Raw genomic sequence first — 491,456 nt, 5'->3', positions numbered from 1 at the left:
ATTACTACCTGTCACCATAACATGGGGTTCCGGAAGTCAGAACACCCACGCCCTTGTCGATTCCGGGGCGGAGGGAAATTTCATAGACTCCAGTTTTTGCTTTCAGTTTTAAACTTCCGGTTATAGCTCTGTCACAACCCATCGCAGTACGCGCACTCAGCGGACTTTCCCTTCCCACTATCACTCACTCCACTAAACCCATAAAACTGATCACGTCTGGAAATCATGTTGAAAACATTTCATTTTTTTTAACAGACTGTTCCAACACACCGGTGGTTTTAGGTCATCCTTGGTTGATTCTCCATAAGCCTCATATTAACTGGGGTCTTAATACCATATTTTCGTGGAGTGAGAACTGTCATCAGTCTTGTCTTTCGTCTGCTCGTTCTGCTGTTTCTTGTTCTGTGTTTCAGGAGGAGCGCATGGACCTGTCAAACGTGCCCAGTGAGTACCTCGACCTGAAGAGAGTGTTCGGTAAGTCTCGAGCTGCTTCTCTGCCTCCTCACCGTCCCTATGACTGTGCAATAGACTTATTGCCAGGTACGTCTCCGCCCAAAGGCAAGTTATACTCTCTTTCTATTCCTGAGAGGGAGGCCATGGAGAAATATATTTCTGATTCTCTAGCGGGAAAAATCATACGGCCCTCTTCTTCACCGGCGGGGGCGGGGTTCTTTTTCGTGAAAAAGAAGGATGGGTCTCTTAGACCCTGCATTGACAATCGAGGGCTGAACAGCATCACGTTAAAGAATACATATCCTTTGCCGCTGATGTCTTCAGCGTTCAAGCGTCTGCAGGGGGCTTCGTTTTTCACGAAATTAGATCTCCGTAACGCATATCATTTGGTTCGCATGAAGCAGGGTCACAGCGTTTTTGACCCCCAGGGGGCATTTTGAATATTGTGTTCTTCTGTTCAGGCTTTATAATGCTCCTGCAGTTTTCCAAGCACTCGTAAATGACGCGTTGCGAGACATGATAGATCAGTTTATTTATGTCTACCTGGATGACATTCTGATTTTTTCTTGTTCTCTCCAGGAACATGTGCAGCACGTCAGGCGAGTGCTTCAGCGGCTGCTAGAGAATGGGCTTTTTGTCAAGGCGGAGAAATGAGTGTTCCATGCACAGTCTGTTCCCTTTCTAGGACACATTGTGTCAGTCGAGGGGGTGCACATGGATCCAGAGAAGGTTCAGACTGTGGTAAATTAGCCAATTCCGGAGTCTCGTAAGGCCCTGCAGAGATTTCTGGGCTTCGCCAATTTTTACCGGCGTTTTATTTGCAATTTCAGCCAGCTCGCCGCCCCTCTGACGTCCTTAACCTCCTCCAAAACTCCCTTCAGGTGGTCGAGCGCAGCGCAGGCTGCATTCTCCAATCTAAAGAGCCGCTTTGTTTCAGCTCCCATTTTAGTGACACCTGATCCCTCCCGGCAGTTTGTGGTGGAGGTTGACGCGTCAGAGGTGGGGGTGGGCGCTATCCTGTCCCAGCGCGCCGCCTCGGATAACAGAATTCATCCGTGCGCGTTTTTCTCTCACCGATTATCTCCCGCAGAACGAAACTACGACATTGGTAATAGGGAGTTGTTGGGTGTCAAACTCGCTTTGGAGGAGTGGCGTCAATGGTTGGAGGGTTCAGGGGTTCCCTTTATCGTTTGGACCGATCATAAGAACCTCGAATACATCAGGTCCGCCAAACGACTCAGCTCCAGGCAGGCTCGGTGGGCATTATTTTTCGGACGTTTCGACTTTACCATCTCTTATCGGCCGGGTTCCAAAAACATCAAACCCGACACGTTATCCCGTCTTTTTGATTCTTCCGAGCGCAATACGTCTCTTGAGCCCATCATTCCCCAGAGGATTTGTATTTCTGCAGTGACATGGGAGATCGAGAGCAGGGTTCGCACAGCCCTGGACGGGGTAACGCCCCCGGTCGGATGCCCACCTAGTCGATTGTTTGTGCCGGAGGGGATTCGGTCTGACGTCATTCGATGGGGACATTCCTCCAAAGTGGCTTGTCATCCAGGGGTGAGTCGTACATTATTCTTAGTTAAACAGCGATTCTGGTGGCCAGCTATGGCACGGGACATACGCGAGTTTGTTTTGGCCTGTTCTGTTTGTGCTGTTTCTAAGACTTCTAATCGCCCTCCTGCTGGACTCCTTCAGCCGCTGTCAGTGCCTTCGAGACCCTGGTCGCACATTTCGCTAGATTTCGTCACCGGTCTCCCGCCATCTGGTGGCAATACGGCTGTTTTGACCGTTGTGGACCGGTTCTCGAAGGCTACTCATTTTATTCCTCTGCCCAAATTACCCTCAACCAGAGAGACAGCGGATGCTGTCATTAATCATGTATTTCGCATTCATGGCCTCCCGACGGATGTGGTTTCTGACAGGGGGCCTCAGTTTGTCTCTAAATTTTGGAGAGAATTCTGTCATTTATTGGGAGCGACTGTAAGTCTTTCTTCTGGTTTTCATCCTCAGAGTAACGGACAAACCGAAAGGGCCAATCAAGATCTCGAGCGCATGTTACGTTGTTTGGTTTCCCAGAATCCCTCCTCTTGGAGTCAGCAGCTCCCATGGGTGGAGTACGCACACAATTCATTACCAGTGTCGGCTACGGGCCTTTCTCCGTTTCAGTGTAGCTTAGGTTACCAGCCACCAGCTTTTCCCAGTCTGGAATCCGAAGTCGCGGTTCCCTCCGCCCACGCCTTTGTCCAGAGGTGTCGACGCACTTAGAACAGGGCCAGACAGACCCTCCTCCAAGTGGGTGCGCGCACCAAGGCTAATGCCGATCGCCACCGGTCGAAGCCTCCCGTTTACGTCGTCGGTCAAAAAGTGTGGCTTTCAACTAAGAATATTCCCTTGCGTTCCGTATGTAATAAACTTGCACCTAAATTTATTGGCCCATTCACTGTCATCAAGATCATTAGTCCGGTGGCAGTCCGCCTTAAACTTCCTCCAGCGTACAGGAGAATACATCCCGTGTTTCACGTTTCTAAATTAAAGCCCGTTTTTCATACGGTGATTAACCCGCCCACTCCGGCCCCCCCAACACCCCCCCCCACCCCACCCCCGCCGCGTCTCGTAGATGGGGAGACCGTTTATTCGGTTAAGCGCATTCTGGACTCGAGACGGAGGGGGCGAGGATTTCAGTACTTGGTGGACTGGGAAGGTTACGGTGCGGAGGAGAGAACTTGGGTGCCTGCAAAGGACATATTGGATCACTCTCTTATCGATGATTACAATCGCCAGGTAAGCGCTTCTGGGAGCACCAGGAGGTGCTCTTGAGAGAGGGGTAATGTCACGGTTGCAGGTTTGTGCGCTTTTCCGGAGGGTCTGTTTGATTATGTTGGTTTGTTTTTGTTCTCCTCGTGTATTTGTTTTGATCACGTGTGATGACGGCACTCAGCTGGCTTGATGAGCCCGCCAGCTGAGGCTCATATTCGGGCCTATATATGGGTCACGTTTTTTTGTGTGTCTTTGTCAGTTCGTTATGTGTGCTTATGGTGTGCTGTTCTGTCTGTGTGCTTAGGATCTGAGGACTAATTTCTGGACCCTGTTTCCCGTCTGATTCCTGCCCGATCTCTCTTAGCACTAGCACCACATTCACTACTTGATTTTTGTTTTGACTTTGTCAATAAATATTATTTTGTTTAACTCGCACTTGGATCCCCCAGAACATTCTTTTATTCGTGACAGAGAGAGAGTGAGCGTCTCACTCTCACTCTCTCTCTCTCTCTCTCACTCACTCACTCACTCACTCACTCACGCGGGCATGCACTGTGGTCTCATGAGGAAATGCTGCTTTTTGATACAATGTTTTTCTTGCTCCCGAATACAAATAATTTTTCAAGTATTTGTTCAAAATAAGTATTCGTTAAAAACACGCTATTCATGCCTTTCCGAATACCGTACCGTTCGGCTCCACCCATTATACATATATATATATATATATATATATATATATATATATACAGGGCTTTACATTAACACCCGCCAAATGCGGGTAGAATTCAACCGTAACCACTTTGGCTGGTTCGTGTGAGCAAAGCAGGTGAATACCGAATACTGATCACTTGCGCTAATAGCTGAGGTGATGCGCATGTCTGTTTACAACGCTTGCAAGCTCCAGTTTCTTTTCGTGAAGCAACTGTGTCTAGAAACACAAATGATGCGATATAGACTAGAAAAAAAAGTTATGAACATGCACCCACAGTCTTGCTGCTTTCAAGATTTCCAGAGTTGACTTATTGTTAGCAGCACCAGTAGCTTTCGCTTTAACCATTCTTTGAACAAAAAATGTATGTGTCTAACATTACCTGTGTGTGTGATCATCCTTTCATTATCACTCATGGTATGTTTTTTACCTGCTTTCTTTTGCGTTTATATGGTTTAATTATCATTTTCTACAATAACATTGCTTTAATGGGAGATTAACTCCCGATTTATGCGTAGTTAACTGGTGATCTGGGACCTTTAGCCAGGACAGATTACTGTGCATATGTTTGGTTAAATAAAAAGTATAGTATACAGCTATATTTAACTTGTTTTGACACAATTTGTGACTAAGAAATAATTTGTTGTTTATGTTTGGTCAGAGAAACATTTAGTAAATCTTTCATTTTGAGCTCAGAAAATTAAGTGAAATAAAAACTAATTGTAATACTATGAAACCATGACCCATTTGCTCATGATTATTGAGCAAGCTTATACACAACACACACACAAAAAGTTAAATGAACACAGACATAACACAAAATCTAAATCAAGTAATTTTAGCTTGTCAAAGTCATATTTATTTCTGTAAAATATATTTTCCCAACAACAAAATTGTGGCTAGTGATGTTGGAAAACTACTAGCCACAGTGGCTGGTGATCAAAAAAGTTAATGTCAAGTTTAATACAGTTGAAGTCTATATATATATATATATATATATATATATATATATATATATATATGTGTATGTATATGTATGTAAGAAGTTTGTCAGGTAGTGTACATGTAATAATATAACATAATATAATATAATATAATATAATATAATATAATATAATATAATATAATATAATAATTAAAGGAATAGGTCATCCATATACTACAGTACATCCCTTTTTCCTGTTAAACACCAATAGTACAATATCAAGTCCACATTAAACCCTAGCATCACACAAAAGTAAATCCATTTACAGAACCTGTAGCTTTAATAATAATTAAATAAAGCCTAGTGCTTTTAAAAGACATTTTTAGCCATGATTCCCAAAGGCTCAACCTAAATGTACAGTTTATCCACAAATGCCCACCACATAGCACCCCTGCGATTCATCTTATCTTGCAACCAATTATCGAGTAACCTTTTTGTCCAGAACATGCTAATCTGCCTGCATGGCTAACATAAACAGCCAGTGCAATTACGTGCTCCTTTTGCTCCAGGCTCCTGTTTTATTTCCCTCCTATTTACTCGCAAATGCCCTCGTATTGATCTCGGGCCACGTCATGTGATCATAATAATTCCCCTCTTTGTCGCTAGCATGTGGCGGCTAGTCTCTGAGGTTTTGATGGCAGCCCAGGAGAGCCCGAAAGGTGTGTGAGTGATGACGGCCCGCACAAGTGTGGGATGAGGGTCATTGTGTTTGTCGCTTCAGCTAAAGTCTCAAGGTCTCGGGTGTTTTAAAAGCATGCTATCCCTGTAGTAAGTGTGGGAGCACTAAATTGCTATTGTCAGCAGGGGAGCTGACAGCGTTATTAGGTATGTTTCGCTGGAGGTCGTCCAAGGTGAAATGAAATAGTAGTTAACCTGTGACATCCCCGAGCCGAGGCATATTAATAATGGCCAATGCATGTAAGGAGCACCATTATTTCTTTCTAATGAGCTCTGTCATTGGTGTTCAGAGGGCACTGCAAGTGCTTCTATCTGCTCCCTGAGCGGCTCTGTTTACTGTTATACGTCTTTTCTGGAGATCATAAAGGATTGCTAATGTGGTAAAGCACTTATGCACTGTAGAAATAGTTCTCTTGTAAGTGGGGATTTCGGTATCCTTTACTCATGGTAAAAAATAGCAATTAGGAAAAAGGTTAGAAGAGCATACACATAAGAATTATAATATATATGTACAATGTATAAATAAAAGTTACAGGGGTTGGACAATAAAACTGAACCATTGACAATTAATTGTTGGAGGTTTTATGGCTATATTTGCAATCTTCATTGATTGCACATTCCCTCACTAAAAGCAGTGTCTGAAGATTTAATTAGCACATTAATAGCAGTTTTAAATAACTTGTACTAGATGGGCACATCAATACTAAGGACTACTAAACCATTCTGGAGGACCATGTGCACATACTAGTTGGAACATTGTGTTATGAAGGTGGTGCCATGTATCAAGATTATAATGCACTTATGCACACAGCAAAACTAGTGAGTGGTTTGATGAAGATGAATGTGAACTTGAACAACTCCCATGGCCTGTACGGCACCAGAACTAAATATTATTGAGCCACATTGTGGTGGTTTGGAGGATCAAGTCAGAAAATGTCTTTCAATTGTGACCTGGTCAATATTCTGCAAGAAAAAAAATATCTCAAAATCCCCTCTGGCCACTGTGCAAGAATTGTATCTGTTATTCCCAGGATGATTCAATGCCTTACTGGCAACAAAAGGAGGCCCTACACCACACTGATGATTTATTGTGTTCTAAAACCAGGTGTTTCATTGTTCAGGCCCTGCATGTTCTAATGTTCTTGCTTGGATTTAGTTAAGATAACTTTAAATTAAATCAGCAAAATATGTATACTTTAACAACATAGTATTAAACGTAATGAATATTCATTTTAAAATGCATTCAACATTTAAAATGGTTAACGTTAACTGGATTATTAAACACAAATTCATCTATTTATAAATATCATAAACTATTTTTTTATAGACTATGCAAAACAACAGTCAACCCAGGCTTATTGAAAATATGTGCCCAGGGCTACGGTTTACGAGTTAAATACATAAATACAGCAATGTTTGCTTGCAGCTAGTGTTGACAAATTCTCTAGATGCCACTGCCTATTTTTTGAAAATCTCAAATATGTTACTGGGATACATTTTCTCATTATTTTCTCATTAGAGCCATTTACAAGTCCGTCTCATAAATCCATGAGAGGCTCCAATATAATTTTTTTATGAATCTCAAATTGGTTACAGGGCTTGTTGTGCAAATTCATTCATTCATTCATTTTCTTGTCAGCTTAGTCCCTTTATTAATCCGGGGTCGCCACAGCGGAATGAACCGCCAACTTATCCAGCAAATTTTTATGCAGCGGAAGCCCTTCCAGCCACAACCCTTCTCTGGGAAACATCCACACACAAACTCATCCACTACGGACAATTTAGCCTACCCAATTCACCTGTACCACATGTCTTTGGATTGTGGGGGAAACCAAAGCACCTGGAGGAAACCCACACTAAGGCAGGGAAAACATGCAAACTCCACACAGAAACGCCAGACCCAGCGACCTTTTGCTGTGAGGCGACAGCACTACCTACTGCGCCACTGCCTCGCTGTGCAAATATCATCTTAATTTTAACTGACCCACCACCATCCCTAAACCCAACCGATAGTGTTTTCAAAAGCAATCGAGTAGAGAAAATTGGACCATAAGCACGTACTTTTAACAAAATTTCACATTGATATTTTTATTTTTTACTTGGTTTCCAGAACCTTCCTTTGCAGCATTCGAACAAGGGCAAACAAATGTAATTATAGATCACTTATTTAAGCACCCGATTCAAATATTATCACTCAATTCAATAGACATTATCAGTGGTTATCAGCTGATAGATACAGTATGGTTCAGTAGGGGCAATTTGTGCCTACTAGGAGGCTCAGTGTCACGTTCGGTGAGGGGAAAAAGGAGCGAGGACTCAGGTGCAGCAAATACTGGGTGTTTATTAAGAATAAAATAAAAACAAAAAGGCAAAACAAACAACCCTGAGGGGGAAAACTCTAATAAAACAAATAAACGAACAAACAAACTTGACTAGACTGGCAGGACTGGCAGGACAAGACAGGGCTGGACACAACAAGACAGGAAACAATCGACGACAAACTGGCAAAGGACTGAAAACATGAGGGGGATTATAAAGCAAAAAGTAAATTGACACACAGGTGAACACAATTAACTAATGATGGGTTAACAAGGAGGGTGGGACTAGACAATAGACGGGAGAGCGCATGACACAGAGAGACAATACAAGCCATGCGCTCACATAACACAACACTGAAGCACACGACAAAAGCACGTGACCACAATGTAAACACCGAGCCACGTGCTTTGACAAAAGACGCAAGACACGAGCACACGATGAATTAAAGCACTCACCGTGCGCTCACACACGCAGCGTGCATGCTTCATCCCAGCGCCGACCAAAACCGAAACCAACAAGACTGAGACGCTGGGAATGAAACACCACGCTGCTGACAAACGAAAACACAAACACGAGTACAAGAGCGCACGAGTCTGAGGGACGCAGAGCGCGTGCGCGGCCACGTCAAGCAGAAGCGCGCACACTCTGCGTACACCTACGACGGCGCGCGCACACAGAGACAGAAACAGGACCAGACATGAGTAGTGTCAGAGCTCTGCCACCAAAACAAGAATTTACAAGACCAAAGTGGCAGAACCCTGACACTCAGAAGGCTGTTATCATCCCTCCACATGGTTAATCAGCTACTAATAGAGAAGACTCCAGATCCAGATTTGTTTTTACATTGCCATGACTACTAGTAGGCGCAGAAGGCCCCAACTGGCCCATATCTATCAGCTGATAATCACTAATAATGTCCATTTAATGGAGTGATAACATCCAAATTGGCTGATTTAAGTTGTTTTTGTGGTATTTTTTTTAGTTCTGTGTGAACAACTGTGCTAAAAACAATCCTTTATCAGAATTTCATGCGTCCTTGTAAATCATATAAACTCTACAGTAAAATTTAACAAAAGCTGTCAGCATCAAATCACCCCATTACTTTTGCTTTACCTAGAAATTGCATGCAAACATATGCCAAAACACATATTTGTGATTTCCCTAAATTGTAGCCTTGGGCATGTATTCCCAATGAGACTATGTTAATAACAAATCATTATTTAAGTATCATTATAAGTAGAGATTTTGGGTAAATATTAGAACTGTTCTGTAGTTACTAAATACTAATTAATTTAAGTCTTCTAATAATCAGTTCATAATCTTCTGACGTCTTACTAATTATTTGCATAAGGGAAAATGCTATTAAGATGTTATTAATGACACAGACAAAGGAGTGAGTCTTTTATTTATGTAGTGGCATGAATATACAGGACAGCTTTTGTCATTGTACAGATGTACACTCCGAACCATCTGTGTTTTCAATTATTTATTCTTTGAAATTGTATTGTGTCTTGCATAATGTGCACAATTTCATAACATTCCGCAATTTTATGAGCTTTCCACATTATAAAAACTATTGGGCTTTACCACACAATTTGGAAACTCAACTATGAAAGTAATCTTTGATTTTTCCAGTCAGAAATATGATTTGAGAAGTTTTCCATGTCTAGTTTCCAACTGGAAAACTTGTTTTGATGATAAATCTAATATCATCAGTAAAGCTACTGAAACATATATAGTTACATCATCAAAATGCATCATTTTACAAACCATTCACCATGGCAGATGTGTTTTCAGGTTATAACAGCACTCTAAAAATGCTGGGTTGTTGTAACCCAATGTTAGGACATATGGACAAAAATACTTTGGTTAAAGTATTATTTAAATTAAATTGTGTTAGAACAAGCATTTTTAGAGTTTGTACATTCAATATATGCAGAATACACTGCATATTCTTTAAAGTTCTGCCATAAATATAAGAAACAGCATATTTTTAACCCTTATGATAAAGATAAGGTCGCATATATCAGATGACATGACTTGTACAAAGAGGGTCTTTATCTTAAAATCTAAGTGTCTTAAAATTTGTCTTTATCAAGAAAAAGAAAAAAAAAAAAAAACGTTTTATGAACCACCATTCTGGCAGGACTGGAGACGCTCTGATGAAGGTCATTCATAATGATTAAAATCCAAATGATTCGTAAATGACCCAGGGGATTGTGAGTCTGGTGGCACCTTCATACATGAAAATTGCATTACCAGTCATAGACACTGTCCAGGGACTCGCACCTCCAACATTGGCTCTGACAGTCCATGCCGCGAGCAATGAGCCATCAAAAGAACAATCAAGAATGACGTGAGGCCTTACGAATGCTACTGAGGGGTTTCTTGTATCGCTGATATGGAATATTTGACCATTTCGATGTTTGATATATGACACTGCCCTTGAGGTTGAGAAAGATGGATTGATAATTAACACCCCTGGCGATGTTTAGCAATATGATTTCCCAAAGGACAGCAGTGACTAGATGAGATTTCGCGCCATAACAAACAGCTGGATTGGTGTGAAATACGAAAAAAAAGGTGATATTAACATATATAAGACATTTACTGGTAGTTTAGAAGCTCCACTTGATGGAATGTAGATATAAATTTTAAACAGTATAATTCAGATATGATTTTTTTACAGTATATTCATTATTCATTAATTCATTTATTTATTCATTCATTCATTTTCTTTTCAGCTTAGTCTCTATATTAATCAGGGGTCACAACAGCTGAATGAACTGCCAGCTTATCCAGCATATGTTTTACGCAGCAGATGCCCTTCCAGCTGCAATCCATCACTGGAAAACACCCATACAAACTCATTTGCACACAGACATTACAGACAATCTAGCTTACCCAATTCACCTATAGTGCATGTCTTTGGACTGTGGAGGGACACCAGAGCACCCAGACCAAACCCACTTGAAAACGAGGAGAACATTCACACAGAAATGCCAACTGACCCAGCCAAGGCTCAAACCAAGGAACTTCTTACTGTAAGGCAACAGTGCTACCCACTGCGCCACCGCACCGGCATATACAGTATTAGTAATGTATAATAAGTAGTATTAGTCTAGGTAAATAAAACAGGAAAATCCCTCTCATATGAAATTTTAAAAGTATTAAATTTCTCCAAAGAGTCAAACATAATAATTTGTGGCCATTTAGATAACCACTCTAAAATGTGGATATTTTGATCGTGGCGATAGATGACTAAAAATAACATATTTTGAGAAATTTTGTACAAATTATTTATGATAAGAATGCTGGTACCACTAAAATGTGACATCTATCTTGACAAATATCTCATTCTCGTTAATGAATTAATAAATGTTGATAAAAATGTATATATGTATTAATATATATATAAAGTCAAAATAATTAGCCCCCCTTTGATTTTCTTTCTTTTTTAAATATTTCCCTTATGATGTTTAACAGAGGAATGACATTTTTATAGTATGTCTAATAACATTTTTTTTCTTTTGGAAAAAGCCTTATTTGCTTTATTTTAGATAGAATAAAAGCAATTTTTAATTTTTTAAATCCCATTTTAAAGACAAAATTATTTGCTCCTTTAAGGTCTATAGAACAAACTATTGTTATACAATAACTTGCCTAATTACCCTTAACTGCATAGTTAACCTAATTATTCTAGTTAAGCCTTTAAATGTCACTTTAAGCTGTAGAAGTGTCTTAAAAAAATATGTAGTAAAATATTATTTACTGACATCATGGCAAAGATAAAAATAATCAGTTATTAGAAATTAGTTAATAAAATTATTGAGTTTAGAAATGTGTTGAAAAAAAATCTTCTCTCTGTTAAACAGAAATCGGGGGAAAAAATAAACAGAGGGCTAATAATGCAGGGTGGTTAATAATTTTGACTTCAAATAAATATAACAAAAATGAATTTTCCATGCAGAGAAGCTATTCATCAGAGATGCATGGGATTATTAAAATTTGATTAAATTCTCATCATAAATCATATTCATCATAAAACCTAACGTAGGATATGGCCATACAACAAGCAGTTTTTATCAGCACAGGCTCATTCTAAATACGTAGCCTTATATACATTTCTGGAGATCGCAAATTATGTAGCAATTATGGAGCTAGGTATGACTGCATTTCATCTTAAAAAGGACCGCTACGAGTGGTGTGGTGCCGTTCCTTTTCTCGATTACCAGCTGACCGCTTACCTTTGTATGGACAGCTTTTCCGCTGTTACCCGTTTGTCCGATTGCTCGACATGTACGTCGGTGGACTTGAGACACAAGTTGGAGTTGAGTCAGACAATGGGGTTTGATTCCCATAAAGAACAGTTTCAGAAATCAAATAAGACAAAAGCAAAAGCTAAAAAAATAAATAAATAAGCAAATAAATAACAGGGTGAGAATGTAGTAAAATCTTAAACCGTGGAAAAATCAGGGTTTTTTTTTTTTTTTTGGATTGCTTTTTAAACTGTTGGTTGGGTTTAGGGAAGTGGGTGGGTCAATCGGTGCTTTTAAAAACACTATTGGTTCGGTTAAGGGAAGGGGAGAGTGAGTCAATGGGTTGGTTGGTCAGTCAGTTGAAAGTGGTCTTTGGTGGATTTACATGAGAACAGCAGATGTGAATAGCACTCGCAAGAGAAAGTTGAGATCTAAAAAAGCATGCACAGCGGCCTCTGGTGGAAAAAAAAAAAAAAAAACGTAGCTCCTGAGACATATTTTGCTTTTTCCAGAAACGTATTTAGGGGTACAGAATCAGAATGAGACTGGTTTGGTTTTTATAGTATTTCAGGTATAATTTTGTCCCATTCTTCCTGCAAACAAGTCTTAAGGTACAATGTTAAAAATTGTCCCGTTAAAAAACAGTAAAATACTGGCAGCTGCAGTTGCCAGCAATGTACTGTTATTTTACAGTATGTTGCTGTAAAAATACATGGACTACATTGATTTACACAATACTCAAGTTTACTCATTTTGCTCACTGAAAGCAACTGCCTCAACTTGGTCAACTGCTGAATGAGTTTATGAAGTAATGTGCTATATATGCTTGGAAGCTTACTTACAATGATAACTTATTTTAGTTAATTAGAAAAGTTCGGTTTAACTCTAATGTCTTATTTTTCACAACAGCACACATACATGTAAATCTGGAATCACCAGAGAGATTCTGACTGCATCAGCAACTAAACAGCTGATATTTTTAAATAAAGAAACAGAATAACATCAGCAGCTCATTGTTCATCTTTAACTCATACACTGGCTCTACTCTCCTCCACAACTGTGACATACAGAAGAAATTAGCTTCAGGTTTTACAGTAAAATAATGTTTTTTCCTTGATTTAACGGTAATCTACTGGCAGCTGTGGTTGCCAGCAATCTACTGTTTTTTTTTACAGTCTATTTCCGTAGTGTAAATTAACAGTATATTACTGTTAAAATACATTTTTACACTGTGTTTTTACCTCTCACGCCTTTAACCCTTTAAACCCCAGAGCATATACTTCAGTTTTTATTGAAGTCTCCACACTACTGAGTGTTCAAGAAACATGTAGCAAAGCTGAAGTAAATTCATTAATTAACTGACTAGATAAATGATAATAGAGGATTAACAATGAACAAACGAAGAAATACTGAAGGAAAAAACAAGAACAGAACATACAAAACTACAACTTAAGTCACAGCTTTATAATGAAATAACCTGAAGAACAACAAATGATTAAATCATTTAAATGATCAGCGGATGATTAAACAACTCTACAAACATCATCACCAGCTACACTTATTACTGAAACGTTTATTTTTGTATAACATCTACTAAAGTTCTTCTTGAGAAAAAAGTGAAAGTTTTACGTCACCATCATGGAGAACAGAGTTTGCTTTAGTTGGGCTCTTAGCCCTGTCATTTTTAACATTTACATATCTTGGCTGCTGCAATTGTTAAGAACTTTATTTAAAAAGCTCTTTTGATGTGGCAAGCCAGCCAAAAATCTAAATAAGATTTGGTGATGTTCATGTTGCTATTAAATGGCAGAGTCTGTTCTCATTTAGTATAATAAAATTTACTGCTCCTATTCAATGTTAAATCTATTGTTTCACATTATATGTCTATACAGGGAGTGCAGAATTATTAGGCAAATTAGTATTTTGACCACATCATCCTCTTTATGCATGTTGTCTTACTCCAAGCTGTATAGGCTCGAAAGCCTACTACCATTTAAGAATATTAGGTGATGTGCATCTCTGTAATGAGAAGGGGTGTGGTCTAATGACATCAACACCCTATATCAGGTGTGCATAATTATTAGGCAACTTCCTTTCCTTTGGCAAAATGGTTCAAAAGAAGGACTTGACAGGCTCAGAAAAGTAAAAAATAGTGAGATATCTTGCAGAGGGATGCAGTACTCTTAAAATTGCAAAGCTTCTGAATCGTGATCATCGAACAATCAAGCGTTTCATTCAAAATAGTCAACAGTGTCGCAAAAAGCATGTGGAAAAACCAAGGCGCAAAATAACTGCCCATGAACTAAGAAAAGTCAAGCGTGCAGCGGCCAGATGCCACTTGCCACCAATTTGGCCATATTTTAGAGCTGCAACATCACTGGAGTGCCCAAAAGCACAAGGTGTGCAATACTCAGAGACATGGCCAAAGTAAGAAAGGCTGAAAGACGACCACTACTGAACAAGACACAAGCTGAAACGTCAAGACTGGGCTGAGAAATATCTCAAGACTGATTTTTCTAAGGTTTTATGGACTGATGATATGAGAGTGAGTCTTGATGGGCCAGATGGATGGGCCCGTGGCTGGATTGGTAAAGGGCAGAGAGCTCCAGTCTGACTCAAACACCAGCAAGATGGAGGTGGAGTACTGGTTTGGGCTGGTATCATCAAAGATGGGCTTGTGGGGCCTTTTCGGGTTGAGGATGGAGTCAAGCTCAACTCCCAGTCCTACTGCCAGTTTCTGGAAGACACCTTCTTCAAGCAGTGGTACAGGAAGAAGTCTGCATCCTTCAAGAAAAACATGATTTTCATGCAGGACAATGCTCCATTACACGCGTCCAAGTACTCCACAGCGTGGGTGCCGAGAAAGGGTATAAAAGAAGAAAAAATAATGACATGGCCTCCTTGTTCACCTGATCTGATGCCCATTGAGAACCTGTGGTCCATCATCAAATGTGAGATTTACAAAGAGGGAAAACAGTACACCTCTCTGAACAGTGTCTGGGAGGCTGTGGTTGCTGCTCCATGCAATGTTGATGGTGAACAGATCAGAACACTGACAGAATCCATGGATGGAAGGCTTTTGAGTGTCCTTGCAAAAAAAGGTGCTATATTGGTCACTGATTAGTTTTTGTTTTGTTTTTGAATGTCAGAAATGTATATTTGTGAATGTGGAGATGTTATATTGGTTTCACTGGTAAAAATAAATAATTGAAATGGGTATATAATTGTTTTTTTGTTAAGTTGCCTAATAATTATGCACAGTAATAGTCACCTGCACACACAGATATCCCCCCTAAAATTGCTTAAACTAAAAACAAACTAAAAACTACTTCCAAAAATATTCAGCTTTGATATTAATGAGTTTTTTGGGTTCATTGAGAACATGGTTGTTGTTCAATAATAAGACGATTCCTCAAAAATACAACTTGCCTAATAATTCTGCACTCCCTGTATATGGCAATGATTTCTGGAGGTTTTTAAGAATATCTTGGACAATAACACTGCTCTATGGTGTATATCGCACTCAAACAGACATCAATAATCAGCATTTGAACCTCAATAATGGTGACAACTAACAAAATTAAAAGTTTAACTCACAAACAGGCAACTGAAAGTCTAAACATAAACAAAAGCAGAATAAAACGCAAATAAAGAAAACTGTAAGACCATTATACTACAATTATTCATGCCGCAATGCATGCTGGGATATTTGTACAGTGCCACTCCCAGCATGCATTGCAGCATGAAACATTTGAGATGTTACCATTGTTGAGATACAAGGTCAGATTCATGAGGTCTGAGTGTGTACGTGTTATAATTGAAATGTTTTTGTATGTCATTTCTTAAATGTTAAGTAATTACAGAGGTATCTTTCTGTTTCCACTTTTCATTATTTAAATTAATACCTGCAACTAAGCATAAATTCTATTGCATGAGGCCCTTCTTCCAGATTTATACCAAAACATTTATCAGAACTAATTTCAGACAAAAAGATTTCTCTATTTATTGACTTTCCAACTTTATTGCTATAATATAAGCACTTTGTTAACTCTTTATTATAGTAATTGGAGAGTCTGAATTAATAAGTTCAAGAGTAAAGAGCCCAACTAAACCAGCCCCTCACTCCATTACGGTGACACAAAAAACACCTTAATTTCTGTTGGATCTCAATGAGAATAGTATGGGAGTTAAATCAGTCAGTAATAAGTGTGTGTCTGCTGTTGTTTGTGGAGTTGTTTAATGATCCTCTGCTGAGACAGAAGCTGTTTTATTTGATTTTATTTAATGTTGTAACTGACGTCACTGTTTGTGTTTCTTGTTTATTTTCTTAAGTAATTGTGATTATTAACAGCAGGTGTTCATCAGTGTCTGAATTCACTCATTAGTGTCCATTAACTCTGTCAGGTGAACTATTAGTTAACTAGTGTATGAAATAGTGAACAAGGACACAAAGCGTGATTTCAAACACAGACTTCAGAACATCGAATCTGAACTCTGTTAGCTCACAGTTTTCTGCAGTTGGTTACTTTCTCGAAAACAAAAATGTTACCCAGAAAGCACTGTTTTTAACAGAATATTACTGTTTTAGTGAAAAAACTTTATTTTACCGTAGAATCTGACCGTTTTTTAACAGCAATTTTTTACAGTGTAGGCAACAGTACAGGGTCTTTGTTTTCACATTTTGCACTTTAAAATCCAGAACACATTCTCTATTAGCAGACAAGTCGGGACTCCAGGCTGGCCAGTCAAGTACCTTTACAATCAAAAAAAGAATTAAAGAACCTGGGTGTTATTTTCGATTGTGATCTTAATTTTAAATCTCATATTAATCAAGTTACAAAAACATGTTTTTATCATTTACGAAATGTTGCCAAAATTCGTTCTTTCCTATCTTTTGATGCCAAAAGATCTTTTGATGCCAAGAAATTAATTCATGCTTTTATTTTCTCTCGGCTTGATTATTGCAATGCTATTTATACTGGTCTACCTAAGGGTTCTATAATGAAGTTGCAATTGATGAAAAAAATGCAGCAGCCAGAGTTTTAATGAAATTGAAGAAACGAGAACACATTACACCAGTATTAATAGAATTACACTGGTTGCCTGTGCACCAAAGGATAGATTTTAAGATTCTTTTATTAGTTTTTAAAGCACTACACAATATGACACCTTCCTACATTTCCGACTGTTTAACAAAATATAATCCAAACCGTTTACTACGCTCTTCTAGTGCTGGACTTTTAGAATTTTATCCTGTAAATCTGATGCGATCTGGCGGCACTTCTTTTAGCCATTATGCTCCAAAAATTTGGAACTGTCTCCCCCTTGAAGTGAAAGAATCACCAAGTATTCATGTTTTTAAAAAGCGTGTTAAGACACATCTTTTTAAAATTGCAAATGATTAAACAAGTTTGTTAGGTGTATGCATTTTATCTATTTTGTTGTAGGTTTATGTATGTAATGTATGGTGTGTGCCTGCATATGTAAGGACTATTGTGTGTGTGATCATGTGAATATATACTTACATTTTGTGTAAATGAATGCTTTTATTTCAGTATATGTGATAAGTTTTCGTGGTCTATTTTAATGCTTTTGTTGTTGTCTGTGAGGCACTTTGAGTTGCATGTATGTTGGAAAAGTGCTATACAAATAAAGTTTATTATTATTATTATTATTATTATTATTATTATTTATCCTCTTCTCCCACAGCCAGGACTTTGTAATGCGTGCAGAATGTGGTTTTGTGTTGTCTTGTTGAAATATGCATGGGTGTCCTTAGAAAAGAAGGCAGCCCCAAAATCTCTATGCACTTTTCTGCATTAATGGTGTCATGACAGAAATGCAAGTTACCTTTGCCAGTGGCACTGACTCAACCCTGTTACTTGACAGACCCTGGCTTTTCAACTTGTTGCTGCTAACAGTCTGGATAATCCTTTCTTTTTTAGTCCAGAGCACATGGTGTCAATTTCACCCAAAAAATACCTGAAATACTGATTCATCTAACCTCAGTATGATTCCACTGTGTGATGATCCATCCCAGATGCCTCCAAGCCTGGATAAGTCGATGATGCTTCTGGACACTGTTAACATAGGGCTTCCTTTTGGCATGGTACCGTTTTAACGCATTTGTGGATGTAACTCCATATTGTGACACTTGACAAAGGTTTGCCAAAGTAGTCCTGAACCCATGTGGTGATACCGCTTATAGATGAATGATGATTCTTAATGCGGTGCCACCTGAGGACTAGATCTTTCTTTGATGCTACTTTTGTACCAAATCATAATTACAATCACCTGTTTACATCAGTTGTTTTAAATTGCATCATTACTTAACCAATTTACCTGATAAAAAACTTTCTTTGGAAAGTGTTGCAGGTCTGAATGATAGTAAAGGGTGTATATTTACAAATGAAATTAAGTTGACCAGATAAAACATGAAATATGTTGTGTTCATAGTGTTTTTAATGAAATACTAGTCAAGTAAATATGAAAACCTCTTCTTGCTTTTAATTTGCATTTTCCATGCTGTGCCAACTTTTTCTGATTTGGGATTGTAATTAATATGTTATTATCAGCCATGTGTATCAGCCAAATCTCTTTTTAACCTTTGCAGTAGACTACTTGTTTTGGGTTTTGTATTTAGCAGTTAATTTTAAATTTACATGTAGAACAGATTTACTCTACATGACATAATTTAGTTGTATTTGTCCTATAAGACATTTAACTTTCACATAACATACAGCATATAACATATAACTATAACATATAGCATTTTAAAATTTGAAAATTCTACACTGCATCAAACAACCAGCATAAAATATACCATGTCAATTTAAATGGCATCTTATATTATAAATTTTTTCTTCTCAATTTAGAACAATACTATACGTCAGTGATGATAGAAAGGAACAACACGGAGGATAAAAAAAGTGTTAATTAATGTAGGCGTATTTATAAACTAATTATCAAAAACTAAATGTAGTGTGTCTGTAAAACAAACACTGTGGACATCACCAGGCATTTGTGAAAATCAAGAAATCATCAGCAATATTGGGTTTCTCTCAAGTTTATTACAAAAAAATATAAAATTTCATATATTACACTACAAAAGACATGTACACAACAAAACACACAGCAGAAGGTAAGAGACAAACAAATATCGCACATAAACTATTTTGTTTCTTTTTTCTGTGCTTTTCTTTCTTTCCCCTTCATTATAGGACCAATAGGTGAAAGACTCAAACAATATTTTCATTATGCTGATCAAATGCATTAGTAATGCACAGCCCACCAACACCACACGTATCATATTGCATTATAATTGTTGGAGAATTATTTGAAGCACCCAGCACCAATACTTTAAAAGTATTGGTTTCATTTATGAAAGATCAGTCAGTGTGAGGTTATATGGGTAAATATTGTAATCTTGTGCTTGCCGTAAAATCCTCCAAAGTTTACAGAACATGTTTAAGATTCAGAAACACTGTGAAAAGCAGAAAGCTTTGTAATGGTTACTACATTTGACATTTCCATGGATTTGATGTAACCACAATCGTAAAAGCCAAACAAAAGTCATGTTCATTTTTTTATGACTACAACTAAAAGGTATTCACATTTACATATACTGCAGTAAATAACCTGATAATAGGGCAAACATGCTTGTAAAACATGATCAGGCTTTTCAGTCTGGCGGATATGATTATGGTTATAATGAAATATTAATACAATAAACAACAGCCAAACATTTTAAAACATTCAAGCAGTTTGTAATATTAAAGCATGGCGTGTGGATTAATTGCGCAAAATAAAGTTAAATCTACAATTTGATGGATTTTGTGAGCCATTCTTGCCCTTATATTGGAAAAAATGGGGAATAAACATGTATTAATTTAAATAAGATGTATATTTATCCTAATTAGTGCTGAGCAAAACTTAATCGCCATTAATCGCATCCAATATAAAAGTTTGTTTTGACATAATATATGTGCGTGTACTGTGTATATTTATTATGTATGTATAAATATGCAAGTAAATGCATATATTTGAGAATATGCTTGTTTATATTTAGATATACAATGTATATGCATATGATACAAATTATAGATACATTTAAATATCTAAACTATATATACAACAGTTCTGTCTGGTTCTTAAATCTGATTTGCTGACAGCCTTGAGATATTAAAGTAATATCAGCACTCGCACAGCCTCTTCACCCTTGTTTATTACTCCGCCCTCACAAGTGGGAGGCAGAGAACTTTAGTTTGACAAAAATTGCAGCTGTTGGACAACATAATGTACTTTTGAGGCTTTTTAGGTCGGAAGGTAAATGTATAGATTGAAACAATGCTGTTTATTTATAGGATTAGAGCCTATTTTAAATATTCATAATTTCAGAGATTCAGCACGTTGGTGGACAGCCTGCCATACTGAGCAGAGCAAAGATGGTTGATGTTTCGCCACAAGATGGCCGCTTAAGGTATGTTTCAAACTACATCTGAACAAATCATTACATAACAGGCAAGTCGCATTCTAAGTCGATCTCTCTCTCTTTGTAATTTGTAGCGCTGTATTTATACCATAGTAATTTGATAGTGTTTGCTTTGCCCTGGCTTTTCAGAGATAATTATTGTGATCTCCCGATTGCAACAGATAAATACAGTACAGGAAAATCTCTGTACACCGATGGCATTTGATGCTGTTCAGCCTTATAATCTTAAAATGTGAGCAAGATCACCTGTTTTGTCATCATTTTAGTCATTATGCTAGAAAATCATCCAAATACTAGCTCTAAAGTGACATTTGTGAAGTAGCATCGGTGTCTGCTATTCTGATGTCAGCTGCAGATGTGTATGAATGACGTACAAAAAAGTTTTGAGAGTCTCCGTGTTTGATTTTCTTATTTAATATACACGATTATGCCGTCAAACTGTATAAAGGCAACACACTCGTAACAGTACCATGTGGCTGTAAATTGCCAATAAACAGTTATATCAAAGTCCTACTTGCTACACACACATATTATGTCAAAACAAACTTTTATTCTGGATGTGATTAATCATGATTAATCTCTTCCCAGCTCTTAGCCTAATATTTTATAGTTACATCAATTTTTATGTAGTGAATTTCTGCGCAAAATACCAAATGAAGGGTAACTGCATTGCGTAAAAAAAGATCAATTTCCTTGTATATTGCAGTTACATTCAATGCAACAAAGTACTCACTACTCATAATAAAGTACTCATTAATCATTAAAAAGAGCAAATATAAGTGCAAATCAGTGTCGATTCAGATTCGTTGAAAATGTGTCACTAACTTATAACCTTGATTACTGCTAATTAATAATTGTACCACTCTGTATTTTTGTAATGTACTCACATAATCGCAGGCACTTGAGTACTTGCACTTGACTAATCATGGATCCTTACATTGCTATTTATTTTCTAAGATCAAAAAAAAAAAAAAATGAAGGGTATACATAAATCTTTTAGAATAAATCTTACTGAAGTATTGTCAATAATCATCATAATTAAAAGATGTTTTGAAGAAGTATGCAACATATGTAAGCACTTATCAATACAATCTTGTGGCCTTCCTTTTTAAATTATTGACCTAATATATGAAATGGTTTAATTTCTGAAATTTGGTTTGTTGTTCATTTCTGAATATGAGCCCTAACATTCAATACTTAGCTACTTTTATTTTGAAACCCATGAAATAATCCCTATAATGCAAGAGTAGCTTGGCGTCGATTAACGCAGGCAGCAATTTTAACATCTACCTCAGTGTACATAAAAAAAAACTGAAAGTGGAAGAAAAAAAATGTGTTTGCTTTTGAAAACATTAGCATGCTAGCTTAGCTACATGGTTTAGAAACGACAACCAAAGCTCAAAGCCAAGTAAAAATGCAAATGTGATTTTAGCACACATTTGTTTTGGTTTTGTTTAGGCTAAGGGTTAGCATAGTTGCTAATGTTGTTTGGGTCGTGCTTAGGATAGGTGCTAATTTTTCTTTCTTTTCTCCAATATAATACCTTTAGCTGCCAACGTTAGCACACTGAGCATAATTTCTGGAAAATACGTTTTTACCACCACCTTCAGGACATTTGACTTTTTCTCTCAAAAACAGATTAAAATAAAAATAATAACATAAATTAAGATGCAACATTAACTGATCAATTCAAATGATTATAAAATGCTCAATTAACCACTTGTTTGTACACTGAGGGACTGTTAAAAGTATTGTCAGTTTATCACATTTTAACAGATTTTGCTAATTACTCAAGTTCTAAACCAAAAAAGATCAACATGAAATAGGATTTGCAACACATTTTTCTTCTGCAATTTGATATATTTCACAAAATCGTGAACATGTTGTGAAAATTTGTTCTCTTATTGTAGTTAAAACAAAGGACACAATTAGTTGAAGAAAATTTAAGAATAAAGTAATATGCTGTTATATTATTTACCTTTTTTAATAAATCACAAAAACTCTGTTAAAATGACTGAAATAATTGGTCATTTCTGTCTCAAATAAATAAAAGAGATGTGAAAATTGTTAATTTGTGTTCATAAAATGTGGCTACAATTTGCTAAGACAATATAATAAATTAGTTCTTGCTTTGAGATGGCAGTTTAATTAAATCAAGTAAACAAATTTATAAATATTAGACACGAGTTACTAAGACAAGAGAACAAATTATTAAAATGTGGCCACACTTTAACTTAAAATAGCAAACAAAAAACAATTGTGGCAAGAATTTACAGAATTATTATTAATCTAAAAAAAGGGGAGGTATTATTCTTGTGAACAAATTCCTTTTTTTTCGCATAATGTAAAACATAGTTATTATTATTCATAATATAATCCAAAAATCTGAATTACAAAAGTAAAATGGTTCCATTTTGATTTCATGTTGATTGTAATATCCATCTAGTAGTGAGAAAACTGAGCAAGGTGAACATATAGGTAGCAGAATATAGTGAAGCTCACACATCAATGATAAAAAAACAAGTTTTCATTACCTTTCTAAAGTAGCACTGAGAATCAATAGAAACATTTATTGACTGGACTGAGTATACACAGCATGTAAGCCCACCCGCACATGAACATGGATGGATGCGTCTGAGCTCCACTGGATCTACACTGTAACTGTACACTATTTACATGAAGAAGAAGAAGATGAAGAAGAAAAACATCAGTGGAATTAAAACAAATGTGCGGTTTGGAAACATTTCACATTTTCAAATACAAATACATTTCCTTCGCCCTTTACAGCACTTATTGTGCAAAAGGAAAACAATCTAATTCGTCCTCTTAGGCTAAGCAAACACTGTGTGATTTTTGCGCAATTTTAAACAAATCACACTTTTCTAGAAAAAAAAAAACGTGTGATGTAAAGTCAATGCTTATATTTAATGTGCTTTATGCGCTCTTCTGATTATCGAATTGAAATTTAACTACACCCCTGAACCTAAAATCTGTTTTTACTTTGCTTTTGGTGTTTAATAAAGAGTTTTTCATCTAAAAATACCCAAAAAATATTTTGCATGAATGTTGTAAAGTTTAGTGCACTCTAGCTGGTGAAAATGATAATGACATCTTTAGCTATGTTCCATCCATATATGCCATCCATCTATTTTTATGTGCATTTTGGATGCACCTAAAGACTTCAGACAAGACGAAAGATTTTAAGACATTCAGTGATTCATTTTTTTATTTATTTTTTGCTGCTGTGTGTGGGAAGTTTGTTTCTGTGATGAGTTACTTACACATCTCATTCACAGCCTTATGTTTAGATTACATTTTTTGCCTGTGTGATAACCGCAATAATTTAGTATAGTGAAATGGAACGGTAATACGCCCAACATCTGAAGAAACTACTTTGTGCGTTGATCTGAAAATAATTGTACGTTTTCAAATGTTTATTAGCCAATCAGAGTCAAGTGAGCAAAAACCTCATAGTATAAAACTGGCTAAAGCTATCAAAATACACTGGGTTTAACCCTGGGTGTGGGTTTTATAAACATCCCTTGCCCACTTCATCAGTCCATCGGTCAGTGTTGGTACTGCTAGTTTGCTTGGTGTATTCCAGGTGCCCATTTGTTGGAGCTCGTTGGCCCAATTCATGTTTATTACGCATTGGTCATTACGTCATTTTGTTGGAAGTTCCGTTTTTTGTTTTTTTTTTCTGATCAAGAAAACAGATACTGCCCTCTGCGGTGGGGAAAGACATGCCCTGTTGCACAGACACAGAACATTCGCTCTTGAATCAGTCGACTGCCTTCCGTTTGGTGTGTTTACATGCACTTTTTTTCTCCAGACATGAGCCGATGAAAGTCATCGGTGGTAGGTTTCATTGGTATTGGTAGCATAGATAAAATGCTTTGAGTACTAACAACCTAATTTCGGTTGGCATTGTAAATGGTATTTTTGTACATTTTTTATTGTACATAAGGTTTTGCATTAAACACGAAGTTGGCATGGAAATATAAAATGCAGCCAAAATGACTCATTTATATAACTGTAGTAAAAGCAAAAATTATCATGAGGGTTCTCCAAATTTGTCCACAAGCTTTTTGTTTTACAGGAAGTTATAATTAGATTGATGTACTAAGCAACTCCATGCGCTGACTTCTTCACCACTGTTTCATCATGTTATTTCAAATATTAGTACAAAAATGGCACACGCTCAAGTATAAATGGGCATTTCACGTAAATCCAGCTTTATGGGTCATATTTCAGGAAAGTGACAAATAACCTGCAGTATATGGTAGTTTAATAGCATTTAATAAAGGGTGCATTACTGTTAAGCTGCAGACCATTAACATCCTTAAAAAAAAATAAATAATAAAAAAAAAAAATAAATAAAATATATATATATATATATATATATATATATATATATATATATATATATATATATATATATATATATAATATATATATATAAAAAAAAATATATATAAAATATATATAATATATATATATATATATATATATATATATATATATATATATATACATACATATATATATATACATATATACATATATATATATATACATATATATATATATATATATATATATATATATATATATATATATATATATATATATATATATATATATATATACATATATATGTTCCAATTTATCAAATCAAATGAGTGTAGTTTATTCAAACTTACTGGAAGTTAATTCTAGTCATTTCGAGGGAGCTCTGAACTAAGTGTTAAAGTTAAACGTGAAGTAGGTGATTGTCTTCAGAAACGTCTTAAAAAAAATATATATATATATATACATATATATATATATATATATATATATATATATATATATATATATATATATATATATATATATATATATATATATATATATATATATTGCAATTTATCAAATCAAATGAGTGTAGTTAGTTCAAATTTACTGGAAGTTAATTCTACTCATTTCGAAGGAGCTCTGAACTCAGTGTTAAAGTATAGTATAGTAGTGTAGTCTATGAATATTGTTATCTTTTTTCAGATGGAGTGAGATCAGAAACACTGAATTAATGCTAGTCAGTTTGTAGCTTTGTTTGAAAAGGGAACAACATTTCAGACATATCAGAATTTCTTTCAACTAACTGAAAAAATTGACAAATTCAATTCTAAATAGGACAAAAATCGCACAGTGTTTAACTGGCCTTTTAAAAACAAGGAAGTAAAAATTGAGAACGAAGCAACATCAACGATCATTGAGCTGGAAATCTACTATTGCTTTGTTTAATACTGCCATATTTTCAATTGATATGACTTTAGTCTTTTAATGCTGAAAATTCACCTTAGCAAAAAAAAATAAAAGTCCAACGCAGTCTCTCATTCCGGAGGTATTAACATTGTTGAATGAGGTCGTGGAAAAATGCTATACATTCAGCCCAGAGACGCCTGATCCCGAGTCAGTGGTCCTACCTGGAGATGTGCCACACTTTTCCAAAATAAACAGCACTCAACGTTTCGGTCCAGCTCCTCAGTGAGAGTTCTAGAAAAAAAAAAAAAAAAAAAACGAAGACCGTCGCCGATTTGTCCGTTGTCAGGTTTCTTCGTTAAATAGTTCCGTTCAATAAATAAGTGTTTGTAGAAAGTGCTAGGCTACTGCTGGAGGCTGGTGTGAGCCTCAGATGGGCATAGTGGCGTTCATCATCTGGACCCGCATCTCCTGAATGCTGTTGAGGATCTTCTTCTGATGGCCTGCCAAAGTGACTCCGACCCGCCGAAGATCTCTGTAAAAGAACAAGGAAATCAGTCATTTTACAGCTGGAAGAAAACAAACATGTACAAATACATACATGCACTCTCAAAAATAAAGGTACAGGAGCTATAAAGGTAAAGGTCACTGGGGCAGTACCTTTTCAAAAGATGCATATTTATATCCTAATAGTCCACAGTGGTAACTCAATGGTGCATATTAGTGCCCAAAAGTGCCTTTGAGGTACCCTTTAGGTTCAAATACCTACCGTTGAAAAAGGTACTGCCCCATTGACAGCTCCTGTACATACATTTGTGGATACACATTTATATATTTTATAAATGTACATTTTGAACCATTATGTATTAAATGAGAAAAACATCAAATACACACAGCTCTGGGAAAAATATAAATATAAATATAATATAATATAATATAATATAATATAATATAATATAATATAATATATAATTTAATACAATAAATATATTTTATAAAAAAATAAATAAAACTAAATAAAAAAATTTAAAAGTATATAAAAAAAAATATATATATATATATATATATATATATATATAAAGACCACATCAAATTTTTTTTTCAGTTTTCCAGATTTGCTATGAAAAGGTATTTACTTTAAAAGGTATAGATTTATGTTCTAAAGTGTCTCCAAGAAAAAAAAAAAAAAAAAAAAAAAATATATATATATATATATATATATATATATATATATATATATATATATATATGGTATATATATATATATATATTTTATATATGTTATATATGGTATATATATATATATATATATATATGTGTATATATATATATATATATATATATATATATATATATATATATATATATATATATATATATATACCATATATATATATATATATATATATATATATATATATATATATATATATATATATATATATATATATATACCATATATATATATATATATATATATATATATATATATATATATATATATATATATATATATATATATATATATGTATATATATATATATATATATATATATATACCATAACTACTACCTGCTGCTAAAAAACTATGAATAATGTGGTCTTTCAGCTATTTATTTACTTTCTAATTACAGTCCAGTCAGCATCACGTAAAAATTACAACAATCATGTAAAAATTACAACAGCCAGATGTACCTTGAATTCCCTGAATAAAAGAGAAAATACAGGTCATGCTTTCACAAAGTCATTTTTCCCTGACGGATGACTTACTCCAAGGTCATTTGAGTGACTACTTGTAGAGAAGTGTATCCACTTTCCATGAAAAGCTCAGTGTATCGACCCATTTTGATGGCCTCCAGCCACTCCTCCACTGATCTGAACACACAGCCCTCTGGACTGCCTTGCTCCACTAACAGATTAGACACTCTGTGGAGAGACAAAAACATTTTCTGATTTGAGATTACTTGAAGGATAATTTTTGTACCATTTGATAGGTTTATATAAATATGTAACTTAAAAAAGCCACAATTGCATGCAATTTCTGCAAACAGACTCACAGAATTGTTAAATATAATACATTAATTCATTTTCTTTTCAGTTTAGTCCCTTAACTAATATGGGGTCACCACAGTAGAATGAACCGCCAACTTATACTTCTGCGTCAAGTGACCGGTGTAACCCACGGCGCATGCAATGCGCATGGCTGTGCATTTATACTTTTGCCCGCTGTCTCTGTTGGTCTGCATTAACACTTCCGAAACGCTAGTTAGCAGTGAGGTGTAAATGTTCCTATGTGTCGAGTTTCTTTGCTGCTTTTTTGCTTTTCCTGAACACTTCCGGGATGTACAAGTGGCTCAAACTCGCTCATTTTGAGGCAGGAACCGGCAGACGTGCAACAACTATAACTATGAGGTAAACACAAAACAAAACTTTCTATCCGGAGCTCCTTCACGGGACTCCACACTTGTAAACAATCGCTACATTGGGTTCGCGCCATTCGCGCGGCTCTCGGTCCTGCCCCGACTCGTCAGCGCTACCAAGCCAACCAATCACAGAGCTTGCGCTACGCGTTGTTGCGACGTGTAGTTACATTTTTTGAGAGGTGTACGTCAGTGATGGCTACGGCCACAGCGAAGGGCTATGCGTCAGCACCGTAGCATACGCCGGTGTGTGACGCAGAAGTATAAATCAGCCTTCAGTCACACACCTACACTAAAGACAACTTAGCTTACTCAATTCACCTATAGCACATGTCTTTGGACTGTCGGGGAAACTGGAACACCCAGTGGAAACCCACGCAAACACAGGCAGAACATTCAAACTCCATACAGAAATGCCAACTGACCCAGCGGAGGCTTAAACCAGCAACCTTTATGCTATAATGCGATTGTGCTACCCACTGAGCCAACATGATGCAAATTTAATTTAATTGAAAATAAATTCAATGAAAACAATTACATTTAAATTAATTACATTTTCATGGTAAGAATAAGTTCCAGGGTTATATATAAACATAATAATTTATTGGAGAAATGACAAAAACAACTAAATTAAAAAAAAAAAAAGCAACAGCAACAAAATATTTTTACTACAAAATTATTACGTATTAATACTACACTGTAAAACATGTAATATTTTAATATGTTTTTTATATTTCTAATTTGAATTAGGCTTTTATAGATAACTAAAATAAAAGCATAATTACTACACTCATTTTGATAGTTAAAATAAACATATTATATATAGTTTATTAACGCATGCAAAATTAGTTTGAAATATTTAACGCGTAAAAAAAATAAATGCAATTAAAGCAGTCACAGTTTTTTTCCTGTTGTGGTCAACGTGTGTTCAACGTGCAAAGAAATCGAAGACAAGTTTCAGTATAAAACAATTAATGTCGCATTACCAGGCTCTCCAGCGTTTCCTCCAGAGTTTCATCTAATTTCGTAAGTTTCATTTAGTAACTTTTGACCTTTGTTTTATTGGAATTTGATACAGCATGGTGATTTGAAAGGAAAACCTCTCCATTTCGTGACTCGGTGGTACCTTTAAGGTAATCAAAAATCGCTGTTTACATGGTAGACTCTTAACAGGAGTATAATCTGCCAAAGTGCCATATGATGTTGCAAGCTGTCAAAGACAGCACATTTCTTTGCCTTTCAGCATGCGCCCTCAAATGTTTCATTAGGTTTGACGTGTTTCCCCCTTAAACACAATTTTTGTAAAGCGTCTACTTCGCATTGATGTGTCAGAATCCTTATGAAATACAGCCGTACTTTAGAACGCTTAGTTTAAGCAAATTTGATGAATGCATGTTGAATCTGAAGGGAGTCGCTCCGGCTGCACTGTCCTGTGCACGCTGTGTGTGTGTGTCTGTGTACGCGCGTGCATTTCCTAGCAACAAGAACAAATGCCTAAACATCGTTATCAATATCCCTCAAAGTTGTTTAAATGTTTAGAGATGGTATGACCAAAGTCCCTGTAAGAATTAGACTTTGGTGTGACACAACGCGTATCTGTGGGGGCCTTTTTAAAAACTAAACACAACAAATTACTCTAAGTAAAATTTACTAAGTTCAGAAAGTATTTGGTTCCTCTTTAAATAAAAGCAAACAGGGGTACGTTACAAAAGCTAACACATATTCTAATATCATATATAAATAAATAAATAATGAGGCTATTTATTAAAAAATGACATTAAATATTTATTATTTATTAGAAAATAAATTGTGTGTGTGTGGTGGGGTGGGGGTCTAACTGGGAATAGAACACAGCCAGGAACTATTTTTCTAACTACAGTGGCAGAGGTTGCAATCATACAATTTTGTGACGAAGTTTGCAAATGTTTGTTGGAACGACGGATTTGGAAATGCCAAATCAACAAACTATGTTTGAAATTAATGATGATTTTCGGAATTGCATTGGAGTAACATTAGCAGCAGACCGTTCACATATTGCGTCTTTTCTGCAAGCAAGTTAAATTATTTCGAATGGAGATGTGCAATGTAATCAAAAGGATTTGTTAGGATTTACGTTAGATGAATATTTACAAATTATTAAAATGAGTATGTGTGTATGAACGCAGATGATAACAACTGTGTGTGTCTTAAGAAGCAAAAATACAGCAAACGGGCTCTTATATTGCTGTTGTTTCATCACTTATATTGCAAGTCATATCTCTCTGGCCCCTCATTTGGGATGCTTTTCATGAACTGGCTGCCATAACAAACTTATTGAATAGCCCTGATATATACATTTAACACTATTTTTATTTCATTCCATAGCATGCTAAAATAACTGTGCTATAACACATAGTGAAGTCTAAAAGTCTGAAACAGACTTTTTCTAGAAATATGTTATGCTTATATAATAAAATTTTGACCATGGTGGCCCAGACTTTTCAACTCAATTTAATTTCAAACAAAACACTTGAAACATCAACAATACATATTTCCATGTAACTCATCTTTTAATTCTGCTTTCATACCATGCTAAATTAAATCTTATCATGACTATAAACATTGCTGTGGCCCTAATGAGTGGCCACACTTGCTAATATTATCATCCAAGGCAAATAAAGAAAATTACAACGCAATAACACTCTCGGCTCCAGAAACATTCCCAGACTGCAAATCAATTCCATATTAAACCTGAACATAATCGCATAACACAATTACTGATAATGGATGAATCCCACATGTAAGAACGCCGAACGCTTCAGATGCAGGAAATGTATCGGATATGTATAATCACAGTAATTGGAAGTCATTTGCACACTGTCGCTTCTGTTTAACTCGTCAGTAAATCACGGAATGTGACTGCGCATTTGTCACAAGTGTCATTAAAGCCTTGATTTTCTGTGACAGCCATGTACCAGGATGGTTAACCCACGGTTATCAATATTTCACAGACCTGACATCATGATCTCACCGTCTACATTAATCATCTGCTGTAAACAACAACATCATTAGCATATACTCAGAACAATAAAGGAGCATGCAATCCAGCCCAGGCTTTGGAATAAATGTGTCTATGGCAATATGACCATGTTTTGCAAAGTGAAATGCCCTGTAAATGCTTAGTACAATTATATTCAATTGCAATCGCCTTTGAGAATTATTACTGTAATAGCCTTGATGAAGATAAGGCATTTAAAGTCTTGATACATGTTTTTGATTTTGTCTTTGCTATTCTCAAAAATGTCAGCTCATATATTAAACCAACAAATTTCCAGTTTATAAGATGTGTGGATCACTTTCCTAGAATAAAATCCAAAAGAGCAATTACACATATTGTGTCCCTACCACAAGTAAGGCCATGTTTACACTGCCAGGGCTTGATGCCCAATTTTGATTTGGTGCCTATATCTGATTTTGTTGCCTGTCCGTTTACACGTTCTTTTAATTGTGTCCAATATCTGATTCATGTGTTTAAACTTGCAATACAATTTACGTCATTGTTCATGTGTAATGGCGAGTTCTAGCATTTGTGCCACACTAGCCATGATGGAAGACATTGTCTAGCTTTAAGCTCCGCAGAATATGCAAAATTCTCCCAAATTTCAAACTTTGAGGCGGAGGCAGAGGCAAAGGACCGTCATCGCAGCTTGCACCCATTGTTTATATATGGTGTCCTCCACCATTCAGAGGAATTTGTGAATATGAGAGAGATCTCCGCTCTGGTGGGAGCAAATTGTGGCGGGCTTTATTGAGGAGCAGTGGGTCTGAAATTTTAGGATTAGCACACACACGCTCTTCCTTCTACATCATTAAACCATGGAGAAGTATCACATTGTCACAAGTTTAATGACGTACAAAACGGAATGCCTCAATAAATCCAATCTGCCTGTTTACATGATAGTTGCATTGTCACATACACAATTTACATCTGATTTATTTCCACATATGAAAGAGGCCTGAAGCCGATCTCTGAACTTACGAATGCATGCGTTTTTTTTCATGTTTATATATATTATTTGTAATACAATTTTACCCTTTAATACAAGCAGTCAGATATAATGTGCCATTAATTTTACCTGCTCAAAGAAAACACTCTTTTTGAATGTATTGAACAAAACTAAAGTGCATGCACAGAGCAACATGAGCATTTTTAGCAAATAAATAAATGTAAATATTATCCCGCTTGCTTTTTGAGCGTTGTTGATGCTGTTTGATTTTGTTTTGAGCATTCTTAAATGCCTATGATTAAACACACGCTCAACAGAAAATGCTGCAACTGGCTCTAATGGTCAACATGACTCTGGCGTAGTTCAGCAGACACAGTAACACAGACACTGATGTTAAACGGTTGCAGCAATCAGCTAATCCATTATAGACAGCGATGGATGGTGGAGAAAACTCACTCTGCAGACACGCTCATGTCTAGATCCACAAGTAACGGTATTGTTGTAACAGTCAAGAGAGAGAAAGAGAGAGTTTACGGCTTTTTTTTTCTAGCTGGGTTCTGATGAACTTCCCTGTCAGTGAAAGACTGTCCAGCAAACTCACAAGCAGCGAATTGTTAGCTACTTTTTAATTACACATGGTTTCCTCCCTCGGCATAGTAAGCTACCGCCATTTAACTAATATGTGATAAATGATGTCAGTACATAATAACCGATTATGACCTAACCAATACCGAATTGTTGACGTCTGCATCGCGATGCATTGAAGAAACAATTAATTTGACACCCCTACTGCGGGTTATTAGGACATGGTGTAATCTAGCAGGAGTAGAAACTTTATGCATGGCCATCATTGATGTTGGAAAATTTACATTTTTAGTTTGCTGCAGACAAGCTACTTTTTGTTTACTATACAAGCATTTCTAATTAATTTACAGTGGTCACTTGAATAAAAGTTTTATGAAACAAATATTTTGTGTGTTAAATTTGTAGCTACTATTCTCTCAAAATCATTCTGCAAAAAAAAAAAAAAGTGAGAAAAAAACAATAATAATATTATTAATTAATTATTAATCTGCAGATTCTGTCTGGATTGGGGAAAATGATAAGGCATTGTGCACTTTCATAAATGCTATTCATATCGCAATAGAGTCTACACACAAACTTTATCCAGCATTTGTAATATTCAAATTATAATTAAAATTTCAACGTAAATAGAGAAGCGTAAAGCCAGTTGGACAAGTCTTTACATTGTTTATATACTTTGTTTAGCAACATGGACACCTCTAAATGGCATTAAAGGCGTCTCATTTTGTTTTTATAAGGTATAATTCATTTAAACTAGTAATTTTTGTCTTAAAGGGCACCTGTGGTGAACACTCAACTTTTCAAGCTGTTTGGACAGACATATGTGTAGATATAGTGTATAGACCATCATATTGGGGTAATATAAACAGTCTCAGGTCTTTTTTTTTTTTTTTTTTTAATTTAACAACATAAAAACAGTAGACCAATTGGAGCGATTTTCATTACCACTACTTGATGTAGGAGTGCGGTCCCCCGCCTAACGAATTGATTGACAGCTGCGCGTATTAACATGTGTCGGTAGTCACGTTTATAATCTTATTAGTGTGTGTGTGTGTGTGTCTGCATGTGTGTGTGTGTCTGCGCTGTGTATCTGTGTGTGTGCGCGTGTAAACTTTGTAATGACATTGTGTGTGACTAATCGATGCAACGGCACATAAGCGCACTCAACAGTAAAAATGGAACTGAACGCACACATCATTTAAAACGATCAAATCGCATTGTATAGTTATGATTACGACAAGCGCTTGCTATGTTTTTTTTTTTTATAGCAAACACAAAGTATGAAAATAACTGTTTACTGCGTCAATATAACCACTCCAGCCTGTATAATGTTTAATATAATGCAAGAGGGAATCTGATAATTCATTCATTCATTTTCTTTTTGGCTTAGTCCCTTTATTAATCAGGGGTTACTACAGCGGAATGAACCATCAACTTATCCAGCATATGTTTTATACAGCGGATACCCTACCATCTAAAACCCAACACCGAAAAACACTCATAAACTCTTACATTTACAATAATACACTACAGCCAATTTAGTTTATTCAATTCACTTATAGTGCATGTCTTTGGACTGTGGGAGAACGGGGAGAACATGCTAACTCCACACAGATATGCCAACTGACCCAACCAGGACCGAACCAGCAACCTTATTGCTGAGCAATGGTGCTACACACTGTGCCATCGTGCTGCCCAAATCTGATAATTGCCCTTTTCACACATACAGTCCTTTCCAGAAAATTACCGGCAATTTCCCAGAATGTGTATGTGTGAACAGGCCCTTTTTGAAAATACTGGTAAATTCGTTCTGGCTATTTTCCGAAAAGAGAAGTTGTAACATAACCGGTAATTTGCCGGAATGCTGCGCTGTGTGAAAGCAGAAGGAAGATTGCCGGAAAGAGCGCGTGCATGTCTAGAACGTGCTGACGTGAGACTTTAGCCAATCAGAACAGACAGACGCATTCACGTCCGCGCGGTTTATGAGAATAAAAGCCTTTGAATATTTTTCCAGACACATTTAGCTGCTAGATGTTGGTCAGACAACGTTTCTATGTTCATCTTAATGCTGTGTAAATAATTATCACTAAAATGTTAATGATAATGCGTTGTTTGTTTACCTTCAAGCTTTGCGTGTGCTCGTGAAACAGCCCGTGAGCGCCCAAAGTGCCAGCACACACACATATCATGTACATCTCGACATGCGAAAGTGTTTCTATATATGTTTTCATTGAAGTTGTTCACAATACTGATCCATCCTAAGAGTTTGTAATGTAGTTAAATGTTTACAAATACAAGCCCAGCCGTTTAGAGGTAATTTCTGGTTAATGATGTCAGAATTTACGGGCATTTTGGAATGGATGTGTGAATGCTCTTTTCTGGAAAAATTCCATAACGTCCTCGTCTGTGTGAACAGCACTTTTTTGAATTTACCGGTAAAGTCGTTGCAGAAATTTTCCAGATATTTACCGGTATCAGTGTGTGAAAGGGGCTAGCTTCTTTTACCAGTGGAAAAAGGGTCTAATAATGTTGTCAATGACAAATGACAAGCATATGTCTTAAAACAAAATAATAAAATTTTAGAATTCGGAATGGCTGTGATGTCATCACTTTACAGTGAATTAACAAACAAGTCATATTTAAAGTATGTTCCACTAAAGTCAAAGTCTACTATTCAAAGTCTCTACAAAATTTAGCGTTTTAACCAACAGTACACTTAGGTCTAATATTATTATTGTTGTTTTACCATATGTTTGAGAAATAACAACAATAAAAGCCTACTCATATTAATCTTTATTTAACATCTACAGAATCATGAGAAAATCTTGGTGATCTTGGTTTTAAGCAAAAATGAATAAATGAATGAATAAATAAATAAATAAATAAATAAAGATGATTCTCATTTTAACCAGAATCGTGCAGCCCTACAAAGGTCTTGGGGGTTTGAAAAGACATGGATGTCAGTAACTAATAACATTATTTTAATTTTTGGCTGAACTAACCCTTTTACCTTTTTACTCCCTTGACTGATCTTTTCAGCTATTTTAGCAAGTATAAGTAAAGTTTTGGAACATAAATGCCAGGATAGGCATGTTTCTTCGAGTCTGGGTAAGAATATCAAAAGAAGATAGTTACACAAATAAATAAATAAAAATCCTGACAATAACAGCTGGTCTATTACCTGTTAGATGGGTTAACGAGACCCTTCAGGCTGCTTGGATTGCGGATGAGCTTGTCCAATAAGCTGACAATCTCCTCAAATTTGGGCCGGCTGTTCCTGTCTTTCTGCCAGCAGTCCATCATGAGGTGATAGAGGGCGGTCGGACAGTCCATGGGCCCCGGCAGTCTGTAGTTCTCCTCCACTGCCTTTATCACCTGAGACAACAGAAAAGATTGCAAGCACTTTACATCATGTTCCACAATAAATATATGATGTGCGGTACGTGTCCAAACACTGACTCCTCTGCTTCAGGAGTAGCTGCTGGATACCAAAGTCCTCACATTGACCTTTCTACTGCTCTCACTCTCAATTAACCAGCAACCCAAAATTGACATATTTGGATGTTATCAACAAAAACTACAGAATACAAATGCTACACGCATAAAGTACACATGGGACTTGGCACTGTTGCATGTTAATTTCTCGTAGAGTATGTTGGTCATAATTTAGAACAAGCTAGCAGCATCCTAACTAATGCTAACTTTATGCTAGCAACTTACCAATGTATGTCTGGGACATGCTAGTTATTTAACTGGTAGCAACATGGCGAAAAATGTCAGCAGTGTTTAAATACTAGTTACCAGTAGCAACGGTTTACCAGTGCTGGATTGGGGTTGGAAGGGCAACTGCTGTGTAAAACAGATGCTGGATAAGTTGGCGTCAGTCTACTTAAAAATACTCTGATTAATAATGGGACTTAGCCAAAAAGAAAATGAAAGAATGAATAACAGCAACAATGCAATTTACATTAGCAATAATGTATACCTTTACCTAAGTGTATACCTTTTTAGCTACAAGTTAATTATTACTAATTATTGCAATTACTGATATTGTTAATTTATCCTAGTGACACGTAAAACATTAGAAAAGTTGTAGTTGTAAAGCAAAATGACAATATATGTTAGCTTGCATGCTAAAATATGTTTGTCATGATAATTCCTAAGCAAAATGCAAGCCATTATCATACTAAGTCATGGTATGTGGTAAACATGCCAGTAACATATAACAAAATAATAAAAGCATTTTCATAGTAGGCTAATGGTAAATTTTGCTTGGCACATAACAGCAACATGCTAATTCGAGATAACAAAATAAAAAACCAAGTGATAAACATGCTAGCAACTAATCCTTTTAGTCATGCTGCAACATGGTAATGTGCTAAATAATGTTAGAACCAGCCCAATATTATGCAAATTTGTCATAAAAAGGCTAAAGAGATGTGCAAATTCATGTCATAACATGCTAAACATATTAGCCATCTATTTAAACAGGCCTGAAACATAGCATCTTGATATGTTTCCAGTGTGCTAAACATAATAGAAACATTCTAACATTATGCTAGTTCATTTAACTGATATTTAATATGTTAGCAACATGCTAAAGCATGCGAGCCATAGATGGATACAATAGATGCCACATACCCTTAGCTTGTGTCAAAAGTGCCACCATATTTGTACAGTGCTCCCAGGACAAATGTCATTTAACTGCACTAGTCAAGACTAAAACTAATGTGAAAATGCTGGACTTTAGTGCTGTGTACGGGTGTAGCACTGTGTACGGGTGTAACAAGCAAACTTATATAATTATTTATTCACAAATTAATCGCTTTCTTTATTAAAATGAGAAGTGAACAGGGGAAAGTGGGTGTGTTTCAGGACACAAATTAGATACAGAGTAGAAAAGTGGTGTAAAATTATAATCGTAATTTAAAAAAAAAAATAATTGTATACTGACCACCAGGAACACAACCGATCAATATATGTATACATCTCTGGCTCTGGATGGCCAGTTCTCCAATGCATCTTGGTTCTACATGCTTTTCATGAAGTGCTACCCTGTACTAACATGATGGCTCCATTGACGCATTCTTTCCAATAGACACCAATAGCGTAGGTGACATTCAATGTAAATATCTATGCATGAAAACCATAAAACATGTTAGGCACATGATACTGACTTCATTCTAACTTATAATTGCATCTTGATTTTAAACTTTCAGATTAATTTGCCATTGAGCAATTTTACTTCAGTAGATAATGAGATTTGATATGTTTGTAATGTCATTATATAGTGAAGTTTATGCATATTATAAAACTAAGTTGAATTAATTAGTTCACATACAACATACTAAACATAAATAAAGAAATAAAAAACAAACAAAAAAAAAATAAATACAAAACTAATTGCAAAAATATTTTTGCTTTTTCTGGGCTATATTTCTTAGGCATAAATTCTGAAATATGTAAATTATATTACACATTTTACTATTTACATTTAAATATTACTATAAAATCCAGTGTTTATTATACTTATGCATAACATTTTAGCAGAGTATCAGCTGACAAATTATATAATTAATATAAATGTATAATTAATGCAAATTAAACTATATTATTAATGTAAATTAACCATAGGATGTTCAGTTCATAGGGCAATTTTTGACAAGTCTATTGTATCACTTTAACATCTTTTATCATTCAAAAGTTACCAAAACAAACCAGAAGCCTGAATCATTAAAGAGTATCTCTACTCTCCCCAAACTAAAACCCTCAACAAGAGCAACACTACAACAAGCAGAGCAATCCCTCATGGAGAGAAGAAAACACAAGCAAAACAGAGACTGACAGACAGACAGAGGAAGCCGAGATCTGAGAGAAACCCTCCAGAAACTTTTCAATAAAACATCAAAAACGCACTCCATTCCCAAGCGTGAGTGAAACAGATTAATGATGGAGCGCAGATGAAGCCGTCACTGCAACTGTAAAGCTGGAAAAAAGGTCAGCGGTGCTTGATAAAACCATGACTGCTGTGTGCACCTCCTTCTGGGAGACGCTGGAGAAACTAAAGCCTGTTTCATCTCTGCTGCAAATATACTTGTCATTTCATACGCATCTGACATATGATGACATGAGCATCTACATTACAAAAGACAGAGAGGCGGCGGATCGACATGTACTGTGTGCTTTTCAATAGAGGAAACAAACATGACTGAATCGCTGTGAGTTATTATGCACTAATGATGCACAAGATTAGAGAGATAGACATGGTTTGTTGTGATTTTATAATCTTAACAACTGAGGATAAGTGTCTTTAATGGTTATATTTCTCATGACTGTAGTTGATTTGTTGAGATAGACAAATTTAGTACTTTTTTTTCTTTTTTTATGTTGTTAGATAACATAATTATTTGTAATGAATACAAATTTTTGTGTCTATGTATACAGTTAAAGCCAGAATTGTTAGCTCCCATTTGAATTTAGTTTTTCTTTTCAAAATATTTCCCAATTAATGTTTTACAGAGTAAGGCAATTTCCACAGTATAATATATATATATATATATTTTTTTTTCTGGAAAATGTCTTATTTGTTTTATTTTGACTAGAATATAAGAAGTAAATTTTTTTTTAAATGAATTATTTTAAGGCCGAAATTATTAGCCCTTTTAAGCTATATATATATATATATATATATATATATATATATATATATATATATATATAATAAAATATTAATAAATTAATTAATATTAATAAATAAATTAATAAATAGGGTAATTAGGCAAGTTATTGTATAACGATAGTTTGTTATGTGGATTATCAATTTATATATATATATATATATATATATATATATATATATATATATATATATATATATATATATATATATATATATATATATATATATATATATATATAGAGCCTAAAGGGGCTAATAATTTTGACCTTAAATTTTATTTTATTTTATTTTATTATTTATTTATTTATTTAACTAAGAACTTTTCTTATTCTAGACTTTTCCCAGAAGAAAAAATATATATAATCAGACATAATGTGAATAATTCCTTGCTCTGTTAAACATTGAGAAGTTGGGAAATATATATAAAAAAATTAAAAATATATATAATAAAAACATCTACATAAATAAAAGGGGGGTTAAAAGGTTCTGTATAAATATATAAGACATGGATTATTTTTTTAAAAATCTAGATTACTAAAGATTAATTTCGGATTTATTCTAGATTAATTTAAATTAAATTGGCTTTTTAGAATTCTGCCAAAGGCAATCAGAATATGTGTGCTACCCAATTATTATGTCTTAGAGAATGGGTTTCTAAAGCCAGGTAGCTTATTAGACCAGGGGCTCATCTTCAAAATGCATTGCAAACTGATTGAGAAACTGTTCTACTATGATAATTAGTGATGAAAATAAATGATGTTCAATAAGATGTACTTGTGTTTACTAACTGTTTATTCAGTTAAACATAAGTTTTGAATTGTATGCCTACATAAGCTCGAAACAGCGATTTTTGATTACCTTAACTCAACTAAAGTCATAACTGAACTAAACAGAAATGGAATTAAGACATGTGGAGTATATATATATATATATATTAGTGGCATTATTAAAGTAAACACCGCAATCAAACTATTACCGTTATGTAGGACTTTTCGACATATTTTCTGACAAGATCCACACAGGTGGCTGTCAGTAAAGGACCACACACACACACACACACACACGGCGAAATGTGGGATTTTTTTCCTTTCCATTTGGGGTGCGTTACTAAATTCCATAATTCTTTCATGAGTCCTTACTCCTTATTTGCGTGTAATACCCCAGTTTGTCAAGAGTTTGAATGAAATGTTCATGAGTTAAAGTGAAACTGCCTTTCAGCAGTTAAAGTCAAGCATCCCTGGAGATTTGACTCAGAGGGACACTTTTTTGTCAGACGGCTTACCTGTCAGGTATACATCCGCGTTAAAATATCAACGTGAAAGTCATCATAATTTGCATAGAATAGACCCAGCTTCCAACCCAACTTTGAATATAGATTAATGGTGATATATATATATATATATATTTATATATATATGTTTTTTTTTTAGATTAACGCTAAGAGTCTCGTGTTAACGCAGCACGTTAACGCCGGTAACGGCCCTCCACTTATCTATCTATCTATCTATCTATCTATCTATCTATCTATCTATCTATCTATCTATCTATCTATCTATCTATCTATCTATCTATCTATCTATCTATATATAGTTTTTTTTTTGTTTTTTGTTTTTAATTGGCTATAATGCTACAATGCACAACACTGTAATCCATTATTATCTTACCTAGTTAATATAATTAGCCAATTTAAACCTATAAATTGCACTTTAAGCTTGATACAAGTATAAAAAAAAATTATGTACTGTCATAAAAAAATGCAAGTACCAGTAACTACTATCGAAAATAACAACGTTTATGTGCTGGCAGAGACAAAATAATTTTGTAATTAGAAATAGAAAATTGGTTATCCAAATTATAGAAATATAATTTGGATTACATTTAATTATTTATATATGAATGTTTTCTTAAATAAATACACTGTTTGACATCAAACTATTAATAAATCATCACACCAGACACTTATAAATTGTTCAGATTTCATTTTTTTTTTTTTTTTTTTGGAAGTATCAATGTCTTTTCAAAAAGCAGTGAGATCATATTTACATTTGGACAATGACAATGAAACTACAGATGATGTAAGCTTTTGGTAAAAGCTACATTTAAAGAAACTCAATGCTGGAAGTCCATTACTGCAATGGATTTCTGTCTGCACATCAAATGCATTTCACACAGAAAAGACAAGAATAAAATCACTGCAGCTGAAACCTAAAGCTAAGATTTTAAGCCCAAACCCAGTGTACCCACGTGTAAATAAGAAGGAGACCTGTGACCCTGATTGTCCTCCAATACCAGCCCAAAATCTGCCAGTTTAGCCCCGCATCCAACTCTATTTATAGACATCAGCTTTCTATCGCTCTCATATCCCCCTCCAGAAAACAGCAGAACTCATGTGAGAAAACTGTTACTGTGGTGAAGTGTTAAAGACCGCAGGCTAAAATCACACCAGAAAGCACAAACAATCTCTTCATAAATGTAGACTATTTCATCAGTGTATCACAGACTGAAGTAAAAAGCAATAAAACAAATAAATAAAAGGTGCATAAAATCTATTTAATTTAAACATTTTAGATAATTTGAGCATAGTTGAAGTCAGAATATTAGCCCCCTATTTATTTTCCCCGATTCCTGTTTAACTGAAAGCAGATTTTTTTTTCAACACAGTTCTAAACATAATAGTTTTAATAACTCCTTTCTAATAAATGATTTGTTTTATCTTTGTTATGATGACAGTAAATACTATTTTACAAGATTTTTTTCAAGACACTTCTATACAGCTGTCACCGACTCGGTCACAGTCATTCCCCTCGCTGGCCAGCAGAGATCACCATCCCCGGACTATTAACCATTACGTCATCCACTTACACTGACAGCCTGCACACCTGAAGCCAGGCCCGGATTGGGTAATCGGGAGGATTGGGAGAATTCCTGGTGCGCCGGTCCATTTTTTGGCCGCGAGGGCCGGTGTCCCTAGCTCCAGAATCTGTTGCTCTCAGCAGTCACACTTTTTAAATTAATTTATTTATTTACTTGACCACAGTCTCCTTATTCATCATTTTACCGCAGCTCTGCTCGTTTTATATATAACCAGCCTGCAGGTTAATGATTATACTACTCAGATGTTATTCAACTGTGGTGGACCAGTGGTTAGCACGTTAGATTACGACGCCTCCGACCCGGGTTTGATCCTCGTCTGAGTATATATATATATATATATATTTTTTTTTTTTTTTTCATTTTTATTGTTAAGACATATAAAACTGTTAGGGTTGTTGAACATTTAAAGTTCTAAAGCAGCTGTTTTCTCAAAAAAATAAAAAATAAAAAAAGACGTGGTACTGTAATTAGAAACTGAATTGGAAATGACCTTTTTTTAATATAGTCTGTCGTGAACTGAGGTGGGCCGGTCTGAGGCTTGAAACTCCAGGGCTGAAAAAGAGTCCCACTCCGGCCCTGCCTGAAGCGCATCCACTTGATCACCCACGCTCACGCTTATGAGCAGCACACGAACACTCACTCATTGCGAAGTTTCTCTACACTGCCTGCTTTCCCGATGCTTACCTTGCCTTGTTCCTCGTCCTGCCAGCCGCCTGCCTTGTACCTCTGCCTGATTACCAACTTTGATCCAAGCCGCCTGCCTTGAACTCTAGCCTAAACACCGACCTTGATATTCGCCGCCCGCCTCAGACCCATGCCTGAACATTCATACTTTGGTTACCTGCCGCCAACCATTTAACGTAACACTATTGTGTTTGATGTGAGTTCGCACACGCATTACATCTGTGTGGTTGTCTTTATTAAACTGTGTTTAATAAATATACTGCAAATGGATCCCTCTGTGTCAGCCCCTTCGTTACAACAGCCTAACGTGACATTTTAAGGCTTAACTAGGATAATTAGGATAACTAGGGTAATTAACCATTTAAAATAGCCATATAGACTTTTAGGGTACAAATGTTTACCTTATGAAATAGCACAGACCCAGTAACAACTTTTGTACATCTATTTCTGAAAATGTATTGATTGAGAATTGAAATGCATTATTTGGCAGAAAGCATGTATAATTGGCAGATTTATTTATATTATTTAATAAAAAAAGGAAAAAAAAGTAAACCTGTTATTCATGAACAGCTAAAACATTTCTCAAGCAATTAAAAAAATAATATCATTAATTCATTCATACATTCATTTATTCATTCATGTATACATTCATTAATTTTCCTTCAGCTTAGTCCCTTTATTCATCAGGAGCTGCCACAGCAAAATAAACCACCACCTTATCCAGCATATGTTTTGTGCAGCGGATGCCCTTCCAGCTGCAACCCAGTGCTAGGAAACATCCATACACACATTCACACACACTCATAAGCTACACTCATATTTAGTTTATTCAATTAATGTTTGGTGCATGTGTTTAGACTGTGGGGGAAACCGGAACCCCCGGAGGAGACCAACATGGGGAGAACATGCAAACTCCACACAGAAATGCCTTGACACGAATCAGTGACCTTCACTCTGTGAGGCGACAGTGCTAACCACTGAGCCACCTTGCCAACCTCATTCATTCATATCATATATTCATTTATTTATACTACAAAGTCTTCATGTAGCACCAGTAAGAGCCCGTTTTGACAGACAGTGACAGCAGACTCACATCTTGATTGCTCATCTCCCAGTAGGGCCTTTCTCCATACGACATCACTTCCCACATGACGATGCCGTAGCTCCACACGTCACTGGCGGAGGTGAACTTCCTGTAGGCGATGGCCTCTGGAGCCGTCCATCTGATGGGAATCTTCCCTCCCTGCAGGACAAACCAAGACAAGATCACAAACTCAGCCTGTCAGAGCGTCTTAACACGTGATTATCACTAAGGAGAAACGCTGTCAGCCAGGGAGAAAGTGACAGGAAGCATTAGCTCTGTGGACGACGGCTGCATGCTAATCGCTAATTGACTGTCGTGGTGTTAGCTCTTGCACTCAGAGAGAGAGAGAGAGAGAGAGAGAGAGAGAGAGAGAGTAAAAGAGAGAGAGAGTAAGAGAGAGAGAGAGAGAGAGAATTTGAATTTAAAAGTGCCTTTTATTACAATAAGTCAACAATCATCATTTCAACATGTCAACAACTCACAAGGGATGCAGTAAAAAAATGTAAATACATTAATTATAAAAAGTAAAAACTAATTCTTCATCAACAATTGAACACAATGCCCCATTTCCACACCACCTCATCTCAAAAGCTAATATATCTTTTGTAGATTTATAAAAACAATAATCAATCAGAACCCGTGATTTCACCAAGTTTACAAACATTACCACCACATCTTCACCGGACAATCTTTCAACCTTATTTTTTCTGCTCATATAGATAGCTAATTTAGCTTGCCCCAAAACAAAATTTAGGAGTTGACATTTAAACCTCTTTCTTTTAACATATCTAAAACCAAAAATAAAAACTCTTTTAGAGAACATTTCATTGCAGGAATTAAAAACATTTTCCAAAAGTAAAAATAATGGTTTCAGTCTATCACATTCCATGAAAGCGTGAAAAATTGATTCTCTTTTTGAGCAAAAAGGACAATTAGCAATGGCATCATGATTAAGAATTGAAATAAAAGCATTGAATGCAATAGCACAATGTAGAAGTCTCCATTGTATATCTCCTGACCTTTTAGACAACGGTGGCTTATACAGTGACCTCCATTCAGGTTTAACATGCTCTTCTACACCCAACACTTCACGCCAAGGTGTGTCAATTTTATTGTTTAGTTCTTTTTTATTAAAAACTTTGACACAAACTTTATAAAAATCTTTGCCAGTAACCATAGATAAACCCAAGCACAATGTTTTTTTAGAGTCCAGAAAGTGTCCATTAAAATCCTCTAACTTGGGGAGCAATGTGAAAACCGGAAAAAAATCCTTCGATTCGGAATCATTCACTTTTCCACAACTGTCTATTAGCAGAGTTTTTTCTTCATCATTGATCAGTCCTCTCCAGTTCTGTAACATATGTTCAACAGTCCGTAAGGATCTAATTTTTAAAACATCAGCCACTTCTTGCGTTTTTCTGAAATCCACTCCAGCGATATGCAACAAACGTCCAAGCGTATAAATCTTTGAATTCTGCAACACTTCATTAAGTCCATGAAATGAAGAACTGTCCTTTGTAAGATCAAAACGAGCACCATTTATTAGAGGCTCCTCCAACAACCAGTGGAGAGTACATGTACTACTTCTTTGCAAATTAAACAAACTCCACACCTTAAAAAGATTCCTGTAAAATATTGGCAGTCTATTCACATTCAACTTGAGGGGGTCCATTAAAAACAAGGCTTTATCTAAATCCAGCCCTGCAACACTGTGTAAAATTGAGGAAGTTACTGCTCGCCATCCATACACTGAAGACCCATACAGAAATTTTTGTAAAAATTGTAATCGAAAAGCTGCTATTCTGCTTCTCAGCTGTATCAGACCCTGACCACCCTCTTCTTTGGTTAAATACAACACACTCTGTGGGACCCAATGCAAGTTATCCCAAAAAAAATTGACCAAAAGACTTTGGAGTTCTGTTAATAATTGTAAAGGAGGATCTAAACAAGCCATCCTATGCCAAAGACTGGAAGCTGCTAAATTATTCACTATTAAAACCCTTCCTTTGTACGACATTTTTGGTATTAACCATTTCCATTTATTAAGTCTACCCTTTATATTATCCACAACTCCTTCCCAGTTTTTCTGAGTAAAACTTTCATCCCCCAAAAACACTCCTAAATATTTAAAACCACTTGTTCCCCAACTCAAGCCATCAGGAAGGTTTGGCCTATCTTTTAACCAATTTCCAATTAAAATTGCTTCACTTTTATTCCAGTTTATTTTTGCTGATGATAAACTTTTAAAATCATCTAAGACTTCCATTAAAACTCGCACATCATTTTGTTTATCAATAAAAACCACTACATCATCAGCGTAGGCAGACAGTGTGACATTATTTTTACATCCAGGCAAGTTCAACCCAAAAACTTTTTCTCTTAGTTGTTGTAACAAGGGTTCAATGGCAAGTGAATACAACATTCCAGATAATGAGCAACCTTGTCTTATTCCCCTACATACCTTAAAAGGAGTGCATAAGCCACCGTTTATTTTCAGCACACTTTCAACATCACCATAAAGTACTTTCACTTTATCAATAAAATCCTGGCAAATACCAAAAGCTTCTAATGTTCTCCACAAAAAAGGGTGCTCAACCCGATCAAAAGCTTTTTCTTGATCTAACGATATAAGACCAATTTTTATATTAAACAACTTGGAGACATCAAAAATATCCCGCATAAGGGTAATGTTATCAAAAATTGACCTCCCGGGGACACAATAAGTTTGGTCTGGATGCACCACTAAATCTATTACTTTCGTTAACCTGTTAGCCAACACTTTTGATAACAATTTATAGTCAGCACATAAAAGTGAGACAGGGCGCCAATTTTTAATTTCTAAAAGGTCTCCTTTTTTGGGAATGAGTGTGATGACCGCTCTACGACTACTCAATGGAAGCCTTCCTGATGCTAGACCGTCATTAAGTACCTGCAAAAGATCATCACCCACCTCAGTCCAAAAAAATTTATAAAAATCAACTGGAAGACCGTCAATTCCTGGTACTTTGCCAGATTCCATATTTTGTAATGCTTTATACAACTCTTCCATTCTTAAAACACCAGATATCTCAGCATTTGCCTCCTCAGTCATCTGATTTAAACCTCTAAAAAAGGCACTCTCTGAGTCCCACTCTGCACCCAATTCATTCTTATACAAATTTTCATAAAAACTGTTTGCTCTTTTACGTATTTCTTCAGGTCTAATTAAAATTTCCCCCATCTCAGATCGTAATGCATGAATAGAACGTTTTTGTCCATTTTTCTTTTCAAGATTGAAAAAATATTTAGATGGTGCATCCATCTGTTCAATACTTAAAAAACGTGAACGAATTAAAGCCCCTTGTGTTTTCAACCCCAGTAGGTCTGCCAACTGAGTTTTTCTATTTGAAATTGTTTCTATACAATTAGGATTGTTTGTTGAATCAGCTAAAATCTGCAAATTGATTATCTCTGTCTCCAAGGCTTTCATGGAACTATTTAACTCTTTGGTGACATTACGAGTGTACTGTTGACACAGTTGTTTGATTTGGATCTTCCCAAAATCCCACCACTGATTTAAATCTTGAAAGGAATCTTTTGTTTTTCTAAAATCTTCCCAAAAAAACTTAAAAACTTCTTTAAAATCCTTATTACATAGTAGATTGGTGTTGAAGTGCCAATATGCACTGCGGGGCTTAACTTCATTTAAAAAAAAGGAACATAAAACCATATGGTGATCAGAGAAACTGACTGGAGAAATGATGCAGCTTTTAAAAATGCTCAAGTGATGTTTAAAACTATAAAATCGATCTAGTCTCGCAAGAGAGAGAAAATTATCACGAGCATGAGCCCATGTATACTGTCTCTGTCCTTCATGAAAATGCCTCCAAATATCACTTAGTTCATTCATATTAATACATTTAGTGAGACGTTCACGTGAAGGCATATGTGGTTCAATATGGTTCCTGTCTATATGACTTTCTGTACAGTTGAAGTCTCCTCCTAAAAACAAATATTCTTCAGTATTGCACTTTTGTAGCACAGTATTAAGTGTATCTAAAAACACTAATCTTTCTATTGCCGATGTTGGAGCATAAACGCATATAAAAATGAGAATGTATTTTTCAAAGATTGCTCTTATTTTCAAAAGTCTTCCTTTCACAATCTCCTCTGCTTGAAAAGATACTGGACAAAAATTTTTTGTAAATAAAATGCCCACTCCACCACTGATTGTGGTGTTATGACTAAAAACAGCATTTCCATCCCATTCTTGCATCCAATCAACTTCATTCTTAAAGTCACTGTGTGTTTCCTGAATAAAAATAACATCTATGTTTTTCTGTTTAATAACCCCAAACAATTCAGCTCTTTTTTTGTAATTTCGTGCACCATTCAGATTTAATGATGCTATACACACTTCAGCCATAGTCAAACATAAATAGAAAAGGAAACACAAACTATTGTGATTCATCTTCATAAAGTTATGCTTTTTCACTTCCATCATTCAGGTCTGCATTGAGTTTCCGCACTATTTTTTTCAATCGATACACTTCTTTGTTGGAGAAACAACCTTCAGCCATAAAACCTTTAACTTTATCCACAAACTGCTCAACATCTGGAAAGTATTCATTTACTAAGACTCCCCTCTTGTTCTTTGTTGACCTTAGAAATAGTTTAATATCATCTACTCCATAATTGCGACTAGAAAACTCACTCTGAGACAGTGTAAGACTTGAATCAGATAGCTCGCTGTCACTCTCTGACTCAAGTTCATCTTCCATATCTACTTTTTTCACTTGCCGAAAACCATGCACACTGTCTGACTTTTTCCTTTTTAATGGCACCTTAAATACTGTTTTCTCCACGTCTGTTTCATTTTGCATATCATCAACCTCCCGAACATCCCTCAAAACAACTTGCAGATTTTGTTTATCGCTTGACTCACCTTTGTCTTCCTCGTCATCAACTTCTTTTGCATTTTGTGCTTCCACCTCCACTGAAACCGATTCATTCTCCATAGGATCCACACTGTGATCGCCATCATGCCCGGTCGCTGCCACTACCGCGGGTTCCACCTCGGCGGCCTCATCGGCCAGTTGTTCGTCACCATTAGCTGCGTCGCTCACATTAGCGGGGCGATTGCTTTCTTCTTGTTTGTTGGGGCAAATACGGACCAAATGACCGAAATTTCCGCAGCCAAAACACTTAATCTTGTCGGTGGTAATAAACACCACATAGTCAAAGTCATCCACTCGGAAATTAAGCGCGAGGTCTAGATCAGCGTCATTGTTTACGATCATGTAAACAGAGCGCCTGAATGAAACAACGTGTTTCAGTAAAGGGGAAGCACCACCAATTGGAATTTTTTTAATCGAGGAGACCAGTTTACCGTAGCGAGACAATGCTTGTGTTAAAACTTCATCACTAATAAATGGTGGGACGTTCGAGAGAGTGACTCGTTTTGACGGTAATGAAAGAGGCATAACCGGAGTAAGGACTCCTTCCAGTATGATTCCTCTTTGAACCACTTCGTTTGCATTCTCTACTGTGCTTAAAAAGATTACTATTGCACTATTCATTTTAGATGCAGACAAAATATTCTCATGTCCCACAATTTCACCCACAGCTAAACAACAGCTCTCCACGCTCACTGCAGACGCCACTTTCACACCGTGACGACGCGTGAGCGAGCTCAATCCCCGCGCACCTGTACCTGCCCCAGCCATCTCCCCAAAAACGCACAAAAACCCCTACAACCCAAAATCCCCTCCCCCCGAAAAAAACAAGAAAACAAAAAAAACAAAGCCAATAAGAAAAGGAAAAAAACTACACCATATAACAAAGAATATAGAAAAGGAATGGAAAAAAGTTTGAAAAGCAAGGCACTCAAGCACCCAAGTCACACACGCTCACTCACAACGCACTCACTCCCAGCATGCTCTACGAGAGAGAGAGAGAGAGAGAGAGAGAGAGAGAGAGAGAGAGAGAGAGAGAGAGAGAGAGAGAGAGAGAGAGAGAGAGAGAGAGAGAGAGAGAGAGGTTTAAAACAGCTTTATTATATACAGTTTTTCTTTTTCTTTTTAACAAAACATTCTCAATCCATTAAATGTTCATTCACATCATATTCCATTCATCTTTGAGTCGATTAAAAAACCAAAATTAAAGAAAAAAACGAAACCCAACTACCTTATTATTGTTTTTATAAATTAAGTACAAGCTGTTCTTCATAAACACTACATAAAATGCTTCCTAGACACCACTTTTCTTCAAATGTTATTAGATCTCTTACCAATTCATAGAAAGTAAATTCAATTTTCAATCTATTTGAAATTAAACCTTTTAACATAATCACTGGATCTATTCCACCAGCACCTGATATTTTGTTTTTTCTAGTTTTCCAAATAGACAATTTTGCTGTGCCAATAACATAATTTAAAAGAGTGAAAAGGATCTTTTTAGACATTCTATATTTTACTCCCCCTATAAAAATACATTCAGAAAAGGTCTCACCAAAACCTCTAAACCACTCTTTTAAAACATTAAAAAGGTCTTCCAATCGTGTACAACTTAAAAACAAATGTTCTACATTCTCTTCCTTACCACAAAAAGCACACTCCCTCCTAACTATTGGATTAAGATGAGACACATGACTGTTGGTAGCTATCGCCCCATGAACAAGTCTCCACTGCAAGTCCCCGATTCTTTTCTCAAGAGGAGATTTATATAGGGACCTCCACTGATCTCTTAAGGGGAAATTAGGTCCAAACTTTTTAGTCCATTTCAATAATTGTCCTTTTAGTATATCATTGTGAACATTCTTAACGCATAAGATGTATAAAACCTCTTTAGACATTCCGTCAACCGTCCATGTTTTAGAAATTCTAGTCTCTTCCTCGAACCCACCAAATTCACAACTTGAAGATACCACCAGAGGGAGAATTTTAACTTCTTCACTCGAGTCTTCTTCTTGTAAAATCGCTCTATACTGTCCAGGCAAAAAGGAGTGTATTTCTTCCAAGAATCGTGCAGCTAAACGATGGGATCTCAGTCCTGTAAAAACCATTATGTCCTCTATCGACTTCCATCCATCCTCCGTGACCAGATGTTTTAACTTTGTACAGTTCCTTTTAATCATATTGTTCTGTACACTCCTCGAAGATATCAATGTACCATGAACCACTGGATTATGAAAAAGGGGTTCCTCCAACACCCAATATTTAGGGATGTCAAATATTCTTTGAATCTTGAAGGTTTTATTCCATGCTTGTAGCACTGATTTATAAAACGATGTAATCCCTGTTAAATCCATCTCATCAGTTTGTATCCAAAAAAGATGTAGATCATAATTCAGCCCCTTTACTGTTCTCAAGATTGCACAGGCAGTATGAGTCCATGACAACTTGCTTTTACACAAAAGTTTTTGGGCTGAAATCAGTCTGAAAGCTTGAATTTTACTTTTGATGTCTATTAATCCTTGCCCTCCTTCACAATTTGGCAAATACAGTTGTGCAGCACGAATCCAATGTTGACCAGTCCAGAAAAAATCTACTAGTTTCTTTTGTATAGACACCACCAACTCCTGTGGTGGTTCAAGCACCATCATCCTATGCCATAGTGTAGATGCTACCAGATTATTTATTACCAAAACTCTCCCTTTATAAGACATTTGTGGTAATAGCCATTTCCATCTAGACAATCGGGCCACCACTTTCTCCAGCAGTCCCTCCCAATTTTTTTCCATGAAATTTGAAGAACCTAAAAACACACCTAAAATTTTAAGACCTTCCTTTCCCCATTTTAATCCTCCTGGTAGATCTGGAAGTCTTTTATTCATCCATCGACCTACTGCATATGCTTCACTTTTATTCCAATTTACTTTTGCAGTAGAAGCCTTTTCATACAACTCTATATTTTTTTTAAGATTATTAACATCATCTTCTCCATGTATAAAAACTGTTATATCATCAGCATAAGCAGATAACACTATCTTATCACAATTTATATAATTAGGTATTGAAAAACCATTAAGATTTTTCCTTATTCTTCTTAAAAGTGGTTCAATAACAATACTGTATAACTGGCCAGAGAGTGGACATCCTTGCCTGATTCCCCTTCTCACAGGAATTGAGGCACTCAACCCTCCTCCCACTTTCACTAACGTAGAAACATCATGATATAACAGTTTTATCCAAGAAATGAACTTTTCACCAAAACCAAAACAACTTAAAACACTAAAAAGGTAACTATGGTCAACCCGATCAAAAGCTTTTTCTTGATCTAATGCTAAAATCCCCATATTAATATTTTTTTTAATACTCAAATCAATCACATCTCTCAAAAGAAAAAGATTGTCCATAATAGATCTTTCAGGTACACAATATGTCTGATCACCATGAATAATTGTCTCCAAATAACATTTTAACCTATTTGCTAAACACTTTGCCAAAATTTTATAATCAGTGCACAACAGTGAAACAGGTCTCCAGTTCTTTAAGAAAGCCAAATCTCCTTTTTTTGGTAAAAGAGACAAAACTGCTCTTCGGCAGCTACTTGGAAGAAGTCCATTTTCAAAACACTCTTTTGCCACTTCATAAAAATCTTGTCCCAAAATGTTCCAAAAGTGATGATAAAATTCTGTAGTTATTCCATCAATTCCGGGCGAACGTCCTAATGAAAGTTGCTGTAACGCATCTGTAAGCTCTTGCAAACTGATATCACTATCCAAGTTCTCTCTTTGTTTAGTTTGCAACTTAGGAAGATCTTTAAAAAGATCCATCATACATTCTTCATCACACTGCTCAGCACTAAATAGTTCAGAATAAAAATCAACTGCAATTTTTTTCATTTCATTTGGATTGTCCGTAATTTTTCCATTTGGATAACTTAAATGAAGCATAGGATTATGTTGAACTACCTTTCTTTCTAGTTTAAAAAAATAGGAACTAGGCGCATCCATATCCTTAACCGTGCAAAAACGTGATCTTATTAAAGCATTTTTGACTTGTTCTTGTAAAAATTGTTTCAACTCTAGCTTCTTCTTATGGATTTTTTCACTTTTATCAGTTCCTTCTTCATTGTCTAACATCATTTTTTCTATTTCACCAATTTCACATTGCAATTTTTTTACCGCATCTCTAACTTTAAAAGAAATTTGAGATTCATAACTCTGACAAAATACTTTTATATGCGCCTTTCCAACTTCCCACCACTGGCATTTAGTTTCATAATTATTTTTCTCTAATCTCCATTTTTCCCAAAGATGTTCAAAACTCTCACAGAATAACTTATTATATAATAATTTTTTATTAAAATGCCAATAATATTGTGTTCTAGCTGTTATTTTCTTATTTATATCTATAGTTACCATATGGTGGTCTGAGAAACTACTAGGGACAATAGCAGCATTTACCACTCTACTATTAAAAGACTTACATATATAAAATCTATCTAATCTGGCCCCCTTAATTTGAGTATTATTTACTTTAACCCATGTATATTGCTTTATACCTTTATTTCTGATTCTCCAAACGTCAATTAAATTGTGCTCTTTTATCACTTTAGAAAGTACATAACCTGACTGAAAATGAGGTTCTTCACCGTTTCTATCAACTTTAAAATCTTCAGTACAGTTCCAATCGCCAGCCATAATTATACAAACATTATTATCATATTTTGAAATTTGACTCTTTATATTTAAGAATAATTCAATTCTTTCAGAACCAACATTTGGTGAATAAACATTAATGAATAAAAATTCCATTCCTTCAACTTGTGCGTGAACAAATAATACCCTTCCAGCTACCACTTCTTCAGTTTTAAAAATGTCAACATTCAAAAATTTTGAAAAAAGAACCCCAACACCAGCACTTAAATTTGAACCATGACTGAGTACGTACTTCCCTTCCCACCACAAACCCCAATCTATCTCATTTGCCTTATCAGAATGGATTTCTTGTAACATAATAATATCAATTTTATTTATTTTTAAAAATTCTGATAATATAGCCCTTTTAGTCTGATCTCTCGCTCCATTTATATTAAAAGAACCTATTTTCATAAGCCCCATAATAATAGAAGAGAAAGAGACAAGGATCAGAAAAAAATAGGAAAGAAAGAACACCCAGTGTTTCAGACTCATTTACCTATTTTCTTGAAAACGAGCTTTTACGCTTCCTTATTCTTGTCAAATATTTCCCCAGTCTAAATCTCTTTTTATCACTTAATTCATCCAATCCAACAGTACGCCGTAGTCTAAGAACCGTTTTCACAAATTTATCAGTATCTGGGAAAAAATCTTCAACTTCAACTGTTCTTCCGAAAGTATCATCCAAAAATTCATTTATCTCTTGTAGAGAATAAAAATTACTGTCTTCCATTTGAGAACCCATTTCGGAAAAATCTGAAGTCTGAGAGAAAGTGTCGTCATCATCCATCATATCCTGTTTATGTTCATCTTCTAATAGGCCTTCTACAGGTCCTTCCATTTTCTCATTAAGCTTCACTAAACCACTAGCACTCGCAGTCACAGTTTCAGAACTCAAATCATTTTCATCTACAACCTCTTGTACCACTGTTGCCTGATTTTCATTATTCATTACATTTCTCTGAATCACATTCCCTTCATTCTGCTGTTTCCCAACAACGTCATTCTCAATTGTCGTTTCCGTTTCTGTTTCCCAGATAGCAGGCAGTAATCGGCCCGAGCTCGGCTGCCCTCCGGCGCCTCCGACTCCGACTCGGCATCGGCGAGTGTTATCCGGGCCGAGTGCGGCCCGCAGCTCGCTCGCGCACATGCGGTTGTGATGCGGCTGTAAAGCACTGGCCCGATTCCGGTCAACCATATGGCAACCGATTAAGGCTGATGGCAACCGATTAAGTTCTTATTTTATCTAGTAATCTGTTAGCTCCACGTTTAATGATAATTTGAGAAAATATTCATGGTACGATAGCAAAAAAAAAAAAAAAAAAAAGAATATTTAGTGTGGATGGTCGCAATGTTTAGACGCAAACAAAACAATATTATTTATAAATAGATTATACATGTCATCTAGAGAAAAACTATGTAAAATTCGCTTAATTTTGAGATAGCACGCTCCTGTGCTGACTGTTTTTGTTTTAAAGCAGAAGTTGGTTTCATAATAAACACATGCGTGACTAAACTCATGATCCACACTCCAATCCAGACGGTGGCGGTAATGCTCCAAAAAGCTGTTTGTCAACCACCATGGCACGAAGATCACAAGAAGAAAAAGTTTGGTTTTTTTAAAGACTTCACGTGGATCCCGGTCAGAAAGGTAAGCTTTTTACTGCTTGTGTACTGTATAATTAGCGAATTTAGAGCTTAAAACATTTCCACGGTGTTTGGTTGTAACAGCGTTTAGTAATTTAAAACAGTTTGATACGAAATGTAACTTGCTTTAAGAAACACGACTGGAGCTAATGTATGCTAACGCTAACAGTTACAAACAGCCTGAAAGTTCATTTTCCTTTAACACAATGTTAGATTGTAACGTGTGTAGTAACTGAAAACTATTTTAATTATTTTAAAGAAACATGAAACGAATTTGTGTGTATGCTAACTTTGTGTTAAAGAAAGTTTCTGTAGACGAATCCATTAACTAACTTGGCAAAACGTGTTTTTTTCCTGATTTAACATTATAAAGTACCGTGGATGTTGAAAAAAATCATTGTACAGGCGTTTACTTATCCAACAGTATTAATTCTGTGATTGTGTAAATAAAAACTAATCGTTTTGGATTAATAAAATATTATTGTTTATCTTGTTTATGCAGTTAGTCACGAAAAGTGATCGAAACTCGACGATTTACTATTCTCTTTAAATTATCCAAGAGAAATATATTACTATGCACTTTAATTCATATGTGTTAGCCTATGTGAATCAATTATATCTTTTGTTCAAGCTGTAATGGTCAGTTAATGTAAAACTGAACGTCTTAAAGCAGATTTTGATGTTTTTTTTGTTTGTTTTTTATGTTATTGACAGTGATAAATTCTGATTTAAATGAATGGGTAACAATATTTGTTGGTTAAGTCTCATTGTTCTTGTTTAACAAAGGTTAGTGAGATCATTTTGCAGTACATCACGACCAAAGAAGTCAATGGCACACTCTTTTGAACGTGAATAGGCATGTTATAGTAGTGTGCTAAAAGTCCATTATAAGCTGTAAACTGCTGATACATTTTCAACATAGATTGAGCTTTTCAGACATTACATTACTAATTGCTTCACAAACAGCTGAAATGGTTTATTGTTATTGGCTATCATCATCAAAATTTTTCACAATGGTAGGTTAATCTTCATGGGTACAGAATTATGCATGTGCTTGACCATCTTACAAATCTATGTCTCAGATTCATAAGGCTGTCACTCTGCATAAATCTCCGAATAAATCTTGTGCAACCTTCTGTGTACTGATTATTTACACTATAGGTATTATATGCATTAATTAACTTTGATAGTATTTCAGGATTTTAACTTTTCTTTACTGGAGGTTAACAATGTGATGTTTTATTATAGATGCATATGAGGAAGCTCGACTAAAACATCCACATGCAACTGTGATTTCTGACTGGTAGACAGATGAGGACGATGATTGCCTGTCATACATCTCAAGACAGAACAGGTTTGTTTGCAATTATTTTAAACACATACTGTCAACATTGTCATTGATCTATTACAACCTGTAAGTTTTAACCTGGCACTATACTAAAGTGATGTTTTGTTTTGTACATGTATCTGATCAAGGGACAGTATAGACGCATCTATACCGTGATGAAGAAAAATTACTTGGAACAAAGAGGCTGGATAAAAGGCAGGTATGAAGATTTCAGAAATCAATGCAGCACCACAAGTACCATCACCATCAATGACTATGGCAGAAATCTTAAGACCACCATGAAGATGCACAGATACTGTACATTCCAGTACACCAGGCGTGTCCAAACTACGGCCCGCGGGCCATCTGCAGCCCGCGAGGCTTTTTATAAATATCAATAGAATCTGGCCCGCTATACAAAAATGAACGTAATTCAATAAATAACCACCGGGTGTCGCTATTACATGCATTCAATTAAGCAGCAGTTCTTGTTATGATCTATCTATCTATCTATATCTATCTATCTGTCTATCTGTCTGTCTGTCTGTCTGTCTGTCTGTCTACACACAGTTGAAGTCTGAATTATTAGCCCCTCATTGATGTATTTCTTCTTTTTTAAATATTTCCCAAATGATGTTGGAGAAAGACTTATGTTTTATTTCGGCTAGAATAAAAAGCGGTTTAAATTTTTTTATGAACCATTTTAAGGTAAAAATTATTAGCCCCTTAAGTCTTCAGAACAAACCATTGTTATAAAATAACTTGCCTAATTACCTTAACTTGACTAGTTAACTTGATTAACCTAGTTAAGCCTTTAAATGTCACTTTAAGCTGTATAGAAGTGTCTTAAAAATATCTAGTCAAATATTATTTACTGTCATCATGGCAAAGATAAAATAAATCAGTTATTAGAAATGAGTTACTAAAACTAATATGTTTAGAAATGTGTGGAAAAAAATGTTTAACTCTCCGTTAAACAGAAATTGGGGAAAAAATAAACGGTGGCTAATAATTTAGGGGGGCTAACAATTCTGACTTCAACTGCATTTATGTATATATATATATATATATATATATATATATATATATATATATATATATATATGTGTGTATATATATATATATATATATATATATATATATATATATATATATATATATATATGTGTGTATATATATATATATATATATATATATATATATATATATATATATATGTGTGTATATATATATATATATGTGTGTATATATATATATATATATATATATGTATATATATATATATATATATGTATATGTATATGTATATGTGTGTGTGTGTGTGTGTGTGTGTGTGTGTGTGTGTGTGTGTGTGTGTCTGTGTGATGTATGTAAAATTTGGCCCGCGACGTTTGTTTTTTTGCATCTGGCCCTCGGCCCAAAATGTTTGGACACTCCTGCAGTACACCTATGAACATTTACAGTCTTTGTTCTAGTGCAGTTTGAGATAAAGACATAACTTATTGCATCTCGTGATGTCTTTGTAAGAATTGAAGACATCACTAAATTTGTTAAGGTTTAATGCAGCTAGAAAGTAAAGATCAACTAGAGAATATCAGCAGTGTCTAACCCACTGTTGTATTTACAGAAGTTGTATGAGAATAAGCTACAGGTTGATTTATACTAATCTGTTATTTTTCTTTTTTAGCACGACTGACTGAAGTTTTAAAATCATGCAACGTCATAAAGCAGCAGCTGGGCCTGATTCTCACAAAACCAAAACAGACGTGATGAAATTCCAGATGTAAACACATTTGACCTTCCTTTGGTCAATTTGATTTGGAAAAGCTTGAAAATCAACTAAAGGAGCAGCCCGAACAAATGAAGAAACTGGTAAGTTCAAGCTCTTGCTAATTTCAAAGTGTTTTAAGTTTATTTGTTTTTTTTTTATTGTTTTTTTTGCTTCGTAGGTAGCCTACTTTTTTCCTAATTTTTTCATTTTTTTTTACATTAGTACTTGTTCACTACTAATTATCTGTTTATCTTTTAATCACAGATGGAGTGAGGACAAATGTCCATACCACGCCACTGATAAAGAAGTGAAAAAATGCATTACAAGGTAGCTACAACTTGCCCGTGACAGGGATGGAGGAAGAAAAAAGAGAAAGCTAATGTGTCAAATGTCTACATCACTATTTTGTTTTATTTTTTAAACAACATTTTAAGTGTATTAGGATGTTCCCTGATACTTGAACAATTTGTTTCTTTCATTTGCATTTATATATATATATATATATATATATATATATATATGTATATGTGTATATATATATATATATATATATATATATATATATATATATATATATATATATATATATATATATATATATATATATGTGTATATATATATATATATATATATATATATATATGTATATGTATATATATGTGTGTGTGTGTGTGTGTGTGTGTATATATGTATGGTATGTAGGTATGTATGTGTGTGTGTGCGCCAAATTCTGAAGAAACATCTTGATACATTTTTAATAAACGTAATACAAATAAAATTATAAATATAAAATTGCACAAGACGTGTATATATATATGAAATGTATAATTATCTCACTCATGTCTTGCTGTTTGTGCAATTGATTTTGTTCAAGTTTATTTAAAAATAAGTTTGACTTTATACTTCTGCAATTATTTTTATATATATATATTTGTTTGTTTGTTTATTATTATTTTAATGTTTTATTAAAAATGTTTCAAGATGTTTCTTCAGAATTCTGCAGTACTTTTTACAAGTTTGACTTGGATATTTTACGGATTGTCATTGGTATTTTTAAGATGTTTCTTGCTATATCTTAAATTGGTTTCTATATTTAGGTTTATATAAAATTTAGCTGTTTGTACAAATTTTTAATTCAAGTCTATTGGGAAAACAGGGTTGTTTTAAAAACATCTGTGTTTGTGTGTAATTTTTAGATTTTTTGTTTAAATCTTTCTGTGTCTTTAATGTGTTGTTTTATTGTTGTTTTTATATTGATATTCTTGTGCACTACAAAATTATTTATAAAATTTTAGTACTATTTTTTTCTTGCAATTAATAAACGTTTAACATTTATTTATTTTGTCATTTGTCTGATTATTTTCGTTCAGAATATGTATGCAGTTTGCACTTTATTCAAAGGTTAAACACAGTGCTTACACTTTGTGTTTACATTATAGCCTGTGTTTGCTGTTGTATAAATTCAAATGGTTGTAATACCATATATTAAGTACCAATGTAATACCAAAAGGTTTTATAAGGTGTATAAATACGGAGTCGCGCCAGCTCCGGGCCGCAGCGCACATTACCCTCGCGCCGATTCCGGCGCGGATGCGCAGCGTCGGCTCGCTTACGGCCGCCGCATCTGGCCCGCTTGATTCGGGCCGGAATCGGGCAGTGAGTCCACAGGCATCCGGCCCGAGTCCGGCAGCCGGAGTTGGGCCGAGGGGTAAGTCTTCGGCAGGCGACAATCTAGCCGGAACTGGCCCGAGTGTATTTTGCTATCTGAATTGTTTCACTTGATTCTTCTCTCCCTCCAACTCATTTACATCACCATTGTCATCATTTGTATTTCCTTGCACTTTATGGGGACAAAAATACTGTCTATGACCAAAATCTCCGCATTCATAACACTTCAATCCAGCAGTAGAAGCATAAATCATAAACGACTTACCTTCATTCATTACCCGAAAAGATATGTCCAACGTTGGTTCATTTAGAAACATGAAGACTTGTCGTCGAAACGACATCACATGCTTCAGCTCTGGACTTTTACATCCTAGCGATATAACTTTAATCGGACTCGCTATTTTTCCGAACCTAACGAGCTCTCGCTCAATGGCTTCATCGGGGATGAACGGAGGCACATTCGAGATAATTACCTTAGACGTTAACGCAACTAGTGGTAGTACGGGACAAAAACTCCCACTAATTGTTACACCACTCTCAATAAGCTGCGAGACAAAAAGTTCTTCCTTAAGAAAAACAACAACTGCTTTGTTCATCCTAGACGCCGAAACTATATTTTCACAGCCGATTTGTTCTCCCACAGCTATTAGCACGTCTTCCACCTTAACTCCTTGCTCTGTCATACACTTGACACCATGGCGAAGTGAAAGAGATGGCGTTCGCTCATCCACGAGCGACGCCATTCTCTCACTCACCAAATAACTTGAATCAATAAATCCAAAAAATAAGACGCTTACATCAAAGAAAGAAAAAAAGATACAGATAAGAAAATAAAGAAAAAAAGATAGTTTTTTTAGTAGATAGTAGAAATCACTCTTCCCCACCAAACCTTCACCACTCTCCTACATCTCGCGAGAGAGAGAGAGAGAGAGAGAGAGAAAGGTGACGTCTTTATTTAGGTTGTTGACAGTTCACACACATCCACACAAACATGAAAAGCTGAATTCTGTGTTACTTCAACACACCAAAACAAGAAAGAGAGATGACAGGGGAGAGAGAGAAAAAATGGTATGCTAATTATGTCAGCCATCAGCAAACCTTTAATTATCCTCCTCTAGGAAAATGGCTTATATGGCATATTTAGGCTAAATAAGGATTAATTTTTACTAAAGAATTAACTTTTTTTCTAGCTCAGACAACATTGTATTGGTTATGGTAAATAAGAGAACTCTGAGAAATCAAGTTAAGCAGAGGAAAGAGACAGAGAAACAAAACTGAGGAACATAAGATGTTTGCTAAACTGAACCAGCATTTTCAGGGCAAAAATCTTGACAACATTAGCTATTTTTCCATCCACCTATTTTTTTGCATATGCGCATAAAAAAAATGCTTGTTGGAAATGCTATGATGAGCACAAAATTTGAGTAGGATAAACTTTTTATATGAAAAGAAAAGATGAGCTTAAACTGCGATGGAAACACTTTTACTGCACAAACTCCAGCATGCACAATAAAAAAGGTCATGTGATTTTGTTAAAAGAGATCATGTGATGATAAAAATGTGTGTGAATGAACAAACCATCAGGCTAAGCACATTATAAAACATCTGAAATGTTTTGGTCATTTTAAAAGGCCTCACCATTTAAGTATTAGTGTTGTTATATTCTTAATGGCCTCCAGAATCATCGCCACTGATACCTTCAAACGCCACTGCGCGTTCACTGCATGTCAGGATTGCTTTCTGACGCCTGTTTCACACCGCAAGCGTCAGCGGCGCGTGAGCAGAGCCTGCGCAGCGCGTATGTCGAGCAGTAGCAGCACGCAGGCGTTTGCCTTTCACACCAGCTGCGTCTGCAGCGCGCAGCTCTTCGGCAGCTGCTGCAGAGATCAACCTATCTCTGTCTATTCTATCTAGTTACCCATGTCTCTCTTTATAGGCTACAAATACACTTTTTAACCTTTAATTTGCACCAAGGCCCCTCCTATGCTGTTTCTTTAACCTGCAAATGTTTATTTTACAAATTTTATAGATCAAATAGTACTGTATGCTTATATGAGAAGTGTCTACAGTCAGAAGACAATCGCCTGTGATATCATGTCATTTGTTTTTTGATTATCAGGTTGCTGTAGACCTAGTTATAATAATATTTATACAATATAGTTATAATGATATTTATACATGATCAAACTAGTGTTACTTTCTCCGCTTCAGTGATGTCCAGCAGCAGAATAACAGCTCGTTAATTCTTGCTCGTGCAGAAGATGAGACAGACAAAAGTAACCAATGCATGCCATTCTTTTACTTATTTTCTTGTTGTCAGATTCACAGTGCAAACAGCTCCCGGTAGAAATAACTCGAGTGAACATAAAACAAAGCCCATTAAAACTTTCTTCCTCTGCTCAGCTGCACAGAACACAGCAAGCTCACATAATCCAGCATGCGTGTCGAACTACACTGCCCACAATACACTTCGCTATGGACTACAAATCCTGTAAATATTCTATTTCCCTTCTCCTACAACACTAGTGTGCAACTTAAGCAAAACTGATACTAAAATTGTTTTACATTTGGTTTTGTAGTTCGGGCCTAAATAAATGTTTGTTGCCGTTTTTAATCGTTTTAAGTTAATTTGAATGACTATATATAAACTATTTCACATTATTAATGCATTTATTGGGTAAAATTGCTACGTTTTACTGTCATTCAATGTGTTTTAGTCATTATCAATGCACTGTCACTTTAATTGAGCGTGGGCAGCGCGGCAAAAATAGACCCAGCGCCGAAACTATTGCTGCACTGCTGCTTCGGCGACCCTCACGCCTCGCTCTGACGCGCTGCTGCTGCGTGCTTTATTAAAGCTCTAATCTGTTAACATGGACATGGAAAAAACATGCGCTGCTCACGTGCCGCTGACGCTTGCGGTGTGAAACAGGCGTGAGGCGCAAGTTATTTATCAGATGAAGAAAAGACTGATGCAGCTTTTACTACTGCAGCAAATTCAGTTTTTACTGTTGATATTTGGCACCAGTTAATCAGGAATTGACAATGTAGTTCGCTTTTACTCATTGGATGGAAACGCAGCTTTATTCAGGGATGCTCTTCCAGCCGCAGCCCATCACTGGGAAACATCCATTGACACTCATTCACACACATACACTACAGACAATTTAGTTTACCCAATTCACCTGTACTACATGTCTTTGGACCAGTGGGGGAAACCGGAGCACCTGGAGGAAACCCAGGTGAACGCGGGGAAAACATGCAAACTCCACACATAAATGCCAACTGACCCAGCCGAGGCTCGAACATAGAGGCCAAACACAGGTGTTTGGTGGCTATTTCCATGTACTACTAAAATCTTAGTATTCAACTTTGCTAGCATATATCCAGATTTTATGGCACATTTAATCACTTAAAACATCAGATATCTATGATATGTCATCTTTAACACAAAGCATGCAGTGAGGTGCATTGTGTCTGTGTTGTGAAGCACGTACGCGAGTGGTGTAAGCTGCCTCTGGGTCATCCTCCAGCACTCTGGACAGGCCGAAGTCAGACACCTTACACACCAGGTTGCTGTTGACCAGGATGTTGCGGGCAGCGAGGTCACGGTGCACATATCCCATCTCGGAGAGGTAGCGCATGCCTGATGCTATGCCACGCAGCATGCCAACCAACTGGATCACAGTGAACTGACCGTCATTCTTCTGTTGGGGGAGATATGATGAATAATACACATAAGAATGAGTGTGATACATTAAAATTTACGCTTGAAAGATTACACATTTCTTTAAATAAATATATGATTTTTTTTTACAAAAAATTGTAATTGATTTTTTTTTTTGAGGGAGCAGGTTTAACTGCATAAGTGCAGGGGACAGTATCATGTCTCAAAAGTAATGCATAAAAAAACAGGATTTTTGTACTAAACTTGTATTGGCAGTTTCTGTTTCTACTAAGTTAAGCTTAAGCTGCAGTGGTTTTTAATGATTGCCACAGCGATGGCGAGTTCATATTAAAGAAATCTGCTTTAAAGATTACCGAAAATCCTTCTGATTTTGTCTCCTCTTTAAATTTACAACACACAACAGGCAGTTGCAATACTAATTTAATTGTATTAAATTTGATAAAATTACTTACTTTACTTAATTAGTAGTGTAACAAAGAAATATCTAACCAAAGTGAAACTACAAATAATTCTTAATTGCTAATTTAAATCTATTTTTTGTGGCTTTCATATGACAGAACATAGTAATATTTTTTGAAGTGATAATTTGTTTTGAATGTATTGACTTGAATTTACCTTCAGAAAGGTGTCCAGAGATCCATTCTCCATATATTCTGTTATTATCATCACCGGTTTACCTATGGGATATAAATTATAATCATGTTGCTATGTGACAGGTAAACAACAAACAAAACATTAAAGCAGCTTCAGCTCAAAGCTAATAGATAAATAAATACATAAATAAATAAATAAATAAATAAATAAATAAAAACATTAATAAATAGTTTGGCTTGACTTTATTATTATTATTATTATTATTATTATTATTATTATTATTATTATTATTATTATTATTATTATAACTATTTATTGGCAATTAGCAACAATACCAAATTATCAACACTAATTTATCAATATAAATTATTAGTATTGTGAAAACAAGTCATCTCTGTAAATGCTTCCAACTTCACAACACCAAACCAAAACAAATATGAAATAACAGAATGCCATTAAAACAGCAACTCACTTTTGGTGATGACCCCCTTCAGATGGATGATGTTGGGATGCTCAAACTGTCCCATAATGCTGGCTTCACCCAAGAAGTCCCTCCTCTGCTTCTCCGTGTATCCGGCTTTCAGAGTTTTAATGGCCACTGGGATCTCTCTCTTCCCTGGCAGCCGCAGAAGACCACTGCACACCTCCCCGAATTCACCTGCAACCGCGAGGCAGAGCGGCAGTGAAGCGCAGCAGGACACAGCCAGACAATGAAACGGCTCATTGTGTTCGGGCAGATTTCCCTTGCGAAGCGATAAAGTGCAGAGCTGCTGAGGTTTGAACTAGCTTCTGAATGAACGAATAAAGTCTGACTGTGCGAGCTGGTATTTAAAGGGTAACACTTCCTGAGCAAGAGTTTAAATGAGAAGTTTAGTCCTTTAAGAGCTACATATGAGAAAGCTTTTACATTTGACAATCTCTTGTTGGGCTCAAATTGAAAATAGCTTGTCAAACAATGCAAATCATATTACATTCTTCAACTTCATATAGCTTTGAAAATGTAAAAGTAAAATAAACTTGAAAATTCTAAAATTGAAAGTTTTACATTTATAAACGTTAGTTTAAAAAAGATACCAATAGTCAGAAATGCATATGCTTTCATTTATAGTTATTGACAATAAGGTATGATTGAAAATCAAGGTTAATTTACCAATAATAATAATCTTTATCTCTTCTATTGTTAAGATATTAGAATTAGATTAGAAAAATAAAAAGAAGTTTAACTCAACCAAAAGAAACAAAGAAACAAACAAACAAAGAAATAAATGAATGAATGAATGAATGATTGAATGAATAAACAAAAAAAAAAATAAATAAATAAATAAATAAATAAATACATAATAAATCCTACCATCTGAGAAAATTAGAGTTCTCAAGTGTTCTCTTATTTATTTATTTTTTTCATTGTGTATTTATTTATTTTCCTTCTAGATGAAGGTAGTCTATTAAAGCCCGACTCGCAAACAGCCTTTGCAGTTTTCTTACCACTGTATTTTTTCTGCACTGCTTATTGAAAGTAAGAGTGCAGCTCATTTTTACATATATTTCAAGACGTTTTTTTAGCACAAATTACCATCGCTCTCAAGCATGGACTTCATATGCATGATCATTAATTATAAGGTCAGTGTGTGCATAATTAAAATCCATCAAATCAAAAGTATTATCCAAGTCAATAATCTGATTCTATTTATTTACCCAAGTTCATTGGGGAAATAATATAAATCATTTAAATATTATTATTATAATTACTATAACTTCTGTATATAATTATTAACAAGTGTTGCAGATTAACAAGAAAAAATGCAAGTGAAACAAAATGCTTTATATTCAGATGTGCATAATTATTAAGCTGCTTTACCTTTAAAGACCAAATTTATTTTTTTTAGATTCAACCATATGACAAGACACAAACTTTTAAATGCCCATAAGAAGGATGCAATATTAAATATGTAAACTGAAATATTAGGGCATAGCAAGTTGTCAAGAAATTTTAACTGTGGCAGCAGGCATAAATAATCACCTCATGAATATGTACATATTCGTTATTGCTAATAAGAATGATTTGTAATTGGTAAACTGTATTTGGGGAAAATAGGATTGCAATATGCATTTGCATCTTAATTATGCACATCCTGTACATTAGAAAAAACATATAAATAAAAATAGACATGTGACACAGATATTAAAGTAGCAATAACCAATACTTTAGAAAAAAAAGCTTTTTTGGACCCAGTCCCAAAACACTCATGCAGCCAATCAATTGTAAGAAGCGTGTCTAGTATGCTTCCTTGGTGACATATTAACATTGTTTTGCAAAACTTGCATAGTGCACCTTTAAAATGTTTCTGTTTAGTAATCAAGTCTTTATTATCTGATTTAGACAACTATAATTTGCATGAAAATAATACATTTACTTGCTGTTTCACTGCCTCTAAGATAGTGGCCAAGTTGCTCATAACAACATTTTAAAAAGCAAACATTAAGCTCATAACATAACAACATTTCAAAAAGTAAACGTTAAGCTAACAACACAACAACAACAAGCTCATAACACAATAGCTGCGTCCCAAATGGCACACTATACACTATGCACTCATGCACTATGTACTTATGCACTTACACACTCAACAGGATAGTATATGTATGTAGTGCTGTCCCAAATGGCACACTAATGTTTTTTTTACTAAGCGGAAATTCAAACCGTTTCCCTGATGACGTTTGACTGTTGCCAAATCAGTGAAATAAACGACTGAATTATCAAGTAATACCTGCCGTGAGTATTGCCGCATTTACCATCCGGAGGCGCTATAATCACTCTCGTAGGAGAATTTTGCTTTCACTATCCAAAATAAATAAAGTTATTCAACATGTGCGTCCGATCGCTCCGCCCCTTCCGCTACGTAAGCAAACCTGCGGTCGTTGAGTGCGTGAAGTGTCCATCATTACACACTTCATTTTAGCGGCTGAATGAGTGCATCATCCGGGTAATTAAAGTGCACTTATTATTTTGAGAGTTTTCAATGTGAACACACTACTTACACTATTTATACTACAAAATGGCGTAAAATAGTGCATAAGTATGCGATTTGGGACGCAGCTCTTGACATTTTAGAAAGCAGATTCAAAACAAAATGAAAATGCTCCTGACCACTGGGTGGCAGTGGGACACTGATTACTTATTCTTCTTCTGGTTAAATGACGAGTTAAAGACCGAAATAGTTATTTGTGCTGAACTGTTCCATTCCGTGCCAAACCGGGCCAGACAGCACAGATACAGTTTCATTTTCCACTGTCCTGCTGCAACAAAGCTCTGTTAACCGTTACACAAAATGCATCAGTAGTTGCCTTGGTAACAAACATGTAAACAGCTCCCTTTGTTCAATTAAACTTAAATAATATCCAAAACTAATCTTATCATGTTCATGTGTAAAAACGAATACAACTGTGTGACTAAGTACTGTGTGACTAAGCACTATTCATAAATACAACCATTGCTGTGTTACAGTATTAATGTTTTAAGACAGTGGCTACATTGGAAACAGCGTACTTCTCTACTATTAGGTATGAAAAAAGCAGTAGGCAAGCGATTGAGTATGTTTGAATCCACAATGTTCAAAAAAAGAGTAGGCGAGAACAGGCCCGGATTAAGAACTCAGGGGCCCCTGGGCACATTGTATTGTAGGGCCCCCTACCTGGCCGCACCCCAATAGTTGAATTTAAAAAATAAGAATAATATAATAATTTTTAAATAAAATTAATCTATAATTTGTTGCCCACATATTTAAATAAATGATATATAGTACATATGTATTTATAGTCTGCAAAGATTTTAATTATTTTTCAAAGCATTAAATAGAAATACTAATAAAACTACATATATATATATATATATATATATATATATATATATATATATATATATATATATATATTTTTTTTTTTTTTTTTTTTTTTTTTAAGGGTATTTTAGTGTATTGCTTTTAAAAACTTATAAAGCATATTATTGCCATGGCATATAACGCACAATGCTTCTCCAATCCAGTTCTATGAATCTGAGTTCTATGAATCTGAGTCTTTCATAATACAAACACTGATTTACTCTCTCTCTCTCCTCTCCCTGTATTTTCTCTACTCTTCTCGTGATGAAAACTTGATTATAAACCTAAAAGTATCCGAAATCACAGACACTATACCTCTTCTCTCCCCTCTCTCTCCTCTTCTTGGCCTTTCTCTCTCTCTCCCTCTCTCTCTCCCTTTCTGTCTGTCCAGTGGCGCCCCCAGAAAATTTTCTTAGGGGTGGCCAGAAGAGGCCGCACCAAATCTTGGGGTGGCACACAAAAAAAAAAAAATGAATTCAGTGTAATGTTATATTTTTGTTTCTGGTAAACGAAATAATGTAGTTTTATTCATTTAATTAATTCTACTTGAAATATTGCAATTTATTCTTTGAAATAATTCAGCAAGTACATGTGCAAACCAAATAAAAATCTATGTTTAGTTTAAAAACACTTTTCATATACTGTATAAATGATTTCTTTTTTTACGTGCCTTTATTGTACATCATACGAGATATGCCATGTCTAAAATTAATGAAGATTAATGAGTTTATTATTCCCAGTGATGGGTTGCAGCTGGAAGGGCATCCGCTGTGTAAAAATGTGCTAGATAAGTTGGCGGTTCATTCTGCTGTGGTGACCCTGGATTAATAAAGGGACTGAGCCGACAAGAAAATGAATGAAAGAATAATGAGTTTATTAATTACCCAAACAAATGAACAAACTGAACAAAAGGCATTACTATACACACTCACTATACCTAATAATATTATTTATCCATATTGCTTTTTGAACCATTTTATTAATGCAGCTTCTTCTATTGATATACTGTAGCTTAAGGTAAATATTAAATATCCATTGCTGTCTATTGAAGGTGTGTGCGTGCTGTCAAGGACGATCGGGGAGGGTAGTGGTGGTTCTAGTTTAAATGACACCCTGGGCGAACCACCCTATACACCCCCACCTCTCTTGAATTGTTAGATTTGTTATTCAATAAATATAACAATTTATTTATATTTATTCTAAATAAATACAATTAATATTAATATACAATTATTATTCTAAATAAATAACAGAAATCAGTCCTAAATATTACTGGAAAACAACAACTGGAGTGATATGCCAACATCACTTCAGAAACCTTTTGCATGAAAATTAATTATGACAATTCTAAAGAATACAAAAATGTATTATAGAATTATCTGTGGTCTTAGACCAGATCATGGCTGAGAAATCATGTTATGAAGTCTTACCTCCCTGACTCATTATCCCTCCTTTCTGCTTTAAAGGCATGCTTAGTGAAAGTAACATCATCATCATCATCATCATTATATTATATAAACTTTAAACGACTTTCAAAACTCGCTGCGTGCCGACACTTCTGCACAAAAGGCTGTTACTCCGGTTTCACGGCGCATGAGCGGTGCCTATTATGTCGGCGTGCATGCAAACAACCAACCGGCATTCACACAGGAGTGCGTGAGGCGCGCGGGAATGGTTTTCCGCGCGCATGCGTCAGTTTGCTTTCACCAGCATTGAACCAGAGGGGGAGAGCTACGTCAGTAACACCAACAATAATTTAGTGACTGCATTTTATTTATTTATTTATGTATTTATTTATTTATCTAAATATTGGGAATTTATAAGTTCATTTAAATCAATAATGTCAACCGCAAAATTATATTGGGGTGGCCAAAGGGGTGGCCACAGGGGTGGCCAGAGTTTACCGAGGGGTGGCCGTGGCCACCCCTGGCCACCCCTTGGAGGCGCCCCTGTGTCTGTCTCTCACACGATGAATCCAGTCCGCGCTGCGCTGCCGTTAGCCTCCTCCGCCTGGTTAATGCTAGCTTCTCATCTTTTAAAGTTAACGTCTTCTTCTGTACCCTCATTCTCCTGATCACGGGTCTGTTTAAAGAAGGTGTGTATGGAAAATGCCTCAATAAAGATGCCTCCTCTCCTCTTTCTCTCGCGTTTGCTAAATCCACTTGTCCACTCATTTTTGATCTATGACAGATAAAGTCCGCTCAGTTTAGTGCGGGTTATTACAAAACTGACGTTTCCGCGCTTGACCAATTACAGCATTCTGTTTAGTTAAAGAAAGAAAGGCAATTTAAATATAATAATAATATTAATATGTGATCGCGATTGTTTTGCTCAGAGGAAATACAGTTGTCTGAGCAATAGAGTTTTTGAAGAGAGGGAGGCGCGGCAGGCGCGTATAATAAGGCTAAACATTATTAAATACCCACGAGACACTTGTGACTTTATATCACATTTGCATTATTTTTAAAAAATGTTTCTTTCCTGTTAAAAATAAATATATTTCCAATCTGATATGTAATGGGGAGAAAAAAAAGTAGCACGAGTTCAACTGATGGTGGATTCGAACCGATGTTATGTGTAATCGCGTCAAAAGTTGGTGCGTGTGCCTTACAAGGTGCGCCACTGCGGCTGTATTATAACAGTGCTCTTTACTCATCTTGTCTCTATCAATCAGGCATCGATGGGCGTAAACCCTGAATAGCTTAGTCCAACTGGATGCGCTATTTGCAATTAGCCTAAAAAGACACTCCGAAATTGTCTTTTTTTCTCCCCCCTCGCAGGGGCCCCTAGTGCGCACGGGCCCCTGGGCCTGTGCCCATAAGGCCCATTGGTTAATCCGGCCCTGGGCGAGAATTACCTCAATCCTTGCGAGATTCGGCCGTACGTATACTCATTTTACCTAGATATGTGCATACTTACCTACAACATAATAGGAGAAAACAGTACGTAAAGAAAGAAATACGTTTGAACTTTCAGTTCTCAAAAAAGAATTGGCGAGAAATCCCCGGATGCCCTACTGCTTCTGCCCAGACTCCGGAGTATTCTCAGATGGTTACTTATCAATCTCAGGAGGCCACGGGACAGCATTCGGCACAGAGAAGAAGCAGGAAAAGAGGATACGTCATAATATTGAGGAAAAACGTGACGCAGACACTTTGAAACGTCAGTTATTGGAAAGCAAAGAGACGCTCCCCTAAGTTAAATAGCAATAGTAATAGTAAACTGTAGATTTAATGATTATTAAATGTCTAGCATAAATATATGAGAAGTGTTGCAGATCAGCGAATGACAACATCAAACAGACACCCGAATGAGTGATGTGTTTGTTCTGATGTAGAATTCACTGTACATATATATATATATATATATATATATATATATATATATATATATATATATATATATATATATATATATTAGTGCTGTCAAAATTAACGCGTTAACGCATGCAATTAATTTGAAATAATTAACGAGTTAAAAAAAAATTACGCAATTACCAAAGTTTTTTTTTTTTCTTTTTTTTCCTGTTGTGGCCAGGGGCAGACGCCGGGCAGTTTCCTGCTGTTTCGACGTACTTTTTGGGCCGGGCTGATCATCTTCTTATGATCTGATCGGCCCATAAAACACTTTGATTGTCATGTTTTTCTGCCTCAGTCATTGACGGTGCTGCGAGCTGTCCCGCTCTCAAAGTAAGATGTTTCTTTTCCGGACAGAGCGGTCGTGTGAAATAATCTGCAGCTCATTGGTTCTTTTCTTTATTGACATTTGGCTGACCCAATCACAAACTTCCATGTTGGGCTCTGTGTAATGTAGGTGTGTATTTGCCAAAATAGCAGAGAGTCCTGCCTGTCTCTTACGCGCCGCGGGAGAGCAGGCTTTTGCATCTGCACTCTGCAGCGGTGCACAGATCAATATATCCCTGTCTATTCTATCTAGATACCTATCTGTCCATATAAATATACTTTTTTTTTACTTTTAATCTGCACCGCGGCAACTTTCTCCTGTGCTGTTTCCTTAACCTGCAAGTCTTTATTTTACAAATGATAAAGAATGTCTGCTTCTCAAGCTCTATGAGTGTCAGTCATGTATTTTAAGATGCACTCGGTCAGAAGACAAGCGCATGAGATATCATGACATTGTGTTTTTGATCGTCAGCATGATGTAGGCTTATAGTTCAATTAAATTTATGTTTATTTATATAGCACTTTTTACAATGTAGATTGTGTCAAAGCAGCTCAACATAGTGACAATAATATTTATACAATATGGTTATAATGATATGTATGATCAAACTAGTGTGCAACTTAAGCCACTTTTTTTACATTTAGTTTTGTAGTTCGGGCAGAAACAAATATTTGTTGCATTTTTTAATGGTTTAAGTTCATTTGATTGACAATGTAAAAGCTGTTAGCTATGTTTGATGTTTCATTGTTTCGTTAAACATTTTTTAAGGGTCTCTGATACATTATTTTTATCTTTATTTTATTAATCAACATTAACTGTGTGCGTCAGCAGGCAGTTTTTGTTATGTTCATTATTTATTAGGCTCCCTCAAAACACACAGGCACCCACATTTCCAGTGTGGATTATAATTTTATTTTAATAATAAATAAATAAAAAATGTAGTTTTTTTTTTTTTTTAATTTGTCAACTCTCGTTATTTCCTATATATGGCTTTTGTGCTTTTATAGAATGGGAGTTGGTAAACCTATTCAAGGGCATGCACAGATTTTCAATACTTCATTATTATTATTATTATTATTTTCATATCTACAGTACTTGTATTTTACCTTTTTTTTTGCAGTCTACTTAGAATCCAATATAGAAATCAATGTTTTCTTTATTGGCATTGATTGTTTTGAAATTCAAATGGCATAACCATGCCTGTGTTTTTATTTCTGTAAGAAATATGGCTGTCAAGCCAGGATCTTGATGGTTTATTGTGGGTATGTTGTTTACATGAAGAAATCTGTGTTACAAGTTAAACAAAAATTCTAATAATGAATTATATTTTGAATTTAAATAGTATTTGTCTTGCGTTTACATTAATTTTACACTCGAATAGCCAAAATGACAAGTTTCAGTCTTTTAAATGCGATTAATCGCGAATAAATTTTTTTAAAGTGCGATTAATTAGTTAGTTATTTTTTTATCGATTGACATTACAATATATATATATATATATATATACAGTTGAAGTCAGAATTATTAGCCCCTGCTTGAATTTTTTTTTTCTTATTTAAATATTTCTCAGGTGATGTTTAAAAGAGGAAGGAATTTTTCACAGCATGTCTGATAATATTTTTCTACTGAAGAAAGTCTTGTTTGATTTATTTTGGCAAGAATAAAAGCAGTTTTTCATTTTTAAAAGCCATTTTAGGTAACACTTTATAATAACTACACACTATAAATCATTTATTAAGCATTAAAATAAATAAAATGCGTTGAAAACTATTAGGTAGATTTGTCACGTTGCTGATGCGAGGTGCTTCTGTCCCTGTTCTCTTATTTATATTATTATCTTAGGATTGTTATAATTATTAATAATTAAAGAACTTATAATTTAAACAGGATCTGAAAAAAATGGTTGTATCGTTTACAAGTAACAAAAATGACATAAATGTAATGGGCTTCTTGTATGAGCTTATATGCACACAAATGCACAATAAAAAGGTTAAATATATCTGCGTTGAATAATCAAACAAGTCAGGAAAACAAACGAGATTTAAGCAGGTTACTTGTGGATGAAAAATGTTATACAAACAAAAAAGACAAAAACAAATTCATGTGAACGTAAAAAAAAACATTATTTTAAATTAAGATTCATTAAACCTGCAATTTCTTTAAAGTTGTTGCGCTTTTATTGTCAGTCACATGATAACGTAAACATGGCGGATGAGGTACGATCCTATTCATACTTAACGAGATTTGGCTGTTGAGTGCCTACTCTTTTAGTCCTCGTTAAGTAAGTACTTTTTGAATTTGAGAACCTACTCATTGAGTATGCGGTTTCGAACCACCTTACCACCACCTACAGGCGATTTTAGTTAATACATGGATAACTTAATTTTTGCTATAGTTGCATATTTTTCTTTTTCTTTTTTTATTTGAAACATTATTAATAAAAAAAATAATGAAAATAAAGCATTCAATGGAAAAAAAAAATATTTAAATTGCAAATATTGTGCCTAATGGGAAAAGCAGAAGTGGAAAAGCGAATGCAAAAGGATGTTAAGGAGTATGCCATGCTAAAAAAGTTTAGGAACCGCTGATATACAGTCTAGATAACTAGGTCATACCTTTGATATAAAAAATGAACCCAAAATAACGCAAAAATAGTGTAACATATTACAATACAGAGACAAAAATATTGTAACACTGTAAACAATTACTTTCAAATTATAGAAACTAATTATATATCATGTATTACATTTGCAAATGCAACTAAAGCACAGAATAGCAATAAGTAAATAGTAAGTAACTGCCAATCATTCCAAATAAATACACTACAGGTTTTGATGTTTTTTGTAAATGTTAAAAATGTAAATGTTCTTGTAAAAACAGCAATACTGATCACGACTTCTCACTTTTTGCATACAATACAAATCAGAGGATAGTAACTTCAAAATAGGGGTCAAAGGTAGATAAATGTCATTACCTAAACATATAATTGCCAATTTTCCAATGTCCTATTAATAACTAATTTGTCCGGGCAACAAAAAAATCTTTGAAATCATTTTTCTTATTTCAGCGAGTTAAGGTCTTTTGCCCTTTGTTGAGCAGAAATGCTCTCTAGTATCTGGCATGTCCTGCCCCCTTCAAGACACTTCACATTGGATGTGATTGAGCTCAACCACTCTCACTGGTCAAGAAGTGCTGAAACAAAACGCTATTGTTTTTTTTTAAAGGGGAGGGGCTACACTATGCCCCACCCTCTCAATGTTTGAATTAAAATCACGTCAAACAGCAAATAAAAATATTTGCTTTCTGAAATGTTGTGTGGTGAGTTAATGTTTGCTTTTTGAAATGTCATTGTGTTGTGAGCTTAATATTGTTTTCTGAAATGTTGTGGTGTTGTGCACTACTGGGCCACCTTACTCCAATGTTCATTTCACCTTAAAACTGCACTTAGCTGTATGTATTGCTAAATTTTTAGAGGAGCGATTTTCCAGTAAGTCCTAAATATGATATCTGATTGGTCTTAGCCAAACCAGACAGCATGTTTCCCACAAGTATTGTTAATAGAAATCTCTTCCTGTGGCCTGTTTTGTTTTTTTACTTGCGCATAACTCACTCACCAGCTCCAATAACCCGCTCAATGGTGATACAACAGACATCAATCTCCTTGGCAAACTCGTGTACAGCCTGGTTGGGATCTTCATAGGTGTGGGGATCGATATACGTGCGGACTGAAGGGAATTTAACTGTGATAAAGAGAAAGTGAGAGAGAGAATAAAAGACAGAAGGAGAGACAAAGAGGAAGAAGTGTTGATTGTTGGCTCTTCACAGCTCTCTGGTTTGGTGAAGAAACGTCAGGAACGAGTGAAGAGGTTGTATCTCTAGAGACCATGTTTGTTCTTCCCTGTTGTGTTAAGCACAACATATTGGTGGATTGCCTTGGGACTAATCAGAATATGGCAACATGCTTTTGTGTGTAGCTGTATTATTGGCTATGTGGTTTGTGTGGTTGTAGACTAATGGGCTGGTGAGGTTTTCAGGTTTCAGATGGATGTGCCAGTAATGGGAAAGTTACAAAAAGTATAAGGTATATTTGATTTCTCTACACACATATCTTTATGTGAGTACCTTTTACCCTTTATGTTAACCTTTACAAGGTTTACTTTTAAAGTTATAGGAAGGAATATCAAGGTCTCATAATGCAATCCAAAATTGTATTTATGGATAATTTACAGATATTTTTACAGTGTGGATATAATATATAAAATGTACAAATAGCTGAACAATTATGAATATATGTGGGTAAAATGGTTTGGTTTACGGGGTCAGAAATGTGTATAATAGTATTGGTATGACAACATTGAGGTGGTTCATGAGGACATAACTTATGTCCTTGTAATTCAAAACACATAAAAAACATACATTAAGTGTAATTGTATTGTTTACACATTTTTGTTTTTTACTTATATTTTTAGAATATATGTGTAATTGTATTTATTGTAATCTCTTTTTAAAATTCTACTTTTTGTATTAATATTATATGTAAGGCATCTAGGATCTGAGTGTAATGCAAATCCGATTCTCTGTATGTCATACATGTGATTGAGTTGACAATTAAGCTGACTTTGACATTGACATGGTGTCTCATGACATTCAAACTTTGCTACAGGTGTTGTGTAAGGGTAAAGTTTAGGAGCTTTTTTACAGTTTAAATAAATAATGCCTATGGAGAGTCCACCAATAAATGTGTGTGTGCAAGCTTATTTCTATTTTACACCTCACGGAGGACTTTTAGATAATGCATCATCAACATCCAGGGTGTTGTGAAACAAAGCTCATTGATGCTGAAGTGGCCTGACGTCGGGTTGGCCCTCTGAACTGGAGCTGATGATAGGATGAGGCTGATCCACTGAACTCTGGCTGAACTCAAACACACATCTGTCTCTCTGTCTGTGTGTTTATGTGTGTGTCTGTGTATTCATGTTATTATATTTTGGTGGGGACTTAATAATGAATGCACACAAACTCGTGGGGAATTGGGTCACTGTGGGGACCTAATTTAAGATTGTATGTGTCCGTCCGTCCGTCCGTTTCTTCCTTCCATCCATCAATCCATCAATCCATCAATCAATCAATCAATCAATCAATCAATCAATCAATCAATCTATCTATCTATCTATCTATCTATCTATCTATCTATCTATCTATCTATCTATCTATCTCTGTCTGTCCGCCCGTCCCTCCGTCCGTCTGTCCGTCCGTCTAGTCATCTTCATTTTTAAAGCACTTTTACAATGTAGATTGTGTCAAAGCAGCTTTACATATATAAATAGCTGTCTGTGTGTCTGTCTATCTCTATGTCTATCTGTCTTTCTGTCTTTTTTTTTTTTTTTTGTCTGACTTACTGTGCCCATTGTGGAAGTGCATCTTCTCCTCATCTGGATCTTGCTTGGCTTTGCTGTATCCACAACGTCTGTAAACAAACCAAAAGAATAAGACTTGCGTTATTCTTCAGATCCCTCGAAAAGCTGACATTTCCTCTCACTTTATGTGCAATTTTACTAATTCAATTGGCCTGACAGACAGAGGGAATTGTAAACAGAGTGTATGCGTGTCTGGTAATGGTTTTATCTGCTTTCAGCACAGGAATCCTCTGGAGAGCACTGTCCAAACACACACATTCTGCATGACAGCAGTGTTAACGCAGTCTTCAGTGTTTAATCTGCCAGCAAAGTGTGTTTGCGAGCAACTGAACATCCAACAGTGAACTGCAGAAACAAGACCAAATCCACTTCACATCTGACACTATAACGAAGCTACAAAACAAGGCTTTTTCATGGTACTAGTACTTATTTTTACACTAATATACACATATATATATATATATATATATATATATATATATATATATATATATATATATATATATATATATATATATATATATATATATATATATATACATTTATACATATATATATATATATATATATATATATATATATATATATATATACATTTATACATATATACAGTATATATATAGTACTAGAACATACACTCAATGGTCACTTTATTAGGTACACCTGTCCAACTGCTTTTTAAAGCAAATTTCTAATCAGCCAATCACATGGCAGCAACTCAATGCATTTAGGCATGTAGACATGGTCAAGACAATCTGCTGCAGTTCAAACCAAGCATCAGAATGGTGAACAAAGGTAATTTAAGTGATTTAATAACAGGTAATAATAGGAAATTTAAGTGAACAGGAGATTTGCATCATTGATGTGGAGCTGACAAATCTGCAGCAACTGCATGATGCTATCATGTCAATATGTAGGCCAGTGTACCAGTGTATTAATAAGTGTATTTCTTAGTTGCTTACATCTTATTTACTAGTGCTTATTCTTCAGTGACTACTGTTAATTCTGTAGATACTAGTGTGTTTTGTAAAGTTACAAGGACTTATTCATTAGATTCTAATTTTGATTGATTATATATTAAGTATACAGCATTAGATATAATTGGCTCAAATTTAATTATACTTTGTTATACTTCATTAAAAAACTAAGAACAAGTACCAATTTTCAGATTAATAGTCTGTTTTCAAATATTGTTAGTAAGCATTCATTACACATAAGTGCTTATTAATTAGCGACTGCAGTTACTAATTAGATAAATGAATATGCATACAATGGTCATCTTTTTGTAATATTACTTGTAACAAATCTTATCTTACGTCAGATTTTTAAACAGCTTTTTAAATACTTTTTATGGTATGGAATTTACTAGTAAATAAACTCTCATACATTCATTTATTTTCTTTTTGGCTACGTCCCTTTGTAAAACTGGGGTTGCCACAGCGGAATAAACCACTAACTTATCTAGCACATGTTTTATGCAGCTGATGCCCTTCCAAGCGCAACCCATCACTGGGAAACATCCATACACACTCATTCACACACATACATTACAAATAATTCAGCCTACCTAATTCACCTGTACCACATGTCTTTGGACTGTGGGGGAAACCGGAGTACCCAGAGGAAACCCAAGCGAACACGGGGAGAACATGCAAACTACACAAAGAAATGCCAACTGACCCAGCCGAGGCTCAAACCAGTGACCTTCTTGCTGTGAAGCAAACATGCTACCCACTGCGCCACTGCACCGCCCAGTAAATAAACTCTGTTCATGTAAAAAAAATAAATAAATAAAATAATATTTCAAACAACTACTAGTAGCAAATATGTGCTAATATTGTGCTAATATATATATAAATACAAACTAGTGTCTAGTTAATACTACTAGGTAATAAATTAGTATTATGTTTAATAGTTACGAGTACCTAATGCTTCAATTTACGTCTGCTGAATTTGACTGAATTGATGGCCTTTTATTCATTGTAACATAACAACAACAATAACAACAATAATAATAATACAACTAACTAACCTAATGTAACACAAAAGGGTGTTTTGACAGATGACTCTTCAGGTTGATTGGCATCTGACTTGAATCACTGCATGGCAATTGTTTTTGCATGTCAACTCTAAGCAATTGGGACATATAAAACATCAATCCATAGATCAATCGATCAGTCAGTCAGTCATTCAATCAGTCAATCAATCAACAACTAACCAACCAACAACCATCCAATGATCCAATCATCCAACCAACCATTCATCCATTCATCTATCCACCTAATGACCAACCAACCAACCAACCAACCAACCAACGATCCAATAACCTAACCAACCAACCAACCAACCAACCAACCACCGTCCAACAATCCAATAATTTAACCAACCAACCAACCAACCAACCAACCAACAACCCACCCATCCATTAATCCATCCATCCATCCATCCATCCATCCATCCATCCATCAATCCAACCAACCAATAAACCATCCATCCGAAAAAAAACATCCAATCACCAATAAACCAATCAACAAAGCAACTAACCAACCAACCATCCAGCCAGCCAACCATCCAACCACCAATTAACCAACCAATCACAGTAAAACATGGATATGTTTCTTTTGCATTAACATTGTATATGCATTTGAGTTTCACCTGACTCGCTAAGTTTTGTGGCAGTGAGTTAACTTTTATGGGTTTGAGCTTCTGTCCTAATTTGACTTGTTTAATGAACACATTGTGTTTTTAATTATTTGATAATAATAATTTGTATGAAAAAGAATAACAGTTTCTAACCTCCAGTGTTTATTTCAGTTAAACTTGCAACAAATTTTACATACAGCTATGTTTTTGCTAAACTAGCAGCGCGTTTTTCAATGAGCCTGTGTTGAATATTCTTAGCCAGTGTCCTCGACTCACCCCAGAATCTTCACCCCATCACCTTCAAATCCCTGCAGCTCTCTGACAGCCATACTAACAGGCCTGTTCAGTAGGAGCTTGTTCTCCGACAGCTCGCTGTAATAGCCTTCTGATGGTGTCCTTGTAGCTCATTCATGAATAAGTCTTGACCTAGTAAGGCCAAGAAGGCTATTAACAACCCTGATTGCTTCCTGGTTCAAAACCATCTGTGACATGAAAGGTGACAGAAGTGTCAAGGCTGCGGCCCACATGATCCACTGATACACCCTTTAAGAGTAATTGCTTGAAACCGTCGCACCCTTGAGAACATCCTAACCCTTGCTTAAACAATCCCGGCTGCCTTTCAAGTGGCCATCTTGAGGCTCAAACAAAATCATGCTCACTGATGTTTCTTTAAGGTCTTTGCCTCGTGCCAGTCATCAATCTCAACAAGGTCTTGACAGCAGTGAATTAAAGGCTGCGGTTCAGTTCAAGTGTGAAGGTTGAGGAGAGACTTAAGGCGCTGATATGCTCAGTCAAGTTCTTGTCCTGTTTAACTAATTATATTACAACTTAACACTTATAGTGTTAGTAAGCATCTTGATGTTGCACTAGATTAATATGTAAATATATGCTGTGCTGTTCCCCCATTCAAAACCATTCATTTTCCTTCGACTCTATATTTTCGAAGTCGCCACAGCTGAATGAACCGCCTATTCCAGCAAATGAAGAGTTCATATAAAAAATAAAAAAAATCTTTAAAAGCGATCTGCAATTTATTTTTAAAATGAGCAATTTTTGCAAATGAGGCAAAAAATAGGTGCCTTACATTGCCTTTAAAGTGAAATAACTAAACAAAAATATTGGAGGCTGAGAAAAATGCAAATTTTAGAAGAAAATTTCAGATGGCACTTAAAGGTTTTTGTATCTGAACTCTTCATATGTTTTACGCAGCGGATGCCCTTCCAGCCACAACCCAATTCTGGGAAACACTGATACATACATTCACACCCTTATACACTACATATTTACAATTTAGTTTATCTAATTCACTTATACCGCATGCCTCTGGACTGTGATGGAAATTGGAGCACCCAGAGGAAACCCATGCAAACACAGGGAGAATATGCAAACTCCACACAGAAAGGCCAGTCAGGACTCAAACCAGTGACCTACTTGCTATGGAATGGTTGTCAAATCAGTTAAAATAAATGACCAATCTATCAAATAATACCTGTCATGAGTATAACCGCAAAATGGCATAGAATAGTGCCTAAGTATGCAATTTTGGATGCAGCTTTGGATTAGACTTTAGCATCTCACTCAAAAAAAAAAATAAAAAAAAAATATATATATATATATTAATTTCCAATTTATTGAAGCTTACTCTTTTGAGAGAAACATTGTTATGTTCTGGACAAGGGCTGTTCTGGAGGATCACCAATACTGCATGTTTTGGATGACTTATTTGCCTGTCACACCCATTGCAGGTCTTTTAGTCTCTGCTAATGAGTCTGAATCAGGTGTGTTTGGTTAAGGAGACATGTAACACGTGCAGAGCTGGTGGTCCTCTAGGAACGTGGTTGAGAAACACTTCTAGACCAATATGGCTAGGTTCTATTCTTAGTACACAATAAGGCTGTGTGATTAATCGAAATAGAATCACAATTGCAATCTGAAACATTGCACTTAACTAATTGCAAGATTAGCAAGAGGTTGCAAAATGAAATATATTTGTATTATATAATTTCCCATGTGTGACAGTCTTACTAGCCAATTGAGTGAGCATACTTTCGCTCTGCCCAATCAGGTAGTTTGTAAGGGCTGTCTTAATGACACTCAATCTAGTAACAAGCCACAACAAAGTTTAATTTCCGACTTGTTTGCAGCTATGACACTGTATGAAAAAACATCACAAAGGCACCAGGAGATAACTAATGCCATAACACACTACTGTTTGCTTTAGAAAATGATGAGTGTTTAATTTCTGAATATTTAGAATCAAATTTTGAAAAAAAGTTGGAGTAAGTTCATATCTTTTCAGTTCAGTTTTCAAAAACAGGAGCACCCGGCGGAAACCCACGCGAACACAGGGAAAACATGCAAACTCCACACAGAAATGCCAACTGACCCAACCGAGGCTTAAGCCAGCAACCTTTTGCTGTGAGGTGAACGTGCTACCCACTGTGTGACCACGTCGCCCTCTATTATTTATTTGTTTTTTATTTTATTTTAATATATGCAATTGCAATATGCATTTGTAATATGCATTTGGGCGATGCAGTGGTGCAGTAGGTAGTGCTGCCGCCTCACAGCAAGAAGGTTGCTAGTTCGAGCCTCGGCTGGATCAGGTGGCATTTCTGTGTGGAGTTTGCATGTTCTTCTTGCGTTTGCGTGGGTTTCCTCTGGGTGCTCCAGTTTCCCCCACAGTCCAAATACATGTGGTACAGGTCGCTAAATTGGGTAGGCTAAATTGTCCGTAGTGTATATGTATGAATCAGTGTGTATGAATGTTTCCCAAAGATGGGTTGCAGCTGGAAGGGCATCCGCGGCATAAAACCTGTGCTGGATAAATTGGTGGTTCATTCCATTGTGGCGACCCTGGATTAATAAAGGGACTAAGCCGAAAAGAAAATGAATGAATAAATATGCTTTTGGAGAAAAAAAACAAAAACAAAAAAAAACACGTGTTTGCTCATAAGTTTAAATGGTGACAATAATGATATTGTTTTAGCTTGCCCATGGCAAAGAGCATAGAATCACCAAGAGGCGACACTCTAGTGCGATTTGGGAAACTACTAGATCAGGGCTATTCAATTAGTTTGTTGTGGGGGCCGGTTCATGAAAAGCATCCCAAACGAAGGGTCGGAGAGATATAACTTGCTATATGAGTGATGAAAAAACAGCATATAAGGCCCCATATGCTGTATATTTTTGCTCCTTAAGACAGCCACATTGGCTTTTTCTACATTAAAATGTTAATATATTGTATTTTGAAACTACATAGTATCAGTGCATTGTACAATAGACTTTTTTTGCATTTCTGAAGTAAGCTTCTTCTACATTCAGACACATTCATATGTTATGTTTTGAACTGCATAACAATTAGGGATGCAACAATTATAGATTTTGGTCGTAATATTATATAGTCTGAAGAATAATCATGCTTTCACGGTTATCACATCTAATGTAAATTCAAGCTTTATATTAGGTAAGTAGCTATTTAGATTAACGGTTGTCATCTGCATTCATGGATACATAATCATTTTATAATATTTCGTCTAACATATCTTTTGTTTACATCGCACTGAAAGTCATGCACAACTCTCACAGTGAGATGTTTTCGCTCCGCTTGTGCCCGCATATTGTCATATATTCTTACATTAGAAATAAGAAACTTGCAAGCGGAAAAGACGTGATATGGGAACGCTCGCTGCTATAGTTAATCCTGTGTGCGTGCGTATTAGCCTCGGTGTACTTCAAACTTAAAACTGGCGCAAAGGCAACTTGGCATTTTGCAGCGGTTTCGTTTCGTTCTGCGCAACAGAAATGCGGCTAAGAGAGGACTTTACGATTAATAAACTGTAACTAATTAAAGCGCAGTTAATAGTGAAATATATCAGTGCATTGTACAAATAGCCTTTTCTACAAACATGTTTTCGGCTGCCCGCACCACTCGCTTATGACTCACGCACTGTGCTGCCTTTAACTGCAGCTCGTGCAACAGACGCACGTAACTTTATAACTATAGTGGCCGTTTGTTGACTGAACTAAATTTATTTTTGATGTCTTTGTCACACTGTTTGGAGGACTGGAACAAAGTGCCTCGGGGGCCGGATTTGGCCCGCGGGCCGCCAATTGAATAGCCCTGCACTAGATGGTGCGGTGGCCATTTTGGAATGGAAATTCAAATAGAACAGCAGCATATCAAAAGTCTGTAAAATAAACTATTAAAAGTTCTGATGATTGTCAAAGTAAGTGTTGTATTGTCGTCTTTCGGGTTGTATCTCAGCTTTAATGCACTTTCTAAATAAATAAATAAAAAAACAAAGCAGCTGCTTTTCATAGCGACAGCAATAAGATCCAATGGACAGCCGACCGCTTTCACTCCAAAATGGGCTGCTGCTGGGTGCTGCTGTTGCAATGGAACATTCTATTGAGTGTTGCCTTTTGGTCATTCTAAGCTCTTTGCCCGTGGTTAGGACTTTCTATGTTTACAGAAAACAATACAACTGCAAGATGGAAGTTACATGTTGAAGAAATGAAGTCTCCAAAAATGCATTTAACCTTTTATCTGTTAGAGCACCTGGGATAAGCTGCACTGAATGCTTATCGGTTTGTCTGAAGCCCTTGATATAAAGCATGTTTTACATCTACATAAATTTGGGTTAAGTTGTGCAAGATGGAGTTAGAACAGAAAAGCTAATAGGTGCTAATGCTAACGCTAACACAACAAATAAAGAATGGAGACATTTTGCTGTAACAGAATTGATTACAAAAACTATGATTTACTGAACAGAAAAATATATAATTATATCCCCATGATCACAATTTAATTTCAACACAATGTTACTGTACATCTAATCTGAATGAACACACCATTTCATAAGGATAAACAAAAGATGAACACATTTTTATCGTCACCAGCCGCACTTCCAGTGTAACTCCAGCAAATTGCACGCTGTTTATTATAGATCTGAATTCGCCTTAGTTTGTTTCCTCTAGCACAATAGCATGCATTACTGTCTCATTTTAAAATGTTGTGCCTGAATTGCAAAGTAGGACAGTGTGTATGAAACAGGATATTGTTGTTGGCTCCTTGTCATGCTCTGCCATTGTGTTTTGCGATCGTGAAAATAAATCTCCCATTGCTGTTTACATTAAATAGCAGGCAGGCACATATTCTTCCCACTGTAGAACCATTGCCAATGATCAGAGATGTAGATATGCCTGTAATTTCCTATGTGGGGCATTAACTAGCTCAGTGCATGATGGCTAAAACTGACAGCTAAATGTATATGTTCAAATGTGTTAAAGGGATAGTTCATACCTAATACAAATATCCCCATCAGTTATTCACACTCATGTGGTTCTAATTTGTTTCTTGATTTTTTTTTTTCTTTTAAACAAAAAGGAAGATATTCTGAAGAATGTTTTGGAAAAAACAATGGCATCCATAATGAGAAAAAATGGCTGACTTTCCTTTTCCATTATTCTATGTACATTTGTCTTTTTGTGTTAAACAAAAAATAAATAATTAAATAAAAACTCAAAGAGGTTTAAAACAAGCAAAGGTAAATGATGACAGGATGCTAATTTTTTTGGTGAACGATGCCTTTATTGTGGCTTTAAATGAGATTATGAGACTGTAAACACTATTATACAGCATTTTTTAACAGAGATTATGTCATTGCCATGCTATTTTTACCATATTTTTACATATTTTTAAATACTTTTTATTTGATTAGTTTTAGACAAATACCACAGTTCTTAAAATCACAAAATATATCAATACACTTATAGTATTTATTGAATTAATACAAAATAAATTTGTGATTATTTCTACACATTATAATTATTTTTATGATCAGTTAATTATGTAATTAATGAAGACAAATTTTATTATTGATATTTTTGCATTTGTAAAACCTTATTCGTTGCATTTAATATGCTTTTGCCCATACATCTGTAATGTACTACTGCAGTGGTTCTCAATTTTTTTTCATCAAGTACCACCTCAGAAAAAATTAGTCTCTCCAAGTACCACCAAAATGAGCAGTATTGAAATACAGTAGCGTAGTAGGCCCAGTAAAGCAGCTACAACTCTGCAAAGTTTAAAAAAAAAACATGGCAAATTACCTCAGAAATATAGGCTATATGTCATATATGGCATACTACATACATAATTTTTGATAAATTTTGAAATATATGTAGCATGTACATGACATATTTCATTCCTCCGCGTACCACTAGAAGGAAGCCTGCGTACCACTAGTGGTACACGTACCACAGTTTGAGAACCACTGTACTACTGTATTCACATAAGTGCTGGATGTATCTTGTGCATGTATACGGATGCTATCCATTGTTTATAGTTGTCGCTTATTTTTATTGTCAATAAGTTGCTGCAGCTTTACATTTTATCATTTAAATATTTAACGTGACTTAAAAAGAAAAATGCATGTCCAGACTGTTTTGTTCTGCTTTCATAGTAAAATTTAAAATAGAAGACATCACCTTTTTGAAAAAGTAAATTATATTATATAACTGCATATTATATGGTTGACAGCTGTACTGTCCACCCTACTCACACCTTAACTTAATGACAGATTGTAATGTCATAACGTGTAACTTTTGTAAAGCTGCTATAAAGCAATAATTATTCACTTTAAAACCCAAAAAGTTAAGGTAACTCAAACTATTTCAGAAAACTTTGCAACAAACTATTTAAGATCAAAAAGTAATCCTAATGAGTACTGTGAACTTAATACATTTGATTAAATGAAGGAATTTGAGCACATTAAAGCTCAATAAATTAAGAGAACTCAAATTAACTGAGTACTGTAAAACCCATTAAGTTAGGGTAACTCAAACTGTTTAAGGAAACCGATTGCTACAAACCATTTCAGTTAATAAAACTAATCTTTAACTGTGAACTTACTCCATTTAAGTTGAATAATGAGGTATTTAATTAACTTATTACCTTCAAACTCTTTTCAAATGAGTAGAATTAACTTTGAATAAATATTGAGTTAACTACACTCATTACATTGGATAAAGTTGTCTGTTGGGTTTTAAAGTGTTGTGAAAACGCTATACAAATAAACTTGAATCAAATTACAGTTAATAAAAGTCACCATTACATAGGTATGCACAACGTTAGGGTTAATGTTAGTTTAATTACTCAAATATACTGTAACTCTTCCTTGAGTACATTTTTGGTGCAGCAATTGGTACTTTAACTCCACTACTTTCCTTCAACCTGCAGTCACTACTTTATTTTTCTTGTCTATTGGGACGTTACTAGTATGACGTCTATCAGACATTGGATTTTGGTTACCCTAACTGATGAATAAATATCAGTATTTGACATCAATATGATGTTGGTTTAAGATTTTGGCTCGACGTTGGATTTTGGTTACTTTCCAACACAACCTAAAGTCAACTAAATATCAATGTCATTTGATGTCGTAATTGGACATCAAAATAACGCTATCCTTAGATGCTGGCTAGACATTGAATTGTGGTTACCTGATATCACAACCTAAATCGAACCTAATATTAATGTCTTATGATGTTGTGCGCCTGCTGGACAATAATGTTACGTTTACACACATCCACAAATTACATGTAAATGCATCAGCTTTTAACAGTGTAATACCCACTACTTACTACTCTTGAGTACTTTAGAAAGGGCTCATACTTTGAGTAATATTTACAACAGATACTTTTACTCTACTTACACTAAATTTTTAGGCAAGTAATGTACTTTTACTTCAGTATGATTTTTCAGTACTCTTTCCACCACTAAGCGTTAATGCACATTTGATGGGATAATTTCACAGCAAATACGCATATTTTCATTGGTTTATGAGTACCCATGATTAATTATTAATTATGTGATTAAAAGATAATTCATGTTTTTAATATTATTAATTGAAAATGAAGGTAAAATCAAAATTCAAAAAGCCTATTAATGGAAAAAGAAAAAAAATATTTGAAAGTACAGTTAGCAAAATCTAAAAGATGGACCGTTCTAGAGCATTTTTTAGCAATATTTTTTTCCTTCAGTTACACTGACACCAACAATACACATAGGCAAAAAAATAAACAAAAAGTAATCCTGAGGTTTCTGAAATGTTCATTATGAAACTTTACTTTATGTATATCCATGATTATTTTCTATTTTAATGTGATTAGTTGGTACTCACTATTAATTATAATGTGAGTTCCCCTTCGGTCGGGGAACTTCAGCGCTATTAAGTGGATTTGATCTTTGTGAAAATCCACGAAATGGGAGGATTCGGATCAGAAGCCGCTTGTCTGGAGAGTATTGAACGGGCCAATGAATGAAATGAATTGGCAGCGTAAGCTTGCGCAGGTGTGCTGCATTGCCAATTATCCCAGCATATAAGCTCACCTGGAGCGAGCAAACGCCATCCTTTTCGCTTCAGATCCTTTCTGAGTGAGTTGATGAGGGTTCCTCTTGCTATTCAGCACTTCAGAGTGAACGAGTGTCTCCCGTTCCAGAGTGGGAAAGAGCAGTCGGATGCGATGGGCAATGTCATCTATCAGCGCGGCCGTAAGCCCGCTCCGCCCGCCGAGCCATCCACCTTCGCTGCTCCTCGCCGAGGGCCGCGCGCCGTACACCTCGAAAGCAGGCAGCCCCCCCTGCCCAGGGCGCCGTTTAGTACGGTAAACGGACCGCGAAGCGTCCCTGAGACAGGCCATCCGGAGAAGAGGAAACTTGCTCTTTCCCTGCTGGAGGGCAGGGCCCCAATTACAACGGTACTTTTCAGTGCCACCAAAACATCAATGAAAGAGCACTTTTCCCCTTCCCAGGATGTGACAGCACGAACTCTGCCAGTCCGGGACGCGCTGCCTTCCGACTTGCAGATTCTACGTGCTTCGCCAGTGGCTCACGAGCGCTGGGGGGACGGTCTCCCTTCCCTCAGCCCTCCAGCCCCCTCTCCGGAGTTAGGGTGCGGAGCCAGAGCGAATCGCTCTCCTCCAGCTGTTCTGTGGGACCCTCGTGCTTCCCGGATCAGCACACCCACTCCGCGCTGCCCCACCGCTGGTACGTCAGCGATTGTAGCGATGACTCCAATAGCGAGGGCTCTGTCTGCCTGGTTAGCGTGGGCCAGCCCCTTGCGGTGCCTTCCTGGCGAAGGGTGCAATCGAGCCAGTTCCTCCAGCCGAGATGGAGAGTGGGTTTTACAGCCCATACTTCATCGTACCCAAAAAGAGCGGTGGGTCACGACCAATCCTAGATCTGCTCGTTTTGAACCGCTGTCTGCACAAGCTGCCGTTCAGAATGCTCACGCAGAGGCGCATTCTCCAATGCGTTCGTCCTCAGGATTGGTTTGCAGCCATAGACCTGAAGGACGCGTATTTCCATGTCTCCATTCTTCACGCCACCGCCAATTTCTGCGGTTTGTGTTCGAGTGTCAAGCGTGGCAGTACAAGGTCCTCCCTTTCGGGCTCTTTCTGTCTCCGCGGGTCTTAACCAAACTCGCGGAGGGTGCCTTAGCGCCCCTTCGGCTCGCGGGCATCCGCATATTCAATTATCTCGACGACTGGCTGATTTTAGCCCACTCACGGGAGCAATTGATTATGCACAGGGACAAGGTGCTTGGGCATCTCCGCCTACTGGGGCTTCAGGTCAACCGAGAAAAGAGCAAACTCGTCCCCGTGCAGAGGATCTCTTTTCTCTGGATGGAGCTGGACTCGATCACCATGGTAGCGCACCTCTCCAAGGAACGCGCTCGCCTGTTGCTGAACTGTCTGAGGGAGCTCGACAGCAAACTAGTGGTCCCACTGAAGTTCTTTCAGAGGCTCCTGGGGCATATGGCATTCGCAGCCGCCGTCACCCTGCTCGGATTGCTCCATATCAGACCACTGCAGCACTGGCTTCACGATCGGGTCCCAAGACGCGCACGGCACGCGGGCACACACCGGGTCTCTGTTACTGCGCTGTGTCGCCGCACCCTCAGCCCTTGGAATGATCCCTCGTTCCTACAGGCCGCTGTGCCTATAGGACAGGCGTCCAGCCATGTTGTTGTTTCAATGAGTGCTTCCAACACGGGTTGGGGGGCCGTGTGTTGCGGGCATGCAGCTGCGGGCCTGTGGAAGGGTGCCCAGTTGCATTGGCATATCAATCGCCTAGAGCTGTTGGCAGTGTTCCTCGCTCTCCACCGCTTTTTACCGGTGCTGGAGCGGCAACACGTGCTGGTTAGGACGGACAGTAAGGCGGCGGAGGCGTAAATCAACCGCATGGGGGGTATGCGCTCTTGCCGCATGTCTCAGCTCACCCGCCGTCTGCTCCTCTCGAGTCACCCGCGGCTGAAATCGCTACGCGCCATTCACGTTCCAGGCACACTCAATCGTGCAGCCAATGCGCTCTCACGACAGCTGTTACGCTGTGGAGAATGGAGACTCCACCCCGAGTCTGTTCAGCTGATATGGGCGCGATTCGGGGAGGCCCAGATTGATCTGTTTGCTTCCCCCAAGAACGCTCATTGCCAGTTGTTTTTTTCCTTAACCGAGGGCTCTCTCGGCACGGATGCACTGGCCCACAGCTGGCCTCGGGGCATACGCAAGTATGCGTTTCCCCCAGTGAACCTGCTCGCGCAGTTACTGTGCAAGGTCAGGGAGGACGAGGAACAGGTTCTGCTAGTTGCGCACCTTTGGCCCAACCGGACCTGGATATCAGAGCTCTCACTCCTCGCGACGGCCCTCCCCTGGTGGATCCCTTTGAGAGAGGACCTACTCTCTCAGGGACAGGGCACCATCTGGCACCCTCGCCCCGATATTTGGAACCTCCACGTCTGGTCCTTAGACGCGAGGAAGACTTAGGTAACCTACCGACTGCGGTGGTTAATACCATCACTCAGGCTAGAGCCCCCTCAATGAGGCGCGCCTACGCCCTGAAGTGGAGTCTATTCACTGAATGGTGCGTCTCTCGCAGAGAAGACCCCCAAAACTGCCAGATTAGTGTTGTGCTCTCTTTCCTTCAAGAGAAGCTGGACAGCAGGATGTCGCCCTCCACTCTTGAGGTTTACGTGGCTGCCATCTCCGCTTATCATAACGTGGTAGCTGGCAGCACCGTGGGAAAGCATAACCTCATCATCCGGTTCCTTAGGGGTGCTAGGCGAATTAATCCATCTCGCCCCCCTCTCATGCCCTATTGGGATCTCGCCCTCGTTCTCACGAGTTTGCGAGCAGATCCCGTTGAGCCACTCGAATCAGTATCCCGCTCGTGTTATTTGCCCAAGGTTCCTACCCCCCCCTTTAAAGATCAGGTAGTGAACCTGCAAGTGCTGCCCCCGGAGGAGGCAGACCCAGCCCTTTCTTTACTTTGTCCAGTTTGCGCCCTGCGCATTTTTGTGGACCGTACTCAGAATTTTAGATCATCTGAGCAGCTCTTTGTCTGTTATGGCGGTCGGCAGCAGGGAAGTGCCGTATCAAAACAAAGATTATCCCACTGGATTGTGGATGCCATTTCACTCGCTTATTCGAGTCGAGGTCAGCCGTGTCCCCCGGGAGTGTGTGCACACTCCACTCGGAGCGTTGCATCCTCTTGGGCGCGTGCACGCGGCGCCTCTCTAACAGACATCTGTAGAGCTGCGGGCTGGGCGACACCCAACACATTTGCAAGGTTTTACAATCTGCGAGTGGAGCCGGTTTCCTCAAGGGTATTAGGTAACCCTTTGGTGATTGAGGAAACAACTCGGTAGGGTGTTGAGACACGCTTGCTGTGCCATTCTCCTTAACACGGAGATACGTGCGCCTTTTTATCTGTCAGTGAAGTTCCCCGTCAGGTGAGCCCTGCAGATTCCCCCGTGGCCCCCAGCACTGACTCAGCGGAGGAGTCACTTGCTGGCTCACTACATTGTAGGTCTGCCTGCTGGTCAGCCCGCTTTTGGGTATAGGTGCCTGCTATGCGTGATCCCCACTAGGCGATCCCATATGCTTATTCTGCCACGGTTAAGTCCCCCCCCTGGGCGGACCCGTGTCTTCCCTCTCCGCTAACCACTCTTTTGGTATGCGTACTCCCCCTTTTTAGGGCTAGTCCATATGTAAATTCTGCCATCTATCCCCCTTTGGGTAACGGATGGCCTCCGCAGCGTCCTCCCTATCGGGATTGCACGCTTCCCAACGTACTGTCGTATTTTCCTAGAATTATCTAGATGCTCACGACTTCCCAAAAAATAAATCTAATTCCGTAAGACTCCTGTTGAAGTAGGATAAATTAGGGCCAGGGACACATTGGAGGACCGCGCCTCCCATGATGTGGGTGCGTCACGCTTGCTTAACTATCCCCTCATCGGGGGCATTGGTAAGGTGCAGTCATTATGGAGCTTTCCATAGTTCTCCCATTTTGTGGATTTTCACAAAGATCAAATCCACTTAATACCACTGAAGTTTCCCAAACGAATGGGAACGTTCGAGGTTACAGAAGTAACCCTTCGTTCCCTGAGGAGGGGAACGGAAGTGCTATACTACGTCGCCATAATGACTGTCCCTTAGCTGTTTGAAAGTCTTTTCAGCTTAAAAGGATGGCGTTTGCTCGCTCCAGGTGTGCTTATATGCTGGGATAATTGGCAATGCAGCACACCTGCGCAAGCTTACGCTGCCAATTCATTTCATTTATTGGCCCGTTCAATACTCTCCAGACAAGCGGCTTCTCATCCGAATACTTCCATTTCGTGGATTTTCACAAAGATCAAATCCACTTAATAGCACTTCCGTCCCCCTCCTCGGGGAACGAAGGGTTACTTCTGTAACCTCGAACGTTAGTTGGTACTCACTGTCAATTATTTTAATTTACTGAGAACTTACTGAGTACTATTTACTGAGCAGTTGTTGTGCCACACATATTTTTATTATAAATTGCTTGAGACTTACCTGCCACTCATGAGGAAACCCGTGACCAAGGCAATGAGGATGATGCCCACAGTCACGGCGACAGCAATGATGGGCACCTGACCCTGCTCACTTGAGGCTGCTACTGCAACACACACACCACAACAAAAAGGGGTGGGATTAGAGCCTGTTAAAAATTTACCTAATTGCATGATACAAACTTGTAATTCTGGGAGGAAATTCAAAGATGTGAGATAAAAAGCTCAACATGGTGAGCAAAATGCCTAAACAGGGACAGACCTATAAGCATGCAATTGTGAGAAGCACAGTTGCAATATCGAGGAAATAATATGTGAAAGAATATTGACAAAGACAGAACTACAAAAAGTTTAAACTTCTTAATTCTTCTGTTCTCATAATTCTGACTGAGAAAAGGGTTTTAAAATAGACAGATAATTTTGGTGGTAACTTGCCCAAACAAACCCTAACAACCCTACCACAATTAGGATATTAATTTAAAAGAACCATCTGACCATTTTCTTCATTTATTCTTGTCAAACTGTGACAACTTTACATTAAATATTTATTTACCGATTGAGTGATTGATTAATATGTTATATAAATCGTCATATTCCTAATTATTAATAGCCATAGTATATTTACTACTCCTGGATATGTTTTACACAGTGAATGCTCTTCCAAATTCCAAATTCACCTATAGTGCATGTCTTTGGGCTGTGGGGGAAACCAGAGCATCCAGAGGAAATCCATGCAAACACGAGAAGAACATGCACCACACAGAAATGCCAACTGGCCCAGCCAGGACTTAAACCAACGACTTTCTTGCTGTGAGGCAGGAGTACTAACCACTGAGCCACCGTGCCACCCTGGGAATTTTATTGGTTGATTAATTGATCGACGGATTGACTGACTGGTTAGTTGGTTGGATGGATGGTTGGTTGATTGGTTGATTGATTGATTGATTGATTGACTGACTGTCTGTCTGACTGACTGACTGGTTGGTTGACTGACTGGTTGATTGATTGACTGATTGATTAATTGACTGACTTACTGATTGATTGATTGATTGATTGATTGATTGACTGACTGGTTAGTTGGGTGGTTGGTTAGATAATTGATTGATTGATTGATTGATTGATTGATTGATTGATTGATTGATTGATTTATTGATTGATTGATTGATTGATTGATTGATTGATTGATTTATTGATTGATTGATTGATTGATGTGCTACATTTTAGGACTTTTTACTGCATTTAGCAATCGTTGGTAGATGTAATGCAAACATTATTTTTTATTGACTGGTTCATTGATTGATTGAGTAGTTGGTTGGTTGCTTGGTTGGTCAGTTGGTTGATTAATTGATTGACTGACTAGTGGGTTGGTTGGTTGGTTGGTAGTAATAATAATAATAATAATAATAACAATAATAATAATAATAATAATACCTTTTATTTATAGGCGTCTTTTAAAGCACTCAAGGACACCTTACAGTATGTCACAGGCACATTATAAAAACAAGAGAGAAGAGTAAAAAAACATAGTATTAATCCAGAAAATCATTAAAATCAATCCTGAACAGAAAGGTTTTAAGCTGGGATTTAAAATTGTCCACATGACAAATATCTAACGGCAGGGAAGTCCATAACTGTGGTGCTATGCAGCTAAAAGCCCTGCCACTAAATGTTTTCATCTTAAAATTTGGAACTGACAACAGTTCAGCCGAAGAAGACTTCAGTGAGCGCCGAGGAGTGTACCAGTGAAAATATCAGAGAGATAATCGGTTGCCAGGTAGTGAAGAGCTTTGCAAGTTAATAAAATAATTTTATATTGTGCATTATAAAGAACAGGAAGCCAATGCAAGTGAAAGAGAATTGGAGTTAAGTGTTCTGAAGCTCGCGAGCGGGTGACTACCCTAACTGCTGAGTTCTGGATTAATTGTAATCTGTGAAGATGGTTAAGAGGCATACCAGATAGGAGGGGATTTCAAAAATCTATCCTTGATGTAACCAGAGCATGTACAAGGAATATGATTATAAATGATTATCATAAGAGGATAAAACAGATGTAAGCAATCCTTGATGAATTTGATCAATCTTGGCACAGAGAAAGTTGGAGTAAAGAACAAACTTAGTTGGGGCAAGTGAAAGAGAGTCATGTGACCTCAAGAGTTTACCAACTGTACAGAACAGGGTCCTAGAGTTCGAGAGTCCAGTGTTAATAAGACTCGAGTAGTAAGCTGATTTTGCTCTTTGTACTGCAGTCTTGTAAGCGGCAAGATGGTCAAAATACATCTGCTTATGGATTTCAAGACCAGATTTTCCAGAGTCATTCCAGGCGATGCCCTACAGCTTTTTGATGTCGCAGTTCAGGAGTAAATCAGGGAGAGGGGTTGGTATAAGATATGGTGAGAGTTCTCATAGGGGCCACAGTATCCAATATTTGAGACAGGCTATTATTATAAAAGTGCATCAAGTCAGAAGTAGAAGTGGAGATACAATGATTGTAAGAATGGTTTATCATTTCGTCAAGGATATTATAATCAATGTTCTTTATATTGCGAAAAGAGAAAGAATGTGAGGGTTTTACTCTTCCCAGAGAGAGACAGAGACATTAAAAAGTACAGACTTATGATGTGGCAACACCAGAACAACATACAAGGTCAAGAATATGCCCCTTGGAATGTGTAAGAAAATTAACATATTGGATAAGGTCAGCACTGTCCAGGATACATTTAAAATCATTATACAGGGCGTTGGTGGTGTTATCAAAGATCAATGGCCCAGGAGTTCAGATCAATGACTGTAAAAAATATGGATGACGCGACAGCCCCTTTTCCCATTAAACACCTTGAGGGCAAAACGCCTGCTTGACGGGCACAAACTGTCTCAAAAGACTGCTGAAATTAGTGCCTGGACATGCGCAGAAGGACTGTCTGATGGAGCCAGAGGAGCAGCGAAAATGAGCGGAATCGAGCTTCCAACCAAACACTTTATGTAAAATCAACCACGCCCCTCGCACTTCTCACTTGACTGCCGGTATGTGCACTACTACAAAGGCTCGCTGATGTAAATAGAAGCACTTACATTTAAAAACGCTGAATAATGTACGTTTAAAAACGGTGTGATGTAAGCTGTTATGCTTTAATAAAAGCAATACATGCAGGACTGCAGAAATAAACAATCTTTTATACACTCTAGCCTGAGTTAGACTAATATGAGCACAAATAATATATTCTCTTATAACAGGGTTGTTGGTATTTATTATCTTCATAGGGGGTAGAAATAACACTTGTAAAATGTGAACAATAACATATAAACAACACGTACATTTTTAGAAAGGTTTTTATTTTTAATTAGCAACCAACAGAACCCAAAATATAGCCTACACACCATAACAATTTACCAGGCGGGAACAATCGTGCGTTTAGAAGATAAATACAGCAAGATTACTAAATATCAACAGGATATTTACACATATCAACCCTACAATTTGTCAATTTGGGCAAAAAAAACTTTTGCACTGCACTATTAATACAATGTCCATCTGCTGCAACATCGCTAGTATATTGTTTATTGATTTTCGCTTAAATTGTTTATTTATTTAATTTTATTGCCTCCCCTTTCATTTGGTTTATTCGATAACTTCATTATATCTGGTAATGAGGAATTTACATTCATTTTAATGTTTAGTTAAGGTTTTCAAATAAAACGCCAACAGTAAATGATGTAAAAAAAAAAAATCTAACATTTACAGCTCGATTAGGCTATATAAGATTCGGTTTCAAGAACCTTATAATGTTTTATAACAGCAAATTCAGTAGATTACTTAATAACATGACAAAACTTAAAATGCAGAGACGTCCTGTAAAGCAAGTTCAAATAACCTTACAGGAGATCAACGTGAAGATTATTTTAGACACATAAAAATAATTACTGCTAACGACCACCTGTATTTTCCCCGTACTTTAAATAGTTTATTTTATTGTGCAGTTTTATTGTCATTTTTATATTGAAATTCCTAATTCTAGTGCACTACAAAATTTATTCCATTTTATTTTTATTTAATACTTGTGCAATCAATACAGGTTTATTGTTATTTATTTTGTCCTTTATTTAAATATTTGCGATGTATGCTGTTTGCATTTTTATTCAAAGGTTAAACTCAGTACACTTTGCGTTTAGCCTGCGTTTGCTGTTATATCAACACAAATGGTTGTAATAAGTTAACAAAGGTGAGGGTTTTATATAATGAAGATTCAATCACGCCTTCTCCGGGCCGCAGCACACATAACCTACTCGCGGCGTCGCGGGCCGATTCCGGCTCGCATGCGGCAGCGTCGGCTCGCTCGGCTGCCGCATCTGCCTCGACACAGTAACACAGAAATCGAATAATAACACTTCAGTCTCCTGCCCAAGCTCAGACAGTCTGCTTTGAGAAACTGTCAATCACAGCTGTCAATCACAAAGACACGCCCAGCAATAAATTACTGCTAAAAACAAACTGTTTACAAAAAGGAAGATCTGCACCTATTTCAGCACAATAATCAGTGCCTTAAACGACCACAACCATCTTTCGGGACATTTTATTGCAAGTGTATTTAATTGTTTTATTTGTGCTCAAGTCTCATTCATTAACACGGAGGAGGCAGGCTTTATGACTTGTACTGCAGCCAGCCCCCAGGGGGCGATCTGACAGCCAAGACCTTCACTCAAACGCAAGCTTGCGGCACACTTGGTTCAGAAAAAATAAAAAATTCCAATAAAATATTTGGGTAAAAGTTGAAAGATGGTTGGTTGATTGATAACATTATTGGTAGATGGAATGCAAACATGATTTATTTACTGATTGCTTGACTTATTGATTGCTTGATTGCTTGATTGATTGATTGATTAGTTGGTTGATAGCATTATTAGTAGATGGAATGCAAACATTATTTATTGATTGATTGATTGATTGATTGATTAATTGTTTGATTAATGTGTTACATTTTGGGACTTTTTATTGCATTTTTAAAAATATATAATTCTTGTTTGATTAAATGGAATAATTTGTATCTTACATTCACTCAGTATGCAGACAGAACAAAATTTTTACAACATTTTAAGTTTCTCAACAGATATATGGTGTCAGTGCATATGTTATTTTATAATGCTTTTGATCTTCAACTCAGGTTAAACATTAACATGGGATACTTACAGTAAGGACTGGTTTCAAACTCAAATCGGCGACTAAAGCCTCCGTACCCGGCGGAGGTGCGTGCTCTGATTTGAAAGATGTATGCAGAGGAAGGTTTAAGGCCATCCACTAAAACCTCCGTCTCCTTTGACTTGATGATTGTGTAGCTTGTTTCCTGATCCTATAGAGCAATCAGAAAACACAAAAACAGTCAGAGAAAGAATGGGAAAAGGATTATGGCCCTCCATCCCAAGAGAAAACCGCAAAGTGTGTGAGTCGAGGCCAGCAGAGAAGGATCGGTTTCATGGTCTTCACAGGCTTTGTTTTAAAGACCCGGTGTTAAGTGCTCTGTCCATTAGCTTTCATATGACCGGGTGTGGGGAGTCATGGCTGTTTCTCTTTTTGTAAATGCTTGGTATCAGGGTTTCACAGAACACTCCTAAACACTGAGGTCATGAAGAGCTGAGGCTCATTTTCAGTGAGATTCTGATTTTAAATGGCTCAACAAAGCAACCGGCAAATGCTGCAAGGTGAGGAGCAATCAGAGATGGCGATCGCTGAGGAGATTCAGTTTCAGCCTTTGTGAGGGTTGTCGCCAGTGGGGTGGTCTGATGAGACGCCCACTGAAATACATGCTGCAGGTAACAATACTTCAGTAGAGGAATAACTGACATCATTTATTCAAAATCGTACAGTTGGGCAGATGTTTGACTTTTTTCGTGGTATACAGTACATTGATAAAGGAACACTTTACTTTGTATTGAAAATAGGCTCACTTTACAATTACTTTAGGCTGTGTTCACACCAGATAGGAAGGAAGCATCAAGAGTAAATGATTTACATGTTAAGTTAATGCAAAGACGCAAATAGACAGCCTGCACATAACTGGTATTACTTCCGGTTTTCCTTCGTGTCTTTTCTATTCCAGACCCATCTCCTGCCGCACTCCCATTTTGTTATGGGTCCAGAAAACTCCCACAATTTCACCCCTGCCCCCCTCTGTACTTTTGTACAGTCTGTAACATCCCCGGCTTGCCGACTTTGGTATAGTATTCAACCGCAGTGCCCACACAACACCCGGTGCATAGTACAGTTTCTAATCTAGTTCTCAGCTGTGTTATACAGACACTTCACTCCAACACAAGCCACCACGTCCCCCAACCCACCCTCCGATTTCCTGGATTTTCAGAGACAAATGTTGGCAGGTAAGATCATGCACTGAGTTTCACGTGAATTACACGATTCAAGCGAATGAAGCGGTGCGAGTTCAGCTTTTTCGAGTTTCGTGCAATAACTCGAGTTTGGAAAATCTGAACTTCAGAGGACATTCACACCAGGTTAACCAATCATGAGCTTGCACTTGTAAGGGCATGATAATTATGTAGTGCCTGTTGTTGGTGTCCTGAGGGAAAATTATCTTGCAGACACCGACATCAGTTCATCAAACTGGGCTCGTCTCAGTCTGAAGCACAGCTGAAAGCCTCATCAATTTCTGAAGGAGTTGATAAACTCATAGAACTAGCATAGAACTCATAGAACTGGGTGCACTTCTGAAAGGATCTTTAGCACTCAGACACAGCGCCAGACAAATATACGCTGTTTTTCAGTCTTCCTAAAGCACATAAACACAGCTATTCTCTCAATAAAATCCATATTAGCCATTTAGCAACAAAGCTAGAGTCACCAGGTAGACAGAAGCCCTGCCCATGAAGCAAATCGAGGTCTATTGAGAGGTGAATGTTACGCATGTTTGAAGCGAATAAACTCAAAATGTTTGAGTCTATTTACCTGCAAATAGTGTGATTTATTCACATGTTCTGCATTTGGTGTAAACACAGCATTAGAGTTAAACAGTTGATTGTTTTTTTACAACTGATTCTTCCTGATATTTTCTAGGCCCATAACTGTCTAGGAATTTTACTCTCATTCTGGCGTAATAATCAAGGAACTTTCCTACCAACAAGGCAACAGACACAATGATATTAAGCAGATTCTAACTGGTAGTGCTGAGAACTATTTTCAGGCGCTGCCTAATATCATTTTGCCTGCTGAACCATGGCATGGCAGCAAACTTTCTTGTTTCCAGGATTTGTTTTTACTACTATGTAAGACAATGCTTATAGTGACCCAACATTTTTCAGTATATCTTTCTATGTGTTCAAACAGGTCTGGAAGGATAAGTAAAAGATAATAGGATTTTTAAAAATATTTATGGGTAAACTATCCCTTTAAAAACAGTAAAAAGCTGACTTTTATAAAATCTATGGCATTTTAAACTGAAAACTATTCAATTTAAGGCATGCAGACTTTAATAAAGCTAAAACATATGAACACAAAGTAAAATGAACAAGAAACAAAGTGCAACTTTCTAGGTCACTAATCAAATCTAAGCAAATGAGAGGTTACTGACCACAAAAAGTCGATGTCAAGGTCAGATCTGACACTCTTAGATTTTTTTTTCTGAGTTTGTGTGTGCGTGCGCACGTGCATGTGATGTAATTTGTAAGGTTTCAAAGTCTTTCACACCATTGTCTTAGATGTACACTGCTAATGATTTTTGTAAATTACACAGTATTTTAGTGTAATATGAACTGTATTTTACTGTAAAGGACAGTTATGTGATATGTTACATTATTTTAAAGTTGCATTGTAAAAATTACTGTATATTTTATAGTAAAGATATACAACACTGTAAATACACACAGCAAGATAAATGGTGCTGTAAATGTAAATACAGTATTTTAGCTGTAATTGATTTACAGTATGTTACTGTAGATCCTACAGGGAATTGTTAAACCTGTAACCATTTACCTAAAACCTGTAACCATTTACTTCAATAGTATTTTTCCATATATGGAAGTCAATGTTGACAGATTTTGAGATTTCTTCAAAATAGCTTCTTTATGCGTATAACAGAAAAAAAGAAAGTTGTAAAGGTTTAAAACCACTGAGGGAGAGTAAACACGTTTATATTTTAGTAAACTACCCCTTTTAATTTTAAATTTTTTTCCTCAATCTTTACCTTCTCAAAGTATTTGATCTCATACTCGAGGATGATGCCGTTCGGTCGATCGGGCTCTTGCCAGGACACCGTGATGCTATTCTTCGTCGTCTTGCCTTTCTTCACCACGGTTATAGGAGACGGAGCTGTGAACAAAACAGTTACATCTCACCTTACTTTTCAGTACAAATCAAGCAGAAAATGTATTTTCTTGCATGGTGAACTGAAGTCCTGATGCAATCCGCTGTAACCGTCAAATGAATGTTTCTAAGTCTATTTGCTAGGGACTTATTTTTTTGATAAGTCTGTCCCCTCAGCAACCCTTAATTAAATGAAGATATCATAATGCGCTAATTACTTTAACGCATTTCATGCTGTTCAGAAAAAAAGAAATTGAGAGGAGAGAAACACTGCAGACAGTTAGAGAGAAGCTCTTTCATCTTAACTGGCTGTGATGGCTTTGAGAAATGGCTTTGAACGTGGATTCAGGCAATGATGTACTTTAATGTTTTGGGGGAATCCTAATGATTGTAGATGTATGGTGAAATTCCTCCTGATTTAATTTTTAATCGCATAATGTTGTAGACATGACATCATGCTTTACAAGAGTAATGTTACTTTTTTACAAGGTTTACAAGAATTAATTATATAGTATAAAATGTATAGTCTATTAGTGTTCTGTAAAACAGTTGGACAGATATTGATGCTTTTCTTACTTGGATTTTTTTTCTTGTTTCTAGTCCAAATATCTACAAATTCTTGTAAAAAAAAAAAAATATATATATATATATATATATATATATATATATATATATATATATATATGGAAACAAAACAATATTTTTGTTAACACTATTTTGATGGTCTTTTTGAATATCAGTAGACGGTCTGCTTAATATCTGTTGATACTGCTGCTAAACAGACATTTAACTGACTGCAAGAAAATTAGCAATTACATGTCCACTTACACTAACCCTAACCCCAACCCTAATCCCAACCTAACAGTCTACTTATTATCTAATGAGAATTAGTTGGCATGTAGATACAATGTAACTTAAAGGTGCAGTAGGTGATCTTAAACAATGCTAACAGCTTAGCATAAATCACTGAATCACAGTCCCTTCCCCTGCCTTCCAGAGCCACACCACCTGAAACACGAGCACGCGCACCTTAAAGATGACAGCAGAAGATCCCTATCTCATGTGTTAAAAGCGACTAGTGCTTGTCTGACGGTGTGCAGGAATTACACTCACTGTAAAAGGACCTTATGAAACTGAAAAGAGTCACATCAATCTTTCATCAAATGAACTCGTCTTTCTCCAACCAGGAGTAAGCAAACTTACGTATTTTTTTTCTTTTTGGCATCTGTTTTGCTTTATGGTTTCGCTACATGTGGGGGAGCATCACATCACCTTCACACAAATTACGTGGCATCACCCCAGGAGGAGCTTGGCTGGACATGCCCCGGCCTGTACCAATTGTGTGGATCTAACCAGTCGTTGTTAACATTAGGAGGTAAATAAATATATCTATGCTTTTTTGTCAAACACTTTGGACAATACTTTAACAACATTTAAGATCTTGTAAAAACACGATTAAGACTTCTTATTAACTTTTAAGGGCCTTAAATTTCTCATAATTCATTTATAAACTTTTAATACTTTTTCAAACCCTGTGTACCCTGTGTGCATAAATAAATAAATAAATAAATAATTAAATGAATGAATGAATAAATGAATGAATGAATGAATGAATGAATGAATGAATAAATAAATAAATAAATTAATAAATAAATAAAATCCCTGATCTATTATAAATAAAGAAGTAAATAAAATAATTATAATAATGAAAAAAATACAAATGCCAATTAATATTTAATTTGTGTGTGTGTGTGTGTGTGTGTGTGTGTGTGTGTGTGTGTGTGTGTGTGTGTGTGTGTGTGTGTGTGTGTGTGTTTTAGGGGGGAGAGTTGGGGTTCAACATTTAATCTCGAGTGACGTCACTGGCGTCACTGTCTCCGTTCGGTCACACACTGTGTGCGCTTGAAGTTTGGACTTGCTATTTACTCGCAATTTAAATCTTAATCATAAAATTCTTCCTCATTCGCTAAGTATTTGTCTCTCCTACTCAGGGTGACCAAACCCTTAATACATTTATACAAACAAAACTGCTTTAAAAACTGTCTGTCCCTTGAGCATCCGCCTGTTGTTTGTAGCTTTAGCCTGCTAGCGCCGCTGGTCAGCTAAAGCTACCGACCTCTTTTCTCATACACTTTTGACTTACTGGCTTTGCTCTTTACCCCGTAAAATGTCGCTTCCGTCTCTGTCCTTGTGTGCAGGAGAGGCATCGATGGAGGCGTTGGAGCTGGAGCTGGAAGAAGTGGAGTCCCAGATTCGCGCGCTGGTGGTGAGAAGGTCGCGGCTACGGGAACAACTTCGTGTTGTACCTAATGCTAAGGCCGTCTCATCACCTAAGGTACGTGGAAATTACAACCACATCATTCCCTCTACCTCAACCCCGCGTCCTTCTCTGTCCATGCCCAGCGCAACCGGGGCGCGGCTCAGCCAGGCGTCGTTCACGCCGACACCCAGCTACCACGGCGCCTGGGTGCAGCCGCGCAAGGTGCTTCCCAGATCCCGGGGCAGAACGTCTCCTCCTGTGTTCGAGATCTCCACGGAGAACCGCTTCTCCCCTCTCCGCGAGTCGGGTCCCGATGTGGCCATCATCGGTGACTCGATCGTTCGTCACGTCCGTGCCGCCTCCTCAAAAGGTAATAAAGTACGTACTTTCTGCTTTCCTGGTGCCCGTGTGAGAAATATTTCTACACAGATTCCAACCATCCTGGGCGCTGCCGAGAGCCCTGGTGCCGTTGTCCTCCACGTGGGGACAAACGACACCGGGCTCCGGCAGTCGGAGATCCTGAAGAAGGACTTCAGGAGCCTGATCGAGACGGTTCGACGCACCTCGCCCGCCACGCAGATCATCGTTTCTGGGCCGCTTCCTACCTACCGCCGAGGAAATGAAAGGTTCAGTAGACTTTTAGCTCTGAATGAATGGCTAATAACATGGTGTAAAGAACAGAAATTGCTCTTTGCTAATAACTGGAATCTTTTCTGGGAGCGTCCTAGGCTCTTCCGTCCTGACGGCCTGCACCCCAGTCGAGCCGGAGCTGAACTCCTGTCGGACAACATCTCCAGACTACTTCGCACCATCTGACTAGCAGTTAAAAATTCACACTATAGCCACCTAGACTCTTGTTCACCCAACTTAAACATCAGTAACGCATATCTGGCGAATCCTATAGAGACTGTGTCTGTTCTTAAAGGGCACCTATTGTAAAAAATCTTCTTTTCAAGCTGTTTGGACAGATCTGTGTGTTGGTATAGTGTATAGACCATCATACTGGGGTGATATGAACACACCCAGTCTTTTTTTTTCAATTTCACTACAAAAAAAAGGGTCGGCCAATTGGAGCTGTTTTGAAATCGATCGCACCATTACGTAGGTGTGCGATTCCCCCCGCCCACCGAATTGATTGACAGCTGCGCGTATTAACATATCCTGAGTTTGCCGTTTCCGCCATTATCAGCGTGAACGTCGAAGCGATGCCACCGAGAGAACACCCTTGTGCTATTTTAGGATGTAAGGCTCAGCACAAGAGCCTTCACCGTCTTCCTGCAAATGAGCAACAGAGGCTTAAGTGGCTGAGTTTTATCTTTGAAGACAAGGTGCCTGAAAATGTACCAAAACTGTTGTATGTTTGCGCTAACCACTTTAGCGTAGACTGCCTCGAGAACGCGGGACAATATAACTCCGGATTCGCGAGTAAATTGTTTTTGAAAACTGGATCAGTTCCTACAATACGTGATCCTGTCTCACTTCAAGTAAGTATTACAATTTATGTACTTCTAGCCTTACTATTCTAATTATGTTAAGCCGATGAATAGCATCTGCGGCTAAAGTAGCTTCGGCTGTTTGTTTGCACGTGTTTACCTCTTATTGTGCTTTTCAAAAACAGTCTAAATACTCGAAGCTGCATATGGTAGTGTGTACATGAAGGGGGTTTAGCCATTAGGAACAGAAACCGTAGAAAAATAGCAACATTGTAAAAAGCAGTACCACTGGCTACAGCTAAAGTTTGTTGTTGTTAAATGTTTGTTGTACTGTAATCGTAAGCCGAAATGAATAGCATCTAAAAGTTAAAAGCCGCTAAAGTTGCTTCGGATGTTTGTTTGCACGTGTTCACTGCTATTATGCTTTTCTAAAACAATCTAAATAATCAAAGCTATAAGTGGTAGTGTGTACAAGAAGGGCTTTTAGCCATTAGAAACAGAAACCATAGAAAATATAAACATTGTAATAAAGCAGTAACCAGTACTGGCTACAGCTAAAGTTTGTTGTTTATGTGGGATGTTTGTTGTAATGTGTATACTGTAATGTTAAGCAGAAATAAATAGCATCTGCGGCTAAAGCTACTTCGGATGTTTGCACGTTTACAGCTATTGTGCTTTTCTAAAACAGTCTAAATACTCAAAGCTTTAAGTGGTAATGTGTACATAAAGGGGTTTTAGCCATCAGAAACAGAAACCGTAGAAAAAATTAAACATTGTAATAAAACATTATCACTGACTAAGTTACAGCTAAAGTTTGTTTTGTATGTGGGATGTTTATTGTAATTTTTTTCACTGTACTTGCACGTGGTCTGCAGTTGTTTACAATAAGATCGGTATGTTTTAATCAAATAAAGGTCATTTTAAAACATGTATGTTTTCTTACAAAGGCCACGATGTCGACAAAGAGCAACAAGGTGGATGTTGCTTGCCAGACAGAAACTTTTCACACATCTTTACACAGTGTTGGTACCCAGTTGTCTTTTAGGACGCTTCAGGCTAAACGCAGGAGTACAAGTAAGTTAAAATTTCTCAGTTTATTTTAAGTTGCTGCATTAGAAACGTGTTTTATTATCTTTATAAACGTGCAATGAGATTAATCATAAAATTACACTATAGGTGTCCAGACAACAATATCCAGTTTTGAACTGACTGTACCATCAGCGTCCTCTACTGCGTTTATGACTTCGACACCCCTCAAACCTTCACTAAAAAGACCTCGTCTGGAGCTGGAGGAGGAGGAGGAGGAGGAGGAGGAAGAAGAAGCAGCAGCCGAAGAGACTTTGACAGAGTCAAAAATTATAGCCCAAGACTCGGATGTGACATTTGACCCTGCAGAGGAATGCACATCTGCAACTGAACCAACAGACTTGTCGTGAGTTTATGCATTATGTAAATTATTTGAAAGATTGTGTATTGTCATCATAACATTCATCATCATTTTTTTTATTATGTTAATGTGTATATTTATTTTTACAGAATCCAAGAATGCCCAGTTCATAACATTGCCAAGTTCATTGTCTATGAAACATGCCTCATGGAGCTCTTCAGTGACTGCCCAGTGTGTCAGAGGAGATGTGATGTAAAGTCACAAAGGCTTGGGACATTTCTGAGCGTACAGCAAGTCTGCCCACACTGCGAGTTTGTAAGAAAATGGAACAGTCAGCCAATTATTGGTAGTACTCCAGCTGGCAACCTGCATCTTTCTGCTGCTGTCTACTTGAGCGGTGCATCATTTTTTGTAGTTGAAAAGGTAATTATCTATCAAAATTTATTACATTTCTTTTAGAAACATAATATAAATTTTGTCACAGGGTGCATGCACATTGTACTAAAAATTCTCCTCTCTGTTGTCAGGTATTTGCTGCAATGAAACTACACATTTTTAAATATAATTCATTTCGCCGTCATGCAAGACTTTGCATTGAACCTGCTATTGTCCACAAGTGGAGAAATTGGCAGAGTGAAATGCTAGAACAGCTCAGTCGAAGAGAGAATGTGATTGTTGGAGGAGATATGAGGGCTGACTCCCCAGGTATTTAGTCAAAAGATTTAATTTCTAATTCAATACAGTCTAATAAAAAAAATAAATATGAAATACATTACAATTATTCCAAAAATGTGTTTAGAATAATTATGTACGGTTTGTTCTTGAAGGTCACTCGGCCAAGTATGGGATTTATACAATGATGGACCTTGCAACTAACACAGTGGTCGACCTACAGTTAGTCCAGGTAATACAGAAAAGTATTATGTGAACTAGCATAATATTTTGGATTGAAAATGTGTGATTTATTTATATATATATATATATATATATATATATATATATATATATATATATATATATATATATATATATATATATATATATTTTTTTTTTTTTTTTTTTTTTTTTTTTTAACCTTATTTAAATTTTTATAGAGTAATGAGGTGGGTGGCAGTTACCATATGGAAAAAGAAGGCCTAAAGAGAAGCCTTGACCTGTTGGATGCCCGCGGTGTTCGTCTGGAATGCATCATCACAGACAGACATCCTCAAATACAGAAATATCTCAGGGATCGAAATGTCACTCAGTTTTACGATGTGTGGCATATCGAGAAAGGTATGTAATTTAGCAGTTATTAATTTACTTAAGATTAAATTGCTATTTACAGTTCTTACATGTTTATTATTATTTTTGTGTTGATGTCTTTTTTTCTTTAATTTCCAGGAATTTCCAAAAAACTGGACAAGATATGCCAGATAAAGGGGTGTGAGAAGTTGCGTAAATGGTTACGTAGCATCAAAAACCACATCTACTGGACTGCTGCATCATCCACAACAGGTCCTGAAAGAGTGGCAAAGTGGACCTCTATCTTAAACCATGTACAAGACAAACATGTACATGAAGACCCCAATTTTCCGGCTTGTCTGCATCCGCAACGGATAAGCAGAGACAAGAACAAATGGCTGTCGGCTGGTAAGTTGTATACAGACAAATAAAATATTCTTTGCGATTAAAACTAATGCAAAACAGAGCTCGTTTCTTTGTTCAGATTTGTTTTTGATTTCGACTCTAATACCTTAAATTTTTGCTTGTTTAGCAACGATGCCATTCTACAAGCTGGAGAAAGTTCTCGCTAACAAGAGAATATTGAAGGATGTGGCCAAGCTAAGTCCTCACCACCAGACGTCAACTGTTGAAGCTTTCCACAGCGTCATACTGCGGTTTGCACCCAAAAATGTGGTATTCCCATTTCTGGGGATGCTATGCAGGTAAAGCCAATGATCAGAAATTAATATTTACAATACTATACAGTCTTGTCATGGTACGTCATTTACATTTTTCTTTTTGTTAGGTTGTACTTGGCTGCACTTCATTACAATGAAAATGCCGGGCGTCCCCAGGCCACATCAGCAACTGGTAAACCTATTTACAAGCTTGCCTTTCCAAAGGCAAAGAAAGGAGAGTATAGGGTCCGAGAAGTGAAGACACAGCAAACTTTCGGTATGTATATAAATGTTTATAGTATTATTAATAATTCAATAAATAAAAAAAATAATTGCACTTTACATTCACAATGAAAACTCACTACTCAAAATACAAAATTAAGTTACTAAAGAGATAACTGTTATATTGCACAGGTTATGTAGAAGAGCTGCTGGACCTCATCTTCAACCAAGTGTTTGTGGACCCATCACCCTATGTTGATGAAGTGTTGGGAATTCACATACCACCTGCTCTATCATCAGCCTACGATCGACCTGAGATGGAGGAGGCTATCTCCAGCAGGGTGACCCGCTTCAATCAATAGCTATCCTAAAACCCACATAGCTGCCCTGCTCTTCAGGAAACTGTCTTCGAATCTTCAGCACCACACAGGCAGGAATCACAACACGGACTCTCCGCCCGAGGAAACCCCAACACCAGCTCACAAAGCTCCGATAAGCCAAAAAGCGGCACTGTCTAACAGAGACATAATAATGAAACATTGTTTTAGAAATTGCACTACAATTTGAACTTGGGAGTTATCACATATACATTTTTATTTTTTATAAAATAACTAGCTTTACCAAAATTTCAGAAGTCATATTTTGTTTATTCAACTGCCAATGTATATTTGATATGTTTGTATGTGTTTGTAGATATACTGTACTTTCTAATGTTCATGGACAATTGTATTTCATTCAACAAAGTGACAACTTGGAGTTTATATTTTCAAAAGGATACATTTTATATTTGCCAATCACATTTTAATTTATACTTCAATATAAAGTTTTTATATGACTCAGGAATTGAAGCATCTTTTCTGAAGGGTTGATGTTTCTATGCCATACTGATTTTTATATATTTTAAGAGTTTATATATTAATGTTTAGTGAATTTAAAATTATTTTTCAATAAAAAGTACATGCATTACTCAGCTTTTTATGAAGTCATTCAAATTGTTATCTCAGAAATAGCAGCAATAAAAAACGGTACGTATTTCATTTTTATTGACATTGAGGTAAAGTTGGTTTTATATTCAGATATTCGGACATTCTCCTTAATAGTATCATTTCAGTAAAATATTCTTTGCAAATTCAAAATAGGGAAATCGAATTAGCAGCAAATGACAAAGTACAACATTGTTTACAGTCAAGTAGATAATTTTAATGTTGTTTACAAGTCATACTTGCATGCTAAATACGATCGATTGTTTAAACTATCATGATAAACAATACAGGGACTTCTGAATGTGCGGATATAAAACCAACTTTATCGCTATTGTATTGACTACACAGCGTTAATGTGCTTAAAAAGAAAGCGAGCATGCAGATCATGAACAAGGTAACCTGCTATTATTTCTATTTATTTAAACTCACTTTTGCACTCCACGAAGTCGCAGGGGACCATAGTCTGCTTTGTATATATTCGATGCATTTTGCAAGGAATAAATATTGAAGCAAACGGGATCCATTCCTGGATGCTCCGTCATGCACGATGGTTGCATTTCCAGTTGATCCATTCGTCTTCTAACCTTATTACACGACACAGTTATGCTGTTTATTATCTCATTCGATGTCTTTAGAGCAGCAACGTTAACATAAACTGGAAATTTACCTGCGGTATCTCCCTGCAGCATACATTTTCAGCCTCAGTTGGCATTTTTTCACAATTGCCACACAAGCACCTGCCAATATTTGTCAACGTCAATATTCATGAATTACGAATAAATCATACCAATGCAAAATTGATCTCTGTGGATATCTTTATGTCTTGTCTGTGTTTGACGTAACGCATGACGTTCGCGAACTTTATCAAACAAATTACGGATTGCGCATGCATAGTTACATAGCGGCTGTAAAAGTATACAAAAACATTTGTTATTTTGTATGTACCACTCTGACACATTCTGGCACATTCGGATTATAGATTCCTCAACAGTCGACTCTGCTTGATCTGTGTCCGAGTCTGGGTCATATATGTAGGGTTGAATTGTGTTCCTCTCACTCATAATGACTCTTACTGTCTGCCTCTGTGATACGGTGCACAAAGCAGACGCGCTCTTGGCTCCGCCCCCTTGTTACGTTGGGCGGGCAGTCGAAACTCATTATCATGTTAAACAACACACCCCAAAACAGCAACCCGTGTACACGCCTCTAAATTTACACATTTTAACACAGCATAATAACCATATCTGAATTGCGTTTTGATCTGAACCTATATTGGCACACTCAGAAGAACCATAATATTAGTATTAAATCTCAAAAAAGGGCTAAAATATGTGCCCTTTAATTAGATTAAGAAATAAACGTACTGTGTGCTCCAGAAAAAATCTATTAAGAATCAAACCAGAAAAACCAGTAGAAAGTGAAAATACAAATTTCGTAAAACTTGGTCTCCTAAACATCAGGTCACTTGCACCTAAAGTACTTATCATTAATGAAATAATAACAGAAAACAATCTTAATGCACTCTGTCTCACTGAAACCTGGCTGAAACAAAATGACTATATTAGCTTAAATGAAGCAACTCCTCCAGGATTCTTATATAAACATGAGGCTCGTCAAACTGGTCGTGGTGGTGGAGTTGCATCAATCTTTAGTGATTTCCTTAATATTAAACAGAGAAACGGACTTAGGTTTAGCTCCTTTGAAGTATTATCGCTTAATGTTCAGCTTCCAGATACTATACAAAAACCTGTTATCTCTCGCTTTAATCACCATATATAGACCCCCAGGACCCAGGAAGAATTTTCTGATTTTATTTCTGACTTACTAGTCAAAACTGATAAAATGCTAATTGTAGGTGACTTTAACATCCACATAGATGACGCTAATGATACATTAGGGCTCGCGTTTATGGATTTAATACACTCACTTGGGATAAAGCAAAACGTTGTGGGTCCAACCCATCGCTTAAAGCATACATTAGATCTAATTCTGTCTTATGGAATCGAGATTATTGACGTAGACATTATACCACAAAGTGACGATATTACAGATCACTACCTCTTACTATATAAGCTGTGTTTACCTGAAATCAGCAAACCCGCTCCAATACTCCGCCCTAGTAGAACTATTGTTCCGTCAACTAAAGATGAATTTATAAATAACTTACCGGATCTTTCTCTATTTCGTAATGCACCCGCAAACTCAAATGATCTTGATGTAGTAACCAGCAGTATGGATGCCATCTTTACTAGCACACTAAATACTGTGGCACCCATCAAATTAAAAAAGGCTAGAGAGAATAAAACTATACCATGGTATAATAGTCATACTCGTACGCTCAAAACAGCAACCCGCGCCCTGGAACGTAAATGGAAAAAAACTAATTTAGAGGTCTTTAGAATTGCGTACAAAGACAGTATGTCCAGCTATAGGAGGGCTCTAAAATCTGCCAGGACCGAGCACCTGCGCAAACTGATAGAAAATAATTATAACAATCCTAGATTTTTATTTAACACCTTCTTTAAATTAGCAAATAATCGGTCATCCTTGGAACAAACTACTCCACCGCAAATTAGTAGTGATGACTTTATGAATTTTTTCAGTAATAAAATAGAAGGCTTTAGACAAAAAATAGAAGATGCCAAACTTTCTGCACCGGCTTATACTCCAAATCCTGTAAATATTTCATTAAATCATAATAATAACCTACACTGCTTCAAAATCATAGAACATGAAGAGTTAGTAAAAATTATAAATAGCTCTAAACCAGCTACGTGTATGCTGGACTCAATTCCAACAAAATTACTGAAAGAGCTGCTACCTGCTATAGGAGAACCTCTTCTTAACATTATCAACTTTTCTTTATCTATAGGCCATGTTCCAAACTCTTACAAGCTAGCTGTTATTAAGCCTATTATTAAGAAACCGCAACTAGACACCAACAACTTAGCTAACTATAGGCCTATCTCAAATCTTCCATTTATGTCTAAAATACTAGAAAAAGTTGTTTCCACTCAATTATGCTCTTTTCTGCAGACGAACAATATTTTTGAAGTGTTTCAGTCAGGTTTCAGGGATCACCACAGTACAGAAACCGCCTTAGTGAAAATAACCAATGATTTACTCTTAGCTGCTGACCGAGGGTGCATCTCGCTATTAGTTTTACTCGATCTTAGTGCGGCATTTGATACCATTGACCACAATATCCTCATAAATCGTTTAAAGTCTACAGGTGTCCAGGGACAGGCTCTACAATGGTTTAAGTCATACTTAACTGACCGCTACCAGTTTGTGAATCTTAATGGACAGCCTTCACAAATCTGCCCAGTAAAGTATGGGGTGCCTCAAGGATCAGTTTTAGGCCCTTTACTGTTTACAATTTACATGCTACCTCTGGGAGACATTATTAGAAGACATGGGATCAGCTTTCACTGCTATGCAGATGATACTCAATTATATATTTCAACTAAACCTGACGAGACGTCTGAACTTTCTAAACTAACTGAGTGTATCAAAGACATCAAAGACTGGATGACCAACAATTTTCTTCTCTTAAACTCCGACAAAACATAATTATTACTTATTGGGCCTAAATCTTGCACACAGCAGATCTCGCAACTCAATTTACAATTAGAAGGATACAAAGTTAGCTTTAGCTCTACTATAAAAGATTTGGGTGTCATATTTGACAGCAATCTAACTTTTAAAAACCATATATCCCATGTCACAAAAACTGCCTTCTTTCATCTGAGAAATATCGCTAAATTACGAAATATGCTATCCATCTCAGATGCAGAAAAGCTAGTCCATGCTTTTATGACTTCGAGACTGGATTACTGTAATGCTCTATTTGCTGGCTGCCCAGCATCCTCTATTAACAAACTTCAATTAGTACAAAATGCAGCAGGCAGAGTTCTGACCAGGTCTAGAAAATATGATCATATAACCCCAATTTTATCCTCCCTACACTGGCTGCCTGTTAAGTTTCGTATTGAATTTAAAATATTACTTCTCACCTATAAAGCTCTAAATAATAGGGTTGGGCATCTAAGCTATAATGCCGATCCGATACGCATCTCGATACAAAGAATACGATCCGATATATTAGCGATACATTTATGACATATTGCGATGCGACACGATACGATTCACACCCATATCACGATACAATGCGATAATTCAGCACTAACTAATTAAATCAAGTTTATGAGATTATGTGAAAGAGGATGCTGTGCCATTGAATGAGTTTGATTATTTATTAACCAAGCAAAACCAAGACTTTTTTTACAAACTGGCTTTTCTCTCAAAGCCAGAGTGTCAGTTTACAGTAGAGGGCCATTTTAGAACCTATAGCACATATTATTTAAGTATTTTCAAGATAAACAGAATGTATAAGTGCAATATATATTAAAAAATATATATTTGCACTCTTTCAACATAAAGGTTGAGCATTGCACAACAAGAATTGTGTTTTAACTTTTCAACTATGAAAACAAGTTTTACAAAGATATATTTTGCCACTGATTATGCAAAACTTAAGGTGGTGAACTAGCAGTGTTATGCTGCTTTGAAACATCACTGTCACTGTAAACAACAGGCTAATAAAAATATAACAAACCAGCAATCTTCTTGCTGTGAGGTGGTCAAACTACCCACTGTGCCACCGTGACACCCATTATTTTTATCATTATTATTATTAATATTATTATTATTATTATAATTAAATAAAAATTAACAGGAGGAGGTGTTTAAAACCGCCTAGTGCGGCAGTATAGAGAGGGCGGTGTCCGCAACACCCAGTTATATCCGCGCATAGGGTGGCAGAATAGAGGTCCGCGACACCCGCGCGTCCTCAGTTATATCCGCGCATAGGGCGGAAGAATATAGGTCCGCGACACCCGCGCGTCCTCAGTTATATCCGCGCATAGGGCGGAAGAATAGAGGTCCGCGACACCCACGCGTCCTCAGTTATATCCGCGCATAGGGCGGCAGAATAGAGGTCCGCGACACCCGCGCGTCCTCAGTTATATCCGCGCATAAGGCGGCAGAATAGAGGTCCGCGACACGTCACTTCATTTTCATTACCGGTCACTTTCGTTTTCACATTGGGGTTGAGGGCGGCGTGATCGTCCTCTGCCTAGAGCAGCAGTTCAGCTTGCTCCGGCCCTGCAGATGAACAATGCAATAACATCCGTTATTGGCGTAGAGCGCACAAAACTTTTGCGCATGGAAAAAAAAAACTTGCAATGCTTTTCTCACCACTTTTGGAGCTGGTAGCTACAGTTCAAGCAGTGCGAAAGCCGGGAATGTAGAAACACTGGAAAATGCTTTCACAACAACACTGTGGCGCCGCTTCAAGTGAGATTTCAGATTACTCGTACTGCCCGCGTATTTTATAGATGCGCGGCACATTTTGCAAATTGCATCTGTCCTGTCAAGTCGTCCATCCTTAAATCCATAATGTTGCCATACTTTAGATTTAAAACTCAGTGGGGAATAAAATGTTTGTTTTGCTTCTCGCGCTTTCTGAGGGCGCACCACTAGCTTCATCCGCACACCTGATACACTGAGTTGTAGTGTAAGTGTACACATCCGCAAATCCGTTGCTACGGCTTACTTTATGTAGGTCGATTAAATTATGCGCCAAAAACAGGTTGACAACACTTGTTAAATAAATAAAAAATACATTCTATATTAAAAAAATAAGCTGTATCTCGGAAAAACCGATGCATCTCGCAAAAACCGATGCATCTCGATTTGCCTCCAAAATTTCATTCATCCTCTGCTGCTCAACCGATGCACTCGCATCGTGCACGCGCATGACCGCGTATCGATACATATCGATTAATCTTCCCATCCCTACTAAATAATCTAGCTCCTGTTTATCTAACCAACCTTCTGTCTCGCTACAAACCAACTCGCTCTTTAAGATCTCAAAATTCAGGGCTTCTGGTAGTACCTAGAATAGCAAAATCAAGTAAAGGAGGTCGAGCTCCTACACTCTGGAATAGCCTTCCTGATAACGTTCGAGGCTCAGACACACTCTCCCAGTTCAAAACTAGATTAAAGACCTATCTGTTTAGTAAAGCATACACTCAATGCATCACCTAGCGGGTTCCACACTGGCTTCTACATCTTGCTTATATACACTATGAACAGCAGCTACGCTAATTATTCTCTTTATTCTCTATTTTCACCTGGGGATACTCATCCCGAGGTCCTCAGATTATGCGGAGTCACTGATTGGATCCAAGACCAGCGACGTGATGATCCCAAGGATTCCATATCCGGGACCAGGCCATATCCTGAGCTGCTGCTGCGCTGATGGTCGTGGGGAGTGGAGAACATGAGTCTGATTACAGCGACGCTCCAGGGACAGACGAGTCTTCGCTGAGGCCATCTTCCAGCCTAAACCACGACGAATGAAGTTCTGCACAAGACTTTTGGCCAGTGGAGAAATTAAAATGGTCGTGCCCAACTGAGTCTGGTTCTCTCAAGGTTTTTTTTCTTCACTCCCATCAGGTGAAGTTTTTTTTCCCTCTCCGCTGTTGCCACTGCCTCGCATGGTTCAGGATTGGTAGAGCTACGCATCGATGAATTGGCTCTTCAGTGTTTGAACTCTCAGTAATGATTAAATCACACTGAACTGAGCTAAACTGAACTGAACTGAACTTAAACACTAAAACCTGAACCACACTGTTCCAGTTACTGAACCACACTGTTCCAGTTACTATGACCATTTATGTGAAGCTGCTTTGACACAATCTACATTGTAAAAGCGCTATACAAATAAAGCTGAATTGAATTGAATTGAATTAATCTGTGGAGTTTCTTTGGTAAAATACAGCACACAGAAAAGTCTATGAGTGAAACAAGGTTAAGGTACAAATATTTTATATATCACATCAAAATTTTGTAGCTTGAACTTTTTCCATCTATTTGCTATTCTACAAAGTTTCACTGGTATTAGTAGATGGTTAACAAACTATGAACAACTGATCTGTAAAGTGTGAGTTAATATATTAGGCATTTGTTAGTTATTAGCTTATGTATGTTATGGAGATATTATTCTAAAGCTGCAACTATTCCTCTTTTACTAACAGTTGATAAATGAAGAATAGTTACTTTAGAATAAACTCCTAATAACATCTTTAAACTATTAACTGATACTTACAAAGTCTTTAGTAAGTAATTCACTAACCGCTTGTTGATCTATTACTAATTTATTAGGTATAGTTATAAATCATTAAAAACAGTTAACAGGTCATTTACAACTTGTTTTCTAACAGCTTGTAAGTTGTCTACTGGTTTATCTATAAGGCACAGTTATAAATAATTAACAAACTAATAGCTATTATTCAACTATTATTCAGTCACTTATGACCCATTTACTAACAGCTTATTAATGATCTATTAACTAGTTACTACGGATAGTTATTCTAAAGTGTTACCAATAAAAACATCAAACTTGATACTGTCACTAAACTTCAGATCGGCTATATAACACACCCATACTTCATCTGTTGATTTTCCACAATTCCTCTTTTTTTACACCTCACCTTTTCTCCAACACAGCAGTGTTTGGTGTCGCGTAAATAAAAAAAAAAGACTCTTTTGGTCTATACGGGGAGCCCTGAAATCAAACCTGGGTTTATGCTCCTCAACAGAAGTGTCGAACTGTGTCCGTCAGATAAATAAAATGTGTTTAAATTCTCTGAACGATCCCTCAGGCGCAGATCCAAAAACCCAACATAGCAAAGCTTTTTTTTTTTTTCCCAGATCCTCTCATTCCCAAACAAAGAGTAACTGTATCCTTTCTGCCCAAACAAAACTGTAATCATTCCTATCTTAAAAGCCTGTAACTGTAGACGCAGCAACCCGATCTGAAGGCCTGCAGGAAGACAGAGGTATTGTGGCCACTTAAACGCTCTGGCAGCCTGTTAAATCTTTGACTTTCAGTCAACGCGGGTCTTTGAGTTATCGATTCTCAATAATCCTTAAGGTCAGCAGTGGGGAATTGTGATCTATATTGAGCATGGCAAGAAACAAAAACATCAGTGGGGGAGACATCACAACAAAATGCACATGGATTGTGACGGAAAGTGGAAATTGAAGAGAGAAAGTATAAAAGTCAATACAGTGACAAAGCAATCAGAACACCTGTAGTTTATATGAGCAATTTTTCATGTAGACTATGTAAAAAATACTCTGATTTTAATGGTAAAACTGTGTAAAAAATACAGTGAAGTTCACAGTAGATAACAGTATGTGTCTATTATATGCTGTAAAAAAACAATCTTGCTGCCTTAGTTTTTTTTTAGATAAATCAAATTAACTTCTAGTTGTCTCAACTTACATCAGTCAAACTGACTAAAAATATTGGGCCCTATCATACACCCAGCTCAATGAGGCACAAGACGTGTTTCCCTAATGTGTTGCTAGTTTCAGACCAATGCAACACTAATTTCCCCGTTTTCCGCCATGTTAAAAAAGCAAATCCATTTGCACCACTTTGTAGACTTATGGGTGTTCTGGTCTGGAAAAGAGGTGTGTTAAGGCATATTGTTGGCACATTGCTATTTTGAGGAACAAAAATAGACTGCTTAATAGACCATCTGAGAATAAGTCCAGCACAGAGAGCATCAGTTGTGTGCCTGGCTTAAACATTGCTTAAAACATGCAGCATGTAGAGCAATACACAAATATCTTTATAAATAAAAAAGAACTAAAGGATTAAAATGTTACAAGAATTATTATTTTCTACATAAATATAAAAACCATACCTCCCATGCCTTCTTCACCTCCACCTTTGTTTAATGTTATTATTATTAGTAGTAGTAGTATTTACCATATGCAACAAATTTATATTTGTTTTTTTTAAACAAGCTTAGATTTGTCCAACTGTCAGGTTTTGGACCATATAGAACGTGTCTTTGGATATAACTCAGTTTTTTGACCACACTTCTTTATTATTGTTCATTTAATAGTTTGCTGGAAATTAGAACTGAATTTGGAAATAGTTTTGAAATAAATTGTTGCGCTTAACAAACTAAATTAATTATGTAGGCTAATGCATGTCTTCAGTGGAGTGAGTTTCCACTGTTTCCTTATTCACGAAAGAGAGAAAGTGAAAGTAAAGGCCAAATAGAGGAGGCTCATTATCCTCAAACAGCAGATTTTCTCATCTCCACCTGTTTTTTTTTTTTTTTTTTTTTTTTCGTCTTACAAAGTTACAATGTGTATAAGTTACTATGTCAAAACGTTGGTGGTTGTATAAACTAATGAAATGTGGTATGTTACCATTAATTCTTTTTCTGCCATAAAAGTTTGTACCATATGCTAAATGTAAGATTCTGCCAGCTACAGCCACTTTTTTACCTTTGAAAAAAAGCCATGATTTTAATGGTAAAACAGTAAATAATATACGGTAAAATTTTGTTAACTATCTAACGGTAAAGTTTAATAATATTTACTCTACATTAAATAACTGAAATTGACTTTCCCAGGATTCCCTGAAATATCGTAGTTTACAAAAAAAATAAAAATTTAGGTTTCTACCTCATTTTTCTGCCAATGACAGTTGCCGTATTATTTTGCATTGAAGATGGCCATGATTTTAAATGGTAAATTTATAAATATGCTACAATAAAACTGTCACCTATTTAAAAATAAGGTTTTATAATATATACTCTACAGTAAATAACTGAAATTGACTTTCCCGAAATTTCTTGAAACATCGAAGTTTACAATAAATTCTTGAAACAGAAAAAAAGTTTTAAACAAAAATTCAATAAAGTTTCCACCATAATTTTAAATATAAGTTTCTGCCGATGACAGTTGAGGTTTTTTTTTAATGGTCATGATTTTGGTAAAACTGTGCATATTTTACGATAAAATTATCTTACCTAGTCAACAGTAAGGTTCACAAATTTAAAATATACAGTAAATAACCGTATTTGACATTTCCAGAATTCTCTGCTGGACACTTTTTTTATTTTTTAATTAAAATTAATATGGGTCTTTTTTTCCCATTGTGTATTTTAAATTAGGTAATTTCCTCAATGTATATTAAAGTTTTATGATTTGATTATGATCTATTGTTGATGATACTGTGTTTAGTAGTTTAGCTGTTTCCATCCACCAATTTTTAAGTGCGAGTCTGGACCCATGCCTCCAAAAGCCACTGCCTTTAAACTGCTTTTTGCCATCTTCTGAGTCAAAATTTGTTTATTTTATAAGAAAAAAAAGCTTAAAGTGGCTTCTCCTACTGCAGCTTTTTTTTTTTCTTTTTGAAATCTGGCACCACTTTATCAGGAAGAGACCATTTATTCTCCTATCAGCACTCAACACAAGACACATGAAAATATCTAATTTTGATATAAAGTATGGTTATATTCATAGCCAAAAATATTTGAGGGCCATTAAATTTAGATAAATATCTTAAACAATGCTTGCAATGTTTTAGTAAAATTCTAGTACTAAAAGTATCGTCCAGACAAGTTCATGGTTTTGCTTATATAGTTTTATGCTTTAGTATTTTGGGTTACGACTTAATTATTATTTTTTCCCAATCATATTAATAATATGTATATACATCATCATTCTAGCTACTTCGCAAAATAAATTACAATGTATCAGCTTCCTAAAATCTTGTTTTGTTTTGTTGACCTGATAATATACTAACAAACACCTAAAGGTAAAGATAGCTTTTTTCCCAAGCTGACTCGTGAATATTAATAATACATATGACACAATATAAATAATAAAATTATTTAAATTAACTACAAATGTGTCACTTGTTTTATTTAATTTAATATTGGACTAAATTGATTACTCTTTCAGTTGCTCATATTTTATAAACCTATTTGACATCTATTTAGCACCTAATTTCAAAGATACTCCTCCATAATCAGCACGGAGAATAAAAAAAAGTGTACAGACCTACTTTACACAATGGCAACACAAACGCAGCAAAGCTTTCCTCAGCGGGAAATTTCACAGTGCTATTTCTGGATAGTGTCAGATAGTGTCTATTTTACAACTTGAAATGGCTGTTTACACCATTCCCAAAGGCCAAACGGCAACACTTTGAGCTGTGAGATATTGAATGCTGCTATAAAATGCAGAGGCAATAAAGTCCTCAACAGTCCCGTCACCATTGACATCTCAAAGTGCAAAGGTCCCACCGAAGCGCCGCCTCTCATTAACAGATGGAGCGACAGCTTCCTCAAGGAAACGTGTCAGAGGAAGTGTGATGATGGCACTCCGATTAATACCTCCAAATGGGAAGTGTTGCCATCATCTGGTGTGAGAATCCTCAAACTCGGAAACACTTGATGTCTGTGCCAGCACGTAACAAACTATTTTTGTCTTTTTTTCACATAGACTGAACCACTTTAACTTGGCTATTCGCGGTTGTCAACAGGAATTCAGCTTAGGATGAAAAGATAAAAAGAAAAGTAATTAATTCCTGGCAGAAGAAGATGCGAAATCTACTTGTGCGCAAATCTGGAATATTGCATAAACTTTTGCAAATAAGGAACCATTTCAATCAAATGAGTCAAAAGCCCCTCCTACACAGTGATACCGGTAAATATCTGAAAAATTCCCTAAACGAATTTACAAGTAAATTCAAAAAAGTGCTGTTCACACAGGCAAGGATGCTTCAAAATGTTTTCTGGAAATGAACGTTCACACATCCATTCGAAAATACTCAACCCAGGCTCATTCTGAAAACCTACCTCTACCTCTACATTTCTGGAGAGCACCAAATACTTCTCAGGAGCTACATGTTTTTTTTTTTTTTTTTGCAGTTTTTGTTTAAGCAAATCCACCAGAGGCCGCTGTGTATGCTTTATGAGATGTCAAATTTCTCTTGTGAGTGTCATTTGCGCCTGCTGTTATCACAAAAATCCAACAGAGGCTACTTTCGACTGTTTGATTGTCGACTGACTGACTGACTGACTGACTAATCAACCTACTCCTTCCCTAAACCCAACCAATAGTGTTTTAAAAAGCAGATTGACCCATCCATCCACTTCACTAAAAACTCTAAACTAAAGCCCTCACCTGATTTTTACCACATTTTCAGATTTTACCACATTCTTACCCTGTTATTTTATTTTTTTGGATTCTGTTTTTTTCTTACCTACTTTCTGGAACTGTTCTTCACCAGACTTGAACCCCGTAATTGTGGTGCACCGACATACATGGCGAGCTACAGGACAAATTGGTAACAGAAGGAAAGCAGTCCATACAGAGGTAAGCCATCAGCCGCTAAGCGCAAAAATGGAATGGCGTCATACAGCCCTGTATCATTTGTTTTAAAAATGAAATGCAGCCATACGTACTTCTGTCTACATAATTCACAATCTCCGAAAACATACATAGGGCTATGTTTAAAATACCAGTAATCTAAATGGTCCGCTTGTATTTGTAAGCATAAAGTGAGTTACGCAGTTGATGATTTTACTTTTATTTAAAACTTTAGCATTCATGTTGCTGACTTTGTCTAAGAAACGGACCAAATAGCCTAACTATCAAAGAAAAAAATTGCTAGGCAGTAGAGGTGTGAACCTATACTGGTCTCACGGTTCGGTTCGGTTACGATTATCATGCCATCGATTCGGTTCAATTCGATATCTCGGTGCATCACGGTGCATTGACGATGCTTTCCATATATAGTGTTATATTTTAGGGGGGAGGCTATAACATGCTGTTTGTATAAACACAGACACACAGCAACACACTGTCTCTCATTCAAACACATTCACAAACATAGACAGCATCAAACAAACAAACACACACACACACGCACACACACAAACAAACACACTTTAGCCCTTGCAACAGGGAGAGCTCGTGCTGAGCAGAGCAGAAAAACTAAAAAAACAAAAAAAATAAGCACTTTTCCGACGGTCCCTTACAGAGAGCTCCTCTCAGCGCGAGCTCCTCTCAGCGCGAGCTCTGCCGGCTAAAGTAAACGCACACTGCGAGGGCTTAAACGGAGCAGTGCTCGTAATGACGAGCAAAAAAAAGAAAGACAGCTGTGAAACATAACCAACTTTGTCTTTCTGTAGGAAACACACTTTAGATCTTTTTAGGGTAAGCGTTTTTTTGAGTTATTGCCGTCTATAACTGAAAGTGTGTCAAGAAAATCGAAAACAAAACCTACTGAAGCACGCTCATTTCTGGCGCCCCACTGGATATACAGCGCCCTAAGCATTTGCCTATGGTGCCTATGCCACGGGCCGGCCCTGAGTTGGCTGAGTGTTGGAAATAACGGCGCTCACCTCCCTCGTGACAGAGCGCATTGGAGATAAATGACGTCACTACATAATAACCGGTTATGGTTATTACTGAATCGATACCGAATTGTCCGCGCCTGCATCGCAGTGCACCGAAGAAACAATTAATTTTGACACCCCTACTAGGCAGAAGCATTACCCGCAGCTAAAAACAGCTTTGTTTACACATTTGACTACATTACAATTGCTGATCCTGATAATATAAAGGAACACTTTCGCATGTCGAGATGTACATTTGAGTGTGTGCTGCAGCTTTCGTGTTTTTAAAATGTAATTCTACTGGTGTTGTAGGCTATTGAAATCTGACTCCTAGGAGCACTCCTTTATGTGATCGCGCAAGTAAACTCACAGCAGTTTATCATGAGCATTTTATTGATCATTTTCTTCCATAGTTGACACTAATAAGGAACATAAAAAATGTTATCTAACTAACACACGTCTCATGTCAGCTTGATCCAAAACGTGAATACGCTCTTCCTGGCAAATTAGGTTCAGCATTCCGGTAATGTTACAACTTCTCTTACCAGAAAATTGGCGGGATAAATTTACCGGAAGACAATTTTTTAACACATGATCCCTTTCCAGAAAATTGTAATTAAATATTAATTAATCCATTCCGAAAAAACACAAAACATTTCAAGTCACTTTAAGCAGTGATACATTCTCCTCTCTTCTCCAAAGTAGAAAAAGAAACAGGAATAGGCTACATATTGTGTTCATCCAATACTGTATAGAAAGGAAGGAAAGTTCAGCTCACTATTAAAGAATTGCAGTGGATTACACGTTTTTTTTAAGAAATAATTTGAATTTTCATACATTCTTGTGATACTTTACATTCACATATGTAAACAAATCCTGAACAGAGACAATACCAATAGACAGTAAAATAGATGCCGAAGGTGTTGCATGTCGAACAATGAACCGATAGTGGACCACAAAGTGTTAAACTTTCTATTATAAAATCTGTGAGCAGTATGTCAAATGTATGGACACACATGCACACACACACACGCACGCACGCACACACGCACGCACGCACACACACACTACCTTGCAGAAGGGCAGGGTCACTGAATCTAACATAGGTTGTCAACCGTCCACCACATTCTGTCTTTATTTTATGCACTGTTTGTTAAAGTTATTTGTAGCTCAAATGACAACATTCTGTATTTCGCTTTTCACTTGTATGGTGGCTCTGAACATTCAAAACAGCTCTCAAAGCACTTTTTCAGATGCGAAAAGCAAAAAAAATAAATAAATAATAATAATAAAATCCTACCTGGTTTGAATTATTTTTGATGACAAACGTTCGAGGTTACAGAAGTAACCCTTCGTTCCCCGAGGAGGGGAACGGAAGTGCCATGAATGGGAGGATTCGGATCAGAAGCCGCTTATCTGGAGAGTATTGAACGGGCCAATGAATGAAATTAATTGGCAGCGTAAGCTTGCGCAGGTGTGCGACATCTGCAATCATCTCAGCATATAAGCACACCTGAAGCCAGCAGACGCCATCCTTTTAAGCTGAAGAGACTTTCAAACAGCTAAGGGACAGTCATTATGGCGACGGAATATGGCACTTCCGTTCCCCTCCTCGGGGAACGAAGGGTTACTTCTGTAACCTCGAACGTTCCCCTTCGGTTGGGGAACTTCAGTGCCATGAATGGGAGAATATGGAAAGCGCCATAATGACTGCACCTTACCAACACCCCCGATGAGGAGATAGTCAAGCAAGCGTGACGCACCCACATCATGGGGGGCGCGGTCCTCCAACGTGTCCCTGGCCCTAATTTATCCTACTTCAACAGAAGTTTTACGGATTTAGATATATTTTTTGGGAAGTCGTGAGCATCTAGATAATTCTAGGAAATACGACAGTACGTTGGGAAGCGTGCAATCCCGATAGGGAGGACGCTGCGGAGGCCATCCGTTACCCAAGGGGGGGATAGATGGCAGAATTTACCTATGGACTAGCCCTAAAAAGGGGGAGTACGCATAGCAAAGAGTGGTTAGCGGAGAGGGAAGACACGGGTCCGCCCAGGGGGGGACTTAACCGTGGCGGAATAAGCATATGGGATCGCCTAGTGGGGATCACGCATAGCAGGCACCTATACCCAAAACGCGGGCTGACCAGCGGGCAGACCTACAACGTAGTGGGCCAGCAAGTGACTCCTCCGCTGAGTCAGTGCTGGGGGCCACGGAGGAATCTGCAGGGCTCACCTGACGGGGAACTTTACTGACAGATAAAAAAGGCGCACGTACCTCCGTGTTAGGGAGAATGGCGCAGCAAGCGTGTTTCAACACCCTACCGAGTTGTCTCCTCAATCACCAAAGGGTTACCTAATACCCTTGAGGAAACCGGCTCCACTCGCAGATTGTAAAACCTTGCAAATGTGTTGGGTGTCGCCCAGCCCGCAGCTCTACAGATGTCTGTTAGAGAGGCGCCGCGTGCATGCGCCCAAGAGGATGCAACGCTCCGAGTGGAGTGTGCACGTACTCCCGGGGGACACGGCTGACCTCGACTCGAATAAGCGAGTGAAATGGCATCCACAATCCAGTGGGATAATCTTTGTTTCGATACGGCACTTCCCTGCTGCCGACCGCCATAACAGACAAAGAGCTGCTCAGATGATCTAAAATTCTGAGTACGGTCCACATAAATGCGCAGAGCGCGAACTGGACAAAGTAAAGAAAGGGCTGGGTCTGCCTCCTCCGGGGGCAGCGCTTGCAGGTTCACTACCTGATCTCTAAAGGGGGTGGTAGGAACCTTGGGCACATAACCGGGGCGGGGTCTCAGGATAACGTGAGAGTAATCCGGCCCGAATTCCAGGCACGAGTCACTGACCGAAAATGCCTCCAGGTCCCCGACCCTCTTGATGGAGGCCAACGCAACCAGCAGAGCTGTCTTCAGGGACAGAAATCTTAGAGATACTGATTCGAGTGGCTCAAAGGGATCGGATCGCAGACTCGCGAGGGCGAGATCCCAAGAGGGCATGAGAGGGGGGCGAGATGGATTAATTCGCCTAGCACCCCTAAGGAACTGGATGACCAGGTTATGCTTTCCCACGGTGCCGCCAGCTACCGCGCTATGATAAGCGGAGATGGCGGCCACATAAACCTTGAGAGTGGAGGGCGACAGCCTGCTGTCCAACTTCTCTTGAAGGAAAGAGAGCACAACACTAATCTGGCAATTTCGGGGGTCTTCTCTGCGAGAGACGCACCATTCAGTGAATAGACTCCACTTCAGGGCGTAGGCGCGCCTCGTGGAGGGGGCTCTAGCCTGAGTGATGGTATTAACCACCGCAGTCGGTAGGTTACCTAAGTCTTCCTCGCGTCTAGGGACCACACGTGGAGGTTCCAAAGATCGGGGCGAGGGTGCCAGATGGTGCCCTGTCCCTGAGAGAGTAGGTCCTCTCTCAAAGGGATCCGCCAGGGGAGGGCCGTCGCGAGGAGTGAGAGCTCTGATATCCAGGTCCGGTTGGGCCAAAGGGGCGCAACTAGCAGAACCTGTTCCTCGTCCTCCCTGACCTTGCACAGAAACTGCGCGAGCAGGCTCACTGGGGGAAACGCATACTTGCGCATGCCCCGAGGCCAGCTGTGGGCCAGTGCATCCGTGCCGAGAGAGCCCTCGGTCAGGGAAAAAAACAACTGGCAGTGAGCGTTCTCGGGGGAAGCAAACAGATCGATCTGGGCCTCCCCGAATCGCGCCCATATCAGCTGAACAGACTCGGGGTGGAGTCTCCATTCTCCAGGGCGTAACAGCTGTCGTGAGAGCGCATCGGCTGCACGATTGAGCGTGCCTGGGACGTGAATGGCGCGCAGCGATTTCAGCCGCGGGTGACTCCAGAGGAGCAGACGGCGGGCGAGCTGAGACATGCGGCGAGAGCGCATACCCCCCATGCGGTTGATATACGCCGCCGCCGCCGTACTGTCCGTCCTGACCAGCACGTGTTGCCGCTCCAGCACCGGTAAAAAGCGGTGGAGAGCGAGGAACACTGCCAACAGCTCTAGGCGATTGATGTGCCAATGCAGCTGGGCACCCTTCCAGAGGCCCGCAGCCGCATGCCCGCGACACACGGCCCCCCAACCCGTGTTGGAAGCGTCTGTTGAAACAACAACATGGCTGGACGCCTGTCCTAGAGGCACACCGGCCTGTAGGAACGAGGGGTCGTTCCAAGGGCTGAGGGCGCGGCGACACAGCGCAGTAACCGAGACCCGGTGTGTGCCCGCGTGCCATGCGCGTCTGGGGACCCGATCGTGAAGCCAGTGCTGAAGTGGTCTCATATGGAGCAACCCGAGCGGCGTGACGGCGGCTGCGGATGCCATATGCCCCAGGAGCCTCTGAAAGAACTTCAGTGGGACCACTAGTTTGCTGTCGAGCTCCCTCAGACAGTTCAGCAACAGGCGAGCGCGTTCCTCGGGGAGGTGCGCTACCATGGTGATCGAGTCCAGCTCCATCCCGAGAAAAGAAATCCTCTGCACGGGGGCGAGTTTGCTCTTTTCTCGGTTGACCTGAAGCCCCAGTAGGCGGAGATGCCGAAGCACCTCGTCCCTGTGCATAATCAATTGCTCCCGCGAGTGGGCTAAAATCAGCCAGTCGTCGAGATAATTGAGTATGCGAATGCCCGCGAGCCGAAGGGGCGCTAGGGCACCCTCCGCGAGTTTGGTGAAGACCCGCGGAGACAGAGAGAGCCCGAAGGGGAGGACCTTGTACTGCCACGCTCGACCCTCGAACGCAAACCGCAGAAATTGGCGGTGGCGTGGAAGAATGGAGACATGGAAATACGCGTCCTTCAGGTCTATGGCTGCAAACCAATCCCGAGGACGAACGCATTGGAGAATGCGCCTCTGCGTGAGCATTCTGAACGGCAGCTTGTGCAGACAGCGGTTCAAAACGCGCAGATCTAGGATTGGCCGTGACCCACCGCTCTTTTTGGGTACGATGAAGTATGGGCTGTAAAACCCACTCTCCATCTCGGCTGGAGGAACCGGCTCGATTGCACCCTTCGCCAGGAGGGCAGCAATCTCCTCTCGCAAGACAGGGGCGGACAGGGGGTTGACCCTGGAGAAATACACGCCCGTAAACTTGGGGGGCCGTTTCGCGAACTGAATCGCGTAACCGAGTCTGATTGTGCGTATGAGCCACCGCGAGGGGCTGGCCCGCGCTAACCAGGCAGGCAGAGCCCTCGCTAATGGAGTCATCGCTACAATCGCTGACGTACCAGCGGTGGGGCAGCGCGGAGTGGGTGTGCTGATCCGGGAAGAACGAGGGTCCCGCGGAAAAGCTGGAGGAGAGCGATTCGCTCTGGCTCCGCACCCTGACTCCGGAGAGGGGGCTGGAGGGCTGAGGGAAGGGAGACCGTCCCCCCAGCGCTCGTGAGCCACTGGCGAAGCACGTAGAGTCTGCGAGCCGGAAGGCAGCGCGTCCCGGACTGGCAGAACTCGTGCAGTCACATCCGGGGAAGGGAAAAAGTGCTCTTTTACTGATGTTTTGGTGGCACTGAAAAGTACCGTTGTTATCGGGGCCCCGCCCTCCAGCGGGGAAAGAGCAAGTTTCCTCTTCTCCGGATGGCCTGTCTCAGGGACGCTTCGCGGTCCGTTTACCGGACTTAACGGCGCCCTGGGCAGGAGGGGCTGCCTGCTTTCGAGGTGAACGCCGCGCCCGCTTGGCCGGAGGCGCAGGCGGGGGCGGGGCAGCACTCGTTGGCGGGCGCCCTCGGCGAGGAACAGCGGAGGTGGATGGCTCGGCGGGCGGAGCGGGCTTACGGCCACGCCGATAGATGACATTGCCCATCGCATCCGACTGCTCTTTCACCGCCTTGAATTCCTGGGTGAATTCACCGACGGTGTCGCCGAACAGGCCAGCCTGGGATATGGGCGAGTCAAGAAAGCGAACTTTGTCAACGTCGCGCATATCGGCCAGGTTTAGCCAGAGGTGGCGTTCCTGAACCACAAGTGTGGACATCGTCCTCCCCAGCGCACACGCGGCGGACTTAGTAGTCCGAAGAGCATAGTCGGTCGCGGTGCGCAGCTCATGTAATAAGCTTGGGTTGGACCCGCCCTCGTGCAGCTCGGCCAGCGCCTGCGCTTGGTAGCGCTGGTAGGTGGCCATCGCGTGCAAAGCAGAAGCAGCCTGGCCCGCAGCCTTATAAGCTCTGGCTCCGAGGGAGGCAGACAACCTACAGGCTTTGGACGGGAGGCGGGGCAAACCCCGCCACGTAGAGGCGCCGCGCGGACAAAGATTGACCGCGATAGCGCGCTCCACTGACGGGATCGCCTCATACCCCCTGGCAGCTCCGCCGTCAAGGGCGGTGAGGGCGGAGGCACTCGCAGCACGGGCAGAGAAAGGTGCCCTCCAGGACTGCGTGAGCCTACTGTGCACTTCCGGGAAGAAGGGGACGAGAGGCTTCGAAGGCTTCGCCTTCTGGTCCTCTACGTAGCACCCATCTAGTCGGTCCGGCCGCGGAGCTGGGGGATAAACCATCTCCAACCCCACGGCCGAAGCAGCCCGGGAAAGCACGGCTAACATGTCCGCTTCAGGATCCGATTTGACAGCGCTCACCTGCCCGGAGGGGGCGAGCGGGTCCGGATCTTCGTCGGACAGTGAAAGCCCACCCTCCGATGCCGCGGAGGACATCTGATCTCCGGTGTCAGCGAGTGTGAGAGCTACCATCTGGTTAGACGGATCACTCTCACCACCCGAAGCTTGGATGGAGCGCCGTGAGGAGCGAGAGGTCCGCGAGCCCGTGGGCGGCGGATTAGCTCCCGCTGAAACCCTCAGATCTGCCCGAGCGCCCGCTGCTTTTTTAGAACAGGAGGCAACTGGGGTGGCTCGCTCTCTTGCGAAAGTTAGCCGCGATCTTAGCTGTGCAACGGTCATGGCATCGCAATGACGACATGAACCGCCCGCGAGCACCGCATTAACATGCTGGACCCCCAAACATGCAATGCAGTGATCGTGTCCATCATCCGGAGACAGGAAACCCCCGCATCCAGAAACGCACAGTCGGAGCGCCATCCTGAAAAGGACGTGCTGCACGACTGTGTTGCTCTTTTAGGAAAGTTGCAACTATACGCACCGCTCTGGAGGACCGGACCCAAAGAACCGCAGGCAAGGGAGTAACCCAGCTCGACCGTCTGCCACCGCGAAGACCCACTCTGGACCGGGAGACACACTCGTTCGCTCTGAAGTGCTGATCAGCAAGAGGAACCCTCATCGACTCACTCAGAAAGGATCTGAAGCGAAAAGGATGGCGTCTGCTGGCTTCAGGTGTGCTTATATGCTGAGATGATTGCAGATGTCGCACACCTGCGCAAGCTTACGCTGCCAATTAATTTCATTCATTGGCCCGTTCAATACTCTCCAGATAAGCGGCTTCTGATCCGAATCCTCCCATTCATGGCACTGAAGTTCCCCAACCGAAGGGGAACGGAAGTTTCAGAGGCAGTGTGTTAATATGATTGACACAACGTGAGGTTGATTTTTTTACTTGCAAAAATTACAGACGAAAATTTTAGAGTTAGTGTGCAATAACCTTAATAGCGTCACATCATGACGCATGATGTCACATCAAATTTTTAACAAAATCACATAGAGGAATTTAGGCAGTAATTGGGATTTTATCACAGTTTATGCACGTTTTTTTCTTATCAGATGCAAATTTTGTTCTACTCTTGTTCTACACTTGTTCTACTATTTTCATTAAAAAATGCCTCTTTTCTTAGTGACATACTTTCAGAAACCAGCATGTTTGATGGAAACACTTCTACTGCACAAACTCCAGCGGTTTAATATGTATTAATAAGATTATAAACCTTTTCATTTCATTAGAGTGCAGTAAGTGCACTATTCTGTGCTTCTGAATGGCTGTATTTAAATTTCTGTCTTGTTTCGCTTGGTGCAAACAATTTAAATATTTATCACTGCAAATCTCACATAGCGTGTTATGACACAATATTACAATGTAACCTGCTCACAATGTTTACGTTTATAATATTTATATTATTTGCTAATTAATAACCACCTCATGGAACTCTGAATCTCCGTCTCGTTTAGGAGTCATTTACTGTCCTCCGGAGGGTGCATTTCAGTCACAGACGCACGCTTTAAAAGCCTTCCTGACTGAATGAATGAAATACACAAGAATGTTCACTTAGAATGTTTCTTAAATATCTGCAAACATTCGTTCATTCGCTTTTTTTCGGCTCAGTACTTTTATTAATCTGAGGTTACCACAGCAGAATGAACCACCAACTTATCCAGCATATATTTTATGTAGCGGATGCCCTTCAAGCCACAACCCATCACTAAAAAACATCTATACGCACACACACACTCATACATTAAGCTCAGTTTTAGCATACCCAATTCACCTGTACCACATGTCTTTGGACTTGTGGGGGAAACCGGAGCACCCAGCAAAAACCCACACGAACATGGGAAGAACATGCAAACTCCACACAGAAATGGCAACTGACCCAGTCGAAGCTCGTACCAGTGACCTTTTTGCTTTGAGGCGAATGTGCTACCCACTGCGCCACCATGTTACCCATTATCTGCAAACATATTTTGCTTTAAATCAGTCAAAAACTTAAATGCAGCACATTTAACAGAATGAAGTGTTTTACCTGTTTTTATCTTTTTGTCTTTTTTTACACTTATTAAAGCACTTTAGCTCAGTTAATGCTGGTACCACAGTGGCTCCAGCCAATGTTTTTTTTTTTTTTTTTTTTTTTTTTTTGTGTAGGACATTCTTCCAAGAAGATATTTGCATGCAGTGTAATTGAAGTTAGCATGCCGTGCCATGGTTTTTATCCGGGTAAGAAAGGTCATCTCATCTGCTCCGGCCCCGAAAGACTGCCAACACCACCCTCTCAACAGGCCGTGTGTTTGTAAACAAGTGTTGTTTGGGGAGCCCTGCAGAGAAGCAAGATGAAAAACCCCTGGCAGACACCAGTCGTCCATCGGCCAAATCTAGGCCTGAGAAATGACTCCTGCCAACACACTACTGTGCCAGCCAAAGGCCTGGCCTGAGAACTATTAGCTAAAAAGAACACTGTCTTAACAATTTGCCAAACATATCTGCCCTTATGCATATATTACAGTATCTGCCTAGAAAGATGCTCATGGATTCCAGGACAATGCAAAACATACCGTTTTGTTGACTAATGCTGCATGTCTTTGGTTGAAAATACAATAAAAACAATACTATGATGAAATATTAGTGCAGTCTAAAGCAACTGATTTCAGTGTATAATATAATTTTAATCTGATTTGTTGATCAAAAAACATCTCCTATTTTTGTTCTCATCGTTATTATTTATCATATATAATATATTTAATGTTTAAAACCATCAGGCTGCATATTTTAAAAAAATTACATAAAAAAATTATTTTTATATAAATCTCCTTATGTCACCTTGTTAGACACTTTTTACTTTTAGTTTTTGCAGAATAATGGTAAGGACTTCAGCCTGTTGTTCTTGCAGGAGCTTTTTAGCTTAGCTTAGTTTAGTTTAGCATAAATCACTGAATCGAATCAGACTATACCAGTGTTTTCCAACCCTGTTCCTGGAGGCACATCAACAGCAGTGGAGAAAAAGCAGGATTAAAAATTTAGTCCCACGCAGATCTCTATTTTACGCAATAAAAAGCTGATGCATTTACATGTAATTTGTGGATGTGTGTAAACGTAACATTCTGTAGTGTATTTAGTCATTGTCCAGCAGGCACACAGCGTCATGAGACATTAATATTAGGTTAGATTTAGGTTGTGATGTCAGGTGACCAACATCTGATAGATGTCATAGTGATAACTTCAAGCTGTAACATCATTAGACTTTGATATTTGCTTGATTTTAGGTTGGCCGTTGGACATTGACTTCGGCCTGACGTTGGGTTCTGACGTCAACCCAATTTTAATTTTCAAACAAAATGCAACGTCCCCAGGACGTTGAGGAATAACGTCAATCGGATGTCATGTTGACAGTCATCATACGATAGAGATTCCTCATCTTCACATAAGTGAGAAGTCAATGTCTGGGTCAATGTGTGAAAAGATTTTGGACATTTTCTTGGACACTTTTAACGCTTCCAAACAGTTTGCTGTAATTATAAAGCACCCATGTTTTAAGGTAGTTCATTATGATACAGTTTACCTTCTATGTGTGATTTGATTGGACAGGAATCACAGGACTAATTTTTCTAATCCTCAAAGACAAGAAAATATAAAGTAGTGACTGCAGGTTAAAGGAAAGTAGTGGAGTACAAGTAACAATACAGCACTAAAAATGTACTCAAGGGTAAGTAAAAGTACACATTTTAAAACTACTCAATTACAGTCATTTGAGTATGTGTAATTTGTTACTGTACACCACTTACGAACAGTACATATTTTGGACGTCTTTCTTATCTGAACCATTCATTCCAGGTTTTCGAGACTCTTCTAACATTCTGATGATTTGATTCATAAGTGTTTGAATAGAAAGAGGTTGAAAATGTGTACTGTTGGTCTGCCTTCGGAAACAGGGTTGGGAAACACTGGACTAGACCAACGGGGGAAAAAAAAAGATATAGACAGGGTGCAAATAACTGAGGGTTTTGGGAGTGTCAGATTAACCCCTAATAAATGCTTTATCCCCCTGAAGAACATCAAAACAAGATTTATGGGGGGTCTTAATAGTTAAGAAATAGTTTTCTCTGATCTGTATCTAACATAATATTACTAATTAGAATAATAGATCATCTAAATATACATTGACCCCCCATAATAATTATTACCAATATGTATGCATTTTTAAACCAAAAATATTAATTTAGCAGTTTGAAACTGGCAAATACAGACCACCAACAGACAGCGTAAGTGTTCACAAAACATGCTTTCGTTAAAATAGGCATTTGTACTGTAGATATCCATAAAACTAGATGCATAGTTTGTATTTTATCACACACTTGCTTACACATGGAAGTTAAATAGTAAAACAAAACAAAAAAAAGTATTTGCAGTATGGCCATCCATTAATAGGTGCAGGAATGCAAACCTGTTTATTTAATCACAAATGTCATTGAGAACCACTCAATATCCCTCAAAAGACTGAAAACAAAAGTTTGGTTAATAAATGATATGTAATTGAATTACATGTATGGTTTACTGAGGTATATTAGCGAACATAACCATAAAACTTGACACCCCGATCGTTAATTTTTTTCACAAGTGAAAAGTTGCTATTCTCGAAGTCAATATGGTTGGAACTATTATTCCAATCTTAATGGTGTAAAAATCAAGAAATTTTGCTACCATCCAAATTACTTAGCTACATCGTTACCAAGCTGTGATCTATTTTAACGCCCCGTGTGCGTCAACGCTTCCCATTCACTTTGAATGGGTGACGTCAGGTGTTGCCGAAGTTGCCGAAGTGTGAAGTGGATCCGTCGGCGCTTATTCAGAGTCATTGCTCGCTGCAGAAGTTGGGACCAGCTCAACTTTAAGCGCAGATGGAAGCGTCAGCCAATCAGATCGCTGTATGCAAATACACCAGCTAGACAGTAGTCTATTGCTGACTGAATTTCATTGGCTGACGCTTCTATGACGATCACTTCAGCCCCAACTTCAGACACGCCTTCAGTTGACGCTGAAGCCGTGTGTGAATGGGGCGTAAGGTGCAGCATTATACCTCTGCATCTGTTGCATCCATGGTAAAACTATAAACATCTATGGGACTTGTAAAACAACTCTTTTTTCTAAAAAAAGTGGAATGCTCCTTTAATTAGTGTATTTGTGGCAATAAAGTGGATATACAAATAGTAATCAAGTAAAAAAACCCTACTCCCTTTCCTCAAACCAAACCCACTATTTTCAAAATCGCAGTAGATGTTGCTACTTTTGGTTAGTTGCTCCCAAACAGCGATAGGGTCACCATCTGCAGAGCCTTAAAAAGTGCATCAACGATGTGCTGAGTTTAGTGAAGCAAAAGTGCTCACAGCCGCTTGCCAGAAGAGCTTCGCTGAGAGGCTTTGAGGATGCTTAGTGTCACAACTCTTTTCACGAGTACGTCATGCACTCAGCTGTCAATGAGAAAATAGTCAAGCCTCACAAAATTCAGCTCCACTCATGCGTCTGTCGACATTTATCAGCGAAAGCACTTGAGAGTCGTGCCAATGCTAAGCGCTAATCGCTTGCACCTGCAAACTATTCAGTTTGTTGTGAAATCCCGCTCGCTCTGAAAAGCTAAAAATCAGCGAGCATTTGATCAACCTTCTTATAGTTTAACAAATCTCCCCACTCATGAAATAAAAACAGAATTTATTTCATCTCGCTTTTGCAAAGATTAGTATTAGTGAACACATGACTACCACGTATGACAGCTCGCCTTGCCTTGTGTTGCAAAAATGATAATTTTGCTTGTCATAATTAATAGTGTTTTAAAGAGCATAATTCCACTGTTGATTTGAGAGTAGCTTAATGAGCTGCAGCAGATGTTAAAGTCGTCTCTTTAGAGTGGAAATACTGTACCCTTACCACCCCGGTGAAATAAATTAACACCCTAGGACTGTTTCTGCACATCTGCTGTGCTTTTGTGACAGAGCGGCATCGGAACGGAAATAGGCACAAATATTATGTTCAATATTTCTCCCTAAATTAGAGCATGGAGATTGTGCATACAAGTTGCAAAAAGGACTTAGGGTTTAGAATAAAGGATTAGGAAAAGGAAAAATAAACATTTTAAGTCTGAAGGCAACTGCAGCACCTGTGCCTGTTATTGTGTTAGAGTCTACAAAGCTGAACTATTTTGTATATTTAAACTAATTTATAGGTCAATAAAGTTCAACGTTTTCAGTTTTGATGTTTAATATCAATTTGATTGTTGTAACACTTGGGAAATAGACAAACTCAGCAAAATTACTAAAATTACTACGTTATTTTCACAAAGTTTAGAAATTGTGTATAAATTGTGCCTTATGTTTATTTATTTGTGTGCATACAAAATACAAAAATATATTAACATATATTTTAACAAAACTGCCGGACAAATGCCTATAAAAAAAAAAAAGTAGTGATTTCTAAAGTCAACGGCGCTCTGGACACTGTTAACATAGGGATTACTTTAAGCACAATACAGTTTTAACAAGCATTTGTAGATGTAACGTATTGTGGTACTTGACAAAGGTTTGCCAAAGTAGTCCTGAGCCCAGGTGGTGATTCATAAACATGAATAAGGATTCTTGATGCACAAAGTGCTGCCTGAGGGATCGGATATCACAGTAGTTCAGCTTGCGCCTATGTCCTCTATGCACTGAACTTCCTCCAGATTTCTTGTATCTTTTAAGTATGTTATGCACTATTGAAAGTGAAATATCGAAATGTCTTTTTATCATTCTTTGAGTACCATTGTTTTTAAAGGGCCATGAAACCCCCTCGTTTCAGCAGGGTGTTTTCACACCTCTACTTTGGAAAGTCAGAAAAGTGGGCGTGTCCAGCTTTGTTTAGGGGGGAGTGTCGGCGGAAGAAAAGAGGCATGGTGTGGGAGTGTCTATTTGGGCACGCTGACTTTCAGAGTCAAAACACACACACACACACACACACACACACACACACACACACACACAGAGGGGACAAAGTGACTGTGTTTACATGGACATCTGTAGTCGAATTATTTGCCAAATTATTAAATGGTGGACTTTAACTGCAGTTTGGCTCTTTCATTCAGGGAATTCATTCATGTCCCTCGAGACAAACTAAATATTTGATTCGAGGAACTGCTCTAAGCGTGTATTTTTCATGCAATGTTTGATACCGTACGGTGAATGAGAGAAAAAAAAAACAGCATTTCCCGGAAACTTAGATGCACTTGGCAGGTAGCGTCAGAAAGTGTGTGTTATTCCGATCACAAAATGCGGAGAAAATCCTACACGAGGTTAAAGTTTGGTTGTAGTGCTAACATGTTTACACTCGGTGCAATAGTTAACTTAGTTCGATACGAACAAACTGAATAAACAAAGAGCACTGATCGCTCACTTACCAAATCTGTAGAGACAGGACAATCACCAGCAACTAGAGCCGTGTCTTTATTAAGAGGAGACTAAGCGAATCCGGATCTCAGCGTTTGCAGATGAGAACAGTTTTTAGGTAAACAATGATCCTCCTTAGACACGTAAGTTGTATTGCGAGCGTCGCGTACACTGTTTATCCACACATGACTCCAGCTGAGCTCTCACAGAGAGAAAATGAAAACAAAACTTAACTGCAGCAAACTAGAAAAGCAACACTTCACGCTTGTTTTGCCAACACAACGTGGCGTCTCTGTCGTCTAAACACTATGACAGTAATGAATATTAATGAAGTTGCACAATAGAGTGCGCTGATTGGTTTGAACCAAGCCTTACTCATGCATTAATGCATCACACTGTAAGATGTAATAAGACATACTCTGGCACAGACGTCCAGTCTGCACGCTGGAATACAACGCTATTATGTCATGACCGTGACGCAGCTTCAAAAATTTGTTTCAAACCGGAAGTACAAATTTGCTTGAAATAACGCAAAAACAACCAATTTACACTTTTTAGTGAAATATAGGTGTCCTAATAGTGTTTTTAGCAGTGTGGGACACATATACGACTGTCAACAGCTCAAAAAATGTGTTTTGGTGTTTCATGACCCTTTAAACATTTTAGTAGTTTTTAAGTATTTGTTGGAAAACTGGCAATGCACTTCCCATCATTTGTCCTAAAGGACTAGTTGTAGTTTCTCCACAGTATCTATTTTTAAATATCATTATTTGAACTTTTTTATCTTTATTTTATCATTTTACCATTATTATAACACACTCATTATAGTGATATTGTTGTGATGTTATTATTACATTATTATCCGGTTGTCAACGTGTATCATCATCATCAGCATCATCATCATCATCATCATTATATTTATATAGATTATTTTTTAAGCTTTCATTTTTTAATCTAACATTAATTTCAATTTATGTAATAATAATAATAATAAAATAATAATAATAACAATAATAATAATAATAATAATAATAATAATTATTATTATTATTATTATTATTATTATTATTAGTAGTAGTAGTAGTAGTAGTAGTAGTAGTAGTAGTAGTAGTAGTAGAGGTAGTAGTAGTATTAATTATAATTTATTTAAAAAATTAATATAATTTAAATATTAAAATAATACAGTAGTATTAATTATAAATATATAAATACTACTACTACTACTACTAATAATAATAATAATAATAATAATAATAATAATACATATTATTATTATTATTATTATTATTATTATTATTATTGTTGTTGTTGTTGTTGTTGTTGTTGTTGTTGTTGTTGTTGTGATTATTATTATTATTATTACTATTATTATTATTATTTCATATTATTAGTAGTAGTAGTAGTATTAGTATTACTATTAGTAGTATTATTATTAAACATTTAATTCGTTAGATTACTATTTCCTCTAACACATTATGGCATAACAGGCATACCAGGAAAGTCCCTGGACATATTTTGCTTTGAATTCTAGCCTATAAAAGGACTTCAAATTGAGTTGTGCTTCAAACGAGGGAAGACAAAAGCGAGATAATGGAAAAGTGATTTTCAGTCGACTGACACAAAGACAGCCTGCAGTCCTCCTCAATATTTCAATACTGATTCGCGTTCAGACAGTCAAGCACCTTTGTGAGCATGTCTGGTCTCAGAACTGCAGCCAAACCTCTCGATTAGCCTCCAGCCATCCAGTTCGCATAAAACATGACCGCTACTCCACACATCCACCAAATGGATAATCCAAACCACAGAGGCTGAGCGCTCCGTATTCTGCAAAACCTCCACTCCACTGAGGCAAAATCCTTCAATTCAGAGGTGCTTTATTAAACTGAACACTTACATGACATATGCGACAGACTGAACACACATACACACCCTCTTACAGATAAAGCAGATTACGCCTCAGTGTGCATTAGGGTCATCATTAGCTTAATGAAAAGTCAATGGCAGTCAGCAGAGGTGCTGCTGTATTGAAAAGGGTTTAAGGGCAGTTACCCTTGTTACATCCCCCCACCCCCCTCTAATCTATGTGTCTAAGTGGTCATGTGACAAAAAAATCTAAGTTCTATGGAAATATATCACTGACTAGTGCAAAATGTGAAATAAGCTGGTACGTTTCACTGCAGCTTTTAGATGATTTATTCACAAGAAGTGCTATATGGTGCATTAACTTCAATCTGTTCATTATAAAAAAAAAAAAAAAAGAAAGAAACATTAAAGAGTGTCTGTTTTTGAACCCAAGGTATGTTTTAGGTGCATGTTGCCTGTGTTACAACAATTAGTTGCAGTAAGTACATGCAGTTCACCACTATTTATCAAAGTGAAAACTGATACACAATGATGATGACAATACCATACAATAACAGATTATGTTTAACAGAGCAAGAACATTTTAATTACTTCAGCTAAAATAAAAGCAGTTTTAAATTTATTAAACACCATTTTAAGGTCAAAATTATTAGCTATTTTTCCCCAATAGTCTTCAGAACAAGCCATCGTTATACATTAATTTGCCTGATTACCCTAACCTGCCTAGTTAACCTAATTAACCTAGTTAAGACTTTAAATGTCACTTAAGGTTTTTAGAAGTGTCTTGAAAAATATAAATATCTAGTAAAATATTATTTACTGTCATCATGGCAAAGATTTTAAAAAAAAATCTGTTATTAGAAATAAGTTTTTGAAACCATTGTGTTTAAAATGGTGTTGAAAAAATCATCTCTCCGTTAAACAGAAATTGGGGAAAAAAATAAACAGGGGGGCTAATATATAATATATATATATATATATATATATATATATATATATATATATATATAGTTCTGTCTGGTTCTTGAATCTGATTGGCTGACAGTAGTGATACATTTAGGTAATATCAGCACCCGTACAACCTCTTTACCCTTTGTGTATTACTCCGCCCACATACAACCAGCAAAAAGCGGACACTACAGATCTAAAGTTTAAAAGATGCTTGCTCAGCTGTTTAACTGTGAGCTTATGATTTAAATCCAAGGCGGAAGACAGTCATACAAAAGGGTTTTTGAGACTCTCTATGTTTGATTTTGTTTTTATATACACAATTATGCCGTCAAACTGTTGTATAAACGCAATATCACACTTGTAGCAGTGCGATATGGCTGTATCCCATATACAGCCATATCGCACTGCTACTCGTGTGATATTGCTCATTTATATATATATATATGCGTATTCGTACTGAACAGTTCAGTATGAGACTTTCAGTTCGGTACGCATTACAAACCGAACGATTCGATTCAGACTAACATCTAAAAAGAAAAAAGAGAATAAATACAAAATATACTGTATTTGAGTTTCTGCAGATTGTTTTGTGATTTTGTTTAGAAATAAAACTGAAGACACACTTATGGTTTCATTTGATTGGTGATTCCCAATTTGCAATTCAATCATAAGCTTGACAAGCAGTATTGGAGAATTTGATGTTTTCCTATTCAAACTGAATCCTTAAGCATACTGCCCAAGAGGCATTTCAAAGATGGCCGCTGATTAAGATGACTTGCCTTAAGGGGATTTCGCAGTTGCACTTTTACCCATTCAAAAGTACAATCATGACATGTCTTGCGTATTCTATAGTCTTTGTTAATAACTAATAACTAAGGCCATGTGTGTAAGGAAAAAAAAATATATATATAACAAAAACAAGGAAATAATACTGCGGGAAGATAACAAAATATCAAAACATATTTGAAAATGTTTAATTTCTTAGCCATTTCTTAAAAAAATATTAAATTAAGATTATTACCAATCTAAGAAGTATTCAAATGTCATTTAATTTATAAATACATATAGATATACCTATAAAAAATAAAAACATTTAGGAAAATACAGTATTTGTATTGTCACTGCTGAGAAACATTACCCTTTTGAGACTTTTAAAAGACATCAAGGATATTAAGGATATTAGATGCATTCTACACAATCAAAGATGTATTTCACAACTATCTCCTCAACTGCTTAAATTCAATTTCAACATCAGCACATGCATTTTTCTTCACATTCTCCTGACACCTTTATAGTTTTTTTTTTTTTTTTTATGCCACATAACTCTTACACTCCAAAGCCTGTTCAAGCTTGTCTGTAAGACTCAAACTTTGACATGTTAAGCTTAGCATGTAATGGAAACAATTCCAGGGGGACAAATCTGCTCACCTGCTTGGTTGGTGGTGACATTGAGCGAGACATACTGACGCGGAGGGCCAGTTAGATCTGACACACCGTTCATAGCCTCCACTTCAAACGTGTAGTTGGTGTGAGCTAGGAGATCCACGACCATAACCGAGGTGTTTCTCAAGCCCGTACGCTGAGGCAGAAACCGCACATGGCTTCCACATGGCTCGTAGTGACCCGAGTCGGTGCTGATTTTACTGCAGAGGATGTTGTATCTCACGTCTTTCCGGCCACCGGTGTCTTCAGGCGCAGTCCACTCCAAAAACACACTGGTTTCATTTACGTTGGAGATAGCATTACGTGGAGCAGAAGGAGGCCCTGAAATATGATAAGAGTATTATAACCTAACTACAAAATGTATAAAGTTATAGGTTATATAGAGTTGTACGAATGTAAATTATCATATGCATTTGCTTTTATAACAAAACAAGTCATTTCCATCAAAAAAACAAAAAAACAAAACCATACAGATTCTGATAAAATCAGGGCCTGGGTAAGATGTGTGTGTTCCTTAGGTGTTTTGCATGTTGATTGGTCAGTTTGTATGTCTCAGTATTTATGCTTTGTTTACATGGTCAAGAAAGATACAAAATAGGCAGTAAACTTTGCTCTTTCTCTTTTCCCGCTCTGCTCTTTGCTGCTATCTCATTCTCGCTTTAGTTCTTACTCTCTGCTTACCCTCTCTCCCTCTTTCTCTAAGATAACTTTAATTATGTCAAAGCTGGGCACAAATAATTTATGTTTTTTTATATTATTATTATTATTATTATTTCATGTTTTATCCTTTTATACAGTTATACAGCCTCTGAGCTCGAGGTCTGAGGCTTTTGGCTCAGCCCGGTTCACAGTAATGTTAAGCCCTAGCGCACAGTGGAAAAGCGGCAAATAAATGAAAATTGCAGAAGACAGTACATTCGTGACATCATTTCACTGACAAATGTCGTAAGTGCAGTATTACAAGTCGAGAGCACATTCATGTAATATGAGCGAGCGAACACGCCGGTTCCCCTGTTTGTGGACAAAACTCCTCGTGTGCACTCAAAACATGGTTGCTCATGTGCGATTTATCTGCTCTCGCTCTCTCAGATGATGCAGACTCACAATTTGTGCCGTGTTTCCTCCTCTTTTCGTGCTTTTGCTCTCCAGAGATCCTCCTGTTAAATTGTTACCCGAAGAATGTTGATATGGTTTATATATTGCTACACTATTTATCTAAAGGTTAAGGTAAATTCTATAATAAATACTAGTGTTTTTGAGTGTTTGGTATACTGCCTATGTTTTAGGCTAGTATCATTTACAATTGGTATTAAAAATATTGAACTGATAAAATGAAATACAAAGTGTAGTTTTACTACAGTAAAGTGTGGCGAATTATAGAATAATATACCCTATATTGAAAAAATAAAAACTACAGCATTGGGTAATTTGTTTATTTTACACTTGTTGTGTTACCATAGCGACTATAGTATTACCACAACAGATTAATTGAAGTACTTTACTATAGTACTATTCAAAACAGTGTACATGCCAATGTAATATACGTGTTCAGGGGCCCTGTGGAATAGCTTTTCCTCAAAATGAAGAGAATGACTGGGAAAATGTCTTCCAAAATCTCATCAACAATGCGGAAGACCACAGAGACTAGTTCACTTTTAGTTGCCATGATAAAATGGGACATTTTGTGACATTTATTTGAAGAGTGAATACTACAGTAGGCTAGAATACCTTATCGAGTTTTTCCCTATTTTCTATTGCTTACATTTCTGCTTGCAATAGTTATATTTTTGTTTAAATGTTTTTATTTTTTTTATTTTATTAGTATGGTGCACCTCTTGGATGTATAATAAATGTTTTTAAAATAAAATGTATTCTTTACATTCAACATCTATTCTCTGTGGTTGAAACTTGAAATATCTCATCATATAACAAACAGACAAAAATGTTATGGTTTATTAGATAAAATAATTTAATATGTAAGTCTATTTTAATATTTTGGTTATTGTTGATAAATAGTTAATATAAATACTAATATAAATAATATCAAAAAGCACAATAATATCAAAAAGCACAAAAGGAAGAAGGAACACAAGAAACAAATTGTGAGTCTGCATATAATCTCACTCAGCAAGCAGTGTACTGAGAGTGCGCAAGAAAATTTGTGTATGAGCAGTGCATATTTAAGAGAGTGTGAGAAAATTTGCATCCGAGCAGTGTATATTTGAGAGCTCACAAGCAGTTTTGTCCACAAACAGATATCGGTCCACAAGCATCATACTGAGAAAGCTATGTTCATCATGCTCACTTTGTGCATGACAGTTTTGCTTTGTGAGCCACTTAAATTTAACAAGAATAAAATAATTGTAACAATAAGAAAAGAAAAAAAAATCTGCATCTTGTCATGGCATTGGAGTTTACATATAGGCCTGTTATGTCTAATATGAATATAGTCAAGCTATACTGCTATACAGATATACTATACACAGATATTGCCAGATAATCACTTTACCACTACCATACTTTTAACGGACTTAAATCATTTGTGATTCTGACTGTCATCCTTTCTTGCATTGTTTTGAGCCTTCACATTGCCAACTATATACTATATTGTTAGTAGCCTGGATAGGTCACAGTCATTCTGCTACATCATATCCCTTTCCACTGGATGTAAAATGCTCTGCAGTACATTTTTTTCATTTTAGAATGTTAAGTTCTAATTCTGTAGTTATTTTGGTGAAAGTAACTAAAAAGTAATATAAGAGTCAAGCAACATATTACAATTGTAAGACAGTAATATTGTAAGGTATAAGGGATTACTTTTGAATAACAGTAACAGTATCTGTAATGTATAACAGTTTGGAAGTAACTTGCACAACACTGCTCATGTTGCACTGCCTGCTTCAACCTTAAATAACTTTTGCACTATATTAAACCTTAAATACTATTTGCACAATAGTTACCTTTAATACCTCTCTTGCAAAATATCCTGCATAATAATGTTTAGTCTCATGCAAAGTACTGTCTTACGTGTATAGTTAAGTATCTTATGTCTATAGTTAAGTCTTATGTGTAAAGTATCTTATAGTATATGTTATTCATATATATATATATATATATATATATATATATATATATATATATATATATATATATTTTTTTTTTTTTTTTTTTTTTTTTTTTTAATAGCTCTTATGTCCAGTGTTGTGTTGGTAGTTATATTTAATTTATGTAGCACCGTTGTCCTGTGAGACATGACATTCCGTTCCTCTGTATGTCCACACATGTAGCGGAATGACAATAAAGGTCAACTTGACTTGACTTGGTTTAAACTCTATACTCACTTTAAATTATGATACAAACCATAATCATTAATAAATAAATACATCTATATAGACCCCTTATCTGCCAATAAAGATTCAGGTTTGTACCCCTAAAGTATTGATAGTTGGTTTGATCTGCTGAGCCAAGGCACTAAAATCAACCAACAGGGTCCCATTGGTGATACCAAAGATCATCCTTTTTTTTTTTTTGTAAGTTTTCATTAAAAAAAAAAAATAATAATAATAATAATAATAATAATTTAAAAAAAGACATCCAAACCTTTATGGGCTCTATTTTGACAGTCCATGCGCAAAACGTAAAGCGCAGGGTGCAAGCGTATTCAGGGTTTGTCAGAATCCATATGTGCTAACATGAGGATGGGAAAATCCGTTTTGCGCCATGGCGCATGGTCTAAAAGGGTTGAGTGTATTTTCTTAATGAGTTATAGGTGTGTTTTGAAAATAAACCAATCAGAGTCTCATCTCCCATTCCCTTTAAGAGCCAGCTGCGTCACGCCATAAGCGCACTTGCTATTTACATGACGTAAAGTAAGTTCACTTTCGCTTTTGCTCTCGTGGATAAGGAAACCTTTACGCACAGACATCAATTAGCCTATAAATAATTAATTTAGTTTGTTAGGCGCAAAGATTTGTTTCAAAACTATTTCTAAATTCAGTTCTAATTTCTAGCAAACGAATAAATGAACAATAATAACGAAGTGAGGTCAAAATACTTAGTTATTTCCAAATACACCTGCTATGCCCCATATGGTCTAAATATTTTAATTTATATATCCTTAATATTTTTATTATTTTTAATATGTAAAGATGTTTGCGTATTGCTCTACATCTTGTGTGTAAGCAGTGTGTAAGCGAGGCGCACAACTAACACTCTCTGCTCCGGACTTTAGACCGGGTTTGTTCTGGTCTAAAGAACAGACTATTACAGTTTCTCAAAAAAGCAACGCGCCAAAACGCCTGCTTTTTCAGACCAGAACGCCTATGGTCGCACATATGAGCGCAAATGCATTTGGTATTTAAAAAGCGTGGCGCAACACCTCAAAATGACCCTTGCACCAAGCTGAAAGTAGCAAATAACAATTGCATCACGCCTTGCGCCACATTGCGCCGGGTGTATGATAGGGGCCTACATCATCAAGACAGTAAAGTAGCGGCCTCGCATAAATCTGGCTATTGTCTGCAATAAAATGAAATGACAAGTTTCCTAATTTTTTGGAAAACATTAATCCTATGAACTAATGCAATATAACATTTAAAATGATAACTTATTGCAACTTATTGCAACAAAAACATAACCAATCACATTTATAACACTTCAATGCTGGATACACTAGTCAAAGCAGCATCTGCCTTTGCCTTGATTTGTCTGTGTTATGTTGATCTGTTGGTTGTGTTATGTATTTGTGTTATTTGTGCACTGTTTCTCTGTGTTCCCCCCCCCCCCCCCCCCCTCTCTCTCTCTCTCTCTCTCTGTTCTCCCATATCTGCTTTCATGTATTGTCAGGTTTCGTTCATTGGTTCATTCAGCTGTCAGTCATTCCTCTCCATTTACGTCACTCTTACGTCACATCCAATAAGCAAAGACCACCTGTCATAAAAATGCGCACCAGACCACTCGCTAGTCCCTTGCATTTTTCTCTTTCTCTGCTTTTCCTGCTTGTTTTTTATTCATCATGTGCGTTTAGAAATAACCCGTCTAACTTTTTTTGTTGTTGTCCGTTTCTGTGTGCACATTATCCGTCCGTTATTCGTACATCATTCTTAGTTTATCGTTGTTTACGAGGCTTGGACAAAGTGGACAGGTAAGAAGGTCACGTGACATACATTGCAACACTTAGGACTACTCTGCTGTTTAGTACACTAGGTTAGGGGATAGTGCCACTCCTTGTACTTTTTGGATAGCTAGATAGAGTAGACTCGGAAGATCTCCGCGTGTTAATTAAACTGTTTTTCACATAGTTAATTAGCTAGATGATTCTGGGGAGTTAAGATTTAGTTTGGGTTTTGTTCTTTTCATTTTAGCGCTGCCCGCGTCCCTTCTGCCAGCTCTCTTTTTTATATATACAGTATGTATATTTAGACTAATGTGGATCTAGCCCACCGGTACACATTTTATGCTATCCGAACTGTGTTTAGGCCCGTTTCCTGGATCGTTTGAGAAGTGTGAGTGCTCTGAATCATGCTCAGAAACGGTTCACTTGGCCAGCCCTAGCCCGGTTGGAAGAGGTGGGCCAGAGCGCGATTCGCTTGGACTTTGGCACAGTACACTTGTGTGTGAGTGCAAAAAGCGCCTAAGCCCGAAACTGAAAGCGAGACGAGAATTTTATGGGACTGTTTCATATGGATTAATTAATCTTCCGTACTGTTCAATGAAAGCAAACTGTCGTAGTTTATTAAAGACTTTATTAAAGACGCAAACCCCTCACCGCACTACAGCTGCACCTTCTGCAAGCCTCCTAATTCCTGCAGTATGAGGACTTTATGGTTGTTTATGAGCATCAAAAGTGGCTGATCTGTTCTGCAGAATATTTGACTGCGTGTCACCGCATCCCAAATGTTTTAAACAATATAACTGAAGAAATCTCCACTGTGCTTAGCGAGAGCGCTTACTGAACAGTGCATCATTAATGACGTAAGCGTGCCCAGGCCCAAATGTAATGTGATTGCAGGCCGTCGGGGGAGAGGGGACAAGCATGCTTTGGCTCGGTTCAAGGCAACTGTACATAGTGTGAGTACGCCCTAAGTGTTGAAAAGACACTTTTTCTTGTAAATTAGGAATATCCACAAACAACCTAGGTAATAAACTACACATTTTTTAAAACCTGCAATGAGAAATTTTCCAAAATGCCTATCCATGTCATTATTCATGTCAAAGGCTTAACTAGGTTAATTAGGTTAACTATGCAAGTTAGGGAAATTAGGCAAGTTATTGTATAACGATGGTTTGTTCTGTAGACTATCGGGAAAAAAAGCCTAAAGGGGCTAATAATTTTGTCCTTAAAATGGTGTTAAGAAATTAAAAACTGCTTTTATTCTAGTCGAAATTAAAAAAAAAAAAAGACTTTCTCCGGAAGGCAAAATATTATCAGATATGCTGTGAAAAGTTCCTTGCTCTGTATGTATGTATGTATGTATATATGTATATATATATATTTTTTATTTTTATTTTTTTATATAGATAAAAATTATAATTTAAGATAATTATAATTTAAGCATCTATAACCTTTTATTTTTTGTTTTAGGCATTGTGAAATCTATATGATAGATAGGAAAGCCAAAAGTATATTCTTTCTAAAAATATTCATACTAATAATGTAGACCAAATTATTCAGTTACTTACTTTTTTAGTTTGGAAAGGTTATTTTTGAGAAAGTGCCTCTGACCGTGAGGTAGAGAAGGATGCCGATATGGACAGAAATTTAGTTTTGCATGCTATCTTCATCAAATTTGAAATATACACTCATGAGACACTTGGCTTACAAGGCATTTTTTTCATTATTAAATGATTTCATGTATTGTTATATGGAAAAACAAATATTGAACACAATACAAATTTGCTACTGAAGGGGTGAGGATAAAGATGGTAAAGGCCTCAATTAATTGGTATTATTTAGATAAACAAGCTATGTATGTAGCACACAACATCATTGTCAAATAAAAAATAAAAAATTCTCCACAATATCGATATTGCATAATGCTAGCGATATATTGTGCAACTCCACCCCATATAGTCAATGTACTGTACAATTCACACATCGCAACCAATACTTAGAAATGCAGTAGGAGCAGGAACACATAGCAAAAAATTAGAATAACCATAAATGGAAAAACAGCTTTGTCTTGAGTTTGTCAAGGCAGTGGCACTTACGTGTGCAGGCCATGTTAGCAGGGTCCGCCTGGGTCCTGAAGTAGCCTTGCTCACACTGACAGGAGATGGATGCCTCAACCTTGCTGAAGCTTCTGGGAGGACATTTACTGCAGCTCCTGCTCTCCAGAACTGACCGGTAAAACCCGGGTTTACACACTGTGGAAACATCAAGCACAACACAGAGACATTTTCATTACTAATGCCTTCCATCAGGGCCTTTCATGAGGAAATTCAGTCAAACATTCAACCACTTTATTAAAAGGAGCATGTGCTTATTTCAATGGATAGCTAAACAAAGCGTTTAATTACTGCTTTATGTTTTGGTTTCATTTTTGGCTTTGGACCAAAAATTAGTCTTTAACTGGTTTTGGAAATGATGAGCCATCTTCTGTTTGTTTTGTGTCTGAATATTTAGTAATTATTAGTATTATTTGTCAATGTTAATGTGGATATTTAATGAAAACAAGCAGTAGATATGAATTGCAGATGTCTAAATAAACTGTGTGTGTGTGTGTGTGTGTGTGTGTGTGTGTGTGTGTGTGTGTGTGTGTGTGTGTGTGTGTGTGTGTGTGTGTGTGTGTGTGTGTGTGTGTGTGTAAACCTGTAAATAGTAGTTTAGGAAAAAAAGAAAAAGAAAGAAATGTTCAATTAGGCTGCATTTATTGAATTAAAAATACAGTCAAAAATACTTTAGTCTTCAGTGTCAAATCTGTGCTTCCCACAAATAGACTTTACCTGGGAGGGCCGTACATTAACAGCCACCCAAACATTTTTTGACACACTTTTACTATTGTTATCAACCTCTTACATTTTTTTTTTTTTATCGACCCATGATAACCAAACATTTGTGATTGATAAACAATAAAACTGAAAATCTGCATTTTTTTATCAGGACACTTCGATAAAATCAAAGGAACAGAAATGTTTTTATAACAGTATGTTTATGTAATATCATTAAATAATTTGTTTTTAAACACTTTTTTAGAATTTCCAAATGTCCTCTGAAAAAAAAAGTTCTGTGAAACTGAAAATAACTATGTAACTATGAACATAAATGCAAACAAATAAAGAGATAAGATTACAAATTAAACTGATACTTTATAAAATGTAATTTATTTTGTGAACAAAAATGAATAAAAAATTAAATATAATAAAAGTAATAACATTTTATTTATAGTATTCATTCATTTATTTTTGGCTTAGTCCCTTTGTTAATCTGGGGTCGCCACAGCAGAATGAACCGCCAACTTATCTAGCACGTTTTATGCAGCGGATGCCCTTCCAGCTGCAACCCATTACTGGGAAACTCCCATTCACACACATACACTACAGACAATTTTAGCCTACCCGATTCGCCTGTACCGAATGTCTTTGGACTTGTGGGGGGAACCGGAGCACCAGGAGGAAACCCAAGTGAACGCAGGATTATTATGCAAACTCCACACAGAAACTGACCCAGTCGAGGCTTGAACCAGCGACGTTTTTGTTGTGAGGTTACAGCACTACCTACTGCGCCACCGCGTCACCCTTATAGTATTCAATTAAATGTTAGAAGTATTATAATTTATGCATAATTTATAATATAATGTATTTGTCATAATCACCAGCAATCTAATCCTTGCAGATATTTCACCGGGCTGACCCTGGTGAAATATACACCCGTGAACTTGGGGGGCCGTTTTGCGAACAGAATTGCGTAGCCGAGCCTGATTGTGCATATGAGCCACTGCGAAGGGCTGGGCCGCACCCAAAGTTCGGAGGAGGGGCTCGAGGGGTGGGAGAAAGGAGACCGTCCTCCCAGCACCTGTGAGCCACTGGCGAAATGCACAGAACCTGCGAGTTGGAAGACATAGCATCCTAGACTGGCAGAGTTCGGGCTGTCAAATTCGGGGGAGTGGAAAAGTGCTCTTTTATTGATGTTTGTGTTACACTAAAAAGTGCCGTTAGAAATGGGGCCCGGCCCTCCAGCGGGGTATAAGCAAATTTCCTCTTCTCCATATGACCTGTCTCAGGGGCGATTCACGGTACGTTTGCAGAGGTCCCACCGATAGATGCGTTACCCATAGCATCAGACTGCTCTCTCACTGCCTTGAATTCCTGGGGGAATTCACCCACAGTGTCGCCGAACAGGCCAGCCTGGGATATGGGAGAGTCAAGAAAGCGGACTTTGTCGACTTTGTGCATATCACCCAGGTTTAGCCAAAGGTGGCGCTCCTGGACCACTAATGTGGACATGGTCCTCCCCAATGCACACGCAGAGGACTCAGTTGTCCGAAGAGCGTAGTCGGTTACGCTGCGGAGCTCGTTAACCAAGCTTGGGTCGGACTCACCCTCGTGCAGCTGGGCCAGCACCTGTGCTTGGTAGCGCTGGTAGGTGGTCAGAGCGTGCAAGGCAGAAGCAGCCTGGCCCGCAGCCTTACAATCTCTGGCTCCGAGGGAGGCAGATAACCTACAGGCTTTGGACGGCACCCCGCAGACAAAGATTGACCGCAATTGCGCGCTCGACCTGAGGAATTGTCTCATACCCTCTGGCTGCTCCACCATCAAGAGTGGTGAGAGAAAAGACAGGCAGCACAGGCAGAAAAAGGTGGCCTCCAGGACTGAGTGAGCCTACTGTGCACTTCCAGAAAGAAGGGGACGAGAGGCTTCGAAGGCTTGGCCCTCTTGTCATCTACATAGCACCCATCTAGTCGGTCCGGCCGTGGAGCTGGGGGATAAACCATCTCGCCATAGCTAGCCGCGATCTTAACTGTGCAACAGACGTGGCATCGCAATGACGACATGAACTGCCAGCGAGCAACATATTAACATGCTGGACCTCCAGACATGCAACGCAGTGCTCATGCCCATCATCCAGGGACAGGAAACCACCACATCCAGAAACGCACAGTCAGAGCAGAATCCTGAAAGGGACGTGCTGCACAGCTGTGTCACTCTTTTAGGAAAATCTGCTACTTTATATGCACCGTTCTGGAGCACCGGACCCAAAGAACGTCAGGCAAGGGAGAAGCCCAGCTCGACCATCTGCCGCCACGTGTACACACTCTGGACCAGGAGACCGCTTTTGTTTGCTCATCGACTCTCTTAGAAGTCTCTAAAGCGAAAAGAATGTGTCATCTTGCTTTTGCTGTGCTTTTGTGCTAAATTGATTGCAACAAGCATCAGGTATGTAAGCTGACACTGCCAATTCATTTTGCATTTCATTGGCCCGTTTACATACTCTTTCAGACGATTGGCTTTCTGAACAAAATCCACATTTGTGGATTAAATCCACTTAAAGCATTTCAGTTCCCCATCCAAAGCGGAACTACACATCTGTCACTGAACTGGACTCCAAATTACACCATGCACGTCACACGCACACACACACGCACACGCACGCGCAAGCGCACACACACACACACACACACACACACACACACACACACACATACACATACACACACTCAACAGTTACTGATTCCCCCTGATTACACACACAGCTGATAAATCATTATGGACTGAATACCTGTACTTTCTGTTAACCTCTCTCTCACACACATACACACACACACACACACACACACACACACACACACACATACACTACCCTACCCTAGTCTAGACTTGTCGTATTTCCTGACCCTTGTTTCTTTCTTTGTTTAACCTGTTTGTTTATCCTGTTTGTCACCTGCATCGACCAGCCTGTGACCGACCATGACTACGCTTTTGGAGTATATTATACTGTTTGGTCCTGTTGATCATTGCCTGTCTGGTTAAGCTGCGTTTGGATCCTTGGACCCTTGTTACTATGTTAATATGATCATACAAATTAGCAACTAAATCCAAAAAGTTATGATTTATGAGTTATGATTTATTTATAATATGAATATAAAACAGCTTGAACATTTAGACCACAATTGTATTTTTAATTTGTATTTCATTTCAAACTACTCCCTTAAATAAAAACAAAAGCAAAGAAATAAACTCTATACAAATCTCCAAACATTCCCTTAAAAAACTCACAACATAACAAACGAACAAACAAACAAACAAACAAACATAAATAAATAAATAAATAAATAAATAAATAAATACACAATACACTGTTTTCAACAACTAGGACAAATCTGTAGCTTCGGTTTTAGCAAGTGTTTAAACGCTTCTGGATTCAGGACAGGTGCTTATGCACAGCAGACACCCTGTCGACGCGAAATGCCATAGAGAGACACACAGAGAGAAAGATAGATTATCAATGGCCTCTGCAGTCCAAAGTGCACACAAAGACATTAATTAAAGGCTCCCCGGTGTGCATTAAGAGGCAGACAGCAGAGGTGCACTGTGAATTCAGCACTTCTCACGCTGAAAGAGGCTGTAATGTAGAATAATATCATTTATAATATCATTCTGCATTTAACTGTTATTAATAGACCACATTCAGCTCTTCTGTAGTATTTTATGATTTCCCTAAAGTCCAATTGCACTGTTAGTTGAAGCTGTGCACTATAAACAGTTTCAGTTTTAGACATGTTGCTTTAAATGTCAATGTGGAATGGAAAATGAAAATATTTTTAAGTTTAATGGTTGTTCCAGCTTTTTACCAGCTATTTACCTCTATTCCAAACAACACAACTATTTAACTGAAACTATTATTATTAATTAATTAATTAATTAGTTCATTCATTCATTCATTCATTCATTCATTCATTCATTTTCTTTTCTGCTTAGTCCCTTAATTAATCCAAGGTCGCCACAGTGGAATGAACCAGCAATTTATCTAGCACGTTTTAATTAATTAATGTATGTATATATGTATGTATGTATGTATGTATTTATTTATGTATTTATTTATTTATTTATTTATTTTGGAACCTGAAAATGGAACCTGCTCTTATTTCCCTTTTTGGTTTAAAACAAAACAAAACAATATACCAATATTGTATAATTGGTATATTGGGTTGTGGGACTGCACAGAAGGACTTCAAATATTGACGATAATAATAACAATAAAGAAACAAGAGCTTAAAGTGCTTAAAAAACTACCTCAAATCGATCGCTCCACAGAAAATATGCACTTTATTAATGCTCCGTTATCATTATTTCACTAAATCTGTCAACATTTTTAATAAAAGTATTAGATTGTCTTATGATTATGACTTATTTCCTACATCTCACTCGCAGTTCATGTGTGTGTGCACTGTGTGTGATGAAAGAAAATGACAATGAACCTCAAGGGCTCTATTTTGACGATCCAGGCCCAAAGCGCAAGACGCAAAAGCATTAAGGGCGTGTCAGAATGTACTTTTGCTATTTTAAGGATAGAAAAATCCGCTTTGTGCGGATTTTTGAGAATAAACCAATCAGAATCTCATCTCCCATACCCTTTAGGAGTCAGTTGCGCCATAGCGCATTTGCTATTTACATGGCAGACTTTTTAAGTGGAAAAACTAAACGATTCACAAGCGAGAAAACAGTTAAACAGAGCATCTACAGCATGAGAATGAGAGATGAGTCTCCTCATTATTTACTTTTACGTTCACTTTCATAAATAATTTTGTTTGTTAAGCGCAAAGATTTGTTTCGCAAATATTTGTAAGTTCAGTTCTAATTTCCAGCAAACAAATAAATGAACAATAATAACAAAGTGTGTTAAAAAACTGAGTTATTTCCAAATACACATGCTATGCGTCATATGGTCTAAAACCTGACAGGTGGACAAATTTGAGCTTGTTTTTAATAAAACAAATAAACATATGCATATAATACATAATACTACTACTAATAATGACATTATACAAAAGCAAATTTTCATGAATAAACAAAAAAAAAATTGCTTTTATTTTGACATCGCTAAAGCTCACTTTTACAGTTGTGTAAAGAAACATCCCATTCTACTGCAGCAGTCTTAAGTTAGGACACTTAAGAAAAACCTTTTGAGTTTAAAGATGATCGACCTGCAAAGTCAAGTTTACAGTTTTATAAATTAAAAATGTATATAGTGCGTATATAGATTTACCATGGATCAACCTCTCTATATGCGCTGCAGTCTGAATGATAATCTAGGTAGTTACAGGCTCTCTGTTTTGCTACACTAATGCCCTAAAATGTAACTAGTAACACAAAATTTTTAGAAACTACTTTTTTTTTATGTTATTTAACGTTTAAATTTAATTTAAATTTAACATTTATTTTTCCTAACACTTATATGTGGGCATATTTTGACATCTTTACCTAAAATTTTAAACATTTATATTATTTAAAAATAAATAATATAAACACAAAAACACAAGTAAATACCACTATTCCGCCTAGTCTCTCCCTATATTGTTAAGTAACAAAAAAACTGAAATCTGAAACTGACATTTACAATACTATACAGTTTTTTTCAAGCTGAACAAAAAAATGACATTTTATTAAAACAGTGTCATGAAAACTCCCCAAATTAACACAAAACCGCTTAGACAACATTGCATTTTAGCTTGCATAGAGTAACAAACAAGCATGTTTGCTAAAATAAACAATAAACATATATTCTATTGTGTACATTGTGGTTTGTATTATAAATGTCCTTGTTTCTCTGAAACCACGTCCTTTTCATCTGATCAAAGCCCTCAGTAAACCGTTCTCATATCTTTCCCTTTAGCCTGACACACATATCCATCTTTTCACCAGAGCTGTGGCCTCCAGACACGATTTGCTCATCTGTAGTGTCTGTCTGGCTGAGGCTCTGAATAGATCATCTTTGCCCCATTGGTCGCATTTATAGAAGACTCTCCTAGCATAAGCTAAACCCATTGCTTGTTTAAGAATTGAGTGGAGTAAAATAGTATTTTAGAGTGAAATGAGGCTGAATAAAATAAGAATCTCTAGCTCTTTAAAGTCCCCAAGACATCAAGATTGAAATTTTGTTGGCTTTCATTGTGAATACATTAGCTTTAGTGCTATCTGCAACATACAGCAATGCTATCTTCAAGCTTTAAATGTAAATATGTATGTCTTATATGACTGTCTTACGTGAACAGTTGAGATGGCTGCTATGGCTATTCTAGCAGCTATAGATTTCTGGTAGATCCAATGATACTAGAAAAGCAAGATGAATTTCAATATGTATAAAAAACATATCTGATAAGAATAAAGGTATATAAACAAAGATGGAAACACATTTGATCAATACATTCCACAATGTGCATCGAAATAGTCATGTGATTTTGTTTTAAAAGATCATGAAACAACAAAAACGCATGTGATCCAGCATTAATAGACAAACCAGCAGACCAAAGCATTATAAAACATCTCAAATGCTGTTTTGGTCATTCTAAAATGGCTCTGCCAACATCTCTCATTACAGTAGTTCTGCATTATTACCTCCTAGATCTGTCTTGAGTGTCTCAGGTAGGGCTGGGCGATAAAATTTATTGACCAAACACCAATGTCAATAACGGAGAAATAAAATGGTATGAAGTTTTGGTATAAGGCACTATAGTTTTATGAAATGTGGCTGTTGTGTTAGCACCTTGGAAGAAATGCAGAAAAAGCTTAGGGTTTAAGCTTATCATTTCCAATGGAGGTGCGCAACTTGTGACACAAATAGGCAGTGACGCACACATGGTGTGCAAGCGCCAGTTTAGGTCACAGTAACAACACACTCAAAAATGATTGTCGTATAGCAGCCGTGAGGAATGGCTTTTTGGTTTCTTTTCTTGTGCATCCCTGCCAGGGCTGGGCGATTTGGCAAAAAAGAAAAAAAAACTAGGTTTTTTATAAAGTTCACGATTTCGATTTTTTTATTTTGTAACTAGTCAACTTAAAACATTACAACAACATGACTGAAGTAACATTTTCTTTATAAGTAACTTAAACCATCTGGTTAAGGAACATTGTATTTTTAATGGCCATGCCATACATAAATTGATAAACAAGGTGTAAATATATGTAAAACAAATTCACAAGTTTAATATTGTTGCAGAAGATTTAAAAAAATAATAATATTTGTGTAAATATTTGCAGTTGCAGGAATACAGCGAATTTTTTTTTTTTTTTTTTTTTTTTTTTTTGCATAGGGCGACTGTAATCATCCAACTTCAAAATGTGTAATGTTGTAATATGTATTTAAATAATGATGGCTGCTTAGATTACTTGAAAGCTCAGATTTGATTATCACAATTTGTTTTGTTTGAGAATTTGTACAGAGTTTGAGGTTTAAGGTATCATTATTATTGACATTTTAATGTTTCCTTTGACTGTTCAGCACTAACACTTTACCATTGCACACACTTTGTAACATTTTATTCATCAAGTTTAACAGCTTTACGTTTATTTTATTATAAAAAGATTAGATATTTTTGCTAAAATATTTTTTGTTTTTGACATTGTTTTCAACAAGTCTAATTAACATCTTTTGATGAATTAAAGCTAATGAGAGTACTGCCTTTTTTAAGTTTGGTAGAACTTTTTTTTATGTAATTCTCTGTTAAACGCAGCTCTCAAAATCAAACATTTTACACCTGTAGTCCTACTTGCCATTGTCCACTTGTGATCCAACACAGTCTCGTGACAATTCATAACTACTTGATTAAGTGGCTAATTCATTTTATTTTGTGCAATCTCATTATTACCCCATAGTACAATGGCATCACTGTTGCACTGAAGATTTCATCATAGATTTCAAAATTCTGAAAATATAGCCTTATAAACATTTCTGGAGATCGTAAATTATGTAGCCAGAGAAACTTATGGCTGTATTTTGTCTTTAAAAGAACGCTACGGGCGGTATGATGCCGTTCCTTTTTACACTTACCAGCTGACCGTTTATCTTTGTGTTGACAGCTTTTCTGCTGTTACCAGTTTCTCCTGTGGCTCGTCGTGTACGTCTGAGGATTTATGACACAGAGTGGAGTTGACCGTGATGATGAAGTTCAAGTTTGCTGAAGAATGATAACACACTGTTGGTTGGCTTTAGGCAAGCGGGTGGGCACTGGTCAATGGGTGCTTTTTAAATTACTATCGTTTGGGATTAGGGAAGGGAGTGGGTGTGGTGATCAGTTGGTCGGTCAGTCGGTCAGTCAGTCAGTCAGTCAGTCAGTCAGTCAGTCAGTAGCGGCCTCTGGTGGAGAGCAGGAGTGAATGGTACTTGTTGATAGAAATTTGAGATATCAAAAAAGCTTACAAAGCAGCCTTTATTGGATCCGCAAATACAAAAACTGTAAAAAAAATAAATAAATAAATAGTTCCTGGGATATATTTGGCACCCTCCAGAAACTTATACTGGGGTACGCAATCAGAATGAGCCTGGGTTAAAAGATTTGTGCATTTGCAAATATGCAAACAGAGGTAAATTTCTTTCAGAAGTGGTATAAATGATGCAAAGTGTGCGCTAGGACACTTGAAAGTGAACGCTAGGACATCTGGCCAAGTATTGTGACCCATACTTAAAATTTGTGCTCTGCATTTAAACCATCAAAAAAACAATGCATCAAGGCATAACCTTTTCTAGATAAGATTTAGGATTTTTTTTTCTTTTTTTTTACGTTGACTGTTACAAACTTTTGTACTCAACAAATAACATAATTGATGATAATACAACTACTTATTGCACTGATCAAAATGCAAAGTCGCACCAACTTGCACTGAATTCTAGGCTTATGGTAATTTTGGTGAATAAAAAAAGCAAACAATATAAATTAACTATGACAAGATGTAGCAGTCCCAGAAACGTTTTATTTTTATGAGTAGTTTTTAAAGTAACTATAAGGGTGATTGATAACAAAACAGTGCCTGCGCCTCAATGTGCATACTTTCCACCCTAAATTATTTAACATTACAAATGTTATATTCCATTTAGATCAGAAAGGTGAATTTGCGTATTGAGACGCAGGGATATTGACGGTTCACATGAGTCTTTCATAACAGATTCATTCACAAACAAATCACTCCTTCATTAGAATGAGAAGCGAAAGCAGGAGAGAGGGTGCGTTTCAAGATTAAATGAAATTTAACAGTGAGGGTGGATAATACATTTGCTTGCACACAAACACATGCTGTTTGTCGGCAATGCTTATGACTATATATAATTTAAACTTTTTTTTTTTTTTTTTGCATGCTGACAACCTGGAAAACTCCTGATCAAAGATATATGTATATATGTGTATATATTAACTCCGCATGGCCAGTCCTCCACAGCAACCTTGGGCCCATATTAATTTCAAAGAAGCTACCCTGCACTAAAATGGTGGCTCTATTGACGCATTCCTTTCAATAGACAACAATAGCGTTTGTGATATCTAATGTAAATACCTACGGCATCTAACAAAATAATGTAGAGTGAGTAATGCAATGCACGTGTTTTTTTTTCAGATATGGTGTGGACCCAGCATACCTTACAGTCACTGGGTTCCATTCTGAAAGATTCATCCCTATGCCCTAATCCCTTTGGAGTGTCCCTTTACAGGGATTAGAGCATAGGGATGCGCCCTTCTGAATTGAACGCAGTGTGTGACACTAAACAATTTCTCTGTGTAAAGAATCATAGCCCAAAGTTGTATCAGTTGTATCTTTCAAAATCATTCATTCCAAAGGCCCTTTCAAAGTGGCCAGTTTGAAGCACTTCAGTTTGAAACGACACTTCACTATGGTGGCCATGATTGCTTTCACTATGAAGTGCCCTTTAGAGGGCAAAAAATATCCCATTTAAAATGCTCCAAATCACTCACTTCTATAATCCAATATAAAAATACAGTTGACTCCAGTTTCTATGTAAAATGAACAAACCACCAACTTATTGTGCATGTGTACCAGAAAAACGTGTATTTGAAATAGGGCTGCACAATATATCGTTTGAGCACCGCAATGTGTGTATCCGCAAACAGGTCAAAACACATGAGATTTGTGAAGACATAATTAAACCATCATAGAGTGAATTGTTGTATGTATTTTTAAAGCATCTGTGAGCATCTTAAGAGCTATCAGCATGTTAAGAAACATAAAGAGTAGGCCTGCACGATTCTGGCATAAATGTGTATAACTTTTTTTTTTTTGCTTGAAATTAAGATCACCATTCTTTCTCACGATTCTATAAATGTAAAATAAAGCTTACTATGATTGGCCTATTATTAATATTGTTGTTAATTCTTATACATATGGTAAAACAACAATAATAATATTAGGCCTATGTTTAGGTCTACTGTTGCTTAAAATGCTAAGTTTTGTATTATGGTGAACTTGAACAGACTTTCAATATGTCCTGTTTGTTAATTCACAGTAAAATGATGACATCAGAATACAACTATTCATAATTATAAAATTGAATTATTATGTTTGAGACATGTGCTTGTCATCTGTCATTGACAACATTTTTTAGACAACTATATTTCTATTATATATAGGCTAGGGTTGTTATACTAACACAGTAAACATTTATTTTCATATTCAACACATCAAATGCTTGTCGTAATCATAACTCTAAAATGTGATATGATCATTTAAATGATGTGTGCACAAGTTTCACTTTCACTTCCTAGTGCGGCTCATGGCTGCTGTCACTGAGAAAAAAACCCATACATGCAAATCAAACCTCCCGTACTGCCCTCAAACTATTGCTCTGTGCAACAAACTGAACGTTATTTACAACTTTATTACCTGTTATAACCAGCATATGCAGGTTGTGTTCACTAGAGTAGGTGTCATTTGTGTGCAAGTGCGCATTCTCGGCAGTAAATTATGATTTACCTTCAAAGAAAACAACCAGTGTGTCAGCTCATATGCGATTTTGCAAACAGTGAATACATAATTACATGAAGACAAAAATTACATTTTGAGTGAATTAGGCCTTGAACCGGGCCAAAGCGTGCTTGTCCCCCTCCTGTCTCCCCCGACGGCCCGCACGCTTACGTCATTGACTCTGCGCTGTTCAGTAAGTGCTTTCACTCAGCACAGGGGAGTTTTTTGGTTATTTAATTTCTGTACTCGAATCTGTCTCCCAAGAAACCCAAAAGCACGGTTTACTTCACATTAACATTTGCTCCTATTGTGTTTATTTATGACTGTAGCTTGTTTATTATATGTAAAGATTGTAATTATATTCCAATATATAATGCAGGGGAAAAAAAATATTGCAATGTCATTTTTTTTTTATATTGTGCAGCCCTAATCTGAAATATATAAACAAAACACACCCTAAGTAATGCTTACAAATAAAAAAAAAAAATGTAGAAAGCGCCCTCTAGGGGATTTTTAATCTCAAACATGCAACTAAACATACACGAAGCAAGGTATTTTACACAGTTTGAATGAGCCTGGGTTGTATTTTTATCACCACCCCCTAAGCATTTACCTTTGAAAAGCATATAAAAAACAATATAACATTATTTATTGCCAAACTATTATGATAGACTCATATTTCTCATGAGCCTGTGCTGCATTTAGAAGATAGGACAAGCTTAAACATATATTTTCCACACTTAACTCTGTTGAAGACTCCACGCTGCATAATCCCCACAAACGCCACACAGCATTATGATATAAAAGCCCATGTTAATGGAAATGAGACAAGTTTAGATTAAATAAAGGATCGGTGCAGGGCTGCTCTAATGGAGCTTGTAGAAAGCTTTGATTGCATTACACTCCAGGCTGGCGAGCCCTCGATCGGACACACACACGTCTTTATTAAATGAACAGCTCAGACGACAAGATTATTCAACATGTTATCCACATAATGAAGTCACAAGACAAGCATATATTTGTTCTGACATGTTCAGCTCAAACCGGCAGAGAAGTGATGTTTAAAGTGAGACATTGCAGACAAGGGTGTTCAGTTTGCATTTCAGTTTTAATGTTTTGTTTTATTCTTCATCTGGTTTTTATTCACTTGTTTTGTTATTATATCTAAATGTGAAAAAAAAAACTCTAAAAAAAACACTTTAAAGTTCTTTGGTCACACTTTATCAAATTATGTCCGTGCATATGGAATTAATAAATAAATTATTTATTTAATAAAAACATGAAAAAATGTGCATATAATACATATGTGAATGTGATTTATTTATTTATTTATTTCATTGTTTTTATAATTTATTATAATTATATGTTTTTAAACACCAGTGCAGAGTACCCAGCCTTCTTGGAGTCCTTAGGAGGGGTACTGGAAGGTGCCCAGACTGAGAACTCCATTGTTCTAATGGGAGACTTCAATGCCCATGTGGGTAATGACAGTGATACCTGGAGAGGCGTGATTGGAAGGAAAGGCCTCCCTGATCTAAACCTGAGTGGTGTTTGTTATTGGACTTTTGTACTAATCACAGATTGTCCATAACGAACACCAAAAGCATAAGGGTGTCCATCAGTGCACATGACACCAGGACACACTAGGGCGGAGGTCAATGATCGACTTTGTGGATGTATCATCTGATCTCCGATCGAATGTCTTGGACACTCGGCTAAAGAGAGGGGCAGAGCTGTCAACTGATCACCACTTGGTAGTGAGTTGGATCTGCTGGGGGAAAGCTGGACAGACCTGGTAGGCCCAAGGGTATTGTGAGAATCCTCTGACTGAATCCTGGACTGGGCAACTGTGGTGGTGGTTCCCATTTTTAAGAATAGGGACCGGAGGGTGTGCTCCAACTATAGGGGGAACACACTCCTCAGCCTCCCAGGGAAAGTCTATGTCATGGTACTGGAGAGGAGGATACAGCCAATGGTTGAACCTAGGATCCAGGAGAAACAAAGCGGTTTTCGTCCTGGCCACGGTACACTGGACCAGCTCTATACCCTCACCAGGGAGCTTGAGGGTTCATGGGAGTATGCCCAACCAGTTCACATGTGTTTTGTGGACTTGGAGAAGGCATTCGATCGTGCCCCTTGAGGCATTCTGTGGAGAGTGCTCGGGGAGTATGGGGTATGGGGAGTATTAGGTTTTCATCTCTGTTATTCGCAGACGATGTTGTACTGTTGGCTTCATCGAACATGGACCTTCAGCATGCACTGGGGCAGTTTGCTGCCGAGTGTGACATGGCTGGGATGAAAATCAGCACCTCCAAGTTCGAGGCCATGGTGCTCCACCGGAAAACGGTGGTTTGCCATCTCCAAGTTGGAGGAAAGTCCTTACCTCAGGTGGAGGAGTTTAAGTATCTCTGGGTTTTGTTCACGAGTGAGGGAAGGATGAAACGTGAGATTGACAGACGGATTGGTGCAGCGGCAGCTGTAATGCGGTCGATGTACCAGTACATTGAGGTGCAGAAGGAGCTGAACCGAAAGGCAAAGCTCTCGATTTACCGGTCAATCTATGTTCCTACCCTCACCTATGGTCATGAGCTTTGGGTCATGACCAAAAGGACAAGATCTCAGATACAAGCGGCCGAAATGAGTTTCCTTTAAAGGAGGCCTCGGATAAAACCCAGGACACGCTGGAGGTACTATGTCTCTCGGCTGACCTGGGAGCGCCTCGGGATACCCCTGGAGGAGCTGAAGGAAGTGTCTGGGGAGAGGGAAGTCAGGGGTTCTCTCCTAAGACTGCTGCCCCCGTGACCTGGCCCCAGAAAAGTGGCAGAAGATGAATGAATGAATGAATGAATGAATGATTGATTGATTGATTGATTGATTGATTGATTGATTGATTAATTAATTTATATATATTTTAAATTTTTTATATTCATTTAGTCAGCTAATTGTTTATTTTTATTTATTCTATTCATTTTTTGTTTATTAATTAATTAATTAAGGTATTATTTATTTATTTATTTATTTAATTCATTGATTTATACATTCATTTATTCATTCCTTTTCTTTTCGGCTTAGTCCCTTAATTAATCTGGGGTCGCCATAGCGGAACGAACCGCCAACTTATCCAGCACGTTTTTACGCAGCAGATGCTCTTCCAGCCACAACTCATCCCTGGGAAGCATCTTTCACATTCATACACTACGGACATTTTAGCCTGCCCATTTCACCTGTAACACATGTCTTTGGACTGTGGGGGAAACCGGAGCACGTGGAGGAAATCCACGCGAATGCAGGGAGAACATGCAAACTCCACACAGAAACACCAACTGACCCAGCCGAGGCTTGCACAAGCGACCTAATTGCTGTGAGCCAACAGCACTACCTAATGCGCCATTGCATCGCCTATGTATATTAAATCACTAATTATTTATTATTTAGAACACACGCATACATGCACACACACACACACACACACACACACACACACACACACACGTTTGTTTTTGTGAAAAGTGGGGACATTGCATAGGTTTCTGTTCATTTTATACTGTCCAAACCGTATATTGTATTGCCACCCCAACCCTAAACCCAACCATCACAGGAGACTGTGTGCAGCTTTACTCTCTGATTAAACTCATTCTGTAGAATTTATAAGCATTTTGAGAAATGAGGACGTCCCCAATGTCCTCATATTTCCCCTCCTTTTTGTAATACCTGTGTCATACCCATGTCATTATACAGATTTGTGTCCTGATGTCACAAAAACACGTGCACACACACACACACACACACACACACACACACACACACACACACACACACACACACACACACACACACCATTTATTTATTTATTTATTTATTTATTTATTTATCTATGTATTAATTTGTTCATTTATTCATTTATTCATTCATTCATCCATTCATTCATTCTCTTGTTCCGTCATTCATTCTTTTATTTTTTTATTTTTTCATTCATTCATTCATTTTTTTCGGCTTAGTCACTTTGTTAATCTGGAGTCACCACAGCGGAATGAACCACCAACTTATCCAGTACGTTTTACGCAGCTGCAACCTATCACTGGAAAATATTATTTTATTATTTTTTGAATTTTATTAAAATTATATTTTTTGATTTTTCATATTTATTTAATTATATAATAATTTCCTCATGTATGCATTTTGTATTTATTTATTTATTAATTATTTATTTATTTATTTATGTTTAAATAAATTTTATTTGATCTTGTAGCTTTGAGTATTTACAGTCGGAGTGATAAAAAGTTTCCTAAAACCCCCTCTGTATAACTCTTTGACTCTAATATGTCAAAAATTTGAAGAGTACGTGAATAAAAACAGATGTTAAACCAGACTCTATCTAACGATTGTGTCAAAAATGAAAGCAAATGTGTGCATATTATAGATCATTTATATATTTAAACAATTTAGAAAGCTTGAAATATAAAGGAAAATATTGCAAATCTGTTAGTAACAATTCATCACCTGCAATCAACTGCATTAAAATACCTAAAAATGCATATTTCATGAAATTTTTTGATGAATCATGCAGGGGAAAATGAAGCAGAGTATTTGGTAGTTATATTTTCTTTTTTCATTTAAATTTCAAAGGCCTTTAAAAACCTTAAAGTGACTGGCTGATTGATCTAGACAGAATCCTGGACTCTTGTCATGCAACATTAGAACACAAAACACAACGATAAAATCCTCCATTAGTTTTTTTATTTATTTATTTTTATTTTATTTATTTTTTTTTGGCTCATTTCATTCTAGCTATTGATTAAGCATACATTTCTAGCACTGAAAGCATTTGGATTTTTTGTATTGATTTGGAACCTGAAAATATAATCGCATTTTTATCACACTAGGGCTTTTATTGATTCGTTTGTAGCATTTATGACAAGCCTGTTAACAAAAGCGAGAAAATAACAAAGCAGAAATTAAAGCATTCCCTGATGTAGCAGAAACATTATATGGCTGATAAATAGAAATCATATGAGCATTATCATTGGTAAATGATGGGCTTAGATATGATTATTGTGTTTTAATGGATGACTTTTCCTCTAGAACTTCTGTCATGGCTTTTAAACTATCAATTTATCTGAATAATACAAGAAGCTTTCATCAATTGTGTGTTAAATGGTGCTTACATTATTATTATTATTATTATTATTATTATTATTATTATTAATATTATTATTATTATTATTATTATTACTTTTACTATTATTACTATTATTATTACTATTATTACTATTATTATTACTATTATTACTATTAGTAGTAATAGTAGTAGTAGTATCATTAAAAATGTCTAATAGTAAAGTTATAGTCTTGGAATAAAGTTAAATAATAATTTATAATATAATTAACATCATAAATAATTGTATTTCTAGCTACAAGACTATGCATGTAAGTGTTTGTTACAAGTGTTCAAAGACATGCCGTATAGGTGAATTAGGTAAAACTAAACTGGCCATAGTGAATGAATATATGCGTTTATATGAGAGAGTGTATGGATATTTCACAAAAAAAACAAGTTTCCAATCTACTGGAGAAGACACTAATAGAGACCAACTTCAAATAAAAGTGTGCAATGTCTTTAATAAATGGGGCTGAGTTGTTATCTTCAAGGAGGATGCAGCACATTAAATAAGACTTGTACTAAAAACTGCTTGCCTCAATATCCGAGTAGCATTGTTCACATTACTAAAACATTTGGCAGTATTACCGGGTTTTGGACCTGCATCAATTGCTTTCATACAACTCTGCTGTTTTGTAACATTATAATTTGCTTATGTCATGTCAGTCAAAACTAACTATACTTGTGAATAATTATTAAACAAATAGTTGTCAAAATATGTCAAACTAATTTATTACATTTTTTTTTTTCTGAAAAAGTCTTTTAATTTAACAATTTCACAAATGATTTACAGACCTATGTATGTTGTAGGTTCAATTCCAATCTGTACTGCAATATTGCTTACAGCACAGCTCTACCCAAAGGATGTTTATGTTTGTTGTAAATAAGGGTGTATGTTTATATGTACATATAATTATGTACATGTGTTTTTTTAGGTTTTTTATTTTTAATAAATTTGTAAAAAAAAATCAAATTTTTCAGATTCAGATTTTTTTTCACATTGTCATTATAGGGTATAACATGTTGATTTTTTAAGAAAATAAATACATTTAATTTCCATTTTGTAATAGGAATGTAACAAATATGTGGAAAAAGTGAAGCTCTGAATACTTTCTGGATGCACTGTATATCTGAATGGATGAAGATTTAATTCTCTACTGCATAAACAAGGTGTGCTTTTTGATTCATGATAAACTAAAACGACCCAAATATTTTGTTTAGATTCAATTCTGGTCATATTTTATTATTCCTTTATTTTTTATTATTATTATTATTTTTTTTTTTTTTTGGTAACACTTTACAATAAGGTATCATCAGTTAATGCATTTACTAACATGAATTAATCATGAACAACACATGTACAGCATTTATTAATCATAATTAAACATTTACTAATGCATTAATAACATTTAAGTCCATGCTTGTTAACATTAGTTAATGCACCATGAGTTAACATGAACTAACAATGAACTACTGTATTTTCATAACTGACGTTAACTAACATGAACAAATACAGTAGTAAATGTAGTTTTCATTGTTTGTTCATGTTAGTTAATGCATTAATTAACATTAACTAATGAACCTTATTGTAAAGTGTGACCTTTTTTTTTAGCCGACAAAATACTCTCAGCACACAGACACTCTTACACTCAACCACAAACCCACCAACCTACACATACACACACATCTGATATCCAGCAGTCCTGTTTATCACTTCTCAATAGCTCACTTTTTCCTGCTCACAACCTCGATTCATCACTGCCACCAAACTCTTTAAATTCACACACACACTCACAAACACACACACACACGCACACACGCACACATGCACACACACACACATGCTCTTATCGCTCTTCAGCTGGGTGGTACCTCAATCATCACCTCTGTGTCTCCAACACAAAACAGCCAAAGATGTCACAGCAAATCTCTGTTTTGCTTTGATATGAGAAAAATTGCCCTCAGCGTTGTCTTTCGTTAACTTATTAGCTGATTTGCCATGAATGCACTAAAAAAAAGCTTTTCTTACTTGGAGGTTTTGTCTTGTTTCCAGCCCAAACATCTAAAAATTCTTCAGGAAGCATCATGAAGCATTTTCTAAACAATGTTGTCGTGTTTTTAGAAATAAAAAGTCAAAATTAAGTTTTTCCTTAAAATATACAAATTAATCTCCCAGTGAGGTTAGCAAATTAATCTTGTTTTCGTTTTGAATAAAATTATTTTGCTTACCCCACTGGGAGATTATTTTCCTTGCTTAATGCTTTTATTTGCTTGACTTCAAGGTAAATGCTTCTTGATTTACATATTTGGACTAGAAATATTTGACAGAATTAAAAGTTCAAAGAATGTGTTACATATATATTCCATTCCATATATTCAATTCCATTAAAACAGAAGTTGAAAGTTAAAAATGACACACATGACATAGCATGAAACTTTTTTTAAACACATTAAATATTTTAATTAATCGCATGTGTTAATTACAGCAATATTTCTAAATATCAACAGAATATTTACATATGTCAACACTGTATTAAATAGTCCTTATCAATTTGTACAATAAAATTGCAGTATTATTGCATCAATCGACATCTATCAGCTGCTGCAACATCACTTACATTGTCTATTATTTTCTTTTTACCTTTGTTTTCAGTTGGTTTATTTGATGCCTTTATTATATATGGCAAAGAGGAATTTACATAAATTTTAATGTTTATTAGGAATTTTCAAATAAACACATTTTGAATTTGTTAATTAGATTCTGTTTCTAAAGTGTTTAATATTTTGAAACAGCAAATTCAGTAGATTAACTCAATAACATGCCAAAACTCAAAGTGTCAGAGAAATGTAAATCAGGTTCAAATACTGAACAGGAGATCAATGTGGGCTTGAACATCTGAAGCTTTATTAGATTTATAACCAGCGCCTTAATTGACGAAAACCATCTTTTGGGAAATTTTATTGCAAGTGTAATTCATTTTTTTTTATATATATATGGGCTCAAGTCTCGTTGGTTAACATGTGGGAGGCAGGCTTTATGACTCATCCAGCCCCCCGGGGCCATCTAACGGCCGGGAGAGTCACTCGAAATGAGTTGCACATTATTGCATTACAATTAAAATTTAAAAAGTTAAGATTATTACATCATCCCTACATGAAACCACCTCTAATCATTCACTTTACTTATACATTTTTATGACATAACAACACGCCAAATCCAAACAACAACCCACCAAACAATGACAGATGCTAAATATCATCTCTAAATCCACCCAAGCGAAGCCGCAGCCATGAAATTTGGAAATCACTTTGGTGCACTTTGGCCTTGCTGCGTCTCAGAAGTGATTTGATTTGGGCATGGTTGACTGCAGCGTCTCATTGATGATGCAGGGATGATCGCTGCTCACAGTCTATCCAAAGACATAAAGCGTCGCTCAAAAGGCTAATAGGTAATTAATATGCAGCAGACAGTGGTGGGCTAGGCAATTAATGAGCCTGCAAGGATCTAAATATATGTGCGCCTTTAACATTTTAAGACAGGAAGTGTTGATTAATAAGCCATTATATTTACCAGAGATAGAGAGAGAGAGAGAGAGAGAGAGCGAGAGAGAGAGAGAGAGAGAGAGAGAGAGAGAGAGAGAGAAAGTTTCAAAGAAGCTTTGATACCCGACACGTCCTGTAATTGAAACCATGATGCTCTCTATAAGACGAGAGGCAGAGTAGGTTAGCGGAAGCTAATTGGTTGGAGAACATTATGATGAAAGCGGTTGATAAATGCCCTGACAAATAGATTTGATGCTAATTAGGACAGGAAGTTGAGTATCTGACATGCATTTAATAAAGGGCAAATTGAGCTAAATGCTAGCATAGATTGTCAGTTGCTTAGCTGTGCGTGCTCAATTATTATTTGCATAGCAAAACAAAGCCCAACACAACTTTTAAAAGAGCATTTGTTACAGAAACAATGATGAATGTACTTAGAGAAAGTGCTATTTTCGATGCAAGTACATTTTTATACTCTTTGTGTAAAAATGTGATATGGAAGTACTAAAAAGTTAGCATGTAGGCTACTGAATGTTAGCTTGCTAATTTTGTTTAAAAGCTGACTGTGTGTCACAGAATAACAGCGAAAGAAAGAAAGAAAGAAAGAAAGAAAGAAAGAAAGAAAGAAAGAAAGAAAGAAAGAAAGAAAGAAAGAAAGAAAGAAAGAATTGGAAGCATAATGCATGCTGGTATGTTTTAGCATGACTACCCTACTGAAAGAACCAGCTAAAACCAGCCTAGGCTGGTTGACTGGTTTTAGCTGGTCGCCCATGCTGGTTTCAGAGGGGTTTTGGCCATTTCCAGGCTGGTTTCCAGCGATTTCCAGCCTGGTCTTAGCTAGTCAGGCTGGGAGATGACCAGCTAAAACCATCTTGACCAGCCTAGCCAGGCTGGTAGCCCATCCAAAACTAGCTATGTCCAGCTTAAACCAGGCTGGTCAAGCTGGTTTTAGCTGGACTTTGCTGGTCATTTTCCAGCCTGACCAGCTAAGACCAGGCTGGAAATGGCTGGGAACCAGCCTGGAAATGGCCAAAACCCCTCTAAAACCAGGCTGGTAAACCGGCTAAAACCATCCAACCAGCCTAGGCTGGTTTAACCTGGATTTTTCAGCAGGGTAACATTTTGCTAGCATTAATAAATGCTAAATTGTTCCTATAGTTACAGTAAGTCAACATATTATGCCATGTTTAACACAACACAAGTATGTTTAACACAAGTATTTGCAAAATTTGGCAGAGGCATGTATTTAGCATGTTGTAACATGGCTAACATGTGTAAGTGTAGCAAATGTGTTTTATACATTATACATGATGTCAACAGCTGTCACCATGTTAATTAAACATTAGCAGCTGGAATGTTTTGGATATTTCACAAGATTCAACACTTTTTTTTATACTGCAACTTTTTATGCACTATATGGTAGGGTTGTGTGATTAAGCGAAATCGAATAGCAATCACCATCTGAAATGTTGCGATTAGCTAACTAATATAATTTCCCCTTTGTGTGAAAGTCTTACTAGCTTACTAATTACTAATTGAGTGAGTACACTTTCGCTCTGCCCAATCAGAATCGCACAACCAAACTATGTGGAATGCCCACAATAAAAGAAACAAACAGGAAAGTGCAGACAAGTAGGATGATGGTGTCTGTTGCTTTAGAAGCATTAATAGAATTAATATCAAAGAAATATGTTGGTGATATAGGAACTGTTGGTTTCAAAGGCACAAACACAAAGCAAACACAGGTAATTTGTAAGAGCTGTCTGAGTGACACTCAAACTAGAGCTGCACGATTCTGGCTAAAATGAGAATCGTGATTTTTTATTTTATTTTTTTGCTTAAAATCAAGATGACGATTCTTTCACGATTCAGTAGATGTAAAATAAAGTTTAATATGAGTCGGCAACTATTATTGTTTTTTTTTCTCAAACATATGGTAAAACAACAATAATAATATTATGTGCAGGTCTACTGTTTTCTATAAATAATTCTATTCCACTTATAATAATTCTGATGTTGAATTATATTTTATATATATGCTTGCAATAATTAACAACATTATTAGACCATTAAATTCACTGGTAAAATCAACATTATACAGGCTAGAGTAGTTACACTGGCACTGAAACATTTATTATTTGATATAAGCATATCAAATGCTTTTTCACAATCATAACTCTAAAATGCGATATGATCATTTGAATGATGTGCACGCTTTCACTGCTTTCATTTTCACTGCTAAGTGCTGTTCATACTTTGCGCGCGGCTCTCAAGCGATCACTCTGTGCCACAAACTCAATATTATTTATACCTTTATTACCTGTTACTTACAGCAGGTTCTGTTCACTAAAGGAGACGCACGCGCGTCTAGTAGAATGCACGCCCGCCCTACAGATCACCGTCAGCAGCTCACGTCACATGTGATTTCCTGGCCGCGAATACAGCATTATATGAAGACAAAAATGACATTTTTAGGTGAATTATACCTTATAAAGACAGTATGTGACTCTTTCAACATCATTTGAAGGTGTTCATGTTGCAGAGCAATGTATGTGAAAGAATAAAAAGACTTATGCAGCCGCCTTTTCTTCTCTCCTGAACTTGAAAATATGATTGACAGAATCGTAGAAATGCTGGATTAAGATCGTCTAGGGGGTCAAATCGAGATTGCAATCTTTTTACAATTAATTGTGCAGCTCTAACTCAAACTAGTAGCGAGCAACAGCAAAGTACAATTTCAGAGTTTGTTTGCATATGAAAAGACATCATAAATTTATATCTAGTTAATGTATTTTTAATTAACACTCACTGAATTTTAGCAGTAAGAAGTTGCGATATATTGAGCTGAAGCTTTACTACAATATTAAATTACAATTACAATTAATTAAATCAAAATCGCCAAACCTGTAAAAAAAAAAAAAAATCAATTAGATATTTTCCCCAAATTGCACACAGAGTTAGGATTTAAATTAAATTAGATTCTACTTTATTGTCATAACACATGTACAAGTACAATGCAACAAAATGCAGTTTAGGTCTAACCAGTGCAATAGCAACAAGTGCAGGATACAGGTTTAAGTTATAAAGTGCAGTTATAGAAAAACTATGGTGATATTTACAGATGGATGTACTATGAACATTATATAAAGGTTGTATTAGCTATGAACAGAGATTTACAAAAAATGATGATGAGGGCTTGGTTAAGGTTAGTTGAGTGCAATTATGCATATGGTTATTACTTTACTCTGGCATGAATAGACAAATCTGTGTTATAAGGGCATCAGCAAACTTGATTGGTAAAAAAGGTGCACAACCAACAGGAACCAACCACCAGTATCTGAGGTTTTCGCTAAAGTACAAGCATTTAACAACTATAGTGACACGCGATCCAGCGATACATTCTTGATAAACTGTCTGACATGCACTACTCTCCGGGGATTTGTGCTCAAAGCACCCGCTGACTGCTGGAGCTCAGACACACGTATGCATGACAAAGTCTGTGGTAACATGATGTGCGTTTTTAGTGGTATAGTGTGGACAAGAGCTGTTCATAAATTCTAGATGAAACACCAGTGTGGATGTGTATCGTTTTCATTGTAAAAATGCTATTTTAAAATTAAGATGTAGTTTAAACAGGGTTGTGTGTATATTTCAAGAGTGGGTTGCTGCTGCGATTTGGCTGGGGTGGAGGATCGTGATGCAGGCTCAGCATTGTGATGTCTATCGGCCATCGGCAATGGACAATGGCATCATCTATTGACCCAACCCTATGTCCGGCAAGTTTCTTGGTAATACTTCTAGTAATAGATTGTCAATTTCTTAATATCTGAAAGTTAAGGAACATTCAACTAAAGATCTGTAAGAAACTCATTGAAACTTGAATTTTAGAACCAGAATCACAAAATCCTTTCAGTCACATAATTAACTGTAATCTATGGTATATTATTTAGCAAAACCAGGATGAAATCAATCTAAACAAATATGAGAAAATGTAAACGTGCTTTTCCAATAATGTTTTTAAAACATAAACAGAAAGAAAACATAATAATATTTAACAATAGTAGCCCAGATGGCTATCAGCTGCCACGGATAAACATCCTTTTCCTATGTTTAACGTCCTGTGAGTAAACGTGACATAAACCAATGCATTCAAATGACAATATGCAAACGTGTGATTGGCAGCGTCTAGTGTTGGTCTTTGTGCTCAGCTATTGTCGAGGCCAAACTTGTGTACTTTTTCTCAATACTGTTTGAATAGCGAGCAGAATGTAGCTGATTTATGGCATAGCAAATCTGCTATCTATGTCAATGACATAGTTGAACATGCGCTAATATCCACATCATGTCTTCTCTAGATGAAACTGCATCAGAATCATCATTGTTTGGAAGTGAAAGAGCTTTATAGGAATGTAACGCTAGAGTATTTACTGCAATTGGTTTTCTTTGTTTTTGCGAAAATAAAGATCAAGTCCAGTGATTATCTATGGAAAACTATATAGCATATTTTAAAATATTCATTCAGAATGTAGTCTGCATTAAAATTACTTCCAGAATGTAGAGCTATCTACAAATCTATCTATCTATCTAGAATCTATCTATCTATCTATCTATCTATCTAGAATCTATCTATCTATCTATCTATCTATCTATCTATCTATCTATCTATCTATCTATCTATCTATCTATCTATCTATCTATCTATCTATCCATCCATCCATCCATCCATCCATCCATCCATCCGTTAAGATCTGGTTATCAGATTATCTCTACTGATAATGTATCTTTGATTGTAATAATGTCAACGCTTTACCAACACTTGAATGATTTGGGAAGCTTTTGATTTAGGGTTTATCTTTCCTATTTCTAAAACTCCCCCAAAACATTTTAGGAAGCAATAATTAGCATTCCCAAACTGTATCATGCTGTTTGTAAAAGAAATAAAAGAGTGATGTGCAGGTGTTTGCCTGGAATATAATATGTACCAACACTGGAGATAATTACACATAATTGGAGTATTTGTGTAGTTCTACCTAATTCAGTTATTCTCAACCAATAGGTTGCCAACTCTAAAAAGCACACACGTTGTTGGTCTATTCAGACTTTTTATTTATTTATTTTTATTAATGCTAAATACAAATAAGTATTATAATTTATACAACACATAAGCACAGTTAGAAAAGCCTTATGAACGTTAAATTGTGAAAATAAAATTATTTTATTTTACTTTATCGTCTGACATTGGTTAAACAAATTTAAGAAAATATACTACACTTCATTTTAAAAACAGCACTTAAAACTATACATGTAAATAAAAAAATGCATGTACTTTTTTGATATTTAATGTTTAAACTGCAATGAAATTAAAATATATTTGCTATGGGTTATTTCGTGGAATGAGATAAAATGTATGGAGAATGACAAAAATAGCATAATATATTTAATAAATCATAATTTACTTACTCTTCTCTTGTCACAAACCTGTTTTTTTATGGGGGTTTTTTTCCTGTTAAACACAGAAGATATTTAGAAAAATGTTGAAAACATAACTATTGAATTCCATATATTTATTTTTCCTGTTGTGACTGTTAATGGTAACCAGTTTCTAACAGTATTTAAAGTATTTATTTATGCATTTATTGTTTTTTGATACCATTTGAAGGTAAGTAAATAGTAAATATATTTTCATTTGTGGGTGATCTATCCCCTTCAAAACAAGCAGGTTGATAATATCAACAGTGAAACCAATGAACTCAAATGACAGTGGAAAACAGAACATAGGAACATTAAACATAATAAAACTGAAAACTTACAGTATTGTAATTGCAAGATTACATATTTTAGTTTGTTTACAATTACAAACCATATAGTTACTTTAAGAAACCTACTGTATTAAAGTGTTTGCATTTCATTATTATAACATTGTCTGAATAATAAAACAAATATGTTTACTATTTAATATACTTATCAAGCTCTTACTAAGTATAGAATCTTCCAGGCAGGTGTGTTGAAGCAAGTTGGAGCTGGAGTCAGCAGGACACTGGCCCTCCAGGACTGACTTTTGACACCCCTGGACTCAGTCGAAGGAAATTGAATGAATGAATGAATTATTTATTTATTTACATTTTTTTTTCCATAAAACATATATAACTAAAAAACATATTTTTGTAAAAAAATGAAAAAAAAAATCTTTTGAATTTATAGAATTTCCAAAAATCTAAACCTAATAAAACATTGTACTAATAAATTCAAAGACTTAAAAAAAAAAATAAAAAAAATTAATTCTGTTTTTTTTTCTTCTTTTTTAACAAAATAGGTAATTGATATGTATGAATTTGTACATTTGAATATGATTTGCACATCCACCAATGATAATTGGGGCCATGCCTCCTTTCAAAAACTGTACAAAATGGGGCTGTGCTATTTGGGGAAAATATCAATTTACAAATTTTTTGACAGATATTGTGATGATTTGATTTGCGATTTAATTATGTAGCTTCAGCTCAATAGTCTGTACTGTAGCTTCTTAATGTAAATAGTAAATGTAAAGAGTGTTGTGAGAAATGCACTAAAGAGACTGTGTTTCCTAAAGAGGAAAAACAGTGAAAAAAAGGAACTGAAAAGATATCAACTTATATTAGCAAACAATTCTGAAATTGTACTTTGCTTGCTACCAGGTGGAGTGTCACATGGCAATACTTTCAGTTGACTTTTTAGCAAGATGCTCCTCATATAGCTGCTGTGGTGCTTTTTTGGGTGCTGGTTGATGTATTTATGTGTGCTGTGACAACAATTCTTACAAATTACCTTTTTTTGTTCCATGTCTGTGGCTTTGAAAGCAAGATATTCCCATATTACCGACATACTGCTTTTCTTTTATATTAATTTGTCTATTAATGCTTTTGCAGCGGCAGATGGCATCATCCCACTCGTTTGCGCTGTCCTATTTTGTTTTTTTATAGTGGGTGTTCTGCATAGTTTGGTTGCGCCATTTCATATCACAGCCTCTAGCGAATTGTATGAATTAACCACTTTACTAACAATATTTAAAATAGTTGTTTCCTCACAAGATGAATAAGCAATTGCTGTGCAGTAAATTGCACATTTTTTTTAGTTTAGGTAAACTACATTTAAATGTAACAACTAGAGAAAGCATAATTTTGATGATCTAATTGAGAACAGAAAAAATGTCAGTGAAACATGCATGCAAACAATAGTATAGATTCTCGCTATGTTTGAATAAGGCAAAACCTGGGCTTGATTTGCATTTGACTGCAACTCCAAAATAACCTCCAAAGACCTTGCATTTCTTAAGTGTCAATGCAGACCTAGTTTGCTGAAAAACAGCCTACATACCACACTTCAGTCTGTTCAGATCAATGCCCACCCACACGTAATCACATCAGAAACGCTTATCCCACACACACACCTGACATCTAAAAATAATCCAAATCAAACCGTGGACCTGTTAGACGCGTCTGACCTGTGAAGCACCTGCAACTCTCAAACTCTGAAATGAGCACTGAGATACTGATGTTAAAAATACTGATGCTCCATTTACATCTGGTGTTAAATGCCACATAGAATTATACAGTAGGGGCCCAAGGCAAAAAATGTGAGGGGCCCTTAACATCATAAGTGTGTTATTAAAACCCCTAAAATGTTGTAATAAAAACCCTTCTATTGAACACATTATTTAAGACATTATTTTATATAGGCGAAGCAGTGGCGCATTAAATAGTGCTGTCGCCTCACAGCAAGAAGGTCGCTCAGTCGCTGGGTCGCTGGTTCGAGCCTCGGCTCAGCTGGCGTTTCTGTGTGGAGTTTGCATGTTCTCCCTGCGTTCGCGTGGGTTTCCTCCGGGTGCTCTGGTTTCCCCCACAGTCCAAAGACATGTGTTACATGTGAATTGGGTAAGCTAAATTGTCCGTAGTGTGTGTGTGTGTGTGTGTGTGTGTGTGTGTGTGTGTGTGTGTGTGTGTGTGTGTGTGTGTGTGTGTGTGTGTGTGTGTGTGTGTGTGTGTGTGTGTAAGTTTCCCAGAGATAAGTTGCGGCTGGAAGGGCATTTACTGCGTAAAAAACTTGCTGGATAAGTTGCCGGTTCATTCCGCTGTGGCGACCCCTGATTAATAAAGGGACTGAGCCGACAATAATTTTCTTATATATATAGTATGTAAGGAGTGTGTCCATGGCAACATTGTTGCATGCCCTGGCAGATAAAAAAACAACGATAACATATACCAGGCATTCTTACCCAAAAGAGGAACATACCTCAAATTAAGACAGCTGAGGCTTGTTTTTCACCTGCTCCATTGTATAATGGACCCTGGCTTTACCATTAGAGAAAATCTCACTTTAGGGCCAGAACATCGGCCGCTCAGAGTCCGCTGACACTAGGCTTGGGCGGTATCCAAATTTTGATACCGTCAAACCGCCTCCATATTTTACCCCGGTATCCGGTATTACCGGCGTAATAAAAAAATCATGACGTAAGACTCAGACAGCGTCACCAAACTGTTGGCTTGAGCCTAAACCATTCAGAAACTGAATACCTTCTATGCGACCTTAGGCTCGCGATCAGAAAGAGAGAGAGAGAGAGAGAGAGAGAGAGAGAGAGAGAGCCAAGCGACGAACAGCACCTCTCTCTCTCTCTCTCTTACACAAACACACATCTCTCCCGCGATTTATTCAGAAATTTATTCCCACACCGTAAGAAATCTGGCCAGCTCCTGCGGTACTGCAGCAGGAATGCAGAGAGCTGTAATCGGGCCATAAAAATTATACCCGATAGGTCCCGAGTCCGACAGGTACATTTTGATTGACAGCTTTATAAAGCCCAAACCCGTTTACAGCCCGACATTATTCAAATGTGCTCATGCACACACCTCTAATGCCTTTTTTCAAGAATGAGTCATTTATATGTTTTAACATAATTTATTCCTAACAAACGTAGACTTTAGGCCATTTGGAAGTTGGAACAAAGAAATAAAATAAGTCCTCTGTAACATCGTAACATCTCAGCACTCTAAATAGGCCTGGGTACATACACTTAGCCTTTAAATTGGCCAACACACCAATGAAAAGAAATCTTGCTTAACAAATCAAATTAAAATAAACTCTAAATGATAACGGGTATTTTGGCAATAACGAAATTAAGATAAAGGTTGTGCAAGATTTGTTTCGCCATTTCACAATCTGGCATTAAGGTGGCGGAGAAGCTGAATATTAAAAGAATAATGCCACCATTAGCCTGTATACTCTGTCTACATTATGATTATATGGTTTAATTAATATTTATTTATAATTTAAAAACCCTTTACTCACCAAGATTAGGCTACGTGTGTTTGTGGAGGAACATTATTAAACCCACTGGCCTAAGCGCAGTCTTGCACTCATGGTGCGTCCAGCAGAACTGAACACCCTTTCCTGCGGCTACAGGCCGAGATGCAGAGTTCTGATCTGGATGATTTTGCAAGTTTAGGGTAGGATTGTTTGTTCATCTTCTACCAGTCAGGAACATCCATTTAATTTTCCATGACAGCAGTTTCACTGTAGCGAGTGGCTTCGTCTTTTTACCTGTCAGCTTGCGGTTTAGGGCTCTACGGTAATACGAAGTGTATGAGCGACCGCCGAAATACCTGGCTGGAATGACTGTTCCTTCTGAACTAGTGACTGACTTGACCGCCGTCAAAATTAGCTTTTTTTACTACTTCGTCACCTTTGCAGGGATGGATTTTAATGCAGGGATTTGGATTTTTTTCGGGTCTCGCCGGGTTCGGGCAAAGATCTTCAGCTCTAATGCAGACCTCTCGTTTATATTAACACGTCTCCCTTACTGCCAAATACTGCCAAACTGCAGGACACTTTGGATCTTGACTCGTCACGTCACGTCACCTCTCCCCCTCCCTCTCCCTCTCTCCCCTTCCTCTCCCTCTCTCCTCCACACTGTCCTGTGATGACAACCACACATACGTTTTTGTAGGCATTAAATAAAGGATATTTAATATTTTATGACGGTATAACGGCATTAAAACTGACACCGTTGCTATTTTTAGATCCCGCGGTATACAATAATACTGTAATACCGCCCAAGCCTAGCTGACACAGAAGTTTGATCATTCGGCAGCTCTGACACAGAAGTTGGATTTTCCAACCAGCAATCGCTTTGAGCCACTTAGCTCGCAATTTGCCATGCCATCGCCACCTTTGCCATCTGGTAAGACACTTATTACTGGCGATTCCATTATCAAACATTTGAATGTCAAGTCTAGTTTTACTGTAGTCCAAAAAGAATAATTTCCCGGGAGCTCAGGTTCTTGATATAGTTGTCCAAATCCCAGCGGTTCTAAATCACCCACAAAAAAATTGATACAATTATACTTCATGCTGGTGTAAACAACATTTCATCCAGACAATCGGAAATCTTAAAAAAAGACTTCAATGAACTATACAAACTGTACGAAATGCATCTCCTGCAATTAGGATTCTAATTTCTAGACCACTGCCAACGTATATAAGAGGCAATGAATCTTAGAGCAGACACTTTGCATTCAACAACTGGTTAGAAACGTATTGCAAAAAACAACATTTGAGCTTTATTAATAACTAAGACCTTTTCTGGGAAAGAGCACAATTTTATTGTGCTGATGGAATTCATTCCCAGTAAGACTGGAACATACTTGTTGTCTAGACATGTTGAAAATGCATTGCATAACTTGTGACAAATTTATACCATCCCTGTAATATATAATTGCAATACTAATTCCTTGGGGCTGAAACAGGGATGCAAGCAGGCTAATGATATTAAGATTGTTGTTACTTATAGAAAAAACAGGATTAGGCCCACACAAAATATTCACTGTAGAAAAATCGCACATTGTACCGATAGCAAGAAATTATTTAAATGATACTAGACCTTTTTTGCAAAATGATGGACAATTAAAAATGGTACTTTTTAATGTTAGATCAATTGCGAGCAAAACATTTTTGGTGCATTATATTTCATCAGAGAAAAAATTTTACTTTATGTTCCTCACGGAGACATGGTTTGATCAGAATGGCTCTATATCTCTTATAGAAACTTGCCCACCCCATAACACGTTCTTGCAAAAGGTTCGCTGTGGAAAGAATGGTGGCGGGATAGCCGCAATATTTATGCAGTCGCTGTCTTGTAAAGAGGTTGTTCTTGATGAATTTCTTTCTTTCGAATTTCTGGCAATAGAAATAATACAAAGTAAGTGTCTTGTTGTTATAATATATCGACCTCCTAAACAAAACCATGGTTTTATTTTCGAGTTTTCTAAATTTTTTACTTTCTGTATTACTAGATATGATAAAATATTAATTGGGGGGATTTTAACTTTCTGTAAAGCAGCAGAGTTTTTAGATATTTCATTTTTAGTCTTACTCAACACGTAAATGGTCCTGCACACAATAAAGAGAATACGCTCTTTTAAACAATAAACCTGCTAATTATTTTGACCAGCCTTCTGTCAATGGCAACATCAATAGCTTAAGGTATACAGACATTTGTGCTGCCCATTACAATACAAACAACAGGAAAGGGCAAGTTCTTCAGCAGGATAGTGCTCCTTCTCATACTGCAGCCTCCACATCAAAGTTCCTGAAAGCAAAGAAAGTCAAGGTGCTCTAGGATTGGCTATAAAAATTATTGAGCATGTATGGGGTAATAAGGATAAAGCATTAAAGAGGAATCCAAAGCTTATTGGTAAACTCTGATGACTTAGATGACTTTACTGTTATTTGAGTTATTTGATATTGAGTTATTTGATATTAATTATACCACACCATGACTTTACATTCTATACTGTACATTATTTAGGTTACGTGACAAAGTCAGACCTTACTGTAATAATTAAATCATTCAAAATCAAGGCAGGATCTTTTTTTTTTTTTTTTTTTTGTAAAATAAGCATAATCCGGAGGCCTTTGCCTGCCATACAGTATAAGCCCTGTCTGATACCAAATGATCAACTAAAAGTAAAGTTATTATTTGTTGTTCCTAAAACTTGGATAGGCGACAACACTTTTGTCAGGTATTGTATGTATATATATATATATATATATATATATATATATATATATATATATATATATATATATATATATATATATATATATATATAACATTTTTGGTATTTTCCTTATGCGATGTGCCATATTTTACCACTATTTAAATTTTAGTTTTTATTAGCACATATAATACATCTCATTAAAAATGCCATGTGATGATGAGTCGAGAACAATATGAAATCTGACATGTTTCTTGTCCATGATATGCAAGAACATAGTTAATATTCTAACATAGTCACCGTCATAACAAAAAAAAAGTGTTGTCTGATTCTAGAATAAGGCTAGAATTACTGGCTACTCTCGTCTTTATTTTAGGTGACAACAGCTCCATTTATTCTGCACTTTGATCTTTGAATCTTTGCAGAGCTTTTACATTCACAAAATAGCTATAATTTGCGCTATATGAAAGGAAATATCTAAAAAAAAAAAAAAAAAAAGAATCATAATAGCAGCAAACTCATGCAGTTTTACACACACCAGCAGAATGTGTGGACTTTTCTGACTGTCATTATCACTTGTTTGTGTGTGTCTGTGTTTGTGTGCATGTGTGTGAGTGTAGCTAGGTTTCTTTTGCCAGCCGGGCTCACAAACAGGGTGAGAAAACTTTTTGGATGAAGCTGTCATTCCCTGACTCTCAAGAATATCCGACACAATACTTTCAGAGCCGCAGTTCCTGCACTGCTGTCTACAGCAGTGGGTGAAATAACAGGTATAATGGCTTACAAATGAGCCCATAAAAAATTCTATTAAATCCTCATTCTGACAGCACAGGAAACTGCAGTCAATCACAATAAAATCACTGTCCTACTGAAGTGCCGTTTATGAAGAGTGTGTTAAATAAATCAATCGCTAATTTAGTCTCTAAGCGTGTGTGCTATTCCATGCCACAAAATATTAAGAAATTGTCAGTTCATATGAAAAATGTGGAGAATAATTCAGGCAAAACAGTCAATTTTCTAGGATTTACCTACTTTGTTGCCATAACAACCGCAAATGACATCCCTCTTTTTTTTCCACAATAAAGTTTTCAATAATATATCATAATAAATAAATACCTAAAAAAAAAAAAAAATATATATATATATATATATATATATATATATATATATATATATATATATATATATATATATATATATATATATATATATATATATATATATTTTTTTTTTTTTTTTTTTTTAATATCTATATTGAATGAGTGAAAAATGGAATGGGTTAAAATATAGCGTGGCATAAAATATTTAACCATAAATATATAAATATTAAAAGTTATAAATATAAAGAGTATATTACCCAAGTTATCTTCCATATTTTTACTTTTTAATTATATTTTCCATTGCATTTTACTGTTTTTTTTTCTACTATTTTACTTGTTTATAAAATTTTTATTTAATATTTTCCCAAACATTTGGGCTGCTCGATTATGGGAAAAATCATAATCACGATTATTTTGGTCATAATTGTAATCACGATTATTAAAAATGATTATCAGTTGAAGTTAAAATTATTTGTCCTGCTGTGAATTGATTTTTATATATAAATATTTCCCAAATTATGTTTAACAGAGGTTTTTGTTTACAGGATTTCCTATAATATTTTTTTTTCTTCTGGAGAAAGGCTTATTTGTTTTATTTCAGTTAGAATAAAAGCAGGTTTGAATATTTTGAAACCTATTTTAATAGCTCAATATTATTAGCCCCCTTAAGCAATATATATGTTTGATTGTCCGCAGACAAAACTACTGTTATACAATGACTTATCTATTTACCCTAATTACGCCTTTAAATGTCACTTTAAGCTGAATACTAGTATCTTGAAAAGTATCTAGTAAAATATAATGTGCTGTCATCATAGCAAAGATAAAAGAAATCAGTTATTAGAAATGAGTTATTAAATCTGTTATGTTTAAACTGTGCTTTAAGCATCTTCACTGTATTTTTGATTTTATTATTGATTAATAATAAAAACAATGGGCAGCAGCAGGAATATTGCAAGCTGTCATTTTAAGAATAGTGCAGCTCTGATATGGTTTCTCTATCACGTGTCTTTTGATTCTCAACTTGTTAGTTTATTCCACAAATGAGGGTTACTATGAATAATCACTAAACACTGCGCTCTGACACAAATGTGCATGTACTTGAACATTAAAGCGCTCACATTAAGTTCGCGTTAGATGTGTGTGTGCTCTGCTGTCCGAGGCTAAGCGCGGCGCGCGCGCAAACACACACATACGCTACCTGTCCGAGGCTAAGCACGGCGCGCACACACACAACAGCAAGTGCTCTTTTGCACTTTTAAAAACATGAATGATGCGCATCCCGTGCTGCAAAAGTTACATTACAGCACATGCTTTTAGTCATTTTCACGTGGAACTGAGCTTTGCAGAGGCAAAGAGTTTTCACACGTGTACAACTGGAAAGGGGGCGGTACATGATGCAATAATCGCTTATCTCGATTAATGTTTTTTCATGATCGTTAAAAGCCAAAATCGAAATCGGATTTTTGATTAATTGCACAGCCCTACCTAACATAAGTATTTGCTTGTGTTAATTTTTGGATCATGATCTTTTTGCATTTGGTATTGTAACAAAGTGAACTACAAACACCACACAAGAACTACAACTGCTATGATGCAGTGCGACAATTGCCATGCTTCCACTATAGCGCCTGAAGCGAGCAAGCCAGAGAAAGCCAAGGCCAGTCGCGTTTCCACTGTCACTTCCGGGGCCTGATCACGCCAAAGTGGGGATTTCTCGGGGCCAGCTGGGGCTTCAGGGGGGAGTGAAAGAAGAAGCGGACTTTGCTGGCCGGACTGGTAAAGATGGTGTGCCGTCATTACACTAGTTTTCCGATCGCACACGAGTACATGCGGCAAACAAATAAATAAATAAGGAAAAGAAAACATATAGCTTCATAGGCTGGGGACTTTTTGCTTTGGATCGCCATTATGTTTCACTTTTAAATGTAAGGCTGTTGCATAAAATAATAAAGTTTAATTTATAAGTGACATTATTTGCTGCATCCTCCTTTATGTTTCAGTTACACATAATAATCTTTATTCCATATTAAGCTTTATTGCCAGGTATGTTCGCACATACGAGAAATTTGTTTTCATGACAGAGCTTCTACAATGCAACAGAATTACAGAAAAAGGACAAAAAAACAGATAATAAAAAAATAAAAAAGCAGTAAGTAGTGAATGCAAATATACAAATAGGCAAGTGTTTGTACAGCTGTATTACTATATACAATGTTATATGTGCAGCTGTTATGTGCAAATTGGCATGTAAAGTATGTTGTTAAATAAGTGTATTTGTGTATAAAAGTGTGTGGCAAGAAGTGATGTTGGTTCCACAATTATTACTATCAATTGTTCATGAGATGGGTTGCCTGAGGGAAGAGACTGTTTCTGTGTTGGGCTGTTTGGTGCGCAGTGCTCTGTAGCGTTGACCAGAAGATGAAATGTTTGAAATGTTCAAAGAGGGAGTGTGCTGGGTGTAAGGGGTGCGAAGTAATTTTGGTAGCCCTTCTACTTGCTCTGGATAAGTAGAGTTCTTGGGGAATAGGGAGGGTTGTACCAGTGATACGCTCAGCCGTCCGAACTATTCGACATAGTCTTTGGAGGTCAGATTTGGTAGCAGAGCTAAACCAGACAGTTATTGATGTGCTGATGACTGATTCTTTGATGGAGATGTAGAACTGTTTCAGCAGCTCCTTTGGGAGGTTGAACTTTCTCAGTTGACGAAGAAAGTATAGCCTCTGCTGAGCTTTTCTGACAATGGAGTCAATGTGAGTGTCCCACTTCAGGTCCTAAGAGATGGTGGTGCCAGGACCCACTGCTGCCATAATGCTGTCCATGATGCTCAGTGGGGGGAAAGCAGGGAATTTCTCCTGAAGTTCACTTTCATCTCCACTGTTTTGAGCGTGTTGAGCTCCAGGTTGTTGTGACTGCACCAGACAGCCAACTCCTTAACCTCCTGTCTGTAAGAAGAATTATCATCGTCCTAAATGAGGCCGATAAGGGTGGTGTCATCTGCAAACTTTAAAGGGCCATAAAAAAACCCCTCGTTTCAGCAGGGTGTTTTCAAACCTCTACTTTGTAAAAAGTCAGAAAAGTGGGCGTGTCCAGCTCTGTTTAGTGGGGAGTGTCCGAGGAACTAAAGTGGGATGGTGTGGGAGTGTCTATTTGGGCATGCGCGAGTTTCTGAGTCAAAATACACACACAGGAGAAAGTGATGGTGTTTAACCTACATGGACATCTGTAGTCTAATTATTTGCCAAATTATTAAATGTTGGACTTTAACTGCAGTTTGACTCTTTGATTTAGGGAATTCATTCATGCCCCTTGCGACAAACGAGATATTTGATTCGAGGAACTGCTCTAAGCGTGTGTTTTTCATGCAATGTTTGATACCGCACGGCGAATGAGAGAAAAAAACCCTCCGCATTTCCCGGAAACTTAGATGCACTCGGCAGGTAGCGTCAGAAAGCTGCGTGTGTTATTCCATTCACAAAATGCGGTAAAAACCCTACACAAGGTTAAAGTTTGGTTGTGGTGCTAACATGTTTACACTCTGTGCAATAGTTAACTTAGTTCGATACGAACAAACTGAATAAACAAAGAGCACTGGTCACTCACTTACCAAATCTGTAGAGACAGGACAATCACCAGCAACTATAGCCGCGTCTTTATGAAGAGAAGACTACAAGCGAATCCGGATCTCAGCGTTTGCAGATGAGAACAGCTCTCAGGTAAACAATAATCCTCCTTAGACACGCAAGTTATTGTTGTCGAGCGTCGCGTGCACTGTTAATCCACACGTGACTCCAGCTGAGCTCTCACAGAGAGAAAATGAAAACAAAACTTAACGGCAGCAAACTATAAAAGCAACACTTCATGCTTGTTTTCCCAACACAACGTGGCGTCTCTGTCATGTAAACACGGTGACACTAATGAATAATAATGAAGTTGCACAATAGAGCGCACTGATTGGTTTGAACCAAGCCTTACTCATGCATTAATGCATCACACTGTAAGATGTAATAAGACACACTCTGGCACAGACGTCCAGTCTGCACGTTGGAATACAACGCTATTATGTCATAACCGTGACGCAGCTTCAAAAATTCGTTTCAAACCGGAAGTACGAATTTGCTTAAAATAACGCAAAAACAACCAATTTACACTTTTTAGTGAAATATAGGTGTCCTAATAGTGTTTTTCGCAGTGTGGGACACATATACGACTGTCAACAGGTTAAAAAATGTGTTTTGGTTTTTTCGTGATGCTTTAAGAGCTTAACAGAGCGGTCCTTTGAAATGCAGTCATTTGTGTACAGAGAGGAGCAGTGGGGAGAGGACACACCACTGGGGGGCGCCAGTGTTGATTGTGCGAATACTGGATGAAAATTTCCCCAGCTTCACCAGCTGCTGCCTGTCCGTTAGGAAGCTGTTGATCCACTGACAGACAGAGGTTAATTTGAGCAAGAGAAGTTTTGGCATGATGGTGTTAAAAGCCGAGCTGAAGTCAACAAACAATATCCTTACATAGGTCCCTGGTCTGTCTAGGTGTTGCAGAACATAATGCAGTCTCATATTGACTGCATCGTCCACAGACCTGTTTGCTCTGTGGGCAAACTGAAAAGATTCAAGTGAGGGTTCAGTGATGTCCTTCAGGTGGGCCAGCACCAGTTTTTCTAAGGACTTCATGGCCAAAGATGTCAGCACCACCTGTCCTATAAGTTTGGGGTTCACAAAGATGGGGATGATGGTGGGGCGTTTGAGGCAGGAGGTTACTTTACACAGCTCCAATGGTCTGTTGAAGATCAGGGTGAAGATGGGGGCCAGTTGGTCAGCACAGAAGTTTAAACAGGCTGGTGTTATAAAATCTGGCCCTGGTGGTTTTTTCCTCTTCTGTTTCCAGAAGACCTGGCACACATCTTATTCACTGAACTGAAGTCCAGGTATGGGGGAGGCGGGGTTGGTGGAGGTGTTAATGGTGGTGTGAAAAGCAGTTCAGAGTGAGTGTGGGGCTTATCTCAAACCGGCAGCAAAACTCATTCAGGTCGTTTGCAAGTCGTTCGTTGTTTACAGTGCTGAGGGATGGTGTCTTGTAATTTGTGATGTTTTTTTTTTTTTACTTTTCCACATGGATGCTGAGGTGCTGGAAGAGAACTGAATCCTTAGTTTCTCAGAATAGTTCCTTTTTGAGACTCTGATCTCCTTTTCCAGTGTGTATTTGGCCTGCTTATACAAGGCCCTCTCCCCATTCCTGTAAGCAACCTCCTTGGCTTGACGTAGCTGTCTAATGGCTCGTTTCCACGGACTGGTACAGTACGGTACGGTTCGGGTCGGTATGGGTCACCTTTATCAGGCTTGCATTTCCACTATCAAGGGTACCCTATTTGGTGGCCGTGGTGTAAGACAAAGTTTCAGTCGCATCATTCTCGCTCCAGGAAATATCTACAGTAAAGCTGCACAGGTCGTTCACATATCATATTAAAAAAACTTCTCACAAAACAGATGCTTTACACACATAAATACTTCTGTATAAATGTTTATTACTAACTTTTCTATGAACAGGAGTTGATTATAACTGCAGATCAATGACAGTGCAAAATAGCGTAATGGCCTAACAGGCCACGTCTGTAATAAAATAAAATAAATAAATGAACATATATAAACACATACAGCCCCTTACAGTCTCCGATATGTTACCAACTACTGAAAAACTACACACAGAAGACATTTCATTCTTAATTAGGTTCAAAACAACACAAAGTATAGCCTACAGTCAGTGAAAACCTCTCATCTGTGTCTGTACTCTTCAGCAGCACATGTCATGTAGCCTCTGTTAGAGAGTGATTCCATCATTCCTAGTTCATATTAGTCCAAAAGGTGATAATAATAATTAAAACAAGGCAGTTTGTTCACGTTTGCTGAAGAAATAACATGCTCCTTTTTTCCCAACTTTTTTCCGCGCTTCACTCTCGTGTTTGTCCTTTTCTTTCTGAATATGTCATTCTCGTGTTTGTCAGTTTGTCAGCGTCAGACTGGCTCGTTAAAAAAAAACTGCGAGGCACAGGGTAAATCTGCTCTACTCCATGGCTGTGTGGCTGTTCATCAGGACGATGATATATGAATATATAATTCCGCTGTAATCTCTCGCTGTGTATTTCAAACATGGCGGGTCCTTTGTTTACATTCTGGTTTGTTGTAAGTGAATGACGTATCTCTTCTGTAAACCAATAGCGTTCAGCTGCGCGTCTAGCTCCGCCTTTTGGTACCCTTTCTTGTGTTTGGGACCCTTTCGAAAGGGTGCCGAAAAAAAGGGTACGGTATGGTTTGGTTTGGTACGCCTTTTGACAGTGGAAACGGCCATTAAGTTTTACAGTGAACTACGGTTTGTCATTATTGTATGTGAGTTGAGTCCTGGTAGGAATGCACATGTCTTTACAGAAACTAATATAAGATGTTACAGTCTCTGTGAGCTCATCCAGATTGTTTGCAGCAGCTTCAAAAACATTTTTGTCAGTGAGGTTGAAACAGACTTGTAGATCCTGCTCTGTTTCGTTAGTCCATCTTTTCACAGATCTTAATACAGGTTTGGCTGTTTTCAGTTTCTGCCTGTAGGTTGGTATGAGATGAATCAAATAATGGTCAGAGTGTGCCAAAGCTGCTCGTTGGACGGAGCGGTATGCATCCTTTATTGTGGTATAGCAGTGATCCAATATGTTACTGTCCTTTGTGGGACATGTAACATGCTGTCTGTATTTTGGCAGTTCATGGGATAGTTTTTTTTTTTTTTAAATCCCAGAGAATGATTAAAACAGAGTCTGGGTGTTGTTGCTCTATCACCATGATCTGATCAGCTAGTTTCTGGCTCTCACTGGCCAGACAGTGGAAATGCAGCTAACCAGCCACCCTACCAAATGTGTTTGTAGATTACAGATTTGGCTGGTTAGACAGCCACTATCACTAGCCACTTTGACTGTTTTTTTTTTAAGTTGCCAGTGCTGGTTCATCACAAAAATTTGAATCTAAGTTTATGATCGTTTGTAAATATCCATGCAAATGTGACCTTAGAATCGAGAAGCAGCATGACTGATAAAAATAATGTTAAAAAAAAAAAAACAGGTGAATACCGAAAAAACAAAATTGTGGCTAGTAAAAATGACAAGTGCCTAGTAATGTTGAGAAACTACTAGCCAAAGTAACTGGTGATCAAAAAAGTTAATGTCAACACCTGCTCTTGCTTTGTTTTGGAATTTATTTAAATGTAGTGGTGGGTAGGCATGGGCCGGTATAAGATTCTGACGTTATGGTAACCTTGGATAAAATATCACTGTTTCATGGTATCACGATATTGTGCTCACTGCTCTAAAATATATTCTTTTTCAATGTCTGGGTAAAAAACTTTTTTCCCCTTTGAAAACAATATATTTTATTTTTTTGAAAGATTTATAATATTTTGGAGCAGTAAATATGCCAGGTTAAGTAATGCAAATGGATCATTGACTTCTGCTGTCTTCATTTGTATAAAAAACACAGATTTCTTTACAATTTAAAATGGCATCTTTGGATATATATATATATATATATATATATATATATATATATATATATATATATATATATATATATTTTTTTTTTTTTTTTTTTTTTTTTTTTTTCTGAGGGAGATACTGTTATCCTACAAAAAAATGTAAAAATAATAATAATAATAATACACTTACATACATACACTTACCTTAAGAACAGTATTACAAAAAAATTTGGCAAAATGTTGGTGGTTTTAAAACCTTGAATTTTCCAAGTTATACCTTAAAAATGGTTATCGTCCCATGCCTAATAGGTGGGCAAAGCGGGACTTCATGAAACATTGAAACAGTTGAAGTTAATGTGTCGAAGCTTCAAAATGTTTCGAAATCCGTCTCTACAGTGACAACTAGTGGTCAAATTATATGTATTGCTCTGGAACAGCTTCAGTAAATAATCAGTTAAGCAAATTTAGGTAATAAACCCTATGTTGTAGAGTCGAGGTTTCAAGTGATTTAGTGAAGCGGTAAAAGTTCCTGACTAGCAGAAATAATGGATGAGTTTAATTCCAGGGTAATGCAGCTATAGATGTTTTTAAAAGCTTTGTCCTTGTAACATGTTTTGTTTTACAATTGGTCTGACATCAAAATGAACACTTTGTTATTAAATATGTCTTGTTTTGGTCATATTTTTCTCCAACCCTGACAGTCAAAAGCAGATTCGCCAGATCTCCAAATGCTTCTGAAATGACAGATGCTTTCAATCACTTTAGTCAAGTAACCAAGTGTTTCGAATCACATTACTCACATAATCTGGGTGTTTTAAAACATGCTTCGGTGCAGTGTTTCGCAACACATTAAAAGTAACTTTAAGTGACATTAACTGACATCAACAACTAACATTAAACTAGAACACTGTACTTACAACATAACCACATGTTCTGGAAAATGTCCACATTATGGTAAAAACAGGGTAAAGATTACACCTAATTATACTACACTAAGGATTTGTTAACCCAGTCGTTAACACTGTAATCATGAATGTGTCAGGAAAAAACAATGACCAAAGGTACAATATATTGCACCAAATACTTAATTACACTAAAGGCCAGCCACTATCAGAAAGTCTGACTCACAATACACAACTGAACACAATATATTGCAAATAACAACCCACAACACATATCTAAAACTCAGCCAGTTCTTGTCTCCCACTGGTGTTAGCATGATGTGCTTTCTAAAATACCTGTGTCTTTTTAGTTTATATCCACAGTAGCTCAATCCCTTGGTATGTAGCGAGTGACCAGATCGAGTTTGACATTTGCAGCTGTACTTGCTGACAGAAATGAAAATAGAGGGAGATCATTGGAGATCCCGCTCTTTCAGAAAGCTTCCGCCCATAGAGCCTGTCTGAATCCACAGAGGGTCGAACGTCATCCACCCCCCTCCTGTACTTCTCTGTGTTTCTGCCTCACTCACACCTCCACAGGACAGGCCTGCCAGAACAGTCTCTGCCAATTAGTTTGCCATGGTCACCACTGTATTTTTTATATCACACATGGACTGGCCATTTAGAATATTGATGCATGGAGAAAAGAAGCCTTTAGTTTCTCTCTGTTGCATTAAAGACTCTGTAGTATAAAGTTGCTGCAGTGAGGTTTGTATGCAAATCTACAGACTGGCAAAAATGGAACAAAAATGTCTGGTTGATAAATTGTATGAATGATAAGCACATTTTAGGTATTGTAACAACAGGGAGTAACACCAACAACTGAGGTAAGATCCAATATGCAGGTTTATTCACAGTCAGGCAAGCAGTGGTCAATACGGGTGCAAACAGGTGTGTGAGGACAATCCAGAATCACAGTCGAATACAGGCAAGAGGTCAGAAAGGCAGGCGGCAGGCAAAGACAAAGAGGCTAACAAGGCTTAAGGTGCACAAGATAACAAGACTGGGAAATGCGTTGTAATGCTACTGTGACAGATAACAAGACTCAGCAATCTGAATGAGTGTGTGTGCTGCTTAAATAGTGTGTTATCAGTCTTTGACAATCCTCAGGTGGTGTGAATGTAATCAGTCTAGATGAGGAAGCATGTGTGAGTGTGACCGGAGTGCATGTATGAATATGTAGTCCAGAAATTGCAGATTTGTAGTCCATGGTTATTGTAGGTGCAAATCAGCAATCTTATGGGAAATGATCGCTGGTAATCGTGACAGGTATATACACTGAGCACATTCACGACAGTCATATTGGGTGATTCTAGAATTTTGGCAATGTTTTGTGTCTCCAAGATAAACCTTCTATTATTAAAAAATACAACTTTAATGAAACTACTAATACTGGAACTACTAGAATTGCCATAGCAGTCATTTTGACCTTTCTTATATAAGACGTCATATTGTTATGACTTTTTTATATTCAAAGCTTTTATTGAGATAATAAAAGAGAAAGTTAAATTAGGCTTTGGATGTATGTAATCATATATAATTATATATATATATATATATATATATATATATATATATATATATATATATATATATATATATATATATATATATATATATATATATATATGCACAATTATATATTTACAAATATAATTAGTCATAGCCCTTAAAATATGATATTTTTAAAGCCTATAAATGCATAGTTAGGTTATGTTAGATTGCCCTTGAATATAAGCGACTAACTTGCATTTTCACTTTCTCAAGGAGGGGAGAAGGGTTTTTTGTGGCACTGAATATGCTGTTTTGAAAGACATATCTGAAGTAAAGTTATGTTCTTTTCCAACAGAAAGTTGTGCTTTTTTAAGCATAAGGTTGCTAGGCAACCAATCAAATTTAGGGCCAATCATTCACCCGTGCATCAAGGCGCAAGACGTGCATGGTTGTTGCGATTTGTTACTATTTTCAGGCCAGCACAATTCTAGTTTGTAGAGTGCGTACAACACCGTTTCCTTATCCACGAAAATAAAAAAGTCAAGTAAAGAGTAAAGGCTCGTGCAAATGTTCTGTTTAAGACTCAGTTGCATCATGCAGTGGCACATTTGCTATTTACATGGCGAACTTTGTAAGTGTAAAAACTAAATGCCTCACTATAACAATTAAAGGGAATGGGAGATGAGACTGATTGGTTTAATGCATGTTATGCACAAAACACACCTATAACTCATTAAGAGAATTAGCATAACCCTGTTAGACCATTCCCTTACCCCAACCTTTAGTTTTGTGCGTTCACGTGAAGGGGTAGGGGTGACAATTCTCTTTGGCTTAAAGGCGTAGGGGGAAGGGCTAGATAGTAGGGTTGCTCGATTATGGGAAAAAATCATAATCACGATTATTTTGGTCATAATTGTAATCACGATTATTCAGAATAATTATCAGTTAAAGTCAAAATTATTTGCCCTTCTGTGAATTTTTTGAAAAATAAATAAATAAATAATGTTTAAGTTAGTAATTTTTCATAGTATTTCCTATATATTTTTTTAATAATAAGAAAGGCTTATTAGTTTTATTTCAGCTAGAATAAAAGCAGGTTACATTTTATAACTACTGTTATACAATGACTTGCCTAATTAACCAAATGAGGGTTAATATGAATAATCACTAACCACCACGCTCTGACACAAATGTGCATGTATTTGACCATTAAATTGCTCACATTAAGATGGCGTTAGATGTGTGTGCTCTGCTCGTCTCCGAGCCTGTCCGAGGCTAAGCGCAGCACGCGCAGCACGCGCACACACAAGTGCATGCACTCTTTTTTGCGCTTTTAAAAATATGAATGATTTGAACGTACATCAATGAATGATGCGCATCCCGTGCTGCAAACACTACATTGCAGCACATGCTTTTAGTCATTTTCGTGGGACTGAGCTTTGCAGAGCAACAAATGTGTACAATTAGAAAGGGGGTAAAGTAAGTCAAATAATATTACATATTTTTAAAAGTAATGCGTTGCTTTAATCTTTACTTTATAAAAGTAATATTATTATGTAATGTGCGTTCACTGTAATGTACAATCACTGCCAATAACAAACTAAAATTATTTCCATGTTGGATTCTAAGTGGACTACACACACACACACACACACACACAGACAACGCGCGCAGTACAGCGGACCCGGTGAGCGAGGGAGGGATCCCTTTAGATTCATCCACACGCACGATTGCATTCATCAAATTTGCTTAAACTAAGCATTCTAAAGTATGGCTGTATTTTACAAGCAAGCATTCTGACACAGCAATGTAATACTCTAAAATGTGAGGGCTCATGGAAGTAACGTTAGCTTAAAGACAGAGAATAGGGCTCTTTTTGACAGCTTGCGACTTCATCCGCTACTTTCACTACAGTACATTTACATGGACACTAAGGGTGTCACGATCCTCCAAATCCTCGATTCGATTACATTTTCGATTCTAAAGGCACGATTCGATTCAATTTTCGAATATGAATAATTAATTAATGACCAATTAATTATTTGTAGCCTACCGTTTAAACTACCTGACCTGCATGGTCTTTGTTAAACAAATACCCATAAACAAATCATACGATACACACATAATTACCACCTGTCCATCACTTTTTCTGCGGGACTCATGAATAGGCAGTGATCTGTGTCGTTATAATGGCATCGGTAAAAAAGACGCACAACCAACAGGAACCAGCCAACAGTATCTGAGGTGTTCGCTAAAATGACTAAGTACAAGTGAGTGAAAGATTGAAGCAGTCCTCTGACTGCCTGGACCTGCTGTCTCGAGCACATGGCTGTGTCTGTGTGGTCACGTGATGTGCATTTTCAGAGGTAGAGAGGAAGGAGGGCTGCTCAGAAATGCTTCACGCCACTGTGGATGTCAAATCATTGTCATTTTAAAATGCCATTTAAAAACAAAGACAGTGTAAACAGGGCCTGAGTGTGTACTTTTCGCGAGCGGATTTGCAACGGGGGCGGGCGGAGGACCGCGATGCCGGTGTTGTCTATTGGACGAACCGTACGTAATACGTACATAGCAGAGCTTGCAAAACTGTGTTTTTTTTTTTTGTAGACAACACGAATGTTGTCAACATAACTCACTGGAAATCCAAAATGCTTACACACCGGCGACTTCATTGAAAGAGGAGAGGGTTTAAGTTCAGTCGACAGGTCTCCTGCTTCTGCAGTTTAAAGGGTCACGAAACACCAAAACACATTTTTTGAGCTGTTGACAGTCGTATATGTGTCCCACACTGCTAAAAACACTATTAGGACACCTATATTTCACTAAAAAGTGTAAATTGGTTGTTTTTGCGTTATTTCAAGCAAATTCGTACTTCCTGTTTGAAACGAATTTTTGAAGCTGCGTCACGGTCATGACATAATAGCGTTGTATTCCAGCGTGCAGACTGGACGTCTGTGCCAGAGTGAGTCTTATTACGTCTTACAGTGTGTTGCATTAATGCATGAGTAAGGCTTGGTTCAAACCAATCAGCGCGCTCTATTGTGCAACTTCATTAATATTAATTAGTGTCACCGTGTTTACGTCACAGAGACGCCACGTTGTGTTGGCAAAACAAGCGTGAAGTGTTGCTTTTATAGTTTGCTGCCATTAAGTTTCGTTTTCATTTTCTCTCTGTGAGAGCTCAGCTGGATCACGTGTGGATTAACAGTGTACGTGACGCTCGACAACAATAACTTACGTGTCTAAGGAGGTTTATTGTTTACCTGAGAGCTGTTCTCATCTGCAAACGCTGAGATCTGGATTCGCTTGTAACGTTAGTCTCCTCTTCATAAAGACGCGGCTCTAGTTGCTGGTGATTGTCCTGTCTCTACAGATTTGGTAAGTGAGCGACCAGTGCTCTTTGTTTATTCAGTTTGTTTGTATCGAATTAAGTTAACTATTGCACTGAGTGCAAACATAGCACCGCATTTTGTGACCGGAATAACACACGCGGCTTTCTGACGCTACCTGCCGTGTGCATCTAAGTTTCCGGGAAATGCAGAGTTTTTTTTTTCTCATTCGCCGTGCGGTATCAAACATTGCATGAAAAATACACGCTTAGAGCAGATCCTCGAATCAAATTTTGCGTTTGTCGCGAGGGGCATGAATGAATTCCCTGAATGAAAGAGCCAAACTGCAGTTAAAGTCCAACATTTAATAATTTGGCAAATAATTCGACTACAGATGTCCATGTAGGTTAAACACCATCACTTTCTCATGTGTGTGTATTTTGACTAAAACTCGCGCGTGCCCAAATATACACTCCCACACCATCCCACTTTAGTTCCTCGGACACTCCCCCCTAAACAGAGCTGGACACGCCCACTTTTCTGACTTTTTCCAAAGTAGAGGTGTGAAAACACCCAGCTGAAACGAGGGGGTTTCATGGCCCTTTAACAAGCACTTCAACAAGCTTGTTTTTTTCCCGCTTGGCAAGCCAAGCTGACGTGATATGGGGGCGTGGCAGCATCGACGATTCTATTTTTTGATTCGATAATCGACATTGAGCATAAATTTCGAACGATTTCGATTCAAAATCTAAATCGTGACACCCCTAATGGACACCAATACTCAGGATTTATGATTAAGAGTCTACTATGTAAGCAACAATTTTTGATTACCTACAAGGATCATGCGACTCCCGAAATGCGGGGTTTTTTCTTTCCTTCCACCATGCGGTATCAAACTCCATTAAAACATCCTGAATGCAAATATGCTGAATGAAAGTGAAGTGCTGAACTGCAGTTAAAGTCTGAAGATTAAAAATTAAACATACAAAATTGCATGAAACTCTGGAGGAAACGCAGGATAGCCTGATGATGTGACATTTTTTTATACTGAAACTTTCCTTCTAAAAGCGTGTCCTTGGTCTTATCCAAATTTCTTTGCACATTAAACACACGCAGGGCCGGAGCAAGCTGAACTGGTGCTCTATGCAAACGGCAATTTAGCCGCCCTCAACCCGAAAGTGAAAAAGGAAGTGAACGGTTTGCTGATGAAAGCGAGCACATTAAGGGAGAGGGTGGGTGTAGCTGATGAAAGTGAAGAACGGGGGGTTCACTTACTATTCTGCTGAACACATGTCGACCACAACAGGATAAAAAAAAAAAAAAAATGCAATTCAATATATATTCCAGTTCAATATATATATATAGTCAGAGGGTTAATCTTGGTTTCAGTTTAGAACATTATTAGTTTGTAAAACTATATATAAATATATATATATATATATATATATATATATATATATATATATATATATATATATATATATATATATATATATATATATATATATATATATATATACATATATATATATACATATATATATATATATACATATATATATATACATATATATATATATACATATATATATATATATATACATATATATATATATACATATATATATATATATATATATATATATATATATATATATATATATATATATATATATATATATATATATATAGTTTTACAAACTAATAATGTTCTAAACTGAAACCAAGATTAACCCTCTGACTATAATTCCACCAACAAATTCTACAATCATTGTATCCATATTACTGTTCTTGAAATGAAAGATCCTTAAGGCCTTTCTTGTTGTTCAATTCCACAAAATGGGACTCTAAAAGTCGTTTGGCTCATTAAATCTATTCCACTAAATTGCAATGAGGTACAAACTCTCATCTAAGCTATCAACCCTTTGCGTTATTTCATTCCTGCTCTAATAAAAGTCATTGTTTACGTGACTAACTGAATGTATTCAGTGCATCTCCCTAAAGAGCAGCCAGGCAGTCTATTTCCTCTTTATCTCAGGTGACTGTCATGTTTACATTAATTTTATAATTGCTCGCACAAAACATCTGAATAGGAACAGCACTGTACCCACACCCACAGTTCCGACTACTCATTGTACCGTTTTGCCAGCTGAATTGCAGCCTGTCCTCCAAACAAAAGCACTGAAAGCGTTTCCGACAATTTGCCGGCTGGTCTGCTTGGAAACCCGGCCAACAGCACAAACCGACTTACATTGCAGAGGCACTGGACGTTCCCTTAGGACAGCTCAATGGAAATTAATTCACGCAGAAATATCAAACTGCGCTCAAAAAAGAACCCTTATCACTAGGCGGCAACTCCGACAGCAGACAAAGAAAGCAATCTGTGCAGAGGAAGAAGAGGACGAAGGCTGTGTTTCATTCACAGGACACACTGCCCTCCTCCACCACTGGAGCGTGCATCCCTCCATCAATTCCAGTCTTTTTCAGCCAAGCCATCATTATATCCTCCGGGCTCCAGTGGTGTGGATGGGGGTTGGGTAAACCACAATAACTAAGGCCTGGGATTTCAGATCAAACCTGATTTTAAAACCACAAACGTGAGTACAGTTCCAACATAGTATAGTCCTCTGAATGCACATAGATGAGAGAGGTCATATGCTTGCTAATTGTAGTAACCAGTTTTATAGATCTCACAGAAATGCATGTGATCAAATGTGACTTTAGGATAAAAACAAACATTGAGAACAATCAACCTTGTCAGTTGGATGTTCAGGCATGTTTCAGCTATTAAAGCATGCAAATCTGGTGGGTGAAGCCTGCTCTTGTTAATATCAGAGAGTTGTAAAAAAGGTTTGACATTTATGATTTGGGAATAGGGAGGCTGACTCGGTTAAGAACAGTAATAATTGTATCTACAGTACACAAAAACACAAAGAATGGTCCCTTCCTATTTTTTTTTTTTTTTTTGATAAGTTCTTAGTAACACAAAGTTTTCTGAAGCTTGAATAGGGAACTTGTTTACAGTCAAAAACGTATGGAAGTTTTTCTGAAGTTTAGGAGAAACAATTTTCCTTAGGAGATTAAAAAAGATTGAACCATTCCAGTTCAATTATGCTAAAGTACAGCCCCCCCTGTGATTTATTTATTTATTTTTATTTTTCAATCGCTGTTAAATAGATTTACATACTAGTTAAAATAACTAATTTCTAAAAACACATTTCTTGTTTTTGCTAGGATTTTTTGGTGGAAGAACATAATATTTTTAACTGTTGAGTAATGCAGGCTTCCAAACAACATGAAGGAATAAAGTTAACATATTAATTTTTAGAAATTTAAGTGGCCTGAAAATGAAACAATTAAGTTACCCCCAAAAAGAAAAACAAAGAAAAACAAGAATTGCTTTAGGGCTGGTTGAATAATTGTAAAGTAATCAAAATGAACACTCCAAACCAATAATCAATCTAATTATTTCAAGTCGAAACAATTTTTTTTCATTTACTTACCTTACTGCGTGTGGTGTCATGTGTCCCTGTTCTGTTTGTTACAATTGTGTTACTTTGCACTATATTAACGATGATCGGAAGCTGGGCCAGAGATGCCCTTGAGATGGCATATTTTCCACTACATCAAAATTATTTAAATGAAACATTTGTTTACAAAAGATGCAAGAAATGCAGTTTAAAATATTATTTACAGCATTATAGAGTTATTGTATTTAGAAGAGATACTGCTTATTTTCTACTTTTTATATAAAAAACATTTAAAATAATAAATTTTGTTTCCAAAAGTGCAAGTTATTTATTTTCACTCTTTAATAAGAAAAAGTTCCTGTTCATTTTGGGCAATGTGTGTTTTAATTTCAATTGTTCGACAGTGATGTTCAATAAATAATCATAAATAGATACAAATGAAGTAATGCTTCCTTCATTTGGAAATCTCTCACTTGTAAAATGTGAGCACATTTACTGTGCAAAACCTGTCAGTGAACTTTAAGAGCAAATAATAACAATGGAGGAAAATAAAAAATGGAGGAAAAACTAGTGTAAGTTTGGCACGAGCACTGTGTCTGTTTGACGTGTCATCTGATCAGTATCACAATCAGGTCGAAAAGTTTAAAAAAAAGTTGAGGAGAGATTGTTAATTCTCTTTAAAAGTCAGGTGAGCAACACAACTTTCTAAAGCTAAAGCCTTCTTTTTCCATTATGTAGTTAATAACAAAAAATATTCTATGTCACCTAATGTTGTTTCCATGTCTTTCCTCAAATTTGTTAGGTTGTGACAGGTAGTTTGGACAAAGTTGTCGGTGATTCTTCCTATTTTCTTTAAGTCATGCAATGTGAACTCTCCTGTCGCCAATCCATCCTACAGTGTAAACCCAGAATGCTAACCCAGATGGTTATGCAGTTCAAAAACATCCATGACACGACTACTTTGAAAATCAAGCAGTCTGAACTGCATTAATTGTAATTAAGTTAAAATGTTCAAGTAATCGAGAGTTTAAATTTAGGCCAAATCGCCCAGCCCTAAATTATATTGTTTCTGCTCATTTTAAATAATTTGGAGAAAAAGCAAATATCATTTGTCCAATGTAGTTATATTGCAATACTAGTTTTTGCTTCAATTCGGTTAAAGCTAGTTTAATTAGTAAAGTTATTGACAACAGTAATGTTAAAGTCACCAGCAATCTAGCTACTGCGGATCACTGGAGAACTATAGTTACAAGCCCTGCCATGCACCACACACAAACACCTGTTCTGGTTTTATATTGATCACACACACACACACGCACACACACACACAGCTGGGAGCTGCTCAAGGATTGATTTGACAGACTATAAATAAAGCACACTTGCACACACAGGGTTGAGTCTTGTTAACCTGTAAACATTCATTGCCTTGTTTTCTAAACTCTTGCTTATTTGATTGACTTTTGCAGTTAGCCACCTGAACCGACCTCTTTGCCTGTGACTCGACTACTCTTTTTTGATTACCCTGTGTGATACTGTTTGCTCCTGTGATTGACCATTGCCTATCTGACCATTCTGATTAAATAAAGACGCTGTATTTGGATCTTCAACCCCAATATCATTACCAAGTGGCTTGTTTTGTCATGAATCTGAAAATGGGGGCTACTACTATTGACCATATAATATTATGGTCAATATGGACTTATAACATTATAATAGCTTTGTCAGGTTTTATTATTGTTATATTTGCTTAATCCAGTCAAACTAAACTAAATAATATTTTTTTTCCAGAATAAAAAAAATCCCCCTGTTAAACAGCACTTGAGAAATATAGGAGGGCTAATAATTTTGTCTTCAGCTGTATAAAAGTTTTGTGAAGCATATTTTGCACACTCTTACTTAATTGTTTTGGTAAAATTAACTTTTTTAGTCAGCCCAATTTACATCAATCAAAGTGACACCAACATCAAATAAAACTTAAATAATTTTCTTTTGGCTTAGTCACAATTTTAGAGGTTGCCAGTAATACAGTAATATAAAACTGTATTCAGCCTGAAGTGGGCTACTAAGTTGAGTCTTATTCATGTGAGTGAATCATCTGCCTATTACCCTTAAACCTTCTGACAGCTGTTAGACTTCTATCCCACTTCAACCATTTTCTCCATGATTAACGCCGCCTCTCATCACTGAGTCACGTAAATCCTTCTAATATCCTGACAAAGTCTCCTAAATACCTGCCGAGTGTTCTAAGTATTTCAAATACACATGCAGCCATTATGAACATTGCCAATATAAACTCGGTCTGCCATAATACAAGAAAAATTAAAGCCATAAAAACCACTAGATTGTGAAATGAATGTCACAGTCTACCCACGCCACACAAAGAGGTCAGACTCTCATCAGCGTCTGCGACATTCAGAAATGCAGTTCAAGGGGAATATGTCACACATGTGCGGCATCAGCAGCGTCCGCATTTGCATAATAATGAAGATGTTCACCAACCTTGACAGGAGCCATTAACTTCCTCATGGCCCGCCTGGCACATGCACCTCCCAATGGGCACCAGCCACTCCCCCTCAGCACTGCAATGCATCCTGGGAAGTTCATCGGCCACCGAGTTGTTGACGCAGGTCCCTGACACCTCCAGAAGCTGCGAGGAATCAGCCCCAGTTATAGTATCCGGGAAAAGGGCCAAATTCCTGACAACAAAAGGACACTTTTTGTAGAAGACACGGACGGACACGAGGGCGATACACGCGCCCAGGTCTTGGAAAGCCAAGTAGAAGCCTTTTTTGGTCAGTGGACCCAGATCCCTAACTTCCGTGTTTAGCTTCATGACTCTGTCTCCGAGATCAAGCTCCGTAAAGCTCTCGTCGGCGGCAATGGTGTCAATCTTTGAGTACTGGCTTTCCCGAATATTCCTTCTCTCCTCATCATTGGTTTCGTAATAGTACACGTTGAAAGTCTCCTTGCACGTCCCCAGACCTCCGGGGAGACTGTTGCAGTCCCGTAGGGTGAACTTGAGCTCCAGGAACACTCGCTGGGCACCTTGGGTTAATATCCAGTTGGTCTGCAACCAGTTGTTCTGGTTGTGCTCCATCACTTTGCACACTTGGTATGTGTGAATTGGTGCATAGTTCTCATCCACCTCTCCGATTTCTTCCCACTGAAAAAAAAAACAAGAAAAACAGAGTTTTTCATAAAAAAAAAAAGATTTTTGATCAAAAAAAAAAGAGTTTTAGAAACTAAAGGTATTTTCACAGTTGTAGATCAGTCCTCTTGGTTATTTTGGTCAATACCAAATCAGGAAGCAATAAATGTAGTCCTATATCACTTAAGGCCTTAATTCAGGAATGCTAAAATTGGTCATGGAGGGCCAGTGTCCTGAATAGTTTAGCTACAACTTCATTCAACACACCTGTCTGGAGGTTTCTAGTGTACCCAGAAAGAGCTTCATTAGTTGGTTCAGGTGTGTCTAATTGGGATTGGAATTGAAATATGCAGGACAACAGGCCTAAAGGACACAGATAGGGCAATGATTTAAATAAATGTATTTTTCTATTCTTTGTTTGAGGAAAAAAGAATCTCAAAAAGATTAAGTGATGGTATACTGTTTTTGACGTAGATGTGGTTGTAAATGCGTAATTTTGCTCATGTGTACCCCTAAACACAACAACAATGGCAGATGATGCCCCGTTTATACTACTACGTTTTAGTTTTGAAAGGCATTTTAGAATGAAAATGGGTGTGGTCCACAGTGGCGTTTCACCTAGCGTTTCTGAACAGCTCTCTGTCCATACCACACTGCTTAAAACGCACATCATATGACCACACACACTCTGGCATGCACTGCAGCGTATGCATGCATCTCACCTCCAGGCAGTCAACGGAGAGCTGTGCACAACAGACGGTTCATCAAGGATCTAACGCTGGATCTACTGTAATCTCACTATATTTGTTAAACACGATTTGTAATTAATCTTGTTGTCTATATTTCTCCAGGAATGGGTTGCAGTTAGAAGGGCATCCGCTGCGCAAAACATATGCTGGATAAGTTGGCGGTCCATTCCGCTGTGGCAACCTCAGATTAATAAAAGGACTAAGCCAAAAAGAAAATGAATGAATGAATGAATGAATTAATTAATTAATTAATCCATGAATGTTGTCTATATCTAATGACATATTCTCTGACTTTGGTCTTTTAAATCTATTGTTCTCGGGTAACGTGTTTTGGCTGAGCACAAAGATAAGGAAATATATTAAACACATGTACACTGATTCTGAACATTTGACTGATTGCTTGCCTTTATTTCCTATAATGTATAAACTTATTGTACGTTATACTTTTATAATGGCCATTATAATAGTATGGTTATGTTTTGGATTCCACACTGAAAATGAAAGGAGGCAGTAATGTTATAGGTTCTGTTTAGTTATAAATATGCATACAGTAAATATGACGGTCATATAAATATGTAGCTACACGATGCCTCACAATTTTTGGTGTCTGTTAAGTTGCTAATATCAAAATGAGAATAGGCAAATCCTTATATCATGTTTTCATTTTTATTGTAAAGATAGTGAAACAACGTAGCCAGGGTGATGTAAATAGGGTTATAAAGTACACTGTTCCTTTTAAGATAGCCGACATGTAATTGGGAGTTTGTTTTCCATAAAAAATTTAGCAAAGTCTAAAATTACAACGAAAGGATGCAAGACTGAACAGTGCTTATGCTACTTATTATTGAGGAAAAAGCCAGAATCAGATGAATGTCTGCAGCCATGCCTCTTCAGTATTTTCAAAATGCTCCGTTTTCAGCACTCAAAAACTCTGGGGTAGTGTGGACGGATAGCGTAACCGTAGCAAAATGTATACGTTTTAAAACGAAAATGTATTAGTGTAAACAGGGCCTGGGAGAGAGGTACAGTTTCATAAACATCAAGCAAACACCCTTGATCTTTATTTTTCAAAACATTCGAATCTTTATTTTTCTTTAACTATTCGAAACTAGTTTTACACTGTTTAAAGATGTGGTGTGACATGGTTGTGCTTCTCATCTGATGTATACCTCTTTAAAAATTATCTGCGAAATTTAAACTGAAGTATTAGGTGAAAAAAAATGTTAACCCATTTAGGTGGAAGTGACAAACTGCATGTTTAGCTGTTCCTTTCTTCTAAATGCAACTTTTGTCAATATTTAGAAGTACACTAGCTAACAGTCTTTAAGACTTACATAGCGATACTAACCATTTTAATTTCATGCATGGGACCTTTAAAATGGTGTCCTTTTAAGGTTTGCACCAACTGACAGCATATCCTGTTTTTTGATTGTTGAGACATCTTTAGTCTGTTTTTCCCAGATTTTTTGACCCTAGAACCTACTTCAGAGTTCATTTTGAAGTAGACAAAGACCTAACTTTAACTCTCTTGGTCCATTAGTTTGCTGCTTATCAGGGTTCAGATGACAGTGTTCAACCACAAAAAAAGTCCAATAGTATTTAACTGAAACCTGACTAAAGTAATAACAACACTGCCTCATCAAACCATGTAAGTCATTTAATGACTCTCAGTTTTTCTTCATAGATTTATATATATTTTTTACTTTTTTATGATATTTATATGCTCATGATTAATTGTCACCTCAAACAAATGTAAAAAATGTCCTTTCATCAGATTATGTAACTAAAATATATACAGTATCTAACCTTAATAAGATTTCATACTTAAGCATAATATGACAAAGTGCATCTTGAGAGTAAATAAAAATATCAGTCACAAGTAATGTTTACTTTTTTTCTCTCTCTGTTTACTTCACACCTCACATATTTGTTTCTGTGTTTTCTTCACACATGACATATAATATTTAATCACAAGCATGATTTAAACATAAAAAAACAGGGTCATGTCTGTTCATATCTACCAACACAACCACTTTTTTCAGGGAAACCAGCAAAATCGTGTAATTTGTTTGGCCCAATGATGTTACAAAAAATATTTTTTGTACTTGTTTGTCAAGTTAAGCTCATAACCTTAACACATATAATATAATATATTCAAATTTCGAAGCACTTTTTATCTCAATCTGGTAACATACATCACAACCCAGATAGAAGGTTGCTGGTTCGAGGCTTGGCTGGATCAGTTAGCATTTCTGTGTGGAGTTTGCATGTTCTCTCTGTTGGTTGTGTGTTCATGTGGGTTTCCTCCGAGTGCTCCGTTTTCCCCACAGTCCAAAGACATGCGCTATAAATGAATTGGGTAAGCTAAATTGTTTGTAGAGTAGTTTATGTGTGTGAATGTTTGTATGGGTGTTTCGCAGTGATGGATTGCAGCTGTAAGGCCATCCACAGCATAAAACATATGCTGGATAATTTGGTGGTTCATTCCACTGTGGTGAACCCAGATTAAAGAGACTATGCCTATAAGATGCCTATATAGGCTTTTTCCATAGGCTTTTTGAAGATTGCAAATAATAAGCTTTGTGTTCAAACACTGTTCATTACACTTGATTTTGCTTTACAGTTGTTGTAAAAGTTTGACAACTGTATATGTATAAATGTGCCTACATAGAATTGTTATAAGACATATTTTAATAAGTGTATCGCTAGCATGCATACAGCCTGCTTATCTTAGTAACAGATGACAGAAAAATCTATATTTAATATTCTTTTTTTGTCACCAAATACAGTGAAAAAAGCCCATACAGTCACATATGCTATAAATTTTAAGGAGGAGTGAAAATATAGCAGTCATGACATACAGTTTAAGTCAGAATTTTTATTCCACCTTTTTTTTAACATTTGCGATTTTTTAACAGCGCAAGGACATTTTCATAGTATGTCTAATAATTTTTTTTTGTTGTGGGGAAAGTCTTATTTGTTTTATTTTGGCTAGAATAAAAGCAGTTTTTAATTATTTTAAATCAATTTTAAGGTCAAAAGTATTATCCCCTTTAGGCGATACATAGTTAACCTAATTAACCTAGTTAAGGCTTTAAATGTCACTTTAAGCTGTATAGAAGTGTCTTGAAAAATATCTAGTCAAATGTTATTTACTGTCATCATGGCAAAGACAAAATAAATCAGTTATTAGAAATGAGTTAAAACTTTTATGTTTAGGAATGTGTTAACAAAATCCTCTCTTCGTTAAACAGAAATTGGAGAAAATAAAATATACAGGGGGGCTAATATTTCAGGGAGGCTAATAATTCTGACTTCACCTGTAAAGTTAAATGTGTTCAGATGTAGAAAAAAACGACGTATCAATTGATCAAGGTAAAATGACAGTTAACATGTACTGTATTTTATTTTTACACATTTATTTACACGTTTGCATTACTGAGACCAGGAAAGAGACAGGCTGCACTGGTAAACAGTATCCCTACAACACCATTTAATTAAAATGAAGGATTAACAAATTAATCTGTCTTGCCAGTCTTTATAAGTGAAGGCATTATCTACACACAATATGAATTCCCAATTAGAAAAATACTACAAACTTTAAAATACTATTCATGAAAATACTTAAATAACAGACAAATCCAAATGCCCAAAGCAAGCGGGCTGCATTCCAGACCAGTTCAGCTTGATGACGTATAATGTCTCAGACACCGCCTGTAGTCCCATTTAACCAACTTGAAGTAACTGATCTGTAGAATAAAATGTGAAAGTATCTTGAGTTTGTTGTAACCACAAAGATCATTTTAGCGATTTAGCCGAGATCCCATTCAAAAAACCCACTGACTTTGGGACGAGGGAACCGGAACTGCTAAAATGCAAACTCGCTTCTGGGTTTTTGCATACAAATTGACATCACAGTTCCCCCACTCTATAAACGTTGTATTGATTATGAATAATTATGAGAATATTAGAGAATATTACAATTTTGTATTTTAATACAACACTGTACCACAATGGAACTCATTGAAACACCACAATATCAAACAAAATATTGCTGTATATGTTTTGCTGTCCGTAGAGATACTCAATAACAATGCATCAGGTGGCAAAGAGAATGGAAAAACAATCTGCCAGCTATAATCTGCGCAGTCAGGAGGGCTTGTAACATGGCAGTTAACAAAGCAAGACCTCAAAATGCACCCAGAGGGCCCGAACGGCCCTTCAGAGCTCTTCAAAAGCACAGTCAATGACCAGAGAGACCCTCCAGAGGCCTCATATTACCTCGGTCTGATGCTCTCTGAATGCCAGCGATTGTGAGCTGTGCGGACAGTAGAAGAACTAAGGTCTGGACCACTGGGAGTCATACAGAATCGCCTAATAGTGGAGTCTCGCAGTCCACACATTAAAAACACACTTGTTAAAGTAAAAGTTATTAACATTTGTGTGATTTTTTTCATTGTCAATTATATGCCAAATGATGTTTAATAGGACAAGGAGTTTATGTTTTTATTATTTTACAGCATGTCCTTAAATGTTTTTTTAGGCTAACTTCCCTAATTAACCCAGTTAAGCCTGTAAATTACACTTTAAGCTGGATAATAGTGTCTTAATATCCAGTAAAATAGTATGTACCGTAATCATCACAAATTAGTTATTAGAAATTAGTTATTAAAACTATTGTGTTTAGAAATGTGTTAATGTTAGAAGAAAAAAAAAATATTTCCATTACATAGCAATTGAAGAAAAATATACAGGGGGGCTAACAAGTCAATAAGATAATAATTCTGACGTCAAATGTATGCAGTACACCATACTTTTAAATGTTATGTCTTATTTTTTTTTTTATATACCACTTTACAACAAAGCCACTGTCACGCCTGGGGCCTGTTTCAGTAAGGAGGTTCAAACAACTCAGAGTTTAAACTTGAACTCTGAGTTGATTTACAGAGAGATTAAAAACTGAGTTTTCGGTTTCAGAACAGCTGATCTGAGTTGGGTCAATCAACTTCGAGTAGACCAACTCAGAGTTAAGCGCGCACACCGTGACTTTAAAAAGGCATTATCAATGGAGCGCAGACATTACGATTGACTATGGCAATATCTTATAGAAGAGATCACCATTTCTTTCTCCAGCTGAACTTGATGTTCTCATGCAAAGTTATAGCAAATATGAGTGTATATATTTGAAAAGAAGCAACCATCAGTGAAGAAGAGACAGTTAGCGTGGGAAAACAGCTGCTCAAGTTAATGCCTAATTTCACTTTTTAAGTATTTAAATATTTCAGTATAATAAAATAAGTAATGTAATTTGTGACGTTTATATATTTTTTTCTAAACTTTTTTATACATTTATTAGTTTTAAATGATTTAACAGTGCACTTGTGTGTCTGCCTTTTTTATTGATCAAGTGATAGAGGTTAATATAACATTTAGAAGGTAAGCAGTACTAAAAATAATTTTTAGAAAGAATAATAATCCCATTAATCTAGTTACAGTGCATGTCGAAGGTGAATTTAATTTAATTATTTATTAAAAAAGGATAAGCCATTCTAGTACAGTTCTTCTGTGTGTGACTAAAATGTAGGCAATAGCTATGTTTCCATCCAAATATATTACATAAATTTATGTGCAAAACTGGAATATTGCATAAAAGATGCGAATAAAGCAGAGATTCCATCCAACGAGTCAAAGAGAAAAAAATCGTCACTTCCTGATTAAACTGGCACCAAATATCAACAGTAAAAACAGAATTTACTGTGGTAGAAGAAGCTGCGTCAATTAATTCTTTATTTAGCCTAATTAATGTACTTGCGCCTCGATGTCAGAAGACAATGCTGAAACACAATGAACACATGGGGACGTCTGAAGCCATGAGACGCGGAGACTCTTGACACACACCAGACGTTTGGAGGTAATTAATAATATACACTAATACTGAAACAGTTAAGGCATTTTAGAATGACTAAAACAATATTTAAGACATGTTACAGTGTGCTCAGCCTGCTGGTTTGTCCATTTACACACATTTTCATTATCATATGATCATGATCTTTTTTTTTTTAATGTACATACTGTAATTTGTTCAGTAAAAGTGTTTCCATCGTAGTTTATGCGCACATTTTCTATCGAATAAAAGTTTATCCTACTCAGTTATGCGCGTTTTTTATACATATTTTAAAAAGTTATGTGCATCATGACGTTTCTATCAATCGTTTTTATGCACGTATCCAAAATGAGCATTAAAATAGGTGGGTGGAAACGTAAGGCTAAGGCGAGAAATACCGCTTCATCTTTAAAAAAGGGGAGGAGACAGACAGAAACTCTGAGTTTAGAGAATAAAACCTGCTTCTGACCAGGTTAGATTCACAGAGTAAGTTACCACAGTAACTCTTTCAGAAACAGGCTTGACTTACCCTGCTTTCTTGAGTTTAACAAACCTGCCATTTTAAAATGGAAAACCCAGAGTTTCTCTCATTTCAGGGTTAAAATACTCTGAGTTTTCAGTTAACCTCCTTTCTGAAACAGGCCCCTGGCCTCTCTCACAAAGGGACATGATCGCATGAGTTACCAAACACATAGATTTATTTACAAACACTCACTCAAAGGACACTGGAAACACAGGAGACTCAGGAACAACATGGTGTTTAGACAATTCATGAGGAGCAATACCGGACGAAGAACTAATTGAAAACGGGGACTTAAATACAAGGGACATGATTAAACTGATTATATAGAGGGGAGAGACACAGGTGAAACTCATGAAACATTAACAAATGGCGGGAACTAGGAGTCACATGATGAAAACACAGAGCACATTGAACAACACAGAACCTGGGGCCTGTTTCAGAAAGGAGGTTAAGTGAAAACTCAGAGTATTTTAACCCTGAAATGAGAGAAACTCTGGGTTTTCCGTTTCAAAATGACAGGTTTGTTAAACTCGAGAAATCAGGGTAAGTCAAGCCTGTTTCTAAAAGAAAGGTAACTTTAACTCAGAGTCAGTTACCGTGGTAACTTACTCTGTGAATCTAACCTGGTCTGGAGCAGGTTTTATTCTCTAAACTCTGAGTTTCTGTCGGTCTCCTCCCCTTTTTCAAAGATGAAGAGGTATTTCTCGCCTTAGCCTTACGTTTCCACACACCTATTTTAGAGCTCATTTTGGAGATGTGCATAAAAAAGATTGATGGAAACGTCATGATTCACATAACTTTTGAAAATACGCATAATAAAACATGTGCATAACTAAGTAGGTTAAACTTTTATTTGATAAGAGAAGATGCGCATAAACTACGAAGGAAACACTAAACAAATTACAGTATGTGCATTAAAAAAAGGTTTGTTAGAGATAAGGATGAAAATGTGTGTGAATGGAAAAACCAGCAGACTGAGCACACTGTAGAACATCTTAAATGTTGTTTTGGTCATTCTAAAATGCCATAACTGTTTCAGTATTAGTGTATATTATTAATTACCTCCGAGCGTCTGGAGCGTGTCAAGATCTCCGCGTCTGGCTTCAAACGCCCCCACGTGTTCATTGTGTGTCAGCATTGTCTTCTGAGGCACATGTACATTTATTAAATAAAAAATTATTGGCGCAGCTTCTTCTACCGCAGTAAATTCTGTTTTTACTGTTAATATTTGGCGCAAGTTAATCAGAAAGTGATGATTGTGTTTTCTTTGACTTGTTGGATGAAAACACTGCTTTATTCGCATCTTTTAGGCATTATTCCAGTTTTGCACAAATTTATGTAATATATTTGGATGTAAACATAGATATTGCCTACATTTTTGTCACACACAGAACAAAGTCACGTACGAGAATGGCTTGTCCTTTTTTCATAAATAATTAGCTTAACCTTTGACATGTACTGTTACTAGATTAATGGGATTACTATTCTTTCTAAAAAGTATTTTTAGCACTGCTTACCTTCTAAATGTTATATCAACCTCTATCACTTGATCAATAAAAAGGCAGACACACAAGTACACTGTTAAATCTATTAAAACTGCTAAACATGTATAAAAGTTTAGAAACATTTTATAAACGTCACACATTACATTACTTATTTTATTATACTTAAATATTTAAATACTTTAAATTAAAAATAATGCATTAACTTAAGCAGCTGTTTTTTCATGCTAACTGTCTTTGTTTCACTAATGGTTGCTTCTTTTTAAATATATACGCTCACATTTGCTATAACTTTGCATGAGCAGATCAAATTCAACCGGAGAAAGAAATGCTGATCTCTTTTTTTAAGATGTTGCTATAGTCACTCGTAATGTCTGCGCTCCATTGATAATGTCTTTTTATAGTCACGGTGTGCGCGCTTAACTCTGAGTTGGTCTACTCAAAGTTGATTGATCTAACTCAGATCAGCTATTCTGAAACCGAAAACTCTGAGTTTTTAATCTCTCGGTAAATCAACTCAGAGTTCAAGTTTAAACTCCAAGTTGTTTGAACCTCCTTACTGAAACAGGCCCCTGACAGCCAAGTAGATACTTTTAAACTGCTACCATAAAATAAAATGCTTGAAAGAATAACATTTAAAAAGACGTAAAGATTGATGACATTAAACAATTTAAAATGTTTGTTCAGCCAAAACTGAACAATTTTTTATCACTAATTCACCCTCATGTCATTTCTGAGGCTGAGGTTCAAACAACTCAGAGTTTAAACTTGAACTCTGAGTTGATTTACCGAGAGATTAAAAACTCTTAGTTTTTTGTTTCAGAATCGCTGACCTGAGTTAGGTCAATCAACTTTGAGTAGACCAACTCAGAGTTAAGCGCGCACACCATGACTATAAAAAGGCATTATCAATGGAGCGCAGATATTATGAGTGACAATGGCAACATCTTAAAAAAAGAGATCACCATTTCTTTCTTCAGCTGAACTTGATGTGATCATGCAAAATTATAGCAAATATGAGCATATATTTTTAAAAAGAAGTAACCATCAGTGAAACAGATAGCTAGGGAAAACAGCTGCTCAAGTAATGCATAATGTTACATTTAAAATATTAAAATATTTAAGTATAATAAAATAAGTAATTTAATGTAATGTATAATTTAAAAAAATGTTATACATGTTGATAAGTTTTAATAGATTTAACAGTGCACTTGTGTGTCTGCCTTTTTTATTGATCAAGTGATAGAGGTTGATATAACATTTATAAGGTAAGCAGTACTAAAATGACTTTTAGAAAGAATATAATAAACCCATTAATCTAGTAACAGTACATGTCGAAGGTCAGTGAATTTAAGCTAATTATTTATTAAAAAAGGACAAGCCATTCTCGTACGTAACTTTGTTCTGTGTGTGACTAAAATGAAGGCAATATCTTTCCATCCAAATATATTACATAAATTTATTACATAAATTTATATATGTATTTATTCACTGTAAAAATAGGCAGGGATCCACACAATTCATTCATGTTGCCCCAAAACAAATTGATTAAGCTAATTTAACATTTTTAACACATTTATGTGGATTGAACAAAAATCGTACAGAACTATGTTGTTTCAGCTCATTTTAAATGTTACATTACAAATGTTGTAAAGTAGTTTGAACGAGTAAAAAAAATATATATATTTTTGAGTGTTATGCTAGTATGCCAAATTATCTGCTAACCAACAATGAGACCCTTTAAAATGGTGGATTATCAGTTTCAAGTGTATTAGATTTTAAGCATTTAAAGTCATAATGTAAATGTCATAATGCTTTAAAATATAAATGATAATTTGATGTATTTTATAACACATTATCTGCAAGTTAGTTTTATTTTAAACAGACTCAAGCACTTGTTCCACATTCTGAAATGAATCTTCACTTAGAAATGAGCAACTCCATTTGTCCATGCTAACAAGATTTTATCTGAGAAATCAGCGTATGTGCTATGCAAATCACATTCAATAATTAATTGGTTTTACAAATCATTCAATACCCATGAATATTCATTATGAGCACCTAGTGGAGTACGATTTCGCTGAAAATTATTCAGTCATAGCACACTGCTCTCTATTCATTTTGTCCACCGAAGCCATGAAATCATTTATATACACTAGTTTGTATCTGTAAAATTCTGACATGAGCTGTATCCAGATTCAAAGTCACACTTCAAATGATGAGGTGGACCATAAATCTGTTCCTTTCCTTTTCTTTCTCTGGCTTCTGATGAATTTTCTCATTTTAATTTCATTACAATCAGCCAAACATCCGTAGTATCATCTGAATTTCACTGGAGCAGTGGTGATCATAGCCCTGTGGTGATGCATCAGGACTACAATGATACAGGAAAAAAAAAGTGTGTGTCGCAGATTTCTCCAATATGAGTCAGTGTGGCCATGATCTGGTAAATTGCATTGGCAAAGCTGCAATTTAGAGAAAGCCTGCCTTTTGAAATGAAAATGGGCCTGTGCGAATTTGGATCATCCAGATATCCAAGGGCGTTTGGATATTCGTTTCAAGCTCTCATGTGAAAATACATTACTAATACCAGGCACCCAGCAACGACGACAACATTTCTGACATGTGGATGAAGATGAATAGATAATTCCAAAAGGCTTTCATTACAAAAAAAAAAAAACACACACACATTTTGCTCTAGATTGCACAAGCACATGCGTGTCATCGCTGAGTAGAGGTAACATAAATCACATCAGGCCAGAGATTGAACTGACACACCTGGACAACAGTCTTCTATATGTGGTGGCCCTAGAAGGAATGATGGAAAGAATGAAGAAAAATCATACTCAAGTAAAGTGCCACTGCCTGCTACAATTTTTTTAGTACATGTACAGTAGGGTATGTAGTGCTACTTAGAGTATGAATAAGAGTAGCCTTTGCAAAAGTACTCAAAAGTAGTAAAAATTATCTCATACCCTACAAATGAAAAATATAGTTTACTTCAATATTGTTTATGTTATTTTAAGGGTGTTACGTGGAATGTAAGTGTAAGTTCAATGATTTGTCATGCATGGACTACAAATTTAAGATATGAAATTGTGAGATTGACAGCACATTACATTAACAATCACATCTATATTAATACACAAAAAGAGCCAAGCTTTGTATAGGAACTTATATATGTATATGTATATATTATTATATGTCTCTATCTCAAATCTGAATGGCTGATATGTATGATGACACTCAAACAGCCTCCTCAAAGATCACTCATAGAGACAGCAGATCAATAAAGTCATTACAATTTGAGAAATATTGTTGGACAACATAATATACTTTTGAGGCTTTATAAGGCAAGGATGTAGTTGTTTAGACTGCATCTATGCAGTTTATTTATAAGAACAATACCTATTTTAAATATTTATAATTTCGGAGGAATAGCGTATCGGCATCTATCAGCCTGTCATACTGTGTAGAGCAAAAATCCTTCACAATTTTTCCACAAAATGGCAAACAAAACCACATAATAAGCCCTAAGAATAAATTATATAAAAAAATAGCGTAATTTCAAACTACAGCTAATCAAATCATTATAATACAGGTAAGCAACATTCTAGGTCGATCTCTCTCTTTTTTATGGTGGGTTGCTGTATTTATCTGAGCGAAATCACCTGTTTTGTTATCACTTTAGACATTATGCTAGAGAATCACTCATATATCTCTAAAGTGACGTTGATGAAGTACAGAAGTAGCAACAGTTTCTACTGTTTTGATGTCAGCTGCAAATGTAAATGAATGGCGGAAGAAACTCGTTTCTCATACAAAGGGATTTTTAGACTCTTTGTGTTTGATTTCCTTTTTTATATACATGATTATGCCATCAAACTGTTGTATAAATGCAATATCACACTCTAAGCAGTGCAATATGGCTATACATACATTGTTCCATCGAACATCCGCAAACTATACAAATATTAGGGTTGGGCATCTAAGCTATAATGCCGATCCGATACGCATCTCGATACAAAGAATACGATCCGATATATTAGCGATACATTTGTGACATATTGCGATGCAACACGATACGATTCACTCCCATATCACGATACGATGCGATATTTCAGCACTAACTTATTAGATCAAGTTTATGAGATGATGTGAAATAGGATGCTGTACCATTGAATGAGTTTGATTATTTATTAACCAAGCAAAACCAAGACTTTTTTTACAAACTGGCTTTTCTCTCAGAGCCAGAGTGTCAGTTTACAGTAGAGGGCCATTTTAGAACATATTGCACATATTATTTAAGTATTTTCAAGATAAACAGAATGTATAAGTGCAATATATATTAAAAAAGTATGTATATATTTGCACTCTTTCAACATAAATAAATTTAGCATTGCACAACAAGAATTGTGATTTAACTTTTCAACTATGAAAACAAGTTTTACAAAGATATATTTTGCCACTGATTATTCAAAACTTAAGGCTGTGAACTAGCAGTGTTATGCTGCTTTGAAACATCACTGTCACTGTAAACAACAGGCTAATAAAAATATAACAAACCAGCAATCTTCTTGCTTTGAGGTGGTCAAACTACCCACTGTGCCACCGTGACACCCATTATTTTTATCATTATTATTATTAATATTATTATTATTATAATTAAATAAAAATAAACAGGAGGAGGTGTTTAAAACCTTCGTTCTCCGAGACATTAGGCTGAATATCTTTGCAGATGAACAATGCAATAGCATTCGTTATTGGCGTAGAGCGAGCAGAACTGTTGCGCATGGAAAAAAAAACTTGCAATGCTTTTCTCACCACTTTTGGAGCTGGTTGAAGCAGTGCGAAAGCCGGGGATGCACAAACACTGGAAGATGCTTTCATAACAACACCGTGGCGCGGCTTCAAGTGAGATTTCAGATTAGTCGTACTGCCCGCGTATTTTACAGATGCGCGGCACATTTTGCAAATTGCATCTGTCCTGTCATGTCGTCCATCCTTAAATCCATAATGTTGCTTGCCATACTTTAGATTTAAAACTCAGTGGGGAATAAAATGTTTGTTTTGCTTCTCGCGCTTTCTGAGGGCGCACCACTAGCTTCATCCGCACACCTGATACACTGAGTTGTAGTGTGTGCACATCCGCAAATCCGTTGCTAAGGCTTACTTTATGTAGGTCGATTAAATTATGCGCCAAAAACAGGTTGACAACACTTGTTAATAAATAAAAAATACATTCTATATTAAAAATATAAGCTGTATCTCGGAAAAATCGATGCATCTCGCAAAAACCGATGCATCTCGATTTGCTTTCAAAATTTCATTCATCCTCTGCTGCTCAACCGATGCACTCGCATCGTGCACGCGCATGACCGCGTATCGATACATATCGGTTAATCTTCCCATCCCTAACAAATATGTATATATATATATATATATATATATATATATATATATATATATATATATATATATATATATATATATATACATTATATCACACTGTTATATCTGTTTTCACATTCAAAGCACTGTATATATATATATTTATTCATTTATTTATTTATTTATTTTTATAAGCTTTGGATACATAGCTTTTGTCATCAGCCATGGCATAAGTAATTTTAAAGTGCACTATGAAGGGAACGCAATTGTCAATATGAAGATCACTCAAACTAAACTGTAAAAAAATACTTTGAAAGCAAATACACAAGAGAGATGGCATTAATGTTTTTTTATTTTTATTTATTTATTTATTTATTTTTATCATTCAGAGTTTAAATGTTGGATTGTTCTAAATAAATGGGGCTAAGGGGGATAACTGGGAATACAATACAACCTGGAACTAAGCTTTTTATTTACAGCTTTAGAGGTGCACCCCTGGAGATCATCTGCATAGATAAAAAATAGCAAAATTTCAGCTTTTACCAAATACTATATTTAGCTTTAGGTAACTTGTAAAATAAGCCTATTTACAAGAAGGGGGAGTGTTCCTGTAAGTTATTTATTTATAATTATTTTTTTTTTTTTGAGTAACACATACAGCAACAAGAAAACATACAACATACAAAGTGCACAATGCAATTATAAATGTGCAACTGTGAATTTTAGAAACAACAAAAGTTAACGTTTTCAAAATGCCATAATCAGCATTATCATAATTTGTCCCATAACGTATTTGCATTGAAATTGTGTACATGAAATACACTAACTGTAGATAAACACTTCTTCACTAGGCTAAAGAAAGCTGCTTTTGTAGGTGTGTTGTATTGAGGTTCTATTGTTTTTAGTTGCGGTATTAGCTCTTGCAGACACAATGACAGTGATTTTGTTAAGCACAGCTAAACAGTAATTTCCAGGTCTCCCTAACACACATCGGACTTAAATTTCACCAGTAAATGTTATTTTTTCAAATGTAACAAGTGACAAAAGAAATAAGAATGTGGTGTTCAAATGTAATATTTCTAAAAATGCTACTTATATAAAGTGTAAAAGCTGTGACTGTATTAGAGTTCAAGCTAGGGTCTGACATTAGCCCCTGTTTTGGGGTGAGGGAGCAAATCCTATTAAATCCAAGGAATCAAGGGGAGGTTAACAAACTGGGTTTGACTTTAAGATGACTTAAAACCAGATGGTGCCTTAATGGGAAAAAGAAACTACTTGAGCTATTTGACCTTAATATTGAACTGTATCAAAGTTCTCTGGTTATTGTATGCCTTCCTTGTATGCAAAAAAAAAAAAAAAAAAAAAAAAAACTATGAATGAATTTGGTGTGGATTTTAGTTGCATAGTTTATCCACACATCTATAAATAAAAGAGTAATCCCTGACGAGCTCTCATTAAATTGTTCAATACTACTTAAGACAAAAAAATTGATTTATACTTGAAATTTTGCATAATGACTAGACATAATTTAATACTCAGTTTTATTTACAACTTCAAATTAAGTTAAGCTAAGAGACAGCTTAACTTAATTTGAAGTTGTAAATAAAGTTGTAATCATTCATGCCTCATTAATTTGTATACATATCAAAAAATATAAAATATAAAAAAAAAAATTTATTTATTTATTTATTATTTTTCTTTTTTCAAATCCAGCTTTTTTTAATTGTTATTTTGTTTACTATGCAGATATACCTCCCAACAAAATCCCATGTATATACTTGCATGCAACCTGAATTTGAGGGTACTTTTTAACTCTGTGCAGGCCTAATATATGTTTTTACACTAAATTGGAGTGAACAATCATCATTCAAACTTTCAATCTTTCATTTAAATTCTCTTTCCATTTAAATTCTTCCCTCCACTATCCCAGCACACTTATTTACCAATGCTTTCTGCCCCTTAAACCTCCAATTCTCTCAGTGTGAGTTAGTGTATGCTATAAGCATGAATTTACCCATAAACTCCAACTCCCACCATACTCCCACCTTGGCTTATTACCGACGCTACACCACAGAGAATGAGCAAACACGACCCACCGTCTTTCAAACAATAACCTGTCATTACCCAGCAGTGCTACCGAGGCTCACTGGAATACTGTGCATATAATTTGCTGCAGTTTTCAGCTGAAATGAACACTAGATGCAGTAGAACACTAACAACTTTTATTCATTTTGATGTTAATTATTATCACAAGGGCATATTTTTCATTAAAGGGCACATAGTTTACCCCTTTTTTGTGATTTAATATTAATATTATGGTTCTTCTGAGTTTGCAAGATTAGGTTCAGTTCAAAACACAGTTCAGATGTTTATATTATAATGTGTTAAAAAGTGTCATTTTGGGGGCGTGTACACAGCTCGCTGTTTTTAGGGGGTATTGCTTCACATGAAAATTAGTTTTGACTTCCCACCCAACGTAACAAGGGGGTGGAGCCAAAAGCTCCCCGTTCTGTGTTTGCAACAGACAGGCAGACAGAGAGATGCTACATGAGTAAGAGGATCAGCATTCAGCCGTACATACGACTCGGACACAGACCAAGCAGAGAATACAAAATCATTTGTGTCTTTGTATAGTTTTACAGTCAATTGTGTGGTAGTTTAAAGTGCCGAGCTTGTACATGGAGACTAATAACCACACACACTGAATTAACTTTGACTGAGGCACCAGAGCCACGACACTCAGACACGCACATTCACATGTTATTTAAAATGAAACTATTCAGATTGCGCTCTGTGGCGCAGCAGAAACATGAAATGTCCCGAATTGTGGCTGGGCGCTTCAGATAGCCGCCGACTTGAAGCGCCGTTGTGTGTACCCTGATAGAAACCTATGTTGAGAATTCTAAAATGCATGGCGGCGATTCTGGTGTGTGACCTGCAGGCAAGTTTGTTATTTTATTTCCAATGGAGAGACGCGCACACGAGGCAATGTGTTTGCACTTTTCAGCTGCATCTAGTTAAGATCACAGGGAGCTTCTGTGAACGTGAGAAATGCAAACGGCCGATGTTTAAGGTAGACGCAATGAAAAGTACACGTTTGGAAACCTAACTAAAGGTACAACCAATTATTCCAATTAGAGCGGAATAATGTGGAAAATATTGATCTTGTGTTGAGCCCAATGAGCCTTACATCTAAAAATAGAGCAAGGGTGTTCCTTTATTGATTTCACTTTGACTCACACACTGAAAATGGCGGATGTAAAACTGAGTATATGCCAATCAATATTGGTGGGCGGGGGACTACACTTCTATGTCAAGTTGTGGTCACTCTGAAACCCGCTCCAATTGGTCCACCGTTTTATGCTGTAAAATTGAAAAAAAGGAATGGGTGTGTTTACATCACCCCAATATGACAGTCTATACACTATTCCTACACACATGTCTGTCCAAATAGCTTAAAAATTGGATTTTTCACCATAGGTGCCCTTTAAAATTGTTCATTTTGCGATAAATATTCTGATATAGGATACAGTTTTATGTTGGAATAGCACTATTTGATGGTATTCTGTGAAGTCTAACAGTATTCTATACTATATTAAAGACCTATCTTTTTAGCAAAGCATACACCCAGTGCATCACTTTAGCGATATGATACATGAATGTGCCCCACGCAGGTTTTTGCATCTTATTTATATACACTATGAACAGCAGCTACACTAATTATTCTCTTTATTCTCTATTTCCACCTCATCCCGAGGCCCTCAGACTATGCAGCACCACTGATCCGATTGAAGACCAGCGATGAGATGATTCCCAAGGTTTCCATAATCCTTGACCAGGCCATATCCTGAGACTGATTCCAGTGACGCTCTAAGGACAGACACGTCTTCGCTGAGGTCCAGCATTTTACAGCCTCTGATTGAGCTCTGCACAAGACGTTTGACCATAGGAGAAATGGTCATGCCCAACTGAGCCTGGTTTCTCTCAAGGTTTTTTAATACTTCACTTTTGATAAATGGTGAAGTTTTTTCCTCGTCATTAGCTTGAATGGTTTAGGATCTGTAGAGCTGCGCATCGATGGATTTGATCTTCAGTGTTTGGACTCTCAGTAGTAATTATTAAACCACACTAAACTGAGATAAATTGAACTGAACTTAAACTCTGAAAACTGAACTGATACTGTTTCAATTTACTACAATCTTTTTATGTGAAGCTGCTCTGACCCAATCTACAATGTAAAAGCGCTATACAAATAAAGGTGGATTGAATTGAATATTCACAATAGAAAACACTCATAGAAAACACAATAGAAAAGTTTTAGGAGGACCCTAAAATGTGACGCCGATGCTGCAAAATGTTTATAGCGCTGTGACTAGTACTCAGTGATCTTTGAAAGGTGAGTTATTTTAGTTTTTAGAAGAAGCCTTCGCGCGGTTGTCATAGCCCTTGTCATGGCTGACACAGTCTGATGGAGAGTGTTTACAAGTGTTGAATCCCATGAAGGAACTCCAGATAGGAACTTTTGTTTTGTGTTTATTTTATGATTAACGTTGTTGCACATCCGCCTCTGAATGAGCAAGTTTTAGCTACTTGTAGTGTTCAGAAGAAAAAAAAACCCGCAAGGAGGAACATAAAAATCTACAGCTAGCTAACGTTTCAGAGGTGTTATTGCAGAGCAAAAAAAAACAGCATGCAGATGTATAAATGCATGACTATGTGCAAGGCAGGTGCCGTGGTTCATGGCGATCACTCGATGCAGAAGTATAAATCAGCCTTTAAGGTCCCCTTGAAACATTTCTGTTCTGCTTCATTCTATTTGCAAGTGTTGTGAAAAATTTTTATTGTATTTTATTTTTGTGTAATGTGAAGATTTGCAACACATGTCCTGTCAAACCAATGAAAATCTTTTCTTAATTTGCTGGCGTTTTTGTGTAATTGCATGTCTTTTCTTATAATTTGCAGCATGTTACACTCTCTCGACTATTGTATGTAACTCTAAATAAGAATATAAATTAATACTTGCCTTAACAACATTGTTATTTTAGTTGTTTTATTTTAGTTATTTAAATTATGTTTATTTCATAAAGAATAAAAAGAGAATGTTACTATAAACACATATAATTAAATTTTTAAAGTTCTTCTTAATTTAGCATCACTCATTCACCAACTGATATCCAAACTTCTTCAATAATAGATGAACCAGGGTCCACACAAATGTAATTTAAAAACATGTCTCTGGTTTAATTTTGACTAAATGTCTTTGAGAGTGTGGTGGGAAAGTAAATATGACCTTTCTGGGCAAACTGAGTGCTTCATCTGTTGAGCATCACATCAATGCATTTCCCCCTTTGGTAAGAGACAGGGAAAAAAGGACAGCGGTGTGAGCCAGAGGAGCCCTAGGCCTGCACAAAGCCTGGATTTAGCTGAGCTCCTGTAAACCGCTTCGTTGACTTGGCAAATCTAGCCTGCTCTGACAGCGGTTAAAGCAGCATGAAGCCAGGGCTGAAAACAAACAAACCGGGGTGAAAAGATAATCGCTGGTGTTTTGTGATGTACCTGCCAGTACAGATTGCTGATTGTACATCTGAAAACCTTTGAGTCTTCGAAAACGTCTATCTGACCCAGTTGTGTTACCTACATGAACCATGCAAACAAGAATTTAAACCGTAATTATTTACTAGTGTGGTTCCAGAATCCATTAAGCTGCATACCTAGACGACATTTTAGGTGGCCTCATTATCCTGATTTATTCAACATTTTCATGTTTTTTTTTTAATCATTTACATAACAATGCCATTTTTATGGACTGAAAATGCTAACTTTTGAAAATGGGTTTCAAAGTGAATGTTTTTTACAACCCAGGCTTATTTTAAAACATACTTCTATATACATTTCTGGGGAGCATTTTTGTTTTTAATGCATTTAAAGTATTTAATCACTGCCGCCCAAAATGGCTGACCTGGGAAAATCCAACATCAGCAGATCCAGCATGCTCCGCCGGATGTAAAGAGAGAATTTAGCACATTTTGAACAAATGGTTGAAAAACACAATTACTCTATGTTTGTCATAACTCACACCAAGTTTGGTGTGATATGTCAACACCTATGAAGATATCGCCTCTTAGGTGCTTGGCCCCTAAAAATAAAAAAAATTATGGCTCAGTGCAGGATAAAAAAATTATAATTTAGACATAATATCTGTTAAAATATATTGATAAAAACAAATAAAGTTTTATAAAAGAAGCAATTAAAAGTGTATCTTGTATGCTTTCCTTACATTAGTCAAAAAAAAAAAAAAAACGGGAAAAAAAGTCTCAGAAGTCACAGGTACATGAAAAAAAACTGATTTTTACCTGCACACTCTCACCTTAGATCATCTGACCTCTTTTTTAAAGGTATTTTGTATGAATGCACACTAATCCTAAGCCAGTTTTTAATATGCTAAAACCCTAAATAAGTGTTAACCAATACCTATATAAATAAGGAGGGTTTATTCAGCATATTTTGTATTTGCAGTATAAATGACAGGCTTTACTGAGTCTCTTGAAACCGCCGAGCTGTTGCTAAATCCCTCTCACACTCCAGACGCTCTGCTGAATTATTATGATTGTGAGTGTAGTGAACTCTAACAGCATAACAAACATCTCCAGACTCCCGGAAACCAGCATCTCCTCCCTAACTCACATTAACAATGCCAAATATTTTGGGATTTTTCCTACCTTTAACACCCAGCGCACTAACATTAGTTCAATAGTTTATTTGTGGACTATTGTATTATATAATGTGCTTTATTTCATGTGGGAAAATTTTCTAACTGTAATTTGCATATACAACTTTTGTGTGGTGATAATGGGCATATTATCAGTTGTCGAATACACCATCCGCCTGTAATGCTGGTAGACAAGGAAGACAGCTGGTTATCTTTTTATCTTTAACTTTTATTCAGAACAAAAGTCACTAATCACAAAGGGAGTTCAAAGGGTAGATGTATATGCTGTTGTGATCTTCATACACAGCAATGTGAGTATCAACAATGGAGCATTCGATATCACAAGACGTTTGCTCGCTGTACAAACAGTGGGAGAGTGGGATACAGATACACAGTTGATCTAGTTGGTAGTGGATCTTCTTGTAGGCACAACTTCACAGTTCATGTAGTTGGTGGGGAATATTCTGGTAAACACTACACAAGTGTAAGCTTTCCACTAGATTGGTGAGAAGGATCAATACACAGATAAAGATTATCTGCAGGTGAGTATACAAGCACAAAGTTCATCAGAGTGATAGCAGATCTTCTAGTAAACATCAGATAAGAACAATCCCTTCACTTGATTAGTATGAAGGACTCAAAGACTCATAAGGAACATCCAAGGAAAAAGGTGAGAAGAAGCCAGAGCAATGGCGAAGACAACCATCTGACTTCAAGATCGGTCGAGGAGAAATTCAAGAAGGTGGGTCTTTATAGTGTCCATGGTTAATGAGAAACAGGTGCAAGTTGTTAGTAGTCTGCTGAAGGTTAACGGGATTGGATGGAGGTGGTATGTGAGGGAGAACATTGATTGGGTTAGCAGGAACGAGCTGGGGATGTGACATCGCCCATTATTTTTTTGTTACATGGTGATTAATGGGAGGTATCATGCTCATTTTCCCCCAATCTCATATTAATTTTGAATATATTGAATACCAACTGCATCCATCATTTCTCCAAAAAATCTTTAGAATTTATATATATTTTAAAAGAAAGATACAGGTTAGAGATTCTCTCTAGAAAGTTTCATAGAATGATGAGCAAATTGCTTGTAAAAGATCATTTAATGTACTTGCATACAAATATTTACTAGGAAAACAAAAAATGTGTTTCGTAAAATTAATGCTGATAAGTAACAATAAGGCAACGCAGTGGCACAGTAGGTAGTGTTGTTACCTCACGACAAGAAAGTCACTGGTTCAAGCCTTGGCTGAGTCAGTTGACATTTCTGAGTGGAGTTTGCATGTTTTCCCTGCGTTCATGTGGGTTTCCTCTGGATGCTCCGGTTTCCCCCACAGTCCAAAGACATGCTGTACAGGTGAATTGGGTAAGCTAAATTGTCCGTAGTGTATGAGTGTGAATGAGTGTGTATAGATGTTTCCCAGAGATGGGTTGCAGCTAAAGGGCATCTGCTGCATAAAACCTATGCTAAACTTATATGCTGGATAAGTTGGCGGTTCATTCCGCACTGGTGACCCCAGATTAATAAAGGCAATAAGCCAAAAAGAAAATGAATGAATAAAGTAAGTCAATAATAAGTATTTTACACCAAATCTAACAATGTGCATTATTCACATCAGATACACACTATTTAGGTTACTAAAGGATTTATTCTATTCTTCTCCCAGTTGAACAGTCGCTAACTTTCATGTATTTAGGGTGAAGTTGATGAATTGATGTGTTGTAAATGCAGGAGCTCTAATCTCTCCACTGCATGTCATGTGATATACTACAAATTTTACACTTCTGCGTCAAGTGATTGGCATGACCCACGACGCATGCGATGTTTCTGCTGTTTTGCTATAACACTTCCGACACGCTAGTTGGCAGTGAGGTGTTAATGTTCCTCTGTGTCGAGTTTCTTCGCTGGTGTTTTGTTTTTTCTGAACACTTCCTTAATGTACAAGTGGCTCAAACTCGCTCATTTTGAGGCAGGAACTGGCGAACGTGCAAAAACTTTAACCATGAGGTAAACACAAAACAAAGCTTTCCATCCAGAGCTCCTTCACAGGACTCCACACTTGTAAACAATCGCTCCATTGGGCTTGCACAGCTCTAAAAAGCTATTAAACCAACCAATCACAGAGCTTGCGCCACGCATTGTTGCGACATGTAGTTAAATTTTTTGAGAGGTGCACATCATTGACGCCAACGGCCACGGCGTAGGGCTGTGCGTCAACATGTAGGCTGCGCCGTAGCATACGCATGCACTTGACGCAGAAGTATAAATAAGCCTTTAATCATTCGCCAGTTTATTTACATTTACATTTTACATTTAGTCATTTAGCAGATGCTTTTATCCAAAGCGACTTACAAATGAGGACAAGGAAGCAATTTACACAACTAAGAGCAACAATGAATAAGTGCTATAGGCAAGTTTCAGGTCTGTAAAGTCTAAGAAGGGAAGTATTAGTAGTATTAGTATTTTTTTTTTTTTTTTGGGTACAGTTAGTGTGATATTCAGAGAGGCAATTGCAGATTAGGAAGTGAAGTGGAGACTAAATAGTTGAGTTTTTAGTCGTTTCTTGAAAGTAGCGAGTGACTCTGCTGTTCTGATGCAGTTAGGGAGTTCATTCCACCAACTGGGCAGATTGAGCGTGAGCGTTCGCGAAAGTGATTTCTTCCCTCTTTGGGATGGAACCACGAGGCGACGTTTATTCACAGAACGCAAGTTTCTGGAGGGCACATAGATCTGCAGAAGTGAGAGCAGATAAGAAGGAGCAAGGCCAGAAGTCACTTTGTAGGCAAACATCAGAGCTTTGAATTTGATGCGAGCAGCAACTGGCAGCCAGTGCAAACGGACTAGCAGCGGAGTGACATGTGCTCGTTTAGGTTCATTGAAGACCACTCGTGCTGCTGCATTCTGGAGCAGTTGAAGAGGCTTGATAGAGTTAGCTGGAAGCCCAGCTAGTAGAGAGTTGCAGTAATCCAGTTTGGAGAGAACAAGAGCTTGAACAAGGAGTTGAGATGCATGTTCAGATAAGAAGGGTCGGATCTTTCTGATGTTATAAAGTGCGAATCTGCACGATCGAGCAGTTCTAGAAATGTGGTCAGAGAAGTTTAGTTGGTCATCAATCGTTACTCCAAGGCTTTTCACCGTTTTGGATGCAGTAATGGTTGCCCCATCCATCTGGATTGAAAAGTTATGGCGTAGAGTCGAGTTGGCAGAAACTACAAGCATTTCCGTTTTTGCGAGGTTCAGCTGAAGATGATGATCTTTCATCCAGTGTGAAATATCCAACAGGCAGGCTGAGATGCGAGCTGGAACTGAGGGATCATTAGGATGAAAAGAGAGGTATAGCTGGGTATCATCAGCATAGCAGTGGTAGGAGAATCCATGTCCATATTTCCATATTTTTGACCACTCTCTGGATTACCTACATGCTTTTGTCTGTCCCTGTTTGAACCTTGCTGCCTGACGTTTCTAAATAAAGCTGCTTGTTCCTCAGTGGTCTTTGCTAAAAAAAAAACAAAAAAACAATACTATTATTCTATTTCATTTTATAAATGTCTCAGTAAAGCATCTCCAAACTTGTAAAAGTGATCTGAGATCTGGTAAAAACTATGAAACCTGTTCAATGATTCATCACTGAGGGGCAATCTTAATGAAGCTGTGTGATTCATGTGGATTTTATCTTTGTGCCAACCTCCCTCAAGCAATTTGCTGCTTATTAACATTTCTAAAGGTAGTAGTTGTGTTTAGGTTTTGGGTAGAATTAAGAACATAGAATAAGATCATGCTGAATATGTCCTTTATAAGTAGAAATAAACAGCTAATATCTTACACATACATACAGGTAATAAGTCATTAGTTAATAATAAAAATTAATACTTAAACTAAAGTGTTACCAAATATCTATATGTATGCTCTCACAACACATTTCTGTCTGTTTTAATTTGTCATTTTTTACTTAGCATATTTATCTTTATATAATGACTCCACACAGAAAAAAAATAATAAATCAATGTACTAACAGCTCAGTCAGCCGTTCGATCAAAGCCTGATATGCCTTACATAACTGCAACACTAGTTAACAATCCCAGGCTTGCTGATAAAATCTCAGCCTGCAAGTGTCACCCTGGAGTAATTTGAACATCTAATAATAGAGCAAAAAATCATTTAATCTCAATAGCTATTGAGAACATTGTGAATACCCCTCTGCTGCATCTGACATTGATTTATCGCTCTCCAGATTTCACATCATATTCAGGATATCACGCAAGGATGTTTGTATTTCCATTTGAAAGGAGGGATAATCGTCTCCATAACAGGTGTTATCCAGCATGCCTGGAGACTTTGGCGTCTATTGTGGGCTTGCATTGTTGCTTTGGAGGGCAGGTGCAGGTAAACACAATGCAAGCGCTCTTTTTTTTTTACCATCACAACAGGAAACTGAATTAAGTTATAACAGCACAGTGTCAACACTGGATGCAAGCCACACTGAAAAAACAATAAAAGCCTCTAAAAAGCAGCTGGGACGAGCACGAAGAGTGTCGAGAATGGAGGAGAAATCATACTGTTTGCAGAGGCTTAAAGCAGATATGTGAGCATACAAAACTAGTCATAAGTGTTATTTTTCCTTTAAATCGAGATTTGTACATCACCTAAAAGCTGGATAAATCCTTTTTTAGGATAGAATAATATTTAGCTGAGATTCAAGTATTTTTTCAATATTTGAAATATGAAGGTTCAAAAAAAAATCTAAACACTAAAACAATCTCCTCTAACATTGTCTCTATGAAGTGCTTAAAATCGCACGTTACTAATAAAAAAATGGAAAATTTACCAAGAATCTAGGAGATGATCATTACTTAAAGGGGTGGTCCACAGAGTATTTTTTAGGCTTGGTTGGGTTTATTAGATGCAAAGCAATGTTTGCTCATGCTTTACTTGTAGAAAATTCCGTTATTTTTCCATATATCTTCCATATATCTGGTCAGCTGACATAATGTGCTGTGATTCGCGGATTGCTTAAAAAACATCCGGAATGCCATGATTTAGATTAGTTTGAAAAAATAAAAAGCATAGCAAAAAGCACAAGGGTATTCAAACATAACCACAGAAGCTTGAAACGGTTGCCCTAACTGCAGTATGTAAGTTTGACACCCAGTGGTTGAACTAGGTATCGCTTTCCTGGATCAAAACAAATGTAATCGCAGGTTGCCAGATTGACGACCAACAGGGGCGAGTCTGACTATCGAACCTAAAGGCTGATTGAAATCATGTTCTATATACAAGCAACAGCACACGATAGTGGGAATATTTTTCATATTAAAAGGAGTTTTTGTCCTAACTAATAAACCGCTTAAAATTTAACTTAATCAAATTAAAATAAATTAAACTTTAGAGCTGTGAAATAATGCAAACCAACACATATCAGTGATTCAGCATCTACATTTAATAATGTTACAGATGTTTATTATGTATTAGTTAGATTATAAACCTTACCATTTCGTGAGTAAGTACATATTCTGTGCTTCTAAATGGCTGTATTTTTCTGTTGTACTGCGTCTGTTGCAAACAGCCCAATTGCTTAATACTGCAAATCTCATCATGTGGCATGTTGTTAGGACTCAATGTTACAATGTAACCTGCTCAACTAATGTTTATTTTCAGAATATTTATATTATTTGCTAATTAATAACCTTATATGGAAGTAATAACCTTATGTGTCACATAACGGAGTCTGCTACTGTCCACCAAAGGTCGCATTTCGGTCATGGGTGCATGCTTTGAGAGACTTTTTTAAATGACTGTATGAAAGACTCAATTTTCTTAATGTTTTAAAAAGAAACTTAAAAAAAACGTAATGTTTTTCAATAAGGTACCCGGGGCGCTAAAATATAATTGGCTGAACTGGCATTGGACAAGTTAAAAGTTAAAAAGACAAGTTACATTTTCAAAGCAGAATATCTGACTTTATGCTTTATGCTAGAGTCAAAAACTGACATACAGCACCTTAAACTTCAGACGGCATCTAAAAAACATGGCCCTCACAAACGCGGCACTTCAAAAAACACGAAACATGACCATAACAGTCCCACATATCCATCAAGCATGTTTGAATTAAAAAACAATAGAAAAGTTGTGCACTGGATATGAAAAACACATTCAGTTTGAACTGCCTCTAAGACTTTTCTAATCAAAATCTGCAGATTCAAGAGGTCATCAGGCAGGGGTGCTCAATTAGAATCAATCATTGAATCAACTTTAATTGATTGGAATTTGTTGCACACATTAAGTCACTTTTTCATTTTTTTTTTTTTTTTTTTTGTATCTATTTTGAATCCCTTCCAAATTTGTATTTTAACCATCACATATCCAGGCATTCAACACCAGACACTTCAGGCACTCGTACATCGTGTCAACATGTGCCACACCGATGCAGCAACACTCTAAAAAAGTTCTGTTTTCACATGTTTTATTTATTTATTTATTTATTTATTTGTATCCTAATAATTAAGGATAGAGGAAATCTTATTGTTTGCAATAAACCAGTAAAAATTCCTCCTTTAATAAAACCTAAAAATAAAAATGCATATCATTATAAAACTAATTTTCAGTGGTTATAGTTCTCCATCTTCCTAAAAATAGATTTGTGTATAACAAAAAAAAAAAAAACAGTTCTGAACCAAGTAAAGGGTGAGAAAATGATTAAAGAATTTATGTTTTTAGGTGAACTGTCCCCTTAAACTCTGAAGTAATTACACCATAGTGTGATTTAATCAAACCAAACCTTCCAACCCTTTTAGCCAGTTATTCTACAATATGTTTTTCCACCTGAATTTCACTTTGGGAATTCATTTCACTCTTTGTTCTTTTTTTTTCCTCCTTCAGGACAACCCATGATTCATTGAGATGCATAAAGCAAACGGAGCTGCTTTTCATGCAGTATTCATAATAACTCATAATACATTGTGATTTTGTTTCTTTTTTTTCCTTTTTTTTCAGTGAGAGTGATGTGAAAAGATGTCAACGTGATGGTGTTGCTTGGTTTTTTGGGAGGTGTAAAAACAGCACATCACTGACAGACTTAAAGCTATACTGGGATTTTTATTTTCCCATTCTGTTCAAGTTTGTAGCTGCTTATTCCTCAGACAACCTGTCAAAAACAACCAACATACTCAACACCTATTCTCCTTTTCTGCTGACAAACCATTTTATCTAGCTTCAGCTGTCTACACTTTGGTATTCTCTGTGTATTATATGACAAACAACTGTAAACACTAAAAAAAGTCTCTTTTTCTCACTAAGGATGCAGCTGTTTTATCAAGAATACAGTAAAACTGGTAATATTGTGACATTTTATTGTAAGTTGAAGTAGCTGTTTCATATTTTAATGTGTAATTTATTCATTAATTCAGTCTTGAGTATCATATGTTTCCACAGTATAATGCTGGTTTGATGTGAAACAATCATTGTTTTTGTTATGATCTGTTGAAATCAGCTGTGTTGCTTCATATTTGTTGGAGTCTGGGTCTGGGGTGAGCAAACATAATAATAATAATAATAATAATAATAATAATAATAATAATAATAATAATAATAATAATAATAATAATAATAATAATAATAACTATTATTATTATTATTATTATTATTATTATTAATAGTAAATAATTTATTATTATTATTATTTGTTTTTCTTTCACAGGAAGTAACAACAAAAACATTTATAATGTTACAAAAAAATTATGACGACGCAGTGGAGCAGTAGGTAGTGCTGTCGCCTCACAGCAAGAAGGTTGCTGGTTCGATCCTCGGCTCAGTTGGTGTTTCTGTGTGGCGTTTCTCCCTGCATTCGTGTGGGTTTACTCCGGGTGCTCCGGTTTCCCCCACAGTCCAGAGACATGCAGTGCAGGTGAATTGGGTAGGCTAATTAGTGTAAGAGTGTGTGTGTGTGAATGTGTGTGTAAAAAAATGTGCTGAATTAATTGGCGGTTCATTCCACTGTGGCGACACCGGCTTAATAAAGGGACTAAGCCCTAATGATGAATGAATGAATAATGAATGAATGAATGAATGAATGAATGAATGAAAAAAAAAATCTCCAAAGATGTAAAGCACCAAAGCTAATAAGAGAAAGTTTTAAACTGATAAAAAATAATCACAATAATCTTTATCAAACGTCAAATTAGCACATTGTAATGATTTCTAAACTATCACCAATTATTCAAAGTAATAAATCACAGTATTACGGTAATAAATTACCCTAAAAAATACATTTATTCTACGTGGTAAACAGCTATTCTTTTAAATTGCAAATATTTTAAAGTATAACTGTTGTTACTGTAATTGGGCTAAAATAAATGCATCATTGGTGTGTCTAAGGTTTTTTTTATTTATTTATTTATTTATTTATTTATTTATTTATTTATTTTATTTATTTATTTATTTTTTTAAATCATATTTAATTTAGAATTTATAATTCCATTTCAAGACAGTCAAAAAACTATGTTTGTTGCTTGTTCAAACAACTCATTTAGAATGAGCTAAAGCAACACAAACTTAAATGTTTTATGTCCAATCCAAATAAATTTGTAAAAACAAACAAGTTAACATCATTCATCACCCAAATTGATTGTGTGGAATCCAGCACTTTTTTACAGTGCATTGTTCACCAGGTTTTCCAATTGGCTGCTCGACAGAAATAAATCACAGTCTGAGCATCACAAAGAAATTAGAGCAGCAGGTTTAGCGTGTCTTTGTGCTTCTTTTAGAACAAAAAAAGGGCTTCCCCTGCTTCTCTGTTTGTGTCTGACCTCTCCCTCTATTATTTTTCACTTTGAAACTGTCTTTTCTGCTGTCAGGGGAATCGGAGACCTTGAGATGCTCTTGACTGAGAGTGTGGATACAGACAGGAGGATGTTTGGGACTCACCCCGTTCTTCGGGTAGGCAACCCAGCCCAAATCACCCATTACTGAGCGAGAGTCCAGTAGATTAACTGAAACACAAGTACAAAAAGCACATTCAATGAGATGAAAAAGGTTACATTGAACATCTTTATATGCAGATCTATGGATTAATTAGATAGAGGAGGATCTAATTAGATCTTTTCATATATAATTTATGCACATTTTTTGTTTTAATAAATTTACATATATAAATTTACATATATACATTTATATATATATATATATATATATATATATATATATATATATATATATATATATATATATATATATATATATATATATATATATTATATTATATTATATTAATTGACATTTTGTAACTGAATCATCAAGTTCAAGAGTAATATCAATGTTTTTCATAGGTGTACATATGTTTCAAAACAAATGAATAATAAATGAACAAACAAACAAACAAACAAACAAACAACATTTTTTTTCAAACATTTTTTTATGTGGCATTATTACTGAACAAAAGTATAACAAAACATAGAAAGCATAATATTATCACAAATGTATGCATTTTAATATATTTATCAAGAACAGCTCTAAATGTTTCATTTTAACATTTCTACGACATATTTAGCATGTAAGATAGATGAGCATGGGCATAGGCAATATAATCTTGACCCCCAAAACAATAATCTAATGATAAAAAACCGACACAAATGCCACAGCAGTGCCAGTGCAAAAATATAAGAGCATGAAAGGGTAAATGTCTAGTTCATCAAAACTTTAAGTACAAATTTAGCATTGACTATTTAACATTTCTACACCCATATTTTGGCAATAATTGTTTTCACATCAGTGCTTCAATCATTTTCACATGAATAATTTGAAACATTAAAGCAGACACTTTGCTTTTAATTAATAAGTTACCATGTGTATGAATTACTTGCTAATGTAATAAGATACAGACACCAAATGAGATGTTATATTGATATATTTAATCTACGTTGTATCATTTTTTCCCCTTATCTTATTTGGATTTGCTTTAAAAAGGATTTTTTTTTTTAATCGCTGTCCCAATATTTAATTGGTCAAAAATGCAACCACAAGTAACAACAACAACAACTGATAATAATAATACTAATAATAATAATAATAATAATAATAATAATAATAATAATAATAATAATAATAATAATAATAATAATAACAATAATAATAAAAATAAATAAATAAATAAATAACCTTTTTTTTTCAATGTCTTTAACCATTTTTTTCTAATTAAATCTAAGGGTAATTTGCTAAGTTTTTTTTTTTTTTTTTTTTTATGTGCCATTTTTTCTGAACAAAAGTATAACAAAGCATAAAGACATATTTACTGTAGCATATAAGATAGATGAGCAAGAGCAATATCATTTTGAGCCCCAAAACAGTAAACTGATGACCAAGACCCACACAAATCTCACAGCGGTGCTACAGCTAGATCATGAAAGTGTAAATGTCCAGTTCCTCAAAACTTTTAGCAATTTTACAATTTTAGCATTGACTATTTAACCTTTCAACACCCATATTTTGGCAATAATTTCATTTTCATGCAAATTATTTGAAACATTAAAGCAGACTCTTTGATTTTATTTAATATAGTTGCCATGTGTATGAATTTCTTGCTAATTTAATGAGATCAAATCAAATCACTTTTATTGTCACATCATCAGCAGCATGTGTGACAACAATACAATGTAAAAGACAATACAAGGTAAAATTGACATACAAAAACAATACAATGTAAAATTGAGAGCGATGTGTACAATGAATAGGTGTCCACATAGTTTTAAGACAGTATTGTTTCAAGATGCAGACACCAAAATACGATGTTATATTGTAGTGAATTTCTACTAGTTATGCAATTAGACAATGAAATGTTTTAAATATATTGATATATTTTAGCTGGATCATATACTAAACAAAAAGGAAAACTTTAGCTGGGAATATAATAATTCCTGTAATTGCCTAAAAAACATGATTTGTTTGATCAAAATTTGTAACACTGAGGCCAATCTTTGAATATATCAAAATTATTTTCTACGTTGTTTCATTTTTGCCCTTGTGCTATTTGGATTTGCATTAAAAATAATATTTTTTATCTGTTCCAGTATTTAATAGATCAAAAATGCAACCAGAAGTAACAAATAATAATTTTTCATTTATTAATAATAGAAGGGTAATTCTAGGGTAATTTTTATTCTTTCTAATTTTTTAACCCTGAGGCAAATCTTTAAATATAACAAACATGTTTTCTACATGTTGTATCATTTTTGCCCATATTTTATTAGTTTTTTTCTTTAAAAATTAATATTAATATATTTTTGATAATATGATTGCTGTTCCAATATTTAATAGGTCACAAATGCAACCACAAATAACAAAAATGTGAATGAATAAATAAATAAATAAATAAATAAATAAATAAATAAATAAATAAAAAAAATTTAAAAATAAAGATGTATTTCTAAGTTATATTTAATAAAATTTTATGGTATTTTTTTAAACAATAAATAAATATATATATGAATATATGTTTATTTTGTTATTCATTAACAACTCAATACACTGACTAAAAGAAAAGAAGACCAAAGACAGAAAAATAAAATGTTCAAAATAATCCTTTCTATCCCCAATATTACCATTTATTGAATCATTATAATTACATGTAGGCTAAAATGTATCATACATTTTTTTTTTGTATCGTTATAAGTGCTTTTGTCACTTGCTGACATATTGTCACTTCTGATCAAATAAATGTGACTTTAAACATACATTATAGAAATACAGTAGATGTTTGTGATAGAACTATAATAAACATTGACAAATAATAAATAAATGTTTCTTTAGCAGGTAGTACTAAATGCAAAATGTATGCTTTGGATGAAAGCTTTGGATGAAAGAAATCTTTTTTAAAAATGCAATTGAAAAATTCCAGACACATTACAATACATCAGCCTATACAAAATCAACTGAGACATTGTTTACAATGTCAATCTAAATGTGTCTCAACCCTGAATACAATCATTTAAAATCTACTATATTTAAATTTAGCAAACATTTTGTTTGTATCTTTAGTTGAGAGGACTGATGTCTAATATTAAACCCCCTTTCTTTTTTTTTCTGACAGTGCCAGTATTTGATACCTAGAGTAGGTCACTTTTTTTCCCTTTTCTTTTTGTTTTTTGTCTGCTGGAACCTTTAACGAATGAGTACCGGCACGACTAATTAGCTGACCTTTACATTCATAGCCCGACCAGGCCTGAATTTTAATTTGACCTTGTGTTGATCAAAGGTTAGCAGCGAGACTATTTAGCATGTGTGAGATGAATCACAAGAGCAATATCATTTTTGGGGCTCCAAAACAATAAGCTAATGACCAAGACCCACACAAATGTCACAACGGTGCTTTAAATATCCAGCGTAAAAAGGTAAATGTCAGTTTATCAAGACTTAAAAGTATAAATTTAGCATTGATTTTCACTTCATGCCCTGCTGAATAACAAGTTACGTAACCCCACATAGTTATTCACACTCACTTTAGGACAAATATGCATTGGATAAAGCTATAAAAAAAAGTCTGTCTGGCCCATTTAACTGTCCCTAAATGAGGATTAAATGTGTTTCATCTGAATGACAGATATTGATGTCCTACTTTAAGTGAAAAAATATCCTGGGGAGAATCCCATAAATCTAATTAGCATGAAGAAATGCATTTGTGAACTAGATAAAAGAGAGCTTTTTGTCCATACAGGCAGATACAAATGTTGAATGATGTGCAGTGTGCGGAAATCTGACTATAAAATATCAGTTTACGACTACTTCAAAACATGAAGCATTTTGTTAATAGCTTTGTTTTGCTTTTTAAGATGTTTAATTTGTGTCTTTAAAGGTTTTTGTAAACTTGTTCTATAAGAACATTTATTCAAGGGAAATCGCAGCTTAGATCAGAGTGAAAACAGCTCAGGCTGTTATAAAAGGAGATTTGATTTTTATTTTAAAACTTGTAGTATATTTTTTTAAGAAGTATATTAAATACAGCAGTATTCCAGGATGAAAAAGAATACCTACAGGATATGATATCTACACTGAAATTGTAATTTTACAACACTTAATCCAACTTATATATGATCATATTTTTTTTTTGGAGTTTAAATAACCCCATTTTGTGTTGTCCAGATCACAAGAAATTTACAAGTGGTTTTATAAACATATAAAAAAGACTATAAATGTCTACTTTATTTTTTTATATATATATATATATATATATATATATATATATATATATATATATATATATATATATATATATATATATATATATATATATATATAAAATTGGTGTTTTCTGTCATTTGTGTGATTTTTTTTTTCTCAGAAAATTAATAAATACTATACATTTTAATGTAATTGTAATGTGATTAAATGTGGTTTTAACTAAAATTGTATATTTTTAATCTTGTGTGTCCATATTAACATTTGTTTGCTTGCTTGCTAACTTAAGCATTTACTTTTTTTTGGAAATGTACTCATTATTTTAGAATATTTCACCTTCATTTCTTTTCATGCATCTGTTTTAAATTCTGTGTTTAAAAAAGAACAATTAAAGAAATTATAGTACAGAAATGATAGACAGTAGAGCTGCACAATATATTGCTTCAGCATCGATATCACAATGTGATCATTCCCATTCGTAGTTACATTGCAAGTAAAAGCAATGTTGAGTCTGGATTATAATCTATTATTTTGCAAGTGTATTTTTTTTAGGTCTGCGACTGTGTAAGGGTTTTAAGAGCATTGAGGCTGATGAAATGGTATTGTAACATTGACAAATCAATAAAGATAAATTTATTGAACTGTTTGTGGTTTTATTTTACGTTTAGTTATTTAATTACTGTATACGTGAATACAGTTTAACTGTATTACTTTATTGAACTTATCAATGCTTGAAGATTTTTTATATATTGAATGCACTCCTATACAGAATCATCCCAGAATCATACAGAATCATCCCAATCAATCAAAATAATAAATTCTTTCCAACTGTTTTTTTTTTTCATTTAGTGAAATTGTGTTTATATTGCAATTTACTGTATTGAAATCAGAATTATTAAACCCCCTTTGAATAGTTTTCTTTTTTAAATATTTACCAAATCATGTTTAACAGAGCAAGGAAATTTTCACAATAATGATAATATATATATATATATATATATATATATATATATATATATATATATATATATATATATATATATATATATATATATATATATATATATATTTATACTTTAAGCTATATTTTTTGGATTGCCTACAAAACAAACCATCATTATACAATAACTTGTCTAATCAACCTAACCTGGCAAGTTAACCTAATTAAGCTAGTTAAGCCTTTAAATGTCACTTTAAGCTGTTTAGAAGTGTCTTGAAAAAATATCTAGTAAAATATAATTTTACTGTCATTATGGCAAAGACAAAATAAATCAGTTATTAGAAATGAGTTATTAAAACTATTATGTTTACAAATGTCTTAAAAAAAGTTCTCTCCAGGTTAAACAACAATTGGGGGGAAAATAAACAGGGTGTGCTAATAATTGAGGGTGTTTTGATCTGGGTTGATGTCTGATGTTGGCAAAGAAATCAGAAAATTGAGAAAAAAATTTACTTTAATATATTTGTCTTGTTAGTCTTTGTCAAGTCAACTTTTTGTCCTTTAGGAAGCTTTGAGTAACTATTTAAAATGCATGTAGAGGCAATAACAACCAATTTTAATCTATAACCCCAAAATAGTTACTTTAAAAGCTTAAAAAGTTTAACAGACAATACATTTCACATAGTTAGAAACTCAGTTTGCTAAAAAACTGACCTAAATATTTTAATTTTCTTCCAGTGAAAAAAAACATTATTTAACATCACTAAACCTCCCCCTAAATAAGTTACATCTGACCAAAACATCTCTTTAAGACAACATCAGGAAGATTTACACCACATTTCTATAGAATATTTTGATATATGTTTTCTTTCTACTCAAGGTTAAATCATCCAAACGCAACAACCAGAACTGCTCATGTTAATTTATAGTGCTTCAAAATCATATTGCCCTCCAAAATTACAGTTCACCGCTGCTCAAATCTCTCTGAATGGGCATGTTTGTTCAAATTGTGCCATTGTGACTCTGAAGTGCCCACTGTCCTTCTATTGTGCCAGTTTACATAGGCACCCGTTTGCCCTCCCCCATCATGCTCTCATTTTTATTGTGCCATCATGAGCCCACAATCAATCAACTCATCCCCACACTTGTCAACGCACTATCCATATGCTGACCCACTCATTACAATATTTACATATTCTATAGTCAAGAGTGATAAATTGAAACGCATCCATTGGAGTCGCAGATCATTTGTTGACATTTCTCATGGTGAAACCTTTTCTAATGTACGCCAATTCAAATCTGCAACAGTTTAAGAGTGTTTCATGAAAATACACTTTTTTTTTTGCATCTTGGAAAACGAAGCCATACAAACATGAAATATTATTTGAAGTCGGAGGCTGTCGTTTCTCTGGCCACTATTAAGCACATTTAGGGAACTTTGATGCACACTGTGTCTGTGTTTCCTTTGTCTCTGCGCCTCTAATGCAAATTTGCCATCCCACGTGTGGAGCTTTCTCCAAAAAAAAACAAAGATTTTATTTAAACAAAAGTGGCTCAGTATGAAAAATTGGATGTTATCATTGTAGCACATTTCTAGCACTAAAATGATAATGCATATTTAAAATTTACATGAAGTGTTTACATCTTTTGTCTCCTTTCATATATCGCAAGCATATTGTTCATCCTGCGATAATCTGTCATTTAAAGGGGTAGTTCACCCAAAAAAAACTGAACATTTACTCACTATTTACTCTCTCTCTTTGATGGTTCTAAACCTTTGTGAGATTATTTATTCTGTTCAACACCAAATATAATATTGTGAAGAAAGCTGAAAGCCTATAATTATTGACTTCCATAGTTAGAAAAATAAATACTATGGTAGCAGGCTTTCAGCTTTCTTCGCAATATCTTCCTTTGTGTTCAACAGACTAAATAATCTCACAAAGGTTTGAAACCATCCAAGGGAGAGTAAATAGTGTGTAAATGTTCAGTTTTTTGGGGTGAGCTTCCCCTTTTAATGATAGATTGTTGCAGAATAAATAATACGCCTGCGGTATATGAAATGAGAATGTAATACAATTGAGAAAATTATTTTTGCTGCTAAAATGAGTTAAAATGACATAATTCTAGACTTTTTTATGTTGAATTTATTTTAATTTGTTACTTTAATTGATTTGTGTAGTAACAACATAAAATAATTGTGTTGAACCATCCATTTTTTCAGTGTATGCTGAATGCTGAAGGAAATTAAGTGACAACATACTTCATGAATTATATCCAGAAATGCATTGAGATGTGTGGTTGGGAGTTTTGTGACCTGATGTTCAAAACTTTCTGCTCCATTAAACAGTCAGCCGTAGCTTTTTCGACTATATATTACATAATGTGTCATATATGACATGATGTTTCATCTCATGTGGAGAGCATTTTAATTGAAGAACCTTGTGGAGTGCAAATACACAAAACAAAATGTGTCAATCTGCAATTGTTAGCTTTAAAAGTTATCTCTAGATTGTTCAGCCATTAAAATAGAGCTTTAATGTTAGTGGTGTATATACATTATATTTGTTTAGTGATGTTAAATTATATTTTTGACTTGAATAAAACTATTTTTAAAGTCTCAGTGAATATTGGAAACAAACTGATAGGTGTTTGATGCTCTCGTGTATATAGTCAATAATGGACTGCCAGATATTTTGTCTAATATAATTATTGTCAATTTTGAGTGGATTTTATTCAAATCTTGTCTAACACTGATTACAAATAACACTGTGAAAACTTCAGTAAGTATGGCAAACTATTAGACTGCACTTGTAAATTGGAATATAATGCGTTTATAAGTAGCCTACATACATGAACTGTAGTTTTAATTTTTCAACCAAAATTTTAAAAGAGGTTAGATAATTAAGGATAATTAACAAATTACATACGTAGAATGAATATTTTACTATAATCACTGAAAAAGTAATTATTATGATTATAAATATTAGAAAATATAATAAAATTTAATTGCAAGTAATAAGATAAAAATGTAATAAAATGTACTTGTTTTTGTTTTGTAATATGATTATGTAATCAGCTATTACCCAGTTTACAGTAACAGATGTGATATATTTTATCTAAATCTATCTATCTATCTATCTATCTATCTATCTATCTATCTATCTATCTATCTATCTATCTATCTATAATGATTTATTTAAAATGATGTACAACCAATTGATTTGAGAGATTTGAGAGTTCTTTAAAGAGCGATACATCATTTGTTAACAATGTCCAAAAGGAATTTGCTAAAAATAACCATCGAGTCTGCATTAATACTCTTGTAAAGCTTTAAGTTCACTGAAAAGTGCTTTCATTCTGATCTGAGATTAAATGTCTAAACTGTAAATGAATGTTCTGGCTGAAGCTTTTGACAGTCTAATGATACTTGGGAACATTTGTATCTTCTAGTTTTCCTTTCAGTAATACTCATCATTTAGAAAGACATACTTCGTCAAAACGGAGATTTCAGAAACCAATAAATCTAAATATGACACCAAGAACTTTTCTTTTAGTCTCCAAACAACCATCCGCCAACCCAATGGATCCAAATTTTTGTTGATAAAAAAGCGTTCTTTGCTTGATAATCATCCAGATCCGTGTGTTCTCGTCGAGGAATTTGTCAACCAAAAATCACCTTTACCAGATCCCACATCTTACCTTCATTAGCGGGAATGCAGAAAGTCCTGAAGGCGCCGAGACTGAAGACACAAATCCAGGCGACGTAAGTCCACCGTGAACGCATCTCATCGACTGAAGAAACGTGTCAAATGAACGGATGAACTGCAGTCACATCAGCGCTGAGAGGATTCAGACAGAGCCGCGGAAGACATGGGGAGACGCGGGGAAAACAGCGCATCTGAGCGGAAAAGCGGCGAGCACGGTGCGGTGATCGGTTTGAGGCTCGCGGAGCTGTCAGACTCTCACAGCCGACAGCATGAAGAGGAGGAGGAGGGGGAGGAGGAGGAGACCATTACCACTCTCCAATAGACACCAGTGACTGCTCATGACACAGACTCATCCAGACTAATGAAGGTGTAAATCGGCGAAGAAACCCGAAAATGACAGCGCGTCGTGTCGATGGTGCGACATATTATTGTTCGTGTTTAACTGATGTTCAAACGCAGTTTCACTAGAGATTTTCAATCGAAATAATTGTTTGAATTAAAGGTTATGCGTACTGTAGACATGAATCATGTAGACTGCTAATATTAATCTTACTGTATTGTAGATAAAATGTTTATCTGTATTTTAATGGAATAATAGCTAATCTATATTATATTATAACAGAATTAAAGTGACAGCTGCACAGGAACATTTAAAAAATGTGATAAAATGTAATGATTTAAACATTTAATTTATTGTGCCAATTTACATTGTGTATACTTAAAAAAAAATATGTATTTAATGATAATTGGTAGTGTGTTACTTTTAAAAATATTTAGGTAAATTTCAGTCCATGTTTATTTCTATAGCACTTTTACAACGTAGATTGTGTCCAAGCAGCTTAACATAGACGTTTAAGTAAAGTGAAACTGTGCCAGTAGTTTTCAGAGTTGACGTTCAGTGTAGTTCCGTTCAGTGTGGTTTAATTTTGACTGCTGAAAGTCCACACACTGAAAAGCAAATTCCAACACAGACTCAAAATGAAAACGCAGCCCTATATACGTTTCTGGAGATTACAAACTATGTAACCAGAAGTATGTATTGCTCCATTTTGTTTTTAAAGCAAACGCTATGGGGAGGTGTGACTCCATTCCTTTTCGTGCTTATCAGCTGACCACTTACCTCCATATGGACGGCTTGCCCGATGTTACCAGTTTGTCCAGTTAGCTCGCCATGTACATCTGTGGACTTGGACTTTGGATTGCTTTTTAAAATTGTCAGTTGGGTTTTGGGAAATGGTAGGTGGGTCAATCAGTGCTTTTAAAAATAAAATTGGTTGGGTTTACAGAAGTAGTAGGGTGGGCTAGTCGATTGGTAAGTCAATCATTCAGTTAATCAAACAGTCAGTTGACAGCGGCCTCTGGTGGATTAACGCCAGAACGGCAGGCGGGAATGGTACTCATGAGAGAAATTTGAGATCTCAAAAAGCCTACACGGCAGCCTCTAGTGGATTTGTGAAAAGGAAACTGCAATAAAACGTTGCTCCTGTGATGTATTCTCTCCAGAAATGTCCATAGAGGTACATTTTCTGAATGAACCTGGGATGTCAAATCCCTCAGTGCGCGACTCCACAATTCCCCAAACCAAGCAAGCCAATTCACAAATTGACGTAAGGGAAGTGGGGGAAAAAAACTCAAGAGTCTCAGTTAGCCACAACCATTTCACCTTTGGTTAAACTAGACAAGACAAAGACAAATAATTAAGGTACTATTTAGCAGTGTTGTTTTAGTATCACAAAAAAATTGTGGTTAATATTTATGTTTTATTTACATTTTACTGTCTATTTTCACTTTATATATTTAAATATAGTCATTTATTTAGCCTTTTTGTTTGTGTAGATGCTAATTATGTTTTTTTTTATTCACCACTATTATAAGGATGCAAAATGTCAAACAAATAAAACATAATTAATTCAGTTCAAAACTATTTTATTTTTTCCTCTCATTTGACAAGTAATCATTGGTAATGTTGTGAATAATTGTTGTGACCTACAATAAACTACACCTATACTTCTTCAAGCAACAAGCATTTGCCACACAATGATATAAAGACTTCTGGAAGCAGACACATATTGACAGAACAAATGTGATTTAAACTCACATGGCCTTTTTTGCTGCAACTCTATTTAGCACTGCATTCTTAAAATCCAAATTTAAGCCGAAGCAGCACTTCCACCCACAAGATAAATGTGGCTCAATGACTGCAGCTCAATCTCTTTCATCTGCATGATTATTCATATTCCAGTGCCATGCCCTCCCAACACATCCCACGCTCCTCATCCAGCAGACACTCAAATTCAACAGACCCAGATCCTGTATTCAAAATCGCAAGCTGAAACATAAAAAACATGTCTTTGTCTTCAGATGTTGATATAAAAAGGTGAAGGAAAGAGCTGGCATTTATTCAATACATCAGGAGTCACACAATCCTGGTCAGACCTGCTAAATTATTTCACGCTAATTTACCCTAAAATTATGTAGTGTGGCTGTGAAAAAACAAAAATGTTATTGCTTAATATGTATCCTTTTATTTGCACAGTTTAGGGTAATTAATGTAGAATGAATGGATGAAAGTGAAGAGCCGTAAGGGGGGGATGGGGGTTTGGATTGGGGGTTGGGGGGTGGGTGAATGGAATGGAAGTGAAGAGCGGGGTGGGGTGGGAAAAATCGTCCTAACTAACACCCCCAAACCCGCCCCCTCTCCCCACCACCACCACCACCAGAATTAATTGCATTTTAAAACAGTAGTGAATAGTATGTAATGTATGTTTTCTATAATACAGATTTCATGTGATCCTAGTTATACCTATCTTAAAATTTAACTCTGACGAGGTTGCAGCTTGTAAATTAAAAAGTGAACTGGACTTGTCATAGACCTTAGCCCAGTCTGATCCTAAAACAGCAGGGTGTTTGCTAGTGCACGCAGAGGGGAAGCTTGGTTTAGGCAGACGCTGCTGAGCTGTCGCTACTGATAATCGTGTCCGGCATTAAAAAGAGAGAGAGAACGTGGACAAAAGTGCAGGAAGATGAACAACTGGGGAGTCAGCCGACACACTGGTGATTCGTGGGTTGGGAAGGGTGAGTCAGAAACCAGCAGGTAGCCATGAGTGATAAAATACTGACTATAAAATGATTATAAGAGGACATTTCATATAAACAATTGCATAATAAAACTGTATTGTGAGAATACCTTTAGGTTTACTTTATTTTTTTTGTAAATATATGTTTTTACAGGTATCAAGATTGTATTATTCTACAGTATCTACAGAAGTACAGTAGACAACTCTAAACTCATCCTCATTCACATGAATCAGCAAAACTGACTGAAAGTGCTGTATTATTCATGGCAAACTACAGAAGCAGCAATGTCACTTTGTAAAGAAGCACAGCATGTTTGTGCACATAGTTGTTGCTCACTCATGCCTATAGAGCAAACATCATTTTAAAGGGAACTGTATGATGAAATGTCATAACTATGACATTAAAAGGCTGAATTGTAACTTTAAAAGTTTTAGCTAATTTAAAAAAAGTTTAAGTTAACAAACTTAAAAGACTTTAAGTGAAAGCTGGCTGGCTGGTTAGCTAGCTAGCTTTATTTATCCCCATATGGAAATTTAATTTGCAGCATACACTCACAAACACATCTGACATTTCACATTTGGCATTTATATAAATAAATAAATCATTTAAAAACCTAAATACCCCTACTCTTAACGGCCCATTTCCACTAAGTAATACAGTTATTATGGTTGTTTTCACTATCAAAAGGTACCTTAAAGCGAACCGTACCATACCACTTTTGGGTACCCTTTGCAAAGTACAAAAAAAGGGTACCAAAAGACAAAGCAACTGAATGCTATCGGTTTACAGAGATACGTCACTCGCTCTTGCAACAAGTAAGAATGAAAACGAAGGAACCGCCATTTTTAAATACACAGCTGAGACATTAAGTCATAACAAGATAAAAATATAATAATGAGCCATGGTTCCCCAAGCTCAAACAAACATTGTTGTCGTCTTGATGAACAGCCACAAAGCCTAGAGGAAGAGCAGATTCTAGCCTGTGCCCCATTTACAAGGCCGTCTAAACCGTGAGCGGTTTTGCTTTCTCATTTGCGCTCATCGCACATATTTATTTGAATTAACAAACATTTTGAGGTGATGATAACAACGTGTGTGTGACAATTAAAGTGCTTCTGACATACGATCCTGTCAGAAGTGAACAAACGCAAGACTGATGTGCAAAAAAACAAAGAAGCAAAGGATTCTTTCAAACTAAAACATGAACAAACTGCCATGTTTAACTAAATCATCATCTTCTAGACTATTACAAACTCGGCATGATAGAATTACTTTCTAACAAGAGGTTACATATGCTGGTGAAGATTAAAGATACAGATGAGTGGTTTGTACTGATTGTAGGCTTTATGTTGCATGTTGTTTTTGAACCCAAATAAGGACTAAGTGTATGCTGCGTGTTTTTTGTTTTGTTTTGTTTTGTTTTGTTTTTTTGTAATTTATAACATATGGGAAATTGTAAGGGCTTTTTGTGTTCATATATGTGGCATTTATTTATTTATTTTATATAATTGCAGACGTTACAGTAGGCTATTTTGCCCGGTCATTGACTGCAGTTATAATAATAATCATAAATAATAATCATAAAAAGGTTAGTAATGAACATTTATAAAAAAGTGTTTATGTGTGTAAAGCCTCTGTTTTGTGAGATGTGCTTCTCGTATGATATGTGAATAACCTGTACGCTTTACTTTGACATTTTCTCGAGCGAGAGTGATGTTGACTGAAACTTTCTGTCATACACTGGGTACAATTGGTACCCTTTTAGCAGTAGAAGCGCCAGCCTGATAAAGGTAAGCCGTACCAACCCATACTGTGCCCCTCAGTGGAAACGGGCATGATAAAGGATGTCTCTCAACATTTACAGTCATGATAGGCTTATTTGATACTCTTTCTTTGTACATACAATCAAAGCCCTTTAGATTAGATGAGATAATAGCTGTATTTATGACAATAAATCATGATACACTTTGAAAAGAATGACTTTGAAAGTCACAATTATATATATATATATATATATATATATATATATATATATATATATATATATATATATATATATATATATATATATACACTTTTGTTATTTATTTATTTTTTTAAAATCTGGACCAAACTGTTAGGCAGGGTTACCAAGTTTGTGGTTTTCCTATGGAATTTGGCCACATTGCCATAGTTTTTTTTTTTCTTTCTTCAGGATATGGTTTTGACATATTTCATCAATTATATTTGTATATTTGCATATAATATTTTACTCTAACAAATATATTCCACCAATAGAATCTGTACCAGGATATTGAAATGGAGTAAGCACTCATTTAGCACATGTAGCAGTACTTTCCATGTATTATGCAAAGATGATTTTATTTATTTATTACACAATTTTTTTAATTACAAAAATACAGTGATTTTCATCAAAAGAAATAGCAAGTAAGTAAAATAACAATAAAAGTAATAAGAATAAGAGCATTACAGTAACAATGCACAATAAAGATTAAAAGCAATAGAATAATTGCTTTTAAAATGTCTTAAGTCTGGACTTAAAATAGATAGAAAAGAAGCACTCGTAATGTCCGTGGCAGCAGGTTCCACAAGCGTGGAAAGCAAAGGGTCTATCTCCTTTCATTTTAAGTTATGACCAAGGAACTTGTAAAACTTAGTGTACAGAGGAGTTGAATGTAAGTTAATAAGTTTAGAAATACAAGAAGGTGCTTGCCCATTCAGTGCTTTAACAACAGTAAGTAAAATCTTGAACTGAATTCTAAAATTAACAGGAAGCCAATAAAGGGATGCTAAAACTGGTAAAATATGAGCATAGTTTTGGTACGTGTTAAAAGTCTAGCTGAAGAAAAAAGTATGTTAGATATGGGCATTGGCATATTTTGAGTTCTTTGAGTTATTGAGTTGGTATTATTGGGATAGTTTAATCGACCATTGTATGGGCCAGTTTTTAATTGTCAATTGAGTTAGATTTGTTGTAAAAGGCTGGCAACCCTGCTGTGAGCAGTAAACTTAATATAATAGCAAGCATTGTGAACCACAACACTATAGTTTGTTTTAAGTTTTTAAACATCTGAAACTGAATGTGCATAATAGACCACCAGTGCATGCAACAATAATAATGTGCAGTCAACCTTTGTAAACTTTAAGTTTTTAATAGTCTGTTTAACTTTCTTTGTGTCTGTTTTCTACCCTGCTCTCTGGCCACGGCAAGATTCTTCTTCTTTTATCTTTTGAAAAGGAGGCCTGACAGTGAAGAACAGCGGTGATTGATTACCACATTGTTCCTCATGATTCCATTTACAATGAAAACAAAAGCTCTCAGACCCTTCCATTTCCAAGGGTGATTTGCTCTTTCAGTGAAACCCTGAGCATTACTTCATGAAGTTACTTTTAAACAAGATTGTTGCCTTTTACTAAAGACAGCGTCAATGTGCTTATCTTTGTAAAAGTCATTGCCCTATTACTATGTAGTTGCAAGGGTATTTTGAGTGATTTCTAGGGTGGTGCTATGCAGTTGTTGTGTTGGGTTGAGTGTTTGGGTTGTTGATCACTGATCCAAACATATATATTTTTTATGAATAATTGATAAATCTTCTGTCACACCATTGACTATTGTGTTTCTCTGTACTGCACCTAAAAGTGATTAGAAGCATGGCTTCAACATGTAAATATTATTATCTGTTTCATTGTTGCAGGTGTTCTATATGTGGCATAACCAAGGGGTACAATAATGTTCAACAGCTAGCATGACTACGCCACCCTGGAATATGGCCAGGGACCTATATTTTATATTAGAAAGGCAACACAAGTAAGCTTGCAGTAAATGGCAAGAGACGTGGGTAGGAAAAATACATACAAACTTTATTTATTCAAAAATGCATCAAAAAGGGGGACAATGTATATACTGTTATGCATCAATAAAATCATCCACTAAAAATACACTATGCACAAACACACATAAAAACACCTGGATTTAGGAGTGCAGGAGCGGAGACATGACAGCAAAGAGTAAGGGCACCACAAGGCCTCCACAGCAAAGACAACCAAGACCTGTGACGCACGCACACTCACAGTGCACATACACAGCACACCTGCAAGAAAGACCTTCACCAGGAATCCACCCTGCCTTAGGTGCTCTGCTCCTGAAAACACAAAATCCAGTTACTATAAATTAATAAAACAGTCACTTACACCAACACACAATCACTCAGGCGCACCACACACTGGTGGTTGAAAATGCTAACAATAGTAAATGGAAACCCCTTTCAATCAGCCCTGAAAGCTGATTCACCCTGCTTTGACTGAACTCTTGGAACTTCTAGTTTATTTGATCCTAAAGATCTGAGTGATCTGTTAGGTTTGTATTCAGTGAGCATATCTGTAATGTATTTAGGTCCTAGGCCATTTAGTGATTTATAGACCAGTAATAATACTTTAAAATCTATTCTGAATGTAACTGGGAGCCAGTGTAGAGACCTGAGGACAGGTGTGATGTGCTCTGATTTTCTGGTTCTGGTTAGAATTCTGGCTGCAGCGCTCTGGATGAGCTGCAACTGTCTGACTGTCTTTTTAGGAAGACCAGTGAGGAGTCCATTACAGTAATCCACCCTGCTGCTGATAAAAGCATGAACAAGTTTTTCTAAATCTTCACTAGAAACAAAGCATCTGATTCTTGCTATGTTTTTGAGATGATAGTATGCTGATTTACTGACTGCTTTGACATGACTATTGAAACTCAGATCTGACTCCAGAGTCACACCAAGATTCTTGACCTTATTTTTTGTCGTTTGACCTTTAGTGCCAAGGTACGCATTTACCTTGAGAACCTCATCTTTGTTTCCAAACACAATCATTTCAGTTTTCTCTTTGTTTAACTGAAGAAAGTTTTGGCACATCCAATTGCTCATTTCATCAATGCATTGGCAGAGGGTGTCAATGGGGCTGTAGTCATTAGGCAGTAAGGCTAGGTAGATTGGAGTGTCATCAGCATAGCTGTGGTAGGAGATTTGGTTCTTTCTCATTATTTGGCTTAGAGGGAGCATGTAAAGGTTGAACAGGAGAGGTGCCAGAATCGAGCCTTGTGGGACTCCACACGTCATGGGTGTCCACCTCGACCTATGGTCAGCTATACTGACATGGTAACCTCTACCTTCAAGGTAAGATCTAAACCATTTGAGCATCATTTGAGCAAAATAGCATCGGGGCAACAGTTAAGCAGCCTCCTAAAAAACACTCGATCAGCAGTGAACCAGTCCCCTAAAGCAGCAGCGTCGTTTAGAAACCCCCCACATAGCTACAGGTTGTCAAATGGCACCCAGCAATCACTTTCGGTCTGTAAAATGGTAAGGGAATTTAAGTTAGACCGAGTGCACGAGCAAGCTAATCAAAGGATTTTAAAAAATAACTTACTACAAACACTCAATTTCGCCTACTCAATAGGAGCACCAACACAGAGGAAAATGGGCTCGATCAATCATTAATAGACCCTAGACTTATCCGTTGGGTTAAACACAGTTTTGTAATGCAGTGAAACAAACTGACTGCAAGGGAGGAGGAAACAAATAATGATATCACCACTTTACTACAATCAACTTTCCATCAAAAAGCAACGAGCAAAAGCAGCCAGTTACCTGCAGAAGGGCAGCCGTAGATGCAAACCAACACCGGCGAGTGACTGAAAACGGGAAGTGACCAATCGGAAGGGGCGGGACTCGTGACCCATACCATCCTTGTTGTCATTTTATATCTTCCCACACTGATTACTAATAGGGTAGGGGGTATGCCACCAGCAACCACAGAGGGACGGCGCTCGTCTGGCCACATATAAGTGTATTGAAAGTAGCTCACTAATCTGACATATATTGCGATTCTCACAATTAGTTTCACAATTTTCTTTGTGTTTTTTCTTCTTAGAATTAGGAGAAAACAGACAGAATTGTGATGTACAGATAAAATAATTAATCTTGAAGCGTGATGGCAAGGTGGCTCAGTTGTTAGCACTGTTGCCTTACAGCAAGAAGGTTGCTGGTTCAAGTCCCGGTTAGGTCAGTTGACATTTGTGGAGTTTGCATGCTCTCCCCGTGTTGCTGTGGGTTTTCTTCAGGTTTTCTGGTTTCACCCGCAGTCCAAAGACCTGCGCAATAGGTGAATTGGGTAAACAAAATTGCTGGTAGTATATGAGTGTGTGTTGGAATGTGAGAGTGTATAGGTATTTCCCAGTACTGGTTTCTGGCTGGAAGGGCATCTGCTGTATAAAACATATGCTGGAATAGTTGGCGGTTCATTCTGCTGTGGTAACCCCTTGTGAATAAGTGACTAAGCAGAACAAAAATTAAAGAATGAATCTTGAACTGGGACATGATATCTAAAACATGTTTCTTGTTATTTATTTGTAATTTATTGTTAAATGTTCCAACAGTTTTTAAATGTAATTAATTACAAGACAACTTATATAGTGCATTTGCAATTTTATTATATTTAGTTGAGGACTATCCTGAAATCTCACCTTTAAAGTAGCACCTCATCCATCATTCCAATTAATCACAATGAAAACACAAGCAGAGAAAACATCCCTGAAAACCTACAAATCTTGCCTCATCGCTAACCATTTTAACAAAGAATATCCCGTGCTTCAAGTTGATCTCCATCCAGTCGATGGAAAAGTCTCCAAGTACATCTCAATATAGACTGAAAGAGATATTGTGAGTAATCCATCGCAGCATGTTTTTAAGCTGGTCCTTGAGCATGCTGGAGGTTTCTGAGGTAAGACTGTGAAACACAAGCATATGGTGAATGTGTGAGCAGAATATGAGTAGGAGAAACACACCAGACGTCCATCTAACACACATTTCTATCTCAAATGCTCAATCTGGACACTTATTTTTACTATTTCAGTGCTTAATCAGATTCTTCTTTACAAGTCAACCCCATAGATGCCCCAGTATCAGATGCAATTTGCAAAATCCCACTTGCTGTTGGGATAGCGGGTGAAAGGCTTAACCCCCCATGGTGATATTCGGATGAACGTTACACAACACCAAACTAGTCAAACCACAGGATTCCAAACTCTTAGGGTATCTGCACAATTAGATTTCTTCTAATCAGTATAAGATATTTCACTGGCCAAAATTCCTCCATTATCTATGATTCACAGTGTAGCAAATATAGCAGCATACATGTGTGAATAAAACATATTGTTTCTATTGGTTAATGCTGCAAATCCCAGTGACCAGCATTAAACTCAACAGCACAATATGAATGCATAGATTTCTGCTGAAAATAAATAGCATTTTTTTGCTTCTGAAAAATGTCAAAGACATAATATATAATATATTTTCAGTAAAACATCTAAAAAACATTGTTGTATAATTTTCAGACTAACCCAGCTATTTATACCTATCATGTATTGTTCTAACTGCTGCAAAAAAACATGAAATTACCCTGATATTTTAGTGAAAAAAATTTATAATAAATCATAACTGTTAACCTTATGAAGATCGGAAGGGTTAAGTTCAAGCAAATGACAATGTTATTGTTAGGGCATGCTTTGCAAGAACATATATTGTAGCATTGGGAACATATTGATGATCTAGAACATATCACTTTAAACAATTTTTTCCAATGTCCTAAAAATCCATTTTATTGTGTCACTGAAACTTGAAAATGTGAAGAAAGTAAAAATAACAGTATCCTCATAATCCTGGGTCAATGTATATTTTGAAGTATTCAACTCTAGGCTCATTCTGAAAACGTAGACCTACAATTGAAGTCAGAATTATAAGCCCTCAGAATTATTAATCCCCCTGTTTATTTTATTCCCATTTTCTGTTTAACGGAGAGCAGATTTTTTTGACACATTTCTAACCTAACGAGGGGTCTGAGGCTGTGTTAGATTCCATGTGGAAAAGTTTCTTAAAGGGGTTAAGCAGAGAGTCGGCAACATGTAAGCAGTCCAATCCAATAACAAACACAGGGGCAAATCCATAAGACGTGGTGAGAAGGCAGGCAAAATTTCAAGGCAACAATAAGCACTCCAAAACAGAACAAGAGGGCAAAGCCAGATAACGTACTTAAGCAAGGCAGGCAGGGTCATACACAGGCAGGCAGTCATAAAAGTTAGGGATGGCTGATGTGAAATTGACGTTTCGATACAGTGTCAAGGTCCTGAAGCGCAAGTGTTTCAAAACACTGCACCGGAGCATGATCCGAAACACTCAAGTCACATGACTAAACTGTTTTGAAACACCTGGTCACGTGGCTAAAGCGATTCAAAGCATCAATCAGTTTAGAAGCGTTTCGAGACCTGCCAAATCTCCATGTAACTGCCAGGGTCAATAATTATATTTGTCTCATATGGCCTAGTGAACTGTGCGTGTGCATGCTTATTATACGCTTCCAATGACTATTGGGTTCGAATCCCGACTTGTACAAATACTCGAAAATTATGGTTTTATGTATTTTAATCATATTTCTGTTTTATGTTGTAGCCTAAATAAGATACAGCTGTGCACACGCCATCAATATAGCATCATTTTTGTAACACTGTGAAACAATAATTAATATTTTTACAGTTATGTGATGGTTGGGGTTGGGTAGATGTTAATGAAATACAATAAATGGGAAATTTTATGAATAATATAAATAATTCTTGTTAACTTCTGGCCACAACTGTGTCTGATCTAGCAACAACCCTGTTTTAAGACTAAAGCAAGACATTTTTTCACAAAGTGTTTAATCGGATATCAGACCAATGTTGAAACAAAACAAAACAAGAACAAAGCAATTACGAACTGATATAAAAGCATTTCAAAACAGCTGTCTCAGCCTGGATTCGAACCCACTATACCCACATGAAAGTCGGAAACCTTAACCGCTTCACTAAATCTCTTGAAAGTGCTCTTCGACAAAGTGGGATTTAATACCTCAATTTGCTAAAATGTTCTTGCTGAAGCCGTTTCAGTGCAGTACATAAAAAAATGACCACTAGGTGTCACCATAGAGTGGGGTTTCAAAACGTTTTGAAGCTTCGACATATTTGCTTCCACTGTTTCAGTGTTTCATGAAGCCTCACTTTGCCCACCACTAATGAAAGTCTCTTGGAACAATTCTTGGTAATGCAAGTGAACCGGCAACACTTCGCAAAGAAGCATGGCCTGAGCTCTAGCTGAAATACAGCACAAACAGGAAGTGACTGCAGAGGGAGCCGAGCTGAATCAGTAGTTGGGCGAGGGCTCCCTCTGCTGACAAGGCATTACAGAACTTGGGTTCAGGAGACACTGGCAGTTCATTTACCTCCAGTGGGTCAGCAGGCTTGGGTTCAGGAGACACTGGCAGTTCATTTAACTCCAGTGAGTCAGGAGGCTTGGGTTCAGGAGACACTGGCGGTTCATTTACCTTCAGTTGTTCAACTCTGGCAGCGACTCTGGCAGCTCTGGTAGTGACTTTGGCAGCTCTGGTAGTGGCAGCAGTTTTGGTAACTCAGGTTGTGGTGGCTCAGGTGATGGCATTTCAGTACCATAAACTTGAGCTGGAACTATAGCATGAGCAGACTTGGAATAGGGAGCCATATTGTGAGCTAATGGCAAATTGGCGCTTACCCATGCGTGAGCTGGAGAGCGTGTTGTAGACACTTTATGAGCAGCAGGACTGGAGTCGGCCATCTTGTGAGCTGGAGAAATGGAGGCGGCCATCTTGTGAGCTGGATGACTAAAGACAGCCATCTTGTGAGCTGGAGGACTGGAGCTAGCCATCTTTTGAGCTGGAGAAATGGCGGCGACCATCTTGTCAGCTGGAGGAATAGAGGCAGCCATCTTGTGAGCTGGAAGACTGGAGGTGGCCATTTTGTGAACTGGAGGACTGGAGATGGCCTTCTTGTGAGCTGGAGAAGGCCCTGGAATTGCTTAAGCAGAAGTTTTGCCCATTTCTTCCACTGGACCCACAGTGAGAAAATTACCACTAATCAACAGTCAATGTACAGGGCCAGTGAAAAATGTTTTTTTTTTTTTTTTTTCCCCTGGCAGCCTTGATCTCCATTGTTCAATAAGTCCAATGTGAAGTATATCTTTTAACGCCAATTCATTCAAATCTACCAGGCAACAAAGTTTACAAAAATCAGCAACAGTGCTCAATAGTCCTCTGGCCTTGAGTCAAATCAAACATTTTGGCTACTGGGTTCATGCCTGTCTCTTGTTTTCTGTAGCTTGCAGGCCTAAAACTTCTGCTGGACTAAAGGGAGGTGAAGTATTCTGTAACGAGGGGTCTGAGACTGTGTTAGATTCCATGTGCAGAAGTTTATTAAAGAGACATCAATGAATAAACAGGTAGAGAGTGGGTAACATGTATGCAGTCCAGTCCAATAACAAACACAGGGGCAAATCCAGACAACGTAGTGAGAGTGCAGGCAGAGATTCAGTATAACAACAATCAGTCCAAAACAGATCAACAAACACGGAGGCAAATCCAGAAGACATCGTGAGAAGGCAAGCAAAAGTTCAAGGCAACAATAAGCAGTCCAAAACAGAGCAAGAGGGCAAAGACACAAAAGCACAAACAGGAAGTGACTGCCGAGGGAGCAGAGCTGAGTCAGTAGTTGGGCGAGGGCTCCCTCTGCTGGTGTGGCATTACATCTAGACATAATAGATATAATAACTCATCTCTAATAACTGATTTATCATTCTCATGACGACAGTAAATAATATTTTACCAGATATTATTCAAGACACTTCTATACAGCTTAAGGTGACATTTCAAGAGTTCACACTTAGCTGATGATTGATAATAAAGCTAGTTTGGCATGCTGTCCCAGGAGAGAGCCCTGAGCTTATAAGATCCTCGAGCCCTGGGGTCCCACCCGTTGCAAGGCGAGAGGGGAGTTAGAGCTCAGATAGATCTCGATGACTCCCCCTCTTGCTTGTTGCAGCTAAGTGTCAGATTTGGATGCTGAAAGGTGTACTCAGAGTTTAGCTAAAGTATTTTGGATTAATTGTTTAGAGTGCTTGTTTTTGAACTGTGGGAGGAAACCAGAGTACCCGGGGAAAACCCACGCGACCACGGGGAGAACGAGCAAACTCTGCACAGAAATGCTGTTTGGTTTGGAAAGGAATTAAACCAGGCGAATGCTTGCTGTGAGGCAACAGCGCTAATTGCTTGCCACTGTGACGCCCGTTTGAAAGGAGGGAAAGTAGGGTTGGGTGGGGGTGTTTCTTTAAGACGAAGATATTGAGATGAGTAACGTCTAGTTATTTATAGTGATTTAAGGATCGTCTGATAGGATAATCAGTCGTTAGCTAAAGTTGGAACAGCTGTGAACAATCATAAGCATGTTATCCACTCGAAATTTGGTTATAAATTAACTTCACTTCTAGAGTTCACACTTAGCTGATGATTGATAATAAAGCTAGTTTGGCGTGCTATCCTGGGAGAGAGCCCTGAGCTTATAAGATCCTCAAGCCCTGGGCTCCCTCCCATTGCAAGGCGAAAGGGGAGTTTGAGCTTAGGTAGACCTTGATAACTCTCCAAAGAAGCCTTTTACGCTCGGGACAGTAGCCGCGTAGCGAAGAAACCCCCCAAGAGGCACAAGATAATGCTATATCCGGCTGCTGGATATAACTTTGTGGAAGGAGTTAGAAGAGAGATGCTCTTGCTAGAGCAGTTTGAAAGCGACTGCGGGGGAGTCTAGGCAGTGGCGTGGGAAGGGCTGGGAATGACTCCTGTGGGAGTCGAGACTCTGGGAGGCTCCTGCGGGAGCCAGAGCCGGGGTGGGCAGGGCTTCCCTGGGAGTCAGGAAGGTTTTTGGGCGGTGGTGACTCTGGCGGTGAGGGGTGTGAGTTAGAGAGGGGGGGTGGGGGGTAGGAACTCAGGTGGAGTTGAAGCTAGGGGGACTCCATGGGAGTCTGAAATAAGGGAGTGAGGGCCTATGCGGAAGGAAGAAAAGGATAGTGGATGACTCAACACTAGAAGAAAGAAAGATAGCAGTAAACTTATGCTGAAGGAAGAAAATTAGCAGAGGAACTCGACGCTGTAAAAAGGAGAGGAGAGGGGGGAGAAGTGGGAGTAAAAGATATGGGGGGGGGTAGCAGAAGCATTCGGCGCTGTAATAAGAAAAGAAGGGGCTCATAAATGCCGGAAGGGAGATAGAAAGAGGGACGGAGGTTCTCAACGTCAGAAAGAAGAAAAGTTAGGAGAGTTTTTTTTTTCTCTAGTGGCCGGGAAGGGGAAGTGATTGATTGCTGGAAGTGATTGATTCAGGGTAACTCCTGCGGGAGTAAGAGTTGCGGGGGCGATACTGAAGACTAGAGCGAGAGGTGGCCGAGAGGTGGCCGTGGCATGATTCCTGCGTAAAATCAAAGCTTGTTTTAGTCACTCCTGGGGGAGTTAGAGCTGGGGAATGATGGCCTGTGGAAAAGAGAGAGAGTAGCGGAGGAACTTAACACTAGAAGATAGAATTGCGACTGAACTGGTCGCTAAAGAGAAAAGAAGTGGAGGAACTCGCGCTGAAAAGATAAGGGGGGAAGAGATGCAAAACGGAAAAGGGGATCAGAAAAAGGGGGGACGAAGAGCGGAATTACTCAACGCTGAAAGTAGAAAAGAAGGGGCTAATAAATGCCGTAAGGGAGATAGAAAGAGGGGCTGAGGATCTTAAGGCCGGAAAAGGTAAAAGGGTGGGGGGGGGGGTAGTGATACTCCTGCAGGAGTCGAAGCTCGGGGCGACCCCTGCGGGGATCAGAGCCATGGGGGGGCAGGGTCTAGCAAGAGATGGGAGAAAGGAGAGGGCGGTGAGGGCTCTTGCTAGCTTGGCAGGATCCTTGTGGGGGTAGAGAATCAGAGTGACTCCAGAGGAGTTAGAGCGGTGGAGGGCAGGAGATGAGGGGAAAGTGGAGTAAAGCTCGCGCTTGAGAGAAGAGAATATGAAAGGTAGCTAAGAGGCTACTTAGAGGGGAAATAGGAGGAAATGGCAAAGTCATGCTCGTGCCCTTGAACTCCAGTGATTGGGTGTCAGCTGGAGGCGATCAGCTGGGCTTCCTTGAGATGGTAGTGGCTGAGGCGGATGTATGATTTGAAGGCTTTGGAAGACCATCGTCCGAGGGTCTGAATCTGCCATTGGGAGAGCCCATGGTGGCAGCTGTGGTTGGCTGCCCCAATTCTGAATGAGTGGCTGGAGAATGGTTCTGGGGGGAATCCTGAGGCGGAGTACTTCTTTTAGGTGTTTTGAAACCAAAAAAGTGTTACTGGAAGGTTAGCGCCATCAGTTAAGAGGGGGTCGAGAGAGTTAGGTTCTTGGGTTCCCCCAAAATATAAAGGCTAAAAGGGGTTGGAAAGTGTGAGAAGTCAAAATGTAATTGTAGTGCCCCCTCCGGATCTGGTCTGTTTGCTTTGCTTGATAAAGAATGAAAGAGTTTCTTTATTCGTCAAAGTCAGATCAGATACGATGGGGTGGATGGAGGGGTTAAATTTAGATGTTATGGTTAATTCAGAACATCTTAGGACGCCAAAAGCCAGAGTGTATATAGCATTGAGGGTGCGAGCTGTGTGTGTGGAAAGGTATCCTTAGTGTAGTGTGATAAAGCGGGTGGCTTTGGGCAATATCATTTCTGGATAGTGTGGGACTGGTGTTGGATGGGAATCCGCCTATGGAGCCAATCGCCAAAACTTCTGGAAAGAGAAATGAGACAGAGTCAGCAATTGATTTTTTGTAACCTGATACATGTTCAGCAACTATACAAAACTGTTTATTGGCTCTAGTCCACGTTAAGCGCTTCAACTTCAGTAAGCCGCTTCAGTGTCACAGTGAACGATGCTAGATGCAGTCCACTCTTCGCCCCGCAAGATAGCCATGGCAACGATGGGATATAGTTCAAAAGGGGATGATTGTTGGTTCTGAGGATTTCGAGCATTTGGGGGGGGCCATAGTGAAGTGAACCCGCGCCCTTGGTAATATTACCCAAACCAAATGAAGGGGCTCAATAAAGAAATTAGATCAGATATGGTGGGGTAGGTTGAGAGATTGAAATTTGAGGTTAGCTCAGAACATCTCAAAAACCAAAAATGCTAGTGTAAACATGTCAAGTTTGGGCTGTGTGAGTGGAATGTATCCGTTGTGAAGAGTGTGAATATATTTGGAACTGGTGTGGAGTGTAATAGGTTAGATGGGGGTCAGCTTCTGGAGCCGGCAGTCGTGATCTCTGAAATTGAAAAACAAAGAGAATCAGAAATCAAATCTTTACAACATAATACATCTATGGCAGACATGAAAATTATTTTAGCTGATATCCATGCGAGGCATCTTAATAAGGACAGGGGCGACAGTAAATGAAAGCGCCTTAGTTAATGCATGGTTCAATAGCTTCGTTGACACCATGTGCAAGGATGGTAGGGGTGGGCGTTCGTCCCCCCACGGCATGGCAGATGGATGGAGAGCTGAGGATATGGGGCTTGTCTGGTAGTCCTGGAAAACTGGTACCTCTAGAAGACTGAGCATGTGAAGTGATAGTGGAGTTTAAACTTCTATTTATAACAGTCAAGTGGGAATTTTGTTCCTTTGTCGTTTTCACATCAGACTGACTTGCTATAATCTTATATATGACACTTGTAGAACACATGAGTCACTGGCAAATTACAATTGGACTTCTGTGCTTGATAGCATAATGTTTTCCAATAGCTGGCTAATATTTACTGGTTGGGTAATAATCTTTTAAAAAGTTAAATGGCTATTGAATTGTTTATTTTTATTTATTTATTTATTATTATTATTTATTTATTTATTTTAATTTACTTATTTTTTTATATCAATTGCCAACATCAAATTTTATAAGACTTAAAAGCGATGTCACCACTTAGTAAACTGTAAATGGAATGTTAGTAATTGGCTTTACTTAATCCATGAATAACATTTTGTTGTAATCTTAATTTTACTGAATTCACAAGCGTGTCTGGCCAATTTCATTCGTAAGGTCTTAGCAACAGAGTCGAGAGAGAGGGCGGGATCATCTCCAGTTTTTTAGAGCTGCTGCTCTGCTGAACATCCAGCAAACAAGCTGTTAAATGATGGATCGCATGTGTACTGCTAGGAGAAGGTGAGGGTTCAGTTTCATTGCAATAGCTTTGGAGTTTTGGCTGATACCCTGCTGGGGAATAGGGTTGAAGACACAGCACATGCGTTGAGAAGGCACTTTGAAGTGGAAGGTTTTGGTGTTGTTGTTTAAGCTGTTGATGAAATTGTTGGAGTTGTAGTTGTTTGAAATGGTAGTAATAGTAGTTGTTGTAGCTTGTAGCTTGAGGCTTGTAGACTGTAGCTTAAAGCTTGTAGATTGAAGCTTGTAGATTGAAGCTTGTAGATTGAAGCTTGTAGATTGAAGCTTGTAGCGTTTGTAGCTTTTGTAGTTGATGAGCGGAGCAGAGCATTCTTCAAGACGAAGATATTGAGATGAGAAAAGTTTGGTTATTTATAGTGAGTTAAGGATCGTCTGATAGGATAATCAGTCGTTAGCTAAAGTTGGAACAGCTGTAAACAATCATAAGTACGTGATCCTGTCGAAATTTGTTTATAAATAAACTTCACTGGCTTAACTAGGTTATTGGGTTAACTAGGCAGGTTAGGGTAATTAGGTAAGTTATTGTATAAGCTTGGTTTGTTTTGTAGACTTGTTTTGTAAATATATCCCTGCTGAAAAATCCAGCTTAAACCAGCCTAGGCTGGTTGGTTGGTTTTAGCTGGTCGACCAGGCTGGTTTTAGAGGGGTTTTGGCCATTTCCAGGCTGGTTTCTAGCTATTTCCAGTCTGGTCTTAGCTGGTCAGGCTGGAAAATGACCAGCCAAATGACTAGGCTGGTCAAGCTGGTTTTAGCTGGTCATCTCCCAGCCTGACCAGCTAAGACCAGGCTGGAAATGGCTGGAAACCAGCCTGGGAGTGGCCAAAACCCCTCTAAAACCAGCCTGGTCGACCAGCTAAAACCAGCCAACCAGCCTAGGCTCGTTTATTTTGGATTTTTCAGCAGGGTAGCTTAAAAGAGCTAGTAATATTTAAAAAATAAATAAATAAAAAATGTTTGTTTTCAAGCCAAAATAAAACAAATAAGACTTTCTTCAGAAAAAAAAAATCAGACATAGTACTGTGAGAATTTCCCTGTCAAACATCATTTTGGAAATATTTAAAAAAGAATAATAATAATAATAATAAAATAATAAAAATTCAAGGGCAATTTTTTTTTAAATCTGAAAACATGGTAAAAACAGGCTGCCAAGAGGGCTTTTCTTTTTCTGGATTTTTTTTTTTTTTTTTTTAGATCAGGTCAGACGGTGCTTTTGAAAACACTATCGATTGGGTTTAGGCAAGGAGGAGGGTGGGCCAGTCGATCGGTCTGTCAGTCAGTCAACAGCGGCCTCTGGTGGAATTACGTGAGAACAGCCAACTCGAATGGCACTCACAAGAGAAATTTGAGATCTCAAAAAACATACACAGCAAAAAAAAAAAAAAAAAACGTAGCTCCAGAGACGTTCTTGGCACTCTCCAAAAATGTAAATAGGTCTATGTAATCAGAATGGGACTGGGTTGGAAGTATCACATGAGAATTGAGTGATGAATTGAGCAAATTTTGAATATAATAACTTTTTTAATCCACACACATAGAAAAAAAGGCTTTTATGCTTGCTTAAAGGGGTGGTCCACTACCATAACATATTTTAAACTTTAGTTGATGTGTATTGCAGCTGTGTGAACATAAACAGCATCTCTGAATGTAAAATGCTCAAAGTTCAATGCAAAGGGAGACCTTGGTTTTTACAGAGTTAGCTTAGCAAAGCCTACAATGAACGAATTTCTGGGACTACAAAAAATACTTTCGCCCCCTGTGAGTTCACAAAGGTTTGTTTACTGCGCAACCACACTGCACATCTAAGGGCCGTGGCCAAAGGCGCTGTAATGTTAACGCAGAGGGAGAAATGCCATCCTCCTGTTATCACAGAGATTCTTAGTTTCTGTATTTGGGCTTCCAAATGACTCGACCCAAACACAGAAGTGCTTACAGTTCAATATTAATTATGTTCCAGAGAATTATAAAATACATAGCAAGCGTGATTTGACTAAAACAGCTTTCAGAATCTCTCCCACTTCAGTGCTGGATTCGGCTAAAATCTCCTCACAGATGGAGCAACTACAAGGAGACGCTGTGAACTCTGAGCCACGACCTGTAAGTGTTTTTATTTGTTAAAATTGATCATGGCATGTACAGTGTCTAGCCTTAATGGTGTGTTGTAGCAAAGATGTAACCAACGGGAAATGATGATCGCCAACGGTTTAGCTACAAATCCATATTTATCAGTCAAACTGTTGTAAACACACACACACATACACGCAGCACGTGCGTCTCTGTGTGGGACTGCAGTTTCTCTATCGGCAGCTTTTCCATATGTTTTACATCTCAGACAATGAAGTCGCAAAAGATATGTGAACGATCCATGATACTTACACAGCCATATTGCAGATATGTGTGAAAAATACACTCAAAAATACAAAAATACACTCTACAACTCCAGTGTAGCACCAAAAAAAAAATTCAATCAAGGCTCACACAGATCGCATCCTACATCTTGTGCTTTATTCTGTCAGCAGCGTCACCACAGAAAATAACTTAATCCGAGCACGAGAGAAAAAGAAAAATAAACATCGGTCCCGCGCACATGCGCTTCTCGTGTTACAGGTATAAAAACACACACACATAAGCACACACACACACACACACACACACGATGACACACAAACACTCTCTAAAAGGCAGTGGCGGTTCTGGACCAGAGTAACTGGGGGGGCCGCGCAGGGGCCATTTCTACTTTTAGGGGGCACACTTTAACATACATCACAAACTATTTAAACAATTATTAAGTAATTTTTTAAGCATCACTCTGCAGTTTTCATAAACATTCATTCATTAATTTTCTTTTCGGCTTAGTCCCTTTATTAAGCTGGGGTCGCCACAGCGGAATGAACCACCAACTTATCCAGCATATGTTTTAAGCAGCGAATGACCTTTCTAGCTGCAAACCATCACTGAGAAACACCCACACACTCATAAACCACGGACAATTTAGCTTAACCAATTCACCTATAGCGCATGTTTTTGGACTGTGGGGGAAACCGGAGCACCCAGAGGAAACCCACTGCAACAAGGGAAGAACATGCAAACTCCACACAGAAATGCCAACTGACCCAGCTGGCACTCGAACCAGCGACCTTCTTGCTGTGAGGCGTTTGTTCTACCCACTGCGCCAACGTGTTAACCTGCCTTCATAAATAAGTTAATTAAATAACTTAAACTCGAAAATAATCTTTCATGTTCATTTATTTGACAAGTAACTTTGAATTGTAGGATAACACATTTCTAACATTCAAGTACAGCAAGGCACATTTTTACACCTGTAAACTTTAATAGATGCAGTTGAAGTCAATTTTTTTTGCCCTCCCAATAATTTAAAATAATGTTTCCCAAGTGATCTAAATCAAACCAAGGAGATTTCACAGTATTTCCTATAAAACACAAATAATTCATCTGGAGTCATAATAAGTTTTATTTCTTATAATTTATTTCTTATTTTTTTAAAAACATTTTAAGTCAGTGGTATTAGCTTCTTTAGGAAATAATTACTGTATATTTTATTGATCATCTACACAACAAACCAGTTATACAATAACTTGACTAATCATTCTAACTTTCCTAGTTAGCATAACCTAATTAAGTGTTTAAATAACACTTTAATCTGAATCAAAGACTAGAATATACTTAAAGGGACTTTGTCTGTATACAACTGTCTTGCTAAATAACTAATAAAATATAATGCACTGTCACCATGGGAAAGATGAAAAGTAGTTATTAGAAAAATTGGTTAGTTAAACTATTATGTTTAAAAACGTGTTGTAATAAATCATGTCTCATCTAAAACGAATAAAGGCAAAACTAAACGAGTTGATTATGACTTTTACATGAGCGTGACTGAAAAATAAACTGGATCACTGTTTCATCTTTTCTCCTGTACTTGCCGACTGTTCAAGTACTGTTAGTTCAAGACTGCATTTCCTAACATAAAACTATGTACAGTCAATTTCTGAATAATAATAGCCTCTGCATAGCCGAGCACTTCCTATATAATAAAAGTTTTGAAATCGCTATTGTAAACAGAAGTCTAATATAATCAACAGTGGATAATTTTATAGTGTTTCATAACATGTACATGACTGTTGTTTAATCTTTTTATTACCTGTGTCAATTTTGGGGTTAACTTCTGACAAATGCCGAGAACTGAAGTGCACAGCACTGTCACTGAGAGAGGGAGAAAGAGAGAGAGAGTGAAAGCGTGCGAAAGCAGAGAGAGCGAGTGTGCGCCATATGACTGTGCGCGACACTGAGAGCGCGCATCCCCGATGGCTGATCTGGCTTCTCCGTGGCATTTTGACTCAAAAATAGAGAGGGTGCTCGCTGCAGAGCCATTTGAGGAGAGCTGAGCTCCAGCGAGGGGGAGCATGAGCTGTCGCTCCTCCTCCTGTAAGCTGTTTTAATGCGTACACCAACCCCACCCCTAACCCTACCCCCAGTGACATCACTCATAGAAGAAGTGCAAAATAGTGGAGCTCAAGCTTAAGCTCCCCCTCGCTGGAGCTCAGCTCTCCTCAAATGGCTCTGCAGCGAGCACCACTTGCAAAAATACGAGTCCAAATTTAGCGGGACCAGAGGGGGGGCCAAGCTTGTTGACAACGTGCGTGCTTGAACGGGCGTGACGTGAAGCCGATCCACGAATCACAGCACATTATGACGATGACCAATCAGTCACTTTAGGGCGGGCCTTTTAGAGGAACTAGGAAATATGACAGTCATTTTCATGTTAACTGAGTAGCTGTGTATAATCAAATTGAGATATATGAAAAAATAACATGATTTCCTTCAAGTGAAACATGAGCACACATTGCTTTGCATCTTATTAACACAACCAAGCCTTAGAATTACTTTCTGGACCACCCCTTTAAGGTTAAGCTTGTGTAATTAAGAGATAATTCAAATAATGGTAGATGGATATATTTTTGCCTAGATATTTGTCTCTATTTTACTGTTCTTGGGGCAGCAAACTGGGTAGCGCTGACTCTGTGTCCACGTGGGTTTCCCCCTCAAGTCCAAAAACATGTGTGTAGGTGAATTGAGTAAGTTAAATTGTCCAAAGTGTATGTTTTTGAATGAGAAATTATGGGTATTTCCCAGTCATTAAATTGCGACGAGATTTCTTTGTCAAGGTAAAAAGTTGTCTTGTGAGTTGAGATGTTAGCATGATGGAGCGCAGATCAAGCGCTTTGCATAGTCCTGGTATAGATGGCCTTTGTGATGCACATATGACTCGGTTGGGGCGGGCGGGTGTGACGTAGGCGCTTTTTTTTCTCACCGGAGTGAGATGTGCAGAAAGCTGCATTAATGAAGTGCAGTACAGATATGTAAACGCTGCAATTAAACTATTAATTACCTTTGTGTAGGACTTCTAGCCGCAATTTGCGACAGGACAGTCCACGTAGCTGATTGACACTATTTTCGCTGCACCTACAAATTTCTCTAAGAGCGCACACATACTGAACAGCTGGAGACTCAACATACCCGCCTTATTCATTACCAAACACATTTATGCTGTATGGAAAAGCGGACGTTTTCTTTTAATGGTTCAAGTAACCAAACAAGGACTAAAAAACACTTTAATTTTGTCATGTGGCACAAGTATTTAAGCATGCATTTAATTATGTTCACGAGAGAGAAAGCGCAAGATCCACCATGTAACCAATATCATTTGTGCATCATACATCATGTGCACAAATAAAGCCATGGACATTACATTAAGATGCCTAATTGATTAAAAAGGCCTAGATAAAAAGAATATGGCCAAATTAGAGCGTTTCTGTAGGAAAACAACTTATCAAAAAGAAAATAAAAAAATGAAACACTGCGAACAGAATAAATACAGGAATGGAAAAAAGAGCACTCTATTATCATCAGCTGTCAATCAGCGCCCGCTTTTTTTCCTGGTCATTTTTTTTTTTCCTGGTCAATATAAACTAATGTAAAACTATTGCATACGTAAAATGATGGCTATTATTATGGAAAATGCATACATAAAAAATGGAAGTTCAATACAAGTAAAAAAAACACCTAAATTGTTTGGCATTTTGTGATTTTTTTAAACATTGTTTTTTATGAAAATCTATCTTTCATTCATGTATTAGAAAAACATTTAAAGACTATTCCATTCATATGTTTCATCATTAAGGCTTTCTTTAAAATAGTGTAAGAATCTCGTTCTTGTGAAACCAATCTTGTGTCTTGTCTCTTCTCGTGGAGTAGGCGTCTCATTACACCCCTACTTAATATTATAATTTTTTGGATTTCGTTATTATTATGTTATAATAAAATGATCAAAGTAGTGTTCTGTAATTGATTACTTCAAACTAGGTGCAAAAGCAGCCTCATGATTGTGTCTGCAATTAGTATGATATACATTGTGTATGATATACATATATATATATATCAATCTGATGGAAACACACCTATATTTTCCTTTGGGATTTGTCTTTTTTTTTAATATATATATATATATTTGCTTCACGTTATGATGGAAATCTAGCTAGAAACACTTATAATAAATTGTTTACAGTAACTGCTCTGTGGTAAAGCTAATGAAGACATTTCAAGTTTTGCACTGTTACCAATTCTGTTCAGAATTTTTATTGACAGAATTTCTATGCCTTCAGCATTGGGCCCAAGGGAGTCTGGTTCGGGGGGCACAGGATTTGATCTCTGTTTTACTCAGATGATATGGTTATTTTGGCTTCATTGGACACGGACCTTCAGCATGCTTTGAGGCAGTTTTCTGCAGAATGTGACACAGCTGGGATGAAAAAGACCTCCAAGTCCAAGGCCATTGTTCTCCACCAGAAGAGGGTGGCTTGCCATCTCCAGGTTGGAGGAAAGTCCTTACCTCAGGTGGAGGAGTTCAAGTATCTTGGGGTTTTGTTCTTGAGTGAGGGAAAGATGGAATGTGAGATTGACAGGCAGATCGGTGCAGCAACAACAGTAATGCGATCGATGTACTGGTCCATTGTGGTGAAGAAGCAGCTGAGCCTAATGGCAAAACTCTCAATTACGTTTAATCTACATTCCTACTCTCACCTATAGTCATGAGCTTTTGGGTCATGACCAAAAGAACAATATCTTGGATATAAGCAGCCGAAATTGGCTTCCTTCGCAGGGTGGCAGGGCACACCCTTATGAATAGGGTGCAGCTCTGTCACCTGGGAGGAGCTTGAAGTAGAGCCACTGCTCATCCGCATCGAAGGAAGTCAGCCGAGGTGACTAGTGATGCAAAGTTTGGATCATTTTAATGAACAAATCTTTTTTTGAGTAATTTCGTTCATTTGGTTCAATTTGCCAAAAAAAATATTCAAGTGTTCCGAATTGCTTCCGAACACATCTACAACTAGCCCAAAAGGTTGATCACAAATTAGTCATAAATAGAATACTATAAAAAGGAGAAAATAATAATTCAATGTGTACCTGCTCTTTTGTCTATGAAGGTATTGCTGTCTCTTTGCTCAGCTCACCTCTTCATGTCTTCAAATGTCAGTGATTCTTTCATGTTTTACTGACAGTCACATATAATCTTACACAGTCTGAGCTGATAGGAGCCATGATAATTAGTTCACCTTTCAATTCAATTCTTTTTCCGGCTCTAAACGCATATGATTGGCCCGTGAGGAACGAATGACTCAGACTCGATAGAGGACTCGAGAGATGAACGATTCAATTTTTTTTTTCCGGCTCTAAATGCATATGATTGGCCCGTGAGGAACGAATGACTTAGAACCGATAGAGGACTTGAGAGATGAACGGATCAATTTTTTTTTCCGGCTCTAAACGCATATGATTGGCCTGTGAGGAACGAAAGACTCAGACCTGATAGAGGATTCGAAAGATGAATGGTTCAATTCTTTTTCCAGCTCTAAATGCATATGATTGGCCTGTGAGGAATGAATAACTTAGACCCGATAGAGGACTCGAGAGATGAATGGATCAATTATTTTTCTGTCTCTAAACGTATATAATTGGCTTCTGCCTTTCCGCGATGAACGACTCAATTGTCTTGAAATAACCGATACTACCTGCAAAAATGTGCGGACGCAGGAATGACGAATCACTCCCTGAGAGGACTCGTAGTTTCCAAGTCATATTGAAGATTAATTCAAAATTAACGAATCGTTCATGAACGACTTACCACTAGAGGTAACTTGTGCATCTGTTTTGGATGCATCCTTAACGCCTATCTAGGGAGGTGTTCCAGGCATGTCCCACTGGGAGGAGTCCTAATGAATACCCAGGATAAGCTGGAGGGACTATATCTCCGAGCTGATCTGGGAATGCCTGCAGGATCCCCACAGAGAAGCTGAAGAAAGTTTCTAGGGAGAGGAAAGCCTGGAGTTCTTTCCTGAGAATGCTTCCCCCAAAACCCGACCCCGGAAAAGTGGAAGAAAAATAAATGAAATGAAAAAATTATCACTGAATAATACCTTTTGTTTTTATTAGATACTTAACTATTGTTCCAGAGTAAAAATATATATTACACCACACACTATTACATACCCCAGGTCATTGTTACTCAATATATATATATATGAGCACACACTTAGAATTTTTGTTCTTGGTAAAATATTTATAATGAATAGATTGAAAAATACCAGGAGATTGATGTCAAACTTAAAAAAAATATATATAGATATAGTGGAGGGTAGTGAATGACAGAGGGATTTACGTTTACATGGGTCCATTAGATTATGGTAGTGACACTTTTTAAAGAAATACTACATATCTTTATCTGAGTCCACCATTGTTGTTTTGGTTCTGGTTGTATAGTACTTTCAGCATGCATGCCTACAAACTGCCTTCAAAATGTCACACTGAAATAAATAAATAAACTGTAGTTTAATTAAGTTTTGTAGATTGCAAGTCCTCTGCTACAGTCAGGCACATATTTAATATCTGGGTCGTTAAGAGCTTCATTATTCTGAAAGAATATCTCTAATTAAAAACCATCATAAACAACATGCGTATGACGAAAATGAATAATTGATCTAGACAGCACTTAGTGTGTTATCTCTAGACCAGTGTCCGTGAATAACCACATATGACACAGATATGCATTTTGTCACAAAGGCATGGTGAAATTCAGCATGCAGTGAGCAGCAATTGCAGCATCATTATAGGTATTATTGCATTAGGATTTTCAAAATGTAGCTATATAGTTAATTCATCATGCATGTAAGCAGATATTTGCATATTATTCCAATCTATCAACTGATAATTACTCAGAAACGTGTCTGGGGTAACTGTTAAATGCCGAGGTGGGTTGGTTTGGGCCATGAACTGCCAGGCCAAGCTGTCTAAACTATAAATCTTCTTAGTCCGAAGGGAGGGAGGGAGGGGGGGGGGGGGGGCTGTTAAATTGGCATGCCGTCTGTTATCATGCATGTGTTAGTGTGTCTCACATAGATACATCACTATCCCCATAGTACATTAAACCTTCTCTGGTAATTTTCTGATTTACATGTTAGTTTCCAATCAAGACTTCAAATTTAACATGGTGACCCCATGTATTCTAACCAGGAATCATGTGGCATGAAAAATCAGGGGCACCTGCAGGATTTTATTCCAATGCACAATAGTCCCTTTATTAATCTGAGATCGCCCCAGCGGAATGAACCGCCAACTTATCCTGCACGTTTTTATGCAGCGAATGCCCTTTCAGCCGCAACCCATCTCTGGGAAACATCCACACAAACTCATACACTACAGACATTTTAGCCTATAATTCACCTGTACCACATGTCTTTGGATTGTGGGGGAAACCGTAGCACCTGGAGGAAACCCAAGCGAATGCAGGGAGAACATGCAAACTCCATATAGAAAAGCCAACTGACCCAGCCGAGGCTCGAACCAGCAACCTTCTTGCTTTGAGGTGACAGCACTACCTACTGTGTCGCCCTATTTTTTATATTTTATTGTCTTCATAATTAAAGCTATAGACAAATTCCTGCTTGACATTTTAGAAAATATTTTGCGTAGCTACCCAGTATATTTTAAAGATCACAGAGAAAAGAAAAAAACACAGAAACATATATAAAACAAGAAACTTATATTTAAATGAATAGTAAAAAAAATTGTGAAAATTGCTCATTTTATTTTTATAAAACATTTTAATTTATTTATTTTTGAGTAAAAACAATACCAACAATTAAGAATCCATATTTGTTTTATTAATTCATTAATTTTACTTGTTTATTGAAGCATATATAGGCTATAATTTAAACCATACAACAGTACCTTGGACAGCTACAGTGCCACTAAAGCTTTTAAAACAAAAGTCCAAAAAAGTAAAGAAAAATTTGACTTTCTCTGGTGACGGCCAACATCACAACACGCCGTAACCATCCTTTAGGTGCTTTAACCAGCATTGAATTACAAAACAAGCCTCTGGCTTGATTAAAGTGCAGTTATTTCCTGCAAGAAAAAGTCTGCAAGTTTGTGTTTCATGGATATAGAATGTATAGGATTGTGGACATTGATGATGTTAAGCGTGTCCTAATTCAATGCAAAGCAGAACAAAAGTCTTTCAACAGTGCATATAGCTGTTGGTAAAGTTCTCTCCCGGATCAGAAAGAGTTTTTGTGCTACCAAAACAGCACTGCATGCAATAAACTCACATTCAGTCAGGCGAAGTAAAGGTCTCTTTGCCTAGGATGTCAATCTAATTAATCAAGCTCTAGCCACAAATAAAATAATTGGCTATTTTATTGTTTTAAGATTTTAGATGAAGAGTTAGTAACTTTTATTTTACATGGTTATATTTAAAAAATAACTTTAATAACGAAAATATGTTCGTAAGAATGTGGTGGGCCAGTGACTCTGCCAGAGTCTATGGTTTTAAAACCCTTTTGAAAACTGCATCGTTTAGACCTGTATTATTTTTTTATATATTAAATGTATTGTAGTTCACTTGTGAATGTCTGATAACTAGTGCCCTTCCATTAAGTCAGCTGCGGCAACAGAGCCGCGACATCAAAATACAGAATCTGTCGGTACAGTTCAGCATGGTTGTCTCCGTGAAGAGAATTCCAGGCAAAGAACGATTTGTAATCATGAAGTGCCATTTTAGGCTCAGTGGAGAAACAACAGTAACCGTACCAAAGTGTTCTTAGAAGGATTTGGCACAATAGTGGAAAAGCAGGCAGCTGTAGTATATACTGTTTAATAATCAATTTTAACTATGTCACAAATAAAAAATAAAAAAAGTGCCATTATTCCCACTCTACCATGGTAGGTACACACAGTGCGTACAGCCGTACGGCTGCACTGTGGAAAATTATGTGTAGCAAGAAAGCAAAAACACCACAGACTCTAGAATCAGAAGAGGGTGTGTCAGGGGAGTAATATTTACTCACACAGTATCTACTACAAAGTCTTCTTTACAATCCGATGTACCCCACTCCCACCCAGGTCACACCAACAGAATCCAGCTGGTTTCTAGAGTACTAGCTTTACTCACACTACTCTAAATGGGATTTAATCCAATACAGTATATTTAGCTAAGAGGCATGTTAGCTAACAAGTCCAAAGCCTGTAGCATCAGCAACTCATAATAGCAGGCCTTTGTTACTCTCACCCCTTAAACCTTTCTGTGATTCAAGTCACAGCAAAGGAACCCTTTCAGTTCTATCTAGCTCACAAAGACCACAATTCTTAAGGCCAAAAAGTGACGTTTACTCAAACGCCTATTATTAGCTGACATCAAATACACTCATTCATCTAAAATATTATTCATTATAATACAAAGACGGTGACACGGTGGCTCATTGGTTGTTAATTTCACCTCACAACAAGAAGGTCACTGCTTCAAGGATGGGCGTAAATCCCGGGAGGGATGGGGGGGGCGGGGGGACATGTCCCCTCCCATCCGAGGGTTGCCCCACCCACCCCAAAAAATAAATTATAAACCATGAAAAACTCTCAATTGTGAAAAATATATGTATATATAGCTAAAATAATTGCCTAAGTAGAAAGAAAACCACATTTATAATTTAAAATGCATTTAGAAACAGTTGACTTACCCCTCCCCTTCCTCAGAGTGGTTCGGTCCACTCCGTGCTTTCCCTCATCTCACCAACTCACACACACACACGCACGTCGGGTGTGTGGCTGCGGCTGAGTTAATGTAGAATTTCAGTAAGAAAGTGGGGTTTTTTTATCCACCTTAAAAAAAGCAATTCTCTTCAGTGTAGTTAATACAGACTCGTTCATAAATTAGTTGCGACAAAAATTATAATTAAGGATGTAATTGTCCATGAATCTGCTGTATTAGTGATTAAAAATTACTTATCTAGTTAATGTTAGCATTTTGCTAACGCTAAAGCGTTTCCCATGCATTGTTATATTTATGACGACTTGGCATAATGTTAACTTAACATTAACGACCTCAATTAGCATATTGTTTTGCTGTGTATTAGCTAAATGAGCACTGCTACACTGAGCACACTAACCCCACTGTATCAGTTTCTATTCTGTTTTAAGTGACTCAATTAGTTTGAAATTAAAATGTTAACCTTTTTTAATTCTTTGTTTTTATTGTTGTAATTATTTTTATGATAGTTTTGCATTCTTTATATAAAGCACTTTGAATTGCCATTGTGTATAAAATGTGCTGCAGTATAAATAAACTTGTATTGGATAAAATAACAGAGAAAATAGACATAAGATAATTTTTCAGTGCAGCTAAACACCAAGTACAAAAAGTTTACATATTAAGCATACTGGCGAAAGAAATGATTGTGGAACAGGCAGAGCAGGGTCAGTCAGAATTGCAGTGTCAGGTAAGGGTGTTGTGCTTTTATTGAAGGGATAATGACAATTCTTTTGGGGGGTGAACAATTTTTTTAATGTTTCGGAGTTGTGGCTGTTAAACATATTTCACAAGCTCACTGATTTACAATATGATCAGTCATTTTAACATTTTTAAAGTTAGTTATTATGAGTATGGAAAATGTCTTTTGTTTACATAACACGGGGAGTGACAGAGACACAAGTGTTTGAGGCTGGTTGCAGCGGTTGGTTGATATTTTCCTGCAGTCGTGTGTGGCTGTTGAGGTTGCACGCGCACATGACTCTTCTAATCACACAACCCACAACACTGATTGGACCTCAGGGATTTAGGAGCGTAACATGAGGAGACTGAGCTGATGAGTGTATTCATCACTTGCTTTGCATAGCGATTCATCCTGTCAAAATACTTACAATGTCATTAGTGCCATGTGGCGGATTTCTGAAATGAGGAGGCAACGTCCCCTTTCTTTGTAGTCTCATGTCAATGCATACTTCAGTTCAATTTGATGTTTACTCGTTTCTGGGATTAAATGCATATGGAAAAAATGTGGTCTTTGTTTATAGTCTCATCCAAGTGTGAAGCCAATACACTTGGATGAGACTATAAACAAAGACCACATTTTTTGTTGATGTTACAGCTATGTTGTAAAAAAAAACTGTTAATTAGCAGTTGCATAAGTGTATATTAAAACAGAAACTGTCTGTAGTTCATGCTTCACAGGTGTTGTTTTGCTTATTTATGTTTGCTTGATATTTGGTGTTTATTTAACTAGTGTTCAAATTGACTTTTATTTACATATTTTATTATTTAGAAATCTATTGCCTGGGTTGGTCTGATAAATCATGGTACATGAACAAAGTAATATTCGGCAAGTATTATTTGGTTTATTTTATCAATTGTATGCAATACTGGTAATAATAATATTGTATAACTACCCTGCTGAAAAAAAATATATATATATCAAATAATTATATTTGATTAACCAAAACAACTTGCTCATTAAGTAAGTCTTTCATTTCACACATGAACACAATGATGCATATAATGAATAGGAATAAACAAATAGGGAGGAGCAAGAAAAAAAAAAAATTATAATAAAATTTTATAAGATGAGTTACTTCAAAAATTTTAATTGAGGCGTATGATTTTGAGAAGAAAAATATACTAAACATTGAGTTCATTCAATCCATGTATGGGGATTTCGTTCAGAAAGCCAATCGTCTGAAAGAGTATATAATGGGCCATTGAAATGCCAAATTATTTGGCAGCGTAAGCTTGCTCACCTGATGCTTGTTGCAATCAATTCAGCATATAAGCACAGGGAAAGCAAGACAACGCTATCCTTTTAAACTGAAAAGACTGATACTTACAGCTAAGGAACAATCATTATGGCGATGCTATATAGCATTTCCGTTTCCCTCCTCAGGGAACGAGGGTTACTTTAGTAACCAGAGCGTTCCCCTTCTGATGGGGAACTTCAATACTATAAGTAAATTTAATCCACGTATGGGGAAATGTCTGGGAAAACGCCATAATGACTGCACCATACCTTCGCCTCCGATGAGAGGATAGCAAGGCATAGCGTGAGCCGCCCTGCATCATAGAGAGGCACGGTCTTCCAACGTGATCCCTGGCCCTTACTTATCCCACTTCAAAGAAGATTTACGGACTTAGATATTATTTTGGGAGTCGCAAGCGTCTAGATAATTTCTAGGAATTTAATACGACAGTATGTTGGGAAAGCGTGCAGTCCCGATAGGGAGGACGCTGCGGAGGCCACCTGCTACCCAATGGGGAGATATGATGGCAGAATGTATGGACTAGCCCTGAGAAGGAGGAGTACACATATAATGAGATGGTTAGCGGAGAGGGAAGACACGGGTCTGTTGTACCCCTGAAACAGGGGAGAGAATTATTAAGAAATATCAGACACACTCAGCGATGTTTCTCCACTGCTGACTTTGAGTAATGGAGAAAACCGCGAGCTCTCCCCCTAGTGTTCAGTCAAGGCATCACTAATCGATCACCAAGCATCTCAGACTAAACATGTCGAGCACAGATCAGTATAAAAACACACAGATTTGTAGCTGTTGAACCACTCTCAAAGTTCAATAACTTTTATGGATTTCCCATTTCAGGTTTTGATCTAGTTTTTGATATGCAAATACATTTATATATCAATCTGTCACACACTCCCCTACAAAATGAAATGTCGTCTCGACATTTTCCACTTTTAAAATCAGAATGTAGAATACAAATTTAATTGTAAATTGTCTTTTCCAAAAGTTGGTAAGCGAGAAGGTTTTTAACGGTTTAGCCTTATGACTATCCACTTATAGTCCCAAAGCGAACTCAACGCTGGTTGTATTGGGTCCACAACAATCTATAAAAAATATTCAGTCCCAAAGACCACAGTCCAACAGGGCAAAACGGAATCCCTCAATTTTCCAAAATGTCCATGACAACACTGTTCATTGGAGAAATCCTAACTACAAAAAATCAGTCCATCAGTTCTTCCGAAGTCAACTGAAAAATGAAAAGAAGTCTTTGGTTGCATTCAAAGTCCACAGTCTTGTTGTGACTCTAGTAGTTCATTGTCCTTTACTAGTTACATCCATGCAAAAAAGGCAAATGGTAACTATATTGTTGGCAGGGCGGCAACCATGGTAACAGTCCATTCGCAACCACATACGGTAAGTTCTGTGGTAGTGTCTGCAAAGTTCCACTCACTTGTCCAACATTATAAGTCGGTGTACCCAACTCAATATAAGTGAATACCCTTGGTGGGCGTCTTTCTCTTCTAGTCAGCAGGTAAGGTAGCTCATCTCTGTTTTCCAATTCACTTTCAGTAGGTGACATGGGAACAGGAAGGTGTTCATCAACAGGTAAGTCGATCTCTTGTTCTAGGTTACTTTCGGCAGATGGAAGTGGTCCAGCAATAGGTAAATCGTTCTCCAGTTCTTGTTCATCCTCCATACATAGCAATTGAGTAGGGAACTGTTCCAAGCTCTCTTGCTGATGTTCATTAAGCTCTGTAGGTAGGGATTAAATACTATTTACCTCATCATCATGGTTTGTCGCAGGTACTTGTGGAGATGCATAATAGAGCTCAGCTTCCTCTTCACTGTCTTCATCAGATTCCACACAGCTGGGTTGAGGCTGTTTTCTCCCTTGGTTCGGCCTGATTTTCGTATGCGGATCAGTCTTAATAGGTAAGTGATCGCAAGGCATCAATAAGTTTTGGTGTAGAACTCTGGATCGTCCCTTTCCCTTTTCCGTCTTTACTTCATAGACTGGAAGCTCACTACCTTAGTTGTCACACTCTTACATAGATACTGTCTTCCCAAAAATTGCGGATTTTACCTGGACCGTCCCTTGGCTTTAAGTTTTTTACCAGAACGCGATCACCTGGCTGTAGTGTTGTGCTTCTCACTTTTCTGTCATAGTTCCTCTTGCTCCTGCCAGCAGCTTTTTGAGCATGTTCTTGGGCGATCTTATATGCCTCTTCCATTCCCTGTTTCCATGCTTCCACATACTCTCTCCGATTATGCGAGGATTTTTCTGAACTCAATCCGAACAACATGTCCACAGGTAGTCTTGGAGACCTTCCATATAACAAGTAGAAAAGAGAGAACCATGTGACCTCTGAGCGGGTACAATTGTACGCATACACCAGTTTGCTCAAGCTGTCTTTCCAGTTGGATTTCTGGCTTTCGGTGAGTGTTCTTAACATTTGTAAGAGAGTCCGATTAAAGCGCTCAGCCTGGCCATTGCATTGCGGGTGGTACGGGGTCGTTCTCGAACCAGTGATGCCACAATATTTTTGGAGCTGGTCAAACAACTGATTCTGAAATTCGCCACCCTGATCATGATGGATACGGGAAGGGAAACCAAATTTTAAAGCGAAGTCATTAAAAATGCGGTCGGCAGCTGTTTTGCCTGACTTTGAGGTTGTTGCATAGGCTTGGGCGAATCGGGTAAAATGATCAACCACTTCAAGGATGTACTCAAAACCTCCTCTGCAGCGCTCTAAATGGAGAAAGTCAATAGAGATCAATTTAAAGGGCTGAGTCGTAACAATACTTGTCAAAGGAGCTCTTGCCTCATGACAGGGCTTCTTCTGCTTTAAGCATCTGCATGCTTTTGTGACATAGTATTCAACGTCTGTCTGCATATGGGGCCAAAAGAAACGTTCATGAATAAGCGAGACAGTTCGGTCTATCCCTTGATGTCCCATTTCATCGTGTAGCTCTCGTATGACTGTGTTCTTATATTTTTCAGGCAGGACCAACTGTGTGCGGAAGGAAGTTGTTCAGCAGAGTACACCATCTTGATTAATGGTAAGTTTTTCCCACTCACGAAACAAACATTTTGTTTTAAGGCCATAGGCTTTCAGCTGTTTAACTTTCGGTTTTGTTCCTGACAGTTTGCAGTCATATAAAGGACTGATGACTTGGTCATTTTGTTGAGCATGCTTCATTTCATTAGCTGATATTGGGGTTATGGTGGGAGCTATTGGACAGGTCTCAATAGAGGAACAATTGGTTGAGATTGACCATGGGATGTTGGGTCTTTCTTGTGCTTTGACGGCCTGAATGGTTGCACCTATTACATCCGAAAACAACTCCTCAGAGCACTCATTGATCATAGTTCCAATATCAATGGGCAGTCTGGAGAGTGTATCTGCATCGATATTTTCACGACCCGGCCGATATTTGATTGTAAAGTGGAAATCAGCCAATTCAGCCACCCACCTACACCCTGTAGCATTTAGTTTGGCAGTTGACAGGACATACGTAAGGGGATTATTGTCACTGTATACGGTAAAAGTTGGAGCATAATATAAATATTTACGGAATTTTTCAGTAATTGACCATTTTAACGCTAAGAACTCTAGCTTTCCAGAATGGAGGTGGTAGTTTTTCTCAGCGGCAGATAAGGTTCGAGACCCATAAGCAAACATGCGTAGTTTTCCGTTTTGTTGTTGGTAAAGTACCGCTCCTAGCCCTTGAGCTGACGCGTCAGTATGGAGTATAAAAGGTAGTGCAAAGTCTGGGAAAGCTAGTATCTGTGTTTTAAGCAGACAATCAACAAGTTGCTCAAGAGTAGCCTGATGCTGTTCAGACCAGGTAATGGGCTTACTCGATGGAACGGCGGTTTTCATGCATTTTGACTTTAAGAGTCTTTGGCTTAGTTTGGGTGAGTACTATCGTCGGGGTTGTTTTTCAACAGATCATAGAAAGGGCCGGCTATTCACGAAAAATCTTTAATATACTGCCTATAGTAGCTAAGTAAACCAAGAATTCTCCTCAACTCCCCCACGTTCCTTGGTTGCTTATCTTTTAAAGAACTAATGGCTTCGGTATCAGCAGGATCGATTTTGTTTCCTTCTTTCGAGACTATTCTACCCAGGTAGCGGACTTCAGCTTTAAACAACTCACACTTACTTGGCTTCAATTTTATGCCGTACTCCCTGAGCCGCTGTAGCACTTTCCTAACATCTCGAACAGGATTGTCAAAGGACTTACTAAACACCAAGGTGTCATCGAGGTATGGAAGACAGATTTCATCCCGCAGGCCTTCCAAGCACTCTTCCATACATCGCTGGAAAGCTGCTGGCGCATTCATCAACCCAAAGGGAATACGCACCCATTCATATAGGCCCCAGGGTGTCACGAAAGCTGTAAGATATTTGCTTTCCTTGCACATGAACCCCTGGTGGTAAGCTTTTCCCTGATCTAATGAAGAAAACCACGAATTACCACCCAAGCTGTCCATGATATCTTGCACCCTTGGAATTGGCTGTCTGTCTGGATGGGTCTTTTTGTTTAGGTCCCTATAATCAATACATAAACGGAGACTACTCTCACACACACCATTGCAGAAGAGTATGAGGATTTGGATTTTTCAATCCAACCCTGGGCTAGATCATGCAAGTATTCCTTCATTTCACGATACAGCGGTTTGGGCACAGACATATAGTTGCGAACAACTGGTTCCTGATCTTTCAGTGATATACTCAGTTTCAAGCTTGGCACACAACCAATGTCATTATCAGATTTAGAAAAAGAATGACACTCTTCTCTTAGCATTTGCTGAACAAAATGAGTGTGCTATCCTCTCTAACTGGCTGCATGTATACTCTGCACGAGACCTGTGCAGTACTACGTTTTGGGACATTAACATGACCTTTTGCGGTCTTTACTGTGTACTCACATAAGCTCTCTGCACTAATAAGTCTGATAAATGTTTGGACTTTGCCCCTCTTTAGACTGGGAAATGCAGCTTTCACAGTGCTCTCGAGCATTCTGTCACTCGCCAAATTTGGGGTGATTTGTTCAATAGAGTTCAGTATTTGCTCGATTACATTGAAACCTATGATAGGATGAGAGAGGTTTTGACCCCTTGCCACGAGTATGGGAATTACCAGTTCAGCATGGGGAGGTGTCTGTGACGCTAATCTGAAAGACACTTCAACATATCCAATGTAGGGTATATCAATACCATTGGCCGCGACAAGGTTCAAAGTATTTGAGGAATCGAGTATGTCAGACACATCCCTCAATGGAACTTCTGGTAAGTACTCTAACTTCCAGGATTCATCAATAACGCATACCTGGGAGCCAGTGTCCCACAGCGCTTAAATTCTGTGGCCATGCAGGTAACATTGGACAACACACCGCCTTCCAACCAGTGATGTCACAGCAGAATGCTGGTTAGTACGGACACTACAGGGGGCAGTTATACTCATATTCAGGTAAGAGTTTGACATTGATTCGGGTGAGTTGGTACAGGTCTGCTTGTGTTCAGCCCAATGCTGAGCTTGGCACATCTGACAACAATTTATTTCATCCTTACATTGTGAACATCGTTTCATTTGTATTACTGATTTTTCGTAGGCAGTACATCGTTGGGACTGGTGAATGAATCTGGTTACTCCCTGTCCCGTGGGAGTAACCGTTCCCCGTTTAAAGGGCTCTCTCTCGAGGGCTTAATGCCACGAATTCTACATCCTGCTTGAAAGTGCTCGCCACTACCACATCTGAAACAATGCATGCAACGATCCTCTGTTCTTTGCTGTTGACAATTAAAGCACTTTCTGGGTTGTGAGCGAGGAGGGGGTATATAGTACTGCCGCGCTACATACTGGGGCTGATACTGAGTATTTGCTCTCATTTGGTTAGTGCCTGCTGACTGCCAGTATGGTGTCTTTTGACACTGACCTACTTCTCTTTCAGGGTCTCTCTGCTCAGACACTGGATATTGCTGTGGGGTGAAGGCTGGTGGCTGTAACGATTCCCGAATTTGAGCTATTTCCGCACTGAGAGTCTTTAGCGAGGCAACATCTGATTTCAGTTCTTTTAGTTCAGTAAGTACACTGGCATTTGATTTTTGTCCACTTTGCGCTGCATTGAACTTCTTATCAGTAATTTCCTCACTAGACTGAACTACATGAACTGCTGTTGTGTGCTGTACACCTGTTCTCTTTTTTTTCTGTCTCTCTGTCTCATTAGCACAAGCAATGTTTAATTTTATCTAACAGAGTCTCATCGGTGGTTTGTATGTCAAGAAGATATGGCTACATGTCAACTTTAATGCTGTCACTTTGGAGACCGGTGAGTACGGTATGTAAAAACATGCTTTGAACTAACGCCGGATCGTATTTGAGACCTGATTCTGATTCTTGTGATGCAAACAAGGTTTTCTGGCGCAGATCTAGAACACGCATGAGGAAATTCTGTGGCGTCTCTTTGTTAAGCTGGCATTCGGAGGTAAGCTGTTTATATAGCTCTGTAGCAATTTTCTCTTGGAAATGAGAACGCAGAATTTGCCTAAGTGTGGGTAAAGTCAATTTTGGCTTTCCTTCCAAATAGCTTCGTAACTGCAGGCCTGGGGAGATGGCTCGGACAACTGCATCCACTATGTCACATTCTGGGTAGCCTCGGCTCAAACCAGCCTCTATTTGGTGTGCCAAACTTGAAAAAGTTAATTTGTCTTTCTGACCTGGGTCGCCAATTTGTCCAGAAATTTTAAAATCTTTTCGCCACAGGGGACTGGAGTTTTGTATGTTCGCTAAATGTTGGGTGGAATTGACTGCTTGTACATTAGGTTGAATGACGCTTTGCTCTGTGTTCCCTTCTTCCATTTGTTGCAACAAACTCAGTTTTTGTTTCAATACAGCTTTTAGTTCATCTAGCTCTCTTTGTAACTTTTCCTTTTCGGTGCTTTCACTTTTGCATGCGATTTCACTTTCAGTGGCTGTAGTCAATTCGATAATTCGATCTCTCAATATTAACAGTTCAGACATGCCACCATCTTCTAGCTCCGTGATGTTTTCAAGGTGTTGGAGAATTAGTGCAATTAGAAACATGCGAGATCTAGATACATTTTTCTCTGGGTCGGCCACTTTAAGGAATTCTCCGATTTTGAAAAGATTTTCTTTAGACAACGAATTAAGCATGGCCATGACTTCAGCTTGCATTCCTTCGAGCGCTTCTGTTTCCATTATAGCATTAAGAGTGGACCTTTTCACTGAGTAGCGGCTTACTTGAGAGTAACAGAACGTTTCAGTTTTACCTGATGATCTCTGTGGACTCAGGCCTGTGGCTCCTCCTCTCTTTCTTGCCTTTGCTGCAGGAACTCTTTCCACTCCACTAAGACCAGGGTTGTTTTAAGAGATGTACTGCATCAGAAGTTGTCTGCCAGGTGAATGACAACCACCCTCTGAAGAGTTCATCCCAGCGGTGCCTCCAAAATGTTGTACCCCTGAAACAGGGGAGAGAATTATTAGCTCTCCCCCTAGTGTTCAGTCAAGGCATCACTAATCGATCACCAAGCATCTCAGACTAAACATGTTGAGCACAGATCAGTATAAAACACACCGATTTGTAGGTGTTGAACCACTCTCAAAGTTCAATAACTTTTATGGATTTCCCATTTCAGGTTTTGATCTAGTTTTTGATATGCAAATACATTTATATATCAATCTGTCACAGGTCCCCCTGTGAGGGGGAGTGAGTGCACCGTGGCTGAATAAGCATATGGGATCGCCAAATGGGGATCACGCATAGCAGGCACCTATACCCAAAATGTGGGCTGTCCAGCAGGCAGACCTACAACGTAATGGGCCAGCGAGTGACTCTTACGCTGAGTCAGTGCTGGGGGCCTCGGAGGAATCTGCAAGGCTCACCTAAGCGGGGAACTTTACTGACAGAGTGAATAAGCGCACGAAAATCTGTGTTAGGGAGAATGGTGCAGCAAGTGTGTTTCAACACCTTAACCGAATTGTTTCCTCAATCATTAAGGGTTACCTAATACCCTTGAGGAAACCGGCTCCACTCACAGGTTGTAAAACCTTGCAAATGTATTAGGTGTCGCCCAGCCCGCAGCTCTACAGATTGCTGTTAGAGAGGAGCCGCGTGCATGCGCCCAAGAGGATGCGATGCTCCGAGTGGAGTGCGCACGCAACCCTGTGGGACACAGCAAGCCCTGGCTCTGGTAAGCGGTGGACATGTCATCCACTATTCAGTGGGCCAAACTCTGTTTCGATACGGCACCTTCATGCTGCCTACCACCATACCAGACAAAGAGCTGCTCAGATGATCTAAAGCTCTGAGTGCTGTACAGACAAATTCGCAAAGTGCGAACTGGACAAAGTAAAGAAAGAGCTGGGTCTGCCTCCTCCGGGGGTAGCGCTTGCAGGCTCACTACCTGGTCTTCAAACAGTGTGGTAGGAACCTTGGGCACATATCTCAGGCAGAGTCTCATGACAACGTAAGAATAAGCCGGCCCGAATTCCAGGCATGAGTCACTAACCGAAAATGCCTTCAGGTCCCCGACCCTCTTAATCGATGCCAACGCGACCAGCAGAGCTGTCTTCAGGGACAGAATTCTTAAAGATACTGAGTCAAGTGGCTCGAAGAATACTGTACGCAGGCTTGTGAGAACGAGGGTGAGATCCCAAGAGAGCATGAGAGGGGGGCATGGTGGATTAATTCGCCTAGTGCCTCTGAGGAACCGGATGATGAGGCTATGCCTTCCCACGGTGCTGCCAGTCACCGCGCCATGATGAGCAGAGATGGCAGCCACGTAAACCTTGAGTGTGGAGGTCGACAGCCTGCTCTCCAGCTTCTCTTGGAGGAAAGAAAGCACAATGCTAATCTGGCAATTTTGGCAGCCTTCTCACTGTTCAGTGAATAGACTCCACTTCAGGGCGTAGGCTCGCCTAGTGGAGGGGGCTCTAGTCTGAGTGATGGTATTAACCACCGCAATCGGTAGGTTACCTAAGTCTTCCTCGTGTCTAAGGACCATACGTGGAGGTTCCAAAGATTGGGACGAGGGTGCCAGATGGTGCCCTGTACCTGAGAGAGTAAGTCCTCTCTCAAAGGGATCTGCCAGGGGAGGGCCGTCGCGAGGAGGGAGTGTTCTGACATCCAGGTCCGGTTGGGCCAGGGGGGCGCAACCAGCAAAACCTGCTCCTTGTACTCCCTGACCTTGCACAGTTACTGCGCGATTAGTCTCACTGGGGGAAACGCTTATTTTTGCATGCCCTAAGGCCAGCTGTGGGCCAGTGCATCCATGCCGAGAGAGCCCTCGGTCAGGGAAAAGAACAACTGACAATGAGTGTTGTCGGGGGAAGAAAACAGATCGATCTGGGCTTCCCCGAATCGCGCCCATATCAGCTGAACAGACTCGGTGTGGAGGGTGCTGCCATGAGAGCGCGTTGGATGCATGGTTGAGCTTGCTTGGAATGTGAAAGGCGCGCATCGATTTCAGCCACGTATGACTCCAGAGGAGCCGTCGACTGAGACATGCGGCGAGACCGTATACCCCCCAAGCAGTTGATATACACCACCGCTGCCATGCTGTCTATCCTGACCAGCACATGCTGCTGCTCCAGCACTGGAAAAAAACAATGGAGAGTGAGGAACACTGCCAACAGCTCTAGGCGATTGAAATGCCAATGCAACTGGGTTCCTTTCCACAGGCTCTCAGCTGCATGCCCGCAGCACACAGTCCCCCAGCTCATGCTGGAAGCATCTGTTGAAACAACAACATGACTGAACGCCTGTCCTAGAGGCACTCCGGCTTGTAGGAATGAGGAAGCTGGAGGGTCCCGCGGAAGAGCTGGAGGCGAGAGATTCGCTCTCACTTCACACCCAAACTCTGGAGGGGAGTCTCGAGGGGTGGGAGAAAGGAGACCGTCCTCCCAGTGCTTTTGAGCTACTGGCAAAATGCACTGAACCTGCGAGCTGGCAAGCATAGCGTCCCAGACTGACAGGATTCATGCTGTCACATCCGGGGAAGTGAAAAAGTGCTCTTCTATGATGTTTGCATGGCACTGAAAAGTGCCGTTGGATATGAAGCCCGGCACTCCAGCGGGGCAAGAGCAAATTCCCTCTTCTCCAAATGACCTGTCTCAGGGACGCTTTGTGGTCCGTTTACCAGACTTAACGGCGCCCTGGGCAGGAGGGGCTGCCTGCTTCTGAGGTCCTCGGCGAGGAACAGCAGATGTGGATTGCTCGGCGGGCAGAGTGGGCTTACGGTCCTGCCGATATATGACATTACCCATCGCATCATACTCATTTTTCACCGCCTTGAACTCCTGGGTAAATTCACCAACGATGTCGCCGAACAGGCCAGCCTGGGATATGGGGATATGAGTCAAGAAAAAGCAAACTTTGTTGACTTCGTACATATCAGCCAGGTTTAGCCAGAGGTGGCGCCCCTGGAAAACTAATGTGGACATCGTCCTCCCCAACGCACACGCAGAGGACTTAGTGGTCCAAAGAGCTTAGTCGGTTGCGGTGCGAGGCTCAAGTAACAAGCCTGGATTGGACCCACCCTTATGCAGCTGGGCCAGTGCCTGAGCTTGTTAGTGCAAGTAGGTGGCCATAGCGTGCAAGGCGGAAGCAGCCTGGCCCGAAGCCTTGTAAGCTCTGGCTCCAAAGGAGGTAGATAACCTACAGGCTTTGGATATAAGACGAGGCGGATACCGCCAAGAAGAGGCGCCACGCGAACAAAGATTGACCGCAATTGCGCGCTCGACCTGAGGTATCACCTCCTGGCTGCTCCACCGTCAAGAGTGGTGAGGGTGGAGGAACACGCAGCACGGGCAGAAAAAGGTGCTCTCCAGAACTGCAAGAGCCTACTGTGCACCTCCGGGAAGAAGATGACGAGAGGCTTTGATGGCTTAGCCCTCTAGTCCTCTACGTAGCACCCATCTAGTCAGTCCAGCCATGGAGCTGGGGGATAAACCATCTCTAACCCCACGGCCGAAGCAACCTGGGAAAGCATGGCTAACATGTTCGTTTCAGGATCCTTCTTAACAGCGCTCACCTGCCAGGATGGGGGGAGCAGGTCTGGATCATCATCGGACAATGAAAGCCCACCCTCCTATGCCGCGGTGGACGTCTGGTCCTCGGTGTCATCACGCGTAAGAGCTACCATCTGGTTAGACAGATCGCTTCCTCCGCTCGAAGCTTGGGTGGAGCGCTTGGAGGAGCGGGAGGTCCGTGGGCCCAGAGGCAATGGATAATCTCCCACTGGAACCCTCAGATCTGCCCGAGTGCCCGCTGCAGTTCAGGGGACAGCTGGGGCGGTTCGCCCTTTCACAAGGGCTAGCCGCAATCTTAATTGTGCAACAAACATGGCATTGCAATGACGACATGAACTGCCCGCGAGCACTGCATTAAAATGCTGGACCCCCAGACATGCAACGCAGTGCTTTTACCCATCATCTGGGGACAGGATATCACTGCATCCTGAAATGCACAGTCGGAGCGCCATCCTGAAAAGCACGTGCTGCAAGACTGTGTTGCTCTTTTATTGTTGTTGCTGTTGCTCTGTGTTGCACCTCGTGTACCCATTCTGGACCGGGAGACCACTCTCATTCGCTCAAATTGCCTCGATCATAGCAGGAGGAACCCTCATCAATTCTCTCAGAACGCTGTAATAGTCTCTGAAGCGAAAAGGATATCGTTGTCTTGCTTTCCCTGTGCATCAGGTGCGCAAGTTTACGCTGCCAATTCCTTTGGCATTTCATTGGTAGTGGTGGGCAAAGCGAGGCTTCATGAAACACTGAAACAATCAAAGCAAATGAGTCGAAGCTTCAAAACGTTTCAAAACCCCACTCTACGGTGACACCTAGTGGTAATTTTTTTAAGTATTTCACTGAAACAGCTTCAGCTGGAACATTTTGGCAAATTGAGGTATTAAACCCCACTTTGTAGAGGTGCTTCTTCAAGAGACTTAATGGAGCGGTTAAGGTGTCTGATCTCCATGTGTGGGTAGTGGGTTCGAATCTAGGCTGATACAGTTGTTTTGAAATGCTTTAATACCAGTTGGTAATGCTTTGTTCTTTTATCGTTTTGTTTCAACATTGGTCTGACATCTGAATAAACATTTTGTGAATAAATGTCTTGTTTTGGTCTTAAAAATAGGTTGTTGCTAGATCAGACATAGTTGTGGCCAGAAGTTAACAATAATTATTTATATTATTCATTAAATTTCCCATTTATTGTATTTTAATAACGTTTACCCAAACCCTAAACCGAACCATCACAGTACTATAAAAATATTTATTATTGTTTTACAATGTTACAAAAATGATGCTAAATTGATGGCGTATCCGCAGCTGTATCCTATCTAGACTGCACCATAAAACAGAAACATGATTAAAATACATAAAACTATGATTTTGGAGTATTTGTACAAGTCAGGATTTGAACCCAAAAATCATTAGAAGCATATTAACAGGGTGCACTCTCACAGTCCACTAGGCCATATGAGATAGGAGTTAGTTATGACCCTGGCAGTTACATGGAGATTCGCCAGGCTTCTAAACCGATCAACGCTTTGAATCGATTTAGTCACGTGACCAGGTGAAAACATTAGCTGCACTGACCTAACATTATTTGTCATTAATACAAAAACATTTAGTTGGGTTAACATGAGATTAAAGTAAAGCACTTGTTGACTTTACAAAAGTTTACTTTGCAAAAACAGTGTATGTAAACCTATTGACACTTTTTAAAAAAATAAAACTAATCACTTTTTTCCAATATACCTTTATTCTATTTTATTTTTCCCCAGCTTTTCTGTATCTTGTAAAATGACATACAGTAGAATGATTCTGCTCTTCCAGACTCCCAACGTGTAGTCTAAATTCAATACTTAATGAAGCACCAAATATGAAATATTGTACAATTAGCATATTTATAAAAATGAGGTCAATTTACAGTTCCAAGTTACAATGGTTTTACTTTATTTTTGTAAAGTCAACTTGATTACTTTTAAGGCACTTGGTTTACTTGCTTCAAGAAGCTAAACTCTTTTTACATTGTACTCTGTAGATTTCAATAATATTAATATGTACACTTTGTTTAATAAAAAAAATCCTGATTTTTGGACATTTTGTTGCTTTTAGAGCATTTTTTATTAATTAATTTATTTGCTTTTTTGCAATAATATCAAAGAGAGAAAATAATGATTAAATCAAATGTGATTAAACTGAGCATTTTTAAAATAGCCAGGAGCATAAGTCAGGGGCAAATGTCTAGCTGAGGAGAGGCTGCCCTCGCCGGTGCTCACAAAACTATTCTTTTTAACTTATTAAAGACTATTTTGATTCAGGTCAAGTATACATGTTAGATGTAGTTATACAGACATTTTTTACAGATTTTGATGAAAAAAAAAATTAAATAAAACAAAGAAATAAATCAAGTAATTTCAACTTTTTCAGGTTTTTTAATAAAAAAAAATAGATTTTTGCATTTTATATATTAGTATTTAGTATTTTATTTGTTTTTTTGCAACTATTACTATTATTATTGTTGTTGTTGTTGTTTTTGTTTTTGTTGTTGTTGTAATGAGTTTATGCAACATTTAAAAAGGCAAGGCAAGGCAAGTTTATTTATATAGCACATTTCATACACACTGGCAATTCAAAGTGCTTTACATAAACATGAATAAAATAAACAGGTATAAGACAATAAAAACAAATAATAAAAATGGTAAAAAATATGTATAAAAACAGATAAAAGAATGAAAAAGAAGAGAAAAACTTATTCGCCCTGCTTTGACTGAACTCTTAGATTTTCTAGTTTACATGATCCTAAAGATCTGAGTGATCTGTTAGGTTTAGATTCAGTGAGCATATCTGTAATTTATTGAGGCCCTAGGCCATTGTGTGATTTATAGACCAGTAATAATACTTTAAAATCTATTCTGATTGTAACTGGGAGCCGATGTAAAGAACTGAGGACATGTGTGATGTGCTCTGATTTCCTGGTTCTAGTCAGAATCCTGGCCGCAGCGTTCTGGATGTGCTGTAACTCTCTGACTGTCTTTTTGGGAGGGCCAGTGTGGAGGCTGTTACAGTAATTCATCATGCTGCTGATAAAAGCATGAACAAGTTTCTCTAAGTCTTCACTGGAAAAGGCATAGTATAAGAAATAATCTGTAATAAATTGTTTCATCCTGTAATTTGATTATGCAACTAATAATAATAATAATAATAATAATTATTATTATTATTCATTCATTCATTCATTTTCTTTTCGGCTTAGTCTCTTTCTTAATCTGGGGTCGACACAGTGGAATGAACTGCTATTATTATTACTCTTATTTTTATTATTATTCTATTTTATAATTATTATTATTATTTTTAGTAGTAGTAGTAGTAATAGTAGTAGTATTATCAATGTAGTTTTTTACACTTAATCTGTTACAGATTCTAACAAAAAAAAAAAGCAGACTCAGAGATTATTTGCAAATGATATGTAAAGTGCTGTGTGCATGCTGCGTAATTGCTATTTCAGTGATACTGGCATAAGATCTGGCGTCACTTGGCAGGGCAAGGGCAATTAAAACTTGAAAGGGCAGAAAGAAAAGGAGCTGGGGGGAAAAAATGGGACGCTTTGCTCCTGCCAAAGCTGCCACATCTAGTTAACAGCTGAGCTAAAATAGCTTTGTTAGGTGTTTCTCACCCCAAAGAGACATCCGTGCTCATCAGTGCAGGCATTTAGAAAAGCAGGGAGAAACTGCAGACAGCAATGTGCGGAAAAGAAGACAATGCTTCCCAGTCTATAACAATGCACAGCTTCATCTCCATAATCCCCCTCATCCCAATCGCAGGAAGACACACACACATGCACACCCCTGACGGCTGTGTCATCGCTGACAGCTTTATTAAAAACGAAGGGTTGAATTGCTGTGCGTTCACCAGCTTTGCCATTCAGACTAGCGCAGAATTGTGGGAGTGTGATGCCAATTGACCCCAATGCGCTCACAGGACATCAAAGGCGGTTGTTCGCCCCGTGTGGCCGCTGGGTTTCACAGTCAAGTGATTAGCCTAGCGCACCAAGCTACAATCCTGTTACACACATTGAAAGTTCAGCTGCAGGCCTTGACAACATTAGATAGACTTTATGGGCTGTGGGATGAGTTATTTTGTGAGGGAAATTAAACAATTTGCATGTCAAGATTGAGAAATTTTAATATAGTTTATGGAGCAGTGTTTTTTTCAAATTGCACATTTTGAATGTTTGTTTTATATTTGTGAAATGAAATGAATTGTATTGTATTTGATGCACGCATTAATAAAGCCTATAATTAAACAAAATGCTGATCTGATGGTAATTAATCATGGCAATAACAACATGCTATTTCATGTTAGAACATGCTGAAAACATAAGTAGTGTCACCGACTCGGTCGCAGTCATTCCCCCTAGCTGGCCAGCAGAGGCAACCATCATCGGACTTCTAAGCATTAGCCCTTGAACAGTTATGCTCAGCCCAGTATTTCACCAAGCTAGATCTTCGCAGTGCTTATAACCTCATTCGAATTGAACAAGGTTCTCTACTGTAAATGGCCACTATGAATATTTGGTTATGCACTTCGGCCTAGCAAACAGTCCTTCCGTCTCCCAGGCTTTTATTGACGAAGTGTTTAAAGACATGCTGAACCAATAGGTCATTGTCTACATCGATGACATCCTGATTTACTCAGACTCCTTACAAGAGAATGTCAATCACGTAAGAGCGGTCTTGAAACGTCTAATTGACAATCAATTATACGCCAAGTTATCAAAGTGTGAGTTTCATCAAACATGCATTTCATTCCTAGGCTACATAATCAGTTCTGAGTGCGCGGCAATGAACCAGAAGACGGTAGATACAGTCACTAACTGGCCCAAACCCAACACCATAAGACAATTACAACGTTTCCTTGGCTTTGCGAATTTCTATCGCAGATTCATCAGAAATTTCAGTTCTGTAGCCGCTCCCCTCACAGCCATGGTTAAGGCAGGCAATGCCCGACTGAGTTGGTGCGAAGACTCAACCCGGTCCTTCAACCACCTAAAGTCTCGCTTCTCCTCAGCACCGATCCTCTGTCATCCTGACCCCAATCTGCCTTTCACTCTGGAGATTGATGCCTCTAACACAGGTATTTTAGCCGTACTTTCCCAGAAATCCAAGGTTTCTAATGAACTCCATCCCTGTGCATTCTACTAACGCAAATTCGATTCCGCTGAGATGAACTATGATGTAGGAAACCGTGAGCTCCTAGCCATGAAGTCTGCTATGGAGGAGTGGAGACACTGGCTAGAGTGAGCCAGACACCCATTCACAGTTATCACGGATCATAAAAACCTTGAATACATCCGATCAGCCAAGAGATTGAACCCCAGACAAGCGCGGTGGGCGCTATTCTTCACTCGATTCGATTTACAGTCACTTATATTCCTGGGTCCAAGAACATTACGGCTGACGCCCTTTCCCGCTTGACTGATGAAGATGCATTGGTTGAGGATGTCCAGCCCGTCCTAAAGGATTCCCTGATTTTGGCTCCCATTCAGTGGAACATCGAGAACGAAATAATTCAAGCCTCATCCCAAAGCCCTACACCTCCGGCGTGCCCTGAAAACAAGGTCTTTGTTCCCCCGTGCCTGAGAGAGAAACTTATTACCGAGGTCCATAATAACCCCAGCATCCAGGAATTATGGCCACACTTCACTTGATTCAGAACCGATACTGGTGGTCCTCCATTAATAAGGATGTAATCAAGGTGGTTAATAATTGTTCCATATGCCAGATGAACAAACACTCCCGTCATCGTCCAGCTGGTTTGCTGCAACCCCTGGAGATCCCACGTCGTCCCTGGTCCCATATTGCCATAGATCTTTCACTGATCTTCCCCTGTCTCAGGGCCATACCACCATTCTTACCGTCATAGACCGATTTTTAAAATCCTGTAAACTCATCACCATCCCCAAGTTACCCACAGCCCTGGAAACAGTCGAATTGCTGTGTGAGTATGTTTTCCGCTATTATGGCTTACCCGAAGACATTGTGTCAGACAGAGGCCCCCAATTTACCTCCCGTTTATGGTCAGCTATCTTTAAGAATCTCCAAGTCAACGTCAGTCTCACTTCCGGTTACCATCCTCAATCAAACGGCCAAACCGAACATCTCAACCAGGAGATTGGACGCTTTCTACAAACTTGCGGTCACAACAATCAGGAAAAATGAAGTAAATTTCTAATATGGGCTGAATATGCACAGAACTCCTTAAGGAAACCATCCACTGGTCTAACCCCCTTTCAGTGTGTACTAGGCTTTCAACCTCCTCTGTTCCCATGGTCCGGAGAACCCTCAGAACTCCCAGCCATAGACTCCTGGTTTAAGAAGTGTGAGGAGGTCTGGAACGCGGCACATACTCGCCTTTCTCACGCCATCAGATGTTTCAAGGATCAAGCAGATCGTCATCGGCGCCCCAGTCCCACATACTCTCCAGGTCAATGGGTGTGGCTATCCACCCGAGATCTCCACCTCAGACCTCCCTGCAGAAAACTCAGTGCGTGGGCCTTTTCCAAGTTGAACGTCAGATTTCACCTGTGTCTTACCAATTGACCTTGCCTAATCATTATCGTATCTCTCCCACGTTCCATGTCTCCCTACTCAAGCCAGCTGTTGGTCCAGCCGAGGTGGATAGGGAGGTGGCAGCCAGTGAGCAGGGTCCCCCACCAGTCATTATCGATGGAGAGGAGGCTTACCACATCCATGAGATCCTGAGATCCAGACGCCGAGGGGGATTACTGCAGTACCTGATCACCTGGGAGGGGTACGGCCCGGAGGAACAATCTTGGATCAATCGCAAGGATATTCTCAACCCAACTCTGTTAAGTGAGTTTCATCTGCAACATCCGGAAATGCCGGCCCCTCGTCCCCGTGGAAGACCCCGGCATCGCGTCCCTCTCACTTCAGGAGCCATTCGCAGGAAGGGGGGCTCTGTCACCGACTCTGCCCCAGTCATTCCCCTCGCTGGCCAGCAGAGGCCACCATCACCGGACTTTTAAGCATTACATCATCCACATAAACTGATAAGCACACACACCTGCAGCTCATCCCGCTAACGACCCACACTCACACATATAAGCAGCACACACACTCAGTCCATTGCGAAGTCTTGTTCTGCCCTGTCTGACATTTCTGAGGGTTATCTCCTTGCCTGATTCCCTGTGTATTACCTGGACTGTTATTGACCTTGTGTTGCCTTTTGCCTGCCCCGAACCTTGCTTGTATTCCGACTCTGATCCACGCCGCCTGCCCTGAACTCATAATATATATAATAAATATACTGCAAATGGATCCCTCCATGTCAGGCTCCCCGTTACAAGTAGCTTATGTGTGGCTATTTTATTAACAAACTAACATAGTTCAGTTTATCAACAGGCTAAAAATGTTATGCTAGCATCATATTAGGGAGCAATTTATTATTGTAGCATGCTAGCAACATGGTGACAATGCATTAAATAATGCTAGCAACATATGTTACATCACACTAATGGTAAAACAAGCGAATAATGTACAAATTAACACAATAACCCTATTTAATTTTTACACATCACAATTAATACCAGTGCAGTACACTGCAACATCTCTGTAGGCTCAGTTTTGCTGTGTTTAACCTAACAATATTCTATTGCCATGCACTGTCTGTATATTGGAATTCGGTTTTACAAAGATCTTTTTTCAGCTTAAAGGTTCAGGACAACCTGGAGAACGTTTTTTTTTTATATTAACAGATTTTTGTGTGTTGAGCATCAGTTAAGACAATGTTAGCACCTGTCAGCTTTAATTGTGGGGAAAACTGGATAATTTTAAGCTTTTGTCAGCTAATTTCAGCTTCCGCGTTTAAAATGATTTTTGGGGCGGGATAAAAATCGGCGACGTAGCACAGTACTGCAAGTGCAATGATGACGCTTCGGTTTCTCATTATTATTCATAGCAGAGTTTTCTTATCCTATGAGAAGAGATGGCTGCTTTATTATTCATGAGAGCACGTGCTTTCCGAAGGCAGACCTGCCAGTTTCAAGCAAGCTGTGAGACACAGACCAACGGCACGTAGCCGTTCATGAAGGCTTGTATGTGTTTGTTTCCATGATCCACGGGGTTTGTTGCATGTTTTTTCCCTGCGATCCTGTCAGGGCCGATCATACAGCAAAGCTTTGTGTGTGCTGCAAGCATTTTTGTCGGGAGATCAGTGCGAGAATTGAAGAATGGCGGATGTTGACTTTTATCAGGAGTTCGTTCACATTCAGACACATCGCCGTGCTGCTGTGTTTGCCTAAATCCTCTACATTACCAGCAGGGCTAATGGTTAAAATAGACAGGTCAGGAGACCTGCTGCACTGATTCTGCATTCAAGATCTATAATTTAGACACAGGGATCGAGGGAGAATCCCCATTTATAGTGTTTACATAAACACACTTATCATTATAATGATATAAATTGTGGTTATGTGTATATGAAATTACGAATAACAAATGTAGCAGGGCATCAAATTACTATTTATTTCTTTGCATTTTAACTTTGTGAACTATAAACTCATGCGTCTCCTCACGGTTTATGTCTCAGTTTGTGAGCTAACTGTCAACAACAGTTATTCGCTCCCCTTCTCCCCTGCTGGCCACGCCCACTCCTGCCCGATGCTCGCGGAGCTCCACGCCCATTGTTCTACGCCAAATTCTGAAGTAGACTTTAACCGAAAGTGGGGGGTGTCATGGCCCTTTAAAGTGCAATTTAATTGCTTGACAAGGTTGATTATATTCACTAGGCAAGGTCAGTTAATTAGTCAGGACATTATTGGTCAACAGTGTTTTATTCTTCTAGCCAAAATAACATAAATATGTTGTCCAGATGAAAGAAGATATTTAAAATAGGAAATACTGTGAAAACGCTCTTGCTTTATTAAATACTCAATGGTGAACATTTGAAAAAAATAAAAAATAATTAAACCTGTATATTGCCTATAGCATTTGTATTTTGTGGTCTTTTTAATAAATGCAAGGTATTTGAGGCATGCTGTGCCTAACATGGCCATTCAGCCGTAACTGTATTCATCAGTCTGTCATCACAGGTGTGTGTGTTGCATCATGCTCTGCTTTATGCGCTAATGACCACTACACACTTCTTATCTGTCAAACGCTTCTCAAAAAAATCCCTGATAGGGAGCTCAACTGCTGCCTGCGAATCATCCATTACCTCATTGCGTATCATTGGGGAGGGGGATGTTTTCCTTCTGAAGGGCTTTCTGACCTCTAACGGAGAGGTGATGATAAATGGGGCTCAAGGAGAAAACTTTGAACCTGTCCTTAGGCAGAAAAATATTACAAAGAATAAAAAAAATGCTTTGGTGTGCTAAAAAAAATAGAAAAAAAAATCTTTAAAATCTGCTCTATGGGCTTATCGAAATTGATAAAGGCTCTTGTATACCTTATAATATATTTATGAATATAAATATATAATTTTATAATGAGGTAGAGAGTCTGTTACAGTAAAGTGAGCACTTTGCTATGTGACCTAATCCATTTTAAGGGACTAATATGTTTATGAAAACAATTATTTCACCATATAATAAACTCTCAACTGTCTGAGTGCATGTCAATTTGGAGACGATTGTTATCATCTTGTAAGCGCTATAAAAGTAATCCGATAATGATAACCTGATACTTCCTCTGTTTTTATGGCATCATTTTGTGGGAGGCGCTGCAAACATAATGTTCCATAAAAACGAAGTTGTCCTATAAAGATAGCGGAAACCTGACCATACGGTATTTCACAAGACAAGTCGATAATTTGACTGTAAAATGTTGTAAGAATTTAACAGTGGTTAACAGAACTGCACTGTAAAACAAGTTCAGTGACTGTAAAGACAAACACTGCTGCAAGGTACTGTAAGATTTGGTAAGGCTAATGGATAGACTAAATAGTTGCTTTGAGGCAGTTTTCGATTTAAAGTAAAAACCCATGGTAAATGTTAATGCAGATTTTTACTTGAATGATTCAGCCCATTGATAGCATGGTTAAAGCATTTGGTTTTCTTTGAAAATTTCAAACATGGTTTAACCCTAACCTTAACTCAACATTTTTAAAACACAAAACATTATTTGTTTAACCTACTAGTCAGTGTTAATTATACATGTACTGTAAATGAGGACTAAGGCTAGAAGTAACTGAAATATTGAAAATAAAGCTAATAAGGTATTATTATTAAAAAGAGGTGAGACTGCCTATGATTAAATGCTAAAACCAATTACTGATTTATTATGTTGCTTCAATTTTCTAAAATGTTTAGAATGTTGCTAGCTTGTTGCTCTAACATTTATGTATATAGTATGAATAATCATATTGTCGTCTTAAATCTTGCAGTGAACGAAGCTTAAATGAACTTGACTAGCATTACACAAGAACACAATTCTATAGTGATGTATATTAAATACTATAATGTTTTCATCCCAGGCTCATTTTTAATAAAACATAGCCCTATATACATTTCCGGAATGCACCAAATATGTCCCAGGAGCTACAATTTTTTGCAGTTTTTGTTTTGGTGAATCCACTATAGGCTGCTGTGTATGCTTTTTCAGATCTCATATATCTCGTTCAAATGCCATTCGCACCTGCTCTTATTGTGTAAATCCACTGTCGCTGTCAACTGACTAACTGACTGATTGACTGACTGACCAATCGACTGACCCACCGTCCTCCTTTCCTAAACCTAACCAATAGTGTTTTCAAAAGCACAAATTGACCCGCCCACCCACTTACCTTTTAAAATTGTCAGGTGGGTTTAGGGATCCAGAAAAAACCTTAGCCTGACCATGTTTTCAGATTTTACCACATCTCCACCCTGTTATTTACTTCCTTCTTTAATTTTTTTGTCCAATGTTTTTATCTTATTTGGTTTCTGGAACCATTCTTCACCGGCCTATCTGCGTCTCAAGTACACTGATGTACATGGCGAGCTACTGGACAAACTGGTAACAGTGGGAAAGCCATCCATACGAAGGTATGCAGTCAGCTGGTAAGCGAGATAAGGAACAGCATCATACTGCCCTGTAGCGTTTTAAAGACGAAATGCAACCATACATACTTCTGGCTACACAATCCACCAATACACAATCTCCATGTGGGCTATGTTTTCAAAATGAGCCTATGGTCTTTATTTTTTTAAATATTGAGTCAAGATATGGTGAGACTGCCACAGCCATTTAATTACTTTTTTCCCAAGTAATTTGATATGTTTGTTATAGTACACTTAAACATGACACGCTTTGTCTGAGAAAATATGCGATATGCACTGCCACGTTGTCCTGTGCAAAGGTTGAACTATGTCTGAACCTCAAAGAAAACACATGCAATATAGATAAGAATGAAAATGTCCTTCTCCTCACCTATAACAAAGCGAAGACAAGATCAAAACAGCAGACCTTAACAACAAACTCCAGGTGTGCTAACATTAGATTACACTATACGGTACACAGGGAAGAAAATGTGAATACTGTTTATTCCCAACTATCATTTCACCAGTGAAACATATTAACAATGGTGGAGAATATGTTTTTAAGGGCAGTTCCTGTGAACTCTGAACCCTTGGGAAAGTCTGCACTCCAGTGTTTGTTAGGAAGACTGTGAGAGAAAAAGAGAGAGAGAGAAACAGACATATAGGCACAGAGAGAGAGAGAGAGAGAGAGAGAGAGAGAGAGAGAATCACCACAAGCGTAAGAAAGGTCAGAATTTCTAAGGTCAGCTCTAATTGAACCACAAGAATATCACTATCTATTGTTGTAACAGAAATACTACTTTAAATAGTTGTCATGAATAAAAAAAAGAAAATGCATGTTATCTGAATTATATTTAGATTTAAGAGAGTCAATGAGGGGCAGAGTTCAAGAGGGAGACAGCTCTGGGGAAAAAGCTGTTCCTTAGTCTGCTGGTTTTTGTCTGGGGGAGCCTGTAGCGCCTGCCGGAAGGCAGGTGAGAAAACATTCTGTGAGCAGGGTGAAAGGTGTCCTTCAGAATACTGCGTGCTTGGCGCAGACAGTGTTTCCTTTGGATGTCCTCTATGGCTGGCAGTGTGGTCCCTGTGATGCGTTGGGCAGTTTTCACCACCAGCTGAAATGCCTTTCGCTCAGCAACAGAGCAGCTTCCATACCAGACTGTGACACAGTTTGTCAGGATGCTCTCTATTGTGCAGCGGTAGAAGTTCACCAAGACGGCTGATGACAGCTGGTTCTTCTTAAGTTGCCTTAAGAAGAATAGGCGCTTCTGAGCCTTCTTGATCAGGCTGGAGGTGTTGGGGGTCTAGGAAAGGTCCTTTGAGATGTGGGTCCCCAAAAACTTGAAGGATGACACAGGCTCAACGGCCATCCCATTGATGTGGATGGGATCATGTGGGCCTGTTCGTCCCTTCCTGATGTCCACAATGAGCTCCTTGGTCTTGTTGGTGTTAAGGAGCAGATTATTGTCTGTGCACCAAGTGGACAGATGCTGGATCTCCTCCCTGTAGGCCGTCTCATCGTTGTTGCTGATTAGACCAATCACTGTGGTGTCATCTTCAAATTGGATGATGGTGTTAGATTTGTTCACAGCTCTTCAGTCGATGGTAAAAAGGGAGTAGAGGAAGGGACTCAGCACATAGCCCTGTGGTACACCTGTGTTGAGTGTGACGGTGGGGGAGCAGATGTGACCTGATCTAACATTCTGAGGTCTGTTAAGCCTAGTTCATACTATAGGATTTTAAGGATTTTTATGTAGTTCACACTACATGACTTGACTTTGTGTCTTTTAATCTCTGTGGTGTTCACACTACACAATACTCCACAATGACCCACAAGAGGGGGGTCACACACTACATGATCTGACAACAACTCATTCCCCATCAGCTCATTCAAGCTACCAAACCACAGCCAATGAAATTTTGTGGGAGTACTCGTCAGAAAAAGCTGAACACTATTGGCTGCTTGTGTGCTGATGACATCACTGACAGCGTTTCAAGCTTTGGAGAAAGCATTTAAAAACATCGTCAAATCACCCTGCCGTTTTCTAACTATCAGTGTATTTCTTTCTGACATTGTTATTTTTTTTTATTACAAAACAGTAAAGAACTGAGCATTTCTGCCTTAAATTACCATATTGGTCAAAATGACTGCATGCATGTCTGATACTTTTCGCTGTGACTTCAAATATGTGTGCATTTTCTTGCCCAGCAACTTCCTGCTAACGTAAACAAAACTTTCTGATGGCAAAAACATCAATTTACTTCAGATATCTTTCAAAACAGCATATTCTGTGCAGTGAAATAGCTCCTGTTTGAAAGTGAAAATGAAAGCCGAGACCTTTAAGTGTTTCAGTATCTTAACTACATGTCTGTATTACCAAAAAAAGATTATATTTTTAGGGTAATGGTGTCATTAAATATGATGCCAGACATTCAAAGCTTAATTTTAATATCTCAATAATAGCTTTGAATGTAAATATGTTGTGACAATATGGCGTTTTATATGAGAACGGTCAGAATGAGCAGTATGGTAATTCTAAGTTACATAATTCTAGCTCCACTGTTAATATAGCCTACTCTCATGTCTGTGCTAACGCAGAATGAAGCGAGTGCACATTCTGACCAATCACAGATGTTTCTGCTGAGCTCCTGAACACACAGGCATTCAGCTCATGCTGATATGCTCTCTCATTGGCTGCAGCTCGTCACTACATCTGACCACACGTGGGGTTGAGTCGGCCGACTGCTCTGGAATATTTAGCATGCTAAATGTTGGATTTCTGTCTGCGAGGTGTCGGCGACGCGTCAGTGAGCTTCGTTGATGCGTTGTTCAGTAGTTCGCACATAAAGAGCGGCAAGCGCCGAGCACCCGCAGATTTCTTCCCGATCACAGCCCGATCTGTCGGCGAGCTCGTTAACTTCCAAATCGGGCTCAAATCAGGCTTAAAATCCTTTAGTGTGAACTAGGCATTAGTCAGAAAGTCCATAATCCAGTTGCATAGTGATATGTTGATATTCAGGTCTCTTAGTTTGATCAGTAGCTTGGAGGGTATGACATTGTTGAATGCTGAGCTGAAGTCAACAAACAGCATTCGTGCATAAGTGTTTTTATTGTCCAGGTGTGTGAGTACAGAGTGCAGTGCTATAGAGAATGCATCCTCTGTGCGCCTGTTGCCACGGTAGGCAAACTGATGTGGGTCCAGTGTGGATGGCAGAGAATCTTTTAGATGTGCCAGGACCAACCGCTCGAAGCACTTCATGATGATGGGTGTGAGTGCTACAGGGCGGTAGTCATTCAGGCATGTTGGGCTGGAGTGTTACGGCACTGGCACAATACTGGTGGTTTTAAAGCATGTTGGCACAGCTGCTAGGTTGAGCGACAGGTTGAAAATGTCTGTGAATACCCCAGCAAGCTGTTCTGCATATGCTTTGAGGACACGCCCAGGAATACTGTCTGGTCCAGCAGCCTTACGCCCATTGATCCGACTAAGTGTGGTGTGTACTTCTGAGGAGGTGAGTATGATAGGTAAGTGGTCGGTGGAGGAAGTGATCCTGGTGTAGGGTTCTTTATTGTCTCTATCAAAATGGGCATAAACGTCATTTAGATGAACATTTAGATGAACATAAATACGCAAATTCATTCATTCATTTTCTTGTCGGCTTAGTCCCTTTATTAATCCAGGGTCGCCACAGCAGCAAGTTTTTTACGCAGCGGATGCCCTTCCAGCCGCAACCCATCTTTGGGAAACATTCACACACACATTCACACACACACTCATACACTACAGACAATTTAGCCTACCCAATTCACCTGTACAGCATGTCTTTGGACTGTGGGGGAAACCGGAGTACCCGGAGGAATCCCACGCGAACGCGCAGGAACTCCACACAGGAACGCCAACTGAGCCGAGGATCGAACCAGTGACCCAGCGACCTTCTTGCTGTGAGGTGAACGTGCTACCCACTGCGCCACTGCGTCGCCTTTTAATACGCAAATATCTTTACAAATGAAAAAAAAAATGTATGATTAAAATATTACAAAAAGGATTGTTTTTCTACTTAAATATAAAAACCACGACCTTCATGCCTACTTCATATCGAGTTTTTTTTTTCAGTTTATTCATGACAATTTGCATTTGTATAATGTTATTATTATTTATTATATGCATATTTATATTTGTTTTAATAAAAACAAGCTTAGCGTTGTCCACCTGTCGAGGCATAATAATAGGATGTGTGTTTTGCCAACTTTTTTAACCACATTTTGTTATTATTTTTCATCTATTTGTTTGCTGGAAATTAGAACTGAATTTAGAAATTGTTTTGAAACAAATATTTGCACTTCACAAATAAAATAAAATATGTAGACTAATGAATGTCTTCAGTGGAGCACACCCTTTGAGGTAAAGAGTAAATATAGAGTTCAGATGCAAAAGCTCACAGATACGTCGGCTTTTAGGAGGAGACATATTCCGGTTTCGATTTTAAAAGAAGGAGTTTGATGAACTAGATGAGCCTGTCTGACTATCAGTGAATGACAGATGAAAATGTTTATTACCTCAAAACTGTGCATTAGAAGAAAAATAAATCACAACAGCAATGCTACTTTGAATGAGTCCAATTTACTAAACAATAAACAGCAACTCCATTTCACGAAAGTTAAGATGTTGCTTTTTCACCCACGTGGAGGCTATAAAGATAAACACGGGACTAAGACCATGAGTATAGAGAGGATGAATGAATGACAGCTTCTAAAGTTGACTGAGAGGCATTCCTTTTTGCCCAGTATAGATCTACTTTGTGTTTTATTTGCTAATTAATTTTTTTAAGGTAAATATAATGAATAAAACTATACAGTATTTGTATTACTTCATAATACCTATACGTCTGATAAGCTTTTTATATTAAGAGACTATTAGGTCATTTTTATTTATCAGTTATCAACATTTTCATTACATATAAAATGAAACTTCAGGACCTTATCAGAGAAGCGTGATGAAAATGCTTATTTACAAGAAAAGAGGTCTGATGGATTTATAAGTTTTTGCATCTGAACTATTCAAATGTAAAGTAAAGAGAAAGTAAAGAAGCCGAATCATGGAGGCTCGTCCTTCATTCTCACACTGCAGATGATCTGTTTAACTGTTTTCTTGCTCATAAAGCGATCAGTTTTTCCACTTATTAAGTTCACAGCATTAATAGCAAATGTGCCATGGCACGATGCAACTGTTTCTTAAAGGGAATAGCCAATGAGACTCTGATTGGTTTAATGCATGTCATGCTCAAAACACCCATAACTTAAGAAAATTAGCACAACCCTGTTAGACAATGTGCTGAGGCGCAGAGCATATTTTTCCATCCTTAAAAATAAAATAAAATTATTAAAAGTGGATCCGGACATAGTTGCACATCCGAGTTCAAAAGACGTTTGCACTAGCTTACTGTACCATACTCTGACATCAAACGAACCAAAAGTGCTAGTGTAAAAGCACCCTTAAAGGGCAAATAAATAGAAAAGAGAGAGTCCAGGGGCCTGTTTCAGAAAGGAGGTTAAATGAAAACTCTGAGTATTTTAACCCTGAAATGAGAGAAAGTCTGGGTTTTCCGTTTCAAAATTGCAAGTTGTGTAAACTCGAGAAAGCGGGGTAAGTCAAGCCTGTTTCTAAAAGAAAGGTAACTTACTGTGGTAACTTACTCTGTGAACCTAACCTGGCCAGGAGCAAGTTTTATTCTCTAAACTCAGAGTTTCTGTTGGTCTCCTCCCCTTTTTTAAAGACGAATCGGTATTTCCCGCCTTAGCCTTATGTTTCCACCCCCCTATTTTAATGCTCATTTTGGATATGTGCATACAAACGATTGATAGAAACGTCATGATGCACATAACTTTTTAAAATATGCATAAAAACATGCGCATAACTGAGTAGGATAAACTGTTATTCGATAGAAAATGTGCGCATAAACTATGATGAAAACACTTTTACTGAACAAATTACAGTATGTAAATTAAAAAAAGGTCATGATCATATGATGATGAAAATGTGTGTGAATGGATAAACCACCAGGCTGAGCACACTTTAACATGTCTTAAGTATTGTTTTAACCGTTCTAAAATGCCTTAACTGTTTCAGTATTAGTGTATATTATTAATTACCTCCGAGCGTCTGGAGCGTGTTAAGAGTCTCCTTGTCTCATGGCTTTAAATGCCCCCACGTGTTCATTGTGTTTCAGCATTGTCTTCTGACATGGAGGCGCAAGTACATTAATTAAATAAAGAAATAATTGACGCAGCTTCTTCTACCTCAGTAAATTCAGTTTTTACTGTTGATGTTTGGTGCCAGTTTAGTCAGGAAGTGACGATTTTTTTTCTGTTTGACTCGTTGGATGAAATGTCTGCTTTATTCGCATCATTTATGCAATATTCCAGTTTTGCACATAAATTTATGTAATATATTTGGATGGAAACATAGATATTGTCTACATTTTAGGCACACACAGAACAGTACGAGAATGGCTTGTCCTTTTTTAATAAATAATTAAATTAATACACTGACCTTCGACATGCACTGTTACTAGGTTAATGGGATTATTATTCTTTCTAAAAATAATTTTTAGTACTGCTTACCTTTTAAATGTTATATCAACCTCTATCACTTGATCAGTAAAAAAGGCAGACACACAAGTGCACTGTTAAATCAATTAAAACTGATAAATGTGTATAAAAGTTTAGAAAAAGTTATAAATGTCTCACATTACATAGCTTATATTATTATACTTAAATATTTAAATACTTAAAAAGTGAAATTACGCATTAACTTGAGCAGCTGTTTTCCCACGCTGTCTCTGTTTCACTGATGGTTGCTTCTTTTCAAATATATACGCTCATATTTGCTATTACTTTGCATGAGCACATCAAGTTCAGCTGGAGAAAGAAATGGTGATCTCTTTTATAAGATTGCCATAGTCACTCGTAATATCTGCGCTCCAATGATAATGTCTTTTTATAGTCACGGTGTGCGCGCTTAACTCTGAGTTGGTCTACTCAAAGTTGATTGACCCAACTCAGATCAGCTGTTCTGAAACCGAAAACTCAGAGTTTTTAATCTCTCTGTAAATCAACTCAGAGTTCAAGTTTAAACTCAAGTTGGTTGAACCTCCTTACTGAAACAGGCCCCTGGTTGTATTCACAGGAGTTCAGGTGATATTGAGTTTTGAGTTGTCGCTTCAATGATTGAATCAGCAGTCCATGTGGGAATGGGAAGATCATTTCACCATCATGAAACAGAGAATGAAAAGATTTTGGAAAGTGACTTAATACCTCTGAACGATGGATCCATATAAGACCACTTTGTTGGTTGTTTATAACAGACTCTTCGTTTTTTAAGAGAAAGAAGTTTTTTTTACCTCTTTTCCATTCTATCACATGTTTTTAAAAATGTTTTAGATAAGGCTGAAAGTGCAATTCAGTTCTTTAAAGGGATAGTTAATCCAAAAATGGAAATTTACAGTTAATTTACTCACCCTCAGGCCATCTGATATGCAGGTGACTTTTTTTCTTCAACAGAATATCAATTTTTTTTCTGATTCAGCTATCTTTGATTAAAATATTTAAATTAGTGACAAACATGCAAGAGATAAGGGGGGAAATACTTTTTCTCACATATTTGTGTATCTTAATAGCAAAGATCTAATACTTTCTGTACTTCAGTTTTCTCACCAATATCACTTTTGTAATTTTTTTCTGATTTATTTTGTTACTAAGAGATAAGAATGTATCACATTAATCCCAATGATGACAATCACGATAAAGAATCTGAGCTGTTGAACGTCCACAAATGTTTGAATGTTCTTCTTGGAACTATAGATGCAAGTAAATAACCTCTGTATTTAACAGCTAGTCAAGCATTCTGACAGGAGCTTGTAAATTCCAAGGATTTCTTGCCAGATAGGTAATATGCATCATCCTATAGTAAACAGTGTGGGTATGCCGTCTGGTCTCAAGGAACACAAAGCAAATTCATAACAATAAGCACATGGTGATTGTAATTCAGACTATGTACCGAACAGCAACAATTATACACTCTCTGTGAGGCCACAACAAAATGATGCCTTTTGAATGTCATTGGATTCTGTTAGGCATGTCTTCCCTGTCATCTGTTTAATGTCAAGGCAACCAAAGTGGGTGATGAACTGTTTTTTCCTGCCAAGATTTATTTTTTATTGTTTGTCCACACACCAGAATCTTGTGCCATCAAATATAGACCAGATGGTTTCTGACACTTGTTACAGCCTGAAAACATCACATCCTATCAGTCTCTCTCTCTCTCCCTCTCTCTCCATAACACACTCTCCCCAGATTCACTTTTAGCAGCAGGTTGTGTGCTGCTACCTTCCTGAACACACACTGCCCTTGAGCTAACGACAGCAAAGAAAACTGCTGCCTGAACATTTATTCAACACCTGAGATGTCTTCATCCCACATGCCAAAGATTCCCCTTCCTGGTTCAGACTATACTGCAAATATAGGCCACTAAGGTTCTTCAACCACCCCGCTTGGTCTTTGTGTCATCCACAAACCTGCTCACTCTCTAATTTAGATGTCTTTGAGCGTTTCTCCCTCCCCCTTCGATTGAAGCATGTGAGATTCCAGCAATACACTCATCCTTATGCTAGCAGCGCCAGCTCACTCACTCTATATGTGTCCTACTTTCCGCAGCCCAGCATGAATAATGTGCAGCAAGTCTCATGAAAGAATCATCGCCAGCAATGAATTATTGATCCAACAGAGAAATGTAAGTGTAGGTTACAAAGTGTGTTTACCCACACAAAGTTAAGCGCTCTGCTTTATTAATCAACGCAATCTGAATCTGAGCAAGAGCCTGATCTACTATTGCTTCATTCAGCCAGTATAACAAAATCATATATATATAAAAAAAACTTTAAGCGTTATATTAATGGTCTCAAATGAACGCATAGGACAGGAGGAGTAAAACGGCACTTGTGCAATTCCATTGAGAACATTATAGGAGCTTTGATACTGATAGAATAAAGAGTACAGTAAAGTTGTTTAAAAACCAGAAGCTCAGATCTCAAGATTCTAAGGCCCAATCACAGTTCTGTTTTTTACCCCTTCACCTATGCTTCTCCGTTGAATCAGACTGGGTAAAAATAGCACATAATCATGTCTGCTATTAGCAAGAAACAAACTCTTAACATGCATCATTGTTTACTTACACCGTATTCATATTTTTATAAATATAACCTCAAGAAAGCAACCAAGTAACTAATTTGCTTGTCAGTAAGATATGAGGTACCATGCAGTCATGCAGTTAATGGTGTATTACTAGCAAACTTTTATTTATTTTGCTTTAATCAGCATTATATCATAGTACAAGCTTCACTGTAATACTTGATACTGATTATTTAGTCACAACATTTAAAGATGTGCTATTTCCAGTTAACAACCACAGAAACCATTCACACATGCTCCTCCAGGTACTTTAAATCATCTTATCCATCACTGAATATGTTCACATGCATGTAAATGTTTGTCTGTCACACTATGATTGTTTGGTGCCATCTGCTGATTGAATAATAAATAGGTTAGTGTATGAGCCACACAATTTCTGTAAGCTTTGCATATTATTTAAATAATCAATAAACTATTACTACACAGTAAATATACTACACTACAATATACTATACTACAATTTACTACTATATATATACTGTGTATATATATATACAGAAGCAAGAAGGTCACTGAGTCGCTGGTTCGAACCTCGGCTCAGTTGGCGTTTCTGTGTAGAGTTTGCATGTTCTCCCTGCCTTTGTGTGGGTTTCCTCCTGGTGCTCAGGTTTCCCCCACAGTCCAAAGACATGTGGTACAGGTGAATTGGGTAGGCTAAATTGTCTGTAGTGTGTGTATGTGTGTGGATGTTTCCCAGAGATGGGTTGCTGCTGGAAGGGCATCCGCTGCCTAAAAACTTGCTGGATAAGTTGGTGGTTCATTCCGCTGTGGTGACCCCGGATTAAAAAAGGGACTAAGCCGACAAGAAAATGAATGAATGTATGAATGAATAAATGTTATTTTATTTATTTAATAGTGCTACTTTGTATTAAGAGAAAAATGTTCAAACATTGTACAAGTGTTATTTTAATTGGTCAAAAAATACAAGAAAAATAAAGAAACAAACTTCAGAACAAAATTTTATTGTGTAAACCATGCTAAAACATTAGCAATAATTCAATGAAATAATGCAACAGAACACTAATGAACAATTTATAATTAAACCAGTCAACAATTAATGCATCAAACATTTTAAAACCAGGAAAAAATGCTGCTACAAGACAGGAGATGATGTGAAAAAGAGAAAGTGAAAAGGGGCAGCAGCACTTCTGATGATCCTGCAAAAATGAAAAGCAAAATCAATCACTAGGGTAAAAACTAATCATGCCTCAAATGATTAGATTCAGTCAAAAACTAAACTCCGCACTGCTTTTTTCTATATGTAAAACAACTTTTTGTTTTACGTTTTTGTTGGCGAAATACATCTGTTGTCAATTCACAATTACACTAACGTTAATAGGGAAAAGATCAGCGGGCATTATTCGGGAAGATCGCTAGTCAAGTGTCCACACAGGTGTGTAAAAAATAAAGTCTCATCTTAACTTTAATTACAAGTGTCGGACTCTGTATAGCTTGAATATCTGATTTTATGACCACACTGTACTAAGAACAAATTGTTACTATCCATTTTTATTTTGCAGCAAGTAACCAAATAATAAATGGGATAAAGTATATCCATGACATTGCTTTTGCAGAATAAGTCTAGAGCCTAAGTCTTGTATGTTATATAAGGGCAGGGGTGTCAAACTTCATGCAGGCCTGGAGGCAACAGCCCTGAACAAGCTTCAATTTTAATTATACACACCAGATCAAACTAATTAAATGCTTTTGGTTTTGCTTTTGTTTTGGAGCAGGGTTGGAACTAAAATTCTGCAGGGCTGTAACCCTCCAGGAATTGACTTTGACTCCCATGCAACCACTTGTTTATTGTGGGGGTAAATTTTGTATCTGTAAGTAGGGAAAAAAAAAAAAAACTTAGTTTTAGAACCTTAGTTGGTAACAGTTTATTTTGATGGTCCACTTGAGTATTCGTAGACTGTCTGCTTAATATATGTTGATACTGCTCCTTCAACAAACATTTAACTAATTATAAGGAGCTTTGCAAGTACATGTCAACACTGTTAAAAATTGTCCTGTTAAAAAACAGTAAAATACTGGCAGCTGCAGTTGCCAGCAATGTACTGTTATTTTACAGTATGTTGCTGTAAAAATACATGGACTACATGATTTACACAATACTCAAGTTAACTCATTTTGCTCACTGAAAGCAACTGCCTCAACTTGGTCAACTGCTGAATGAGTTTATGAAGTAATGTGCTATTTATGCTTAGAAGCATACTTATAATGATAACTTATTTTAGTTAATTAGAAAAGTTTTGTTTAACTCTAATGTCTTATTTTTCACAACAGCACACATACATGTAAATCTGGAACTACCAGAGAGATTCTGACTGCATCAGCAACTAAACAGCCGCTATCTTTAAATAGAGAAACATGCAGAATAACATCAGCAGTTCATTGTTCATCTTTAACTCATACACTGGCTCTACTCTCCTCCACAACGGTGACACACAGAAGAAATTTGTTTCAGGTTTTACAGTAAAATACTGTTTTTTTCCTTGATTTAACAGTAATCTACTGGCAGCTGTGGTTGCCAGCAATCTACTGTTTTTTTACAGTCTACTTCTGTAGTGTAAATTAACAGTATATTACTGTTAAAATACATTTTTACACTGTGTTTTTACCTCTCACACCTTTAACCCTTTAAACCCCAGAGCAAATACTTCAGTTTTTATTGAAGTGTCTACACTACTGAGTGTTCAAGAAACATGTAGCAAAGCTGAAGTAAATTCATTAATTAACTGACTAATTAAATGATAATTGAGGATTAACAATGAACAAATGAAGAAATACTGAAGGGAAAAAACAAGAACAGAACATACAAAACTTTAGTCACAGCTTTATAATGAAATAACCTGAAGAACAACAAATGATTAAATCATTTAAATGATCAGCGGATGATTAAACAACTCTACAAACATCATCACCAGCTACACTTATTACTTAATACATGTATTTTTGTATAACATCTACTAAAGTTCTTCTAGAGAGAAAGGTTAACATTTTACGTCACCATCATGGAGAACAGAGTTTGCTTTAGTTGGACTCTTAGCCCTGTCATTTTTAACATTTATATATCTTGGCTACTGCAATTGTTAAGAACTTTTTTTTAAAAAGCTCCTTTGTTGTGGCAAGCCAGCCAAAAACCTAAATAAGATCTGGTGATGTCCATGTTGCTATTAAATGGCAGAGTCTGTTCTCATTTAGTATAAAAAAATTTACTACTCCTTTTCAATGTTAAATATATTGTTTAACATTATATGTCTGTTTGTGGCAATGATTTCTGGAAGTTTTTAAGAATATCTTGGACAATAACACTGCTCTATGATGTAAGTAGCACTCAAACAGACATCAATAATCAGCGGATGAACCTCAATAATGGTGACAACTAACATAATTAACAGTTTAACTCACAAACAGGCAACTGAAAGTCTAAACATAAACAACAGCAGAATAAAACACAAATAAAGAAAAGTGTGAGACCATCATACAACATTTATTTATACCGCAATGCATGCTGGGATATTTGTACCGTGCCACTCCCAGCATGCATTGCAGCATGAAACATTTGAGATGTTACCATTGTTGAGATACAAGGTCAGATTCATGAGGTCTGAGTGTGTATTTGTCATAACTGAACTGTTTTTGTATGTTATTTCTTAACTGTTAAGTAATTACGGAGGCATCTTTTCTGTTTCCACTTCTCATTAATTAAATTAATACCTGCAACTAAGCATAAAATCTATTGCATGAGGCCCTTCTTCCAGATTTATATCAAAACATTTATCAGAACTAATTTCAGACAAATAGATTTTTCTATTTATTGACTTTCCAACTTGATTGCTATAATACAAGCATTTTGTTAACTCTTTATTATAGTAATTGGAGAGTCTGAATTAATAGATTCAAGGGTGAAGAGCCCAACTAAACCAGCCCCTCACTCCATAACGGTGTCACAAAAAACACCTTAATTTCTGTTGGATCTCAATGAGAATAGTATGGAAGTCAAATCAGTCAGTAATAAGTGTGTCTGCTGTTGTTTGTGGAGTTGTTTAATGATCCTCTGCTGAGACTGAAGCTGTTTTATTTTATTTGATTTTATTCAATGTTGTAACTCAAGTCACTGTTTGTGTTTCTTGTTTCTTTACTTCAGTAATTGTGATTATAAACAGCAGGTGGTCATCAGTGTCTGAATTCACTCATTAGTGTTCATTAAAACTGTCAGGTGAACTATATTAGTTAACTAGTGTATGAAATAGTGAACAAGGGCACAAAGTGTGATTTCAAACACAGACTTCAAAACATCGAATCTGAACTCTGTTAGCTCACAGTTTTCTGCAGTTGGTTACTTTCTCGAAAACAAAAATGTTACCCAGAAAGCACTGTTTTTAACAGAATATTACTGTTTTAGTGAAAAAACATTATTTTACCGTAGAATCTGACCGTTTTTTAACAGCAATTTTTTACAGTGAACTTATGGTAACCCTAAACCAAAATAGCTGATGAAATGTTTGCAGTGAACAAGTGATTGGAACATAGTTGTCCATCAACTACTATCTAGTCACATTTAATAAATATAGAAACACAAGTATGCATTTCTGCTTAAGGACGTTTAGGCCCAATCCCAGTTCTACCCCTTAGGCCTTCACCTTACCCCTACCAATCATTTTGTGTGTTCACGTCAAGAGGTAGGGTTGTCCCGATTCTCTTTAGCTTGAAGGTGTAGGGCTAAGGGGAAGGGGTAGATACCCCTTTGAATGAAGATTTTTCAGGACTACACTCAAAACCAAGGGGTAAGAAAATTTCCCAGAATACACCAGCCACAGCACCAGAATCACTGCACCCGGAAGTAGAGAGATCCACAAATTTGTATTTTTTGTCATCGTTATGAAATTTAATAAAAAAAGCAAATGTTTTAATTTATTCATTACCGCGTTCATCTTTTATCGTCATGCTTAAAAAATCATGACCATTATCAAAATCATGATCCATTATCATAACTCCTGTAGCAGTCCCACAACATTTTGACATTTGAGGACACTCTATACACCTGCCAGTAATGTCTAGTGGCTGGGAATGACCTTTTTATAGTGCCTACTATAATGTTAATGTTGTTTTTGATATGTTTATTTTGACAAATATGGTCACTGTGTAAATGCACAGTATAGTTACGATCTTATTGCTACAACATTAGATTGTTATGATAACATAATTAAGCAATAATTTTCCTGAAGATAAATACCAAAAAGTAAAACAACCAGAATAGCTACATGTAGCGGAGCGGCGAAACACAGCTACGGTTGGGGTGCTGAGACAAAGTGATGGTTAAGGTTGCTAAAGGATTAGCTCCAGTTGAACCACCAAACCCAACGCCTTCAATTAAAATTTATACCGACTACGCCGCCTGGGATTCAAACCCAGGAAAAATATTAAAAGGGTCACACAGATTCTTCTCTTTTTAGTTTAAGGAGCAAACAGGAGACATAAGTAAATACAAAAATACAAAAAGTTTATTCACAATTCTTTAAAAAGGCTAATACTAAAATAGGTCCTGATGACCAGTCAGCTCAGGAGGACTTACTCACAAAAGGCACTGAAAGTGATTATCATTCAACCCGCACATAGAAAATACTCAATATTATACTCTCCAAATCAATGTTCCCAAATAGAGCCATTCACTCACTGGACTGGGGCTACCCACAGGAGTTATCACCCGTGAAACACACCATACACTTTTACACCACAGCACACTCCAGCCCCACACCCTGGTGCATCAGAAGTGTCCCACAGCACACACTGGCACAGCAGCACCACCACCAAAAAGGTTCCTTCACCCGTGGGCCCCCAGCTCCTACAAGAAACAGAAAGAATATACCAAGAGCCACTAATGGGAAAATGGCTTCTCTCAAACAGGTTAATTTTACACAAAGCACAGACACAAATCAGTCACTCAGAACTCAATACAGAGTAATAATGAGGGCCTCTTGAAATGGATTAATGAACTAGATAGTCACAGGAAAGGAAGATTCACAGAATATACTTTGGTGCAATTGAACATGGACACAATTTCATCATATTGATGACAGTTTGTTCAACGTTGACGACCTCAGGTCTGCCAACGCAACTGAACCTTCTATTTTCTTTAAAATACAATAAAAGAGGTCTTGACAGAGCTCGGTCAGTACTCAGACAGTAGCATCACCCAGAAGATAGCATTAAATGCTTCTGGATTGTAGCATGAAGGTTCTTTAACAGCAGCGATAAATATGGGCACATTTACGATCCGAACGAGAAGGAGAATCCAACCATGAATGAGGTGCTCTTATACCAAATTCGCCAATTGATATAAAAAGTCTTCAACCACACAAACTGACAGTGGGGCAGTCAGTCGTCCAATCAGTCCAAACACTGATGGAAACACACATACACCAGGCAGGCTGGAAGCCATTACCAGCACACCCACACAGGAAGTGAAATTCAGAACATGCCTCATGACCGGCTACAGCCCTCAGCAATAAACAGAGGCGTACTCTGCACTGATTGGTCATTGAAGACGTCAATCACCATCACTTATCTCCTGCACCACATACAACAGTCACCATCCACTGATCACATATGAAGCTCGAGATCGCGATGAGATATGATGACATACAGTTCCCACTTGCTCTAGCAGCTAACCGGTTACCTCAGTGTGAACAGCTTTCCCCCTTTTAGCAGTTTGTCTGGTGGTGCCGTCCGGTAAGAGAAATTTGAGATCCCAAAAATGTACACAGCAGCCTCTTGTGAATTCACAAAATCAAAAACTGTAACAAAATGTACCTCTTTGGAGATATTTGGTACTTTCCAGAAATGTATATAGCGGTACATTTTCAGAATGAGTCTGGATACACTACCTTACTGCAGATTTCAGTTCCATCCCTGCTTCAAGACAACCCTAATTCTATGGACCAAAAAGCACACTTTAAGCCCAGGACACACCAAGGTAATGTGTTGTTGCCGTGTGTTGCTTGTGTTTGGTCCCATCTGGACCAAAAACCTGAACACACCAAATGGATGACAGCCAAGTCAAACAAGAATGTACAAGTGCTGCACACATACAAATGATAAACAAAGCAACAGAGAGACCAAGCACCACCCCAGAGATTAACTGATTATTCACATAGTTAGCAAATATTTAGTAAAATGGAATGAAATGATGACTGACTCATGACTATTTTTTTTTTTTGCTTAGTTTCGTCACTTCAGCTAATGTTCTTATGCATTGAGTTGTATCTGAACGGCCAATAAGTGTGCTCTCTTTCACAGATGGTCAATGCTGATTTTACACACTGAATCGGGCAAACTCTTTGATTTGAGCCCGATGCCAAACCAACTAACCTGACAGATACTGATGGTAGAGCGGCATTTATATGTACTTGTGGTCATCGTGTGACATTATGTTCATGTTACATTTAGAATGTCATAACTTTCCAGGGGCTTGACTGAACACTCCTGCACTAGAGACTCTCTAAATTTGGAAGTAAGACTAACCATGTTCGGCCAACTTTTTACTGTCAGGATAAATTCTGGGCTGTATTACTGTTTATTCTTGCCAAAAGTCACCCACAGGCAAGCATTTGCTGTACTATGAGTCTCTTTGGACAATATGATGGTTATAACTTGGCTTTAGCTACCTCAAAGTTTTGACTGAATCAAAACTGTACCAAGTACAAATTGTTCCATTTCCAAGCAGTTGTTTCATCTTAACTCCTGAAAGCTGCACAAAGCCAGCTAATCAGATTGGAATTGGCTGCTCTTGTCAATTTTCTGTCTGATATTCATCAGATGGTCATTCAATGATCTTCGAGGGTGGTCCATATGACCTGAAAAGATGAATTTGAAATTAAATTGTTTGTAACAGATATCTGGAGCTATAACCTGTCACTGTATGGGGGTGGATGGAGAGGAGGCGAGGACCCAAATGCAGAAAATGAAGGATTTATTGAGAAATAAAACAAAAACAAAACTCAAATCTCCCCATGTGGGGAAAAACACAACATTATACTAAACACTCAACTAGACTTGGCATGACACAACTTTAAAGCGCTGTTATAGAACAGATATCAAAGACCTCATACAACAGAGTAAGGAAACATTTAACAACAGACCAGCACAGAACAGAGCACACTTGGAGAATAAATAGGAAAGACAAACCAATAAACAGACAGGCGGACAGATGAAAATAATAATTACAAACAAGGTAACAAGGTGGGTGGGACAAGACAATAGACGGGAGAGCGCATGACAGAGAGGAGACAAGCCATGCGCTCACATAAAACAGGACAAGAACATGCAGCCAATGAGAGAACTCATTAACCGCATGTTCATGACAACACAAACACAACACTGAAGCACACGACAAAAGCACGTGACCACAATGTAAACACAGAGTCACGTGCTTTGACAACAGACGCAAGACACGAGCACACGATGAATGAAAACACTCACCGTGCGCTCACACACGCAGCGTGCATGCTTCATCCCAGCACCGACCAAAACCGAAACCAACTAGACTGAGACGCTGGGAATGAAGCACCACGCTGCAGACAGACGAAAACACAAACACGAGTACAAGAACGCGCGCGTCCGAGGGGCGCATAGCCCGCGCGGCCACCTCAAGCGGGAGCGCGCACACTCTGCGTACACTCACAATGGCGCGCGCGCACACAGAGACAGAAACGGGACCAGAGCTCTGCCACCAAAACTAGAATTTACAAGACCAGCGTGGCAGAACCCTGACAATAACCAACTAGTACCACCAACAGATCTTACCAATATTTGAGAAAAAAAATCACACTGGGTTAAGAAATGAGATTCTAAATTGTGAAGTGTTTCCAAGCAGGAAGTTTTTGGCTGTATCTGCACCATTTCTGCTTCAAAGCGAACCACTTGTAAGCCACTGCTTTATGTATTATTTTAGTATCCCACCAGCTTCTTCCCTGCAGTATCCCTGCATTAGCCCAAAAAGCGCATATAGACATGTCTAGTAATGATATTGTTAGTTTTAAACAATGAATTCTGCTTGTGAGCACAATGTTTTCTCCAGTTTTCCAGCTGGTAGATAATTATAGATCTGAGGAATGGAAATCTACAGGATCTTCCGAGATAATGAAGAGGTAAAGAAGTGCTGAGTTTGTCTAGAGAAACGCCTTAATGTCATTAACCACACTGGCATGCAAATGCAATGCAAATTCTCAATAATCTTACAAAAAAAAACAAAAAAAAAAACACCTCAGTCATCTATTTAAAAGGAGATTAAGGTATATTTACTAGGTTCAAGGAGAAGGGAAATATCCCCCAAAAGGAATATTAGAATAGGCAGAATAAATTCTTTGTAGAATAAACAAAAAAGGAAGACTCTGACAAGAAACATAAATTGTTAAATAAATAACTAAATTGATTGTTTTCTATTATTACTATTATTATTTTTATTTTATTATTATTATTATTATTTTCTTGTTAATATATTTAAAATATATTTTTGTTCATAAAGTCCAGGTCTGTATTTATTGCACATAAACAGTACACTAATACAAACATGCTCAAATATTTGTATTGTTCACTTTGCAATATATTTCATCAATGTACTAAAACAATCATAAAAATTTTAAAATATGACTTTTTTTCTAAGGGTCATTTCTTTAAGTCGTTCTTTAAGCAGTTCTAGGACTGAATGTCCACTGAGAGCAGCTGCCACTTTGCCAGACAAAATTAATATAATCCAACTTCATTAAATGATTAAGAAATTATTTTTTAACATTTAACTTATCATAAATGTACTTTTTAAAGACCTAAATGTTCTTAGTCATTTGATGAACTCCAATTGACATCATACGTAATAACCCAGAAACATCAAGCAATTATAAAATTACTGTATACTTTTCTATGAACAATATTGGATTTTATATGTTTTATTTTATGGTACCACTTTACAAGGTTGTATTAGTAAATGTTAGTTAATGTATTTTCTAACATGAACAAACAATGAACAATGTATTCATTACAGTATTATTGATAGTTAGTTCATGTTAACTCAGAGCATTAGAAGGTTGTGCTTGTTATACAGCCATAGCACACTGCTACGAGTGTGATATTGCATTTATACAACAATTTGAGGGCACAATCTTGTACATAAAAAAGAAAATTAAACACAGAGAGTCTAAAACTCTGCTGACGTCAGAACAGCAGAAGCCGTTACTAATTCACCAACGTCACTTTAGAGCTAGTATTTGAATGATTTCCTATAGCGTAATGTGAAGCGGCGCTTCTGGTGTGTGACCCCCTTAAGGTGATGACAAAACAGCAAATTTTGCTCACATTTTAAGCTTATCAGCCTGAACATGACAAGAAATGCCATCTGTCTACAGAGATTTCTCACCAGTCTCACCAGTCGTTCGTTTTTCAGCTGTTTATTCGCGCTTAAGAGAACACACTGATAGACAACGTCAAACAACTTTTGATGCCTACAAGCTCTCAGAAATTGTAAATATTTTAAAATAGGCACTATTCTTGCAAATAAAATGCATAGTTACAATCTAAACAACTTTCCAGTGAACAATTGAATGTGTTAACCAAATGAACAAATGATGTCGTGAAGGGTGCCATAGTTCCCATAACACATCCTGGCAGCTCAACACGCTGGCTTGGCATGGCTCCATTGCACCACAATGTCAATGAAAGGCTCCAGGCTCCTTTCAGAGCATGTCAGATGTGGGAATGTTTGTAGACTGTTAAGATCATGGCATCATCAGCATTGTATGTCTCCATCCTCCGCTTTCTATTAGCTATGGGGCCTCCATCCACAGCCCGGACCATCTGCCTCTGGCTCCTGATTGACAGCTCTAGCCAGGCAGACACAATCGTGCCAACGGCTGAGGGCAGAGGACACTGACTGCGAAAGAGACAGACGTGACCATCGAAAAAATGGCCTGCTGCTCCTTTTAACTGAATGATTTTTAGTGTGGACACAGCCGCAGGGGGTAGAAGTTTGCTAAACGCTATGACACAAGTCACCCCAAAATCCCCTAATGGATTAATTTCAATGGATTTTGATATTGGGGAAATGGGTGGAATGTTATATAAAGAATAACTGATGACAGATTGTTGAATTATTAAGGAGGAAAAGCATTGGATGTGGTGATTTTTACACCTCGGATGAGCATTTTTTTTTTTTCTCCACAATGTAAAAAAACAATTCTTACTTACCTAATTTGTTAATTTGTTAAATCAAATTAACTTAAATTTACATTAATCAAATTTACTTAAAATCAATTTGTCAACAATTTACTGCAAATCAAACTTACAGCAAAAATACTTCATTATTTTTACAAATATTCATAATTACCTCATTATTTATCTAGCTTTACATGTATTCACAGTATTGTACACTAGCTGACAAAAGTCATCACCTATCTAAGTTTTAGGAACAACAGATAATAACTTGACTTCTGGCTGATTAGTTGGCCTCAAAAGTGGCTTGTATGAAAGGCAAAGGCATTTAGATTATGCTTATTTTAACAAAATAAAATATGACCATGCCTTGATTTTTTATTATTTAATTAGATCAGTAAGGTCTTACTTTGCTTTAACAAAAGTCTTGCCATTTAACAGAAATAATGTATAGAATATCAAGTCATGGTGCAGTGGAAAAAATAATTAATATTGTGTATGACTCCCATAATCTTGGACAACTGCATACATAACTCAAATAACATATTAATAAAGTCATCTGGAATGGCAGAGAAAGCGTTGTATTGCCTGTATTTTGGCACTTTTTGCAGTCCACTTAGAATCCAACATGGAAATCGATGTTTTCTTTATTGGCATTGATTGTTTTGAAATTCAAAGGGCATTAACATGCTTGTGTTTTAATTTCTGTAATAAATATGGCTGTCAAGCCATGATCTTGATGGTTTATTGTGGGTATATTGTTACATGAAGAAATCTGTGTTATAAGTTAAACAAAAATTCTAATAAACAATTATATTTTGAATTGAAATAGTTTTTGTCTTGTATTTACATTATTATCATTTTACATTTGAATAGCCAAAATTACAAGTTTCAGTCTTTTAAATGTGATTAATCACGATTAGTTTTTTTTTTTTAAGTGCGATTAATTAGTTAATATTTTTTATCATTTGACAGTATATATATATATATATATATATATATATATATATATATATATATATATATATATATATATATATATATACATACATAACAACTGATTCCCATCTAGAAACCACACTCATGTGTTGAGGTTTTTCCAATCACATGATCAATTGTTCCAAAAGAGAACTCTTGAAGTTGTAAATGTGTATACTGTACTATACACAGTGTGTTTTGCAGTAAACTATTCTATTATCCTATCGTTCGTTAGTACATACATTAGATATACAGTACAGTACAGCATTTACACTGTGTCTAATTACTTTCAGAGAGTCATGAAGTTTGAGGCCAATCAAGTACCACATGGAATTATCTATGTTGGCAAGGCTGGAGATGTAGCAGTGGGAGAAACATAATAGGACAAAGAGCCACAGTTACCGTGCCAGGCCATAGAAGATTTAAAGTGTAATGTGTATGAATGAGGCCAAATGCAGAAGATCGGGCAGAATTGAAGATTACTTTGTTTTTATTTTATTGTAATATCGGTGCTTTTTCTGTTTCTATATCTTGCAGTGATGTCCTTTTGCAAATAAAATTTGTTCTTCAGCTATTCTGTTTCTGTATTTTTTTTACATAAACTGTACATTTTATAAAGCAACTCTGAGATGGTCGTTCATTTGTTGTATTGAATTTCTGCAGCATAAGAAACAAAATCTATGCATTTACTAAACCCAACAAAACTAAAACTGTAGAGAGGCTTCAAATATAAGGGCAGACCTGATATAATACTGACATAAAATAATGCATTTCTTTAATGTCAGCTGATGATAGTGTTTTTATTGTCAGTGTGTTATGATTGACTAAATGTGTCACCGACTCGGTCCCAGTCATTCCCCTCGCTGGCCAGCAGAGGCCACCATCTCCGGACTTCTAACATTACGTCATCCCTTCACTCTGATTCCAGCACACCTGTTCTCCATTCCACTAATGACCCACGTACCACATATAAGCAGCTCACACTCACTCCCCAGGGCGAAGTCTTGTTTAGCCCCGGCCAGCATTTCTGAGTGTTCTATCCTGCCTGATCTCCCGTTTACTACTTCAGCCCGTTTCCCGACTCTGCTCTGTCTTCTGCCTGCCCACGACCAAAGCCTGTTTACTCGGACTCTGATTCTCGCCGCCTGCCCCTGACTAAAGCCTGTTACACGGACTCTGAATCACGCTGCCTGCCTCTGACCCATGCCTGGTAATCACTCTGTGTCTGTCATCTGCAACCTCCTCTCATTGATGTGTATGTTGTATGTTCGCACAGCCGTGCGTGTTGTTGATGTTAAAGTGTGACTTAATAAATACTGCAAAATGGATCCCTCCGTGTCAGTCTCCCCATTACAAAATGTTTATGTTGGAAGAGAACATGTATGAGTGTTTTGAATAATGATTTGATTTTGAAACATGTTTGCTGTGTTTTGTTAGATTTGGTGTAGTGTGTTAGTTTATTGTTGTATTTTGAACATTAGTTTTTGTAGTTTAGTTTACAATGTATGATTTTGAGCATGAAATTAAATGTTCTGCCAATTGTGTTTTCTAGGTGCGTTAATAAGCTTAGCAAACTTATTAAATGTATTGAAAAAAACGGTCATAGTCATTGTTAAAAAACTGTAAGACAACCAGGATTATTTTTTTTACAGTGTACATTTTAAGTATTTATTAAAAAGTTAGTGTCTCACAACACCAGTTCATTTCTGCACAACAGTTAATGCATTTCTCAAAACAATTAGTGCAAACTGCAAAACCTAGCTGATAACCTGCAAAAGCGCGTCACATGCTCAAAATGGATAGTTCATTCCTCAAAAGCAAGTATTCATGTCAATCAAAGTGTCAGTATCATCAAAATGAAAAGTCCTGACACCATTGTTTATAAACAAGATAGTCAAATGGCTTTGTCATGTTTTCATTATGAGTTTACTCTGGACCTTTTTTTTCAATGCAAAAAAGTTGGATGTTGTTGACACTTCCTGAAAATGCTCAAGATAGCACTATATACTATTTGCACAGCCATTTGAAAACTACAGTAAAGTTGGACATTACTGCATTTAGTGAGGTATCTGAGTACAAGACACTGAATATGTATATTTCACATTTTTAAAGTTATATTATTTTATAAAGTTTGCTTGAACGATTTTGACATCAAGTTTAACATTTTTGTATGAAATGACTCAAGTAATGAAATGAGGACTGTTAGTTTTATATGGAATGACTATTCAGCATTTACAAGTTTAGTTCATTTTGACTGACATGACATAAGCAAATGATAATGTTATAAATAGCAGAGAGTTGAATGAAAGCAATTGATGCATGTCCGAAAGCATTTGCAATTTGTTGAAATAATGAAAAACTGCTACTAGGATGTGCACAAATGATTAATTGTTTTGAGAAATGCATGACCTGTTGTGCAAATGTAAATAGTGTTGTGAGAAATGCACCAAAGCGTTTATTGCAGTTTGTACTAATTGTTTTGAGAAATGCATTACAGTTTTTTACAATGGCTATGACAGTTTTTTCAATACATTTAACAAGTATGCTAAACTCTTAACGCAGCAACAAACCTAACACACACAATTGGCAAAACAGTTAATTTCATGCTTAAAATCAGACATTGTGAACTAAACCTCTAAACTTCTTTTTAAAATACAATAATATTCGAACACACTACACCATGTCTAACAAAACACTGTAAACAACTTTACAAAAGCACGCATCTCTCTAAATTGGGTGCTCAGCCAAAACCGCAAAAAAGTGCAAATACATTTCAATCAAAGGTGGCAACACCAAGGCTCCAAAAATACAAATTTATTAAATTAAAAAGGCTGACACAGAGCGTGTAACGTTTTGAGCCGTCTGATGAAGACATGTTTTGTCTGATGAAAAGCCGGGTGGCTCGAAACGTTACACGCTCTGTGTCAGCCTTTTTAATTTAATAAATTTGTAATTTTGGAGCCTTGGTGTTGCCGCCTTTGATTGACATTTATTAACAAAACACTGTAAACGTTTCAAAATGAAATTATTGTTCATAACACTAACACATGTTCTCTTCCAACAGAAACATTCAGTCAATCAGAGAACACTGACAATAAAAACACTATCATCAGCTAAAAATCACAGAAATTGTATTAAGTTTATGTGTCAGCTCTGTCCTTATATTTAAAGATTCTTTACATTTTTATTTTGTTGGGTTTAGTAAATGCATGCATTTTCTTTCTTTGACTGCAAAATTTCAATACAAAAATAAAGAAATGCTATATAAAATTAACAGTTAATGTAAAAAAAAGACACAGAGTTGCTGCAGTACAGACTTTATTTACAAAAGGACATCACTGCAAGATATACAAACAGAAGAAAAGCATTGCAATTATAATAATAAACAAAATAATCTTCTATTCTGCCTGGTCTTCTGCATTTGCCAGACTTTTTCTCTGAAGTAAAATTACTTCCATAATTTTATGTGGGATTTGATTGGCCTTTGTAACGTGGAGACTGACACGGAGGGATCCATTTTGCAGTATTTATTAGACACAGTCAAACACAAACATCCAACACGCACTAAAGTGCGAACACACATCAACAGTAATCAATAAAGGTCGTGGGGCTGGCAGCTGACAGACACAGAGTGATTTACCAGGCATAGATCAGTGGCAGGCAGCGTGGTTCAGAGTCCATGTAACAAGCAAGGGTCGTGGGCAGGCAGAAGCCAACTCAGAATCAGAAACAGTCCGGGGTAATGCACAGGAGATCAGGCAGGAAAGAACGCTCAGTAATGCTGGCCGGGGCTAAACAAGGCTAGGGTCTAAACACGGCGAAAACAAGACAAACGCTTGTAATGTCACACTGGGAAAACAAGACTCGGCTAACTGGAAGGGTTCATGAGTGGCTTATAAGTGGTGTGATATCAGACTATGACAAGGTTCAGCTGGTGTGTGCAATCAAGCTAGATGAATGAGCAGGCATGCGTGTTTGGAAGAAGTGCATGTATGAATATGTAGTCCTGGGAAATGCGGAAGTGAAGTTCTGGTGTTCGTGTGAGAACCAGCGATATCTGGAAAGCGATCGCTGGTTGTGTGACAGCCTTCAACTCCATGACTCTCTAAAAGTAATTAGACACAGTGTAAATGCTTCACTGTACTGTATAACTAATGTATGTACTAATGAAAGCCTTACCTGGACGTATTGGTGACGCAGTTCTGTAATGCGCTCACTGTTCCTTTCAAAAACCTCATGAGTCCTCTTTTAGAACATACAGTATAATCATGTGATTTGATAAACCTCAACACACATGAGTGTGGTTTCTAGATGGGAATCAGCTGTGATATATATATATATATATATATATATATATATATATATATATATGTTTCAATTGACATATAAAACCTATATAGCCTATATAGATTCTGTTTAGAACAGGATGTTATCTGTTCTGACATACTGTGTGAAAGCATTGGTAAATTGGACTGTAATATTACATTGTTTTAGTTTTGGTTGAGTTTGTGTGTAAAGGAAGTTCAAGCATTTTAAATTGGCGTTAACTGGATGCATTTTGTGTCAAAGCAACAAGAAATGTGTTAATTGTTTAGCTTGTTAATTGTCTAGCTTGTCAAATGTATTGAAAAAAGTGTCATAGCCATTGTAAAAAACTGTAACTGTTGTGCAGACATGCACTAGTGTTGTGAGAAATGCACCAAAGCCACCGAGAAAAACTGTAAATTAAAATGGCAAAGAGCAGTAAAATGTGAAACATATGTAGGGAGTGAAATTTAAAGTGAAACTAATGTTCTGTACCTTTAAATAAGTTTGGAAATAGTATCGCGGGATCAGAGACCTGTGAGTGAGATCGTGCGCGCGAGACAGAGAGAGGAGGAGACGGAGAGAGAGAGAAACCGCACGAGGTGATCTGTAATGGCTGACTAATGATGTTCACCCTGTATGTTTAATAAATCAAGGGTTAATACCTGCCGATTGAGCTCCGTGTGTCCTCCTTGCAACTAAGCCATAGAACCCACAAGACGGCCTGTGGTGAGAACTGGAAAGTTTATATCTAAAGCACCAACGCGCGTTACACTGGTGGCAGCTGTGGTTGGCTTCTTTTGCTGGGACACTAGTTTTCTCATATTAAATGAGGGGAGCGTCGCCACTTTGACCTGCAGAGACGTTGATACATTTTCTGTGTATTTTTTACGTGCTCTTTTTGTTTGCAAGTTTGGATTACGTGCGTTATTTTTTTTTTTCTTTTTCAACAAAATGGCGGACGAAGAGCTTGATGCAGCTGCTGCACGAGGGGACAGGCATCTGGCGGATGCAGCAAACACACACCTGCCATTTAAAATTGATTTTCCTCATTCTTTTTCTGGTGATGGGACAGAACCATTTAGCGCATGGATACAGAGGTTTGAAGTAGCTCTTAATGTCTCAGCTGTACCACTGGATAAGGCCAAACTTCTTCCTGTTAAGCTTATTGGTCCTGCTTTTGCTTATTGGCAGTCTCTCTCATCTGATGTTAAAGCTGATTATGCTTTAGCTAAAGCCAGTTTGACCACTGTTTTTGGCCGTACAACGTTTTTGGCTACTTTTCAGACATTTTTGAATGCACGTCCACGTAAACCACAAGAACCTCTTGAAGTTTATGCTGCTGAGCTCACAAATTTAGTGACTGAAGCATTTCCACAATATGATGCGGCAGCACGAAATTGTGAAATTTTTCGGCGTTTTGTGACTGGTTTAGACCCATCGCTTCAACTCAAAATTCATGAGCATGGCGCTGTGACTTTAGACAATGCTTTAAAAATTGCCACTCAGTGCGAACGTGCTCAGCTGGCCATCAGTGTTGCTAACCCTTCAGCTGTTATGCCCGTGGTGTTGAACCAGCAACCACCAACTAACACAGTGACCGCAAACCATATCACTGAACTGGCATCAGCGATAGCTGAACTCCGAACTGATCTGCATGCCTTACGCCAGTCTCATCAACGACAAATGGATGAACGTGTGGACCAGCTTTCACATCGGATTTCAAGTCTGCAGGACAAGAGGACGTCTTCCACACACTCTTCACATCAGTCCTGTGCTGCTGTGGACTATGACATCACAACACGACATCGCCAGCCTGACTTGGATGATCATCATCGCCATAGAAACTGCTGCTGTACTTCACTATATGTGCACGGATGTCGACAGCACCCTCAAGATGACTGCTGTCCTGCACAACGCTGCCGTGACTACTTCGAACATGAACAGGCACCCCCGACTGACAGCTTCTCCCGCCAAAGACGTTATAGCTACTCCCATAGTTGTGAGTCACACCCTCCTTACACCACACACTATGCTGAACACACACCCCACAGGCCTTATGTTAACGCTAGGTCAGGTCGCTCGCCTTCAAGGGAGCGCCGGTCGGAATAGAACCCTGAGTATGTTACCCACTATAAACGTCCAACTTCACACAGTCCACAGTATAGACACTCGAGTTATCGCAGACATAGCTCTCCGTCACCACCGCCCCAGTCTCATAAGTCATCAAGATATTCTTCTTCCCCTACACGTCACGTACACTTCACTGAATCTGACAGAGAGAAAGCTCCTTTCTCGCCACACCGGGGAAACGAGTAGAAGCTGTCATTGGGGACCAAATGCCAGCTTCCTCCTCAAAAGTGGTCCATTCAGATTCGGTTGTTTATAACACTCCGTCCACACCTTTTATTCAAATTGCACTGGCTGGCACTGAACTTCATGCATTAGTAGATACAGGCTCGGGTCTCTCACTTATTACAGATGACTGCCGTAAATCTATTCCAGCTTTGTCTACTCAATCTATCAGCAGGTCGTTCGTGTTAGCGTCGTCAGTTACTGGACAGCCATTGGACATACTTGGATCTGTGACAGCTCCAATACATATTGGAGATGTCACATTTTCCCATGTTTTCCATGTAGTACGCACTGCCACTTACCCTGTAATAATAGGATGGGATTTCTTAATTGAGCACAATGTCACTGTTAACATATCACTTACGCGTTTAGAACTACATAACACTACAGTGCCCTTTTCCCCACCTCATTCACTCATTCCGATACAAAATTCGGCTGTCACAATCGCTCAAGTGACTATCCCGCCAATGTCAGAAGTGGTAGTCCCAATATCAGTAAAAGATAAGGGTGTAGCGAATCTTTTTACTGACACATACGTGGGTTTATTGGAACCACACCCTCCTCCACTTATGACTTTAGGTGTAGCTCGAACATTGACCACTGTTCAAAAAGGGAGGGCAATAATTCGAGTTGTGAACCCAACTAACGAACAAGTCTCTCTTGATGCTGGATGTCCATTAGGTCAGATTTTCTCTGTCACTGGCAATGCACATGATGAGTATGCATTAGTCTCAGCTGTAACTTCTAGTGAAGCTCTCCGTGGCCACCCAATGTCAGATGTGCATTTGGAGGATGGTCAACTAAACGCTGATGAGCAAGTAGAGCTTAAGAGCCTTCTGACTGAATTTTCTGACATTTTTAGTGTTCATTCTCACGACTATGGCAAGACAAACTTGATCACACATAGTATTAATACAGGCAATGCAGCTCCAATAAAACTTCGTCCATATAGAACATCACCAGCTACTCAGGCTGTACTGCAACAAGAGGTGTCAAAGCTTTTGGACCACAATATCATTGAGGAGTCTCAAAGTCCATGGTCAGCCCCGGTTGTTCTTGTTCGAAAGAAGGATGGTACACACCCGTTCTGTGTTGATTATAGACGCCTCAATGATGTTACCATTAAAGACTCGCACCCTCTTCCTCGGGTGGATGACACCCTTGACAGGCTTTCTGGAGCCCGAGTGTTTAGCACAATTGACTTGACTGCCGGCTACTGGCAAATTCCACTTAACCCTAGCGATAAAGAAAAGACAGCCTTTTCCACTGGTGCTGGGTTATATCAATTTTGCATGATGCCGATGGGCATCTCCAATGCACCACCCAGTTTCCAGCAGTTAATGGAACTTGTGCTTCGAGGTCTGCACTGGAGTATTTGTTTGATCTACTTAGATGATATTATCATCTACAGTGCTGATTTTTCACAACACCTACAGCACTTGCGTGAAGTTTTCCAGAGATTTCGTACAGCTGGTCTAAAACTTAAGCCATCTAAGTGCCAGTTTGCATGCTCCTCTGTTACTTTTCTTGGCCACCGTGTTTCCAGTGCCGGGATTGAGCCAGACCCATCAAACATAGATAAAGTGAGGACATGGCCAATTCCAATATCAGCCACACAGGTCAGAGCTTTTCTTGGTCTGTGTTCCTATTATCGTCGATTCATTAGTCAATTCGCTAAGACGGCTGAACCCTTGTACCATCTAACACACAAGGGAGTACCATTCACTTGGTCAGTGGAAGCAAATTAAGCTTTTCTTGTACTAAAACAGGCGCTGACTTCATCACCTATTATAGCGTTTCCAAATTTTTCAGCTCCTTTCCTTCTTTACACAGATGCTTCTCTTCATTCTGTGGGCTCTGTCCTTTCCCAAAAGAAAGAAGGAAAAGAGCATGTAATTGCATACGCCAGTCATGTCTTGTCTGCTGCGGAAAGAAAATGGTCAACATTTGACAGAGAATTGTATGCCATTGTTTGGTCAGTTCGCCACTTCAGGCACTATCTTGCTTGTCACCCATTCACTATCATAACGGATCACAAGCCGCTGGTCGGTCTTAAGAAACTTCCTCTTGATCATGATCCTACGGGTAGGCGAGCTCGTTGGGCCTTAGAATTGGACTTATATGATTGGCATGTCATTCATCGAGAGGGAGCTAAACACCTTAATGCAGATGCTATGTCCAGGCGGCCAGATAATAATTCTGTAGACTCTGACAGTTACATTCAGGGCGACATGTCCACCTTTTCGGTAGCAACTCAGACCACATTAGCACCCTTGCAAGCAAGGACGGCTTCAGCTCACACCCAAACTTTGCAGATGAATAAAGATGTGCTTTTGCCGACAACCATTTCAGGTAACACAACAGCAAATCTCGTTCTAATTCAGAGTGATTGGAATGTGATAGAAAAGCAAAAGTTAGATCCAGATTTAGCTGTTGTTTTTACTTGGATGGAAAAAGGGCATAGACCACCCTTGTGGAGATTACGTGAGGCTTCCCCATACCTCAGAAAACTGTGGACACAGTTTAGTCGACTTGTTATTCACAATGGTGTGTTATGCAGACACTTGCGTAACTCTTTTAGAGATGATACCTTTCAGGTGGTCATCCCCATATCATTGATTCCTGAAATACTCAGTCATGTCCATGGGCATCCATCAGCTGGTCATTATGGTCAGGCAAAAACATTGGACAGAGCTATGCGGTCCTTTTATTGGCCTTATATGTCTTCAGACATAGCCAAACATTGCTCCCAATGTACGGCTTGCCAATCACGGCGTTCTCCTGTGCCCAAGCTGCAGGCACCACTCATTCCTATTACTCCTGAGCGTCCATTCCAAATAGTGGCGGCAGACATAACAGAGTTGCCTGTTTCCACTAAGGGTAATCGTTATGCCCTAGTAATGATGGACCTATTTACCAAGTTTGTCAATCTCTACCCACTAAAAGATCAGACAGCTCACTCAGTGGCAGTTTTCATTTTTGACCACTATATACCACAGCATGGTGTCCCTGAGGCCCTACACTCGGATCAGGGCAGACAGTTTGAATCAGACCTAATAAAGCACCTTTGTAACTTGCTATCCATCAAAAAGCTTCGTACATCCCCTTATCATGCGCAGTGTGATGGAGCTGTAGAGCGTTTTAATCGCACGTTAAAAGGTGAACTTTCTAAGTGTCTATTTGAGGTTCAGAGTGGGATGAGTATCTCCCACAGGTTGCATTGGCTTACAACACCACCAAGCACACTAGCACTGGGCTAACACCTTTCTTTCTAGCCCATGGCAGAGAGGCCCGTGTTCCTATAGACACACTACTCCAGGACAATAATGCTTCCTGTTCAGCAACAGCTGGTACACCCGCAGCATATGCTAACAAAGTGCGTAAAAGACTAGCATGTGCTTATCGTTCTGCGATAGCTTTCCGAGATAAGGCTCAAGAACAACAACGCCTGAACTATGATCATCATTTGAAGTACACTCCGTATAACAAGGGTGACTTGGTTTTAGTGAATGACCCTGCACACCGCCACAACAAACTGCATCCACGTTGGGTAGGCCCATATGAGGTTTTACAATCCATATGCCCATTTGGTAGTTCTACCCCAGTTAATTTTGAAGTCCGTGATGTATCTAAACCTCATGCAAAAGCAAAAATAATTCATTACAATCGCATGAAACCGTACATTACTGACATGCAGAACACTCATACCCTTACCCCCTCTCCCTCCCCTGCTCAGCCAAACACTCTTAATACATTGTCAGGGCTCTTACCACCCCACATTACACCTGCACCACCAGGACTTCCTACAGTTCCGGTTCCTTTGGAACTTCCTCAGTTACAAACACAGCCCCAATTGCACTCACCTGAAACCCTACAACCTTTCGGACCTATGGACAATGGCCAGAGCTTGAACTCAGGACTGTCACCTCAAACTCAGAGAACACTTGACACGGGACTGTCAACAGGTGTTTCTGAATCACCGGACTCTCCAGTGGCTACACGGAATGTACTTTCAAGGACACGTCGTTTGCCTTACCATTTGAAAGATTTTGCACTTTACTGAGTTTTTGTCTTTTATCTGTACTTGTTTGATGTGCAGCTTTATATGTCTAATAGTTAATGGAAGGTTTTGCAAATACTGATGCCTTGTGGCGCTATGTAATTTTTGTTGCTCATGGTTAGAGATGCTTTTGAAAGTATAAGATTTTATTTTTTTATTTTTTTTATATATACAGTTTTGGGTAACATTGTTTCTGGATGTTAAGCACATACAGTTTTGTGCTGAATTGTGTTAGAGAAATGAGGACATTTCTTGTAGGGTAAGGGAGTAATATGTAGGGAGTGAAATTTAAAGTGAAACTAATGTTCTGTACCTTTAAATAAGTTTGGAAATAGTATCGCGGGATCAGAGACCTGTGAGTGAGATCGCGCGCGAGACAGAGAGAGGAGGAGACGGAGAGAGAGAGAAACCGCACGAGGTAATCTGTAATGGCTGACTAATGATGTTCACCCTGTATGTTTAATAAATCAAGGGTTAATACCTGCCGATTGAGCTCCGTGTGTCCTCCTTGCAACTAAGCCATAGAACCCACAAGACGGCGTGTGGTGAGAACTGGAAAGTTTATATCTAAAGCACCAACGCGCGTTACACATACATATTCAGTGTTTTGTACTCAGATACCTCATTAAATGCAGTAATGTCTAACTTTACTGTAGTTTTCAAATGGCAGTGGAAATATAGTGCTGTCTTGAGCCTTTTCAGTAAGTGTCACCAACATCTGACTTTTTTGCACTGGAAAAAATGTATAGAGTAAACTCATAATGAAAACATAACAAAGCCATTTGACTATCTTGTTCATAAACAATGGTGTCAGAACTTTTCATCTTGATGATCCTGACACTTTGATTGACATGAATACTTGCTTTTGAGGAATGAGCTATCCATTTTGAGCAAGTGACATGCTTTTGCAGGTTATCAACTAGGTTTTGCAGTTTGTACTAATTGTTTTGAGAAATACATTAACTGTTGTGCAAATGTAAATAGTATTGTAAGAAATGCAGCAAAGTGACTGAGAAACAATGTAATTGAATTTAGCCTAAAAAGCTTATTACAAAATGCTTAAAATATGCTTCTGTTTTTTTTTTTATTTTTTAATTTAATTTTTTTTTTTTGGAAGGCACGTTAAATATTTATTATTATTATTTTTATTATTATTATATAATTTTGAATAAATATCACCTTAAACAAACAAACAAACAAACACCTATAACACTATTTTTTAAAAGAAGATACATAAAATCAATACAGAGATAACAGTCTCAGCTCATCACTCTTAATATCCTGCATAATACTGTATTATTCCCCAACAGACAGTGAAATACAAACAATCTATTGATTCCATGATTTTGTTTAACGTCATTCAAATCACCTTAAAACATTTTATTAGCCCACCTGGCAAAGCGTTTAGGATAGAAATAGCTCAGGTTTGAGTCATGTGAAACATGGAAAAAAAAAAGTAGCATGAGGTTTAAAAGTAGAATCTTACAGTATTCTGAAACACCATAAAGCAATAATAATCAACAGTTTGATTTACCACCTCTCACAAAACCAATGTTTTGGCAATAATTTATAAATTGCTGAGGAAATTGAATAGTACATTTCACAGGCACGGAATGTCACCACAGTGATGTATTTTTCATCACATATATATATATAGCCTAATAATTTCCCTGCTGGGGGGGAAACCACCAACCCCCACCTCCGTCCCCCCGCTGGTGGAAGGGGAACCCCCCACCCCCATCCATCTGGGGTCGCCACAGCGGAATGAACCGCCAACTCATCCAGCACATGTTTTACGCAGTGGATGCCCTTCCAGTTGCAACCCATCACTGGGAAACACTCACGCACTCTCATTCACACACATACACTACGGACAATATTAGCTTACCCAATTCATTTGTATCCATTGTCTTTGGACTTGTTGGGGAAACCCGGAGCACACGATGGAAACCCATGCAAATGAAGGGAGAACATGCAAAACTCCACACAGAAATGCCAACTGACATAGCTGAGGCTCGAACCAGTGACCTTCCTTCTATGAGGAAACTGCATTACCTACAGCGCCCCGCGTCGCCTCTACAATGGAACTGTCCTTTTACATCTTTACTGGTGTGTATATTTTATAATTGCTTATTTATAATTATATATTTTATAATTTTTTTTGCCTTTTATTTACCTTATTTTGCAATATGGAAGTTCCATTTTTTGTGATTGTTTTACAACTTCTATTTCATACAATATGTCTATAAAGAAAATCACTAAGAAATCACTAGAAATTATAAATGGCAGTAAATTATGAAACTACAAACAAGTGATATACATACATACATATATATATACATATATATATATATATATATATATATATATATATATATATATATATATAGTTGAAGTCAGAATTATTAGCCCCCTTTAGATTTTTTTTCTTTTTTAAATATTTCCCAAATGATGTTTGACAGAGCAAGGAAATTTTCACAGTATGTCTGATAATATCTTTTCTTCTAGAAAAAGTCTGATTTGTTTTATTTCGGCTACAATAAAAGCAGTTTTGAATTTTTTTTAAACTATTTTTAGGACAAAATTATTAGCCCCTTTAGGCAATTTTTTTTTCGATAGTGTACAGAACAAACCATCATTATAGAATAACTTGCCTAATTACTCTAACCTGCCTAGTTCACCTTATTAACCTAGTCAAGCCTTTAGATGTCACTTTAAGCTGTATAGAAATGTCTTGGAAAATATCAAGTAAAATATTATTTACTGTCATCATGGCAAAGATAAAATAAATCAGTTATTAGAAATAAGTTTTTAAAACTATTATGCTTAGAAATGTGCTGAAACAATCTTCCCTCCATTAAACAGAAATTGGGGGAAAAAATAAACAGGGGCGCTAATAATTCTGACTTCAAATGTATATATATATATATATATATATATATATATATATATATATATATATATATATATATRTGTGTGTGTRTATATATATATATATATATATATATATATATATATATATATATATATATATATATATATATATATTGTAGCGAGGCAGAGGGAAAACTTCAGCGGTTATTTCTTCTTACTGGTAAGTGTTTCTTCCGAATTTTTCCCTCTGCAATGCCCGCATTCTCCACCAGTTGTAGCGAGGCAGAAAACACAAACACAGTTGAGTAAAGTTACAAACAATGCCTCGGAGGGTGCTTTATTTACAAGTGATATTGTGATTAAATGGGTGCTCTTCTTGGGGTGCGTACTCAAGTGCTTCGGGGAGATGGTGAAGGCTGGTAAGAGTTCTGGTGTTGGATCGGTCACGAGCTGGATTCGGCTGTGGGAGAGACAAAGAGACACAAGCGTTAGCGCAGGGAGTCATGTGGAAATGAAGCTCGATTTCCTCCTGTGTGAGGCTGGCTTTTATCTCTCCCTGGCTGATGAGGTCCAGCTGTGAGCGATCCGGTGCTGATGAGTTTCCAGCTGGGGAGAATTTGTGACCAGGGCGACGTGGCATCAGTAGACTCGCTACATACCAGGCCCAGGCCCGAGTCGGAAGCATCTGTCTGAAGAATGAAGGGGCAGCCGAAGTCAGGTGCGTGCAGTACCGGTAAGGATGTGAGGATGTGCTGCTGCATATGGCTGGTGGGGCCTCAGCAGGATGTCCATCATTCTTTGGCTCCCGTGGAGCCCGAAGGGAAGAACCCGGTATTGCCAGTGCCCACCGGGTGTGGAGAAGGTGGTTTTCTCCTTGGCATCTTCACTTAGTGGTAATTGCCAGTAGCCTTTGGTGAGGTCGATGGTGGAGATAAATCGGGCTCCACCCAGCCTATCCAGCAGCTCGTCCACCCGAGGCATGGGGTACCTGTCGAACTTGGAGATCTCGTTAAGTTTCCTGAAGTCGTTGCAGAAACGGAGGGTGCCATCGGGTTTGGGGACCATCACTATTGGGCTGGACCACGGGCTACGGGATGGTTCGATGATTCCTAACCTCCTCATCTTCTGGATCTCCTCGTTGATAGCCAGCCGGCGAGCCTCTGGTACTCGATAAGGCCTTTGCCGGACGATGGTGCCAGGTGGAATGATGATGTTATGCTGGATGATGGTGGTTCGGCCCGGTTTCTCCGAGAACACATCCTTGAACTGACCAACCAAGGCTTGCAGATCCGCCTTCTGATTCGGTGTGAGTTGCTCACCTAGGTGGACGACGGGATAACTTTCCTCAGTGAAGGCTACTAGGTGTCCTGGAGCTGCAACCCACTTCTTCATCAGATTGATGTGGTATAGTTGTTCTTCCCGTCTTCGTCCCGGCTGACGGACTCGATAATTTACCGGCCCTACCCTTTCTACCACCGCGTATGGTCCCTTCCAGGATGCGAGGAACTTCGAAGTTGTGGTGGGTATGAGGATCCTCACCTTGTCCCCTGGGTGGAACTCTCTGGGTTGGGCGGGCCGGTTATATAATCTCTGCTGGGCGCGCTGGGCTTCGGTCAGGTGTTGCTTGATGATGGGCATGACTTTTTCAATGCGTTCTCTCATGTCCCGTACGTGTTCAATAACCGACCGCTGGGGGGCTGGCTCCTGTTCCCAGGCTTGACGAGCCACATCCAATAGCCCTCGGGGTTGGAGGCCAAACAGCAGTTCAAAGGGTGTGAAACCTGTGGAGGCCTGGGGAACTTCTCTGATTCCAAATAACACATACGGGATCATGAGGTCCCAGTCGCGCCCGTCCTCTGCCACCACCCGTCGGAGCATCTGTTTCAGAGTCTTGTTAAGCCTCTCTACAAGGCCGTCAGTCTGTGGATGGTACACTGAGGTTTTTATTTGCTTTACCTTGAAGAGGTGACAGAGGTCTGCCATCAACCGGGACATGAAGGGGGTGCCCTGGTCGGTCAGTATCTCTGATGGAATTCCCATTCGACTGCATAGAAGAAACAGCTCCTTCGCGATGGCAGATGACGTGGCTTTCCTCAGGGGAATCGCTTCAGGGTATCTGGTGGCATAATCGAGGATAACAAGGATGTGTTCATGTCCTCGGGCCGACTTCGGCAAAGGCCCTACCAAGTCCATACCGATGCGGGTGAAGGGCACATCGATGATGGGTAATGGTATTAGAAGGCTGGGGGGTGGTCGTTGGGGAGACGTTCTCTAGCAGATGTCACATGCCAGGCAATAACTTTTTACCTCTCCATCTAGCCCTGGCCAATGGAAACAATTGCGGATTCTTTTCACCATGTTGGCCGCTCCCAGATGTCCAGCCATCGTGTGAGTATGTGCCAATTCTAAGACCGTCTCCCTCTTGGTCCTCGGGACGACCAGTAGTGTCTTCTTTTCCCCCCACCTCTCTGCGACACAGTACAGCAGACCATTTTCCACAATAAAATGTGGGAGGGGGTGAGGACTGGGAAATCGCTCATTACCATCAATCACTCTTACTTGTGGCCAGCAGTGTTTGAGCGTGTCATCTTCCCTTTGTGCTCTGCCGAAATCGCCTCCTGCGGTTATCTGTTGAAACAGATCAAAGTACAAATTAGCGGATGTAGATAACTCACCCCCTCTGTCGCTCTCGGTGGTCATCAGCGCTGATTTGCGGTCCCGATGAGCCCGTGACTTGTTCTTCTTTTTGGAACGAGCCGATTAAGCGTGGTGGTGAGTGAGGAGTTCATCGAACCCCGACCAGTCTCTGCCCAGTAGGAGGGGCACAGGAAGATACGGAACTGCCCCGACCTCGATGCGCCAGCTGCCAGGTTTGGCCGCGATGGTCACTCTTTGGGCGGGATTGTGGCGGGTAACACCGTGTACACACGTTATTGGAATTTGACCTTTTTTTTCCTGTTGGTATTTTAGGGTCTTCGAGTGAACCCGAGTGATGGTGCTTCCTGTCTTTAACGTGGCTGTTTGTGTTTTTCCCTCTATATGGACTTTATGGGTGGGAGCTCCGGGAGGGATGTTGCGGTGTACCATGCAACCTGCTGTCCAGGCCGGGGTCGAGTGCGTCGGCGGCGGGCATCGGCTCGTCCATCGGGCTGGGGACCGCTGGTCTGTCACCTGGTCGTGCTGTACCCTCCACCGGTCGCCATGGTGCACTTACCCTCCAGGGTGGCAGAGCCGCTCTCTCCCCATTGTCTCTGGCGATGTGAGCTTCAGCCAGCTCGATCGCCTCCACCAGGGTGGCCAGTGACTCAGGATTTCGCATGCTGGTGAGTGTGCGCAAACATCGGGGTAACGCTCGCATCATCTTCTCAATGATCACTTTCTCAGCGACCTGGATCGCCGAAGGATCTCCTCCCAATAACCATAATCTTCCCAGACGAGAAAGTTGAGCTGCTTGGGTCCGCACTGGCTGTTTCTCGTCATAAGACCACTGGTAAAACTGTTGTGCTGCGAGGATTGTGGAAAGCCCCATTCTGGCTAATATCTCCTTTTTTAACGCATTGTAATCTTCATTTTTGGGTGTCTCTAGTGCAAAATATGCCCGTTGGGCTTCTCCTGTGAGAAAAGGAGCCAACATTCTCGCCCAGTGTTCCTTGGCCAGCCTTCTCTCTCGGCAATTACTTCAAACGTGTGTAAGTAAGCGTCAATATTATCCAGGTGGATGAGTTTAGTGAGATTATGATGCACACTCACTTCGGGAATCGGATGGTATCTGGCCGCCTGGCGGAGCTGTTGTTCCAGTCAATCCTGTCTGGCTGTAAGTTGCTCAGAGATGGAATTCTGTTTACTGGAGATCTCCGCTAGGTGGAGCAGTACCTCTTCCAAGGACATGGCGCTTGGATGTTGACAGCCGAGTAAGAGGAAGCGTGAGGGAGAGAGAGAGCGGATGCCTGTCTGTAACACACAAAGAAAAATTCAGCGGTTATTTCTTCTTACTGGTAAGTGTTTCTTCCGAATTTTTCCCTCTGCAATGCCCGCATTCTCCACCAGTTGTAGCGAGGCAGAAAACACAAACACAGTTGAGTAAAGTTACAAACAATGCCCCGGAGGGTACTTTATTTACAAGTGACATTGTGATTAAATGGGTGCTCTTCTTGGGGTGCGTACTCAAGTGCTCCGGGGAGATGGTGAAGGCTGGTGAGAGTTCTAGTGTTGGATCGGTCACAAGCTGGATTCGGCTGTGGGAGAGACAAAGAGACACAAGCGTTAGCGCAGGGAGTCATGTGGAAATGAAGCTCGATTTCCTCCTGTGTGGGGCTGGCTTTTATCTCTCCCTGGCTGATGAGGTCCAGCTGTGAGCGATCCGGTGCTGATGGGTTTCCAGCTGGGGTGAATTTGTGACCAGGGCGACGTGGCATCAGTAGACTCGCTACAATATATATATATACTTGGGCAGCAGAATAGTGAGCGAACCCCCCAGTCCTCACTTTTATCCGCTACAGCCACCCCCTCCCTCACAGTCCTTATACTTTCATCCACGAACCGGTCACTTTTGGGTTGAGGGCAGCGTGATTGCCATTTTCCTATAGAGCAATTAACACCTTCTGTTTTTTCATTTTTAATCTTTAGACTTTAAATGCAGTTCAGCAGTTCACTCTTATTCAGCCTATTTCATTCAGGATGTTTTAATGGAATTTAATACTGCTTGGCGAACAGAAAGAAAAAATTTTAACATTTCGGGACTCGCATGATCCTTTAAGGTAATCAAAAATTGCTGCTTACATAATAGACTCTTAATCAGTATTATCTTAATCATAAAATAGGAGAATTGTTGTCCATGTAAATGTACTTAGTGAAAGTGGCAGATAAAGTCGCCATCTGTCAAAGATACCCCTATTCTCTGCCTTTAAGCTGCTTCCAGCCATCACATTTCATAAGTTTGACGTGTTTCCCCTACACACAACTTTTGTAAAGCATCTGCTTCATGCTGCTGTGTCAGAATCCTTACTTTAAAAATACTGCCATAGTTTAGAACACTTAGGTTAAGCAAATTTGATGAACACGATCCAGTATGTTGATGAATCTGTACGGATCCCTTGCTTACCGGGTGTGCTGTACTGCCATTAAAACCTTACTAGGAATGGAGACCTCCACTTTCGTGTGTGTGTGTGTGTGTGTGTGTGTGTGTGTGTGTGTGTGTTTGTAGTCCACTTAGAATCCAATATGGAAATCATTTTTGTTTGGTATTGGCATTGATTGTTTTGAAATCCAAATGGCACTTACATGCCTGTATTTTATTTCTGTAATAAATACGTCATTTCATTATTAATTATGATTAATCATGATTAATAAAAAAGTGTGATTAATTACGTAAATGTATATATATAGGGCTGTCAAATGATTAAAACATTTACGTAATTAATCACACTTTTTTAACAAGTGTACAAGATAGTCAAATAATAGTCAAATTTTTTCAGTCGCTTTGATGCTTTTCTCACAACACTATTTACATTTGCACAACAGTTAATGCATTTCTCAAAACATTTAGTCATTTGTGCACATCCTAGTAGCAGTTTCTCATTCCTTCAAACAAATTGCAGATGCTTTTGGACATGCATTAATTGTTTTCATACAACTCTCTGCTATGTATAACATTATCATTTGCTTATGTCATGTCAGTCAAAATTAACTAAACTTGTAAATGCTGAATAGTCATTGCATTTAAAACTAATAGTCCTCATTTTATTACTTGAGTCATACAAAAATGTTGAACTAGCTGTCAAAATCTGTCTAGCAAAAAATAAATAAATTAATTAATTAATTAAACCTTTATTTTTCTGAAAATGTCTTCTAAATTGAACAATTTCATGAATGATTTACAGACCTGTGTTGTAGGTTCAGTTCCAATATGTTCTGCAATATAGTTTACAGTTGTGCCCAGCTTTACCCAAAGGAAGCTTATGCTTGTTGTAAATAAGGGTGTATTTATTCTTTTGCACAATGCTATGAATAAATTAGAATTGCAAAGAGCAAATGCAGTAAAAATGTGAAACATACATACTCAGTGTCTTGTACTCAGATACCTCACAAAATGCAGTGATGTCTAACTTTGCTGTAGTTTTCAAATGGCTGTGCAAATAGTATAAAGTGCTATCTTGAGCATTTTCAGGGAGTGTCACCAACATCTAACTTTTTTTGCATTGAATAAATGTCCAGAGTAAACTCATAATGAAAACATGACAAAGCCATTTGACTATCTTGTATATAAACAATGGTGACAGGACTTTTCATTTAGATGATACTGACACTTTGATTGACATGAACACTTACTTTTGAGGATTGAACTATCCATTTTGAGCATGTGACGAGCTTTTGCAGGTTATCAGCTAGGTTTTGCCGTTTGTATTAATTGTTTTGAGAAATGCATTAACTGTTGTGCAGAAATGAACTGGTCCTGTGAGAAACGCACCAAAGTGACTGAGAAAAACTGTAATAATATTATACAATAGTATACACACACACACACACACACACACACACACACACACACACACATGAAAGTGGAGGTCTCCATTCCAATTAAGGTTTTAATGACTAATTTTTTCAAAATAAAATGACAAATTTTCGTGACAAACACGTTTCTAGTGACAAAAACTAAATAAAAATGAAGGATTGATGACAACAACTATTTTAAAAATATACTGACATTTTGTTGACTAATAAAAACGAGATGAGAATGTGATTGAGGGATGTTTTTGTGCAAAATATCCAATCAGAATTAATCTTGCTGTGTGAAGCATTACACACTCTCTCTCTCTCTCTCTCTCTCTCTCTCTCTCTCTCTCTCTTTCTCTCACATAAAGACAAACACACACACACACACACACACACACACACACACACACACACATTTGAAACGTAACTGCTCCACAGTAGACGTGGAATGCGATTACAAAATTATCCATAGGGGTGTCTGTCAGATTAAGCTATAATGAAATAGCAACAGCTAGGAGAAAAAAGAAGATTCATGTTTGATGTCAAGACAAAAAGACCATGAACCATATGGGGAGGAAATCGCTGATAAAATCAACAAATCTAAAGCGACATCAGGATGCCAGGGAATTATTCTCAAGGTAAACTGTGATCTTTTTTGTGTATGTGTGTGCTTTCCTTAACTGAAATATCATAGCCTCTCGCTGACCTTTAAAGAATTGACGACATTAAACTGTAGATTAAAAGTTTTTAAATCTGCCAGTCTTACATTAATATGACCATATCACACTCAAACACTACAGCCAATTTAGCTTATTCAATACACTATTCACTCAGCCTATATTAAACAATAAACATAACAAAAACTGCCTGCTAATGCATGGGTAAATCTTCAAAGGCAACAGTGTACTTTATAACCTCTTTCACCTCATCCTGCTTGCTGTTTCACTATCTAAACAATGAAAACACAATATAAGAAAATTAGTTTCATTTTGATATTATAATTAACAGACACTAAAAAGCCTCGTGTAGGTACACATTTATATGAGCGTCATCTTCACTCTGCATTCTTATAACAAAACAGGGCTTAAATATAACTGCCTCCTTTCATTTTCTTTGAAAAGAACGAACTTTACCCTGTCTCTTTTGCAGAATATCAGTTTTAATAATCCATAATGGCCATTAAAACAGTATAACGTACAATAAATTGATACGATAAAGGTAAGCAATCAATGTGCAGAATCAGTGTACGTGGCAACATAAATTAATATATTTATCTTTGCACTCAGCCAAAACAGTTACCTGAGAACAAGTGATTCAAAAGACAGAAGAGTTGTTATATAGAGACAACAAGATCAATTTAATATCACGTTTAACAACTATAGTGAGATGAGATCTAGCAGTAGATCTCTGTTGAATTGTCCGACATGTACTATACTCTCACCTGGGGTTTATGCTCTCCCGCTGAATTACTGGCTGCAGCTCTTGGCAGAGTGTGCGTGGCCACGTGATTTGCGTTTTTAGCCGTGTACTAGAATGAACGGAGAACTTTTCAGAACCGCTAAATGAAACGCCAGTGTGTTTCACGCGATTTCTCTGCGCCTGCCTTCCGTTTCTTCTCTCTGACTCTCGATTATTTTGACAAATACACAGACGATGCACGTTCATACAGAGCCCAAAATAGGAGTTTGTGATTGGGCCAGCCCAATTTCAATACAGAAAAGAACCAATGGGCTGCAGAGTGTCACATGGGCCGGCCAGGTCTGTCTGTCCGGAAAAAAGCATCTTACTTTCAGAGAGTCACAGATCACACAGCATCATCAATTAATAAGGCAAACAAAAACGATAGGCTGCTAAGCATTTTATGGGCCGATCAGATCATAAGACGGGGATCAGCCCGGCCCAAAAAGTACATCGGCCCAGCGGGAATCTGCCCGGTCTGCCAGATGGCCAGTCCGCCCCTGGGTGGAGGACAGGGGATAGTTCAGGGGGTGGGATTAACCATGGAGCGAAGGCGGACCTGGGCCGTGGAGCAGAGGCGGTCCTGGGCCGTGGAGCAGAGACGGGCCTGAGCCACGGAGCAGAGGTGGGTGGGGCCAAGGGGCAGAGGCAGACCTGGGCCGTGGAGCAGAGGCGGACCTTGGCAGTGGAGCAGAGACGGGCCTGAGCCATGAAGCAGAGGCGGGCCGGGCAGTGGGGCAGAGGCAGGCCTGGGCCGTGGAGCAGAGGTGGAACTGGCAACATGGGTGGCAGATGTGGGCCTGGCAACATCGACGGCAGAGTCGGACCTGGCAACATGGGCAGCAGAGCAGACCTCATGGGTGGCGCAGGCAGAGTATGCCTCGTTGGCGGCTCCGGCAGGGCCGTCAATGTGGGTGTCACCGGCAGAGCAGGCCTCGTAGGTGGTGCTGGTAGAGCAGGCAGCATGGGCAGCGACTCAAGCTCTACTCCCCTTTGAGCTTGAGTACTATAGCACCACCCCCAAAAAAACTTAGGATGGACTTGCCTATGCAGATTGGTCTCTGGAAAAGCAGACATGGCTTGGCCAGGCACCAGCAAGGCTTGAGCAGGTGTGGCTAGTGCAGACCATATCGTGGCTTGAGCAGGCCCAGGCGTGGCTTGAGCAGACCCTGGCGTAGTTGGAGCAGGCACTGGCCTAGCTGGAGCAGGCACTGGTGTGGCTGGAGCAGGCCCTGGATTGGCTGGAGCAGGCCAGGGCGTGGCTGGAGCAGGCCCTGGAAAGGATAAAGCAGGCCCTGGCGTGGATGGAGCAGAAGGTTTGCTATGTTATTCCACTAGACTCACAGTGAGAGAAGAACCACTGATCAATAGCGCGTAGTCAATATACTGGGCCAGTGAATTATTTTATTTTTTTCCACCTGGCAGCCTTGATCTCCTTCATTAAGTCCAAATCTAAAAAGCCCTTTTAACGCTCCTTGATGAAAATCCACTGACAAAAGCAAACACCTTGTGTGAATTGATTGCTGACAAATAATTTTACATATATGATATAATACAACACTGCATATCTAAGTTTTGGGCATCAATGGAAAGGCTATATTCCATAGTTTAATGAGATTTTTTTTTTTAAATTTAGAAAATATTGCATAAATACATGTATACAATTTTTTTATTAAATTAAACTTAAATTTAACCAAATATATTTTAGCCAACTAAATCTTGAGTAGATTTAAATCTAAAATCTAAAAATTTAAGATTTAAAATCTAAAAAAGACTAAAATCTTTTGAAATAAGATTTATCACTGAAACTAGACTAAACTAAAATGATTCAGAAGACTAAAATATGACTAAAACTAAAATGGGTTTTAGTCAAAAGACTAAGACTAAAACTAAATCAAAATTTGCTGTCAAAATTGACACTGCAATGGTTGTACCTGAGACTAGTCAATTGGTGGCATGCTACATCCAAAAAATCCTAAAACTGGAAAATTTACTAGTTAAAATGTGATATATTGTAATGTTTTAATGATTTTTGTAATGGAAACTATAAATTCTTCTGTTATGGTCCCAGCTGTTGTTTTAAACAGATTTTTTTAATTAAATTTATTTTATTTCATTTTATTTATTTTTTTTTTATGAAAATGAATACTTTCCCATACCGGAAGTGCAACCCATAATTTGAAATGCAATAGACGTGCCAAAAAAATGGTGGATTACTCAGCATTCATTTGTGTGTGAATTGCGAAGAGATTTTTTTTTTCTTTTTTTGGGGAATAATCCATCTTCTATTTGCAGCCTTGGTTAATAAAAGATATCCAGCCACTGGAGGGAAGTCTCAGTGCGCATGTCGTGTCTGCCAGCAAAGTCTGTTTTCATTGCTCTGCTTCACCAACAGAAATCTAGTGCTGTACCAACAATCCATTCCATTCACATCTGACAGGCTCGCCTTGCTCTGGGAACCGGGGTATAAAAGGACGATCGCACCTCATTAAAAAAACATGCAGCGCAGTCGAATCAGATTCGCAGCTAATCGCCAGAGACATGGCGTAATGTTTAATTTGGTCGATGATGGAGGCACTTTCGCCGGAGGTAACTTCGGTAGGAGCCATGTTTGCGTGCGAGCCTTCACTTAGAGCTGGACTGAGTCGTTCACATGAGCGTAATGTTTCAGGGCTCGCTGGAGACGCACGCATCTCTCCGGCCAGTAAGAGGAGGCGGTGGGGTGATGTTTTATTGAAGCCCAGTCCTCTGAGAGCGGCTAAAAAAGCACCCGATGCCTTCACGAACCTGTCTGTTTTGGCTGTCTAGAATGGCTCCCAATCATGGAAGGATAAAAACATCAAAATAAGCTAATCGAGATCGGGTTTGAAGTCTTCTGCCCCTGAGGATGCAGGGACTGGGAGTGTGGAGGACACGCACATGCAGGCCTGCATGGATGGAGCACTGCTAACAGGCCTCACTGAAAATAATGAAGGGCTCTCTGCTGCTTCAATAGCACAGAATAAAAATACATTAGATAATTACTAGCATTGTCTATTTGTTGACATCAGATATAAGTCTCATGAAATATTGCTTTATTAGGCCAATCATTATAATCATGATTATTTTGGACAAAAATTCAATCAGTGAGTCAATCAATGAGTCAATCAATGCCACAGAGCTTGCTAAAAGATAAGTATAAGATATAATACAGTTGCATTTAAAGGCAAGATATTCACACAGAGCAAAGAAATTGTCACAATAATTACTTTTCGTATATTTAATCTAATATGCCTATTTTAACCTATAATTAAGCTTTTAAATTGCACTTCAAGCTAAATATTAGTATTTTGCTATATAACTAGTAAAAATGTGTTATTCAAAAAAATTATCTTAAACAGCACGTACATACATTTTTGCAGAGACTCAAAGAATTTGTATGGAAAACTTCAAATGAAGTAAGTAAATGTAGCATTAACAGTATAGTATAAAGACTTTCCTAAATAAATGCATAAATCAGGTTATTTGTTGTGTTTTTTTATTATTACTACAGGTTTGGAACTACATGAGAATCAGATTATTTATTATAATTTTTTGCTTTGGATGAAGTTTGTTCATTCTTATTGTTTTTATTTAACAATATGTGCATAATTGTAATAAATGTAGGCCTTTGCTTTGAAAATATGTTATGTACCAGGGGTGTAAAACCCCTGGAGGGCTGCAGCCCAGCAGAATTTAGTTATTAAAAAGCTTAACTGCACTGTTACCTTGTAGATTATGCAGTAAATAACTTTAAAATAGCCAGTGTTATGCTGTAATGAAAGGAAACTGTTTTTACTTTTACTGTAAAAGGAGTAGGATTTGTGTGAAATTGTTTAGTGCAAATAATAAATTATAGTAATTTACTTTATGTACCCATTACAGATAGTAACTGTGACAATAAAAAAATAGCAAATTACTGTTGAACCATTACTGTCCCATCTACTCTGATGCTTTATGTTGCTATTTATAGAGACATGCATTTTAAAGGCAGAAAACGATGATTTAGGCATCACCACTCACTCCCACAGGCTGTCTGTCTTATTCTAAACACAAAGGTGTTAGAAAAAGTTTTCAGAAAATGCTGGCCCTTTAAGGGAGCCAGGTGTTTGATTTGTTTACTGCTGAGTGTGCTTTATTCTCTGTCTATCAACTCAGATGTAGAGTCTGATTTGTTTTAGGCTTTAAATAAGAATCTACAACAAGTAAGTAAAATGTGTTCAAATGTTTTTGAGGGTTTCTAAAATAAGGCTGTGTTTTAAGTTATATTGTTGTTATCTTGAACTGTGTACTTGAAATATACATTGTTAGCTAGTTAGCCTCTTCTCATATAACTTCTTACATTACTTTTGTTTATTTATTTATTGGATATTGCATATTGTGACAGTGTACAGATGCTAACAGTTTCATGTATCTTTTTGGCAACTAAGCAGTTTTTATGCACATAAAAACCATTAAATTCCATCACCTCAGTAAGGTAACATGCACAGAAAAAATGTCACAGTATTTCTTGTAACTTTGTTTACTTTTCCTTATGAACCTAGTTAAGCCTTTAAATTGCAATGGAAGCTGAATATTAGTATCTTGCTAAATAACTAAGAATGTGTTTTTTTTTTTTAAATACATTTTTGCAGTGGATGAAGTAAGTAAAAGTGGCAATTATAGCATAAAGACTTTCTTATATGTAAGCATTAATGATTGTTTTGTTTTTTATTACTCTTACAGGTTTGTAGCAACATGAGGATCAGTGTTGACCTTTTTTTAATTTTTTTTTTTTTTTTTGCTTTAGCTTGAGTTAATTAATTAAGGTGATTGTGATAAATATTGGCAGTTGCTTTAAAAGTATGCTATATACCATGGGTGTCAAACTGCAGCACAGCTGAGTTTAATACCCACCCTGCTTCAACATTACCTGTAGATTTCTAACAAGCCTTAATAAGTTTGATCAGCTGTGTCTTTAATTAGAGTTACAGCTTTAAGTCCCGGTTGCTCTGCACTATCTCCCCTATAGACTTTAATTTATATGCATGTGAATGCTGCAGACCTGGAATGCAAGCTTATGCAACAAGTTTCACAGTTTGCAGCATTGGACAGTTCAAGCTTGGAGAATTCTGACCTGTGAAATCACATCATGTGATTGCTTGAGACCAATCAAAGATCAAAACATGACCTCTCTGGACAGAAATTTAAAATATGGACCAGTCGCTCGCTTTTTCAATCTTTAATCATTTTGTCTAATTTGGCTCTTTTTTTGCAGTGCCGTACGACAGAATTTCGCATGCTTAAATACAGTGTGACTGCAGCCTTACTGTGCAGACCTGTGGCTCTCAGTAAAATGTAAGACGATATTTACATGTTTGACACCTGTGCTATATACAGTGCATGTATTGTTTATTAACTTAACCTTTTTGTTTCATTGTAAATAGAAAATGGATTCATATCTGCTGATTTCATAATTTTGTTATGTATTTTCTGTTGTATATTTGTTTGCTGCCAAAACAATAAAATAAATTTGTCTGAAGAATTTTTATGTTTCTATTTTAATAACAATTAAGAATACTGATTAATTTTAGTAACACTACAAAAACTATATATAAAATACAATTAATGTGTATGCAGTAAAATGCTGTGAGTTGTAACATTACAGTACAGTAATTAACTGTAAGCAGTTTCCAGTTAGTTACCACTACTGCTCTATTACAGTAACTAACTGGCAACACTGTTGCCAGCTACTCACTATAATGGTTCATACAGTAATTAACACAGTTTCTTTATCGTTCAGTTAATTACTGTAACCAATTGTTTATAGTGAGAGTGTTCTACTGTAAAATAGCCTGGTTATATCTAACAGTGAAGACAACATGCCTAAAAACAATCAAATAAATAAAAAAAAAAGTTTTAAAAGAGAAAATGTTACATTTTTAGTTAAACAGTTAGAATACGAGTTCCTTAAAATAGCCTTCATAGGGCTAAATTCAAATAACCAAAAATACACATTTAATTGTATTTAGATAAAATATATCAAAGTATCAGAGCAAATATTGCATGAAAAATGTAAAATGGATGCAAATTGCTTTGAGTGTTTGTTTGAAATTAAAGTCTAAGTGATGCATGGTTTTGAGTGATTTTGGGGTCCAGGAAAATCAAACACTTTTAATGAGCCCACAGATGTTAGTTACATTAGTTTTTGTTGGTTTGGTGGTAAGTCATGTTAGTGTTAATTAACATTAGTTAAGCATTAGGTAATGTTGAAATAGGGTATACAATAAGGATCATAATTCTATTAACAAATGCTATTTTAATGATAAATCATGTTTGTAAATAGTAAATTAATGTTAGTTAAGCGTTAGGTAATGTTGAAATTGTGTACACTACAATAAGGATCATAATTCTATTAATAAATGCTTTGTTAATGAGAAATCATGTTAGTAAATAATTAATCAACGTTAGTTAAGCGTTAGGTAATGTTGAAAGTGTACACTACAATAAGGATCATAATTCTATGAACAAATGCTTTGTTAATGATAAATCATGTTAGTAAATAGTTAATTAACGTTAGTTAAGCATTAGGTAATGTTGGAACAGTGTAAACTACAATAAGGATAAAAATTCTATTAACAAATGCTTTGTTAATGATAAACCATGTAAGTAAATTGTTAACAAACATGAATAACAGTTGAAGCTGAGGTTCCAATGTATGGCACTCCAATAGAGTCCTCCTTTGTCCCTGACATTGATTAGGAACTAGCTACCAATTATGCTAACGTTGTTCATGTTAACTAACACGTTATCTAACATTTAACATCTAAGTTTTTTTATGAACAAGAATTCAGTTTTGCTTCATAAATGTGTTGTTGATTATTAGATCAAGTTATCTAATCCATTAACAAATGCATTTGTGTATGAGTAAGTAAACATTAACTAATTAAGCTGTTCATGTAAAGAGATGCATTAGATTGTGTAAATTAACATTAACAAAGATTAAATAATGCTGAACAAAGTCCTTGTTTATTGTTAGATCATGTTTACTAATGCATTAGCTAAAACATAAATAAATGTTTAGTTAACATTAACAAAGGTTAAATAATGCTTAATAGATGCGTTATTCATTGTTAGTTCATGTTAACTAATGCATTAACTAATGTTAACTAATACACCCTTATTGTAAAGTGTTACCAAGATACAGTGTAAAAAATTGCTGTTAAAAAACGATCAGATTCTACAGTAAAATAATGTTTTTTTACTAAAACAGTAATATTCTGTTAAAAACAGTGCATTCTGGGTAACATTTTGTTTTCAAGAATGTAACCAACAGCAGAAATCTGTGAGCTAACAGAGTTCAGATTCGACGTTTTGAAGTCTGCGTTTGAAATCACACTTTGTGCCCTTGGTCACTACTTCATACACTAGTTCACTAATATACACTGTTAGACCTTACCGAGCGTTTTTACAGTAGAATACTGGCAACACTGTTGCCAGCCACTCACTGTAAAAGTTCGGTTACAGTAAGTAACTGGCAACAGTGTTGCCAGTTATTTACTCTAACTGAACCATTACAGTGAGTGGCTGGCAACAGTGTTGCCAGTTATTTACTCTAACTGAATCGATACAGTGAGTAGCTGGCAACTGTGTTGCCAGTTATTTACTCTAACTGAACCGATACAGTGAGTAGCTGGCAACAGTGTTGCCAGTTAATTACTGTAATAAAGCAGCAGTGGTAACTAACTGGAAACTGTGTACAGTTAATTACTGTATTGTAGTGTTACAATTCACAGCATTATACTGCATACACATTAATAGTATGTCATATATAGTTATTGTAGTGTTACTAAAATTAATCAGTATTCTTAGCTGTTATTAAAAACTAGAAGGCATAACATTTTTCAGACAAATTTATTTTATTGTTTTGGCACCAAACAAATAAAGAAAAAGTATAACAACATTAAGAAATCAGCAGATATAAATATTTTCTTGCATATTACAGGTCTGCACAGTAAGGCTGTGGTCACATTAACGTTTGAGCATGCAAAATTCTGTCATACTGCACTGCGAAGTGGAATTAAACAAAGCGAGTAGTGGAAATAAACAAAATAATTAGAGATTGAAAAAGCAAGCCAGAGAGGTCATGTTTTGATCTTTGATTGGTCTCAAGCAATCACATGATGTGATTTCACATGTCAGCGTTCTCCAAGCTTGAACTTTCCAATGCTGCGAATTATGAAATTTGTCGCATGAGCTATCATTCCAGGTCTGCAGTACTCACATATGTATGAATGGAAGTCTATAGGGAGAAAAGTGCAGTGTGACCGGGACTTTAAGCTGTAACTCTAATTAAACACACCTGATTCAACTAATTAAGGCTTGTTAGAAATCTACAGGTAATGTTGAAGCAGGGTGGGTACTAAACTCTGCTGCGCTGCAAACTTGGAGTTTGACCCCCATGGTATATAGCAGGGGTGCTCAATCCTGTTCCTGGAGATCTACGTTCCTACAGATTTCAGTTGCTACCCATATCAAACACACCTGCCTGTAATTATCAAGTGGTGTTCAGGTCCTAATTAATTGGTTTAGGTGTGTTTGATATGGATAGCAACTGAAATCTGCAGGAAGGTAGATCAGCAAATGAACAGCAAAGAACACAACATAATTATTTTAAATTTTAAAGTTTTAAATAATTAAAAACTGTGTCAAATCTCAAAAAATTTTTTAAAATAATTATAAAAAATAAAAATAAAGTTGGCAACACCGAAAAACCAAAGGATCCAATCTTTTATTGTTATAATTATCTCATGACAACAAACTTTTTTATTGTTTCTAATATAAATTCATAGGTGGAAACAATGCTATGAAAAATACTTAGCAACAAACTCACAACCTGGGACCGGACAGTGGAGCCTTTGTGTGTGGATGGCTATGTGTATCATGTTTTTGTGATTCCCTGTGATGATGTGTACATGTTACCTTACTGAGATGATATAATTTAATTTTGGCTTAGTTGCCAGAAAGATACATACAACTGTTAGCATCTGTACATTATGGCAGTATGCAATATCCAATAAATACATAAACTTAAACAAAAGTAATGTAAGAAGTTATATGAGGAGAGGTTATCTAGCTAACAATAGCTTTCAAGTACACAGTTCAAGATAACAACAATATAACTTAAAACACAGCCTTAATTTAGAAACCCTCAAAAACATTTGAACACATTTTACTTACTCATTGTAGATTCTTATTTAAAGCCTAGAACATATCAGACTCTACATCTGAATTGATGGACAGAGAATAGAGCACACTCAGCAGTAAACAAATCAAACACCTGACTCCCTTAAAGGGCCGGCATTTTCTGAAAACTCTTTCTAAAGCCTTTGTGTTTAGAATAAGACAGACAGCCTGTGGGAGTGTGTGGTGTTGCCTAAATCATTATTTTCGGCCTTTAAAATGCATGTCTCTATAAATAGCAACATAAACCATCAGAGAAGATGGGACAGTAATGGTTGAACAATAATTGGCGATTTATGGTCAGTTACTATCTGTAATGAGTACATAAAGTAAATTACTGGAATTTATTCTTTGCACTACACAATTTCATACAAAGTCTACTCCTTTTACAGTTAAATAATATGTGTTAATAAATAATAAATGTTTCTTTTATTACAGCAAAACACTGGCTATTTTACAGTTATTTACTGCACAATCTACAGAGTAACAGTGCAGTTATACTAATTAAACACACCTGATCAAACTAAATCTAAAGGTAGTGTGTTGAAGCTGGGCTGGAACTAAATTCTGCTGGGCTGCGGCCCTCAAGGAGTTTGACATCCCTGGTATATAGCATATTTTCAAAGCAACTGCCTACATTTATCACAATCATGCACATATCATTGAATAAAAACAATAAAAATATAAAAACTTCATACAAAGCAAAAAAATAAAAAATAAATCATTTTTTTAATCTTTACCTTTTAATTAGCTCTGTGACATTGACATTGGTTGACTCCTGATACTCAATTTTAAAAACATAAAAGGAACCAAAGAAAACAGAGATCGCTGCAGAGAAATTTAGCTTATCATCAATGCATTGTCTCACTTTCTCCTCAATACTGACCATACACATACCAAAACTGAACAGTATAGCATCAGAGTACATGGGGTAATAATGATTGAGCAGTAATTTACCATTTATTATCACAGTAACTATCTGTAATGGGTACATAAAGTAAATTACTGTAATTTATTCTTTGCACTACAAAATTTCATACAAATCCTGCTCCTTTAACAGTAAACTACTGTTTCCTTTTATTACAGCAACACACTGGCTATTTTACAGTTTTTTACTGCATAATCTACAGTAAGGGTTAACAGTGTAGTTAATGAACACTAAAGAGTAAATTTAGACAATGATGAACACCTGCTGTTAATAATCACAATCACTGAAGGAAAGAGAAACAAGAAACACAAACAGTGACGTATACAGCATTAAATAAAATCAAGTAAAATAAAACACCTTCAGTCTCAGCAGAGGATCATTAAACAACTCCACAAACAACAGCAGGCACACTTATTACTGACTGTTTTGACCTCCATACCATTCTCATTAAGATCCAACAGAAATTTAGATTTTTGTGTGTGTGTGTGTGTGTGTCACCGTAATGAAGTGAGGGGCTGGTTTAGTTGGGCTCTTTAGCTTTGAACTCATTAATTTAAACTCTCCAACTGTTGTAATACAGAGTTTACAAAACACTTTTATAATAGTGATAAAGTTAGAAAGACAATAGACAGATAAATCTTTTTGTCTGAAATTAGTTCTGATAAATGTTTTGATAAAAGTCTGGATGAAGGGCCTCATGCAATAGTTTTATGCTTAGTTGCAGATATTAATTTATTTTATAAGTGAAAACAAAAAAGATACCCAATTACCTCCTCCTACCTGTCCAGCTGATAAAATATTTGTCCCATGACCACTCAGGAGCAGAGTAATAGAAGAAGTCCATAACAACCCCAGTTCCGGTCATCCAGGCATCGCAGGCACCCTTGATCTCATTCTTAACCGTTACTGGTGGTCTGAAATAAGAAAAGACGTCATGAACTTTGTGAAGAACTGTGTCCCCTGTAACATGAACAAACACTCCCGTCACTGTCCAGCTGGTCTCCTACAGCCTCTTGAGGTTCCCCGTCGCCCCTGGTCACACATCGCCATAAATTTTATCACCGTTCTTCCCCTATCTATGGGTTACACTACCATACTCACCGTCATAGACCGCTTCTCCAAGGCTTGTAGGCTGATTCCCATACCGAAACTTCCCACAGCACTTGAAACAGCTGAGCTCTTATGCAACCAAGTTTTTAGATTCTATGGACTACCGGAGGATATTGTGTCTGACAGAGGTCCCCAATTTACTTCAAGAGTATGGTCTGCTTTCTTTAAAAACCTCAATATCAACATCAGTTTAACTTCCTGTCATCACCCCCAGTCCAATGACCAGGTAGAGCGGCTGAACCAGGAGATTGGAAGATTCTTAAGAAACTACTGTCATCAGCACCAAATCAATTGGAGTCGTCTTCTGATGTGGGCCAAATATGCCCAAAACTCCCTGAGAAAAGCAGCTACTGGCCTAACACCGTTCCAAGTCATTCTAGGTTTTCAACCCCCCCTGTTCCCATGGTCTGGTGAACCATCTGAACTCCCTGCCCTTGATCATTGGTTTCAACAGTGTGAGACAACCTGGAACGCAGCTCATACACATCTCTCACATGCAGTCCGTAGATTTAAAGAACAGGCTGATCGTCACCGCCGTCCTGGTCCCACTTACACTCCCGGTCAATGGGTTTAGCTCTCTACCAAGGGCCTTCACCTTAAACGCTACCGACCTCTTTAACCATACACTTTTGACTTACTGGCTTTGCTCTTTACCCCGTAAAATGTCGCTTCCGTCTCTGTCCTTGTGTGCAGGAGAAGCATCGATGGAGGCGTTGGAGCTGGAGCTGGAAGAAGTGGAGTCCCAGATCCGCGCGCTGGTGGTAAGACGGTCGCGGCTACGGGAACGGCTTCTAGCCGTACCTAATGCTAAGGCCGTCTCATCACCTAAGGTACGTGGAAATTACAACCACATCATTCCCTCTACCTCAACCCCGCGTCCTTCTCTGTCCAGGCCCAGCGCACCCGGGGCGCGGCTCAGCCAGGCGTCGTTCACGCCGACACCCGGCTACCACGGCGCCTGGGTGCAGCCGCGCAAGGTGCTTCCCAGATCCCGGGGCAGAACGTCTCCGCCTGTGTTCGAGATCTCCACGGAGAACCGCTTCTCCCCTCTCCGCGAGTCGGGTCCCGATGTGGCCATCATCGGTGACTCGATCGTTCGTCACGTCCGTGCCGCCTCCTCAAAAGGTAATAAAGTACGTACTTTCTGCTTTCCTGGTGCCCGTGTGAAAAATATTTCTACACAGATTCCAACCATCCTGGGCGCTGCCGAGAGCCCTGGTGCCGTTGTCCTCCACGTGGGGACAAACGACACCGGGCTCCGGCAGTCGGAGATCCTGAAGAAGGACTTCAGGAGCCTGATCGAGACGGTTCGACGCACCTCGCCCGCCACGCAGATCATCGTTTCTGGGCCGCTTCCTACCTACCGCCGAGGAAATGAAAGGTTCAGTAGACTTTTAGCTTTGAATGAATGGCTAATAACATGGTGTAAAGAACAGAAATTGCTCTTTGCTAATAACTGGAATCTTTTCTGGGAGCGTCCTAGGCTCTTCCGTCCTGACGGCCTGCACCCCAGTCGAGCCGGAGCTGAACTCCTGTCGGACAACATCTCCAGACTACTTCGCACCATCTGACTAGCAGGTAAAAATTCACAAAATTCACACTATAGCCACCTAGACTCTTGTTCACCCCACTTAAACATCAGTAACGCATATCTGGCGAATCCTATAGAGACTGTGTCTGTTCCTCGTATTATTAGATTAAGAAATAAACGTACTGTGTGCTCCAGGAAAAATCTAGTAAGAATCAAACCAGAAAAACCAGTAGAAAGTGAAAATACAAATTTCGTAAAACTTGGTCTCCTAAACATCAGGTCACTTGCACCTAAAGCACTTATCATTAATGAAATAATAACAGAAAACAATCTTAATGCACTCTGTCTCACTGAAACCTGGCTGAAACAAAATGACTATATTAGCTTAAATGAAGCAACTCCTCCAGGATTCTTATATAAACATGAGGCTCGTCAAACTGGTCGTGGTGGTGGAGTTGCATCAATCTTTAGTGATTTCCTTAATATTAAACAGAGAAACGGACTTATGTTTAGCTCCTTTGAAGTATTATCGCTTAATGTTCAGCTTCCAGATACTATACAAAAACCTATGTTATCTCTCGCTTTAATCACCATATATAGACCCCCAGGACCCTATGTCAAATTTCTAAAAGAATTTTCTGATTTTATTTCTGACTTACTAGTCAAAACTGATAAAATGCTAATTGTAGGTGACTTTAACATCCACATAGATGACGCTAATGATACATTAGGGCTCGCGTTTATGGATTTAATACACTCACTTGGGATAAAGCAAAACGTTGTGGGTCCAACCCATCGCTTAAAGCATACATTAGATCTAATTCTGTCTTATGGAATCGAGGTTATTGACGTAGACATTATACCACAAAGTGATGATATTACAGATCACTACCTCTTACTATATAAGCTATGTTTACCTGAAATCAGCAAACCCGCTCCAATACTCCGCCCTAGTAGAACTATTGTTCCGTCAACTAAAGATGAATTTATAAATAACTTACCTGATCTCTCTCTATTTCGTAATGCACCCGCAAACTCAAATGATCTTGATGTAGTAACCAGCAGTATGGATGCCATCTTTACTAGCACACTAAATACTGTGGCACCCATAAAATTAAAAAAGGCTAGAGAGATTAAAACTATACCATGGTATAATAGTCATACTCGTGCGCTCAAAACAGCAACCCGCGCCCTGGAACGTAAATGGAAAAAAACTAATTTAGAGGTCTTTAGAATTGCGTACAAAGACAGTATGTCCAGCTATAGGAGGGCTCTAAAATCTGCCAGGACCGAGCACCTGCGCAAACTGATAGAAAATAATCATAACAATCCTAGATTTTTATTTAACACCATCTCTAAATTAGCAAATAATCGGTCATCCTTGGAACAAACTACTCCACCGCAAATTAGTAGTGATGACTTCATGAATTTTTTCAGTAATAAAATAGAAGGCTTTAGACAGAAAATAGGAGATGCCAAACTTTCTGCACCGGCTTATACTCCAAATCCTGTAAATATTTCATTAAATCATAATAATAACCTACACTGCTTCAAAATCATAGAACATGAAGAGTTAGTAAAAATTATAAATAGCTCTAAACCAGCTACGTGTATGCTGGACTCAATTCCAACAAAATTACTGAAAGAGCTGCTACCTGCTATAGGAGAACCTCTTCTTAACATTATCAACTCTTCTTTATCTATAGGCCATGTTCCAAACTCTTACAAGCTAGCTGTTATTAAGCCTATTATTAAGAAACCGCAACTAGACACCAACAACTTAGCTAACTATAGGCCTATTTCAAATCTTCCATTTATGTCTAAAATACTAGAAAAAGTTGTTTCCACTCAATTATGCTCTTTTCTGCAGACGAACAATATTTTTGAAGTGTTTCAGTCAGGTTTCAGGGCTCACCACAGTACAGAAACCGCCTTAGTGAAAATAACCAACGATTTACTCTTAGCTGCTGACCGAGGGTGCGTCTCGCTATTAGTTTTACTCGATCTTAGTGCGGCATTTGATACCATTGACCACAATATCCTCATAAATCGCTTAAAGTCTACAGGTGTCCAGGGACCGGCTCTACAATGGTTTAAGTCATACTTAACTGACCGCTACCAGTTTGTAAATCTTAATGGACAGCCTTCACAAATCTGCCCAGTAAAGTATGGGGTGCCTCAAGGATCAGTTTTAGGCCCTTTACTGTTTACAATTTACATGCTACCTCTGGGAGACATTATTAGAAGACATGGGATCAGCTTTCACTGCTATGCAGATGATACTCAATTATATATTTCCACTAAACCTGACGAGACGTCTGAACTTTCTAAACTAACTGAGTGTATCAAAGACATCAAAGACTGGATGACCAACAATTTTCTTCTCTTAAACTCAGACAAAACAGAATTATTACTTATTGGGCCTAAATCTTGCACACAGCAGATCTCGCAACTCAATTTACAATTAGAGGGATACAAAGTTAGCTTTAGCTCTACTATAAAAGATCTGGGTGTCATATTAGACAGCAATCTAACTTTTAAAAACCATATATCCCATGTCACAAAAACTGCCTTCTTTCATCTGAGAAATATCGCTAAATTACGAAATATGCTATCCATCTCAGATGCAGAAAAGCTAGTCCATGCTTTTATGACTTCGAGACTGGATTACTGTAATGCTCTATTTGCTGGCTGCCCAGCATCCTCTATTAACAAACTTCAATTAGTGCAAAATGCAGCAGCCAGAGTTCTGACCAGGTCTAGAAAATATGATCATATAACCCCAATTTTATCCTCCTTACACTGGCTGCCTGTTAAATTTCGTATTGAATTTAAAATATTACTTCTCACCTATAAAGCTCTAAATAATCTAGCTCCTGTTTATCTAACCAACCTTCTGTCTCGCTACGAACCAACTCGCTCCTTAAGATCTCAAAATTCAGGGCTTCTGGTAGTACCTAGAATAGCAAAATCAAGTAAAGGAGGTCGAGCCTTCTCTTTCATGGCTCCTACACTCTGGAATAGCCTTCCTGGTAATGTCCGAGGCTCAGACACACTCTCCCAGTTCAAAACTAGATTAAAGACCTATCTGTTTAGTAAAGCATACACTCAGTGCATCACCTAGCAGGTTCCACACTGGCTTCTACATCTTGCTTATATACACTATGAACAGCAGCTACGCTAATTATTCTCTTTATTCTCTATTTTCACCTGGGGATACTCATCCCGAGGTCCTCAGATTAGGCGGAGTCACTGATTGGATCCAAGACCAGCGACGTGATGATCCCAAGGATTCCATATCCGGGACCAGGCCATATCCTGAGCTGCTGCTGCGCTGATGGTCGTGGGGAGTGGAGAACATGAGTCTGATTCCAGCGACGCTCCAGGGACAGACGAGTCTTCATTGAGGCCATCTTCCAGCATAAACCACGGCGAATGAAGTTCTGCACAAGACTTTTGGCCAGCGGAGAAATTAAAATGGTCGTGCTCAACTGAGTCTGGTTCTCTCAAGGTTTTTTTTCTTCACTCCCATCAGGTGAAGTTTTTTTTCCCTCTCCGCTGTCGCCACTGCCTCGCATGGTTCAGGATTGGTAGAGCTACGCATCGATGAATTTGCTCTTCAGTGTTTGAACTCTCAGTAATGATTAAATCACACTGAACAGAGCTAAACTGAACTGAACTGAACTTAAACACTAAAACCTGAACCACACTGTTCCAATTACTATGACCATTTATGTGAAGCTGCTTTGACACAATCTACATTGTAAAAGCGCTATACAAATAAAGCTGAATTAAACTCCCACGCAAGAAGCTCAGTCCCAAGTATGTTGGCCCTTTCACTATTGATCGCCAAATTACACCCGTTTCCTACCGACTTAACCTGTCTAATCACTATCGCATCTCTCCTACCTTCCATGTATCACTGCTCAAGCCATCTGCTGGTCCAGCCGAGGTAAATAGGGAGGTGGCAACCGGTGATCAGGGTCCCCCACCAATCATCATCGATGGAGAGGAGGCATAGCAGATCCATGAGATCCTGAGGTCTAGACGCCGGGGGGGACATCTTCAATACCTGATTGACTGGGAGGGGTGCGGCCTGGAGGAACAATCATGGATCAACTGCAAGGATATTCTTGACCCAACTCTGCTAAGTGAGTTTCATTGTCTACATCCGGAAATGCCGGCCCCTCGTCCCCGTGGTAGACCCCGGCGTCATGGCGCCCCTCACTTCAGGAGCCGTTCGCAGGAGGGGGGCTCTGTCACCGACTCGGTCCCAGTCATTCCCCTCGCTGGCCGGCAGATTTAATCATCACCGGACTATTGACATTACATCATCCACTAACACTGATTGCAGACACACCTGACACACATCTAGCAATTAACCTTACACACATATAAGCAGCACACACACACTGCTTCAATGCAAAGTCTTGTTTTGCTCCAGCTAACACTACTGAGCGTTCTCATCCTTGTCTGCCTTCCCGTTGTGATCCAGCTTCGTTTATTGACCCAGTCTTGCCTGCCGCCTGCCTTGTACTTCAGCCAGAATCCTGACTTTGATTCTAGCCGCCTGCCTTGGAACTCTAGCCTGCTAACCGACTCTGATACTTGCTGCCTGCCTCTGACCCATGCCTGCTTACTCATCCTGTGTTTACCTACCGCCAGCCAAATGACTACATACTACTGTGTTTGATGTGAGTTTGCGCACGCACAACATCTGTGTGCTATTGTTTATTAAACTGTGTTTAATAAAAATAATGCAAATGGATCCCTCTGTGTCAGCCACTGTCTTTAAATAAAGAAACATGCAGAATAATACAGATGGTGACGTAAAATGTTAACCTTTCTCTCAAGAAGAACTTTAGTAGATGTTATACAAAAAAAAAAGTTTCAGAAATAAGTGAAGCAGGTGATGATGTTTGTGGAGTTGTTTAATCACTGATGTTTGTGGAGTTGTTAATCACTGATAATTTAAATGACTTAATCATTTGTTGACATTTAGGTTATTTCATTACAAAGCTGTGACTAAAGTTGTAGTTTTTTGCATGTTCTTGTTTTTTCTCTTTAGTATTTCTTAATTTGTTCATCACTAATCCTCAATTTTAATTTAATTAGTCATTTAATTAATTAATTTACTTCAGCTTTGCTACATGTTTCTTGAACACTCAGTAGTCTGGACACTTTAATTAAATCTGGTGTAAACATGTATTTTAACAGTAATATACTGTTAATTTAAACTACGGAAGTAGACTGTAAAAAAAAACAGTAGATTGCTTGCAACCACAGCTGCCAGTAGTTTACCGTAAAACCAAGGAAAAAACAGTATTTTACTGTAAAACCTGAAGCAAATTTCTTCTGTGTGTCACCGTTGTGGAGGAGAGTAGAGCCAGTGTATGAGTTAAAGATGAACAATAAGCTGCTGAGGTTATTCTGCATGTTTCTTTATTTAAAGACAGTGGCTGCTTAGTTGCTGATGCAGTAAGAATCTCTCTGTGTTAATTCCAGCTTTACATGTATGTGTGCTGATGTGAAATTTAAGACATTAAACTGAACTTTTCTAATTAACTAAAATAAGTTATCATTATAAGTATGCTTCTAAGCATATATAGCTCAATACTTCATAAACTCATACAGCAGTTGGCAAATTTAACGCAGTTGCTTTTAGTAAACAAAATGAGTTCACTTGAGTATTGTGTATATCAATGTAGTTCATGTATTTTTACAGCAACATACTGTAAAATAACAGTACATTGCTGGCAACTGCAGCTGCCAGTATTTTACCGTTTTTTAACGGGACAATTTTTAACAGTGATATTAAAACCTCACTCAAAAATATCACCATGTGTTTATACATGCACACAAATACAGTGAGTATTAAAATATTAATAATAATAATAATAAAGCACATGCTGCATATTTGCAATCAGCATGGATCCATTTTGACTTTACACCAATTCCTAACTTAACAAAGAACATTTCTAGGCCATTCTCATTTGCATAGTGCAAAAGCTCATCTATTCGACAAGCATAATGGTTTAGTTTGTTCACCTGATATGTAGAGCTTATAATGAAGACGTGAAGTAGACAAAATTAGATGTGACTCAAATAATATGATCAGTTCAGACACAAGTACATGAAGATCCACTATTATATCAACTCCATCTGGTGACAAGCAGATTTGCTTCTGTCAGCACTGCTGAAGAGCAGCTGTCAGCTAAAAAGGCAGCGAAATTCATCAATACAATGCGGTAATTATGCACACACAACACAGTGAATAAAAAGATAGCTGTTGACAGCACACAAAGCATTAATTCAGTGTTCACACTGAGAAAGAAGAGTAATCTGATTGAATCGTGCATTACATTGCCTAAAATAGGGGAAGGTAATCTTTTAAAGGATTTTTTAGCACATTTTATCTACATTATTTTAAATTGTAAAGAAATGCTGTTGAACCAATGTACTTCAGAAGAATATATGCAATTATTATTATTCAGCATCTTAGCTGGATGTGACATGAAGGTAAAAGTATCCACGTGACAGTGAGGTTTAGCCTAACATTAACAAAAACAATTTTTACTATTACAGTTCATTACATCTGTTTCAACTATCTAGAGAGCAATTTCGTTGAAGTTTTCATGGATCATTGCACCTCATCCAGACAATCCAAGAGTGAGGTTAGCCAATCACATGCTTTATCAGTGTAATTGTCTTGTCATAAATCTTGATGAATGGATTCCTGCGGGTTATTCACATCAGAAATGGATGGCAGATGGCATGATGGGACAACAGGGAAAATATTTGATGATGCATCAGTTCAGTTGGATGGGGTGAGACTACAAAATGGCACACCACCCGTTGTTGACCCAGGTTAATGAAAGAACATGCATGTGGTTATATATATATATATATTTGGCCATGAAAAAAAAAAAAAAAAAAAAAAAAATATATATATATATATATATATATATATATATATATATATATATATATTATTTTTAAAAATTACATTACTTCAGGTAAAGTAATCCTTTGACACATATGACACTGGTGTGATCAGTAGACTGATCTCTGGTTAGTACGATCACACAGGTGTGAATTCTCAGTGCATCACATGATCAGCTGCTAAATTCAAATCTGCTTTCCCGCTATAAATTGGCAATGAGCCAGAAGAAAATATATATGTGTGTGGGGCTTTTTTTTTTATATAAATTACAATCTGTCAGTGTTTTCAGACAAATAATCTTTATTTTAGATTTCAGACATTTAAATATACATACTAGCAAAACATGCAAATTATACACTGATGTCTATGCAGATAGCAATAATGCTTATTTTTTATAAACATAATCATTATATGTGTGTTATGCACATCATGATATTGCTTAGATTAATTAAACATTTATCCTAATCTTCTCGCCAAGAGCAGGGCACAAAGTAACACGTTTTGGTTTTGGCCAAATAATGAACAAAGAAATAGGGTTAGACCAACATTTTTTTTTTTTTTTTTACCAATAACACACAAGCCTTTTCTACAAATAAGCAATGGTTGTTTGATCCCCGGACCTACGGTTTCTGTGCAGTGATGGAAAAAGTGCTAGAAGTAAAAATTTTACTATTTACCCCACCTGTGGGGCAAGGTGTAACAAACAGAGGGTTAGTTGTAACACATGCTTATGAAGTCAGATTTTACACAATTCATTTAAAGGGGTGGTCCAGAATGAAATTTTAATTCTTGGTTGTGTTTATAAGATGCAAAGCAATGTGTGCTCATGTTTCACTTGAAGGAAATCATGTAATTTTTTTTTCATTTATCTCACTTTGATTATACACAGCTACTCAGCTAACATGAAAACGACTGTCATATTTCCTAGTTCCTCTAAAAGGCCCGCCCTTAAGTGACTCTGATTGGTCATCGTCATAATGTGCTGCTATTGGCGGATCGGCTCCACGTCACGCCCATAAAAGCATGCGCTTTTCTGCTGTGTAAACATGCAGTCAACTTCCCGCCCGCTCTCTAAAATGAAATCTGACAAGTGTCTGTAACTAACAAGTGAAAATGAGGTGCTGCTCCTTTAACAGCGTCTGTGTGTGCGTTTATGTGTGTGTGGTGTGAACTTTCTGTAACAAGTGCATGTGCGTGGGACTTTTTTTCTTTTACTCTGATGCTCGGATTAAGTTATTTTCTGTAATATATCGTAACAGAAGAATAAAGCTCAAGATGTGGTATGCTACCTGTTGAGCCTTAATTTATTTTTCTGCTGCGACCACAAGTCTGGTAAGCTAATCTGTATTTTCTTTTAACTCTATGCGTTACATGACGTCTTACACTTGTATCCGGAATATGCAGGTGTAAGTAATATGAATCATCCACATATCTTTTGCGTCTTCATTATCTGAGATGTGAAACACATGAAAAAGCTGCCTGAAGACAATCAGTGCAGTCGCGCACACACATAAGAGACCGTGCTGGTGGAGTGTGTGTGTGTTTACAGCAGTTTGACTGATAAATATGAGTTTGTAGCTAAGTCATTTGCCCGCAAAGCAGCAGTTCGCATTGTTTACATCATTGCTACAGCATACCGTTAACGCTAGACACTACATGTCATGATCAATTTTAACAAATAAAAACACTTACTTGTAGCTTACAACTTCTGCTTTGTGGAGATTTTAGCTGAATCCAGCACTGAGCTGGGAGAGATTCTGGAGCTGTTTTGTCAAATCATGCTTGCTGTGTGTTTTATAATTCTCTAGAACATAGTTAATATTGAACTAAAGGCACTTCTGTCTTTGTGTCGTGTCCTTTGAAAGCCCAAATACAAAAACAGACAAAGCTCTGTGGAAACAACCGTGTTTAGACGCATTTTTAGCTTTATCTCTGCTATAACGTTACAGCTCCTCTGGCCACGGCCCTTACCTGCATGCGCAGTGTGGGATGCGCAGTAACAAACTTTTGTGATCTCACAGGGGGCGGAAGTATTTTTTGTAGTCCCTAAAATTCGTTCAGTGTAGGCTTTGCTAAGCTAACTCTGTAAAAACCAAGGTCTCCCTTTGCATTGAACTTTTTTGAAATTTTTACATTCAGAAATGTTGTTTATGTTCACACAGCTACATTACACATCAACTGAAGTTTAAAATATGAGATCTTAGTGGACCACCCCTTTAAATTCAGTTTACTTTAAATAGTATATTTCATCAGTACTTAACTCCTTTATAGGGCTTAACATTTAAATTGAACATTTTTTACAATGGCTATGACACTTTTTTTCAATACATTTAACAAGTTTCTTAAACTCTTAACACGGTTAGCACAACATCCGTCTTCGTGGGCTATACAAATAACACATTATAACACATTTCGGCCTAATTACAGTTCCCCTTCGGTTGGGGAACTTCAGTGCTATTAAGTGGATTTGATCTTTGTGAAAATCCACGAAATGGGGAGGATTCGGTTCAGAAGCCGCATGTCTGAAAGAGTATTGAACTGGCCAATGAATGCAATGAATTGGCAGCGTAAGCTTGCACAGGTGTGCTTCATTGCCAATTATCCCAGCATATAAGCACACCTGGAGCGAGCAAACGCCATCCTTTTCGCTTCAGAGACTTTCTGATCGAGTCGATGAGGGTTCCTCCTGCTGTGACCTGCGATTCTGAGCGAACGAGAGCATTCTCCCGGTCCAGAGTGTGTACACGCAGCGGCAGACGGTCGAGCTGGGTTTCTCCCTTGCCTAGCGTTCTTTGGGTCCGGTCCTCCAGAGCGGTGCGTATAAAGTTGCAAACTTCACAGAAAGAGCAACACAGTCGTGCAGCACGTCCTTTTCAGGACGGCGCTCCGACTGTGCGTTTCTGGATGCAGTGGTTTCCTGTCCTTGGATGATGGGCACGGGCACTGCGTTGCATGCCTGGGGGGTCCAGCATGTTATTGCACTGCTCGCGGGCAATTCATGTCGTCATTGCGATGCCATGACTGTTGCGCAGTAAAGATCGCGGCTAGCCTTTGCAAAAGGGCGAACCACCCCAGTTGTCCCCTGCTCTGCAGCGGGCACTCAGGCAGATCTGAGGGTTTCAGCGAGAGATAATCCGACGCCCACGGGCCAGCAGACCTCCCGCTCCTCTAAGCGCTCCATCCAAGCTTCGGGCGGGGGAAGCGATCCGTCTAACAGATGGTAGCCCTTAAGCTCGATGACACCGGAGACCAGACGTCCACCGCGGCATCGGAGGGTGGGCTTTCATTGTCCAATGATGATCCAGACCCTCTCGCCCCCTCTGGGCAGGTGAGCGCTGTCACTACGGATCCTGAAACGGACATGTTAGCCGTGCTTTCCCAGGCTGCTTCGGCCGTGGGTTGGAGATGGTTTATCCCCCTGCTCCACGGCCAGATCAACTAGAGGGGCGTTCCCTTCTTCCCGGAGGTGCACAGTAGGTCTCACGCGGTCTTGAAGAGCACTTTTTTTCTGCTCGTGCTGCGTGTCCCTCCACCCTCACCACTCTTGACGGTGGAACAGCCAGGGGGTATGTGGCGATTCCTCAGGTTGAGTGCGCGATGGCGGGGTCCGCCTCATCTCCCATCTAAAGCCTGTAAGTTATCTGCCTCCCTCGGAGCTAGAGCTTACAAGGCTGCGGGCCAGGCTGCTTCCGCCTTGCATGCAATAGCCACCTACCAGTGCTACAAAGCGCAGGCGCTGGCCGAGCTGCACGAGGGTGGGTCCAACCTAGACTATCGAGCTCCGCACCGCCGCCGACTTAGCTCTTCGGACTACTGACTCCGCTGTGTGCGGGTTGGGGAGGACGATGTCCACACTAGTGATCCAGGAGCGCCACCCCTGGCTGATATGCACGAAGTCGACAAAGTCCGCTTTCTTGACTTCCCCATATCCCAAGCCATGTTCGGCGACACCGTCTGTGAACTCACCCAGGAATTCAAGGCGGTGAGAGAGCAGTTGTTGGGTGATGTCTTATCGGCGGTCCGTAGCCCGCTCCGCCCGCTGTGCCATTCTTACCTGCTCCTCGCCGAAGGCGCCCGCCTACGAGAGCTGCTCTGCCCCCGCACACGCCTCTGGCGAAGCAAGCGTGTAGGGCACCTCGGAAGCAGGCAGCCCCCCCTACCCAGAACGCCGCTAAGTCCGGCAACGGACCGCGAAGCGTCCCTGGGACAGGCCATCTGGAGAAGAGGGAACTTGCTCTTTCCCAGCTGGAGGGCGGGGCCCCATTTCCAATGGCACTTTTTACTGCCATGAAAACATCATGAAAGAGCACTTTTCCACTTTCCCGGATGTGACAGCCCGAAATCTGCCAGTCTGGGACGCTATGCTTTCTAGCTTGCAGATTCGGTGCGTTTCCTTTCTCCCACCCCTCGAGGCTTCCCTTCCGGAGCTCGGGTGCGGGGTGAGAACAAATATCTCACCTCCAGCTTTTCCGTGGGACCCACGCGCTTCCCGGATCAGCACACCCACTCAGCGCTGCCCCACTGCAGGTACGTCAGCGATTGTAGCGATGAGTCCATTAGCGAGAGCTCTGCCTGCCTGATTAGAGCGGGCCAGCTCTTTGTGGCTCATACGCACAATCAGACTCGGCTATGCGATTCGTTCGCGAAACGGCCCCCCAAGTCACGGATGTGTATTCACCAGGGTCAGCCCCCTGTCCGCCCCTGTCTTGCGAGAGGAGATTGCTGTCCTCTTGGCGAAGGATGCAATCGAGCCGCTCCCTCCAGCCGAGATGGAGAGCGGGTTTTATAGCCCACACTTCATCGAGCCCAAAAAGAGTGGTGGGTCACAACCAATCCTAGATCTGCGCGTTTCGAAGCGCTGTCTGCACAAGCTGCCGTTCAGAATGCTCACGCAGAAGCGCATCCTCCGGTGCGTTCGTCCTCTGGGTTGGTCTGCAGCATTAGACCTGATGGACGCGTATTTCCATGTCTCCACTCTTCCTCGCCACCGTCAGTTTCTGCGGTTTGCGTTTGAAGGTCGAGCTTGACAATACAAAGCACTCCCCTTCGGGCTTTCTCTGTCTCCGCGGGTCCTCACCAAGCCCGCGGAGGGTGCCTTAGCGCCCCTTCGGCTAGCGGGCATCCGCATACTCAATTTTCTTGACGACTGGCTGATTTTTGCCCACTCTCGGAGCAATTGATTATGCACAGAGACAAAGTGCTCCGGCACTTCCACCTGTTGGGGTTTCAGGTCAACCGAGAAAAGAGCAAACTCGCCCCCGTGCAGAGGATCTCTTCTCTCGGGCTGGAGCTGGACTCGGTCACCATGGCAGCGCGCCTCTCCGGAAAGCGTGCTCAGCTGATGCTGTACTGTCTGAGAAAGCTCGACAGTAAAATAGTGGTCCCACTGAAACTATTTCAGAGGCTCCTGGGGCATAAGGCATCCGCAGCCGCTTCATGCCGCTCGGATTACTCTATATGAGACCACTTCAGCACTGGCTTCACGATCGAGTCCCCAGACGCGCATGGCACGCACGCGCACACCGAGTCTCTGTTACTGCGCTTGTGTCGTCGCGCCCTCAGTCCTTGGAGCAACCCCTCATTCCTACAGGCCTGTGTGTCTCTAGGACAGGCGTCCAGTCTTGTTGTCGTTTCAACAGACGCTTCCAACACGGGCTGGGGGCTGTGCGTTGCGGGCATGCGGCTGCGGACCTGTGGAAAGGTACCCAGTTGCATTGGCATATCGCCTGGAGCTGTTGGCAGTGTTCCTCGCTCTCCACCGTTTTTTTCCGATGCTGGAGCGGCAACACGTGCTGGTCAGGACGGACAGTACGGCGGCGTATATCAGCCGTATGGGGGGTATGCGCTCTCGCTGCATGTCTCAGCTCACCCACCGTCTGCTCCTCTGGAGTCATCCGCGGCTGAAATCGCTGCACACCATTCATATTCAGGCAAGCTCAACCGTGCAGCCGTTGCGCTCCTACGGCAGCCTTACGTCCTGGAGAATGGAGACTCCTCCCCGAGTCTGTTCAGCTGATCTGGGCGCGATTCGGGGAAGCCCAGATCAATCTGTTGCTTCCCCCAAGATCGCTCATTGCCAGTTGTTCTTTCCCTGACCGAGTGCTCTCTGCACGGATGCTTACAGCTGGCCTCTGGGCATGTGCAACAAATACGCGTTTCCCCCAGTGAGCCTGCTCGCGCGGTTACTGTGCAAGGTCAGGGAGGACGAGGAACAGGTTGCTGGTTGCGTCCCTCTGGCTCAACCGGACCTGGATGTCAGAGCTCTCCCTCGCGATAGCCCTCCCCTGGCAGTTCCCTTCCCTGAAGTGGAGTCTATTCACTGAATGGTGCGTCTCTCGCAGAGAAGCCCCCCGTAATTTGCCAGATCAACGTTGTGCTTTCTTTACGCCGAGAGAAGCTGGAGAGCAGGCTGCCCTCCACACTCAAGGTTACATGGCTGCCATCTCCGCTCTCATGACGCGGTGGCTTGCAGCACCGTGGGAACGCATAACCTCATCATCCGGTTCCTCAGGGGTGCTAAGTGAATTAATCCACCCCGCCCCCTCTTAGGATCTCGCCCTCGCTACACAAGCCGCATCAGATCCCTTCGATCCTCGACTCAGTATCTTTCTGTCCCTGAAGACAGCTCTGCTGGTCGCGTTGATATCGATTAGAGGGTCGGGGACCTGGAGGCATTTTTCGGTCAGTGACTCGTGCCTGTAATTTGGCTGGCTTTCTCTCACGTCCTGAGACCCCGCCCGTGATATGTGCCCAAGGTTCCTACCACTCCGTTTTAATACTAGGTAGTGAGCCTGCAAGCGCTGCCCTCGGAGGAGGCAGACCCAGCCCTTTCTTTATTGTCCAGTTCGCGTCTTGCGTATTATCCGGACCGCACTCAGAGTTTAGATCATCTGAGCAGCTTTTCGTCTGTTATGGCGGTCGACAGCAGGAAAGTGCCGTACCGAAATAAGTTTCCCACTGGATTGTGGATGCCATTCTCTCGCTTATCAGAGCCGAGGTGAGCCGCGTCCCCCGAGAGTGCGTGCGCACTCCACTCGGAGCTTCGCATCCTCTCGAACGCGCACAAGTGGCGCCTCTCTAACAGACATCTGTAGAGCTGCGGGCTGGGTGACACCCAACACATTTGCAAGGTTTTACAATCTGCGAGTGGAGCCACTTTCCTCAAGGGTATTAGGTAACCCTTGGTGATTGAGGAAACAATTCGGTAGGGTGTTGAAACACGCATGCTGCGCCATTCTCCCTAACACGGAGGTACGTGCGCCTTTTTATCTGTCAATAAAGTTCCCCGTCAGGTGAGCCCTGCAGATTCCTCCGGGGCCCCCAGCACTGACTCAGAGGAGGAGTCGCTTGCTGGCCCACTACGTTGTAGGTCTGCCCGCTGGTCAGCCCGCGTTTTGGGTATAGGTGCCTGCTATGCGTGATCCGCACTAGGCGATCCCATATGCTTATTCCGCCACGGTTAAGTCCCCCCCCTGGGCGGACCCGTGTCTTCCCTCTCTGCTAACCACTCTTTTGCTATGTGTACTCCCCCTTTTTAGGGCTAGTCCATATGTAAATTCTGCCATCTTTCACCCCCTTGGGTATCGGATGGCCTATCGGGATTGCACGCTTCCCAACGTACTGTCGTATTTTCCTAGAATTATCTAGATGCTCCCGACTTCCCAAAAAATATATCTAAATCCGTAAGACTTCTGTTGAAGTAGGATAAATTAGGGCCAGGGACACGTTGGAGGACCGCGCCTCCCATGATGTGGGTGCGTCACGCTTGCTTGACTATCCCCTCATCGGGGGCGTTGGTAAGGTGCAGTCATTATGGCGCTTTCCATAGTTCTCCCATTTCGTGGATTTTCACAAAGATCAAATCCACTTAAAAGCACTGAAGTTTCCCAACCGAAGGGGAACGTTCAAGGTTACAGAAGTAACCCTTCGTTCCCCGAGGAGGGGAACGGAAGTGCTATACTCCGCCGCCATAATGACTGTCCCTTAGCTGTTTGAAAGTCTCTTCAGCTTAAAAGGATGGCGTTTGCTCGCTCCAGGTGTGCTTATATGCTGGGATAATTGGCAATGAAGCACACCTGTGCAAGCTTATGCTGCCAATTCATAGCATTCATTGGCCCGTTCAATACTCTTTCAGACAAGCGGCTTCTGAACCGAATCCTCCCCATTTCGTGGATTTTCACAAAGATCAAATCCACTTAATAGCACTTCCGTTCCCCTCCTCGGGGAATGAAGGGTTACTTCTGTAACCTCGAACGTTTTTTACAATGGCTACGACCGTTTTTTCAATGCATTTAACAAGTTTGCTAAACTCTTAACGCATCAACACACCTAGAAGAAAAAGCACCACAATTACAATAAAAACAAAAACAAAGTAATCTTCTATTCTGCCTGGTCTTCTGCCACATGTTTTCATCCACATTACACTTGATATATTTTATGGCCTGGCACAGTAGCTGTTGCCCTTTGGTCTATTATGTTTCTCCCACAGCGACATCCCCAGCCTTGTCAACAGATAATTTCATGTGGTACTTGATTGAACTCCAACTTAATGACTCTCTGAAAGTAATTAGACACAGTGTGTGCAAATGCTGTACTGTATATACTGTATGTACTAATGAACTCCGGGCTTATAGAGTAGTTTACTGCAAAACACACTGTGTATAGTACAGTAATGACTGTATTGCATAATCTTACCTGGATGTATTGGTAATGGAGTTGTTTGATGCGCTCACTATTCCTTTCAAAAAAGTCCTATTTTAGAACATATGATCATGTGATTGGAAAAACCTCAACACATGAGTGTGCTTTCTAGATGGGAATCTTATATTATATGTCATGTTCAGTTTTTTTTTTTTCAAAACATCAATGTTCTTCTTTAAAGTAGCTATATATGTTTTTATTTTATTTTATTTTTTTACTTAATGGCTCAGTATGTTTTGTATTTTATTTTCAATTTCAATCACCCTGCATATGGTGTGAATTATAACCGTGGAAAAAGAAGAAAAAGCTGTTAGTTAGAGCTAATTCATCAAAATTAGCTGTAATAAAATACAGCATGTATGTTATTACAGGCAGAATGTGAACAAACTCAAGGTAAGGCTAAGATATATGCTTGCTTTTTAATGCATTTAAAAAGATGTGCGACCTTTTTATAGGCTACAGGCTGCTATGGTGTATAATAATGTTTTTTTTTTCTTTTCCTTTTTTTGTATGGTAAAGGATAATGCACATTATGTTATTGATGTAAACTTAGGCTAAAACTTACCATCGATAAAGTGACCTAACTCAATCAGATCACTTAAAGTATAATAAAAATAATGTTGCCGCAGGACATAAATTAAGTCCTGCAAGTAGTAATAATTTAGTTTCAGTTCTGTTCAGTTTTTTTTTTCTCAAAACGTCTGTTCTTCTTTAAAGTAAAATTGTTGTTTTTTTATTGTTGTTGTTTTACTTGTAATGGCTCAGTAACTCTCTCTCTCTCTCTCTCTCTCTCTCTCTCTCTCTTTCCTAAACTCTTAACACAGTTAGCACAACATCCGTCTTCGTGGGCTATACAATTAACACATTTCTTGTTGTTTTGACACAAAATGCATCCAGTTAACACAAATTTAAAATGCTTTAACTTCTTTTACACACAAGCACAACCAAGAACAAAACAATGTAATTTTACAGTCAAATTTACAAATGCTTTAACACAGTATGTCAGAACAGATAACACCATGTTCTAAACAGAAATTATATAGGATAAAGTCAAAGTGAACAGCTGTTCTAATTGTGAATTGAAACACAAATATATTCCCTGTATTTTATTCAATTGCCAATGAGAAACATCATATTGCGGTTATATAAATAAATAAATAAATAAATAAATAAATAAATAAATGTGTGTGTGTGTGTGTATATATATATACAGTCATTACTGTACTATACACAGTGTGTTTTGCAGTAAACTACTCTTTAAACCTGGAGTTCATTAGTACATACAGTACATATACAGTACAGCATTTGCATACACTGTGTCTAATTACTTTCAGAGAGTCATGAAGTTAGAGGCCAATCAAGTATCACATGAAATTTTCAATGTTGACAAGGCTGGGGATGTCGCCGTAGGAAAAACATAATAGGCCAAAGGGCCACAGTTACCGTGCCGGGACACAGAAGATATCAAGTATAATGTGGATGAGAACATGTGGCAAAAGACCGGGCAGAATAGAAGATTACTTTGTTATTTTATTATAATTGTGGTGCTTCTTCTGTTTGCAGTGATTTCCTTCTGCAAAAAAAGTCTGTACTGCAGAAATTCTGTGTCTGTATTTTTTTTTACATAAACTGTAAATTTTAAAAAACAATTTTTTTTTTCTTTGTTTTGTATAGAATTTTTGCCGTAAATGAAAGAAAATGCATGCATTTACTTAACCCAACGAAACAAAACTGTAACGAGACTTAAAATATAAGGGCAGAGCTGACACATAAACTATTGGAGTTTCTGTAATGTCAGCTTATGATAGTGTTTTTATTGTCAGTGTGTTCTGATTGACTGAATGTTTATGTTGGAAGAGAACATGTGTTTGTGTTTTGAACAATAATTTCATTTTGAAACATGATTGCAGTGTTTTTTTAGACATGGTGTAGTGTGTTTGTTTATTATTGTATTTTGAAAAGTAGTTTAGAGGTTTAGTTTATAATGTGTGATTTTGAGCATAAAATTAACTGTTTTGCCAATTTTGTATTTTAGGTGTGTTGTTGTGTTAAGAGTTTAGCAAACTTGTTAATTAGCCATTGTAAAAAACTGTAATAAACTTTACAGCCACAAATATAAAAAAAAACCACAACTTATATTAAAACTGGGTGAGGATTAGAAAGAATACGATGCTTGTTATATAATTAAAAATTTTATTCCTCTTGTTCAATTTCTGCATGCACATTTTTTCACTGGCTACTCTGCCAGGAACTTCGCCGCTGGAGAGCACCTTCAATAATCTCAATCTCATGGCTCATTCTTCACGATTATAGAATTAAAATAATGGCGCGTTAGGTTCATTGTGCACTTTTTGAGCGTTATAAGCAGTTCGGTGTTAGTTTTTATTTAAATATATCAAGCCGCACTGCTGAAGCAGGCAAGAGAGACACTCCGTCATTCAAAATCTTAGCTGATGTATCGGAGTCGAAAGACTATATTAAAGAGGAATGTTCTTTTAACAGTTATGTTTAATCTTTTTATTTCTTTTTTCCTGTCATTTCTCTTCAGCAAATTATATTTTTTAAAAGCTGCTTGATTCTTTTAAAACCGAAAGCAGAGACCATCAATTGGTGTTTTTCCATAAGATACTCCTTTATGAATGTTTTATTTTATGAGTAAAGTCTTTAATGTGCTTTTAAATAGTTTTATTCTACTCAAAGCAGCACCTATATGCGAATTTATCCTCAAAACGCGGCATAAGAGCGATGCATGTCATATGTCGCATAATTGCCTTTTTTCCCTGCACGTGCGTGATCAATTTCTGATCCTTTTGCATAAAGGTTTTAATCAAAAGACAGGTCATTAAATTACTTTTGATGTGCTAAAATATTTGTCAAATGAATGTTATTTAAAAAAGCATATGCACATATTACAATTGTAAAACAGATTAAAATGCATGGTCTAATCAGAAATAAAGGAAATTAGTTATATTTCATTATTTAATGCATAAAATAGGCTAGTCTTTTTATAAATTAAGTTTAATTGATTTGAAACTTTTAATTGCATTTTTATGTCCTGTAAATAAAAAAAAGTTGCATCAGATTAATGAAAACTAATCTTAATACCTGCAAACAGGGCCACAGTTATCCTACTTTTTTTCACTGACTGGCATTACTGGCAAACGCGTCAGAAAAAAACAGCTGAATCTCTGCGAATATTTGGTTAACTTATAATACAAATGGTTTAGTGATGTTTGTAATGCATAGAAAAATGCAAAGCAGAATTCTCCTGAGCTCATTAACCCAATGATGACAGCCAGGGATTCACTGGCCCACCACGTTCTTACGAACATTTTATTTATTAAAGTTATTATTTAATTGACCTGAACATAACTATTTATAACATAATTACTAACCCGTCTTCTAAAGCAGGCAACACCCTATTCAGCTATGTTCTGTGTTTTTATGTAAAAATAGTATTAGTTTTAGTTTTAAATTAGTTTTGGCGAGAGTAATATAGATATTTTAAATAACACGTAGTTCAGTTCAGAAGTTGCTGTGCATAGAAACATTCATTTTCATAAGGCCCCAAATTTAATGCGATTTTGTTTTTAAGTGCATAGGTTTTGCTACGGTTACGCCATCCGTCCTATGTCGGAGTTTTGGATTTTGTGTATTCATGTTTGTGAAAAACACTTAAGAGTGGAGACATACCCCTTCCCCCATCTCATAACCAAAAGCTTGTCTGTCAGGTGTTAATGGGCACCAGTGAGGCCGAAATCATGTCGCGTTTCCACTGTCGGGCTAGTAGCTCACAGCGCATCATGCAAACCCAGCCCCCTGAACGTCCCCGGAATCAAACGTCACACAACCTGCTCACTTCAGCTGGAATCAGGCAGATAAACCACACCATATCATCACGAGAGCATTAAAATAAAGACAACCGAAACAAACACATGACACGTTACTAGGCCTACATAATAGCCTATCTATACCCACGGGCCTGTGTGTTTCATTTACTCACCGATCGACTCATCGAACATCGAGTGGTCTCTGTTAATAACTTGGTAGAAAATGTAGCCTATTTTATTACATCCTCATTTAGATAGACGCAGTCAAACATTCAGCCCAAAATGCTCTGGAGAGACCTGAAACATATTAATTTTCCTTATAGGCTATATGACACTTAGATGTTGCATATTATTCTGTGATCTTAAGGAAAGTGTTAAGCATTTCAGCACTGAGCAAGTAATAAAACAGCATATATTTCGTTGCGCTCAGCAGCTTTTCACTTATAAAGCTCTTCATGTAACTTTCATTTTTCAATTTTAGCGCTTTCATATAAAAACATCAACGCTTGTTTGGGGACACAGAACACACTTATTTTTGTTGTTTTCCCCGATGCGTTTTTAAAGTGGCACTGCACAGTGGGAAAAAAGGTTGCAGTTCATGCTTTCACTCACCCCAAAAATGCTCTGATTGTATGATTTGATTATTATCATCGTATCCAAATACTTTATAAATAATATTTTAAACCTTCTCTGGAAGGTCTCTTTACTGTTTTTAGAGAATATCTAAAATCTTTTTTTTTTTTACATAGCCTTTGTAAAATGGCTTTGTTTAAAATGGCTATAAAGGTTTCACTTATGTAGGCTATAAAGCTTTTGCTTGTTTTATATTGGTTTATTTATTTAATGCGATTTCATATATCTGATATTTGTAATTCTTTAACTTATATTTCAGTATAGCTTAGGCTATTTTGTAAAGATATAACACTATTGTTTTGAGTCTACAAAAGGGTACACGTAATTTGTAAAGTTTTATGTCTTTCCGTTGTATTCATATTGTGTATTATCTGCAAAATAAATAACAAAAAGAAAGAAGCTGTGAAGGGAGTGCTCATTTGCTCAATCTCATACACACACACACACACATACACACACACATATGCAGGCATCTAAACATGCACAAACACACCGTTTAAACTTGACAAAAACTCTCGAAAACCTTTAGTCTGCTGTGTCTTTAATATGGTGTAAAGATTAGTATGCGTTATTGAAAAATCAAGGGGGATGCAGCAAAGTCACTTATAAATAAAATTGTATTATTTTATGCAACAGCCTTACATTTAAAATGGAAACATAACTGTGATTATAATCAAAAAGACCTCAGCCTATAAGGCTAGATGTTTTCTTTCCCTTATTTATTTATTTGTTTATGTGTTTGGCGCATGTAACTCGTGTGCCATTGGAAAACTAGTGTAATGACGGCAAGCCATCTTTCCCAGACTCGGGGCAAAGTCCGCCTCTCCTTTCACTACGCCCCGAAGCCCCAGCTGGCCCTCCTGGCATCCTCTGCGTAAAACATATGCTGGATAAGTTGATGGTTCATTCCGCTGTGGCAATTACAGACTAATAAAGGGACTAAGTTGAAAAGAAAATGAATGAACGAATGAATGAATGAATGAATAAATAAATAATAATTATAAAATAAAAATAAGGTAAAAAATCTTTACACACAGATGTGTAAATGTGTAAGCTGCCTTTTTTATTTTTGAAGACGGTACATTTGAATTGCCTCTGCCACTTCCCCCACCTCAAACGTGAAAGTTGCAGTGCATGCCTTAGCCTCAATAACAAAAGTTCCCATGCCTTAGCCTCAATTACAAAAGTAGCCCATTTACACAAAGGCAGTGCAAGTTTAGCGGAAGAATGTCAAATCAGTATCACGCAGATTAAGCACACCAGCTACAGTACTACTATCATGAAACTATTAAAATGGTATTGGCATAACTTTGTTTGTTTGCAGCAGCTTTTTTTTGCGCAACAGAAATGCGGAGCTGGGAAGCATTTAATAAATGAAAACAGGGTTAACCCAGGTGAAAAAAAGTGCACTAAAATACACTTATTTAAGTATACTTAGTACACTTTTCAGTAATGTACTAAAAGTGCTCTATTTTCACACACTAATTTTGTACTTAATGTACTAAAAGATAGTATTAAGTATATGTTAAGATAAACTTAATACCATCTAAGTGTACTCAACTGTGCTATTTTGAGACACCCTGAAATTGAACTAAAATGTGCTTTTAACATACTATATCTGTTTTTTTTTTTTAAATATTTAGTTACAACTAGAAATACACTTGAACCCTAATTTTAAACATTTATAAATACATTTAAGAATAGCTTAAAGCATAAAAGTAATATATTAAAAGAATATACAAAATGTGAAAGCAGTGTGCTAAAATACACTTTATTTAAGTATACTTAGTACACTTTTCAGTAATGTACTAAAAGTGCTCTATTTTCACACACTAATTTTGTACTTAATGTACTAAAAGATAGTATTAAGTATATGTTAAGATAAACTTAATACCATCTAAGTGCACTCAACTGTGCTATTTTGAGACACCCTGAAATTGAACTAAAATGTGCTTTTAACATACTATATCTGTATTTTAAAAAATATATTTAGTTACAATTAGAAAAACACTTTAACCCTAATTTTAAACATTTAAATGTATTTATGACTAATTTAAAGTATAGTAATATATTAAAAGAATATACAAATTGTAAAAAAAGTGTGCTAAATACTGTATTAAAAGTGCTCTATTTTCCCAAACTAATTTTGTATTTAATGTACTAAAAATTAGTATTAGAATTAGTATTAAACACATAATGTCAAAACCCACACATGTATTTAAAAATTTAAATGGCATTTATGTTATTATTAGACTCCGATTTGTTATTTGTTGCCTAGGCTATTTTCTCATTTTTACATTCAAGGTGCTTTATTGGCATGACAAATAACTGTACATTCGTCTTGCCAAAGCAGTGCAGCATCTCTGCGTACAAAGACAAAAAGGGCAGTAGTGCAAACAATTATGAATATAACATATAATAAAGAAAATAAAATAAAAAAATTGATTAATAAAAATAAAAATAGAATAATAATAATAAATGTAGAATCAGGATAAAGGTAATGATAGTAGCGTATTATCAAAAGTAAGTCCACAAATAAAGAGTTCCAGTATTTGTGTGTTGGAGGCAGTGGAGCAGGTATTGTTGGTTGAACACACAGCACACATACTCCCCCAGTAAGATGGGCAGTTTCTGTTCGACAGGGACCCAAAGTTGTTTTGTATGTGTTGGATTATCAGGTAAAATTTCTCCCGGATCTCGGAGTATTTGCACTCAGTAAGGAAGTGCAGCTCCATCTCAATCAGCTGCTGAGGGCAGTGTGGGCACAGCCTCTCCTCCACCGGCGGCCATGTTTTTCTGTGCCCGCCCATCTCTATGGCCAGCTGGTGTCCGCTGCCCGCTTCTAACATGTTAGAAAATACTGCAAATCAAGTTGTCGGTATTTTCCCACGGTTGAAATTGTTCGTTATTTGAAAAAAAAAGAAAAGTGTCATAATAAATACAATTATTATTATTAAAAATAGAACTATGTTTTGTTTATCGCATATGGTTAAAGTGATGTGGGTATATGGTGTGCTTCAATCCGGCTACCACCGCAAGTGCGGGAAGCACTGTAATTGATAGTTTTTTCCAATGAGTGGTGAAATAAATACATTTATATTTTTAAGTGTTGTTCACATTAAATAATAATACAAAAACATTTATTTTAAAAGTACTTTTGTGACACCCACATCCCTCATTAAAACGCAGGTTTATGTTTTAAATAATAACTCAGAATCCATGCATTATTTTTAGTCCGATTAAAACTAACCTCTATGCAATACTGTATGTAAAAACTAAACTATTATAAACTAACTTTTGGGAAACGGCAAATCAACAAACTAATGACGGGACCTTAGTTGGCTAAGGATGGTTTTGGGAAACTAATCATATTTGGTAACACTTTATAATAACTACACACTATAAACCATTTATTAAGCATTAGCATCTAGTGAATTCATTATTTGTTAAGCATTAACTCTACATTAATAAACGTTAGTATGCAAGAGAGGTTTCCGGGCACTATGTGTCAAAATGATTGATTTATTACCCTCATAAAAATATTCTGAGTCTAAGACACCGCCCCCAAACTCCGCCTCTGTACCAACCTCAAAAAAAAATCTCATGGGAAAGCAGTAAAAAGTGTGACCGCTTTCTCCTGAAGTCAAATACAGAATGATTAAAACAAAAGGAAGCATAGACACACGTAACCCCGCCTCCAACTCCGCCTTTAACCACACCCCCCAGATTCAGCCAGGCACACACGAAAAGGCAGAGTGGAGGGTCGAACATGGTTGGTTCTAGGTTAAAAGCAATACTGAAATAAAAATACAAAATGTTTAAAATAATTTAACTAGTTAATAAAACATTTTAAACAAATAAATGTTTTTCACAAATACTTGTTTTTAAAAAAACTAAGTTTTACAAAAATAATATGTCTGAAAATAATCTGATAACTATGATCATTTGAATTTATGTGATAAAAAACAATATTCTATGATATTGTTATAAAAAATTTGATTGTATGTTTTTATTTATTAGTTATATAAGTATGTGTTATTTTCATTTAACATTTTTATTTGTTTCGATAGAATGAATTACTATTTATTTTGTAACAGTTTAAAAGTTAATCTCCCTATTAACCCTAGACGGAACCACAGACAATGCACACACATTCTCTGTTATCAGTCTAATACCAGATTCTCCAAACCTAATTTAAAACAGGAATGTTTGGTGTTTTACGACAGGGTGTCCTGCACCTCTAGCAAAGATGCATGTTGTGGGTCCAACACAATCTCACGGCAATTTGTAACTTTTTCATTTAGTGGCTAATTCGTACAAATTCGTACAATCTAATTCATACATTTTAGTACGATTTGCGTATCTCCCAATGATGGTTGGGTTTAGGGGTGGGGTTAGGTGCCACGCCTCCTTTTTAAAATCGTACATTCTCTTACGACTGAACTCGCACGAATTCGTACGAATTAGCCACTAAACTGCCAAAACATAAAATACTTATGTTTTCTCGTGAGATCAGGCTGGGTGGGTCAGAAAAAGGTTGGCCATAGAAAAAAAAACTCAGAAATAGTAAATTATCTGTGTTTTTTCCTTTAAATGTTATTTACTGATCTGATACCAAATTCTAAATATAATTTTACCATGAGTAAAACATTTTCTCATTAGGAATACACAAATTCTATTGTTTTTAACATCATTTATTTGTTTGCGTGTTTGTTTTTTTGGCAACATAAGTTACTAAGTAAATCTATGTTTGATCAAGTTCCTAGCTGTGCAAACAAAGTTACGAGCTCACTTTGTCTAATGTAAATACAAACTATATTACCACTTCACTGATAATGTGCTTTATAAAAGCAAATGCATAAATCTAAAATTAGTAAACAGCATAACACAGATATAATTACATTAAGAATCAAACTATTCAATCTCATGTAAGTCTAAAACATGAAGACTATATTCACAAATTTATTCCTTAACTTTGATAAAAGTAATCATGTCCTTATTTCATTTTTTTAATTAGTATTATTTAAAAAAAAACTCTCAACTGTTTTTAACATTGAAAACCCCCACATTCCCCAACATTCACACCCCCCTCACAGCCCACACCACACACACACACACACACACACACACACACACACACACAAACACACACACACACACGCACATTTTACTACAGATACAAGCTGAGGTATTTACAATAGGTGTCTGGCAAATTACAATTTTTTTTTCCACACATCAACAACTTTTTTTTGACTTTGTTTAAACTTTGTATTAAATAAAATTAATGATATTGTTAGAATATAAAAACAAAAAGAATTAATAAACTGTTTTAAAAACACATGTTCACGTATGTGTAAACACAACACACACACACACACACATTTAAAAATAATAAATAAATAAATAATCGACAATAATTAAACTAATACTGTTACGTTTTGAATGTTTTAAATGACCGTGTAAAAATTAATCTAAACTACAATTATATAATTATATATTTATATATATATATATAATGTATATGTAAGTTTTACATCATGTACTGTACTTTATTAACTGAATTTGCATAATCATCAACTCCTACCGTTTTTACAACGGGGAAAGACAGCCTCCAAATCATCATCCCTAAATTAAGCAGAACATTTTTTAGTTTTTCAAACTGCTTTTGTCTTCGACTTTAAAACGCTTTGAATTGTTTTTTCAATGCTGTTGAATTTACTCAACGATGGCTGCCAACTTTGAAAGTAGGTCTACTTTTCTATTTTTTATTTTATGTTAATTCATTTTAGCTTTTTAATTTCATTAAATTACATTTATTCTTTTAATTCTTTATTTTTTTTTCTCTTTTTTTCTATCTAGCTCCAATTGAATTTGATTCCAATCTTGATTTTGGTATCGAATTGGATATGATCCTGGAAACAATTTGTAAGTGTATTTTTTATTTATTTATATTTTTTTTTGACTGGTTTTTAGTTTTTTCATGTATAAATTAATATTACATGAATGTTAAATATATTTTTCCATTTTTATCTTTTGCTATTACTAGTTGATGAAGGCCAGCTTTTCAGTTGTGATGAGCCAGCAACTACGTCACAGGCTGTAATAGACACCGACTTGGTAGAGGTTGTGGTGGTCAGCGAATCAGCCGCTGAGACGTCAGAGACTTCGTCGCGATCTGTTGCTACACAGACAGAGGACGCGTCTTTTGAAATGAACACGGACGAGTCAACATCTCCGAGGTCTGGACACGCTGACAGATCAACCACTGGATATGGTCTTGGCCAGAATAAGAAAATACTTTCAAAACCTGACAACGATTCTGATGAAGAGATCGGTATGTATTAAATATTCATTATGATTTATCATTTATGGTTGTATCATACAATAGGTAATTTATATTTTTTCTTTTAGAACTAAATTACGAAACCCAAGGAGCGGATCTCTGGCGTGAGAATGAAGAGAATGTGATAGAAGGAGCATATGATGAAGAGTCTGGTGATATTGAAGAACGCATACCATCAGAAATTTTAGATTTATTTAGGCCGAGAGATTTAGCATATTTGAACTATGAAATTATGTGCCGGGCAAACCGTAACTTCGAACGGGTTTTGCGTTTGAATTCAGCGGCGCTGACCTTCGAAGAAACGGTTGATGCTGTGAGAAGTGGTCAAGATCAGGTCATAAACATTTTACAGAGTGTTGTCAACTCAGAATGCTGAAGTTCTAGCCCAGAGCGCCTTATTTTGTAGGAGCTGTCACGAGGAAAACCAGCAACGGTTTCAAGATTTGTTTCAGTAGATTTTTGATGTACCGGAAAAAGTAGAGGAACACAGAGCGAATTACGGCTACTTGTTAACGCTGTCACGCTTCTAGGTGAGAGATTAAATGTTATCCAACGTATGATAAGTGACATTTACTGGAAAAAATTATTATTCCATTTGTTTGCATGTATGTTTTTTTTTCTATTTTCTGTTATATTCGATTTTACATGCACAAGACTTTTGGCCAGCGGAGAAATTAAAATGGTCATGCCCAACTGAGTCTGGTTCCCTCAAGGTTTTTTTTCTTCACTCCCATCAGGTGAAGTTTTTTTCCCTCTCCGCTGTCCCCACTGCCTCGCATGGTTCAGGATTGGTAGAACTACGCATCGATAAATTTGCTCTTCAGTGTTTGAACTCTCAGTAATGATTAAATCACACTGAATTGAGCTAAACTAAACTGAACTGAACTTAAACACTAAAACCTGAACCACACTGTTCCAGTTACTATGACCATTTATGTGAAGCTGCTTTGACACAATCTACATTGTAAAAGCGCTATACAAATAAAGCTGAATTGAATTGAATTGAATTGAACTTGTTTGATTATTGTGTGATTATTTGATGTTACAGTTTTCTTTTGAACTTATTCCTAATTAGTTTATTTTTATTATCGTATCGTATTACGTTTGTTGATTGTATTCATCTGTTGTATATTTTTGGGTGAAAACGCTTTTGTTTGTTACATAAACCTTGGAATCTTTTTCAAATAAATTTCAAAATGGGTACTAAAAGATGTCAAACTGATTTAAATGATAATGATGATGGTACACAGAGAGCAGCTAGACTCCGATATGATAATAAAAGCAATATTGAACAATTACAAAGGATAATAAATAATCAGTTAGAAATGTTACAACCTCAAGATCTTAACATCATTGATCAAATTCAGAATTTCATAAACGACCAATTAGAATGGTTAGAAATCCCTAACAATCCTGTACAAGTTGGACAAGGCCCCAACGATCGGTTTAATTATGATCCATCTCTACCTCAGATGGGGTTAAACCAAATTGAAATCGATAGATTAATTACAGAGGGTGGTAGTGTTGGTGGTTTTAGAATTACCCCAAGACTAAATTTTAATGCTCTAGAAATTCACAGAACACTTAATTTTCGTGATATTATCACAGACAATCTAGCAGCATACAATATTCTTTTTACAGATATTTTAAATGAGATTGTAACGTTTTCTAGATTATTGGCTGCGCAGAATGGATTTATTAATATATCTCTGAGGGGGCATGATTTACCCTCTGATAATAATTATGTACTAAGTCCAGAAAATGACTACAGTGTTGAATCACTTGCTGATGAAATAGAAAACACTCTCCACAGTAATGTAGACATACCGGTAGACGCGCTGTTAGAGTTGTCTGTCTCAATTGTCAGAAACAGATACGGTGGTGTACGTAGAAAATTAACTGATCTGGTACATAATGATGTTATCAGAAAAAATAAAATTAATCTATTTTGTCCCATAAACATCTCAAAAAACATTTGCTTTAGTATGTGTCTAGCCCATTTCTTAAACCCACAAGCTCCCGAACACGAGCTGATAACACTAGCGACAGACATTCACACCTCTGTGGGGTTTGGCATACAAGACCAAATAGCGTTCAGTGATATAATTAAATTTGAAGACCATCTCAATGTTAAAATCATTGTTTTTCATCGCTCTGTTAGCGGTAAACTAGAGGTTTACAAAAACAGTGACAATTTGCACCATAAAACAGTACATCTGTATCTATTCGATTATCATTACTATATGTTAAAGAAATTTAATAGTTTTATAGGTACATCCTATGTATGAGATTTTTGTTTTCATAGTTATAAAGACAAAAGAAAACACAAATTTAAATTCATGTGCAACATATGTAATAACCCCGAATGTGTTAGTTTCAGTAAATTGAAAATAACATTCAGGTGCTTGGACTGCTCTAGATTGTGTAAATCAGATTTTTGCTATGAGATGCATAAACAAAAGACAGCCGATGGTTGACAATCACAGTGTGAACTGATAAAATTCTGTGACAAATGCCACAGAGTTTACAGAGCCAAATTATCTGGGGGTAAATTAATCCAACACAAATGCGAACCAACACGTTGTATTCATTGTAATGAATTTATAATGAATGATGACGAACATAATTGCTATATTCAACTTATCGAACTGGATAAAAATTAGTGAAAAGTGAAGTTTCATAAACTAATTTCGAGAGGAGCACGTGATATGATTGTGCACCGCTGGCCACTCATCCGTAATCAGTAATAATCCAATCAGAATGATCCTATCTTAGTATAAATGGATCACTTTCTCCCCATTGCACTATCTTCATTTTGGAAGAATGCTTCCCGCTACAAACGCTCCAGCATTTAAACTACGCTTCAGCATCATTCAACCTTCTGGCATGGAAGAACAAACAATCAACAACAACAACTTCTCCAACCAGAACCCCGCTCTCCCCAAAACTCCAGCAGCTGCCTCGCCAGCAATCGAGCCAGAATCCCCGCAAGAAGCCGGCATATCAACTCTTCCATCTTCTACTTCATCTGCCCCTCACTACACAAGCCACAACTTCGTCTAAACTTATGACGCCGGCGATTTCAAGCCACCGGAGAGAAGCCGAACTCACAGATCACCAAACGTTAACGGTCCACTTTCGGTAACGTGCATGCTTTAAAGGGAAGTCTGGCGAGATCAGCGTGAATAGAACGCTTTAAATGAAGAACTCACCTCTCAGCCTCCCGCTGGTCAGCAGATCCATAACATTTCGACAGCTGAAATAGTTCGAAGGCAAATGACAAGGCAATCTAATCCATAAACATATGTCCACAACACCTTCATTCGTCGATATACATCCATGAAAAGGTGCACTGATATCCAAACCAGCTGCTGGTGAGAGTGGAGCCATACTTTCACGCATAAACATTGTAGCGATCTGATCTACAAAATGGCCGCCGGCCTTTGCACTCTGAACTCTTGACCGTGACTCCAAGGAGCCAATAGCTTAAAGGGGAAGTATCACCATCCAATGAGCTTTCCAAAACTGGAGACTGTCCCGCCTTCTCTCCCGACAAATTCATGAATGGACTGCGTGCAGAGACTTTGATTCCGGCCAAATAATCATGTTGAGATTACAGACATGTTACTTATCATGGATGGAGTAAAGCCATGATAAACATTAAATTCACACAGTTCCTATTAAGTGGCAACATCGTTTTTTAAGTTTGATGTAGGCAGTTGATATATTTACATTTTATTAATAATTATATATACATGTATAAAAAAAAAAAATGTAAATAAAATTCTGAAATGAGTATTACCCAGCAAGTGATAGACAACCTACACATCAAGCAGTAACCCTTTTGTATCACGCCAATTGTGACTCTCATATCAATACACCTGAACGTCAGTCAGTTTATAATGACAGTAAGAAAGCAATTTCCTGCTCGACTGCAACAAACAAGAGGAGGACATTTCTGGCCATGGAGTAGCCTTTCATACTTATACTTTGTGTTAAATACATTCGATTTTTAAAAACTTCTATATCAGTAAGGGGTTTAAACTCCACTCCATCATCATCTCACCAGCTCTCCAAGAGGTTTCCTGGACTTCCAGCATAGAAACGCCCCATACGCTCAGTTCTCCTTCTAATTACCACCCTGCAGGAGGACAAATGCCTAGTGGTGGGCAAAGCGAGGCTTTGTGAAACACTGAAACTATCGAAGCAAATGTGTCGAAGCTTCGAAACGTTTCGAAACACCACTCTACGGTGACAACTAGTGGTCATTTTATCTGTATTTCACTGAAACAGCTTCAGCAAAGAACAGTTGAGAAAATTGATGTATCAAACCCCACTTTGTAGCCTTGAATCATCAGATGGTTTAGTCGAGCGGTTAGAGTACGCGACTACCATGCGGGAAAAATGGGTTCGAATCCAGACTGTCACAAGTATGATGAAATGCTTTAATACCAGTTGATAATGCTTTGTTATTGTATCGTTTTGTTTCAACATTGCTCTGACATACGAATAAACATTTGTAAATAAATCTGTATTTTGTTCATATAACAGGGTTGTTACTAGATCAGATACAGTTGTGGCCAGAAGTTAACAATAATTATTTATATTATTAATTAAATTTCCCATTGTATTTTATTAATGTCTATCCAAAACCTAAACCCATCACAGTACTGTAAAAATATGAATTATTGTTTTACAGTGTTACAAAAATGATGCTAAATTGTGAATGGTGTATCCGCAGCTGTATCCTATCTAGGCTACACCATAAAACAGTAACATGATTAAAATACATAAAATCATGATTTTGGAGTATTTGTAATAGTCGAGATTCGAACCCAAAATAAATTCGACATACAGTTCCATAGTGCACACGCACGGTCCACTAGGCCATACAAGTCAGGAAAGACTTAATAAAGATCATGCCAGTCAAATGCAGATTCTCCGGGTCTTGAAACGCCTCTGAAATGATCGATGCTTTGAATCGCTTTTGTCACGTGACCAAGTGTTTCAAAACACTTAAGTCACGTGACCTGGGTGTTTCGGATCATGCTTCGGTACAGTGTTTCGAAACACTTGCGCTTCGGGATCTCGACACTGTGTCAAAACGTCAGTTTCACGTCAGCCATCCCTACAAATGCCCACTTCTACAACCCTGGCACATTGTGACATTAAGTATTGGAACATGCATTAATTAACAAAGGCGCTTCCATTTACAATCATCCATACACTTATGAAGACTCCTCCCACGAATATCAGCCAATACAATTAATCATGTCTGCTGTACATGTGCCATGTTGCTAAGATTTCATTTCTAATTCTCTCTTGTTTTACATTTTAGAGTTCAAGACTGCCAGCTCCTGAAACTGCCCTCATTCAACCCATCACACTCTTCATCCATTCCTAATGCATTTACACTCTTCTCAAAGATACTTTCTGCCTATACAGCCCACACCCTTGATACCATATTCACATATCCTCCCCCCCCCATTTACTCTTCATATCACTATTGACAATATCATCATTCGTACTTCCGCTATAGCAGAGTCGCTCCGCCGAGCCTCATTCTCCTTCTGCCCCCCCCCCCCCCCCCCTCCCCTCTCTTCTTCCCATTTATAGATGACACAACCGCCCTGTCACACGATTCTGATTTAAGAGATGCTTATAGCAGTTCTTTGCTCCACAGGTATCCCCCAGATCAACTCCCAGTCACTCTTACACAGGGTGTCTACGGAGTATCAGAAGGTGTTGGGGGCTGATAAGTCAATATAGAGGAGTTTGAGGGCTTAAAGTATTAGAAAGTCTTAGATTCCTTTACAAGGTAATACATTTATTGTTGAACAAGGTATCATCGTATGCTAAAGTTTGACTATTCAAGCTGTGAATATCAGGATACTAGGTAGTTACGTAATCAGTAAAATTCTACTAAGATTTGACAGCTTGCCGCTTGTTTACTGCAACACTATCAGTCTGCAGCTCTATAGGTGACAACCTGTCGAATCGGCTAGATTTTAATATACATGTGTCTGTATTCGAATGTTTAGTTGGATTCCTTTTTTACATTTTAATATTTAGTAAATATTCCGTAAGATAAATCTCGCCAGCTTTTTTGATTGAAAATGGTGATAAGGTCTTTAAATGTGTGGGAAAAGTATTAAAGGTGTTGAATTACTTCTCTTATTCCTGTATACTATGTTTCAGAATATGAGCAGCCATCACAGAAGTACAAAGGGCAGCAACAAATCCAAATCCTAGAAAGGTGGTCACCTGATGCTTTCAAGACATGCGTCCTAGCCACTGGCCCCCCAAAGAAGCCCAGATGGCTCTTGTCAGCCATAATCCCACATCCACTCAAGGGCGAGGGTGTGACCCAGCCACCTTTTTCTTTTTCTTTCTTCTAGCCTGAGTAACACTCAGTTTCCTCCCCCAGCCACATAGGTAATTGGAGTTTCATCCAAGCCCCCCGTCACCCCGCCACCCTGGCCGTTTCCGCTGGAGTCTTCACAGCCCCCTCCCATTTCCTGACTCCTGCCGGACCCCGCCGCCCCTAAAGCTCTGACTTCCGCAGAAGTGTTACCCTGAGCTACCACCCCCGCAGGGGTCGGCTCACCGTCCCTTCCAGGCCTTAGCAATCTTTATTTATATATATATATATATATATATATATATATATATATATATATATATATATATATATATATCTATATACACCTGTACATAGATATATATTTATAATAGCGCTGTCACTCCCCCGCTCCATCTCCTAACGGAGTGTTCCTCGAGCACCTAACTTATCCCGTCACCCTCTAACAGGAGTCTTCACTGTCCAAAACACCTTTCCCAGACTCCTGCTAGAGTAAGCCACCTTGCCCTGTTCCCCGGGCGCCGACCCCCGCAGGGGTCAGTCACTGCCCCCCCCAGGCCACTGAAACTCATTATATATGTATATCTATGGACTTTCGTTTATAGATATATATTTATATAGAGCGCTGTCACTCCCCGCTCCATCTCCAGTCGGAGTGTTCCAAGAGCATCGACTCCAGCAAGAGTCTGGCCAAACTTGCCTCTCACCCTCTAGCAGAAATCTCCACCGCCCAAATCACACTTCACGATTTCTGCTAGAAAAGGCAAAATAAAAAATTGCTGCACCCAACTCCCGCAGCGCCCATTCTGACTCACAGAAGTCTCCTGATCACCCCCTCCAGGCCTTATATTTTCCCATTATATATATATATATATATATATATATATACATATATATATATATATATATATATATATATATATATATATATATATATATATATATATATATATACTCTCTCATATATACATATATATTTATATATAGCGCTGCCACTTCCCTGCTCTATCACCGTTTGGAGTGTTCCTCGAGCATTTTTGACTCTTAATGAGCCAACCACGCCCACCCCTTATGGCCCCCCTTCACTAGTCTCCACCCAACCCCCTCCCCCGCTCTGGCTTCCACAGGAGTCAGTTTCAAACTTTGCTCCAACTGGAGCCCCCTACTCTTTCTTCATTCCTTAATTACTATATCCAGCAGCCGGATATAGTAAAAACTTTTTGGGGGAGATGGGGTGGAAGGGGGGATTCTTCCAAAATGAAGATGCAATGGGGAGAAAGTGATCCATTTATAGTAAGCTAGGATCATTCTGATTGGATTATTACTGATTACGGATGAGTGGCCAGCGGTGCACAATCATATCACGTGCTCCTCTCGAAATTAGTTTATGAAACTTCACTTCAAGAGTTCCCACTTAGATATGCTTGGCACTTATAGCAGGTTTGGCATGCTGTTCCAGGAGAGAACCCTGAGCTCGGAGATATTTGAGCCCAGGGCTCCCGCCCGGTCTAGAAGCATATCAGGAGAACCGAAATCAGGTAGGTCTCGATCACTCCCCAAAAAATGCCTCTAGCTCGGGACAGCAGCTGAGTATTTCAAAGAATTTCCCCCAAAAAGCTAGAAAGTTTTTACTATATCCGGCTGCTGGATATAGTAATTAAGGAGAAAAAAAAAAAGAGTAGGGGGCTTCAGTTGGAGCAAAGTTTGAAACTGACTTCTGTGGAAGCCAGAGCGGGGGAGGGGGTTGGGGGGAGACTAGTGAAGGGGGGCCATAAGGGGTGGGCGGGGTTGGCTCATTAAGAGTCAAAAATATGCTCGAGGAACACTCCAAACAGAGATAGAGCAGGGAAGTGGCAGCGCTATATATAAATATATATGTATATATATGAGAGTATATATATATATATATATATATATATATATATATATATATATATATATATATATATATATATATATATATATATATATATATGATGGGGTAATCTTAGGCCTGGAGGGGGTGATCAGGAGACTTCTGTGAGTCAGAATGGGCGCTGCGGGAGTTGGGTGCAGCAATTTTTTTATTTATTTTTTTTATTTTGCTGTCTCTAGCAGAAATCGTGAATTGTGATTTGGGCGGTGGAGGTTTCTGCTAGAGGGTGAGTGGCAAGTTTGGCCAGACTCCTGCTGGAGTCGATGTTCGAGGAACACTCCGACTGGAGATAGAGCGGGGAGTGACAGCGCTCTATATAAATATATATCTATAAATGAAATTCTATAGATATTTATATATATATATATAATGAGTTATAGAGGATCTCTTCTCTCGGGCTGGAGCTGGACTCGATCACCATGGCAGCGCGCCTCTCCGGAGAGCACGCTCAGTTGATGCTGTACTGTCTGAGAGAGCTCGACAGTAAAATAGTGGTCCCGCTGAAACTTTTCAGAGGCTCCTGGGGCATATGGCATCCGTAGCCACTTCACGCCGCTCGGATTATTCTATATGAGACCACATCAGCACTGGCTTCACAATCGAGTCTCTGTTACTGCGCTGTGTCGCCGCGCCCTCAGCCCTTGGAGCGACCCCTTGTTCCTACAGGTCTGAGTGCCTCTAGGACAGGCGTCCAGTCTTGTTGTCGTTTCAACAGATGCTTCCAACACGGGCTGGGGGGCTGTGCATTGCGGCTATGTGGCTGCGGACCTGGAAAGGTACTCAGTTGCATTGGCATATTGCCTGGAGCTGTTGGCAATGTTCCTCGCTCTCCACCGTTTTTTTCCGGTGCTAGAGCGACAACACGTGCTGGTCAGGACGGACAGTACGGCGGCGGCGGCGTATATCAACCATATGGGGGGTATGCACTCTCGCCGCATGTCTCAGCTCGCCCACCGTCTGCTCCTCAAGAGTCATTCGCAGCTGAAATTGCTGCACACGATTCATATTCAGGCAACCGTGCAGCCGATGCGCTCTCACGGCAGCCTTACGTCCTAGAGAATGGAGACTCCACCCCGAGTCTGTTCAGCTGACATGGGCTCGATTCGGGGAAGCCCAGATCAATCTGTTGCTTCCTCCGAGATCGCTCATTGCCAGACCAGTACTCTCGGCAAGGATGCACTGGCTTACAGCTGGCCTCGGGGCATGCGCAAATACGCGTTTCCCCCAGTGAGCCTGCTCGCGCAGTTACTGTGCATGGTCAGGGAGGACGAGGAACAGGTTGCTGGTTGCGCCCCTCTCGCTCAACCGGACTTGGATGTCAGAGCTCTCCCTCCTCGCGATAGCCCTCCCCTGGCAGTTCCCTTCGAGAGAGCAACTACTCTCTCAGGGACAGGGCACCATCTGGCACCCTCGCTGATCTTTGGAGGTCCTTAGACGCGAGGAAGACTTAGGTAACCTCCGACTGTGGTGGCTATTACCGTCACTTGGGCTAGAGCCCCCTCCCCGAGCGCGCCTATGCCCTGAAGTGGAGTCTATTCACTGAATGGTGCGTCTCTCGCAGAGAAGTGGCTGGCAGCACCGTGGGAATGCATAACCTCATCATTCGGTTCCTCAGGGGCGCTAGGCGAATTAATCCACCCCGCCCCCTCTCATGCCCTCTTGGGATCTCGCCCTCGTTACACGAGCCACGTCAGATCCCTTCGATCCTCGACTCATTATCTTTCTGTCTTTGAATACAGCTCTGCTGGTCGCGTTGCTATCGATTAGAGGGTCGGGGACCCGGAGGCATTTTTTCGGTCAGTGACTCGTGCCTGTAATTGGGCTGGCTTTCTCTCACGTCCTGATACCTTGCCTGCAATACGTGCCCAAGGTTCTTACCACTCCGTTTTAATACCAGGTAGTGAGCCTGCAAGCGCTGCCCCCGGAGGAGACAGACCCAGCCCTTTCTTTATTGTCCAGTTCGTGTCTTGCGTATTATCCGGACCGCACTCAGAGTTTAGATCATCTGAGCACTGAGAGTGGAGCCGGTTTCCTCAAGGGTATAAGGTAACCCTTGTTGATTGAGGAAACAACTCGGTAGGGTGTTGAAACACGCTTGCTGCGCCATTCTCCCTAACACAGAGGTACGTGCACCTTTTTTAACTGTCAGTAAAGTTCCCCGTCAGGTGAGCCCTGCAGATTCCTCCGTGGCCCCCAGCACTGACTCAGCGGAGGAGTCACCTGCTGGCCCACTACGTTGTAGGTCTGCCCGCTGGTCAGCCCGCGTTTTGGGTATAGGTGCCTGCTATGCATGATCCCCACTAGGCGATCCCATATGCTTATTCCGCCACGGTTAAGTAACCCCCCTGGGTGGACCCGTTTCTTCCCTCTTCGCTAACCACTTTTTTTTTTCTATGTGTACTCCCCTTTCTTAGGGCTAGTCTATATGTAAATTCTGCCATCTATTCCCCCTTGGGTAGCGGATGGCCTCTACAGCGTCCTCCCTATCGGGATTGCACGCTTCCCAACGTACTGTCGTATTTTCCTAGAATTATCTAGACGCTCACAACTTCCCAAAAAATATATCTAAATCTGTAAAACTTCTGTTGAAGTAGGATAAATTAGGGCCAGGGACACGTTGGAGGACCGCGCCTCCCATGATGTGGGTGCGTCACGCTTGCTTGACTATCCCCTCATCGGAGGCGTTGGTAAGGTGCAGTCATTATGGCGCTTTCCATAGTTCTCCCATAAGTGGATTTTCAAATCAAATCCACTGTATAGCACTGAAGTTCCCCAACCGAAGGGGAATGTTCGAGGTTACAGAAGTAACCCTTCGTTCCCCAAGGAGGGGAACCGAAGTGCTATACTCCGTCGCCATAATGACTGTCCCTTAGCTGTTTGAAAGTCTCTTCAGCTCCTCCTCGGGGAACGAAGGGTTACTTCTGTAACCTCGAACGTTGTTGAGAAGCTACACCAAACCATTCAGAAAGGCTATAGAGTGATTAAAATTGATGAAGTGTGACATTTTCCAAAAACATCAGACACGTTATTCAGTGATTATGTGAATACATTCCTAAAAATCAAACAAGAAGCATCTGGCTTCCCACCAAATGTAGTGACGGAGGAAGAAAAAAAAATTGTCGAAAATTTTTTTTAAAAAGAGAGAGTCGAGCTTGAACTTAAAAAAAAAAGTCTAAATCCTGCACGTAGATCAGTATCAAAGGTGTATTTAAATTTTTTGTGGGGAAGATTCGCCATTAAATCAAATTTTACATATTCCAAATTAAAAAGAGATCCTGAACAATTTGCCAGATTCATATTCGGAAACGGTCGCATAGAGAAACATTTCTCATTTGTTTCAGATTCAGTCGCATTGATTCAGTGGTGCTATCCAGATGATGTGCCTTGTCAAACAAAAGAGGTTAATGTATTCATAGGTTGTTTTGTTATAGCTTACGGGTGTTTGGAATTATTGTGCTATTTTACAATCATCCTCCGATGAGCTCATATTAACGCTTTGCGAAGTTGCTTTAAACGTACTACATGTGACTATACCTTTAACAGCTTACCAACATCAGAAACTCAAAAAGAGAAAAAAGGAGATTAAAATTACTGCCGATCAAAAAATCAACGTCAAGAAGAAAAGACGAATTTTAAACCAGCGAGGAGGTTTTCTACTACCTCTATTAAGCGTGGCAATTCCATTTATTACAAGTTTGATAACATCAAGACAGTCCTCAGAAATGGAATATGCAGAAAAGATGTTCCTAATTCCACAAAACCCACTTGACAAAATACGAAGTTGGGAAATGCGTGAAAGTATTCAGCAGGTTGTTGAGAATGATTTAGACATAGCTATAAGAAAAATATTACAAAGATCTGATCTGGGCATAGATGAAAAAGCTAAACTCTACCCTAACATCTTGCAACGATTTTTAATCTTGGTAAAAAAAAGGTGATATGGATAACACAGGTATAACTCTAACTTTACCGCATTAAGAAAATCCACCTGTTGATGGACAAACACCTGCTCATGCACCTGTTCAGACACATGATGACGGTCAAGATGAAATCATCAATGAGGTGTTAAACAACGTACCGCAGAAGAGTTTTAAAAATATAAAATATATTTTGAATAAAATGTCTAACGCTAGACATTTAACTTCTTGGAACGAATCTGGAGAATTTATTCTTAAAGGACGTGTTATTTCAGGATCACGCATGTTAGATCTGATTGGATGTATAATGGCTCCTAATATATATACATTTAATACATTTAAATGTTTTATTGTTACAGGTTCTGGGTTTCAGTTTCTTCACAAAATGATCAACCATCTTATCATTTTTCATTAGATCATCATGATACAATTTAATAATATTTTCATAATTATAAACCTTTGACATATGATACAGAAAAAACACAATGTTTTTCCACAGGTGTCTGATGTAAAATCTTGCACCTGTTTGTTAGAGTATGTTATGCGTATAGAATTTGTTCTTAGAAAGTTTCGGATTAATGTCGGGAAGCGTATGTTATCTGGACTGTTTCCAAAACTATCAAAAAAGCAACTTTCTCCCTCTCGACTTACGTAGATAGCCAACCAATGTTTCCCGGGCATATTTGAAGGATCTGTATTTATTATAACCGTGGCTGGAAGATCTTTTAAAATACGTTTGGGGAGATCACATGGTAGCGTCCCTAAAAAATGAGTACCGCATGATATTTTGTCCATAATGTTAGTCAGTTGAACCGTATTCATTTTTTTTTTTTTTTCTCAGCAGGGGGGGCGATCAGATAGGTTAGCATTAATCTACCAACACCTGTCTCCAGTTTGAAATTTCAATAACACTTTCAAATATGGCATACACGATCAAATTTATCGTGCTTATAAGTGGTTGTTTGAAGCGTGCTTCGAGTCTAATGTTTCCTGATTTAATTAAGGATACGTGTTGACCACATTCCTCATCTGGTGCGAGGTTAAACGCATACAGCATATAACCGTTGAGGAAATCCTTTCTGTCTATTGCCAGAGCTTGATTTTTAAGGTGTCTTCCGGTGGATAGAATGAGTTGGTAAAATTCTCTCACATTAGCTCTGTTTTCATATTCTGGTTGCAGGGGCTTACAGGGTAATGCTAATCTGTCTTGGTAAATTGATAAATATTCAAAATTAAAATGTTTAAATGTGAATGGGTTTTTATCGTACACACCCGAGAAGGCAGAGTTCTCCGTCATTGCTAAAATAATAGATTTCTGTAGTGTTCCAAGAAAAAGATTCTCATGATTAGAAACTCGTGCTCCAACAGGTATTGAAAAGTTTTTTTAAACGTACTCTGTCTTTAGGGTATTTAGCCGTTGTTGAAAGGAGCGCCTGTGCATGACCCATCCGAACTGCAGGTCCTACAGTGACTTTTTAACAAAAAGTGATGCTGATAAAATCTGTAGTTTATAAACCGTCGCACCAGATTTCATCAGACAGAATTCATCTTTAGCTCTCATCATACGTATTTTTATATCTATGCTGTTCAGCATCAGTTTTTCTTGAAACTAGATGTCACTGTGAATTGGGGCTATTAAGTGAACAACATTTCCACCAGTGGTGAATGCAGCGTGCTTACTCAACCCTGAGTTTTCACCATCAGGATCAGTTTCATCCATGTGTCCTGCTGTGTCTTTGTAAAAAGTCCTGCAGAAAAAAGTGATTCAAGGGTATCCCGGCCATAGTTTGTTCAAGGTCTCTATTATACAATGGTACCCATAAGATGAGGAACTTTGTGAGATTAAACGATCACCCAAAGACACATTCACCTGTGAGAATATTGTAGCTCCAGGATAATTAATCAGACCAACAGGTGCATGGTCTGCTATGTCGGTACTGTCAGCGTTTACAATTTTAACATGCGTTTATAACATTGTATTATTCAGATCAATGTAATCTTCACCAATACCGGCTATAAAAAAAAACTCTGTAGGTGAAGTATCTGTTATTGCTGAGAGCGGTGGGATTTCCACACAGTTATTTTTTTTCTATGGACGTTTGTGTGAAGGGGACTGTAAACAAATCTAATTCAGACTTTACACATTCTTCCGACATGTTATGAAGCAGAGCCATAGTTTAGAAAATGGTATTAAGTGGTCTTAAACGTTTACAAGTTTTCTTTACAAGTTTCACACATCTCCTTTGCTTGCGTTTTGCAACTGATAGGTTTTTACTTGTGCGTCTTTTTTTCTTTATGGGGAAACCACTCCCGCTTCGTCTCCTCCTCACCCCTGGTGGTTTACGTTTTCTGTTTGTCATGACCATCAAACCGTTACCATTTTGACCATTATTGTTATTATCGGTGTAGGATTTAGTTAGAGCTGAAGTTACAACATCACTGACTATGTTTTTTGCTGCTATACTGAGACCTCTTTTTAACAGCGGTAACGCCGCTCTGAATAAACTTCTAAATATACCTCCAAAACCAGCCCCATACATGATCGGTCCTCCAGCATATCCCGGCATTCCATTTCCGACCTGATTCTGGTAGTATGAAACGTAACGTCCGGGATCCGTATTGTATGACGTAAAATGTGTCATTTTAGATTAAAGACTGTTTTACCGGTCTAAAGTAAAGTTTTACAACAACTTTGCCGTAGGTAAAAGGTATTTCTTTGTTCTGATAGTCTTTGACCTCGATTGCTATTTCTGTAATATGTGATTTATTTACTGGTACGTAGTGAGGCTTTTCGTATCGAACATTAATACTATGATTGTATTCCCCTTGTATGTGCACACACCTTAACAGTGGGACGTACGAATCGCCAACTGATTGAAATTCTATTACATTAGATAATATATAAAATGAATAACATCCGGCTTTGATATCGCTTTGATGTGGTGCATACGTCACTACGGGTGCTCCGGCACCTCGATAATCTTTTGGGTCCTTTAAGGTTCCTATAGTTAGTCCTGGTTTTAACCCCAAAATGACAGCCAGTTTCCCATAAAATGTTAAAGATGTCTTAGGTGGAGCTTTTAGAAATATTTTGTTTTTAATATTATCATATCCAAGAGTGACCCGCGGTGGTAGAGTTGAATTTATTTCTCTAATTAGAACACACTTTAACGTTTTATGTACACTGTAAGAAAAAAAAAATCGTAAAAAAAGGTCAAATGACTGGCAGCTACGGCCACCAAACAAAAACCATAAAATTAAGGTAAAATGTATTTGTTGAAATAAAGTGCAAAAAATAATAAATCTACAGATATTTTCATTCAAATGTTTACAGAAAAACACTGTTATTTTAAAGACTTTTCCTCGATTATTACGATCAAATGCATTCAATAAAGTTACACACTAAGAGTTTTACAAAGAAACACTGTTATTATACAGACTTTTCCTAGATTATTATGATCAAACACCATCAATAAAGTGACTGCACTAAAAGTTCAAGAGAAAACAATGTTATTTAAAGAGCCCATATTATGGGTTTTTGAAAATTCCCCTTCATGTAGTGTGTAACACAGCTCTAAGTGAAGTGAAGTATCCAGCTAAGGCTTAAATCTGTAAGAGTACAGTGTTTAAAACGGTTGATTCAACTATAAAAGAGTCGACGCATAGTGCTTTAAACGAGTCGCCTTGATACAGAGTCATTAGGTGTTTTGCCATGACGTACGAACAAAAACAAGTTATTCATGTGCACGCGCAAACCTGAGGCCCCGCCCTCTGACGCAGTAACACAGACACACACCCACAAACACACACACACAAACATGCCGGTCGATTGAAGTCACACTGCAGATGGATATTATCGAGCCTCTACCCAAAGATGAAACCTCAGCATAATAACCAAGCAGTTGGAAACTACTGGAAACTTCTGCAAACTACAAGCTACAAAGAATACATCATCGGCGTTTGTTAAAGGAAGGATCAGTAAAGAGTAACTTACTGATGGACGTCAGGATGGGTTTCTTCCTCCATTTCTCAAGTGTAAGTACAAGCATTTAAAGTTGTTGCCTCGTTGAGTCTAGCTTGCAAATGTATTTAGTTGTGATTTATTACTTGTAATCACGTGTACTGTATCAGGTTAACTGGCTATATTCTCTTATCGCGTGCTGCTTTGTTTACGGAGCTCGGTGGACGAGGGTAGTGTGCGCGTTGTCGTCCAGAGGTATGTGTTTGTGTGCGCGGACGATGGCAATGTGTGTGTGTGTTTGTGTCTGTGAAAAGAGCAGAGTGAGACAAGCTTGGATATCTCCTCGACGGTTTTTGGAGTTTTTGCCCAAAAAAATAGTTAATCGTCTGAATTTTCAAGTCCATCGACTGTATTTACATTGAACCACTGGCAGCTAAAATCCACGCCTACACTATCAAGCGTGTATGAACTGTGATTAATTTTATACTGCTGATTAGCTGTTGTGCATTTTACTCTCTGACTGAAGACAGTCGACCAATCGCAACAGGCTGTCATTGGTCCAATCAGCGCAGATTAGTTTCGCGCTAAGGAGGGGTTTGGGAACAAATGAATCACTGGACGATTCATACGGGAGTCGCTGGGATAATTAGGTAAAAATAAATGCAGATTATGAGACCATGAAAGTGTTTTTTGACCTGGCATGCATATTAGACTATTGATTATTGTATTAGATTATTGGTTGTTGGAGACCCTTACAACCAAGATATGACCCTATTTCATGTATAATATGGGCTCTTTAAAAGAATTTTCCCTAAATCATTACATTTAAATACCTTTAATAACATACCAAGTCATGCTCATGATCATTATTTAACAGTTTTATTTTGGATCAAAAAATTTTGGAAAAACAACAAACGAGATACAACTGAATAAAAATCTCAACTTTAAAATTACAGTTGTTTTATTTTATTGAATAGTATTTATGTAAAACATGTAGAGGTTTAAGTTATATGGAATGATTCAGTTCCAAATCTTAAATGAAATGGAACTGTAACATGAAGGGGACGCTTAGAAAGTGCAGATACAAATGCAAGTTTATTACACATAGATGGTCAGGCAAACAACAGTCAACACAGGAGCAAACTGATGTAATATTATGCAGGCAATCCAGAGTCATGGTCAAAAAACAGGCAAATGGTCAGTCCCGGCAGCAAAAAACGTAAACAAAGCAAGGCAAAAGAAGAGAAACGCGTCATAATGTTCACAGTAACAGTATAACAAGACTAAGCACTTGGTCTTTGCTGCTTTTGAAGTGCATGTAATCAGTTCATAACAATCCTCCGACAGTGTGTGTGCAATCAGCAGAATCTGGAACAGGTGCATGTGAGTGCTTTATAGTGTGTAACTTTATTGAACAGATTTGATCGTAATAATCTAGGGAATATCTGTAAAATAACAGTGTTTTTCTGTAAACATTTTAATGAAAATATCTGTAGATTTATCATTTTTTGCACTTTATTTCAACAAATAAATTTTACAGTAATTTCATGATTTTTGTTTGACAGCCGTAGCTGCCAGTTATTTGACCTTTTTTATGATTTTTTTTTACAGAGAAAGTAATTACAATTTATTACTTTAATTTTACGTAATTTTAAATGTACTTAATAAATAATAAGGCAATTTTATTGTATAAAACAGACAAATTTCTGTAATTTGTCATTACTTATATAGTAAATAAAATAACAGTCAGTGTGTTAATTCACAGATATTGTTTGTAATTTTTATGAACTTTTGAATATAATTTAAAATAACAGAAAATACTGTATGAATAATACTTTAATTTCCCTGTATAAAAAATAAAAATGTCAGTAATTTGTCTTTAATGATAAAGTACCTAAAATGAAAGTCAAACTGTTAGAGAGATTATTTGTCATTTTACTAAGTTTTGAATATAATTTGAAATGACAAAAAATTACTGTAAAAAATTTAGAGATATTTTCTGTAAAATTATTATTTTTTTTTTTTTTACAGTGCAAGTGATCAGTCAATATACAGAATGTAGGCTACATGGTTACATTAATTATTAACCTATCTTTGCACTTAGCCAAAACACGTTACCTTAGAACAAGTAATAGATTCAAAAAACCAAAGTCGGAGAATATGTCATTAGTTATAGACAACAAGATGAATGAAATATCCCGTCTCACAAATATAGTGAGATTATATCCAGTGGGATCCAGTTACTATGACCATTTATGTGACGCTGCTTTGACACAATCTACATTGTAAAAGCGCTATACAAATAAAGCTGAATTGAATTAAATTGGGAGATGCTTGATGAGCAGTACGATGAGCAGAGCTCTCATCTGGGTAGATAGGCTGCAGTGCATGCCGAGTGTGTGTGTGTGTGTGTGTGTGTGGTCACGTGATGTGCGTTTTAGAGTTTTGGTGTGGACGGAGAGCTGTTTACGCACTAGTGTAAACGATGTCCTACTCACCATGCCCAGCACACGCCATAAAAACGAGGTGATCGAGCGATTGCTGTTGCTGGTCCTGAACTCTGGAACAGTCTGCCAATTAACATTAGACTTTCCCCCTCCATTTCTGTGTTTAAGTCCATTTTAGACCTATCTATTTTTTCTTTTTTTTAATACTCCTTGATCACTGTTTTATTGCTTTTATTTGTTAGATGTTTCATTTTTATTCTGCTTCTCTATCTTTAGCACTCCTATGTACAACACTTTTGTCACCCTTGCTGTTTTTAAATGTGCCTATTGTATTGCAATATTATACAATGCATTTAAATGCATTATTAGCAATAAAATGTTTTTTTTTGTTGTTGTTTATTAAAAATTATTTTATATTACAAATATTTTTATATAAAAAGTTCTCAACATTACACTCAAAATTCCAAAACTATACTGTTAATTTAGTTGGTGTCCAATGTTGTGTGGCTTATTTGTAGCACCCTGTTACAACTAACCCCACTGTGTCATGTTTTTTTTTATGATTTTTTTGTCATGATTTTACTTACATACGTTCACAGATTTTTTAAAATAAAAAATATCAACTACAATAAAAAATACTTTTATGCTGCAAAAATGCTTTCACCATTGTTTCTCATCCAAACTTCGCCAAACTTTTTAAATAATTGACAGGAAGACGTCTGCCAACTCTATGGTGAAAACGTTCGAGGTTACTAAAGTAACCCTTCGTTCCCCGAGGAGGGGACAGCAAACGCTATCCTTTTTAAGCTGAAGAGACTTTTAACAGCTAAGGGACAGTCATTATGGCGACGGAGTATAGTGCTTCCGTTCCCCGAGGAGGGTTACTTAAGTAACCTCGAACGTTCCCCTTCGGGGGGAACTTCAGCACTATAAGTGGATTTGATGTTCTAAATCCACGTATGGGAGCCCATTGAAAGCGCCATAATGACTGCACCTTACCAACACTCACTATGAGGGGCAGTCAGGCAAGCGTGACGCACCCAAATCATGGGAGGCGCGGTCCTCCAACGTGCCCTTGGCCCTAACTTATCCCTACTTCAAAAGAAGCTTTACGGAATAGGTATTTTTTATGGGAGTCGCTAGCGTCTAGATAATTCTAGGAATATACGACAGTACGTTGGGAAGCATGCCATCCCAGTAGGGAGGACGCTGCGGAGACCATCCGCACCCAATAGGGAAACAAATGGAATTACATATGGACTAACCCTGAGAAGGGGGAGTGCGCATAAGAAGGTGGTTAGCGGATAGGTAAAGCACAGGTCCACCCAGGGGGAGGAACTTGACCGTGGTGGAAAAGCATATGGGGATCACCAGCGGGGATCGGCCATAGCAGGCACATGTACCCAAAAACGCGGGCTGACCAGCGGGCAGACCTAACGTAGCGGGCCAGCGAGTGACTCCTCCGCTGAGTCAGTGCTGGGGGCCTCGGAGGAATCTGCAGGGCTCACCGAATGGGGAACTATACTGACAGACAGGATGGTGCACATCTCTCCGTGTTAGGGAAAAAAGTCACCGCAAGCGTGCTACAACACCCACCGAGTTGTTTCCTCAATCACCAAAGGTCCCTACACCCTTGAGGAAACCGGCTCAACTCGCAGATTATAAAACCTTGCAAATGTGTTGGGTGTCGCCCAGCCCCCAGCTCTACAATGTCTGTTAAAGAAGCGCCGCACGCACACGCCCAAGAGGATGCAACGCTCCGAGTGGAGTGCGCACGCACTCCCGGGGGGCGCGGCTGACCTCTGCTCAAATAAGCACACGAAATGGCCTCCACACTCCAGTGGGATAAACGTTGTTTAGACACGGCACTTCCCTGCTGCCATCCGCCATAACAGACAAAGAGCTGCTCAGAAGATCTAAGTACTGAGTATGGTCCACATAAACACGCAAGGCGCGACTGGACAAGTAAAGAAAGGTCTAGGTCTGCCTCCTCCGGGGGCAGCGCTTGCAGGGTTACTACCTGATCTCTAAAGGGAGTGGTAGGAACTTTAAGCACATAACCCGGGTGGGGTCTCAGGATAACGTGAGAAAATCTGGCCCGAATTCCAGGCACGAGTCACTGACCGAAATGCCTCCAGGTCCCCGACCCTCTTAATGGAGGCCAACGCGACCAGCAGAGCTGTCTTCAGGGACAGAAATCTTAAGGATACTGAATCGAGCGGCTCGAAGGGATCAAACTGCAAGCTCGTGAGAACGAGGGCGAGATCCCAAGAGGGCGTGAGAGGGGGGCGAGTTGGATTAATTCGCCTAGCGCCTCTGAGGAACCGGATGATGAGGTTATGCTTTCCCACGGTGCCGCCAGCCACCGCATCATGGTGAGCGGAGATGGCGGCAACGTAAACCCTGAGAGTGGAGGGCGACAGCCTGCTATCCAGCTTCTCTGAAGGAAAGAGAGCACAACACTGATCTGGCAAGATCGGGGGGTCTTCTCTGCGAGAGACACACCATTCAGTGAATAGACTCCACTTCAGGGCATAGGCGCGCCTTGTGGAGGGGGCTCTAGCCTGAGTGATGGTATCAACCACCGGGAGCGGCAGGTTACCCAAGTCTTCCTCGCGTCTATGGACCACACGTGGAGGTTCCAGAGATCGGGGCAAGGGTGCCAGATGGTGCCTTGTCCCTGAGAAAGTAGGCCTCTCTCAAAGGGATCTGTCATGGGAGGGCCGTCGCGAGGAGGGAGAGCTCTGATTGGTTGGGCCAGAGGGGCGCAACTAACAGAACCTGCTCCTCGTCCTCCCTGACCTTGCACAGTAACTGCGCGATCAGGCTTACTGGGGGAAACGCATACTTGCGTATGCCCCGAGGCCAGCTGTGGGCCATTGCATCCATGCCGAGCGACCCCTCGGTCAGGGAATAAAACAACTGGCAATGAGCGTTCTCGGGGGAAGCAAACAGATCAATCTGGGCCTCCCCGAATCGCGCCCATATCAGCTGGATAGACTCGGGGTGGAGTCTCCATTCTCCAGAGTGAATCAGCTGCCGTGAGAGCACATCTGCTGCACGGTTGAGCATACCTGGGATGTGAATGGCGCGCAGCGACTTCAGCCGCAGGTGACCTCAGAGGAGCAGACGGCAGGCGAGCTAAGACATGCGGCGAGAGCGCATACCCCCCATGCGGTTGATATACGCTGCCGCCGCCGTACTGTCCGTCCTGACCAGCACGTGTTGCTGCTCCAGCACCGGAGAAAAACGGCGGAGAGCAAGGAACACTGCCAACAGCTCTAGGCGATTGATATGCCAATGCAGCTGGGCACCTACCGCAGCTGCATGCCCGCGACACACGGCTCCCCAGCCTGTGCTGGAAGCTTCTGTTGAGACAACAACATGACTGGACACCTGTCCTAGAGGCACACCGGCCTGCAGGAACGAGGGGTCGTTCCAGGGGCTGAGGGTGCGGTGACTCAGCGCAGTAACAGAGACTCGGTGTGTGCCCGCATGCCATGCGCGTCTTGGAACTCGATCTTGGAAGCCAGTGCTGAAGTGGTCTCATATGGAGTAGTCCGAGCGGCCTGACAGCCACAGCAGAAGCCATTGCCCCAGGAGCCTCTGAAAATATTTCAGGGGGACCACTATATGCTGTCGAGCTCCCTCAGACAGTTCAGCAGCAGGCGAGCGCGCTCTCCGGAGAGGCGCGCTACCATGGTGACGGAGTCCAGCTCCATTCCGAGAGGAGAGATTCTCTGCACCGGGGCAAATTTGCTCTTTTCCAGTTGACCTGCAACCTCAATCGGTGAAGATGCCGGAGCACCTCGTCTCTGTGCGCAGTCAATTACTCCCGAGAGTGGGCTAAAATCAGCCAACCGTCGAGATAATTGAGTACACGGATGCCCACGAGCCGAAGGGGCGCTAGGGCACCCTCAGCAAGTTTGGTGAAGACCCGCGGAGACAGAGAGAGCCCGAAGGGGAGGACCTTGTACTGCCATGCTCGACCTTCGAACGCAAACCGCAGAAACTGACGGTGGCGTGGAAGAATGGAGACATGAAAATACGCGTCCTTCAGGTCTATGGCTGCAAACCAATCCTGAGGGCGGACGCATCGGAGGATGCGCTTCTGCGTAAGTATTCTGAACGACAGCTTGTGAAGGCAGCGATTCAAAACACGCAGATCTAGGATTGGCCGTGACCCACCGCTCTTTTTGGGTACGATGAAGTACGGGCTGTAAAACCGCTTTCCATCTCGGCTGGAGGTACCGGCTCGATTGCACCCTTCGCCAGGAGGGCAGCAATCTCCTCTTGCAAGACAGGGGTGGACAGGGGATTGACCCTGGTGAATACATGCCCGTGAACTTGTCTCTCCCGGTCCAGAGCGAGTCCACGCAGCGGCAGATGGTCGAGCTGGGTTTCTCCCTTGCCTGGCGTCCCTTTGGGTCCGGTCCTCCAGAGCGGTGCGTATTGTTGCAAAGCATCCTAAAAGAGAACTGCAGTTCGTAGCCGAGTCTGATCGTGCGTATGAGCCACCGCGAGGGGCTGGCCTGCGCTAACCAGGCAGGCAGAGCCCTCGCTAATGACGTCATCGCAGCAATCGTTGACGTACTCGCGGAGGGGCAGCGCGGAGCGGATGTGCTAATCCGGGGAGCGCGAGGGTCCCACAGAAGAGCTGGAGGAGAGCGATTCGCTCTGGCTCCGCACCCTGACTCCGGAGGGGGGGCTAGGGGGCTGGGAGAAGGGAGACCGTCCCCCCAGCGCCCGTGAGCCGCTGGCGGAGCATGCAGACCCTGCAAGCTGAGAGGCGGCGTGTCCCAGACTGGCCTGCAGTGCTCGTGAGCCACTGGCAGAGTGCACCGAACCTACGAGCTAGAGAGCTGAGCTCAAACTGGCAGATTTCGGGCTGTCACCTCTGGGGAAGTGGAAAAGTCCCCTTTCATTTCATGGCAGTAAAAGGTGCCGTTGGAAATGGCGCCCCACCCTCTAGCGGGGAAAGAGCAAGTTCCCTCCTCTCCAGATGACCTGTCCCAGGGACGCTTCGCGGTCCGTTGCCGGACTTAGCGGCGTTCTGGGCAGGGGGAGTTGCCTGCTTCCGAGGTGCTCGACGCGCTCGCTTTCCCAGAGGCGAGTGCGGGGGCTGTGCAGCTCTCGTAGGCGGGCGCCTTCGGCGAGGAGCAGGTATGGATGGCACGGCGGGCGGAGCAGGCTTACGGGGCCGCCAATTAGACATCACCCATCGGACTGCTCTCTCACTGCCTCGAATTCCTGGGTGAAATCGCAGACTGTGTCGCCGACCAGCTTGGTATATGGACGAGTCAAGAAAGCGGACTTTATCAACTTCGCGCATATCAACCAAGTTCTAGTTAGAGGTGGGGCTCCTGGACAACTAGTGTGGACATCGTCCTCCCCAAAGCACACGCAGCGGACTTAGTAGTCCGAAGAGCTTAGTCGGCTGCGGTGCGAAGCTCATAAGCCTGGGTTGGACTCATCCTCGTGCAGCTCCGCCAGCGCCTTGGTAGCGCTGGTAGGTGGCTATCGCATGCAAGGCGAATGCAGCCTGGTCCGTAGCTTGTAAGCTCTAGCTCCAAGGGAGCCAAAAAGTCACAGGCTTTGGATGGGAGACGAGGCAGACCCCACCAAGAAGAGGCGCCGCGCGGATAAACCGCCATCGCACACTCAACCTCAGGAATCGCCACATACCCCCTGGCCGCTCCACCACCAAGAGTGGTGAGGGTGAAGGGACACGCAGCACGAGCAGAAAAAAGGTGCTCTTTAAGACCGCGTGAGCCTACTGTGCGTCGCCGGGAAGAAGGGAACGCCCCACTAGTCGGTCCGGCCGCGGAGCTGGGGGATAAACCATCTCCAACCCATGGCCGAAGCAGCCCGGGAAAGCTTGGCTAACACATCTGTTTCAGTATCCGTTTTGACAGCGCTCACCTGCCCGAAGGGGGCGAGCGGGTCCGGATCATCGTCGGACAATGAAAGCCCACCCTCCGATGCCGCGGAGGACATCTGATCTCCGGTGTCAGCGAGCGTGAGAGCTACCACCTGATTAGACGGATCACTCCCAGCGCCCGAAGCTTGGATGGAGCGCTTGGAGGAGCGAGAGGTCCGCGAGCCCTTAGGCGACGGATTATCTTTCGCTGGAACCCTCAGATCCGCCCGAGCGCCCGCTGCAGAGCGAAAAGTTAGCCGCGATCTCAACTGCGCGACGGTCATGGCATCGTAGTGACGACATGAACCACCCCCGAGCACCACATTAACATGCTGGACCCCCAAACATGTAATGCAGTTATGTTGCCCATCATCCGGGGCCAGGAAACCCCCGCAACCAGAAACGCACAGTCGGAGTGCCGTCCTGAAAAGGATGTGCTGCACGCCTGTGTTGCTCTTTTAGGATGCTTTGCAACAATACGCACCGCTCTGGAGGACCGGACCCAAAGGGACGCCAGGCAAGGGAGAAACCCAGCTCGACCATCTGCCGCTGCGTGGACTCGCTCTGGACCGGGAGACACTCGTTCGCTCGAAGTGGCTGTAGATCAGCAGGAGGAACCCTCATGAACTCGATCAGAAAAGTCTCTGAAGCGAAAATGATAGTGTTTGCTGGCGCCAGGTGTGCTTATATGCTCAGTTAATTGGCGATGCAGCACACCTGCGCAAGCTTGCGCTGCCAATTCATTGCTTTCATTGGCCCGTTCAATACTCTTTCAGACGAGCGGCTTCTGAACCGAATCCTCCCATACGTGGATTTGGAACATCAAATCCACTTATAGTGCTGAAGTTCCCCCCGAAGGGGAACCTTGGAAGCACGCCATAGATAACCCCGAGCAAATACCTTCAAACTCTGTTACATTTTTTAGAGAAGTGTATGATTTAACATGTTGTCGATCCAGCAGCTCTAGGGCTCTATTTTGATGATCCATGAACAAAGTACAAAGCGCATGGCGCTTTCAATAAGGGCGTATCGGAATCCACTTTTGCTATTTTAAGGACGGAAAAATCCACTTTGTGCCATGGAGCATGGTCTAAAAGGGTTGAGCTTATTTTCTTAATGAGTTATATGTGTGTTTTGAGAATGAACCAATCAGAGTCTCTTCTCCAATTCCCTTTAAAAGTCAGTTGCGTCGCGCCATATCGTATTATCTATTTACATGACGGACTTTGTATGTGGAAAAACTAAGCATTTCATAAGCAAGAAAACAGCGAAACATAGCATCTACAGGGTGAGCATGAGAGATGAGACTCCTCATTATTTACTTTCACTTTCACTCTAGTTGATAGGAAAATGCTACGGTTACTAAAGTAACCCAGTTCCCCGAGAGGGGGAACGGAAATGCTATGTGGAAAACCTTCCACTATGGGGTTTTCGCCATAAACCAATCATCTGAAAGAGTATAAAATCGGGCCAATGAATTGCCAAATAAATTGGTAGCATCAGCATGCACAGCTGGCGTCAATAACAAGCAGTCAAGTATACTTTAGTAACCGTAGTGTTTCCCTTTGGATGGGGAACTCCAATGATATGTGGAAAACCTTCCACTATGGGTAAATCTATGGAAAACGCCACAACGAAAGCATCTAACCACGTCCATGGCGAAGGGTGCGCCACGCAGTAGAGCGAGTGCACCTACAACACCGCGAAATGCAGTCTTCCAACGTGTCCCCTGGCCCTTACTTACCTTACCTGTTCAGGTTTAGTTATATTTTTCGGGGAGTCAAGAATAACCCAGTAAAAAGGGTTTTAATACGACAGTACGTTGGGAAATTGTTCTCGATAGGGAGGACGCTGCGGAGTTCACCTGCTACCCAAGGAAGGGAGAACTGGAACAAGGGAGGGGTACATAAGAGGATGGTTAGCGGGAAGGGAAGACACAAGCCTACCTTAACACAGGGGGGACTAAACCGTGGTTGAGTGAGCTCATGGGATTGCCCACAAGGAATCACGCATAGCAGGCACCTATACCCAGAACGCGGGCTGACCAGCGGGCATGCCAACAACGTAACAGGCCAACCTCTGACTCCTCCTCTGAGTCAGATGCTGGGGGCCTCAGAGGAACTCTGTAGGGTTCACCGAACGGGGAACTGAACTGACAAAGCTGAAAAAGCGTACATACCTCCGTGTTAGGGAGAATGGCGCAGCAAGCGTTTCAACACCCCAACCGAATTGTTTTCTCAATCACCAAGGGTTACATAATACACTTGAGGAAACCGGCTTCACTCACAGATTGTAAAACCTAGCAAATGTATTAGATGTTGCCCAGCCTGCAGCTCTGCAAATGTCTGTCAGAGAGGTGCCGCGTGCTAACACCCAAGAGGATGAGATGCTCCGTGTGGAGTGCGCTCTCACCCCTGAGGGACACGACTCACCCTGGCTCAGATAAGCGAGGGAGATGGCATCCACTCTCCAGTGGGCCAACCTCCGTTTAGATACGGCACTTCCCTTCTGCCGACCACCGTAACAGACAAAGAGCTGATCAGAGGATCTAAAGCTCTGAGTGTGGTCCACATAGGTTCGTAAAGCACGAACAGGACACAATAATAAAAAGGGATGTGTCTGACTCCTAAGGTGCAGCGCTTGCAGACTCCACTACCTGATCCTAAAACAGAGTGGTAGGAACCTTGGGCACATAGCCGGGCCGGGGTCTCAGGACAACGTGAGAGTAGACCGGCCTAAAATCTAGGCACGAGTCACTGACTGAAAATGCCTCTAGGTCCCTGATCCTCTCAACCAATGCCAACGTGACCAGAAGAGCGGTCTTCAAGGACAGAAATCTCAAGGATACTGAATCGAGTGGCTCGAAGGGCTCCTCACGTAGGCTCGTAGCACTATCGCGAGGTCCAAAGTGGGCATGAGAGGGGGGCGGAGTGGAACCATACGCCTCGCACCTCTGAGGAACCGGATGATGAGGTTATGCCTCCCCATGGTGCCGTCATCTACGCATCATGATGAGCGGAAATAGCGGGCACATAGACCTTAAGTGTGGAGGGTGACAGCGTTCGCTCCAGTCTGTCCTGAAGGAAAGAAAGCACAACACTGATCTGGCAAGATCGGGGGTCTTCTCAGCGAGAAGCGCACAAATCAGTGAATAGACTCCAGTTCAGGGTGTAGGCATGACTCTTATAGGGTGCTCTAGCCTGAGTGACAGTATTAACCACCGCCATAGGTAAGTTACCGAAGTCTTCCTCGCATCCATGGACCACACGTGGAGGTTCCACAGATCTGTGCAAGGGTGCCCGATGGTGCCCTGTCCCTGAGAGAGTGGGTGCTCTCTCAAAGGGATCCTTCAGAGGGGGCCGTCGCGAGGAGGGAGAGTTCAAAAATCCAAGTCCAGTTGAGCCAGAAAGGTGCAACTAACAAGACCTGCTCAATTCAATTTATTTATAAAGCACTTTAAAACAACACAGTTGACAAAAGTGCTGACAACAAAGAGTAAAACAAACTTTAAAATACAAATCAAATAAATAAACATAAAATGTCAACATCTCAAGCTGTGCTAAAAGCCAAATTGAACAGGTGGGTTTTAAGAAGGGATTTAAAAACAGTAATGGAAGAGGCTTGTCTAATGTATAACGGTAGCTCATTCCATAATTTTGGTGCAGCCATAGCAAAAGGCCGATCCCCTCTGAGCTTTTGACTGGTCCTGGGCACATCCAGGAGGAGCTGGTCCGCTGACCTGAGCGAACGATAAGGTGTGTAGGGACAGAGAAGCTCAGAGAGGTAAAGGGGTGCAGCACCATTTAGACACTTAAAAACAAATAAAAGTACCTTTAAATGGATCCTGAAGTGCACGGGCAGCCAGTGAAGTGAAGATAAAATCGGGGTGATGTGCTCGTATTTGCGTGTGCCAGTTAAAAGACGTGCAGCTGCATTCTGAACCAGTTGCAGTCGAGAGATCAAAGACTGACTCACCCCAAAATAAAGGGCATTACAGTAGTCCAAGCAGGAAGTTATAAAGGCATAGATCACTGTTTCAAAGTGCTTGTGCAATAAAACGTGCTTAATCTTGGCCAGTTGTCGTAAGTGAAAGAAGCTAGAGTGAACAACAGACCGAATTTGGCTTTCAAGCTTTAGTTCAGGATCCATTTTAAAACCTAGGTTCACAATCTCTGGCTTACAAAAAGTTTGGAGATTATTTAGTTGTACAGAATGAGCGACGCTGGAACTGGGGCCAAACACCATCACTTCGGTCTTAGAATCATTAAAATGGAGAAAATTCAGTGCCATCCAAGACTTAATGTCCTTTAAACATGAGTCCAGTGCATTTAGCGGAAGGTCATCTGTTCTTTTAAGGGGAACATAAATCTGACAGTCATCAGCGTAACAGTGAAAGGAGATGCCGTGTCTCCTAAAAATCGAACCAAGTGGAAGCAGATATAGAGAGAACAATATAGGGCCCAGAATAGAACCCTGTGAAACTCCTTAAGTTAGTGGAGCACAGAAGGACTCACAATAACCCAACCGCACAGAGAAAGTTCGGCCTTCCAAATAAGACCTGAACCATTCCAAAGCTACACCTTTAATGCTAACCCAATGTTCCAAGCGTGAAAGTAAAATGTCATGATCAATAGTGTCAAATGCAGCTATTAAATCTAATAGGACAAGAACCACACAGTCACCAGAATCACATGATAAAAGAATATAATTTAAAACTCTTAAAAGGGCAGTCTCAGCGCTGTGCATTGCTTTAAAGTCAGACTGGAAAATCTCAAGAAGGTTGTGCTCATTCAAGTGTGGAATTATCTGATTATAAAAAAAGGCAGCTTGGAGATTGGTCTATAATTTTGAAGAATATTTGTGTCCATTCCAAGTTTTTTAAGAAGGGGCTGACAACAGCATGTTTGAAATTTTTAGGTACCACTCCTGAAGTGAGGCTGTCATTTATAATAGTTAAAACAAAAGAGCACACCTTGGAAAAGACCTCTTTCAAAAGGTGTGGGGGAACAGCATCATGAGGTGAACCTGATGGCTTTATGTGGGCCACAATCTCATCTAGCTGTGCGAGAGTAACATGTTCAAACTGCTGAAAGGCAGCAGGGCACATGGGAAGGATTGAGGGATCAAAATGGGGTGGTGTTATCTGGGCTCTAGCTGAGGCCACCTTATTAATAAAAAACAGCAAGAAGTTCTAGCACATTTCAAAAGAGGGTTCAAAACAGGGAGCCTGAGCGGCATTAAGAATAGAATCAATTGACTTAAATAACACCTGAGGTTTATGACAATTGGACATGATAATGTTCGTAAAGTAGTTCCTTTTTGCATCCTTCACAGTGGACTGATATAGTGTTCTCTTATATACCAGTGTTCTCTTAAAATTTGAAAAGACACCTGTAAATTGTCTTTTTTCCATTTTCGCTCAGCTATACAGCATTTTCGCCTAACAGCACGGGTCTCATCATTTAACCAGGGTTCAAATTTAACTTTAGGCTACCTGGTTTTAAATGGAGCAACATTGTCCAGCACAGACCTACAGGTGTCATGTAACCAGGAGCTAAGAACATCTGTATTATGATGCGAGGGCACAGAAATGGTGTAAGAATTAAAACAATCAGAAAACCATGTGGCAGTGGAGGAGTTAAAAACATGAGAACGCACGGAAAGGGGGCGTGGCCTGTCTGCATTACTAGGCAAAGCCTCGCTGGGTTTTCACAGTAACTGCGTGAGCAGGCTCAATGGGGAAAACGCAAGTTTGTGCGTGCCCCGAGGCCAGCTGTGGGGCAGTGCCCATGGCAGCTGAACAGACTCGGGGTGGAGTCACCATTCTCCCGGGGCAAGGAGCTGCCGTGAGAGCCAGTTTGGCCCACCCTGCATGTGAACTGCACGCAGTGACTTCGGCCACGTGTGACTTTGGAGGAGCAGACAGCGAGCGAAGACCGCTGATAATCCTAAGCCTAAATAAGCAACAACATATAACCAAAAGTACAAACAATTTGATATGCAAATAAATAATTAACATTTAATTTAATTTGGAGCTAAATTTAATAACATTCGCAAGTTGTTTCTAGTAGAGAAAATAAATTAGCCCTAAAAAGAAGAAGTGATTTAATTGATCTAGAAAAGGAAGAGAGATTGTTCCAGTCGAAAGGAGCTTGTATCGAAAGGACCTACGGCCACTTTCTGTAGAAATTCTGGGAACCAAAATATAATTCTGTTGCACATGACGAAGCGAATATGATGATGTAAATGGAACAAAAAACTGCTTTAAATAAGAAGGTAAATTAAAGTAAACATATTTAAAAAGAAACAAATACCAATGATACTGTCTGCGGAACTTAGGTTGAAGCAAACCAAGTGTTTCGTATAATATACAATGATGGGTTCTATAAGGACATCTTAAAACAAATCGACACAGAGAATTGAAGACAGTATTTAAAGGTTTTAAATTAATATCAGAGGTATTGTTATAAATAATATCAGCATAATCAATGATATGAAAGATTAATTGAGAGATAAATTTTTTTCTTACTTTAAATGAAATACAATTAATAGAACTGTCATGGTTTATGGATCTGTGTGTTCCTCCTGTATGTTATGTATCATGCCTTGTGTGTTGTCATGTGTGAGGGTGTGTGTTTGTTTACCTTTTGTGTTGACAGTGTGCTAGGATCAGCTGATGTCATCAGCTGACTTATCATCCTCCAGCTGAACCTCATTTGGCTGGCTATATAATTCCTCCTGTGGTATGTGCTGGTTATTAGTCCGTTGTTGTCCTTGTTTGTCCTTGTTCCTGACTGTTGTCTCCCAGTATTATCCGCTGTCTGTTTGATGTCATCGTTGTGACCTGTGACTCTCTTTTGTTTGAACTTTCGTGTGTCCTCTGTTCATTAAAACACTTGCAATTGGATCCTCCTCGTCTTGATTCGTGACAGAACGGACTGATCAAACATGGATCGAGCGAGTATCTCCGGCCTGGCTGAAGTTTTTGCACTCGCTACCACACGCATGAACAGACATGATGATCAGATGGTCACCATCAGTCGCGCTGTCCAGGCGCTTGTCACTCAGATCTCTGATCTCACAAGACGGTTGCAACATCTTCATGCTGTCGGTCTTCAGCAGCCTGTTGCAACTAACCTTAGTCCATCTATGCCGGTTCCTGAGCGAACAGCTGGATTTTTCGAGCCTCGCCTTCCACCTCCAGCGTTCTACTCTGGAGAGCCTGAGTTTTGTCGAGCCTTTTTAGCGAAGTGCTCATTGTACTTTTCCCTGCAGCCTTCCTCGTTTTCCACGGAGGAATCGAAAGTGGCGTTTGTCATCACGCTTCTCACCGGGAGAACGGCACAGTGGGGAACTGCTGTGTGGGAGAGGAAACTCCCATGCTGCTCTTCATTTGACACCTTTTCGACAGAGCTTAAAAAGGTATTCGATCGAGGTTTGGCGGGCAGAGAGGCGGCACGGGCGCTTACAGAGTTGCAGCAGGGGCAACGGAGTGTCACTGACTACTCCATTGAGTTCCGCACCCTGGCGGCCGAGAGCGAATGGAACGCGCAGGCGCAGTGGGACGTCTTTCTCCACGGGCTGGCAGACCAGATAAAGGATAAAATATTCACCCTGGATCTTCCTAAGACCCTGGACGAACTCATTGTTCTGGCCATTCGCATGGGTTCTCTACTTCAGCTCAGGGAGAGAAACACGCTACGCACGTACGCTCTGGTGAGATCACCTTTTCCGGCTGTCACGGTAGTTCCGGGGCAGGAGGCCACGCCCCTCGCGGATCACGAAGGCGTGCAGATGGGCCGCTCTAGGTTGTCACTGGAGAAAAAGCGCAGACGCCGCAGCGAGGACCTGGTGTTTCACAGCGGTGGTGTTGATCACATCGTGATTCAGGGTTAAAGCCAGAGCCCATCAGTAGAAAAGAGTTTTCTGACGGGTGGAGTATCTTTGAACAAATCTTCCCTTGCAGCTACTCTTTTGAATGTTATGTTGGAGTGGTCATCTGGCAATTTTAGTACTCAAGCAATTATTGACTCTGGGGCGGAGGGAAATTTTATTGACTCTGGTTTAGTGAAAAAACTCAGACTTCCTGTGATTTCTCTCTCCCAACCTATATCTGTTCATGCTCTTAATGGTTCTTCTCTTCCGTCCATTACTCATTCCACTGGTCCAATAAGACTGATCACCTCTGGTAACCACTCTGAAATTATTCATTTTTTTTTAACAGAAGCTCCTGTCACTCCAGTAGTCCTTGGGCCTCCTTGGCTGGTAATACACAATCCACATATTAACTGGAGACAGGAATCTGTAATATCTTGGAGTGAGAGCTGTCATGCTACGTGTTTGTTGTCTGCCTGTTCTTCTGTGTCTCGTTCTGTTTTTCAGGAAGAACACATGGATCTGTCAAACGTGCCCAAGGAGTACCTCGACCTGAAGAGAGTGTTCAGTAAGTCTCGAGCTGCTTCTCTGCCTCCACATCGTCCCTATGATTGTGCTATAGATTTATTGCCAGGTACGTCTCCGCCTAAAGGCAAACTTTATTCGCTCTCTGTTCCAGAGAGGGAGGCCATGGAGAAATATATTTCTGATTCTCTAGCAGCCAAGATCATCCGCCCTTCTTCATCACCAGCAGGGGTGGGGTTTTTTTTCGTGAAAAAGAAAGATGGCTCCCTGCGTCCTTGTATAGACTACCGAGGGCTGAACGCTATCACGGTAAAGAATACATATCCTTTGCCTCTGATGTCTTCTGCCTTCGAACGTCTGCAGGGGGCATCCTTTTTCACGAAAATAGACCTCCGCAACGCTTACCATTTGGTCCGCATTCGAGAAGGCGATGAATGGAAGACTGCCTTTAATATCCCCAGGGGGCACTTCGAATATTGTGTTCTTCCTTTCGGTCTGTCCAACGCCCCTGCAGTCTTCCAAGCACTCGTGAATGACGTGTTGAGAGATATGCTAGATCAGTTTATTTATGTTTACCTGGATGACATACTGATATTTTCTCATTCTCTCCAGGAACATGTTCAACACGTCAGGCGAGTGCTTCAGAGGCTGCTAGAGAATGGGCTTTATGTCAAGGCGGAGAAATGCGTTTTTCATGCACAGTCTGTTCCTTTTCTGGGACATATTGTGTCAGTCGAGCGGATGCGCATGGATCCAGAGAAAGTTCAGGCTGTGGTAGATTGGCCAACCCCAGATTCCCGCAAGGCCCTGCAGAGGTTTCTTGGTTTTGCCAATTTTTACCGCCGTTTCATTCGCAACTTCAGCCAGCTCGCCGCGCCTCTGACTGCCTTAACCTCCCTCAAGACTCCGTTTAGGTGGTCCAATGCAGCACAAGTTGCGTTTGATCATCTGAAAAGCTGCTTTGTTTCAGCACCTATTCTTACTGCCCCTGATCCATCACGGCAGTTCGTGGTGGAGGTTGACGCATCAGAGGTGGGGGTCGGTGCTATCCTGTCCCAGCGCTCTTCCTCGGACGGCAAGATGCATCCCTGCGCGTATTTTTCTCATCGTCTTAACAATGCTGAACAAAATTATGATATTGGTAATCGAGAGCTGTTGGCCGTCAAGCTTGCATTGGAAGAGTGGCGTCATTGGCTAGAGGGTTTGGGAGTTCCCTTTATCGTTTGGACCGATCATAAAAATCTGGAGTACATCCAATTCGCCAAAAGATTGAACTCTAGGCAGGCGCGGTGGGATTTATTTTTCGGACGTTTCGATTTTTCCATCTCGTACCGACCAGGTTCCAAGAATGTTAAACCTGATGCACTTTCTCGAATTTTTGATCACTTTGAGCGCGCATCATCTCCTAAGACCATCGTGCCACGCAGACTTTTTATCTCTGCTGTCACCTGGGAGATCGAGTCGAGGGTCCGCATGGCCTTAGAGGGGGTAACGTCTCCGCCTGGATGCCCACCGAGTCGTTTATTTGTGTCAGAGGAATTACGGTCTGACGTCATCCGTTGGGGTCACTCTTCCAAGTTGGCCTGTCATCCAGGGGTGAGTCGTACCTTGTATCTAATCAAACAACGATTCTGGTGGCCAGTTATGGCTCGTGACATGAGGAATTTTGTGTTGGCTTGCTCAGTTTGTGCTGTTTCTAAGACTTCCAATCGCCCCCCCGCTGGACTTCTTCAGCCGCTGTCAGTGCCATCGAGACCCTGGTCCCATATTGCGCTAGATTTCGTTACAGGTCTTCCCCCCTCCAACGGGAATACAGTGATTTTGACCGTAGTGGACCGGTTTTCGAAAGCCACTCACTTTATTCCTCTGCCCAAATTACCATCAGCCAGAGAGACAGCGGCTGCTGTCATTCACCATGTCTTTCGTATTCATGGCCTCCCGACGGATGTGGTTTCTGACAGGGGGCCTCAGTTCATCTCTAAATTTTGGAGAGAGTTTTGTCATTTAATGGGGGCGACTGTTAGTCTTTTTTCTGGTTTCCATCCTCAGAGTAACGGTCAAACGGAGAGAGCCAACCAAGATCTTAAACGCTTGTTACGATGTTTAGTCTCTCAGAATCCATCCTCCTGGAGCCAGCAGCTCTCATGGGTTGAGTACGCACATAACTCATTACCAGTGTCTGGGTTTAGGGTACCAGCCACCTGCTTTTCCCAGTCTGGAATCCGAAGTCGCGGTTCCCTCTGCCCACGCCTTTGTCCAGAGGTGTCGACGTACTTGGAACAGGGCCAGACAGACCCTCCTTCAAGTAGGTTTGCGCACCAAGGCTAAAGCCGATCCCCACCGGCCTAAGCCTCCCGTTTACGTTGTCGGTCAAAAAGTGTGGCTTTCATCTAAAAATATTCCTCTCCGCACCGTATGTAACAAACTTGCACCTAAATTCATTGGCCCGTTTTCTGTCACCAAGATCATTAGTTCGGTGGCAGTCCGCCTCAAACTTCCTCCAGCGTACAAGAGAATTCATCCCGTTTTTCATGTCTCTAAATTGAAGCCCGTTTTTTATTCGGCCATTAATCCGCCCACTCCGTTTTATTCGGTTTATTCGGTTAAGCGCATTCTGGACTCAAGACGAAGGGGACGAGGATTCCAGTACTTGGTGGACTGGGAGGGTTACGGTCCAGAGGAGAGGAGTTGGGTTCCTGCAAGGGACATATTGGATCATTCTCTCATCGATGATTACAGTCGCCATGTAAACTCTTCTGGGAGTGCCAAGAGGCGCTCTTAGGAGAGAGGGTACTGTCACGGTTTATGGATCTGTGTTTTCCTCCTGTATGTTATGTATCATGCCTTGTGTGTTGTCATGTGTGAGAGTGTGTGTTTGTTTACCTTTTGTGTTGACAACATGCTAGGATCAGCTGATGTCATCAGCTGACTTATCATCCTCCAGCTGAACCTCATTTGGCTGGCTATATAATTCCTCCTGTGGTATGTGCTGGTTATCAGTCCGTTGTTGTCCTTGTTTGTCCTTGTACCTGACTGTTGTCTCCCAGTATTATCCGCTGTCTGTTTGATGTCATCGTTGTGGCCTGTGACTCTTTTTGTTTGAACTTTCGTGTGTCCTCTGTTCATTAAAACACTCGTAATTGGATCCTCCTCATCTTGATTCGTGACAAGAACGATAAAGAGAACCTAAGCACCGATATGACTTTTTAAATATACAATCAATATGGGGTTTAAGGACAGTTCAGTATCGAGCCAAAGGCCTAGATATTTTTATTCATTGACATTAGACAATTGTGACCCATCATCGAATCTAATGTTTATATCGACTGAATGAAACCGCTGAGATTTTTTAAAAAACACCATGCAACAACAAAAACTTATTTTTATTTAGTATAAGTTTTATTGAACCATTCTTGAATTAAAGTAAAATTGAGCTGCAAGGAAGATATATATGAAATATCAGAGTGGGAGAAATAAATAATAGTATTGTCTCCATTAAGTTGAATCTGGCAGATTGAACAAAACTTAGGCAAATCATTAATGAATTAACAAAAGAGCAGAGGGCCAAGTGATAATCCTTATGGGACACCCTTCTCAATACCTTCAGCCTCTAAATGAAACAAATTGATGTCTATTTATGAAAGTAGGAGTTAAACCAAAAAGGAGACTTTTTATCAAAGCCTAAAGAATATAACTTATCTAACAAAATATAATGATCAACCATGTCAAAAGCTTTGGTAAGATCAATAAAAATTGCACCAGTGGGTTGACTTTTGTCCAAAGATATGAACACATCATTGGTGAACTTCATTAAAGCTGTAGTAGTTGAAAATTTTGGTCTAAAACCAAAAGGAGAAAGTAACTAGTAAAAAAAAAAGTAAAACAGGTAAGGAGAAAAAATATCCAATTTTTTTACGTAATCAGTAATCTGATTATAAATTAAGCTCTCGAAAACTTTCACTACAGGACAAATCAATGAAATAGGCCTATAATTATTTGGATCAGAAGGGTCACCACTTTTAAAAAGAGGAATGATCTTAGCACTTTTCCAAATCAAGGGTACTGAACAGGAGAACAGAGACAAATTAAATAGGTCGGTGAGAGGATATATTAAAATATGAGATGCCAATTTAATAAATTTAGCTTCTAAGTCATCCGGACCCAGTGGGCAATGTTCTTTTAACCCACATATTGCCTTAAAAGTATCAGAAGGAGTAATATTGATAAGAGAAAAAGTGTGGTTTGAACAGTCCCTAGGAGTAAATGTGTCAGAAAATTTTGTATTGAAGTTAGTACCTATGGATGTAAAATGCTTATTGAATTCATTAGATATCTGAAATGGATCAGTCATAAGAACATTGTCAATTTTTAATTCTTTGGTGGGAGTTTTATTTTTCTTATTTAAGAAATTATTTAAGATTCCAAAATTGTCTAGGGTTATGGAAATCTTGAGAAAAATAATCTTTATGATAATTCGATTTTGCATTTCTAGTTTTTGTTTTACAAGAATTTCTAAGAACCCTGTAATATTCCCGGAGGAAGGGCTGCGAGAGGGAGAGAAAGGAGACCGTTCTCTCACGCTCTGTGAGCCATTAGCGAAATGCACCGATCCTGCGAGCTGGAAACCATAGCTTCCCAAACTGGCAGTGTTCAGGCTGTCACATCCGGGGAAGAGGAAAAAGCTCTTTGAAGATTTGATGGCGTTTTTTTTTTTTTTTTTTTTTTTACGCCGTTAAATGAAGAGCCCCACCCTCCAGTGGGGAAAGAGCAAATTACCTCCTCTCCGGAGGGCCCGTCTCAGGGATGCTTCGCAGCCCGTTTACCGAACTTAGCAGCACCCTGGGGCGGGGAGCCCTGGCTGCTTGCGAGATGCTCAGCGCAGCCGCTTGGCCGGAGGCACAGGCGGGGCGGCGTAGCAAAAAGCTACAGGCGAGCGCTCTCGGCAAAAAGCAGTGGATGTGGATGGCTTGGTGGGACGAAGCCTTCTTACAATCCTGCTGATAGATTATAACCCATCGACTCTGACTGCTCCATCTCCGTGCGCTGCAAAACCGTGTTGCTCTTTTAGGAAAAGTTTTTCCCTATATACAAACCGGACCCAAAGAACGCCAGGCAAGGGAAAAAAAAGCCCAGCTTGTCCGTCTGCCACTGCCTATACGCGCTTCGGACCAGGAGAAGCTGCTTCTCGATCTCTCTCTGTAGACACAGTTAGGAGAACCCTCAAAGACTCACTCAGAAGCTAGTGAAAGGCTCTGAAAGCGAAAAGGATGTCGAGCATTGCACTAGCCGCGTCTTATATACTTGACTGATTGTCATTGACGCCAGCAGTGCATGCTGACGCTGCCAATTCATTTGGCATTTCATTGGCTTGATTTTATTCTCTTTCAGATGGTTGGTTTCTGATGAAAACCCCACAGTGGAAGGTTTTTCACATAGTATTGGAGTTCCCCATCCGAAGGGCAACTTCTTTTATGCACAGACATTATTAGACTATAAATAATTAATTTCGTTTGTTAAGCGCAAAGATTTTTTTCAAAACTGTTTTTAAATACAGTTCTAACTTTCAGGAAATGAATAGATGAACAATAATACCGAAGTGTGTTCAAAAAACTGAGTTATATCCTAATACCCATGCTATGCCCAATATGGTCTAAAACCTGACAGGTTGGCAAATCTAAGCTTGTTTTTAATAAAACATATAAAATATGCATGTAATATTTAATACTGCTAATAATAATAACATTATACAAAAGCATAGTGTTATGAATAAACTGAAAATGCCCCACCGAGATGAAGAAGGCATGAAAGTATGGTTTTATATTTATGTAGGCTAGAAAATAAAATGTTTTGGAATATATTAATCCTTTATATTTATATCCTGTATATGCTTAATATATCCTATATATCAGTGGTCACCAAACTTGTTCCTGGAGGGCCGGTTTCCTGCAGATTTTAGCTCCAACCATAATCAAACACACCTGAACAAGCTAATCAAGGTCTTACTAGGTACTTGAAACATCCAGACAGGTGTGTTGAGGCAAGTTGGAGCTAAACCCTGCAGGGACACCGGCCCTCCAGGACCGAGATTGGTGACCCCTGCTATATATATTTAAATCCTTAATATTTAAATTACTTTTCATATGTAAAGATATTTGCGTATTGCTGTACATCCTGTCTGTATTAAGCAATGTGTAAGTGAGGCACACAACTAACATGCTCTACGCTGGACTTTAGACCGGCTTTGTTCTGGTCTATTGAACAATCTATTATAGTTATACAAAATAGCAACGCGCCAGCAATGTGTCTCAACACGCCTCCTTTTTTAGACCAGAACGCCTATGGGTGCACATATAAGCGCAAATGCATTTGCTACTTAAACAGCGTGGTGCAAAATGTCAAAACGAATCTTGTGCCAAAGTGAAACTAGCAAACAATTGCGTTGCGACTTGCGCCACATTTCGCCGGGTGTATGATAGGGCCCCTAATCTCTCCACTGAAGTGCAGACTAACATCAGAGATAAAATATTGTGGTCAGTATTAAACTGTTAAAACAACTAAGTTTGTGTTCTCGTATATATTTAAGAATCTGAGATATTACACTGTAGAATTAGTACATTTATTGGTCACACTTTATTTTGATGGTCTGTTTGTTGAATTGTTGCATTGCATCTACATGCCAACTAATTCTCATTAGATTATAAATAGACTATTAGGGTTGGGGTTAGTGTGAGTTGACATGTACTTGCAAATGGACCATAAAAGTGAAGTGTTACCCATTTGTCAATATTTGCAGAAATATTCAATATTTTTTTTAAATATAATTTTTATGCATACATTAAGGCTGTTGTGTCGTGATACACTTGATGCATCACCTTAAAAAAAACAAACTTCAAAGTGAATCAATTTAAATGAAGGTCACATAAAAAAATGCAGTGTGGTCAGAGGGAGTATTTAAATCTTGCATGTGTAGGGTTAATAGGGTTAAGTGGCAGTTTATAAAACATTTCTACTGTCTATAAAATCAGAATAATTTGACTGTAACAATGTTTTTTCTATGTTGGTTCATCCACATATTGCAATTGGCTGTTGAGTGGCTATAATTATATATATATATATATATATATATATATATATATATATATATATATATATATATATATATATATATATAWTTTTTTTTTTTTTTTTTTTTTAATAAATGCTTTATCATGTTTGAAAAAAAAAAACTATCTATAAACATTGAATAACTATAACACTTGTTTCCACAGATGCATTTGTCGAAGCAACCATTTCATTTTACCTTTTTCAAAACAGCTTTAAGCTCTTTTGTCAGACTGTATGTGACAAATGGAATGGCACCAATAATTATAGGAGAGGGCCAGTGGAGCAAATTTAAAACCTGTCCACATATATAGATCTTGAATCCAACTAGAATAAACAAATGAATGAATGAATGGATTTTTGAATGATTATATACTTATATAATATACTGCAAAAAGAACCGGGACATTTACTAGTATATTTTATGATTAACATTTTTATGAAGACTAGGATGGGGCCAAGAACCATGAGAGCAGACCAAGGGTGGTGGAATGAAAGTTTGCAATTCCTCTAATGTGTCCCATAAAGGAGCCACAAAAGGATAAATAAGGAACTGATGACAGTGAAGGACAAGAAAGGACCCGGGATGAAGGAGAACCAAGTCAAACAAGTCAAAGAGCCCTTACTGTTTAGAAGGATTCCAGTGCTCAGGGGGACAGTCCTGGGGCCTCATGTATCAACGCTGCGTACGCACAAAAACTTTGCGTACGCCAGGTTTCACGCTCAGAATCGCTCACGTTTGGATTTACTAACAATGAACTGAACGTGGGAATGTGCGCAGCTTTATGGCTGCCGTGCGCACATTTTTTGTGCGTGTCTGTTTTATTTCCATTGGCGACTTCTAGAGGCAGTTGTGTTAAATTCCTCTCTACAAAGTGTCTGAGCCTTGCAATGGCAGCTGTATGAGACGGGTTCATCTAGCAGGTATATAAGGTTTCCATACCATACAGTTGACCAGCTAAACATTAAAGCACAATTTGCAGCAGTCGCCTGTTTTCCCAATGTAATCTGAGCGATCTACTGCACGCACATTGCTATAAAGACACTATCTGAAGATGAATTTGCATGCGTAAATCAGAAACATTTTCATTCAATAAATGTGCAAAAAAAAATATGATGCACAAACTTATTGATGATTCCTACTTGTCTTTCTCGTGATAAATAGTGGGCAAAATCTTATATGTAGCGGGGAAAAAAAGAAGAAAGAGTTCATCAGACGCTGGATTTGAGCCGAGTTCATGCTCGAACGTGTCAATACATGATCACATGCGTCTTACGAGGTGTGCTACTGAGACTGTTAAGGATACTGCAACATTTTACAGATATAAACCACACTATTTCTTTTTTAATTCACTCAGTGCGATGTTCAGAGCCAACTGTGTTAACCGCATCAGCTAAACTCTCCCACTCTATTTTTTTCTTTTGTTGTTAATTCCGGAGAACAAACCTGCAAATAACACCGCTTTTCTCTGTTCTTCCTCCAAAAGCAGCACCTCCAATTCACATTTTGTTCAAAGTTTCTCTTTTTGCTTGCTTTTGCATTTGCTTTTTCGTTGGGTTTTTCCAATAGCATAGTCATTAGCATATTCATATGGGGGAGGAGGCAGGGAGGGGTTTTGTGCTCGTGCATGTTGCGCTCAGTTTCACGTTCATTCGGATGTACAAAAGAATATGCATTAGATTCGGCGTACGCAGTGTTTCATACATCTGAATTTTTTTCTGCGTACGCTCATTTACAGCTTTGTGCGTACGCAATGTTTTAGTAAGATTTCCACACAAGTCTTCGTACATGAGGCCCCTGGAGCCTTGTGTATCAAAGCTGCGTTAGCACAAAAACTTTGCGTACGCCAGGTTTCACGCTCATGTTTAGATTTATTAACAATGGAATGATTGTGAGTGTGTGTTGGTTCACGCCAACTTCATGTCTGGCGTATGTGGATTTCTTGTGTGTTTTATTTCCATTGGCGACTCCTAGAGGCAATTATGTTAAATTGCACACTACAAAATATCTTTAAGCCATGCAATGGCAACTGTATAAGACGGGATCATCTGCATGTCTAGCAGGTATATAAGGTTTCCATACCATATAGTTGACCAGCCAAACATTAAAGCGCAACTTGCAACAATCGCCAGTTTTCCCAATGTTGTTGGAGCGATCGACTGCACGCACTGCTATAAAGGCGCCATCTGAAGACGAATATGCATACGTGAATCAGAAAAATTTCCATTCAATAAAGGTGTAAATAACATGTGGTGCTCAAATGGGCTTAACATAATACACACACTTATTAATGATTACTACGTGTTCATGTGATCCATGTGATCATGAGCAGGAGAACTGGATAAATCAGAAGTAGTGGACTGTGGCATAATTTAAGCTGTTCTGCTTTCCTGACATATCAGTAATTGCTTCAGCCATCTTGTTTTGACTGCTTTCAGCCTCCTGATACCTTATGGCAGTGGTCAGGTGGTACATTTTTTTCCATTTTATTCATTATCTGAATATGAACAATCTTTTATTGTCCTGTGTCGCCATGCTAATTGTCACATAACCAGCGATCGCTATCAAGAGATCGCTGGTTCTCACACAAACTCTCAGGACTACACTTCCGCATTCCCCAGGACTATACATTCATACATGCACTTCTCCCAGACACGCACGCCTGCTATTTCATCTAACTTGATTGCACTCACCAGCTGAACCCTGTCAAAGACTGATAACACACCATACATAAACCACTCATTCACTCACCCTGGTTACCGAGTCTTGTTAGCTGTTTCAGTAGCATTATGAAGTGGTTTCCCTGTCTTGGTTTCCTGTGTTTAGACCCTAGCCTTCTTCATCCGTGTTCTCCTGTTTAGCCGCCTGCCTTTCAACCTATTGCCTGTTTATGACTACGATTCTGGATTTGCCTACACATACCCATTTGCACCTGTATGACCACTGCTTGCCTGACACTGAATAAACCTGCATAGTGGATATTACCTCCTGTTGTCCTCTGTCACTCCACCCAGTCATTACACTAATGACTGTTTGATTGGTTTGATTTGATTTCATAGAAAATGGGAACAGCAAAGATGCTTTAATATATTGTGCTTTATTATAAATAGCAGCATTATAACAAAGCACCAAAATTTATTAATTTGATAAAACAGCACTACTTCTTATCCATGTGATCATGAGCAGGAGAACTGGATAAATCAGAAGTAGTGAACTGTGGCATAATTTAAGCTCTTCTGCTTTCCTGTCACATCAGTAATTGCTTCAGCCATCTTGTTTTGACTGCTTTCAGCCTCCTGGGGCCTCATGTACTAAGACTTGCGTGGAAATCATACTAAAACATTGCGTACGCACAAAGCTGTAAATGTGCGTACGCAGAAATAAATTCAGATGTATGAAACACTGCGTACGCCGAATCTCACGCATAGTTTCACGTTCATTCAGATGTACAAAAGAATGAGCGCAACATTCACGAGCACAAAACCCCTCCCTGCCTCCTCCCCCGTATGAATATGCAAATGACTCTACTTTGGCAAAACCCAAAGAAAAAGCAATGGCAAAAGCAAGCAAAAAGAGAAACTTTGAACAGAATGTGAATTGGAGGTGCTGCTTTCGGAGGTAGACCGGAGAAAATTGGTGTTATTTGCAAATTTGTCCTCTGGAAAAAACAACAAAAGAAAAAAATAGAGTGGGAGAGTTTAGCTGATGCGGTTAACACAGTTGGGTTTGAACATCGCACTGAGTCAATTAAAAAGAAATAGTGTGATTTATAGGTGTAAAATGTTGCAGCATACTTAACAGTCTCAGTGGCGCAGCTTAAAAAACGCATGTCATCATGTTTTGACACGTTCGAGCATGAACTCGGTTCGAATCAAGCATCTGATGAACTCTTTCTTCTTTTTTCCCCCGCTACATATCAGATTTTGCCAACAATTTATCACGAGAAAGACAAGTAGGAATCATTAAAAAGTCTGTGCATCATATTTTATTTGTACATTAATTGAATGGAAATGTTTCTGATTCACGCATGCAAATTCATCTTCAGATTGTGTCTTTATAGAAATGTGCGTGCAGTAGATAGCTCAGATTACATTGGGAAAACAGGCGACCGCTGCAAATTGCGCTTTAATGTTTGGCTGGTCAACTGTATGGTATGGAAACCTTATATACCTGCTAGATGAACCCGTCTCATACAGCTGCCATTGCAAGGCTCAAAGACACTTTGTAGAGAGCAATTTAACCCAACTGCCTCTAGGAGTCACCAATGGAAATAAAACAGACACGCACAAAAAATGTGCATACGCCAGCCATAAAGCTGGCGTGGAGCTGCGCACATTCCCACGTTCAGTTCATCGTTAGTTAATCCAAATATGAGCGATTCTGAGCGTGAAACCTGGCGTACGCAAAGTTTTTGTGCGTATGCAGCGTTTATACATGAGGCCCCTGGTCCCTTATGGCAGTGGTCAGTTGGTAATTTTTTTTTCCATTTTATTCATTATCTGAATATGAACAATCTTTTATTTTTAAAAATCTTTTATTTTATTGTATTCTCTCGCTTACATCTCGGTCACTTAAGCACCAACATTTAACTCACAAGCAGCAAAATGAGTAAGAGAAGTTTCTTTGCTAAGGGGAAAGGCCCAGTGAAGGACTTGCGAACAGCTAAAGAATAGATCCACAACCCATTTGTCAACAAACCAGGTGAATCCAGTATGTTTGTGCAAGAAGATCAAATGCAGGAGATCGCAAATGACGGCGGCCTTTCAGGTACCATTTGTTTATTCCGTCTTTTCTAGAGTTCATGCCAGTTCATTACTTCCCATGGACATGCATGGCTTGCATGCACAAATGGCGTACATGCTCATGCCAGGTCACATGGTTGCATTTCACAAAGGTAACAGAGGAGTTAATGCAATTCAATTAAATGCTTGAGACTACTCTTGTTTGCCAATACACAGAGGGATTGGGAAAAATCAGTAGCTAGTAACTATAGTTCATACCCTTTACCCTAATTATATCCAGCACTGCAATACATTGCCTGCAAGAACAGTGCTGATGGTGGTAGAGCGACTTGCCAGGTTAGAGGGATCGCACACGTCTGCTGTCTACAAAGAGAGCAGAGGAGTTGATGCAGTTTGGTAAATGCTTGAGCTTACCTCTTTTTGCCAGTGCAGGGAATGGCTGGGAGAAATCAATCGATGAGTGTTGTTCATAGCCTTTCCCACAGCAGTGTCCAATACTGGATTACAGTCTTTGCAAAAACGATGCTGGATGGACAGATACATTCACTGAGGTCTAAGGACTCCTGCTGTCCATGAGGGGATGATGGGGCTCCTGTTATTCACTATTATTTACATGCCAGCTGCTCTGTGGCAGTACATGGAGTGGAGAGATTACAAGGGAACTCTGTGGTCAATGTGAGGCACCCAAAATCTAAAGGGTCATAACCTACCAAAAAGGAAGTCGAATCTGCCGCTTTCTGTGGGGTGTATTGTGCATTTGGTATTGCAGTTTGAGTGTTTGGTGTATCAGAGTACAGTGCTTGGTGGAAAAGGAAGTAGGAACCATTTGTGAGGGTTTGCTGTTTATAATTTTTGTTGTTACTTGTTTAACTTATGATTTTAAAAAGATCCATGTGTACAAACCTGCACACTGATGATACTTGCTAGATAGAGTCTTGCACCTTTTAGCAAGTGTTGATAAGGTGGCGGTAGGCTTTTTAAGGGCCTACTCACACTATGCCATCCGTACCGTGCCCAGGCCCATTTCCCGGATCGTTTGAGAAGTGTGAGTGCGCTGAATCGGGCTCAAGCACGGTTCACTTGGCTGGCCCTGGCCCGGTTGGAAAAGGTGTGCCTGAGCGCGGTTCACTTGGGCTTTGGCACGGTACGCTTGTGTGTGAGTGCAAAACGCGCCAAAGCCCGAAACTAAAAGCGAGACGTGACTTTTAAGTGGCTGTTTCATATGGATTTATTAATCATTCTTACTGTTTAGTGAACGCAAACTGCCGTAGTTTATTAAAGACGGGAACTCCTCACAGCATGAAAGCTGCGCGCCTTCAGCAGACCTCCTCATTCCTGCAGCACGAGGGCTTTATGATTGTTTATGAGCGCCAAAAGTGGCGGATCTGTTCGGCAAAATATCTGACTGCGTGTCCCTGCATCCCTAAAGACTGTTCAGCGAAATATTTGACTGCATGTAAATGCATAACAAACGACTGAAAGGATATAACTAGAGAAATCTCCACTGTGCTGCTGGGTGAGAGCGTATGGCAAGCCAATTCAAGATATCTACAACTGTAATTCGACTATTAGTAAATTAATTAGAGATATCTTCAAATATATTTGTAAATATCTCTAAATATGACAAATTAAATATGTCTCCAAATGTATTATGACTAGTATAAACTCAGTTAAAGATATCTCTAATTACAATTGTGACTAATCAAAACTCATTTAGAGATATCTAAATGAGTACGGCCTAGTGTGAGTACGGCCTAATATTTAGATTCAACAGTGTTGTTGCATATTTGTTCCACTGCAATGATCACATTCTGGTCTGCTTATCTAAGGCCGTACTCACACTAGGTACAGTTGCCTCGAACCGGGCCAAAGCACGATTGTCCCCGCTCCCGTCTCCCCCGACGGCCCGCGCTCACACCATATCGGGCCTCGGCACGCTTACGTCATCGCTGCTGCTCTGTTCAGTGAGAAGCGCTCTCTATGGCAAGCCTTTTTAGCATTTAAATCTTTGTTCTGACTCCATAAATATATTTAGAGATATCTCTAATTATATTTTGACTAGTCATAATTATAATTCCACTACTCAGAATGACAATTAGAGATATTTGCAATTACAATTGTACTAGTACGAAATCAGATTGGAGATATCTGCAAATATATTATGACTAGTCATATTCCTCCATTGACTTCCATTGAAAAATATTTGCAGATATCTCTAAATGAGTTTTGATTAGTCACAATTGTAATTAGAGATATCTCCGAATTAATTTTGACTAGTAACAATTGTAATTAGAGATATCTCTGAGTTTTTACTAGTCATAATACAATTGGAGTTATCTTTAATTCGTCATATTTACAGATATTTACAAATATATTTGAAGATGTCTCTAATTAATTTACTAATAGTCGAATTACAGTTGTAGATATCTTGAATTGGATTTTTGAATAGTCAAAATTCATTTGGAGATATCTCTAATTACAAGTGTCAAAACTTATTTAGAGATATCTGCAAATATTTTTCAATGGAAGTCAATGGAGGAATATGACTAGTCAGTCATAATATATTTGCAGATATCTCCAATCTGACTAGTCGAATTATAATTATGACTAGTCAAAAAAATAATTAGAGATATCTCTAAATATATTTATGGATAGTCAGAACAAGGTTTAAATGCTAAAGCGGCTTGCCATACGCTCTCACCCAGTAGCACAGTGGAGATTTCTCTAGTTATATCCTTTCAGTCTTTTGTTATGCATTGACATGCAGTCAAATATTTCGCCAAACAGTCCTTAGGGATGCGGTGACACGCAGTCAGATATTTCACCGGACAGATCCGCCACTTTTGGCGCTCATAAACAATCATAAAGCCCTCGTGCTGCAGGAATGAGGAGGTCTGCCGAAGGTGCGCAGCTGACGTGCAGTGAGGGGTTTGTGTCTTTAATAAACTACGGCAGATCACTTTGCGTTCTGTGATTTGCGATCACTGAACAGTAAGAATGATTAATAAATCCATATGAAACAACCCCTTAAAAGTCACGTATCGCTTTCAGTTTCGGGCTTTGGCGCGTTTTGCACTCACACACAAGCGTACCGCGCCAAAGCCCAAGTGAACCGCGTTCAGGCACACCTCTTCCAACCGGGCCAGGGCCGGCCAAGTGAACCGTGCTTGAGCCCGATTCAGCGCACTCACACTTCTCAAACGATCCGGGAAATGGGCCTGGGCACAGTACAGATGGCATAGTGTGAGTAGGCCCTAATTTTTTTTATGGTTACAATTTCATTTGCTAGTTCCATTTGCTGAACTGTGTGATAGTGGTGCTGAGACTCAGGAAAAAGTATGTAAGTAAGTAATTACTGTGTATTTATATAGCATATTTATAGTGTATGGCCATACACCCAAAGCACTTCACAATCATGAGGGTGGTCTTTCTACAACACCACCAGTGTGCAGCATCCACTTGGATGATGCGACAGCAGCCACAAGACAAACAGTGCCAGTGCGGTCACCACACTCTAGGTGGAGTGAAGAGACAGTGATAGAGCCAATTCGATGGATAGGGATGATTGGGAAACCATGAAGGATAAGGGCCAATGGGGAGAATTTGGCCAGGACATCAGGGTTACACCTCTACTCTTAACGAGAAGTGTCATGGGATTTTAAATAGCCACAGAGTCAGGACCTCAGTTTACAGTCTCATCTGAATGACAGCACTCACTGACAGTATAGAGTTCCCTCCAGATCGTAGGTTGAGCGCCCACTGCTGGCCTCACTAACACCCCTTCCAACAAAAACCTAGTTTTCCCATGTTATCTCCCATCCAGACACCGACCAGGCTCAGCCCTGCTTAGCTTCAGTAAGCAACTGGTCTTGGGCTGCAGGGTGATATGGCTATGGCTAAAACAGGGTTCATTCAAGCAGTGAAAAAAGCATGATTTCAAAGAGCCAAGTGTTTGGAAGGACAGGCTGAAAAGGGCCCCCAAGTCTGTTCAGGGCTGTGGTAGTGGATAAGTTATTGATTGGTGGAGGATCCACACATTGTCCATAAGATTATGAAGACAATGAAAAGGTTGTTTCCATTCACTGGATGCCTGGACCTGTTGCTGTCTGTGGGTATGTTGAGATATAGGAAATGCTAGAAAACAGGAGTATTTCTGCTAAATGCCTTAAGTTAGCAATTGCTTACCAACAAGAAGGGGGTAGAGTTTGTAGGCACCCACCAAGTGTTGCCTAGTGTTCATTCCTATGCCAGCTTCTGTGTGTCAGTACATAGAGGGGCAAGGGTATCAAAGGAACTGATGGCTTACTGCCAGGCACCTAAAGTTACCTATTAAAAATAGCATGAAATCTGTCACGTTATATGGGGCATTGTTCTGTATTGTGATTTGTCCCCCTGAGAGTCGAATGTAGCAACATTTAATGCTTGGGAAAGAAGAAAGGTCAGAAGAAAAGTTATCAGTGAAAGGTTTGTTTACATTTTTTGCTTGCTTTTATTTGTTTAAAAAGAAAATTCATATGAACAATCCTGCAAATGGTTGAAACTTGATAGATTATTTTCAAGATTTTACTTCTGACTCCCTCAATACTGAGCTGTGTTACATTGGTGTTCGAACTTGGAAAAAAGAAATACCTTTATGTCAGAGTCCTTGCTCCTGGGGGGATCAGGGTACCTGGTAGTGTAATGCTGCCCATAGTTGCCCATTGCTGTGATACTTGATCATATTGTTGGAAGGAATGGATCCATACAATGCTGTCCCTCTGATCATTAAGGGAATAAATGGGTCGCTGCCATTCACTGGATGCCTAGGTCTGTCGTTGTCTTTTGTTACACAGAGAGCATTTAAAGTGCGAGAACAGAGGTAATAGTACCAACACATTAAATAAGTTACAGATGCACAGATAAATTGTTTATAACAAGCACTACTGTATACTGCACACATTGAATTTAGAAAAGTAAATCTTGATTAAATGCAGACTTTAAAAATTATATATTTGTAGATAAAGTATACATAAAATCAATACAAATTACCTGAATGTTCCATTGAATTTTCCCTTAAAAATATACCTTAGAAAATATATACTCCCTAAATATATCTAGAAAAAATAAAAAAATTATTTATATATATATATATATATATATATATATATATATATATATATATATATATATATATATATCCGCTAAATTTAATACAAAGCTCTTGTAGGAAAACATCAGCAGTTTGTACAAAATTATCTTCTCTTAAAATGACACAATCTATATTAGTCAACATTTGATGTGAATTAAAACATTTTATCAAAGTAGCCTAAAATTAAACACAGATTCTTGCCTTAGGACAACTTTGGTAAACTATTGATAAACACTTTAAATGTTGACTGCTGTAATCATTCATTCATTCACTTTTGGCTTAGTCCCTTTGGTAATCCAGAGTCGCCACAGCTGAATAAACCGTCAACTTATCCAGCACGTTTTACACAGCGGATGCCCTTCCAGCTGCAACCCATCTCTGGGAAACATCCATACACACTCATTCACTACGGACAATTTAGCCTTTCCAATTCACCTGTACCGCATGTGTTTGGATTGTGGACTGTAATAAGTTTTCAGGGTTTTTCTACCTCAGGTGTACATTTTGTTAAATGTATTTGTGAATGTTTTTAGCTATATATATATATATATATATATATATATATATATATATATATATATATATATATATATATATATATATTTATATATTTTTATTATATTATATATATATATATTTTTTTTTTCCTAGTAGGTGTTGGTACAATAAGCCGTGGATGATATAATCTAAAACGGCAGTGTGGGCATTATCCTCAGTTGTATATTCATCTAGACCCTCAGAGGAACCGTTGTGACCCTGCTCTTGAACAGACATCTCGTGGTCATTAATCAATGAGACTCTGGCTTTGTGTTTCTGCTCTCCCTGACGGCCTGCCGCTGTGACGCCGATGAATGAGGCGTGAAACAGAGCGACGCGCTAAAGCTAAGGCCTGACACCTCGTTATTCAGAAATGAGGGACAGGCACACCATCCGGCGGCTCTGCATCCCAGCAGCCGGTCTGCATTCTTCTTGTTGCTGTGGATACTTCACAAATCAGAGCAAAATGCACGTGCTGTTCAGCAAATTTTCATGCTTTTGTGGAAAAGGGCCACTCTATTACACTGTGTGCCCGTGTATCATTGTTCTAAAAAGAACTAATTATGGAGGTGGTAGTGCTGGTCTAACATTTGAAAAATGCCAAAGTAAAATGTTACAGTGAATAAAACACATATTTGTCTCCATACAAATCAGCCCCCTAAATTATCAGACCACTTATTTATTTTTTCCCCAGTTTCTTTTTAAGGGAAAGAAGATTTTTTCAACACATTTCTAAACATAATAATTTTAATAACTCATTTCTAATAACTGATTTATTTTATCTTTACCATGATTACTGTAAATAATATTTTACTAGATATTTTTAGATACAGCTTAAAGTGACATTTAAAGGCTTAACTAGGTTAATTAAGTTAACTAGGCAGGTTAGGGGAATTAGGCAAGTTATTGTATAACAGTGGTTTGTTCTGTAGATTATCGAATTAGATAAACACATGGTGTGTAAATGGCACTGATTTGTTGTTTATGTTGTTTACTACATAATTAACTACATGTCACAATAATGCATAGCACAAGCTCTCTGATTGGTTGGATTGGTGTCGATGACGAGTGTGGGTGGTCCTGAGAGCCATGAGCCCAATGGAGGGTGTGTTTTCAAGTGTTGAGTCCCGTGAAGGAGCTCCAGATCGAAGCTGTTGTTTTTTGTTTACCTTATGATTAAAGTTGTTGCACGTCGGGTAGTTTCCACCTCTAGATGAGCAACTTTTAGCTACTTATATATTAGTGTTCAGAAAAAAACAATACACCCGTGAAGAAACTCAACACAGAGAAACATAAAAACCTACTGCCAGCTAAGGTTTCAGAAGTGTTATTGCAGAGCAAAACAGACAGCATGCAGAAGTATAAATATTTATAAATATACTACTCGCAAGGCAGGCGCCGTGGGTCACGACAATCACTTGACACAGATGTATAAATCAGTTATAAGCCTATGCAGAACACAGAAAAACTACACATCGGCCAGGGCATTAACTATAATTACCAGGATGCTCAGCAGCAATCCGTCCTGCCACATCTGATAAAAGAAGATGCTGTGACTATCCTTGATTAAAGTTTCAAATTAGTCACATCTTGGGTCTGCTGAGGGGTTTAGATGCTTCCTTAGCAAATAATTAATGGAACAATAAGTCTTAATTTGTGGCTGTTTATTGCAGAGTTAGCTGTATTTGAATTATTTTCAAAACAATTAAATAAAGTTATAAATGGAGCCATGTCATATTTACAACATGTGTTCAAGTATGAATAATTAAATAACAATTTACTTAAAATAAAGTAATACTTATCTGCATTTGTTCTTAGAAGAGAAGTTGACATCAACCCTCTAATAGCAAACATAACTTGGTTATGGATCTTTCTAGGATGCTAGTTTGAGTTCTTACTTTGACAACTCTTACAAGTCCATTTGTGTCACGCATTACTGTTTCAATTCTTCCAAGTATCCAAGACCCACGTGTGATGTTTTGATGTTTCCTGATGATTTCTTGGAAATTTCTTCAGTGAAATGTTTAGCTTGAATGTACTGAATAATTGATTGCTCTGCCATCTCCAAGTCTGAAACACTTAGTTATTGTTTACCTAGTAAGATCTTGTTTTGCTTGTCCTTTTGTTGCTTCTTTTCTATACTTGGTGTAAATAGTTTTAAGTGACTGAATGATGAAATTGGAATCATTCTTTTGAGAGCCAGTTCTTTTAACATATCTTTGAGTTTCAAGTACCAGGCTACTGTGACTTTAAGCTTGGTCCAACTTGAAAAATAACACATCAGTTTGTTTGTTGGGCTGATTTCATCTTGAACAATTGCATTTGCAGTTGTCCTTTTCTTTACCTTTGGATCATCTTCACACAAAGAGCGAGTCCCTGTAAGAAGTCCTAATGGCCAATCCAATTCTTATTTCCAAAAGATGTCTAGACCATGAATCCATCTCCTATTCTGCATGAAACTTTTTACATTCTGTCCTCTGGAAACATCATCTGCGGGGTTAATTTGTGTGTCTATATATTTCCATTGTGCTTTAGTAGATTCTCTTATCAGAGAGACTCTGTTTGCCAAAAAATGTGGAATCTGGTATGCTCATTGGCTATGTATTTCAGAACAGATACACTGTCTGTCCAAAAAACGAAAGTACCCGAGCTCATTTGAAGTTCTGTCTTGATTACCTTATCTACTTTAGTAGCTAGTACTGCTGTAGATAGCTCTAGTCTGGGAATTGTTATTTTTTTATTTTTTAGCGGGGCTACTCTGGATTTTTACAGTTCTATAGCCTTGCTCACTTGCATCAGTAAAGTGGTGAAGTTGCCCTTGAGTATAATTGCCAAAGTTGTTGGGTTTGATACATTTGCTTACTTGGAAATTAGTTATTCACTTGAGATCTTCCTTCCGTCTAACCCACTTTTCATCCAAGCTCTTTGGAATCTCCTCATCCCAACCTACATTCATTCTGCAAAGTTCTTGTAACAGCAGCTTAGCAGACAGCGTGAAAGGAGCAATAAACCTAAGGGGGTCATAATTTGAACTTACAGTGGATAGTATTGCTCGTCTAGTATGTGCTTGCAGTTGGATTGCGACATTGAATGTAAAATTATCACTTTCCATACACCAGTTAACTCCCAATGCACGTTCTAATGAAAGCTTGTCTTTGTCCAAGTCCAGGGGCCTCATGTATCAACATTGCGTACGCACAAAAACTTTGCGTACGCCAGGTTTCACGCTCAGAATCGCTCACGTTTGGATTTACTAACAATGAACTGAACGTGGGAATGTGCGCAGCTTCACGGCAGCTTTTTGGCAGGCGTACGCACATTTTTTGTGCGTGTCTGTTTTATTTCCATTGGCGACTCCTAAAGGCAGTTGTGTTAAATTCCTCTCTACAAAGTGTCTGAGCCTTGCAATGGCAGCTGTATGAGACAGGTTCATCTAGCAGGTAAATAAGGTTTCCATACCATACAGTTGAGCAGCTAAACATTAAAGCACAATTTGCAGCGGTCGCCTGTTTTCCCAATGTAATCTGAGCTATCTACTGCACGCACATTGCTATAAAGACACTATCTGAAGATGAATTTGCATTCGTGAATCAGAAACATTTCATTCAATAAATGTGCAAATAAAATATGATGCACAAACTTATTGATGATTCCTACTTGTCTTTCTCGTGATAAATAGTTGGCAAAATCTGATATGTAGCGGGGAAAAAAAGAAGAAAGAGTTCATCAGACGCTGGATTCGAGCCGAGTTCATGCTCGAACGTGTCAAAACATGTTCACATGCGTCTTACGAACGCGCCACTGAGACTGTTAAGACTACTGCAACATTTTACAGATATAAACCAGACTATTTATTTTTTTAATGCACTCAGTGCAATGTTCAGACCCAACTGTGTTGACCGCATCAGCTAAACTCTCCCACTCTATTTTTTTTCTTTTGTTGTTAATTCCGGAGAACAAACTTGCAAATAACACCGCTTTTCTCCGGTCTACCTCCGAAAGGAGCACCTCCAATTCACATTCTGTTCAAATTTTCTCTTTTTGCTTGCTTTTGCCATTGCTTTTTCGTTGGGTTTTGCCATTAGCATAGTCATTAGCATATTCATACGGGGGAGGAGGCAGGGAGGGGTTTTGCGCTCGTGCATGTTGCGCTCAGTTTCACGTTCATTCGGATGTACAAAAGAATATGCGTGAGATTCGGCGTACGCAGTGTTTCATACATCTGAATTTTTTTCTGCGTACGCACATTTACAGCTTTGTGCGTACGCAATGTTTTAGTTAGATTTCCACGCAAGTCTTCGTACATGAGGCCCCAGGTCTCTTACCTCCTTGGTTCTGTCAGGTTCTTAAATGCTGGATAACACCAATCGGCTGTTGCTTACCCACTTGGAAAAGTAAAACCCTTCTTTTTCACAAGCAGTTGCTAAATCTTTGATAAGCATGAAAGCCTCTTCCTCAGTGGCAAGAGACTTCAAACAGTCATCAACATCGAAATTAGATAGGATTGTGCTAATCACTTCAGGTCTAAAATTATGCTTATTTTCTTAAGCATTCCTTCTTAGAGCATAACTAGTTGGGTGTAGATACAGCACCAAAGATATGTACTGTCATGCGGTACTCTAAGGGATCAAGACTCACATCACCTCCTGGCCACCAGAGAAACCATAGGAAGTGAGGATCCACTTCTGCTACTTTCACCAGGTGAAACATAGCTTCAATGTCACCTATGATACCAACTGACTCTTGGCGAAATCTTATCAGCACTCCTGTAGGTCTGTTTGTAAGATCAGGGCCTTGAAGCAACTCAGAATTGAGAGAAACACCTTTGAATGAGGCTCCACAATCAAAGACTACTCTTATCTTCTTGTCCCCTTGAATTTCCTCTTTAAACTTTAAAGACGCTGTTCAGCCACTTGTCGATTGTTTGGCAGTAAAACATTATCCTTCTTAAAATGCAATTTAAGATTGTAATGTCCATAAACAAGTTTAACAGAATCATCAGCAATTTTTTAAGAACTGTTTGTCCTCCACAAACATTTCTTTAACATCCCTATACATTTTCTCACTGAAATCAGCATTATATTTTGATATCATTGAGTCATGTAGACTTAGCTGTAAAATTCTGTTGACTTGAACTGAGGCATTAACATTGCTTGCATGATCTGTTCCTCTTAATGGGCCGTTAACCACCCACCCAAGCAAGGTTCTCACAGAATATGGACCACCAAAAAATGTATATGACAACAGGAATAAATAATTCTTATTACACACTAGGATATGACAAGATCAGAGTCAACTCATTAAAGATAACTACATTTCAATAGATATGAGCATTTGATAACAGTCCTTCCAATCGAAAACAGTCTTTAGAGCAAGCAAAAAAAGATACCACCAGTCCTTAAGTGAAATACATGAAACATCAGTTTCAGCAAAACAGATCATCAAGGGTTGGCCACAGAATCAGATGGAAAGTGGATGAAAGAAAGTCTGCAGATATGAAGATAGATTGTCCTTTTTTTCCTAGTTCCTGTTTTGAGGTCTTAAAGTGCATGCAAAAACCCTCAACTTACATCTGAGTATAAGAACGAAAATTTTCCTCAAATGAGGGCACCAACAAAGGACAGCGAAGTGTAGAAGATATTCCATGTGCTGAGCACAATATTTCCTGTCTATTGCTTCTTCTCTACCTGCTTTTAAGCCTTACTCCTTACTCCTTACTACCTTACTCGTTCCATTTGTAAGCTAAGCCTTTGCTCCTCTTCTTTCCTTTAGTGCAGCATACCTTGCTTGCAGAGCTGCCTGTTTTGCTTCTGCAACTATTCGGGCCGATCAATGAGAGCTTCGCAAGCTTCCTTTTGACCTATAAGACAATGAAGAATCACTGTCAGCAGGAGAAACCTCATCAATTTCCTTTGTTTTTTACTGCCTTTGTTAACAACCCATTCTCAACCCAAAGGCGTTAAAAACTGAAGCATAGTCAAGTACCTTGGGCATCAATATAAGGACGCCGAAGGTGCACCCTGGCGTCACTATACCGACGCAAAAGGAATTCCATTGCTTTTAATGGGCTGCCTGAGGCGCCAGGTGGAGACGCTTAAAGGCTCATATAGTTATCAATAGATGTCAAAGCAATATTTTGAACCTGGTTTAAGCCTAGTATCGCAGTTTTGTTTTGTTTTTATTTTTTAAATATGTGGTTTTTCTTTTGTTCATGAAAAGCGTCTGTAAACATGGTCGAGACAACTGTAAATAGAACTCGGGCAACGTGAGTTTAACATCATTCAGCTATTGGTCAAAATGCAATACCGGTGAGTTCACAGATGAGTTCAACTGTTTCCCAATTGAGGCCAGCAACAACGTGGTTCGATTGCCAAGTTTATGGTAATTATGCCTAACAAAACTGATAGATTCATTTATATATATATAAATATATATATATATATATATATATATATATATATATATATATATATATATATATATATATATATATTAGGGATGTGCGGAGGAGCCGGTATTTGTATTTGTATTTGTTGAGGGGGGAAAAGTATTTGTATTTGTATTCGAGTAAAATTCAAAATGGCGCATAAATATATATTTTTTCTATTATACTTCTAATTTACGTTATAGTGAAAGTATTGTTTAATTATACCCATTATATAAATTATAGATATGCAATATTGGCTGTTGTTTTTGAACATGTGACAAGAAATGTCATTGAAAAGAAAATAACATAAAGCCATTATCTCATCCATGGTTAAACCAACAACTAATAAAATACCATTGTGAATATTATGAACCCCAAATAGACAGAATAAAAACAAATAATACTTCAAAAAACTGTTCTTCTTCTGAAAGAACTTCTCTCCAATGCACAGACTTCCAAAAACTAAAATTAACAAAATAAATCTAAATAAAACCCTGCCTGGGAGATCTGGCAGAACAAAAGTATTCTATATAATACTAAAAGATACAGCCCTGCTATTGTCATCTGCCTGCCACAAAACAGACACAATTTTTTTTATTTTTTATTTTTTTTTATGTTTGAAACTGACTTGCTGGGGCAGAATGTGGCTGTGTTCATGGTTTGATGCTTGTGGAGGATTTAGCAGAACATAGCTGTGCTGATTGAGGGGATTGATGCTTGTGGGGGGTTCACAGACAGTATCAGGAGAGGATGCTTTTAGTGCATGTGATAATACATTACATAGAAGGTTGCGCTGTGGCACAGTGAGTAGCACTGTCACCTTACAGCAAGAAGGTTGCTGGTTCGAGCCCCGACTGGGTTCTCCCCATGTTGGCGTGGGTTTCCTCCGGGTGCTCCGGTTTCCCCCACAGTCCAAACACATGCAATACAGGTGAATTGGGTAAGCTAAATTGTCCCTATTGTATGTGTGTGAAAGAGAGTGTATGGATGTTTCCCAGTGCTGGGTAGCAGCTGGAAGGGGCAGCCACTGCATAAAACATATGCTGGATAAATTGGTGGTTCATTCCACTGTGGCAACCCCAGATTGATAAAGGGATTTAGCCGAAAAGAAATGAATGAATGATTATGGATAGAAGATGTTGACAGATGTTTAATATCTTTGCCTCTGCTGATTTCACTTTTGCACACATTATACAGTATCACTTTGTTTTATCTGCAGCACCACTGACTGTAAAATGCTTCCACACAGAACCTGAAGGTTTTCTTTTCTTTTGACTGGTGGAGGACCAAGAAATGGCTCAGCAGCACTCTTTTTCTGGGTGCCCAAATGTATTTGAGGAGTTTCAAGTTAATAAAAAGTGACGGGAAGCTATGCTAAGGTTAACTAGCCTATAGCATATATCTTGCTTTCTGCAAAAGACAGTAATTTAGACGTAGCATATAACTCCCATAAGTGCATACTATTCGACACAACTGCAAAAGCATCGTTTTAATCTTTATAAACGAACATTAATGTTACTCTGTCAACAGACTATTGTCTAAATTACCGCGCTAACAGAGCTAATGTTGCGTAAACAGAGCACACGGTTGCAGACGTCAATAATGCAGCGTAATCAAACTCCGCGACAAGTTTATAAACTGCCTTTGGAACTCAATTAAGGTACAAAAATCTATTTAACAAAAATAGTGATGCAGTGAAGTATTTTTTTCGCTCAGCCGAGTCTTCTGTCTGTTGCTGTGAAGAAGCTTGTGCCTGACACCCAGTTATCTCCGCCCCGCCCTTCGACATGCCTCTCTCTCTCTCTCTCTCTCTCTCTCACTCACTCACTCACTCACTCACTGTGGTCTCATGAGGAAACGCTGCTCTTTGATATAGTGTTTTTCTTGCTCCCGAATACAAATAATTTTTCAAGTATTTGTTCGAATCAAGTATTCGTAAAAACACGCTATTCGTGCCTTTCCGAATACCGTATTCAGGTTCGGTTCCACCCTTAATATATATATATATATATATATATATATATATATATATATATATATATATATATATATATATATATATATATACATATATATATATATATATATACATATATATATATATATATATATATATATATATATATATATATATATGTATAAATATATATATTTTTTTTTTCTTTAAAAAATATTACATTTAAAGTACTAAGTTTAAAAAATATTTTTTGCTGATCTTTTTACTATTAAATTATTCATTGAAGTTGGGGTCTTTGTATGTCGCGATCCATGTTTTTACAGTCTATGGTCTCAATCCCAAGGTTCATTGCGATCCCAAGGTCCACTGTGGTTTTCCACTTGGTAAGTAAAAAGTAAACAAATAAAGCCGATATGTTGATTCAGATTAGGGTTTGTTTAGAACCTTTATAAAAGCAGGGCAGCTATCTCCTGATGCAGTAAAAGACTGCAGACTTGAGTTTGCGTGTACTGTAAACTAGGGACGTTATCTAACTACATTCAAGTTCATTTATTAAAAAATACATTTTTCCCACAGTCGTCCATAGCTCAGAATAATACAGTTATACATTTGAAGATGAGGAACAGTGTTACCAGATTGTTGTTTTCCACAACAGTAATCATCCAAAATCCATATAAATGATGCAATATGCAATAAGTATTTCCTCTAATAATACAATTGTATTCATAACTGCATCAATATTAAAGCAATTCAAGTGTTTCTCAGAAGTTTAAAGGCTAACGTTACATTGAAACTACAATTATTTTCCATGACTTACAAGAAACAAAAAAGGCAGACATAACACAAATAAAAAGTATATATATATATTCTTTTATAAATATTTCCAAAATGATGTTTAACAGATTCTGGAAATTTTCACAGTGTGATAATATATATATATATATATATATATATATATATATATATATATATATATATATATATATATATATATATTTATTTATTTATTATTATTTTTTTTTTCAGGAGAAAGTCTTATTTGTTTTATTTTGGCTAAAATAAAAGCAGTTTTTGATTATTTTAACACCAAGTTAATGTCAAAATTATTAGCCCCTTTAAGCTATAAATTTGTTTTCTATAGTCTACAGAACAAACCGTCATTATACAATAACTTTCCTAATTACCCTATCCTGTCTAGTTAACCTAGTTAAGCCTTTAAATGTCACTTTAAGCTGTATAGAAGCATCTTAAAGAATATCTAGTCAAATATTATGTACTGTCATCATGGCAAAGATAAAATAAATCAGTAATTAGAAATAAGTTATTAAAACTATTATGTTTAGAAATGTGCTGAATTTTTTTTTATCTCCGTTAAACAGAAAATGGGAAGAAAAAAAATACACAGGGGGCTAATAATTCTGGGGGTCTAAAAATTCTGACTTCAAATACACACACAAACACACACACACGTGGAAAATTGCATGGCATGTAATTGATTATGCCCTTATTTCAGTAAGTAAAAATGCAACTTTTCATTATTCAAAGTATAGCATTTGCTCAAGTATAACATAAACTCAAGTATTACATAAGCTGATGTATGTCACACAATGAATATCACACACTATTACCAGTATAATTTGGCCTTTACCAATTTATTTAATAAAAGAAACAATCTATCATGTCTAAATTATAGTAAAGAGACACAACAAGCTGTCTTCTCTGTCAAATATTATGTCAGTCACATTGTTAATGGTAAAACTCAAGGATTACCTTGCACCTTCTCAGAAACTTACCATTGATCATATGTATTACAAGGCAGGATTTTTTTTAATGCAGGAATGATTTTTAAATCATAATCTTAAACAGATTAAGGCTTATTTGGACTGCACTTAAATGACATTACAATTGCTTTATGAAGTAATGATGTATCTAGTAGTTTAGTGGGTTTAACTAATATGTCACGTCTATTTTTATTTATTTCAGATGCAGAAACTTTAGACACTAGATTAATGTCCTGGATTAAGTCCAATGTATTGATTGGAAATCAGTAGAAAAATCAGCAAATAAATAGGTTGCAGACGTAATTACTCATCTGTCTTCCACACTTGTAGCAAAAGAATGCAGAGGCCATATGAATTAATCTAGACTAAGGGTAAGGTTTTTGTTCAGAATTAATCATTATTTAAAATCATTGTATTTTCTTTGTTAATATGTACAGATTTGAAAAGAATGTACTTTCTTTAAATAAAGAACTGATCACAGCACTGCATCTGAACAGTCACAACCTCACAGAACAGCACAACCGCCCCACTCAGGATCAGTGTTATAGTGCCATTTTGAAGCTGGAACCTCATCTTGTGTACAGAAAAGGCGGAGTTGAAAATCCACTGTTTGTCTTGTATTGTGTGGTAAGTCATAGTTTTATTACTTGTTTAATTTCATTACAACACTACGTAGTCCATTCTGTGGCCAATATGATATATATAGGGCCTAAAATGGGACTGATGTGATCATTGTTTTGATTTCTAGATAAGTACTCAAGGAGCTACACACGTAGCTGAAGTTAGCTACACTAAGTAGGACATTTCTTTCAGTATACTCTTAAAGAGGTAGTTCATCCAAAAAATTAAAATTCTGTCATTAATGACTCATCCTTCACTTGTTCCAAATATGTCTGAGTTGCTTTCTTCAGTTAAACACAAAAATATATAATTAAAAAAAGATGAAAACCTGTAAACTCTGACTTCCATAGTATTTGTTTTTTCCTACAATGTATGTCAAGTTTTTAGGTTTTCAGTTTTCCTTCAAAAAAACTTCCATCATGTTTGACACAAAGAAATTTGCATGTTTTATAAAAAAGGTTTACAACCACTCGAGGGAGAGTAAGTTGTGAACTATTCCTTCAACCCAATCAAGTTGACTTTACTTGAAAGTTATATAGAATCCCAATGCCTTAAACCCCTTACATTATATACAAGATAAAACTTAACAGCCCTACTTGAATTAAAATGTTATTGTAAGTCCAATAAGATTGTAAAGGTTCTAAGTTCATTTTGGTAGGGCTGTTTAGTTTCACCTTGTATAAAAACATAAAGGGTTTAAGGCAACAGGTTTCTATGCAGTTTTGTAATAAAATCAACTATTTTGGGTTAAGAGTGTAATGGGTTACAATAATAGCAGTGGATCATGCAGGCATAAAATAAATGTTTAGCCATATAAACCAATACACTTGTCATAATTTAGCAATGTCATTAGGGTGGAGCACTGTATGTTGTTGTAGTTTTCATATAATTTGAAAGAGTGTGTATTAAATAGCAAGAAGTGATCAGCACAGTCACTGTCCTCATATCAGTCTGTAGAACTGTTAGATCTGCATGGAATACATAAAAACATGCTGAAAATGTTTAATTTATTCTAGCAGTTAATTCAAGAGTGCCAGGTTTAATGACACTTTCCAGATATAAATAAATATCACTGAACTTTCTAAACGAAACCTAACAATCATCTTGATTCTTTGTTCTTTAATGATATTGTGCACTTCTGATACTTTACAGTGGCAAAACCTGGGATAACACATGGGAGCCTTCCAGGACTTCCCGACACTTTACGCCCAAGTCTCCTCATTGCAACCGGTTTGCAATATGACAGTCTAGTCACCATAAACACCTGGACTCACCAAGCACACTTTGGTTCTCAGTGTTTTGTAAAAAAATGTTTTTGAAAAGTGTCATAACTTTTTAGTGCTTTTGCTGTATGAGTTTAGAAAGTTGTCATTATAAACATTTTTGCATTTGTCATGAACTTACCTTGTTGTTGTGAAAGTTTCTTATAATGGCATTTATAAAGGCATCATTTGAAAATATTTATTTGCAGTGCAGTTTTTCTTGAGTTTGACATACTAGATGTATGACATGAATAAATATTACAAAATAAATATAATAATAATAATACAAAATATGTTTCCCAGAGATGAGTTGCGGCTGGAAGGGCATCCGCTGCATAAAAACTTGCTGGATAAGTTGGCGGTTCATTCCGCTTTGGCGACCCCGGATTAATAAAGGGACTAAACCGACAAGAAAATGTATGAACGAATAATATGGTCCGTGATTGGGCCAGAGAGACACCTTCATAAGGGGAGGAGAAAGAGAAGCCGAGAGAGAGGAGAGCCTGACCATACTCAGACTCGACACACACAGACACGCACACGAGTGCCCAGCGCAAACACATTGAAAAATAAAGAAAGTTTGTGCTTACCTGATATCGCAGACCCTGTTTTCTTCCCACCCAACGAACTTTATTACAGTGGTGCCGAAACCCGGGAAGAAGAGGAGACTTCGCTGCCAAGATGACCACTCCGTCAGCTACTCCATTTACGGAGGTTATGCAGCAACACGAGGCGCTGGTGGAGATTGGGGCGGACCAGGATCAAACGTTCCGCGCTTTGGTGGAGGCCCAGCGCGAGGACCGCAAGCTCGTCCGGAGACTGCTGGACCAGGGGATCCGGCCCGCGTCGACATCTGCCGCCCACCCTCCCATCTCCCTTCAGAAAATGGGGCTTCAGGACGACCCTGAAGTATTCCTGGACCTCTTCGAAAAGATGGCGGAGGCGTGTGGCTGGCCGCGGGCCGAGTGGCCGGAGAGAGTCATCCTGCTGCTGTCAGGTGAAGCCCAGAAGGCGGCACAGCAGCTACCGGCCCAGAATCTCCTGGACTATGCTCACCTAAAGCGAGCCATTCTCCAACGGCCCTTCATGTTTGCCCAGCAGCTCCGGGACGCCTGCCGCAGATGGCTGATCCCTTATGGCCAGGACATCGACCAGGTGGTGGACTCTGTGGTGCTGGAGCAATTCATCGCCCGCCTACCCTCCTGAACATCGGAGTGGGACCAGTGCCACCGGCCCACCGATCTTGAGACGGCCACCCAGCTGGCGGAGGATCACCTGGTAACGAGGTCCAGGGTCTGCGATATAACCTCTCTCTCTCTCCTTCTCTTTCTCTCCCCGTTCCCAGACCCAGACAGCAGGGACCTCCTGTGCCAGCACCGAGGAAGCGGGGCTCTGGGTCGCATACCTCTCGCTCGATGCCTCAGTGGGGCGGATATCCAGACCGGGTGGGGAAGCACGCCCTCTAGTGGCTCCCCCAGTCACAACAGGTCTCTCTCCGGCTGGACCAACTGGCCCCGGGGGTTTCAGTTGTGAGGTCTGGGCCGACGTGTTGGCGGTGCGGGGGCATGGATTATAGCCCTAAGCATTGCTCCGCGATGGAGGTGGGGGCTTTGATCCGCGTACTCGACGCCCCAGCTGTCGCCCCCAATCGCAATGGGCTATATCAGATACCGGTGAGTATAAAGGGGGATAAATATCAGGCCTTGGTGGATTCAGGGTGTAACTAAACCTCTATCCACCAATGCCTGATGCAAGACACGGCATTGGATAAAAGCCGCACGGTTAGGGTGAGGTGTGTACACGGTGATGAAATTCACTACCCGCTAACGGCCCTAGAAATCTAATTTCGTGGTCAAAAACATAGCGTAGAGGTAGCGGTTAACCCGCACCTCAAGCATCCGCTGATTTTGGGAACAAATTGGCCAGATTTTAATAAACTATTAGGGGTTTTGACAGCGGGTGCTTCTTGGAGGAAAGGATCGACGGCTAGGGGGAGGATCGCTCAGCTGGGGGAATCCCCGGTGATGTCACGCTCTGACTCAGAGGGAGGGCTGGGAATCTCGCGCTGTAAGGATTTCCCTCTGGAGCAGTCGCGTGACGACACGCTGAAAAATGCCATCGAGCAGGTAAAAGTGATCGATGGGCATGTCCTCCAGCCTGAGCGACCGCTCAACTATCCCTATTTTGCAATCATTAAAGACAGGGTGTATCGAGTGACCCAAGACACTCAATCAAAAGAAGATACCACCCAATTATTGGTCCCTAAAAGCCGTCGGGAAATGCTTTTCCAGGCGGCTTATGCTAACCCTATGGCCGGACATTTAGCTCAAGCGGCCACACTAAATCGCCTCATGGCCTGATTCTTTTGGCCGGGCATTCACGGAGACGTCAGCAGATGGTGCGCTGCATGTCCTGAATGTCAGCTGGTAAATCCGCCGGCCACCCCAAAAGCACCATTGCGCCCGTTACCATTAATGGAGATCCCCTTCGAGCGAATTGGTATGGATCTCATCGGGCCATTAGAGCGATCGACACGCGGGCACCGATTTGCATTGGTTCTAGTGGATTATGCTACCCGGTACCCGGAAGCTGTAGCCCTCTGCAACATCTCCGCTAAGAGTGTTGCAGAGGTTCTCTTCCGCTTAATCTCCAGGGTGGGGATCCCCAAGGAGATCCTCACCGACCAAGGCACCACGTTTATGTCACGCACTTTACGCGAATTATAAGAATTATTGGGCAGTAAATTGATTCGCACTAGCGTCTATCACCCACAATCAGACGGACTGGTGGAACGGTTTAATCGCACACTTAAAGCAATGATTCCTAAATTCGTTCACAAAGAAGCAAAAAATTGGTATAAATGGTTAGAGCCCTTGTTATTCGCTGTGCGGGAGGTTCCCCAAGCCTCCACTGGGTTTTCCCCATTCAAGCTCCTCTACGGCAGACAGCCCAGAGGGGTGTTGGATGTCGTCAGAGAGCTTAGGAGGACGAGCCTTCTAACAGCAAAAATAAAATTCAGTACATTCTGGACCTGCGGGCAAAACTCCATGCACTGGGGCAGCTATCCATGAAGAATTTGGTCAAGGCTCGGAATGAACAATGCCGGCGTTATGATAAGGGCACTAAGCTACGAACATTTGCACCGTACTTGTACTGCTGCCTTCTTCTAGCTCTAAATTACTCGCCAAGTGGCAAGGGCCATTTGAGGTCACACGGTGAGTGAACGATCTCCATTATGAGTTGGTACAAACGGACAGGAGTGGGGCACGTCAAATTTATCATATTAATTTATTAAAACTGTGGAGGGAGCCGGAGGACATGGCGTTAGCAATGGTGATTACAGGCGAGGATGACCTGGGGCCGGAGAGCGTAGACCGCAATCGGTCGAGCGCTCTGGTCACCGGGGTTGATCATCTTTCGCCCGCCCAGCTCGCTGATGTCCGGCTCCTACAAAATTAATTTGCAGACTTGTTCTCACCCCTGCCCGGTCGTACTAATATGATTCAGCACCACATCGAGATCAAGCCAGGCGTGGTTGTTAGGACCCGCCCGTACCGTCTGCCTGAACACAAAAAAAAGTGATTCAGGAAGAATTGGGAAATGCTAGAGATGGGGGTAGTAGAAGAATCACACAGTGACTGGGCGAGCCCGATCGTCTTAGTTCCTAAGACAGACGGCACAGTCCGGTTCTGTGTAGATTATCGCAAATTAAATGCAGTATCAAAACTTGATGCGTATCCAATGCCGCGGATTGACGAGTTGCTCGACCGGTTAGGCGCTGCTCGCTTTTATTTGACATTGGATTTAACGAAAGGGCATTGGCAAATTCCCCTTTCTCCAATATCCCGAGAAAAAACTGCCTTCACAACGCCGTTTAGATTACACCAGTTCGTGACACTTCCGTTCGGGCTGTTCGTGGCTCCGGCTACGTTTCAGCGCCTGATGGATAAAATACTTGCCCGCCACTCAGCATATGCCGCTGCTTATTTGGATGACATCATTGTCTTCAGTAATGACTGGCAGCGGCATATGCAGCACCTGCGGGCAGTATTATCAGCACTGAGATGGGCCGGGCTCACGGCCAACCCGAGGAAGTGTGCAATTGGGCGAGTGGAGGTGAGGTATCTGGGCTTCCAATTGGGTCATGGGCAGGTGCGGCCACAAATTGATAAAACTCTAGCTATTGCAACCTGTACAAGGCCCAAGACCAAAAAGGAGGTGAGACAGTTTATAGGGCTGGCGGGATATTATAGACGGTATGTCCCTGAATATTCGGCCCTCGTCAGTCCCTTAACCTCTCCTGGGCGGGGGGAGGGGGGCTGCCCAGCCTAAGACGGGCAGTGGGGGTATGTGGTGGGGAAGGCATGATCGAACACCCAGAAAGGGGCGAGAGCAAGCGGAGACACCGGCGGCTGGTCAGTGGTCTAATCATAAATAATTATTAACACCTGTATTTTCTAGTGATTGGGCCGGAGAGACACCTTCATAAGGGGAGGAGAAGGAGAAGCCGGGAGAGAGGAGAGCCTAACCATACACAGACTCGACACACACAGACACGCACACGAGTGCCCAGCGCAAACACATTGAAAAATAAAGAAAGTTTGTGCTAACCTGGTATCGCCAACCCTGTCTTCTTCCCACCCAACAAACTTTATTACAGTGGATAAAAGCTATTTTATAATATGTAAACGTTTATAAATGTAACCTTTTTAAAGACAATAACTGAAAATGAAAAGAAATCTTTATCTGACTATTTTTACTTTCTAAATCGTCAACTTGTTTGTGTGACAGTATGTTCTGATGACAAAGGATGAACTTGTATTTAATCTAGGAAATAATGATTTCACATAATGTCTTTGTCCTGCATGTGTCCCTATACAATAATCTTTTAACAGTTTTCAGTTATTACAGCACACTGATACTGACAAACTTAGCCTTTGCCATCTTTCTTCAGCCAAGGACTAAAGTCTAAAATAAATAAAAAAAAATCTTCTTTATCATACCATATTTATTCAAATTAGTATTACATAGTGAAACTTATTGTGTCTTGTGGTAAAACTCAATCTGGATCATTTTGTAGACACTGCATTTAATTATTGTTTTTATCAAGGGTTAATTTGGTAATTATTTTCTTTATTAATCAAATGATTTGTAAGAATTGCTGCATTGTAAAAATCACAAACATAGTAAGAATTGAGGTTACAATGACGAAAAAATATATTTACAAATGCTGTGAATAGTTAAAACTTCCAAATGATTAAAAATTCATTAACCAACAAAATAAAAATGCAAACCTTCAGATTATCTAAACTAAAAGTAAAATAATTTTGTGCTGTACTTATATCTTACTATAAGCTACTGAGATGTTATGTCTACCAAATATGTTTTACAATTTTTTTGTTTGTATTGAAAATGTTTTATTTTTCATCATTAGATTTTCTTGCATTGAAAAGAACATTATACAAAGAGTTTAATTTATTTTATTATTATAATTATTTTAATTTTCAACAGAACAACAGTGGTACTGGAATTTTGTACCAACATGTACAGCAGTTTTTGTTGGACATTCTAACAAATAAATAAAATGCTTCAAAGCAAAGACAAAAATAAAAGGAGATTATAAAAAAAACTTAGAAAGACATATCATCACCTTAGAATTATAAGGTTCTAGCTGACATTTTTGTCAAAATTGAGTTATCGACATATTTTTTATTAAATGACAACTTATTTACATTATGGGATGTCATTTTATCATTTATTATAAGTTATATTTTAAGTTGTTTACATTTTAAGACTTTTTTATTTAAAAACATGTTACACACATACTGTTTGCTATATGGAATGCAAAAACTTTGTAGCTCAATATCTCGAAATCATTCATAACGCAGATAGAACCTTTTAATAAAAGGTGATGATATAGTCACTGAGTACCCACAAGAAAAATTCAGAAGGAGGACCAAATGCACCAGAATACATCAGATCTTTGATGTAAATCATAGGTCAATTTTTCCAGTGGTAAAAGTCTGGTTGACTGGTTGCCACATATTGACTGAGGGTATCTGAGCAGTTGACCATAATAATAATAATAAATATAACTGCAAGCAGCAATTGTGGGGCCAAGCATTGAATGCAGATACTTTTGCTTATTTTGGATATTTTAGGAAAAATTCGTTAAACATTGCATAATTCATTCAATTTAAAACTTGTTAATTAAAAAATAATTGTTATAAACTTGCATAAATATTATATAAAATGTAATAATTAAAATGAGCTTCAAACAAAATGCAGAGCCTTTTAAGCTTCAAACGCAGTGCGGAGCCTGATGCGCTTCCAAGGCATTGGAGAGCCAGATGAGCTTCAAATGCATTGGAGAGCCTGATGAGCTTCAAAGGCAGTGCGGAGCCTGTTGCGGCTCAAACGCATCAGAGAGCCTGATGAGCTTCAAATACATTAGAGAGCCTGATGAGCTTCAAATATATTGGAGAGCCTGATGAGCTTCAAATGCATTGGAGAGCCTGATTCTGTTTCATAAAACTTCTGTATTATGTCATCTTTGGTCCTTAGCTGCTTAAAGTTTAATGCTGCCCCAGGCTTGCTTCGAACCTACAACTTTTGGGTTAGCAGCAGACTGGCTAAACACTTTGAGCTAGTAGGTCAAGCATGTTTTCACGCAAATAAAAGCTATTGTTAACTGTGTTAAATGTTAAATGCATTGGAGAGCCTTATAAGTTTCAAATGCATTGGAGATCCTGATGAGCTTAATGCATTGGAGAGTCAGTTTTGTCATTTCTGTGAAGCTCAGTCATTAGATTTACTAAGGCAAATTTGGGGAAATTTGGTTCAGTTTTGAAGGACTAGTAGCATTAAAATGTATTACGGTACTTTTTAAAATGGTCACTACTGTAATGGGCAGAGTTTTAATCTATGATATTGGTTTGAATCAGCATGGTCAGTAAAATGTTTTGTGCTAAGTTTTATTTTTATAGCTCAAATGGCTCAAAAGTTATAGCATTTTAAATGTTGAAATTTTGGACTGCTGGTGGTGCTATAGAGTTAGGTCTAGAGACCAAATTTGGTCAGTTGCCTTCTATTGACCACTACTACAATTGTGCCATTTTTGATCATTTTCCTACTTAGGGTTAATATAGCTGCCATAGACTCCCATTCGGGAAGAAACGGCAGAATAATAATAATAATAATAATAATAATAAAAAATATAGCTGCAAGCAACAATTGCAGGGCCAAGCATTAAATGCAGATACTTTTGCTTATTTTGGATATTTTAGGAAAAAATTGTTAAAACTTGTTAATTAAAAAATAATTGTTATTAACTTGCATAAATATTATACGAAAGTAATAATTAAAATGAGCTTTAAACAAAATGCAGAGCCTTTTTAGCTTCAAATGCAGTGCGGAGCCTGATGAGCTTCAAATGCATTGGAGAGCCTGATGAAATTCAAATAAATTGGAGAGACTGGTTCTGTTTCATTTCATCTTTGGTCCTTAGCCGCTAAAAGTTTAATATTACCCTATGCTGGTTTCGAACCCACAGCATCTGTGTTAGCAGGAGACTGGCTAAACACTTTGAGCTAGTAGGTTATGCATGTGTTTAGGGCTATGTAAAAATGGTGTAAGTGTGAGAAACAGTTCAGCAAAACAGTTCTCTAGCAGTTTAAGTGGATTTTTATGCAAATAAAAGCTAATGTTAACTGTGTTAAATGTTAAATGGATTGGAGAGCCTGATAAGCTTCAAAGGCATTGGAGAGCCTGATGAGCTTAATGCATTGGAGAGCCTGGTGAGCTTAATGCATTGGAGAGCCTGATGAGCTTCATATGCATTGGAGAGCCTGGTGAGCTTAATGCATTGGAGAGCCTGATGAACTTAAAATGCATTGGAGAGCCTGATGAGCTTCAAATGCATTGGAGAGCCTGGTGAGCTTCAAATGCATTGGAGAGCCTGATAAGCTTCAAGTGCATTGGAGAGCCTGATGAGCTTAATGCATTGGAGGGCCTGGTGAGCTTAATGCATTGAAGAGCCTGGTGAGCTTAATGCATTGGAGAGCCTGATGAGCTTAATGCATTGGAGTGCCTGATGAGCTTCAAATGCATTGGAGAGCCTAATGAGCTTCAAATGCATTGGAGAGCCTGGTGAGCTTTATGCATTGGAGAGCCTGGTGAGCTTTATGCATTGGAGAGCCTGATGAGCTTCAAATGCATTGGAGAGTCTTATGAGCTTCAAATGCATTGGAGAACCTGGTGAGCTTAATGCATTGGAGAGCCTGATGAGATTCAACTGCATTGGAGAGCCTGATGAGCTTAATGCATTGGAGAGCCTGATGAGATTAATGCATTGGAGAGCCTGATGAGCTTAAAATGCATTAGAGACCCTGATGAGCTTCAAAAGCATTGGAGAGCCTGATGAGTTTAAAATGTATTGAAGACCCTGATGAGTCTAAAATGCATTGGAGACCCTGGTGAGTTTAAATGCATTGGAGTCTCTGATGAGTTTAAAATGCATTGGAGAGCCTGATGAGCTTAAACTGCATTGGAGCCCCTGATGAGTTTAAAATGCATTGGAGACCCTGATGAGTTTAAAATGCATTAGATAGCATGATGAGTTTAAAAAGCATTGGAGACCCTGATGCGTTTAAAATGCATTAAAGAGCCTGATGAGCTTCAAATGCATTGGAGAGCCTGATGAGCTTTAAACGCATTGGGGAGCCTAATGAGTTTAAAATGCATTGGACAGCCTGATGAGCAACAAATGCATTGTAGAGCCTGATGCGCTTCAAACCCATTGGAGAGCCTGATGAGCTTAAAAACGCATTGGAGAGCCGGATGAGCTTCAACCCCATTGGAGAGCCCGATGAGCTTAATGCATTGGAGAGCCTGATGCGCTTTAAACCCATTGGAGAGCCTGATAAGCTTCAAACCCATTAGAGAGCCTGATGAACTTAATGCATTGGAGAGCCTGATGAGCTTAAAATGCATTGGAGAGCCTGATGAGCTTCAAACGCAATGAAGAGCCTGATAAGCTTCAAATGCAATGGAGAGCCTGATGAGATTGAAATGCATTGGATAGCCTGATGAGATTGAAATGCATTGGAGAACCTGATGATATTCAAATGAATTGGAGAGCCTGATGAGCTTCAAATGCATTGGAGAGCTTGATGAGCTTAAAATGTAACGGAGAGCCTGATTCTGTGTCATCAAACTTCTGTTTCATTTCATCTTTTGTCCTTGGCCGCTAAAAGTTCAAAACTAACCTATGATGGTTTTGAACCCACATCATCTGTGTTGGCAGCAGACTGGCTAAACACTTTGAGCTAGAAGGTCATGCATGTTTACTGGGCTATGTAAAAAAGTGTAAGTGTGAGAATCAGTTCAGCTAAACAGTTCTCTAACAGTTTAAGTGGATTTTCATGCAAATAAAAGCTAATGTTACATTTTTTAAATACTTTTTACACTTTTTATACTCATTTTTGTGCGGCTCAGTCCATAGATTATCTAAGGCAAATTTGAGGAAAATTGGTTTAGTTTTGAAGGAGGAGTAGTGTTTACATGTATTACTGTACTTTTTTAAAATAGTCACTACTGTAATGGGCAGAGTTTTAATGTATAGTATTGGTTTGAATCAGTGGGGTCAGTAAAATGTTTGGTATTAAGTTTTGTTTTTCTAGCTCAAATGGCTAAAAAGTTATAGCAGTTTAAACGTTGAAATTTTGGTCTGCTGGTGGCACTATAGAGTTAAGTCTAGAGACTCCCCTAGTAATTCTAGGAAAAGCACAACGCCTGCAACAACTTCTGTTTCATGTCATCTTTAGTCTCTAAAAGTCCAACATTGCCGTTTCCAACATATGCTGGTTCGAAACTACAACTTTTTTTTTTTTTTTTTATTAGAATATGCAAAAATCAAACAAATACAAGAAAAAATCAACAAATAACAAATACAAAGCAACGAAACAAAAACAAAACAAAAACAACAATATAGTCAGGTACTGGTATGTGCTTGAGTGTGTGCGTGTGAGTGTGTGTATGCATGTAAAGGTAACTTGGTGGACAGGTCAGAGTACATACATAAGGGACAATAACAGTCAATAAATGAAGCAAGTGTCACAGATATAGATAAAACATATAGAAAGAAACCAGTCAGTGGTAGGGAGTAACAAAAATGCTTAAAAATGTATGATAGTAAAAATGAGAGTAAAAAAAGAAAGAAAGGACAACAGTAATAAATGACAACAATAATAATAAATCACAAGTCCTACACCAACTACTACTACAGAAAGTTACTTATATTACAACTACTACTGCTTCTACTACAGCCACAACCACGAGTACTACAATGTCTACTAATACTGATACTACTACCACTACTGATACTACTATAGAGTTTGCTACAACTAATACAACAACGTCTACTGCTACTACTACTACTACTACCACCACCACAATCACTTCTACTACATCTACATCAACAACATCTACTACTGATATTACTACACTGACAACAACTACTACTACTACTGTAACAACCACACCATTACTACTTCTGCTACTACTATACCAATGACATCTACTACTACTACATGAACTACTACTTCAATTATCTCCGTAACAATTACTCAATAACAATCGATACTATTACAATGTCTACTACTTCAACTACTACTACTACTACAACTACTACCGTTACAACTACAACAACTGCAACCTTACTAATGATAATGGTATAAATACTTGTAATAATGATAATGGAAAGATAACCGGACAAGTCAGAACAGTAATAATAATAATGATTACAAAAAATAAAAGTAATACCATTTATGACAAAGGTGTCGAGGAGAGGGGAGGATGGGAAATCAGGGAGAGAACAAGTAATATTAATAATAAATAATAATAATAATAATAAATAATAATAATAGTAGTAAGTAGAAGGGGAAAGAGAGGAAAAGAGAAAATAAACTAATAATAATAATAAACAAAAAATTAATAAAATAATAATAATAAAAATAAAATAGAAAAATAAATAAAACAGAAAAGGAAGGGGAGGAGTAGAAGAAAAAGAAAAGAAACAAAAAGAGAGAAGAAAAATAAAGTTCAGCAAACGCAATGAGAATAAGCAAAAAAAAAAAGAATAATACTAATAAAGACTAAATAAATAAAAAAGAAAACACTATATCAATGCTAATTATGAATTATACAAACCCACCTGGAAGAATAATATTAAAGATATGTATGATAGATTATTAACTTGATAACTATAACATACTCATGCTGGTAATAATAATAATACTAATAATAATGATAATAGTAAAAATAACAACAGCTGTAACAATAAATTGAGGAGGTTGTAGTTGTGTGATGGGCATTGAGGTATATAGTGTTTGTCAGTTGCTTTGTGATGCATTAAAAAACGTGTGGCATGGATCAGTCCAGTGCAGTGCCCAGACTGCCATGCCTACGTTACACTTTACCCAGTGAATTTAGTACATGTAAGTAGTTTTTTTTTCCTTTTTTTTCCTCTCTTTCCTCCTTTTTTTCCCTCTCTGGGACCATAGACATGCTCCCAGTAAGTTTTTACTTCCTGCTTTGCTACTGTTCGGACGTCTTTGCCCACTGCTCCGCTATTCGCACTCTTGCTTTTATATCTTATACCCTAATTTTAACTTGAGCCTATCAGCACAGTGCTCAAACAACACGGCTAGAAGATCAGCATCAATTCTACAAACTTTCTGGAATATAGCTTTACTAACAAGAGGGGAATTACCGTCTAAACAATCCTCCCGCTACCAGCTATCAGCTGCTTACATTCCGGAGACGGGAAGACACGGCTGTGAAAATGCCTCTGGATCGGATTAATTCAGATTCTCACTGCTGTACAAACTGCCACAAACTTCTACAAAAGATTGCAGTTCTTGAAACGAAGTTGCTGAGTCCCATAAATCTGTTCCTGCTACTGTTTTGAGCACAGAAAAACAGAAAAGAACTGTTGAAAATGAGCATTGGCATAAACAAGGTGCGAGACCAAAGGGTACTCGCGGGGTCAGATCATACGCTGCCGCATTAGCGTCTTCTACCCCAAATACAGCTCGGACTCAAATACAGCTTCAGAACAGATATGAAGTTTTGAGTAATATGGGTGAAGAATCCCCAAATGTAGTCAGACAGAGATTGCATGATTCAGCAACTAATTCTGCATGGAACAGAGGCTCAAGGCCGACTAGACAGCGGCATTCTGCTCCGATCGCAACAGAGATAAGAACACTAGTTGTAGGAGATTCAATAATCAAGAATTTCAGGAGGAAATCTACTATGAAATACTGCTTTCCTCATGCAACAGTTTCTGATGTAAACAAAGAACTTGAGGAAATTCTGAAAAAGCACAAGACTGCAAAACGGATTATCATCCATGTGGGGAAAAATGATATTCGCAAGGAACAGTCAGAACTGCTCAAGAAAGATTTCTGTGAGCTCTTGGAAACAGCTGAAAGATTGAAGGTTCAGCCGTTCATAAGTGGACCACCCTGCAAGAGGGACAAATATGTTTTCACGGCTTCTTGGTCTAAATGTATGGCTACAGAAAACATGTAACAAGAAAGGACTGAATTTCATCGACAACTTAAATCTCTTCTGGAACCAAAGACAGCTGTTTACATCAGACGGCCTTCATCCAAACAAACTTGGTGCAAAGGTGCTAAAGGACAATATTTTTTTCTCCCTCAATCATCCATCAGCTGTGTATGCCACTGAACTGAATTGTACACACACACCTAGCAAATGTCCGGATGACCACAGGACCTCAAATCAGCTCCTGAGTGGACTTGTGGCTGACGAATCACCCAAGGACAGTGATAATGCCATGCAGCCAAAACACCCAATGTTGATAGAGACACTATCAGTTGCCCTCTGCTTAACACAGGCAGACTGTGACGCATCAGAACAGCATCAAGTCTCGTCACTCAAAAATGATCCTCAGGAAAACATATTTCTGCAGACAGACTCTCCAGATGCACAGCCTCTGTCACCGGACACGTTCTCATTGTCACAATGTTCACCACTCTTGGGTTTTTCAAAAAAGATGGAGGAACTGGTGTATGCTGGAACTAAACTTTCACACTCCATTGCCGCAAGCCCTCAGTTACCAACCAAAAAGCAGCCTGCTCCACAACCACCTATGAGCCCACCTGGAAGAGCCCTCCGATCACACCGCCAGGGCCCAAACAACAACGCCCCATCTTCAGCTGGTGAACACAAGAGCTCTCTGTGATGTGTGTCGGGGACCTGCTTAGATAACAGTGTCTTTATCAAATGTTTTCAGAACAAGCAGGAACCCAGTGTGTCTGTAGCTTTCTCTAAGCAGATATGTGTTGTGTTAAGTGACAGAAAACCAAAGACTTCATCAGGCCGTTTAGCAAATCAATCAAATCTGGTCTCTATTAAATGTAGATCTGAGACTACTATAGAAAAAACAGCTAAAACTGTTAAGTTAGCGCTTTTAAACATCAGATCACTCAACAATAAGTCTCTTTTAGTCAATGATTTTATCAACACAAATAGCCTTGATTTTATGCTTTTAAATGAAACTTGGCTAGATGACAGTTGTAGCGCAGCAGTTCTGAATGAAGCAGCTCCTTTAAACTTTGACTTTTTGAGTGTTTGCAGAGCTAATAGGAGAGGTGGAGGCATCGCTGCCCTGTTTAAAGATGTCTATGAGAGTAAACAAGTGTCATTTGGTGACTATTTGTCTTTTGAATATCTGAGTATAGCACTAAAAGGGTCTCCACGCATCTTACTGATCATTATATACAGACCTCCAAAATATTCTCCAGCTTTTATTGAGGATTTTACAGAGCTGTTATCAATTGTAACCTCTGAATTTGATTATTTTAGTATTGCTGGGGATTTTAATATTCACATTGATAATCCAGAAATCAATGCTGTAAAAGAACTGATGACTGTTTTTAACACTTTTGATCTGACTCAGCATGTTCAAGGACCCACACACAATCGTGGACACACTCTTGATCTACTTATAACTAAGGGTTTACACATTTCATCAACTGTTGTTAAGGATGTGGCACTATCTGATCATTTCTGTATCTTTTTTGATATATTGATCACTCCAGCTATTAAAGACAGATCTGTCTCTGTCAGAAAGAGATGCATAAATGAGAACACCAGTGAGCAGTTTATGAAGGCCATATCGCTAGCACCAAGCATATCTGCAGATTCTGTTGATGCTCTCCTTGATTTGTTTAATTCTAAAATTGAAAATGTCATAAATGACCTCGCTCCTGTTAAAGTCAAGAAGATGACTGGCAGGCAAAAGGGATCTTGGACAAGGTCACAAAAGACAGTGCAGAAAAGCTGAGCGTATGTGGAGAAAGACAAAACTAGTAGTCCATTATAATATCTATAAAGACAGTCTTCATGCCTTTAATATGGAACTAAACACTGCTAGACAGACTTTCTTTTCAAGCCTTATAAACAGCAACTTAAATAATGCTCGCACACTCTTTGCAACGATAGAGAGACTCACAAACCCCCCCAGTCGGATTCCAAGTGAGCTCCTCTCTGAAAGCAAATGTAATGAGTTTGCTCATTTCTTCACTGATAAGATCAATAATATCAGAAAGGCAATCAGCTCATCCAATCAGTCAAGTTGTGTCGATATCAAACAAGCTCAACCACAATTTAAGAAATCAGACATTATGTCTGATTTCATGGCAATTAACGGCAAAATCTTAGAAGAAATTGTGCAAGTTATGAAAACATCAACCTGTAGTCTTGACACGCTCCCCACATCATTCTTCAAAACGGTGTTTACCTGTTTAGAAATGGATCTTCTAAAAGTGGTAAATGCTTCACTTCTCTCAGGGATTTTTCCAACCTCACTTAAAACTGCAGTTGTTAAACCCCTCTTGAAGAAGAGCAACCTGGATAACACCCTATTGAGCAATTACAGGCCAATCTCAAATCTCTCTTTCATTGGCAAAATCATTGAAAAAGTTGTTTTTAACCAGGTTAACAAGTTCTTAAACTTTAGGGGGTGTTTAGACAATTTTCAATCTGGTTTCAGAGCACATCACACGACAGAGAGCGCTCTAATAAAGATAATCAATGATATCCGCCTAAATACAGATTCAGGTAAAATAACAGTGCTGGTATTGTTGGATCTCAGTGCTGCATTTGACACTGTCGATCACAGTATACTTCTGGATAGGCTGGAAAACTGGGTTGGGCTGTCTGGCATGGTCCTCAAATGGTTTAGATCTTACCTTGAAGGTAGAGGTTACCATGTCAGTATAGGTGACCATAGGTCGAGGTGGACACCCATGACGTGTGGAGTCCCACAAGGCTCGATTCTGGCACCTCTCCTGTTCAACCTTTACATGCTCCCTCTGAGCCAAATAATGAGAAAGAACCAAATCTCCTACCACAGCTATGCTGATGACACTCAGATCTACCTAGCCTTACTGCCTAATGACTACAGCCCCATTGACACCCTCTGCCAATGCATTGATGAAATGAGCAATTGGATGTGCCAAAACTTTCTTCAGTTAAACAAAGAGAAAACTGAAATGATTGTGTTTGGAAACAAAGATGAGGTTTTCAAGGTAAATGCGTACCTTGGCACTAAAGGTCAAACGACAAAAAATAAAGTCAAGAATCTTGGTGTGACTCTGGAGTCAGATCTGAGTTTCAACAGTCATGTCAAAGCAGTCAGTAAATCAGCATACTATCATCTCAAAAACATAGCAAGAATCAGATGCTTTGTTTCTAGTGAAGATTTAGAAAAACTTGTTCATGCTTTTATCAGCAGCAGGGTGGATTACTGTAATGGACTCCTCACTGGTCTTCCTAAAAAGACAGTCAGACAGTTACAGCTCATCCAGAACGCTGCAGCCAGAATTCTAACCAGAACCAGAAAATCAGAGCACATCACACCTGTACTCAGGTCTTTACACTGGCTGCCAGTTACATTCAGAATAGATTTTAAAGTATTATTACTGGTCTATAAATCACTAAATGGCCTAGGACCTAAATACATTACAGATATGCTCACTGAATACAAACCTAACAGATCACTCAGATCATTAGGATCATATAAACTAGAAGTTCCAAGAGTTCAGTCAAAGCAGGGTGAATCAGCTTTTAGCCACTACGGCCCTCGCTGCTGGAATCAGCTTCCAGAAATGATCAGATGTGCTCCAACATTAGGTACATTCAAATCAAGACTGAAAACACATCTGTTTAGTTGTGCCTTTACTGAATGAGCACTGTGCTGTGTCCGACAGATTGCACTATCATGTTTTTCTCTTCTTCTTCATTTTTTTATATCACATTTTACCTGTTTTTATGTTTTGTTTTGTTTTTACGCATTTTTATTATTTGTTTTTATTTTTATTTTACTTGTTTCTTTTATTCTTGTTTATGTAAAGCACTTTGAATTGCCATTGTGTATGAAATGTGCTATATAAATAAACTTGCCTTGCCTTGCTTTTTTTTCCCCTCCTCTTCTTATTTATTTATTTATTTTTTTTCTTTCATACTTATTCTTCTTTTTTTTTGTCTGTTGTCGGACTGGTCAGGAGAAGTACTGGTATATAATAATAATAATAATAATAATAATAATAATAATAATAATAATAATTTATGTATAATAATAATAATAATAATAATAAGTAGAAAACAAATATTATAAATAATAATAATAATAAAATGAATAAATAACATTGATAGAGACAGGAAAGGAGAACAAATAGAACAAAAGGGAAAGTAAAGAAGTATATAAAGACCGAATTATGATTCTTTTATTTTAATTGTTTACATTATACTTTTTTTTCCAATTGATTAATTTATTTTTAAATTAGATTTAATATTAGATTTTTTTTTCTTCCTCCTTATCTCTACCTGACCCCCTCTCTCCCCTCCCCTCTTGTTTATGTACAGATGAAGGTGTTGTTAGGGAATGGCTTCAGGCAAAGAGGATCTTCAATGGAGATGTATTCTTTTAATAAGTTTTTCCAGTATGAGATGTGAATGGTATTTCTTGATTTCCAGTTCATGAGGATAGTTTTCTTTGCGATAGTTAGAGCCACCAGCAGAAACTGACCATTTGTATTATTTATATTGATTGTGGATATGTCACCTAATATGCAGAGGGAGGGACACAGTAGGATGTGACAACCCATTAAGTTGGAGAGTGAGTCAGTAACCTTTTCCCAAAATGATTTGACTGAAGTGCAATGCCATAAGACATGAAGATATGTGTCGGGGGTGTTTTGTGTGCAATGTGAACATATTTCTGACGTGAAACCCATTTTAAATAATTTCTGCCCAGTTAAATGTGATCTGTGAAGTACTTTGTACTGTATAAGTTGTAAGTTAGCATTTTTAGTCATGGAAAATGTGTTTTTGCAAATTTGAGTCCAGAATGCAACATTGAGATTAATAGATAAGTCTGTTTGCCATTTAGTGGTTGGTAGAACTAATGCATTGTCTGATTTTGATATCATTTTGTATATTTGGGAGAGCAATTTTTTGGAGGGAGATATATTAATAAACTCTGAGATTTGAGGTGGAAGGTCTAGATTGATTGATTGGTTAGGTAATTTTGATTTAATTGATGATTTGATTTGTAAATATTCCAAAAAGCAATTACTCCCAATGCTGTATGTCTGGGCTATATGGGGAAATGGTGCCAGATTATAATTAATAAAGATATGTTGAAGTTGTGTGATTCCTTTGGCTGCCCATGTGCGAAAGTTAAGTGGCTTCTTGTTGGCTAGGAAATCAAGGTTATTCCAAATTGGGGTGTATTTAGATGGTGTGAGTGGGGAATTTGTGACCTGATGGAATTTCCACCAGGCTGTCAGAGTTGCTTCTATTGTCGGCATTTTAAAGCAGTGATGTTTCTTGATTGATTGACTGTGAAAGGGTAATTCTGAAATGTTAATGTCTTTGCATATTGATTGTTTAATGTCTTACCATGTGTATTCTGATGAGTTAGGTTTAATCCATTTGTGTATGTTTTGAAGCTGATTTGCCAAAAAATAGTTGTAAAAATGTGGTGCTTCTAATCCTCCTTGTGTTTTTGGTTTCTGTAGGGTTGTCAATTTAATTCTTGGGGACTTGTTTTTCCAGTAGAATTGTGTTATAATTGAGTCTAGAGATTTGAACCAGGTATGTGTGGGTTGTGTTGGAATCATTGAAAATAAATAGTTTATTTTTGGGAGTATGGACATTTTGGTTACTGATATTCTACCCATGATGGATAATGGTAAGTTCATCCAACGTTGCAGATCGTCATCTATTTTTTTTAAGTAACGCAGTATAGTTAAGTGCAAACAACTCTGACAGCCTGGCGGAAACATTGATACCCAAATATGTGATGTAGTTAGTGCACAGAGGGATTTGTGATGTTTGGGATGTCACATCCACACTGGTGGAATTTAATGGGAGTATAGCAGATTTGTTCCAGTTGATTGAATATTCAGAAATATTTGAAAAGGTATCAATAAGTTTTATTGTTTCCTGTAATGATGTTTGGGGATTTTGTAAGTATAATAATATGTCATCAGCATAAAGACTTATTTTATGGTGTATGTTTAATGTTTGAATTCCTTTAATATAATTGTTTTGTCGGATAGCTGCTGCAAGTGGTTCAATGAATATGGTGAATAAAGAGGGAGAGAGTGGGCATCCTTGTCTAGTTCCCCGGTGTAGAGTGAAGCTGCGTGATGTTAGTCCGTTAGTAATTACAGTAGCTGAGGGTGAAGTGTAGAGAATTTTTATCCAATTAATAAATGACTCCCCAAAACCAAACCTCTCTAATGTGGAAAACAGGAATTTCCAGTTTACTTTGTCGAAGGCTTTTTCTGCGTCGAGGGTGACTATGGTAGATTGTTTTTGTTTATTGATGAGTGGTGTATTAGGTTTATGAGTCTGCGTGTATTGTTTGATGATTGTCTACCTTTAATAAAACTGGTTTGATCTGGATGGATTATGGATGGCATGATTTTTTCTATTCTTTGTGAAAGTGCTTTAGCAATTATTTTAGTGTCTACATTAATTAGTGAGATTGGACGATAGCTTGATGGTAGTGTTGGGTCTTTATTAGGTTTGAGGAGGAGTGCAATTGTGGCTGTGTTCATGGTATCTGGAAGCTTTGAATTTTGTTTTGATTCGTTAATCAACCGGATGAAAAGTGGTGATTAAATTGACCAAAAGTGTTTGTAGAACTCAGCAGGGAAACCATCGGGTCCTGGTGATTTATTATTAGGCATGAGTTTAAGTGCATTTGAAATTTCTTGTTGTGATAAAGGGGATTCAAGAGAATTTATTTGCTGTTCATTTAGTTGAGGTAAGTTGATATTGCTAAGAAATGAATGAATTTCGTCCTGCGATGGTTTGTTTTTCTGGGGAATATAATTTACTGTAAAATTTTTGAAAGATATTATTTATTTCTTCTGGTGAGTTGGTGGGTTTCCCTGCTGAGTCCTTAATGACTGATATTGTTGTTTTTTCTTTATTGTGTTTGATTTGATTAGCCAGATATTTACCAGATTTGTTACTATGATGGAAGTGTTCTTGTCGTAATCTGTGAATAAGGAATTGGGTATGTGCATTAATTTATTTAATTGTGATTTATATTTTCTTAGCAAATCTTGTGTTTCTTCTGTTGGATTATTTATGTTATGGTCTTCTAGATCTTTAATTTTCTGTTACAGTTCAGCTTGATGTTCTTTCTCTTTCTTTTTTTGTAAACAGAGTATGAAATTATTTTTCCTCTTAATACTAACTTTCCTGTTTCCCACAGAAGAGATGGAGATGTTTCAGGGGAGTCATTTATTTCTAGAAAGTATGCCCACTCTCTTTTAAAATAACTGTTGAAATCCTGGTCTTGAAGAAGAGAGGCGTTGAATCGCCATCTGGAAATGGGGTTATGTCTGGTGGTTATATTTAGATTTAAAGGGCACATATTTTAGCCCTTTTTTGAGATTTAATACTAATATTATGGTTCTTCTGAGTGTGCCAATGTAGGTTCAGATCAAAACGCAATTCAGATATTGTTATTATGCTGTGTTAAAAAGTGTAAATTTAGAGGCGTGTACACGGGTTGCTGTTTTGGGGTGTGTTGTTTAACATGATAATGAGTTTCGACTGCCCGCCCAATGTAACAAGGGGGCGGAGCCAAGAGCGCGTCTGCTTTGTGCACCGTATCACAGAGGCAGACAGTAAGAGTCATCATGAGTGAGAGGAACACAATTCAACCCTACATATATGACCCAGACTCGGACACAGATCAAGCAAAGTCGACTGTTGAGGAATCTATAATCTGAATGTGCCAGTATGTGTCAGAGTGGTACATACAAAATATTTCATGTTTTTGTATACTTTTACAGCCGCTATGTAACTATGCATGCGCCATCCGTAATTTGTTTGATAAAGTTCGCGAACGTCATGCGTTACGTCAAACACAGACAAGACATAAAGATATCCACAAAGATAAATTTTGCATTGGTATGATTTATTCGTAATTCATGAATATTGACGTTGACAAATATTGGCAGGTGCTTGTGTGGCAATTGTGAAAAAATGCCAACTGAGGCTGAAAATGTATGCTGCAGGGAGATACCGCAGGTAAATTTCCAGTTTATGTTAACGTTGCTGCTCTAAAGACATCGAATGAGATAATAAACAGCATAACTGTGTCGTGTAATAAGGTTAGAAGACGAATGGATCAACTGGAAATGCAACCCTCGTGCATGACGGAGCATCCAGGAATGGATCCCGTTTGCTTTAATATTTATTCCTTGCAAAATGCAATCGAATATATACAAAGCAGACTATGGTCCCCTGCGACTTCGTGGAGTGCAAAAGTGAGTTTAAATAAATAGAAAGAATAGCAGGTTACCTTGTTCATGATCTGCATGCTCGCTTTCTTTTTAAGCACATTAACGCTGTGTAGTCAATAAAATAGCGGTTTTAGTTGGTTTTATGTCCGCACATTCAGAAGTCCCTGTATTGTTTACCATGATAGTTTAAACAATCTATCGTATTTAGCATGCAAGTATGACTTGTAAACAACATTAAAACTATCTACTTGACTGTAAACAATGTTGTACTTTGTCATTTGCTGCTAATACGATTTCCCCATTTTGAATTTGCAAAGAATACTTTACTGAAATGATACTATTAAGGAGAATGTCCGAATATCTGAATATAAAACCAACTTTACCTCAATGTCAATAAAAATGAAATACGTACCGTTTTTTAGTGCTGCTATTTCTGAGATGACAATTTGAATGACTTCATAAAAGGCTGAGTAATGCATGTACTTTTTATTGAAAATAATTTTAAATTCACTAAACATTAATATATAAACTCTTAAAATATATAAAAATCAGTATGGCATAGAAACATCAACCCTTCAGAAAAGATGCTTCAATTCCTGAGTCATATAAAAACTTTATATTGAAGTTTAAATTAAAATGTGATTGGCAAATATAAAATGTATCCTTGTGCAAATATAAAATATAAACTCCAAGTTGTCACTTTGTTGAATAAAATACAATTGTCCATGAACATTAGAAAGTACAGTATATCTACAAACACATACAAACATATCAAATATACATTGGCAGTTGAATAAACAAAATATGACTTCTGAAATTTTGTTAAAGCTAGTTATTTTATAAAAAATAATGTGTGCAATTTCTAAAACAATGTTTCATTATTATGTCTCTGTTAGACAGTGCCGCTTTTTGGCTTATCGGAGCTTTGTGAGCTGGTGTTGTGATTCCTGCCTGTGTGGTGCTGAAGATTCGGAGACAGTTTCCTGAAGAGCAGGGCAGCTATGTGGGTTTTAGGATAGCTATTGATTGAAGCGGGTCACCCTGCTGGAGTCACCCTGCCTCCTCCATCTCAGGTCGATCGTAGGCTGATGATAGAGCAGGTGGTATGTGAATTCCCAACACTTCATCAACATAGGGTGATGGGTCCACAAACACTTGGTTGAAGATGAGGTCCAGCAGCTCTTCTACATAACCTGTGCAATATAACAGTTATCTCTTTAGTAACTTAATTTTGTATTTTGAGTAGTGAGTTTTCATTGTGAATGTAAAGTGCAATTATTTTTTTTATTTATTGAATTATTAATAATACTATAAACATTTATATACATACCGAAAGTTTGCTGTGTCTTCACTTCTCGGACCCTATACTCTCCTTTCTTTGCCTTTGGAAAGGCAAGCTTGTAAATAGGTTTACCAGTTGCTGATGTGGCCTGGGGACGCCCGGCATTTTCATTGTAATGCAGTGCAGCCAAGTACAACCTAACAAAAAGAAAAATGTAAATGACGTACCATGACAAGACTGTATAGTATTGTAAATATTAATTTCTGATCATTGGCTTTACCTGCAAAGCATCCCCAGAAATGGGAATACCACATTTTTGGGTGCAAACCTCAGTATGACGCTGTGGAAAGCTTCAACAGTTGACGTCTGGTGGTGAGGACTTAGCTTGGCCACATCCTTCAATATTCTCTTGTTAGCGAGAACTTTCTCCAGCTTGTAGAATGGCATCGTTGCTAAACAAGCAAAAATTTAAGGTATTAGAGTCTAAATCAAAAACAAATCTGAACAAAGAAACAAGCTCTGTTTTGCATTAGTTTTAATCGCAAAGAATATTTTATTTGTCTGTATAAAACTTACCAGCCGACAGCCATTTGTTCTTGTCTCTGCTTATCCGTTGCGGATGCAGACAAGCCGGAAAATTGGGGTCTTCATGTACATGTTTGTCTTGTACATGCTTTAAGATAGAGGTCCACTTTGCCACTCTTTCAGGACCTGTTGTGGATGATGCAGCAGTCCAGTAGATGTGGTTTTTAATGCTACGTAACCATTTACGCAACTTCTCACACCCCTTTATCTGGCATATCTTGTCCAGTTTTTTGGAAATTCCTGGAAATTAAAGAAAAAAAGACATCAACACAAAAATAATAATAAACATGTAAGAACTGTAAATAGCAATTTAATCTTAAGTAAATGAATAACTGCTAAATTACATACCTTTCTCGATATGCCACACATCGTAAAACTGAGTGACATTTCGATCCCTGAGATATTTCTGTATTTGAGGATGTCTGTCTGTGATGATGCATTCCAGACGAACACCGCGGGCATCCAACAGGTCAAGGCTTCTCTTTAGGCCTTCTTTTTCCATATGGTAACTGCCACCCACCTCATTACTCTATAAAATTTTAAATAAGGTTAAAAAATATATATATAAAAATCACACATTTTCAATCCAAAATATTATGCTAGTTCACATAACACTTTTCTGTATTACCTGGACTAACTGTAGGTCGACCACTGTGTTAGTTGCAAGGTCCATCATTGTATAACTCCCATACTTGGCCGAGTGACCTTCAAGAACAAACCATACATAATTATTCAAAACACATTTTTGGAATAATTGTAATGTATTTCATATTTTTTTTTATTAGACTGTATTGAATTAGAAATTAAATCTTTTGACTAAATACCTGGGGAGTCAGCCCTCATATCTCCTCCAACAATCACATTCTCTCTTCGACTGAGCTGTTCTAGCATTTCACTCTGCCAATTTTTCCACTTGTGGACAATAGCAGGTTCAATGCAAAGTCTTGCATGACGGCGAAATGAATTATATTTAAAAATGTGTAGTTTCATGGCAGCAAATAACTGACAACAGAGAGGAGAATTTTTAGTACAATGTGCATGCACCCTGTGACAAAATTTATATTATGTTTCTAAAAGAAATGTGATAAATTTTGATAGATAATTACCTTTTCAACTACAAAAAATGATGCACCGCTCAAGTAGACTGCAGCAGAAAGATGCAGGTTGCCAGCTGGAGGACTACCAATAATTGGCTGACTGTTCCATTTTCTTACAAACTCGCAGTGTGGGCAGACTTGCTGTACGCTCAGAAATGTCCCAAGCCGTTGTGACTTTACATCACATCTCCTCTGACACACTGGGCAGTCACTGAAGAGCTCCATGAACTTGAACAATGAACTTGGCAATGTTATGAACTGGGAATTCTTGGATTCTGTAAAAATAAATATACACATGTACATAATAAAAAAAAATGATGATGAATGTTATGATGACAATACACAATCTATCAAATAATTTACATAATGCATAAACTCACGACAAGTCTGTTGGTTCAGTTGCAGATGTGCATTCCTCTGCAGGGTCAAATGTCACATCCGAGTCTTGGGCTATAATTTTTGACTCTGTCAAAGTCTCTTCGGCTTCTTCTTCTTCCTCCTCCTCCAGCTCCAGACGAGGTCTTTTTAGTGAAGGTTTGAGGGGTGTCGAAGTCATAAACGCAGTAGAGGACGCTGATGGTACAGTCAGTTCAAAACTGGATACTGTTGTCTGGACACCTATAGTGTAATTTTATGATTAATCTCATTGCACGTTTATAAAGATAATAAAACATGTTTCTAATGCAGCAACTTAAAATAAACGGAGAAATTTTAACTTACTTGTACTCCTGCGTTTAGCCTGAAGCGTCCTAAAAGACAACTGGGTACCAACACTGTGTAAAGATGTGTGAAAAGGTTCTGTCTGGCAAGCAACATCCACCTTGTTGCTCTTTGTCGACGTCGTGGCCTTTGTAAGAAAACATACATGTTTTAAAATGACCTTTATTTGATTAAAACATACCGATCTTATTGTAAACAACTGCAGACCACGTGCAAGTACAGTGAAAAAAATTACAACAAACATCCCACATACAAAACAAACTTTAGCTGTAACTTAGTCAGTGATAATGTTTTATTACAATGTTTAATTTTTTCTACGGTTTCTGTTTCTGATGGCTAAAACCCCTTTATGTACACATTACCACTTAAAGCTTCGAGTATTTAGACTGTTTTAGAAAAGCACAATAGCTGTAAACGCGCAAACATCCGAAGTAGCTTTAGCCGCAGATGCTATTCATTTCTGCTTAACATTACAGTATACACATTACAACAAACATCCCACATAAACAACAAACTTTAGCTGTAGCCAGTACTGGTTACTGCTTTATTACAATGTTTATATTTTTCTACGGTTTCTGTTTCTAATGGCTAAAAGCCCTTCTTGTACACACTACCACTTATAGCTTTGATTATTTAGATTGTTTTAGAAAAACATAATAGCAGTGAACACGTGCAAACAACCATCCGAAGCAACTTTGGCTGCTTTTAACTTTTAGATGCTATTCATTTCGGCTTACCATTACAGTACAACAAACATTTAACAACAACAAACTTTAGCTGTAGCCAGTGGTACTGCTTTTTACAATGTTGCTATTTTTCTACGGTTTCTGTTTCTAATGGCTAAACCCCCTTCATGTACACACTACCATTTGCAGCTTCGAGTATTTAGACTGTTTTTCAAAAGCACAATAAGAGGTAAACACGTGCAAACAAACATCCGAAGCTACTTTAGCCGCAGATGCTATTCATCGGCTTAACATAATTAGAATGCTAAGGCTAGAAGTACATAAATTGTAATACTTACTTGAAGTGAGGCAGGATCACGTATTGTAGGAACTGATCCAGTTTTCAAAAACAATTTACTCGCGAATCCGGAATTGTATTGTCCCGCGTTCTCGAGGCAGTCTACGCTAAAGTGGTTAGCGCAAACATACAACAGTTTTGGTACATTTTCAGGCACCTTGTCTTCAAAGATAAAACTCAGCCACTTAAGCCTCTGTTGCTCATTTGCAGGAAGACGGTGAAGGCTCTTGTGCTGAGCCTTACATCCTAAAATAGCACAAGGGTGTTCTCTCGGTGGCATCGCTTCGATGTACACGCTGATAATGGCGGAAACGGCAAACTCAGGATATGTTAATACGCGCAGCTGTCAATCAATTCTGTGGGCGGGGGTAATCGCGCACCTACGTAATGGTGCGATCGATTTGAAAACAGCTCCAATTGGCCGACCCTTTTTTTTGTAGTTAAATTGAAAAAAAAGGACTGGGTGTGTTCATATCACCCCAGTATGATGGTCTATACACTATACCAACACACAGATCTGTCCAAACAGCTTGAAAAGTAGATTTTTTACAATAGGTGCCCTTTAATGTTACAGGAGCGTGATCACTAATGATTATTGGGTGGATCTTTGATTCAGAAATATTAGATAAAATAGAATTACTGGTGAGAAAAAAGTCAATGTGGGAGTACGAATGATGAACTGGTGAATAAAATGAGAATGCTTTAATGTCTGGATGTTGGAGGCGCCAACTATCGCCAAGACCCATATCGCTCATGAACTGTTTTATAGTGTCTGCAGATTTCCAAATGCGTTTATTGCTGATATTATTAAATCTGTCTGTAGTTGGGTCTAAAACTGTGTTGAAATCACCAGCTATTATGACGGGGCAATTAGAAAGATTTGAAATGGCGGAAAAAAAATTCTGAAAAAAAGATGGGTCATCTGTATTTGGGCCATATATGTTTCCTATTGTGAGTGAGTTATTGTTAATTGTAATGTTAATTATGACAAAACGTCCCTCTGGGTCTGTAATTGTGGTGTTATGAACAAATGATATTTTTTTATTTATTAAGATACAGACTCCTCTCTGTTTTGTGTTGTAGTGGGCAGAATATGAATGATATTGTGATGATTTAATTTTGTTTTGATCAGATTCTGACATGTGAGTTTCTTGTAGAAGGCATATATCTGCTTGTAATTTACTTAAATGATTAAAAACTTTGATCCTCTTAGCCTGGGAGCCGAGTCCACGGACGTTCCAGGATAGAAATGTGATTGGTGACATTTACTAAAATAATAAAAAATTAAATAAATAAGTGAATACCAGTAATGTATCATGTAACATGTGGTAGTACTGCGTTAGTTACTTATGTATTTGAAAAGATGGGATATTGTACCTGTGTGTGTGTTTGTATGACAATGCAAAGTTAGACTGATATGCATACAGTTTAAACATGAAGTTGACAAAATGTACATAACAAAACAATGAACAAACAGAAATGACTGTAAATACCAACATAAAGTTTTAAAGTGGGAGAGGGATGAGACCTAGGTGCAATAACAAAACCATAACTTAAGGAAGATGTATAGAGAGATGATTTTAAAAAAAGCCATGGGGTAATGTCCTTATCGTGAAATAGTTGTTCGTCTATGAATAATTTGTCCACTGTAATGATTGCCCGTTTTCCTTCATTTATTTTTTGTTTTTTGATTGGAAAGAGTTGTTTTCGATGGTCGAGAATGTCCTTTGGATATTGTTCGTTGAGTCCGTAAGTTGTACCTTTAAGTTGTCTGCCTTGTTTTTGAACCAGTTCTTTGTGTTTGTAGTGTTCAAATTTTGCGATGATTGGACGGGGACGGTTGCTGTTTTGTTGCGAGTGGATGCGGTGGACACGGTGAAAGGTGATGGTTTGTACAGTTTCAGCAGGTAGTTTGAGTTGTTTTGTCATGAAATCCTTGATTAATTTTTCGGGGTCGTCTGGAGTTTGATCCGGGATACCTGTGAATACTAGATTGTCTCTCATACTGCGTGTTTTTAAGTCCAAAATGTTTTCTTTCATCGATTTGTTTTCTTTAACAACGGAAGTGAGCTGAGTGGAAAGTGCGTGAACTGAGTCCTTTAAAAAGTTGTTTTCCTTAGTGAGTGTGTCTATCTTTTCTTGACTAAATTCTAAGCTGTGACGGAGTTCTTGGAATTCTTTGTGGATGACTTCTATTAATGCGATTCTTGTATCAAGTCCGGAAAGTTTATTTTCAATTGAGCGTAGAATATCGCTTACCTCGGTGCAACAGTAGGGTGAGGATGGCGTTGAGTTCATAGTTAGCGGTGAATTAGAACGGGGTCTTTTGGAGATTGGAGTGAGGTTACCTTTTCTGTTGTGATCTGGCGTGTTCATATTGCAGCAGTGTGTGTTGTAGAGTGCGTCGATATAGTCTTCCAGTTGATCCAGGATGAAAAAAAATGAAAAAAGAAAATAGTACAGATGCAGTGATATAGTCCGATTTTTGATGAGCGAGGTACGATGATGATAAGTGAGGAGAAAAATGGAAATAACACCGAAGTTGTTTGTTTGTTTGTTTGTAGCAGACGGACGCCGCCATTTTGGGTCAAGCACCAGGTCTCGCAGAATCTCGCGTTACTCGGTCATCTCGCGCCTTCCTCGGTTTTCCACTTGCTGCTATTGCATTTCTGCTTAGACCTCTGAACCTACAACTTCTCTGTTGGTAGAGCATTTACTTAACATTTTGAGCTAGCAGGTCATGCATGTTTTCTGGGCAATGTAAAAAAGGTGTAAGTGTGACAACCAGTAAATTTAGACTATTTTTGGAAAAGGCGCTATACCTCTGGACCTCTAGGTGGCGCTGTCTTTAAACTTCTGGTATATTTCTGACTCATGCTGTTGGATGTCACATGTTGACTTTTGTGCGGATATGTCATACTTTTCAAAAGATATGGCACCTTATGCCCAACTTCAAAATGACAGACAGGTGGTCTAGCCCACCCTAGAAAATGTGATATTGCCAGATTCGACATGATCCAAGGAATCCATAGAATCCAAGAACATGATTTTCTGATCAACTTTTCAAAATTTATAAGCATAAATATGCATTTTAAGTGTCTCCTGACCTGTAGGTGGCACTGTGGCCAACTTTGGCATGGACCTTAAGATCATAGTGTTTATTGAGAATTTTAAGTTTCATTTTGATTAAGTAATTTTTGGCTGAGATACAGTCTTTGAAGCAATTTTTCATGTACTTTGTTATGTTTGCGACATCATAACTTTTGCATAAAATTGATTATTACAATTTTGTTTATTGATTTCTGTACGGCTCAGTCCATAAATTATCTGAGGCAAATTTGGGGAAAATTGGTTTAGTTTTGTAAGTACAAGTAGTAGGGATGTAACAAAATTGTAAATACCGTCATATCGCAATAGTAATTTTTTTTCAATATTACCATTGGCGCATGACTCAATAAAACTATATTTCTGAGAAAAGTTTGCTTAGGCGAATGAAGTGAAGGGGATGTAGCGGGAACTACAATTCCCATCAGCCTAGGCGTGGCCATCATCCTTTGCGGTCTGTTGTCACTACAGATCCAGTATTGTAGAAATGGAGTATGTTGCTAGTAGCGGGGAAGAAAAAGAGCTGGAAATGATCGAACCTTCTCTTTGTTGTTAGATCAACAGAGTCTGAAATGTATTTATAAGAAGAAAGTTGTATCACATGGATTATACATAAACTTTTAAAGAATCAAAACTGACAGAAGTCTAGTGTACATACCATGCCATAAGGCGAAGACATCCAAAACACTTCTGTTTTTTATTGTTTTTGCTTCTGCTACTGAAAAAAAAAAAAAAACAATAATAGTAACACTTACAATTATTCATGACTACATGTAATATTAGTGATTAACAGTTTTATTGATTCTCAGGCAGGTTTCAGCATGGAATACAGAATACAACTCTGAAAAGAATCAACATATTGTTTTTGCCCTATTAACAGACCCACCCCAAACTAATCCCTAACTACTACTTTAAGGTCCCGGCTTGGCTATCACTAAATACAATTAAGGCCTTTATCTTGTATAATGAAGAAAAAAAATAAAATAAAATACAATAAAAGTAAAATAAAACAAATGAATGGGTAAGTTCAGTAAATAACATATCAAATTTATACTGTTGGCATCAGTATATTTCTTATACATTTACTACTGTTCCATTTCCAAACAGTTTAAGTATTTAGACCATTTTTTAAAGTATAGGTTTAGCTTGTCCATTTGCTTATAAGACATTTTTTCAAATGCGGCCACTCTAGCAAGTTCTACTGCCCATTCTTGGATGGAAGGGGCCTCCTCTGATTTCCAGCTCCTAAGAATGATTTGTCTGCTAATCAGTAAACTGGTTTGGACCCAAAATTTTATGTTTTTATCTTTTATTTCGTTGTCTGTCCAACTACCTAGTATAAACAGTCTAGGACAGGGGTGGGCAAACTCGGTCCTGGAGGGCCAGTGTCCTGCACAGTTTAGCTCCAACTCTAATCAAACACACCTGCTTGTAGATTTCTAGTGATCTTGAAGATACTGATCAGCTTGTTCAGGTGTGTTTGATTTGTGTTGGAACTAAACTGTGCAGGTCACCGGCCCTCCAGGACTGAGTTTGCCCATCCCTGGTCTAGGACATAGTGAAATGTGAAAGTCTGTAACTGAGCAAATGTGTTCATGAACTCTTTTCCAGAAATCCTGAATTTTTGTACAAGACCATAGAGCATGAACTAAATCACCATTCTCGATCTAACATCTCCAACAATAAGGTGTATTTTTTAACCCGAGCTTAAACAGTCTGCAAGGAGTCCAGTAGAAACGGTGTATAATCTTAAACTGTATAAAGCGTACTTTAGCATCCCTAGATGCTGTTTTGACATTCTTTAAAATTCCATGCCATTCTTCATCATCAACTGTCAGATTCAGATCTCTCTCCCATATTTTCTTAAGGGCCTGTGAAGTTCCATCACCGAGATTTTGAATCAACCAGGAGTAGTACATGGATACTTCGTGACCCTTGAAATATATTGAAAATATATTGAAAATACCCCATATATTGAAAATATCATACAGTGAGCATCTGCTGATACAGGAAGCTGTGTAATAGAACCAAAAGTTATACACAGTAAATGTCTTAACTGTAAATATCGAATATCTGGGATCTAGGTATATTGTACTGCTGTTGTAAATGTTCAAATGATTTCAAACTACCATTTTCATAAAGATCTCCTAGTTTAACAATGCCCTTCTTTGCTTATTTTTTCCAAAAAAAGGAACCTTTATTAATACACAATTTAGGATTGAACCATTTGCTTGAGCTATCATTTAAGTAGGGGTCAAAGCTAAACAGACGCAAAATCTTTAGCCATATAATCTTTAAATGTGAAATAATCGGATGATTTTTCACTTTTCCATCCAGTTTAGTGGACAAGCTCTGTAAAAGCGCGATTGGAGGCAAGGCAGACTGCTCTATCTTGTACCAGGGGGGAGCTCGCTCTGGGGGAAGTGACCAGTGAGCTAAGACTAAAAGCATAATAATAATATAATACATTAGGCAGACCTAGACCACCTTTCTCTACTGGCCTCTGTAACTTATTAATATGTATTTGAGGTCGCTTACCACTCCAAATAAAATTCTTACAAATTCTATCAAATTGTTTAAAATAAGAAAGTGGTATTTGTATTGGAAGAGACTGTAATAAATAGTTAAGTTTGGGTGTACAATTCATTTTAATTACATTAACTTTCCCAGCCATTGAAATGGGTAGTGGAGCCCACCTCTCCATATCACAGGACATTTTTTTAATTGAGGGGTCAAAGTTAACTCTCACTAAATCTTTCAAATCAGAGGGAAAAAATGCCTAAATATCTTATACCTAACTTAGGCCATTGAAATGTATTAGGGTGAAAAGCTGCTGAAGGGCAAAATGTGGTTAGTGCAAGAGCCTCTGTTTTAGACCAATTCACCCTATAACCTGAAAATTTTGAAAAAGCATCAATTGTTCTAAGGAGACAAGGTATAGATCTGCTAGGATCAGAAACAAATAATAAAATGTCATCAGCATAAAGCATAAGCTTATGTACTTCTCCCCCAGTTACAACCCCAGAAAATCATTGTCTTTTCTTACTGAGGCAGCTAATGGTTCCAAAGCAAGACAAAACAGTAATGGAGAAAGAGGGCAGCCTTGACGAGTTCTTCTGCCCAAAGCAAAAAAAATTAAAATTAAAATTAAATTAAACCATTTGTTTGCACTGCTGCTAAGGGTTGTTTATATAGTAACTTAATCTAATAAAAGTATTGCCAAAGCCTTAAACTTCCAAAATTTTAAAAAGGTACTTCCACTTCACCATGTCAAAAGCCTTCTCAGCATCTAATGAGATGGCTGCAATTGGGGTCTGTTTCTCCATTACTGACCACCAAATGTCAATGGACCGTGGGATATTATCAGAAGAACTTTGACCGTTAATGAAGCCTACTTGGTCCTCATGTATAAGTGATGGTATAACTTTGTTTAGGCGAGTAGCGATAATCTTTGACAAAATGTTTGTATCTAATTGAATCAATGAAATTGGAAGGTAGCTTTTACAGTAACTTGCATCTTTATCTTTTTTAAGTATAAGACTAATGAGAGCTTGCGACATTGTTGTTGGTAGTTCATCCCTCCCAAGCGCCTCTTTATAGACTTCTAACATTAATGGAGCAAGTTCTGTGATATAATTCTTAAAAAACTCAGCGACAAAACCATCAGGTCCAGGAGCTTTCCCTGCAGGTAATGCTTTGATAACCTCCATCACTTCATCCTGAGTTATATCTGAATCAAGGAGTTGCTTTTGCTCACTAGATAACATAGGAAGGTCTAGAGGTTGCAGAAATTTATCGATATCCTCCTCAGTAGAAGATGATGTTGATTTATAAAGGTCTATATAAAATTCTTTAAATATCTTGTTTTTATCTTGTAGCATATCTTGTAGATATAAATATCTTGTAGCAGCAGTAAATACATCTCCTCTGCCAGATCTAACAGCTGGAATAATAGAAGAGCTTTCCTTGTGCTTAATATAATTGGCTAGAAGTTTCCCTGCCTTATCCCCTGACTTAAAATAAGTCTGTCTTGATCTAAATAACAAAAACTCAATCTTCTGTGACAGGATGGTATTATATCTATATTTTAGTTGGGTTAAATCCCTAAGACCTCCAGATGTCACATGACGTTTCGTCTCTGTTTCAGCCCGTTTAATATTACTTTCCAATTCTAAAAGTTCTTTTTCTTTAAGCTTTTTGTAATGACAAGCAAATTGAATTATACGTCCTCTAACAAGTGCTTTAATGGCATCCCATGTCACTCCCACTGAGGATACAGATAACCAACTTGTTTCTATTTAATAATTAATTTCTGTTTTTAACATTTATTTAAATGCTGTATTTAATTTAAGATCTAATCTTAATATCAATTTAATATCAACTATTAAATATTTAATACATGTAATATTAGTAAGAATTACCTCACCTGCCCACTCTTCTACATCAGAGACCAAAGTCTTCCAATTTGTTTTCGGTCACTGCCAGTTTCATGGATTCTATTTTGCAACTTGCTTTGCAGAGCTGTTGTGGTCTACAGTAATAAGCAAACAAAAATCATAATACTATTCAAATAGGTTACTGAACATCTAAAGCCAATTCTATTGGATGACGTTACCTTCTGATATCAACAGGTCAGCGAGAGGGCCAAATTTTTGAATATCTGCTAATTCCAGCACATGACCATGAGTTACAATAGCATGTCTGGTCACTGCATTCCTAGAGAGGAAATACTGCACTGTTATATCTCAGAAAAATGTCTGCTGAGATCTTGGCAGTCTATTAAAAATAATTATACCAACATCTTTTCCACCTACAATGGAAAGAAAATAAAAATATTTTGGTATATCTCAATTTAATACTTGCATGACCAAATCGGAGATAAAAAGGCCATCATTATGCCTTAGTTTAAATAAAACCAAAATTTTTCTCTAGCCCACTGTCACCTAGGTCTACAGATACAGGGACTAATGGAAACAATGAAGTACACACCGGCAGTCACTGGAGCAAGGCTCTCTCACAGTTGGGCAGATTGGGGTTCCTATAAGCTGTTCCAGATAAACACAACAGAAAAATAACATTTCCAACTTTTCCTAAGACTAGTACACAAGCAGCATGAGACTAAGACTAGTAGACAAGCAGCATAAGCAGACTTTTGATTTCCTGGACTCCAATGTGGACAGTCCAATCAGTTTATGGCCTATAAGGTGTCATACAAATCAGACAAAACAAAATACTATCAAAAAAAAAAAAGGTTGGCCACTAATCAACTTCCAGGACAAATTGTTTTAAACAGTTAAGCCACAATATTTTATCTGAACCACGCTGCCTGCCCACGACCCACGCTTGTCATACGGACTCTGAACCACGCCGCCTGCCTCTGATCTATGACTGGTAAATCACTCTGTGTCTGTCAGCCGCCAGCCCCACGATCTATATTGAATGCTGTTGCTGTGAGTTCGCACTTTAGTGCGTGTTGTATGTTTGTGATTGAACTGTGTCTATTAAATACTGCAAAATGGATCCCTTCGTGTCAGTCTTCTCGTTACAGACACACAGAAGATATTTGCTTCAGGTTTTACATTAAAATACAATTTTTTTTCCTTTGGTTTAACGGTAAACTACTGGCAGCTGTGGTTGCCAGCAATCTACAGTTTTTTTGTTTTTTTTACAGTCTACTTCCGTAGTTTAAATTATTAAATTAACAGTATATTACTGTTAAAATACATTTTTACACTGTTTTTAACTTTCATACATTTAACTATCTAAACCCCAGAGCAAATACCCCAGATTTAATTGAAGTGTCCACACTACTGAGTGTTCAAGAAACATGTAGCAAAGCTGAAGTAAATTAATTAATTAAATTACTAATTAAATGATAATTGAGGATTAGTGATGAACAAATTAAGAAATACTGAAGGGAAAAAACAATGCAAAAAACTACAACTTTAGTCACAGCTTTGTAATGAAATAACCTGAAGGTCAACAAATGATTAAATCATTTAAATTATCAGTGAATGATTAAATAACTCTACAAACATCATTACCTGCTACACTTATTACTGAAACGTTTGTTTTTGTATAACATCTACTAAAGTTCTTCTTTAGAGAAAGGTTAACATTTTACGTCACCATCATGGAGAACAGAGTTTGCTTTAGTTGGGCTCTCAGCCCTGACATTTTTATCAATAATATTCTTTTCTGCTGCAATTGTTAAGAACTTTGTTTAAAAAAGCTCTTTTGATGTGACAAGTCAGCCAAAAATCTAAATAAAATCTGGTGATGTCCATGTTGCTATTAAATGGCAGAATCTGTTCTAATTTAGTATAATATAAACTACTGCTCCTATTCAATGTTTAATCTATTGTTTCACATTATATGTCTATATGTAGCAATGATTTCTGGAAATTTTTAAGAATATCTTGGACAAAAACATATTGCTCTATGATGTAAGTTGCACTCAAACAGACATCAATATTCAGCATATGCATTGCAGCATGAAACATTTGAACTGTTACCATTGTTGAGGTACAAGGTCTGATTCATGAGGTCTGAGTTTGTCTTTGTCATAACTGAACTGTTTTTGTATGTTATTTCTTAACTGTAAAGAAATTAGGTGTCTTTTTAGTTTTCACTTATTAATTAAATTAATATATTCAACTAAGCATAAAACTATTGCATGAGACCCTTCATCCAGACCTTTATCAAAACATTTATCAGAACAAATTTCAGACAAATATTTAACTGTCTATTGTCTTTCTAACTTTATCGCTATTATAAAAGTGTTTTTTAAACTCTGTATATCAACAGTTGGAGAGTTTAAATTAATGAGACAAATGGTAAAGAGCCCAACTAAACCAGCCACTTACTCCATTACAGTGAACACACACACACACAAAAAATTGCTGTTGGATCTCAATGAGAATGGTATGGGGGTCAAAGCAGTCAGTAATAAGTGTGCCCGCTGTTGTTTGTGGAGTTGTTAAATGATCCTCTGCTGAGACTGAAGGTGTTTTATTTTACTTGATTTTATTTAATGCTTTAACTGACGTCACTGTTTGTGTTTCTTGTTTCTCTTTCCTTCAGTAATTGTGATTATTAACACCAGGCGTTCATCATTGTCTGAATCTACTCATTAATGTTCATTAACTCTGTCAGGTGAACTATATTAGTGAACTAGTGTATGAAATAGTGAACAAAGGCACTAAGTGTGATTTCAAACACAGACTTCAAAAACGTCGAATCTGAACTCTGTTAGCTCAGTTTTCTGCTGTTGGTTACTCGAAAACAAAAAATTTGCCTAGAATTTTTTTAACAGAATATTACTGTTTTTAACAGAATATTACTGTTTTAGTGAAAAAAACATTATTTTACCGTAGAATCTGACCGTTTAACACCATTTTTTTTTTTAGTGTAGACAGGATAGGGTAATTAGGCAAGTTATTGTATAATGATGGTTTGTTCTGTAGACTATCAAAAACAATTATATAGCTTAAAGGGACTAATAATTTTACTTTTAGCCAAAATAAAACAAATAAGACTTTCTCCAGAAAAAAAAAATATTGTAACAATGTGAAAATTTTCAGAATCTGTTAAACATCATTTTGGAAATATTTTAAAAAGAATATATATATATATATATATATATATATATATATATATATATATATATATATATATAGAGAGAGAGAGAGAGAGAGAGAGAGAGAAGATTAATCATTTTTGGTTAGTTTTGTGGTTTTAGTTTTTGTTAGTTTATCTTATCTACAATAGATAAATTGTGCTCAGACAGGCAGAATTTTTGTTATGTCTGCCTTTTTTTGTTTCTTTTAAGGCATGGAAAATAATTGTAGTTACGATGTAACGTTAGCCTTCAAACTTCTGAGAAACACTTGATTTGCTTTAATATTGTTACGCCCCGTCTAGGTGTAACGACCGGGGAGGGAGTGAAAGATACAACTGGAGGTAAGATCCAACATGCAGGTTTATTCAGCATCAGGCAAGCAGTGGTCATACAGGTGCAAACGGGTATATACAGGCAAATCCAGAATAGTCGTCAATATAACAGGCAATAGGTCTAAAGGCAGGCGGCTAAACAGAAAAACAAGGAATGCAAGGCTAGGGTCTAAACACGGATAAACAAGACCGGGAGAAATGCGTTGTAATGTCACTATGTAGCAAACAAGACTCGGCAAACTGGATGGGTACATGAGTGGTTTATAAGTGGTGTGATATCAGTCTCTGACAAGGTGCAGCTGGTGAGTTCAATCAAACTAGATGTGTGTGCAGGCGTGAGTGTCTGGGAGAAATGCATGTATGAATATGTAGTCCTGGGAAATGCGGAAGTGTAGTCCTGATGTTCATGTGAGAACGTTCGAGGTTACTAAAGTAACCCTTCGTTCCCCGAGGAGGGGAACGGAAGCACTATAAGTGGATTTGATTTGTAAAATCCACGCATTGGGAGGATTCGGATCAGAAGCCGCTTGTCTGGAGAGTATTGAACGGGCCAATGAATGAAATTAATTGGCAGCGTAAGCTTGCGCAGGTGTGCGACATCTGCAATTATCTCAGCATATAAGCACACCTGAAGCCAGCAGACGCCATCCTTTTAAGCTGAAGAGACTTTCAAACAGCTAAGGGACAGTCATTATGGCGACGGAGTATAGTGCTTCCGTTCCCCTCCTCGGGGAACGAAGGGTTACTTTAGTAACCTCGAACGTTCCCCTTCGGGGGGAACTTCAGCACTATAAGTGGATCACCCCCGATGAGGAGATAGTCAAGCAAGCGTGACGCACCCACATCATGGGGGGCGCGGTCCTCCAACGTGTCCCTGGCCCTAATTTATCCTACTTCAACAGAAGTTTTACGGATTTAGATATATTTTTTGGGAAGTCGTGAGCATCTAGATAATTCTAGGAAATACGACAGTACGTTGGGAAGCGTGCAATCCCGATAGGGAGGACGCTGCGGAGGCCATCCGTTACCCAAGGGGGGGATAGATGGCAGAATTTACATATGGACTAGCCCTAAAAAGGGGGAGTACGCATAGCAAAAGAGTGGTTAGCGGAGAGGGAAGACACGGGTCCGCCCAGGGGGGGGACTTAACCGTGGCGGAATAAGCATATGGGATCGCCTAGTGGGGATCACGCATAGCAGGCACCTATACCCAAAACGCGGGCTGACCAGCGGGCAGACCTACAACGTAGTGGGCCAGCAAGTGACTCCTCCGCTGAGTCAGTGCTGGGGGCCACGGAGGAATCTGCAGGGCTCACCTGACGGGGAACTTTACTGACAGATAAAAAAGGCGCACGTACCTCCGTGTTAGGGAGAATGGCGCAGCAAGCGTGTTTCAACACCCTACCGAGTTGTCTCCTCAATCACCAAAGGGTTACCTAATACCCTTGAGGAAACCGGCTCCACTCGCAGATTGTAAAACCTTGCAAATGTGTTGGGTGTCGCCCAGCCCGCAGCTCTACAGATGTCTGTTAGAGAGGCGCCGCGTGCACGCGCCCAAGAGGATGCAACGCTCCGAGTGGAGTGTGTACGAACTCCCGGGGGACACGGCTGACCTCGACTCGAATAAGCGAGTGAAATGGCATCCACAATCCAGTGGGATAATCTTTGTTTTGATACGGCACTTCCCTGCTGCCGACCCCCATAACAGACAAAGAGCTGCTCAGATGATCTAAAATTCTGAGTACGGTCCACATAAATGCGCAGAGCGCGAACTGGACAAAGTAAAGAAAGGGCTGGGTCTGCCTCCTCCGGGGGCAGCGCTTGCAGGTTCACTACCTGATCTGTAAAGGGGGTGGTAGGAACCTTGGGCACATAACCGGGGCGGGGTCTCAGGATGACGTGAGAGTAATCCGGCCCGAATTCCAGGCACGAGTCACTGACCGAAAATGCCTCCAGGTCCCCGACCCTCTTGATGGAGGCCAACGCAACCAGCAGAGCTGTCTTCAGGGACAGAAATCTTAGAGATACTGATTCGAGTGGCTCAAAGGGATCGGATCGCAGACTCGTGAGAACGAGGGCGAGATCCCAAGAGGGCATGAGAGGGGGACGAGATGGATTAATTCGCCTAGCACCCCTAAGGAACTGGATGACCAGGTTATGCTTTCCCACGGTGCCGCCAGCTACCGCGCTATGATAAGCGGAGATGGCGGCCACGTAAACCTTGAGAGTGGAGGGCGACAGCCTGCTGTCCAACTTCTCTTGAAGGAAAGAGAGCACAACACTAATCTGGCAATTTCGGGGGTCTTCTCTGCGAGAGACGCACCATTCAGTGAATAGACTCCACTTCAGGGCGTAGGCGCGCCTCGTGGAGGGGGCTCTAGCCTGAGTGATGGTATTAACCACCGCAGTCGGTAGGTTACCTAAGTCTTCCTCGCGTCTAGGGACCACACGTGGAGGTTCCAAAGATCGGGGCGAGGGTGCCAGATGGTGCCCTGTCCCTGAGAGAGTAGGTCCTCTCTCAAAGGGATCCGCCAGGGGAGGGCCGTCGCGAGGAGTGAGAGCTCTGATATCCAGGTCCGGTTGGGCCAAAGGGGCGCAACTAGCAGAACCTGTTCCTCGTCCTCCCTGACCTTGCACAGAAACTGCGCGAGCAGGCTCACTGGGGGAAACGCATACTTGCGCATGCCCCGAGGCCAGCTGTGGGCCAGTGCATCCGTGCCGAGAGAGCCCTCGGTCAGGGAAAAAAACAACTGGCAGTGAGCGTTCTCGGGGGAAGCAAACAGATCGATCTGGGCCTCCCCGAATCGCGCCCATATCAGCTGAACAGATTTGGGGTGGAGTCTCCATTCTCCAGGACGTAACAGCTGTCGTGAGAGCGCATCGGCTGCACGATTGATCGTGCCTGGGACGTGAATGGCGCGCAGCGATTTCAGCCGCGGGTGACTCCAGAGGAGCAGACGGCGGGCGAGCTGAGACATGCGGCGAGAGCGCATACCCCCCATGCGGTTGATATACGCCGCCGCCGCCATACTGTCCGTCCTGACCAGCACGTGTTGCCGCTCCAGCACCGGTAAAAAGCGGTGGAGAGCGAGGAACACTGCCAACAGCTCTAGGCGATTGATATGCCAATGCAGCTGGGCACCCTTCCAGAGGCCCGCAGCCGCATGCCCGCGACACACGGCCCCCCAACCCGTGTTGGAAGCGTCTGTTGAAACAACAACATGGCTGGACGCCTGTCCTAGAGGCACACCGGCCTGTAGGAACGAGGGGTCGTTCCAAGGGCTGAGGGCGCGGCGACACAGCGCAGTAACCAAGACCCGGTGTGTGCCCGCGTGCCATGCGCGTCTGGGGACCCGATCGTGAAGCCAGTGCTGAAGTGGTCTCATATGGAGCAACCCGAGCGGCGTGACGGCGGCTGCGGATGCCATATGCCCCAGGAGCCTCTGAAAGAACTTCAGTGGGACCACTAGTTTGCTGTCGAGCTCCCTCAGACAGTTCAGCAACAGGCGAGCGCGTTCCTCGGAGAGGTGCGCTACCATGGTGATCGAGTCCAGCTCCATCCCGAGAAAAGAAATCCTCTGCACGGGGGCGAGTTTGCTCTTTTCTCGGTTAACCTGAAGCCCCAGTAGGCGGAGATGCCGAAGCACCTTGTCCCTGTGCATAATCAATTGCTCCCGCGAGTGGGCTAAAATCAGCCAGTCGTCAAGATAATTGAGTATGCGAATGCCCGCAAGCCGAAGGGGCGCTAGGGCACCCTCCGCGAGTTTGGTGAAGACCCACGGAGACAGAGAGAGCCCGAAGGGGAGGACCTTGTACTGCCACGCTCGACCCTCGAACGCAAACCGCAGAAATTGGCGGTGGCGTGGAAGAATGGAGACATGGAAATACGCGTCCTTCAGGTCTATGGCTGCAAACCAATCCCGAGGACGAACGCATTGGAGAATGCGCCTCTGCGTGAGCATTCTGAACGGCAGCCTGTGCAGACAGCGGTTCAAAACGCGCAGATCTAGGATTGGCCGTGACCCACCGCTCTTTTTGGGTACGATGAAGTATGGGCTGTAAAACCCACTCTCCATCTCGGCTGGAGGAACCGGCTCGATTGCACCCTTCGCCAGGAGGGCAGCAATCTCCTCTCGCAAGACAGGGGCGGACAGGGGGTTGACCCTGGAGGAATACACGCCCGTAAACTTGGGGGGCCGTTTCGCGAACTGAATCGCGTAACCGAGTCTGATTGTGCGTATGAGCCACCGCGAGGGGCTGGCCCGCGCTAACCAGGCAGGCAGAGCCCTCGCTAATGGAGTCTTTGCTACAATCGCTGACGTACCAGCGGTGGGGCAGCGCGGAGTGGGTGTGCTGATCCGGGAAGCACGAGGGTCCCGCGGAAGAGCTGGAGGAGAGCGATTCGCTCTGGCTCCGCACCCTGACTCCGGAGAGGGGGCTGGAGGGCTGAGGGAAGGGAGACCGTCCCCCCAGCACTCGTGAGCCACTGGCGAAGCACGTAGAGTCTGCGAGCCGGAAGGCAGCGCGTCCCGGACTGGCAGAACTCGTGCAGTCACATCCGGGGAAGGGAAAAAGTGCTCTTTTACTGATGTTTTGGTGGCACTGAAAAGTACCGTTGTTATCGGGGCCCCGCCCTCCAGCGGGGAAAGAGCAAGTTTCCTCTTCTCCGGATGGCCTTACTCAGGGACGCTTCGCGGTCCGTTTACCGGACTTAACGGCGCCCTGGGCAGGAGGGGCTGCCTGCTTTCGAGGTGAACGCCGCGCCCGCTTGGCCGGAGGCGCAGGCGGGGGCGGGGCAGCACTCGTTGGCGGGCGCCCTCGGCGAGGAACAGCGGAGGTGGATGGCTCGGCGGGCGGAGCGGGCTTACGGCCACGCCGATAGATGACATTGCCCATCGCATCCGACTGCTCTTTCACCGCCTTGAATTCCTGGGTGAATTCACCGACGGTGTCGCCGAACAGGCCAGCCTGGGATATGGGCGAGTCAAGAAAGCGAACTTTGTCAACGTCGCGCATATCGGCCAGGTTTAGCCAGAGGTGGCGTTCCTGAACCACAAGTGTGGACATCGTCCTCCCCAGCGCACACGCGGCGGACTTAGTAGTCCGAAGAGCATAGTCGGTCGCGGTGCGCAGCTCATGTAATAAGCTTGGGTTGGACCCGCCCTCGTGCAGCTCGGCCAGCGCCTGCGCTTGGTAGCGCTGGTAGGTGGCCATCGCGTGCAAAGCAGAAGCAGCCTGGCCCGCAGCCTTATAAGCTCTGGCTCCGAGGGAGGCAGACAACCTACAGGCTTTGGACGGGAGGCGGGGCAAACCCCGCCACGTAGAGGCGCCGCGCGGACAAAGATTGACCGCGATAGCGCGCTCCACTGACGGGATCGCCTCATACCCCCTGGCAGCTCCGCCGTCAAGGGCGGTGAGGGCGGAGGCACTCGCAGCACGGGCAGAGAAAGGTGCCCTCCAAGACTGCGTGAGCCTACTGTGCACTTCCGGGAAGAAGGGGACGAGAGGCTTCGAAGGCTTCGCCTTCTGGTCCTCTACGTAGCACCCATCTAGTCAGTCCGGCCGCGGAGCTGGGGGATAAACCATCTCCAACCCCACGGCGGAAGCAGCCTGGGAAAGCACGGCTAACATGTCCGCTTCAGGATCCGATTTGACAGCGCTCACCTGCCCGGAGGGGGCGAGCGGGTCTGGATCTTCGTCGGACAGTGAAAGCCCACCCTCCGATGCCGCGGAGGACATCTGATCTCCGGTGTCAGCGAGTGTGAGAGCTACCATCTGGTTAGACGGATCACTCTCACCACCCGAAGCTTGGATGGAGCGCCGTGAGGAGCGAGAGGTCCGCGAGCCCGTGGGCGGCGGATTATCTCCCGCTGAAACCCTCAGATCTGCCCGAGCGCCCGCTGCTTTTTTAGAACAGGAGGCAACTGGGGTGGCTCGCTCTCTTGCGAAAGTTAGCCGCGATCTTAGCTGTGCAACGGTCATGGCATCGCAATGACGACATGAACCGCCCGCGAGCACCGCATTAACATGCTGGACCCCCAAACATGCAATGCAGTGATCGTGTCCATCATCCGGAGCCAGGAAACCCCCGCATCCAGAAACGCACAGTCGGAGCGCCATCCTGAAAAGGACGTGCTGCACGACTGTGTTGCTCTTTTAGGAAAGTTGCAACTATACGCACCGCTCTGGAGGACCGGACCCAAAGAACCGCAGGCAAGGGAGTAACCCAGCTCGACCGTCTGCCACCGCGAAGACCCACTCTGGACCGGGAGACACACTCGTTCGCTCTGAAGTGCTGATCAGCAAGAGGAACCCTCATCGACTCACTCAGAAAGGATCTGAAGCGAAAAGGATGGCGTCTGCTGGCTTCAGGTGTGCTTATATGCTGAGATAATTGCAGATGTCGCACACCTGCGCAAGCTTACGCTGCCAATTAATTTCATTCATTGGCCCGTTCAATACTCTCCAGACAAGCGGCTTCTGATCCGAATCCTCCCAATGCGTGGATTTTACAAATCAAATCCACTTATAGTGCTGAAGTTCCCCCCGAAGGGGAACCAGCAATCTCTGGAGAGCGATCACTGGTTTTGTAACATAGCCCTCCCTCTAGAGTGGATTCCAGACACTCCACTACTGTTCAGGTCGGAGGCGGAGCGGAGGCGGAACAGGGGGAGGGATGGAGGGCCAGGACCATGCTGCTGGGGCGTACCTGGTGCGTGGAGCTGCGGAAGGCCTGGAGAGTGGAGCTGCGGAGGGCCTGGAGCGTGGAGCTGCAGTGGCCCTGGATCATGGAGCTGCGGGGGACCCGGAGCGTGGAGCTGCAGAGGAACCAGAGCGTGGGACTGGACTGTGGGGGAGCCGGCAGGGCGAGCCGTCTGGGTGGCGCCGGCAGGGCGAGGAGTCTGGATGGGATCGCCATGGCGAGGAACCGGACTGGGACCGGCAGGGCAAGGAACTGTGGCCGTTCGGGAAGCTTAGGAGGCGGCGGCCCCTCGGGAAGCTCAGGCGGCGTCGTCTCTGGCAGCGGCGTCGACTCTGGCAGCGGCGTCGACTCTGGCAGCGGCGTCGACTCTGGCAGTGGCGCTGGCTGCGGCGTCGGCACTGACTGAGGCGCTGGCTGCGGCGCTGGCTGCGGTGTCGACTCTTGCAGCAGCGCTGGCAGCTCTGGCGGTGGCTATGACTCTGGCAGCTCTAAAGGATCTGGCGGCACTGGAGGATCTGGCAGTACTGGAGTCTCTGGCAGCTTTGGAGGCTCTGGCAGCACTGGAGGCTCTAGCAGCACTGGAGGATCTGGCAACACTGGAGGATCTGGCAACACTGGAGGATCTGGCAACACTGGAGGGACTGGCAACACTGGAGATGGCCTTTCAGGAGCAGGAACACACTTGGGACTGGAAGCCATCTTATGAGCTGGCTGACTGGGAGCGGCCATCTTTTGAGCTAGCTGTGGAAAATGGGTCGCAAGCCCCGTTGCCAGCGGGTCTGGCTCTATATAGCCACCCCCTAAAAGATTATTTGGATTTTCGTCCACCTCGCCAACGGTGAAGGAAGATCCACTCATTTGAAGAGCCAGATCAATATAGTTCATGATGGTGCAGTGGGGATCGTTCAAAGGCATCATGGAATACAACGGCTCAGAAAGTCCTCCATGAAAAAATATCATGAGGCATACCTCATTTAGGGTTGTACGGTGGGCCAGATTAATAAAGTCCTCCACATATTCCTCGATGGACCGTGCTCCCTGACGCAGGCGCGTTATCTGGGTACCCGCTGGATCCATGTTGTGTAGCCGAGTCTTCTGTAACGACGGGGTGGAGTGACAGATACAACTGGAGGTAAAATCCAATGTGCAGGTTTATTCAGCATCAGGCAAGCAGTGGTTATACAGGTGCAAACGGGTATATACAGGCAAATCCAGAATCGTCGTCAATATAACAGGCAATAGGTCTAAAGGCAGGCGGCTAAACAGAAAAACAAGGAAAGCAAGGCTAGGGTCTAAACACGGGTAAACAAGACCGGGAGAAATGCGTTGTAATGTCACTATGTAGCAAACAAGACTCGGCAAACTGGATGGGTACATGAGTGGCTTATAAGTGGTGTGATATCAGTCTCTGACAAGGTGCAGCTGGTGAGTGCAATCAAACTAGATGTGTGAGCAGGCGTGAGTGTCTGGGAGAAGTGCATGTATGAATATGTAGTCCTGGGAAATGCGGAAGTGTAGTCCTGATGTTCATGTGAGAACCAGCGATCTCTGGAGAGCGATCGCTGGTTGTGTAACATTAGGGGTAAGGACATAACATGAAAGAGAAGACTACACACACAATGCTGCCTAAGAAAATATATAAAGATTTTATTTTCACAATGATTTTCTCAAACAAAATTTGTCTCTTTTGTCAACTTTAGGAGCTGACTAGGCCAAAACAATAAACAAAATCTAAATTTAAATCCCCTCTAAATTCCCTATTTTCAGTAAAAAGAAAGAAAATAAAATACACTTTCTTACCTTACTCCCTTGTCCACAAAAGCAATCAATTAAAGGAGGTACAAAAGAAAATGGCGTCAAGCTCCCTACTTACTATGTACAAATATTTACAATCAGCAAACAAATCCAAAAAGGGGCAAAACAGCAGGGTAGTCATTTAACAGGCAGAGGTCAGATTTTCAACATCAACAAAGCAAGAACTAAAGCACTAAATACTTTCACAGATCTTTCTTAAACACTTAGACAAACTCCAATTCAACATATCTGACAAACAAACAAACACTTTCTTTCTATAACCATAAACACAACTACCAACCAAAAGTGAGCTCAAACAGCTAAACAGGAAGTGACAGAGGAAGAATTTATAGGCTGCCAAGAGTCAGCTGACAAGGCAGGGTGTGGCATCAATTGGAGCAGGGGCAGGACCAAAGAAAGGAGCAAGCAACTACTTCCTGCAGAGAGACACAGAACACTCCCCAAAAATAAAGAGAAGAATTAATACATAAAGCGACATAAAAATATTGATGCAGTTATGAATACAATTGTATTATTAGAGGTAATATTTATTGCATATTGCATCATTTATATGGATTTTGGATGATTACTGTTGTAAAAAACAACAATCTGGTAACACTGTTCTTCATCTTCAAATGTTTAACTGTATTATTCTGAGCTATGGGTGACTATATGTGGGGAAAATATATGTTTTAATAAATGAACTTGGATGTAGTTAGATAACGTCCCTAGTTTACGGTACAAGCTTTATTTATATCAAGTCTGCAGTCTTATACTGCATCAGGAGATAGCTACCCTGCTTTTATAAAGGTTCTAAACAAACCGTAATCTGAATCAACGAATCGTCTTTATTTGTTTACTTTTTACTTACCGAGTGGAAAACCGCAGTGGACCTTGGTATCGCAATGAAGCTTGGGATTGAGACCATAGACTGTAAAAACATAGATTGTGACATACAATGACCCAAACTTCAATTAATAATTTAATAGTAAAAAGATTAGCTAAAGATATTTTTTAAACTTAGTACTTTAAATGTAATATTTTTTAAAGTAAAAATAAAAAACAAATATAAATCAATCGATAAGTTTTATTAGGCATAATTATCATAAACTGGGCAATTGAATATAATTTCACTCATTAAATATAAAGTAAATGATAACATATTTATCAACACCAACTAATTTCCAATAAAAATTTTAAAAATACTTTATTTAGCATAACTTACCACGTTGTTGCTGGCCTCATTTGGGAAAGAGTTGAACTCAACGGTGAACTTACTGTTATTGCATTTTGACCAATAGCTGAGCAATGTTAAACTTACCGTGAATGGAAGTCACGTTGCCCGAGTTCTACTTACAGTTGTCTCGACCCTGTTTACAGACGCTTTTCATGAATAAAAGAAAAACGCGTCAGGTTACGAATGTAACCATGGTTCCCAAAGGGAACGAGACGCTGCGTCTCTTTAGGAGACATAATGGTATACCATCCCTCTCTTATAACCTTCTGAAGCACAGGTGTAATCAATCCAATGTAATTGGCGGGACGCAATGTGCGTGTGGCGTCAGACCGAAGGTATAAAAGCCCCACACTCACAGTGAACTTCATCTTATACCTCTTGTAGTGAGTCAACGGATCATTCCAGAACCGAACAAGCCACAGACCATGTTATCCTTAAAAGATTGGTTGGTGCCTACAGGTCTGAGCTTTGATTTCATTTTCAAAGCAATCCACAGGCACCCAGCAAAAGGCAATCCACAGGACGACAATCCAGTCAACATCACAGTTGCGTGTTAATTAACTTTAGACCTTAAAACAATAAGAGGCTCTACAATCAAAAACCCACCAAACCGGTTTTTGAGAAGTACCTTTTGGTTCGCGTGTCCTTTGGCGTCTGCAAGGAATACACATTCTCAGGCAGACACAGAAGCGATCAGAAACGCTTCCAAAGTTTAATGGACATACAGTAAAACTGTGTTTATTTGAGTAATGTATGTTTGCTTTATGTTTCTGTAGGTTTTTGTGTGTACATGTTCCATGTGTTTAACAAAACTGTTATAGATAGTTCTTGAGTAATAGCCCTCAGTGACAAATGAAATCTACAGAATGTTTATGACATACTTCATGTTTGGTATTGATTGAAAGCTAGGAAAGTTTCAAATGCATTGGTTTATATGAAGAAACCATGTTATGAAAGGTGTCCATGTTATGAGACTTTATTTTAACAACTATGCTATCAAAGCAGCACCGACACAATTTGTCAACCCGGCCTTCTAGAGGGCAGAATTGGGGTGTGACTCCACCCCGCACCTTCTCTGATTGGACAAGTATTGTGTAGACCCAGCCTCTACCAAAGCCTATAAAACTTTGAACAAAGGAATTTCATCGTCGTCTTTTGCCGGTCATCTTTGCCAGTCGTCACCGCCGTCGCTGCCCGGACGTCGCTCTTCTCGTGCTGTGGCCGTTACATCGCCTCGCCGGAAGCCTCGTTACATCACGGAGCATACCGCGACCTTCACTTGCTACCGGCTCGACCCCCGATCTGCTTGTGCAACAACGAGCCATCGGGTCAACACATCCAAACTCTGAAACTCATCATAACTACAGGAACCCAGGAAGGACTTCGAACGCCGCCTTGTCCAACATCCGTATCCCTAGCAACCGACTAAGGAAACCCCTCTTCACCGACAAGTGAATTCCATCACGTCACTGAAGTTGCTACGCTGACCTATCAGCTTCGCCGGGATTTCCCTTTGGACCAGTCAAGGAAACCAAAGTTACATCAGAACGCAAGTAGCACAAACAAGGTTTCTACCCATTACTGAATCTGGTGTGAATTATGTTTAAGTAGTAAAGAATAGCAAAATTCTCTGCTTTTACGGTTTCTCTCATGTTACAATGCTAAGAACTTAGCAAAGGCTAGAAGTTGAATCCACTCAGTCAAAACTCTCCTCAAACTGCTTGTGCGTGTGTGTATGTATGTGCATTTGTTTGTTTTACGTAGATTAGTACTTTGTGTTATAGAGTAGCAATAAACTTTTGTTTCGTTTTAAGATCCGTGTTGGTGTGTTGTGTGCTTTATAAGTTAATGCCTCAGCTTCAGATACTGCTACCTTGCTTAATAAATAATTAGATACTGTTTTTATATTGTTATTGTTGGCCACGTAATAATATAATACAGAATTGCTTTACACTAAACGTTCTATTTGCTGGACAAATACTTAAGTTAAGTGTAAGCTTTAAATAATTCTATGTGAATCATGTTCGAATCTTTGATTCGAATCCCCAAAGTTTAAACATGATTTAAACCAAAGAGCTGATTCTTACACTCTCGAACGGAGCGCACCAGGTATGAAAAAGTTTGGCAACGCGACGCGGCGTCTCGTTTCCTTAGGGAACCATGGTTACATTCGTAACCTGACGTATTCCCTTTCGGGAACTCTACGCTGCGTCTCTTTAGGAGACACAATGTGAACGCTATCCCAAACATGCCATAGTTTTACATGCCGGAGATGAGTTCTCCTTATATTGCTAGGACACTGGAACCGGGAGTAGGGTCCAGGTCAAACTGATAAAACCTTACAAAGGTATGCGGGGTAGACCACCCAGCTGCGTTGCAGATGCCAGTCAAGGACTGGCCAGAATGAAAGGCTTTCGAAGCCGCCATACTCCTGGTTGAATGAGCCCTGATCGCCTTAGGTAGAGGCCGATGCAGGGCTTCATATGCTAGTGAAATAGCCTCGACTATCCACCGGCTCAGAGACTGCTTAGATGCTGGCGCCCCAGTGAGCCATACAAAACAAACAACTGTTCTGTTGTATGCCAAGTAGATGTACGATGTACGTATGCATCTAGTGCCCGCACTGGGCAAAGCAGATTCAAGCGCTCCTGATCTGGCGTCATAAATGGTGGAGGATTATAGGCCTGCAGCACAGTAGGTCGCACCACCTAAGTGGGGACCTTAGGAACGTACCCTGCTCTGGGGTACAGAAATGCTCTCACCATACCAGGTGAGAATTCCAGACAAGAGGGAGCTACAGAAAATGCTTGTAAATCTCCTACTCTTTTGATGGATGTAATGGCCAACAAAAAAAACGTTTTAAGGGTCAGAAACTTTTCTGACACATCCTCAATTGGTTCAAAGGGGGCTGTCGACAGGCCCTCAAGCACTATCGACAAATCCCAAGTAGGAAACCTATTGGCCCAGGCAGGCCTCAACCTCCTGGTTCCACGGAGGAATCTGACCACCAGAGGGTCTTTGCCAAGACCATCAGTACGGTATGTGGACAATGCCGCTACATAACCTTTAAGCGTTGACGGAGTCAAACCGAATTCAAAACGCTCCTGGAGAAATTGCAGCACTGACCCTGCAGGGCAGTGGACTGGATCCAGGTGGTGGTCTGTACACCATGAAGTAAAAAGTTTCCACTTGGTGGCATACAATCTCCTTGTGGAGGGAGCTCTGGAGCTTAGTATGGTTTGAACATCCTCAGTTGACAAACCAAGATCTACAAGGTGGGCCCCCTCAGAGGCCACACCCACAGTTTCCAGAGGTCGGGGCGGGGTTGCACTATCATTCCCCCCGCCTGGGACAGGAGGTCTTTCTGGACGGGAATCTCCCATGGGAGACCGTCGAGGAGAGACACTAGGTCTGAGAACCACACTCGTGTGGGCCAATAAGTGGCTACCAGCAATAGGTTGTACCCCCCTTGACGGACCCTCTCCAGGACTCCCGGGAGCAGAGCGATTGGGGGAAAAGCGTACGAACAAAGCCTCGGCCACGTCTGCATCATGGCATCCAGCCCCAAAGGTGCTGGATGTGTGAGGGAGAACCAAAATGGGCAATGTGTTGTTTTTTGACAGGCGAATAGATCGAAGTCGGCTCTGCCGAATCTCTGCCAAATGGCCCCCACCACTTTTGGGTGTAGTCGCCATCCCCCAGGCTCCAGCCCCTGTCTTGACAGGAGGTCCGCTCCCACATTCATCGGACCTGGGATGTAAGCTGCCTTCAGAAAGAGCAGCCTCACCTGAGCCCACAGATGGATTTGATTCGCCCACCTTCACAAAGGGCGCAAATTCAAACCCCCTTGATGGTTGATGTAAGAGACCACCGATGTGTTGTCGTTCTTCACTAACACATGGTGACCTCTCACTTGAGGGAAGAAGTGCCTTAGAGCCTGAAACACTGCTAACATTTCCAAGTAGTTGATATGCATGTGGAGACGATGGTCCCTCTACTGTCCCAAAGGCCCCTCAGGGTCGCTCCCCAGCCCTTGCGTGAGGCATCTGATGTCAGAGCCAGGCTTTGATATATTACTCCCAGTGAAGGGCCCTTGTGACAGAAACCAGGGCTTTTTCCATATCGATAACGCTCGTAGGCAACGCCTTGATGCTTTGATTGTGCAGAACGGATTTCCCCTCGGGGAAAACCCCCTGGTTTTGAGCCACCACTGTAATGGTCTCATGTGTAGCAGACCCAATGGGATTATGTTGGAGGCTGCCGCTAGTAGACCCAACAGCTTCTGGAACTGTTTGACCGTGATGGCTTGGCCCAGTCTGATCCTCTTTGCAGCTGCCCGAATCGACTCGATTCAGGTAGGGGACAGACACGCAAACATCGTCGTGGAGTCCCATAGCACACCTAAAAAAGTGGTTGTCTGAGCTGGCACAAGCACACTTTTCTTTTGGTTTAGCCGCAACCCCAATTTCTCTATGTGAGCAAGAACAACACCTCGATGTTAAACCGCTAACTCCCTCGATCGGGCTAGAATGAGCCAATCATCGAGGTAATTGAGAATTCGAATCCCTTGTAGCCGCAGCGGAGCCAAAGCCGCGTCGACGACTTTGGTAAATGTGTGGGGTGAGAGTGCTAGGCCGAACAAAAGAACCCTGTACTGATAAGCCTTGCCCCTGTAGGTGAATCTGAAGAACTTCCTGTGACTTGGAAGGATGGATATGTGGAAGTATGCGTCCTTCAGATCTATCGTGACAAACCAGTCTTCGGACTGTATTTGTGACACGATGGTGCTGATAGTCAACATTTTGAACTTCAGTGTTTGTACGGATCGATTTAGCTGTCTTAGATCTAATATCGGACGCAGCCCTCCATCCTTCTTTGGAACAATGAAGTAACGGCTGTAAAACCCTGTCTCGATGTCTAGAGGAGGGATCTGTTCTATGGCTCTCTTCCTCAGAAGAGATTCTACTTCTTGTTTCATCACTAGAGCCTGCTCTGGCTTCACTAGGGTATGGAGCACCCCGTTGAAGCAAGAGGGGCATGAAGCAAACTGAATTCTGTAGCCCTTCTCTATGGTAAGCAGGACCCACAGCAAAACATTAGAGACTCGAGACTGGTCTCTATGTTCCCCTGAGTAGCTAACTCTGGGCACTGAGGTGAACTCACCACAGGAGGCCCTTGATTTAACTGCTCTTGGACCCTCAGTAGAGGGGGCGAGTCCACTAAAGTCACCACTTTTGGGATGAAAAGTTTGTGGATACCGCCGGGGGTCTCCACGCCTTGAGGCACAGATGGTGGGAGGGTTGGTGGATAGACCCCCTGTGGGCAACGAGGAGATGGCCTTTGCTCCTCGTTGGGGGCTGCCCGAAGAAGTCCTAATGCTAGGACTTCTTCTGAGGCCCAGATCGTTTCACAACGATGGTCCTCGGACCACCGTATGTCACCGTCTTTGCCTCTTGAGAGCATTTCCCACCCCATTTCCTTTTTGGGGGCTGACGGGAAGCCACACTCTCTTTTTGCTCGGCTCTATACTGGGAAGATGAGCTGGTTGACGGCTGAGGCTGGTCCCGCTGCATAGCCCCAGAAGGATGCCCTTTCGGGCGAAGGAAGGTCCTGTAGGAGCCCGACTTCTTTATCGCCCGCTCAAACGATTTGGCGACTCGATCTAGCCGAAAAACCCGCGGGCGAAATGGGAGCATTAAGGAAAATCCGTTTATCTTCCTCCTTGATGTCCGCTTGATTTAGCCATAAATAT

The 491,456-nt window shown here is 38.7% G+C and overlaps 4 protein-coding genes and 1 long non-coding RNA gene across 17 annotated transcripts; 3 read left to right on the top strand and 2 right to left on the bottom strand.

The window, feature by feature from the left end:
- Positions 1-25,810: 25,810 nt before the first annotated feature.
- On the bottom strand, positions 25,811-240,491 carry epha5 (EPH receptor A5). Of its 3 annotated transcripts, none has more exons than XM_001338028.9 (17): positions 240,253-240,491; positions 231,369-231,433; positions 201,042-201,705; positions 148,276-148,431; positions 141,052-141,387; positions 101,211-101,335; positions 98,210-98,369; positions 93,032-93,134; positions 77,489-77,556; positions 75,704-75,829; positions 65,000-65,185; positions 64,549-64,610; positions 63,743-63,952; positions 44,220-44,369; positions 36,071-36,264; positions 27,669-27,824; positions 25,811-26,433 (listed from the first exon to the last, which is right to left on the bottom strand). In XM_001338028.9, exons 1-17 carry the CDS (start codon positions 240,335-240,337, stop codon positions 26,328-26,330), a joined length of 2,952 nt encoding a protein of 983 aa, XP_001338064.4. In that variant the 5' UTR covers positions 240,338-240,491; the 3' UTR covers positions 25,811-26,327. The 3 variants fall into 3 exon arrangements, 2 of the variants coding, with proteins under 2 accessions (XP_001338064.4, XP_021334956.1); XM_021479281.2 differs by having other exon boundaries at positions 93,032-93,131; XR_012386171.1 differs by lacking the exons at positions 25,811-26,433; positions 27,669-27,824; positions 36,071-36,264; ... (3 more) ...; positions 65,000-65,185; positions 75,704-75,829 and having other exon boundaries at positions 93,032-93,984; positions 97,887-98,369.
- On the top strand, positions 55,428-58,964 carry LOC137496565 (uncharacterized). Of its 2 annotated transcripts, none has more exons than XR_012386172.1 (5): positions 55,428-55,483; positions 56,728-56,833; positions 56,956-57,022; positions 58,494-58,678; positions 58,842-58,964. It is a non-coding gene; the product is annotated as an uncharacterized lncRNA (long non-coding RNA). The 2 variants fall into 2 exon arrangements; XR_011017001.2 differs by having other exon boundaries at positions 56,956-57,026.
- Positions 103,185-109,480, top strand: LOC555422 (uncharacterized). The gene is made up of 11 exons (XM_021479282.3): positions 103,185-105,073; positions 105,970-106,096; positions 106,199-106,454; positions 106,559-106,832; positions 106,937-107,114; positions 107,237-107,313; positions 107,504-107,684; positions 107,793-108,041; positions 108,166-108,337; positions 108,421-108,569; positions 108,707-109,480. Exons 1-11 carry the CDS (start codon positions 104,795-104,797, stop codon positions 108,874-108,876), a joined length of 2,112 nt encoding a protein of 703 aa, XP_021334957.1. The 5' UTR covers positions 103,185-104,794; the 3' UTR covers positions 108,877-109,480.
- Positions 103,185-354,229, top strand: LOC137496564 (uncharacterized). 10 transcript variants are annotated; one of them, XM_073914489.1, is made up of 4 exons: positions 259,623-260,521; positions 349,577-349,644; positions 349,776-350,264; positions 350,367-354,229. In XM_073914489.1, the coding sequence occupies exons 1-4, from the start codon at positions 260,477-260,479 to the stop codon at positions 350,452-350,454; spliced, it is 690 nt and encodes a 229-aa protein (XP_073770590.1). In that variant the 5' UTR covers positions 259,623-260,476; the 3' UTR covers positions 350,455-354,229. The 10 variants fall into 10 exon arrangements, with proteins under 10 accessions (XP_073770585.1, XP_073770590.1, XP_073770588.1 ...); XM_073914490.1 differs by lacking the exon at positions 259,623-260,521 and adding an exon at positions 333,582-333,650 and having other exon boundaries at positions 349,577-350,008; positions 350,068-350,264; XM_073914488.1 differs by lacking the exon at positions 259,623-260,521 and adding an exon at positions 336,560-336,785.
- A 105,756-nt stretch (positions 354,230-459,985) lies between these two features.
- LOC793244 (uncharacterized) lies at positions 459,986-465,187 on the bottom strand. The gene is made up of 11 exons (XM_073914481.1): positions 464,914-465,187; positions 463,890-464,016; positions 463,550-463,787; positions 463,179-463,444; positions 462,897-463,074; positions 462,701-462,777; positions 462,421-462,601; positions 462,064-462,312; positions 461,768-461,939; positions 461,536-461,684; positions 459,986-461,398 (listed from the first exon to the last, which is right to left on the bottom strand). The coding sequence occupies exons 4-11, from the start codon at positions 463,392-463,394 to the stop codon at positions 461,256-461,258; spliced, it is 1,365 nt and encodes a 454-aa protein (XP_073770582.1). The 5' UTR covers positions 463,395-463,444; positions 463,550-463,787; positions 463,890-464,016; positions 464,914-465,187; the 3' UTR covers positions 459,986-461,255.
- Between the last annotated feature and the right edge of the window lie 26,269 nt (positions 465,188-491,456).

The sequence above is a fragment of the Danio rerio genome, chromosome 10 (genome assembly GCF_049306965.1).
Source record: "Danio rerio strain Tuebingen ecotype United States chromosome 10, GRCz12tu, whole genome shotgun sequence".
Lineage (NCBI taxonomy): Eukaryota > Metazoa > Chordata > Actinopteri > Cypriniformes > Danionidae > Danio > Danio rerio.
The sequence above is the reverse complement of the archived record's forward strand: the minus strand, read 5'-3'. Positions and strand labels throughout refer to the sequence as shown.

Excerpts from the sequence above, each read along its gene's own strand:
- LOC555422 (XM_021479282.3), top strand. The coding sequence starts at position 104,795 with ATGCCACCGAGAGAACACCCTTGTGCTATTTTAGGATGTAAGGCTCAG. Across the intron at positions 108,338-108,420 it reads TTTCTGGGGATGCTATGCAG|GTTGTACTTGGCTGCACTTC; the intron begins GTAAAGCCAATG and ends TCTTTTTGTTAG. Across the intron at positions 108,570-108,706 it reads GAAGACACAGCAAACTTTCG|GTTATGTAGAAGAGCTGCTG; the intron begins GTATGTATATAA and ends TATATTGCACAG.
- epha5 (XM_001338028.9), bottom strand. The coding sequence starts at position 240,337 with ATGCGTTCACGGTGGACTTACGTCGCCTGGATTTGTGTCTTCAGTCTC. Across the intron at positions 65,186-75,703 it reads TGAGCGGGTTATTGGAGCTG|GTGAATTCGGGGAGGTGTGC; the intron begins GTGAGTGAGTTA and ends TCGCGGTTGCAG. Across the intron at positions 27,825-36,070 it reads CTCGTTAACCCATCTAACAG|AGTGTCTAATCTGTTAGTGG; the intron begins GTAATAGACCAG and ends GTCTCTCCACAG.
- LOC137496564 (XM_073914482.1), top strand. The coding sequence starts at position 333,599 with ATGCCTGTCTGTAACACACAAAGAAAAATTCAGCGGTTATTTCTTCTT. Across the intron at positions 333,651-349,576 it reads GCGGTTATTTCTTCTTACTG|GAGAAGCATCGATGGAGGCG; the intron begins GTAAGTGTTTCT and ends CCTTGTGTGCAG.
- LOC793244 (XM_073914481.1), bottom strand. The coding sequence starts at position 463,394 with ATGGAGCTCTTCAGTGACTGCCCAGTGTGTCAGAGGAGATGTGATGTA. Across the intron at positions 462,313-462,420 it reads TGTGTGGCATATCGAGAAAG|GAATTTCCAAAAAACTGGAC; the intron begins GTATGTAATTTA and ends TTTAATTTCCAG. Across the intron at positions 461,685-461,767 it reads TTTCTGGGGATGCTTTGCAG|GTTGTACTTGGCTGCACTGC; the intron begins GTAAAGCCAATG and ends TCTTTTTGTTAG.